The sequence below is a fragment of the Phodopus roborovskii genome, unplaced genomic scaffold (genome assembly GCF_943737965.1).
Source record: "Phodopus roborovskii unplaced genomic scaffold, PHOROB, whole genome shotgun sequence".
Classification (NCBI taxonomy): domain Eukaryota; kingdom Metazoa; phylum Chordata; class Mammalia; order Rodentia; family Cricetidae; genus Phodopus; species Phodopus roborovskii.
The window spans coordinates 15108967-15670656 of NW_026126517.1; the positions used below are offsets into that span (position 1 = coordinate 15108967).

Here is a 561690-nt window from a genome sequence, read left to right on the forward strand (position 1 = left end):
GGCTGTGAATGAAAAAAAACTATTTAAGTGTATAATTTTTAAAAGATAAGCACTAGAGCTTATGTTCAACTTCTTGAAAGACCAACCAGTACTTTATATTTGACTAGCTACACCAGGAAAAAAAAAAATCTTGTAATTTTAATCATTATAACTCAAAGACAGTTTTACATAACTGGTCAAGCCCTCGTATAGCACATACACCCAAGCTGAAAATATAGTACGAATCTTAGGATACTTTTTTTTTTGTAGCAGGCCTCACTTCATGGACCAATCAACTGTACATGGTCTTCATTTAGCCATCCTTACAATTAAATAGCAGAGAAGAAATATGTTTTCTTAGGATGAAACAAAATGTCCTGATTTTTTTTTTTTCCCAGAAGTGATACTACATTGGTATAAAAGCTGGATAAAAGCTGGCAAACTCATGTATCCCAAAACTTGGTTTCTACCAGACAGGTTTCAAATGCAGACAATTAACACAGCTGGAGAAATACCTAATGAATTTGATCCATCTTTTCCCCAAAGTATTACATACAATTAAGATACAGTATTATATGTATGTAAAACATACTAAGAACTGGAAGTTGTTTGGGTAATAGGAAGAGAACTCTTCAAAAACTATTGTTTGCAGTTTGCAGAATAGGACAATCTTCTCTAGGAAGAATAATGTCAACATAGCAGCACTATATTCACCAGGAATCCCCAGAGCTGACAGCTTCATCATGTAGCAGGAAACCACACCTTCTGGCTGCTCACAACGTCACCGAGCTTCCCTTTAATCTTCAGGAAGTGTCTCTTGAACTCTAATCCATCACCCTATTTTAAAAATATGATAAAAGGTTGTGTCAAAAGATCATTTCTCATTCCTGCTCAGCGGAAACAAACACTCTTAGATATGTCCAGTTATGTTGTCCCTCGTGTCTTCCTTTTTTTCCCCTTCTCCCTGTTCTTCTGAGACTACTGGATTGCAGGTATGCACCACTCCAGCGTATTCATTCCATACAAATCTATAGCATTTTGACTTACTTAAGCAGGCTATTAGAACATCTTAAAGGTTCTTCATTAATAATTTATTAAATGCACCATGAATCCAGTCCACTTGTGAAGACCAGCTATTCTGGTGGAAATGGCTACACAGCTAAATCTCACCTGGCTGTGTGTTCTTCACTTTCCCACCACACTGAGCAGAGAAAGAGAATAACAGCATTTTTTCTGTTTCAAGGTACCTTTGGACCTACACCAATTGTTTCCCATAAGCAGCAGGAGTTTGTGAACTAAAAACAAGCCACACTGAAGTCTTGTCAGTTTTATCACCAAAAAAAAAAAAAAAAAAAAAAAAAAAAATTCCACTAAACTCAGTTATAACAACAGTTTCAATAGAGAAGCTTTCATAATGTAAATACATACCAAGAATCTAGAAAAGAATACTGCAACTAATCTCCAATATAAAGAATGTAAATTATTCTTCAAGCATCTCTAGAGCCACATACAAATAAATTCTCAGTAAACAGATATTATACTGGTCTGGTTTTATAAAGAATAGGCTTTAAAACTAAAAATAATAGGTGAGTAAAATCAAGATAGTAATCACAAAATTAGTGAGATTTACTACATTATAATGTACACGTTTTTTAATATAATAACTTTTTAAATAGATTTTTATTTTATGTGTATTGGTGTTTTGCCTGTTTGTATATCTTTGTGAGGGTGCCAGATCTTTGAGTTACAGACAGTTGTGAACAGCCATGTGGGTGCTAAGAATTGAACCCTGTCCTTGGGAAGAGCAGCCAGTACTCTTAAGCACTGAGCCATCTCTGGCCCCCAATGTCCAAACTTTTTATTAAACAGACAGATACTATATATGAATCAAAATAATCTGAGTATTCCAGAGTATTACCAATAATATCTGTTGGGAAGTGTAATTTAAAATTATTTTCATTCTTTTACTCTAAAGTCCCATGTTGGCTTGCTCTGTAGCTCTGTAGCCTTAGATGGCACTGAATTTCTGATCTTCCTCTCTACTGAGTGCTGAGAATACAGGCATATGTTGCCACACCTGGCTTTATCTGGGGATCCAATCCAGAGCTTTGTGCATGCTAAGCAAGCACTCTACAAGCCACAGTACATCTCCAGTCTCTCAAGACTTTTTATACTAAGGAAGATGTCAGGGAAAAAAGAAAAGAGAAAAATAAACAAAAAATACTATAGAAAAATAGATGGTGACAAAGTCAACCTTTATAACACTAAATGAAATAAGCAAACTACAATGTATTTACAGATGCCAAATAACTAGTCACATATTCATGTGGCTATACTCCAAAACTTTCTGTGGGGGTCTGAAACCACATAGGATGGAAGTTTACATGGCCTATATGCCATGTGCATTCCTATGTATACACAGCTATGATATAGTTTAATCTGTAAATATGTCATAGCAAAACTAACACAAATCAGTAGTAAAATAGAACAATTGTAACAATATTCCAGGATAAAATTGCCAGCATTGTTACCCTTATACTTTGGAGCCATTACAAAGTAACCACTACCCCAAAACAAAAAGCACGAAAAACTGTGACAGTCAATATGAAAGCCAAAATTAGTAATAGGAAAGTGTATATGTGTGTGTATATATATATATATACACACACATATACATTTCCTGAACAAAAATATACACATAAAATACTTACTAGGCTAAAAGAAAATACAGGTCCTAGTTGTGAAATAGGATAAGACAGCATAAGAATTCATCATGCTAATCAGAACTGTGCTCAACCTAAAAACTCCAAGAAGCAGTAGTGAAGAGGGGTGAACTGCTGTATGTAACACATACAACCATTTAAAAATCCATACAGAAATATTTCCAAAGGAAAAAAATACTATATATAAATAAAATGCATAAAAAAATACCTTAGAAAGTCGGAAGTCAACCAGTATCTTCTCATCCATTTCTACCAAATTTATTTTGAAAATCAATTTATTGTTTCTTCTATCAGTTGTTGATACAGTAACCTAAGGCAATAAAAATAAGGTCAAGCCACATACATGCACGAATAGAAAATACTCTTAACAAAAAATCTGTATCAACAGGTCAGTAATACTTTTGTGCTAAAATCGATCTCATGACAGGAGTGACATGAAGAACACTATAAATTACAGGGCTAGAGAGGCAGCTCAGGTTAAGAGTGCTTGACCCTCACTCTTCAGAGGACCTGAGTTCCATTTTCAGGACCCATGCCAAGAGGCTCCCAATCACCTATAATTCTACCTCCAATGGGTCTGATGCTTCCACAACAGACAGTGACATACAGATACACAGACACAGTCATGGACACATAATCATAAAAATAAATCTTAAAAAAAAAAAAAAAAAAAAAAACAGGCTGCTATATCTCTCTCCAACGGGCACCTTTGCATCTAATCTAAACCAAACTGTAAGTAGAACTTAGTCTAAGTGAACTTTTAGTAACAATGGAAGGCATTTTTTTTTAGCAAAGCAGAACTGAAAGAAGGAAATGACTGAAGAAATAGGAATATAATGAGGGCTGGGGATATAGCTTGACAGGAGAGCATTTGCCTAACATGTATAAGGCAATCCCCAATACTGTAGTCAATTAACCAATCTCATATATGACAAGGACAACAAGATGATTACAATATAAGGAAGAACGCAGGAAGATATATCTATGGCTGAAAACCTCTAATAACGAGATGATAGTGAAGGTCTGAGAGGTCTTGCAACTCCTACACTTCAGTTCCCATCCCTGTTCACTTAGGTTTAATTTTTTGTTTTGTTTTGTTTTAATGTCCCCACAGACTATAAAGAAGTTAAGGCAAGATGATTGTGGGGGGGGGGGCGGGGGGGGGGAGAAGCACAGCCAAGGGCCCTCGCAAGACCCAAACATGGAGGTAAGGACGTCGTCGACTGCAGCTTAATATAAAAATACTAACTGTAGGTTCTGAACCCCCCCCCCAAAAAAAATCTTAAAGCCTTCAATTATTCCACTGTTTCTTTTTCAAATTAACTGCTTGTATTACTTGTATTTTTAAAACATTCACTGACTATTGATGCCCTTTACTCAAATCAATATTTAATTCTCTATGGTTAGAAAAATACTGAAAACTAACAAAACATGCCTGATTCATGCAACTCTTCTTCCACTGATAGCCCAACTTCTCAAAGGTTTCTTTCAGGCACTGGTAAGATCTGTCTGCATCCAATTTGGTGAAGAAGCGTGTCATTCTTTTGACCAAACGCTGCCAGGGGTTCTACACCGCAAAGAAAGCAGAGTAAATTCAGTGTGGCCAGTTTCCAGCAGTTAGTCTCAATCTCTCTTCCTTGACTTAGCATCCTCACCCATGAAGGCCGCCTCTAGTTATTTCTTCCTTATCCGAATAATATGCATCAACTAAAAGTATTAATCCCATCTACCTAAGATTTCAGACAACAGAAAGAAAAGGCAACAGTTATCTATTTGAAAAACTGAATTCCTTACCTGTGAGGAGCCAGGGGTACCAAGTAACTGACTGTTTACAAGCATATGATCAGGACAGGTAGGCTGTGAGAAACTGATGCCTTGTACGAGTTTGTCGACATATGAGGAACCGGTGTCCCACAAGGAAAGCCCTGTCCGAGGCTCTGGTTGAGAACTAGAGTACTTCACATTTTCTTCACTGAGAAGAAAATAAAATAAAGTCTTTAACTCTGTTTTTAAGGTGATTTCACTCATTTTAACTACTTATTTTGTGTTTATTTTTTTTTCCTTCTTTTTTTTTTTGAAACAAGATTGCATCTTGCAACCTAGATTGGCCTGAAACTGTCCATCCTCTTGACTCAGCCTCCCAATTAGCAGTTATCTGTAATTACATGTCATGTGTGCTACAGTGTTAGATTAAAAATGTCTTTAAATAAAACCCACCAGGCCTTTCGTATATCATACAATTGTTCTCATTTTTGGTGAAATTACTAGCATTATTAAGTGAAATACATACATGTTTTATTCTTTATAGGGACTAATCACATTTTAAAATAACAACTTAATATGCCAAGGCATGGTGGTGCACACCTGAAATCCCAGCACTCAGAAAGCAGACACAGGAGGATTAGTACAAGTTTAAGACCAGTGTGGGCTACCTACCAACTTCCTGTTCAGTCAGGGTTACATAGTATATCCTATCTCCAAAAAAAAATTACTGAATTTTTATAATTCTTACCTGGAAGCATTATTTACTGGAGAAAAGTCCAAATTGGAATGAATATGCTTAGAGAATCCACCAGAAGACTCTGGCATACCACCTGAAGTGGCACGAGGCCTCTTTGCTCCTAAAAAGGAACAAATGCAAATCTTCTATGAAAGCATTAACCAATGCAACTGGCAATTTGAATAAGTAGAGCCACATCTAAATCCCTTTATTGAACATAAAATATATGATATGTTACATTAGTGCTTCGCTAAGGCCATTAATTTTAATGACCTCTTTTATGGACAGCATGATGGTCAACAGAGGACTAACTAAATAACTAAAATTTTAAAATTTTTAAATAACTCATGATTATGAGCATAAACACTGAATCTGATCTATCCAATACTCTGTTCCCTTGAAGAAGCTTTCTGTATCATGGAAAAGTCATGATACAGAAATGAAGCCACTTTAAGTTTGCATTCCTCAGCTAGACTGCAACAGTCCATACCACTTGTCACCTCACATTCCGCAAAAAAGGATTATTCCAAAACTCCCATTCTCTCCTGAAATTATCAATACCACTCTCCGTTCCTTCATTACTTAGCATGATATGTTATCCTACTTTTAGAAAAAACACCAACAGACTTGAACTAACTCAGTATGTCACCACCAATTCTGCAAATACACTTTCTCCCTGCATCCCCCCCTCAAATGTCAAGCCTGATACTTGTACTGTGGGCCCATTACCTCTTCCTCAACACACAAGCATGCACACACAAACATCTTCCTCAGAAACATTGATCCTGATGCTCTGTTACTCATTTCCCTTTTCTTAGAGTTCTAGCCTCTTCCTGCAGCAGGTGAGTTCAGCCCACAGCTATTTGCTACAAAGCATACATGCAGATATAGTGCAATACAAAATCATAAGCATACTTAAAACATTTGGACTCTTATGCAATTCCTGACTATGAACATTGGATCATGATAAAATGTTGAACACGCCTGTATCTATTAGATTTGTCCCTAAAGTCGTTTAATAATGCTTAGTGTTACCCAACGTTTTTATTAATCCATTCATGAAAATGCTTTATTAGGGCAATATAACACCAGGTATCACCCTAGTACTAGGTATTCAATAGTGAACAAAACTGACAAAAAACAATGACCTCCTAAATCTTTCTAAACTTTTTTCCTTTATGTGAGTATGTGTTTTGCCTGCTTGCCTGTGCATCACATAAATACAGTGCACTGAGAGGCCAAAGGGTGTCAGACCTCCTGGGGTTTGAGTTACAGATAGGCAAGGGCCCCCATGTAGGTGCTGGAATCAAACCCAGGTCCTCTGGAAGAGAGCTAGTGATCTGCTGAGCTTTCCCCTCCAACCCCAACGTCCTAAAGCTTAACCTTCTGAGTAAAGCCTAAGCTCAGTATAGTAAGGTAATGCTGCTAACTACAATGAAGTAAAATAATGCAAAAAATTACACTGGGAGAAGTGGGTGCAGTTTGAAAGTTCTGATGGCTGGCCAGTGCCCAAGGAAGGTAAGAATCCATGCATACAAGTCTCAGACAGGGAAAGCATTTCCAGACACAGAATCACTAAAACAACAATGAGGTAAATGTATACCTGGGGTGATGAGAAAACAATAAAGGGACCAGTGTAGATACAACTCAGGGGAGGAAAAGCAGCCTTGAAGTCTAGAAGTAATAACAGCATTTCTTGAGGATAAGAAAACAAATTGTAAGACCTCGAAGATCATGAGTGCTTAGCTTCTCAGTGAAAAATGAGTTACTAGAATGTTTTGAACAGAACAGACTTTTTTCCCCCTTCGAGACATGATCTCATATTGCAGTTTAAGCTTGCTGAGAACTCAATACCACATGTAGCTTAACTACAGACCAATCCTCCTTAGCCCCCAGCGCAAGGATCACAGGTATCAGCTATCATGCCTCACACATTTCTAACTTCTTTTAAAATCTGGACTCTAGAAAGAGACTGTTAGGATTGCAATGAAGGTGGTGAGATTATGAAATGGGTTTTTTGTTTGTTTACTTGTTTGTTTAGATTTTGAGATAAGGTTTCTTGGTGTAACCCTGGATGTCCTGGAACTTACTCTGTAGACCAGGCTAGCCTCAAACACACAGAGATCCACCTGTCTATGCCTCCCAAGTGCTGGGATTAAAAGCATGTGCCACCACCACCCAGCCCTGGAATGTTTTTTAAAAATACTTTTTAATTTATTCTTCGACAATTTCAAACAAGTTTATAGTGTATTTTGAAGTTTTTATATTTTCTTAAAGATAGAGATGAATACAATTTCCTGGAAGACTATACATGAGGTAAGAGAGAATGGAAGATGTGTCCAAGCTTTCTTCTGATTTGCATAGTAAGTTCTCATTAACCAAAATGAAAGACAATAGAGAAAAGTATGAAGGGGTGGAGAGACTAAACACTCAATTTGGGACAAATCATGCTTGACAGAAAATTGCAACATTATCAACATATAGACTAAGTCCTATTGAAGGGGCTAGATAGATGGCTCGGTGGTTAAGGGCAGTTCTTGTTCTTGCAAAGGACCGGGCTTGGCAGCTCACAACTATCTGCTAACTCCAATCCCAGGAGATCCAGTGCCCTTTTCTGCCTTCAAGGGCACCCAGGCACACATATGCAAACAAAACACTAATACACATAAAATTAAGCAATAAATCCGTGTGAAAGTTAGAGGACAGTGTTTGAAAGCAAGATCGACTGTATAAAATGTTGCAGTTCAAACAAAAGGATAGTTTGAGAACTGGATTAGGTAGGTGAGATAAGCCACCTGTGATGTGACAACAGAGAGCACAGGAAAATAATCCACGAAACTACATTTGAGGTGTGAAAAATCAGGCCTTTTGAAGGCCAGAGGGACAGTTCAGTGGGCAAAGGTATTTGTCACACTTACTAAAGTGACCTGATTTGTTCCCAGAGGTAGAAAGTGAGAATCAATTCCAAAAAGTTATCCCCAGATATACACATACACACACACAAACCTCTTTTGAGATTTGTTGTAAGATGAAAGAAATTAATATTAAGTAGTTTTAGCAACCACATGAATAGTGATACGCATCAGTAATCCCAGTACTCAGGCAGGATTACCATCAGTCTGACCAGTCTGGGCTATTCACATTGTCAGACTAGGACACAATCAGACTGTCCCAAACAAGCAGTAACAATGTTGTATCTATGTTTATGTAACTGTTCCTTTGATGTTGTTACTGCCACTGTTTTGTTTAGAAATAGGGTCTCACACAGGCCAGGCTGGCCTTGAACTCTTGATCTCCTGAGTGCTGGGATTACAGGCCAAGCCACAATATCTGGTTTACTTAACTATTTTTAGGATGAAAGAAACACTATGTTGGCACAATGATGAGGAAGATCCAGTAGAGGAAGAAAAATAATGCAGGAGAAAGGATAATTGCTAGACAATATCCATAAGTACGCAAAAGAAAGCTGATATTAACAGTTTATCCCAGCAACAGATAACAGATACTCAGTAGTCTACAGAGGCAGGTGGGAAGTGATGGTGCTGGGAGCTTGTAACATCCACTGCTTCTACCTCTGTTTCCCATTAAATTGGACACATTGTTATAAACTGAGATTATGTTAAAGTTTATAAAATGCCGAGCATGTTACAAGTCTGTAATCTCAGCATTCAGGAAGGATGCAAACTGAAGACCAGGCTGAGTTATGTGAGGAAACTTTCACTTAAAAGGGAAAGAAAAAAAAGAGAGAGAGAGCAAGCTTGAGTAATATACTATAACAATGATAGTTTGCCTATCATGAACATTTTTCTTCAATTATAATAGATGTACCAGTATAGGAAATGAGTAAAAACTAGACTAGGTTGGGTTGAATGAAAAAGAAGCAAGGAAGTAGAGGGTAATTGTTAAAAAAAAAAAAAAAAAATTCTACTTATCTTTGGATTTAATATAGGTAAGGATGGAACTGAGCATCCAGGGATATAACAGTCAAATGACAGAATTAAAAGATTCTAAGTCCAGTGAGTGTCAAAGGATTGTTTAAGAGTGTTTAAGTCACGGCACTGAAAAAAGGGAAGAAGCCAGAAATAATCTAGAGTTGCAATCAGAGTAAAATGTTTAAAGATGACTAGAGGAAAATCGAGGACTTAAGAAGTCAGGATAGTGAAAAGATCATCCAAAAGAATATTAATTGCCAGCTCCATGACAAAGTTTGTCATGGTGGCATGGGAGCATAGGCCTATACTTGCAGACTAGAGGAGGCAGGAGGACTCCAAGAACAATTCCAGTGTGGGCTACACAGTGAAACTAAACTTGGGCAGAAGCACAACAAAATTAGATGAAATCCTGTTGGAGACAATGATAATATGGCAGGAATTTTAATTTGAGGCTCAGTAGGTTACTGTAACAAGGGTGGAACTGTGGGTAGCATGATATGATGTGAATTTTTTAATGGAGGAGGAAGAATGAGGGAAGATAAAGTAATAGTGAAACATCTTGAGGACAACTGCCCTTCTTCTTGACCCAAGGACATGAAGGTGTGGGAAAGAAAACATCTACAACATCCTCTAGGTGAATTTCAGGAATTCAACAGAACAAGTGTTTAAATAAAAAACATTAAGAGAAGAACTAAAGATAAATTGCTCAATCATCTATAGACAACTGTCCTCTCTCCTTCCACTCGAACTTCTTATCTGAGCCGTCTAATATGATTTTCTTTGATTCTTGGCCTTTTACACCACAATCACTGGACTCTAGAATTCACTCAATACTCTCCATGGAAACTGTTCCTACTAAGATCATCACCAGATCATGGAATCCAATGGAAAGGTTAAGCCTTTGTGTTACTAATCCATCTAACTCTACTGTCACAGAACATTCTTAGTCTCCATTACCTCACCTACTACAAATGTTCCATCCACCTTTTGGTACTTTTTCTGTTTCTTAGTTTCTTCCTTCCACTTAAATAGCCATTCCTCACACTTAGCTTAGTATGGTTTAGTACACACATACATATACACACATGTGTACACACACACAAACACATGGAGAGTTTACTCAGCTCCAAAATTTCTCCTCCTGAGTTACCAGAACAACACCCAGGAGTCACCATGGAATCTTTATAGTCCATCCTTCATTCATCAAAGCACTCAGCAGTCCAATCAATTAAGCTCTAGAACATGGTAGAATCCATCACTTTTCTGCAATGCTATAACCAATGTATTTCAAGCTACCATCTTCTCAAATCTAAACTGCTACTGTAAAAGCCTACATTAATCTCTTCCTATCCATTTAAAATAATGAAAGAGTATTCATAAGAACCTTTTAAAACCAAACAATCACTTGTCATTTTCTTGCTTTTTTGAAGCCCCTCAAACTTGTCCTAATGATGGTAAGCTCCAGGACAAATCCTTAGCAGAGCTCTTGAAGCCCTCCTATAAGACGGCTATCTGCAGTTTGTGAATCAGCTCAAACCTCACATTCTCCCACTTGTCTATTCATTCACTCAGCAAACATTTACTGAGGACCTATGACACACTACGCTAACCACTGGTTAATGATGAACACAAACACAAGGCTCATGTCATAGTCAAATTCTTCAAAAACACTCAATGTCCAAAATCTAACATTTGTCCAAATGCTGCTGCTTCTTCTGCACAGCATCAAACATGCCTACAGCATGAGCTACAGCACTCCTTTTAGTTGTTAATAAACAAAATTAATTTTGAATTTGTGTTTTCCTATCAGATATTAAAATCTTCTTTGGACAGACCATGGTTCTGACATGGGTTTGTGCTGTTTTGTTAAGCATGTTTCACAGAGGAAAATGAGTGTATTTTTTTTGTTTGTTTGTTTTTGTTTTTTACCTCTGTTAAGTGGTTTGTTGTACCATCTATCTTTTTTAATGTCTGGAATGGTAATCCTGGCTGACGGATTCTCAACTAGAATTTTATGAAGCAAAGCTGAAAACAAAACAAGAGTGTATTGGTAAAAGGGTTAAGCAGATTAAACAAAATTGAAAAGACACAAAAGTCAGGCGCATGGCATACTTTAGAGGCACAGGCAGGATGCTTAAGGAAGAGGCCAGCATGGGTCATAAGTATCAATTTCAAAAATGTAAACCAGGGATGAAAAGTGACTCAAGCTTGCAGTGCCAGCACTCAGGAAGCTAAAGGGGTTGCCACAGTCAGGTCCTGCCTAAGTCTCAGGCCAGCATGGGCTAATGTAGACCTTGTCTACAAAAGCAAGCAAGCCAAGCATGTTAACATCAGAATACCAATATCTGGAGAGAGGACTAGAGGTCATCCTCTGGCATCAGCTTGGGCTAAATGAGACTGGTTCAAAAATCAAAGCCAACAACAATAAAATATAAAACTTAAACCTTAGAAACACTCAATGAGAACACAAAAACCTTAAAAAAAAAAAAAAAAAAAAGTGTATCAGGATAGAAAAAAATCTTTCTAAACATGGCCATATAAGTCAGAAACCACAGATGACAAAATTTTAGATAATAACAATTTTAAAACATTTGCATATTAAAATAACCAGCACAATTAAAATAAATGGCAAATTCTAGGAAATACTGTAACACACAATGGTCAAATAAATATTAATACATTTTTGGAAAAAACCCCAAAGGTTTAAGAAAAACTATAAATGTCATTGCCAAAACTAAGTAAAATTAGAAAAGCTAGTAAGTTTCATAAGGGGGTAGGAAACTCACTATTAATATTAAATTTAAAATAAAACTTAAGAAGCAATCAGTTACAGACTTATTGGTTAAAAAAAATTATTTTTGCAAGGCATGGTGGCATATACATTTAATCCCAGTATTCAGTAGGTAGAGGTAGACCACTCTTTCTGAATATAAAAATCAGCCTTATCTACACAGTGAGTTCTGGCTATAATAAAACCCAGTGTTTCAAAAATATAACAAAAAAGTAGCGTAACTAAATGATGGAATGGTACAAACTTTTTAAAAAGTAAATTTGTAAAAGAAGCCCATAACACTTTTTTTAAAAATACATACCCTCTTAACCCTGCAGTTTTGCTTGTGGGAAAAGAGAGTTTAAGCAAATAATTATAAGATATACACAAGCATCAAGTAACATGGATGCTAATCATACCTCCTCACTAAAAGTAAAATTAAAGGAAAAACACCTAAATTTCTAAACCAGATGAGTAAAACATATCTATATAATAAATATAAGTCATGAAATATAAATACTACAATTTAACTTTTACAAAAGTATATACTTATAACTAATAGATAGTATACATTTGCTATATATTTTTTTACATGAAAGAATATGCACATATATCAGAACACCTTTAAAAGGCTATTTCCAAATGTCACAATTAAATCTGTATCCTTCCTCCTTCCCATTCTATTTTTTGAGATGAGGTTTCACTACGTAGTCCTGGATGGCTTGGAACTCCTATGTGGCACAGGCAGGTTCACAGAGATCCACCTGCCTCCACTTCCTGAGTGCTGGGATTAAAGACGTGTGCCAGTACACCCAACCATTTTTTAAACTTTTACTTACATCTTCTAAGTTAGCTAAAAGGACTATGGGTCACTTATATTAAAAAAAAAAAAAAAAAAAAAAGAGAGAGAGAGAGAAGAAAGAAGGAAAAGAACTATCAGTTGGCATGAGACTTTATCAGCCACAAAATCAATACTTTCAATCTAACAACCAGTTACCCAGAGGAGCAGAATCAATTTTTTTCCAAGGATTGAGATAGGTTTTTTTTTCTTTCCAATCAGCATATTCCTGACAGCTGTCACTGGGCTGGTCCCACGGCAACTCTAAAAATGAAACAGGTTTCAGTTTTCTGAGTGTTCACAAAATTAGGTAATAAAGATTTCAAGGAAAAATAATCACACAAAAGAATAAATGAACAATATATAAAAAGAATACAAGTTTCCTCTACTGTAATTCAATATGGTTTTCACACCAAGTTTCATAGAAACCTACTGTTCTGCCACTTGAAGGCTGGGGATATAATTTAGTGGCAGTGTACTTGCCTGGTAGGTGTTACGACCTGGGTTCAATCTCCAGCAACCCAAAAAGAAGTGTTGAGATTTTTCACTTCAAAGTTATACTTCTGTAAATGAATCTCTATCTCTCTTCTCTCCTCTCTCTCTCTCTCTCTCTCTCTCTCTCTCTCTCTCTCTCTCTCTCTCTCTCTGGGTTACAAGTTTCAAGGTAGTTAGAAATAAGATGTGAATTACAACAGGTTAATAAATGTTTGTTTCCCCTCTAAATTGTATAATGAAATCCTAACCCCCCACAATAAATGAATGTGAGAGCATGACTGGAGGTTCTGCAGAGGCTGCAGCTACTCATACACACTTGACTGAAGGCTGGCCCTCCTCCATTCAGGGAAAGTCATTCTCTTCAACCCAGCCCACAACTTCAGGAGAGGAAGGCAACAACAGCCTCACCAGCCAGATCAGCCAAATCAAGCCCAGCGATCAACGAAGGGAAAGATGCTGCAGCCAGATCTCTCACTCTCACCTTCCCATCAAGTTGACTGTGGAGATGGGTGATTGGGTCATAAGTAGGAAACCCTTCAAAAGAGGATTTGGGTCCTTATGAAGACACTAAAGAATCTGCTTCTCCTCTCAGTAAGATGGTCAACTACAAGGCAGGAAGAGGGCCCTCAAACATGGCCAAGAATCGTGAATCTTCACCACCCAGACTTTAAGCCTTCATGATTTGTATGAAATATATTAAATCTGCTGTTTATAATGCACTCACTATATGGTACTTTGTTACTACAGCCCAGAGCAATTAAACACTAAACTCTATGGAGCTGGAGAGATGGTTCTGCTGTTAAAGGCTGGGCTCACAACCTTTCTATTTCAGAATTAGATTCTCTTGGATCATTTCATTTTTATTCAAGTATAAGAAATCAAACTTTATTCAGAGAAAAGAAGTTCTCTCATAATTAAACAGCCTCACCTCCAGCCAACATTGCAGTAAGTACTATTCCACAGGACCAAACATCAACTGGTTCTGCATGAAATTCTTTTCTCTTTAGGAGCTCTGGAGCGACGTAAGGTAAAGTACCACACATCTTGTTCAGTAAGCGCTCGCGATTATTGTGCCGGAACACTGTTGCCAAGCCAAAGTCAGAGATTTTCAGGTTATCTAAGACCAAAGAAAAAAAGACCAGCACCAGATTAAAATGAGATAGATAGATATATAAAAAACCAGTTTGTCCCAGGTAAAATAAAGATGCTGTGAATGTCCTTCTAGAAAATAAGCCTGGGAAGACAGCAGAACGAAACCCTTCACTAAAACTGTGGAGGGTAAGAAATCATCAACAAAGCTTTCTCAATGGTAATGACACCAGTTGACAAAAGGAAAATATTAAGGACATATCAAACTAAACTGAAAACTGAAAAGCAATAAGAACTTGTCAAAGCAACAAATGGGAGAAAAGGAGCAGAAACTCCATGCCAAAACAAGCCAGAAGAACAAACTTCGTCTCTACCCTCCCATCTTCATCACATACAAACTGCACAAAGAACTTTCCACTTTAACATACTAGATGAATGCCTACTGCATGCAATTAAAAGGCACTGTGTTAGCCAGTGCAGGTAGTAGACAAAATCAGCAAGAAAGCCAGGCGTTGGTAGTACATGCCTTTAGTCCCAGCACTCGGGAGGTAGAGGCAGGGGATCTCTGTGAGTTTGAGGCCAGCTTCAAAGCAATACAGAGAATTGGAGAAAAAAAGAAAGAAAGAAAGAAAGAAAGAAAGAAAGAAAGAAAGGAAGAAAGAAAGAAAGAAAGAAAGAAAGAAAGGAAGAAAGAAAGAAAAGGGAAGAAAAGGAAAGGAAACCACCAAAAGACTGATAATAAACCATGGTTACACAGACTATGAAAATACAAACACATAGCAAAGGGCCTAACTAAGGAGCTGGGGAAAACCTACTACGAGATATTATCAATAGGTACAACCTTTTTGAAAGGAGTCTGGCCAAGGTGTCAAAATGTGAGATATTTACTCTTTGAACAATTCTCACTGATAAGACCACACCCACTCACAGGAGAAATTCCACAATTCACAACTGTAAGGATATCTGTAATAAAATCAGTTATATAACAAGATCTCACAACACATGTGTACAATGAAAACTATGAAAGTAGTTAACAAAACAAAGTATATGTGTTCATACAGTATCAGATACATAAGAAAAAAGGCTGGTAGCATAACAAATCTCATTAATAAGTATTATAAATATAAATACATATATTTTTGTGCAGTAATAGTATACACACCTTGACTCTCAACTTGGACTTAAGGTCCACTCAACAAGAGAGAAATCATGTCTAGTAGTAGAAACCTTGTCAACTACACAGCGGTAATGAAACCATGGATCTTGGAGAAGAACCTACAACTGCCACTTTCTGAATCCAGCATAATCTCTAAATACATTCTAAATATTTGTTCTTCTACCCAAAGATATTGTCCTCATCCCTTATCAAGGAAATGTCCCTATACAATAGAATGAGACCATTACAGAAAACCAGAAAGCAGAGTTGGTGGAGCCCAGTCCCAATGGATACATCTATAATACAACTCATGGACCTAAGGCTCAGGGATCACTGCAGAAGAGGGCAGTAGAAAGACTGTAAGAGCCAAAGGATGGGGCAGTCTGTTGTGAAACAGGCTCTTAGAACCTACTGTGGGCGTGGAAATTAGGATTCACCAGACCCTGTATAATTGTAGTGGAGTTTAAACTGCCGTGGCATTCTTGTTCCAAGGAGGCAGAGGCTGCTCACCAATGCTCTCCATGACCTGAAGGGATCTTCCTAGTAGTGAATCTTTCCCTGTAACTGGTCACATGCCACCTATAACCACGCCCAAATGGCATAGTCACTGTTATAGGCGCAGAGGTGGATATATCGCTACAACTTAAAACTATGAAGTCTCACCAACATGACTAACAAAGCTAATAGCCAACATACCAACATGGACAGCGGGAAGTCCTGGAAGCCTCAATTAAGCAAAACTGAGATTAGGAGAAATAGTCTTCCCCACCCCACTCCACCGCTGAGAGAAAAGCAAACCAATTAGTTATTCAACACCAAATGGTCAGCCCTGGAAGCAGGCATACACATAAGACTATAAAGACTGAGCACTTTGTACTTATATATTTAGGAATACATATATAGCTATGGATATATATGTGATAATAATTAATGAAAAAAAAGAGGGGCCATGAATCTAAATCAGAACAAAGAGAGATATAGGGGAGTGTTTAGAAGGAGAAAGGGGAATTATGTAATTATATTATAATCTTGAAAAAATAAAAGGAATAATAAAACATACAAAAAGGGGAGAAATAAAATAAGAAAAAATAAATCAAATTAATTTATTCAATCTAGATGGTATTATCTTACACTTAAAAGACCCTAAAGCGTTATAAGAAAACTTAGATATGATAAGTATTTCAGAAGGGTAGTAAGAAGGGGCTTGGAGACATGGCTCAGCGGTTGAGAACACTGGCTATTCTTCCGAGGACCCACGTTCCATCCCCAGCACCCACATGGCGGCTCACAACTGTCTGTAACTCCAGTTCCAGGTATCTGACACTGTTACACCAATGCACATAAAATAAAGTTAAACAATTAAAACAAAAAAAAAGAAGGGTAGTAAGAAACAAAATCAACAAGCAAAAATTAGAAGCTTTTCCATATACCCATAACAAACTTTCTTTTAAAAAAAAAATAGTATTCATAAAGCTTTTTGAAACACAGGGAAAAATATATATATATATAAAAAAAAAAAAGCTAGCAATAAACCTAACCAAGGAAGTGAAAAACCACTACATTGAAAGCTTTAAGTCACTGAAAAAAGAAAAGAGGAAACTAGAAGACTGAAAGACCATACTCACAGACAAAATAATGTAAAAATAATTGCATTGATAGGAGTGATTTATAGGTTCACAGTCATGGGGAGCATTCTTCACAGAACTAGCAAAGCGAGCCTAGGCAGGAAAAGCAATACTGGCAGCTCCACAATACTTGGCCTCAAATTACACTAAAGAACTTCAATGAGTACCTCATAACAAAGGCAGTGGAATAGAACAGAACTGAGCAGCCATAAATAAACTCAGATAGCTACAGCCACCTTTAAGAAAAATTCTGTCCTTCGTTGTTTGTTTTGTTTTTTGAGACAGGGTCTCTCTACATTGTCCTGGCTATTCTGGAACTCACTATATAGACCAGGATGGCCTTGAACAGACAGAGATCCAGGTGCCTCTGCCTCCCCAGCGCTAGGATTAGAGGTGTGAGCTACTACTCGTGGCATTTTCCTTCACCTTTATTTTATGTGTATGGGTGTTTTGCCTGTACCTATGTCTGTGCACTGTGCACTGTGGTAGTCAGAAGAGTGCCAGATCCTCTGGCACTGGAGCTACAGTATGGTGTGAGTTTCCACCTTGGTTGCTAGGAATCCAGAACCCAGGGTTCTCTGAAGAGCAGCCACTGCTTTTATCATCTGGTGTACCTCTCCAACCCCTAACCATAGCCATGTAACTGGAAAAGGTCAGCACCATGAACACAATGGAAAAGTTAGACAACCATATAGGGAAGGATGACAGTAAATCCATTTCTCATACTTTATACAAAACCATGTCCAAAATAGATCAAAGCCCTTAAGATAAGACCTTAAACTCTGAAGAACTGCTAAAGAAAAACAAGCAACCCCAAGATGTAGATAGGCACTGGCAAGGGCTCCCCAAGAACTGAGAAAAGGGACTGCAAGACATTTAAGAGCTTCCATAGCAAACAATCAGCAGAGAGAAAATCCTTTCCAATTATATATCTGACATGAGCTCAGTATCTGCAATGTCTACAGAATTCTAAAACTTAAGCCAAAACACAAAGCATCCAATCAACAAATGGGTGGGTGAGTTTTAACAGATAGTTCTCTATCTGTTAAACACACAAAAACTTCTTAAAAAGTCAACAAATATTGGCAGGGTCTCCCTAATTGGCCCCAAACTCATTATGTAGCTAAGGATGACCTTGAATTCCCATCTGACACAGTTGGGAATACAGGAGTACACCAGCCTCAATAAAACCAGAAAAGTGGGGGCTTGAAAGATGGCCCAGCAGTTAAAGAGCACTGACTGTTCTTCTAGGACACTGGTTCAATTCCCAGCACCCACATGGCAACTCACTACTGTCTGTAACTCCAAGATCTGACACCCTCACACAGACAACCGTGCAGGCAAAACACCAATGTACATAAAATAAAATAAATAAGTTACTTTAAAAAAAAAAAAAACAGGACAGGGCCAGTGAGATGGCTCAGCAGGTAAATGTACTTTTCACCAAGCCTGACAACCTGAGTTTGACCTCTAAGACTAAGGATATTTCAACAAAAGCATGACACATTAATTCTTTAAAAAATTTTACATTTTCTTGTAGAGCTGGAGCAATGGCATACATATCATTCTTCCAGGGGATGGAATCTTACTAGCAACACCCACATCATGCGGCTGATGTGACCAAGTAGATCCAAGGAATCCCCTACTTTCTTCTGGCCTCCCTGGGTAACCCACACATGTCGAATACACACATACATACATACATACATACATACATACATACATACATACACTTACTCACACATACAAACACACACATAAACATTTTTTAAAATGTAAAAATAAATAAACATCTTCTACTTACTCATTGAGTGAGTTACCATTCATTATTCCAGGTACTTATCTACTTCATCTACAACTATGTCCTTAAAGACTTGTGAAGTCCAAATACGCTGAGTCTCGCAAATTTCCATGAATTCTTAAGACTTCTTTTTTGTTTTGTTTTGTCCCAGGATTTCAGTAATGTGAAAGCCTTGATAGTCCTATATCCTATATGAGAAAATGGAATCTTACCCCTTTCATCCAAGAGCAGGTTTTCTGGTTTAATATCCCTGTGAGTTATTCCAATTCCGTGCAAGTATACCTAAGTGGAGGTAGAAACAGTAGAATTTAGCAACTCACCTACTGGTGCAAATTTTAAGCAAAGTGTAAGAGGCTATGGTACCTACCACCCCCGCCATGAGTTGATGAAAGAACCTCTGAGCATCCTGTTCAGGCATGCCTATGTCTGGCTCTGTAAGAAATAAGTATTGATATCTACTGAAAATATATAATCAGGCATCTACCATAGAGGCTCTTACTCCATATCTCAGTTATGTTTGTACTAAAGCAAACAGAAACTTACACTAACAAAAAACTTGAGTCTAATTACTAAATGACTCTGCCTAGCTGCTAAATAGTAAAAATAAACTAACATCGTAGGAAAATAGTAAAAGCATCAAAGTATTTTAAACTTGTACTAACAACAACGAGCTTGGTTTCCTTCACATTTCCCCCCTACTTTTTTTAAACAGAAAACTGGCTGCTCTTCCAAAGAACAAGGATTTGATTCTTAGCACACACACAGCTTACAACCATCTGTAACTCCAGCTCCAAGGGACCCAGTGTCCTCTTCAAGACTCTTACAGCACCAGACAAGCCTCCATGGACACCAAGCATGCACACAGTACACAAAACATAAAACAGCCTAAGATAAATAAGTCAATTTTAAACAGTTCCTGTTTTCCTCAACATTTCAGTATGACTGCCAACAATGAAATCTAGTACAATTTAATTACTTAACAGATTTAAATCATAAATATTTCACATTACAAAGTCAAGAATGTTTAACCTTTTACTCCAATTTTACTGTTGCATAACCAACTCTAAAATAAAAGTGATCAAACACCAATCTAACTTTAAAATACAGCAGAGATAGGTGTCTACCAGGAAACTGTATTAATCTCTCTTTAAAAATTCCAAACTTAAAAAAAAAATCCAAACTTCAAAATACACTATAAACTTGTTTGAAATTGTCAAAGAATAAATTAAAAAGTATTTTTAAAAAACATTCCAGAGCTGGGGGATGTAGGCCCACGCCTTTAATCCAGCATTCAGGAGGTAAAGGCAGGTAGGTCTCTGAGTTCAAGGCCAGCCTGATCTACAAAGTTAGTTCCAGGACAGCCAGGACTACACAGGAAACCATATCTTGAAACACAAACCCCCAAAAATTACATCTTCAGGCTGGAGAGACTGCCCAGCAGTTAAGAGCACTGGCTGCTCTTCCAGAGGAAACCAAATTCAATTCCTGGCACCCTCATGGCAGCACACATCTGTAACTCTAATTCCAGGGTATCTAACACCCTCACATAGACAACAGACAGGTGAGACACCAATGCACACAAAATAACAGTAAATCTTAAATAAGTAAATAAATAAATGAAATGTTACTGAGAATGTGACTTAGTAGTAGGCCACTTGAAGGGCCTATGAAAAGGCCCTAGGTTTTATCTCTTACAATACACACAGATGTACACACAGTTTATAAATTTGTTTAGTAAATAATTATATTAAATTTTTTCCATACCTATTCTATCAAAAAGCTCTCCTCCACTGCAGTACTCCAGAAATAGATACTGGATATTGCCTTCCCTCCTGTGACCATAAAATTTCACTACATTCTCATGATTCAGCATTTTATTGATACAGATCTCTTTCTTAATATTTTCTGGACAGTCTATGGCCCGCTTCATATCTACAATTTTGACTGCAACAGCTTCTTCAGTTATTCTATTCACAGCAAGTTGAACTCTTAAAGAGAAAGAGAGAGAGTGTTAAAACATCTTCACATCTGAATTCTAATTCTCCTAAAACTTCAAAAGATTAGTGATACATGCCTGTAATTCCAGTATTTTGGAGACAAAGGCAAAAGGGTCTAAGTTCAAGGCCAGACTGAACTACAAAGAAAGAAACTCTCTAAAACAAACAAGCAAACATCACCAACTACCCTCCCAACAAGCAGGGTGTGGTGGTACATGTCTTTGATTCCAGAACTTGAGAAGCAGAGACTCTTGACATTTGAGGCAGCAGCTACACAGAGACATCTCTGCAAATAAAATAAGGGAGGGGGCAGAAAAGGGGGGGGGCACCTGGCTGGAGAGATGCACTTGCTTCTGACCTGGGTACAGTTACCACCAGCACCTACATGGTAGCTCATAACCATCTGCAATTCCAGTTGTGGAGGATCCCACCTTCCTCTGGCCTTGGTCAGAAGTGTACACATGTAGTACACTCATATATATAAAAATGCATAAACCTTTTTTTTAAAGATTTATTTATTCTGTGTACAGTGTTCTGCATGCATGTATGCCTGCAGGCCAGAGGAGGGCACCAGATCTCATTACAGATGGCTGTGATCCACCATATGGTTGCTGGCAATTGAACTCCAGTCCTCTGGAAGAGCAGCCATTTCTCCAGCCCCCTAAAAGTGCATAAATCTTAAAAAAAAAAAAAAAAAAAAAATTCAAAATATTTTTCCTTCACTATTTTCTTCAAGAAAAATTAGGTGATTTCTGCTATGTTCTCAAAAGAAATGAAAGGAAATGAGACAGAAACCTAAAAAGCTTGCTCAAGAACACAAAACAACCAGGATCTGCTAAGTGTGAGGATTTGAGGAGCTACTAAGTCAGGAGGCCTCCAGGAACTTTTCATTATCTCATTTAAATTCTAAGACACATGGTTTAATAGGGAAAAACTAATTCTCTTATAATTCTTTGGGAAAAGAAAACTTTTTAAAAAGCTGGGTCGACTTAATGCAGGCTTGTAATACCTGTGTAGGCAGCCTGCCAGTGGTCCAGAGCCTTCGGGAGGCAGAGGCATGTGGATCTCTGTGAGTTTGAGACCAGCCTGGTCTACAAGAGCTAGTTCCAGGACTGGCTCCAAAGCTACACAGAGACCCTGCTTGGAAGAGAGAGGAGGGGGGGAGGGAGGGAGGGGGAGGGAGGGAGGAAGGGAGAGAGAGAGAGAGAGAGAAAGAGAGGGGAGAGAGAACTGTGTAGGCTACAGTGTACCACAAGTTCAAGGCTAACAAACAATTTAACAAGATGTTAATCTGAACAAACACAAATAAAGAAGACATCTGGGTTTTTGTTTCTGTATGATTGTTTGTTGTTGTTTTTAAAGCCTAGGGCTGTAGCTCAGTGGCAAAACATTCACCCAGCATGTGTGATGCCCTATGTTCAATCCCCTGGCAGGAGTGGGTGTGTATATGCTAACAACCTTGATTTACAAATGCAAATATCCATTCTCCTTGCCACTTGAAATAAAGGATTTTTTTTATGTGTACTCAAAATAACAGATGAAAAACTAAAGCAAGCACACTGGCAAGATAAAATTTAAATTAGGGAAGCCATAAAGATGATAACTAACAGGTAAAACCATTTGCTGCCAAGCCTGATGATCTGAGTTCAATTCTCCAAACCCTCATGAGAAACAAATTCTACAAGTTGTCCTTTGACCTCCACATGCTCACCGTGGCACAACACACGCTAATAAAAGTGATGAAAAATTTAAATGAGGGCTCAAACTTACTCTCCATAGGCACCTTCTCCCAAAGTTTGCACCAAGTCCCAGTCTTCCACAAATGGTACTGCCATGACTCCAAGCACTGCGGCTGTAAAATGCAGGATCCCAAAAAATATGGGGGATGAGTGTGAATTCTATCACTTGCAAGGCCACTGAGCCGTGCCTCTCGCCATGATTCCACACGACTTTAGTTTCTCCTTACATTCCATCTATATTTACCCAAGTCATGATACTAAGCTTAGGCATTTTGTCCTGTATATCACAATCCCTGTTCAGCCACGTTTGTCCTCCAACTTTATGCAAAACTGAACACTGGCATGGATAGAAGGCTGAGAGACAAAGGATTCCGGTGAATGACCGGGAGGAGGAGTTGTGGGTAGGGAGACCCGGAGTGGGAGGGGGATGGGGAACACAGGTGTGAGTAACTACCGTAATTACTGCCGGAGCAGCCCCTCCTCCCACACGCTCACTTCCAATTTCCACCCAACGGCACGTGTCCCCTGGACGCGGAGGGAAGGGGGCGGGGCCAAGCTGTGAGAGAGCGGAAGGCAGGGACCCCTAGAGCCGGAAAGGTGTGCGAACCCTAGAGGCTCAAACAGCTCCGGTCCCTTTACGCTGGAGAGCCGCGGGCCACCAGCCCCAGCCCGCACTCCGGGAGGCCCTCCCATCTCTCCAGTCGTCACGACCACTCCCTCACCGTGCCCGTCCGCGTTAGTCAAGACCTCTGAGTCCTCCGCAGGGGTCCTTTCCCACCGTTCGGGACGCTCTTCTCGCCAAGCAGTCCTTTGCCAGCTGCCACAGGAGTCCAAATGCAGAACTTTTCCCGCCAAAACTTGCTTGCGTCATGCTGTCGCAAAGGCGCGCGCCTTTGCCGTAAAGCGGGCCGGCGCGCGTTATCCTATCCTGGGCTCCGCTAACGAGCAACTTCAGTAGACCGACCCAGCAGGGGCCCCTCCCCTTAGTATTAACCCTAGCAGGCTGGTGTTCGCATGTGGCCGTGGTCGGAGACCCACAGACCAGATTTGGTACTGACGACCTGATCTGTGAGTCCCAGAGTGAAATGGGCATCGGGTGTGTGCCCCGCTGGACGCCTTACGTTGTCCCAGAGAGGCGCCGAAGGCTCCATCCAGACCGAACGTCACTTGGGGCCACGTCAAGCACCGGGTTCCTTGCCCCTCTGAGCCTGCAAGGGCTGCACCATTAAATACGTAAACCGACCAGCTCGTCATCTCCGAGCCCCTGCGAAGCTAAACTGAGCGCCACAAAGTGCTCTGTAAACGCTACTTAGTATTCGAGCTTAGAAGCAAGCAACTGTTGGGATCCTGGAAAAATGAAGGAAAGCCAGGTTAATGTGTGCCTGTAATTGTAGAATTTGGAAGGGGTATGCAAAAAAAAAAAAAAAAAGGCTTTGCTGGGCTGTGCATTCGGGAGACAGAGGCAGGCGGATCTGTGAGTTTGAGGCCAGCCCGGGTTATACAAGGTTAGTCTTCTCAAATAAACAAAAAAAGAAAAAAGAAATAGTTTTTAAAGGGATCACACAGCCTCGGGTACGAGAGGATAGAACGAAGACAATATTTGGTGTTTACAATCCAGTCAGGATCACCAATTTTGCCTGCACAAGCTCCAAAACTAATTCGACCTCACCAGTTTGTAGGAAGACCTTTTGCCTAGCTTTCTAGTTCTCTAACAAGCATGGTGGCCCACACCTCTTAATACCACACTCCAGAGCTGAGGCAAGAGATACCCAGCTAGATCTCTTTCAAACAAACAGCTAGGTAGACATGGTGGTGATTTGCCTGCAGCCAAGGAAGGCTGAGGCAGGGGACCTGTTTCAGGTTTGTTGGCCTGAGCTAAAAACTACGACCCTGTGTTTAAAAGGAGGTAGGTAGAGTAACACAGTAAGTATTTTGAGTAACCAGACTTGGTATGTGGCATAATGGTAGAGTACTTGCCAAGTATGCAGAAGGCCACTGAGAAATGTCAATTCTCAAGGAAAGGACTTGGGTACAAACAAACTTTCTGCTGGCTTTGCCACTGAGTTTACATTTCCACAAAACCAAAAGTAAACAGTGAAACACCTGCAAATATTTATATATGAAATTGTAAACCATGACATCATTTATAGCTTTCATGTGCTGAAAACAAGTTTTTAGATTATTTCCCATTTCTTTGTAATTTCCTGTCTGTGTTTTGAAATCAAAGAATATAAATCAGGTTCCTATATTCCTGAATGGAATGTCAGCACCTGGAAAAAATAGATTCAGTCAGACTGTCATCCCTCATATGTGTATGTGTGCTTTTATAAATGCATATGGCCTTATTATATATATGACCTTATACCAGCCATTAGGAAGGCAGAGGCAGATCAGTTCAGGATCACACTGGCTACATAAAGAGTTCAAGGACAACCTGGGCTACATGAAATACTGTCTCAAAAAAACTAATGTACCTGAACAGATTAAAAGAAAATTGCCACAAGAGTAGCTAAACAAATTTACACACACAAACCAAAACCAAGACAAAACTTCCTAAACATAGTGATATGGGAATAGTAGTATAGAGACAGGTTTCATAGTACTTGCCTATGATACAGCTCTTTGCAGGCAGATAGAGAAGGATCAGTTATTCAGAACCACCCTTAACTACATACTAAGCTTGAAGCCACATAAAGAGGGTCTTTGAAAGGTGGGAGGGGGATGCATAAGCAATAGCCTCTATTCCTAAGTATGAGGAAATTTTGGAAAAGGAAAGCCTACTGCAGACAAAAAGTAACAAGTACAAAATAAAGACTAATCTCAAAGTACAGGAAAGTGACTTGAAATGCATTGTGGGAAGCCCAGAAGACTCAAGTTGAAATGACCCCAGGCAACTCTAAATATGGAGGTCAAAGAAGGACAGTCACAAGACTACCTATGAAGCAGAGGCCTCTACACACTCTTCCTCTCGTTAACCAAGGAACAGCTCTTCACCAGAGCTGGTAATAAGATTTAAGAATAAATGGAAGCTGGCTTGTAGAGTAAGCACAGTAAAAGGTGCATATACTCCCTTAAAAAGTAGTCAGCCAAGAATTTGGGTAAGTCTTTAATTGAAAAGGCAGCAAAACAATAGGACAGTCAGACAACAAAAGGGCTCTTAAGACATTAGAGCCAGGCAGTGGTGGAGCATACCTTTAATCTCAGCATCTGGGAGGCAGGGGGACCTCTGAGTTCCAGGCTAGCCTGATCTACAGAGCAAGTGCCCAGACAGGCTCCAAAAATGCGAACGCCCCCCCCCCCACACACACACAGGCAAAACACGCAAACACATAAAAGTAAATATTTAGTGTCATACTGTGTTGCCTAACATTTAATTTTTTTTTAATTAACCATATCAGAAAGACAGTTGGAGGAATCTACATATAGTGTTTTTTTTTTTCAAAAAAACAAAAACAAAAAAACTTGAGTATGCACCCATGAAAACCCAGAGTACCCAACACAGTAGATACCCACAATAAAAATGCAACAAAGAGATTTGGGGTCAAAGAATAGACAAATACTCTTCAGAATAACTGCATTTCTCAACATTAGGAAAATGGAGAACAATACAATAGTGCCTTTATAATGCAAAATAAAGTCAATCTGGAATTCTGTACCCAGCTATGCATTGAATATGGTATAGAAGAGCTCCAGAAACTTATCCCCCCCCCACATACTTTCATAAGAAGATACTTAGAAATGGCAAATCAATAAAAAAGGCAAAAGATTAACAAATATAACTGAAATAATACAACTCAATTAACTTGAAGAGTTAATTCAAGTTGGAAAATAAAAGACATTTTTAAAAGTTAACAAGTAGAGGCAAGAAGAAGCAGAAATTCAAAGCCAGCCCTGGCTACAATACTACCAGTGTCAAAAAAGCCAAAGTTGGCTAACAAATGTATTTGATCATATTAAGAGAAAAGACACACAAATTAAAGACAATTGACTAGGGAGGTGAGGGGGTAGGAGAGATTTATAACAAGTACTAAGTACTTCCTAAAAGAAGTTATAGAGGAAAAAGTAATAACTAGCTGGCTATAGTGGCCCACATCTTTAATCTTGACACCTGGGAGGTAGAGGCAGGACAATCAAGAGTTCAAAGCCAGCCTAAGCTACATCAAAGTGTCTTAAATCAAAAAGTAACAGTGTATAACACATCTTAACTGAAAATAGCCCAGAAGGTAAAAGGTAACTGCAGCTATAACAGATGATAGTAAAAAATGGTGTCACAAATATAAGGCAGTGGTTCTCAACCTTCTTATTTCAATATCCTTTAAAAATACAGTTCTTCATGTTGTGGTAATCCCCAACCATAAAATTATGTTTGTTGCTACTTCTAACTGTAATTCTGCTATTCTTATAAATCATAATGTTAAATTTTTGTTTTTGGAGAGAGGTTTACTAAGGGGTCACAACTCATAAGTTAAGAACCACTGATACAAGGGATGGTCAAAAAGTACTAATTCATGTTCCCACCCCAAATCAATGCTACCTCAAACTACACCACCAAAACATAACAAAGCAAGTTACTGATGATCAGGCAGGAGGCAATAATGGGAGGTTCAGCATAGCTGGACATGGAATCACTGGGTATGTAGGAAGGGATATGTATGAAATTGTATTTTTTTAGATTGATTTTGTTTTTACACTAAGTGAAAATGAAAGCATTTTTTAAAAAATCTGTGTAAATATCAAAATCCCAGGAGTTAAAATGATATGAGTTATCACATTCATACTATAGAGAAAGCTTACTAATAACCTGTAATATAATCACATTGATAAATCGCAGGTTAACCTTTCCCACTAGGTAGTAATTATGTATATAAATCAAGTAATATATTTACATATAGGAAATCAAATCTTCTGTTAACTCTAAGTTTCAACCACAGTTAAAGTACATGGTACATAAACTGGCTTGAAGGTGAAGTCCTTAGGTATACAAGTATACCTAAGCATATATGCACTGAGTACGAATGCGACTATCTAAAAGTCATATAATTCCTCCTGTTTTCTTAAACAGGTACAACTAATTTCTTTAAGACAGTTTATATACATCAGTGATTATGTCCTATGTTGAAAGTACATGAAATGTCCTATTGTACTGAACAGAAAGCTGTTTATCCTGGCATAAAATAATGATGAGACCTCTGTGCTCTGAAGTTAAAACGTTTTATAATGCCTCTTTTCTTATAGTCAGACTGGCAATGATCTCTAGGTACGTGCTAGTAACAACACTTCCCACTTCCTAGTTAAATATTTTACAAGAGCTTCAAAACCAGGTAATCAAGCCTGAAGTGGTGTATGAACATAGCAGACTGACACTAATAAAAAATCTCAGAAGCTCATGGATTTAGTGCTGTCTACAGGAAACAAGCAAAGAGCCATTTACTGTGTTTCAGATTTAGTGAAGTACTGAAAACCAAAATTTCACATAGGTACATATGATTACAACTGATTCCAGAAACATCTACGATCAGCCTCTATAAATGATGTCAGAGGAGTGCCTTCCTCTCAGATTATTGTATTTCACTTGAGTCTTAAGAATTACTGGATTAGTCACATTTGGTTCACATTTCTGCTTAGAATAAGAAAACCCTCACTAATTGAAAAGATCCTGGTGAGATCAAGAATACTTAGCAACTTCCTGTCCTTACAAAGCCAAAGAGCTTCTAAAGAAATAGACATTGAGAACATAGACGTAACAGCAAGACAGCTGTCTTCCTTGCTCAGAAATAGCACTCTTCTGGTCCCAGAAGCAATTACTCATTTGTTAAAAATTTATTACGCACCTTTTACATGCAAAGCATTGTACAGGGTGCTACAAAACAAAACAAAAAAAAATGTGACAAAGTTTTTATATTTGTAGACCCACAAGCTAGTCCTTCCTTGAGTTTGCTGATAGGAGAAAGAAAATGCTCCTATTGGTCATCTGGGGACCTAGAGCATGGATATGGTCTTCCATCCATTCATATCTGTGATTCTCAAATCAGCTGATTTAAGTCAAAACAAATAAGGCACATTTAAAAAAAAATACCCCCCTTTAATTGACTAAAGTAAAGCCATGACATTTCATTTGGTAACCTGCTCAGAATTATAAAAATCATTTCATTTGGCCCAACCCATAACTGTCCAGGGCAGAACTTCCAGACAATTCCAATCCCATCCGGCTCTGTCCTTTGAAACTGCATATAAAAAAAAAACTTCAGCGTCCTCAATATGACACACTCAGTGCGAAGCATATCAGGGTACAATGTGAAATTTATGTCCTTGACAAGCCTCGATTATCCAGGTCCTTTACCTGCAATATAAAGACATCAGTTTAGTATGTACACAAAGTTCAACTCTGGAGAGATTTATTAGTTCCACCAGAACAGAAAGGTTTACCCTAGACTCTGTTGCCTGATTGACAATGTGAAAAACAAGCATGGATTAGAGCCTACCTACTGTCTACCCTTTAAGAAGCAGTGTAGACTAACTTTGGCATTTACCATAAGACCTCAATCATTCCTTCACCCCTCCCCTCACTGTTACTTGAGAGAGAGTTTTGCTATGTAACCTAGGATGGCCTCAAATTCAATCCCCCTGCCTTTGCTTCCCTAGTTCTGGGATACAGGCACATGTTATACTGGTTCAATCTTTCTCATTAAAAAAAAAAAAAAAAATGTAACACACTCATACATGACATCTTGTGATTCTGTGTCAAGAATTCAGCAAAAAGAAAAAATGTAGTTCAAAATCATAAACACATGCATTTCTCCCAACCCCCAGGCTATTTCAAACTCTACCTCGAACAGTATTGCTGAACCAAGTACAGTGGCCCTATCTCTAATACTACCATCCCAGAGGCTGAAGAAATGGGATCTAATTTTAAGGCCAACCTGGATAGCATCCTGAGACCCTACCCCCAAACCCATAAAGAAAAAAGAAAGAAAAGAGAACTGGTCTGACAAAATAGTTCAGTGAGTAAAGGCACTTGCCATCAATCCTAGTAACTTGATTTTGATCTCCAGGACCCACTGACACCTGCAAGCTGACCTCATATGTAGCATACATATATAATGCCTTCCCCCATAAAAAAAAAATGTAGTTTAAAAAAAAAAAAAGAAATGTTGGCATAACAACTGCCAACTGAGATGTCTTCTCTCTAAGAATAATCAAAAATATAATTATTAACATTTCAGCCTGGCCAGATGGCTTAGCAGGTAAAACTGCATACAGGCCTGATTCCCTGAATTCAATCTCAAAAACCTATAAAAAGTTAAAGAGAGAGAATCTACAAAGGGACACACATACACAATTTAAAAATTATTCACATTTCAAGTAACTTACAACCTACTTTGAAACCAGGTGCCATTAAAAATGTCCCTATTTGGAAATTGTATAATAGAACGAGAGAGTTATTTGAGATGTAGCATCTACTCACCTTGTATATCCTGACCAGCCAATGTTCTGTGGTATATGCTTCCTCCAGGACATCAAGCTCAAAATCTTTATTACCAATCTCAGCATTTCGAACACGGTCAAAGCCTGGTGGACGCTCTGAAAGCAACAAAAAAGAAAACTTCTTTCTATTCTGCAAGTTGATTTCCTAAAGAGACGGGAGCTGCATATCAACGACTGCATTGATTACTATTCCTCAGCCTGAACTTTGATTAGAGTGTGCAAGAAAGAAAATTAGATAGAAATGGCAAAAGTTGAGTCCTGCCCTGTTTGGCAGAGTCCATGGACTTATTTCTTATAAGTCTACAGGGTGATTTTCAAGCTCTCTACTCCTGAGGACTTTTATCCAGGGACCTAACACTAGTAACCCTTTCATGGATCATAAGTCCAAGACTTGTATATACTGCAAGTTTTCCCAGATGCAGGAACAAAACTGAAATGTTCAGGATCTAGCCTGACCAAATCCTTCTCGATGTATTCATCTAAAAATTGGAAAAGTATTTTTTTTCTTTCTTTTTATTTTTGTATAATGTTGAAGGTACATTTTTCTTTATCCCTTATTCCTTCTCACAGTACAATATTCTTTATTGAGATATTCACAATAAAAGATAAAATTTTTTGTTTGCTTTTCAAGACAGGTTTTCTCTGTGTAGCCCTGGTAGTCCTGGAACTTGCTCTGTAAGACCAGGCTGGCCTTAAACTCATAGAGATCCACTTGTCTCTGCCTCCCAAGTGCTGGGAGGTGTGTGCACCACCACCCAAGCAAAAGATAGTATTTTAAAGTACATAATTCAGAGGCAGACTGAGTTTGAATCCTGCCATATGATATTAGCTAGCGCAGTAGCCTGTTGGTTGTTTCAATTTCCTTATATAAAATGGTATTAACATTAGTTTCTATCTTCTGGGTTCCTGTAAGGACTAAATGAGTTTAAAAAGACTAAGAACAGAACCTGGGAAACAGTTTGTGTTAGCTATCACTATTGTTAGTGCTATGAGTCACTTACTGGCTTCTGTATAGACCTGTCCAAAGCGGTAGTAACACATTTTGTACATAAGGCAGTTGAGCAGCACTGGAGAACCCTCACGATCCACACGGAATTCCCCAGTTGGAGTGTAATAGTCATTCTCCTTGATGTGTCTTCCTGTATCTGTGCTTCCTCCAATCCGGACCATCCAAAGAAACTTGTTGATATCTGGAGGGAAAAGGAAAGGACTGTTGTATCAGAAAGGCTACTGGATCTAAATAACTCAATGAAAATGTCACTGTTTCTAAGGAAATTTCTATCACACTTTTCTAATAAGGAATGCTATCATTTAACTCTGTAAAAACAGGAAAATAGTGTGTGAGCAAAACCTTTCCTAAAAATACAAAACTTTTATTAGAAATTGTTTAAGGCTGAAATTATATTCCACGACTAAAAGTATTCCTAGAGATCATTAAGTGCTAGGCTATTGCAAGCAGTAGCCAATAGCCACATATACTTAAGTAAATACTCAAAGTATTATTAATACCAATTTAGAGGAGTTGTAAGAGTATAATAGCAGTGGGAACTAGGAGAAGGCTGAGGGAAGTTTCATGCATTTAAGGCCAGCCTGGGCTATCTAGCATCAAGTTCTCATATAAAAGAATCTATACTATGATCAAATATTTTAAGCCTTCATAAGCACTCAATAAAAAGTAAAACTAGAAGACAAGTATAGTGGTACATGCCTTTAACCCCAGCATTTGGGAGACAAAGGCAGGTTCATCTCTGTTAGTTTAAGGCTAGCCTGGTCTACATAGTGAGTTCCAGGGCAAATATCTCTACTTTTCTAAAAGCTACAGAAAATGTATATCCAAAGACCTGCTAATTGCTTTAAAAAAAAAAAATCTTGCCTATGCCTGTAATCTCAGCACTGAAAAAGCTAAATTAAAGGTAGACTAAGAGGTCAAGGCCAACCTAGGCAGTATCTTGAAAGATGAAGTCATAAGTATTTCTTGGTTTTGATTCTGTTTCTACAGAACTCATTATGTAACACATGCTGGCCTGAAATTCAAAAGCCTTCTGCTTCGGTATGTGGCATGCTAGGATTACATCCATAGGCACATTCTGCCAGCCACTACTCTACTTTTTTAGACAGAACCAAGAAAAGATAATAATGACTAATGACTAAATAAAGGTGAGTTGGGAATGAACAACTGAAGCAAAATCAAACAGCAGTGAAAGTGTCTTTTGGCACACAGTAGTGTGGGGTGGGCACACAGTAGTGTGGGGTGGGCACATAGTAGTGTGGGGGTGGGATTTTTTAAGTTCACAAAGTATTCACAAACAGACCAGCTGAAATGTTTAAAAATGACAACATTTACAGCAACAATAATAATCATAATCATTCTCAAACTTTCAAAACTCCTACTAATATAGTTTAATTGGCTTTCGTGACTGTTATATACATGTTTTCATATTGCTAGATACTGGATATTCTGCATTATTTTTAACGTCTCCAAAAAGCATTCTACTGTCTTTAAAAAAAAAAAAGTCAAGATTAGTTCCAACAGTTAGATTATTGTTAGGTCATCATTCCTTAAACAATTAAAAGATATGACTTCTCCAAATGAAGTTCAGGACTTTTTTTTCCCTTGTTTTCCTGAGTAAACCTTTTATATTTTTTGCATACAGTTAGCTAGTAAGCAGCAATCTGACTTCACAAAATCTGATTTTCACCACATTCTTCTAGTACTACATAATAAACAAGGAAGAAGTAGTTTCCCATTGTCATTATAAAACATGTCTCATCATTACAAATGTGCCCAAATAAAAAGACAAATAAACTCAAGAGCAGACAAAAAATGTAGAGCAACTGAGAATTGCAGAGTGCCTGCCATGCAAACTAAGGGCCTAAATTCAGATGCTAAACAGCCTATTAAAAAAAAGAAAAAAAGAAAAAAAAAAAAAAAAAGCCCAAACCAGGTGGTGTTAAACCTAACACTAAGGAGGCAGAGACAGGTAGACCAGCTTGGTCTACAGAACAAGTTCCAGGCCAGCAAGACTGCATAGAGAGACCTTGTCTTGAAAACAAACAAAACAACAACAAAAAAAGCCCAATGTGGTAACACACCTCTGTACAGTAGAACAGGAGAAGTATACAAGAGCAGCAATAAGAACTATCCACAACAGCATGAAAAAGACACACATCATATGGATTATTTCTGCAATTTCAACACTGGCTGAGCCGGGCGATGGAGACACACACCTTTAATCCCAGCACTAGAGAGGCAGAGGCAGACAGAGCTATGTGAGTTTGAGGCCAGGTTGGTCTACAGAGCAAGTGCCAGGACAAGCTCCAAAGCTACACAGAGAAACCCTGTTTCAAAAAACAAACAAACAAAAAACTGGCTGAACTACATGGTTAATGTAAACCTATATGTTTAACTAACCGACTTTATCTTTTTTATTGGGTTAGCTTTTATTTATTGGGTTAGTTTGGAGAGACAGTTTAGCAGTTAAGAACACTGGCTATTCTTCCAGAGGACCTAGGTTTGATTCCCAGCAACAACAAGATAGCTTATAACCAATTCTATTTCCAGTGGAGCCAAGACCCTCTTCTGCCCTCCATGCACACCAGATATCTAAGTGGTATTGAGATATGCATGCAAGCAAAATGCCCATACACATAAAATAAAACATTGTCCTATATTATACAAAGGTAAGTTTGCTTAACAGTATATCTGCAGATAATGAACAAGTAAAAGGAATACATGCAGAATTCTCAAGGTCAGGAACAAAGGTTTAGATGTATGACAAACTTCAACAATTCAATATGTCAAGTACATTATCAATCTGCTTTAAGAAGAAATGCATTGTAAGTCCAGATAGCATGTGCTATTAGACAATGGAAATAGATCCTGCAAGGGAGTGCAAGGTATTCTAGAACACTAGTAACAACTTGGGTGGTAGTTATGGGGGTGTGTTTTTCTGTGAAAACTTATTAAACTGTAGATTTAACAATATTTGCATCTTTCTAAATGTTACACTTCAAGACTTTAAAAACTGATTTAATTAGGAGCTTGATAAATGCTCAGCAATTAATACTGGCTGCTCTTTCAGGGAACCCAGGGTTCAATTCCTAGCACCCACAGGAGGACTCACAGCCATCTGTACATAACTCCAGTCTCAGGTGATCTGATGTGCTTTGTGATCTGGTCTCTGTGAGCACCTGGTGCACATACATACATGGAAAAACACCAATATTTATAATAAAGGGGATACATACATACATACATATGTATGAAGGAATATAGATAGATAGGCAGATAGGCAGACAGGCAGGCAGGCAGGCAGGCAGGCAGGCAGGCAGGCAGGCAGACAGACAGACAGAGATATATATATATAGAGATATATATATATATATATATATATATATATATATATATATATATATATCTTAAATCAATTCAACTCCAAATGTGGTAGTGCACTCATTAATCCTAGGACTTGGAAGGCAGAGGAAGGATGATTGCTGTAAGATGGAGGTCTGACTACACTACAAACTGGGTTACAAACCACCGTGGCTATACAGCAAGTCCATGTCTAAAATCTAAAAATTTTTAAAGAAAATCTTAAGGCTGCAGTCCGTAAGTGCTTGCCACAAAAACATGGACACCTGAATTCAATGCCTGACACCCATATAAAAGGTAGACATGAACTTATAATTCCAATGTTTGGATTTGAAACTGGTGGATCCCTGAGGACTCACAGCCCTGATAACTCAGCTTAAGTGGCAAGACCCAGGTCACAGGGAGAAACCAGTCTATCTTGCATTTGCAGCACAGACATGCACACAAATACAAAATAAAATTAAAAAACAGTATCTCTAATCAAAACCTCCTGATGTTAAGTGTGTTGGCTAGCTTTGTTTTAGGATCTTTTGTTTGTTTTTGCCTTTCATTTTGTCAATTTAGCACACGTTAGACTCATTTGAATAGAAAGACCCTCAGTTGAGAAAATATACCCACTGGATTGGCCCATAGGCAAGCCTGTGGTGCATTTTCTTGATGGATGATTAGAGTGTGAGGAGGAGAACAGCTCACTGTGGGTGGGGCCACCCCTATGCTGGTTGGTTCAGGGTACTACAAGAAAGCAAAGTGAGCAAGCCACAAGATGCATGCTTGTAAGCAACACTCCTCCATGGCTTTGGCATCTGCTCTTAACACTGTGCCTGACTAGAGTTCCTTCCCTGATTTCCCTGGATGATGGACAAGCTGTAAGATGATATAAATAAATGCTCTCCTCCCCAGGTTGCTTTTGGTCATTTTTCATAGCCAACAGAATGATAAGTTACTAATGGTAATTGCTCTCTTCCTGAATTTCATAAAAAATTTCTAATATATTACAAATAATGATACTTTTATTCCAACATCAAACATATTCTACTAGTGACAAGTGGTTACTTAGTAATAGTGGAAAGACTTCAAGAAACTACTTGTGGTTTTTTTATTTTTTTTTTTTTTTTCAATAGACAAGGTCTTGCAATTCAGACCAAGGTGAACTCAAACTTGACAATCTTCCTGCATACCAAATGCTGAGATTACAGATGTGTACCATCACACCCTACAGAACTATCCCTTCAACTGTACACATACATATATCATACACATACACACAAGTAAGCAGATATTCATATATACAAATATGTATATTTGTATAGTACTTATACTTATATATATATCTTTTGTTTTGATAATTACTACCAAATACTACTGAGGCAATTGTTTGTTGTTCCTGCTATTATCAATTTTACTTTGCTTTTACAAGATACATTTGAAATAGTCTTACTTAAAATAAAATATAAGGATCTTTAAAAAGCAGTCACAGGGCCTGTTGGTGGTGCCGCACACGTTTAATTCAAGTACTCAGGAGGCAGAAGCAGGCAGATCTTTATAAATTTAAGGCCAGCCTGGTCTATAGATCAAGTTTCAGGGCAAGCTCCAAACCTACAGAGAAATCCTATCTTGAAGAAGAAGGAAAAAAAAAATAAAAAAGCCAGCCATAAGACTGGGTTTGAGAAGCAAGTTGTGTAGAAGCAGCCACACATTCAAAGAAAATTAACATAGAAACACAAGGTACTCACTAGCTGTAGGAAAAGAGAATATTTGAGAGTATTGAATGACTGAGCAGTATCTACAGTCATAATTTCAAAACACCTATCTAGACTTAATCAAAAGTTGCAAATTATACTAAGAACACTGAAAAGAGAAATGTGAGATAAAGGGTAAAATACTTCATCAACTGTAAGAAGTTGATAGAAGACCAATGAGATGGCTCCACTGGTAAACAATGCTTGATTCCCACATAGTGGAAGGAAAGAAACAACTCCCCCCAACATACACAAAAATAAATAAATGTAATAAAACAACTTTTTAAAGAGATGTTGATATAGTACAACTAAAACAAATCAGCCACAGAATAGCTAGAATTTAAAAATATAAAGATTTGAAAGTACAGCTAGGTAGTGAAGTGCTTGCCTAGAACATGTAAGCTCAAGGGATCAGTCTTCAGCACTGCAAAACAAACAAAACAACCTAGTAACTGAAGATAGGAATTACTGCTTCTGAGCACTAAATTAAAGATGCTTATGTAAGTTTAGAGCCACAAGACAACCACTTATTTTAAACTTCCAGAACTGTTTACTTTTAAAAAAATAAACATGTATTATTAACTTCATTTTGTGAGTTACTTTTACTTTGTGTATACACACACACACAAAATTTTTCTTTAAAAAGAGAAAATAAAGACAGATGGTGCAGGCCTGTAGCTATAGCACCAGAGAGGTAGAAGCACGAAGATCAGTAGTTCAAGGTCATCCTTATGGACATAGCAAGTTCAAGGCCAGCCTGAGTCACATGAGACTCTCAAAAACAAATATAAATAAATAAAACAATAACCAACTCAATACATTTTCTAAGAACCTAAGAATGTCCCATAGCTGGAAATAATATCAAGTATATTACCATCAGAGGAATACCCAGTAAGGCCTCCAAAAATGACAAGCACATAGCTGACATCAAGCTCCCTCATGATTTCATAGGCTTTTTCTTCTGTGGATGCCATTGCCTAGAAAAACAAATGTACAATTCTCAAAGAAAAATCTCAAATCAACCTCCTCTCCTAGTAACACATTTCCCAGTAGACCTCATATCAGACACTCAAGGGGCCCTTTAACCTTACCTGTCCTACTCGAGAAATATGAGTATTATTCCATGTGTTATTATCTACTAAAATTGTCCGATTTGCCATTGCAGTAATTTGGTAGCCATAATCCCACCATGACATGACCTTTGCATCCTAAAACAAGAATGAAAATAGGAAAATGTTCATCTCACTACTCTTCAAAACCAAATCTAAGAAGTGTGGAAGGACATCTTTAATAAGACTTGCCTAATTAATCAACCTCTTTACACAGTGCTGTACTCCTAACAAGAAAATAAAATTGGGGTACCTGCTCCTCTACTCACCTATAGTCAGGAAATAGTTTACATTATATACAATCCAACTTCCCAAATACACAGTTCCAGATCATTGAAACAAGTATGATGGATCAAGAGGTATGGGGCATTAAGACATACAGCTAGGACAGGTTAGTGTCATCAGGTAATTTAAATTGGTTTTTTCAAAGATTTATTTATAAATTACGTATACAGTGTTCTGCCTGCATGTATGCCTGCACACCAGAAGGCGGCACCGGATCTCATTATAGATGGTTATGAGCCACCATGTGGTTGCTGAGAATTGAAGTCAAAACTTCTGGAAAAGCAACCAGTGCTCTTAAACTCTGAGCCATGTCTCCAGCCCCTTAAAATGTTTTCTTTAAAGATAGGGTCTCACCATGGACATTAGGCTAGCCCCAAACATGTATCCTCAATGCTGAGATTAAAGGCATGTGCCAACACTCTTGGTTTGTCATTAGGTAACTTTGAATAACTGACCCTTAATAACATTATAAACTCATTATAAAATTTATAAAAATATTATGAAATTATTGCAGAGGTAGAAGGGAAAAAACAAGCCACAAAACATGATGGAAAGGATAAAGATTCTTAGTTTGAGGGCTGAGTACACAGTTCAGTGGTAAAGTATGTACCTAGCATGTATTAAGGTTCTGGGTTCAATTCCCAACACTCCTATTAAAAAAATTCTTAGTTTGTGTATTTAGCAAATCTGACTCAGAAATACTATTTCCAATAGCTACTGCAAAAGAAAGCACTTCAGACCCTCAAAACACATAACTTCCAATGTTAAATACTATTATTAGGTGGTAACTGTTTACCTTGATTCTGATTCTAGGTGCTGCTTTTTTTATAGCAAACCTATTTGACATTTTCTTCTTTTGTAAATGAGTTGATCTACCTTATATTAAAACCACTGCCATATCAATACAGGTGTACAAAAAGAATCCAGAATTTAAGAGATACTCTAATGCTTCAACCCTTTAAGACACTTCATATTAAGGTGACCCCAACCATAAAATTATTTTTGTTGCTACTTCTTAACTGTTCTTTTGCTACTGTTGTAATATAAGTGATTATAATATAAGTATTTTTTTAGATAGAAGAGGTTTGTCTACGGCCATACCACCCTGAACGCGCCCGATCTCGTCTGATAGAAGAGGTTTACCAAAGGGGCCATGACACACTGCTTGAGAAACACTACTTTAGTCAAAAACTCTCAATGGAGGTTGATCTTTAAAGCTTATTAAAAACAGAGTTTCTAAATTTCTAATTTTTCTAAGCTTCCTATCCATCTAACATATGTCAGATTCACTACAATATCAAGTGACTTCACCACTGTCTTACTATCCAACTCCTCTCAAATACTTACCTCTGGAGTATTGTGACGAAGCCAGTAATATGCTTCCCGGAAGTCATCAAAAATGATCCTACTGCCATCCCCACCACGGGCAGACAGTACAATGGAGGGAGAAGAGTAGGCTTCACTGGTTACCCAAGTAGAATGAAAAGTATAAGTGATGAGGAAAAAAGCCATGACCAGTATCATTCCACTTGCCACCTATAGAAGAAAGAATTGTTTAAACCCACCTTCAGAACTATACAGTAAACCAAACAGAGACAGCTTATGTGAGATCAAAATACATTGGGCTGCACAAGTTAATTCTGACCATCCAAGACATTGCTCTAACATCCCTCTCAAACATACATAGGCAAACACACACACACACACACACACACACAACACTTTCTCAAGCCAACACGTTATTTAAATCTCACTTCATTCTTAATAGGGTAAGTAGAATCCTGTTGCTTCTTGCTCTTCTTGTCTGGGCGACTTATATCCAGATTCTTCATATAAGTGGACAGCACCTGGGAGACACCAATGCCAGAAAGAATGCACATAACAGGTGCCAACACCAGCATCAGACGCACCTGAAAGGAACAAGAATCAGTGTCAGTATAATCAGTCTTTCACAAATGACATGACTTCAATATACTAACAGACTGACTATGACACCAATTCAACCATTTTCAACAAACATTTCACTTTGGCAAAAGCAAAATAGAAAATTTGTGGTGTAGCTATAGCATAACAGAAGTATTTCTTAAACTTTGTTGGAGTTGAGCCAGTTGCAGTGCAAATCTGCAATTCAAGCAATCAAGATACTAAGAAAGGAGGATCAAAGATTCTAAACACATACATCCTCTTCTAGAGGACCTAAGTTTACTCATGTTGGACAGTTCACAACTGCCTAGAACTCCAAATCTGCCATCCTCTTCTGAACCCTGTGGGAAGCTGTACCTGCACATATGCACATAATTAAAAGGTTTTGTTTTTGTTTTTAAAGCCAAAGCAAGGGCTGGAGCGATGGATCACAGTTTAAGAGCTCAGTCCCCAATACCCACATTAGGCAACTCAAGAAGATCTGATGCCCTCTTCTGGACCCTAGAAACACCTACTAGCATGTAGCATACACACAGACACAAACACATACATATAAGTAAACATAATAAATGATAATCTTTGGAGCTGAAGAGATGGCTCTTGCAGAGGAAATGAGTGTAGTTCCCAGCACGCATATGGGGTGGATCACAATAGCTTTCTTCTGGCCTCCATGGTACCTTCACTAACATGCACATACACACATATACACACATAAACAATTAAAACTTAAGGGGAAAAAAGACCTTGTCTAAAAAACCATTAAATATACGTAACAAACTCTGCTGCAGATCTAAATGTGTCTATATTCTGAATGATACTATAAAAATTTTACTTTTTTTATATACTTATTTTTGTTCATTTTGTTTTCTGAAACAGAGACTAGCCATGTTAGCCAAATCATTCTTGAACTCATGGTTCTACTTCCCAAGTGCTGGGATAGCAGGTATATGCCACCATCCCCAATTAAAATATATTTTTAATTGCTATTTCTGATTTTACAAATTATAAAAAAGGCTGGGAAGATAGACCAGCAAGCAGTTAGAAGTTCTGGCTGCTCTTCCAAAGAACCCGGTTCAATTCCCAATACCAATACAGCAGTTTATAGTCCAATCCCAGAGGATCCAACTCCCTCTTCTGGACTCTTGAGAGTGCCAAGTATGCACGTGGTGTACAGACACACACTCATACAATCACCCATACACATAAAAATAAATAAAATAAAATAAAAACATTTCAAAAGCATGGCAGTGGTGGTGCATGTAATGCCTTCTACTCAGAAGGTAGAAGCAGGAGGATCTCTGTGAGTTCCAGGACAGCCTGGTCTACAAAGCGAGTTCCAGGATAGCTAGGACTATTATACAGAGAAATCCTGTCTTGAAAAATGAAAACCAAAAAAAGTTCAAAATAGTATCTTACATAAAATCCTTATCTGTCTTAACAAAGCCATAGACAGTACTCTCTATTTTAAGATAAAAAATTCACACTCCATAAGCTAGAGAGTAGTTGGCTTAGTGGCTAAGCTTTTGGCTCTTCTAGGGAACTGGAGTTTGGTTTCCAGCATCCATTACAGGGTGTGTGGGGGGGGGGGGGGGGCTCACAACTGCCTGTAACTCCAGTTCCATGAACATATTTTTCTTTAATCTGCTCCAAATTCAATGAAGTACACAAGTGTCTAACACAAAGCTAAACTAAAGAAAATTAGACCCCCCCTCACAAACAGAATGTATATGTGTATTCCAAGAAAAGATTGACAACAGCAAGCAGCTTTGCATAATCACCAGTATCTTTTTTTTAATTCAGCCAAGCAAAAAAAAAAAAAAAAAGAGCAAACAAGAAAGCCCCTCAGAGTCAGGGATAAAGTTTGGCTAGAACTGAGGGAATTCCTCACCATTACAGCTGAAAAGTACATGCTGGTCACACCATACATGATGATAAAAATCCGAGCATCAGACAGGTTACTAAAGCAGTAATAGAGGCCAACTACAAAAGAGGGAAAGAAAAGTAAGCAGATGAGCCCTGTAGACAAACCTACAAGGAAAAATATTTTCATTATATGACTGGATGACTTGACACATTTACCTCAGTAATTCTAGAAATGTATCCAATGTTTATTATAGTATTCTTAATACCAAACAACCACAAATAATCTATGTGTCTATCACAAGGGAGGGTTAATAATACCATATTTTAAGATTCTGCTATAAGAAGTTACAGGTCCCTTTGCTCTCCCTCATCTTTACACACTTCTATTGACCAAAAAAAAAAAAAAAAAAAAAAAAAAATATTCCATAAATTCTAAATCAGCAGAACTTTTGATTATTTTTCCCCCATGCTTCAGTCATGCTAAGCAAGTGTCCCACTCCTGATATAGTCCTAGCCCCATGCCTAATCATGATTCTTTACGACTAGGAAAAAAAATTTATCTCATTCACACTCAACAAATAAGTAGGTGAAATGTACCTATTAAGACAGGTTGTTTAGGCTAGGTGTGGTGTCTTATCACTATAATCCCAGAATGTACAAGAAAGGTAGAGACAGGCAGATCTCTGTAAGTTTGAAGCCAGTCTGCCCTACATAGCAAGTTCTGGGTTAGCCACAAATACACAATAGACCCTGTCTCAAAATTAATTAATAATGAAAATGGGTTTTAGGTACAGCTTTCTGAGAATGTTTCACCATGTAGCCCAGAACAAACTCAAATTCACAATCTTCCTGCCTCAGGCTTCCAAGTACAGACATTCATCACTGCATCTGATTTAACATGTTAGTGATGGTAGGACAAGTAGTAAGAACAAGTGAATATATACATTTCTGCGTGTTTTTAAACTTATCTCTATTGTTTTTACAATACAAAAATGGTTTTAACTATAAAAACTTAACATAAAACTTCAATACAGCCAAGAAGAAAACTGGATAAAAGGGAAAAGAATATGCTATGAGTACACATGGGGCAGCTCACAACTGTCTATAACTCTGCCTCTAGGGTACTGGGAACCCTCTTCTGGTTTTTTTTTTTTTTTTTTTTTTTTTAACATAACAAAAAATAAATATTTAAAAAGTAAGGATGAGGGTAGGTAATATATTAACCAAAGGATGATTTGTATGAAGGTAACTTCAAAATGCAAGACAGACCTGGAAACATGAAGACAAGGAGCTGCAGATCAAAATAATAGGAGGACCAAGTTGTGGGCTGGTGCTCAGACACAGACGCAATGATGGGGATGTTGTTTTTAGCATAAGAAGGATCCAGCAGAGAATAAAAACGCCCTGTCCAGGGAGAAATTTTTCCTGGAAGAAAAGGCAATAAATATTTTACATAAGGTTCTAAAACATTAAGCTAAAATGTAAAGTGATCACAGCATCCCACTTTATTTTTATAATTTGTGTACCTGTGTAGTGTGTCTTAGTATGTACATCTGGTTCTTGCCTTCACCTTGTCTGAGGCAGGATCTCCTTTATTGTTTCTACCACATTGCATATCCCAGACTAACTTACCTTCAAGCTTCTCTGACTGTACTGTCTTAGTTACCCATTTCACCCCATTAGTGAAGGATATGCAACAAAACACTTTTATCCATGACATTGAATTTTAGTAAAATTCGGAGATTAAAAAAAAAGCACTGTAATATTTATGGAGTTTTACTCCTTTAAAACTTGAGAGTATTTTTGTCAACATAAATAATAGGACTATATATAAATTCACAGTGGGAAGGGAGTTCAGAAAAGTCTACTGAAAAGGAGGATCTTAGACTTAATCTGGTCAACTCCACAATCTAAGGGAACTAGGTCCTCCATACTGCTATAAATTAGAAAATTCAAATTAGCTTCTGAGTAGAGTAAGTTAAAAAAAAAAAAAAAAATCAGCTAAACTAAATAGCCATGATTTAATTTCCATAGGATGAAATGAGTGCCATGACTTAAAGTATGACAAAGAGTTTAAGAATGTCTACAAGCCATCCCATACAAGAAAGAAAAAGGAAACTGAAAAAAGACTGGCAAGCCTAAATAGTTCTGATAGCAGCTCTACAAAGACACTCTGCCATGCTGAATCCAAACAGGCTGACAAACAGAACAAATGTTTTAAAAAGTAGAACTTTGAGGCTGGAGAGATGGCTCAGCAGTTAAGAGCACTTGCTGCTTTTACAGAGGACATGGGTTCAGTTCCCAGTACCCACAACGGTCTGCAACTCTAATTCCAGGATATCTGATACCTTCTTCTGGTCTCCTCAGGGACCAGGCACACATGTGGTACTCAGACATATATGCAGACAAAATACCCATACACATAAAATTAAATTAATCTTTTTTTAAGCACTTGACTCTAATGCTTTAAATAAAGAAAGAGAGACTTTTCTGTGGTGAGCAAACAGCCTTTTTAGTTTTTATTACATCTGTATCCATGTGTAACAATAAAAGATGTGTTCCTCTACCTGTCAGCATGAGGAGTGCTCCCACAGTGAGGAGGACAAAGCCAACCAGGGAGATAACACTTCGGAAAAGAACTTCAAATTGCTGTGGATTCAACTTGCTGCGCAGGTAATCTACGAAGGCATGGATCTGACAGAGACCAAACACTCCAAAGGCTGCCATGTGTTCTGATGAAAGGACAGGCTGCAGGGAAGAGGGCGATCACATATGGTAATATTAGGAGCTAAAACAAACAGAATGAGTTCATCCAAGATTGGCATTTTCCTGATCTACTTCAGCCCAAGGAGTCAAATGAGTTATAAAGTTCCAGATTGAATAAGAAGGCTTTAATTTACAGAATATATTTCCCAAAAAAAAATGTCTGGAGGCTAACAAAACATAACATATATCATCAAAATCACATCTTTGCTATTTGTTCCAGTTACTTCCTTAGTGTGGACTGCAATTTTCCCCCAATTCCCTTTCATTAAAACTCATCATTTAAAATTCAATGCAACCCTCCAACCTGACAAATCAATGGCTCCTATGTCTCAAGCACTAATATCTCTCCTTTAGTGTATAATTACTCTTTTCCATAGACAGTAGTTCTCTAACTCTGGTGGGCATCATAACCAATGGAAATGTTAAAGTAGGTGGCTGAGCCCCACCCAGAGTCCCTGATTCAGCAGTTATCTTTTACTGTTTCACTTGGCTTTGTTTGGTTTGGTCTAGGTCCTTTTCTTGTTTGTTCTGATATTTTTGCTGAAACAGGATTTCATGCATACCAGGGTGAGCCTGAATCTGACTAAAGTCAAGGATGGCCTTGAATTCTTAATCCTCCTTCCTCTATAGAATGTGCATTTCTAACATGTGTCCAGACACTATTCATGTTAATGTTCTAAAAAAAAAAAAAAAAAAAAAAAAAAAAAAACTTTCTAGAACTACTGAACTATAGGCTATAGATTGCTGTGTATATTTTTCTTCAACTTCTGCAAGGACTAACATATCACTTAACATTCTTTTACATCTTCCAGAGAATAGCAAATTCCATATATTATATGACTAAAAGTATTTGCTTATCTCTACATAAAGATGAAAACTTTACAAAAGAAACCTAACACACTGTACATAGTAACTGTACATAATAATCTGGGTAAAAGGTTTGTGCTTTGCTTCCTCAAGGGCTCACCTAATGCCCTGTTTAAGATGATCAAAGTTCACTGCTATTAAATGGGGCCATTTCTACTAAAAGGGCTGGAATTTTAAACTTTTTTGAAATTGTAACTTTGATCATTCAAATCAACCCTGTTTGGCCTCCTCATTACACAAACCTAAGCCAAAAAGTCATTAACTTCAAACTGCATGCAGAAAATATTGATGCGTTTAGAAGCAGATTCATAAGCAATAACTGTGTTGTTTTAGTTAATAAGCAAGCCCAAGATAAAAACTAATTCATATTCTTATATTTTTGGTTGAGCCTAGTCATTAGTGGCTGAGTAATCTCTCCAGCCCAGTAATTCATAATCTTCAGAGACTCTAACCTAAGTCTAAGTTAAGCTACTTAGAAACATTTGGTTGTACAAAATTCTACAAAGTTTCAGCCTTACCTGGAAGCCGACAAAGGAGATCTGCATAGAAAGAATAGTACCTAGGCAGTAAACAGTACAGTAGGCTACATAGATCCGATGAGAAAAACGGCCTGTTAACATTAGCACCAGGACGTGAAGAGGGATCAAGTTGATCAGGAACACATAACCTCCCCATGAAGAGACCTGTGAGAAGACAGAAAGAACAGTCCCTTTAAGCACGACTCACACTATCCTGATAATGTGACATAATATGATGACCAAGCTACAGTGTTAATCTAGATGCCAATTATAGTGTTACACACAGAATCTAAGTAGAAGCAGAGAAGTAAGGAAAGCCAAGAGACAGAGGTAAAAGTATACAGAAAAAAGATTATGTCTCAGAAAAGGAAAATTTTAAGGGGCATATAACAAAAATACAGGACAACAAACATGCACCCATTTGAAACACAGTAATACAGAATTTGAAAAACGTTTTATTATCAGACTGAAAAAAAGAGGGCTAGTGATATAACTCAGTTGGTAGATTGCTTGCCTAGCATACACGAAGCCCTCAATTCAATCCCAAGCATTGTATAATCCAGGCATTATGATACACACCTGTAATCCCAGGTATCAGGAAATAAAGGCAAGAGGATCAGAAGTCATCCTCGACCACATAGTTTGAGGCCAACCTGGGATACATAAGACCCCATCTCAGAAAGAACTTGAATGAGGGAAGCTAGAAATTTTTAACATTAAAATTTGTAGAGAAATAGCTCATCAGTAAATCAGATCCCTAGGGCTCAAGCCCCTGAACAAAAAGAAAAAAAAAGGGGGAGAGACAAAGAGACACAGAGAATACATGTATATAGTTACCATGTAGAAATAAGCAAGGGCACACTTGGCAGCCCAATAGATGGAACCAGTCTTCACTGCTTTGATCCACATGTAATAAGTAAGCAGCATACAAAAGATAGCAATTCCTGTAGAAAACAAGACATTCAGAGGCCACACTAACACAAGTTTAACTTTTCTAGGAGCTGGGCCTTTAATTCCAGCACGTAAGAGGCAGGGGCAGGCAGTGGACATCTGAGTTTTGAAGCTAGCCTGGTCTACAGAACTAGGACATCCAGAACTACACAGAGAAACCCTGTCTCAAAGATAGATAGATAGATAGATAGATAGATAGATAGATAGATAGATAGATAGATAGATCCTAGGGACTGGAAGATGGATCAGTGGTTAAGAACAAATACTACAATTGCCGAAGAACCAAATTGGGTTCCTAGCACCCACATTTGATGGCTCACAACCACCTGTACCAGTAGGATTTAACTCCTTGGGCACCTGCACTTATAAACATATAATCAAAACTAATAAATCTTTAAAAAAGAACACAACCTGGAACACACTATGTAGATTCACATATCTAAACTACTATTCATACAAATGTAATTTTAGGCAAATTATTTTACTTCCCTTTGCCTTTGCTTCCTGTAAGAAGGAGTCCCAGTGCCAGGCATTAAACACAGGGCTTCATGCATGCTAGGCAAACCTTATCTCCTGAGCTGCACCTCCAGCCCATGGAGTCTACAGTAAATATCTACTTATTAAAACCACTGTAAAGAAAAAGGCAGTGCACATTAAGCACCTGGAATAGTTACTGGAATATAGAAAGCAACTGGTAAATATTTTATTTGTAGACATTAAATTTCCAGCTAGTCTTAAATATATGCAAGGCTATATGCCTGTTAATAAAGGCAGACCTTTTACCCAGAATGGTTCTATCCTTAACAGTTGACTGATAGATGAATGGGGCTATATCTCCAAGGGAGAACTTGTCTAGCATGCTCAAAGTTCTAAATTCAATCCACAGGTCCACCACTACCCTGACTCCTCACTCCCTGGGGAAAAAAAACTACCTCATGAGTTCCCAAATGTGGGTCCAGATCAACTTCAACCACTTCCAAAAAGCTTTCCTTTGATCCCCAAAACCAAATTAGTTTCTCTTTACGAGACATCCCCAAAGCACAAATTTCAAGGGCTTTAACTTTTTGCTGTTGTTTGGTTTTTTGTTTATTTGTGCTAGGTAACTCACTAGGAAGCTCAGACTGGACTTTGACCTCAACAACTTCTATTTTCACTTTGAATGCTAGGATTACAGTAATGTGAATATCAGGCCAGCTCTGAGATTTTCTTAAAATTGTTTTTATTTTCTAGAACAATGTCTCACATGTCCCAGGCTGACCTCAAAAATCACTATATAGTCAAGGAACTCATCTTCCTGCTTAAGTGCCAGGATTACAGGTATAAGCATCCATACTCAGCTAGAGTTACTTTTACAGGTCCATTATTTTATTCCTTAACAGATTATGGGACATCTATCATCTATCCCTTATATTTCTTAATTAAAGAACAAAGTAACCTAATTTATTATCTATCTTTATAATATTTAATATTATGTTTTCCCAATATGTTTCAACAAAAATGTCAATAAAAGTCACTGTAATATTAAAGACACTTACACTAGAAAAATTAAGAACAATGATCATAATGTTAAAATAACAATTAAATGTGAGTCCACAGAGTAAACAAAGGCCTATTAAAGTTCCCAGCTAGAGCTGATGTGATTGCTCAGCTAATCAGGTAGCCCTCGCTAATCAAGTCTGATGACCTGAGTCTCATCCCTGGGAATCACATAAGCATACATGTAGATAAACACACTAAATAGCTATTAATGTTTTAAGGTTCCCAGATACCGCTCTGGGAGAGTATCTTATTACCCAAGATCCCTTCCTGCCCATTTCTATCTACTCACTAAATCCAGTTTTATAATTGCTAAGTAATAGAGATGAACTAAAATTCTGCATCTTATGAAATTTCACAAGAGAATAAAGTGAAAACATCCCTTTCAGCATTTGCCAGGCACAGTGGCACATGCATTTAATCCCAGCACCTGGGAGACAGAGGCATATGGACCTCTGTAAGTTCGAGGCAAGTCTAGTCTAAAAAGAGAGTTCCAGTAAGACTAAACTAGACTCCCTTAATATAGGTGACAATGGTGTGACTGGGACAATATTTAAGGCCACTGGCAGATTTAACACTAACACACAAAATGACTTAGTGGAGGCCATTGCTATATGGAGAGATTCCTTGTCTAGCCTAGACACAGGCGTGTGAGAATGGAGAGGTGCCTTGGTCCTACCTCAACTAGATGATAGGACAGACTTAGGACTTTAGAGGACTTCCTAGGGGAGGCCTTACCCTCTCCATGGAGCAAATGGAGGGGGGAAGTGGTGGAAGAGAAGAGAGGAAGAAAAGGAACTAGTGTTAAAAAAAAGAATTCAAAAAATGTAAATAATCTTAGTGTTCACCAACTGAAAGTGAATAAAAATTATGTTACAGATACAAAAAAGAGAGAGAGAATTCCAGGATAGCATGGACTATACAGACAAACCTTGTCTCACAAAAACAACAACATCAACAAAAATTCTTTTCAGCATTTTAAATCTTACCTTCGTTATCATAGGAGCCAGCTACAGATCGAGAAATGTACCCAGGAACTACAGCAATCATGGCAGCAGCAAGAAGCCCAGCTCCTGCATCCTGGAAAAACAGAAGTTAACACGGATATGCCTCTAAGAGAACTGAGGACCTACTAGTCTATTCTGTTTATAAGGGGTCCAGAGAGCATTCAAAAATTTCCAAGGGCAATATTAGATGCTAGAAAGGCACCCGGCACAACAAAGCCCAAAACTTCATAGTCAATTACAAATGAGGACACCAAATCTAATACAAATATGCTGAGACAGGTACACAATATGAGCTGCTGGGTATAATGGAAAGGATCTGCAATCTCAGCAGATTGAGGCAAGAGGATTACAAACCCAAGACCAACCTGGGTTAAACAGCATGATCCTTTCTAAAAACAAAAACTGTGTAGGAGCAGCATAACTAGGGATATAGCTCAGCTGATAGGGTACTTAAGTGCCTTGCAAACACAAAGCCCTGGTTTGATCCCTAGCATCGCATAAACCAAGCATGGTGGTACATGACTATTATCCCAGCATTTGAGAGATAGTGGAATTAAATAAAATCAGACATTCAAGATCATTCTTGGCTACACAGTGAGTTCCAGATCAGCTTAGACTAAATGATAGCCTGCCCCCAAAAAGTAACAATAATAATGACAGTAATAACAATCACATGAACTGTCAAAACCAGAGCCTGCTGGATGTGATGGCACACAACTTTAATCTCAGCATTCCAGAGGCAGAGGCAGAGAAAAGCAGGTAAGTCTCTGAGTTTGGGAACAGCCAGGACTTATATAATGAGACTTTATCTAAAAATAATTAAATAAAAGCCAGAATTTGCATCAGAATGCAAAGCTACAAGTATCACTAGACTTATAAGTCCCCTCCTCTAACAGTGACTACACATCTCAAAATCACCAGTTCTACAACAAAAGAATAAGTTATTATTTAACTTTAAAAGAAAACAAAGAACTAGACATAATAGCAAACATATGTAATCCCAACACTTGGAAAGTGGAGACAGGAAGATAGCAATCCTCAGGCCAGCCTGGGCTCCAAAGGAAAATCCTGTTTCAAAAACAACAATTCAACAAAAAAGTGACAATCTACCCAGTCTGAGGATGTTAGAAGCTTAGACTACAAAGTTGGAGAGTTACCACACAACTTTTAAGGTCAGAAAAAAAAGAGAGAAACAAAATAAAGCCATATTCAAAAAATAAATAATAAGTACATAAAGAGATTTGTTTGTTGATGATCACACTGAAGGAAAAAGTCTTCCAAACTGAAACTAGCTTCTCAAGGCCACCTACTAGACTGTCACCTCTCAGGTACATCCCTAACAATACAGCCACAAAATAAGAGTCCAGAGAATCAAGGTCAACAAGAAACCTAGAAAGGGAATCAGCATTATCAAGCCAAAATGCTTAAGAATTTCAAAACATTTTTTTAAATTTATCAATAAATAATTACTAAGTGCCTATTTCCAGTAGAAATAACCACTTTGGAAAACATGTAATTTTTCCCCTTACATTGGTGAGGAATTCAAAATCTTAACATGTCAATTTTACATGTTAACTGCTGCTTTTTTTCCTTTACACAGCAATTTGTCCTTAAAGGGGCAAATAGCTGCAAATGATACTAAAGCACAAATTCTCCCCTGACTCAATTCAACAAATGTTGTCTTTACTCTGGCTCCCCACTGCATAACAGTTGCCAATTTCCTTCAAGATCTAACAAGGCACCCTAAAGGAAAGCTCCTTAAGACCAAGGATATTCTAAAACAGTGGTTTTTCAATCTTCCTAATGCTGTGACTCTTTAATACTGCCCCTCATGTTGTGGTGACCACAACCATAATATAATTTTCACTGCTACTTCCTAACTGTAATTTGGCTATGGTTTGCCAAAGGAGTCACAATCAACAGGTTAAGAACCTGTTATAAAAGGAAGCAGTCTACCCTTGCAGAAAGTAAACAATTCAACAGCTTTAGGAAGTCCCTGAAACAAATCAGATTCACTAGGCCCGGAAGAGGTCCAAACAAACTGAGCTGCTTGGAAGAAACACTCTCCAATCTGACAAACTGCTTGCAAGTCATGTAGTAAGCTCTGGCATTCCAGCTTTCGTGAGCTCTCACCCATGCTGAGGTAGGTTTTTGGTGATATTGCTGTCATTTTGAGTCATTTCACCTCTCACCAACAAAAATTTATCAGTTCACCAAGTAGAACTTTGGTCTGTCATTGGCTCTCAACTGGAGTGAGGAGATATTTGTACATCTCCCCTGTAACTGTACGACACTCATGACCTTCTACAGCTCTCTACTCCACCCCTCCAGCATCTACTAGAGACTCAACAACATTCAGTCCCAAGCTTCCTGTCACTCAAATCCTTTACCTTGAGCTCTTTAGTAAGGTGGTATGTAACGATGGTGGTGAAGGAGGAGAAGAGTGGGGCCAGGAAAACACAGACATTCCGAATGTCAATGGTGATATGGAAAAAATGGAGTACGTGGTAGATTGCAGCAGAGGTGATCATTAAGCCTGAAATAGAAAAAAGCAACCCCATTAGCTTGCCCTGGTAAGAAAATTTAAAAAAAATAAAAAAGTGTCAGTACAAATTTCAATAGAATAACAACCCAGGCCTTGATAAACCACCAAAAATACTGTCATAGCAATTGTACTAAGTTTCTACACTTCTCTGTAAGGATTCTATCCAGAATGTATAAGACATCCCCTCCTTAGCACATCTCCACTATCCCAGACATATTCTCCATAACATCCACTATTGGAAATCTAAAATTAGAGTGAAATTACAAGTATCCTGAAATGAAGCAAATAGAAATAAAGCTGTTTCACAGCACATAAACACCACATTGTCCTTACAAGCACAACAAATCCTGTCCTCCTCACCTGGGTAAATTGTTCCTCCAATGATTCGGCCCAAAGGGTACCAGGCCCGGTCATCAAACCAATTATGGAATTTATAAAACCCCTCCTCAGCCAGAAACCGGGTAGTACGATAATTAAAGTACCTAGAACAAGAAAGGAAAAGTACCACATGCCCTCACATCTCTGTATCAAATGTGACCTACTTTGCAAAGAGCTTGGTTTTCAGATTATGCCACTAAGAAACACAGTATTACTTGAATAAAGTTTATTACCAAAATTTATGTCATGAAAAATCACTTATAATAACTTAAGTGTCTATTTCTATTCTACTCTTGTATCAATTAAAGCACTTCTTTTCTCTGAAGGTTGAAGCCTAATGTCCATACAAAGCACTCAAATAGAATACTTCAGCAGGCTAGCCTGTGCTAGAAAATAAAACAAGCAAAAGAATTCAAGCACCCAGAAGACAAGACCTCCTAAGCATGAGGTTTGACCTTTTTTAAGTGACAAGAATACATTTTGTTCCTCTACCACACATAAGAACATATGGGATAACACCATATGCAAGATGGGAAAGAATTTAACCCACATGGTAACAGGAACTTCCTATTGAGTGTTTAAACTTCTAACAAGGTCCACTCATGTTATCCCACATATGTCTGAACACTACCTACACTGCAGCATATCATACATTACACAACAAGTATTGAACAAGAGATGTTAAAACTATACATGGAAAAACAGGTTTTTAGAGCTAAGCTGTGTAAGCAATTACCTAAATAACAAAGAAGAGAGAGGGGAGCAAAATCAAAAAAACAAACGGGGTCTCCCAACTCTGGATAGTCACATCCCAGCCCAACTTCCTAACACTATTTTTCTCCTTGGTCAGTCAAGTTTTGTCAGCTGGGGTAAGGAGAAGCAGCAGATGGCATAAGCTCTACCCTTCTGTTCCTCATGAAGAAATGTTATTTTGGGAACAGAAAAGATGAGGGTTCTAGAAGGCAGTCAGTATGTATCATAATCATGTCCACTACCTACCAGTAGGAGGCAGACTAAGAAAGAGGAAGAATAAATTAGTGGACAAGGGTCAAGTTCTGGGCATGGTTCCTCCTTAGAAAAGGAATAATCAAAGCATTTGTACAGTGCCTTCCATTTCTACTACAGACACTGATTGCCTATCTGAAGAGTCTAAGAATGAATTGGTAACAGTTTGATCAAGAAATAAAAGAAAGATATGGGCATGGTGGCACACACCTGTAATTCCAGCACCTGGGAGATGGAGGCAGGACTATCATAAGTTAGTTCTAGGTTATCCTCAGCCAACTACAGAGCAGATTCGAAGGTACCCTGAACTACATAAAGCCCTCTCTCAAAAAGAAAGAAAATGATAAAAAGTGTTGTGTTTTTGTTTCTGTTGCTATGGTAAAATACCCTGACAAAAAAATAAAGCGGTGAGCCAGGCAGTGGTAACCCATGCATGCCTTTAATCCCAGCACTAGGGAAGCAGAGGCAAGTGTAGATCTCTGTGAGTTTGAGGCCAGCCTGGTCTACAGAGCTAGTTCCAGGACAGTAAGTGCTGTTACACAGAGAAACCCTGTCTTGAAAAACAAAAACAAAAAACAAACAAACAAAGTAAGGGTTTGAGGGAGAAAAGGGAATGGAGAAATTACTTACCTATCTTTTAATTTTTTTGAGTTACAAAACAAAAAAAGTAATGTACTTAGATTAAGACCAAAAAAAAAAAAAAAAAAAAAAAAAAAACCACACAGGAGAAAAGACAAGTATTTGGCTTACAATTCCAGATTACAGTTCATGTTAGTAAAGAAGCTGAAACAGCTGGTCACATCCATAATCAACAGCAGAGAATTAAATAAACACATACAGGCCAGCCTGCCTGCCAGTCTGCCTACCTGCCTGCTTGCTCTTAGTTATCTTTCTCTTAAATTGTTCAGGACCTAAGGAATGATTCCTTACAAAGGGTCTTCCTCCTTAGTGAACAATCAAGACAACCCCCACAAATATTCCCACAAGCCAACCTAATCTACACAATTCATCAAGACTCTTCCTAGGCCTGGTGCGGTGCTGCACACACACAATTCCAGTGCTTGAGAGGCAGAGGAAAGCAGACCCCTGTGAGTGTCAAGACCAGCCTGGTCTACACAGAGTTCCAGGATGGACAGGGCTACAAAAAAAACAAACATACAACAAAAAGTCACTCTTCTCAGGAGATTTTAGAGTCAAGTTGACAGTAAATCTTCTCATTTATGAGAATATAAATTGATTCCAGAGCTCCCCAAAGAAAATATTTAAAATAGCTATACAAAACAAAATGACAAGTCTGCAAACCAAGTACAGGCCTTGGACTGTTTAAGCAGTGTCACCAAATATGAATATGCTGTTTTTAAGCATTCAATAACTCAAGAATCTATGACTATGGTTTCTACATTCTTCATATGCCTCAACTTTAGGCAATAGTGACAATGACCCCAGTCTGTGGAATCAGACAAATCCACATCCAATCCAAATCTAGGTTCCCACCTAGTAAATGAGTAACTTTGGACACAGCCCCAGTCTTCTCATCAACAGAAGGAACTGTATCTGTGTTTCACTGGGTTGTTTTTAAGGATTTAAAGACAATCTGTAAAACAGTGCTCAAAAGAAAAAAAAAAAGATGCTTAGAAAATGTTAGGTTTAAAATCAAAACAAAGTTTTCTTTAGGAAGATGGAGGAGGTGGTGTCTTGCCATGTATGTGGAGGGTATAGAGGACAACTTTTGAGAATTAACTCTTTCCTTCCACAAGTTCTGGGGATCTAACTCAACACTTTTTTTTTTTTTCCCCCTTCCCTCTGTTTTGATTTTTCTAGACAGGGTTTCTCTGTGTAACAGTCCTGACTGCCCTGGAACTCAGAGATCCACCTGCATCTGCCTCCCAAGTGATGGGATTAAAAGCGTGTGCCACCACCATCAGGCCTAACTCAAACCTAACAGCAAGTACCTTTATCTATTTAGCCATATCAATGTCCCATTTCAGAGTTATTTGTTTTTTGTTTGTTTGGTTGGTTTTGTTTTGTTTGAGATATGGTCTTCCTATATAGTCCTAGATGGCCTAGTACTTACTATGTGGCCAAAAATGGCCTCTAACTTGCCACAGTCCTTTTGCCTCTTGGCCCCTGGAGTACCGAGGTTTTAGACATGTAACATCATGCCCAGTATTAATACTACTGAGGGATTCACCATATCTTTTTCAATCTAATAAACAAAATTTTAGACTTTTTATGATATGTTTATGCACATGTCTGAGGATGTCAGAGGCCTCAGATTCCCCTAGAGCTGGAGTTACAAGTGGTAGTGAGCCATCTGACATGGGGGCTGGAAACTAAACTTGGATCCCCTGCAAAAGCAGTATGTGCTCTTAACCATAGAGCCATCTCTCCAGCCCCAAAGGGTTTGTTTTTGGATTTTGTTTTTGTTTTTGATAACCTTGAGCCTTAGCTAGCCTGGAACCCACTATGTAAACCAGGCTCATCTTGAACTCTCAGAGATCCACCTGCCTCTTCCTCCCAAGTGCTAGGATTGAAGAAATGTACTACCATACTCAGTTTTTTTTTTTTTTTTTTAAGATTTATTTATTTGTTATCTATACAGTGTTCTGTCTGCCTATATGTATGTATTCCTGCACGACAGAAGAGGGCACCAGATCTCATTATAGATGGTTGTGAGCCACCATGTAGTTGCTGGGAATTGAACTCAGGACCTCTGGAAGAGCAGCCAGTGCTCTTAACCTCTGAGCCATCTCTCCAGCCCCCTTGTTTTTTATTTTTAATTTGTTTTGCTTTTCTCAATACTTTTTAGGTAGAATCTCACTATAAAGCCTATGATTATAGACATTTGTCACAATACCCAATTCTCATAGCTTTAACATTTTAATGCCTTTGAATTTCACAATACGCCCAATTTCTACTATATAAATAAAGAGAAAAATAAGTTACAATATCAAGCTCATAGTCTTAGTCTTAAATATATCCCAGATTTCTCCTAGTCTAGTCACACCTCAAATAAGCAGGCTTAAAATCGGAGTCTATTCCATTTTCTGAGTTGACAAGACTCACTTATACTCAAAATACACCTCCATTGTTGATGACTGATTAGAATGTAAACACATATAAAACCCACAATTTTTAGCACCTCCAGAAGAAACTATTAGAGCAAAGGTACTCACGGATCAAACTCATGGATAACACTTTCAAATCTCAGGACAGCAAAGAGACGAGTAGAAAATGCTGCAAAATTCAGAGAATGAATATTTCAATTGGTAACATTCCATTAAAGGACAACAGAAGATAAACAGTAGCACTGTGGGAAAACTAAAATTATCTAGCACTGGAGTCCCAGAGAATGCAGAGTAGTTCTTGAATAAAGTCTCCACCCACTTCTTCCCACCTAGAAGAAACAAGTCTGACAAAACCATCTACATTTTTCACTTAAATGGGATACACTTAACTATTTGTTGTATTACACAGTCTATCCAATCACATTCACCTAATACCAAATTTGGCCATTTTTTACATATACTGACCCCTTTTACATATACACACACCCCTTACCTTAATCTTGGAACAAACGAAGAGATAATGCCAAATAGGGATATACTTATGACTCATGAAGTGCTGAGAAAGCTTTAAAAACAATAAGCCCTTGGCCAGGCAGTGGTGGCACACACCTTTAATTCCAGCACTTGGGAGACAGAGGCAGGCAGATCTCTTAACTTCTGCTGAGTTGGAAGCCAGACTGGTCTACAAAGTGAATTAAGGATAGGCTCCAAAGCAACAGAGAAACCTTGTCTTGGGGAAAAAAGCAAAAAACAAAAACAAAAACAAACAAACAAACAAAAAAACAGCAAGCCCCCAAAAGGCTTTCAGAAAAACTCAGGTATAGTAGCGCACACTTACAATACCAGCCCTTGGGAAGCTGACTGAGGTATGCAAAACTCTGCCTCAACGTAGTTACTTTTCCTATTGCTGTGATAAATACCCTAACAAGACAACTGGAAGGGGAATAGATTTATTTTGGCTCATACTCCAAGGATGAGAGAGCAATGAGCACAGAAGGGAGGTGGCAAGCACAAAGCAAGAGATCCTAATGCATCCAGTCAGGAAGAGGCCACTTACTGTTCAGCTCACTTTCTCCTTTTAATTTGGTTTGGAGCTCCTACCTACAGAAGGACATCATCCTTCCAACCTCAATTAACCTAATCCAGATAATTCCTCATGTAGTGCCCTGGGCTTGTCTCCTAGGTGACTCTAAATCCTATCAAGTTGGCAGTATCAACCATCATAGGCATCAGAGTTGAAGATGATTCTTTTATAAAATATAACACCCAACAGCTTCCACTCTCAGCCAATGTGAGCAGAACCAACAGAGCATGCTTCATACTTTTCATATGGCCAACAGCCTTAAGTTTTCTATTTCTTGAGTTATTTTATTTTGTCTTCATAAAATTATACCAATAAGAACTGGTAAAAAGAACAGCAATCTGCTAAAAGAATAAGCCATGTTTTTAAAATCCATGTTCAATTTTTTTCATCATTCCAACTCCAAGGAGAAGCCCACACATAGACTCACGACTCACATAACACAGCAGCCATCGACAGGATGAGAAGCTTCAGAAGTGTGTCCTGCTTCTCATAGGACAACCGCAGAAATCCAAGCTTAGTCATCTTGACATCAACAGGTGGTAAATGATGATATTCAAATAGCTAAAGTGGGGAAAGTCAAGACCAAAGGTATTGAATACCAAAGGTATTTTTAATTTACTTAAATTAACTTAAACTTTTATGGTGGGAAAGAACCACAAAGTATGTATGAACTACAAAAACACCAGAGAGGTTAGAGCTAATAATAATCCCCAAACTTTGACTAAAGATTTATGTACTAGCAAGGAATCAAACACTATCTGGTTTACATGTCCAGAGTAAATGGATAGCACCAAGCTTGGTGGCACACTCCTTTAATCCCAATACTCAAGAGACAGAGAGAGGCAGGCCAAGCTGATCTACACAGCAAGTTCTAAACCAGTCAGGGTTACCTGGTAACCTAGTGATACTACCTTCCCCGCCAAAAATGACTAAAACTGAGTAATCATACCACTCAACATGTCTATAATCACAGTTACTCAAGAGACCAAGGAAGAAGGATCAAAGGGTCCAGACCAGACTAGTCAATTGAGAGCCTGTCTCAAAGTACAAATCTTTAAAAAGGGCTGCCCATGTAATTCAACAATATGACATTTGCCTAAAAGGCATAAGGCCCCAGGTGTCCATCTTCTGTACTACAAAAACAAATATTCTACCACAATTCTGTTTCCTCCTTCCACAGCTACCAAGTACCTAGCACAACTGGCAAAAGTATGACTCAACAATCAGGCAAAAACAGAAGTGGGAAGAAAGGATGGTAGAAGAGAAGCATGCAAAAATAAACACATGGAAAAACCAAACAAAGGTACAAAGGTCATTTTCTAAAAGGGCAAGGAAAGCATTCATGAAAATGAATGTGGGGGGGGAAGGCACACACAAAAGCCAGGAATGGACAGCTCATGTCCATATCCCAGCACTTGGTGACACAAAGGAAAGAGGATCATTGGGCAGTTGAGTTCAATCTGGATACAAAGTTAAGTTCTATGACAGTTTGGGTTAGTATGAGACCCTGCCACAAAAAGAGTAAGGGGATGGGGCAGGAGGTGGGGGAAATGGGAGGGAGGTGAGTAAGGGAGATAGGAAGGTGAAAATGATTATGACCTACAGAAGTGAAAGAGGAAAACTAGAAATCATGACTGACTGCACATGATTTCCAGCCCTAAGCCTCAGCTGATTGGCTACAAATGGCGTTAAGCCTTTTTCTGTTCCAAATCCCATGTGGAGGCTTCCTGGACAACTAAAGTACAGACAGATCACTAATCTGAGAGCAATCCATGTACTCAAGAGAAACATACACAGCCCATTGAATTTTCATCTTCATAATTCACACTCTATTGCTCAGGTCTATTTCCCTGACAAATCATGTTTCAAGGTATCTCTGTAACTGTCCCCGATGGTTTAAACAACTCATTCCATGACCCAGGGACAGTACATAGTACCAGATGACAATCTAGAGGGGGAAATATAATTTGTTTTTCTTCTGAACCAGAGTAGACCGTCGGAGTGGTGGTGAGGGGAGCAATCTCCAAACATTTCAGATTGGTAATTAGTTATAGACAAGAGTTGTGTTAAGGACTAAGGGACAAAGAATATAACAACAGAAAATATATAGCATTGTTCAAAACTATAGGGGAGAAGGAAAACCAAATTATTATTTATCTTGTTTCCATTTTACTGGAGAAAAAAAAAAGATTGGGAAGAATAAGAATCACACTGAGAAGTCAAACATCTTTTCTGTAATTAACTGTCCCAGAAGAGCAGTTTGGGCTAGTGTTTAATTATAATTCCAAAGGGGAGGCTTTATCGTGCACTAACTCCAGGGAATGAGCAACCCAGTCCCATCTCTTGGGTTTTATAGTTGTTCTCCAGAGATGGCTGAAACGGAAACAAAACACCACTGAGCTGATGAGGTCCACACACCTGAAAAGTAAGCAGAGGAAGCCAGAGTGCTAAAACCTGGACTTGGAAATCGGGTAAAGGCAGCTAGTAATTTAAAGCCAAGTACTGCTAGTTTTCATCCTGATCTCTGGTAATTTCCACACGCCGACAGGACACAGAAAGGAAAAAGAGGCTTTTCTTATCCGCTCAGCATCTCTCTGCTTCTCAGTCGTGCATGCAAGCCTTGACATCCTGACCCAACCCTAGCTAGCTGCAGCATTTCCACGTCCTCCTGAACACCCTCACCGAACTGACCGCCTGAATCCGACCCCAACCAACACCTCAGCACACGCCAAGGTAGGCCCAAGAGTTCGTGTGCCATTCCCACACTGCCAGAACACACCTTCCTGCCAAGACCCCTCCTCCGAACGCCCGGTGCCCCTAAGCCCGAAGGTCCTCACACCCCCATCACACGCCCCCTCCTCAACAAGGCCGCAGGCAGGCTCTGCTCCCCACCGCTACAGGCCTGCCTCCAGCACCTCGTCCGGGCCCGCCAGCACCCTGCGCTGCACCTGCCACAATCCTTAAGCACTACCCTTAGGCCCTTCTCACCCGGCGGATGCTCCTCAGGTATCCACTCGGCTCTCCCTGCCATCCGTTCAGTGGTGCACCCAACCCTGACAGCAGCCAAGGCCCGCCTCCCCGCCCGCTCCGCATTGGCTGGCTCAGGTCAATGATCACTTCGGGGGAGCGATAGGATGACGGTCCTGCCTGTCATTCCGAAGGCGGAGACCAAACCGGGTTCCCATTCTTTGAGTGGCTAATTTAGCTATCATTCAGCCAAATTAGAGGCGGGACTATGGGAGCCCAACGGGTCGTGATAGGCCGGCGCAGGGTAGCGAACCGCGCGGAAAGAGCATGCTATGAGCAGTTTGGTTGAGAACCGAGGAGTGACGTGTCGGTCTGCGGTCTAGGAAGGAGTCGTGGTGGAAAGGAGCGGCCGCCGTACCCCAGCCACATGACCAGAAGCGGAAATACGCAGGGAAAGCGGCGGTCGCCCCACTTCAGGAACAGCTGAATTGCAGAGCCGCTTGTTTGTAAGGTAGAAGTGGCCCGTTACCTAGTATACGATTAAGGGACAGAAGACTGCCACGCATACAGGCTTGATCCCCAGAACCCAACTTAGGTCTGCTAATAAGCCCAAGAATTGTTTTTTACTCTGTCCCAGTAACTTCGATAATGGGAGCCCTGACAGATTTCACCAAGGCGTCTCACTTTCTTCAGGTATGGCTTTGTGAAAGCCCGTGCCGCTGAGCCCGCGATGGCCTGCAGAAGTCACCCCGAGCCCTGGAGCGGCTCTTGGCAATCAGGAGGCAGCCTTGCTTTGTCAGTTTGGCCCTTCGCCGCTCTTTCTCCTCTCCGACCCTCCGAGAACGTTTCGGAAAGCAGGCACAGGGCAGAGTTTCTACAGCCAAACGCCAATCTTTCAGATATAAACTTAACACATGTACACGGGTGTACGAGCACTTCCACTCCTCAAACCAAAAGAGCAGACCATCTGGACACTGTTCACTGTTCAGCGCCAGTGACGCTGGCTTTTCTTTTACTCTCATGAAGGGAACCACCAACGTATTGAAATCAGTGCTTTGCAATGTTTTCTCAAAATTCTCATGACCAGTTTTACCCCAGGACCGACCATCTGGACACTGTTCACTGTTCAGCGCCAGTGACGCTGGCTTTTCTTTTACTCTCATGAAGGGAACCACCAACGTATTGAAATCAGTGCTTTGCAATGTTTTCTCAAAATTCTCATGACCAGTTTTACCCCAGGACCCAACTCAATAGCTCTCTTTGGGTTTTGTTGTTGTTGTGAGCCTAACATTTAACGGCTGAGCTACCCCTCCAGCCCTCTCCTTTGTTTTTATAGTAAATATTACATGTTGTTTTATTTTAGCAAGAATAACGGTAAAACATAGGCTTATGATGCCAACAGTCCCCAAGCCTAAAGCAGGAAGAGCTGTTGTATTCCAGGCATTGTTTCTGATGGACACAAGCATAAAGGCTGTACATACCTTTAAATGCACATGTCTTCAAACATAACTTAATTTCTTAACACACAAAAAAGTATTTCTGGCAGTTCTAGAGTCTTGGAAACACAAGATCACAGTACCTGAATCTGGCAAAGACCCTTACCATGTCATTTGATGGAAGGACACCTCAGATTTTTTTTTTTTTTTTTTTTTTTTTTTGGTTATGAGCCTAGCCTTTAACGGCTGAGCCATCTCTCCAGCCCCACCTCAGAATTTTTATTTTTGAAAAAACGAAATGCTAGGGCCAATGACATAGATGACTTGGTGGGTAAAGACAGATGTGACAGTTGCCCCTTACCATGCCAGCCTTACAATATGAGTTAGATCCCCAGAACTCACCTAAAGGTGGCAGAAGAGAAATGATCCCACAAAGTTGTTCTCTGACCTCCACCATGACATGCACACACAGTATTAATAAATTTTTTAAAGAATGCTAACCTAAGCCAGATGGAAGGCCTGTCATCCTAGCTAGTACAAAGCCATGCTGTGCACTTAATGAGGCCCTGTCTCAAAGGGTAAACTGAGGCCCGGTGATATAATTCAGTGGTGGAATGCTTGCCTAGCATACATACGGCCCTAGATTAAGTCTCTCATAGCAAAAAGACAGAAAAGAGGAGCTAAACAAATGTTAAAAGAGTGTGCCTTCCTTGGAGCCTCTCCCACTGAGGAGTTTTTCCCTTTTCCTTAGTCTGCATTCACCCTGGAGGGGACTAAAAAGACTATTGGGGGGGAAACTAATATGGGAATTATTGAAAGCTGTCTTTTTGTTTAAACGTGTTTCTAAAAGAATACATTTAAGTTTCTAGGTGATGAAGTTAAGTCCTCATTTTTAAGAGTAAAATTCCCATTAATAAAGAGAAATGGGGTATGGTGGCAAGCAGAGACAGGAAGCTTGGTCTACATAAAGAATCCTAGGTTTTTGTTTTGTTTTTTTGTTTGTTTTTTGAGACAGGGTTTCTCTGTAGCTTTGGTTCTAGCTCTGTAGACCAGGCTAGTCTCAAACCCACAGAGATCTACCTGCCTCTGCCTCCCAAGTGCTTGAATTAAAGGTGTGTACCACCACCGCAGCCACCACCACCACCACCATCCCCCATCCACACCCCAGCTAGGATGAGTTTTTGATATCAGACTAACTAATAATTATAGTGTAATTATAGCTAATCTAAAAATATCAAAGAAGTCAAGAAAACCAAGTTACACAAAATTTTACTATGAATCAACTCACAGAAAAGAAAAATTACAAATCAGCCTACAGATTACATATGAATTCAGTTCTGGGATAGTGGTTTTAGAAAGCAATGATTTTACCAATTTAAAATGTTTGGCAACACTATTGGCAATAACTTAGATAGGGAATCAGCCTCACTGCCTGCCAATTGATAAATGGGCAAAGTAAACACACACATATGTACACTGTACTGGCCAATTTTATGTCAACCTGACACAAGCTAAAGTTATCTGAAAGTTGGGAACCTCAATTAGGAAATTCCTCCATAAGATCGGGCAGTAGGCAAGCCTGCAGGACATTTTCTTAAGTAGTAATTAATGGGAAAGGGTCCAGACCTTTGGGGGTAGTACCGTCCCTGGGCTGGTGGTCCTAGGTTCTATAAGAAAGCAGGCTGAGCAAAGCCACAGGGAGCAAGCCAGTAAGCAGCTCCCCTCCATGGCTTCTGTACCAGCCCCTGCCTCCAGGTTCCTGCCCCATTTGAGCCTCTGTTGTGATTTCCTTCAATGATCAACTGGTACAGAAGTGTAAGACAAATAAACCCTTTCCTCCCCAAGTTGCTTCTGTTAGGATGTTTCATCACAATAATAGTAATCCTACAGAGGACATACACAATGAAGCATCATGAGAATGAAGTCCCGTCCATTGCAAGAAAATTAAAAGAACTAGATGGCATTATGTTAAATAAAGTAAGCCAGTCACAGAAAGGTGAGCATTATATGTATGCTCCTGTGTGAAAACTTTAAAAGTAAGGATAGTGGTACTGGAAAGATGGCTCATCAGCTAAGGTGTGTGCCAACCTTGCAAAGGACACAAGTTTGATTCCTAGTACCCACTTAATATGACTCTCAGCTGTGTGGAATCTGATAACTACTAAGGGCACTTTCACTCAAGGGCACATACCCCCATATGAACACATGCATACAAATAATAAGTAAGAATATACCATGTAGACAGTGCACATTTATGTGGATACCACAGTGAATACCATCAATCCATATAATTATATGGTATAATAATCATGGTAAATAATCATGTTTTGTAGGAGTTAAGAACTTTCACATAGAGATGTCTTTCCTGAAGTGTATATTAAAAAACAATTTGCTGTGTATATGTGTGTACAATGGCATGCATGTGAAAGTAAGATGACAACTTTAGGAATCACTTCTCTCCTTCTACCATACAAGGATCAAACTCAGGTTTTCAGTCTTGGCAGCAAATGTCACCTGCTGAGCCATCTTTTGGCCCTTACCTTTCTGTCTATACTAATTTTTGTGACAATGAAAAGAAAAAACAAAACAAAAAAAGAACCTATAAAAATCAAGAAGGAAAGGCTTAAATGAGCTCATCACTTAGCACTGTTATTTTGGCCATGATGGCACAACAGATCATAGAAAGAGTCTAACATATGGACCTATTTACTTCATGGCAGCTGAGAAAGAGAGGAACAAGAGAGACTGGGGTTCTAATATCCCCTTTGAGGGCATACTCCCAGTGACCCAACTTACTTCCACTAGTGTTGCATGATATTTGATTACACTGTGAAAAAAGATATGTCACTCTGGCTGGTTTAATAAAAATCTGAATGGCCAATAGCTAGGCAGGGTTTCCAGGCACAGAGGACACTTAGTGGGGGGAGGGGAGGAGTCACCAGCCACAGAAGAAGCAGGATGTCCAGGAGGAATAGGTAACAGCCATGTGCCATATGGCAGGATGTAGATTAATAGAAATGGGTAAATTTAAGTTATAAGAACTAGTTAGAAACAACCCTAAGCTATAGGCTGAGCTTTCATGATTAATAAGTCTCTGTGTCAATATTTGGGGAGCTGGCTGATGAACCAGAGAAAGACTTCCTACACTCTAGGCCCTACATATTAATCATTTCCTAACAGTGCCATGGGCTGGAATACTTATATTAAAGATACTTATATCTTTGGGGAATATTTAACATTCAAACTTCAAAGGCCTTAAGTGTAAATAAGTGGTAGTTAGTTAGCATGTATGAGGACCCTCCTACACCTGACCCCTAGAACTGGAGAGAAGAAAGGAACTTAAAATATAGCACTGTCATTGATTAAAACAAAAGTACTGGATGCAGTGCCCCACATCTGTAACCCCAGTTCCTCTAATAAAATGAGGGAGATAAGACAATGGAATTTTCCAAAATCTTAAAAGCTAGCTAGCCATGGAGTACGCATCAAAGCAGCAGAAACAAGAAAGATCCTGCCCCCCAAAAAAGTAGAAGGCAAGAACTAGAACTCCCAGAGTGTCCTCTAACCTCCACATACTGGCCACACACACTGCTTAAGCTGCTCTGCTTCAGGTGGATGATATCCTCTTTTGGAAAATTGGCCACAGAACACATTTCTGTAAGTGTGTTTCAAAGCTATTTTGTTGAGGTTCTTCCTGCACCTTTATTTTTCTGGGGATGGGGTGGAGTGGTTTTGTTGTTTGGGAACTTTGTTTCCTGAGATTGTTTTTTAAATTTTTGTTTTATTTTACATATATGTTTTGCCTGCTTGGATGTGTGTGCCCTACATGCATATTTGGTGCCCATGGAGGCCAGAAGATAGGGTTGGATTCCCTTGAACTAGAGTTACAGATGGTTGTGCAACATCATTTGGTTGGTAGGAACTGAACCTGAATCCTCTACAAATGGCAGCAACTGCTTTTAACAACTGAACCATTTCTCTGGCCCAAGTTTTGTCTTTCTTTAACAGTTTGCTGTAGTTGGGTTGTGTAGCTGAGAATGACCTCCACCTCCCATGTGCTGGGATGACAAGTGTGTGCTACCTTGCCTGTTGGTGTTCTTAGACTCCACTGTTGCTCCATGCTTTGGGGGTTTTTAAGACAATGTCTATTTTTTGGATTTTTTTTAAAGATTTATTTATTTATTATGTATATAGTGTTCTGCCTGCAAGCCAGAAGAGGGCACCAGATCTCATTACAGATGGTTGTGAGCCACCATGTAGTTGCTGGGAATTGAACTCAACATTTGGAAGAGCACCACCCAGGTGCTCTTAACCTCTCAGCCATCTCTCCAGCCCTTGGATTCTTTTTCAAGTAATGTATTCAGAAAAGCTGAATTTGGAAAGGAAAAATTACAAAAAAAAAAAAAAAAGAAAAAAAGAAAGAAAGAAAGAAAGAAAGGAGAAAGGAAGAAAGAAAAGCAATGCCTTTGCATGTTTGAAAATGCCTATCTATATTTTGCTCCTGATGGCACACATTTAGAATTTTATGAACACAGAAGGGGAAGGCAAAAGAAGCAGGAGTTCAAAGCTTCTGAAGAAGTAAAGTTCAGGCTGTGCTACATGAGATTTTGTCTAAAAAAAGCAAAATGGAGGGAAGGGATGGATATCATCAAAATGTGTTTTATACATGTATGAAGTTCTAAATCTAAAACATTTTCAAAAGAAAGAACATACCCCTCAAACAATTTTAGGAACAAAGTATCCTCCTCTTTCCTCCCCTCCCTTCCTTTCATAATAGATTATTTCCAATTTGGCTTTATTTTCAATTATTTATTAGCCGTTTTGGTCTGACTCCAAATGCTGGTTTTGGAACCTGGGGTAATTTTACACATTTCCATTTTTCAGGTTTGTTAGGGGAAATGTTGGCCCTTTTGACTCTTGGATACTACAACTTTTTTTATTGATTATTTGTAGATTTCACATCATGCACCCCAGTCCTACTCATCTCCCTGTCCCTTCATATCTGCCTTCTGCCCTTGCATCTCCCCCCCCCATAAAATAAAATTTTAAAAAGAAAAAAATCTCCTTATGGAAGCTGTAATGTACACAGTGAGTCACGCAGTGTGCCCTTTAATCCATACATCTTTACTTGCAAATGTTCATAACAATGAGTCATTGGTACAGTTTGAGGCCTCTGGCTTCTGCTATACTTGATCCTTACCGGAACTTCTCTTGACTATCCTAATGTTGCCCACGGTCATGGACACCCTGCAGCTTTAGATCTGCAGGTATGGCCCCTTCATGTGCTCAGGCAGTTCACAGATGGGGTGGATGTTGGGGTGGGTCAACTCATACCCCTGGGTCTGGACCTGGGTGGTAGTTGAGTTGGTCAGCCGGCAAGCTCTCCCACATTTTCACCAGGGCATGCTCTTCAGCACCACCTAGACTAGCTCATCCACCTAAGCTAGCTCATCCACTGCTGCAGGCAACAAGGAGTGAAGCCAGCTTTTCTAATGCCCTTGGGCAGGCTCACCCACACCCCACTAACAGGATCAGCTCTACTGTGCTGGTCTAGGAGAGGTGTAGTGCAGGGCCCGCTCTCTCACACAGATGAGGAGCAGGGGGAGGGGCATCTAGCCATGACAGAACCCTTGGGGCCAGCTCACCTGTGCCCAGGAAAGGTGCAGGACCTGCTCTCCCAATTGCTGCAGCCACTGTGTAGGGCCAACTCTATGCAACCCTTGGATATCAACATGATCCCAGGTGGCAGTCCAGACCAAGGACATTTACACGGCCTTTGGTGGTAACATGGAACATGAACATCAAAACAGACCCCTGCCACTGTGTGGCCAAAGGACCCAGACACAAACCTCAGCAGCAACATGGGTCAGGACTTCACCATCAGGCTGTTCCTCTCCACCCTCAATCTCCAGATCAGCCTCTCAGTGCTCAAGCTGTTGCACTTCTCTCCCATCTGTCCCGTACTTGCACACCTGTTTTGGGTGGGCTACACATTGAACAGGGCCTCTGGGTGTCTTCTTCCTGCCAACTCTGTGTGGTAGTGGGCAGGGCCTCTGGGTGTCTTCAAGAGTTTGTCCAACCCAAAGTTTCCAAAGGAAATAAATTTCTGACCAAAGTTTGATTCAGCACAGTAAAACAAATTCAACATGTAGTTGTCCAGTTTCATGGTTGAACCACCACCACAACCAACTAGATAGGCAATGATGAAAAGTAAACACACAGGTCATGTCCAGTCAATTGTGGGTCTCCATTCTGCAGGTACTGCTCGTCTTCCTGGGCTAGGATGCAGCTCTGGCAGCCACAGCGACTCATTCAGTAGTAGGTTTTCTCAAAGGCATGGGTTCTAGTACTTGTGCTTTTACTGGCTCTATTGGTGGGTAGTGCAATTCAACTTTTCCCAGGGAGCAAAAACAGTTAACTGCCTTCCTGTTCCCCCACCTCAGTGCACAAACCACTCTTCTATCACCTATTTGCTCGCTCTTTCTTTCCCTTAAGTCCACCATCTACTGACTCACTTCCTATTGCATCTAGCCAAGCACAGGACTGAGGTGTCTTTGTGCTTCCCAGTGTGCCTGTACCCTTTGTGGATGCCAGCCTGGCCCACTATGCTGTCTAGGTGCTTCCTGGTGTCCAGAATCTGTTTCTTGATCCCAATCATAGCACCTGCTGTTCTTTCTCACCTTTGCTCACAGCCTTCTCTTTAAGACTTCTCAGTCCCACTTGAGGAGAGGCTGTGCTCACTCTTGGGAGAGAAGAGGACCCTGGCCAAGGTTAAAGCTGCCACAGCTGCTACCAAAAACCCAGAGCATGACACTCAAGCCACCAGCACCATCTTGATTCTCCCCATGTTCCTTGTTTTTGAGAATTTCCCACACCAACGTAACACCAATGTAACGTCATTAATGTTTTTGAACATACTTAGGCACAAACCCAGCTTGTGGTGGACATGAACCTGTATAATCTCCCTGCTTTAGTTTGGGCATGTGGCCTCTCTGGCCTTGATCTCTGGGATTGGAGAACCCACTCAGGAGTTGGCTTTGTTCAAATGAAGGAGTTGTTATACTTTTTTCTTTTTTTTGGGGGGGTGAGGGTGAATACTTTGAGACTGACCCAATTTCTATTGCAGATATGTTTAACTGAGCCTCCAAAATAATAAGGCATCAAGTACAATAACAAAAAAGATAAATCTTCACTTTTTTGTTGGTGGTGATTTACTAAACTGAGAACATTTTTCTTTAATTTTTGAGGGCATGTTTCAGTAGCTACTGGAAACTCTTGTTTATTATGCATGGAGTGTTCTGCCTGCATGCAGGCCTGCATGCCAGAAGAGCATACCAGGTCTCATAGATGGCTGTGAGCTACCATGTGGTTGCTGGAAATTAAACTCAGGAAGAACAGCCAGTGCTCTTAACCTCTAAGCCATCTGTCTCTCCAGCCCTATACTGGAAACTCATTTTTTAAAAAATGTGTATGAGTGTTTTGCCTAGTGTCTGTGCAGCCTGAAGTTCCAGACAGTTGTAAGCCACTATGTGTGTGATAGGATCCAAACCTAGGTCCTCTGTGAGAACAGCCAGTGTTCCCTTTCTGATGAGGTACCATCCAGCCTTGGAAACTCCTTTTGGAACTTTCATAAAGTAGGAAATAGAAACAAGGCTCAATGGTTAAGGGCACTTGTTACAACTTTTGTGCACAATTTGACAACTATAATCATGTCCATCAACTATGTAAGCACTTAAAAGTTTGATTGTAGTTGTCATGTATACATATTCCAGGTTTCCATAAATGAAATATGTAACTTCTTCCTTGGACTACAGAACAGCATTTAATATACTGAAATCTAAAGTATTTCCTCTCTTAATATACAATAGAAACACTCATTAACAAACAAGCAAAAAAAAATCAACAACCACCAACTCATTTATAAGAAATAAGCATAACTATAACACTATTACCTAAGCTCATTCTGAGAATATCTTTCAGAACTAATTTCTAAAATCTATAACCAGATTGTTCAAGACAAAGTCATTCAATCTACAAATACAAATGGCTCAAGATGAGATTTAGAAATCAAATATTGCCCAGCAGTGGTAGCAACAAACACCTCTAATCTCAGCATTGGGAGGCAGAGGTGGGTGGATCTCTGGGAGTTCCATGCCAGCCTGGTCTACAAAGAGTTCCAGGACAGCCGAGGCTACACAGAGAAACTCAGACTTGAAAAACCAAAGAAAGAAAAATGAACTCAGACATGTATTTTATGGGAAATGATCTCACGTTTAATTGTGATATTTTAAAATTGTACAAGTTTTTTTACATCTGCCCTCCCACCCCATATTTAGACTCTTAAAATGACAGGAAAACATCACCGATCACAGGTTGAATGGGTTTAATAAGTTTACCCTTTCAGTTCCTATATGAAGCACCCAATATTCCTTAAAACACCAATGAGACCTGGCAGTGGCCAACAGTGAATTTCACCTTCAGGGTTAAGAAGTTCAGATCCTCTGAGCATTCTGTGATACAGTGGCACTCACTTGTCCAGAACTGGTACTGTCCCATGCTTGGGGAACTTAAATTGTACCAGTGAAAAAAGCTGCTTCCCCTCAAGGGGAAGAAAGAAAAAAAAACGACTCCTCAAAATCCAGCTAGTTTAGTTGTGGTCTGTCTCATCTCTTCAAGCTCTCTCTCTTTTTTTTTTTTCCCCTTCCTTCTTTCCTTTTCTGCAGCAGAGCAAGAGAGACCAAAACCTAACCTGAGTTACAAGAAAACAAGACAGTGATGGCTATAGGAGTGACCTGGAGCAACTGAAATGCTCCTTTACCTCCCACATCCAATGTATGTGCTTCACAGAAAAACAGTAACAACAAATTCACAAAATACAACAGTTAAAATTACAAAGCCCATTCATCCAGGGGGTGCTGGAAGGCAGGAAGAAGTGGGAGGGTAGTAAATGACACAGGGATAGGAAAAGAAAAAAATGTAGTCAGTCCAGGCACAGGAGCTGGCAAATGCTAGAAAACAGCTGGAAAACTCCAGTCCTTTCAGACCTTGGGTGATGGTTAAAAAAAAAAAAAAAAAAAAAAAAAAAAAAACCCACATATTGGAGTCAGTAAGATTCTGCCTTACTGCAGAAGAAAAAAATCCAATTCATCCAAGAGAAGGGAATATGCAGAGTGCCCTTGGCAGTAGGTCCTGCCTTCCGTGGCAGCGGGCAGAAAACAGAAAGAGCTGCCACATCCTCCACCCAATGCCACCCACCCATCCCCTTTGGATGGCAGGACTCAGTGGGCTGCAGCAGCTTTCAGTTTGGCGGGAGAAGGATGTGGAGAAGGGAACTTCTCTGCAGAGGATGAGCTGCTCAGGGCTGACTGCAGGTAGACGGTCTTGTGGAAAAGTCTGTTGCTTAAAAAGACCACCAAGGAGAAGAGGCGCAACTGGAAAAGACTAAAGAACAAACAAGAAACCCTACTCATTAGCTCCCAGTTGATCAACACAACTGCTTCAACCAAACTTACAGATTATCTGACTACTTTTAAGTTTAAAACTACATAGGGAAAAAAATTAAAGCAACAGAAAGGACTCATCAAAGCAATACAGGTATTAGACAATAGTTTATCAGCTAAAGAATATACTGGCTGCAGAGCAAGTAGCAGGACAGACTACTTACCTAGCAGCCTGAGGCTGTGAGTTAAATCCCACCACTGGGGGAAAAAAAAGCTGTAGCTGGATGTTGGTGACCCTCACCTTTAATCCCAGCACAGAAAACCTTGTCTTGAAAAACCAAAAAAGAAAAAGAAATGTAGCATGTCTTGCTGCTGCCAAAAATACATTACAGGCTGGGGCTTTTAAAGAAAGTAAAGTTAGTTATTCCAGATTTTTAAATTTTTATTTTATTATTTAACGGAATTGAGTGTTTGACTACAAGTTTGTCTGTGCACTACCTGTGTGCCTGCTGACCACAAATGACAGAAGAGGGTATTGGATCCTCTAGAACTGAAGTTACAGTTACCTGTGAGCCACCAAGATGCTAGGAATTGAACTAGATCCTCTGGAAAAATAGCCAGTGCTCTTAACTGCTGAGCACTATTTCTAGCCCCATAACCCAGATTTTAAAAGCACTTCTCTATGTGGCCAGATCACACAGAACCTACTACTTTCTTTCTTTGGGTACCCCCCCCCAAGACATGGTTTCTCTATATTGCTTTGGAACCTGTCCTGTAAAAGCTCTCTAGACCAGGCTGGCCTCAAACTTAGAGATCTGCCTGCCTCTGCCTCCAACGCACCAGATTAAAGGGGGCGTGGGCCACCAATGCCTGACAAACTTTCTTTAAAAGTGGCCATTATTACAAAAACATCTGTAAACTCAGATGTTTACAAAGGATCTTGAACTCATTAATCATTCTGCCACAGTCTTCCAAGTTTTCTGATTGAGGTATGAAACACCACACCTGACACAACTGTTAAATTTTAAGAATAGGTATAAATGGATAGGCTTGGTGTTATCCACCTAGTCTCAGCACTGGGGGACAAGGCAGCAGAATCACAAGCTCAAGACACAACAGTGCTACATAGGGAGAGAATGTCAGTTTGGGATATTTGTATGTGTGTTTCTCTCTCTCTCTCTCATATGTACCTGTCTGTCTGTCTCAGTTCCTAGCAATCACAATAGTCTATAACCCAGTTCCAGTGGATATGACACCATTTACTGTCCTCCATGGGCACAGAATACACATGGTACACAGACAGACATGTAAGCAAAACACTAATAATAAACCTTAAAAAATAAACTATATTAAAGTGTGCTGGCAAGTTTGAGGTCAACTTGATATAAACTATAATTGCTTGAGAGAAGGGAACCTCAGTTAAGAAAAATGCCTCCCTAAGATCCAACTGTAAGGCATTTTCTTATTAGTGATTGATGGGAAAGGGCATAGCCCATTGTGAGAGTGGACAATGCTGGGCTGGTGGTCCTGATTTCTGTAAGAAAGAAGGATGAGCAAGCCATGTGGAGTAAGCCAGTAAAGTAAGCAGCAGCCTTCCAAAGCTTCTACATTTGATTCTTCCTTTAGGTTCCTGCCTTATTTGAGTCTCTATCCTGATTTCCTTTGATAATGAACAACAGTAATACGAAAGTAGAAGCCACATAAATCCTCTCCTCAAGCTGCTTTTGGTCATGGTGTTCACAACAACAGAATCTAACTAGACATAAGGCTTTCCTTCAGCATAAGATTTATACAGCAGAATTCTTACCACTGGCACTTACTATGCTTTTCCAGGAGTCTTTGCTTCATTGGCGCTGATGATGAATAAAGGAAACAAGATAGAGAAGAGGCAGCCACTGTTAAAAACAAAAAGGTCAACTTCACTTTAGAAAAGTCAAGTCAAGCCTCATATCTCCTTCCCAGCTTTGCAAACAACATGATATAAACACAGCTTCAGAAATGAACACAAGAGTTTCTGAATTTCTAAGTATCTGCCTCCAGGAAAGAGCATACATAGAATAAGATAGATTACATTTTAATGCTGACAAATGTCAATTACTATTAACAAAAAAAAAAAAAAAAAAAAAAAAAAAAAACCCTCTTCCGGATGGTCAAATGATGTAAAATGCTAGGTCACAAGCAAACCAATAAAAGATGCTTGTTAAGACATACCTACAACCTGAGTTTTTATTTTTCTAGTTTTTGGAATTTCTCTAGCCGAGTTACCTGATAATATAGGAGGACTGCATTGCAGTGAGGAAAGCCAAGGGCAAGCCAAATCCAAAGTAGTAAGGCCAATTCCTTTCTATGTTTGACAATCGCTGGTGCATTTCAATTCCTAAAACAAGGAAGTCAGTAGACCTAAGACTCATATCTTATTTACATGACTAACTGGCAGACACAATTATTTGAGGCTTAGGCTTTAGGCACAAAGCTATCATTTGGAACACAAACACAGCATATAAACCATACAAATCAACCAGGTTCATGATGGTACAAATCTTTGATCCCAGGACTTTGAAAAGCAGAAGCAATTTGGTCTACATAGGGAGTTACTGATTAGCCAGGACTATATAGTAAGACCCTGTTTCAAAGAATTGTACAGATCTGACATAAAGCTTCAATGCAAAGATTCTAGAGTAATCACAACTTCAAAATAACAATTTTAGCACCAGCATCATTTGTCAGGAAAGTCCAGAACAAAACAAAATAACAAAAAAGGATGGCATCTTGGGTGGTAGCCTGATCTGAGTTGGAGGCCAGCCTGGTCTATACAGAGCAAGCTCCAAGACAGCCAGGGGAACCCTTGGTGGGAAGGGGGGCGGGGGACATCTCTACTGAAAATTTTAACACTCACCAAGATGAATATGCAAAGGTTTTTGTTAGTTTGGGTTTGTGGTTTTTGATATAGGATCTTATATATGGTCTGGATTACTTTCAAACTCAAAGCCCTCCTTTCTCTACCTCAAAGTACAAGGATTACAAGTTCTGAACCCCTTTATAAAAGCATCAAAGTCTTTTTACAAGATCCCTAGCTGGTTATGGTAGGACATACCTGTCATCCTGGCATTTAAGATGGTAAAACAAGAGGAATGGAGTTTGAAACAAGCCTGGACCATAAAAAATACCAGACCAACAAGGCTACACACAGCCAAGACCCAACTCAAAAGACCAAAAAAAAAAAAAGTGCCTGATATGATGGTGCACACCCATAATCCCAGCACTCTTATCAGAAGAGTTTAAGGTGACCCTCAGCTCCATTTAATGCTAGCATGAACTACATGAAATCTTGACTCAAAATATAGAGTAAAACAACTAAAATCTAAAAATAGAATGATAATAAAGCCCAAAGTAAACAAATGAGCTTGCCTTGGTAGTGTATGTATGTAATCCCAGTAATTATGTAATTCCAGTACTTGGGAGGTAGAAGCAGGAAGTTGGAAAACCATTACTTAAATAAATAAAATTTAATTCTAAATGCACTAGCATCTACTTAACTTCTCTTTAACAACTTGTGCTCTTTTCTATCAACTTCTGGCCCAGACAGAGCTACATCATATTAAGTACTAAGTAATTAATTCTGCAATGCCACTTTCCCTGGCCCCAAAGGTTAATGAACTCACTAGGCCAAATATAACCTCCCTCTTGCAAATGAGCTCTGCTAAGAGCTTGAATATTGAACGGCTTAGTGTGTGCAGCACCAGCATTTCTGAACAAGCTGTCTATATCCCAGGTTTCTTTTTATGGACTTACCTTTATTGAACCAACGGTACTCAAAACAGTAGAGTGAGTAGAGAAGAGACATATGCAGCAGACTAACCAGCTGACCCACAAGATGGATGGGGAAGAGACTCACAAACATCCCCTGAGGAACAAATGCAAGAAATCTTAATTCCGTGTGTGTGTGTGTGTGTGTGTGTGTGTGTGTGTGTGTGTACTCTTATATCTCAATTGTGTACCGGATTCTTATCTCTGGGTAATAAATTTCAATTTAACTCCCTAGGAAAATGTTCATTGGGTAAAAATGCTATTGTGAAAGCAAGAGAGCTGAGTTCAGATCCCCAGCACCCCATAAACACAAGGCATGGATATAGATATATAGATATTTATGCATATGCCAGTAATCCAAACACTTGAGGGGAGGCAGAGACAGACAAATCCTAGGGGATTGATGGCCAGCCAGGCACCTTAGCCAAAAATAGTGATCTTCAAGTTCAGTGAGAGATCTCATCTCAAAAACTAAGGTGAAGAGTGCACACACACAAATAGTGCTTTAAAAATCATTACTTAGGCATATATGCATACTCCAGTATAAATGCAAAACTCATCTTTCTGAAGTCCCCTTCCCTACTTCTTTTTCTTTTCTTTTTAAAAATGTTTCCATGTGTCTCTCACCTGAATAAGAAAAAGTGCCTGTAGCAAAAGGTTGAAGAGCATGTCAGCAATTATTTTGCTGACACTGGGGAATGGATGAGGTTTCCTCCCTGATACTTCAAATGCCAGGTCAGCTATATCCTGAAACAGGGAACAGTAGTACAACAAAACATGAATTAATGGTCCTGTGTCCATCCCCAGAGCTAATGCCACTGTTTGTCTACCAGAGCTGCCAGATGAGAAAAGTCTGCCTTAAGACAATCATTTCATTTTACAAAACCACAAAGATTACCAAACTGGCTGCTTAGCTTAAAAAATGTTAAGGCTTAAGAAGTATTTTCTCTATGGCCCATTAACTTCATAGGCTAAAAATAGTATAACCTAGAGAACCCATCACATAGAACCCAGATTCCATTCTGTCCTGGACCTACTTGGAACCAAATGGCATTCACAACTTTGCTAAGCACAAACAGGGGGAGCACCCAAAGAGCACTGAAAATTGATGTGAGGAAGAATTCCAGCCATGACCAAACATCTCCATGCAGTGATGGATCACCTAAAATAAAAGGTGAGGAGAATTATTAGTTTAGTTAAATAGATGGAACACCAGAAGACCAAAAATGGAACTATTTTGTGACCATTCCTCTGCCTCATATTCTGCTCACAGCTCTTATTCATAGTTTTGTTCTGCTTGTCTTGAAACAAACCTGCTTACAGGGTGACTAAGGAGATGTCACAGTGACTAACTAAAGAAAAAGCTATCAGGAAACCAACTGAATTTAAATCTCAGGTCTGCTACTTATTATAAATAGCTCAACTAACTTCTATTTACTTGTTCATAAAATAGCCCAACAAAGCCTATCTCAAAAAGCCACTGAGAAGTCTAAATTAAAAACATCAGCTGGAGGTGTGGGGACACACCTTTAATCCCAGCACAAGGGAGGAGGAGGCAGAGGCAGGTCAATCTCAGAGTCTATAAAGCTAGTTCCAAGACAGCCAGAACTATTGCATGGAGAAACCCTATCTCAAAAATACAAAACTAAAAACATCAAATTGCTGATGTTGTTAGGAAATGCTTATGAAACTGAGGAAGACTAGAAACAAGTATCTCAAACCTCTATCCCAAGTAGGAGCAAGATAAATACATACTCACCAATAATCCGGGCTGTTACTGATTGAAGCACAGGAATAAACACTCGATAAAACAAGAGGAGACTGAACTGAAGGAAAGAGGCAATAATCAAAAACACTTCTTTAAATTAAAAAGAGGCAATCAGGTGATTGTGGTGGATGATTTTAATCACAGCACACAAGAGGCAAAGACAGGTGATCAATGTAAGCCTGATACATAGAATGAGTTTTGAGTTCCAGGGCAGCCAGGAAACCACCTCAAAACCCCCAAAATAATAATAATAATAAATTAAAACAAGACATTTTGGCTCTCACTGTAATGACTTTCCAGTCAAGACTGTTTGTTTATAAATCAGGAGGCTGGAAAAAGCACCATTCCTACTTGCCAAAACTCCAGATTTTATGTATCTATGAGACTTTTGAAACAGAGAAAACATTTTAACTAACATTCAGGCCAACACATGAAGATATATAAAAACATCCCATGATGTTTATTAATTAAATCTAAAGCTAACATCTGAAAGTGTTAGTAAAATGTTTACATTAAGAGAAACTGAATTACACTAAATATCAAATCAAAATAGTATTTAGATTTGAAAAAAAGACTGACAGTTCTCAATGAATTACAGGTAACTTTTTTGATTTGAGTATCAAAAATAATCAATTGCTATAACGAGAAACATCTACCTTTCTCTGATGCCACAGATAAGCCAATGTCTAGACAGTGTTAATACAAGTTATTTATAACAATACTAAAACCTGTCAATGGATCATGTAAGTAAACAAGCATATATGTAAGGCTCTCCCAGATATCTCTTTACATATAAGTATTGTTTGTGAATAGGAGTTAAATTCACTAAAGATGTACAAAACCCAAATTCACATTTGTTTAGGGTTTCCTGATAGTTTTTCTAGATAAGGTATTCTCTGTGTAGCCCTGGCTGTCCTAGAACTCACTCTATAGACTAGGCTGAACTCAGACATCCATCTGCCTCTGCCTCCTGAGTACTGGGATTAAAGGTCTATGCAACTATGCCTGATTAGTATTTATTTGTTTGTTTGAGGCAGGGTTTCATGTATCTCTGGCTGATTTCAAACTTACTATGTAGTCAAGGATTACATTCAACTTCTGATCCTCCTACTTTTACCACCAAGTGCTGATACTATTTTTTTTTTTAAAGATTATTTTTATTATTTTATATATGTCTGGTTATCTGTATATGCAGCACATGTGTACAGGTGCCCATGGAGGCCAGAAGAGTATATACAAAATCCCCTGGACATGGCATTAAAAACCAGATTTAAAATGCCTCATTAAGTGCTGTTAACTGAACCCAGATGCTCTGCAAGAGCAATAACTGCTCTTAACTGGTCCATCTCTCCAACCCACAGGTATTTTTTAACATTAAATTTTTTTTTTCTTTTTTTTTTTCCTTGAGACAGCATCTCGCTATATCATCCCTAGATGGCCCGAAACTCAGGAAGACAAGACTAGCCTGGTTTCAGAGGTCTGCCTGCCTCTACCTCTCAAGTACTGGAATTATAGGCATGTACTACCACACATGGCAATTACTGTTTTCAGACATCATACAAAAAAGGGTTCCACTTTAACATTTCCATACATATAATTATTTCTTGCTCAGATTGCCCCCTCCATCCCCTATCAATACGATAGTCATCAGCATATATAAGCAGCTCAAACAGATAATTCATCTTATTTTTTTAGGAAGCAGCTGAGAAATATTAACCTAGTAACAATCTAAAGATACATATAAGAAACCTAGAATTTGATGAAAAAGAAACCTACCCAGAATACTCCACCGTTCCAAGCACAACACTGGAAGATTCTACTAACAATACGTGGCTCACTGGAAAAGACAATGAGTTTAACTTGTAAAACTTATAGGCTATTTCCAATGTTATCGAATAACTCTCCATTTTACATCTTCTACTGGCACCATATTATCTTTTAGCACCTAATGTTCTCCCAACGTTCTAATTGTCAATAAGAAAAGGCTACCATGTTTCCAAGAAACCAGGTTTTAGAGACAGGGCCTCATTATATAGTCCAGGCTGGTCTCAAACTCTGGCAGTCATCCTGCCTCAGTCTTCACAGTGCTGGTATTACATGCCCATGCCACCTCAGCCAGGTACGAAACCAGCTTTTCCATTTTGTTGTCAGTTTGAACAGGATTTTACTATGTAGCCCTGGCTGGCTTGGAACTCACTATTTGGCTTCAAACTGCCTGCCTCTGATCCTAAGTGCTGGTATTAAAACTACGCATCATCAGCTTTCCTTTTAAAACTACAAAGGGGCTGATGAGATGACTTACTAATAAAAGTGTCACAAGCCTGGAAACCTGAGTTTGATTCCCTGAACCCATGTAAAAGGTAGAAGGAGAAGTTGATTCCACAAAGATGTCCTATGGCATCTACACATGTGCTATGAAAGGGACATACTCTCCCAATGATAAATAATTTTTAAATGTTATTTATTTTTATGTATATGGGTATTTTGCCTGCATGTGTGTCTGCACCACCTATGTGCATTATCCATGCAGGCTACAAGAGAGCCTTGGATCCCCTGGAATCACAATTGCAGACAGCTGTTAGCCTCCATGCAGGTGCTGGGAACTGAATCCAGGTGCTCTGGAAAATCAATAAGTACTCTTAACCACTGAGTCATCTCTTCATTCCCCAAATAAAACAAACACCCACGGGTGAGTGGGTGTGTGTTGGGGTGGGGGAATAACCTATAACATTTCCCAAAAACAAACAAACAACAAACAAAAACTAATAAGATCTGAAATTCTAAGTTACTATGTAGGGCCTTCTCTATACTGTACTGGTCCTAGTATATGGCCCTCTGATAACAGCTTGGGATGTAGGCCTGTACTCCTCACCTCTCTTGTTTCCGCTCTACACTCTGGGCTCTCCTCTGGGCCAAGACACTGCTTGCCCTCCTTCGGCGCTGCTCCTCTCTCTTCTGCTGGATCCGAGCATCTAGCTTTGAGATGGTGCAGATGCCCCAGATGGAATCTTTGATCCCCTGTAGAGAAGGACATTTTTAAAGAGATTGTGGGATGCAGACTTTCCAAAGTTACACACAGATGAGTAACAGAGGAAACCACAGTACTTATTTTGATACTACAAAACATGAGAGTGATTTGAGCCTCCGGTGCTGTGATGTAACTCAGGACTTGGGGCATAGTAGACAGCACTCTGCCACTGAACTATAACCTCACCCTTTATGTATTACTTTAACTATATAAAGGTATATTGCATTTGTTAAACTATGTAAAGATGTGTTGCACATGATTCAACTTGCCTGCTAAGGCACCTGATTGATTTAATAAAAAGATGAATGGCAGAGCTGGGCAGTGGCACACACACTTGGGGGCAGAGGCAAGCAGATCTCTATGAATTCGAAGCCAACCTGGTCTACAGAGCAAGTTCCAGGATAGCCAAGGTTAAGGCTACACAAAATAAAAGCTGAATGGCCAATAGCTAGGCAGTAGAAGGATAGGCAGGGCTGGCAGGCAGATAGAAGGAATCTGGAAGTGGGGAAGAAGTTGGGAGGAGAGAGGAGGAAGGGGAGAACCAAGGAGCTGCCCAGGGTCAGCCAGCCAGGCATGGAAGAAGCTAGTAGGACATACAGAATAAAAGAAAGGTAAAAAGGCCAGATGCAAAATATAGACGAAGAGAAACAGGCTAAAGTAAGTTATAAGAAGCAGTGGGACAAGCCTGAGCTAAGACTGAGAATTCATAATTAAGTCCACACATCTTTATTTTGGAAGCAGGTTGGTGACCCAAAGAAAATTTCCAACTACATTTCTTAATTTACAAAAGAATTGCAACAATAGAGAACTTCAAAACTCCTTTAGTCCAGAATCACTAGTTAGTATTTTTTCCATACTTATATACTCTTATCCAAACCATTCAAAGTAGGTTGTTTTTAATCACACTCATGTTGTTTTTCCCTTGGGCAGAGGCTGAAACAGGGCCTCACTACATAAGTCAGACTCGCTTCAAACTCTTGATTTTCTTCAGCTTCCAAATACTGGGAAGACAAGTATACTGGCCAACAGGCCCTTGTATGGTATTTTCAGGAAGTAGCCTAAGAACAATATTCTTTATATAACCATAGGGTAGTTATCAATTGAAGAAACTTAATACTAAAATACTTTATAGCCCACATTCCAATTTTTCCATTCATCAAAACAATGAATTTCATGGCATTTCACACCTGAAGAGTTTAATCCAGAATCAAATAATGTATTTCTTTTGTCTCTTTGGTATTTTCAAATCAAGAATAGTTCTTTATACTTTTGCTTTTTCCATTTTATTTATTTGTATAAGTATGTCACCATGCATGGTGATCAGAGGACAACTTGTAAGAATCAGTTCTTCCCTTCCACCAGGTGGGTTGGGATTACCACACTATCACGGGGTGTGATAGTAAGAATCTTTACTTCTCAAAAGAAATGTTAAAAAGCAGGGTGGTGGCGGTACATGCCTTTAATCCCAGCACTCCAGAGGCAGAGGCAGGTAGATCTCCGAATTTGAAGCCAGCCTGGTCTACAGTTCCAGGACAGGCTCCAAAGCTACAGAGATCCTTGTCTGGGGAAGGGGAGGGGGGAATACAGGCTAGCTACTTCATCATGGAATTTTCTTAAGATTTAAGTTTCCCCATGATATCCCAGGTTAAGCATTTTGAACAAGAATATCACAGAACTGATGGTATCACACCAAGAAACACATAAGCTAGGCATGGTGGCACATGCCTTTTTTTCCCCCAAAATTCAAGGTAGAGGCAGGAAAAGTTCCAAATTCAAGGTCAGCCAGTGATACACAGCCAGCCTGTTCTGTCCAAGGAGATCATATCCACCTCACTCCCTAAAACAATGGCACACAGTAACCGTTTGCCCTTGTGATGATATTAATTTCATGGTTTCAAACTTTTTCCTTTAGTAACTAGAAAATAGTAACTGGGAAACACTTCTGATGCCATGAAAATATCATGCCCATAGATTTCTCCCAAATTTAGCATCCTTCCATGATTCTTACCTAAGCCAATCTTGAATTATGAGTACTAAATAATAGTTTTCCAACACTTTTACATTTACCAATACTATGAAAATGCGTTGTTTTCCCTACTCCCTTTCAGTACCAATTAAACTGCTGCAGTATTCCTTGAATTCTATAGTAGTTCTAAACACCAGTCAAGAAGGACTACACTATATCAAATTTAGAGAAATATACAATTACTGTTTTAAAAGGAGAGAAAGAAGGGAGGAAGGAAGAGGGAGGGGAAAGAAATAATTGCTTCAAAATGTAAAAAAACCTCTTTAGTAAGGCAGTGTCACATCAAACAGAAGCTTCTTGGTACAGCTATTGAGTTTGTATAGACAGCATACAGACAGTGACAAATGCACCTGCCAACCATATCTGAAGAATTCCAAGTTATTCTAGTGCTATAAACTCCAGAATTACCTGTAATCCAGTTCAAAGAACTACATAGAACTACATTTATTCATCCCTGCAACCAACCACATATTGTGTAACTTCACTGAACTAATCTTTGGTCAGATGGAAACACCCAAGATAGTGTAATTCCACCAACATGGGAGACGAGCAGGATAATTGCCTCAAATTAGGTCAGCCTGGGCTTACAATGTAAGACTCTACCTCAAAATAAAGGCAAGAAAAGGCTAGGGATTCAGCAGAGTGTTTGCCTATCATGTGAGAGGTCTTGGGTTTAATTCTACTATTGAAAAGAAAAACAGAAAAAATTTACAAATAAAACTAAAAATGTAATACACACACACACATTAGAGTTTAATAAAAATTATAATAGATTTATGTCCAAAGTAGAATAATTTCGCCAGGACAGTCAGCTTCATAAAAGAAAAAAAAAAAAAAAAAAAAAAAAAAAGCAGAGCCAAGCGTGGTGGTATATTCCTATAACACTAGCATTAGGGCACTTGAGAGACTGAGGCAAGATGATCACAAATTTGAACCCAGTCTAGGATAGAGTAAGAACATCTTTTAAATAAATAAATAAAAACATAAAGACCAGAAGGATATCTCAGCAGGTAAAAGTACTTGCCACCAGTTGGCAGCCATTAGACTACATATAGAAGGGGAAACTTGACATACTGTCCAAGCACACACACAATAAATCGAATAAAAACAAAAGCATGGCTGTGCCTCAGTCAGAAGGCCAAGAAAATCCTGAGGGTTGAACTTGGTGTCAGGCTTGGTACCTGCTTGTATTAGAGCTATAAGAATGTGAAGTCATTTTGTAGAAACATCATCAAGTAATATCTTTTTTGGAGGATGACAAGGTTTCTCTGTGTAGCTTTGTAGACCAGGCTAGCCTTGAACTCAAGATCCAATTGTCTGTGCCACCACTGCTGGGTAGGCTCAAAGTAATACTTTTTTGTTGTTATTTTGTTTTTTTGTTTTTTTGTTTTTTTTTCAAGACAGGGTATCTCTGTGGCTTTGCAGCCTGTCCTAGAACTCACTCTGTAGACCAGGTTGGCCTCAAACTCAGAGATCTGCCTGCCTCTGCCTCCTGAGGAAGTAATATATCTTTAATGTAAGTCTCTTTCCTCTTTCCAGGCTCTCCATGATGAGTGACTTGAAATCAATTCCCTCTCTGTAAGCCATCTCAGGGTTATTATTTCTAAAACTGATTTTGAGTAACAGGAAGTTAGAATGTCACCCTTAAGCCTAGTTGCCATTTTCAAAATTTGTTTCTTTTTTTTCTTTCTGAGGCAGGGTCTCATGTAGCCCCTCTCCCAGGAGGAGTGGGGGCTCAAACTTTCTATGTAGCCAATTCTGGAGTTGAACTACCATCCTTTTGCTCTATCTCTCAAGTGGTTTTCTGTTTTTTTTGGGGGGGTTGGTGGTGGTGGTTTGCTATTTCATTTTTTGAGATGGATCTCACTATATAACTCAAGATGGCCAAGAATTCATGATCCTCCTGCCTCAGTCAAATGAGTGCTGTGATTACAGATGTGTGCTACTACATCTGGCTCAAACCAGTGATACATGCTTATAATCCCAGAACTTTCTATCAATGCAAGGAATCAGAAGTTCAAGGTCATCCTGAACTATACAACTAGTCTCAAAACAAACAGAAAAGGCTCTGTAGTCAAGATAAACAGAATGTTAACACTAGATCATGAACTCATTAGATAGTCTCCCAACTTCCATAGGATGCAGGATAGAAGGGTTGGGATTCAATCAGTATGTATGTAAAAGTGTTTGCTCTGAAAGCATGAGGACCTGAGTTCAAATCCATTGCCTTCTTGTAAAAAACTAGGCATGACTGCTGGATCCTGAGAATTCCCTGGCCAAATAGGCCAACTCAGGTACAGTAAGAGACCCTGCATCAAGACAATTAAGCAGACAGCAATAGAGGTGGTAGAGGAAGACACCAAAGTTCTGCTTTGGCTTCCACATGAGCATCAGACTGTTACCTGCACACCCACAGGTATGTACCACACAAACACACACAAATATATATACACACTGTGGAATATTTGTTTAACTATGCAAAGATGTGTTGCATTTGTTTAATTATTGTATTACTACTTTATCTTGCCTGCCTAAGGTACCCCCATTGGTCTAATAAAAAGCTAAACAGCCGCAGGGCGGTGGAGCACACCTTTAGTTCTTGCGCTCGGGAGGCAGAGGCAGGCAGATTTCTGTGAATTCAAGACCAGCCTGGTCTACAAGAGCTAGTTCCAGACCAACCTCCAGAGAAACATTGTCTCGAAAACAAAAAGCAAAAAACGCTAAACCGCCAAAAGCAAGAGAGGAGATATAGGTAGGACTTCAGGACAGAGAGTAATTAGGAGGAATTTAGGGTTGGAGGAAGAAAGAAAGAGATGCCAAGAAGACACCAGGAGCCAGACAGACAGACATGAGGATGCAGGAAAATAGGACATACAGATGAAAGAAGGGTAAAAAGTCCCATGTAAAACATAGATGAATAGAAACAGGTTAAATTACATTAAAAAAGCTAGTGGGACAAGCCTAAGCTAAGGCTGAGAATTCATAAGTCTCTGTGTCTGTGTGTGTCAACTACAGAAAAAAAGATGACTCTCTCTGTCTCCCTGTCTCTCTCGCTCTCTCTCTCTCTTGTGTGCGCGTGCATGCGTGCGCGCGTGTACACACACACACACACACACACACACAAAGATACAGGAGATAACTAGGCACTTGTAATCCCAGCATTTGGAAAGGAGAAACAGGACTGAAATTAAACCATAGCAAAATAAAAGACTCAGGACAGTGTATACCTACATTCCTAGTACTTGGCATACTGAGTAGACTAGATTGAAAACCTATGTTGTATATAAAAGACCCAACAAATATAAAATTTACGAAACACCTGAAGGATTTCCTAGTCAGTTCTTTAGCAAAAAGAAAGGGGGGAGGGTTATAAATTCCATGAAAATATACTCACCCTGCCAAGGTCCTGCAGAAAGGTTTTGACACTGTCAGCCATCTCTTCACTTCCCAGACTATCAGTTACAGAGAGGAAGTACCCCCAAATCTCTCATCATGGAGGGCCTAGAAACAAATGGAGAAAAAAAATACTATATTAAAGATAAGTCATCTCATTATCTGTTTCTACAACATGACTCCACATTCTAGTAGCCCTAATACAAGAGTAATAGACTGTAGCACAAATACAATAAACTATACCTGTAACTAATGAAACCTAAGATGCTTATTTTTTCATTTGAGATGTGAGATCTTGGTAAACTGTCCCAGCTAGCCCCATACTCCTGGGCTCAACAGATTTTCCTGCCTCAGCTTCCCTAGTAAATAAAGAGGGACAAATGTGTTCCTGGACAAGTGGTCTCCCCTAAGCCTTGGTGTCCCAGACTCCTCCTCCTAACACTTCAAACACTGTTGAGGATTCGGAAATGGGTGGTAATAATGTTTGAATAGCCTCTGAAGCAATTTTTATGCTGGCTATGGATTCTCAAACACTTGAAGATGGGAAAGGAGAGATGGCTCAGCGACTAAAATCACATGTTGCTCTTTCAGAAGACCAGAGATCAATTCCTAATGCCTGTGTCAGACCTCTGTCAATCATCTGAACTCCAGCTCCAGGGGATTCAATACCCTTTTCTAGCCTACACAGGCACCTGAATTCACAAGCACTGACACATACATACATACATACATACATACATACATACATACATACATACATAAGAAACAAAAAAAAATTGGAAGGAACTAGGCTGTAATTCCACCACTAGGTAGGAGGCAGAGGCAAGATAACCACAATTTCCACAACAGGCTGTCTACACATGAGTTTCACACCTGCTAGGGCTTTTGTTTTGATCCACTTTAATCATGCATACTCCTCAAATACACAGGAAAGTGTATAAGAATATAAGAAACTACCAAGCCCTCTAATTAGGTCTTTCTATGTTTTCTAACCTCATCCCCCACCACCAGTATAGTCCTGGAGATATAATCTAGTGACCTACAGCACCATTTTCTAATTTTAAAAGTACATATATATATATATACCTGCCTTTTTAAAAGATGTATTTATTATATATAGTGTTCTAAATGCATCATGCCTACAGGCCAGAAGAGGGCACCAGATCTCATTACAGATGGTTGTGAGCCACCATGTGGTTGCTGGGAATTGAACTCAGAACCTCCAATGCTGTTAACCACTGGGCCGTCTCTCCAGCCGCTGTGCATGTATTTTAATAATCATGTAAGAAACAATGAATTTTAAACTTAACTAAGGCTTGGGAAGAGGGTCAAGTTCAAAAGTAGACTGTATGCTCAGTATGTATGAGAGCCAGGGTTCAATTCCCCATTACAAAACAAAACAAAACCACCTCATAAAGTTCAGGTTAGCAAATAGCCGTTAGAACAATAAGGATTAGGTATGGTGACACATACCTATAACACCACTTGGGAAACTGAGGCAAGATAATCAGGAGTTCAAAGTCATCCTCAGCTAAATTAGAAGTTTGAGATCAATGGGGTATATGAGAACATGAGACCCCCATCTCAAAAAAAAAAAAAGATATATATTAAGATTATTATATGTCTTAAATTGGAGATTCTCAGCTTGGTTTAGTGGGGCTTGAGACCTTTGAAATCCCAAATCCTTATATTTTTGCAAGTACATTTTTTTAAAATAGATATATTCCCATATAAATGGGAAACCTAGTTCCAACAATTAAGAAACTGACAGGGTTGCAAATAAAACTCAGTCAGGGCTAGGGACGTGGCTGAGCAGATAAGGGAGCCTTCTGCCAAGTCAAATCATCTAAGTTTAATAATACTCAGGACCCACATGGTTGTCCTCTGACTTCATATACACAACACAGTACACTCACTCACATCATGGCACACATGCTCATACAAACACATAATTAATAAATGTTAAAAAAAAAAGAGATAATTATAACTCAGTGATAGAGTGCTTGCATGGCATGTTCAATTACCAATACTAAGGAAAAATGTTTATTTAAAGAGAAAGAGAGAGAGAAGCCTGATACTACAGTCCTATGATCCCAACTCAAAGTCTGGATAAGCTGAATTCAAGACTTGTCTCAAAAACAAAACAAGCCAAGAGGTGGTGGCACACGCCTTTAATCCCAGCATTTGGAAGGCCGAAGCAAGTGGACCTGAGTTCAAGGCCAGCCTGGTTACAGAGTTCCAGGACAGGCTCCAAAGGTAAAGAAACAAAACAAAAACAAAGGTTGGGGATATAGTTCACTGGTACAGAACCTGCCTAACATATATGAAGCTCTGAAGTTCTGATTCATTCCCCAGTACTGAAAAGGGCAAGAGAGTTAAACACTAGTCTCTCACTTATTTCTTTAAAGTGAACTCTCAGGTAAATGGAAAAAAATCTATTTGCAAAAGTATAAGGATTTGGGATTTCAAAGGTCTCAAGCCCCACTAAACCAAGCTGAGAATCTCCAATTTAAGACATATAATAATCTTAATACACTAATTTCACAGGCAGCTTGTATACCACTCAACTACAAAACATAAAGGATACTTTGCTTGACCTTTGGCCACCTCATCAAGTAGCAGCACCCTGACCCAACTGGACTAATGCCACTCAGAACTGGACCAACAGGGAGATCAGAATCAGAAGGCTACCTGCACAACACCATGTACATGATCTCCTTAAGTCAAATCCCAGTCAAATGTACTCACCCTCACCTGGAGAAGTTTCTAGGGTTAAGAAACATCTGTCATTACTCCCACTCCTCCCTCAAAAAAAAAAAAAAAAAAGCCCCAGAGTTTCCTGAATGTGTCTTCTAGCAGACAGTGTTCTAAGAGTTGTGGTGAAAGAAGTCCATGGCCAAAAGAGTAAACATCTAATGATGGGTACGTCACTAAGTGTGTGAAGACTGTCATAGGTAACACCCTCTTAACCAATGACTTGCTCATCTACAAATAAAGGATGTTAAAACTCTTCACAGCTTTTGAGAGTGAATAAACCAAGCTGAAAATTGTGTATAAAGAATATACCCGATTTGAGGTTTGAGTAAACTCATTACTTGGTCTAGTTTTCTCTTAGAGCCCAGACAGGGAACTTCAAACATGTCTATCCAACACAGAACCACTGTCATTTGGCTCCTGGCAGGTTAATATCCAGCTTCTGCACGTAGCAAAGAGTCTACTACTACTGACCAAATAGAGCCTTTGAAGGACAGGCCATTTCAATTTTATACTGTGAGCCTAACATCTTTCCTATGGGAGAGAACATTTGGTATGAATTAGCCTGTTTAACAAATGCTGAGGCATACAGAAAAATAACCTGCCACAATTTAAGACCACACCATTTACAAAGGGCTCCTGCAACACAGGAGAATCAAGATGCATCTTCTGGTTCACAATATTTTACAGGTGAAAAAGTTAAACCTTTCGTCCAACAGCGAGTGAAAGCCAATTACAGCAAACTTCACACTTCAGAACACAGTCCCGGCTTTTTTTTTTTTTTTGCTTATGCTTTGCAACAAGGATTTTTGTTTAACCCAAGCATCCCTTGGGCAAATCACCTTTCTTAAACCTTGAAATGCTGCGGGCCACTAAATTCTTGACAGTCTTTAGAACCGATTAAGCATCTACTGAGACATACTCCTGCACTTTCATTTCCAAGCCACCAAACCCAAGTCCCGGAAGGCAGGAAGCCGCGTTTCCCACTCCAGGTAGGGAGAAGGTAAACACCTTTACTCATCACCGGGCCTCAGAATACCTCCGGGGTCCCGGGGAGTCCTCGATCCCTTTTTCTCCCGGAGCTTCTAGGCAACTGGGCTAAGAACCAGTCTTTCTCCCCAGCCGCTGCCGCGCACAGGGTGAGAACCTCGCTCACCGCGGGTCACGGGAGCTGAAGATAGCCCCACCGCACCTAGGAAGAGCAAGCCTTGGGCGCCGCGCGCCACAGGGCCTGCCCTCGCCGCCCTTCACGTCCCCGGCCCGTGGGCCGGGGTCCCTGCCGCAGCCCCTGCCTGAACCTCACGGACCAGCTCTGGCCTGACAGCTGTCGCTTGCCCCCTGGGCCCTGCCGCCCAGGCCCAGACGTGCAAGTGGTCGACACCCTGTTTGCCGCGGCCCACACCTACCCCGCAGCCCTGCCGCGGAGGCTCGGGCCCGTGATCTCGCCCACCGTGGCTAGGCTCGCCTGCTCCGCGCCCGGCTGCCCGCTCCGCCCCGGCGCTCCCAGAGCCGGGGCTGCGCCCACACTGGGCATGCCCGGGCTGCACGGGGCAGCTGGGAAGTCGGGCGGGCACCCTGCCGGTCGCCGAGAGGGGGCGGGGCCAACAAGGCAGGGAGGGGCCATCCAGGAGGGGCGTGGCCAGGGAGCCTGGGAATTGTAGTTGGTGGGACTTGAGAGTCTGAGCTCCTGGTTTTACAGCTTCAGGCTTCAAGCCCCTATTGCCTCCTCTCCAAACCCCTTTCTCACTTATCAGCAGTCCTGTCTCTTAGCCTCCTCAATCTGCAGCAATACTGATCTTTCTAAAATCCTTTAAGAACAAAAGATGGAAACATTAGAATAGGGGTCACCTTGATTAATTTGGTGGCTTTCTAATTAAAGACTAATAAACCAGGTAATGGTGATGCAAACCTGTAATCCCAGCCTTTGAAAAACCTGAGGAGTAGAATTGTTGCGTATTCGAGGCCAGCTTGGGCTACATAATAAGTACCAGGGAGGAAGAGCTATATAAGACCCGGTCTCAGAAAAACAAAACAAAACAACTCAATAGAGTAACCACTTATCATGCACAAGATCCTGGATCCAATTCCCAGCATCTTATACACAGGACATGGTGTATTACAAAAAAAAAAAAAAAAAAAAAAGGGGAGAGAGACCCAGGACTGATTTGGGGGTTCAGGCTTCAAGTTAAAGATCAGAGAAGCAAAGCAGACAGTCACTAACTCTTACCTCTACCTATGCTCAGACCAAAGGGGCTGTCTTCAGACTGCTTCAGACTTCACTGCTCCTCAGATTCACTCAGACTGCTATGCTCTCCTCAACCTAGCTGAAGAATAATTGCTTCACGTGAGACCCTTTGCATTTTATGCCTCCCTAGTGCTGGGATTAAAGGCATGTGACCCAAGTGCTGAGATCATTTTTGTGTGAGCTGTTTCTCTTTGTGTAGCTCAGTGTGACCTTGAACTGAGATCCATCTACCTCTACCTCCCAAGTGGTGGGATTAAAGGTGTGTACCACAACCTCCCATCTTTAACTAGTGTGGTTGGCTTTGCTTTTTGTAAATAAGTCATAAATAATATATCATCACAACATGGCAGTGTAGTCTTAGCACTTGGGAGTTGGAGGCAGGAGGATCAGAAGTTTTAGGTTATTTTTGACTACACAACAAGTTTAAGGCCAGATTTAACTACATGAGACCTTATCTCAAAAAACAAATTACTAAACAGTGCCAGGTTTACATCAAAATGATTCGGAATATGAGGCATCAACCACTTAGGCTATATTTAGTGCAAATTCCAATAATGATGGAATGGCTGAGATAAAAACCAAGTAAAAATTATTGTTTCCACATCCATCCCAATGGTTTAATTCTAACCTAACTCCACAATTTCTTGGCATGAAACTGTAGGGAAAGTCAATTTTATCTTTACCTTTTTAGTGTTTCTCCTTTGGGTCTAAGAAAGTAAACAAAAAAATAACAAGTCAAATATAAGAAAAGCATACAAGTTATCTAATGAGTTAGTAGTGACTGACACAGAAACCCTGGGAAGGAAATGAAGAGGATTGGGGGTATGTATTAGTTAGGGTTCTCTAGAGAAACAGAACTTAAATAATATAGATAGATAGATAGATAGATAGATAGATAGATTAGATCGATGATTTATTAGAATGACTTACAGGCTGTGGTCCAGCATATCCAATAATGGCTGCCTATGAACACATAGTCCAAGAATCCAGTAGTTAGCTGGGCAGTGGTGGTGCACACCTTTAGTCCCAGCATTCGGGAGGCAGAGACAGGAGGATCTCTGTGAGTTCTAGACCAGCCTGGTCTACAAGAGCTAGCTCCAGAACAGCCTCCAAAGCCACAGAGAAACCCTGTCCCAGAAAAAAAAAAAAAGAATCCAGTAGTTGTTCAGTTCACAAGACTGGATGACCTTCAGTATACATTGAACCCCTGAAGAAGTAGGCTGTAATAACGGTACCAGAGAGAGCAGGAACAAACCAGAAGGAGAGAGTGCCCTTCTTACATGTCCTCTATATAGGCTGACAGCAGAAGGTGTGACCCAGGTAAAATGTGGAGTCGTATCTCCCACCTCAAAAGATCTGGATTAAAAATGAGTCTTCCCAGCTGGACAATGGTCCCAGCAATCAGGAGGCAGAGGCAGGTGGATCTCTGAGTTCCAGGCTAGCTTCGTCTGCTGAGCGAGTTTCTGGACAGCCAGGAATATATGAAGAAATGCTGTCTTGAAAATCCAAATAATAGTAATAATAATAAAAGAAGAGGAAGAAGAAATGAGTCTTCCCACTTCAAATGATTTCACTAAGAAAAAGTCCCTCACAGATGTGCCCAGCCATTTGGGCTTTCATTAATTCCAGATGCAATCAAGTTAACAATCAAGAATAGAGAGCATAGGATGCATATGCCCAAAGTTAGAGCATAAAATACTCAAGTATAGAAAACCCAAATATTTATTATGGGGTTTTTCATTGTTTTGTGTTTTGTTGTTGCTTTGTTTTGTTTTGTTTTGTTTTTTGAGACAAGGTTTCTCTGTGTAGCTCTGGCTATCCTGGAACTTGCTTTGTAGACCTGACTGGCCTTACACTTAAAGATCTACTTGTCTCTGTTTCCCCAGTGCTGGGACTAAAGGAGTGTGCCACCACTGCCCAGCCCAAATGTTTTTATACTACATTGTGCAATGAAAGGCAATATGGAAAAGTGGGGGAAGATAAAGGAAAACCACTATTTTAATAAGGTTTGTTTTGTATACAGCCTATTGGTTTTTTGTAATCTAGACACAGTTATACATGTATGTTGGGCAAGTGCTTTATCATTGAACTAAATTCCCATCACCTTCAGATTCCTATTCAAGTTACCTTCCTTATAGTTAAAGAGCATCAACTCTTTGCCTTGGAGAAGAAAAGGGAAGGGAGGATAACAATTCCTCATGGCCTCATCGTGTAGCTCAGTGGTAGAGACCTGACTAGTGTGTCTGAGGCCTGAGGTTCATAATAGCTCCTTACCTGCTGGTTTTGCTTCATTTTTAAGTGTTTTTAGCTCAAAATTACCCTTATGGGAAAGTGGCATGATTTAGGATGGCCTATTTGTTTACTTTCTCAACTATTTGCCTTGTTTAGAAGCCTTTTCTTCCCTGTTCACAACCTCTTCCATAACTCTTCATTTCTTTTCACTTTCTATTTCCCTTTGCTTCTGTCAATGCTTAGAGTTGCTACTTATAGTGTCACCTATAGAACCAAATGCTTATAATTATAAGCTTTTTAGTGCAGCCTTTTAAGTGGAGAGAACCTGAAAGCCAGATGTCAAGGTCAGTGGCAAAACAAATACCCAGACCTCTTGGCTCTTATGTCAGTCAGGTTGCTATTGCTACAATACAACACCATGTCCAAAAGCAACTTGAAGAGGAATTTATTTAGCTTACATTTTTATGTTTCACTCTGTTACTGGGGTAAGTCAGGACAGGAACTCAAGGCAGAATCCTAGAGGCAGGAAGTAACATGAAGGTACCCTGCTTACTGACTTGCTTTCCAAGGCTTGTTTGGCCTGCTTATACCACCCAGGCCCAGCTGCCCCCAGCTGCCCCCAGCTGCCCAGGGGTGGCACTGCCCTCAATGGGCTAGGCTCTGCCATGTCAATCATTAGTCAAGAAAAGAAGCCCTGTAGACTTAGCTACAGGCAATCCTCTGCAGGTGTATTCTTCATGAGGCCCTCTTCCCAAATGATTCTCTAGCTTCTGTCAAGGTAACAAACTACAGCTCTCTTCCAGTTCACTAGACCAATGTTCACTGGCCCAAGTTCAAGAACCATTCTGGAATAAAGTTCCCCTTTCCCCAGCACAACAATTCTTAGCTTCCCTTTTTAAAATAACTCAAAGTTAAAATCAGTGAAATGGAGAAGGGAACAAAGCTCCCAGAAAAAGAGAAGTCCTTGCTGAGCTCAGTACTTGGTGCAAACCTGTAATCACAGCACTAGAAAGATCAACAAAGGAGGATTCCAAGTTCAAAGCCAGCCTGGGAGACATATACATACATACATACATTCCTTGCTTTAAAAAAACAAATCCTGATGGTAGTGGTCCAAAACTTTAGCCCTGCACTTGGGAGACAGAGGCAGAGGCAAGTGGATCTCTGAGTTCGCAGCTAGCCTGGTATATATATTAAGTTCCAGGCCAGCCAGGAATACATAGTGAGATCCTGATTCAAAATAATAATGGTAATAATCATCCTTCTAGGTTTACACATGGACACTCTCATGGGGGAAGATCTCTTGTCTTCTTGTTTGATTCAGCCATGGACAACAACCTCTTCTTTGATGGAGTTGCATCTGGATCTGGAGATTTCGGCTCAAAGCCTCAATTCTCATAAAAGTCTTTTGATCCATTGACTCCACCACTCAGATGGTTATAGGCTATAAACCAGGCATGTATGGGCATACTTGTAATCCCAGCAATCAGGAGGCCGAGCAGGAGGATTGCAGCAAAAGTGAGGTCAACTTGGGCTACATAGTTAGTTCTCAACCTGCAAGGCTACATAGAAAGACTCTGTCTCAAAAACATGAACAAAATCATGAATAAGAACGGACATCCTTTTTTTAAATAATTTATTTAATTTTATTTTATGTGCATTTGTATGAGGGTGTCAGATCCCCTGAAGCTGGAGTTACAGAAAGTTGTGAGCTGTCATGTGTGTGCTGGGAATTGAACCTGGGTCCTCCAAAAGAGCAGCCAGTGCTCTTAACCACTGAGTCATCTCTCCAGCCCGAGGCATTTTTTATTTACTTATTTTCCATTTTTACATCCCAAACACTGTTTCTCCTCTCTCATCTCCTCTCCTAGTTCCTCTTCCCATCCCCTTCCCCCATCCATTCCTTCTCCTCTTTTTCTTCAGAAAATGTCAGGCCTCCCATGGATATCAACCAGCCATGGTATATATCAAGATAACAAGTTGCAGTGAGGCTAGGCACCTCCTGTCCTGTAAAGGCTGGACAAGTAACCAGGTAAGAGGAAAGGGTCCCAAAAGTAGGCAACAGAGTTAGAGACAACCCACGAAGGGACATTCTTGAACTTTTGTCCTCTGTGAGTAAATCACTTCAACTGTTTATCAGCAAGAACTACACAAAAAAAGATACTGTAGGGATTTTATTTTTTATTAAAACAACCAATTTATCTGCTGGTGCTTAGAAATCTTATTATAAGGAAATTTAAGTGGTTTAATACTAAACTGGTTCTTGTAATTGTCCATTATAAACTTTATTATTTCTTTAAAAAAATTCTGACTTTCTAGTCAGCTGCTTGTTCCTTATTAATTCTAGCACATGGGAGGCTGAGGCTTAAGACTTACTACCACAAGTTCAATTCCAGCCAGAATAATGCAGCAAGATCAAATATAGTGGAGGAAAAAAATGAGCTCGATGGTGGCAGTGACAGGTGTGTCTCTGAGTTCAAGGCCAGTCTGGTCTATAGAGCGAGTTCCAGGACATCCAGGACTACACAGAAAAACTTGTCTTTAAGAGAAAAAAGAAAGAAGTTGGGTGGTGGTGGTGTACACCTTTAATCCCAGGACTCACTTAAAATAGACCCACCATAGGACACGGCTCTGCCACACCCTGGAATTACCCAGGTAATTCCAAGTCAACATATCACAGAGATTCTTGCACACCATTTTGTACTGTCTACAACCTAGGTGTCCACCAACAGAGGAACGGAAAAGAAAATGGAGTTTATTCACATACACAATGAAATTTTCTCAGCCATAAAGAATTGTTATGCCATTTGCAGGAAAAATGGAGACAACTAGAGGTAATCATATTAACAAACAGTCTCTAAAAGCCAGGCATGTAATACAGTTCCTTTTTTTATGGATCCTAGACTATACATTCATAAAATCATATATAAATAGATGACATGAAAACAGAAACAAAACTGGAATAAAGAACTAATGTAGGTTAAAGGGCAAAAAAAGAAGGGAGAGCCCTTATAGAGGAAAATATGCTCAAAATACATTATGTATTTTCATAAAAATGGCCTCATGTACTCCAATATAAAATTTAAAAATCTAGGAGGCAGAGGCAGGCAGGTCTCTGTGAGTTCGAGGCCAGCTTGGTCTATAGAGCGAGTTCTAGGACAGGTTCCAAAACAATACAGAGAAACCCTGTCTCGAAAAACAACAAAAAAAATTTAAATCTAAAAAATAGTCAAAACTCAATATAGAAACAAGATATAGAGATACAGATACAGATGATACTGATATAGATCCCCACTAAGCTGTTAAAATGTATAGAATCTAGAAGTTCTCTTCTACTTTGGCTTTGTGACATACAAACTGTCAATAATACCAGATCTAGAACACAGATGCCCTAGTTTCTAGGCTTAGACTCTTCTAAAGGAGAATGATACTGTGATTTATTATGCATCCAATTTTTCTCAGGCCTTTCACATTTCCTAGTTTACAAGTGTGTGTGTGTGTGTGTGTGTGTGTGTTGTGTGCTGTGTGTGTGTGCTGTGTGTGGGGTGTGTGTTGTGTGCTGTGTGTGTGTTGTGTGCTGTGTGTGGGGTGTATGTTGTGTGCTATGTGTGTGGGGGGGTGTTGTGTGTGGGGGGGTGTTGTGTGCTGTGTGTGTGTTGTGTGCTGTGGGTGGGGGTGTGTGTGTTGTGTGTGTTGTGTGCTGTGTGTGTTGTGTGTGCTGTGTGCTGTGTGTGGGGTGTGTGTTGTGTGCTGTGTGTGTGTTGTGTGCTGTGTGTGGGGTGTGTGTTGTGTGCTGTGTGTGTGTTGTGTGCTGTGTGTGGAATGTGTGCTGTGTGCTGTGTGTGGGGGTGTGTGTTGTGTGCTGTGTGTGGGTGTGGGGGTGTGTGTTGTGTGCTGTGTGTGTATGTTTTGTGCTGTATGTGGGGTGTGTGTTATGTGCTGTGTTATGTGCTCTGTGTGGGGGGGGTGTTGTGTGCTGTGGGTGGGGGTGTGTTATGTGCTATGTGTGTGTGTTATGGGGACTGAAAATTGGGCCCCATGTATATTAGGCAATCTACCACTAAACTATATCCCCAGCCTCCTTTTTACTTTTTATTTACTTGTTTTTAATACACAGTTTCACTAAGTTGCCCAGGCTAGCCAAAATTTCACTCTTTAGCCAGGCAGGCCTTGAACTTGTGGTCTTATTAACTCAGACTTCAGAGTAACTGGAATCATAGGCTTTTGCCACCAAACCCTACATTGCATAATCATCATCACCTTCTTTTCTTCTTTCTTATCCTTCCTTTTTCTCCCTTATTTTTCCTCCTCTTCTCTTCCCCCCCCCCTTTAGATTTTTTTTAAAACACAGGGTGTCATATAGCACATATAACTTCAAATTGGCCATGTTACTAAAGATGATCTTGAACTCCCAATCTTGTCTTTACTTCCCAAGTGTTGGTATAACAGGCATACACCACATGTCTACTAAGTATTATTTACAAGCAGCTTTGTCTGGTGTCCAGTGCCATCCCTTTTACTTAGCACATCTTCCTTCCCTTGTGGGTCACTACTATTATTTTTATTAATTTTAGTTTGTGTATTGTCACTGAAGTAGTATTCCTCCAGTTTCAATGTGAAAATCAACTTCCTGAAGACTTTGCGCAACACAGATTCTGATTCAGTTAGTCTGGGGTGAAGGCCAAAATTCTGTAGTTCTAACAGCTTCCCAAGTAATCCCAGTAAACATTTACTAAGTGGCTGCTATCTCTCTTGGCTAGGTGTTTGGGACACATGATGTCCTCAACTTGTTTTCTTCCAGTGGGGAAACAGACAAGGTAATGAAATGAAAACAAAGTATGAGAAGAAAGGGGATTAGCAAAGACTGGATACAAAGGGAACTGTGCTCCACATAAGCAGCTCCAGGAAAGCTATTGGGCATATTTGGAGCACTGAAACCTATTTGCTGGGGCTGAGACTTAGAATAGGAGGAAAATTGGCAAGAGACACATATCCTTTTTATTGCCAGGCTCTAATTGCCAGGCTCTTTTCAAATAATAAGATTTAGTGGTAAGTGAAACAGACAAGAAGTCTGCTGTAACAGAGGTCATGCTCAAGTAGAATGAGATAAGGTAGAACAGAATAAAATAAATTCTAGGTCTGGGGCAGGAGGATTTCTGAGAGCAGAATGATAGCCAATGACTGCCCAAGTAGCTGCCATTGGTTATCCAAAGGGTCAAACTTCAGCAGTTGATTGTATTAAGATCTGAATTTAGGGGACAAAGGGATCAGCCATGTAAAGATTTGAGATCAGGTGTAGTGCTGCTAGTCTTTAATCCCTGCATTCAGGAGGCAGAGGCCGGTAGAGCTCTGTGACTTTGAGTCCAGCCTGGTCCACGTGGAGAGTTCTTATAACCAACCTGGGCAAAATCTGCCTGCTGGATATCAAGCTCAGAAATAAGCACAAGGTGGCTACAAATATGACCAAGTCCCGCTCAGCTTCCTGGTTTACTTCCATTGGCATCCACAATCACCAAGTACTCTCCTCTCTGTCTCTCTGTCTCTCTGTCTGTCTCTCTCTCTCTCTCTCTCTCTCTCTCACACACACACACACACACATGCCTTCCACCTAAATTATAGCAAGTCTCCCTGCTACCAGCCAGCTATCTGTAATCCATTCTCCACACACAACACAGAGCTTTAAAAAATGGAAAGCCAGTACTTGTCTCTTTCCCTTAAACACTTCAGTGTTTAAGTGTTCAGTGGCTCCCATATGTCCAAAGGAATAATATCTAAGCTCATCGTGTCTATCCTTATTATGCCTTTGAAGAACTCTTTGACCATATGCCCCCCAACTATATATTTTAGCTATGGTTTCTAAGATGAACCAATGTTTCTCTTCTCACAGATGTCCATAGGGATGTCTTCTGCCTCCTTCTTTTTCTTCTGGCCATACACTTTTATCCCATCCTTCACACCTGAGCTATAGATCCCTTCCTGTGGTGGTTTGAATAAGAATGACCTCCATAGGTGAATATATTTAAATGTTTGGTTCTAGTTAGTGAACCTGTTTGGGAAAGATTAGGAGATGTGGCCTTGTTGGAGTCAATGTGGCCTTGTTAGAGAAGGTGTATCACTGGAGTTGGGCTTTGAGGTTTCAAAAACCCAAGCAAGGCCCAGTCTCACTGTCTGCCTGTAATTTGCAGATTAGATATGAGTTCTCAGACACAGCTTTCAACACCATGTCTACCTGCCTGTGATCATGCTCTGTGCCCTGATGGTCACAGACTAACCCTCTGAAACTGTAAGAAAATCCCCAATTAAATGCTTCTTTTATAAGTTGCCTTGGTCATGGTATTTCATCACGGCAACAAACAGTAGACACTCCCCAACCACTTCCCCATTCTTTTTGATCTACAACAGCATCTTGAATAGTAGGTATCAAAATAATAATCCTGTACTTGTGATCACTACTTTAACTATTCTGTCCCATTAGACTAGGTGAAGACCCATTACTGCTTTCTTTTTTCTATCCCTGGTGCCCATGTTAGATGATATCTACAGTTAAGAGTACACACTCAAATTAATGAAGAAAATACATAAATAAGTTAATGAAATGTCTGTTTTGTGGTTGTTAGCTTGCTTTTATTCATTTTTGAGACAGGGTTTCATTTCTTAGCCCATGCTGGCCTTGAACTCACTGGCACAGGTTAACATCCAGTTGGTGGTGGTCCTCTTGTTTCAGTTTCCTGGGTAGTAAGATGGTAAGTGGGAGCTACCATACCTTGCTTTCATGCAGATTTTTTTAACTTTAGGATTTAATAAATTACCGGATGGTGGTGGTATACACTTTTAATCCCAGCACTCGGGAGGTAGAGGCAGGTGGATCTCTGTGAGTTCAAGACCAGCCTGGTCTAAAAAGCTACACAGAGAAACCCTGTCTTGAAAAAAAAAAAAAAAAAAAAAAAAAAAAAAAAAAAAAATTAATAAATTATTGGTGAGGAAACCAGTAAGGTATTATAAGCAGTTCAGAGAGGAAAACAAAACAAAAAACCCTAGGGATTTATATGAAACAAAAAACTGGCAGGCTAGTGTTGTGCCACTGAGCAGCGTTTCTCACCCCATTGGAATGAATTTACAAGAGACAGTAATCTATTTTGTTTTGTTGAGACTGGGTCTTTGTGTAGCTCAGGCTGGCTGGCCCTGAACTTGTAATCCTCCTGCTCAGCCTCCCAAGAGCAGAGATAGCAAATATGATGTACTGTGTTTGGTTTTGGCCTAGAATTCTGCTTTCCTGTCTGCACCATTCATGTGCTGAGATCATATGTGTGAGCTAAACAGGCCAACTTAATCCACCATTTTGAAGGGTTAGAGAAGAGGAAGTTAAACTTCACTTTCATAGAATTCATTTGTATGTATTAATCCACACATATATCAGTTACTTACAATTTACAGCATTGTAAAGTATCCCAGAACAGTGATAGTTTAGAATCAGATATCCAAAAAGTTACACTGGTGTTCTTTGTAGAACTAAATATGTGTCTGTTTTCACATCACCTTTCCAATCCTCTGACACCAACTGAGCTCAAAAATTCAATTAAGTTCTGATAGTTTGTACCTAGACTTAATGTCAGATGCCATTGGTCGCGATCAGTCCCACAAGACAGGATCACTTGTGAGGCCAGTTAACAACCCAAACACCTGTACTTCCAGATAACCAGCTATAAATCTCAAGTTCTTGTGAGTTCTCCTCAGGGTTGATAATTGTTAGAATGATTCACAGAACTCAAGGGAACCTTGTGTATGCTAGGTTATTATGAAATATAAAATGCTGGCTGGGAGGATGGCATACTCCTGTAACTCCAGAGGACTGAGGCAGTAGGGTCAGAGTTTGACACCAGCCTGAGACATATAGCAGGGCTGTGTCTCCAAGAAAACAAAGCAATAACCTGGAGGCAGGAGGATCAGGAGTTTAAGGTCACCCTCAGAGAAATAGCAAGATCAAGATCAGCCTAGGGGACAGGAGTGGGGGGAGTGTGTATAACTTAGAAACAATTAGCAAATGGAAGTGGACATGGCTGCTCATGCCTATAATCCCAGCAGCTAGGAGGCTGAACCAGGATTGCTGACCAGTCAGGGCTAACCTGGGTTACACATTGAGTTCCAGCCTGGTCTACAGGGTGAGACACCTGTTTCAAGAAACAAAAACAAAAACAGACACAAATAAAGAGGTAAAGGGAGAGGTTCCCTCCCAGCTCCCACACCATCCTATGCGGTTCCACCAGCTGGCATGTGGCCATGCTCATTAACCGAGAAGATTGGTAATTGGTAATAAAGGCTGTCTCTAGCCCCTTTCCTGTTCCTCGAGGAGAGTGAAGTGAGCTGAAAATTCCAACCCATTCTGTGTGTCTTGGTCTTTCTGGTGACCATCCTGAAGCTATCTAGAGCTCCACCAAGAGCAATCTCATCACACATCAAATTATGTTGTATGTATCATATATTATTCTATTTAAATGTTATCATGTGTCGTGACCAGATGCCTGCCTCACTCCCTGGTAAGGAGACCACGTGGAAATACATAAAAATGGGTTAATAATTAAGGCAGAGCTAGCCGATAAGAAACAAGTAACCGGGCCAACAAAATTATATCTAATACAGAGTTTCAATGTGTTATTTGGGGCTGGCGCGGCGGCGGGACAAGACCAGCGGCGGCAGGCAGAAAAGCCATACTCCTTACATATCACTTTTTTCTAACTAAACATTTCTTTAAAATATCTATGTGCATTCAGGAATATCATTGGAAACACATAGAAGTCAGACACTAACTCTCAGGGATCTACCCTACAATATGGGTTCCAGGAATTGAGCTCAGGACAGGCTTCAGAGAAAGTCCCTTTACCTATTGAACCATTGTGTTCATCCCTCTTTTTTAGATGAGGTCTCACTATATAGCCCTGCCTGGCCTAGAACTTGCTGTAGATCAGATTACCCTCACATTGAGCTCTACCTGCCTTTGCCTCCCAAATGATGAGATTAAATGTGTACATCACCATTCCTAGCTCTCATGTGTGTTTTTAAACCTGTGATAAGGTTAATTTTAGATTTTTATTTTATTCATGATGGGTGAAAGAAAGAGAGAGAGAGAGAGAGAGAGAGAGAGAGAGAGAGAGAGAGAGAGTGGGGTGGGGTGCCTGTGGAGGCCAAGAAAGGATGTTGATGCTTGGAAGTGGAGTTAACAGTTAATTACAAGCTGCCTACTGTGGGTGTTGGGAACCAAGCTAGAGCCCTTTGGAATAGCACCAAAGTCTCTTCTACACCAAGCCACCCCTCCAATCTCCTCATAGATTTTTTAATACAAACTTGCATATTATGAACACTTATAACTAACAAAAGATGTTCTTATTTATTCAGTAAATTTCAAAGGATCTAGGGCACTGTGCCAGGAGCTGGGGACAAAAACCAAACATGTATTTTTCATGATACCACAGATATCCTCTAAACAGTGGCTGGTTTCCATTAGAGAAATCAGTTACATGTCATTTGCTTATTCCACATTTCCTTTGTTAATTTTATGTAGTTGGGTTTTTGTTTATTTGTTTTTTTTTTCTTTATTCTTTACTCTTTTGGGGGCACCGCCACCCAGCTCCCAAATAAATACACAAGAATCTTATTCTTTCTTATGAATGCCTGGCCTTAGTTTGGCTTGTTTCTACACAGCTTTTCTTAACTTAAATTATTCCATCTACATTTTGCCTCTGGGCCTTTACCTTTCTATATACCTATCTTTACTTCTTACTCTGTGGCTTGCTGTGTAGCTGGGTGGCTGGTCCATGGAATTCTCCTTTCCTTTTCTTGCTCCCCTATCTTCTCTTTCCAGATTTCTCCTCCTATTTATCCCTATCTATCCTTTCTGACTAGCTATTTGCTGTTCAGCTCTTTATTAGACCAATCAAGTATTATAGACAGGTACGGTAACACAGCTTCACAGAGTTAAGCAAATGCAACATAAAAGGATGTAACACCTTTGCATCATGAAACAGTTGTTCATAGCATAAACAAATGTAACACATCTTCAACTAATATTCCACAACGATTTTATGTATTTAATTATATCTCCTTGTGTGTAAGTATTTTGTCTGTATACATGACTATGAACCCCTTGCTTGCCTAATATCTGAGGAGGCCAGAAGAAGGCATCTCCTAGAACTAGAGTTACAGATGGTGGTAAGCCTTCATGTGGGTGCTGGGAATCAAACCTGGGTCCTTGATGAGTCCTCTTAATTGGTGAGCTATCTTTCTAGCCCCCCAAATTTTCTTACATAAGCTAATAGAAGTTATACTTTTTATCTCTATTATTGATATAATGAAGTGAAACCAAAAAAAGAATCTTGCTAGGATAGCATGGTATGTGGCTGGGGATGCAATGATCTGGAATCGATTCAAGTGTTACCCAAGGCTCATTGCTGGGGGTGTGCTCCCCCCATGTGAGGCATAGAAGAAACTTAGAAAGAGAGAGTTTACTGAGTAATGATTACTTTGTGACTGTCTGAGGAAGGGATTAATGTTGCTCTGAGAAGAGACTCGGCTCTTATAGGAGCAGGTTGTTATAAAGAGCACACACACTGGGGTGAATCCCCATCATTTAAGAAGCTGAGGCAAAGCCAGGCTGTGGTAGCATAGGCCTTTAATCCCAGCACTCAGGAGGCAGAGACAGGCAGATCTTTGTGAGTTCTAGGCCAGCCTGGTCTACAGAGCTAGTTCCAGGACAGGCAGGGCTGATACACAGAGAAACCCTGTCTCAACAAAACCAGAAGAAGAAGGAGAAGGAGGAGGAGAAGAAGCTGAGCAAGAGGCCAGGATTAGACTATCTAGTTAGTTCCAGACCATTCTGGACTAGCCAGAGTGAGACTCTGCTCAAACAAACAAAACCCAATAAATAAATACAAAAGAGAGTGAAAATAAAAGGGAAAAAGGAAACAAATTACTAGTAAGAACACCTCTGTGTTTAGCCACTTCTGTGCACAGCCATGTCCCTTTCTACTACTTGGCCATGCTGTGATACAGTCCTGGGTTCTTCACCAGGATGCAGGCTGTGTGGACTCTTCCCTTCACTAGCATCATGAGTCAAGAATATAATATAGTGTGGTGGACTGAGGAGTATTTCACATTGTTACAGCTGTTTGTTTGCTTCAGGTACTAGAGACTGAGACCAGCTAGGAAAGGTCTCATACTCTTGTCCTCCCCTCCCTTTCCCTGCCCATCTACTCTCTTCCCTTCCTACTTTATATTCCTACTTCCTACCTGAAGTTTGCTAGTACCTAAATATCTTCTTAAAACTTTCTGCAGCTCAGGCTAACCTGTAGATACCCTGTTAGTTGAAGATAATCTCAATCCCCTGGTCCATCTGTCTCTACCTCTCAAATACCTAGGAATCTAGGTACAGCGCAACAGTCATGTGGAGTGTTGGCTAGTATGCTTAAAGTCTTGGGTTTTGGTCTCTAACAATAAAAATAATAATATAAATAAATTAATAAAGACAAAACAAGGACAATCTTTAAACTTTTTTACATTTAGTGTGTGTGTGTAAGCTTATGTAGGCGGGGGCACTTGAGTTATGTGTAGAGGTAAGAAAACACCTTGCAGAAGTCATTTCTCTGCTTCTACAGTGTGGGTCCTGGGGAAGGTCATCAGCTTAGCTACCAGTGCCTTTACCTGCTTAGCCATAACTGTTATTTTGAGACTGGGTCTCACTGTATAGCTAGGACTGGCCTTGAATGCAAATCCACCTGTGTCAGCCTGCTGAGTGCTGACATTACATGTATGTGCTTCTATTCTCATCTCTCAAAATCAGTTTATTGAGCTAGGAATTACCCTCCAAAATGTGTAAACTTTTTGGTAGTGTTCCTGTTTTACCCAGTCTTACTGGGTTTTTCGTTCGTTTGTTTGTTTATCAATGCTGGGGATTAGACTCAGGGTCTTGTGCATGTTAGGCAAGTTCCTTGACACTGAGTAAACCCATTCCAATTTTTTTGTTTTTATTTGTTTACATTTTATTATTTGATATTTTCACACATGTATATAATGAATTTCAGTTCTTTCCACTCCCTGTCGCCCTGTCTCACACCCATGTTGTTTTTTAGACATGGTCATGTTAAATTGCCAGACTGATCCTGAGCTCAAGATCCTCCCGCTTTGGCCCCAGACCCAGTTCTGGGGTTACAGGTGCATGTCACCATGCCAATATTTTGTTTTCTGTTTATTCTAGTTATTTCATATCATGGAGTCATACAAAAAGTCTTTTGTGTCTGGTTTCTTTCACTTGCATAATGTTTCAGGTTTATCTGTGTTGTAGTTCATGTCCATACTTAACTCATTTTTATGATTGAATACTATTTTACTGTAAATATACCACATTTTACTTGTCAATTCAATAGCTATTGTCGATCCGCTATTTGCCACCACCACCACCCCATTATCTAAGATAGAATCTCTTTACTCAGGCTGGCTCAGAACTCACTATATAGCCCAGGATGGTTTCCAGACATGCTCCTACTGCAGCCTCCCAAGTGATGGGATTATAAGCATAAACCACCACGCCTGGCTTTAGGTATGAGTTTTGATGTTGACATGCATTTTCATTTGTCGTGGGTATATATCACCCAATAATAGAATTACTAGGTCAGATAGAAACTGTCTTAGGGTTACTATTGCTGTGATGCAACTCCATTAACCAAGTTGAGGAGGGAAGGGTTTGTTTTGCTTACACTTCCACATAACAAGGGAATCAGGACAGGAACTTAAGCAGGGCATGAATCTGGAGACAAGAGCAGACACAGAGGCTGCGGAGGATGCTGCTTACTGGCTTACTCTTCACAACACCCAAGACCATTAGCCCAGAGTGGCACCACCCATAAGGGGTCAGGCCCTCCCCCATCAATCACTAATCAAGTACAGACTTGCCTACAGCCCGATCTTTTGGAGGTAATTTATCAGTTGAGGTCCCCTCCTCTCAGATGACTGTAGCTTGTACCAAGTTGACATAGAAGCTAGCAAGTACAGAAATGTAACAAAGGACTGCCTTGAAATCGGTCTTCGTCCTCTTTTTTATCCTCCTGCCATTCCTAATCCTCCAGCTGCCCCTATGGTTAAGGTGTTAACGGCCAAGTCTGTTTTTAGCCATCTAACCCAAAAGCTGCTGAAGTCCAGGTCTGTTGTCATGTTCTAGCCCCATCTGCAACCTGACTGTACCTCGTTCCCCTATGCATCAGACCTCCAGTCTGAGCCTGTCGCCACGAAAAGCTGGACCCTCTCTTTACTTTCTTCTGGGCCAGTTGTAAATACATCTGATTTTGTTTTCTTCCTATCAATTCTCTTTCCCCAAATTTCATTTGAATGGCTGGAAGCTCATACCTTTTATTTTGGTAACAAGCAATTCTATTTTTGTTGTTTTTGATTTTTGAGTAATATTCATAGTCATGTTGTTGACTATGTCATTTTTTTTTTTTTTTTTTTTTTTTTTTGTCTTTTCAAGACAGTTTCTTTGTATTGTTTTGGAACCTGTCCTGGAACTCGCTCTGTAGATCCTGTAGCCTCGAACTCACAGAGATTCACCTGTCAATGCTTCCCAAGTGCTGAGACTAAAGTGTGTGCCACCAATGCCTGGCTTGTTTTGTTTTGGTTTTCAAGGCAGTTTCTCTGTGCAGCTTTGGAACCTGTCCTGCAACTCAGTGGGTAGAACAGGCAGACTTCCCACTCAGAGATCCCCCTGCCTCTGCCTCCCCAGTGCTGGGATTAAAACTGTGCCACTGCCCAGCTTCCATTTCTTTTCTTTACTGCTAATAAAAGAGAGAAATTTTTCATAATGGCAAAACTCTGGAGTGCTGGGGGACTGGCTGCTTGGTTAAGAATGTTTGCTGCTTCATAATACTTGCTACTCTTGCAAAACAATAACAAACTTAATTTCTAGAGGCATGTCACAAGCCTCACAAAGATTTCTAATTCCAGTTCTAGGAGCTCTGACACCCATTCCTGACCTCTGTGGGTACCTACATACATGTGCACATACAGAGAGAGACACAAACATAAAAATAGAATATTGTTTTAAAGAGTTCTACCACTGAGCTGAAGCTATAGCCTCTACATTTTAAAAATTACATTTATTTATTTTTATGTAGGAGAGGGAAGTGGGTGGGTGTGTTCCAGGGCCCATTTGTGAAAGGTTGGAAGAAAACTTTGGGGTGATCAGTTCTCTCCACTGTGTGGGTTTTGGGGTTCAAAATCAAGTCACCGGTCTTGGTAGCAAGCCTTCATCTATTGAGTCAAAGCACTGGCCCCAGACTCTAAATTTCATAAAGCTGTAACAAGAGTTTGAAGATCCTCAACACAAAGACTTGAGAGCTCTTTAAGATGGTGGAAATGCTAATTACAGAGATTTCACTATCATATTTTGTAATACATATATACTTTGTGTGTGTATATCAAAACATCATTCTATATCCCACAAACATATACACCTATTATGTTAATTAAATGTAAAATGAAGAATTTAAGCTACATATTATATGTATTTGTTTATTTTTCCTTCTAAGACAAGGTCTTCTATAGTTCATACTGGCCTCGAACTCACTGTGTAGCCCAGGATAACTGACCCTCAGAGACCCTCTCAACGGCTGGGAAACATTAATTTTTAAACTGTAAATGTTTTTTCCCTATTTTCTTTAGCTTTAAATTTCACCCTAAAAGTGCATCTTTCTATTTTAAGAAAACAAATTTTGTGTTTAAAAAGAAGCATAAACAAGGTGTGATATGAGACCTCAGGTGCGGGGAAGAACGCCACACAAGCACCACATGGAGAAAATCAGACAAGACTATTGTCTCCAACTGAGGAGAGGGCAAGGCCTGCTTTGCCACACAGGGGGCGCAGATGTATCCATTATTTACATATTAACATGATCTTCACAATGTGCTGTCTATTTAGACCCCACAATAGGCAAAACAATGGACTTGAACCAGTGCCAGGCACCTCTCTCCTTTGGTTTAGGAGAGGCAGCAGTTTCTGTCCAAGGTCTAGCCTGGAGACTTCAGACTTTCCTCCAATGGCTCTTGGGCTGAGACTGCCTGTGTCCTTTTTACTTATCTATTTATTTGTTTGACCCTGGAGGCAATAACGGTCTCCCTTTTCTTTGAATAGATAGAAGCTGCCTATGGGAATGCAGCAGCACCTCCTAGTAACCATGGGAACCTTATTGGCATGGCAACCTGGCAGCCCTGCGAGGCAGCCAGGGGGTGGAAAGGGAGAAAGCAGTGGGAAGTGCTGTTGTCTGAGAAAGAGGGGAGGGGGTGCTGCTTTCCATCCTGCTGAGGAGAGAAAAGGAGGAGAAAAAAAATGTCCAGCTGGTCCTTCAGCTCTCTGGCTGGCCCCGAGGAGAAATTTGTCATGAATTCAAACCCCACTCCTTCGTCCAGTTCGGGAGGTTGGTGTAGGAGAGCTATATGCCAACCTGGGCATGGAGACCTAAACCTACTGATGGTTCTTTGGTTCTGAAGTGAGACTTGGTTGCACCAGACAGTGAGGAGAGTCTAGCAAACTGAATGGAGGATCTCACAGCACATGAACAGATAGGCTCCTTCTAAGCTCAGATTAGAGCACAATACCAAGCAGCACTATGGAAGGCTGTGAGACCAAGCATCTTTGCAGTGCTTGGATCATAACTAATCACATCCTTTTGTAACTTCTGTTCTTCTTTTGCAAATGCTGCAGACAGAACATGGAGCCTCATACTGGCTAGGGAAGTGTTCTCTACTACTGAGCTATACCTCTAGTGTATTTCATAATTTTCATTGCCAAATAAAAAGCATCTTTTATTATAGTTGTCTAGGGATGAGGGAATCTCTAAGGAGTATTTAAGTAGGAAATTAATCTTTTGGTAAGCTTGAGAATGGCTGGGGAAGTGATAAAGGTAAAACAAATAAAGGAGCCAAGAACACACTAGAATGACATAACATTACTTTTTTGAAGAAGTATTGAGTCTTCCTACATATTCCCAGGCTGGCTTTATATTCTGGAAGCCTCAGCCTCCCAAGTGTCAGAAATTATACCAATATATTTTGACTCATTTCTTGATAGACATTTGGGTTCTCTTACTTTTTTGTTTTAAGGAGTTTTTTTCTTGTGTATGAATGTTTTACCTGTGCATATGTGTAGTGGTGTGTGCATGAATGCATGTTTGGTACCTTCATAGGCCAGAAGAAGGCATCAGAGTTACCCATAGCTGTGAGTGCCATGTTGATGCTGAGAACCGAACCCTAGTCCTCTGTAAGATAAGTACATGCTCTTAACCACTGAGCCATCTCTTTAACCCTCAATTTGTGTGTGTGAGTGTTGGGGGGTTATTCTAAAGTCGCTTGCTATGAGCATTTAGATACCAGATTTTGTGTGTATAGATGGATAAGCAGTTAAGAATGTACACTGCTTGCCTGACGGTGGTAACACATGCCTTTAATCCCATCACTAGGGAGGCAGAGGCAGGCAGATCTCTATGAGTTCAAGGCCAGCCTGGTACAGAGCAAGTGCCATGATAGGCTCCAAAGCTACACAGAGAAACCCTGTCTCAAAAAACAAAACAACAACAATAACAAAAAAGAATGTGCACTGTTCTTAAAGAAGACCCATGTTCTCTTCCAAGCACTCATGTAAGGAGGCACGTGCACAAACCCACAGTGGCTGCAGAGATGGCTCAGTTGTTTTTGTTTTGTTTTGTTTTTCCAGACGGTTTCTCTGTGTAGCCTTGGCTGTCCTGGAACTTACTCTGTAGATCAAACTGGCATCAAACTCACAGAGATCCACCTACCTCTGCCTCCCAAGTGCAGGGATTAAAGGTGTGTGCCACCACCACCCAGCTATGGCTCAGTTATTATGAGCAGTTATTACTCTTGCAGAGGACCCACTTTTGGTTCCCAGAACCCATATAATGGTTTACAACCACCTATGACTTCAATTCCAGGGGGCCTAATGTCCACTTCTGGCTTCTGTGGGCACCAGACACGCAAGCAGTATACTTGCATACAGACAAAACACTTATACACATAAAATACAAGTAAATAGTTTCAGAAGGAACCACACACACACACACACACACACACACACACACACAGAGTGGAGATCAAACCAGGGACCATTTTCTGAGTCCAAATACATACTCATTCTAAAATGTTATCCAACAGGGCATGGGTCCACGTACTTGTAATCCCAATTTAAGCGATAAGGACAGGGATTGAAGGTCATTCTCATCTACAAGGAAACAGCAAGGCTAGCCTTGACTACACATTGAGACCCTGTATGGAAAAAATTCAAATCAATCAACCAAAAACAACCCTAAATAAAAATAAGTGAAACATTACTCATTATTTACCCAAGATTCAAATTTTTGTTGTTACTGTTTGTGCTTTTGAGGCAAGGTCTCACTCTAGTCTAGCTTGGCCTGGAACTTGTAATCCTCCTGCTTCAGCAACAGAATTTTAGTTAGAGAAAATTATTAAAGAAAATAGAATTTGAAGTTAATTTTTAATAAATTTTTATTTAAATTAGAAACAATCTTATTTCACATATCAATGCCAGTTCGCTCTCCCTCCCATCTTCCCACCCATCCCCCCATCCACTCCCCAGGGAGGGTGAGGCCTTTCATGGGGGGGAATCATCAAAGTCTGTCACTGGAGTTAGTTTATAGATTTAATTTTCTTTTCTCTTGACATCAGATTTCGTATAATTAAAACTTTCAGCTGGGTGATGTGGCACATGCTTTTGAGGCAGATGGATCTCTGAGACCAGCCTGATCTAGAGTGAGTTCCAGAACAGCCAAGACTACACAGACAAACCCTGTCTCGAAAACATATACTTGTTTCTCACCTTACTTTCTCTCATTATCCCTATAAAGTATTTGTCTGAAAGTAGAGAAACAAAGATAAAGAGGTTGGAAGGTAGTGCATGGTCCCACAGTGACTTTAACGTGCTAAGGACATAGCTCTGTGATAGTTTTGCCTCGCATGCTGAAGGCCGTGTCTGTGTTCAATGTTCAGTGCTACACAAACACATCAAAATAAAATACAGTAAGAAAAAAAAATCAAATTTGAACAAAGTTGGGATCAGGTTTATTTTATTTTATTTATTTATATATCTTGAGACAGAATCTCATGTAGCCCTAGCTGGCCTTGACCTCACAATTAGTCTAGGCTGATCTTGGATTTCTGATCTTCCTGCCTCAATCTCTTTGCCTGGTTTTATATGATGAAGGGGATTCAGGCTTTGTACATACTAACTAGGTAAGCATTCTGCCAACTGAACTACTATGGGAGTCCCTTAAAAAAAAAAAATAGGGGCTGGGTAGTGGTGGTGCACACTTTTAATTCCACCACTTGGGAGGCAGAGGCAGGAGGATCTCTATGAGTTAGAGGCCAGCCTGGTCTGCAGAGCTACTTCCAGGACAGCTAGGACTACATAGAGAAACCCTGTCTTGGAAAAACAAAAAAACAAAAACAGGAAAATTAGGACAACTGAGCTGTCTCAGGAGGATAAGGTACTTGTTACTAAGCCTGACGACTAAGGTTCAACACCCAGGACCCAACTTAGTGGAAGGAGAAAACTGTTATATTCTGATCTCCGTGTGTGTGTGTGTGTGTGTGTGTGTGTGTGTCTCCTGAGTGTGTATACACACATATACCCCATTAATTAATAAATGCAAAAGAAGGAAAACATAGTTTAAATTCATGGATTTTTTTAAAATAATAGGCATATGTTTTAGGGGTTTTTGTAATATATTTAAGGAAACTAAGTTTAGAAAACTTTTATCTAGTTATTATGTCCACATTTGTTTTAATGAAACATTTTTTCATACAATATGTTTTCCCCTTCCCCAGATCTTCCCAAATCCTCCCAACCTCCCTACCCACCCAACTTTATATTCTCTCTCTCAATAAAACATAAACAAAAACAAACATGCCTTTAATTCCAGCACTCAGGAGGCTGATCTCCAAGTTCAAGGCCAGCCTGATCTACAGAGCCAGTTCTAGGACAGCCAGGAATATATAGAGAAACTCTGTCTCAAAACAACAACAAAAATATAAAATATAAAAACAAAAAGCACAAAAATCAAAATGAAAATCTTAGCACTCAAGAGGTTAAAGCATAAAGGTTGTTCCAAGTTTGAGGATACAGTGAGTTCCATGCCAATTTGGGCTACAGGGCCAGACTGTCTCAAAAAAAAAAAAAAAAAAAGTGGGTTTTCCCCAGGTCACCCAGATAGCTAGGTAAGGCTGCTGTTGAAGCCCAGACTCTTGACTCCTGGAGCTTTGCCAATGAGCCGTACTTATTCCCCTTCAGTTCAGGACAGCTTTTAACATGATCCGGTTAGATCACCCGCAATCACACAACACATGAAACACCACACTGGGACTTCTTCCAAGTAGTAGACATCGAGCGATATTTCTGTTCTAAACAAGGTAAGGAAAGGATTTAAGAGTGATTTCTACTCATTTCTTTTGGCTTTAAAGAAGGTTGCTATTCTCAGGCTTTTGGAGAGCATTTTCTAAGAGGTAATGCATGAGTTTCCTTTGATTTATGTGTTTTGTGTCTCATTCTTGTTCCACTGTTAGACACAATGAATGGATTCTTAACCTGGACGGAATCTGGATTTATTTGAGTATGCAGATTTCAAGGGTTTGAAGTTGCCAAGCCTCCCAAAGCTTCTGGCTTTCTATTCATTCTGTGCCCAGCTGCTTTGTGTGTCTCTAAAACAGTTCTGCAATATCTTCTTCTCTCATGGCCCAGGCATCCCATCAACAGCCAACAGTGATCTTTCCTCTTAGAACTCTCCAAAACACAACTTCAACGCCATGCCATATCAAGAATTTTGTATGACATCATTTGCTGCCCCCCCTCAGTCTCTGTCTCAGTCTCCCTGTCTCTCTGGTCTCTCTCCTCTCCTGTTTTTAAAAGAACTTAAAAATTATCAAGATAAGAGCACTTGCCTCTAAACCTAATGATTCCTGGAGCTCAATCCCTGGAACCTACCTCTCTCTCTCTCTCTCTCACACACACTCACTCACTCACATGCACATCCACAATTTTAACAATTCAGTGATATTTATTGCAGCATTTGTTAAACACAGAATTTCTTTCTTTTTTCTTTTCTTTTCTTTTCTTTTTTTTTTGTTTTGTTTTGTTTTGTTTTGTTTTTTTGAGACAGTGTTTCTCTGAGGCTTTGGAGGCTAACTCTTATAGAACTCACAGAGATCCTCCTGCCCCTGTCTCCCGAGTGCTGGGACTAAAGACATACACGACCACTGCCCCGCTAATAAAGAATTTCTTTAAGGCCATCTTAATAGACATAGGATGACAGTAGTGGAATTTCTGCAGTAGAAGAAAAGAAATTGACCTCAGCCCACAAAATAGCAAAGATTAGTGGGAACTTAGCCGAGAGCAGGTGGGAGTCAGACAAGAGAAAGTGAGGATGGATGGATGCATGGGGGCTCTGGGTAACCTGACCTAACAGGGTTATTGCTGGAGATTTGTCACAGTGACTGGACAGCATCTGTAGAGTGGAAAATGAGGAACTAGCTTAGGTATCAAGGGTACCCAGACATTGAAGAGGGGGCTCTGCAAAAATGACTTAGGAGTTTTGCTAAAACTAGATTCTTCTAAGGAAGCACATAAATGGGGCTGAGAGCCTTAGGAGGCTGATGGGCGTCTGGCCAAGCAGTGTTTATCATCAGAGCAACTGTACTCACGACCCACTCAGAACATCTTTCCTTTAAGGTTTGAATTCAGACTTGGTAAGCTCTCACCTGATAGGGTGTGACAACCAGAAGAGATTGGCCTGCTTAAACCCTGCCTGAAATGACTTTGTGGGTGACACTAACTGCCACAAAGGGGACTTTAGGGAAAAATGTAAGCTCTCTTCTCATCATTTTCACAGTGCTGAACACTGTCATGACTCAAAGTTGAGGACTTAAACGGGACAGCTGTGGCCTGGAGCAGCATTTTCATGGCATGCTGGGCTCCACAGACTTGCTGGTGGTGAAGTGATTTTTATTTGGCTAGATAAGTGCAATGGAATGGTAATATCCTATGCCATTTTCATTTCCGAATCATTATATTTCTGATACTTGGGCATGTGGAAAGCAGCAGAAATAGAGATAAAGTCTGGGACTGGAAATAGTGGGAGTTGGCCCTGGGGTTTAATACAAACAGAATCTCTAATTAAACCCATCTCCATGACACTATTGTCTAGGACATCTTGTCTTATTTAGCTAGGGCACACGCTGATCTATGTTGGTAAGTCACTTAGCCACAGGACATGAAATCAGATCTTCCTTTCTGACCACTATAGATCTAAGAGTTTGCTTGTTTGATACAGGGCCTCGCTCACAGCCTGTCCAGACTGGAACTCTTGGTGGTCTTGCCTTCTAGCCTCCTGTGCTAAGATTAAAGGCTGAGCCACTGCTGCCCTTGCTGCTCCCCAACTCTCACAGTACTGAGGATCGAACCCAGGCTCTGTGCACAGGCAAACCTCTACAACTAACCTGTATCTATAGCTCCAAACTCATGAGAGATGTGGAAGCAAATGCGTGAAATTTGAGCACTTGGAAGGCTGGGGTAAGAGGATCACTCTGAGTTCAATGCCAGACTGAGCTACATAGTCCAGCCAGCCTAGGGCATATAGGGAAAGTGTGTCTCAAAAAAAAAAAAAAAAAAAAAAAAACAAACAAACAAACAAAATGACCCCACCCCAAACCAAAAGAAAATATATATTACATTTGTGGTATAGAAATTTCCATTCTCTTGGGGGATGTGACTTTGTTAGCTATTTTGTGTATTTGTGTGTGGGGGGGTTGTTTTGGTTTTGGGTTTTTTTTTTTTTTTTTTTTTGAGGTATGTTCTCATGTAACCCAGGTAGGAAAATTACTATGTAGCTGAGGATGACCTGGTCCTCCTATTTCCCAGTCTCTTAAGGACTGAGATCACAGGCATTTGTCATTACACCCAGGTATTTTATGCTTCCCTTAGGTGACTATTCTGCAATTATTTGCTATCAATGTCTATGAAACTGTTTATTCTTTTTGAAAGTAGTATATTCTGCTTCTCAGCCCATTTGCTGTGTGGTTGAGAGTAATTGCTTGCTGATGAGGTAGCTAAGAATAGATTTTGAAACTTGGGGAATATGCTGTCTCCCTTGTGATAACAAACCAGGGAGTTTTAATCAGCACAAGAGATTAAAGATGAGCTGATGTAGTGATTTATGCCCATAATCCCATATGGTGTAACTTTTCCCAGGAGTTGTGAACAAGGTCTATTCACCCAAGGTAAGGACCAGTGAAAGACCAGAGAAACAATTCCACACCCTCTAGCTCAGTGAGCCAGTGCAATTTCGTTTACTTACTTATTTTGAGTACAGATGAATGGTTACTTGTGGGAACATAGATAAAGGTCACTGAAAAGCCCACTCCAGCATGGGTGACCAAAAGCTGTATGCCTGGAGCTCCCTGCACAGTTCATAGTATGGCTGGTCAGTCTCCTCTCCAGCAATTGTTAATGCTTATATAACCTGAGGAGAGGACTTATGAATCTTCTGACTTTCAGGAACTTCCTGAGCCTTGGGTATTTCATTTACTTTCTGATTCACTGCCTCTCTGCTTGTCACCTGCTTCAAGAGAGAATCCTTTAATTCAGAGGAAATACCTACACAATATCTCAGTGCTTGGAAAGCTGAGACAGGAGAATTACTGTGAGTTCAAAGCATGCTATATAGTGAGTTCAAGGGCTATAGTCTGAGACCCTGAACTTTTTTTTTTTTTTTTTTTTTTTTTTTGGTTTTTCGAGACAGGGGAGATAGGGTTTCTGTGTAGGTTTGGAGACTGTCCTGGAACTCACAGAGTTCAGCCTGCCTCTGCCTCCTGAGTGCTTGCTGGATGAGACCATGACTCTTAAGGAAGGAAGGAGGAAGAAATGGAAGGAGAGAGAAACTAGAGAGGGAGAACTAGAGGGAGAAGGAAAGAGAGTGAGATTTAGAGGTGTCCAGACATGGTGTCACAGACCTTTAATCCCAGCACTCAGGAGGCAAAAGCAGACCAATCTCTGTGAGTTCAAGGCCAGCCTGGTTTATATGGTGAGTTCCAGCCCAACTTGAGATACATAGTGAGACTGCCACAGAGACAAAAGAAGATGGAGATGCAGCTGGGCCTGTGGCATAAATTTGTAATTTCAGCTATTAAGGCAGGGTGATTTCAAGCTTGGCCTATAGAGTGAGTTTACCTGAAAAGATAGCTGGGGATATAGCTCAGAAGTAACACACTTACCACGTATACATAAAATATGACCTCCCTGCCTCACAGGACTGAAGAAAAATGCAAAGAAAATACGCCACAATGGGGGCATACACCTAAAATCCAGCACTTGGGAGGCAGAGGCAGGCGGATCTCTGTGAGTTCGAGACTAGCCTGGTCTACAAGAGCTAGTTCCAGGACAGCCTCCAAAGCTACAGAGAAACCCTGTCTTGAAAAGCCAAAAAAAAGAAAAGAAAAAAAAAAAAAAAAAAAAAAAAGAAAAGAAAAAAAGAAAAAAGAAAAAAACAAAGAAAGAAAGAAAGAAAGAAAGACTAACCTGAACTACAAAATAAGTTCCAGGTCAGTCATGGCCGTTAGGCAGAGAAACCCTGCCTCAAAAAAACAAATAAGAATTTTTTTTTTGTAGTGTATATTGAATGTGGGGGTGTACATGTGCCAGGCAAATATCCTACCACTGAGTCTGAGTTACATGCCCAGACCATATAAGTTTTCAATACAGACTTGGTGGAACTTGATTTTCAGAATGTCATGGAAACTGGCTGTCTCAGAAATGAACCTTCTGAAGAAGACCAAGCATGCTGACCTATAATTTCTATTCTGCTGTCACTGATTTTTTTAATCTCAAAATCAACCTCTAGCCTTAAAGGCCATTTAAAAAGGGAGTATTGGGGAAAGCCTTGTGATGTCAAGTTCTGTAGCAGTAGCACTGAGTAAGATGAATGCTGATTTGTGTATCAGATAGGTGGTTAGACTACATGACCTTTAAATGCTGTGCTCTAAGATTCTCTGGGTCTTTTTCCCCTCCCCCTCCCCTCACTTCCCCTCCCCCTTCCCCCTCCTCCCCTCCCCCTCTTTCCCTTCTCCCCTTCCCCTCCCTTTCTCCTTTGTCTTCCTTTTGTGAGTGTGTACATGCATGTTCTAATATGTTTGTGTGGTGCCTTATGCAGGTCTAGAACTCATTCTGTAGCTGTTTCAGTTTCATTCTTCTGCTGTGACAAATACCATGACCAAAACAGTTTAGGGGAGGAAGGAGTTTATTTCATCTTACATGTTACTGCCCATCACTGAGGAAAGTTAAGACAGAAACTCAAACAGGGATTATCTACCAAGGGAATGGTGCTACACGATTGGGTTTGTGTTGTTGTTGTTGTTGCTGTTTTTTGGGGGGCCCACCACCCAGGTCCCAAATAAATACATGGAGATTTATTCTTACTTGTGAATGCCTGGCCTTAGCTTGGCTTGTTTCTACTTCTCGTTAGCCAGCTTTTCTGACTTAAATTATCCTGTTTCTCTTTAACTACATTTGTCTCTGGGGTTTTTACCTTTCTGTATTTTAAGTACCTTTTGTTCCTTCTTACTCTGTGGCTGGTCGTGTGGCTGGGTGGCTGGCCATGTGGCTGGGTGGCTGGCCAGCTGGCCGTGTGGCTGGGTGGCTGGCCGGCTGGCCGGGTGGCTGGCCGTGTGGCTGGCCGTGTGGCTGGGTGGCTGGCCGTGTGGCTGGGTGGCTGGCCGTGTGGCTGGGTGGCTGGCCGTGTGGCTGGGTGGCTGGTCGTGTGGCTGGGTGGCTGGCCGTGTGGCCGGGTGGCTGGCCATGTGGCCGGGTGGCTGGCCGTGTGGCCGGCCGTGTGGCCGTGTGGCTGGGTGGCTGGCCTTTGGCTTCTTTTCTCAATCCTCGCTCTTTGCTATAACCTAGAGTTCTCCTATCTGCCTGGCAGCCCCACCTACCTTTCTCCTACGTAGCTATTGGCTGTTCAGCTCTTAATTAGACCAATCAGGTTTTTAGGCAGGCAAAGTAACAGCTTTACTGAGTTTTAAAAAAATGCAACATAAAAGAATGCAACACATCTTTGCGCCATTCAACAAATGCTTCATGGCATAAACAAATATAACACATTGTAAATAAATATTCCACAACAGTGCCACCCGGTAGGCTGGGCCCTCCTACATAAATTAACAATCACAAGTCCCTAATATGATCTAGCCAATTCCTCTTTCAGATGACTTTAGGCTGTGTCAAATTGACAGTAAAGCTAGTTACCACAATAACCAAGGATGGCCTTGAACTTCTTATTCCCTCATCTTCCCCCTCCCATGTGCTGGAATTGCAGGCATATATTCCATGGTTTATGTGGTATTGGCAACTGAACCTAAAGTTTTATGCAGATTAAAAACTCTACCAACCTGGCTATACAGTGCTTATCTCAGAGGGATTTGGCTGAGAATAGAATAATGACTATTGGGGGGGGGGAGATACTAGGAAGTTATTGTTTAAAACTACAGTTTCTTTTTGTGGGGCCCAGGTACAGTGTGGTGGTAGAGCACTTACCTAGAATGTGTCAGGTCTTGGGTCAGATCCCCCAAAAGAACAAAGATTTACAAAAAATAAAATACAATAAAATAAACCAGTATGTGTTTGGGTGCAAATTGTCACAGTCAGTAATATGCCTGTAACACAGACACCAGCGTTTAAGTTTCAATGCCAGCATCCACACAAAAGCTGGCCACCATGGAGAACAATTGTAACCACAGCTAGATCTGAGGGAAGACAGGTGAACAGGTAGAATTCTGGAGCTTGCTGGCCAGCAGGCCTAGCCAAATCAAGGAAACCTACATTCAGTGAGAGAGACCCTGTCTCAAAACAACAACAACAACAATAATAAAAATAATGGAGCTCTTCACCTTCTTTCCTCCAACCAGCCAGCAGCCCCACCCATGAAGGTGGAGCTGTTTCATCAGGTAGAAGATATACCCCTGACCTAGGTAGTGCTACACCAGACCATCTGGAAGGTTTTTCCTTAATGCAAAATTGGAGTCTGAATTCCTTTCCGAAAGGAATCCTCAGCAGATAAACTAAACACTGTCCTCTACAAAAGAAAATGCAAAAAGGACAGCTGGAAGAAATTCAAAAGAAAAGAACTCATCCTGCAATCAAATTCCAGCTGGACATCGCTGGTCTCTCTCTTGCTGATGAAATGGCCAAGACATATAAGAAACCAGAAGTTTGGAAAGCTCAGCAGCAGCAGCAGCAGCAGCAGCAGGTGGTCATGGCTGCTAAGAAAGGCGAAAACAAACAAACAACAAAAAACAAAACAACAACAAAAAACTGGCTAAGCAGGCATGGAAGAAGACAGCAATGACCGCTGCTAAGGCCTCCATGAGGGCAGCAAAAGATTGGGAAGCCTGGGGTTGGGTAGAAAATGTTAATTTGGTAGATGAGAAATTTAAATAAAGAACTACCTGTAACTCTATACATGAGAACAATTGATGAAGACACTCCATGTTAACCTCTGCCCTTCATATGTACACACACATGCATGCACACCCATGCAGACCCCAAAGAAACATATACAAATACCACATATACATAATACTATTTTTTAATTTAAAGATAAAAGAAAAAGATTTTTAAAAGTTTCTGTTAGGGATGATGACAGCATTGTACAGGTGGAGAGTGGTCATGGTTGCCTCACTAGTATTAAAGTCCTTAGTATCCCTGAATTACACAATTAGATTGTTAAGATGGTAAGCTTTTATGTTATACTTGTTTATCATATGCTGAAAGACTACCTTGGTTCACATTCAGAACATCCTCAACCCAGGTGTCTAGACCATCAGTCCTCATGTAGCTCTTTTCAAATCCCCACAAAATCAATAACAAAATAATTAACTTATTAAATACTTACCAATGTACATTGTTTTATGTCATTTGATCCAGGCTAGCCCTGAAGTCACAATCCTCTTGCCTTAGCATCCCAGGTGCTGGGATCACAGGTCTGTGCTACTATACTCAGCTTAAACACTAGGGTTTGAAACTGGAATGCCTTTAATCTCAGCACTCAGGAGACTGAGGCAGGTCAATCTCTGTGAGTTTGAGGCCAGCCTGGTCTAGAGAGTGAGTTCTAGGACACCCAGGGCTACACAGAGACAATCCTGTCTCAGAAAAAAAAAAAAAAACACAACAAAAACCACCCAAGTCCTGAGTATTCTCAAAGACCAAACTTTTTCTTGGTTCCAGGATTTTCTCATAAAGTCTCTCTCACACTCTAAAAATTGCATAGTCTATTTTTTAAAAAGATGTATTTATTTGTATAATAACTATTTATGTCTGAGTGTATATATGCACAGCACTTGAGTTGCAGGGCTCTTGGAAGCCAAAAGGGGATGTTGGATCTCCTGAAACTAAAATTACAGGCTGTTAAGCTGCCTGATGTAGTAGGTTCAGTTAATTGCCCAAGTTCTCTGCAAGAGCAGTTAGAGCTCTTAAGTGCTGATTCATCTCTGTGGCTCCAAGAAATAATTTTCTAGGTGTTTGGAATGTGGTTCAGTTGCTAGAGTGCTTACCTAGCATGCACAAAGCCCTGGGTTCAACCCCCGGCACCACATGAAATTCCAGGCACCAGGCATGATGGCACACATCTGCAATTCCAGCTCTCAGGAGGTGAAGACAGCAGTATCAGAAGTTCAAGGTCATCCCTTGGCTACATAGAGAGGTTGAAGCCACCCTAACCTATAAGATACTCTTCATGATACCACTGCCATCAAACAAACAAAGCCAGCATAAAAGATTACCCTAAAGCCTCAGCTAAGAACCAGATCTCAGGGCTCCTTCCCACCTGCCTAGCCATGCTTTGCATGAATTCACTCTCTTCATTTCACAACAGCCCTCAGGAACGGGAGCTCTGATTGTCCTCATTGTACATAAGGACATGAGCTGCAGTGAGAATAATTTCCCCAAGGTCACAAAATGACTTTTGATACCAGAAAAATAGAATTTAAAAGCTACATATTATTATTGTATGGTACCAATGCAATTACACAGTGTGTGCTTGTGGAAGTCGGAGGACAACTTTGTAGACTCAGTTCTCTCCTACATTTCTGTGGGGTCCCAGAATTGAATCCAGATCATAGCTCTTAGGTTTATACAGCAATCATCTTTCACCTGGTGAGCCATTTCACTGGCTCTCAACTTAGGATTTTTTAACCGCCCCCCCTTCTTTTCTTTCTTTTTCTTTTCTTTCTTTCTTTCTTTCTTTCTTTCTTTCTTTCTTTTTTTTTTTTTTTTTTAAGAATTTATTTACAGATCTCTGTGAGTTTGAGTCCAGCCTGGTCTATAAGAGCTAGTTCCAGGATAGCCTCCAAAGCCACAGAGAAACCCTGTCTTGAAAAAAACAAACAAACAACAACAAAAAATTATTTAACTTTATTTTATGTGCACTGGTGTCAGATCCCCAGGGAGTAGAGTTATGGACAGTTGTGAGCTGCCATGTGGGTGCTGGGAATTGAACCCGAGTCCTGTGGAAAAGCAGCCAAGTGCTCTTAATCACTGAGCGATCTCTCCAGCCCCACTCCCCATTTTCTAATAAGAAAAATATTCTCATGTTTCTAATACCAGAAGGACAGAATGGCTAAAACCTCTTATCTTATTAGAGATAATGTCCCCCCCTTACCTCTTACTCATGATTGATCTGTTGTGCTTAATAAGTGTGATATGTGTGCAAAAATAAACAGAGGAAAGACCCCCTTCACCTTTTGGCTGTCATCCTTGTTTGGCCTAGAGGTACTTACCATCAGACAAAAGTGGGAGGGGTCTCCAAGGACACATGCCTCTCTTGTGCTCTCCTTTTTTTTTTTTTTTTTTTTTTTTTTTTGGTACGCCATCTTTCTTATTAGATTTCATATGGATAGCCTCTATAAGCACAGATTTATACACTGCACGTCAATGAATGTGGAATATATTTTCACGAGACCCTAGGGGATTGTCTTTATTTTTATGTCTTGAATTTTCCTCTATTATCTGAAGTCTTTCTATTCCTGGAACCCTCTCACTCAAATCTCTCACCAGCATCCCACCGTTTTGGGTGATAAACTCATTCCTGCCACCCAGCCCCTCACCTTGACCTTGAGCTATGATCCTTGCTGGGGTAGGGTGCATCCTTTGGCTAGTCCAAATCAACTCCTAGTAGAAAAAAAAGGAAGTCCGGAAAGTACCAGAGGTTTTTGAGTGTATCTGTCAGCATCCGCCTGCCCGTCTACTCCATTTGCCTTGCATTTTTATACAAAACCTAGTCTTAGGCCTTCTGAAGAATCCATATTGGTAGCGATTGCACGGCCCGCCCCCATCTCGAAGCTTCTGAATATTCATGTGGGAAGCAGCAGGGCCGTTATCAAAGAAGGGAGAAACAGCAATTCATAAATATTAATAAAGGCAGGTCCACGTGCTCCAAGGAAAGCTATGAATGTTCACGAGAAGGATGACGCTCAGGCCCTGGGCGCGCCCGTTGGGCGGGTGCCCGAGTGCGGGCGCGCCTCCGGGAGCCCGGGCACGAGCGCGGGGACCGGGCGCAGCCGGAGCAGCCGGGGATCGCTCGCTGGCTGGCTTGCCGCTGCCGCTGCGCTGTGCCTGGCTACCGCTAGCCGGTGGATGGGGGTGTCCGGTTGAGCCCCGGGATCTGCGTCCCTCCGCCAGGACCCAAACAGGTGAGGTCTCGGGGTGAGGTAGGGGGCAAAGACAACCTTAGTCTGGACTAGACCCAATATTGGGGACGGAGAATAGAATCCGGGTGATGAAGGAGGCCAAAGGAGTCCAGATTCTCTCATAGGACTTTTGGGGTTTGAACGACTCTCATGCACCTGGGTCCCATCTACATCCAAAGAAGGGCCCGTGGGCCATCTCCCTGGTTGTACCCAGTCTTGTGGGAGCTCAGCACCAGGGACCCTGAATTTGATGCTGGGTGCTGGTAGCATCATCTCAGAGCATCGTGTGTGTGTGTGTGTGTGTGTGTGTGTGTGATGTGCAACACACTGCCAGGAATCCTGCCTGATCGTGCTGGAGCAATGTGGATCCATAAATCATTCCAGGACCGTTATCCGGTCCGGTTATCTTAGGCGTCTCAAAATCATCTTTGTCCCCAAGAACCTGACCCTGAAATCTACTTGTGCCCCTCTGCGGGGTGTGGAGGCTTCCCCAGATGGTACATTCTCGCAGTGTCAGAACCTCTGGCTGCAGTCCTGGGGGACCGATTGTTTTACTACACAGAGCAAGTCGGAGAAAGGACGAGTGTGGCAGAGAGGAGTGGTGTGTGCAGAGCCGGCTGTCGTCCTCAGGACCCAGGGCCCTGCAGATTGGGGGCTCTGCTTAGGGGGTGTTATACAATCAGCTCTTCTGCCCCCCTTGCCTTTCCCTTCTCATCCTGTCTCCTGGCACGACTCACAATTCCAGGCGTCCAGGTCTTATTTGGCAAAGGGACAGTGGAGTATGTACAGCGGCTGTGTGGGATGAGCTGGGCTTCCTCCGAATGCCAGCCATTGTGCTGCTTAGAAGAGCCTTTCTTTACTCTGACAGAAGAGGGAGAGGAGGTCTGAAATGGAGGTGAATGGAACAGAAGAAAAGGGGGAAGGGTGCGGAGTCCGGTGAAGGGGTTGCTGAGCCATGTGCAAATGAGTATTTATTCTTTCTGGCAAAATGGGCAGCTAAAACTCGCCAGAAGAGCAGTGAGAGTCTGGAAGTGGATGACCGAGGGCATTTTAAGGATCTATGTGGGGAGGGGAGGGGAAGGAAGAGAAGAGGATGCACAGTCAACTGGTCTATAGAGGAAGTGATGGAAAGAACAGGGAGATGTAATATGTGGAGGTGCAAAGAGGCCCAGCAAGGGAGGCACGGTGAAATCTCGCTCCCATCCACCATTCACTCACTGAAGCAGGGACTGGTGATTTGTACTGCAGACCCAAGCTGCAGCTTCTGTATCGTTAGGCTGCAGGGAAAGGCTTGTGTGCTTCCTACAGGGCATCGGTAGAGCTCTGTGTGTGTGTGCATTTCTCTTCCAAATTACATCACGTATTTGGAGTCAGAATAAATGGAATAGATTCTATGAAGCACTTACAATCCTGTACTATGTTCTATAATAAAAAGAAAAAGATGACTTTCCTGTGATTCCCTCTCTGCCATTTTCATATAGCTATTTATTTTGGAAGCACAAAGAAGATGACTATTATGTGTCTTAACATTAACTTTTGTGTGTGTGGGAGAGGTGAAAACAGAACTCCAAGTGTCTCACACACACACACACACACACACACACACACACACACACACACGCTAAGCAAGTACTCTGGGGCTGATTTGCTCCTCTAGCCTTAACACTAGCTTTTCAGGGAGGAAGGCTCAGAGAAGCTGAGGCTGAGGACCCAGCAGGCTTGCCAGGATAGAAGGATGGAGGGTTACTTCAGACATTTCAGTTGGGAAATAGAGGAGTCCAAAAGAAAGTGAAATAAAGATGGAAGGGATGTGCCAACGCTCCAAGCCAGTGAACCCCTTCCTGAGGCTTGACTCTCATTTCCTTGACCACAGCCTGAGATATAAAGGCTCTGTTAAGGTAGGGTACTGTATTAATACAGATTACCAATTGTGCTCACAGATTTAGCATCATCTGTCCTATCATTCACACTCTGTGTACCTCATGGCTCCTGGGTAGTGAGTTGATGAAAACCAATCAGGATATATTAAGGATTGTTTCAACCAGCCTTGTTTCTTGACTCTAAACCTTGATAATCATGTCTTCTTTTATAACATTTTTTAAGATTTGTTTTATTTATGTGTGCCTGTGCACATGAGTGCAGGTGCCCATAAAAGTGAGAGGCCATTGGATCCATGCCCCCCCACCTCCTCTGGTGTGGTTGGGGGGCTGGAGTTAGAAGGAGTTGTGAGTCACCCTACATGGGTGCTGGGAATTGAAGTTAGCCCATGCCACTGAGCCGTTTCTCCAGCTCCTTAGCACATCTAAGAGCTATATGATCTTCCAACATTCAGTATGTTCATTTGCTTGCTTGCTTGAAGCTGGCTTTCATGTAGCCTAAGCTATTATGGAATTTGCTATGTAGCCAAGGAGGACCATCCTAATCTTTCTACCACCATCAACTCAGTGGTAGGATTCCAAGTGTGCATCATCGGCACACACAGCTTAAAGTTGCCTTAGTCCTGGCTGGATTGGTTTTTGCTGCTGGTTGGTGATATTAATTGTGCAGTGTGGTATCAGCACCCCAACTAGCATCGCCTTCTTACTCTAGATCCTCTGTCACACCCAGAGAGAAACACACATTCCAAAGAATAAGTATCAGTAGTCAACAGACCAGCTTTTGTAGCTCTCTAAATCAGGATCCAGGAAAATTTGACCAAATAATTAAAAAGAGGCCTTGATGAAAATAATGCCCAAATTCTCCCAGCGTTTTTCTTCTCACTTGACACACATTTTGAGGCAGTGCACACAGAGCATCATGGAGAAGATACTTTTTCATTTGACACATGCTTATCCACAATTTTTCCTTGTTGTTTTTATCTGTTTATTTGTTTGTTTGAGACAAGGTCTCACTTTCTAGCCCTGGCTGGCCTGGAACTCATTATGTAGACCAGGCTGATCTCAAACTCACAGAGATCAGCCTGCTTCTACCTTTTGAATGCTGGGATTAAAGCCGTGAACCATCACTCCTGGCAACCACACTTTCATGTAAGTAATGTGGCATGATTTTCTTAGGAAAGTGAAATCACCTTCAGTTCTAACTTTATTACTATTTTTAAAAATTTAGGTTTATTTATTTTGTATATATGAGTGCTTTTCTTATACATATGTCTGTGTATCACATGCATGCCTGGTCCCCTTGGAGATCAGAAGAGGGAGTTGGATCCCCTGGAAGTGGGGTTACAGAAGATTGTGACCTTGCTTTGTGGGTGCCTGGAATCAAACCTGGGTTGGACAAGAGCAGTAAGTGCTCCTAACCACTGAAGCCATCTCTTCAGCCCTGACTTATTATTATTTTTAAGTGTTTTACTCATGTGTGTATGGGCACAGTGGTGTGCACGCATGTGTGTGGGGAGCCTTGGAGGCTTAGCAGAGCATCAGGGTCCCTGGAACTGGAGTTGCAGGCAGGCAGTGGTGAGCTGAGAACAAATGGAGGTACTCTAGAAAAGCAAGTTCTCTTAACCACTGAGCAGTTAAAATAAATGCTATTTTAAATCACATTTTGTAGATGAGGAAACCGAGCACAAGAGCAGATCATTGGCCTGAATTATCATAGCTGAGGCCCATAAGACCAGGACAGGAAGTGGAAGGGAGAGTCTAGGTTCTCAGATATCATCACAGACCATAGTCTCAGTTGACACAGATCTTTCGACTTTTGATGTGGGCATGTGAGATCTCTCTCTCTCTCTCTCTCTCTCTCTCTCTCTCTCTCTCTCTCTCTCTCTCTCTATCTATCTCTGGACTGGAATTCTGGAATTTCAGGGCTTTATTTTGCAGCACCTTTTCATGACTACTCCTGTGGTAGTTTGAATGTAATTCACCCCTATAATCTCACAGGGAGAGTCACTATTAGGAGATGTGGCTTGTTGGAGTAGGTATGGCCTTATTGGAAGAAGTGTGTTTATTGGCATCCACAGTATCTTCATCCTTTGAATTTTCTGCACCTTTCTTGGTACCCTTGAGTTACTCCTGGCTCACATTCATTGTCTAAAATGTTGCTGTAGGCTGAGTTTCAGTCATCCTAGATCTCAGACACCTAGCATCAGAATTTCTAGTGACTTTCTCTTTCTGATCCATCATTACAATTGCCACTCTTTGCCCACTTTTTTTTAATTATTAATTTATTTTTTACCCTTTCCTACTTTTTTTTTTCTCCTCCACTACATGAGGCTGGGCAATCTTACTTTGTCCTTCAAAGGGTGATTTTTCTCTCTGTCACTCTCCTTTTTCCTATTCTTTTTCTTTTTTCAACAGGATCTCATATAAGCCAGGCTGGCATCAAACTTGATATATAATTGAGGATGACCTTGATCCTCCTGCTGGTTTAGTAAAATGGCAGTAGTAGGTTCATCTCTAAGATCCATAATGTCATTAGCTAGTTGACTAGGTTTTCAGTACCAGGCATGATTTCCCTTCTGTTGAGCAGGCCCTAAGTCCAATTAGACAGCTGTTGGTTGCCACCGAGACATGAGTGCCTCTGTTGCACACTCAGGGATATCTTTCCGTGTTGGTCATTGTGGCAGTTCATAGGTAGGACTATTGGTTGCTTCTCTCCCTTGGCACTTTGCATAGCACGTTTTAGTGCTATAAAAGCTAGCCCTCAAAGAGGAGGCTTTCAGGTCAGATCTAGATCATAAGCCCCAAGTTTCTGAAATACATACTACTGTCTTCAGCAACAGTGACTTACCTTTAACCTCTGATGGGCAACGAAGGGCAACAGGGATAACCTATATTGTTTTGGGAATCTATTGAACTCTTTTGACCAACAACTCAAAAGGGGGGATCTCATATGCCTGGGACTGAAGTTTTTTGTTAAATAGTCTATGTCTCCTGGGGGGATCATTGCCAAACTAAGTAGCATGATTTTATATAGACCATATAAGTATATATACATATGCACACTCTTATACACATTATATTAATTTTAGGTAAATAAAGAATAATGATTCCTTATGGCCTCTTCAGACATCCCTTAGTGCTATTTTTCCCTCCTCCCTCCCTCCAACGCCATCTAGACCCGCGCTCTTTTTCCCCATCTCCCCTTGTATCACCTGTGTCCTGCCATTGCCCTTGGAGCACTCCTTCCTCTTCCCCACAGTACATTTTTGCTTTCCTGGTTTTTAATGGTTACCTCAAGTTATATATACTCACTTCTGAAGATTGATTTTGGTTTTGTTGTTGTTGTTGTTTTGTTATGTTTTTCGAGACAGGGTTTCTCTGTATTGCTTTGGAGCCTGTCCTGGAACTCGCTCTGTAGACCAGGCTGGACTCCAACTCACCCTGAGTGTTGGAACTGAAGCCGTGTGCCAACACCCAGCCTGATTTTGTTTTTTTTTAAATACAGCATCTCACTAAGGTATGAGGCTAACACTGAACTTGTATAACCCAGTCAGCTTTCTTTTTTTTTTTTTTTTTGTTTGTTTGTTTTTTTGTTTTTTGAGACAAGGTTTCTCTGTAGCTTTGGAGCCTGTCCTGGAACTCACTCTGTAGGTCAGGCTGTCCTGGAACTCACAGAGATCTGCCTGCCTCTGCCTCCAGAGTGCTGGGATTGAAGGTGTGCTTGTGAATTTAAGAATTGGAGAAACTTATGTGGTTCTCCTTTAAATAATTTATTTTTAGTCAGGCAGTAGTAGCTCATGACTTTAGAGGCAGGCAGATCTCTGTGAGTTCCAGGTCAGCCTGGTCTATAGACCAAGTCCTAGGACAGCCAAGGGTACACAGAGAAACCCTGTCTTCAAAAAGCAAAAGTGAAAAAATTAATTTTTATTAGACATCTGTTTGTCTATTTGAGACAGGATCTCTCTATGTAGGCCTAGCTGGCCCAGAGCTCACTGTGTCAACCAGGCTGGCTTAGAACTCAAAATGCATGTGCCAACATACCTGGTTTATTTGTTTGTTTGTTTATTTGAGACAGGTCTTACGTAGCAAGATTGGCCTTGAACTGGTCCTCCTGCCTCTACGTTCTGCCTCTAGTATTACAGTCATGCTTTACCATGCTCCCCTAAATGATGTTTTTAAATCCACAAAACAAAATACTATGGCTTAAAATGGAAACCAGCTTTACTGAAATACAGGTACAGCCCAAGAGACTGTAGGTGTTCATATACCATAGAGAAAGAACTTGTGACTGACAATTGGTTGAACATTGCTTTAAGGTTGTATTGGGGTAATGTAGTGACTGCTAGACACGTGGCTGTTGAGTACTTGCAAGGAGGCTAGTCCAAAGAAAGAGTGTAACTATAAAATCCATATTGCATTTCAAATGACTTGGTATAAAATATAATGATTGCAGGGCATTGGTGGCACACGCCTTTTATCCAAGAACTTGGGAGGCAGAGGCAGGAGGATCTCTGTGAGTTTGAGGCCAGCCCCTGGTCTACAGAGCTCTAGTTCCAGGACAGACTCCAAAGCAATATAGAGAATCCCTGTCTCGGGGAAAAAAAAAAAAAAAAAATATATATATATATATATATATACATATATATATATATATACATACATACACACACACATATACACACACATATAATGATCTCTGTATTTTTAATATGAATTGTATGTTGATATGATATTAATATGGTCATACTTTGGGTATATTGGATTAAGCCAATGTTTCTATAATTAAAAATATAAAGCTATTAAAATGAGCTTCTAAAGGTGTTAGCTCAATGCCAGCATTTTTATAGTAATTCATGAGGAAATCAGATGCTGGAATACGTGCCACTCAACCAGCCACTGCACTTAAGTGTCTTGGCAGTATCTCATTTTTCTGTGTTGAGAATGGTCTTAGTCAGGTCCTATTGCTGTGATTTAACACAATAATCAAAAGCAATTTAGGGAGGAAAGGATTTATTTTTACTTATGCTTCCACATCACAGTTCATTATTAAGGAAGTTAGAGAGAAACTCAAGGCAGGCGCCTAGAAGCAGGAACTGGAGCAGAGACCATGTAGGGACATTGCTTACTGCCTTACTATCCATGGTTGCTCAGCCTGCTTGCTTATATGACCTGGTGAGGCATGTGGCACAGCCCACAATGGGCAGGGCTCTCTCACATTAATCATTAATTAAGAAAATACACTGTACACTTGCCTACAAGTAAATCTTATGGAAGTATTTTCTCAATTGAGAGTTCCCTTCCCCAAATAACATGTCCCAAGTTGGCAATAACCTAGCCAGGGCAGGATAGAAACCAGGGCCTCTACCACTGAATTACACCTCCAGCCTTGCTCTATCTGGTTTTGTGTGTGCTTTTCCCAAGAATTTTGTTTATCTTATCTTTTTCTTCCTGTTTGTTTGTTTTTTGTTTTGAGATAGAGTCTTACTCTTGTAGTCCTGGCTGGCTTAGAACTCATTACATAGGCCAGGATAGCATTGAAGTCAGGGGCAATTTACTTGCTTGTGCCCCCAGAGTTCTGGGTATACAGACAAGCTCTACCATTTCTGGCTGGTAGGCCTTTCATGTAATTATCCCATCATGTCTCCTTTTCAAACTAGAAATGCTCAGGATTTTGATGCCATGGTAACTGGCTTGATCGCCTGGAAATCACAGTAAGGACCAGTTCTCACCCAGCATGCACTCTGCCCTACTTAAGAGTTTAGTTGCATAGATAGAGGTAGGGAGTGAGCACTCGCTGGGCAAATCCCATGACTTTTGGTATCTGTTGGGTGTGGTTCTGATTTACATATCTAATTGACCAGGAATTATACAGACCAGAAGAGAAAAGTTGGGCCACCTTTCTGCATTACCAGGAAGGAAGTTGGACATGTGTAGAAGTGTGGCAGACGGTAATGCTGTTGGAAACTGTTTATGGGACAGAAGAGCATGTCTCAATTAGTACACATTGATTGGTTGCTTGGCTGCAGGGCAGTCAGTGTGCTAAAGTCATGGAGGATATCCAAAGGACATCTGTGCCTTCAAGGAATTTAGATTAAAATTGGGAAGGGCCCTGAATGTGGGAATTGAAGCATAAATCACTGTTGAAGATAGTGTATGAAGAGGGTTGGATGAGGGTGTGGGAGTCACAGATGCTGGGATTTAGAAGGAGGCCTAGATTTGTAGCCATTGTGCAATACCCAAGATGGATGTGGATTTGGCCTTTGGAGCACATAGGTTGAGTCTACCCCCCCACCCCCTTTCTCTGTCTGCCTCCCCACCCCTTCTAAATGGGGTATCTCACTCTGTATCCCTGGAGCTCACTACTCTGTAACTCTAGCTGGCCTGGAACTTGAGGCAGGCTTCCAACCCCAGTTTCCCAAGAGCTAGAATGTATTTATGAGCTTCCATTCCTGACTAAAAGCTTCGTTATATTCTGTGTAGATTTTTTTAAGTGGGTAGATAATACACAGGGATCTTCACATAAAAGATAAGATATAAGATCTAGAGCCCTGGAGTTTTATTTCTTAGAAGACAGTAGACCAAAGGCTAGCCCCAAGTGCCTGAGTTCAAGCTACCCTGCCTCTTGAGTAGCTGTGACTACAGATGAAAGCACCAGTATTGGGCTGCAAAGTGTCTGTCATGACTTATGCATTCTAGGATTTATTAATGAGAAGAATTATGTCTAGATCCAGGATCCTTTTTCTTGACCCGTGGGCCCAGGCATGTTTCAAATTTTAGATTACTTCAAATTTTGGATGGGAGTAACTGCATATTTGGCATCCTACCCACTGTGGTCCGAGTTAGTGAGCTCTGTTATTCATTTTCATTTTTATTTTTTGGTGTTAGGGATGGAACCCCAGGGCTTCAAGAATCTGACCTTCTGCTTGGCCGCTAAGTTACACTCTCATTCCCTTCTGTAATTAAAAAAATTAATACATCTTCAGTGCAACAATCTCAGTGGGACAAATTCAGACCATAAGTAGCTTTATATTCATGTTAAGTTTCATTGTCAAGTAAGTTTAGGTCATGTTGAGTTTTGATATAAGAAGTTGTGAAAAACTAAACAAGTAAAAAACATCTAAACTAGGTCGTGTAGCATAATAGCACAAGCCTATAATCCCAGCTACTGAAGAGGCTGTGGCAGAAGGACCTGTGTGGGCTAAATAGTGAGTTCAAAGCCAGTCTGGATAACTTAAGGAGAGCCTGTCTCAAAAGGAAAAGTAAAATAGCACTGGAGAAGCCAAGCAGTGAAGGTACATGGCTTTGATCCCAGCACTTGGGAGGCAGAGGCAAACAGGTCTCTGAGAGTTCATGACCAGTCTGGTCTAAAGAGTGAGTTCTAGGACAGCCAAGGCGGTTACACAGAGAAACTCTGTCTTGAAAAACAAAAACAGAGAAACCCTGTCTCAGAAAAAAAAGAAAGAAAGAAAGAAAGAAAAGAAAAAGAAAACAGAATAGGGCTGCTGATGTAGTTCATTAGTAGAGCACTTGCTTCATATGTACAAGGTCCCAGGTTCAATTTCTAGGAGAGGGGTGTGGAGAGAGAGAGGGAGGGAGAAAGAGGAAGAAGGAGGAGGAGACCATCACCACATCACCACCACTATCCTAGATTTTTGGAACACATAGTTAAGGTGTGGAGTAATAATACTAATAAGAGAGAATGTTGAATAATATTGGCATTTATCTCACTTTTCTCAGTGGTATTAATTCCTTTATCTTATATCAAACCTCTGAGGTTGATCCTGTTGTTTTTGCTGGCTTGAAAAAGGATAAAGGGAAGCACAGAAAAGTTAAGTAACTTGCTTAAGGTCATAGCTGGTAATGATAGAAGAATGCAAGGCTGCATCTGGCCTGGTAGTTGCATACTTCATCACTGGGCTTTGGAGCAACTCCACAGCTGGCCCTGTTTGGTTGTTCATATTAGGAAGACATGCAAAGGTATTTGAACGACTTAAGTGCAGCATTGTAGTAAGCAACTTCAGATGCTTCAGATTGCAATAAATATATAATGTGTCATTGTTGGTGGTGTGTGTCCACTCAGGCCATTGTCATTTCAGCTAGACTGTCTGGCCAGTGAGTCATCTGCCCATCACCACCCTAAAGCACTGGGTTACAGGCACTCACTGCCTTACCTCAATTTTATGTGGGTGCTGGGCATCTGAACTCAGGGCTGTATGTTCATGCAAGCACTTTACCTTCCAGACCATCTCTCCAGCTGCAAGATTTCTTTCTTATTTTGTTAGACATATTATATTAGCATATATTAATTATACAGAATGATAGTTGTGTTTCATCATGATCTCTTTACACATTTATATAATGTGCTTTGATCATAGCCCCGGCCTTTTCCTTCCCTGTCCCCAGTCACTCTTCCACTGGTCCCTTTCAAGCTCTTATCCTATCCCCTTCTACTTTCATAAGCGTTTTTTAAATGTAGGTTTTGCACAGGAGAGAATGAGTCTTTGTTTTCCAAGGGATGTAGAGTAATGGAAGATGTGATCTGGTCCCTCAGCAGAACTGGCACAAAAGCCCAGTCCTAACTCACACTGTGCTGTGTATTTCTTCCAGGGAAACGGAGCTTGACAGTTGCTGTCATTGTACTGTGGTGCCAGGATGGAGGCCCCACTGGTGAGTCTAGATGAAGAGTTTGAGGATCTGAGGCCCTGTTGCTCTGAGGACCCAGAGGAAAAGCCACAGTCTCTCTATGGTTCATCTCCTCACCACCTGGAGGACCCTTCCCTCTCTGAGCTTGAGAATTTCTCCTCCGAAATAATCAGCTTCAAGTCCATGGAGGACCTGGTGAATGAGTTTGATGAAAAGCTCAATGTCTGCTTTCGGAACTACAACGCCAAGACAGAGAACCTGGCTCCTGTGAAGAACCAGTTACAGATCCAGGAAGAGGAGGAGACTCTTCAGGATGAGGAGTAAGAAGCCTTAGCTCCCCTCTCCTGCACCAGATGAAGCCTGAAGCCCATAGTTGGGCTTCTTGAGCTAGAGCTCAAGACAGCTAGAGCTGTCTGCAAGTTTGTGTGGGCAGGGCTAGCATTCTTCCTTTACCAGTGAGCCAGTGCCTAAGTGACAGTGACATTCTCTAGGTGTCTCTCTATAGTCACCTGGAGAAAGCTTTCTTGGATTGAAATGTTAGAGGCATGAAGGGTTCAGGTTTTTGTAAATACAAAATAGATGTTTAAGAACAAGAAAATGTGGGGATCTAGATTCCCCCCTCTCTCTCCCTGCCTGCCCCTCCACCCACCCCCTCTCTTTTATTCTTTAAAGATTTATTTATTTTTATTTTTGTGGGTGGATGTTTTGCCTGCATGTATATGTATGTACACCCATGTGCCTACTCCCATAGAGGCCAGAATAGTGTGTGGGGGCCCCTGAAACTGGAGTTATTGGCAGCTGTGGGCTTCCACTGGATGCTGGGAATTGAACTGTGTTCCTCTGATGATCAGCCAGTTCTTTTGAATGCTGAGCCATCTCTCTAGCCCTTCTCTTTTTCTTTGTACATATTTATTTATTTTATATGTATTTGTGTATATGTATGGGCGCACACATATACCATCATGCATGTGTGGAGGTCAGAGGATAACTGTCTATTTCTATCATGTGTGTCCCAGGGATTGAACTCAGGCTGTCAGGTTGGTGCTTTTACCCACTGAGCCATCCATCTTTCAGGCCCTCTCTTCCCTGTGGAAACCTTCCAGGCATTAAAAATAAGATCCAGAAAAGAAGTAATTAACTGTGATGGTCTGATCATAAACTGGACAGTTTGACTCAAGAAACACCTAGATTACAGACTTGCAAATCTCGAAATCATTTATAACTCCCTGACCTGCAAAGTTCACAAATATTGAAATATGTCCAAGTTAGACAGCATCTGATTTGAGAGCCCTGGACATGAGAAACTTGGAACTAGGTGATGTGGCTTTTGAGCGCTTGAGCAGATTTCCTGTGTGACTTGCCAGCCACCTTCCAGGGCCTTAACAGCTGTGAAGGAAAGGAATCTGAGGGAAGCATTACCTGAGGAGAAGCGAGGAAGAGAAGCAGTCTGTTATATAAAGAAGAGCATTTTACAACTCAGGAGGCAGAAGCCAAGGGGTCAGAAGCACAGGATCACTCTCAGCTGTATACACAGTCAGGGGCCAACTTGAGTGCATGAAATCCTGTCTCAGGGAAAAAGATGTTTAGAGGATTTTAGCAATTTAGAAGAAATGCATGAATTACTATATGGATAAAATATGCATCGAGTCTTCTTTACAAATAACACAAAAAAATGTGGAGTAGTTGGATTGTTAGAACATACTGTGCTTCCTTCCTCCCCACCTGTGTGGAGTCTCTAAGCCAGGGCTTTGTACATATCAGACAACTGTGCCACCTCTGATCTGATTCCCAGGCCCCCTTGTTGTTTGTGGACTTGAATAGAAAAAAATCATCCATAGTAATTGGGTAAGAAATACATTGAGAAACCTGATGGGGAAAGGCTTGCTTGATTACTTGAAAGCAGACAGGGCCGTCCCTCTTGAAAACACAGGGGCTGTGCATGGTCTGTCTTATTCATTGTTACATGCCCTTGCCTCTCACACAGGGCTTAGTGTGCAATGAGTGATCAAATGGTGTTTCTAAATGAAGTATTATACCTAGTCAATGTACTGAATGAGTACTAATAACTAACCTTGTAGGTCCACGCATTGTATTTCTAGGTATTCTTTTCTCCTTAATTTATGCTAGTTCATGATCATACTACATTTCACTCTGGTTTTTACTTTGTGTGTGTGTGTGTGTGTGTGTGTGTTATTTGTTTGTTTGTTTTGAGACGGGTTTTTCTGTGTAGCTTTGGAACCTGTCCTGGAACTTGCTCTGTAGACCAGGCTGGCCTTGAACTCACAGAGATCTGCCTCTGCCTCCGGAGTGCTGACATTCCACTCTGGTGAGCAGAGCTGTAACTGTGGGTTGTATACTTCATTTGAGTTTTAATGTTTCCAATTGACTCTTTCAAAATTCTGGGCCAGTTATAGTTTACTTGAAAAAAAAAAAAAAAAAAAAAGCTGTTGGAGCTGTTGGGCTTTATTAGATGTGTGTGTGTGTGTGTGTGTGTGTGTGTGTGTGTGTGTGCACCAGAAAACAAAGAGGCTATGAATCCTAATTTTCATACTCTGTTGTATGGGTCTTCATTTTTGAAACCTCCAGAACTCTTGACGAAGCAGGCCTAAGGTCTTGCAGAGAGCCTGTTTTGCTTTTCCCCCTCATTCAGTACATGCTCTGAAAATGGCATTTAAAAATGAGTCCAGTTCCTATTGTTTTGCTTCCAGCTAATCATCTCTTTGCAATCCAAATGCTTCCTCTGCCTATTAAAGGTGAAAGCCCTGTGAGCAGCTTCTCGTTCCCACCTGGCACATTAGCAGAGGCTGCTGGACCTTAATCACCATCACATGGGACTGTTGAGCTTCTTAGCAATGGTTTTCTGTTTTGGCTGCCTTATCTATGCCCCAGCTAACAGACTAGGGTTGGATAATTGTTGAGCTAGAGGTAGAGTAGAGGCAGAGGATATGGGAAGTAAAAGGGAGAAGGGAGAAGCCAAAACTGCACTTTCTAGGCATATAGTGTATATAGAACTTCAGTAAATCTCAAAATAAAGCCAGGCATTGGTGGTGCACGCCTTTAATCCCAGCACTCGGGAGACAGAGGCAGGCGGATCTCTGTGAGTTCAAGGCCAGCTTGGTCTATGGAGCTAGTTCCAGGACAGGCTCCAAATCTATTCAGAGAAAACCTGTCTCAAAACAAACAAAAAAACATTCTCAAAATAAGATAGAATCATGTTGCATACTTTGTTTTGCAGGCACTATCCAGATCTCTCAGCTGTGGAATTGTGACTAAGCAAAGGAAAAGGATGATTCAAAGGCTAACCTGGTCCTTAATCTTCTCTAGTGTTGTTGTGGTAACCTGCGCAGGTTTACTATTTAGAGGGATGTCTCATCCACAAGTAAGCTACAAGTGTTTTGAGTGAAATTAGAGATAAAGAGTAAAAGCCCAAAACAACAAGAAGATTCATAGTTAAATGAAATTCCGCTAGCACAGAACAGAAGAATAGCAGTAATTGCCCACAAGTCTTCCCATCTGTAGTTTGGAACCCTGTGGCTAATATGGAATTTGTCAGTATCTCTCTGATTCAAGGCATAGAGACTCCAGTATTAAAGAGAGCTGCCTAGGTATGGTGGCACACACCTGTGCACTCTGGAGGACGAGGCAAGAGGATGACAAATTCAAGGCTACATAATCAGTTCAAGGACAGTCTTATTTGTACAAGACCATTGTTTAAAAAATTAAAGGGAAAGCTAGTTTAAATAGTATGTATTATATCCCCTATCTATCTATCTATCTATCTATCTATCTATCTATCTATCTATCTATCTGGTTTTGAATTCGGAAACTGTTTCAGAATCATCATCTCCCCCTTTCCTCTCTCTTACTCTTTCTCGTTTCCTCCAGTCTCCCTCATGTGTTCCCTTTCTTCCTCTGCCCTTCATCTCCTTACTTTTTCAGTTTTGTCTTGTTGGAATTTTTTTTTTTTTCTGAGGCAGGGTTTCTCTGTAGCCCTAACTGTCCTGGAACCTACTCGATAGACCAAACTGGCTCAAACTCACAGAGATCAGCCTGCCTCTGCCTCCAGAGTGCTTGCCACCACCACCTGGCACCCTTTTAGTTTTTGAAACAGGATCTTGCTATGTAGACCTCATTGGCCTGGGGTCCTCCTGCCTCAACCTCCCGAGTACTGAGATTACGGGTTTATGCCTCCACTAACCTGGAGCCTCTTCTTTATATATGCAAATCACTCCTTTCCCTTGTTATAAAAGAGGGACCAGAGATTTAGAACCTCTTGGAGCTACTACAAATTGAAGTGAAGAGCCAAGCCAAAGCAAAGGGAAAATAGGGATGGACAGCTCTCACCCACCTTCTGTCTTCATTAGAACCAATATAGCCCTGATGGTGTGTTGCCAGTTTCCAGCTTGCAACTTATACACATGTCTTTGTACAAATCTACCTCATTGGGGTTGCTCACACTCAGACTGCATCATGGTAAGAATGGAGACAACCTGATTTATCTAGCATATTTGGTAAACAAAAGTGAAGAGACCTTGTAAAATCTCTCTGCTTGTATGGGAAAGCAATCTATCTGTGATATCTGCCACACCACTGATTACCAGTGTTAGCTAGGCCAACCAATCTGGCCTAGCTAGGTGAGTGCCCCCTTCCTCCTTCATCACCCACATGGATCCCTCCAGAAACTGTATAAATCAACTGTCAAGGAGGAGAACCTTCCCAGAAGTCCCCTAGGAAGTTGTGCTTTGGTCAAGGATATAGAAGTAACTGCGCTCTCCTTTGAGAACCTCCAAACAGGCAAAGCCTCTCCTTTTCCAAGAGTAAATGACAGGACGCTTCCTAGAAAGTGGCATTTGTTTGTTTGTTTCTTTGTTCTAGAGAGGGAGCCCAGGCCTGTGCACATACAAGACAAAAGCTTTACATCCTTGTCCCTGAGAAGTAAGATTTTAAATCTCAAAGTAGCCAGGTGTGGTGACCTTTATCCCAGCTCTGGGGAGGCAGAAGCAGGGAGATTACTGTGGCTTTGAGGCCAGCCTGGTCTACAAAACTCATTCCAGGATAGCAAGGGCTGTGTAGTGAGACCTTGTCTCACTCTCACGAAGCCCAAATAGACACCCAGCCTCCCTCAGGGAAGTGCAGTTCCCCATTCTTGAGGCTGGCTGGCTGGCTGGCATGCTCTGCCTTTGCCTTCTGTGGACTCCCAGCCAGAATAATGTCAGCCAGTGGGGACTTTGCTCTTAGAATTGGTGTCTAAATTGCTGCTCCAGCTTATGATTTGAAACTTGGTTTGTTATTCCAACGTCCGTGAAGAGTTGAAATTGTGGGTAAGAGAGCGGGCTTGCCGCTGTGTGACCTAAGTTCAAAGGCCACCTCCTCCGCCATTCGTGAATTTGTACATTTGGGTGGGGTGATTGCGGGCACTGCCTTCTAGGTTGTGACAAGGAGCGCCTGGAGAATTGTGAGTAGAGAATTCATGTGTCTCCACGTAGAACTTAGAAGAGGCCCATGCTCAGGGACAGCTTATGAGTGGGCTGTGGCTGTTAATAAAGGGCCCCTGAGTGTCTATGGGAAGAGTTATTTATGCAAGAGACAGGAGCAGCTTCAGCTTGAAGGTCATTTGCATACTTGGAAGGATAAAAAGGAAGAAAGAAAGGAAAGGGAAAATGATGATGGTTTGAAATCTTCTGGACAGTGCTGGGAAGTTGCCTAGAATCTGGAATTAGCATGAAAATTCATTTGTTGATGGGAGTGGTGAGACACACCTTTAACCCCAGAGGCAGTTGGATCTCTTGAGTTTCAAGCCAGCCTGATCTACATAGCAAGTTCCAGGCCAACCGGGGGTGCTTAGGGAAACTGTCTTCAAAATAAAGAACAGAGTAGTCACTAAAGACTCAGGGGAGAAAAGCTCCCAGCTGTCAGGTTCAGGACTTAAGCAGTCTCAAGGTCAATAGAAGAGGTGCAGTCCCTTGAGATTCCAGCTTCCCCTCGGGAACAAAAGACAGCCTATTTTGAACTTTGCTGAATCTCACTTCTCCAGCATTTCCTATAGGGACACAGCTGAAGGATTACTCTTTCCCAAAGCACTAATGTAACATAGTGCCTTAAGAGCAGGCCCACGACCTTTCCAGTGGCTGTGGTGGCTGGAGCATTTTCCTCTTGGTTTCACAATGCCAGTGGGATTTGGCTTTTATAGAGTGTTAATAGTGCTTGGCAGTAATTGGGATAGCACCCATGGTTTAGGATGCAGGCTCTGGGGTGGGGAGGTGGCTTAGTAGATGAAGTGCTTCTTCACAAGCATAAGGCTGAGTTTGGATCCCCAGCACCCATGTCGAAAGTTGGGTGCACCAGCAGAGTACCTGTAGAAACTTAGTGACAGGTAGAGCATGGCGACTCACTGGCCATGCTAGCCTAGCCAAAATGATAGGTTCAACCAGAGACTGAGAGACTGTCTCAAAAAGCATGATGAAGAGCAATAGAAGATACCCAAAGTCATCCTCTGGTTTCCCTTTTAATTGAGTGTGTGTTTATTTGACCTAGCTGGCCTGGAAATTAATATGTAAACCAGACTAGCCTCAAACTCATAGAGATCCACTGTCTGTGTCTCCCGGGTACTGGGGTTAGAGGTGCCACCATCCCTGGCTTTTTCCCCTTTTTGTACATTTGCCTTAGGCAGGGCTGTGTTGCTGTGGGCTCCCTGGAGCATTTTTGAAAAGAAGTGAGCAGTTAATTGGTGTTTTGCTCTTGCCTACATTAGCTATCAAGGAGCTGATTCCTGAAAGATTGGAAGCCCTTTAAGTTGGAATGTGTTATCCAATCTTAATGAGACCCCTCCCTCTACCCTCTGGTTCTCTCAGACTACGGGAAAGGAACAAACTGTATGGTTGTGGTACAGATTGATTTCTAAGCAAAAACCAAACGCCTTCCCTAGGATAAAGCCGCCTTCCTTAGGATAAAGCTCCAGGGGGCGAGGGTGACCAAGGCAGGAGACAAACACACCAAGCAAACAGAGCTTAAGTGAGAAGTTTTATTAGGGAAGGGAGGAGGAAGGAAAGAGAAAAGAGGTAAAGAGATAGAAGACAGAAGAGGGAGACAGGAAAAGCCCTGCTGCCCCAGGAGAACAAGGGGGAGAGGGCTGGAAAAGAGCGAAAGTGAGCAGGGGTCTGTCTTTTAAAGAGGTCCTTTGCACCTGCGCCCAGACTACACAATCATGGAACCCTGGGCTGACCAGAATACTGCCTGAGTGCATTCTGCCAGGTGACAGGGGCAGGCCAGCATAATGCCTGAATCCTTACATTTCCCTCTGAAGCCTCTGGACAGGGTCCTATGCTCATGCCCCCCCCCCCCATGTCTCAAATTGTGTGTTTCAGCTGCTGCCCATGCATGCTGGAAGGCAGATGATCTCAGCCTGGCACACACAGCAGCCTGTCTCTTGCCTGGCTCTGTTCTTCCGTCCTCCAGGCGGGGTCAGGCCGCAGATGTGTGCTAATGAGAGCTTTTCTTTGTTTACAGGGTTTGGGATGCTCTGACAGACAATTACATCCCTTCACTCTCAGAAGACTGGAGGGACCCAAACATTGAGGCTCTGAATGGCAACAACTCTGACACTGAGGTACCTCTCTGGGGCCCCGTGTTTAGTCACGGGGAAGGTATGGAATCCAGATAGGAAAATGGCCAACAATTCAGTAGCCTTCTAAAGCGATAGTTCATAGTCATTGTGGGGACTATAACATCACCAGACTCAATGTCTCTTGACATGCCGTTGAGGAAGATAAAACATAAGGTAGCAAGGAGACCGGTGTGTCTGAGGTAACTAGGATGGTTATGTAGGAAAAGAGTAAGAATGGTGTCTTAGTTAGGGTTTCTTTCGCTGTGAAGAGACAAGACCACAGCAACTCTTAGAAAGGAAAACCTTTAATTAGGGCTGTCTTGAAACCATAGCAGTTAGCAGGGACACGTAGTGCTGTAGAGTTGAGAAATCTACATCTTTATCTGCAGATAGCAGCAAAAGAACTAAAACACTTCCTCCAATAAGGCCACACCTTCTCCAACAAGGCCACACCTAGTACCACTCCCTGTGGATCTATGGGGGCCACTTTTATTCAGACTGTCACAAATGGCTACCTGCTTCCCCAGACTCCTCCCCTTCTTCCTGCTCCATCTTTATGATGCTGGGGCTGGAATCAGGACCATGTACATGTTAAGCACACTGCCAGTGACTGCACTCCGGGAACCCAAAATGACGTCCACCCTGCTGATCTCTTTATTATGATCTGCGTAGTAAATTGGAAGAGTGACTATCACAGATTTCTCATCAGATAATTTTTTTTTTTAATTAGGTAACCAGGCATTCTGGTGACACACCTGTAACCCTGGCACTCAGGAGGCTGAGGGAAATGTCACAAGTTTGAGCAAGCCTAGACAGTGAGACTCTAGGCTCACTAGATGTACAAACAAAAACAATTTTAAGATTCAGGGTTTGCTGTCTAAAATGCACACCACAGTCCCATCAGAAGCGATGCTTTTAGCAAGCTGCTGGTTAGAGCCAGGGCTTGAGTGAATGGGTACACAGTGGGTAGGAAGGTGTGTTTGTTCATTTTCAAGTGCAAAGGATAACTTAGGACATCAGTGGGGTTGGGGTGATGGCTCAGGGATTAAGAGCACTTTCTGCTCTTGCATCCATGTCAGATGGCTTACAACTGCCATGCTCCAAGGGATCTGATACCCTCTTCAGCCTCTGAGGACATCCTCATACAAATGTTGTTCATTCATACACACAGACACACACACACATACACACCACACACACACACACACACACACACACACACACACACGCACACACGCACTTAAAAAAAACCAAAAACATTTTTTTATAAAAAGGAGGCTGGATGCTTCTTTTGAGTTGATTGTATGGTCTCTCAGAAAATCCAGATTTCTCCTGGTGGCTCCTGGCTGGCTATATACTTACTATAAATGTAGTGGTATTTTAGTCAGCAGAGCAGTGTATGTATCTCTGATTTATAAGCAGCAGGCATTTATTTCCCATAGTTCTAGAGACTGGAAGTCCAAGATCAAGTTGTCGGCAGACTGAGTCTGTGGAGAGGGCCCAGGTCCTGTTCATAGGTGCCACTTTATTGTGAGGTCCACACATGGTAGCAGGGACAAATGAGGTTCCTTGAACTTATTTTGGACCTATTTTATAAGGAATTAATACCATTCATGATTTCAGTGCCTAATTACGTCCCCTAAGGTGCTCCTGCCCTTGTCACTTTGGAGGTCAGTTTCCACAAAATTTAAGTGGGGGTGGGTGGGAGGAGACACACACAAACACCGAACTAATGTCCAGGTGAAATGACTACTCAGGGGTCAACAGGCCTTCTCATAGTAAAAGGTCAAGTCACTCAATGGCTCTATTTGTGTTAAAGACAACTTCTACCTTGTTTGGCTTTCTAGTTTCAGCCATGAAGAACATTTGACAGTTTTGTATTCAGGAAGTGCTGGCACAGACCCTGGGGACTCAGCAAATGATGAATTTCAGGCTTTTGGTATAGTGGTGGATCACATCTTCCTGGGAGCTCAAGAACTGGCCCTGAGTAAAAGAGCAGGAAGCATATTTCCCCAGCTGGGCACCGTATCTGCAGAGTACTGCTCAAAATAGCTCAGCGAAGGGATCAGCATTTGTTGGAAAAGTGGCTGCACATCCTTTAGTTTTCTAATCACGAACAATACAGAATACTCAGGACCTCAAGGCTTCATTGGCAGACAAGACAGATATCCCGACTTTGAGGCTATGATTTACTGCAGGAACGATCAACTCTGGAGCGTAGGTCTCAGGTCCTCTTTGAACTCCTGCCTATGCATTTTCTCTTGCTGCTGGTGTACCTACAGTACCTCGTAGTTACGTAAAATGAAAGGGAGACAGTTGCAATAATGCAGTGAGTCTAATTATAGAAATCAAATCAGGTTGATACGATACAGGAGGCAGATTTTGCTATGTTACATCTCTGGCCACTTTTCCAACTTATTTTGTGAATTAAACTAATGGATATATATATATATATATATATATATATATGACAAGCTGCCTGTTCATCTTTACTTATAGATCCCCCTCAAGGGGACTGATAGTTCTGGGAGAGTTGAGAGACTCTGGGAAGGGTAGCCTTGAACTTTGCTCAGTGAGGATGTTCTTATCTAAGTCTGGCACAGGACACATGATGAGAGTGGATGGAGGAAGTCTGCTTTATCTCATCCTCCTGTATCACCTGGCTCTATTATAGCAGAAGGACTTTAACTGCCTCCAGTTTAAGTGGCTTAACACGTTGACCAGTACTCTGATTTCTTCTGTTTGCCTGGCCGACCAAGCAAGCTGGACAGTCTCAATTTCACAAGCCCTTGAAATCTTCCACTTTGTGGAAATGGCCAAGAATCAGTTGTTTGTTTCTCTATCTGCTTATGCTTGTCTTTGTGACTAAAATAAGTAATTGAATTAAATGTCATAGACACTGTTCAATCCTGACTGTATTGAAAATGATTTGGACTTTGTTAAAATCAAGGTGACATATTTATATTTATATAGTTTTAAAAGATCAACCTGCCTGGTGGTGGTGCATGCCTTTAATCCCAGCACTCGGGAGGCAGAGGCAGGTGGATCTCTGTGAGTTCTTGTAGACCAGCCTGGTCTACAAGAGATAGTTCCAGGACAGCCTCCAAAGCCACAGAGAAACCCTGTCTCAAAAAAAAAAAAAAAAAAAAAAAAAAAAAAAAAGAATGATCAGCCTGAGAAAAAATTTCAATTACCTATTTTTTCTTCTGTCAGAAAAATCATTTTGTATTGTGGAGTATAAATATAAATCAAAATAAGATACATGACAATAGCACAAGAGTGGAGGGAACAGACAAACTTTCAAGTTTCATTTTTTTTTTAATCTGAAGTTGAAAAAATATTTTTTTCTAAATAGACCATGATAACTGAAATTTATAAAGCACTCTGGAGAAAACACTATAAAAATACCAAGGGCATGATAACACAGGCCTGTAATCCCAGAGATCTAAGAGGCTGAGTTTTATTCAAGGCTGAAGATTGCTTGACAAGTTACACCCTTCTCAAACGAAACAAAGCAAAACAAAAGGCATTTCCAGGGCATAGACAGGAGGATGGATCTCTGTGAGTTCAAGGCCAGCATGGTCTACATAGTAAGTTCCAGGACAGCCAGGGCACATAGTGAGACCCTGAAACCACATGGTGGAAAAGAAAGCTGACTCTCCCAAGTTGTTCTCCACACATGTACCATGTTACATATGTCCCACCCCCACACACAAAATAAGTAAATTAATATCACAAAATTAAAAGAAGATTATAGATAAATTCATGGTTAAATGCAGTCATTGATAGATTAAATGGATAAATTCCTTGAAATATATGATGCAGAGGTCTGGGGAGATCACTCAGTGGGCTATATGCCCACTACACAAGCATGAAGACCTGAGTTCAAGTCCAGAGTACCCGAGTAAAAAGCTGGGCATGGCCTGTTCATCTATAATCTCAGGGATGGGGGGTGGTGGAATCAGAGGGGCCTTACCGAGCCAGCCAGTCTACCTGAATTGTGAGCTTCAGGTTCACTGAGAGATCTTGGCTCAAAAATGAATGTGGGAAGCAATAGCAGAAGATACCCAATGTGGGCCGCTAACCTCAAAACAGACCTTATTGCAAAACAACAGCAAAACCAACTAATCAAATAAAACTCAAAAGCAAACAAATAAGTCTTACTATTTACTACTTATGGTATTCTTATGCTTTTTAGTGGACTCAAGTTTTCCTCACTTCTTTCCAGTCCAAAGCCTTGCACTGCCTGCATCCAGTGCCTGGAAACAATTGCCTCATAGATTTTGTTCAGATGTGTAGTTGCTCTGGCAGGAGGGATGGATCCAATGCTGCTTGCTCTGAAGGCCTTGAAGAGGCCTGATCTTGTGTCTATGTTTTCTGGATGCATGTATAGTATTTATGTATCTATAGCAGAAGAGAAAAATGTTTGGGCCAGGCTCTCTTGGAGCCCAGTCTAGTTTTGAACTCCTGAGCTGCCTGGCTCCACTTCCAAAATTCTGAATGTGAGGCACGTGCCCACCGTTTTCGGGGATGCTTATAATACAGGTGTTGTATTTCTTGTGCATACCCTTGTTACTCCACACTCACACTCTCTAGCTATGTATTATACCCATCAAAGGACTTTCCTCAACCTTCAGCCTCATCAGAAAATCTGAATTCTATTATTGTCTTAGTCACTGTTCTATTGCTGCAAAGAGACACAATGGTCATGTTTTCTTATAGAAGAAAGCATTTAATTGTGGGGTTGCTTACAGTTTCAGAGTGTTAGTCCATGATCAAGGTGTGACCATAGCAACATGCAGGCAGGCACAGGAGGAGTAGGTAAGCACTTACGTCTAGATCCAAAGGCAGCAAGTAGAGTGTGACTAGTCCTGACAGTGACTTTTGAAATCTACAAAGTCCACTCCATGACACATACCTTCTCCAACAAGGCTACACCTCCTAATCCTTCCTAAACAGTCCACCAACTGAGATCCAAACATTCAAATTTGAGCCTGTGGAGCAGCTCTTATTCAAACCACCACAGTTATCACATTTTTAATATCCAGGAGCTCCTTCTAGGTTTCTGGTGGGATCTTATACGCAAGTCACATGTCCAAGCCAATGCTTTCTCCTGCCCTGCTGAGGGCAGTCTCCATAGCTTCATGGCAAGGATATCTTTTCTCTTGTCTTGTTTCTGTTACTGTGATTAAATTACCCCGACAGAAGCAACTTGAGGGAGCAAGGGATAGTTTTAGTTTAGAGTTTAAAGGGAATGCTGTTCATGTTGGGGAGGTGTGGCAGCAGAAGCATGAGCCAGGCCCGTTATATTGCATTGGCAGACCAAAAGAAGAGTTAGAGAGAGGGGTAGAGGGAGGAAGGGAGAGAGTGAGAGGGAAAGGCAGGTGGGGGGGGGAAGGAGGGTAGGCTAACAAAACTCCCAGGGACATCCTTCCTCTAGCAAGTCTACAACTCCTAAATCTTCCCAAACACCATCACCAGCAGCTAGGGACTAGGTAATCAAACACAAAAGCTTATTGGGGGATGTTTTTGTTATGCTTGAGTCGTAAATCCCCCCACCCACCTCACAGAGACCACCAGTAGTCTGGGGTTTTGTTTTGTTTTCTCCAGGCAGGGTTTCTCTAAGTAGCTTTGGAGCCTATCCTGGAACTCACTCTGTAGACTAGGCTGCTGACCTCGAACTCGTAGAGATCCACCTGTCTCTGCCTCCCAAGTGCTGGATTTAAAGGCGTGCACCACCATGCCCTGCTCTCCCTCTGTTTTGTTTTTTAAGATTGTTCCACCCCAGGTTCTGTCAGGTTGTCTGGTGAGTCTGAGGCAGGAGCCTCACAGGTTCAGCTTCACCAGTGAAGCCACCAGCTCTCCCGAAGGTGACAGGATTGTAGCAGCCTTTCTACATGGCTGCTAGAAGAGAGCTGAGGTGCAGCTGCCCCTAAGGAAGCACCCCAACAAGTCCTCATCTTTTTAGCCTCACTCACACTGCCAGCCTGAGGGTTCCAGCTCCCAGACTTTCCAACATCTTCAGTGTGAATCTGTTTACTTTGAAGCTCTACTTGGAGAGGGTGTGGCTCTCCAGCCCCTGGGCCAGCAGCTGCTTCCCAGCAAGCACTTTTTTGGTTGCTGTTTTTCTTGAACTCATTTTGCTCTTGTGAGATACTCTCATTTTAAATCCAGTTACTCTCATTTTATTAGAGCCTAGGAAGGAAGAAGAGGTAACTGTGTGCACAATATTTGGTGTGTCTTCCAAATAAATGGAAACAGGAGGTGGTTTAAATAATTGTATAATGTAGGAACTTCAAGAAAGGCTATATGGGCCTCTGCTTAGAGGCCCATCCTGGCTTAGCTGTACATAAGTGTGCTCTTATATTTTAGGTCAAAATTATATCCTTGAATTATACTTGTAGTTGTATAATAACAGTTACCCACTCTAGTTGGGTTTTCAAATGAATCACTCTTTCTGTTCCTGGATATGACATAAAAGACTATCTTTTGATCCTTATAACCTTTACTTAGTAGCAGATAGTGACTACAACAAGAGGAGACAGACATCCAGGACAGAAAGATCCATCTTTTTAGTCTCCAGGCAATGAACAGGCTATGTTATCTGGAGATGGGACCGAATCTAGGCCCTGGCTACACTTCAGCCCTCTCTTTGTCATTTGTTCAATAATTCTTTCAATAAGTGTTTGTTGACCAAATACCGTGGAACATCTTGCTGTAAGAATACAGAGCTCTTGACTTAGCCCACACAGATGGTTCTTGGCTGTTCACAAGCACAAAAGGGACATAGTGCCCTTTCCTGGGGTTGAGCACACGCTGTTGGGTTTCTTTTATTCTTCCTACTTTTTTGTCTGGAGGTAAAAAATTAAATGTATCTTTGTTCTCTTAATGCTATTACAGCAGCCACACATTTGAATCAGTGGAGGGAGGGGAGGGAAATATGTAAAGGGGCTAACTATGATGTAGAAGTTCTTTTTTTCTAGGAACAGGATAAACTGGAATGCTTTAGCAAAAGGCCCTAGCTTATAATTGCTGTTGGACATAATAACTCAACAGACTCTTAAGGCTTTTTTGAACTGCTGCATAAGGAGGTCTAAGTGTTAGAGCTCTGCATTAGCTTTAGATTGCACGGTGGCAATCCTGATGCACACCTTTTCCTCAAAGCAAGATGAAGAAAAACTTGCTGTGGTCAGCGCCCTGCTGGATCTGTGTCTTCTTAATTCTGGAAGACCTGACAAGAGCCTCATTGACTTTGACAGTATGCAAATGACTGTCAGGTTTAGCCCACAAGGAAATGGAGCCACATGAAGGTCTTGTGGATCATTTAAAGCAAGTGCCTTTCTCATCACCACACAAGTAGCCAAGGGAGTGATTCTCTTCTCTGTGTCACATGATAGGATAAGGCATTGTATTTGGTGGAGTCTGTGTGAAGAGAAAAGGTTTGTGACAGAAGCTGTCAGAGCAAAGCAGAGTCTGGGAGGATTGGGGGGGGAAAACCCAGGTCGAGGCGAGACAGGATGGAGCGTTAGAACTCAAGCCAGAGAGAGGAAGGAGACCTGCATTAGGGAGGATGTGGCCTGTGACTGAGCAGAGGAGGAGGGTGGAGCCGGGGCTCTCTTGGGGTGCACTGTGTGTGCTGAGCCTTTTGTTTTATTTTTTTTACCCCATGGCTGATTTCTGAGAAATAAGAAAACAAGGAATAGACGTCTATAGTACTCATGACAGTGACAAGGCTCACAATGGCTTTTCTAAGGCTGTGATTACCTTTCAGATCTCTTTATCTTTTGTTTTGTTTGTTTGTTTGTTTGTTTTGTTTTTGTTTTTCTGAGACTGGGTTTCTCTGTGTAACAGTCCTGGCTGTCCTGGACTTCGATTTGTAGACCAGGCTGGCCTCTGCCTCCCAAGTGCCGGGATTAAAGGCCACCACTCCTGGCCAGATCTCTTTATCTTATTCTAACAATTGAGACTCAGACCCATCAACTTTGTACCTGAGAGGGCAACAGGAAAAGGCGCTCTGGAAGTGCCTGCCTTGGGACACAGCTGTTCTTTAACTGGGAGCCTTCCTTCCTACGAACCCATCCTGGCACCTGTGCCAGAAACTTGCGGAGGGAGATGATCTAGGTCAAAGGTGCAATATTGAGTTAGTGAAGGAGAAGCATTGAAACTGTCTAGTTTCAGAAAATGTGAGCGCTCCTCTCCGTGTGTTTGGTTTTGGTCTTCTGGAGCTCAGGTCTTGAACTCCTGGAGTAGAAATAGTTTGAGGATGACCTTGAGCTCTCTTTCTTCTGCCTCACTTGTTAGGCAAGCACTCTACCCCTGAACTGTAGTCTCAGGGCATCATTTTTTTTTTTAATTTTTTTTTTTTTATTGCTGGGGATGGAATCCAGGGCTTTGTCACTGTGCTGTGTCCCCTGTCTTTTGTTTATTTTTTATTTTGAGAGAGGATTGCACTATGTAGCTCAGGCTAGCCTCTCCTAGCATCTTGGGTCCCGGTATTGTTAATCCTGCTGGGAAGAAAAAGACCAAATTTGAAGTGAGCCAGATTTAGATTTCTATTGGGGGCACCTAAGAGCTGATCAGTGACTGCCTACCAAATTGGGTCAAAGAGAGTAGCCCCAAGTCCATTTCTTGGGCCCATTTTAAGGAGTAAAATCAGAAGTAGTTGCAAAGCAAGTTTACAGAAGAGAGGGGCAATAAGGAAATACAGAAGAAAAAAAAATCTCAAAAAACATAACATCATGGTCAAAGTGTGATCAAGGAGGGCAGAGGTATTCTATTTTGGTTTTTCAAGACCTCTGTGGCTTTGGAGGCTGTCCTGAAACTAGCTCTTGTAGACCAGGCTGGTCTCGAACTCACAGAGATCCACCTGCCCCTGCCTCTAGAGTGCTAGGACTAAAGGTGTATGCCACCAATGCCCAGCTGGTAAAGGTAGTCTCAACAGGGCTGGGCCCTGGTAACACAGCCTTTACCCCCAGCTCTCCAAGACAGAGGCAGTGGGATCTCTGTGAGTTCAAGTCCAGCCTGGTCTACAGAGTGAGTTCCAGGACAGCCTCCAAAACTACATAGAGAAACTGTGTCTCAAAAGAAGAAGGGGCTGGAGAGATGGCTCAGTGGTTAAGAACACTGACTGCTCTTCCAGAGGACCCGGGTTCAATTCTCAGCACCCACATGGCAGCTCACAACTGTCTGTAGTTCCAGTTCCAGGGGACCAGATACCTATGGCCAATGCACATAAAATTTAAAAGGAGGAGGAGGTCAAGGTCATGGATTAGGGAAGGTCAGGTTCTAGGAAACTCATACGTGAACGGCTCTTGCCTTCAAAGTGGAGTCAGACAGGTTCTTTAGGATTATAAGTATATACCACCAGGATTACAAGTATATACCACCATACCTAGCTACACATTGCATTTTCATAGCCTTATTTCAACCCTTTATATCTGAATTTGACTTATGGAGTAACATGCTGTCAGAGGCTTATAAAAGTAATTCCAGGTGTTGTGGTCCAAATTCTGACCTCAAAATCACCAAGAGACCCATTCCAATACAAAAGTAAAGAGTCTTTATTATTTAATGAGTTAACTGCATTAACTCCATTCCTCCATCTGCCCCACACAGCAGGAAGATTGAGAAGGACCCAAAGGAGCCTCAAGGCAGGGAATTTATTGGGTAGAGGAAGGGGGAGTATGTAGGAGCATATAACAGTCTCAGGATTGGAGCACTTCTGGGTTTGGATGACCTGTCCTGAGTTGATTGGTCAACTGGTTGCTATGGCCCTCCCAGGGCAATTGATATGCTCTTTTCAATACTGTTAAAGTAAAGCACATCCAGAGACCTGCTATCATCTGCTTGACACAAGGCAAGTATCTGACCTCCTAGTGTCAATTCCCAGCAATGACACAGTGGCTCACAACCATCTAGAGTGGGATCGGATGCCTTCTTCTGGCCTGCATCATACACACAGACAAAGCACTCACATATAAATAATACAAACAAACAAACAAACAAACAAAAAAAAGTAACTCAAAAACAGAAAACAAAATCCTCCATTTCTCAATAAGAGCCGCATTTCTAGCTCAGGACCTCCTGATCCTTGGGAACTTCTGCCTGCCATGTCACTGTCACTGTGAACAAAGTGTTGCCCCAGGAGTTTTGTTCCGCCCAGTGGGGAGCTGTGGAAACAAGCGGTACCACAGGTGGTAGTCTTGGCAGAGACACAAGCATATGGATTCCATCGCAGAAATAGATGCTGCCATCTGCCCACCAGCTTATCTGGTGATTCCCTCTCCTCTCTGCCTTATCCTTTCTCCACGTGGGAACAGATGGCATTCAAAATATATTTGCTTAATTTTTTTTTTTTAATAATGACAATGTCCTGGCTTTAGGCAGAGATAGGAGGGGATGTGCATGGCTAGGGGGTACCTGCCAAAATGGAGCTCAAAGATGGAAGTTTTGATGCTAGACTGCATGACAGCTGGGACCTCACCCCAGTGTTTCCTGTTAAAATAAAAAGATGTGTCCTGGGGGATGGACCAATCAACAGGTTAGCTCTTAGATACCAAGGAAGAATGGCTCCTGCATGGGAGGTGGCTCTGGGGAGGGATTTCCTGGATCTTTCTTGCAAACTCCTGTGATTTTCAACTGGATTCCTGGACGAAAAAGTTTTTAGGTTGATTGACTGAATGTGTGTAGGATGTGAATGCGAACTCTGGACCGTTAACGATTTGCAATATGGCCTGCTAGGCCAGAATTATAACAACTATCTTGTGAACTTCTAGAATCTTAGGGTTATAGTGTTCATGGGACATGGGACAAATGAGCTAAACAGAATTCTCCTTTCAGTGTTTTTCTTAGGCTTTTGTTTGTCCTTTTTGTTCTTTTCTTTCCTCTCATTCCTTCCCTTTTGTTCCTTCCTCCCCTTCCTCTCCCCTCTTTGTCTCCTTCCTTCCCTCTATCCCTCCCTTTTTTCCTCCCTCCCTTCCTTTGTCCTTCCCTTCCTCCCTTCCTTTTTTCCTTCCTTCCTATTTTTTGACAAGGTCTTACTCTATTACCCTGGATAGCTTTGGACTTTCTGTAACTCTCCTGCCTCTGCCTCTGGAGAGCTGGTCTTACAAGTGTGCATCACCACACCTGGTTTTTTATTGTTCATTGTTTTTAAACAGTATCTCTTGAACCTAGGCTGGACTTGAAGTTGCTAGGTAGGGATTGTAGGAGGATGGTCTTAAATTCCTGATCACCCTGGGGCTTCCTCAGGGTGGGTAATAGGCTTTCTGTATCAAGATAATAGGTTTCTCTGATTCAGTAAACCAGATAAAGTTGAATTGAAAAAGTAAAAGAACAGGTTTATTTGAGTAAAGCAACTCCCAGGTGAGTTCTCCAGCCCCAGAGGTCCATACTGGAGAAGTCACACACCTGAACTAAAGCAGGGAGCTTATATAGTCTGTAGTAGAGGGGTGATAACATATCCACCATAAACTAGGCTGTGTCCAAGTATGGCCAAAATCTGAGTACTTTAGGTGGGGACTTGGGCTTCTGGCAACTTCAGGGGAGGAGCTGCCTTAGCTGCCAAGAATTTGGAACTGGGTTTTCTCTTGCCTTTTCTTTCTTGGAAATTCTCTGGGAGGGTGGTGTTTGGAAAGAAGAATGGGGCTTTGAAGGTTCCAGTAGAACACTGGGATCATAGGCATGAACTATCACATCCTGGCTCAGCTTTTCTTATAGTTCATGTGATATAGCTCATGTTGATTCATCAGCTAAGAAACCACACCTGGATTCCAATGATAACATTTTATCACATTCTAAAATCTGTGACTATTTGAATGGAAACAACCAGCCTCCTAAAGTGCCCACTAAGATAAACATCTGGACACCCCTCTGCCCAGCTGACACTACTTAAAGAACTGTGTTTGCTGCATGAGCAGGCTGTAATGTTACTCACTGTGAGAAGGTCCCTGCTTCATCCAAGGAGAACCTGTCTGTAAGTTAGAGAACACTGCTGGTCCCCTTGAGTCAGAATGATGCTGCTCACCCCTACCCTGTTGTCTTCTGGCCATGCTGGCAATGCCTCCTGTGTGACAGAGCAGATTTGGAACAAGGTGAAACTCAGACTCCTCTCCACGTTCCCTCTTCAGACAGTGGGCCCTTCAGCTAGTCTAGGGGCAGAGAATCTACTGCTGATGGTTAGAATGCCACTTCCCCTCTCCTTCAGATCCATGAGAAGGAAGAGGAAGAGTTCAACGAGAAGAGTGAAAATGATTCTGGCATCAATGAAGAGCCTCTACTCACAGCTGATCAGGTATGAATGAGAACCCCATCCCACGTTCCCGGAACCTTTTGTCCTAATAGGAACGCGGTGGAAGAGAGCATACTTGGCAGGCACATCCATCCAAGTCAGAAGAAAGATGCACAGTCTTGTGGTGCCTTGATGAGTTCGGTATCTTTGATAAGAGGTTCCTTTCTCTTTATGCCTCAGTTTGTCTTACAGTGGACATGGACATAATTCCTATACCAAGTTTAGTTGTAGCGGTTGGTGATGAGAGCTGGAGCCATGTTTAGTTTCCTGGCTTTACTTCCTGTGAAGCTTCAATAGATTTCTTGTGTAATGCCTTTTTTGCTTGTTTGTTTATTTCTGTTTATTAATTTTTTTGAGACAGGATGTCTCTGACTAGGCTGTCCTGGAACTCAGAGATCTCCCAAGTGCTGGAATTAAAGGAGTGTGACACCATGCCCAGTTTTCTATAGATTTCTTATACCAGGAGCTTGGACACTTAAGGGAGGGGTCATAAATGCTCTTTTTTTTTTTTAAGAAGCAGTAACAGATGAGGTTTCTATGTGATAAATATTTTATCATAATTATAGAACCCTGAAAAGTTTTAGCCTTCCAAAAGGAATCTTAGAGACACTTCTGTCTGTGTGTGGTGGAGGGGGGAGCCATGTTTCACTTTGCAGAGTTCATTATGTTGTAGTTTTAGTGATTTCTCACTTCAGAAGTGTTGAATCTCCTTATTCACTTTCTCAGCCAACAAGTATCTGTAAGTGCTTGTTTGAGCTGGACACCATACAAGCTTTCATGAACTGGAATGCACCCCGCTGGAAACTAGCAGAGCCAGAAAGAGCATCTTAGTAGAGGTGCATCTTTGTGTCCACAGCTGAAAGTGGGATTGGTTTTTCTTTTAATCTCTTTATTTTTTTTTAAGTAGGATTTAATATGGGTAAAGAATAGGGGATTGGGACTGGAGAGACAACTCAGTGATGAAGAGCACTGGCTGCTTTTCCAGAGGTCCTGAGTTTGATTCCCAACAAACACATGGCAGCTCACAGCCATCTGCAATTGGATCCTGATGCCCTCTGCTGGCACGTCTGAAGACAGAGCACTCTTGTACATAATTCATATAAATAAGTAAATCTAAAAAAAAAAAAAAAAAAAAAACAGAAAGAAAGAAAAAAATAGGGGTTGTAGGAAATCATGTCAAGAACAGGTACCATATCCATGTTGAAAACACAGTGTTTGGGAGGTATAGGAGGATCAGAAGTTCTTGACCAGTCTTGTTGAATGAGACCCTGTCTCAAAAAAAAGTGCTGGGTGGTGGTGACATGCACCTTTAAGCTCAGCACTGGGGAGGCAGAGGCAGGTGGATCTCTGTGAATCCCAGGCCAGCCCAGGCTACAGAGTGAGTTCCAGGACAGGCTCCAAGCTACACAGAGAACAACATAAAAGAACATGTCTAAGACTTACTTTGTTCTGTTTTGCTTTGTTTTTGTCTGGCCTGGGACTTGTAATGTAGACCAGGCTGGCTTCAAACTCAAGATACCCAGCAAGGGCTGAAAGTCTTTTTTAAAAATAGATTTATTTTTACTTTATGTCTGCATGTGAGTGTCTCTGTGCATGCTGGTGCCTGGTGCCTAGAGAGGCTACAAGAGGGTATCAGATCCCCCGAGGTGTAGTTGCAAGTTACAAGAGCTCCCAGGTGAGTGCTGGGAACTGGACCCACGTCCTCTGGGAGAGCAGCAGCAAGTGCTTGTAACTGCAGCACCACTACAGCCCCGGGGGCAGCAGTTTTTATTGTGACTTGAAGGGAAGGATCGTTCCTCAATGACAGCTTTATATTAGTCACTTTTCTTCATTCGTTTGACCAAATACTAAACAAAAGCCAGCTTAAGGTGGGAAGAGTTCATTTGCTCCTAGTTTGAAGCCCACCAGGGCAGTAAAGTCACCATAGCAGGACTGGAGGCAGCCAGTCACACATTCAAGAAGCAGGAAGATAAATGCTGGCGCTCAGCTCCATTTCTCCTTTCTGTTTTAATTTTGGGACCAGGTCGGCCTGTATAGTCCTGGCTGACCTCGAACTCCTCTTTTAGAACAACTTGGCCTTGAATCCAGATGTTCACCTCCCGCCCTCTCCCCCAAGTGTAGGGATTAACAGTGTGTACCACCACACCTGGTTTCCTTCTCTCAATCCTGCCTCCTCCAGGACTCCCTGCCCGTAGAATGGTGCTGCCCATAGTTAAGGTAGTTCTTGCCACCTCAATTAACCTAACTAGAACTACCTCACAGACATGCTCAGAGGCTTGTCTCCCAGATGACTTAGAGGCTATCAAGTTGATTACCAGCATTAACCATCACAGTCACATGAAAATTACTCTCAGCCAGAAAACCCTAGAGGGGGACTGTGTTATTTGGTCACATTTTATAAAATGCCCTTCCAAGACTAGGCATATCCTAAATTTGCAGGTCAATTTGAGAATGTTTGTATATAAAAACAGATTGGCTGGGTGTGGTGGTACAAGCCTTTAAACCAGGACTTGGGAGGCAGAAGCAGGCAGATCCAGCGAGTTAGGGGTCAGCCTGGTCTACGAAGTGAGTTCCAGGACAGCCAGAGCTACACAGAGAAACCCTGTCTTGAAAAGACAACAAAACAAAACAAAAACCAATAAAAAACAGGGATTATTTCAAAAGAAGAACGTTAAGTCCTTTTACTTCCAGTCCGGCTGGGCAGGAAGAGACCTACCTCCAAGATCACCATCTAAAGGTGACAGAGGCTCCTCCCAGCACTGGGAAAAGGAAGAAAGAAGTGCTCTTGCCATGGAACTCATCCAGACCACTTCCTCATGAGGGCTTGCGGCTTACTCCCTTTCTTTATGTACAAGCAGCTAATGTCCATGGCGGCTTACTCCCTTTCTTTATGAACAAGCAGCTAATGTCCACGGTAGTTCAGGCACTCTTTTTGGTAGCATCTATCTTGACCCTCAACTTGTAGGAGCTGAGCCCCATTAACAGTCAAGTTCAGAGTTGGGGTTCTTACTGGATTTTTTTGTTGTTGTTTTTTTTGGGGTTTTTTGTTTGTTTGTTTGTTTTTCTCTACAGGCATTGGCTTCCTTCTGTCATTTTATGGTCTTTAGCTTCACTTTTTACTGGACAGCTTCAGTTCCTGTCCAGGAAAGTTCTGGAGAAACATCTGTTTTCCTCTCCAATTCGGGTTGTTCTGGGAATGTGTGTGTACCTCCCCCTCCTCACTCCACCCCCCTGTTGCAAGAAATGTGACAATTAATGGACTGGGTTTTGTGTTGTAGTTGAACAGATAAAATATTTTCCCACTTAGAAACAAAATGCTTAGCAAACTGAAGTAAATGTTTACTTCCAGGCAGCCCTGCTTCATTTCCTGAAAGAGTGGCTAATTTCCAATAATGCATCCAACTAAATGGAACACTTGGAAGAGGTTTACATGGGAGTGCTTTACATTAAAAACAGACTATGCAAGCTTTTGGTTGGGTCTATTTTTATTATGATCCAATATTTATGAAGACAGAACAAATTAGGAATGCTGCTGAGTGCTCAAATGAACTGGGACACTCCCAGGAGGGAACGGAGTTTGTACTTTATCTGTAGGTGATCGAGGAGATCGAAGAAATGATGCAGAACTCCCCGGATCCTGAGGAGGAAGAGGAGGTGCTGGAAGAGGAGGATGGAGGAGAAATCTCATCTCAGGCAGACTCAGTCCTGCTGCAAGAGATGCAGGCCTTGACACAGACCTTCAACAACAACTGGTCCTATGAAGGTGAGGGCCTCTGGGCCAGGTTTACTAAGGACCAAACACCTCCTTGGTGCTACGTACTGCTTTTTGTGTTTGTTTTATTTTATATCTTATTTTTTTATTTTTTTAGAAGGGTCTCACTATGATGCCTTGACTGGCCTGGAACTCAGTATATAGACTAGTCTTGACCCCATAGAGTTCTGCCTGTCGCAGATTAAAAGACTGTGCCACTGTGTCCTGCCCAGGTACTGTTAGAGCAGCATTTGCAAATCCAGGAGAAAGGCAACACCTTCCTGATTTGGTATCAGGAGAAAAGTCAGCATTTTGCTAGGGGGAAAAAATGTGCTAAACCTAACCAAACAAGACTAAAGTAGAATAAGTAGAATAAATAGGACTCTGATCTGCCAAGATGCAATTAATGGTACTACCATAAAACCAATGGGGGAGAATGAATACATATATTTACACACATACATACATACATACATACATACATACATACATACATACATACGGATAGAGGCTGTAGCTCAGTGGCATTTGCCTTGCATTCATTCATGATACCTTAGTATCTTAGGTCCAAGCTCCAGTATCCTGTGTCCTCTGTGTGTGTGTGTGTGTGTGTGTGTGTGTGTGTGTGTATGTGTGTGTGTGTGATACACAGAGAGAGAGAGAGAGAGAGAGAGAAACAGGAAACAGAGACAGAGATACACACACACACAGATTAAGAGCTAGTATTCTTAATGCTTTCTATGTGCTATCCTCAAACCGACCTCAGAAGTTAAGCGACTTACCCAAGCCCACAGCTGGAGAAATAGAATTATAAAGAAAAACTCCTTGCCACTCAGAAAATCCTCCACATAAAAGTATGGTGGAGAGCAATTTTATTACCATGTAAGCATTAAAAAAGAACAGACTACATGTCACAGGCAGTTCTCCAAAGGACAGCAAACACTAAAGGAAATTGTACTCTTGTTATAACTAAGTGAATGGAACCAATTACCTTAAGTGGGTTTTGCAATTTGGAGTCAGGTGGTTGAAGTAGACGCTGTGCTTCTAGAATAGTGGGAGATTAGGTTTTATCTGCCTTGATGATTACATTTCAAAGCAGTGGTTCCCACATCCCTGAAGGAAACCTTCCTGAACTGTGGAGATGGGAGGAGGTTTATTTAATCATTGAATTTTTAATATATGTTTGAGAAGGACCAATAAATTCTCTCTCTCTCTCTCTCTCTCTCTCTCTCTCTCTGTGTGTGTGTGTGTGTGTGTGTGTGTGTGTGTGTGTGTGTGTGTTGCTTAGGGCTGGGAATTGAACCCAGAGCCTCACGCTTACACTCTCATTGAGCTATACCCTCAGCACTCTTCCTTTCTTTCAGTGGGGAAAGTGAAGACTTCATTTTCAATGGACTCTTTCCTCACACCTCCTATACGTTATAAGGGGCACTGCATTAGCTCTTGGACCAGGAAGATTATCTCCAGAGTGCAGTCTTTTGATGCTTGCCTCACAGGACCTCTCTGACACAGGTTTATAGTGATGACTATACAAAGAGCAGGCTGGATGAAGCATGAAATGAAAAGTAGTGTAAAAGCAGCAGCGGCCCTAGGAATGACTATGTGCACACTGCACCACAGGAGGGGGCCCACTCTTGCAGCATGGTTACTATAAATAGCCATGTCTGTCAGGGAGCCTGGGTCTAAGTTTCAGGTGTTGGTGGCAGAAATGCAGACAAAAATGAAGCACCACATTCTGAAAGCAAAACCGCCTGGTCCAGAGGAGACTAAGCAGGCAGGGCGGGGTTGCTACAGGAAGCCAATGGGGTGATGGAGTGGGTTTGTCTGCCTAGCTGCATTCACCACCCGCCCAGTCAGGCCACTCTCAGCCACACAAAGGGCCCAAACATAGAAGCACTCAGCAAAGCAGAATGAAACGGCAAAAAACACGAGGAGGATGGCTCAAAGAACAAATCAGAGCAGGAAGAGCCCACCGAGTGAGCCAGGCACCCAGGCTGAGGAGGAATGAGAAGGGACAGAGGGAAACAAAGGGTGCTCTCTAACTCTATTACATTTATTTTTACTAATATGCTTAATGGGCATATGGCAAATTTGTGTGTTTATGGGATACAGTGTCATTTGAAACATTTCAATACATTGTGTACAACGTGTAACACATATATCCAGGTACTGAGTACTGGCTTCTCTGTCATCTAACATAATCACTTCTTCCTGGTGGGGTTTGCTCTCTCTCTCTCTCTCTCTCTCTCTCTCTCTCTCTCTCTCTCTCTCTCTCTCTCTCTCTCTGGACTAAACCCAGGGCCCCTTCCATGCTAAACAAATGTTCTGACACCCACTCCATCCTCAGCCCTGAGTCAGGAAGACTTAAAATCTGTTCTGCTCACTGGATGTGGTAGCACATACCTGCAATACCAGCATTCCGGAGGCTGAGGCAGGAGGAGTGAGAGCTAGAGGCCATCCTTGGCTGCATACTGAGACCTTGTCTCAAAAAAACAAAAACAAAAACAAAACAAAACAAAACAAAAACAGCGAGAGCTGGGGAGGTGGCTCAGCAATTAAGAACACTGAGTGTTGGAAAGGACCCAAGTTCAGTTCTCCAACACCCACATGGCTACTTACAACCATCTGTAACTCCAATTCTAGGGGATCTGATGCCCTCTTCTGGCCTCTGTGGGTACCAGACATACATGCAGGTAAAACACCCATATACATTTTTTAAAAATCTCTCTATTGCTTTATTTTGTTTGTTTGTTTATTAGTAGACAGTGATTCACTATGCAGACAGTCTATCTTTGAACTCAGAGAGCTCAACCTGCCTCTTATACCCAAGTGCCAGAATTAAAGCCGTGCCTGGCTCTCCTACCCTTTGTGAAGTTTTCAACCAACCGACAGTGACCTAAAGATATTATTCATCACACAGCCTTAAGAGACAGGATGTTAAAGGTATCCATGTCTGTAATCTCCAGTTCCCTTTCTTTGTCTCTGGACGTAGCCTGTTGATTAATAAGGCTCCATTTTTCATTCCCCTCCCCCAGTCTTCCCTGGCTATCCCATAGTTTACAGTGTAGACTCAGTCATAGGACCATAAGCCCTCAGGTCATGTTCATTTGGGTGTCAGCTGTCTCCATGACGTCTTGGGAGAAAACACTACATACATCTTATATCAGTGCTCATCACAGATATCAAAGCCTCAATATTTCCATCCTCAACCTATTATTCTATGTGAATGTGACAGAAACAGAGAACAGATACAAAGACAGAGCAAGGTATCACAGCCAGGCATGTCCTTCACTGGACAGAGTTCCCTTGCTTCCTTATGGACACTTTTGTTCTCCTCTGCTTTTTGAGTTGGGTTTTTCTCTTCTATACATGATGTAATGTCCTTTCCTCCTGGCTTTTCCCCTAAATTGTGGTGGTCTTTCAGAGAAACTCTTAAGAGTTGGAGGGGGGCTCCCTCTAAGAATGTTCCCGTCTCCAGCAGGTTCATGCTTGTCTGTAGGTATCACCTACCAAATCCATCTTCCTCCCTAGGGCTGAGGCACATGTCTGGGTCTGAGCTGACAGAGCTGCTGGACCAGGTGGAGGGTGCCATCCGTGACTTCTCCGAGGAGCTGGTTCACCAGCTGGCTCGCAGAGACGAGCTGGAGTTTGAGAAGGAGGTGAAGAACTCCTTCATCACGGTGCTCATTGAGGTTCAGAACAAGCAGAAGGAGCAACGGGAGCTGATGAAAAAGAGGCGGAAAGAGAAGGGGCTGAGCCTGCAGAGCAGCCGAATAGAGAAGGGAAACCAGATGCCTCTCAAGGTAGGCAAGCAACCAGAAAACTAGGCACAGCCAGCCATGAGCCCTATCCATCACATATATGTCCTGGTACCTACCCTGCAATGGACCCCTAAACAGTTACTGAGTTCCAACCATGTGCAAAATGCTGTGACAGATAGTGGGTCAGGAAGGCAGGGGCTATCACCTGTCTGTCCAGCTTCTCTGAAGGCCTCTGGTCTAAGTGGAAGACATACTGGATAAATATTAATAAGTGCTCCCATGCTGTTCCTTGAAAAGATAGAGCTCAGGATCCCTGTCCTTGGCATGGATTATTGCCCAGGCTGGTTCCCTTGAGGCCTGTGCAGGCTCTTGGCTGGGCTATTTGAATGACTGAAAATTGCTAGGGACCTGCTTCGGTGGGGTTCAGGTCCCAAAGAGAATGTGTGGAGAGTCAGCATGGGGTGGGGGGAGCCAGACAGGATCTGAGGGCGAATCAGGATGGCTGCCAGTATGTTTATTGAAGAAAGAATACACCTTTTATACTGTATAGAATTAAATAAGAGAAAGGGGGTATGTGAGCTGGGGTGTGGCTTCAGATCAGGGGTTGATGAAGCTAGCTAGCATTAACCTTGACAAAGTAATAGGCATGTCATGTGTTATTGAAAGGGCCACACATTCCTTCTGCCAGCGATAGGAATGTCTTCATTTTTAGCAAGCAGGAACTTTCTTTAGGCCCCTGAGGAAATGGAGACTTGTCTAAATTACTGACCTTGGAAAAGGACTTTCTTTGGGAGGTGGGGGAGGGAGCAGACGCTCCATTATACGACATTGCATTTTGTATGACTTGGTTTACCTGGATAGCTAAAACTTAGAGTGAAGACAAAGCTAGACAAATATTACTGTGAGCCCGAGTAGACCATAGGAATTTATACATCTTGATTATTAAATATACTTTATTTACCAAGTATATGTTACGTATCTAAATTCTCTAGCAGCTTGGTGTTAACTTGTATGAGAGTCGGCAGAACCATCACCCTATAGGGTGGTGGGGATTTTTTCCCATAGAATTACTTTGCTTAAAGAGGCTGACATTTTATCCTTCATTTATATCCTTCATTTATATCCTTCAAAGCCTGCACAAGATTTCCCAAAGGGAAGGCATAAGGGACTCCCATAGCAAGCACATAGTGACAGTCATTAAAAATCAAAGCTGAACACTTTCATGATCCGCAAAGTGGAAATGCTAGAACTTTGAGAATCAGCAATGGTCACCCTCCATCCCATGCCAGAAAGTGAACAGATGGACCACTGATTATTGACAGGATGGCGTCCATAGAATTATCTAAGTTGCTTTCAACACATCTTTGCCTAGCCCTATCAGAGATGTACTCAATGAGGCCTGGGCCACGTGGCTCTTGAAGTTTTCCTGGACCTGGCCACTTCTGGACACCTACCCTTCCTGATAGCTGCACTGTCTGTTTCCCCCTAATATCTTTGCATCATAGTCCCTAGAGTCGCACTGTTCTGTCTTATTCTTCTCTACATGATACAGGGTGAAATGAGGGTGTCTAGAGAGTCACAAGGACTCCTGTAACTTTTAAGGACTTACCAGGATGAATCTTTGAGACTGCTAGCTTTTCTGGCTTAAATTCTGGCCTATGTGTTCAAGTCAGTGACTTAAATTCTCTCTCTAGTCATTGTGGCCATTTATCTAGGGGAGTGTGGTAGCTGATGAGCATTTGAGCAAGGACACAGAAGTGCCTGGGGGTGGTGACATTGGCCCAGGAAGCCTTTGACCATCTTGAGTGTGTCTCTTCCTTAGCGCTTCAGCATGGAAGGCATCTCCAACATCCTGCAGAGTGGCATCCGCCAGACCTTCGGCTCCTCAGGAGCCGACAGACAGGTACGTGCAGCCCATTTGCTCTTTTATTCTTCTAGACAGCTAACAGCTCAGCTTCCTCACAGGAAATGAGAGGGGGGTGGAGACACAACAGAGTCACCCTAGAATTTGGGCAAGCCTGAGGTGCCCTAACATTTTCTTCCATTCTTAAGAAAGACACAGAAAATGCCTTTCAAAGGCTGTTTTGGTTTTAGATCTTTTATTCTGGGACATGATTAAAACTCAACACCTAATATAGATCTATGAATTAGTTTGCTTTAAGAATGAAATGCAGGCTGGAGGGATGGCTCAGTTCACAACCAAAAATACAAAGATGAAGTGTATTGGGGGTTGTGTTTCATAGTAGATCCCATCTTAGAGTTTATTCAGTTCTACCGTATTGGACAGCCAGCTGAGAGTACCACCGGTTCTGCCTCTTCAACCTCCAGCTCTGCTTGTAAGTCACGCTGTGACATCTCTTTCTTGCCTCCCGTTTGTCAGTAACTTGTAGTCAGCTTTGAAGTATTGCAATGAAATACCTGAGGCAATTAACTTTAGAAAGAGCAAAGTTTTGCCGGGCATTGGTGGCACAAGCCTTTAATCTCAATCGGGAGGCAGAGGCAGGGGGGATGCTGTGAGTTTGAGACTAGCCTGGTCTACAAGAGCTAGTTCCAGGACAGACTCCAGGAACTCATAGAGATCCCCCTGCCTCTGCCTCTGCCTCTGCCTCTGCCTCCTGAGTGCTGGGATTAAAGGTGTGTGCCACCACCACCTGGCCACTTAATATCCTTTAAGGACCTGCAAAATAATCTCCCCCTTCAACACCTTTGCCTGTTATGTGATGTGACCTGTTGCTAGATGCAAAGATGACAAGTCCTGGGCCTCCCCACCTACCTCTGTGGAGTAGAAAATGTAGTGGACTTGGCAGTGTGTGCACTGACAACTTTGCAAAGTGTGGGATAAGTGATCATGAAGTGTGTATGCTGTTTCAGTGGTTGAAGCTGAATCCTAAGGGTTAGAATTTTACAACTGTAGCCTGGAAGACTAGAAACATCTAAGCAGCCTTTCTGTTCCTGGGAGAACCGGGGCCCAGAGTTGTAGAGCAGATTTCCAGGGCCAGTGGCAGGATTCCTGGTCTTGAACTTACCACTTTGGGCTCCCTTGGAGCCTGACAAGGTCTCTGGATTTCTGGTATTTGATGCCCACTAGGTGGATACCTCAGGATTTGCTATGTCATAGGAGGGAAGAAATCTGGCAGTCAAGATTTTGGGTGGGGTGGATATGTCATTTGACAAAAGAGAAGTAATTTCTTCTCAAACTGCACTGTGAAGAATAAAACTGTACTCACTGCCCCTGCAGTTATCATCCAGGAGGAGAAAAGCTCCCTAGGGTTCTGAGAATCAAGAAGATGTTGGCATATTAAGAATGTAGGGGCTGGAGAGATGGCTTAGTGGTTAAGCGCACTGGCTGATCTTTCAAAGGTCCTGAGTTCAATTTCCAGTAACCACATGGTGATTTGAAACCATCTATAATGAGATCTGGTGTTCTCTTCTGGCATGCAGGTTTACCTTCAGGTAGGACACTGTGTACATAATAAATAAGTCTTAAAAAAAAGAAAAAAACTTAAAGGAAGAATGTAGAAATTGAGCTGGACAGTGGTGGCACACACCTTTAATCCCAGCACTTGGGAGGCAGAGGCAGGTGGATCTCTTTGAGGTCAGCCTGGTCTACAGAGCAAGTTCCAGGACAGCCAGAGCTACACACAGAGAAACCTGTCTTGAAAAAAAAGAAAGAAAGAAGCAAGCAGACAAAAAGAATGTACAAGTTAGGGCAAGGGGAATTTAATATGGGGAAACCTTACTTTAGAGATATAATACATGCGGAAAGATATAATACAAGAAGAAAGTCTTGAAGTATCAGTGTGCTAGTGATGATGAGTATTACCCAGATTATAAAGAAAAGCATGGTCTTTGTGGAAGTTGCCCACTGTGCCTCAGCCCAAGAGGGACAAGTGACTCCGGCTCTGCCCACCCTGTTTGTCTTGGCAGTATCTGAACACAGTCATCCCCTACGAGAAGAAATCCTGTCCTCCCTCCGTGGAAGACCTGCAGATGCTGACAAACAGTGAGTTCTTCTTCCTCGGCCCCAGGCCTAGGGTGTCACCCCTCCATTCCGTGCACCTCTTGTCATCAGTTTCCAGGCTTCTCTAGGATGACTTTACATGGGGCAAAATTCTCCACATATTACATATGTCCTTTTGAACAAGGCGAAAATTTCAATACTCTGCTGTGGCCCCCAGTTTTGTTTTGTTTTGTTGTTTGTTTGTTTGTTTTTGAGGGTGGGGAGGGACTAGGAGGGTGGGGTGGACAGGGTTTTCTGTTTTCCCTCAGTTCCCTGAGCTTTGTCTTCTCCACCTCAGCTGTCCACATCTGGGCCTCTCTTGGGTCATAGAGCTATTAATGTGAAGTAAGGCTTTTGCGGTAGGGCGAAGCTGCTCAGGAAGAATTGAGTCTAGTTTTCCTTTTTTTTTTTTTTTTTTCCTTCACTTAAGCTGCTTTTTTCTGCATTGATATTTTGAGCTGTGGGGGGGAGAAGCAACGTGTGATAAAGCACTGTTTGTAGGCAGATTTCATCTACCTGTGTTTGTATATGAAACAGAACAGCCCCCAAAGGGCCAGCGCCCGATAGCAGTACCCTCTCAGCTTTCTTAGGAGGAGAAAATCCTAGGCTGAGACTGGGTGACACACTCAGTGGATCACATAGAAGTCCTATTTTTCCAGGTAACCGAGCTTACCAAAGGACAGCTCACAAGGCTGCACAGTGCACTGGTGGCTGTCCTGGAGGGGGTGGGCCAGTGCAAGGCTATATTGGTCATGCTAGAGGAGGGGAGAGGGATCTTTGCTCAGTCTAGAAAGACAGGTGTTCTCTTACTCTACCCTCATCCCCAGGTTAAGGGTGAAGAAAGGCTTCCTTTTTGTCCATCTAGAGAACAAAAGCAGGAGGGCATCGCAAACAGATCTTGCCAGCATCCATAGCCATCATGTCCTGACAATAAGGAATTTTAACTTCAAAGTGCATTCATCTGCTGTGTGGATTTCTACATTTTTATAAATATGCACTGAGATTTGTTTTTCAGTACTATGGATCGAACCTAGGGACTTGTGCGTGCTACTCCACAGCTATGTTCTCTGCTTTATAACCTTGAGACAAGTGCTCGCTCACTAAATTGCTCAGACTGCCCTTGTATTCATTATGTGACCCAGGCAGGCTTCAAATTTGCTGTCCTCTTGCCTCAGTCTCTAGGCTGAGGTTTATTCTTCCAGGTCCAGCTTTTTATTTTAGCGTATGTTTTAATTTTATGTGCAAAAATGCTTTGCCTACATGTATATATATGCACACCACTTTCATGAGGATATCAGATCTTCCCGAGTTGGAGTTACAGAGTAAGCTTTCATGTGGGTGCTGGGAACTGAATCTGGGTCCTTAGCAAGAATTGCAAGTACTTTTTTTTTTATAATTTAAAAAGTTTTTATTTTATGTGCATTGATGTTTTGCCTACATGTATGTCTGTGTGAGGGTGTCATATCTTGGAGTTATAGACAGTTGTGAGTGCTAGGAATTGAACCAGGGTCCTCTGGAAGAGCAGTCAGTGTTCTTAACTACTGAGCCATCTCTCTATCCCTCAAAGTTAGTCCTGCTGTCCTGGAACTCACTCTGTAGATCATCGGACCTCAAGCTTCCCTGCCTCTGCCTCCCAACTGCTGGCGGAGTTGCAAGTACTCTTAACCATTGAACCATCCCACCTGCTATCTCCAACCCACTGCCTTTTTTGTTTTGAGACAGGGTCTCTCTACTTAGCTCTGGCTGTGTTGGAGCTCACAGAGATCTGCCTGCCTCTGGCTCCTGAGTGCTGGGGTCAAAGGTGTGCACAATCATGCCTCACGTGCTGTTTCGTTTTTTTGAGAGCTGTTTCTTTTTCCTTCCTTCCTTCCTTCCTTCCTCTCTCTCTCCCTCCCTCCCTCTCTCCCTCCCTCCCTCCCTCCCTCCATCCCTCCTTTCCTTCTTTCTTATTTTTGAGATATGTTCTTACTATTTAGCCCAGGCTATCTATGAACTCCATTGACCTAACAAGACTCCTGAGTATGGGATTATAGGTGCAGACCGATATGATGCCCAGCCATAGGTCTTCTTTCTTTCTTTCTTTTTTTCTTTTTCTTCTTCTTCTTTGTGTGTGTGTGTGTGTGTGTGTGTGTGTGTGTGTGTGTGTGTGTGTATGGGTTGGACACAGATTTTTCTCTGTTTAGTCCTAGCTGTCTTGGAACTCACTATGTAGACCAGTCTGGCCTTGAACTCAGAGATCCACCTGCCTCTGCCTTCCTGGTAAAGGTGTATGCCACCACCAATCAGCAGCCACAAATTTTCTTAATTAATTAAAAAGATTTATTGTTATTTCATGTGTGTGAGGGTTTTTGTTCACATGTGAGTGTCTCACATGTGTACAGTGAAGAGGTCAGAAGAATACTCCATAGAATTTGAGGTTCGGAAGTTGAGGGTTGCCATGTGGGCTGGGAACTCAACCTAGGTCTTCTACAAGAACATCAAGTACAACCTCTTTTCAGTCCCATGGTATAGATCAGTGGTGAGCACTTGCCAAGCATTCACAAGCACAAGGCTCACACATTTGGTGTTCAGTATCACACACAGACACACAGAGGGGGGGAGGGAGAGAGAGAGAGAGAGCCAGCATCTGCTGGTGCTTGTCTTTTCACAGCAGTAAACATTTGAAAGATAACTTGGACAAATTTCAAAGGTTGCTGTATGTGAAGTTCTTAACCAGACTCTTGAAAGAGGGAAGAACTATTCATTCCCCACTGACCCATATACAGAAAGCTAGTGCAGTTCTCTCTCTTGTAAAACAGTTTTATATTTTTCAATTCATTAAAAAAGTATAGTGCCAGTGAGATGGCTCAGTGGGTAAAAGCACTTGCTGTGCAAGCCTGGTGATCTGAGTTCAGGTCCCAGAACCTACATAAAGGTAGAAGGACAGAACCAATTTTATAGATCTCCACATAGGCCCCATGGCTCGAATGCACACACACACACACACACACACACACACACACACACACACAGAGAGAGAGAGAGACATACATACACACACAGACACACACAGACACACACACACACACACACACAAAGTCATTTTTAAATTATAGCCAGTGTCCCATCATTAGAATACTGTAGGAATATGGAAAAGAGAACAAAGCAATTCAGTTTTACGTGACTGTGATAAGATGCCTGAGAAACAGCTTTTAGGAGGGAAGGGCCATTTTGACTCAGTGCTTCAGAGGTTCCGGTCCATCTGCTTGGCTTAAGAGTGTCGTGGAGGAAAGGGCACAGCAGCACAGAGCTGCTCATCTCATGGCTGCTGGGAAAGCAGAGCGCCCCACGGGCGTGCCCTCAAGAACTCATATTCTATCTAGGTCTCACCTCCTAAGTTTCCATCACCTGCTGATAGCCCATCAAACTGTGAACCTATTAGTGCATTGGTGAACCTATTAGTGCATTCAGAGCCCTCATGATCCAGTCATGTCCTCAAAGCCCCGCCTGTGAACAGTCCTGAATTAGAAACCAAATCTCAATGCATGAACACTTGAGGGACATTTCAGAACAAACAATAACATTCATTTCCCACATCATCATGTATGGAAAACTGTATTTTACAAGCTTTCCAGATAGTTGCAGTTTCCTGCAGTTTATTTTATTTTATTATTTGATGTGTATGGGTGTTCTGCCTACCTGTATGGCTTGCATGCATTAGAGGGAAAAGGGCATTAGATTCCTTGAACCTGCAGTTGCAGATGGTTGTGAGCCAACATGTGGGTTCTGGGAATGAACTTGAGGCCTCTGGAAAAGTAGTCTGTGCTCTTAAATGCTGAACCACCTCTCCTTGAATTTGCATCTAAAAATACAGCACAGAGCCAGAAAGATAGCTCTACAGGTAAAGGCCATTGCCACTAAGCCTGGGGACCTGAGTTCCATCCCTGAGACTACATGGTAAAAGAGAACAAGTTCTCCCACAAGTTGTCCTCAACTTTCAAATTCATGACCTGGTATACACACGCACCCACCACAGTACATGTAATTGAATTTTTTTTAGATGCAGCAGAAAGCAAACAGAAGAAACCAGGATCCCCAGCATCTAATTCTGTTGAAATGACTATAAATCCTAAAACATAAAGGAAACAAAACCCTGATAGGCTATGGGTTCAATCTCTTCCCCAAGATCATGGCTGGTGATTTATATCATCATATTGGGTCCTGTTCTTCACCTGGTTCTGACCCTGTTCCAAGTTTCATCACCCAGACTCAAAACCAGGAGAACATGGACATGGAACTGGGATCCTGGAAGCAGATCTGGGATCCTACTCTTGTCATAGTTGCCTCCTAACTCGGGGCCCACTGATCCTCACTGTTCACCCTGTTTATAAAAGTGAAATATGTTCATTGAGGAGAACTAGTATAGAAACAGTTCCAGAAGAAACATCCTCTGTGGTCTCACACTTGACTGCTTAACTGTTTCATGCACTCTTCTAGACTTTTCTGCGTTTGGAATATATTTGTTATAAAGCTAACACATGTATTTCAGCCTTCTTCACTGATAAGTCTGATATATATATATATATATATATATATATATATATATATATAATCACATTTTCTTCATTTTAAAAAGATTTGTTTATTTATTATGCACACAGTGTTCTGCCTGCATGACAGAAGACGGCATCAGATCCCTTTACAGATGGTTGTGAGCCACCATGTGGTTGCTGGGAATTGAACTCAGGATCTCTGGAAGAGCAGCCAGTGCTCTTAACCTCTGAGCCATCTCTACAGCTCATCTCATTTTCATAAGGTGGTATATGACCACATAGACTATTTAGTCTATTTAAGGAAGCTGATTGGTGAGGAGTCTACTGTTGGATACTTTTGTTGCAGTTAGAAATAAGGCTCAGACACATTCTTGCAGAATTTTCTCTAGTTGATTTCTATAATATAGGTTGTGAACACGAGAACACATTATTTAATTAACAGTAAAGGATTTATTTGTTTGGGGATGGAACATGGGCCTTACATTTGCTAGACCAATGTTCTACCATTGAGTTACAGTCTCACCCCTAAAAAATGTAATTTTAAGACTTTCATGAAAATATTCCTTAAAAGCCTTCATGTTTTAAAAGTTTTCCTATTGTTTGTTTCTTGTATAAGTCAAGTAGGTATTTCAGCAAGAGCTGTGAAGGCTCCCTGGGAGTCCACAGATCTGTTCTACATAACACACTAATGGACACTGCTATGACCTCCATGGCTTTGGAGTTCATCTGACTTGAGTAATGAGGAATGAAGAAATGACAGACACACAGACAGAAAAGCTGGAGTTGGGTGGGCCATGTAGTCTAATGGAGATATACCAGCAGAAGCCTGGAAACTCAGTGCATTAATTTTATACTTCTGGCTGGGCATTGGTGGCACACACCTTTAATCCCAGCATTTGGGAGGCAGAGGCAGGTACATCTATGTGATCTGGTCTACAGAGCTAGCTCCAGGACAGGCTCCAAAGCAATACAGAGAAAAACAAACAAACAAACAAACAAAAAATGTATACTTCTGAATCAAGGAAGTGGGTTTAGAGCATACAGCTGAACAAGGGTGAATCTGGTCACCCAAGGGTGAGATCTGTAGGAGAGCAGTTTCAGGTTGCAGTCAAGGGAAGGAGGAAGGTGTGACTGACAGTTCTTGCATGTACTGTTTTTAGCTGAGGGTCAATGATTCATAACATCCATTCGCTTGGGTCTGAGGCATCAGGGTTCTTGACCTGGCTGTATTCATGTCAACAAAGCACACTCACCCAGGACTTCATTTCCTCCCAGCAGGACAGAACATAGAATAAAGGTTTGTTGAATAAAATTAATTTGTGCTCAATAAATTGGAGGTGAGGATTGTTGCGCTAACATTTTTTTTTTATGTGAGTAGAATATCCTTAAAGACAGTTTCATAACCGGGCATGGTGGGGAATGTCTTTCATTCTAGCACTCCAGAGGCTGAGGCAGGTGGAGCTCTGTGAGTTTGAGGCTATCCTGGTCTACATGGTGAGTTCCAGGCCAGCCAGGGCTACACAGTGAAACCCTATCTCAAAAACAAAACAAACAGCACAGTTATATTAGTGATTCATCAATTAATATCGAACATTTAGGTTGACTGTGTCCAAAAACTGATTTTATTATTTTGGGCCATTGCTTCATTCCTTTTTATTAAAGATACACATTTGGTAGATGTATGGAAGTTATAGATGAGCCAAAAGGGGAAAATTGAAAGAAATCACTCTAGAAACCACCCCATGGCTCTCTGTATTCTCTCTCACCCCAAGAACACTAACTCTTGGAAGCTTGTAGAGGGTTGTGTCTACTTATGATCAACAAACACCAGGTTTCCTCAGATAATTTCTTTCTTGCTTAGGGTGAAGTTGTCTAGCCTTAGAAGCAAGCTCCGTACCCTGATAGTGTCTGAGCCCCTATCTCCCTCTTTCTCCTTCTCTAGTTCTCTTCGCCATGAAGGAGGATAATGAGAAGGTGCCTACTTTGCTAACGGACTACATTTTAAAAGGTGAGAGCAGCTGGCCCCCTCCCTGCACAGAAGGGGGCCTCTGGGCTCCGGTTCTAGCTGTGGAGGTCAAATTGTACCCCCCATAGAATGCCCCCCCCCCCCCCCGTCCAACCAGGCAGTGGTCACATAACCACACCGTCATCACGAGAGCTTCACTGTAATGGGTGTCACTAGCAGGCCTTGGGAAATTCTGCTACTTCAGGTCACCAGTGTGTCCTCATGAGGAACAGGATACCAACGAAGAACTTACTGTGGAAATCCTGTGGCTTCTGTGCCATACCATATGTAGTTGGAAAAAAACAAAGCCTGAAAATAAGTTAATACTGAAAGTACTGAAAGGCTAATGGTGTCATGATTAAGTTTGTCTTTTCGTAACTTTTTACGGGTGGGAGTATAGCTGGAGGCCTGGGGCTCAAACATGCTAGGCGAGCATCCTTTTGTTGAGCCACAGCTTTCTGCCCTGTAATTTCTTTTTGAACATTTTACAATGGAAGTTTTCAGTGCAGGCAACAGTAAAGGGGATTAACTCACTGCTAGTCTTTTTCATTTTTTAACTTTTATTTATTTTTATGTGTATAGATGTTTTCCATGCATGTGTTTGTTCTCCTTGTGTGTGTCCAAAGAGGCCAGAAGAGGGTGTCAGGTCTCTTGGGAAAGGAGTTATGAGTTATGAGAACTCCAGGCACTGAACCTGGGTTTTCAGGAAGAGCAGCCAGTGCTCTTAACCTCCGAGGCATCTCTCCAGCCACACAAGTCTTATACTTCTAGCCAACAACTTTGTTTTGAAGCATATTTGTTAGTATTTTTTTTATTCATAAATATCTTAGTGTAGATTTCTAAAACCTGAGAATTGACATAATGCCATTATGTCATTATCACAACTAAAGAGTTAGGGCTGGGGCTGGTGACTGGTTGTAGAGTGCTTGCCTAGCAAATATGAGGCCCTGGGCTCCGTTTCCAGAACAATGAAAAGGGAAGAGGGAAGGCTATAACGACAAAATTAAGCATCGTGTGTGTCACTGGTGACCTAATCACTGTTCAGATCACCTTGGTTTTCTCATATAGTGTTTTCAATCCATTTTCTTGCATCAGGACCTGATGAAGGTCCATGAAGTTTGATGATTTATCTCCTAAGTCTGTCTCTGTCTGTCTTTGTGTCTCTGCCTTCCCCATATCTCCAAGGATCTCAGGCATCCCAGGTTGGTTTCAAACCCTCTCTGTAGCTGAGGAAGACCTTGACATCCTGTTCTTCCTGCCTGCGCCTCCCAAGTGCTGGATCACCACCATGCTCAGCCAATAACACATCTCTAAAAAACAAAAAACAAAAGACCCCACAAAACATATATAGCCTTCCTTTCCTTCCTCTTCATTATTTAAATTCATTTGTTAAATTATAGAATGTCTTTGTCCTAGATTCTTCCTAATTTCAGCCCAAGGTATAATTTAATCAATTCATCTGTCTCCTTTATTTATTGTAAGTGATAGAACAAGAGGCCTGATGAGCTCAGGCTCAGGACTTTTGCTAAATACCAACCACATGATGGGTTGTTGCAGACCCCTATGAGGAGCCCTACACTGTCTGGTTGTCTTCTTTTGTGTATGCTACTGGCCATTGATGACCACACATTGTCTGGACCCATCACCTTTGAGTTCTTGTTTCACATCCACACAAAACCTAGAAGAGTTGCAAAAGGCTTATGGCACCTGCTTATAAGATCCCAAACTGTACTCTTTCTATGAGGATCAGAGGGACTAATATTAAATCTTAATAGGAAGAATTTAGGTTAAAAACCAGGAAGAACTCATGACCCTTAAAGACTTTTCAAGAATAGAAGTTTTTCAAAGAAGTGTGTCAAGATGGGTTATATGAGGTTGATGATCTGAAGGCTAGGCTGTGACCCCCTGAAATGTCAGTGAATTTATGAAAGTAGTTAATATTTATGGAGCATATTTTATAGTTTCTCAGCAACCCTATAGGTAGCTCAGGCACACCCTAGTGTGCCAGGCAAGTCTCAGCATTCGATCCACAGACCCTGGAGGCTGCAGAGCTTGCTCATAGTGACAGACACCTGTCATTCTCTTCTGTTCCTAGAAGGATGACTCAGGGCTGCAACCATTCCCTGGTCCTTGGGGGTGGCTCTCTGTGCAGTGTGACCCCCGTATGACCTCTGTCCTCTTCTCCTTCCAGTGCTCTGTCCAACCTAACCTCACCTTTGGGAGCAGCCTCACTGCAGGAGGTCACTGAGCAAGAAAGTCATTCCATCACTGGGATTGCATGACACCACGTAACCTCCGGCGTGTATTTAAACGTGTATAGCTTAACCTGGATTAAACATGAGCAACCGCGCGGGGTCCTTTGCTGTTGGCTTCTAGTGCTAGTAACCATTGGATGCATGATCGGGCACAGGGCCGGTGACACTGCTTCCTGCCCACCTGTGTTGGGGAAGGCAGGTACCCTCACCACTCATTATGTAGTCTGGCTCCAGCCCTCAACCCAGCTTATACTCTAAGACTAATTTTGAAATAAACCTTCATTTAATTAATATGCTTTTTGGAGAGTGGTGTCCATTGGCTCCCTGTTCCAAACCCTCTAGGGAAATGATGTATGGCTGCTTTCAAATGCTGGTTGTATTATCTGGGGTAGCTCTGCTACCTCAGCTACCTGGAAGAATGCACTTTTTTTCCTACTCTGAGATTTGTCAGCACTCCCTCTTTGCCCTCAGGGACCTACGGGAACAACAGCATCCTGTGACTTTGCTCCTTCTTGCTGCATCCTTGAGGAACACCAGTACCAACTCCTTCATGCCGCCTTGACAAGAGCAGGCGAATGCTGCCCTCATATCCCGCCCGGATGCTGACTCTGTCCTAGCAGAGCAGAGCCTGAATTCCGTTGTCTTTTTATCTTCTAGCTTGAGTGACACTAATACTGCCAGTTCCCATGCTTCCTAAACAAAAAAGTTTTACAGGGCGGTCACTGCATGCCTACTACCAGCCCTATCACTTTCTATACATTGTCTCACATCCCACTAACCTAGAACCAAAGCAGGCACATATTCACAGGCTACTTAGGAGGTAGGAGAGAGGGACCGACGCTTAGAGCTCATCCAAGTAGATGTTCACTGATGCTTAGGGACGTGTGCTTGCTTAACCACAGGAACCACTCCATAGGAAGCCCGACGGGTGACAATAGAAGGAAGAGTGGGTTCTCTGCCACTCATTTTCCAGGCTTCTGGTTTTCTTGAAGCAGATAAGAGGCAAATTTTGAGGGTGGATGGGAAGCAAAGGAGGAGGTACTTACTTTACCAGGAAGCTGTCAGAGAACCTGTTGCTCTGTCTTGTGTGTGTTCATAGCACCAAGCTGTACAGAGAACACACAGAGAGAACACCCAGGCTGCCAGACAAGGTGGGAGAGACTACAAAGCACACATACAAATCAGAATCTATACAGTGACACGGATATTATGCCTTTGACCAAAAAAAAAAAAAAAAAACCCAACAACAGCAACAACAGAAACAGCCCTAAGGTTACAGATGCCAAATGTCACTGGTGGCATGAGATCCTGAGACCATTTGGAAGCTTAACATTTTGCTTTGCCGGTTGTAGGGTTTTTCATCAGTTTCAGCAAAAGGGAAATAATGAACACGCGCGCGCGCGCGCACACACACACACACACACACACACACCCACAGAGAGAGAGAGAGAGAGAGAGAGAGAGAAGAGTTCCTGCTTTTGGTACATCAGATCTGGGTCAGTCACTTTCCCCCAATTTATCCTGCCAGCAGGTGTCTATAGCAGCCAGTGACAAGCTAATCAAAGCCAGTGTTAGTTAAAAATAACCCTCAAGTGTCTGGGACTCTCCCATTCTAGGAGAAGGTTATCAGAAAGGGGGAGAAGGGTGCCTTGATTTTGTCAACTTCTCTGCAGCAGGAGTTGAGGGAGCACGTGAAAACCATACCTCAAGATTTTGTACCACTTGCCTGCCCTTCCTTCCCTCTATCCCTGTGAGCCAAAGCTTGGTGTCCAACAGTACTGACCACACCTAGAAAAGAGACAAAAATCCCTGTCTATCCAAACCCTCCCTGTAGCTAGCATTTACATCAAGTTTTGGCAAAGCATTGCTAGCGCTCTGAATGGAGCCAGAACCCTGTGTTAGCAGGTGAAACCAGTGCTCTCCTCAGGCTTCCTCTCCACTCTTCGTTCTGGGTACCAGAGCAAGGAGGGGTGGAGGGGAAGCCCAGATGGAGAGCTGCATTTCAGGATCTGTCACACTTATCACAAAACCCACACTTAAATCAGTAGTGGAAAGTCCCGTCTATAGGAGCCTCTGGGGTAGACTAGGGGGTGTGTGGCTGGGAGGTCCCTGAATTCAAGTGAGTTTCTATTAAAAGATTTTTCTGAGCCTAGACTGATCAAGTCCTGGGAAGAAAACTCATCATGGGCTGGAGGCCAGCCTTTAATTATGTGGAGTGGGAGCACATGTTGGGAGTGGGGTGGGGATGAGCATTTCTCCAATCTCTCTGTCTAAGGATGGGAGACAGCCGTGATCCTTCAGGAAGAAAAAAAAAACAAAAAACAAAAAACAAAAAACAAAAAAAACAACATGGCAAGCATTTTATGGCCCCAAGTTTTATAGGATGAATTGGAATTTTTCTGTGAAATTATAAAATAAGGCCTTTCCACTTATACTTCAATGTTTGGAGTAGAAGAACCATCTTCAGTTGGTAGTCATAAAGAGCTGACTGTCAAAGAGTGAGCATAGATCACAGCCTTCCCAAGATAGGCATGATGCCCTTCCAACTGATCTATACCCCAGCACCAACCCCATGGCCTTAGGATGTATTATAACTTGAGCTGGGCGTGGTGGCGGCACATGACTTTAATCCCAGTGCTCGGGAGGCAGAGGCAGGTGAATCTCTGTGAGTTCCCGACCAGCCTGATCTACAGAGTTAGTTCCAGGACAGCGAAAGCTACACAGAGAAACTCTGCCTTGAAAAATCAAAAAAAAAAAAAAAAAAAAAAAAAAAAAACAAAACAAAAAACCCAACCAAACAAAAAAATGTATTATAACTTAAATCTTCAAGTACTTGACTGAACCTGTCCCATGGGCATGGTTGAACACCCACCATACCCTAGATTCTCCCACTATAGCCTGGTTACCCAAGGCATTATAGGAACCATATAGGAGGCTGAAAGCTGGGGCATTCCAGAGTGAGCACCCATTTTTTCCTGTTGAGACAGCAAAAAGTAAAGGGAGGAACCTCATTTCCTGGAAGCCCAGGCAGGTGACTCTTATCCCTGAGCCAGCCTCCATGATTAGCATGCATGAGAGGGGAGTAATTATACGCTACTTTTAGAGAAGAAACACTCCCATTCTTGATGGTGCCTGATTATGTATTTCTTTGTGAGGCTGAGAGGATCGTCATCGTTTAGATTTCTGTCTGGGCCTGGGGTTTGCTCTTCTTCTTCGTTGGGAGGGAAACACAGGCCATTCTGCTGACCCAGAAGGTGCTTCAGCTTTCTAAGGCCTTGCTGCTAAAGAACAATGAGCCACCTTAGCCCCGAAGCCCAGAAGCTCTACACTGGTACCCAAGTTCTCATGCATATTCATCCTGCTTCCCAGAGCTCAGCATGGAATATGCAAATTAGCAAGGCAGGAACTGGTTGGCATTTCGATAATAGCTTTGTCTGAAAAAACCCCAGGGACACAAGCACCTCTCTCTCTCTCTCTCTCTCTCTCTCTCTCTCTCTCTCTCTCTCTCTCTCTCTCATCCTCTCTGTCTTTGCCTCTCCCTCTGCTCTCTCTCTTCCCTCCTCCCCCACCGTCCCTGCCCTCCCTGTCCCCACATATCCCAGAACAAGAAAACGAATCATAGATTGTAAGAAGTGAGGAGCCAGGTGTTCAGCGTATTTCCACTTCCTTCTTTGTCCTCCCTTTCCCTTGAACAGAACTATTTTATTATCCTCCACCACCAGTATTGCTGGGTCTGACTCTCCAGAGCCCTGGGTCAGTCCTCTGCTCTCGGTTGACTCCCCTTTCTGTGTGGGCGCCTTTTCTGTGCCAGCTTGTCCAAAAGTGCCCAGAGCTTTGTGTTTCCTCCATCTTCTATCCTGTTGTGTCCTTGTGCCCAGGAGTCAATCCTAAAAACCTAAGAACCAGACCTTGATCTTCTGGAAGGAGGGAGAGGAGTCACCTTTCTACACAGGTCAGGGAAGAAGGCTCAACACACACGGATCATCTGTGCAACCATCGGCAAGGGGCTCTGGCCCACTCCCCCTCCAGTCCACTCCTGCCACTCGGCAGAGATCTGTGGAAAGCAGTTTCCTGAATTCAGAGGACATAGGTTCTGTCTTACCCCTTCCCTAAGGGAGACTGCTGTGGGGAGCCAGACTGAGTGCTATCCCTTTGTGGGGGACAGGTGAGGGCATGTTGGGGAGGCAAACACTTCCTAGGACTTCAGGGATGAAAAGTCTCCTCCTTTGGCCTGTAGGCTGGTTCTGGTCAGGCCAAGGTTTGACCTTGGGAGGATGAATATCTCATGAAAGGACTGTGGGTTTGACCTTGCACTCAATCTTAGCTGCACTACATAGGGTCAAATAATTTTATTTTCAGTGTTGACACTGAGCCCAGGGTCTCACTCATTGGAAACATTTGCTCCTCCACTGAGCCGCACTCCCGACCTAAAAACTAATTTCTATGTAGCTGTGGCTGGCCTGGAATTTGTGGTGTAGACTAGGCTGATCTTGAATTCACAGAGGCTCCCTGCCTCTGCCCCCCTAGTGCTGTAATTAAAGGTGTATAATACCATGCTTAGCTAAAACCTGATTTTTAATTAGATTTTTGTTGTTGTTAGGTTTTTGAGACATGTTCTCATATAGTCAGGGTAACCTTAGACTTTCTTTGTAGCCAAGGCTGGCCTTGAATTACTGATCCTCCTGCCTCTGCCTCATAAATGCTGGGATTACAGCCATGAGCCATATCTGTCCCCCAAATTTAAAAAATACACACACATATAATTTACCTAATTTCTTTTAGCCTTAATTTCTATATTTTAAAAATGAGACTACTGAGAGTAATATTTTTAGTAAAATTTTCAGTTGTGTCTAGGATGTATGCTCAAGTGCTCCAAAACATGGTGAAAGGGCTGGATCCTGTGGCCTCTCCAGCTTTAGAGGTGGTCATTATTATTATTATTATTATTATTATAAGAGCTCTGGTGGTTTTATTAAAGGAAGGCTTTTCTGGTTCACTACTTCTCAGCAGTCTGTTCTGGCATGCTTCTAATAATGTCAGAGTCACCTGGGTCAATGATAGCCAGTGTGCATACTCTGTAGTATTTTCCACATGCTGTGCCCAATTCAATGTTATTGCCACTGTAGTGATGGACACGGGTTTTAGCCAACATGGCATAGTATTCTATTTCAGATTTCCTCAATGTCGGGCAGTTGTTGTCCAGAATAACCAACTTCACTTTGCCCTATCTGTTCATCTTGAGAGTCTGTTTGTATCCCAGCATGTACTTCCCACTTTTCATAACAAGCTGGAGCCTAGAGTTGATCTTCTTTGTGGCCATCATCTTCCTGCCTTAGGTGCCAGACAGCCCCCAACCAAGAGCAGCCGCAAAAATGGCCAGGGAGGGAGAACATTATTTTTTAACCCAAGAGACACAGAAGTTCTGAAAACAAAAACAAAAGAAGCCTATTCTCCTAAATCAGCTTTACAGGGACACTGGCCTTGTAACTATTGTTTGTTTTGTGTTTTTGTACAGTGTCTCACTGTGTAACTCAGGCTAGTCTCAATCTCTCTCTCTCTCTCTCTCTCTCTCTCTCTCTCTCTCTCTCTCTCTCTCTCTCTCTCTCTGTCTCCTACCCCTCTTCTTTCTTTATTTCCCCTTGACTGTCCTGGAACTTGCTCTGTAGACCAGGCTGGCCACAAACTCAGAGATTCACCTGCCTCTGCCTCTTGAGTGCTGGGATTAAAGGCGTGTCATCATCTCCTGGTTTAGCCTCAGTCCCATAGTGATCCTCCTGCCTTGGCCTTCCAAGTGCTGGGATTACAGATTTGATCAACTGATGCCCAACTCTATGCATATTAAATCCTGCTTGGTGAGAGCAGCCAGGGAGCTGGGGGGGGGGGCGGCTGACTGTGGAACTCCTGGGCCCCTGTGGTTGGGGAAGAAGAGATTCAAGACAGCAGGCAGGAGGCGGATGCATACTGATTCTTCAGCAGGTTCACTCCAAGAATTGGTGGAAGAGGAGGGTGTCAAGTCAGAGCTATTTTGAGTTTAGAGAATAGGTTCTATTTTCACTGGAAGGCGACAGGTGGAGTGCCAGAAGAGGAAACACACAAAGCAGCCCAGAGTCACTCAGGGATGCTGCCTCAGTTAGGACCCAGTGTTGGCGCTGGGTGGGACAGCTGGAACCTGAGGATGAATTCAGGACACCAGGAAGCACCACAGACTCCCTGCAGGGAAGCTCCCTTGTAGATGTGAGCCCTAGAGCTAGGCAGCATGTCTGCTTCTGCCGGCTTACTCCTTGAGCCTCAGCTCTCACATCTGGGATGGATCAGAGCCATGGGCTAGCTGTGTGTAGTGATTTGGCCTTTTTTGGCCCTGGAAGGCAATGGGCAGTGTGAGGGGGAGGAGAGACAATACTTAGTGTGCAGACCCGGGATTCCTCTATGCCACAGGTGAGGGGGCTTCCTGTCTGAGATTTTGTTTATTCATTCTGAACTTAGACTCTTGTTGAGTTGAAAACGCAAGCTTGGAGGGACAATGTTGAGGACATTCAGCATTTTCAGCTCCAAGTGACTGCCCTGAAGATGCTTTTGTGAATTAAGTTCAGAAGTTGAGAATCTCTGAGGTGTTGTTGAAAACGCACCTACTGGCTGGCTGGTGGTGGTGCATGCCTTTAATCCCAGCACTTGGGAGGCAGAGACAGGTAGATCTTTGTGAGTTCGAGGACAGCTTGGTCTACTGAGTGAGTTCCAAGACAGCCTCCAAAGCTGTAGAGAAACCCTGTCTGGAAAAAAACAAAAAAGAAAAAAAAAATGCATCTATTGGTACAGACTGTGAAATATTTTGATTTGCAACTCCAAAACTCCTGCTCAGCAATTCTAAGGTGCACTCCAGCTGAAAAATCCCTAGATAGGATTGGAGGAGAGATAACAAAAGCTGCTAGGTCTGAAGGGAGCTGCAGAGATTCCATCTTAAGAGGGCAAAGCTATTTCACCTCCTTCTAACAGGAGTCACTGTGTGGATACACACTCCATCCAGTCTAAAGGAGAGCATGGGTTCGGGGTGAAGCTCAGTGGTAGAGCACCTGCCTAGAGCCGGAGCCCAGGTTCCATTCCCAGTAATTAGACAATGGATGAGTGAATGGATGAGCAGGAAGCATGTGTTCCTCTGGGTATTGGGAGCTGGGTTGTGGGACTTATCTAATTCCCTAGCTGGGATAGGTATCTGGGCAGCTTCTCCAAGAGCAGGTAAGAACTGTTGAGCCGTCATTAATGGCACTATAGTATAGTATAGTATAGTATAGTATAGTATAGTAAAGTATAGTATTGTATCATGGATATCAACTGAAGGAGAATGTAGACACCATCTGCTTCCTCAGTGTGCACACGAGGACAGTTGATGCTGATGGTCTCCATGTAATAAGGGAATTGTTGGCAGAGTCTTGATTAAACCCAGAGAAGCCCAGCAGTCTTCCTGTCTATGCCACCACAAGAGGTCCACAAGATGGAATATCTGGCCTTTGAGAAGTTTGATAAAATAAACATTTACAATGCAGTGATGTGAAACAGGTGAAGATGAGGTATGTACACACCTGAAACGAGTTCTCTGAATAAATAACCTGAAAAAAAAAATCAGTAAATGAAAAGGTATAATGAGATCCATACAACTGAAGGGATTGTCTTAAATAGCTGATTGTAATGAGATGTACATAAATTGTAAGGCTTGTAATGAAACAAAAAATAAAAAATCATGTTCTTGCCTGGTAATACTGGGTGTAATGTGTACACCTGAAATAAGTCATCTCAGTGTGCTGAGTGTAATGAGATGCACATAATTTTAAAGAGTTTAATGAGATGAAAATAAATCAAACACTTAAAATGAAAGATGTACGAATATGCACACACCTGAAGGGCATTGTCCTAAATGGGTTCAACTTAATGAGACACATTTAATTTGCACAGGGGCTAAATGAAGTTGGCCCAGAGAGAGGTTGAGAAATATAAAAACAGAGGGCATACTTGGGAGTGGTGTAATATGACATGCCTTGTTTGTGGGCTAGAAATAAGCTGTCAAGAAGCACACACCACCATACAATCAGCACTATCTGCTACCCGTGGTTCTTATGCCCTGGCCTGTGATGCCCATCAAAGCTGAATTCTCCTTTGACCTCAGGTTGATGCTGCACGTAGTAGGCAACTACCCAAGCTTTGAGATGGGTAAATGGCTTTGAAGTTGGAGTCTGTGGAAAAAAGAAAGAAGGGAGCTATGTAGGAAGGAACTCGAAAGAGGAATTGGAGGCTCCCCTCCCCCTCCCTTCCATCTTCTCTCTTATCCTTCTCAGGTGGGGTCTCTTTATGTAGCCCAAACTGGTCTCACACTCTTCCATCCTCCTGTATTTATCTCCTACATGATTAGATTACAGGTGCATCTGCCTAGCTCTGAAACCTTTTTTTTTTTTTTTTAAGAGTGTATTTTATTTATTTGTTTGGGAGGTACATTTGCCATAGCTTGTGTGTGGAGGTCAGAGGATGACTTGAAAGTCTCAGTTCTCATTTTCTACCATGTGAGCCCCAAGAATCGAGCTCAGGTGGTCAGGGTTGGTAGCAAAGTCCTTTACCCATGAGCCAAAAGGCCCCGAAGTCTGTTTTCTATGAACAATGTTCTTGAGGAAACACTGGTCATGGTAGTTTGTTTTTGTTCCTTCAAAGCTCATGATTACCTCTCAAGGCCAGACAGACATATGGGACACATAAATGAAGGTATCTGGCTGTGAAATAGGTACAAAGTGCAAAAAATGGCAGGATTATCTGCATGTCCACAAATATATTTTTTCCAGTATTTTGTCTCCAAGGCAGACTCCTGTTGGATGATCTTGCTTTCCCATTCTTGATGGAGAAGTGGGTTTAGAGAACTATTTCTTTTTATAAACATCTACTATAAACTCTGCACAGTGATACACAGCTATAATTCCAACATTAGAGTCTAAAATAAGAGGATGAAGAGGTCAAGGTTGCCTGCATTACACAGTGAGTTTGGGGCTAGCCTGATATACATAACTAGTTCCTGGCCAGCCTGTGCTACACAGACACTTCTCCCCTCAATAAAACAGATCATACTGGGCCTGGTGGTATAGGCTTATGATTCCAGTTATTTGGAAGGATGAGGCAAAAGGATCACAAATTCAAGGCCTATCTGTGCTAAAAAGCAAGGTCAAAGCCAGCCTGGGCACCTTAATGAAACTAAGGAAAAAAAATTAAACACACACGTGTGTACACACACACATATACAAAGAATTGGGGTGTAGCTCAGTGGTAGGACATTTACCTAGCATTTTCAAGGCCCTGGTTCAATCCCCAATACCCCCAAATCAAACCAAACCAAACACCCAAAACAAAACATTCTAACCCAATTAGACATTAGAAAAGGGGAATACATAACTAACTACATAAGGATAGTCCCAGCATAACCACAGCTGACCTCCGCCTCAGTGCTGGGATATCCCAGGAGTGGGGGATGTTATAACTTGAGAGTGAATCTCGGGGTGGTGTTATTCAGGAATGTAGATCCCAAATTGCCCGACTGTCTGACTTTCAGGACAGACCAGGAATCTCATCTGTTTAAATGTACAGTCTCCCAACTTCTCAATGTTGGTGTAAAAGTCTTAAAACCAGCTGCTCTGAGCAAAACATGTCTGTAAGCAGGGTGTTATCTCAACATCACGCTTGACCTGAGCAGCTCTTGTTGGCAACTCTGAGCAATAAAGTGAGAGATCAACGTCCCAGAATGATCAGATTGCGGCTCTAATGCAGTCTTTCAGAATGTGAACTCCCTGGAAGGGCTTCATGACCATGGCTGTATCCTTGGCGTGTAGAACAGAGCCCAAGACGGTGGCAGCTTAACAACTGTGCCCTGCCTGACTCAACAGTGAGCTCATTGGGGTTAAGATGGCTGCTAGTCATTGCCATCATCTGGCCTATGCAAATCAGTAGAGGGATTTATTTTAAATCTTCAGCAGTATTTGCAAGACTGAAAGGACCTTTCAGATGGACTGGCAGTTGGAGACAGAAGTTAGACTTACCAGTTTCTTGGGTTCTAATATCAGAGCTTCATTTTAGGCTAAGGAAATCCACCCTCACCTCCAGTATTACCACAGGGGGCGTCTCTGGGTTGGGTAGCATCTGGGTCACTCAGACATGGCACTTACTGCTTCCTGAGAACACAACCATCCACACCACAAACCCACTTTTAGTTGGCAGCATGGTTGAAAAGATGGCAACCTAGGATGGAAAACCTTGGGGAGGAAAACCATTTTAGTCTAATTTCTTTGGGACATAGTTTCTGCTATATGTTTTCCAGAGTCCTTAATTCATACGACTTGAAAAGATAAGTGAATCTACGGACTTTTTGGAACCTTGATTATAATGCACATTGCACACAATGTATGTTATATTTAGCTAAGAACTTTGGGTTAATTTGGTTAGTATTTATTTTAGCTAAGAGTATCTGGCTTGCCGGGCAGTGGTGGTGCATGCCTTTAGTCCCAGCACTCAGGAAGCAGAGGCAGGAGGATCTCTGTGAGTTCGAGACCAGCTTTGAAAAAAAAAAAAAAAAGAGTGGCTATTTTTTTCATGGAATTTTTTTCTTGTCAATATATACATATATGTATATATGTGTGTATGTGTGTACGTATATATGTATGTATATATGTATGGATGTATATGTGTGTATTTTTTTTAAGATTTCTTATTTGTATGTGCGAGTGGCCCCAAGCAGGTTATGTGTTCAGCGTGACTGCCTAGTACCTGCAGAGGTCAGAGAAAGGTATCCTGACTGGAGTCATAGGCAGTTGTGAAGTGTCTGAAGTGGTTTCTGGGAACTGAATGTGGGTCCTTTCTGCAAGAGCATCAAGCATTCTTAACTGCTGAGCCTTCTCTTCAGTCCCTTTGAGTGTGTGTGTGTGTGCCTGCCTTCCTGGGAAACCTCTGCTTGAAATGATAATGAAGTCTTCCCCAGTTATCTCTTTGTACTTACGTTTTATTTTTTTTGAAACAAGTGTCACATATTCCAGGCTGTCCTCTTAACTGATTCTGTAGCCAAGGACAGCCTTGAATTTCTGATCCCTTTGCCTCCATCTCCGGAGGGTTAGGACAGTTTATGTGATATACCGGGACTGGCTCTCCAGCTTTCTAATTTTGGGAGGTGAGGTGGTAATGGGTTTGTCATCTTCTTGCTAATCTTTTGACTTTTCTGACCCTTCTGCATCCTTGGCTTGGCTGCAGGGAATGCAGAGATAAACCCTGAGATTCTGGGGCATACTTTGCCCTGGACATAGTACCAGGGTTAAAGCTGCAGCTCAGGCTGCATCTCTTTCCATATTCTAGAACTTTCCACCTCTTAACATATGAGAGTGACTCGTGGGCCATGGCTGTACCAACTTTAGTGATAAAGTCTGGGGCAACAGTGGGAAATCCAAAGGTCTACAAGGAAGGAGGGCTGCTGAGTTCAGGTCTCCACTGCAGTGCAGAGAACTGTCAGGAGAGGGCAGTGCAGAGTTTCCTCTGTCCTCTCCAGAGAGTCTTCCTCTCCAGACAGGCTAACAGAGGTCACCCCAAAGGCCCTCTACTTTGTCCCTCTCTGAGGGAAGTCAGTTCAATGGGGGTGGAATCCTGGCCTCCAGATTCTTGTCCAGGATCCCACTGAAGGCATGAGGGACCTTTAAGGTGGTCACAGGAAGAGAGAATTGTGCACCAGCATTTTGGTAGGTGATAAGGTTTACTGAAAACTTTGCGGCCACATTCAGTACTGGTTTGGTGGATACATTGGAAGGAGGTTGCATAACATTAGGCGGGTGGAAGGGGCTGGGAGGAAGAGATGTATGCACGTGTATCCATGTATGCATGCGCATATGCACACATGTCCGTGCTAAGTAGGGTGCTCGTCACGGTGCTGAATGGAGGAAGTTATGTGTGGATGTATGCATTTTAACAAGGAAAATGAACCAGAAGAGGAAATATGTTTTATCCACTGCGTGTTGCAAAAGTCTCACGTCAAAAAAGCTTGCCTTTCCTCTAGGTATGGCATCAAAAGGGAGTAAAAAAATGATTGGATCACCCAGATTATAAATAAGGTTATTTGTTTCTCAAAAATCCCTAGTAAAACATTAAATATCAGCTCTTTTGGGGGAGAAATACATTCATTTCCGGGAGACCTCAGAAAAGTGACTATCCTTTTGTTCCACCCAACCAGGTAGAAGACCCAGAAGGTTCTAAGGGTCCCTTCTGGTTTAGCCAGATAGCCACTCCCATCCTACCACTGAAGGAGATGGCTAATGCACATTTACAAATGAAACTGCACATCCATCACATTAAACCCAATGGAAAACACACACGGGATCAGTCCTGCCATTCACAGCCACAGAACAGGAGGGGACAAGAGAGGGTGCCAATCATGGGTCCTCCAAGTTGGTCTTGGAGAGTGTGTGAGGGCAAATGGTAGGAAGCCTCCTCCCAGGAGCCCCCAGTTCCTTCAGTGCCAAGCCCAATGGTGATGTGTGCCAATCGGCTGGCCCATCATTCCCCTGCCATGCTGGGTACTGAAGGCAAGAGCAGTATCATCCTCTTCAGACCCTGGCTTCCCATTGGGATAATGCTTCTTTCCGGTGTATCTTCTGCCTTCTCTGGAGGAAGAATGAAGAAGGAGGCCAAAGGCTGGTGGTACCAGCCTGGGAGCAGAAGGATACCATGGGGACCTGTGGAGTGGGAAGAACCCCTGCCCCCCTAAAGGTTGACAGAGGGGCTGGGGTATCTGAAGAACTCCATCTGAGGATAGGAGCATCTAGGGTAAGACACCATGGTCCTCTTGTTACAGGAGCTGTGATGTGACCACCTAGGGACAGATGTGGTCCCCATAGTCATCTTAATATGGCTCCTGATCCAGGTTCTGCCGTCTGCTTGGTCCTAGAGGTGCCCCAAATGAAGAGCTGCTCTTAACCTCTTCAGGTTGGATCCACCGACAATATATTTCCAGGAGAGGAGGAAGGAGTCTCTTTTGGCTTCCTTCCCCCTCTCCTACATCCATGGCTGCTACATTAAGAGACAGGGTCCTGCTGGGATAAGCTGGATCCCTGTGCAGTCCATGTCCCACTTGGATCTGCAGGGTATGGTGTTGCCTCAGGCCCTCCTCCTCTGGCCTCAATTATGCATTGGGGTTCCCTCCTGTCCTTGAGTGTCTTTCAAGGGAGCTCAGATTCTTGCTGGGGGTTGTTAGATCCCTCTGTCTCGTCCTACCCTCCCAAGTCTGCCCCGGGCAAAGGTCCACTCTGCAAACATCACCTGTTCACCTCACAGGGCAGGGCGTCTAAACAACCCAAATCCTTTTCCGTGTGGAGCCATGGGTATCGTCTGTCTTCAGGTATTTGGTGAGTTCAGATCTCACTCTGCCTTGCTTCACAGGCTGTTTGACTAGCCCCAGCAATGGAGTGCTCTTCAGTCTGAGGGTCCAGAACCAGGTTTTCACTGAAACTTGGTGGTTGGAAAGGAACAGGGTGTCACCTCTGCGCGTCTTCGAGCTATGATTCGGGGAAGCTAGGGCCCAACTTTCTTGGTGCTGCCTGGCCATATCCCCTCCCCCCCACCCTGAACCCTCCCAATGACACTCCTTTCCTGCTCAGTGACCAGTGCCATCTGGGCTGCCTGACTACTCCAGGGAGTCACTGTGTTCCAAGCCCAGGTCGCTGACATTCGTTGTCTGCAGCTCATCTGCTTCCTCCTCTAGCTCCTCCTCCTCCTCCTCTTCCTCTTCCATATCATCTTCATCCTCTTCTTCTGTTCCATCCAACGAGTCATCATGTGCAGCCATCATGGCCTGCTGCATGGCCATGGTGGCATTATCTGAGGACAGGGACTGCAGGTTGTCCAAGTTGATGGAACCTACATGGGAGAGGACAAAGGTTAGGACACACAAGGGCTATTGTTGGTCAGGTCTAGCAACCTTAGTGATGGGCTGGGTGGATGGGTCGGCTCATGGGATGGTGGGCCCCTTGTTTGTAAGAGTACAAAACATGGATTGAGACAGTTCACTGGCATGGAGATTTCCATCCCTCCGTTCTTCGGCTTCTCCTGCACTACCACAGGTAATAACACTCCAGGCTAATACATACTCAGTATTCTCTATGTAAGTATAGGAATCATTTTATTTTTATTTATTTTACTTTCTTTTTTCTTTAGATTTTTTTATTTATTATGTATACAGTGTTCTGCCTGCATGCATGCCTGCACACCAGAAGAAGGTACCAGCTCTCATTATAGATGGTTGTGGTTGCTGGGAATTGAATCAGAACCTTTGGAAGAACAGAGCAGCCAGTGCTCTTAACCTCTGAACCATCTCTCCAGCCCCTCATTTTACTTTCTAACTACTCTGTAAAGCAGGAGCCCTGATCCCCACTCTGAAGAGGAAGAAACTAAGTCATGGGTTCAAGACACTGATGGCCGGGATTTTCTGAAATCCACACCACCTCTATTTATTCCTATTCTACCTCAACAGAAGGTGACCCACCACATAGGAACCAGTGTACAGTCATATACATGAAGATATGCATGCATGCACATGGGTGTCTCTGCCCTACTGCCTACACAGTGGTCTTCACATGCCAACCTCAGCAACGTCTAGCTGATTAAATTATTCATTGTTCACCAGGAAACCAGCAATCTGAGGAGCATGTATGAAGGGTGTGATGGAGAATCTTGAAGAACAAAGCTTCCCTTGGCCTCTGTTCACAAGCCAGATGCCTGCCTTGGTATTTATAGATGCCTTGGCCTTGGAGAGCTAAGCAGACACTGACTATACAGAGCAGCCCAAGAGTAAGGGGGGTGAGGAGGGGGCTCTGCTGAGCAGCCACTGACTCCAAGGATCATCACCTCCCACTCCTTTGTGAGCTTGCTTTAAGTTTGTTAAAATTTATGCTGGAGGGTTTTTTGTTTGTTTGTTTGTATGTTTTTTTTGTTTTTTTGGCTTTTTTCTCTCATATTTGTAATCTTAGCACTAAGAAGGCAGAGGCAGGAGGATGAGAAATACAAAGATAACCTTGGCTATATAGTGTGTTTGAGGTCAGACTTCATGAGATTCTGTTTCAAATAAAACAAAACAAAACACAAACAACAAAAATGAGCACAAATCATCCCTTCTTATAGTCAGATTTATAAAAAGAAGGGGCAAGCACTGTGAAGAAGTAATGACAGGGATGTTGGCTGGGTAAGGAGACATTCATCCCTTGAATCTTTGCTTTCCAGGAGCCCCTCCAGCCCCAACATAAGGCATCCTCAGTCCTGATCTTACCATCAGGGTTTGTCCCTGGGGTGCTACCCTGCTGTTGCAGGACCCCAGCAGCAATGGAATTAGGCCAGAATCTTTGGGTGGGCCGGTGCTGAGACTTGATTTTCTTGGCTTTGGGAGCAGGATCTGGGTTGCTGGCATCAAGCATGGGCTGCAGGATACGCCTCCGAGCATTGATGAACCTGCCCATGGATGATGGAGAAGATCTGGTTAGTGACCATCTGGGTCACATGGGTGGTGTTGGGGGTGGGGAAGATGTGAAGGCTGAGCTGCCCCAGCGTGTTAGTCAACAGGTGTACCAGTATCAGTCTAGAGGTAAAGGCCCTCTGTGGCTGAGAAATTTGTGAATTACCCGGGGCTCTGTGATCATAGGCAGCATGGGAAGAATGCATGAGGAGATGTCAGAAATTCCTACTTGAGATTCACCAGATTTGAACAGAGAAGGGAAAAGCTGTGGTCACAGTCACCAACCTCTGATTTGCACTTATTACAGGGGCCCAGCTTTAAGGTCTAGTACCATCTATACTTCCTGGCCAGAAGCAGACAAGGATACTGACATCCCTGTGGGCTCAGGAAGGTATCTTTCCTTCCTCATTCCCACCTTATTTTGTAAAATGCTTTGATTTCAGTGCACATGGAGTTGGGTAGACCAGATATCCACAGTTGGTTGCAACTTTGGTACCTGATGCAAAACCCTTAGGTTTGTCTCCATTGGGCTAGTGAGCCCAGGTTCTCTGGTAGTTCTGTCAAGAAGGGATGTGTTTGACTCAATTTCCCAGAAGAGGGCGCTGAGAAGCTGCAATTGAAGCCAGGACAGGCTGACTCAGGTTCTCTGTATCTAGCCCACATAGGAAGAGGACTGGTTTGGCAGTGGAGCTGAGGCTGAGGTAGGTGTGGGCCTTCTGTCTGCTCTCCCTGCTCCACATTGCCTTGCCAAGCACGTGCCCCTGGATCAGAGCACCAACTCACCAGTTGTTTACTTGCAGGAGGGTGAGGTTTGTTTGGGCCGCAATCTGCCTCTTCTCATCTTCTGTGGGGTAGGGGTGCTAAAACGAAAGAAAGGCTGATGAGGAGCTGCAGGCATGTGAGGGCCAGATCGTCCTGGAGTTCATCAAGACATAGACACATCCCCAGGACTTCGGAGCCAAAACTGGGGAAAGGGCAATGTTTGTTCTTGAGGACAATGGGCCTGGAGCGGACACAGAGGCTCCCAAGTGCCTTAGGCTTCCCAGCTCACTGCCATAATAGGGACCAGCATAGTTTCTGGAGTAAGTTCAGTACTGATTGCAAGGTACTTTCTTCTGCTGTTCACTGAACACTCATGAAGGCGGGCTTTCTCAGAGCTAGGATCAACAATGGCTTCCAAAGCCTCCAGAAGGTCGTATGTGGGAGAAAGGGATGAATGAATGCGATCTAAGTTGATTGTTATATCTACTGTGTGCATCCAGATTTACACCAGGCATTTGGAAAGACAGGGTAAAATGTAACTGTACACTATTGACATGGGACCTTTTAACTCTTTGAAATGCTTCCATACAGTTAACTTCAATCCATCAAACCAACCATTAAAGCTATGAAGTGGATCAGATTGAAAAACTACCCATAGTCACTCAGATGGCAGTGCCTACTCAGTTCTTCGGGCAGCTCTTACTCCGGAGGGCTGAGTGACACAAGTGTCTCCTGTGGGCTTACATGCTGTGGTTCAGCCTTGATTATATGTTTGCTCTCACTCTTCAAACACCCTTCATGAAGGCACAGTGTGCACACACAATGCTCTCCCACACAAATGACACAAATGATGGAGGAAAACAAAGGCAAGCTTGGAGATGCTGTGGTTTGGGTACCGAATGCTATGGAAACTTAGAGGAAGGAAATATGTATTGGCTAGAGCAGTAGGAGGATGGCTGGGGGAGAGGCATTAAAGAAAGGAAAAGTCTGAGTGGGTGTGGTAGCTCATGCTTATAATCCCAACACTTCAGAGGCAAAAGCAGGGGGATCAGCCTGGTCTACAGGGCACTCTTGGGGAAAAACAATCCTAACAAAGAAACAAAAACAAAAGAAAGAGAGAACCTAGGGAAGAGGGTTAAGGGGCTCACAAGCTAGCGCTATTGTGACTAGCTGTGAGACCTCAGGCATGGCACTTATCAAGACATTATTAAGTTATGTAATGATGAAATACTTGTAAAGAGTTTGGACTGTGAGGATGGGGTGAGGTGGGCAAGATGTTTAAAGCTCACAGAGGGAGGAATAGGAGTGTCACAGCCTTGGAAGTGCTGTCATTAGCAGTGACAAAGGAAAGCAGCCTCTTGAGTTGGCCTCCAAGTCCCCTGACTGAAGCAATTGGGATCATTTGATGCTTTAATTCACACCTCTGACCCTGACTACCGCACCAGGGCACCCGACCCAGTGACTCATACAATATTAAGAGTCTAAAAGAAGGAAAGCACACCAGTGTTACTACAGCCAATTTCATGCTAATTGGGAGGGGGCAGAGGGAGGCCAGGAGGGGAGATGTCAGACCTGGGCAGGCAGGGACTCTGGGACCCTGATGACACTTCTGCCATACTTTACAAGGTTCACAGGAAGGAGCCAAGCAGCCTCCCCGTCCATGGCTGCTAGATCTGTGAACAAAACAGGCTCTTCCTTTGTCATCCATGGAGGATTGGTTTCAAGACCTTCAAAGACATTAGTATCTGTGGGTGACTCAGTCTCATTCTGTAATACGGCACAATATTTACACATGGCTCTACATCCTACACAGAGCTGAGGACTCTGGAACCTTAGAGGAAGGAAATACCTGGAGGCCATATTCTCCTGGATGCCGAATATCATCTCTGGATTACTTATAATATCTCAGACAATCATGTGGAAATAGTTATTATACTATATTGTTTAGGGAAATGATGCTAGAGATAAAAGATACCTGAAATTAGGGGTTCACAGCTGAGATGGAAAGTGGGGGGAGTTACTCTATTGAAGGTAGTCTGTACCAAGGTCTCTTTGGGTCACAGGGGAAGGGTGGTTCCTAGGGAGGTGGGGTCTCAACTGGGCTTTGAGGAATAGCTGAGGTACTTCAGGAGAGAAATAAACCTTCCTGGTGAGGGCCTTACAGCATGACTTAGCTAAGCCAGTCCTATGAGCATCTCTTTCTCTTTCCCCTATTAAGGCCCTGGAGAGGGAAGGCCCCAGCCTAGCATGGAAGGATGGTGCTCCCCTGTCTAAGGGGTCTCTGCTGCTAACACTCAAGGATTGGATACCTTAAAAACAGATGGACAGACTTGCACCTAACCGCTCAAATAATGAGCATTGCCCAATAGTCACTGATTATTCCGCTATGGCTAAGGGTATTAGAACCCTTACTACTCCCACCACCTCTCCTTCCCAGAGCAGCACCTCAGCAGGCACAGGGTGGAGGCTGTGGGTAAGTAGAAACACTTAGCCCAGCTTTGGGAACAGGTGTGTGGGCCAGAACATTCCTGGCACCACAGCCAAGTGCCAGAGGAGCAGTCCAGCTTGTACAAGCCTCAGGCCACATGATTCCCGAGGACAGAATCAAAATAGTCCTGGCTCCTGCTCAGCCCACGATTGAGTCAGTGCTACTTTTAGCACAACTGGAAAGGCTTGAGGCCAAGGACAAGAGAGGGAGTGAAATGAGACCTCCGGAGGAGGTAAGCACTGTGCCACAGAAGCCCTGTGATCACCAGCTGGGGGAACTCCCCTGGAGGCGGAAAGGAAGGGCCCAAGCTGCAGCATCCTCCAAGTGCATGATTCTTCCTTTATCAGCCTGGAGATTTCTACAACTGGGCAAGGCTGCTTGATGGTGAAGGGCCATTGAGGAGAGGATAGGGTCTTGCCCCACCATCTGGTGACTGTTTGGCCTTGGCTCTTTGTCCTGTATCTTTCATCCTTACCTTTTTCTAGTTATCATGGACGTAGAAAAGGCACGCATTTGCTGGACTTCAGAATGATGCAATGGGATGATAGAACAAGTCTGTTACCCTGACATGCACAGAGGCCTCCCAGATGTCTCCAGCTGAGCACTTAAAGACTAGGGACTTGAAGTATGTGCCATAAGTGGGTGTTTTTTGTTGTGGTTATTTGTTTTGTTTGGCTCTGTTTCTATAAGGAATTCCCTCTTCAACATAACCTAAAATCTCCTCTGCAGCCCTTCCTGACTTCCTGACTCCTCCCTTCACACCTCCGCAACTCTTATTTCCTTGGGCTCAAAAGACACTGACAGCTTTTAGGTTGAAAAGTGAACTCTGGTCAAAAGAAACAAATCCAGTACTGAGTTTTGTTTTTTGTCTCCCATTAAAACCCACCCTGGGACGCTCCTCTCATCTCCTTAGCTCATGTGGATTTCACCAAGTGGTTGCCTGGGTCACAAAGGGACCTATTACATGGGGATCATCAGCCTGTGGGTATCAGGGGAGCCCAGGCTGCCACCAGACTGGACTGTATACTCAATAGGGAGCTTGGCGTCTCCTTTCCCCAGCCTTGCTCTGGGGCCTACTGAACCTTTCTCCATCCCACCCCAACCCCTGACCTCAACAACCATGTGGCAGGGGCCTTCATTCTATGAGCATGCCACTGCTCATGAGGACCTATGACTCAAAGGGAGGTGGCCAGCAGGGCCAGAACTTTGAAATGACCATGTGGCATCACATCTAACAAGCCACTGATGACAGATGCACCCTGATTTCAGAGATGGCAGAGTGGGCAAAGCAAGCAAGCGAGCAGACAAGCAAAAAGCAAGCAAGCCAGCAAGCAGGCAAGTGGGCAAACAGGCAAGCAGGCAAGCAGGCAAGCAGGCAAGCAGGCAAGCAGATAAGCAGGCAAGCAGAAAGCAGGCCAGCAGAAAGCAGGCAAGCAGACAAGCAGAAAGCGGGCAAGCAGGCAAGCAGGCAAGCAGGCAAGCAGGCCAGCAGACAAGCAGACAAGCAGGCCAGCAGACAAGCAGATATGCAGGCAAGCAGACAAGCAGACAAGCAGACAAGCAGGCAAGCAGGCCAGCAGACAAGCAGGCAAGCAGGCAAGCAGGCCAGCAGACAAGCAGGCAAGCAGGCAAGCAGGCCAGCAGACAAGCAGGCAAGCAGGCAAGCAGGCAAGCAGGCCAGCAGACAAGCAGGCCAGCAGACAAGCAGGCCAGCAGACAAGCAGACAAGCAGACAAGCAGGCAAGCAAACCAGCAGGCGAGCAGGCGAGCAGACAAGCAGGCAAGCAGGCTTAGCATGACTGAAGCAAACACAGTGATGGGCTTCTTCTGCCACACTTGCCCCTGATTAGAAAGCCCACTGTTACTCCTACCCCCTTAAAAACACAAAGAGAAGCACAGAGAACTAAGCGGCATAGTATCACCTATTACCACACAGCAAATGCTCACACATTCATCCACTGTCAGGTCAAAAGATGGGAGTCTTCTCCTACCCTGGGAGCCCCTTCTGCTCCCTCCAAATCACCCTACCAAAGAGAAAATTTTTATGACAATTACTTCCTTACTTTTCCTTAGGTCATTTGTATGTATCTATCCTGTAATGTGATAGCTCAGTTTTGTCTTTTTTGTTTTTGTTGTTTGTTCATTTTTTCCTTTCTTTCTTTTTTTTTTTTTTTTTTTTTTTTTTTTTTTTTTTTGAGACAGGGTCTTATATAGCTCACTCTGGTCCTGGACTCACTCTGGTCAGACCTTGCACGTCTGATCCTCCTACTTCCATCTCCTGAGTGCTGGGATTATAGCATGTGCAACATTTTGTCTGGGTTTTTGAACATTGTAATAATGAAATCATTTGTTCATCCACACCTTTGAGTGTTTGTAGTTATTTACGTTGTTGCTGTATAGTTTTCCACTGTAGAAATGTCCTACCTCCGGGTTTGAGTCTCTAAGCTATCTTTTCTCCCTGTGGTTTCTATTTCAGAGCATTCACCACACTGGTTCCTAATAATTTGCTTCCATCCCTGTTCCTACTCTCCTTAAACTAGGTGTCTCATTGTTCCAGCTTCACATGCTTCCCTAGAATCCCTCCTACAGGGGTGACTTGTTATCTGCCACCCCAAAGGGACACATTGTCTATGTTTTAAGAAAAGAGTCCATATGTTTCTCTTTCTCTCCTTCCCCGTCTGCACAGACAATGACTGGCCCACTGAAAGTGTTTGATGCATACTTGTTGAATGAATTCATGTGGAGGTTTGAGGTGTGAGTTTGCAGGCATAGAGGAAGATGGATGGTGGGTCACTGATTTAGACCTCCAGGAATTAGGTGACCCCAAGTCGCCTTACTGCTGCTCCTTGATTGGTTGTTGAATAATTTTGGGGTAGTTAGTAGGGGACACCTAAGAGTCTATCAAGACCCTCTACTGGGTGGTGATGGTGCTCACTTTTAATCCTAGCAGTCAAAAGGCAGAGGCAAGTGCTTCTCTGTGAGTTTGATGCTAGCCTGGTCTATAGAGTGAGTTCCAGGACATCTTGGGGCTACAACCCTGTCTTGAAACCCCTTCTTGAAAAATCTAAAAACAAAGATACCCCACCTCTCTAGAGAGGTCACAGAGGTGGCCCTGTGAGTGTGGGGTCCTGGACCTGCCTTTCAGTAGCTCCAGACCTTGACCAATTTTCCTCTTCTGCAAAGTTAGGAAATCATTCTACCAGCCTCAAGGTGGTTACAGGGATGACATGAGCTCACAGAACTGGCAAGGTGGCTTAGAACAGTGCCTGTCATACTCTGTGTGTGTTTCTTAAAAAGAGATCAGAGAGGGAGAGGGAAATCTTTGGCTCAGCCCTAGCTCTGAGAAGGCTGCAGGTTGTTTGTTGGCAGCCAGCTGGAGTCCCATGCCCCCTTTTCCTCAAGGGCTTCCTTTCCTGCATCTTCAAGGACCGCTAAGTCCTGTGCACATGTGTGTTTTCTCCTAACCTGCTCAGGTTCCCTGGGGATGCTGTGAGGTTGTACATCTCTCGTGACATTTTTGGAAGGCATCTCTGAAAGCCACCAGTCTCCTGTGGAGTATCCTGGACCTCTCATGCTCTGACACTCAGTTGTCCTCCCTAGGGAGTTAGAAGGCAGCTTCTCTTTCCATACAACAAAAAGTGGGTGGGAAAAAACCAGTCTAATACCACAGCAGAAGTTCGAGGCCCAGGTCTCCTTGGCATCAAGAAAGGGTACAACCAAGAACACAGCCAGGCTGCTTCCTGCCTCCCATTCAGGCCATGCCAAGGTGAACATGTGGGTCATCAAACTCTAAGTTAAGACTAGGGATGAAGAAAACTTCATGATGAGAGCATGTTGGAGGGAGGGCTTAGTCACTTCTGTCAGCAACAGTTAAAGTGTTAAAGCAACAGCTAAAGATGATCACTTGAGAGACAATTGTCACCTAAAATGACCACCCACATTCCACCCAATCCCAAACTTAGGCCATCCTTGAAGTCCAGCCTACATCACAACTCTTTCCCTCAAACCCTGTAAATAAACACCTCAAAACTGTTCAACCCAAAGAGTTCTGGAGCCCATCCTCTGCCCCTGGAGCCCAAGAGGGTACTGTGTAGAGACAGTGACACCTCACCCCAGCTATGGATTTGGGGCCTGAGCTGTCCAGAGACCCCTGACTGGTATCTCCTGCAGGCAGACCAATGACCTTGCTATTCTGAGAAGATCGGGACACTGGGCTCTGCTGAGTCACCATCACATGTCACTCAGGGAGCAGGGTGCTCCAAGATGGTTCAGACAGTCTCTCTGTTGAGCGCCATCTGCCTTTCTGTGCTTTCAACCAGACTGCTGTGAGGTTATACAGACGTTCATGGGAGCATTTCCTACCTGTTGACAGTAGTCATTACCCCTGTGGGATGCCCGTAGCAGCAGGCTAACTTTTAACATTTATAGTGCAGAGAATGCTCTGCTAGAGTCCTAACTGTGTGCTATCAAGGCACCTACGAGTTAGGCTTTGTTCTCATTTCACATATGAGGAGAAAAAGAAGATCTCAGAGGAGCATGTCCACTAGATCTAGCTATGCAAGTAGTAAGGGCCAGGTCAGGGCAGGGTTTGTGTCTAAGTTGCCTTTTCCTAGGATGTTTAACCACTGCAACAGACACAAAGTTACAGGAGCAGGCACTGCTATACCTGCTTTAGAAAGAGGACCTCTGAGGAGGGAAGCTGACTGACTTACTGAAAGCCACAGAGCAAGTGAGCATGGAGCAGAGCAGGACCACTTCAGCTCTTCCTGCCTCCCACACTAGGTTCCTGATGCTCTGCCGTCTGCCTTATTTGAACATGTTGCTCCTACATTTGAATGGACCAAATATCCACAGCCTTTCTCATCCACTCCCCAGAGGACATGCCTCCTGTTGGTCACTTTAACAAACATCCCCCCTCTTGGCTGGGCATATCTCTGACTATGATGTCAAAGGACTTTTGTGTAACCCAATACATGGCTCTGGACATGCTATTCTGTGTCTGACCAGCACAGGCAGCCAGTGTCTCTCCTCTTTACTAACTCCTGCATTCTTGACTCTTTGGAATGTTGTGTTTGTGTACAGAAGTGTTTTGTTTGCTTTTGGGACAGTGTCTCACATAGCCTGGGGTGGCTTTGAACTCACTAATTGGTTGAGGGTGGCCTTGAATTCCTGTTTCTTCTGCCTTTACCTTCCAGATGTCTAGATTATAGGCATGGGCTGTTACACCTTGGCTCTTGGCTTTAATGAAACATTTATTATTATTATTATTATTATTATTATTATTATTATTATATGTGTGCACATGAATATGTGCATGTGTGTGCGTGCGTGCGTTTGTGCACGTGTGTGTGTATGTGTGTGTGTGTGTGTGTATGTGAATGTGAATTGTGTGGATGTGTGAAGGTCAGAGGACAGCCTGTGGGAACTGGTTCTCTCATTCTACCCTGTGGGTTCTGGGATTGCCCAACTCAGGTGTCAGCTTTGGTGGCAGGCACCTTATATGCTAGCCATCTTGCTGGTCCCAAGTATCTTGTTTTTGAAGCCTCCCATTCACTTAGCAGCATTTCTCATGCATCCTAGTTTCTTGGGTCATCCCACAGTCAGGACTCTCCATCTAGGACTTCCAGGCCCTTGGGACTTCAAGGTCAAATTACCCAGATATGTCTTTGATGATATAAATAAGGCACTCCCTAGAGTATTAAAAGAAACAGAACCTACGAAATTTAAAACAACTTCTAGTTCCTCCTCTGGCACCCCATTTGGCTTGATTTCTCAAGACACCATGTTAAGAGTGTTCTCCAACGAGGCGGGCATTCTTCACCTGCAACTGATCATAGCTGAATGCAAGTAGAGTAGAAAAGCCAACTTTGAACTAATTCATGCTAAGCTGTGAATGACTGATGGCCTCATGGCCTTCCCACAGGCACTTGCTTCTACTGGTGTAATTTAAAATGGACAAGACCAGTTGAAGCTCAGACAATAAGAGCAAGAAGATAAAGTAGCAGAAAACACGATGAATCAGATCCTCATGTTACATTCTTGGTGTCTCAGAGGTTGGTAATTCCTTTCACAAATTCTCTTACATTTCTGTTAAAATTTTCTAAGATAAGTCATATTACAAGGACTTCCCTGGTAGCATTTGGAGCAGTAGCTATGCCTGTGTCAACTCAAGTATTTCACACTTGTCATGTTCTATCCTCACCAAAAGCCACTCAAGTTGGATATTGTATTCCCATTTTTCATCAGAGGAAATGTGCTTCCTGAGGTCAAGGACTCCCTCTAGGTCCTCTTGTGTCCTACCCGAGAGACTGCAGTCTCTCTGTGGGACACATTGATGTGTCTAGATCTGGGGGGCCAGTGGGTACTACTGCCAGTGAGCTGATGACAAGACCATCTACATAATTCCTTCAAGGCTTAGGACAGTGCTCTGCAAAGGGGAGGTGGCAGGAAATGCAAAGAACATCTGTGGTGTGGTTGACAGAACCCGCAAGATGGATAGGCAACTGGCTGACTTTCACCTTTACTGCCCACTTTGGCCTGGAGCCCTATGGGATCCACCTGGAAGTGTAGCCAGTTTCCCCCAACCCCGAGCCTAGCATGCAAGGTATTAGGCATGCTGGTAAGATGGCTGGGAAACAGACTGTCAGAAATCCTGCTATATCCACAGACATTCAGAGCAGTTTTCCTCAGAGTCTAACATGGAAATCACCCAAGTGTCCCTCAGCTGATGAAGGAATGTAAACACAGTGTGATCTAGACACACAGGGGAGAGCTATCAGCCCAAGACAGAATGACGGTGCTTACTCTGAGGATGGACCTTGACAACATGATGCTAATTAGGCAAGTACTCCACCACTGAGCTATGCCTCCAGCCTCATGATACTAATTAAAAGAACTCAGCCACAAAGACTGTCTTATGATTTACTTGAGTGAGAGTTCTGGAAGAGCTGATCCATAGAGGCATGCAGTAGAGTCCAGGTTGTGAGATACTGGGTGTATTGGCTAATGGCTGTGGGATTTCTTTTGGAATAAGAAGAATACCTGGAATTAGGTAGATGTGATGATTGTGCAAGAGTGGAAATATACTAAAACCTATGCTACCGTTTCTGTTTTGGAGACAGACAATATATAGCCCAGGCTGGTTTTTGAACTTATTTTCTGACTTAAACTTGCTTTGCCTAAAACTTCTGACCTGTCCGACTCCACTTTCCAGGTCCTAGGATTGCATGACTCCAGGTATATTCCTATATTCCATGCTGGGGATCTATCTTGCTGGGCAAGCATTCTAACAACTGAGCCACACACCCTTACTCTGGAATTACATATTTTGAAGGGTAAATTTTATGGTACGTGATGTTAACATTTAAAAAATTATACAGAGGAAGCCCCTGATGCCTCTTCCCCCCCCCATATGCCTGTCTGTCTGTCTGTCTACCACAGCAGGGTTCATAAGAGGATCCGGAGCAATGCCCTGAGTTCTGTATGGCTGGGATGGAGGTGGGAATGAATGAAGTGCAGTTGGGCCCCGGATGCAAGCCGCACCAGCCTAATGAAGGAGATGGGTGGGGAAGGGCATGTGTGAAGTGGCTTCACTGTGACTTAGAATCTGAGCCTGGGTGCATCAAAACCCCACAATTCTCCCATGTCAGGTCTCTGGCTGAGAAGCCACACTGTTGTGGGTTCAGTTCCTGCTTGTTCTTAGTATCTGTGTGGTCTTATGGAACTTGAGCTTTCTCTGAGTCTCAGTTTTGTCACTGGTAACACAGGACTTACCTACCTCCTAGGGTGCTTGTGTGGTCTAAACGAGACTATATACTAAAGTGCAGAGCGTAGGCTGACTGCTCTGGGGAATGGAGGACCGTGCTGGGGCTTGGGCTTTTCTCCCACACAGGATCATCAAGGCTAGGGATGGAAATGGATAGAACTGCTAACAGGTCAGGGTGACAGGTGTTGGGAGTAGCAGGGGTGGTGTCACAGCTGAAGTGGAGGAAAAGTGACTTTCTCTCCTTCATGGAGGACCCTCTCCCAGGGCTTCCTGCATGACCTGTGGGGCTATGGACCTGTGTGGCTTCCAAATGAAGTTTAGCCTCTATTAGAAAAGGAAATAACAAGAAAATGCCACCACATTCTTCAGGGACTGAAAGCCAGCAGCTAAGGATGACAGTGTCCCCATCTCATTTCAGCCTTGTAGCTGGGAGTTAAGCTCCCACCCCAGGTATTTCTATCATCTCAATGCATCTCTGTAACAGCTCATGGCACAGAACGTCAAAAACAACAAGAGGCCCTGACACAGGACAAAAGCAGGGGGAAAACACAACTTCTGCCTGATGGAACGGCAACAGGAAAAGCCAGTCAGTGTTTATAGAACTGCTCAGAATCACTATGCAGCCGAGGTGGCAGATTACGGAATGCTCTGTGCATCTCCTGCGAACCATCCACTGGCTTCACACCCAGGATGCAGAGGAATAGAGAGAGTGCTTTTGTGAAAGCTTCACCAGCCAAATATACAGCTTATCAAAAGCCAGCCACACCTGTATCCACACTGGTGGGTGCCAGTTACACACGATACTGCGGTTCTGGGACTTAATGAATGAAATACCACGCAGAAAGAAAGAGTTATTGTTGCTAAGAAAACTAGGTAGAAAGCTTTGGAAAATTTGAGGCTCCAATATGCTTTAAAATGCTGACTACCTCAGATTGGGTGGGACACACACGAGAGACTGGAATAAAGATCTAGAAAGATCCCAAAACCAGATTAGAGTTCCAAAGTCACTGTTCTTACTGCACTTGACGTAAGGTTGGGATTTGAAGATGTTTTATTATAAGAAAGGTTTATGCAAATAAAATGATAAAGTTTAGTCAGAAAAAGATGTTGGCTCTCTACCAAAAGATTAGCACATGAATACATGTATATCTTCTAAATTAACATGAAGCATGTCTTTTGGGTGGCTGTTCCTTTTTTTTAGCTTTTCTTTCAAATTAACCAACCCATAAACTAGTTGTGCTAACAAAGCTGGAGACAGGACAGTTACAGTGCCCGGATGTTTGTTTGTCCTTCACACCTTCTTCTCCTAATGCTGGGCAGTCAGAATCTGCCCAGTGTATGGAACCATGAGTGGGATTTCCCAAGAACTGTGGTCCCTGGGGTTTTTTTTTTCTCAGAGCAACAATGACATCACATGTAATTTAGAGCTCAGATGTTTGGAAGAAATCTTGAACCTTGTCCTTCTTGCAATTCACCATGTGACTCAGTACACTGAGAATAATGAAGAGGGGCTGGGAAGATGGATCTGTGGGTAAAGTGGATGAGGACCTGTATCTGGGTCCCTGGCTCCCATGAAAAAGCTGGGTGTAGTGGCATATCTGTAACTCCAGCACGGAGTGTTTGTTTCCAGACAGGATCTCATTATGCAGCTGGCCTGGGGCTTGCTATACAAACCAGGCTGGCTTTGATTTATGAACTCTGCCAACCTCTGCTCCTTGAGCACTGAGATTAAAGGCGTATACCACCACACCTGCCTTATAACCCCAACACTGTGGGGTTGGAGATGGGGGGGCTGGGGGATTTCCCTAGCCAGCCAATCCAGGGGAAACAGAGAGCTGCAGCTCTGTGAGAGACTAAGGTAAATAGTGATAGAGGAAGGTGATTGACCTCTGGTCTCTATATGCATGCACTAGGAAGTGCACCCCACCCCATGCAACCAATACATATCCCCCCTCTTTCTTCCTCTCTCTCTTACACATTCTCTCTCTCTGTCTCTCTCTCCTTCTTTTAAAAAGTAGACACATCTTTGTAGAACAAACAAACAGTTCATCATGGAATAACTTCTTAAAGATCGAGTGAGTCACAAGAAGGTCCACACACTGTAAATCAAGGATTTAAGGCTCAAGGCTCACGGAATGATGCACAGCCCTGTTCTTGGGAGATTTGCCACAGCTGGAGAGACTATGTACATAGGTACATGTAAAGAGTACGGTTTTTCTGCCCGCCGCCTGGTCTTGTCCCGCCGCCGCGCCAGCCCCAAATAATACACAGAGACTCTGTATTTGATACAATACTGTTGGCCCGGTTACTTGTTTCTTATCGGCTAGCTCTGCCTTAATTATTAACCCATTTCTGCTGATCTATGTATTTTCACATGGCCTTCTCTTACCAGGGAGGCGGCTGGCGTCCAGCTCTCTCCAGACTCTCCATCCTGACTCTCCCTACTACTTCCTATTTCCTCCTTATCTCCTAGTCCCTCCTATCTTCCTTTCCTATTGGCCAACAGTGCTTTATTATTAACCAGTATGAGAAACATATACAGAATGACATCTCCCATCAGGTACACTCACATCTACAGCAAGCACTATAGAAAGTTTGCTCTCTGTGTGAGAGGATGGCAAAACCTGGCACTTTAAAATCAGGCACTTTAGGCAAAATGACACATTAGCTACTCACCTCCAGAGTTCACAGATATTGGGACTCAGTCTAAAAAACGTGTTTCAAGCTCAATGTAGTGGCATGCAGCTGTAATTCTAGCATTTGGGAGACTGTAGCAGGAGTATCATGAGTTTGAGGCCAGCCTGGACTCCTAGTAAGACCCTGTCTCAAAAATGAAACCAACAAAACTAAACCATATGTGACTTCGCTCTTTGTTCATTGTAGTAAAAGGTTCAAAAGGGAAGAATTCCTTTTTGTTGCTTTTAGGTGGGGTTTTTCTATACAGCCCAGGCCAGCCTTGAACTCACACTCTGCCTCAGCCTATCAAGTACCAGGATGGGTACCATCACCATGCCCAGTTGACAGTTTGTTATGTTTATCCTGTCTTCCCACTTTCACCACTCTGAGGACTAAAGCCACTGGAATTATCCAGCAAGTAGGAGAAACAGTTCATGCCCCAATGCTCCCATCTTCAAGTCTGTCTTCCCTCTATTGTGTCACCAAGAGCTTTTCAGTGTCTCTGCTGGAGCTGGAGAGTGAGAAGGCATGTAGAGCTGACCATGCTGCTCTTGATGACTGCCTGTGTGGCTCAGCCATGGTCTGCTTAAGACAGCTACTAGGTGTACTCATTTTGATAAAGTTGCCTAGACTTCTTCCATTTCGCCCTGAAGTTCTGAATTCTGATTTTGGAAGCCCAGTGGCCACTCCCACCTCATCTTTCAAGGCCTCATCTTGTATACGTTTTCCTCCCTTTTCTGAGCCAGGAGAAGCAGCAAGTACTAAGAAGTCCTTGGGCTCTAGGTCTCACTTAAGCCTCCTCCAATCTTCCCTGTAGCTGATGATCTAGCAAAACATTTTTCTGAGACCATAGTCTCTGCATGCACAGTGTGGTGCCTGTGCAGTGGGCTATTAATCACTCCCTGCTGTAATTGCACACCCCAGCATGCACACACACAGACGTACACTCACACTCACACACACACATTCATACACACACACACTCACCATGAGATGCTGGAAGAGCCAAGAACGCATTATATTGGTGGCATGCTTGGGCAAGACTCCTCGTTTGTTCTTGGACTTCTTATCCTCATTGTCCAGGAGGGAGGTGAGGTCAAGGTTAACCTTCAGGGCACGTGAAGAAAAAATCAGCATCAGCAGCCTGTGAGGCCAGTGGCTAGGGACCTGTTGCCATAGTAATGGTACACTCTCACTGCCAACCCCCTTTTCTCAAGATACTCTTAGGGCCCTGGGGAGGTCACCTTTTCCTCTCACCCCATACCACCCCCTCAGAGAATGGAGATGAGGCTTGGGGTGAGGGGAGCAGGGGGAAGGGGGGATAGGAGAGGAAACAGCCAAAAAGGATCATGCAGGAAGTACTGAAGATGTGAATTTGCCATAAACCAACCAACAGTAATTAGCATTTCTGTGATAGTTTACAGTTTACAAAGCACTGTCCCTCACCATGGTTAACCCTCATCCCAGCCCTGTAGGTTGGCTGGGCCATTTACAGTAGGTATTAATCCCTCTTTATTGATAAGAACTGAGGCCCAGAGAGGTTAGGAGACTATGTAAGATCACAGAGTTAATATCAGGTCGAAGGCATCTGCCTTTAGATCTTTTTATAGATCTGAACTCTGTGTCACTGATGTTCATAGAGGTTGGAGCTGGGGACCAAGCACAGGAAATACAGAGTCCTTTGATATAAACTCTGGAGGCACCCAAATCCCCAGAGATGATAAAACCTTGCCTAGCTTCAGCTTCCTCTCTAGAAATCAGCCTCTTAGAGGTGAAGATTAAGTGAGTCACTTGTCACAGTGCCTAGCAGACAGTAAGCAATCACAGGTAGCCAGCTTCCCACTGCTCATGCACGAGTGCACACACCTGCACACTCACCTGCATGCACAGTGCACACACCTGTACACTCACCTGCATGCACAGTGCACACACCTGTACACTCACCTACATGCACAGGTGCACACACCTGCACACTCACCTGCATGCACAGGTGAACACACCTGCACACTCACCTGTGTACTCTGGATCTGGATGGCTCCCTGGGGGATTGCTTGGGTGACCACCTGACCCTGGGAGGTTACCATGGTAACCGGTTGATATAAGGCTCCACCTGAGGAGACAACCAGTTTTGGGGTTCCCTGCCATGGAGGTGGGAAAAGAGCAGGCATGCAGGGTCCCCAGTTGCTTGGCATGCACATGGGAAGATTCTTGAGGGCAGTGGCGGGATGTGTGTTTGTTCCCCTTATAGGAGAGGAGTGGGTGAGGTGAGAGATGGTGTCAAGGGGGGAAAGCAGAGCATTTGGTGGGGAGTATTTAGGGGAAGGAACAGGACTTTACTCAGTCTTGGATGTGTGTGCATGTGTGCGTGCATGCTTGTGTGCGTGTGTGTAAGAGAGCTCCTGTGTGTAGAGGGGTGAATCATGAGATTTTGTTCCAGCCCATCATAATCAGGTCTTGCTCACCATGTGCAGAATATTTCAGGCAAGAAACTAAATGAAAGTTCCTCCCTTAGCAGAGGACACTTCTTACTCCAAGAATTCCCAGGGGCACCCCTTCTTTTCCCAAGATGCTTCCCACAATCCCCAGAACCCTGCACCAACCTGACACGACTTGTGAGTTGACAGTTGTCATGGCGATGTTGCCCTGCTGGAGTGCTGAGGCTGGAACCACAATCCCCTGAGGGTTATTGGAGACCCCAGACATGGAATTGGGGGAATTCTGCAGGAGGTCCTGGCAGTAAGGGAGGGGTGGATTGTGACAATGTCCCTAAGAGCTTAGATGCTATATCCCCTTCCCCACAACACACAACTCCTGTTCCTCCCAGACACAGACCAGAAGGCAGCTCTCAGGACTTCTAAGAGGAGTGGATAAGAAGTCGCAATTTTAAAACAAACAAACCAAGGGCCCATAATAGCCCTACACTGACATTTTATTCCACTGGTGACCTGAGGCACAAATGACCCCCCCCCCAAACCTGTGGACCTCACTACAGCTCCACTTTAGAATCTGCAGTTGTGAGGTCTGGGTTCCAAGCCCAGAGACTCTTTAATGGGTCAGGGTGTGCTCCAGGCTTTGGAGTTTTAAAAACTCCTCGGGTGATTCTGGTTTGCAAAATGGGCTGGAAATATGGCTCATTAACTGCTCTTCCAAACGATCCAGGTTCAATTCCCAGCACCTACATGGCAGCAAACAACTGTTTGTAACTCCAAAATCTGACACCCTCACACAGACACACTACAGGCAGAAGACCAAAGAGAATGAAATAGAAATAAGTAAATTATTATTTTTAAGCCTCCATTCACCTGCTCAGTATTTACTCAGCTGTAGGCTCAACTGCCCAGATATTCACCCTGGCCCTCCCCTCTCTCAGCACCTCTGTTCTTTATCTGCCTCCAGCCCAAAACAGCCTCCCATGTTGTATGTGTTTCTTTATTCATTCTGTGCAGTGCTGGCTTTTATGCACACGCTGGGCAAGTGCTCTACCACCCGAAGCTACACCCCAGCCCTCCAATGATTTGCCTTTGTACATCCTTAGTGCCTATATTATATATATATAATAACGGCACCTTGTGTCACCGTATAACCTGTCTTCTAATGGCAGCGCACATAAACCTAGACTTTGTCCACATGTTACCGATTCTTCCGTCTTCCCTGCATTCTCAACACAGAATTATACTGGGATGAGAATTCCTGTGGCCCAGATTGTTAGCCAGCTTGCTTTAGCAGCAGCCCAGGCAGCCAAGAAGATAACTTTTTCCTGGTGTCTTGTTCCCCTCATCATTCCCTTCTAGCAGTCAGTGAGGAAGTCCTTGGCTATAATGCTGAAGGTCTCCTGACAGCAGAGGAAGGCTTCACTGCAGGCCTCCATGATGAAGCAATTGCCCTCCCTGCTTCCTGGGCACCTGAGCATGGTGGCTTGGTTCTGGAAGGAGTCGTGAAAGAGGAACTGAACGTGTAAGAGGCAAGGGGACTCAGTTCTATTCTTTGTTCTTGGTTTTGGGACCCTGGGGACGGGAGAGGGCAGTTCTTGCCTCGTCTTTCTCCTCTAGAGCTCTGTGAGAGCTTCCCACCTGTGAGATTCATCTCTTCATCTGTCCAGTCACACAGCTGAAGTTTAAAACTGAGCTTAGCATGCAGAAGCCTAGAAGCTGCAAAAAGCCATTGTGTTTACCAACTTCCTGAGGGGTACAAGGAAGAAAATAAAATTCTTCAGAGGTCCTGGTGGCTTACACCAGGTCACACAACTGGTTGCCAGCCACAGGACTAGAACTCAGCCCCCACCCCTACACTCCCCAGCCACAAATATTGAATAACGGCTTTGGGCTTCAAGGAGATTCTTGAATCCTACCCATGGAAGATAAAAACAACCCCAAGTCCAGAAGCAGCATGGAGAAGATGGTCATCTTGGGAATCATACATGCCCATCTTGGAATGCCCCTTACTTGCTTACAGAGTTGGTTTGAGCTAGTATCCAGGAGCTCCCAGAGCCTGAGTTTCCAGGCTTGAGGCTTGAGATCTCCTGGCGCCAGTTTCCCAAAAGACCCTTCTCACTGGATGGTACTAGTACCAAAGATGGCTGAAGCAGGAGCGAACTTACAATGTAGATTTCACAGAATGGGGCAGTTCAATGTCATTAGGTCTAAAGCCACAGGAAGTAACTACACAACAATCTCTCATTTGGAATCTGCCATGTCATGGCAGTCCTAGGATTTTCAATGTAAAGGCTTGTCCTAGACTCCCATTACCACTCCCATCTAACCCCGGCGGGTTAGAAAAACACAAAAAAAGAGTAGCATAAACATAAGACTTGCCTTCTGGGCTTCAACTAACACACACTGTTTTCTAGCCAAGGACAGAGGGGTGAGCCCTACCCGGACACCTCACCTGCTTAGCCAAACTGTGCCTGGTTTCTTCCCATGCACACTTCCTTTGGGGAACTAAAGGCAACTTTTGTTCTTCCCTGCTCCTCTCCACCCTTCTCTTGTTGTTTGGCTGTGAGATGCTGAGAGGGAGCCAAAGTATACCAGCAAAAGTGTGGAATGGAAAACTTTGGGGGTAGAGAGAGCGGGCAGGGCCAGGGACAAGAAAGAGAAGGTGAAACCCTGACTTCCTTGCATTTGGCGTTCATCCTCCACATCTGCAAACAGGGACTGCTTCACAGGTATGTAAACACAATTATTTTATTTTGAATTATGTATGGGTGTGCCAGTCTATTGCAGGTATGTGCCCATGTGGATGCAGATGTCCTCAGAATCCAGAAGAGGCCATTGGCTGCCCGGGAGCTGGAGTTATGGGTGGCTGTGAGTCACCTGACGGGGGAGCTAAGAACTGAACTCAGGTCCTCTGCAAGAGCAGTGCATGTTCTTAACCGTGGAACCTTCTCTCCAGCCCACACTGGGGTGTTTTTAAAGACATGGATTCTCAGGACCACCCAATCAGACCCTCAGCAATCTGTATTTTTCAAAACTTTCCTCAGGTAGCCTCCAGCATCAGATGGATCTGAAGATTACCATTTTAGCATACACATAAAGACCAAAGGGTGTTGGTTACCGCTTAATTTCATGTTAATCTCACCATCACCTTATGGGGCCAATAGGAGAGATTTACCATTTTCCTTGAAAGGATTGAGGTTCAGAGAAAAAGGGGACTTCACTGACTCAAATAGCACTGACTCAAATAGCACTGACTCAAATACCTGTAAGTCTCTTGGCCTCAGGTGTAGGGTGGAGGCATACACACACACACACACACACACACACACACACAGAGAGAGAGAGAGAGAGAGAGAGAGAGAGAGAGAGAGAGAGAGAGAGAGAGAGAGAGAGAGAGAGAAGTTAGATTCATAAGCTCTACTACAAACATACTGCCTGTCTAATGATGTATTTCCCACTTCATGTGCCTGAGGTCACTTGAGTGGGAGAGCAGGGGTTAAATCCTGCCCTCAAAGTCCTAAAGCCTTGGTGTTCTTAGCAGCAGCTTCACACCCAGACAGGATAGCACAAACCTTGCCATATGCCACCATTGGTCTTGTCCAATGCACCCCTGGACCCTGTTGCTAAACCTCAGAAACCTAAGCATGGCCCGAGTCTCAGAAGAGAGCCAAGACTCTTCCTTGCTGTGGTGTCTGGCTGCACATCAGTCTTTAGCTCTGTGGAACAGTGACAAGGCAGCTCCTACTCTCTAGGGACAGTCTCAGTGTTTTCTGAAAAACCGTGTGGCAGCAGCAGAAGCCCTGGGGAAGAATCTATTGACTAAACACACGATATTGTCATCTCCTCAACAGCTTCCTCAGAGGCTTATCTGACTGTCCCAGGTGGATGCTGCTGTGTGGTCTCACAGAGAGACACCCACAAGGAGCTAAGAAGCACAGCGGTTGCAGGGTTAGCAGCCTCTCCAGCATCCAGTCTCACAGCCTCACTTGAACTGTCTGGGCATCAGGCGTCGAGAGCTGCTTGTCCATCCCAGGAACTCTGCTGTGCCTCTCTGGAGAGCCAGTGGAAGCTTGTGCTCCACAGGTGGTATTATTAGAAGCTCCCCACCCCCACCCCACCCTACTCCCCATGAGACAGAATCAATGAGTCCCTCAGAAGGGGCTGAGCAAGGGGGGAGCGGCCACCTGTCACCTCACCCCTGTGGTCATCACTCATCCTTATGGACATCAGTGGTCATTTTACCACAGCCAAAAAGTGACTTCTTCAGAGGAGGTATTTTACTAAGAAACAAGAAAGGCTCTGGGGAGCCTATGGGGGAGCCATGGGGCACAGGAACAATGACTGTGACTACACATCTGGATATGTGGTCTGACTTCAGCTGGGGTGAGGGAGTTCTCCTGTGTCTGCTTTCTTCACTCTCAATACGGAAAGGGCCTAAGATGCCCAGAAAGTTATTTATGGGGAAAAACCAAGCCAAACCAAAGCAAAACAGGATGGGCTGAAAAATTAAAGCATCAACATTTCTCTTGAAGATATTTATATATATTTGGAATGTTTATCTTACTAGGTTGCCCCTGAAACGGGGAGATTCACTGGATGACCTTGCAAAACCCTTTCAGTTGAGGATTAAGGAAAAAACCAATGGCAGTCCTTAGGATTCCAGTGAAAGAAGGTTAGGGGACAGAGCCCAGATACACGGCCCACAAATCAGCCATCCTTGCCCTGGCCACTAGGGGTCTCTCTGGATCCACAACCTCAGATCAGTTTACCAACCCCTTCCAGAAGGCTAAGTCCAAGGCTTATTTGCCTGACCGCAGAGGAGGATGGGATGTATTTCACTGTACCCCTCTCACTGGAGAGCTTGTACCTTGCGAGACATGGCCGTGGACAGTGCCCCTGACTCTTCGCGGCTTCCTATCACCTTAAACAGGGCACACAGATCTGTTCTCTCTTGCTCAGATGTCCCATTGCTTTAGCTTGGGAATAGGTTTCTGAGGGAAAGAAAGCTGGCTCTCCGTTTGACACCGCCCAGCACAGTGTGGAGAGTGTGATAGGTGCTTGCTAGATCTGTGGCCCAACTGGGCTGTATGGGTCTAGGTAGGTGAGGAGGTTGCCTCTGTCCCCAGACACCCTTTCTGGCAGAGTTCCTCTGTTCTATCACAGCCAGAGTGCTGTCTGAGACTCAGAAGAGCTAGGCTTGCAAACGCAAGCTAAGCACTTATAAACAAGGCACCTAATCCTGTCCTGTTCCATCCCAGCTGGGGGCTTTGGCCTCCACCTCCGGAGAAAGGCAGCCCAGGCTTGCAGGGACAAGCTGCAGCTGCTGCTCTTAAGGAACATTCCTTCCCGGAAGAAGAGCTCTCTGGTTTCACTCACCCATCAGAGAACCATACACCCAGGACCAACAGAAGCCACAGCTCTAAGGCTCTGGAAGAATCAGGCAGAATAAGTCCTCTTCTTGTCTCCTCTGTCTGGGGTGTTGCTTTCCTGTCTAAGGGGTGATTCTCTGGAGGTGGACCACCTCCCTTTGTCCCCCACCTGGCCTGAAAAGTCACAGGGCACACCCTCAGGATGCTCAGCATGCAACAGAAGTCCCAGGCCTTGGCAGAGGTGACTGGAGCACACCACCTTCAGCCCCCTGACCACTTCAGAAAAGCAGAGCTTGCTGCATGTCAGAGAGAAGCCCACCCTCAGGAGGGAGAGATGGGCCATCAGCATCCTCCATAGGCTGCTGGGGAGTCACAGAGCTAAGAGGGGTTTCCTTAGTAGGCTGCTAAGCCCAGCACCTCAGGGTTGTGCTCATTTCCTACCTCTTCTCCCTCTTCCAGTAAATTACCAAATCCAAATTCATGCTTTGAAGAAACCCATAACATCACTTCTAGTCTCTGCATCCCTGAGCTGGGGTCACTCCCATACATGTAACAAGATGTCACCATATTACAAGAACATAGGCTCTGTAGTAATGATTATTACTTAGTGTGTAGGGCTGAGCCAGTATCCTTACGTCTCTTTTTTCTTTTTCTTCCAGTGCAAAAAAGGAAAAATGACTGGCTCAAGCAAAGTGGCACACGCCTTCAACCCCAGCACTTGGGAGCCAGAGGCAAGAGGATCTCTGTGAGTTCAAGGTTATTCTGTACTACAGAGCAAATTCTAGGACAGTCTGAGCTGTTACACAGAGAAATCCTGTCTCAAGAAAAAAAAAAAAAAACAGAGAGAGACAATAATGTCCAAATAATATCCATCTGAAGTTGTACCTAGTACATGCTATGTTTGAGAAAGAGAGAGCTCAATCATTAATTGTGCAGATTCCATAAAAGCTCAATTAATTTGCTTTGCATTGTGTCTCTAGCTGTGATCCTATTGCTTATATCCCTATTTTCTTTAAAATACTTAGCAGTTGGCATCAAAATATATATCTTCCTTAGGGCTGGAGAGATGGCTAAGTGGTTAAAAGCAATGGCTACTCTTTCCAGAGGACCTGGATTTGATTCCCAGCACCCACATGGCAGCCCTCAACTGTGATGACTCCAGTTCCAGGGCATCTAACAACCTCTTTTGGCCTCTGTGAGTACTGTATACACATGATATAGAGACATACATGCAGGAAAACACTCATACACATAAACATTTTAAGTATCCCCCTCATAAATTTAGTTTCAAGATATCCCATCATTTCCATTTCAAGGTCAGGGACTGTCATATCCATTTTCATGTCCTCAGAACTCAGCAGGTTCCATGAGTGCTTGAGGAAATATATGATGCATGACTGAATGACTTTCTGTCCCCTTATCTCCAGGGATTCTGAAAGGCTATTCCCTAGCCTCTCCTTAGACTTCTTTCTGTCCCAGGAACACTTTCTCTAGAGATGCCAGTAGTCTACCAACTCTCTCAAGCCTTCCTGAAAGGCTATCTCCCCCAGGAAGCCTGAGCAATGATCCTGCAGCTTCCCCCACCTTGTGCAAAGTCCTCCATCCTGAGACTTGTTCATCCTGTTTGGGGGCAGAAATGGACCTGGCCATGAGCCTTGTGCTGCCGGGGTCTCAGGCCTGGCTTTCTGGGGGTGGGGGGTGGGGGGAAGAATGATCTCTAGACACACATGAGGTGTTCTCAGCCCAGGACCCCTTCATCCAGAGCCCTCCCTTCTCTTCATCTGTTCCTCTCCTGTCTTTCCCAGCACTCCAGGCCCTGGGCATCCTACGCCTGACAGAATTCAATCTAGACTCATGGCTCACTCCCCCAGAAATAGTCACCTGGCTCTCCCAGGACCTAATGCAGTGCATGCAGTAAACATCCTCAAATGACTGGAAACTGAATGAGAACCATGTCCCAGTCTGGTGTGCCTGTACTAGAACTGACTCTATCTCTTCATGGAGAAAGAGGGATGATTTTTGGATCAAATTAGCCCTGGGTGAGATGAGGTCATTGTAGTGGGATGGTTTAGTTAGTATTCTCTAAGGACAGGAGATCCCAGAGCTGGGTCTACAGTGTGGTAGTGGGGAAGCTGCCCCTGCAGGATGCCTGTGTGTAACATGTTACCCTGGAGTGGGACAGCGTAGCTTCCTGTGGAGGTGGAAACAGCTACGTGGACTGAGCTAGTTGAAACCCTTGAAACTGTTTCCCCGCCTCTGTGTGGTAGCAGCAGTATCTCCCCAACCCCACCTTTGTCTCACCTACTCCAAGAAAACTGACACACAGAAATGGAAGACCAAGTTGGGAATAGGCCAGACTCCACAGAGTGAGTGAAAGGCACAAGGTATCATTTGGGAATGGGACTGTCAATTGGAAAACAAAAAATGTCTCCTACTTTGCCACACAAGGCATTGTGATCAGCACTCAGGGTAAACCATGAGCCAGCAGTTTGCAACAAAGCTGGCAGGCAACTGGGATGCTGAGCTGGAGGATCGTGTTCCGGAGGGACAACACCCCTCCTCAGGTCAGGCTGGCACTTGGGGCAACTATTTCAGGCTGGAAGGGATTAAGACTGAAGCATGACGACTGAGCGTGCGCACGCGCGCGCGCACACACACACACACACACACACACACACACACACACACAACCTAACCACTTGGTGTCATCTCCCATGCTGGCTCCTGAGGTCTGCCTCTTATGTTGACTAAGCCTCTGGTCCTAGTCCTTAGGAAGTCAAGAGTTTCTTTCATGCAAGACCCCACCCATCCTGCCTCAGGGAGACAGTGACAAGGACCTGATTGGAGGAAGATGCATAGCAAGTCCTATTCATCTTCACTCCTTAGAACCAGACTGTATGCAAACTCATGTTCATCTAAATGGTAATTCTTCCAAGCTGACCACCTCCCCTTACCCCCACCTGGCCTGAAAAGTCACAGGGCACACCCTCAGGATGCTCAGCATGCAACAGAAGTCCCAGGCCTTGGCAGAGGTGACTGGAGCACACCACCTTCAGCCCCCTGACCACTTCAGAAAAGCAGAGCTTGCTGCATGTCAGAGAGAAGCCCACCCTCAGGAGGGAGAGATGGGCCATCAGCATCCTCCATAGGCTGCCGGGAAGTCACAGAGCTAAGAGGGGTTTCCTTAATAGGCTGCTAAGCCCAGCACCTCAGGGCTGTGCTCACTTCCTACCTCTTCTCCCTCTTCCAAACTCTTGCCTCCCAGCAATTAATTTCTTTATTCTGTTCATGCTCTTCATCTCGCTATGACCACCATTCCCCCTCCCTGTGGTCCTTCGACCTCAGCTTGACCTTTACTGCCTTTGCCCCTGTCAGTGCCTCTCTGCCTTTCTCTTTACTGCTCCTTTCTGACAATACTTGGACCTTTTCCTGCCTTCCTTCCGAATGATGTTTGTCTTTCTCTGTTTGTCTTTCTTTCCCCTTTTCTTAGTTCCTTTTCCTTCCCCTTCCTCCTTCTCCCTTTCTCCACCCCACAGCTTTACTTCCTTCAATCAATACCTACTGGCCCCTGATCACACGGAAGACATCATGGCCACAGCTGGCACCATAAGGCAACAATATAAAGGAACGAGTCTATTTCAAGAGAATATTAGCAAGCAGAAGCATGAGTAGCTGTTTTTAGATCTGTAATAAAGTGATTTGGTGATTTCAAATATATAAAATGCTGTGTCAATGCAAACAGCATGTGCTTTCTAGGAGAGGAAAGTGGGGTATGCAGTTTCTCATCTAACATCACACATGGCATTTGCTACATTAATGGCAGGCTCTCAGCTGCAAGAAGGAAAGGATCTGTCATAGAAGGGGATCGGAGAGCCTCCACTGGACAGCAGCCTCACCACCATCTCTGAGAAAAGGCTAGTTTGGCCTTAGACAAGAGGGATTCAGTATGGACGATGTCCCCTCAACAAATAGGCATGGGGAAATGGTCAGGGTACCCAGAGCAATGTGGCTCAGGAATGGACCCCGAGGCTAGACCTATGAGGTCTTAAATGTCAGGCAGGCAGATGTGAAAGCCCTGGTGGCAGCCGGGCTCTGTAGACTACACAGCCTTCAGGAAGACAAATCCAGCAGCAGTGTAAGGAAGTACAGGTGTGGAGCAGGACTGACAGGCGGCCAGGAAGACAGGCAGAAAAGGAGGCGGTGGCCATCCGATGAAATGAGGAGGGCAATCTGAGTTACACCAGTTAGCAATAGCTCATTGTGTATCTTTCACCCTCTGCCTTTGGGTGTCTTTGTTTGATCCAACAGCCCGAGTTTCTCCTTCTGTGGGGTCAGAGGCTTTTTCTGCAAAGGCGATCCCAGGGCCGTTGTCACTGGAGCTCAGAGGTACCGAGATCTGGGCATGCCCCAGAGATCTGGCTTTTACCATCGGTGGCTCTAACACCTGGATCACCCAGAGCCCATGTTCACTTTCCCCACAAACTCCACTTCCCTGCAAATGCCTGCTTCCTCCATGCTAGCTTGTCAACCTCAGATAGATCCCCAACCCTGTGGGGCCACTGTGGCTGCTGTGCCTCCAGCCAGCCCCTCCTTCCTTGCATCTCCACCCCGCTACCTTGGTATACCCCCAACTCCAGAGCTCAAGGTAGAGTCGGAGGGCCCAGGAGGGGAAATCCAGGGCCTCTCCAAGGACCTGATTATTTCCAAAGACTTGTGCTAATTTTCTGATATGATCCTCACATCTCTGTGAGGCACTAAATCCTCATTACTTTTCCTGACCGATGCATTCTAATTAGATCAACACTTAAAAAAAATTCACAATAGCCACAGGATGGCTTTCCATCTCATTAACTCCTCACTTATTATTTTCATGAAAATTACTGATAAAAATGTGCATCTCCATTTGGTGAGGCCTCGAAGCCTCCTCGGCTCCTATCTAACATCTCTCCCGTCACCCGGGCTGCGCAGCGTCACCATGGTAACCCACAATAATAGAAACTAATAAATTACAAACGAGATGCTCGTTGAGCAATTATTGTCCTCTTTTATGCAAGTTTCTTGCTAATTTCGATCATAAGGGAAAGTACAATAAGACTCTGAAGGAATGAGTCTATTTCAAGAGAATATTAGCAAGTAGCAGCCAAGGCTGCTGTTTTTAGATCTATAATAAAGTGATTTGGTGATTTTAAGCAATACAAAGAAGAAATAAACTTCTTGCCCTATGTCCTATGTCATTCTTAGTATCAAGTCCCAGAGAGATTCCAGTGGAGTAAACATGATGCAAGAGGGAGTATGCCCGTGGAGGGGGCGGCCACAGTGTAAAAAGTGTGTCCCTTCCTTTCCCCCTGACAACCAGAGTCATCCCATACCTAAAATGAAAGCAGCACAGCCTCTCGGGTAGCCTTCCCAGGAGCTCTCATCACTCACTCTTAGAAATGTTAACCTGCATCTCAACCCCTGTCTAAGGACAAGGGCTACCGTGAGCCTCCCAGGGGCATCGTGAGAAGGAAATGAAGCTGTGAGACTACAGTCTATGCAGATGTCAGCAAGTGTGGTGTACAGGAAAAGTCAGGTAGCTTTCTGGGTTTGCAGACTTGGAGAACACATTCTGTCCTAGCGAGAAGTGCCTTTTCATTCTTCCCTATAGTGTAGAATAGGCAGCATCTCCTCGGAGGAAGATGACAGGGGAGAGCTCAGAAGAGGTCAGTTGAGGTGTCTTTTACAGCAGCCCTGCACCTTAGTGGGGCAGAGGTAGCAGGTAAATAGTTAGAGGATGAGCCAGGAGAAGCAGTCCCATGGAATTTGTCTTTATCTACTAGGTGGGCAGAATCTGCCCGAAGAATCAGTTTCCTGGGAGGTTTCTTTCAGGAGTGCTGAGAGCTAGTTCATGCCCTTCACAGGAGAATGTTTGCCAGGAGGTCTACCTACAGTCCCCAGCTATCAGCTAGGCAAGTGTCTTTTTATCCTTTAGGGATCAGGGCCCACCCACTTGGGATCCAGGAATTTTTTTTTTTTTTTTTTTTTTTAATACTGGCTCTCTTAGATGGTCCTTTAGGGGATGCTCAGACCCTGGCAGGTGGGAGTCTATGTAAAACAGAACAAAACAAAAAAGGGGGTGGCTAAGGGAGCAGGATCAAGGGTTTGAGGCCAGCCTAGGCTACTTGCTAAAACCCTGTCACAAACAACAATCAAATAAAAGTAAGGATCTGTGCTGTTGGATGGACAGAAGAGGATCTGATGACTCAAACTGCTTTGTCCAGGTCACTGCAGTCCTCCACTCCTAGCTGAGGAGCTAAGGCCCGTCCCTATGCATTACCTGTGAGTGAAGGTTTATGGAGGGCTGGTTGGGGGAGTAGGGACCCCCGAGGTCATTCCTGAGCAGGTTATCACTGTGCATCTTGGTTTTGAGGCAGGTGATGTAACGGTTGCAAAAGTCCTTGCAGAGTTCATTGACTTTCTCCAACTCTAGCAGGTGGATCCTCAGGACCTGGATTGCCTTCACCATCTGGGGAGAGGAGGAACTGTAAGCCCAGGTATCTGTACTACATCCCCTCCCCATCAAGCTTCCAACCCCAAGCTGGTGCCCGGCCTTGCTGTGGTTCCTGTTTCCCATCCACATGGTTTAAACTCTCCATATGATCTGTTGATTATTCACTTGCTTTTAGCCCACTGCTATGGAAGCTGTTCTGGAGGCAGTTGTGGTTTTCTGAGGACAGCACTGACCTTAGCATTAGAAGTCTAGATTCAAGCTGCAGGTTTGCCATAGATAGTCTATGTGGCCTTGGACAACTTGCTTAAGCCCCCTTAGTGTCTAATAAATGGGAATATTATACCCTCCCCAACAACTTTACACATTTGCTGAGGGATCATGGGAGAGGACCGTGGCATACTATAAAGCATGAAGTACTAAGCAAAAACAAAGAAAACAGAGGTCAGAGTTTCTTGGAAATGCCCCAGAGGTCAGACATTGTCTATTCTTAAGTTTATATTCTGTGTGCTTCATGTGATATGGGCTGCCTTACTCTCGTGATACCCGCTGATGGACTGGATAATCCAGCATGACTTAGCTGGGTGCTGGCTACCAACTGTCTGCTTTCCGTGCCCTTTGGGTTACTACACAAGGGCCTCTTCAAATGGACATCCTTGATCCTAACATGGCTGGAAGCTTCTTTGCATTTGAAGCTTTCTTCTTTGTTGTCATTGTTATTTTTATTGGGGCTTGTTTCATTTATTTTATTTCATCAGCTTTTAAGACAGGGTTTCATGTAGCCCAGGCTAGTCTCCAACTCATTATATAGCTAAGGATTACCTTGAACTCATACTCCTTCTGCATCTATCTCTCAAACACAAGGATTACAGGCATATACCACCAAACTCAGCTGCTGCTCTAATTGTCATAAAAGGAAAATATATGGACAGTATGGAAAGCGCAGAATGAAAAAGACAACTGTTTTTATTCAGTTACCCTAAAGGAAAAGTTTCAGTTTTCCTCTGTTTTTTTTTTTTTGTTTGTTTGTTTGTTTTGTTTTTGTTTTCATTTTTTTGAGACAGGGTTTCTCTGTATTGCTTTGGAGCCTGTCCTAAAACTAGCTCTGTAGACCAAACTGGCCTCCAACTCACAGAGATCCGCCTGCCTCTGCCTCCTGAGTGCTGGGATTAAAGGTGTGCACCACCAACGCCTGGCTTCCTCTCATTTATTTTAAACTTTTATTTATTTATGTGTGTGCATATTGCTATGGTGCTCTCATGGAAGTCAGAGGTCAACTGGGAGTCAGGTCTCTCCTTCCATTATGTGGGTCCACAAGATTGAACTCCAGGTTGTCAGGCTTGCCAGTAGGTGAGCCATCTTGCTGGCCTACATGCATGTATTTTAACCAATCTCCAATAAACTTATACATACAATTTTGCTTTCTGGTTTTCCCTTAGCTCATCAAATATGCTTTTTTAAGTGCCAGAATTGTTTTCTCTATCTCTTTTCTGGACTGTGAGCTGTGAGAAGGCAGGGATGACATCTAATTGGCTCACAGTGTTACCTTATTTACATAGAATAAATATTGAACGGATGAGAATTATTTTCAGTTGTCATATATGAGTCCATATGTGTGCTTTATTTAACTAGTTCTCTGTTTCTGGGTACTTATAGTACATTCAAATTTCCAGTTTTATTTAGAAAAAAAGTTACACAATGAGGCTAGATGACAAAGTAGATTTAATTCAATGATAGAACAGTTACCTAAGCATTCATTAGGCCTTTGGCTTGATCTGCACACACACACACACACACACACACACACACACACACACACACAATAGAGACTATTTTCTAAATATGTAGCTCTGTCTTCCATTTCTGCATTATTTCCTCAGTACAATTCCCAAGAGTGACAGAAGAAAAAAATCTACATGCATTGCTATGGATCATGACAAATAAACCCAAATTGCTTTCCAACAAGGGCTTATTCAAACAGTGTTAGGATAACCAGACATCCATAAACAAGCAAACAAAAAACCTGAACCTTAATTTAGACTCCACATCTAATACAAAGATTAATTCAAATGGAATATGGAACTAAATATAAAATGAAAAATCTAAGATTTTTAGAAAAAAGAAATCGGAGTCAGGTGTTGTGGCCCATGCTTTTAATCCTACCACTCAGAGGCAGAGGCAGTAGATCACTGAGTTCAAGGCCAGTCTGGTCTGCAGAGCAAGTTCCAGGACAGCCAGCATTACACAGAAACCCTGTCTCAAAAAACAGAACGAACAAAGAAGAAAAAAAGAAAACAGAAAATCTTGTAGGATTTATTTAAGACTTGATACCAAAACCATAATCTAGAAGTGGAAAATCACTTGCTTGCAAAAATTAAAATGTTTGTTCTTAAAAAGAACCTGCCAAGCATGGTGATACATGCTTTTAATCCCAGCACTCTGGAGGCAGAAGCAGGAAGATCTCTATGAGTTCAAAACCAGCCTGATCTATATAGGGAATTCTGGAAGAGCCAGGGCTACAGAGAGAAGCCCTGTCTAAAAACAACAAAACCAAAAAACAAAACAAAACAACAACAACAAAAAAAATCAAGAACAACAACAATAAAAAAGACCCTGTGATTTTGATTATCCCTTATGGAAGGTCTTACCGTCCCTTGGGAGTGTATGGGGGATGGGATGGAGGGGGTGGGGGGGCATTGGAGGATGGGAGGGAGAGGGAACTGGGATAGATATGTAAAATAAGAAAAAATATTAAATTTTTAAAAAATGAAGAAGACGGAAAAAAAAAAGAGCCTGTGAAGGAGATGAAAAGTCTATGGGCAGAGAGAATATTTACAGGCCACATATCTAAGAAAGGACTTGCACCTAGACCATGTAAAGAAGTCTTAAAACTAAATGGCAAAATAACAAGCAACCCAATTAGAATAAGGGCAAAAGGCAGGATCAGATGCTCTGCTTAAGAGGATATACAGATGGCAAATAAGCACATGGAAAGATGTTTGATGTCATTAGCCATTAGGGAAATGCCAATTGAAATCACAGTGAGGTATTTCCGCACACATATGTGTGCTTACAGTTAGAAACAGAAAACAGAGGAAGAACTGGACGCTAAGTTACTTGTACATTGCTGGTGGCAATGTGAAACAGTGTAGTCACTGTAAACAGGGGCAATGCCTTGCAAAATTAAGCATGTCTGCTTCATGTTTGAATGTCTTTAATCCTAGTTGAGAGGCAGAGGGAGGCAGATGTCTGTGAGTTCAAGGCCAGGGGTTGTCTAGTGAGTTTTAGGCCATCCAGGGCTACATAATGAGAAACTGCCTCAAAACCAAAACCAAAACCAAACAAACAAAACAAAGCAAAGCAAAACATCCAAACGAAGCATATACTTACCATGTGACCCAGCAGTTTGTGGGCATTTATTCCAGAGAAATAAAATGTACATTCTCGCTCTGCTCTCTCTCTCTCTCTTACACACACACAAACACACACACACACACACACACACACACACACACAGAGTTGTTCTAGGTGGCTTTATATCAAGTGGCCTCAAACTGGAAACAGATGAATGGATGAAGTAACTATGGTACATCCATGTCACAGGCTACAACTTGGCAATAAAAAGGAATGAGCTATTAATACACTCAACAACTTGGATGTATCACAGGGAATTGTGCTATGAGAGAAAAACCAGTCTTAAAGGAATATATACTAATAGCACAGTGACATTTACAGGACATCCTTAAAATGAAAAAACTATACAGATAGAATAGATTAGCCATTAGTGGGATAGAACGGAGGAAAGAGGAAGAACTGTTCTGTACCTTGACTGTAATAATATTTACATGAATCTGAATGTGACAGATTTACATAGAACTTAGCATGCATGTATGTACGTACAGGTGGGTGTGTGTAAAATTGACAAAATCTGAATATGGTTGGTGAGTTGTTCCTGCCTGTGAAATTGAGCTCTGATATATAAGAAGAGGATCAGGACCTCTCATATTAATGCTTATAATTGCATGTAAATTTATAATTATATTAAAATAAAAGGAACACATGTAGGTGGAGTTACTGTCTTTCCATATTGTCTTATGTTGATCTGTATATTGTGTGGGAGATTCTAATGCCAGCCTCCTAGTTTTGGGTAGCATTATGATGCCTGGGATAAACTCAGGCAACATAAACATGAAACAAGGGGCTGAGGTGATAGCTCAGTTAGTACAGCACTTGCCACAAGGCCACAAGCATGGGCTTGATGGCCAGGTCAGCTTTAAAAACACAAAGAAGAAACTGTCTCCCTGAGAACTTTGACTATGATGAGTAAGGGCTGAGCTCTGACCTCAACTAATTCAGGCTTTCTGGAGTAAAACCGGAATTAAGGGTCACAGTGAAGTTTTACACAGCGGTCTGTTACAAGATCTCATCCTACAGATGCCAACTCCATGAGGCTAAGACTGGGGAGTGGTGATGCCAGTATAGGTAGTTTGGACCAAAAGCAACTTGAGATAGACATATTCTTGTCTACATTTCTGCTTGGCTTCAGCCTAGAAGGCCTTGTCTTGTGTCTATTAGAGTAATCAGCACTGAATGAGACTCACAGCGCACTTGTGGATGGATAGACAACAATGTTTCATTACTGTATGTCTGCCACTGCCTTAAGCTCATTCTGTGCTCTGTCTGATTTATTCTAGACAACATCCTTCATAAGCAAGTACTCTTACTGCCCACATTTTATAGTCGAAGAAAATGGTGTCTACAGATAGTTTTTCATCCCAAGGTCACACAGCTGGTAAGCAATATGAAGCCTCATGACCTTATCCCTGAGACCAAATTGCTTTATCCTTCTCTGGTCTCTCAGGAGCTAAGTATGTTGAAAACGATGGCAGTGTAAAGAGTGTATGGTTTGGGGGTAAGTGGAAGCCTGCAAGGTGAGGGGACTGTGCAACCATCAGAACCTGTGGCTGCAGCCTCTCTTCTAGGCCATCCCTGCCACTGGGAGCTGACCTCATTGTCTTGAACTGTCTCTATGTTCTTTCAATGTGCTGATTAAAAAGTTCTTCCTCGCTCTTTTCGGGTCTTGGCCCCAAGATGACCAAAAAAAAAGGAGGAACAATGGGTGTGCCAAGAAGGGCCGCGGCCATGTGCCTGGTGCGTGCCCAAGGACAAGGCCATTAAGAAATTCATCATTCGGAACATCGTGGAGGCTGCAGCCGTCTTCGACACCTATGTGCTTTCTAAGCTCTATGTGAAGCTGCACTACTGTGTGAGCTGTGCCATCCGTAGCAAAGTAGTCAGGAATAGATCTCGAGAAGCCCGGAAGGACCAAACACCCCCGCCACGATTTAGACCTGTTGGTGCTGTGCCACGACCTTCTCCAAAACCCATGTAAAGAGATGGTTTCGTGAAGACAGAAGTAAAAAACACCTTGGAAAAATAAAATGGGACTTATACTTGAAGAAGAAGAAGAAGAAGAAGAAGAAGAAGAAGAAGAAGAAGAAGAAGAAGAAGAAGAAGAAGAAGAAGAAGCAAGTTCTTCCTCACACAGGACTCTAATCTCTCTTGCCTTACTATGAAGGGCTTACTCAGCCTTCTGAAGAACCAAGGACATCTAGTACCTCCAAAAGCATAATCTTCTTCATTTAATTTTATCTGTGTACTGGACAAGTCATCTGACTTGAATAAATTGCTCAACTGTTTTTGTCAAGACAAACCCAATCTTAATATTATCCTCTTTCCTCTTTCTTTTCTTCCCTTTCCCTTCCCATCCTTCCTTCCTTTTTCCTTTCCTTCTTTTTTTCTTTTCATCTTTCATCTCTCAATTGCAAGACTATCCTATCCTGCTTAACTTTTGGAGGAGGGAGTACAGGGTGTAGAGCCATGGCCTCTCACATGCTAGGTAAATGCTCTTTCACAGCTGTGCCCGGCCATATTCTGCATTTAAAAATCAACATTTTATTTTAAAATAGTCTTATGACATGCTTACACATGCTTACATAAATTTATACAGATATCACACACCCCAAAAAACATGCACCTCTGTTCATTTAAGTATATAACTAATATGTATTTACTATGTAAAAATGGAAAAACTCCAGAGAAATGAAACAAAGTAAAAAGCAAAAATTTATCTATATGCCCAGAATGCTTAGTTCACATGTAGTACATGCATAGTGTGTCTTAACTAGTTTTGGTGTGCAGGGGCCAAAAGCGGTCATATCCTGGGGTCTGATAAAGCACAGATGAAGGATTACTCTTTTATGGGCTAATAGAATTGGTTTAAAGATTTAAGAAGGCAGAGTAAATCATAATGGTACTCTGAGGCAATGAATATGTAGGACCTCTTCAATATTAGAGAAATAGATGCGCAGCGCTGTGCACGAGGGCAGGGCACTGTGTGCAGGGCAGAAACCTATGGAGTTCAGTGCCATGCAAACTGGATGCGAGCCCTTCAGTAGAGGACAGGTTCAAGGTTTACTCTGAGCCTCGGTCTCCTCATTTGCAAAACAGACACTCACAGGATTTGCTCAGGGACAGCGGGTAAAATGTGAACATATTTTGGAAATTACAAAGAACCAAGTACATTTTTGTTTCCTTTTGTTTTCTCTGGTTTTGTGGACAGGGTCTCATGTAGCTCAAGGTGGCCTGTAAGTACCTAAGTAGCCAAGGATGACCTTGAACTTCTGATTCTTTTGCCTTTACTTCCCAAGGGCCCAAATACATACTAAAAACAAAAGAAAACATAGCCTACTTTGAGTAATTTCTCATACTCCATTATATTTCCTATGGTTTGACTAGTAGAAAAAATAATTCCTGGGGTTGCCTATGTATTTTCAGTGAATAAAGCACTTTTCATCCTAAGTCTCTAACCTTTGATGCATTTGCCTCTGTGTGAAAATAAAATGCTGGCTTATTAACCAATTTTTTTCTAAATGATTTGGGTCATAGAAATTTACTTCAAATCCTCCAGCATATTGACAATGACCCTTAACTTATTTTTTTAAAAAATATTTTACTAATATTTGATTATTTGTATATGTGTGTGTCAGGGTGAGGGTTTGAACAAGAGTCAGGTGCCCACAGAATCCAAAAGAGAATAGTGGATCCCCTGGAGCTGGAATTACAGGTGGCTGTGAGCTGTATAATGTGGGTGCTGGAAAATGAACTCCAGCCCTCTAGAAGAGTAGTGAGTGCTCTTAACTGTTGAGCCATCTTTCCAGCCGGAAGGCTACTTAATTTAATACCACCACTATGTGTGATGCATGTGTCCTTAATTCCAGTTTCCTCGGTTTTATTCTGTTAGCTTCTCTCTCCCCTTTCTGTCTCAAAATAAAAATTCTGCCTTCTGCAAAGGTGGTCTCTTCAAACAGCAAATCAAGATGCAACCCCATCTTGTCATATCCAGCATTTTCATGTGTCCCACGGTCCCAGGAAGGTACCCAAGACAGGGACAGCTTCTTTCCTACAAGGCTTCATGCTGTGATGTCCTGAATTTATTGTTATTCCTTGGTGTTTTAGAGAAGTGGCTTAAGCTTTACCTATGCAACTTAGGTTAATAATAATATCCACACTTTAAAATCATCGTGATGTTGAGTAACATTATGTTTGCTAATGTTACTGCCATGCATCACAGGTGTTTAGTAAATGTCAAGTCCTTGTCCCGATGCCCCCCCCCAACCGCCACATATATCTTCAAGTTCTTTTCTAAATGTCTGCCTTTCTTGTAGGTTTTGGCCTCTTCATTTTATGAAAGTGACTCCTTGTCTCTCAAAACATTTGTAAACACAGCAGTTTACAATTTGCAAAAGGCTTCTCACTCCATTATCTTATTTGAGCCTCTTTACCCCAGGGATACAGGCAAGATTATCCATCACTCTGTTAGAGATAAGAGAACAGAGGCTGGAAGATGAGATAGCCTGTTCCCTTCCTTGCCTTGGGGGAAATCTCCTTCACTTTCTCCTTCTGCAAACTGGGAAGGTGGGTGCTCATGTGGGGAAGAAGTTTATAAACACGCATTCCTAAATCATGAGCTGACATTTCCTGTGGGTCACTGAAGCAGCCAAAGCTAAATGCTAAAGAAGAATTTTCCCAACTGGAGCAGCTTGGCTTGGCCCAGGGGAGTGCAGGATCCCTAAAATGAAAAGGTGAACATGGATGGCAGGTGAATGCCAGGGGCTGGAGGAATGCCAGACAAATGGATGCTTTATGGAAGCTACCATGCATAGCAAGTTAAATCATATTTGAGTCAAGGACTGGCACTTCCACCCAGATGGCCTCAGAATTTGGAGAGGCAGTGAGGGGCCAGAGTGAATAGCCTGGGCTTCTCAAGATAGAGGAACTTTCTTCAAGCCCAACCTTGTAACTTCTTGGTCCTTGGTTTCTTTCTCTACTAAATGGGGATAAAAACACCTCTTTGCCAGGCTCCTATGAGAATCTGAAGAACAAAGTGGGGAACTCAAGAGATGGTTTTGGAAATAGAGAGTTTCTGTACCTTAGTTTCCTCAGCTTTAAAATAAGATAATAGTGGCGCTGGTCGGGGGGGGGGGGGGGTTGAGCTCAGTGGCAGAATGCTCACCTAGTATGGGCAAGGTCCACTAGAGTAAATAAAAAGTCACTCTGTTGTACTGAGCACTAAATGAGATGTGGCTAGAAAAACAACAACAACAACAACAACAACAACAACCCAAACTAAACTAAAGCAAGACCTGACTCCTTTCCTAGAAATTTGTCAGAACACTAGCACTCTCTCACTCTACACACACACACACACACACACACACACACACACACACACACACACACGAGAGAGAGAGAGAGAGAGAGAGAGAGAGACAGAGAGAGACAGAGAGAGACAGAGAAAGGAATGTTCTGAGGACTGAACCAACTGCCTCTAGAAAAATGGGCATAATATTGTTAATATTACTAGTAAGCTTTGTGGGTTTAGAATGAAGATTACATAAGATAATGGATGTAAATAATTTAGGATAGCACCTGGAACCTGTAAGTGCTCTATAAATGCTAGTTATTATCATCATTGATATTCTTATTTCCTTTCCTTTCCCTGGTTCTGTGAGGTTTGCAGGTCCCTTCTAGGCAGAGTGCCCAGACTGAAGGCTGGTGAGTGACTCTCAGATCAGGGCTGAATGAGGTCTCTCTGGGCCTACAGCTCTGGGCTGGCTCCTTCATGTGACTCTTCACTCCTAACTCTGGCCTCCAGGCCTGCCTCTTCAGAGTGGGCCCAGGGGCCTGGGAGGCCCCATTTTGGAACTGGCTTTGCGGTCAGGCAGCCATAATCTGTCCCTGGAGCCACACCAGAGTCTCATTAAAACGTGCCCCATAAATGTTAAAAAATTTACACATAAAAAAATTCCATGCATGAAACTGAAACCGTACGTTTTACAGCCTTGGTTTGAAATCTTGCATAATATATAAAACCTTGGCCTTGCACCGGGGGCCCGTAAATCAGGTTTTATAAAACAAAAAGCTTTTACCTTTCAAAGGGGTTTGGAGAACTTGCAAATTTTACAAACTTTACCAAGTGCCAGTCAGAAGCTGCTGGGCCCAAAGAGGGGATCGGCTCTGCAGGTCAGGCAAGAAAGAAGCCTGGTGTAGGAATTGTAGTGGATCCCAGAGGGCTCACCGGGGATTCCAGATTAACCACCTAGGAGTGGAAAGCTGTCCCCATGGTGCAGAAAAGGTCTTCCTGCGGGCTCCCGGGAGAGAGATTATTGGTGTCATTCTCTTATTTGCAATGAGGGCTTCATTGTCCCCAGGGAGGGGAGGAGTGCCAGTGGGAGGAGCAAAATAGCAGAAGTCTAAGGCCAGGGCTCTCCTCTGTAGATATGTGGATCGCTGTGTGGAAAAAGCTGTGGGAGTGGACTCCCTTTTTAAGGTTGGATTTTTAAATCCTAATTTTTTGGTAATTACGTCTTCCTTCCAGTAGAGGCGCTGTGGAGTGGCAGCCTTACAGGAGTCCCTCCCTCAGAAATCTGTGACTGGGATCCTCTCAGATATTTGGGGCAGCTCTGAGAGAGCTGACTCAGCTGTTTCCATGGAGATTTGTCTGGAAAAGCGGCTCTGGGAGATTGCGAGGAGCACAGGAGGGTGAGACAGGCAAAGAGCTCCGAGGAGGGAAGGAAGAACAGTTAGGGACTGTCCAAGAGATGGGAGAAAGCAGGGAGGGTCAGGGAGAGGCTGGAGGAGGGTGTTGGGAGAGGAGCTTCCGAAGGGCAAAGATTTGGGGGACCCAAGTGCCTTCCTTGACAATCCCACCTATGAAAGTCAATATTCAAGGGCAAATGAAAGCTGCCCTCACACACACATATATAAAAAATAAATCTCTCAATTATCTCAGCTCATTTGCTTGGGGTCCCTCATTTTATGTCCCTGCTCGGCTGCGCAGTATATCTGTCCGGAGAAAGAGTTACAGTCCGTTGGGCTACGTGTGCCGGGTTGTAAAAAATACAGATGCCAAATTAACTGGCTGTGGCACTCGGCAGCTGATTGAGCTGGTAATAACGGGATCTGACCTTTTTCTAATTTCTAATTATGTGCATCTCGGCTGTGCTGGCGACATGATTCCTGTCCTAATGATAGCTCCTGTGCTTGGCCTCTGTGTCTCCTCCTTTTGACACGGGGTTAGGAACCAGTGGCAGAGTGCACTGCTGGATTCCCCTACCCTACCCCAAAAGTTGTAGGATCCAGACTATACCAGGCCTTTGACAGCCAGCAGGTAATGTTGGGGATCTCAAACACTACCACAGTGAGATTAATTTTCAGATGCAAAGCATTTTAAAAGGCCAAGTCTATGAGCCATCCCCTTAATTTATTAGTCACACGAGATAGGTGCAGTTGGCTATATAGATGAGGAAACTGAGCTTCAAAGAAGTTTAGTCATCAAGATCACACAGACAATAAATGATGACGCTAGGCTCATTACATGTGTGTGCACAAATGTATGGGGGCCCTGTCTCAAGTCAACCCCAACTTTTAGAAGGAGCTGTCTCCTGGCTCTACAGCTGCCTGAGGCTGGGTTCTGAGGATCTCCTTTCCAAACTGTGGAATCTTCTGACTCTGACTAGCTAAAGAGCAGGGCAAGGCTAAGCCAGCCTTGCCCTCACAGTGCAGCTGGAAGACCAGCTCAATGAAAGCTTTCCTAGAGATCTAAGAGGCTGCAGCCAGGGTTCAAGGCCTGTTAGGGGAGAGGGAGAGTCAGGGATGAGCAGAGGTAGCTTTGGGGTTCACAGTGCCTACTCTAATATTCCTGGAAGCCAGTAGGTACTTCTTCCATGTCTGGGGTCTGTTCCCATTTTTAAATCATCACGACACCACAAAGTTCCAGGCCAGGTGTCATTCTCCTGGTAGCCGTCTCAGACTCCACAAACCACTGCTCTGAACACTGAAACAACAGTGTGAAAAATTCACAGCCCTTGGTAATGCCGAAGTCATTCATCTGGTCTGTGTAAGTACTAAATATGTGTGTATGTGTTCACATGTGTACTCATGCATATGTGTGTTTGTGTGCCTGTGAGAACGTGTAGTTTTCCTTTCCTTCTGTAGCCACTTTTGCTTCCCTAATTAATTCTGCTCTCTTTTGGAGCACAGATAACAGCTAAACTCTGGTAGGAGGTCAGCATTACCACCTATGTGTGTGTGTGTGTGTGTGTGTGTGTGTGTGTGTGTGTGTGTGTGTGTCCCAGAGATCAGCAATACCACCAATCAGTGTGTGTGGGTGTGTGTGAACTGTGTGTGTATGTGTGTCAGGGGACAGATCTGCAGAGTTTCCAGATTTACTGTGATAATCTGGGCAGTTCACACACAGAAAAAAAAAAACAAAATCAGGTTCAGCTAGGCTGTGGTGGCTCACACCTTTAATCCCAAGCACTTGAGAGGCAAAGGCAGGTGGGTCTCTGTGAATTCAAGGCCAGCCTGGTCTTCAAAAGGAGTTCCAGAACAGAGAGAGAGACCCTATCTTGAAAAACCCAAGCCAAACGAACAAACAAAACAAAAACTAAACTAAAACAAAACTGAGGTCCTGAGGTTAATAATTCCAGGAGATTACTCAGCATGATGAACAAGTACAGTGGCCTCTCCAATACCTTTCTGAAGAATTCCCAGGATAGATGAGAATTTCAGATTCCAGCTGACCTGGGAGCCACTAATACTAATGATGGCAGCTGCCTTGGACATATAAAACATAGAGTCATAGGACCTCTTTAAATCTACAGAATCACAGCTCAGCTCAGGAACCTGTATTTTACAGGGTGTAGTGATTATCTGAGTGGAAAACTTTTTGGAAGCATGATCTACTGTATCCAGTAAGAGGGCAGGGCCTCTGTTAAATCTCCCGGCAGGACCAGATAGGTCTTTTCCCATGTGGACCAGCTTGAATGTCTCTCTTACCCTCCCATAACTGCCTCTTTTGTCACAGCCACTGGTTCTCTGCAAACTCGGAATAGCTACTTCTGGCATTCTAGCTGCTAGTCCCTCCACCCCCACCCTCTTCCTGTAAGGCAGCGGGTGGCCAGATACTGGCATCACATTGGTAGAGGTGGAGGAAGCTTTGGCAGCAAAGCCTGCTGCTGCTAGAATCCTGGTTTAAAATGCTCAGAATTGGTTTTCAACCATGAAATAGACATATAATCCCGGTTCCATAGTGGGCACTCCAAAGCTTTCTGTTGAATTAATGAATGAAAGGGCTTTTAGGATATCTGGGATGGGATCACTGGGTGGAAAGACTTCAACCAGGATGTAGGGTGGAGGGTCTTTACCAGATTGTCCAGTTCTGGGTCATCACTGAAGAAGGGCTTGTGTTCCTGCTCCTGCTGGTGGACAAAGTTCTCGATGTCCACATCGAAGCTGGCGGAGGTGATGCACTCAGAGCCCTGGGTGGCCTGTTCACATTTCTCAAACAGCAGCGTCAGGAGCGGGAAAAGAGGGTGCCTGCGGGGACATCAAGAGCTCACACATATGCACAGAGACCAGGTTGCTGCTGGGACTTGTGAAGCCCCTAGGCTGTCTTTCCAGCAGTTCTATCATTTTCTTTCCCAAAGTCCAATTTCTCAAGAATGTTCCCAGTCCCCAGGCTCTGCCAAGGTGGCAGCATTTTGTTCCCTGGCATGGAGGGCCCGTTCTTGGGGCCTCAGAGGGTTCCTACCTTTTCCCTTTGGTCAGATAAACTGCATGGAGAGGTTATAACTCTTCGAGGATGTTGGTGCCCATTTTAGACTCAGCATGAATCCAGGAAGGAAATGTGGGAACTAGCTAGAGAATTCTTGGATGTGAATGTTAGCACTAGGTGACACGCAAGCTAAGATTCATAGCACCATTTATGTTAAGTACTTCATCTTGCACATGTCCATTATAGAAACACAACACACACATGCACACACACACTGAAGCCAGGTGAGGGCAACAGATGTGTATAAACAGTTGCATGTTTGCAAGCGTACACAGGGTGAAATATATGAGCCCCCAAACTCATCCACATACGTCCATGTCTGCTGGCAGACTCAATTTGCATCAAAATATCCCAGTTGTATTTGTAAAATCTCTCTACACTTTCATCACCAAATCCTTAGCACGGCTATAATTAAATGGCTATTTGCATCATTATATGTTTTTCTCTGGGACTGTCTCTGTGTAAATGACTGTCGAATCCAAGAATCTTGCCATGTATACTCATAGATGGCACTTAATAAATAGCTGGTGACTGAATCAATAAATAAGTTGTGGTGTGTGTGTGTTTCTGAGATATGTCTATCTGAGCATACATGTTTAATCAAATGGGTCTGTGCATCTTAGTGTAGAGATCACCATCTCCTAGAAGTTTCCCCGACTACCCACGGTCTTCATCTCTCTCTCCCAAATCTCTGAGTTTTTGTTTCATTACCTGCCTACTTACCTAGACTGCAGTCAGGAAACACTCCTGAATACCCAGAATGTGGCAGAGGTATGTGAATTCTCACAGATGTTGTTGTTTGTGTGCTCATTTGCACACATAACCACATATCACACTTATTTCTGCAGCATATACTCCTGTGTGTGCCTAGGTTGTTGACTCTGGGGTGGCGAGAGCCCCAATCCCTTCTTCCCCTGTTCTTCCAAGAAAGCATCTGTACATCCTGGCTGAGACTATAACGTCTATGTTTTTATTGTCTATGCAGCACTGTTTGGTGGGAAAGGAAGAGGAGGACCTGGCTGCTGGTTCTCTGCCACAGGGATGGCCTGCCTAGCACTTTCCAACAGAACTTTCTACAGTGATGCAAATGTTCTTCAGTTTGCTCCATCTAACACAGGAACCACTAATCACGAGAGACCAATGAACACTTGAAATATGGCCAGTGCAACTAAGATGTTGAATCTTTAATTTTATTGAATTTTAATTAATTCAAATTTAAATAGTCACATGTGGCTAATAGCCACCACATTGGAGAACACAGTAAGTCCCGAGAAGGAAAATAGACACTGTTCCCTCCCCAAGTGGATGCACTGAGGGCAGAACCAAACATCTATCTATCCAGCACAGTATATTCAGTGTCACTGGGTGGGCTGGGACAAGCTCTGATGTCTGTCCCACCCCGGAATCCCAGAGGGGGCGCTTAGCCTCATGAAATCACACTCACCCAGCCTAAGTTTTCCTACTTAGGTGTTGGAGTGGTGGGAAGATAAAGAGAGAGAAATTCCCACTTCAGATGACCGCCTGATCCTTGTTCAGAGAGCTGATGTATAAACTCCTGGGCCCCCGGGCTGTGTACTGGGCTTAGAGTATGCAAGAAGAGGGCCAATATTAAGGCTTGCACTTGTGCATCCCCAAATTGCCAGAGGCTCTGTTGTACCCTGATGGGAGCTGACAGGGGAAAAACAATGGGTGAATTTAGCTACCCAGCTGAAGACAAAGAGAACATCAGGTGAAGGGGTTAAACTCCAGTATAAGTCTTCATTTGCAGCCTCCAATACTGCAGCATATTATAGTCTAATCTAACCTGATCCCAGTTTAATGCAAGATTCTCCTGGCCCTGAGTGGAATACCAAAGAAAGCCTCAGTGGCTGTAATTTAAGCAGAGCCCTGCAGTGGTTTAGCTGAGAGCCATGAAAGGCAAATTCCAGACGGTGTTATGAATTATTGCGCCTTATGAACCTTCCTACTCTCAACAGATGCCTGCTGCCATTTAAACAGCCACTAGATCAATTAGGAATGAAAGGCACAAATCGACTCTGTACAAGGGCACTAAATTACCAGGAACTAATAATCCGGAGCATCGTGCCAGGTGGTGGGGTGCAGCCCATGCCCCAACCCACAGCAGCCATGCGGTCACTGTACATCCTGCCTCACTGGCTGGAGGGAGGGTGGGTAGCTGCCAAATAGGTGTGTGTGTGTGTGTGTGTGTGTGTGTGTGTATGCACATGGGTGGACGGGGGTTGAGTGCAGATTTTCCGTAGAGCAAGTGTTTGTCCTATGCCAGCATATGTGTTTCACTGAGTGTGCATGAGATTTTGTATTCATATGCACATAGGGTTGTGTACATGCAACTGGGGGCCTGACTTTGTATGCCATGAGTATAGTGTATGCCTTACTTGTATGTGATGTGTGAAGAGTTGTGTTTTCTGTGTACACAGCATGAGTGACATATGGGGTGGGTGGGTGGGGCCTGCCAGAATTCAATGCTCTAGCTAGGAGCACAGAGATTTCCTCTGCGCCCACTCTTGCCTCTGCAGGGAGCAGCAAGCAGCTTTCCTTTAGAATGGTCAGGGAGGACCTCTCTGAGGAGGTGACATTTAAGTCAAGCCTGGAATGATGAGGGGGCAACCATACAAAGAGCTGAGGGGGAGGTGTTTCCTGCAGGGAGAAGGAAAGCAAGGCACTCTGAGATGGGTGATGCAGCCAAGTGTGATAGTGTGATAGGGGGCAGAAGGAGAGGAAATGATGTGGCTAACAGGGCTGCAGGTTATGAGGTACTTAGTAGGCTCAAGACATAGCCACAGAGCCAGGCTGGCAGGGATGGGGGTGGGGCAGAAGGCAGTGGTGTCAGACATAATAAGGAACTATACCCCCTCTTCTGCAGAGCCACTGTATGGGTCTGTACTGCAAACCTTCCACTTGCAGATGTCAGGTCTCCCTAGAATGAATGTGGGAAGCATATTTGGGGATCTTTTGTTTCTTTTGGGAGTATTTTCTTTCCTTCTTCCATTACATCTATGCATGCATATATGTATGTATCTATCTATCTTTGTATCTATGTATCTATCCATCTATCTATCCATCCATCCATCCATCCATCCATCCTTCCATCTATCTACCTACCTACCTACCTACCTACCTACCTATCTACTTGGGGTGAGCACATGCCACATTGCACATATGGAGGTCAGAAGACAATTTGCAGGAGCTGACTCTCTCTATCTACTGTGTGGAACCCTGGGGATTGAACTCAGGTGCCATGCTTGGCAGTAAATGCCTTAACTCAATGAGCCATCTTTCTGAGCCACATTTGGGGTATTTTCCATGCTTTTTATGTTGGTTAAGGTTTATGGTATTGTCCTGGCCTCCTGCTCCCCACATGAGCTGAGCAGGGCAGTTAGTAACACTGTCAGCACCCAAAAGTTCCTTTCTCTTATCCCACTAGGCTCTTGTGATTGCCTCATTCCACCGATACAGGGTCCTATCCTCAGGAACCATGCCAAGCTGATGGGGCTACCCATGCTCTCCCTCTAGGTCACTCAGTGAACTAGTCTCCTATTTCCATGGGGATGGCTAAGTCTATATTACCTCCAAGACAGGTCCAAGTGACCCTGATGGGTTCCAGGGCTGCAGCCATGGCTTTGTGCTTCCCTAAGGCTGTCTCCAGAGCAGTTACAGATGAGCCACCTGTCTAAGTTTTGTGCCTGCCTAAGTTTTGATCTGTATTTTCTTAGCTCCTCTTCCTGATCCCTGCTGCATAAGCAGAGGAAAAGCCACAGCCCCCATTGGACACCACTAAGTAGTCCTCTCCAGCAACTTTATTTTTTAGTGCTGGTGATCAAGCTTAGGGTCTCATGTATAGCAGACAAGTGCTTTACTACTGAGCTACACACCTAGCTAAAAGCACAGGTTTTAAGGGAGCCTTTCTTCCTGCTGTCCAGGTCCATTTGGCTGTGGACCAATACCCTTCAGAAGCTTGAAGCGGGAGTGTGGGAACTTAGTCCCCAGGGCCAAGAAGATGAACGAGATATGAGAGATGGCCATTAGACTTTATTTCCAAAGTGCAAAGGACATTTGACCTCCACAGGAGCTCACCTTCTCCCTCCCCATCCGTTCCCAACTCTGCTCCCCACAGGCCACCTCCCTCCTGACCGCCCCCTCCACCCCAATCTCTCTTAAGCCGTTCAAAATTTGGAGGAAATAAATCTCACTGCACTAATTCAGTGAGAGTTTGAGCCTCGTCAGTGCAGAACAAATAAAAGGAGTGAACTGGCATGACATTTTACTGCAGAAGAGAGGTCGTTTCCAGCCACTAATAAAAAGGATTTGACACAGACTAATAAAGAGAAATGAATTTCTCTAATGGCCTAATTTAGCACATTCAGCACTGTGCCTCTGCCTGGGTGCTGGGAGCACGGACAGAGGCAGGAGGGAGGGAGGAGGGACAAGGCTGGTTTCTGGGCGAGGGGGAGAAGGGATGATCTCAAATAATAACATTTTATTATTTCTTTTCTCTGCTCCGAGCCCCCGGCCCCGCCCCCACCCCCATCACCTCTCCCCAGGAGCATCCGAACTAAAATCAAACCCAAGGTATGCAGTTCCTGTTAACGATCCAAAGAAATAAAGAAGCCCTCTCCACAGAATTGCAGCCTTGTGCTAGCTTAAGAAGGTGATTAAACCGGATGTGTTGATTTCTACAGGGGTTTAAGTCATCGTTTGGTTTAATTATTTCTGACACTTCTGCCTTCATGTTTTCCACATCACCCAAATAAGCTGGTCAAGAGTGCCCAGTGCAGGACTAAGTGGGTGGGACCATTCTCCCGAGGGAAAACAGATAGATCAGGCTTGCAGGCTGAGGCCCTTGGCAGGAGTTCCCACCACTCCCCTCAGCTGGAAAGGCTGAGGCCCCTGGAATCTAGATAGTCCTTCCAAGTCCCTGCAAGAGTCTTTTGCAGGGTCAGAAGTTGCTTATCCTACATCCCCCAGGCTTCTTGGAGCCAGTGAGAATCCACAAAGCCCTTTTCATGCCCTCCCCTCCCACTTCAAGACAGGTTCTTCAAAAAAGATTGGGGCTGATGTTTCCTTAAAGTTTTTGAACTTTTCCGGCAGTCTTTCACAGTCTAATCTGACTTGAAGTTCCTCCTCTGTGGATGCAGCATGTGTCTAATTATGAAAGGGACACAAGAAAAGACAGTTGGGTCCTTTCCCATTTCTCGTTCTTCCTCCTTAGACAACTTGGCTGTGTTGTTTCTTTTGTTTTTAATTTAAAATGCCCCCCACCCCCACTCAGTGGAAGAATAGAAACAGAAACAGAGAGGGGAAGGACGCAAACAGCTTTGGAGAGGCTGGGACTCAAAAGTGAAGAACAAAGTGTCAAAATAGACACACAGTCAGAAACAGGCCACTGCTGGTTGGGAGGAACTTAGGGATTGTCCCAGGCCTTCGGACACTGTCCTTGCTCTTTCTGGATGATAAATCCTGATTCACAGTCAAGCCTCTGCCTCTTCTTTCCGTGTGACCTTGGTCAGGCTACAGATTTCAATTATGAGTTCAGCCAAGTATGTGGCCACCCTCCGAGCCTCCAGACTCCCTCAGTACCCACCCACCCTCACCCTACCCCACCAGAATCATTCTGCTGAGATATGGGCAGAGGGAGCCCAGGCTCAGTGTCCTGTAGAGCCCTGTGTTCCTTCCAAAGGGGAGAGTTAGGAAAGCTTTTCCCAGAAGGGACAGAGTGATGATATGTGATAGAGATTTCTGGGTGGACACAATCTAGAAGGACCAAAGTCACAGATAAGTCTGCTCCAGAAGACACTAATCTGTCGGCCAGAGGTTGGGATATTAAGGGTGGAGCTGACAAGAGCTAATGCTGACCCTTATTGACATGCATGGCCTGCCTTCCCAGAAACTATCCAGGGGCTGGCATTGTGATGCTTTATTGTTAGTATCCCAGGCCAGAGAACACTGACTGTGGTCACAGAGACAATATCCCAGAAGGCACTGTTGTAGGCTCTGGCTCAGCACTGGGCTCAGTGACTCCTTGTGCCAGGGCTTCCCACCTCTGCATTCCTCCATGCCCTTCTAATGGCTGGCAGAACCCAACTCCACACACCAGCTCTTCTGTGAAGATATTTGATGGGTCTCTCTGATAACCTCGTTGTCTAGTCCTCTCATGGTCATCGCAGGACACTATTGGGTTTCTCTCATGACTTCATTCACATTTCAGAGTGGGAAGCAGGGGAATTTGAAACAAATACAGACTGGGGAGACAGACAGTGGCATGATGTTTGGGCATGTTACCAAATGTCTCTGAGCCTCAGTTTCCACTTTTATATAACAGGGATAATCTCTTCCATGCATAATTAAATGAAGAGACACAGATAGACTTTGGCATTGAGTCCTTTATGCAAAGCATCAATGATACCATCCACTTCAATACATTTATTTTCCCTTGTCTGCTGACTCATTTGGCTGGAAAATGAGCCCATGTGCTAATTTCAACAGAGGCTCAGGAAGAGAGGGGAGAGAGATGTCGAGCCATTTCAGAATTTGAAACGAACTTCCTTCCTTCCATCCTTCTTCCCTTCCCTCCTTCATTTCATCCTTCCTCTTTTGAATGCACAGGTGGAGGACAGAGGTCAACTTCCTGTCTGTCTTCACTTTAGTCTTTGAGACACAATCTTTTGCTGAGCCTACTGTTCATTGTTTCAGCTAGGCTGGGGACAGCAAGCCCCAGAGACCTGCCTGTCACTCCCCTCCAACTCAGTGCTGGTGTTACAGTCATGCACTGCTACACCCAACTTTCACAGGGAAAGTTGAGTAGCTGAACTCAGGTTCTTATGCTTCAGTATCAAGCACTTTACCCTGCTGAGCCAACTCGCCGGCCCATACTTTAATGTCTAGGAGCCCATAATAATTTTCTGATGTATCCTTGTAAGCAGGTCATGTGTGAGGGACACTGTTTTCTGCTGTTCCTCTGATGGCAGTCACAATAGCTTCTTGGGAGTGATGTCTTCTGTTCTCTATGTTGCTTTTGAGTTACTGAGACAGGGTTTTCCTATGAATCCCGGGCTGATTTTGAATTTACAGTGGAGCTCAGGCTGGCCTCAAACCCCAGCAACCTTTCCATCTCAGTCTTCTGAGTGTGGGGCTTAAAGTCATGAGCCACCAGGCCCAGTCAAACCTTTATTTTCTTTTAATAAAAAAAAAAAACAAAAACCTACCACCAATAAGAATTCCCCGTCACACCGATTTCATTCTACTAGCCACAGCTGTTGCACATGGAACTACCTTCCTTACTAAAGGTGAAAGGCTACTGTCTGTGACCCCGTAACTTCCTAAATTCCCAATGAATGTAGAAACAGAGAGTGACACTGATGAATGGGAAAACTGGGATGAGTCAAGCAGTAACCACAGAGATGAGGTTTCTGAGACAGGAGCCCAAAGTTCTTTCTGGCTTAGAATCTGTTGTTACTGGGCAAGCTTGAGTCAGAGTTAGCCATCTGACAGCTTGTGGACATGGTTGCTGCCAAATGACCTGCTTCTGCTGGGGCATGTGGGTGGGGAGGGGTGGAAGGTCTTGGGATGGAGTGTGAAAAAAGGTGCATGTTCAGCCTCTCCCCCCCCCCAACTTCAAAAGCACCAGATGGAGAGAACAGAGCAAGGCGGGAGAACAAGCCAGAAGCCCCTGGTTGGATGTATTTTTACTTCAGGTGTGACGTTGAAAGCATGCAGGATTATTTTTAGCCCTGCCCAGTGGGCGGTATGTTCGCCTGGGTTGCCTTGGAGAGGACTTCTTCTTGTTACTAAATTGGAGCTGCATCTGTTAGGGTTCCTGGGCTGCAACCCAGCTCTTTTCCCCCAGGTGGGTGGATGGTGAGTGTGGGACTCAGGCAGGCCATATCCTTCTATCTACATGCACACACACACACACACACACACACACACAAAGAGAGAGAGAGAGAGAGAGACAGAGAGACAGAGAGACAGAGCCTGGCACATAAAAAACAAAATCAATATGAAATCTCAACAATGTGGATATTAACTCTAGTCTACAAGAGAAAAAAAAAGTCTAACTTAGGACTTCTGCCCAGCCCCTTCGTGAAAAGCAGAGGCAATGGGCACCGAAAAGAATTGGCTTTTCCTGAAATTAGGCAGCTAATGAGAGGCAGTCAGATCTTCCATCCCGGTCACCAAAACTCCAGCCAGCTCACAAACAGGTCATATTATAGCAGGAGACTGGGTTATAGGAGGGAAATGGAGCTCTATCCATGTTACCTTGGACTCTGGCAGGGACTGAACACACACCTACACATATTTGGTGGCATGTGTTGAGTTCTAAAGAGCTCTTACAATACACTTACTTCAATCCACCCCTGTGCCCTTTACACACCATTCCACTGCTTACACATTCCTTCCACCATGTGGGGGTCTGAGGATTGAGCACCAGTATCAAGCTTGGCAGTAAGCACCTACCCATTGAGCCATCTCACTGGTCCCCGTGTGCTAAGCCAATTTTGAATCACTTCATTCCTTTCTTTCTTTATCCCACCATCCTTGGACGTTATGTATCTTGGGTTCAGAAACCAAGGGGTCCTGTGTATCCTTAAGCATAGAGACTTCTTCCAAGACAAGTTTTATCAGGTAGGTTTCCAGAAATGCATCCTCTGCTAGCAACACCTCTCTGTATGGGGACAAGGCTTCAGCATTTACAGAACCTGTTTTTCTCACTGGATGTCTACTCTATGGAGTGGAGTGGCCTTTCAGAAGAGGTTCCGTAGACCAAAGCCTTGCTCTGTGTTCTTGGTGGGGGTGTTGGCATGGTCTGTGGACAATTCAGCTCTGTCTACATGAAGACTGTGAGTGGCCGAGGCACGGAACTTACCATCTCTGGGCATACTGCTCCAGAACATGTCAGCAGCAGCCTGCTGGCCTGCCAGTAACCTAGACAGAAGCTGAGCTTGAGCTGAGGGCCTTCAAAAGCCAGTGGGAAGGGGATAGAACGGGCTTTCCTTAGAATGAGAGACACTAAAGCATGGTGTCACTTCCAAGATAATGTCTCCAAAAGACTGGAACCCCTGATGACAGCCACCAGCTGAGATTTTCCTTCCCATGCCAGCAAATCCAGCTGCTTCAGAGAACAGGGAATGCTCACAAAGTTTCTATCCCATAAAGCCTAGCCAAGGACACACCCTGGAACATCTGTCCCTTGTACCTAGTACTTCAGAGGCCTTGGCCTGGAGCTCTGGTCCTGCTTTCTTCCTTGGAATGGCTCCATTTCTCTCATGCCATTCTCAGGCTACCTTATCCAACACATTCCATATATGACCAAGTATACTGTCAGTGAGGACAGAAAGTTAACCCCTGGGGTCACGCAGCCGTAGCCAGGACACTCTTTGGTCACAGGGTGGACACATTCCCTCAGCGACGCATCATTAGGGAGTGGCAGTTCCCAGGGTCCTGGCCTGGAAGCTGCTGAAGAGGACAGTCACAACAGGATCCCTGCCCCTTGTCCAGGACACTGACTTCCCAGCAGCCCTGGAAAGGCAGCTTCAGTGCCATTCTCTTGGGATTTGCACCCCTTGGGAAAAGCAGGGTAACTCTCCCACACAGGGTAGATGTCTAAGCCAGATACTGGGTGCATTTTGGAGCCCTTCTATGGCGCTGAGCTTATACTTCAGCTACTTTCTATGTCCATTCTTGTCCCTCCTTGCATGTTCCTACTTTGTAATGCCTTCAGGACTCAGTACAATGCTTTACACCACACAGCACACTAAATAAATGCTTAATCGAATAGCATTGTGAAAATCACTTGATAAGGAGCACCCTGTGATCATTATAGCTCCTGCCCTTTACCTCCTAGCCCTGCGGACCCTGCTTGCTTTAATTTCCCAAAATGTTCAACTGAGCTGACACCTACAGAGAACACTTACCCTCTGTGAGGTGTGCATATGTGGCCTGTGTGCACGTATGTGGGGAGTACACTTGCCCATGTGCAAGTCAGCCAGAGGTAGCTGTCAGGTGTCTTCTGCTTTCGCCCCCCCCCCACCTTACTTTTTGAGACAGGGTCTCTCATTGACCTTGGAGCTTAAACTGGCTGGCCAGTGAGTGTCCAGGATCCACTTGCCCAAGCACCCCATCACTGTGGTTACAAATGAACACCACCTTGCCCTCTTCTCTCTCTCTCTCCCCCTCCCTCTCTTCCTCCCTCCCTCCCTCCTTCCTTCCCTTTGTTCCTTCCTTCCTTTCTCTCTGATCCAAACTCAGGTCTCCATGCTTGGGCAGCAAGCTCTTTATTCTTGAGCCTCTCCCCAGCACCTGCCCCCACCCAGCTTCTTTACTAAGCCTTGGCCTGTGCCAATCTAATCCTCGTGGCAGCCCTGATGACAAGATAGTATTACTTTCACTCCCATTTACAGATGAGGAAGCTGGGACATAAAAGACTTAGTGCCCAGTTGTGGATCCAGAGTGTGAAGCAGGCAACAGCCGAGGCTGTGCTCCTCACCCTGAGGCCACCATCACCAAATGCTTCAGACTGAGTAGGCCAAAGCCACATGAGTGGGGCCTGTGCTTATGGCCCTCAGGCCACTGAACACACACTGCTCTCTGAACTGGGCATGACCTAAAGCTATGTAACTTTACCCTGGTTATTAGTGTTTTCTTTTCTCCAGTTGAGAAAATGGGGACTCTGAGAGATTAACTCACTCAAGGTGACAAAGTTAGTTATCACCACATCTATTTCTAGAACATTATTCTATTTCCCCTGCCTAGCACGGGTTGCTAGGCTGAATTTGCACCTCCTGCTAAAGGGACTGTCAGGATCAAGGCTCAGGATTCGGTGACCTTTAGGATGGTCTCATGGGAGTGAGCTGCGTGCTGCTCACTGCCCTGTTTCCTCCCTTCCCCCGGCAGGTGTGGATTTGAGAGGAACCCAGTCTGGGTGCAGCAGGAATGAGCATGATACACACAGAGCTTTAGGAATGCACCTTGCTGTACTGAGTGGCAGCTGGACTTGGCTCCAGATCTCAGGGCTAGTGCACACCTGGGTGGAGGCTCCCAGCTAATTGGCTCGAGGGATCTGGGACTGATTGGAAGATTCGCATATGCAGTATGCAGAAACCTAGAGTCTAAGACCGGAAAAGAAAGAGGAGATGAAAAGAGGGGTTTGCAGGTTCTGGAGCTGCTGGAGCCTCCATGAAGGAGTTTGCTCTCTGGTATGCCGGCAGAGGCTCTTGGACAAGTGTGGGAACTGAGAGTGCACAAGCAGACAGAAAAGCACCATGTGGGACCCCAAAGGAGAAAACTCTGTGCCTTGGGGTTCCATCGGAGCACCCTGCTGCTTATACACTCATACAGCACTTAATCCACCAGTGGCACGTTTTGAAGCATTAAATTGTTAAAGATAGAACATTTCAAATTGAGATTCCACTGTGAGACCTGAGAGGACAGAAACAAGTTAGGATCAAGGCCATTGAAGGCCACTCCACAGAATCTGCACGTAGGATTGATTATCTCCCTCCCCCCATTTGTAAATAGGGACTGTGTCTCTGTGACCTGGCTCCTTGTATGGGGATTGTATTCATGCTGGCAAGACTGAGTCCTGTGTATCTCTTTCCAACTCTTTAGTAGCCATTTTGAGTGGGTCATGGAAGGAGCATTTACACCACAGAAATTGGCAAATGCTACAAATCATGCTCCTCGATCCCCCTGCCTGCAGCCAATTGCCAGCACATCAACCCGGGGCCTTGGATTATGGGGTACTGTCTAGCCTACTTAATTAGTCCCCTTAACAAGCATTTTAGCACCCTCTCTGCCTACACTGCTTGTGTAAGATGCTGGGGCAGAGTAATAAGCAAGATAGACAGGAACCCAACTTTATCCTCATGGAGTTAACAGTCTAGCAAGAGGACACAGAAATGTTAATCCAACTATTTTAATTGTAATAGCACAAAGGAATAGGTGGCAGAGAAGAGGAGTCGCCCTCCCTGATCCTGCAGCTAGCTGACCCTGTATTGCTTTTTCATGGAGAAGCAAAGCGCAATTGCTTTACTATTTTCTTGCTACTTGGGCCTCCAGCCCACATTTCTTTACCAAAGGTAACTTTGGCACTGCCGGTGGGTCACAGCTCTCCGAGAGGTTCTTGCAGCCATAGGAGACAGCCTATACCTTAGTTGAGCATGCTCAGCAAAGTCGTCCTCCTCCCCCCACTCGCACCTGGCCAGCCCAGCTCCCTGCCACTCTTCTGCTCCCCAGGACATCACGGTTTCCATGGGAACCCACACACTTCAAAGGGGAAAGAAGGAGACTGGAGGAGAGGCGGGGGAGTGAAAGCTGGATTAACCTCACCCTCTTGGCCCCATCTCTGCTCTGCCTCCTAATCCCCTGTCTCAAACTGCAGCTGACACCTGACCACCGTTCAGCAGCATGGCAGGTGGGGTGCTGCAATCCGAGTTGCACTTGAAACTTCTCGGGAAGGAAACATTGGAGTTGAGGTAGGAGCTGTGAAAACTGAGAACCATCCAAACCTAAAGGCTCCTTCTCCACAGGCCTCCCCTCTTCCCATTCCCTCTCATCATTGCTCCTGGGCCACAAACACAATTACCCGGGATGTGCATCCAATCATGGGATCTGCTTGGATTAGACTGAAATCATTAATCTGAGCTGGAGCTCCTGGTTGCCTTGCTGATTAGCCCAGATGATGCTCTGGTATGATCCAATTAAAGACAAGTTCTGCTCGCCCCCTCCCCCAGCTTCCAGATCAGAAGGGAACCAATACATTTCATTAACACATCCTTATACACAAATAAAACCTTACGGGCATTGGCAGGCTCCTACCCCTTTGTCATCCTGCCCCTCTGCCTTCCAGTAGGGGCTGTAGGGGGCATAGCTTCCCCACCTTCCTCCATCTATAGACCTGGAAGGGGCCACAGGGAAGACTTCCAAAAAAAAGTAGTGCAGGGCACTGATCTGAATGGAAAGGGTCTTGTTATATTTATTGACATAAAATGTGGACTCCCTGATGTGCTTTGGAACAACCAAACTGCCCGGGGCAGACAAATCTAATTAAAATTACCAACCCTACAGGAGGCTGGGCATCAAGCAATGGCTGCAGACAGGGCTGCGGGCACTAGTGGGAGAGGCATGAATGTAAGCGACAACTCTGAAGGTAGGTGACTGGAGAGCTGAGGAGCTGGGCGATGGTATAGGTGTTAGCTTCAAACTGTCTATCCGTAGGAACCTGTCAGCCATGTTTGCCTAGGAATGCCTTTACTGAGTCAGATGGCCACAGCCTGCCTTAGGCAAACGCTAAGGACTTTTGTTGGGTTAGCCCCAGAGAAGAAAAAGAACAGACGAAGAAGTGTCAATTGAAGGGAGATCTGGGCCCTACTTCAAGTGACATGGTGGACAGGTCTGGAGGAGCAGTGGGTCACCTCCCCTGCAGCTTGGCTTGGGTGCAGCATAAGCCTGGAATCATGAGAGGGACTTGGAGCCCAAGGATGTGATAGTCTTGTGAAGTACAACTCTGCTTTATGCCAGGTGCTGCCTCATTAACTCTTATTAAATATGCTTCGTGAGTCTATCATGAACCTAAAGCTCAGTGAGAGGTAGGAACAAGCCTGGGTTTCCAGGAACTTTCTATGCCTAGAAGAGATCATGATTGGATGCACAACAGTCACGTGGCATAGGGCAACTATGAGAATGGAAGAGAGACCAGTGGAGGCCTTACGTTTGAACTAAGCATAGTCTTCTCAGAGATTCCCACCTTAGCCAGCCTGATGGTTTCTCCCAAAGAGTACCTTTTTTTTTTCCCAAAAAATTTATTATTTTATGTATATGAATGTTTTACCTGTACTACAACATCAGAAGAAGGCACTGAACCCCCTGGAACTGGAGTTACAGACTATTGTGAGCTGCCATGTGGGTGCTGAGAATCAATCTGAGTCTTCTGGAAAAGCAGCCAGTGCTTTTAAGCCCTGAGCCTTCTCTCCAGCCCTCAAAGATCCTCTTAATCAGAGGCATTCAATGATGCATGCTCACCACACACACACCATCCCTGGATCCGCAAACATGCCCAGGATTAGCCTATAGTGTGCATATGATCACCCAAGACCATGTGAATTTTAGGTGTTCAATCCTGAGGTTTGTGTGGGCCCTGAGATGTTGCCTCCCTCCCTCCCTCCCTCCCTCCCTCCCTTCCTTCCTTTTTTTCAAGACAGGGCCACATTTGGAGTAGCGATCTAAATAGAGCACTGTGAGTGTAAGCCTGAGCCATTAGGTCACTGGGTAGCTTTCAGGGGTCACTTACTTCCTCTTCCTTCTCAAGCTGCTTCTCACCAAAGCACACACCTACAAGAGTTATCCAGGCTCAGGGACAAGCAACCGTAAAAGGTCTCTTTTCACCCGCAACTGCTCTAGAACACAGCAAGTTCTGTTTAGCCTGAAAGAGCTAGCCTGTGTGTCTCCAACTGGTGGAGTTTCTTGCTCAGCCAATAAGACCAGTCACAAACATTGCCTCCCAAAGGAAATCTGCCCAGTTGCTCTGAGTACACAGTGGTGCCTTCTTATTTGCATATCTATTGGGTCCTGGGGTGACAAGCACTTGTATTTACCTTCCTACCTCGTCCGGTTTCCCAGGAGTCTAACAAAGTGCCTGCCTGCAATATTAATATAATGATTCGATAGAAGAATGTGAGGGAGGGAGGTGGGGGAGGGAGGTGAGAGAGGGAGGGGAGGGAGGGAAAGAGGGAGGGAGGAAGGCCAGTTTGTCCTCCCTGATAGTTACCAATGCCAGTTACTCCAGTTAACTGTGAACAGATCCCAGAATTCTCTGGGCAGAGTTCTGCATCCACAGGCAGTGGACCTGACTTGCACATTGCACAAGGCAGGGACCAGGTACTGTTTTATTTTTCTTCAGGACCTAGGTGTTAGCATTAGAGGCAATCAGTTTATCCGAGTAACTAAAAATAATGCTGCTGATAATGATAATAACATCTCTAATTACCACCATTACCATAAAGGCATTGTCTTTGGGGTGTGAGGGAAGGAATCAATCTTCCTATTCATTTGTCTTCCTGTTTGCCTGTCTTGGGTACGTCATTCCCAGAGTTACTGGCATTAGCTGAGATGTATACCCTGCCAGGGGACATTGCACTTGCTGGTGCATGGGAACATGCGAAATTGCAGAGGTAGATGTGAACCAGAGGCCAGCCTCCACACCAAGTGCAGACTTGGGCATCTTTTCTTTGTATCCTGGGATCCTCCTGAACAAATGACAATAAAAATCTCATTCAGACCTGTTTTTAGATAACTACACCTTCTTTCCCAACCACACATACTAGAGCTAGAGTTCATTAAGGCAGATGGGTTATCCTGAGTTCACCACCTTCTCAACAGGGTCTCATTTTGGGGAAGTACTGGTACCCACACAGTCACACACAATACCCACTGCAAGGCAGCATGGATCAGAGTGCAGCCCAAGGAACAGCGGCATCAAGTTTACCTGGAATGCTGACAAAGACAATTCATAACCCTCTTCCTGTTGACTGACCAACTGATTTCGACCTGTCTGAGCCTGCAGCCCAGGACTGTATGTTTTAATAAGCTCTCCCTGTTTGCACACACACAACTTATTCACTACCAAGCTGTAGATGGTGCAGCCAGATGACTATTGGGCTTTTTTAAGTGAAGGCAATGAGAAACATGGCAAAGCGAGGATTTGGTTCGCTGAACTGAGAGTTTCTGGTGTTCATTAGGGCCCATCTTCCCACTTGAGATGGGAAGGGAGTCTTCATGGCTGATACTTTCCAGCTTTTCATATCCCTCACAGATACTTCTGCAAGCAAAAATAAACCCACAGTGGCCAGCTGCAGGTAAGTGGATTCTGAATTGAAGGATGCTTGGGCAAGCCACTGCTGGCCATTGTTGTTAATGAGCCTACCCTCTGATCTGCATTCTCATAGCTCAGCTAAGACTGACTGGAGAGTCCCCTACCTGTACACAGCGCGCTTGTCAGCCTCCAGCTGGGCCTGGGGATCAATGGGGGCATTGGGCACAGGTGTGCTGGCAGCAGCTGAGGGTGCTGAGATGTGGACAGCCTGGGTCTTGGCAGGTGGCTGGGTAGTTGCTGTCATCTGCAGAGAGAAGAAAGGAGGCAGATTAGATGGAGTAGGAGGTATTCCTTGGTCTGTGCTGTACTTGGGAGAATGTAAGCAAGATAGCTGTATGGATGTAATGTGTGTGTATCCTTACGCAGGTGCTACAGAGGACAGTAAAGCAGTCTTCCCATTTTCTTGAAATAAGTATGTTCTAGAAAACAGATTAGTAACCAGGGGATGGATGCCCAACACACTTTGGAAACAGAGAAACTATTTCATTTTGCTGAGACAGGATCTCTTGTAGTCCAGGCTGGCTTAAAACTCGATCTGCTGCTGAGGTGCATTGTGAGTATGTAAGCTTCCTGTCTCTACTCCCAAACACTGGGATTACAGGTATCGCTACTGTGTCTTGACCTGAGAAACAGTTATAACTGCAGATGTTGTGATCTTTGCCCAGAAGTGAAAACAAACAGCCCCCAAATACAATGCAATAAACTATTTAAATTATGTTCACGAGTCTTTTGTGTATGAGTGTATGTATGCATGTGTACCATGTGCATGTCTGGTGCTCTTGATGTTCAAAATATGGCAGTGGGTTCTCTGAAACTGGAGTTAAAGATGGTTGTGAGCCACCACGTGGGTGCGGGAACTGAACTGAAGTCCTCTGCAAGAGTATCAAGTGCTATAACCACCGAGCCATCTCTCCAGCCCCTGTTTATGCATTTTCAAGATAGTAATGGTTTTGATTAGATAATTTTAAAAAGCAGGGGAAAAGAGGCTGAATTATTTTTCATTTGGACAGTTTTATTTATTCCTTTTAATGTAAGCCAAGAGGTAATTCTTCTAGTAGTTTTGATGGCTGAATGAATGGCTCTCCAAATTTGGCTCATATGAAGATGAGGTTTTTAATAGACAATGAACAGATGTCTGCTCTTGGTCATAGCAAGTGGCTTCCATGCCATAGGTTTGAAGGTGACAATTTTGTAACAATTCCTTTTAATATAACATATTGAATTTTCTGACTAAATTTCATTTAAAGAAATGGTCGAATAGCTCTAAAATTTTTGAAAATCATTATACTGTAATTTAATTTTTCTATATTTTTTCTCTTAGTTAAACAGACCCCTGGAATGGTGATGTGTCAACACATCTGTATTACTGTTCTTCATGCATCTCCCTGGACCACGATAGCGCTTATCACACTGTTTTCGGACAAAACATTCATCGTCTCTGGGGCTAATGCCTTATTCACCAACACTCAACTGACCATATTTAAATAAAAATGACTGAGGTTTGACAAAAACATTTGCCAATAAAAAGAGTCAATGAATAAATGAATGAATATTTGGAATCAGGCATTTCACAGCTTGGGAGTTCATAATAGGATCTATGTCCCTGCTTTATAGAAGAAAAAGAATTTTGTGATTAGAACACATTATTGCTAAGTGTATATCCCCAGGACATTGGCAGCTCTTGCTTTTTCCACTTATACTTCTGCTCAGGTGCCACCCTCTAAAGAAAAATCTAGCCTCTCTCACCCCACTGGCCCTTTGCTTTATTCTTCCTGTATGTTTCTCACTATGACCATAAGCTATATGTATATTGGATTATTTCCTCCCCATTCCTCTCTAAAACTCGAGGACTCATAACAGTTGTATTCTGTCACTAGAAGGTATTAAATATATGTTGAATCAATTGATTAATGAATGACAGAGGATAAGTGAGACACTGTAAAAAAAAATCTCCTTTACTATACTGTATCATTTTTGTTGAAAAACATCCCTGCCACTACAGAATACACGTGAAAACTCGTTGAAGAGGAGGCTTGGTAGAACACATAGTGCTTTGAAGCCAGCAGACAATTGCTTGTCCCTTTATTAGCCTGTGACTTCAGACAAATCCCGTAAGTTGCCTAAGCTCCTGCTTTCTCATCATTATGCATTTAGGATTGGTGGTCTTTAAAGAGGTGCTACATGAATGAAGAGCGAGGCCAATATTGTGCTAGACCTCACAACTCAGAAAGAGGACATACTCTGAAATGGTGGTCCTCTTCACAGTGATCTGGGCTGGATTCTCTCATCCCTCACCTCTAATGGACATGTTTGCAGATGCTTCTGGAATCCTTGCCACATACTAGGCACTGCACTACATCCTAGGCTCACAAAGAGCAGTACCTGGCAGCATAGACAATTTGGCAAGATCATTAATCTGGCAGATGAGGAAAATCCAGTGTAATCCACCTGACCAATGCATCTCCCACTGTGTGTGGCCTGGTGGGCAACTGTACTGACTGAATTATATCTCACAGATGATAATTAAAGGATGGATGTCAGCATTTGGGAGGTCTTTGAGCAAAGGCCACATGCTTCTTTCTTTGGTCATCTTTTTTTTTTTCTTGGTGATATAAAAGCTGTCTGAGGAAATGTTCAACAAATTTGTGGATGATGAGAAACTTGGACCCAACAGGTCTTTACAGATTTGGACAGTAGGGCAAACCTAATAAGATTATTTTTCCATCTAATAAGTTAAAATTGAACATTTCTAAAAATAAAATACAATCAATAATGTAAGTGCAGAACAGGGGATACAGGGGCTGGTATCAATGCATTAGCTGATGGTTAGCTCGATATATCCAAGGTGTAATGTGTCTGTGAGCAACAAATAAACAAATCCCAACATGAAGTAATGCTATCTGAGGATGAAAGCCCAGCACACACAGAGTGAGGAGGTTAGGATCCTATTACCCCTCGGATTACACAAGTACATGAAGATATATCCAGAGGACAGCTGTCCAGCATAGAGAAGGGATTCTGTAGTCTGATGCTTGAAAACTGTCCGAAGGAACCTAGAATGTGTAAGCATGGTTTGGTAAGCAAGGGAACAGGGAGACATGAGATCCCCCGTCAAATATCTGAATGAAGGGATTATAATGAAACATGAGAGCTGTAGAAGGTACTCTAGTCATAAAGCAAGCACAACTACACCAACACAGCTCACCCGAGGGTAAAATGCCAATGCACTGGTACTCTGCTATGCCCACTAAGTAAATTGTCTGGTGTCCTTGAAGGAATACACAGAGGCCTCTACTAAGATGAGTCTCTGGAGCAGGTGAGGGAGGTACTCCTCTGCCTGCCTGGGGGAAGGTAGTGGAAGGCCCTGATGGGATAAAGATGAATGCTCAGAATAAAAATTAAATCAAAATCAGTCATTTGCAGATCTCCCCAGAGACCCTGAGAGGCTGTTAGAGGGTGGGAGAGACCAGAGCTGGTTTGAGAAGGAGGATGACTCAAATTTATGTGGCTCAGGGGGGGGGGGCAATTCAGCAAAATCAGCATTTCTTTTGGCTTTGGAGGATGAATGTTTATTTCCAAACAGGTTTCCTTTGCTAGCCATTTCCAAAGACCTGGGATTCAAATGGGACCAGCTACTATTCACAAGGTCAGAGACCCTACAGGGATATGGGGGTAATTTGAAATCTGCTTTAGGTAGAGGCAGCAAAATCTAAAGAGTGGGAGCAGGGGGAGAGGCTGGGTGAACAGAGCAGGGCATGGCTGTTAAACGGCCTCATGGAACTGCCTGTGAAAAATGATGGTTGAAATTTTTGGGAATTTTGCAAGCTGGTTGACGTCTGGGTGCCTTGAAATTGGCCACGGTGGGAGCACTTACAGCAAGGAAATTGGTGAATGGTGCAGATCAGGGCTGAACCCTCCTTTCCAACCCTTGCCCCAAGAGCCAATTGTTAGATATTAACCAGCACACCACTAATTCCAGGGTACTTCCCAAGTGACTTCCTTCCATTCTCCTTGTTCTGACTAACTTGGGAGGAAACTAGCCTTGCATTCATTCACTGCTGGCCTCAAACAGCCACTCCAGACCCTGGCATTTCCTTTAAGGAAATCCTAGCTGTGTGGCTCACAGTGGGGGTGGCACTAATGCAAGCATGCAGTCAGCACTGTCCCTTTAAAAGTAGAGGAAGCTAGGGCACAGAGGATGGCAGACTTAAGCAAAGCCCTGACTGCAGACTAGGGGATCAGAAAAGACCCAAGCAAGTGAAGCAGCCTGACCCAGGCCTAGGGTTGATGAGTCTACCAGTTCTAAGCCGCATGTTTTGACACAAATCTCCTGACATTATTGTGTTTCCTACTGCAGGAGAAATACCTCCTCACGGACTGTGAGGAGTAATTAAGAGAACAAGATCATGTCAAGTGGACAGGGCAAGACAGTGTTGGCCCTGGGGAAGCCCATCTATGTCATTCTTGCCTCTTCTCTTACCTGTGGGTCCTTCTTGGAGTAAAGATCCCAGGGCCAGCATCTGCCTGCTTCTCTTTTCTTGGATGTGATAATCACCAAGCTTCCCTATGTCCTCAAGATGGAACCAGCCCAGCCCAAATCCAAGAGCACAATGACCCCTGACCTAATTATTCTCCTTCTCCTTCACCTCCTTCCTTTTGGTATGTATATGGATGTTTTGCCTACATGTATGTTTGTATACCGCACTGTATGCGTGGTGTCCACAGATACCAGAAGAGGGTGCCAGATCTCCTGCAACTGCAGTTACAGACAGTTGTAAGCTGCCATGTAGGTTCTGGGAATCGAACCTAGATCTCCTGGAGGAGCAAAGAAAGCTCTTAGCTTCTGAATCATCTCTTCAACTCCCTTGTCCCAGTTCTTAAGTGGCATTTCCTTTCTCACTCCTATAAATGGGAAGAGTTGAGGCTGATGAATACAGGAATACAATTATCTAGGGGACCTAAGAGATCCAACCATTCTGACAGTCTTGTCTTTATTCCAGGATGAGTAGAAGAAGTTTTGGATGGATGTAAGAGAAGCCAGAGAGGGCCGCCTGCTCTCACTAGTACTTGTATGGCACCTTTCATTAAGCACCTCCCTTCTCCAGTTATAGGAGAACACTCGCCCATCAGAGTCTACCAGAATAATAAAAGTTTGTAGCAGGCTTTTGTGCTGATTAGCAATCCTGTGCAGTTCCTCCATCTATTTCATAGACAAGGAAATAGACATTCATGCAGCTAAAGAAACTTGGAGACCCTTGTTGCCTGTGTCTGCAACCAATAGACCTCTCACACAGAATTTCAAGTCAATTTCCCCAACAATGATTGTGCTAAAAACACTTCTAGCAGGTAGAATCTAAGTAGAGAACTGTGGAGGGCTTATTAGCCCAAAGTGGCCTGCTGCTGTGTTGATTTTTCTCTTAGAGGCCATAGAAGAATGGATTCTCTGGAGACCCTGAGCTAGAGGAAAAAGCTGATGGCTAGGGGCTTTAACCTTGAGCTCCAAATTGCAGTCAACTGCCAGAATCCACTGGGAATTCTGCTCTGATACAGAGGTGGAAGGCCATAGCCTTGAGTAGAGAACCTAGCATGTCCGAAAGGCACTGTGTGTTGGGGAGAGCAGAGCTGTGAGCATCACATGAAAGTAGTTTTGAATCTCACCCTTGATGCTGACTGCTGGGTAACTTTGCATATGTAACTTTCCCTTCTGATGCTTTATCTAAGGAACAACGGTGATATTTCCTAATTGCAGCCCTGCTGAGAGGGCAGCTGTCCCTTTGTGGGACACCTAGCAGTGGGCAGGACACCTGCTCTGTGCTTGCATGGTCTGGTAGCATGGTTCCAAATATCTGCCAACTCATCTCGCTCTCCTGTCAGACTGGACGACAGCCGAGGGCAGTGGCTAGATCTTACATGTTTACTGTGGTAGCCTCATTGTCCAACACAACGGCCATGCAAACTCTATGGAATGTGAGAGTGACTGGTGTGGAGCAGCTAGGACTTCCCATCATGCACCACTACCTTTCTAGCTGACCCCAAATGCCTCAGGTCATAACAGGGAAGCCCACAGCTTGACCACACACTGGCTGGAGTAGTGGCACCTTGCCTTGATATGGAGCTAATGGATCTGGGCAGGGTGTGCTGAGATGACATCTCCTTTATAGCTGGCTCTGTCTGCCTGTGAGACTTGGGCAAATTCTTCAGCCTTTCTGATTCCTGTCTATAAGATGGGAATACTTCTTTATACCTACAGTTAGGGACTGCTAGAATGAAATGAGATAACGCACGGCAAGGCAGCTGGAACTTAATAAGCCACAGCATGGCAGTTGCTGTTAATATGAGCTTTGTATCTCAAGTCCTGCACCCCACTAGCTGGCTGCCTCTCTTCTCCTCTGTGGGTCTGCCCTGGGGTCCTGTGACATGGGTGTGTTCAAGGAGCCCACTCTGTAATACTCCCAGGGAAGTGGGGCCACAGGATGACAGAAACATACACTACCAGTCATCAGCTGCCCCTTGTGCAGGTGACTCAGTTCCGTGGAGTCCCAGTTGCCCTCTTGGTTGAACAGAGTGAGTACGATCTCTCCCCGGGTCTGCCAGGAGGCTATACAGGAGGATGGCAAAGAATGGATGCTCTGCCAACTGCTTCACAGCACTTTCTGGGATTACTTACAATGCTAGAGAAAGCCCACAGCCTTGTGCATGCTAAGCAAGTGAGCTATAGCCTTGGGCCACTAAGCACTGTTGATGCCCCACTTTCTGAGTTTCCTCACCACATACAGTATTGTTCTTGTGAGTTGTATATCTTTTTTTGGCTCCTTGCTACAAACTTTGATCGACCCATATCTGTACCTTCTCAGCAAGACACTTCTAAGATACAATCCACCGCCCCCCCAAGCCCTAGACCTGGCAGGGGAATGTTGGGATGAGCCCGACAGATTCTGAATGGGTCTAGCCCAGTAAGGGCTGCAAAGGCTCCAGACAGCAACTGGTGCTCCTTCTAATGCAGGAAAAAAAAAAAACTAGTGTGGGCTCATTTTCCTAGCACCCAGTAAACAGTCCAAAGACCTGCCTGGGAGAGAGGGTCAGAGCTTGAAGCCATTTGGTAAATAGCAGTTTTGGGAAGCAGCATCAGGCACAACTAGTGTTGGAGAGGAAAATAGTGGTCTCAGAATGCTCTAAGCCGGGGTCAGTTCATTGAATCCCAGCAAGGGGACCAACACTCTTCTCTACACTCTTGCCCCTCACACCCCAGTGCTCTGGGCTGCCTGAACATGTCTGATGATTCCCATGGCTGCTTCTGTAGAAAGGACTCACTGCTTCTCGGGAGTCCTGATTCTCCCAAGAACCCATTCATTTCTACACTCTGCAGAGCCAGGTAGCCTTGACCTCTGCCTCCTCTGTGTCTGTATCCAGTCTCAAAATCTGTGCACTTTGGGGCCACCTGTGTGGGTGAATGGGGTTCCTGGCTCTAATGTGTTGTCAAGTGACTGAATAGAGGACAGAATGAGTGAGTGCTAGTTAAAAGGCTCCCGACAAACAAGATGCTCCAGAGAGCTCCTCAAAAGGTCTGCTGTCACACTAGGGAGGGGAGGCAGTGATGCACTGGGCAGTGAGGGGTCTCTGAGACAAAAGGCCTGAGTCCCCTCCGCCAGGATCCCTGGGTCAGCTAGCCAGACGAGTCCACAGATGAGTTAGGGTGCTACGCAATAAGCGGAGGGGGTGTCCTTGACTAATTAATTCATTACACACAGCTTTACAGGCAGTGGTTTACAAAAGCAAGTGTCATCAGTTTCTGTCTCCCAGTAACTGCATACCTTGGGTACCACTGACTGGAAGTTGTAACAGAGGCCAGGAAAGGGATAGAAACCCTGTCTCACACTTCTCAGCTTTGCACAGTTTTGGGGGATGTGACCACTCCCCTCCATTCCATTCATTTCCAGAGGGTCCCTTACTTCTGTCACAGTCCTAAACCAGCCAGTGGTTTCCAATAGGCCCTTTAGGAAGCCTAACAGAGTCTGATTGTGTGCATGTGTCTATCCGTGTGTGTGTGTGTGTGTGTGTGTGTGTGCGTGAGCGCGCGCGCGCGTGTGTGTGTGTGTGTGTGTGTGTGTGTGTGTGTGTGTGTGTTAGCTGGAAAAACATATCTGATATGTCTATTGTGTTCCTAATAAAAAAGTAATTAAAGTTCAATCCCATCTGGGCCATGGAGATGTGCAGAAGGTGCAGTGAGGGATCAACTCAGAGCATGGCTGAGCAGACGCTGAGAAACCCCATCCCAGGTTCACACTACAGTGTTCACAGGCTACAAGGCAAGAAGGGCAGAAGTTCCACTTTACCCCTGCAGAAACTAAGCCCCACCAGGGCAGGCATTCTACTCCTCTGATACATAGAACACAGTTGGCAAGGCCCGCAGGAAACACTCAACATTTGTTAAAAAGATGAGCGAATGGAAGAGATCAATACTGAAATTACTCGCCTGACTTTGTGTGATACACAGCAGCAGGGCAAGAGGCACACCCAATATTGCCAGATGTCTGCTTTGGTGAACATCCTACTCTCTAGACCACCAACTCCAAGAGCAACAGGAGTCCTGGCATCTCACTCACTAGCTCCTCCTGCTAGGCCACAGGGACAGTGAATCAATTCAAAGGTGGCACAGGAAAGGACATGTCAAGTGCTCTCAGCCCCGCTGCTGACTTGGATCACCTGTTCCCTGATTTATTTTAGGCTTTGCATCCTTGGGCCACTAACTATTTTTGTAGCTCTTTAGGGCAGTTGTCCTGCTTGGAGACAAGAAGGTAGACAATAAGATCCCTGCTTCTGATAACTACATGGACTGAGGTACTAAGTTAATCAAAGGCAAATCCTAAGCCGGGTCCTGAGCATGTTTCATCACAGGCTTTCTAGTCCTGGGGCCAGTCCATCATCTCCTATGCAGGGGCACAAAGGGCCCAGCTAGGCCTGGAGTTTGCTTCTGCCTTCTATGCAATGAAGAATCCAGGTCTAAAGACATGGGTGGCCCAAGCAGGCAGGGAGAAAGGTCATTGAACATAAAGGGAAGAAAGGCCCACAACAAAATAAAAGAAAGAGAAGAATCTGTTTTGATGAGTCAAATCGAAGGAAGATGGGTCTCCCATATGGTCCCTGGGGTGTTGCCCCCAGGGGCAGAGGGAACTGTCAATCATAGCTACAGAAAAGGCTTAGGGGAACTTTCAAAGCAGATGAATTAACTCTATGCTGCAAAGTGAATGTGTTTCACAGGCAGCTGAGCAGAGGACCCTGCAAGGCAGGGGGCTCCAGGCCTTAAAGAGATGAGAGGGATGTAAAGGAGTGTGACAACATCTGAACCTGCTTGCCCGTCACAGCTGCACGGCCTGGATGGAGGCCATTCACAGCCAGGGGCCCCATCCACCCCCTTCTGCCTTGTTAATGAAAGCAGCATGGGGATCCTAATGACTGATCAAAGCCCAGCCAGCTTCCCCAGGCCTGATGCACCCCTGGTTCTGCTTGGAGCATCAGGGCTAGGGTAGAGAGGGCAAGCAGGGGTAGTGGGGCAAGAGAGAAGGCTGTGTAGCTGGCCTCTGCCAAGTCTCACCTCCCCCTTGCAGGAAGGTGGGAAAGCGCCACTTTGACCTGGATCTACGAGTGCAGGTTCCTCGGTCCCTGACATCATTCCCTTTACTCTGAGGGTTGTGTGTGTGTGTGTGGGGGGGGAATCAATCCAGCTCTGTTTCCTCAAAGGGCTTCCTTCTGAAGGGAACTTCTCCAGCTGAGCCTAGATGCCTGGACCTCATTTTGCCATCTTGTGCTTGCTTTCTGGTGATCGAGGAAGACAGTTCTGAGGAAACTGCCCAAGTGCCTTTCAGAGCAAGAATTGTCACGTCATTCAATGTGGGCTCCCAGCTACCTGCCTATCCATTTATTCCTAATCCCCCCTACCCACTGAGTGTCACATCTGCCAGAGCTGAAAAAGGTTCATTGAGACGACGTTTGCTTCCTGGTCAAATGTTCATGCAGCAGGGGTCTGCTGGAGATGTGCAGACAGAGACTATAAACATTGAATATCTACACCAGTAGACCAGATGATTTAAATATGTGTCTTGCCTGTAAGCCAAGAACATTTATGGAACAGTAGGCATGTGTCTGTGTTTGAGGCAGAGTAGTGTGGGGCTTGCTGCTTTGTGTTTCTCGGGGCTTGGTAAGGGTGGAGAAGCTGTTGCCCTCACTAGCAAGCCATTTCCTACAATCGCTGGTGGAGCTGCGGAAGGGAGAGCTCGGCATGGTGGGAGATGCTGCACAGGCACATGCTGCCTGACAAGAAACAGGAAGTCTTCAAGGTATTTCTGGGGGACGATGTGAATGAAGGGTACACGGCTGGAAGGACTCACAGGGTGGTTGATACCATGAGACTTCTAGAGTCAAAGTGCTGGTGTTTTACTAGTATATAATAAAGGGACAGGACTTTGAGAGTTCCATTAAAGTCGGCAGCAGCTTTGGGATAGTAGCAAAGGCTGTAAAAATCCTAGTGGCTGTTATGGCCAGGCCCACTGTGACAGAGGACAGAAATGGTGATAAAGGAAACAACATGACACATTGAACTGAGGGTCCATACATCTTCATATCCAACCTTCCTGTAGTAAACATTTTCATCAGCCAATCCTTATAGAATTCTGAGTTTGAGCAATCCACCCTTATCTCCTCAGTGCATAAAATAAGGGTCTGGATCAAAGGCATACACATAGCATATCAGAACTGAGGTGTTACTGTTTTTTTAAAAAGACAAAAAATATATTGACAAGTGAGCTAAAGAGAAACCAGAGTATGAGGTATTGGAGTTACACACTAGAGGGCGCTACCGCTTCAACAGAATTCAGCAGAAAGCCGCGGGAAGAAGGAAGTCAAGGAAGTCATCTGCTTGAAGGGATACTGGGTTGTTGTGGCTGCATTTCTAAATATACAGTCTTCAGAGCATAACAAACAGGATGATGTCCTTATGTGAAGTCACAGAGTTTCCCCCAGACAAGCTCAAACAGCCCAGAGAGGCTAGAAGCCACTTAGCCATCATACCACTTTGGCTTATGCCCAAATAGCATGGGGCTATAACCATTAATGCTTCTCTACTAAGATGGAAAAGGGAAAAAAATCTCCCTCATTTTTAATAACTTTATTCCCCAAACTTCAAAATGAAAATTGCCAAGTTAAGAACTTGCCTAGAAAAAAAATTTCTAATTTATTATAAAGAAGGTGCAGGGCTTGGGAATTTTTTTTAATGCAGATTCCTAATTTTCCAAAGTGACATTCTCCTGTGCATTTGAATAGATTATGCTCAGTATTGCTAGCCTTTAGCACAACGGGAACATTATTAAAACGATTGCCAGGGTCTCCGAGGGGCGGCTCTGCTTCTTGCTCCCTTTCTCATTTTGGGAACTCCATAGCAGAGACTGTCCATTTCTTGCCTGTGAAAGAAACTGGGTTTCCAGGGAGGTGACATAGAGTCGTGTCACACAGGGAACAGAAGTCACAAGATTAGACCTGAAGGGGTAATGAAAGAGTGGGTCTCTTTTCCTGTGAGTCCCCATTTAAGATGAGTCCCCTGTGTGCCTGACCCACGGTCCTATTATAAGGCCAGGCTTTCCCGAAGACACCATATCAGAGAGCAGCTGGTTCCTTAGGATAATGACATTACAAGGGAAATAGAGCAGAGTTCTCCCCTGAGAAGCTGGAGTTAGCTCTTGAAAGCTGAGAGGGAGGAAGGCAGGGGGACCAGCTACACGAATGCTCGTGGCCAAGCTCATCTGGAAAGCCACTCTGGCCCTAAAGGATGGGGAAAGGGACCTGTGGGGGTGGGGCCATCTGTCTCCAAAGGCAGGTACCCTAGGACCACAGAAAACAACTTTTCTTCCATGGACCAGAAGCTGCTGTGGCCTCCGTTTGGAAACCTTCCCCCTGCTTCCTCCACCCACTCCATCACTGTCTTAGCCCTTCTTCTGTAGCTTCCATCCTCACCCCATTTCTTAAGGTTGAAGAGATCGGGAGAACATCAAATGTCCTGTGTAGAGCAAGCCTGTAGAGCAAGGACATTTGCTGGATGGTCACAGAATGATGAGTGGTTTTGTACTTTCGGGGAGAGGAGTCAAAGATGGTCAGCAAAGTGGCCTCACATCATCTGGCAGCTTCCCAGAGCTGGGAGTGACATTGTTTACAGGACAGCTGCTCTGGGCTTACACTAAGCTAGGGCATCAAGAGGCCATAGGTTCTAATGTGAACAAAGTCCCCTGTCCTGTCTCCACATCTATGTGGCCCTGAGGATGATTATGTTTGAAATGCTGGTATGCAAGGGATGGAGGAGGTCAGAGGATGGTTACTGCAGAGAAGGTGGATTGACGCATAGCAGGGCTTCCTTTGGTTAAATGAAAGTAAGCATTCTAACGGGTACAATTCCCATGATACATGCCCAATAGGTAATTAGTCTACTGGTATGGACTGGCCAGACTTTGTCCTAGAGAAAGGAGTAGAACACCAGGTAAAGGGGAGACTCTCCTGTGAAAGCACAGCCCCAGAACTCAGGATTTGGAGACTTTGGGGCTGGTGGGGGCACCTAAGGTAGAGAGACAAGAAGGGATGATGGGTCTCAGGGACTCCAACAGCCCAATCCACACAAGCTAGAAACTTCCAGCGGAAAAATAAAAAAGCAAAACAAAACAAAAATCCCAGAGAGAACCAAAGTAGTGGGAAGACACTGATGTGGAAGGCCACAGGTTTTGTAACCAGGGAAGGAGTCTCAGAAGGACATGGGACTGAACTAATGATGGAAGATGGGAGCTGGAGGAGGGGAAGTGAAGACGTGGACCAAGACTCCCTCCCTCTCTAGGCGGAAGCCCAGCAGAGACCCAGGAGATCCTTTTAACAGCTGGGCACTGGTCTGAAGGGCTCAAGAGACCTGGAGCAGGGAGATCTGGTACTGGGGTAAGTGGGAAGAGTCCTGAACACTCACAAGCTGATTGAGAACATCATGTCTCAGATCTCCAGTGTGAATTTTGCCCTGAGAAGGACTAAGGGCTTTAGCTGTACTTTTCAATGTCTGCAGGATGAGAGAGGCAGACAGGTCTGTGATCACAACTCCAGACCGGATTCTCCAGAGATGCCAGGTTAAAGTGGAGGCAGGGCTGGCTGCCAGGTGCCCCTGAATACTCCAGTTCCACCCTCACATGGGATTCCCAGACCTCCCCATTCTTCGCTGGCACACTCACCTGGGGACTGTCCTGGTAGGGTGGGGGAGGGACATTCTGCGTGGCCATCATTGTCAGAGCTGGGGCTGGGGAGGCATGTTGCATCATGGGATTGATTCACATGGAGGATCTGTGGGCAGAAGAAAAGGGGCCGCACCATTAATACAGAGTACAGGTGGCTCTGGAACCAAGGAGCTCCATGGTTTTTTCCCACCTGCAACACCTGGATTTGATGGTCTATGCAGGGACTGGAGGTTCTTCAGGAGAACAAGTCAGAACTGTGGGAGGGGGCTAGGTAGAGAGGGGTTTGCTGTGCTATTTTGACTCAAAAGAAATAATATTCAAATGATATGCAAAACAATCTGTGCCCCGCAGTGATGCTTTGCTCAGCATCAACTCAGGCCTGGTTGGCAAGGGGAGGCAGTGGGTAGCTCGGCTGGTGGTACGCCTACCTCACCTCCCCCCCTTGTTGACAAGGGCACTTCCTCCTCAACCCTTCCCAGGCATTCAGGAGAACCATCCGTCAGCATTCCCCTAGGCCAGAAGCCCATCTGCCTCCAACATTCACACTCAGGGTCTCCAAGCAGCAGGCCTACCCACCCAAGTGTGCTCATCACACCCCCTAGTGGTAGCTAGGGACATGAACCACCTGCTCTCTTTAAGACCAGTTCAGAGGTGATGTGCATGGAGGAAGGGAAAGAACAGGAAAGCATTAATCACTTCCTGGTTTTCTTAGGTGTATACTGTGACCAAGTCTTTAGTTTTGGTTCAATATAGAGTCAGCAGCGTATATAGTCAGAATGCCTCTTACATAGGAGGGGACAGGCCATGAGGAAGGTAGGGGTGTGTGTGTGTGTGTGTGTGTGTGTGTGTGTGTGTGTGTGTGTGTGTGTACCACCCCATCACCAGTAAGAACTTCCCCCTTGGAGACTCAAAATTTCTCTGACTAGGCCATGGTTTGTAAGTGGAGACAGCCTGGCAGTGCCACCCCAGGAAACCGAGCGCCCGGAGAGATGCTGAGCTGTAGGGGATGCCCTGAAATATTTACAGCCAGACTCTCTCAGCCTAGTTGCTGATATGGCACTGTCCAGCATGGGGCAGGAATGCCCCATGGAGGGGTGCAAATTGTGTCCTGGGCAGAGGGGGCTGGTGAGCTACAAGCCTTGGTGAGACAGTGATCAGACCTCCCTGCCTCTCCCTGAGGGCAGGGGGGAGGGGTGTTCTACCAGTTTCCCCCTTCCCAGGACCTTCCAAAATGTCCACATACCTGAGGTCTGTAGCAACTTGAAGGCATCTCAGAGGTGCCATTAAAAAAAGATGTGGGTCTCTGGAGTGTGTGTGTGTGTGTGTGTGTGTGTGTGTGTGTGTGTGTGTACGTACACATGTGGTTGTTGTTACTTTTGCTCTTTTCAGGGCGGGAAAGAAAGGGCTACCCTGGCCTGACCCCAGCCTCCAAAGTCCCGGGCATGCTTTGACCTCGAGTGCACACCAAAGCATCGGGGATTCATGTTTCATTCAACAGATGCTTATCACATATCAACTCTGTGCATGGAACTGCACTAAGGAGTGGGGTGGGATGGATGAATGAGGCCAGATCTTCTCTCCTGAGGGTGTGGTTGGGAGAGGGAGGTGATAATTTGGCAGCAAAGACGAAAGTAAAGTGGGGGTTCGGATGACCATGCAGGGAGCAGCAGCTTTTTCTAGCCAGAGCAGTCAGATCACCATGGCTTAAAGCCTGCACTTCTCTCAGTCAAGACCTGCCTCAGAGGACAGGCCATGAGGCTTGCCCTGCGTCCATCTCAACATGACGGGCACTGAGACCCAGGCCGATCTTTGCATAGGAGCCTAGGAGAGAGCAGAGTGGGAGAGCCTGTCTCCTCTGTCAGGGAAAGGATGAAGATTTGTCTTCATCACCAGGCTTTGTGTGGGTTGCTGTCAGCCATAGTAAGCAAGGGCAGACTAGAGAGAATTCCAGAAGGAAAAGGAGGAGGCAGGATATTTCCTTTCCCTCCTTCCTCTGTGTAGTGCTAGAGATGGATCCCAGGACTTTGTGTTGTTCTAAGTATGAACCCCACCGCTGACCTACATCCCTAGCCCAGAGGCAAATTTTTTGAGACATAAGAAAGACCGTCCAAATGAAGACTCTTGAAGGGGGCCAGGTGTGGTGGCACACATGTGTAGTCCTAGCACTTGGGAAGCAGAGGCAAGAAGGCTCAGCAAGTTTTGAGGGCAGCCTTGTCTACATAATGAGTTCTAGGCCTGTAGGGCTACATAGTGAGACCCTGCTTCCCTACCCGGTCTGCCCCCCCAAAAGACCTGACACTAAAACGAGTATATGAGCTCTCTTTTAAAACCTCAGAGAATAAGGAAATAGAGATCTTGGGGTATGTTAAGAATTTTGTCAGATAAAGCAGCCTTGATTACCTAGGATTTGGGGTGTCAGTTGGGGTGGGATTGAGACAAGAGCACCAATCTTAGATGTTCAGTGACTGGTAAGGGCTATAGGGCTGCAATGACAGAATTCTCCAGGAGAGGGCGCACAGAGCAGAGACAAGGCTGAAGCAAAATCTAGGAAGAATTTCCTCAGCCTGTTAGGGCACCTGTTTCTTTTTCTTTTCTTTCTTCTTCTTTTGGATTTTCGAGACAGGGCACGGCTTCACTGTACAGCCGTGGATATCCTAGAACTTGCTCTGTAGACCAGGCTGGCCTCGAACTTACAGAGATCCGCTTGCCTCAGCCTCCAGGGCAGCAACTGTTTCTTTTGACATTGGCTTTGAGTCTTTTGGTAACTTCATTCCTTAAAGGAGAAACTCATAGTGACATCAAGGCAAAGAAAACTCAAAGAAACCCAGGAGAATTTGGTTAGACAGAAAAGTCATAATCCCCCTTTTGCTTACAATCCCACAATCAGGATCAGTTAAGACACTGTCCCTCGTCTGCTGCAGAGCAAGGAAGGATAGCTACTAGTGCTCTGCTCCTAGAATCAACCACCCACGAGGTGGACATTTTTCAGTTCTGAGCCTGCCAGGCTGGGCAGCAGGGAGCCTAGATGGCTCTGGCCCCTCCCCTTCTCTGAAGTCATGGTAAACCCCTCAGCCACTTACTGCCCATTGCCCTGTAAGGATTTCTTCTGCAAGAGAAAGGGAGGCCTTTTCAAAAGAGGCTTAAGTTACTCTCTCAGCTTGCACAAGAAGCACAGAAGTTTCTGGAAACTTGACCCTCTGGATCTCAGCTGCCATAAGACCCCCCGCCACACACACACACACACACACACACATGTTCATCCCAGGAGGCTAGCTGTACCCTTAATCCCTCTACTCACACATGCACCCCCATGCTGCTTGATCCCCCTCAAAAGGGCATAGATCCCATCCTGGAGAGGAATATGGGGATACGACTGATCCTTCAGGGTCTGGATGTGGGGGAGTCCTTCAGCAATAGTTGGGGGTCTTGAACCTGCTCTGGAGCAGTTTCTTTGGCAGCAGAAAGAGGACCCAGTTTAGAGCTCAGGCCTCCAGGGTCTGTGGGGTGGTTGGTCCTGTCCAGAGGCTCTCTCATTTCTGTCACCAGACACCACACCAGAGTATTCAAGGGACCACAGCCAAGGCAATAATTGGAGGGCTCTGAGGAATATTTACCCTGGAGCATTCCTCACCCTGTAGGCTCTGCTTGAGAATTTTCTCTTTAATGCTGAACCCTTTATTACAAGGCAGCTATGGGTTGGGGGAATCCCATGCAAGCATTCAATGTCACAAGACATCCAGGAGGATTTGTGTCACTGGTATTATCATCAAAAGGAACCCAAAGTGCCATTTTGAAGTGTGTGTGTGGGGTGGGGGGACTAGGGCCACAAAGGTGGGCACAGAAGAATCTCCACTTTGGGAAACAGGAATGTGTAGCTTAGGGAAGCCCTCTCCCTGCCTTCTTGGCTCCAGCTACCCAGAGCCAGCACCATGATGCCCTCAGACTGGAGCACAAACTCCAGAGTGTTGACAAACACAGGCTCAGGGAAAAAAAAAAAAAAAAAAAATTGCCAAGCTCGTTAGAAGGAGCTCATTAGGACTTGTTGACATGAAACCCATTAGACCAATTAACATTCCATTAACAGCCCGGGGCACCAAGGGGTTAATGCTGCTGGGCAGTAATTGGGCAGGGGTGTAGGGGTTGGAGGCTCAAGGCCTTAAGGATGAGAAACAAAGTCTAATTGGGAACTGTCTTGCCAGCTGGCCTGACAGCATTTGTTCCTGGCCCCTGACCCTAGCTGGGACTAAATTGTATCCTCGCATCCGGTGCTGAGGTAGGAGAAGGAAGGAAAGCCTAAATTTGCTCTGGGCCCTCCCTGTCATGCTTGCTCCCCTGCTTCAGCCTGGAGACTGGGCAGGTGGTTGGCATAAGGACAAGGGGGAGGGACACTTCCACCCTCTGACCCTGGTGTTCTGTGATATTCCCTCCTCCTCCCCCTGTGGTCTTGTTTTATTCATTTTATTTTATATTTTATTTTATTTTTGAAAAAAGGGTCTCCGTGAGTAGCCCAGGCTAGCCTCGGTCTCAATCCTTCTGTCTCGGCCTCTAGAGTGAGTCCTGGAATTGCAGGTGTACACTACCACATCTGGTTGGTCCATTATCGTTTTTTTTAGCTCTGGGAAGTGAGTGCCCTCTCCTCTTCAGGAACTGGTTTTCTGTAATGTTACTTTTCCCAAGTAGAAAAACATGGGAAGTTTCAGAGCCTAATGAATCCTTGGAGAGTTGGGGTGGTCCTGGGTGTTCTGCCCACCCTCGAATAAGCAGTTAAGAGAGCTCCCAAAATGTCTTCTAGGAGTCCTGTTTTCTCTCCCCCCCCCCTACCCTTTCCCTTTCTCCCTCACTTCTCTCCCCTCCCCCTCCTTCCACGCCTCGCTTCCCTCCCTGCCTCTCTTTTCCCTCCCTCCCTCTCTCTCTCTGCCTTTCCATGGGTTTCCTTGCTCAGTACAAGTAGAGCCTATGGAGGCCTGAGTCTCAATTTCCCAATCTGCAAAATCCGTTGAATAAGATTTACAAGGGCATCCTCAGCTCTTAAATCTCAGGCTCTAGTCTGTGCTTAGGGTCCAAAAGGCTAAATTCTACAACCTATAGACTTCCTTGTACAAGTCACTTTTCCTTTGGACTGCAGAATAAAAGAAGCCCCAACACCTGCACCCCAATATGTGCTTACTGACGGGAATGCTAACAACTGGATTGTAGCTTCATCCAAGGGTCAGCAGTTCCCCCATTCCTCTTCCTCTCCCACTTCGCTTGCAAGTGGGGGAGGGTCCTGAGGCCAGCGAAACCAGAGAACCCTCTCTCATCCTGGTCCATAGCCTCCGAGGTTATTCCTCCACTTGCATGCCCAAAGCCCTCCCCTCTCTGTACAGCCGCCCAGAGCAGCGGTTCTGACAGTTCTGACGTCTAGACAGACTTGCAGGAGGCTGGAATAACACTGTGAGCTAGGTAGGAGGAGCTGACAGGCTGCATTAGTGACCTGGCTGGCTTTAGCTTCTCCCTGGGGGCAGCTGTCTCAACCTTGGCACCATCACACTTTCTTTTCCTTCCGCGACAAGGCTTGTCCCCTGCAACAGCCTCCAGTCCATCTCCTTTCCCAGAAGCCACCTGTAGGTGGCGTTGTAAGGCCCCTCTTTAATTGCATTATATAATATAACCTGTTTACTAAATCAAGTAATCAGTCGCCTTAGGATTTACAGCTTTGGATGTGTATAGAGAATTGGACTTTGAGTCAAATTTAAAAACAAATAAAAATGAGAGGCAGCTGTTGCTGATAGTGTGATATTCATCTTTTGGAAACAAATTCACCCCAGTGCTATAAATTATGCCTGGAAAAAAAGTGTTGTTGGTGGGAAGGAATTGGCTAGGTCTCCTCTGCTGGCAACTCAGAGCGATGAATCTTGAAATAACGGTGTCAACCTGTCACTGATTTCATGTGACTCTGTGGATTTATCTAAAGAAACGCAGGCTTGCACGCACACACACACACACACACACACACACACACACACACACACACACACCCGGCTCCTTAGGTCTCTGTAAATCTCAGTAAAGACTAGAAACCACACACTGGAAGCTGAGAGTCTACAGGAATTTTGTGGTCCCTCGGATGGATGACTGGAGTTAGAATAGAGAACAGGACAGGACAAGTCTGAGGCCAGTGGGGGATGAAGGAGGATGGAGTAGAAATGAGATGCACCAGAGGGCTACAAAAATCTAAAAGGTAGGTTTCCTGATTGAACTGTTTTCAAAGGAGGGAGACATGCAAGGTCTTTATGGTGGGAGCTGAAGAATTCTTGGAGAAGACATAGGTACCCTAGGACCCTGGTCCGTGAGTTATCACAACTCATCAAATGACGCAGAGTCCACTGTACAAGATGACTCATGAGAGCATTGCTAAGGCCAGAAGAAAGCCTCAGGACCGGAAGTCTGGTGACACGAAGGCCATAACCTAGCTGGCACCACTTCATACTTTCAGGATGCTGGGGCTAATGGCAGTCTTTCATTTAGTCAGATCAAGCTCAGACTGGCTCTTGGAAGCCAGGCACAGGATCTGTGGTCATATCACTAAGAGAAAGATGTGTGGGGTAAGCACTGGGAAGTGTTTGTTCTCAGGTCTGATCCTTCCACTTCTGTGTCCCAAGGTTGGCTTACTCTACAGTTACTCAGGTCCCAGGACACACACTGGCCCAGAGCCTAGGTTCTTGAAGAATGACACAGCCAGAAGAAGGTCCCCTTCTCTAGTGCCTCCCTAGATCCTTCTTGGGACACTCAACAAGTGTCTACAGACCTGAGCAGGAAGTAGCTATAACAGCAAGACCACCAAGCCCTCTGGCCACCTATAGCTTGCTATGCTAGCACTCCTTTGTACCTTTCTAGGGTTTCCTGCATAGAAGGTGGTGCCAGGTCACACCCTAGTATCATGATGCTGGTCTCCAGGGAACAGTGGGTACACAGCAGATTCCTTAAGAGATGTGAAAATCCTTTTCTCTCTCTCCTCCATCAGCCCTAAGTGCCTCATGGAACAAATGAGTAATGCAGATGGCCTTCCGGCTCCCTAATCCCAAGGAGCCGTCCCAATTCCAAGGCCCTCCTCACATCAGCTTTCTCTACCCCAAAGTCCACTTTGTTATTTGCCCTTGTCTGGAATAACAATAGGTCACCATGTAAGTGGACAAATGAGTCTTTTTTACACAGCCATTTATGATCCAGCCTAGAGATGAGTGCCAGTTTGCTCTAGAAGCCAGCTCTGGAGTGTGTGCAGGGTTATTTTTCCACTCTTTATCACTTGGTATCTATCGAATTTGGGAGGGGGTGCTTAGTGGACCCATAAGGCAAAGAATTTGATTAAACAGGGTATGGGCTGGGCCCCCAGCATTTGCTGGGAGTGCTGGGGATTACTGAGAACCACAGTGCCTCATCTCTGCCCTCAGCATCTCCTCACTCCTCACTCAGTGGACAGAACTCAATTTCCTTGGACTCCAGTCTGGCCAGGTGTCCCACAAGGAGCCTGGTGTCATTCTCTGTCACTAGGGGGCACATAGTTCTAACTCACAGAGGTCCCAGCTTATTGGGGTCCAGAGTTCACTGACTACCGTCTCCCCTCAACTTTCCCTCCAGTTCAGCCATTCTCCAGCTTGGCCTGGAAACACAGAGCAGGGTTCAGAGCGCCCCTTCTTCAGCTGCTCCCACTTGCTAACCAGCTCAGCAGAGTGGTGGGGCCTCTGTCTGCCTAGCTGTCACACCTTCAGTGGCTTCAAAAAGCCGCTGATATATTTTACAAACTGAAACAGCAATTTAATTCCCCCTGATAGCAGCAATTGTCCATTAGATCCTCCTACTGAGGAGCTTAACAATAATTCCTTTCATCCAACTGCTTGCCTCTTCTTGATCTGAGAATCAATCCCATAAATAGCAGGCAAGAGTTTGCACATTACTCTCCCCCTCCAGCTTTTAGCATTTTGATGAAGATTCTCATCTCTTCTTTAAGCACTTTACAACTTGGCAATTTTTCTCCCTTTGGTTCCTTTAAACAAAATAAAACAACACAAAACCAGAAAGGGGTGGTTGGGGTGGTGAGGGGGGGCACGTCGGCTGTAAGGGGAAGCATGGCACTCGCTCTCAGCACTTTCTCAGGAGAAAGGTTTGTTCTTCCTGCTGCTGGGAAGCAGAGGATGGTTCCGTTACTTCTGATGGGTTAGGCTGCTGAAAGGGGGGACCACTCTGCCCTAGTAGGGTATTGTTAGCCTCTTAAACTTCACACTTACTGAAGCTGGGTCTTGCTTTAATCAATGATGTTCAATTTACAGAAAATTCCCCCTCCCCAAACACTCAAACTCTGCCTTCTATCGTGCTCAGAAATGAAAGTCAGGGGAAGCCCAGCCGCTGGCCTGGGGTGAGGGCCTCAGTCAGTTCTCTGCCCACCCCTCAAGCAACCCTCTCACCTAAAAACAGAATTGTGAGCTCTCTGTTTTGTTTTAAAACAGATGCTAAAGGCTCACCGGAAACTATTGAGAATGACAGCGCTTTGTCACCGGAGTGGAGGGAGATGCTGAGGATACCATGGGTGGGAGAAAGAGAGGAACAGGCAAGGGGGGAGGGGTTGAGGCCTTTGATTCAGTCTTGTGTCTTTTCCTTTGCAGTACCAGTGATTAGCCACAGAGGAGAGCCCTCCAGATCCTCCACTGGGTGTTGGCGACAGAACATTGCCAGGGCACGGGGGAGATCCCGCTTGGCCTCCTGAGGTACCACCACGTGTTCTCTCTTGTCTGCACACATGAAAAGAAACAAGTCTAAAGATGAACCCAGGGACTCAAAAAAAAAAAGTCCCCCTTGACAAACTCGATTCCCAGGTATATTATTATTTGTGGAGAGCTGACAGTAGCTTTGGGAACAGAGCTGAGAAAACAACACAGGCCTGGCCCCTAAGGCTCACAACTCAACAGAGACAAACAGCTTAGAGGCTGGGAATCCAGGATGATGGAAGCCAGATGTCTACCTTCCTGATGCTCTGCCCGCCTCCCTTCACTAGTCTGAGGGCTGAGGCAGTCCATCAACTCAAGGAAGAGGGGAAGCAGCAAAGGGCTGGAGCACAGGCATGGGACTCCAAAGCCTTTTCAGCCTATTAGCCGACAATCTCAGATTCCCATTGAGCCAGGCCTCTCCCTCTCTGAGAAGCCCCAACCTATATCCTCTGTCTGAATGAACCTGGTCCTAAGTCTTTAAATTCACCTCCAGGAGCAAAACAAAATGGTGAAGAAGCAACTTTTTGGAAACTCCTGATCTCTGGGCTGAGCTCTGATTATCACCACCAGCTTTTGTGTTCTCATCATGGGGTGCCTACTCTGGTCTGTCCTACTGCTGTTAGAATGGGGGCATGAGCCTCGTCTCTACATTCCCGATATCCCAAGAAACAGCCCACAGAGGGAGGAGGATGATAACTCTCATAGGAGGGGAAGTGAGTCTTCCTGGGCCCCAAACTCACACCCCTCCTGCCAAACATGTCCTCTGTCCCTGTAAGATGTGCCCTCTGCACTTTGTGCTGTGTTTCTTGTCCATTAGGGCAGTATTCTATATTTCACAACCCTATCAATTCCTTCATCAAATTTTTCTCCAAACACTATTTGACCATGAAGCCTTCCTTTCCATTTCACCCAGGCCACCATCATTCCAAGCCTTGCTTGCTACAGGGAGATATGGTGCACCACAGCAGGGCAGATTGCTTCATACAGTCCTAAATCATCATAAACTCCCTTGTCTACCACATGTCCTTTCTTGCCCAGTGACCTCTTTGCTCCCCAGCATAAGTAAGCTCATGGCTATGGCTGCCATGTTCCAGGTATTTTCTGCTGGGTAAAAGTGTATGCAACATGAGTTCACAGGTCTCTTCTCCTCATGCACAGCCCTGTATTGGCTACAGATCCATTTCCCTGGCTCTATAGGTCCAGCTGCCATGTAGACCTAGACCTCAGTGAGGATGAGTTTGTTACCCCCATCCTTGTCACTAATTTTGATGAGGGCAAGACAGTAATATGGAATGAATAACAAACACCATTTGTCATGCCCATACCTTCAGTATGAAGGTTTCGGGGGTAAAAAGTAGGAAAGGAGCCCAGTCTAGAGAAGACAGAGAGCTCATGAAAACAAGCTGCCATCTTGGTCTTGTCCCTCCACTGAGGCTGTCATTTGATTTTCATGTAGTCCGGACTTCTGAAAAAAATCACATCATGTGGAGAACACTGCTTCTTGTCTTCCGTGCGATGTGGGTGTAAGTGACAGCTAATGCATGTGCTTCCCATACCTTCCCACAGTGGGGCTGCTGCTTCCCTTCCCTGCTGTTCCTTCCTGTTGGTGCTCTTATCCTGGTAGCAAGCAGTGCTAGTCCAAATGTATGCAAATATTTGATTGCATATTGCTCTTGTTATTTTATAGAAAAATGAATGAGTAGGAGATGAGAAAAGAAAGTGCTGATACCAGAGATAAAAATAGGTGTGTGTGGGGGGGAGCGGTGTCTTGTAACATGATAAAACCGAGACAAAGATGGAAGGCATTTAGTGTGCTGATAGCAGCAGATCTGCAGTCTCCTTCACTGGACTGTGTGCTCAATCAGGAAGGAGAAGAATAAAATCAGAGAATGAACATGAGATAATGAGTGTCTGGTGGAAGACTGCGTCTCATCTGGAGGCCATGCATAGTTGGGAACCTGATGCTGTATTTCCCTGTCTGGGAGGAACTCGGAAAGCACACACTTTAGGCTTAAGGCCCAGTTCCTGACCATACATGCCACCATTGCAAGCCAGAGCTCTGACTAACACCCAGCCAGGTTCTATTAGTGCCTCCATGTCAATCTGTACCCAAGCCTTGCTAGGGAGTAGGTGGAGTAAGGGAAGGGAAATCCTGTCGTTAGCTATTCTATCTCCACATGGTCTTCTTTGCCACCCCACCATGTCTTTCCTGGACCATCCATGGTTATTAAAAATAGTCTCTATTCTAAGATGATCCAAAGGCAGAGTCTCGTGTCTCTTTTGTACCCCAAGTTCAGTGATACTAGGTGTTTTAAGCCAGGGAACTCCATCATTAGGAAGTGTCCCTTTCTGTCATATCTGCCTAAGTTCTGTCTCTTCCCACAGAAGCCCCCTCTGCTGTGCCTTTCCCCTGAGCCTTCTCCTTCCTTCTCAGCCCAGAAACACTCCAGGCAGCAAGCTGCATGGGCAACGGAAAGAAACATTGTCGCGGAGGTTAGTGATAGTATTATTTCTCATAGCCTCTAAAGCAGGAGCCATTAGACACGAGGGCAGAGCATGGGCTGTTTTGCCTCCCACTGGCTCCTGGCTTTCTCTTGCCAGCCCCCTTCCCTTTCACCCCACTCTTAGGAAGGAGTCTGAAGTCCTCTGGCTTCTACCAGGGAAACCTTTAGTCATGCTTCAACCCTTCCAGCTGCATCAGAGCCGGAGACGTGTTTCATATTGGCAGCAGACTCTTTGAACACTAGCAACTTGTCTGAGAAGTGTAACTCACATGGAACCTTTGCAATGATGACTAATTTCCTATCATTATGATGTTGATGGAAAAGAACTAACCCTGCCTTCAGCAAGTTAAAAATTGTGCCTCTTTCCCTCCTTCTTTCTCCTAGAAGATAAGCCTCCTCCTATGCCAGGGCAAGGATCAGTGGATGGGAGAAAGAGTGGAGAAGATAATTTTGCCCACTGGTCCTTAAGGACCAATTAAGAGGCTCCGGCTTACAACAGACACCAATCTCCTGGGAGCTGAGCATCCTGGGTTCACACTGCCAAAGGTAAAGGACTTAAGCATCTTGACTCACCTTGTCCAGAACAGGGTGACCTAGGCAGGCAGGGAAACTGAACTGTATGGGGGAGGTCATCAGGATGGGAAGGATGTAAGTGGGATTCTCATCCAAGATGAGACCCTCCAAGGGCATCAATTGCCAAGACAAGGATAGATGGATACTGCTCTTTACAGGTCTCTATGTGCTTTCTTCTTTCTGAGGTGCCTGGCTGTATGTGGTCAGAGTCTCTGCTCTGGGGCATTCAGAAGGCCAACCTCCTAAGTCCTTGTCCTGGATTTGTACAAGGGAGAAAATAATCCCAATGGGAGACTTGAACCACTAGGATTATTTCTTTAACAAGAGATGTATGCATGTGTGTGGGCTTAAAAAAAAGGGGGTGGTGTAGTGTCCTAGTTAGGGTTTCTATTGCTTTGACAAAACACCATGACAAGAAAGCAAGTTGGGGAAGAAAGGGTTTATTTGGCTTACACTTATATATCATTGTTCATCACTGAAGGAAGTCAGGACACGAACTTAAGCAGGGCTAGAACCTGGAGGTAGAGCTGATGAGGCCACAAAGGATGCTGTTTACTGGCTTGCTCATCATGGCTTGCTCAGTCTGCTTTCTTATAGATACCAGTCCACCCTCGATGGGCAGACTCATGGACACAATTTCCTCAGCTGAAGCTCCTTCTTCTCTGATGACTCCAGTTTGTGTCAAGTTGATACACAACCAGTCAGTACAGGGGAGTAGGCAGGATGAGTAGAGAGAGAGAGACAAAGATACAAGGAATCCCATTTCAGAGGAACTGGGAAGGTCAAAGACAGTGGATGCTGGGCAGATAGAGGGCTCATAACAATGATCCACGGCAGGGAGATGGCTGCCATGCTGTCCTGATTTGTACACCAGCTTTCCCTTCACTGTTTCTGACCTGGCTCAAGAGTAGTGGGGATGCAGGTACTAGGGCTACTTGTTAGAGGGACTAAGAGAGCTAGTTCATGAACAACCAGGATCTCTGACTTCTCAGAGAAATATGTCCAGGTCAAGCAGCAAGTTCGCTGGTTATAGGGTAATTACTAGAACTCAGGTTCCAAATAGCAGACTCAGTAACCAACTACCAGGTTGCAGGTACTGCGTGAGCCATGGATGTGCCCTACAGAGAAGATAGAGACTATGGGGTGGATTGGGGTGTGGGTGTATGACTAAAGAAACAATAAAATGAAAATTTCCCTGAGCTGAAGCCAAGTAGTTAACTTCAGATTCAAGAGGATTCCAAGGGCTGGGGAAGAGAAAGACGAAAGCAAAGCAAGCTTCAGGTCCTAAATTATACCAGTACTGAACTCCAAAGAAAGGGCTGAAGAGATGACTCAGTGGTTAAGAGCACTGACTGTTCTTCCAGAGGCCTCAGGTTCGATTCTCAGTATCCACATGACAGCTCACAAATGTCTGTAACTCCAGTTCCAGGAGACCCAACCCAAATGGTAAAACGTCAATACACGCTGCCCACAGTTCCCATGGATATCCACGATCAATAGACGACAAAGCATCTTCATGAAGGCCTAAGGGGCAGAGCTGAGGGAGCTCCTCAGCGGCACAGCATCTGCCCAGCATGTAAAGCCCTGCACTTGATTCTTAGCATGGCAAACAAAAAAGGCCTGAGAGGAAAATTCTGAGCTCAGTCAAACTGTCAACCAAGGTGTAGACAAAGTCAGTGCTGGCTACATGAGAATTCACCCTAATTCCCATTCAGCAATACAGAAAGACGTATCTAGAGGTGATATTCCAGTGAAACCAACAGTTCTGCATATTATATCACATAAGGAAAGGACAGTATTTGCACAAGAAGGAGCACTCAGCATGGCTCTGCTGAAGGGAGGGAATCCAGAGGGACAGGGAGGGAGTCATTACACTACTGTGTTCCTGACTCTGGGGATCTGTCTCCTTCCTGCAGTCAAAACACACAACCAGATTACGTGGCTGAGTGACATTTCCATGTCCACATTGGATTCACTGCTTTCCAATATAGTTCAGTCCTTTTTTTTTTTTTTTTTTTTTTTTTGAGACAGGGTTTCTCTGTGTAGCCCTGGCTGTCCTGGAGCTTGCTTTGTAGACCAGGTTGGCCTTGAACTCAGATTCACCTGTCTCCCGAGTGTTGGGATTAAAGGTGTGCACCACTACTGCCCAGCATAGTTCAGTCTTCTATTTGACCTCTAGCCAGAATCTAGAGGTACCTACACTTAGGCAACAGAATGCAAATCTTCTAAGACTTAAGGTAAAGAATGTAGATAATATACTGTCATTAACTGTATACATACTGTATGAAACAGTATATAACATGTTTTTTATATAGTACTGTTAAATACAGTATTTTATTTTTCCTTTTTCTTTTGGTTTTTCAAATCAGGGATTCTCTGTGTAGCCCTGGCTGTCCTAGAACTCACCCTGTGGACCAGGCTGGTCTGGAACTCAGAGATCCGTTTTCCTTAGCCTCCCAAATTCTGGGATTAAAGGCCTCTGCCACTACATTTTCATTTTTGGAACAGGACCTCCTTATGTAGCCCAGGCTGGCCTTGAATTCTTGACCTTTCCTTAGCCTCCTGAGAGCTGGGATTATAAGAATATACTACCATGCTTAGGTAAATTTTATTTATATATCTATATTTATTATACGCATATAATAAATATTATTTCACATGGTATCTAAAGCATTATATTTTGGGCTGGAAAGATAGCTCACTCAGTGGTTAAGAGCATGTATTGCTCTTGCAGAGGACTTGGATTCAGTTCTCAGCATATACAGGATAACTCATAATCATCCATAACTCTATTTCCAGGGGCTCTAATGGCTTGAAAACAACAGACAGGCATGTGGAACAACACATACACACATGCAAGCAAATCAGTCATACACAAAAATATAAAATATATGTCTAAAACATTTTAAAGCATTATATTTTATGTACCATAATAGTATATAGAACCATAATATAGAATATATAGTTTCCATGGTTATTCATTGCAAAATTAAAAATAGAAATATGGTAAAGAATTGCCATCAAGGTGAAAGAGAAAAGCCAAGAATTGTGGAGTATGCCTCCCTGGAATATTACTCAGAGGGCAGAAGGAGGAGAATTGCTGTGTGTTCAAGACTAGTCTGATCTACAATAGTGAGTTCCAATCCAGTCAGGAGCTATAGTGAGAAACTGCCTCAAAATCATAAAAATTAAAAGAAAAATAAAAAATAAAAAAGAGGAAAGAGAAAAGAGGCTTGAACTTAGAATTTTAATATATATACTAGTCTAGAGTAGTACATATGATAGATAATGCTACATATTACATGGTATAATACATAGAATATCGTATATATGTTATGTACTAAATAGCATATACAGTGTTATGTGGGATTGTATATAATTTCATTATATATAATACTATATATTATTTTGTATATGTTTTATGCTGTTAAGATTTAAATTTATAAGCACACATAGTATTACAATACACTAAAATACTATCAAATATAGGATTATAATTATGTTGTTGTAATTGTTATTGTTTTAAGAAAGGGTCTTACTATGTAGTCCTGGCTGGCTTCAAGTTGGCAATCCCCCTGCTTTGTTCTCTCCAGAGCTGGGATTGCTGGTGTTTGAGACTATGACTTGCAGAAACCGTGAGCCCTTGACTGCCAGTGTTAGCTCAGACTGGCCTAAGTGAAGCTGCTTGGAAGATTAGTAGCATCAACACAGATTTGGTGGAGGAGAGCTGAGGGAAGGCCTCTTTGAGGGCTTCTGGCTCACTATCTTCATTCATAGACAACAGACTTACGTGGGGCCCAGAGGGGAAGGAGCTAAGGAAAGCCACCAGTGAAAGAAGGACCCAAGAAAGAGAGCTGCCCATGATGAGGTGGAAGACTACACTAGGAGCCTGAAGCTGAGCTCTTAGAAAACATTCACTAGAGAAAAGCATTTAGGGCCGCTGTCTGGACTTTTGGAGATGCCTAGAGAAATCAGGCCAGACCCTCCTTGCTTAGAATCCATGATAGCTCCAAAGAAACAGATTCAGTGTTGGCACCTTGGAGCTGCTAGACAGTGCCCTTGACAAAAGATGACATTTTCTTAGCATTTTTCCATGCACCAGAACTGTGTGAGGTCATTGCCATGAAAGTCCTGACAGACTTGTGCTCCAGTTATGTAGATAATGATGAGCTGGGTCTGTATCTGTAGCCCCAGCATTTGGAAGGATGGGAATGAGATGGAGCCTAGCTGGGGATACATAACTAAAACCCTCTCTTAGGAAAAAATAAAAATAAAAGAAAGAAAAGGAGGAAGGAGAAGAGGGATTGGGGAAGAAAGGGAGAGGGTAACAAGGGACAATAATGATGAAAGGCCCAAAGTCTAGAGCTTGCTCAAGTCCTGTAGCCAACAAATAGCCCAGGTAGGAGCTGAGCCTTTGTTGGGTCAACTTGATATATGTTTTTTGAGACATGGTAGACCAGGGTGGTCTTGATCTCATTGAGATCCACCTACCTCTGCCTCCCAAGTGCTGGGATTAAAGGTGTGCTCCACCACCGCCCCAGCCCTGCTGGGTCAATTTAAAATGTGAGTTTATGCCGAATCAAAGGACTCCAATCAACACATCCTGACAGGTCTTTCCCCAATGAGGAAACAATGTGTGCTGTTCCCTTCTTGAGCCTGAGTAGGGAGCCAACCCCTCTGCATAGTGCAGGATAGACTAGAATTCATGTTTACTCAACAGGACTTTCCCACCTGCAAAAGCATCTGTAGTCTAGGGTTCCCTTTTCCCCAGATCTGAGCATTGGTGGTGTCTCCTAAGGACATGGAGATTGACCATGAATCTCTGCATCTCTGAGGGATAAGCCAACACCCACATGAGTACAAGGAGAAGGGGAGGCACTGGAGTGGCTTGCATACCCTTCTTAGCCCCACCTTTGTCCTCTAACCAATCTCGGATACACAATTGTCCGTTAGACCTGAGCTAGCATCTGTAGCCCTTTCTGTGTCTCCCTGGGAACTTCTGCCTCCATAGAGCTTAGGGGGCAGGGACGCAGGCAGGCAGACCCAGGAGAATATGTATGTCAGTTAAGGTTTGTCGTTTACACGTGGAGATCATTAACGAGACTTATTTTTAAATTGTAATTGCAAAATGTAAATGCTCCCCAAACTGATGTGTAATTGCTACCCCTCCACCCCAGCCCTTCCCCTCTGCTGCCAGCTTTGCAAGGAGAGAATTAGAAAATAAAAAGGGGGTGGATTATGTAAGCAAAACGATTTTAAAAAAAGAGAGCGAGAGCTAAGAATTTAAGTGAGACAGCTGGCGGCTTCTCTGATTGCCACACTTCCAGCATTAGCTACAAAAATTGTCCTTGCCAATCGCACCCATCCAAGCAATAGTGTCAACTGTGCTTAGGCTCCAGGACACACCATCCTGCCACTCACTTGGAGAGACAATTCAGTGTCGAGTCAGTGTGTCAGGGAGTCTAGAGTAAGGATAGTGGTTGGATTTCTATTTGAATTGACTTCTATCTTCTTGGTGGAAGCCCTCTATCTCCAGAAACACACACCCACACAGGAGCGATCAGTCAGGCAAACCCTCTCCCCATATACCAGAAGCTGTAAGACAGCATGGGGCACAGGCTCACCTGTATGAGCCTAGCAACAACCTTAGCCAGGAGACAGTAAGAGTCCTACCAGGTAGTCCATGGGGACAGCGGCAGTGTCACCTCAGTCCCAGAGAAAGTCGCTGAACTTGGCTTCAGGAGGCAACACATGCACACTGGCTCACCGCATTTGCCAGCCTGGTTTAGGCTTTCTCTCTACCCTTCATGTGCCCTCCACAATCCTCAAGGTCTTAATCCTAGCCTCTACCTACATTGCACTACATGTACCATCATTGTGTGCTCAGGATCCAAATGCCGAAAAGATTGTCAGCCATGACTTCAGGAGAATTGCCACACACACACACACACACACACACACACACACACACACACACACACAAATGTAGTTCTGTCTTGACCCCGTGGAGGTCTGCTCATGGTAGAGCATGTTAAGTAAGCCCCATCACTACACCAGCTCCACAGTCCCTCCGGATAGGAAGTGAGGTAGCCATGGCCGCCTGCTCTCTCCTCAGACATAGACACCTATGAGGGCCTGTGACCACGAACCGCCTGCTTGGGAAACCGGGACTTCCACGTTCACTGCCCGTGTCACCAACTTTCTCCTTCTTTAGAAGAGAAACAAAACAGGTTTTTCTGAGCAACATGGCAATAAGTACCAACCCCGGAAGGAAGGCTGATGGACAGTGAGGTCTACAGGGGTCCCAAGACACAGTGGAAACAAAATCCCAGACAAGGTCCGTGGGATTTGGGGTTGGATCTCACCATAACAGATCCAGACCTAATCATGGCATACAGGAAGATTGCTACCTAAGTCTATGGGTTCTGAAGGAAGTTAAAAAGAAAAAAACAAAAACAAAACTAAACCACAACAATAAAACTCATACCCACACCTGCTAGGAGGCTTGCATGTGAGTTCCCCATTCAAAGGACTTCCTACAGCCTAAGGAACCATTTCTTCAAGCCTGTCATAAACACCTGGGTGCAGTTTCCTTCATGTTCATCAAGTCCTTTGGGGGTGCATATGTGGTGGTGCTCACCTCCACAGAATAAGGGTCTCTGACTATGGGACTGGCATTTGTCACCAACATCCTGGGGTGATTCTCAGGTGACACTGGCTTCAGTACTGTGCAAATGTGATTATCACCACAAATGTGTGCAATGCCCATCCACCTGTACCTCATGGAACACGAAGAGGAGAGAGCACATGACAGGCCTGCCTAGGGAGGTGACAGAAAGACACAAAAATGCAAGACTGTCTAAAGCTGTCCTTGCTAAATATCTGCTCAGGTGACCAACTGGTGCTAGAGGGAGTCCTAGGGGAAAGGCAATGTATATGTGTGTGGGGGGGGGGCTTCAGCAATTGTCAAAAGGCAGAAAAGCATGCCTTACTGTTGGGTGATTCCCGCCGCCTCTGGGATGTTCTTCAGGAGGCCTGCCCCCTCTTCTCACTTCCAGTTGGGCCAGAAATGCTTCTTGTCAGCCACAGAGAGAGAAAGAGAGAGCACCTGCAGAAGGAAGGGGACAGTAGGTTTCAGGGGTGGGTGGGGGCATCCACACAGAGGACTGGGCTCTTCCCCCCAGTTCCTCCTCCCCAACACATATTTTATTACAGAAAGAATGGATTCTATTTCCACTGTGTATGATCCCACTGTAACGGCTGTTCAACTCATGCCTGCTGAGCTCTGCCCACATCTTTGTAGGCCCCGAATTTTGTCACAGTCAGACTTGCCCTATTGCTGCATGCTGGTTTCCTGACCTCAGGTTGATGACAGATTTCTGCCCAGCAGTGGAAAGGTCTGTGGGAGTGAATTTGGACACTGGGACAAGCTGACACCTTGTAAGATGGGAACTCAGAAGGACGGGAGCAGCATGCTCTTTTAGTCTGATGCTGAGCTTTGGGTCCAGGTGATAACTGGCAGGCTTAGACTAGAGGTCTAATGGTTGCATAAAGAAGGGAGGATCTTGTGGAAAACAGGGAAATGGGGAAGAAAAGTGAGGCAAGGAATAGACTATAACCAAAGAAAGACAACCCGAGGCCTAATGGGGGCCTTGGCTGCCTGCCTTTAAAAGTTATTTTTAGGTTCAAGTGAATTGATTTTCATAATATTTGGAATGAACCTTGATGTCCGAGGCAGAGTTTGGGTGGTCAGCCTTGCCATTAGGTCTGGCCAGATGTTTCCCAACCACCCAATCACTTCCTCCTGAGGATGAATGACTCCAAGTAGGCTCTGCTAGAGGCTGGGATGGAGCAGGGGATACTCTAATCTGTATTTCCAGGGCAGCAGTGGGCAGCTCCTCTGGCCAAGAGCCTTAGCCCTGTCCTCGAGGCAGATGCACCTGTAACATCAGTGGGCCTCTGCCTAGTTAACACCAGCTTAGGGAAAACACATTTGCACCTCAGCAAAGAATGTAATTAACTAGTGGCTTGACAACAGGAGCCAAGAAAAGCAGCCTAGGCTGGGGCTGCAGCAGGGAAACATAACTAGGCATCGGCCTGAGCAATAAGGCTTTCCTGCCTGGTGTGTGTGTGTGTGTGTGTGTGTGTGTGTGTGTGTGTATACGTGTGTACACGTGCAACATATTGTGGGGAGGTGAGGGTGGCAGACAGACAACATCCAAGGAACCTCAGGGAGGTCCAAATTCCCAGTTGCAAGAGAGAATAAGATGCTAGGATAGAATGAGTTGGAGAGATGTTTCCACTAATGAATGTTCTCTGGGTTAAAGCCACCACCTTGCCTTCTTCAGACCCCACACGCCTCCAAAGAGGAGATGAAGAGTACTGGGCACATTTACCGGTTTCTGGCCCCAGGGAGAGCCACTCAGAGAGGCCAGAGAAATCAATACCAATGGAGGATGGCGCATCATCATCATCATTATCGTTGTTATTGGTTTTTCAAGACAGGGTTTCTCTGTGTAGCTTTAGCTGTCCTGCAACTTACTTTGTAGACCAAGCTGGCCTAAATTCACAGGTAGCTACCTGCCTCTGCCTCCTGAGTGCTGAGATTAAAGGCATGCACTACTATTGCTTAACAAAATTCATTATTTTAATGGCTATATAATGGCAGAATGTCCTTCTGTATGCTGTGAATATGTTTTTCTTATTGGTTGATGAATAAAGCTGTTTCAGCCAATGGACAGGCAGGATGTAGTCAGACAGGAAGTATAGGTGGGACTAGCAGACTAGGAGAATTCTGGGTAGAGAAACGAGGAGCGTCGCGAGGAGATGTCATGTAACTGCTGAGAAAGCAAGAGGCTTGGTTATCACTGGTAAGCCAAGACATAGATGTATAGAAATGGGTTAATAATTAAGAGAGAGCTAGCCAATAAAAGGCCAGAGCCATAGGCTAAACAGATTATAATTAATTCAAGCCTCTGTGTGTTTATTTGGAACTAAAGGGCTATGGGACCAGGCAGGACAGAAATGTCTTTTTTATAACATATTTTATAAACATTATCTAATGTATGACATTGTATTTTATAAACATGCTATAATTATTCATCTAATTTTTCATTTTATGTTGCTTAGATTATTTCCAGTTTTCCTACCATCAATAACGGATGAGTATTCTCGATAACTGGCTTTTACTCTACTCCTGATCTTTTTCCTAGGGTAAGTTTTATGTGGAGTTGCCAAATCCAAAGATGCATTCATTTTAAAGACCATCCACAGATTCCCTACAAGAGGGTCATACTTATTCAAATCCTACCAGCAGCATAGGAGAAACATCTTTTTTCTTGCCAAGTAGTTGTTCCCATTTTTAAAATGTGATTAACAAGGCTTAGGAAAGTCAAACACAGGTATGTTTGTGCCTTATCTTCTACCATTAGAGGCTTCATATATCTTATTTCCCTACCCTGCCTCTTCATTCTTGTGTGTCTTAACAATGCAAAGAGAACACTTGCAGTTGGTAGTGCTAACTCAGTGTTCTTTTCCTCGGAGGGGAAGAGAAAGGTGGACATGTCTAGAGGGCCGTTCCTAGAGCCTTTTCAGGTCATCCTCCCCATCTAGTTCTCCACTTCTCTGAGACCACTATGGCAGATGGGAGAACTCTTGTGAGCTACTATTTATGATGCCCGCTCCCCTCTTCTGTGAAGGTGCAAATTACTTCAATTTAGCCTGTGTATTAAGAATCTACTGTGTGCCTGGGCCTGAGCCCAAAGACAGTCAATCAATCCCCAACCTTTCTCTTCCTTTCCCCCTCCAACCTTTTTCTTCCTTCCGCCCTGCACGGCCTTTCTTTTTCTCTTCCCCTCCTGTCAATTTCATAGTTGAATGAGAAAGATTGATGAATGGGAAGTACCATGAACTGCTATGTATGTGTGTGATGCTGCTTCTGGCACTGCTTTAGCATCTCCTCCTCTGTCAAGCACAGAGAGATGAGGTTAGGATCAGGCCTAGGCTCAGAGCTAGGCAAGGCAAGAAGCTCTGTCTGTTTTTCATGTCCTCCAGCTTCTGTCTCTCATCATGCTCTTTACACCCGTGTGTGTGTGTGTGTGTGTGTGTGTGTGTGTGTGTGTGTGTGTGTGTGTGTTGAGAAGAGCTCGCTCCTGAGGTCCTGCTGTAGCCACAGGCTCTGACTTCTGCTTAGCTGTACCTCCACCTGCCCTGGGGTGATGCTGGGATTCCTTGGATAGGACTGAGACCAGCATGAGTCAAGAGAAGCCTACCTGCTTCCCGCTCTGGGATTAATAAAATGCACATTAGTGAGAGGAAAGATGATCAGAGGTGACACCAGCATGCCCCTGTGTGGGGCACAGCTCCAGGGCTACAATATACATAGATTTCTCCTTTCCCAGAACTGACAAGCAGCTATCTCCACTTGTTTCCCCACCGCCCACAGGAAGCTCAGAGGCAGAAATATAGCCTATAATCTCCTTTCTGTCACTGGAAGTGATTCCTCTGAGCATAAGGAGGGCAGCTCATGTCAGAAAGCTCCGAGGAAGATGAAAGACAGAAAGAGAAGGGAGAAAGGCTGCTTCCCATCCTGCCTAACTCAGCCAGCTCAGCCACCTTTTTCTCCAGGGCAAACACCCCCACCACTATTCTTCGCTATTCAAAGTCCTCCTCCTTTAACCGGCCACCCCACCCGGGACAATACTGCCTGAACCTGGGCTGAAGCTGGATAGACAGCTTGAGAGACAGGGCTGAATCATGGAGGCAGCCTGAAGGACACCCAGAAAACTGAGCCCTATGTGACCTGATATGAAAATCCAGATGTCTGGGAGACAAGGAAAGGACCAGAGCTTTGATTTGAAGATAAAGTCCCTTTCATCCTTACTACTTCTCCAAACAATGGAGTGATGTTTGCCAACTCCTTAGTTCCACCAGGCCACTCCTTGCTGCCCAAATTCATCTTAGCTGGACTCCCTCTGTCAGGGAAGGCAGCTCCCCAGAGGATGCTTTTACCTGTTTTGCCAACTTGCACTTGGTTGTTTTGCAGAGAGCAGGACAGTAATAAAGACAGCTGCTTGAATCTCTGGTCAGAGGCCCAAAGCTAATGCCTAACCCTTCCTCCACCCCGCTATCTGTCCTAGTACTAAATTCTTTGAAAGAGTGTCCACTCCCTCTAGAGCCTGTTTGATGGCCGCGGCTTTAGTAAGTGCAGCTGTGACAATATAGTTAGTTTGCCTACAGTGTCTCTCCTGCAACTCCCCAATGGTGGACATCTGTAATAATCTCTCTCCTCCTTCCTTCCCTGTGTCAGAGTGTGGGAGCTAAAGAAGTACAGCCGCTGGTTCTGGGTCTGCCACATCTGTGTTCTGTGATGATGTCCAACAAAGTCTTCCCCTAGTCTGAAATTAGTTTCACCATCATTCTTATCATTGGCCTCATCATCTTCTACAGACAAGAAGGTGGGCTTGAAAATGTGGCACTTTCCATCCCATTCCCTGAGGATTCTTGACCATCAGTTGAGCCAAACTGTCACCCTAAGGAAAGCTCAGAAAGCAACAAGAGTAAGGATGTCAGCCTCCAAAACCCGATTGTAATGTGGGGGAGCAGAGTGTGCTCCTCGAGAATCTGTGTGTTACATTCAGCCTTGTTTCATGTGTATCTTCTGTGCAAACTCCAGCAGCTTTCCAAGACTACAGAAATGAAAGTCTAGACTTCTTAAGCTTTCACTCGTGTCCCTCATTATCAGCTTGGACCTTGTCCTCTGACCCAATCCTCGGTACATCTGAACTTGAACCTTTGTCCCAGCTGAGAGAGGCTGCCACTATCCAACACCTGCTATCTAGTTCACACTGGCCTGCACACCTGTTTGCCGCTAAAGAACATGGTGCTTCCTGCCTTTCTGCCCCCCAGCTCCTACCAATCCCTAAGGCTACCTCCAGGCTCAGTCCTCCGCTGCTGAAGAGCTGCCCCTTACACCAATGGCTAGGATGGGCCCTTAACCTTACTGTATTTTCCAAACTTCAGTCCTTTAAATTAAATGAGCTCTCCTTGATGACATCATCAACCCGTGTCTTTATTTCTTGTATTGCCCCTGTGCGTGCCTAGGTCAGCACTGAGCCTGTGTAGATCATGAAAATGGCCATTCTTGTCACAGGGAGAGAAGACGTTATTAGAAAATATTAACTCAGATCAGTGCTGAATCAGTTCAGTCAAGAGTTCCTACTTAGTTATGAGTATTCATGGCTGAGGGCATTACAATTCTCTATACTTCACTATCCTCGAATTGAGTGCTTTTGACTGAGGATGAGTTCACATGCTTCCCATACTCCCTGAGTGTGAGAAAACTAGCACAGAGAAGTGGTGTTGGTCAAACATGGTTTCAATACCAGGATTCAATACCCTTCCTCCCATGTAACCTGATTAAGCCTCACAGTAGTAGCTTTCCTACATTGTAAAACAGGAACAGCAATGCCTAACACATGGGGTGTTTTTGAGGATGGTATGATATTATATCACATACAAGGTGTGTTTAGTGGGGAGTAAGGGGCTCTGCAGAGCTGAGGAGTAGGTCTTTAATAGACACTGACTTGTCATTCACAGTAGTGATAGTGATGGCCCACTTAGATATCATCGTTTAGTAAAAATCTACCCACCTTCCAAGAGTCAGCTCTTCACATTTGTAATCTGTTACTATTTGTCCTGTATTATAGTTATACTGACCACATGGGTGATTTTTATTTTATTGTGGAAATGTCATAACTTAAAGCTACAGGGTTTGTGCTGCTTGGTTTTGTTCTTACCACTGCTGCTCTCTGATTTAGGCTTCTGAATCTCAATCCTTAAAATGGTTTTCCTGTACTAATTATGCATTTTCAGAGTCAACATATTTAACGGAAGTAGGAAAAGGAGTATTAAGCTGCAGAGATGCATTGCTTGGGAAATAGTCTCAATTTGTGTGAATTCTTTGCCATGCATAACTCCTTGCATCTGACTTGGTAACTCTCTCAACTTGTCCCTGTAAGTCACTTATCTGTGCATTTTTATACTCAGGTGCCATTTTATGCTGTAAAAATTCATGCTATAAATGAGGTTGAAGAAAAATCTTAGCAAATAATAACAGGAATGTACTGGAAGGGCTATCCAACATAAAATAATACTTTTGTGGTGTTTTACTTGACAGCTTGAAAACTCTTGAAGTAGGAAGGAAGGTCATATGCAATTAATAAAGGCAGACTTTCACCATATCTTTTGACTCCAGCACAGTCCTTTTTAAATTTTGTCACACTGATTTTCAAAAACCAAAAATGCCTTAAAATTACAAAAGAGACACAAGAAAACAAGCACTTGCTTAGCTGTCTATTATTATGGCCATAAAATTGCTTTTCACCCTTCTATTGCTATTCATCCTTCTCTTTGGTTTCAAAACTCTAAACTTGTAATATTTAAGAACTTTATATCCTACTTCATTAATTATCAGTATGTGTGGATGTTCTTTCATCATGGTGTGGAGGCCAGAAATTTTGTATCAATTTTCTACTATCACATGAGTATTGGGGATCAAACTCAGATCCTCTAGCTTGTTAGCAAGCACCTTCATCTGACAAGCTGTCTTTCTAGTGCTTTTCACACTTAATCTTGAGACTTGGGATTCTGCCTTCAGAATATACACAGGAAGACAGTAAAGGATAAGCCCAGAGGTTTTAGTTTGTTTACTCTTGAGCGATCAGTAACAATGCTTATGCATACAAATGTATGAAAATAGAAAGGTATATAGATCAGCAATGGGAGAGCATAGGCAAGGGTTTGGGTTGGATCCTCAGCACCACACACAAAATCTAAACTAAGAAAACCATGTTTGCTTCTTTTCTTAAAGATTTATCTCTCCAAGTTTTCTTTCAGCCCACCGTTCCCCATCTAGGGTGAATCATTCCTTCTCCTCAGCTTTCCCAATAATTGGGATTTTACTTCTAGGATAAAAAGTCCAAAGTTCTTAGCCATGCACTACAGACTGTCTCACTGAATTAGTATCACACATGTATACATGCATCATTCTGTGAATCCCTGAGCTTCCAGAGACCAAGGACTTCAGATTTCCCACAATACATCTCTAGCACTGCATCCCACTCAGTGTGTGTTTATAAAATCAGGGAATGGATTGATGAGCAGGAATGCCATGAGCAGTCAAGAGATCTGGCCAGAAGTTTGACCAGACATAGAGAAATGAGTTCTGGGAGAAACTGGTGACAGGGAACCTAGCATGGGAAGTGAATTATCCTTTCCAGTAGAACAAGACCACCCTCTCTCTCACTCCAGCTTTAAAGACACCCTTAAATTTGCCCCACAAGGTTCTATTTCTTGGGAAGAAACTTGGAACCTTAGCACTTAGACTTCAACATTGAAAATCTGCAAAAAGCCTGCCTGTGTCTAGCTCCCTCCACCCCAGCCTCCCTACCAAAGTCTTTTCCCAGTAGTCAGACCTTCAACCTTGAACCAGGCTGATGGACAGCTCTGCCTAGGTGCTGAAGCAGCCTTCTCCAGAAGCAGGGAACAGTAAGTGCGTCTTGACAACATCAAGCTGTCCTTGTTCTGGAGTCAGCTATGCCTTTCCTCTCCTCTCCACTGCCTCCTGGTCCACTCCTGCTCCTGCCCGGTACCCCGCTTGGCACTGCAAGGGTGGTTGCAGCACCAGCGTCTCCTGTGATCAGGTCTTCAGCTTTTATGGCACCAGTTTGTGATGTTCTGAGTACAAGGTGTCTGTATTCCTAGCATCCACAGGATTAGCTAATCCTCAGCAGAATCTCAAACCCACACATCTGAGATCCCAATATGCATTTTGTGTATATCAGGTGTTTAACAAATATCTGTTGATGAAGGTGTATATAAATGTATATATTTAACATAGGATGTTAACATAGGATAACATTGTACATGCTGATCTACTTCACAAGGAGAGATATTATCCATTTCGTAATTAGTCCTTGTACCACCCTGTGAAATGGATAACACCAGTCCCATGTTCAAAGGGAAGCTGAGGTTAGGAAAATCAAGTGACCCTCCCAAAATAAGGGAAGAAATGAAAGGGCAGGGCCCAAGGGTTATGTTGCAGCCCTGTTAGCACAGCTCCTCAGTGCCTGTGCCTCTATGCACCTGTCCACCTGTCTGCCTGTCTGCCTGTCCACCTGTCCGCCTGTCTGCCTGCCCCTTTACCTATCCTTCTGCCTACTTGCCCACCTGCACACATACCTCTTTGTCCCTTTGCCCACCTGCCCCTCTGTTCACCTGCCCCTCTGGCTTTCTGCCCACCTAGTCAGGGGAAAGATGTCAAGAAGCAGAGCTGCTCCTCTACCTCACTTGGGAAATAAACAAGAAGAATTTTTCTTCTCATCATTTGGTGAGTCAGTGACATTTCGTTCGACAAAGGATGCAGGAAAAGCCTCTCCCGGGACTAGTTTTGGGACCAAGCTCTGATAATATTGCTTTATTGAAAAGGGATGCCAGGAACTGATCTCCGGATGGCCTTTACATGGAGTAATTTATGCAGAAAAAGGAAATACATATTTTTAAAGAAACATACATTGATCTACACATAGTCACAATGACAATGCTAAGGACAGTGTACATGTGTGCATGTGCACACACATACACAGACACACACACAGTTTCACTGTCCTCATAGTCATAACCACACACAATAAAAAGTCAAAGCACTCCAAGTCAAGAGATGTATAGCCTCCCCCTCCCCCCTCCCCCATGATTGCTAAATAGTGCAATGGGACTGACTCCCTTCTATGTCCACTGGGGAAAACTGCAAAATGAAAATCTCAGTCGTTAAGGAATGCACAAGAATCATGCCATCTAAGAGATTAATCTCTCTGTGCTTCCTTGCCCTGCCTGACTCTGCCTGCTCCCTCCTGTGTGATCACACTTCACAGGAGATGGTGCCAACCAGATGACCTGCTGCCCAAGGCACGGCTCCACTCAGGGAGATTTATGCCCTGTGCCTTACTTAGGCTTCCACCATAGCCTTCTCTGAGGACAGTAGAGTAAGGAAAAAAGAAAGGGAAATAAAATGTCCGTAAAACTCTCCTCTCCGTAAAACGCCACTCAGCAATGGAAGAGATGTAGAAGGTTGTTTGCAAAGGGCTGGATTGGCAAGGATCCCAGGAGTAGGAGCTCTCTTCCCACCATGGGGAATTTTGACTTGGGCTCAAGTAGAGCCCAGGATGCCTATTCTTACAGAATGAACACATAGAAACTCCAAGAGGCCAGAAACTACTCAGGGATTAACATGTATTAATTAGCACCATGCTGCTCTGGGCCTCAGTTTCTCCTTCTGTAAGTAAGAAGGTCAGAACTGGGTAGTCACTCCAGCATGATCTGTATCAGGGGCCATCTTGCTCTGCCTTGGTACCACATTAGTAAGACTTTCCACACCTCTGAATCTGCTTGACCATATATGTATCCCAAAGCATGTCTAGCTATATCCATTGGCTTTTTGTGTAAGTTGCACAATAGCCTGCAAGGGCTGTCATGCTACAATCAATAACTCCAGTTAACAGACAAAGAAATCAAAACTGACACATATGCATCTTGGTTAATGTCACAGAAAGAATCAGCATTGAGTAACTTGCACAGAGTCACTGCTGTTTAAAACAGCAATAAAACGATGCTTTGAAAGCCCTAGAGTTTGCATTAAGGAATTTTTCCTTTTATTATTATTATTATTATTATTATTATTATTATTATTATTATTATTATTATTATTATTTTCTGAGACAGAGTTTCTCGGTATAGCCCTAGCTGTCCTGGGATTTACTCTGTAGACCAGGCTGGCCTTGAACTCAGAGATCTGCCTACCTCTGCCTCCCAAGTGCTGGAATTAAAAGCATACATTACCTCTGCCCCGCCAAAAATGTTTTCTTATTGTCTGGGTCAGATTGGTTGAATAATAATTGAATTGCATGTGGCTTAGAATAGAGACCTTTCCTAAAGGAAGATGCTCCTTCCTTTAGGAAAATGTCGGACCCTCCCCCCCTTTGGCTATTAGAGGGGCAAGATGAAAGAAAGGGAACTAAGCTAATATTCAACAGGTGTAGTTGAATGCCTGCTTTGTGTGAGGAACTGTTCAGGATCATGACCAGAAGTGATAACAAGCCCAGCATTTATGAGGCTTGCACTTGGTTGGGAGAGACTTGGGAGCAGTGATGACAATCACAAGACAACAAATGAGGTTTATAAATAAAACACCAAGTCAGATGACGACAATGGCAAGAAGATAAGGAACAGAGAATAAAGTATCAAGAGTCAACAGCCTTTCATTGAGTTGACATGGGGCAGGAGCGCAGAAAAGTAGGGGGAATGGTGGGTGTATGGTTTGAAGTAGAAATGTCCTCATAGTCTCAGGCATTGGAATTCTTGGTCTTCAGTTGACAGAGTTTTGGGGTGGGTGGCATTTGGGTAAAGCAGCCTTGCTGGAAGAAGAGCATCACTGGGGTGGGCTCTGGGGTGAAAGGCTCTATCTCCAGTTTTTCCTTTTCTGTTTCATCCTTGTGGCTAAAGACATAAGCTCTTAGCTTCCAGCTCCTGCTGCCATGCCTTCCATCTGTGATGGATTTCACCCCCCTCTGGAACTGTAAGCACAAACTAACTCTTCTACAAATTGCCTTGGTCATGGTGCTTAATGGCAAAAGAACAGTATCAAATATAGCTAATGAATACGATCAAAGTGCGTTATCTGCATATATGCAAATGTCATGATGAAACCTTGGCTGTTGTTTTTAAGTGCTGGTACTGAATCCAGGGAGCCTCACATATGCTAAGAAAAGCCACTGGTCACTGGAATATATCCCCCCCAGCTGTCTTTTTGCTTCTTTACTTTATTGATTGATTTTTCAAGACAGGGTTTTTCTGTTTAACAGCCCTGGCTGGCCTTGAACTCACAGAGATCTACCTTCCTCCAACTCTGAAAGCTGGGATTAAAAGTGTGTGCCATAGCACCCAAGTTTTTTGCTTCCTTTAAATGTTGAGGTCTATCGTAGAGTGGTGGTGCATGCCTTTAATCCTAGCACTTGGGAGAAAGAGGAAGGATAATCTCTGAGTTCGATGCCAGCCTGGCCTGTAGAGTAAGTTCCAGGACAGCCAGGGCTACACAGTAAGATTCTATCTCAAGAAGAGAGGAGAGAGTGGAGAGGAGAGGGAAGAAACAAGAGAGGGAGGGGCAGGAGACACACTGAGAGAAACAGAGAGATAGAGACAGAGACACAGAGAGAGATCTGGTTTTACTAAGTTGCCCAGGCTTGTTCTGAACTAGTCCAGGTGGGCCTTGTATTTTAAATTCCTATACTTCAGCTTCCTATATATACACTAGTAAGGACTGAGAAAGTAGAATGCTTGCCTGGAATGTGTGAGGCCCCTGGCGTTGATCACCAGCACCTCCATAAACCAAATATTAACAAATGCTAATTTTTAAAAAGACAAAAAAGTAAAGTCCCTCCAGTAACTTTAAAATAGGAAACTAGACCAGAGTCTGAGAGATCAAAGGGTATAAAACTCTGCTGAGAGGAGACAAGCCAGGCCCCTCATCAAGGTGTCTGCTAGACTGAGAAGGAAAGAATGGACAAGAGAAACCTCCCCTGCTGGGATAAGGAGGGGAAGTTTCTAACTCTCTCTGCACAGAGTGGAACACATTCCTTCTCCATCCCTCTGGCATCTCCTCAGGCCATGGGCTAAGGGTAGGTAAGAGAGGTACTCCTCTTAGGCATAAAGTTGAAGAGGTGCCAGAACTGGAGGAATCAAGCAAGGCCAGCAACAGTAGCCACACCGTGCCTACTCTCACTGAGGCTAAAGGAAAAATCTGTAGTACTGTCCCTATTTCATGTATACATGTATCAAAATACCACATTGTGCCCTAGGAACATGTACATTTATATGCCAACAGAATCATTGTAACTTATGATAGTTTGCCTACCATGCATTTGAATCATTAATTTTTATTTTTCACTTTAAATCAATTACATTAAATATTATTTCACTTGATTGACTTTGTGGGGGGGGGATCTTTTTAAATTTTGTGTCTGAGACAAGGCGGACCTCTCCCCACGCCTTCATTCAACGTGAGTGAACACATGCAAAAGGTTTGGGAGGTTCTGGGCAGTGGTGGCACACGCCTTTAGTCCCAGTACTCTGGAGGCAGAGGCAGGCAGATTTCTGTGAGTTCGAGAACAGCCTGATCTACAGAGTGAGTTCCAGGACAGGCTCCAAAGGTACACAGAAAAATCCTGTCTCAGAAAACCAAAGCCAACCAACCAAACCAAACCAAACAAAACAAGCTTTGAGAGGAAGAAGAGGGGCCACAGCCACCAGTAGGGAAGCTGACACAGGGGGTCCTGCTAGCAAGACCGAGAGAGGAGCCAGGACACTTTCCCAGGAGGGGACATCAAGGTGCAGCCAGGAGAGTCTAAACTTTCCTTCCTCTCTGGGAATCTTGAGCTTTCTGCAGTGTGGAGGAAATCTCATGTTGATCTACTGGAATGTTCAATAGAAAGATGACCACTCACTCTAGAGGGCTTGGGAAACATAAGAGAGAGAGGAGATAGTTAATGCTTCTTATAGCCCTGCCACTCAGCACTGGCCAAGAACCAAACAGAGGGTTCTGAACCCTTAGAGGTTAGGGAACAGGAGGGAAATTCGGAATGAAAGGAACATTCCTGAAGGATGGACAGCAGCAGCCCTATGTGTCACCAAGGGAGGGCTCAGGCCCCAAACCCTTTCCCTAGTGCAGCTCCGTTTCCCTCCAGTGTCCTCTGAACACCAGAATTAAATCCTAGGACCTCAGATGATGAGACATTCCCAACCCCTTATTAAGAATAAGATACATCTTGAGCACACATATGTTTGAAACTTTTTATAACCCTGCTTCTGACTAACTTTCCAAGAGTATTATCTCTTCTGACTCTCCTTCATGTGCCCAGAAGGTAGAGCTGGCAAGTTACACTGCCAAGACCTGAATGTGCCTTGCACAATTCATGTTGAAACCTCATTCCAGCTGGGTGTTGGTGGCACATGCCTTTAATCCCAGCACTTGGGAAGCAAAGGCGGGAGGATCTTTGAGTTTGAGGCCAGCCTGGTCTACAGAGTGAGTTCCAGGGCAGCCAGGGCTACACAGAGAACTTGAAAACAAACAAACAAATAAATAAATAAGGAAACAAGGAAATCTCATCCCATTGTGGTGACATGAAGATGTAGTGACATATTGGATCTTACAAAGTCATAAGAGCTCCATCCTCATCTCATGGATGGGATATATATATATGTGTGTGTGTGTGTGTGTGTGTGTGTGTGTATGTATGTGTGTGCGCGCACGCGTACGCATGTGCTCAACAGGCAGTTCCTAGGTCTTCCATCTTATAAGTGAACTCTTCCTAAGTCTGCTGACACTTGATCTTGGACTTCCAGCCTTTAGAATTGGGAAATGCATGTTCTTGTTAATAAACAGCAAGGCTAAGATTGAAGCATACACTCACAGGCCAAACTGATACTGTTTTGTGAATATAGTTTTTGTGGTGATATTTTGTTTATGCTATAACAAATAAAGCTTGCCTGAAGATCAGAGTGCAAAGCTAGCCACATTAGTTAGCCATAGAGGCCAGGCAGTGGTTGTACACACCTTTAATCAATCACAGCACTCGGGAGATAGAGACAGACAGATTTTTGTGAGTTCAAGGCCACCCTGAGCCACACGAAACTGATCCAGTCTAAGAGAGGAACAGAGCTCACACAAATGTGATCCTACATCTTTAATCCCAGCACTAGGGAAGTGGAGACAGGAATGAAATGGCTGGACAGATAGAGAAATACAAGGCAGGAGGAGACAGGAGCTCACTGGAGTCTGAGCAGTCAGTCTGAGGATACAGTCTAAGGATACAGTCTGAGGAATCTGTCTGAGCATGCAGTCTGAGGACAGGATCACCCCTTTGGTCTAAGCACTGGTAGAGGTAAGAACTCTAGTGGCTGGCCACTCTGCTTCTCTGATCCTTGGGCTTTTACCCCTTGATAGCTGACTCCAAGTTTTTATTATCAAGACCAAAGAGAATTTATGCTACAAGTTTTTTTAGAATCTGGCTACACCCATTTGCTGACTATTATCTATGGCTGCTTCCCACTCTATGGCATAGCGGAGCCCAGAAGTTTTACAGTGACAGAGCTGAGTAATTGTAAGAGTAAACTACACTGGAAAAACTACTGTCTGGCACTTTGTAGGAAAGGTCTACTGACCATGCTCTAGGATATGTTTCAAATACATGCTTCCCCTCCTATATAGCTTCTGCCCCATAATCCCACCAAGCCTGTGTTTGTTCCCAGGCTGGACCTTCTCTTCCCATGCTCTCATAGCTCCTCATTCTGTAAGAATGCAGCTCAAATGTTACTTATTCTATGATGCCTCATGAATTCCCGCAAAAAAAAAAAAAAATCTCTTGCATCTCTTTAAAACTATGTACATTGTTGGAGTGACCACATAATTCATCTGTCACACTGTAATAATTTTCAGAATGAAAAAGAACATGATTATAATTACACAGGTTTCTCCTGAGAACATTCCAGGGAAAGCAGGTCACATGAGCTCCATCTCTTAGTACCTGTTTCCTTCTGCCTTCAAGGGGAAAACTGGTCACCTAGCTAGCTTCCTGGAGGGACAGCCTGTTTAGCAGAAGGGGAATGGTGGGTTTATCTTTCTTTTTCTTTTAAGTTAGGGTTTCTTTTTGTAGCCTAGCCTGTGATTTTTCTGCCTTAGCCTCTCAAGCACTGGGATTCCAGATATGTACTGCCCCACTGTCTTTATACAGGGGATTTTTGACCCTTAGAATACCCTTATATGCAAATTTGATCAATGAACACTGTTGAAATAAAAGAAAGGTGTGGCCCAAAGCTCGACATGACACCTTCCTGGACAGGAACAACCTGGAATATGAGTGAATGGAGGAGCCATGACTCTGTGGAGAGTTTACAGCTGGTGCCATCCAGGGCTGGTATTCGTGTGGATATACCCACTTGCATAGAACTATAGCTTCCATGTGTTTGGGCCCCTGGGTAATTCCTGGCTCCCCTGCACTGACTTCCTCCCAACCCTACAAATCCTTTTCTCAGCGGCTTGCCCTCCTGACATCAGGCCTCCTGGAGGCTGGGGCACATATCCTGCTCTACAGTGTCCCCATAGGCATCAAAGTGCTGGGCTAACAATGGCCAAAGCAGTTACAATAGCTTGGCTGACTGTTCGCTGTGTTAGGAAAGAGCCAATTCAAGGACTCAAGTTTATTTTTGTGAGCTCTGAGCTTAGGCTGAATGCTGGATGATGAGAATTTAGATATGCATCTCCCTTCATAAAGCTCCAGCACATTCTATAGGCTTCTGCTCACTAAATAGGAGATAGGAGACAGCAAGGGACAGATGACCCATTTAACATTCTTGGCACTCCCCCAGCTGTTCTCCACTGAACAGCTAGAGACATCTTTTTGAAGTGCAAATCTTATTCTACTATATCCCCAGCCTCAAATACACCACTGGTTTGCCATCCCTCTTGACATCAGCTCCCACATTTCTATGATGCCGATGAAGGCCAAGAGGTCTGGTCCCACCTATCTCTCCAGCATCACCCAACTCACTGTGTGTTCTCCAGGTACTAAGGTCTTAGATCCTTCTACCCGAATGTGCTTCTTCCCACCATAGGGCCTTTGCACAAGCTCTCACATCTTCTTGGCAGGTGCCCTTTCCTCATCTTCTTTTAGTCACAGCCTGCTTTGTTTTCAGATCACAGATTAAGGCCCATTCTCTTCAGGAAGCTCTAGCTGGCCTCTCAGACCATGTAAGATTCTTTCCCTATATTGTGTTACTTAGTTGAGTTGGAGCACTTGCTTAAGTTTGTAATGACACACTCAGTTGTGTGAGGCCTGTTTCCCTCATTAGGCTGAAAACTCCATGTGGACTGAGATCCAGGGTTTTTGTTTTTGTTTTTTTTTTTAGAGCTACCCAGAATCCCCAGTACCTACTTACATTAAGAATATAGTTTAGTTGGTAGAGTACTTGCTCCGCACACATGGAGACCTGGATTCAATCCCTGGCTCTGCATAAATGGTGCTTCCTAGCACACATCTGAAATCCCAGCATTTGAGAGATGGAGGCAGACGGATCAGAAGTTCAAAGCCACTTCCAGTTACACAGCCAGCTAGCCAGTCTCAAGGGGAAAAATAGTTGAAAAGACAGACTCCAGCAATAAAAGTCAAAGGGCAGGTGGCTACCTCTGACTTTCTCTCAGACTGACAAAATACAAGGTAGGGATGCCTACCTGTTTTGCCTCATCCTCTGCTCTTAGTTTTCTTCCTTCTTTAAAAGCTTAGTTTGTGGAAGACCACAAAATGGAGTTTACACAGCACAGGCATTGGCTGTGAGTTCACAGGTTAAGGCAACCAAACTAGATTGACCACATGAGGGCAAATGGACATGGATAAAGAGGTGAGCCAGTACTGACCTGCTGGGACAGGTGGTCACAGATGCTCGTTTGTTTCTTCCCGTCAGCCTTCCCCCAGCATGGACAGCTCAATGGGCACCCAGAGAGGAGTTCTACCCTCTTAGGTCACCCCCATGCCTGTCCCTTTCCCTTCTTTTGTCCTGTGGTTTGAATGTTCCCCTCTGAAATTCTTGTGAAATTCAGCTGCTACTGTGCCAAGATTAAGAGGTGGGATATATAAGAGGTGACTAGGTCACGAGGGCTCTGCTCTCACAGCTGGATTTGTGGAGAGTTTTCTTGTTTGTCACTGGAAAGGATTTCTGCTGAAATGAATGAGTTTGGTTGATTTCTTCCTGACAGGAACAGGTCCTCTTGCCCTTCTGTCACATGATGAAGATCTCAAGAAGGTCCTTGCTCCAGAATCCTACAGAACACACACACACACACACACTATACACCATATACACACACACTACATATCATACACACACCATACACACCACACATGCATCACAAACCGCACATACACATACTATATACACTATACACAATAACACACACACTCTCTACACGCTATATAAACACACTCATATCATACACACACATTACACACCACATATGCAACACACATATTAAACACCACACACATATTATACTCCATACACACACCACACACACACATTGTACACCATACACCCCCAACAATCACACACCATACACACACCCACACATGCACCACAAACCACACTCATATATACACACACCACATATACCATACACACCACACCACACACACACACACACACACACACACACAGACACACACAATCCAACCTGTAGTATTCTGTTAAAACAAGAGAAAACAAAAAGTCTCCTTCCCTGCTCCATCTGTTCCTTCTTTCCCTGGCTCCTTTCCGGAGTAGTGTATTACATCCCCACACCTTGCTCCCACTCCAAAGCAAGTTCCTTGAGGACAGAGATTGTGCCTTCCATGTCATTGATTTCCTACAGCTCTAGGCATCAGGATTTTCATATTTGAGCAAGATTGTAGATTCCTGATCTTGCTCAAAGGGTATCTAATATGAGGATGCCTTCCCAAGGCATAGAGCCAGAGAGTAGGCTTTAAGCTGTGGGTAAGGTGTAACACCAGGAAGCCACAGGGCACAGCTGCTCCAGCTGTGCAGAAAAAGCCTGTTCTTGGGCCCAACACTAAGGCCTCCTAAGCTCAGGTCACATGGGGACTGAGATGCAGCTGGCTCCTGGCTTGCTCACAGGAAGTGGGGAGCCGGTTAGCTCACTCTCTCAGGTCTGGAGACACAAGTCTGTAGCTTTTGTGTTCATCTAGACTTGCATTACCTCAGCACAACACCAGGGCAGCCTGGCAGCTGTACTCTTAATAAAGCTGAGCAGAAAGGCCCCGTTAGGTTCCAGGAGGACAAAAAAGAGGGGGGGGGTGCTCTCACCTGATGGGTGTCGAGCCTATGCATCACAAGGAGGCCTTTCTGCACTGGGCCAAGACATAATAGAATCCGGTGCCCTAGCTAGGTACTTCAGACTGCCCCCTCCCCCGCCCCCAGGATGGTGAAGCAGCCCACCAGGTCAGGAGCACAGGGATTAATAATGCATCAATTTTAATGCAGGGAGAGGATTTTTTTCTGCTTCACAAACAGCAAAGTGAATGTTTGAGCATCCCAGCAGGGGGTTAATGAGGACTCTGATTAGTTATTCGGGCTTCTCCACACTGCATCCATCCATCCTGCTAGGGAGGAGGCCGGCAGCCAGTTGGGAGGGGCGGGCCGCTCTGCAGAAGGGGCTACAATAACATGATGGCCTCGCTTGTCTCTAAGCAGGGTTCAAAGGAAGACTGTGGGCCCACCCCACCTGTCCCTGTCCCCAACACACATGCACACACATACATGACAGAACCCAAAACTGGAAAGGTCCTTGGAAATGACCTGGTCCAGAGGTTTGTTTGGATGACCAGAGGGCATGACTCTCCAGTGTCCTCCAGGGGAGCAGTGACAACCCCTCCCTCACCACGCCAAGACCCAGCCTGCTTGGTTTTTTGTTTGTTTTGTTTTTTCTTATTACTCCCAGCTCCAAACCCAAGGGAAATCTCTGTTTCCTTGGGGAAGGCCAAAGGAACCCCCTCTAGGATAAGCCAGTGCCCATCTAAAGCAGTCTGTGGAGTGGTGATCTAGAGGCATCCTCATTGGAAAATATCTACCCCCTAGCCCAGGTGAGTTGCTGGGCACAGAGTAAGGTACAGCAATAGAGAAGATGGCTTCTGCGATGGCTCCTGAGAAGGGAGAACCTTTGAAAGAACACCCAGGGCTAGAGCTCTACCTCCTTCCTCAGTTCCCAACTGTGGGCACATAGCCCATCCCTGGGCTGCTGTCATTAAGCCTTCCACAACAACCCGGGTCACTTCCTGCTGACCCTAGGTCATGGATGAATTCTACTCATTTGCAACACGGGGCACAGGAGAGGAGTAAAAGCACTTGGAGTAGCAGCATGCTCTCCAGGTAACTAACTGCCAGGCCACAGTCCCCACATTTTGATCAATGGAGTTTTAAGCCAAAGCTTGCTAGTTCCCTCCCATCCCAGACCCCAGACTATTTGCTGCAGCCAGGACCCAGGGTCAGTGCCTAAGCATCTTTTGTGACATCACAAGCAAATGCCATCACAGTGAGGGCCTTTTCTTGCAGGTGTTTTGAAAGTCAAGACATCTTCCTCTGCATGCTGCTGAGGGCCTACCTGCCCATCACACCAATACCAAATTCTAAGAGCACATGCTGAGGCCCTTTATCAACTTTTCCCAAGGGCAGGGCCAGTCTCTTTGTCACATTTCAGGCTCCTTTGGCCCTGAGTCTTCTAGGGACTTGAGACCAACACTGCCATGCTGATTCCAGAAGTTCCTCAATTGCTTCTCATTCATTCAAAGCCATGGTAGCCAGCATCTGCAGAAGGTTTCCGTGTGCCAGTCACTATGCCCAATGCCATATATGTGGCACTCAGTGGCCTCACTCTTCCCTAGGGGGTCAGGTACATCTACAACTGCACAGTAACTTAGTGCTGAACAATGCAACCTTTTGCAATGATGGGAACATTTCATCCATGCTTGCCAATGCATGTGTGTATGTTGTAGCCAAGACAGAATTTTGTTTTTGCTTTTTATCTAATTTTCAGTTGTATTGAAATATATAGGTGGCCGCAGCTCCTATATTAGCTCACATTTAGAGAGCCAGGCTGGTAATGTGCTCAGTGCCAACTGTTTGTAAAGAGCAAGGCCAGGATTTGAAAAATGCTCCTCAGGCTCACTCACTTTTCCCATGAGATTGTCCCAGAGGCATCACTAACCAAGCATGTGAAGACAGTAAGGACAGGATGTGGAGTTCAACCCACAAGACTGTGATGTGCCCACTTGGCCTCTAACTTCAAGTCTGTGAAATGGGAGCATGGTCTGGGGGACAATGAGTGAGACTCACTATCTGCCTCCCTCCAGGTTCTTCCAACTCAGTCTACCTAGGACAGCGAGCTTCAGGTGGAAACCCCGACAGGGTCCCATGCCACCTGAATCTCCTATCGAACCAATTGGACCATACCTCCAGCTCCACTACAGCCATCCTGCCTGCTCTAGCTGTGTTGGTTTCTGTCTGGTCTTTCCTTTGCAAGAATGGAGCCATCGGCTTTGTGGGCTTCTTAGAACAAATTCAGCCTTCTTCTTCTTCTTCTCCCTTCTTTGTCTCCTTCTACTTTGGAGACAAGCTGATAGTTCTTCCCAAATGCATGTTAAATACCCTCTCCTTCCCACCCCACTGTGTATGTTCCCCAAAGCCTGTGGGGTTCACCCCTCCCCCCAAGCCTCTTTCAACCTCCTTACCACCATCTGCTCCTGGCCTTCTTGGAGCTTGGAGCAGTCCCTCAGGCCTCTGTGCTCTTGGGTCTGCGATCCCCTCTTCCTACAAGGCCTCTTCCAGCCTAATCTCCTGAGACCACTACATGCAGTACTCAGGTCAGATGACACTCCCTGGGGAGCTGTGTTGGAGCCCCCTTACCTCAAGCAGTGGGTAACCTCCACTCCAGCTTTCCCATGGCCCCAAGCACCAGGGTGATTCTGCTTGCCCTACTGACTGGCAATGACAGGCGTGTTTGTCTCCCCTTCCCACAGTGCCCTCTGAGGTACTTGGGTGTTTCTTGTGTTTTTTATGCCTTCAGTGTGTATGGCACAAGATGGAGGTGTCCAGGTATATGCAATCGCATTCTGCTCAACCCTCCCTCACCAACCCCCTTCTCACCATGGGGTAGCTTGCAGGGAGGTGCTGAAGAGCATTCCTGATTTACCTCACCGCCTGCCCGCTCTCCTCAGGCACAGCAGGGAGACTTCCCACAGAAAGGGCTGTGCCTCTCAGCTTGAACTCTGACAGCTTCACAGATACTTCAAAACAGCCTGCTGTACCCTGGACCAGAGCAGGCTTGGGTCTATAACCTCCAAAGTGGTCTCCCCCTTTGCTTCTCCACCAGGGTGATAGCCAGGCGCTGGCCACAGGAAAGCTTGCTTCCATCTGAACAGGTGGGTCATGGGCCTTGGGACCAGGTCATGTTACTTAGTCTTACTCTATGTCACATCTTTTACAATGCCTTTCACACGTGTGCATCCGGCCCTCACCACTCACTCTCCTGCATGCTCAGGAAAGTCAGGCTGCCCATTTCACAGACGTGGGAGGAGTGGCCCATCCGACCTAAAATACCTGATTTTCAACTCAGATCCAGACCTTCTGATACTAAGCTCAGTTTACTGACAGACAGTGGCGTCAAAAATCTTCACCAAACATTTTAAACCAAGCTCTTGGGAAGCTGAGGCAAGGAGTGTTCAAGGCTAATCTCCCTACTTCAAAGGGGCGAAGGGCAAAGTGGGGAAATAAAAAAATGTTTGGGCGAACTTTTTTTTTACTTTGTTTTATGTCTTGTAACAGAGACTTGCTGTGTAGCCCAGGCTGGCCTTGCCTTTTGCATCCTCCTAGGTCAGGTCCCTGAGCGCTGGGTTTCCAGATGTACACCAGTACATCCAGCTGAAAAAGTGTGAATTAAAGGGTTACATCAGAAGGACAGGTGTGGAGGAGGAGCTGAGGTTTGTCTGAAGACATGCTGTGCTCAAGGTTTCAGTGGAACCCTGAGTAGAGCAGGGCATTTGATAGCAGCTAGAGCTGTATTCTACCCCTGAGTTCACTATACAACCTAACCACATAGTTGTCTGATATTCCCCAGCACTGACTTTTTAAAATTATTTATTTAGTTTTGCCATTTCTCCTCCATGCATAGTATATTTATGATTGCTGTTTGGCCCCGACTTCGGCCACCTCTGCGGCAAACATGGCCTCTTTTTGGCTTGAGGGTCTCACTTATATATTCCAAGATTCTACCTGTCTCATTTTACCTAGGGCTACAGCAGTTTGTGAGTCTGCCCCCTCCTAAAGCAGGGACAAATCTGGTTCATGTCTGTGTCACTCACTGTATGTAGTATCGTGCCTTGGGCATAAGAGCTGATCAAAAAATATTAGTGGGTGGGATTTCATTGCTAACTGTGTCCCGAAGGGAGGTGGTAAAGATCGCAAGGCTCAGTCTTTGTCTTCTTACTGGTGACTATAAAATGTACGGGCTTCACACCTTTGTCTCAACCCTCATCTTCAAATCTGAGCTGTGTGGTGATTTAAAAGCTGTTGTTTTAAAGATTCAACGGGGTTCTTACAAATACAAGGTAACACGGGAGAGAAGCAGGAAGCGGTAACTGTAGTAGGAGATCTCGTTAGAAGGACCAGAATGAACTGGAGCCTGAAAATGTCTTTGAACACTCACACACCCCTCACTTCTCTCTCCAGTAGAAAGCAATACTTGAAGCAAAATGAAAAGAAACACAAAAGCTTCAGGCTGCCTCCACCAGGGCAGACACAGGAGGCTAACAGAGAGCAGGAAGAAAATTCGAGCTTTCACTTTCACTTTCATTTGTGTTTTCCAAGTACAACATTGTCTAACCGGATGGATGATCTTAAAAGAGTTCAAGATTGAGACAGGTGAGAGGTGGTGAACTACATTTCACAGCTGTAAATAAACTCAAGGCTGAAGACAGCAGCAGCTTGCATCTTAGGGCAGGGAGAACTGAAGGGGCAATGGAGGCCACTTTAGCTGGGACCCGATGAAAGGAATCATGTTGGTAACAGAAACACAACACGCACCAGATCCTGGGAGCCACCACGCAGAGTTTGATATTTACTAATAAAAACTCCGTATTGGATGGATTCCTTATGAAAATAGGGACATCCAGAGGTTGGCTGTGGAGATGAACAGTGAGTACAGCGATCACACTTCAGTTCAGACCCCCAGGGCCCACACAATGGGTGCAGCATCTCTCATGTCTGTAATCCCATCACTCCTGTGGCAAAATGGAAAGTGGAGACAGGAGAATCCCTGGGAGCTCATGGGCCAGCCAGCCTGGTAAATGTGTCGGTGAACAGAAGACTTTTCCTTAAAATGGAAGACCAGGAACAGTCAAGGTTGAGCTGTCCTCCATGTGGATGCTGTGGTGTGTGTGTGCCTGCACTCACACACACACACACACACACACACACACACACACACACACAGAGTCAAGATTAAAACCAAAGAAAATAAAATACCGGGGTGGGGGGCAGGAGTCTTGGTTTCAGCAAGAAATACATCAGTGTTGCACAATATATTTCTGGATACATGGGGAAGGGAAGTTGGATGGGAGGATGGGCAGGTAAACGGTTACCATCAGAGTGACCCCCTCCTTGTCCCCAGTACTGAAGCCTAGACCAGTCTGGAGAGAGATTTTTCACACTGAACAGGCAGCTGTGTAGCATGAAACACTGATCTGTAGCATTGTTGAAGGTACACTTACCACCATCCAAGCCCATAAGGGCTTGTTGATGTGTTTAAAGAGGAAAAAGTGACTGAGAAAGAGCTTATGAGGCAGTCATTAGTCAAAAAGCAAGGGGTGATGTTGGATAGAGATGGATATACATTTATGCTATCAGAATAAAACACGAAGTGTACAGGCTGGAGTTAAAGCATTCCACGTTGAAGAAAAACGAAGCCTGGCTGAAAATTCAACAGGTAACAGCTGGTTGGGGTGTGCCTGTTGAAAGCTACACAGAAGGAGCATGATTCTGCTTTTAACTGTCTGCAATGGAATACTTGTATTTAAATTGATTTCTATTTTGTTCATAATAACAAAATGCACATATTGATGGGGTACAATATGAAGTTCCAATACATGTATTCTTTGCATGAAATCAGGTTAAACATATCTGTTTCCTCAAATACTTATCATTTGGTTTCTGGTGAAAACACCCAAAACTCCCTTCTAGCTTTTGAAAATGCAAAGTGCATGATGTAAGTACAGTCACCCTGCCATGTAACTGAACAGCACACCATAGCATCTTACTCCTAACATAGCATCTTACTCCTAACATAGGTCCTCATCCCTCCAGCTTCACGGAGCAATGCTTACTTCACAGTAACAACACTGATGGAACAGAGCACATCTGTGGAGGAAGTCTGGATGCTAGAAGAAGGAACAGATTCCAAGACAAAGAGCCCTAAGGAGGGGCGAACCTGTTAACTTCAAGACATATTTGAAGAACTGTTGTATGGAAGACAGTTGGGCCTCCATTGTGCTGCCCTGAGATTAGGTCTAGGACAGAAAGGTGGGAGTAACAGACAAATGCTCCCTCTGTGTGAGGGACTTCCCCCAGTGAGAACTGTCCTGGGATAGGACATCAGTCTTTGCCAGGAGTCATTAGAAAGAGACAGGAAGCTGCCTGTTGCAGGCACCTCCATAGTGTGACAGGTTAAAGCAGTTGACCTCCAAGGCCCCTTCGAGCTCTAGGACATTATGAGACCCCTGACTGAGCAAGATGTTTCTGATTGGGGCACAGCCTCCCCAGAGTCCTGTGAATATATTGCAGAGGTCACCATTCCCTTCACCGGTATCATAAATCTCATCCTACATCCTGGGGAAGGCTCTTGGGAGAGATTGTGGTGGCCATGACATGTGGCATTTGGAAAAGAGCCAACATTTTCCCTCATGCTTTTCACAGAGACAGCCCCCACCCCCACATTTCTGGACGAATATGGCTCCCTCTTAATCTTCCTGTGTCTAGCTGCCGATCCACAAGGAATTTGCAACAAGAGGTAATGGGGCACCTAAGGAAAACTTGCCCACAGCAAATGGCTTATTGGGGCCATTTGCTGGACACGCACAGAGACAATTGGTGGCTATGAGGATTCTGTTTCCAGTCATTCTGTGTTTTTGCCCACACTGCTCCTCTGTCTCAAATGTAACTTTCCCCGTTGTTGCCCTTTTGGGTGTTTCTCCCTCCAGGCCCACATCTGTAGTGATAGGTTTTTGGTCTCCATGTGGAAGAGTGCTCTCCCTACCATACTCACTATGCTCTGCACCAGACTGTGGTGAGCTCTGTCCATGTTAGGGGTGTGTCCTCCATCAGAAAGAAAGCTCCTTGAGGGTAAAAAGGGTTCTTTTGCCTACTGTTAGCCTGTACATTGGAGGCAAGATGGCAGCCAGAACGACCTTGGACTGTTCCAGAGGTCTAGCTCTGGCTAGACCCAACACACCTATATCTTTTCTTTGTAGACAGTAAAAGGAATACAGCAGCATTTCTCTAGTGACCATTCAGGCTCATTGTCTTAGGACTTCTGTCAATAAATGCTGTTGAATGGTATCTCCTCCCAAACATTCTGCTTTCATTTCTGGGCCATGGTTGATGTGTTTTGGTTTTTGGAGACAGAGTCTTATATGGTATAGCTGGTTTTGAAATGACTATATTGCTGAAGATGGCTTTGAACTTCTAATCCTCCTGCCTTCAACCCCCAAGTGCTGAGATTATGGAGAGCACCCACTTAATCAGCTAGTTTAAATTCTTACGTGTTGTCATTTCATTATCCATCCATCTACTTATTCATCTTTCCTTACTTCTAATCAACATTTATTGAATGCTGTTTTTGTGCTAGGACATCAAAAAGGCTAAGATATGCGCAATGGTCTTAAAGAGGACAGTGTGGTAACCTTAGGGAACATGGGCATGAAAAATCAATGATATTGTATGGTTGTGGTTTATTGCTTTGTTTTGGTTTTTCAAAACAGGGTTTCTCTGTGTAGCCCTGGCTGTCCTGGAACTTGCTCTGTGGACCAGGCTGGCCTTCAACTCACAGAGATCCACCTGCCTCTGCCTTCTGAGTGCTGGGATTAAAGGTATGCACTACCACTGCCCACCTTTGGGGGTGTCTATAGAGTTAGGAGGCCAAATAGGGCTTATGAGACTGAGTGAAAGACACCTTAAGGGGGTGAGGGGATGGTAGAACTCATGTGAATTGAAAGTAGAGGAGAAAATAGTTGGGATTCAAGGTTCAAGTGGGGATTTATATGGGGAGATGTAGGAAAGGAAGGAGTAGGTCAACCAAAGCTACGAATACATGAATAAATGTCTCTGTAAGCTAGAAAAAAAAAAAAAAGGATTTTGAACACAGGTATCATGTTTCCTGGAAGACATAGTTATTAAATGGAATTTCAATATAGGTGTGGGATACCTCTCTAAGAGTTATTGGTCACAGAGGCCCCCACACCACCCAAAATAACACAGGCTATTGACATTGCTCTTGGTTGCTCACCAGAACCAGGTAGTAAAATCCTACTGCTGAAGACACAATACACTCAGTTGTAAGATATAGAGAAACCAAGTCAGAAGTGACCTGAAATTTTCCTGCTAGCTAATCTTCATAGTACAGGAAGATGTTATGCAGGCTTCTAGGGAATAAAATCATTAGTAGTATTACCCAGCAGTGAACCAGGTAAGATGTGCCTATTGGAGCAATAATGACATGAAGGTTATAGAGGTAACCAACCACTTTATGGTTGGATTTGAGGCCTGTTCCACAGGAAGAATATCATGCCTGATAGTATAAATATGGTCAAAAGCTATGGCTTGGGAGGTTATAGACCTTGGTGTGGTGGTGGGCTAGTATCTATTACTGTCATCTTACTAAACTGTCAAACTGATTCTAAATATTTACTTTTATACTTATAAATTATGCTGCTCTCATCCTTGGGCACAGACTAACAGTGGGTAGCAGTTAACACAGAGACTCTTAAATAGTCGGAATGCTAAAATAAGTGACCATTGAGCACTCAGTTGTAATTGGGATGTCTATATCAACCCCATCTGTCCCCAGGACTCAGGGAACATTGTAGCAGAGGGGGTAGGAAGAACGGAGGATGGGGAGGTGTGTTGTGAAATGGCATTTTCTGAACACGACATGGCTATCGTATTCATGAGCTCACTGCAGCTATGGTTACCTGCACAAGATCAAGCCAACAAGATCCGTTAACATTCCAGCAGGCAGCAGTAATTGGACTCAGTGGGCTAAAACAAAACAACAAAGAAATAAACAACACATAAAGGGGGGTGGGCTAGAGACATGGTGGTAGTGTCTGGGGGGAAGAGGGAGGGGAGTGGATATGATAACGTTGCATTGTATACATGCATGAAACTAGCAAAGAATAAAAGACACCCTGAAGATAATAATAATGTACAAAGTGATAATACGGTAGCAGAGATTAACGTAACAGATGCTAGGTACACAGGAGGGATACTGGTGGGAAAACAACAACAAAAACCCCAAAGCCCCTCATCACCCCTACCCTGTCCTATAATCTGGAGACCTTAAATCCTTTCCCTTGGCACATTTTCCCAAGGTAGCTATGAAGAAAGATGAGTGTGTGTAACATGGAATCAGAGGCGGAGGGAAGCTTGTGGTCAGATATAGAAAGAGCCCCAGGCCCCTTGGTTAGCCACCCGGGGGTCTCTAAGGTCCAGCGTCTGCATTTCCAAACTGCTCTCCTCTTCCCTGCCTCCATCACAGTGGCACACTCCGCAAGTCATTTATTCCTCCATAACATTTGCTCGAAGGAACGTTACTGCTGAATTATAGCCAGGCCCATTATCTCACAATAACTGTCTGGGAAATGTTAATGTTAATGCATGGATCATGCAGAATGCCACATTAGGGGTTTTATGGTGGACATAACATTTTTATGAACTTTTTCTCGGGTAGCACCAGCTTTTGATGGAAAGAAAGGGGGGGAAAAAAAAGAAAGAAGTATGAAACGGAAAAGAAAGGCCAACCCTGGAAAGGCAGTCCTGGGAACAGAAGTAGCACTGGATAGCCTGAAGGCTGTTTCTCCGGAGTGCTGTTCCCCCAGGGGCAGGCCTGCCCTAGCAGGGCTGGGGTAGTGGTTTATGTGTGTGAATATCTTTAGAGTTAGGTATTTGTGAATAGAGAGCAACCAGCCAAATTGGCAACCTGTGGGAGACTGGGTCTGATGGGCAGACCCATAAAACTTCTTAGCCTTTCAGCCACCTGCCCCTGGCTGGACATTTGGTGCCAATGCGGGCTGAGAGGGGTATAGGAAGGAGTGCAAGAAGCTTGGTAGGGTGACTGCCACACCTCCTGAGTGAGAGGAGGGGCTGTCTGGCAGAGCTGGTTCAGGGGCTCACCTTGGGAAGTGATGGCTAATGGCTTAAGGAGATTTTAATTTCTGCCATTAAAAAAAACGAAAAGAAAAAACACAATCTTGAGAATGGCAGCATTTTACACCTGGTTTTAAAAAGGACCAATAAAGACCATGTTTAGCATTTTATACCCTTTCTCAAAACTAACGATCTTTGGTTCTCATCTCAGACATATTTTAAGTGAGCTTGTGTCTCCTGCCTCCAGAACATTCTTCAGGAGGCTGGATTTACAGCTCTGTTCTTTACCTGCCCTGGGCTCCAACTGCAGCCTCATAATCACAGTGATCAGCTTGTCTCTTTTCCCTACTCCTTCCTCCTTCACAGCTGCTTTCATTGCCGTTATTGCCATTTGTGTTCCAGGTCAGGATGCTGTGTTGTTCCAGACCCTGCATGACACCTGCTTACAGCCAGTGCTCTGAGCACAGTGGGGGTGGGTGGCAGTGCTATTCAGTAGTTCCTCCTCAGAGGACACAGTGGGTGCTCCAAGAGCTGGACACTGTCCAGATCACGATGGCTTCTGAGCTGGGGCAAGGGGAGGGCATTAAGAAGTCTGTGGTAAAGAGGGGCAAAGAGCAGAGAGCTGACAGAGACTGGCTCTTTCTGAGAAGGCACCTGTGGGCGTGCTGGAACCCTAAATGAATACCTCATTTGGGTAGGCATCCTGTCCATCTTCAAGGGAAGGCGAGTGTGGCCAGAGGCTTAAGACTCCATCACTTACTAGCTTAGAAAACCTGACCATGCTTTCATGTTTTCACACCATTAGATATAAATTAAATACTGCCGGGTACAGGGTAGTATTCCCCATCCAAAATCCAAAATCCAAAGTCCTCTAAAACCCAGACCATTTGGAGCACCCATATGATAGAAGTGGAAAAGCCCATACCTGACATGCAACAGGTTGTAATGAAAATGCTTGTGCAACATAGATACCATATGTTATTACTTCCAGGGTATGTGTGTAAGATGTGCCCAAAACATGAAGGAATCTCATATCTAAAGGGAGCTGGCTCCCATTGTCAAGTGCTTGTCAGACAAGCACGAGGGCCTGAGGTAGGATCCCCAGCACTCACTTACAAAGCCATGTGTTTTAGTCCGTACCTATAACCCCAGCACTGGGAAAGTGGAGCTCAGGGTTAGAGGGAGGCCCCTTCTCAAAAAGTAAGGCAGAGAGAGATAGCGCACCCCTGACACGGACTGAAGGCCTGTAAATGTATACACCCCACCCAAGGAAATGTGCCTGCACTTGAGCTTCATTTCTACCTTTGTGTGCAAGCAAATGCTAAATTAAATAAATAAATACTAAACAAATAAAGCAAGGTGAGATATTGAAGCATTTCTGTTCCAAGCTTTCAGATCCTTAGCTCCTTTTGAAGGCTAACATGCCTTCCAACACCCTCAGCAGTTTATGTTGACTGAGTGATGGCCCACAATGGAATGATAGCCCCATGCAGGCAAAGACTTAACTGTTCCCATCACAGACTGATTGCTAATGCCTAGGACAGTACATAGTACAGGGCATATATATTATTACATATATAGTATGTATGAATGAATACCTCTATTGCCCTGATGCTCACTCTGAGTAACCCCCAGGTATTTGCCCTGAGGCTTTCTGGGGAAGAACATCACATAAGTAGGCTGATGGGACTTTTCAAGCTTCTTAACACAAAATATTGACTTTGGGTGACATTTAATGCATTCAGAACCTGAGATGTATATAGAGTTTGCCCCAACTCTCATATCCATCCTTCTAGGATGAAAAGCTGGTGTACCTGGGCCAGGCAGCAGGCTTAGAGCCTGCCTTCCCAAATACCCCCTTCCTGTGCCTCCCAGGCTGCTCCCTTCCTTTCTGGGTTGCCTTGTGCTGGCTCCTGGGGACCCCCTGCCATATGTTCCATTCCAGCTCCAAACTGCGTGTTAATTGTTCTGAATGAACAGCTCCAGCTGGAAAAGCAGGCAGGCCGATTACAGACCTTAAGATAACACCCAGCTTCCCGTAAGCCAGGGGGTTTCCAGCGAAGGAGGCTGGAAAGTCTTTAAGGCCAGAATGGAGCTAGACAGAGCCCTGGGAAGGAAGTCTACTGTTTAGGGCACCATTGCTCCTTCGTCTCTACCCAAGGAGACCTGTTTAAGGGCCACCACACCTGAAGCTCTCAGCTCACCACAGAGGGCCCTTCTAGATTTTGGCAACATCCTGTATTCTCCAAGAAACTTCTCGGGATTCGCTTGTACTGTGCCTTAGTCACTTTTTATTCTACAAGTCACCTGTATCTCTGTGAGGGAAAAGAAGGGCAGGGGTGACAGAGGAGGACACAGACTTACTGTGGGATAAGAAAATAAGCATCCTACACACTCTCTCTTATTTTTAGGGGAAGTTGAGACCAGGTCTTTCTATGTAGTCTTGCCTGTCCTATGTGAACCAGGCTCACCTCAAATGCACGGAAATCTGCCTGTCTCTGTCTCCTGAATGCTGGGACTAAAGGTGTATGCCACCATGCTTGGTCATCTTTATTTATGTTAATAATTGTATTTGTTATTGCAGGGGACCAGTGAGTGTTGTATTTTTGGAGTTGGAGTTTTCCTTATACCTTTATGAGGGTCCCAGGGATTGAACTCAGATCCAGGCTTGTACAGCAAGCCCCTGTTTTCTTTTTGCAACAGGATCTCATTTTATATCCAGACTGATATGCCTCAGTTTCCCAAGTGCAGCAATGTCCCTAGCCTAGATAGTGTCTTTCTGCATTATTCCCTGAGCACCTGATAACTCCATGAACAGTTCAGTGATGTGGACACAGCTTTGTCCTCTATTTCTAGCCAAAATTCCCCCAAAGAAGAGAAATATCACTGAGATAATTGTGACAAAAAGGGAGGATACATGGGATGGTGTTTTGGGGCCAGGCCAAATGGCATTGAGAAGATTTCTGAAGGGCATGATTCATGGGGAAAGAGGTTAAGGAAGGGCCCTGGGAGCTCACAACCAGCATACCCACAGCATCTCAGGCTTCCAGTAAGAAAGGATGTAACCCTCCCATTGTATCCTTTCCTAGCCTGGATCCTGCCTAGAGCTGTGGCAGGGGGATCTGGGGCAGTGATCAGAGGATCTGAGTCTGGACCACAGTGCCAACTTTGCCACCAATTAGCTGTGTAACCCCAGGCATATCACACAGCTTATCCACCCACTGTAAAAACAAGGGCAGTGCAAAGCTTGCTCTACAGTACCCTTGGGGTGACAGAAAGGTCCTAAGAGCAGAGAAAGTGCAAAAGTAAGAAATTTCAGTTGCATTTCTTTCCAGGGATCAGGGTACTGCCTAACCAGCTATGATTAAGGCTCTGAGAGATGGTGCAAACTATGTGACTGGAAGTTTCTCACTTGGTTCTCTGCATGCAGAGATGCTAGGCAAATGGCTGGCTCCCTTTTGGAAACAGGGTCCCCTCCTCCATCTCTCCCTGGAGTTAGGGGTCAGAACGGACAGTTAGAAATGAAATGCTTGCTGGTTGGGGGTTCAGATTGCAGCTGCACCCTGGGACTCCAAAGTTTTCACCACTCAGATATTCTCTGTTTTCTGACTTCCCAGAAGGGCATGGAGCAGGGGATTTAATATGGCTCTTTGGGGTAGTGTCTAGCCAGAGAAGCTTGAGCCGGTGTCTACTTCCTCATGAGATGCTACGGATACATGTGGCTCCTGGTGATGTAGTAGAGAGGGAGCCAGTAACATTCCCCTGGCCTGCCTCAACCCCCTTGATTTCATCCCCCCCACTGGAGTACAGAATGGTCAACAGTTCTCTAACCCAGGCTCCCTCCAGCCAAGAAGGGCAATGGAGAACAAGCCAGAGATTTAATTCTTCCCTGGAGGCCTGCAAGTTTAGTTAAGGTACAAGACATCTGGGCTGCTGGTGGCAGAAGGCACTGTAGTCAGCAGGTGCCACAGGTGGGACCTCACACTCTGTTGACATCAGAGAGTGCTGCCAGCAGGTCTCTGATCAGACATGACCTCATCACTTAGCAGATGGCGAGGGGTAGCTCATGGCCAGAAGTGACCAGTTCTCAGCATCTCTCAGCCCCAGACTTGTAGGTCTGAAGACCAAATGTGGTTTTGCCAGTTTGTCATCCTTGCTGTGCTTCCTTGCCTGCCGCTTTTCGTTCCCCTCCTTGCCAGCATAGTGTCTACTTCAAGGTCCAGCTCTGCTGTCATTTTCTCTGTGAGTGCTCCCTGGATGTCCTCCAGGCTGCACAGCCACCCCCAGCTCTGGATTCTCCTGGCAGGCAAAAGAGCAATGTCTAAGTTGCCAAGGCGGCTCTTAGATCATCATCAGATAAGCATCATCAGGTTCCAAGCTCCTTGTAGCAATCTGCCTCTCCATATGCAGAACTTGCACACAGTAGGTGCTTAGAAAGCGTTGGCTCAGAGGGCAGTGCATCCTTTCCTGGTTTCAGGAAATGAACACCCAGCAAATGAGGGCTGGAGAGATGGCAGGGCTTCCTGAAGGTTGTCCCGGGCAACCACTATTTTTCCCAATGGCCCCTCACTGTCTGCCTTGTGCCCAAACCCTGAGTCCACCAAACCCAAACTGTTTTCTTATCAACGATGAGACAATAGATGATCTTTTGACATTTCCAAGGCTGTTTGGAAAAAGGAACGATAATATGTAATAAATTCATATACTTCTGTGTGTTTCTTGGCTCTGGCAGCTAAAATTTCCATCTCTTTATGCAGGAGTCCTGGGGAGCTGAAATCCTTGATAATGCCAAACAATTCAACACTTTACACTCTCTTTACTCTGTCTGCACCACACAAAAATATCGACTTGATGCTGCCAGCTGTGGGGAAGTAAGATGCCATATTCTTTCTGCATGCAGAGGTCTATCCCCATTTGCAGGGTGAGAGTTTTGGATCCTATGCATGATCGAGGCAAGGCAAAGGGCAGCCTGGGACTCCTTGCCCCCAGGTCCACGGGCTGCAGGATCTTGCACACCTGAGACCATCTCTCTGCCCTTGTGTATGTGCTCCAGCAGAGGCTCCAGCAGCAGATCCAAAGGGCTCATCTGAGCCACAAATAGCACTCACTTCCTGAGCTTAGCACTAGCCAGGGCCTTGGAGGTTACAAAGCTGCTTCTGCCTTCCAGCTCAGACTCTCAACTTGAGACAACATATTTTAGCCCCACAACATAAGCATGTACCACCAGCACCTTCTTTTCTGAGAAGAGGAAGCTGGAGACAGAGGCCAAGACTTTCCCTGAGCCACACTTCAATCTTGCTAGCCCTTACAGCCTCTTCTTCCATAAAACACCTAGCTGAGAAATGTACCTATTTGTCTAATCACTTTTGAGTCTTGAACAAATATGAAATGCCTGTGATATGTCAGGCATTGTGCTCGGTCCAGCAGCTTCCTAAGAGTCTAGGGAACTCAGCTTTCAGGGATCCTACAGAGACAAAGTGCAGAGCTCTTTCTGTTTGGATCAGAGGAAGTTACTGGGGCAAACAAAGTCTGGCTCCTGTCGGCATTTTCAAACCCCTCTCCCCTCCTCCACAATCACTTCCCTCCCCAGGCTTATGCACACACACACTAACCTGTTATTTCAGGCACCCGAAACACATCAAACACCTGGAGGCTCTGTTTAGTAATGTGTCTTTTCTCCCAATCCCTTTCCTAGTGATTCAGAGTGTGAGCTTAGGTTTAATGCTGGCTCTAATGCTAGTTGGAGAACTGTGGTAAGTTGCTTAGCCTATCTGTGCCTCCATGGCTTCATCTATAAAACAGGGGCACTAATAATGCTATATAATAGTGAAGGGAATAATACAATAACTTGTTTAGCATGGTGCCAAAATGCATGGTATTAAAAAAATTCTAGCTGCTGGGCCAGGAGATGTTTCAGCAGGTAAAGGCACTTCTGCCAATCCACAGGACAAATGTGGCAGGAGAGAACTGATTTCCACAAGTTGTCCTCTGACCTCCACATGTACACCATGACACTGCCCACCCCACCCCAATAGATAAAGGTAATAAATCTTGTAAAGAATATTGCCTGCTATTAATTAATTAATTAATTAATTAGCCATATTGGGAATGGAACCCAAAGCTTTGTATATGCTCACCAAAAACTCTACTACTAAGCCAAACCTCAGTTTATTGTTATTCTAATGGGAAGTGTCTGAAGGAGGGATAAAGTGGACTGGGCAAAGAGAAATCCCCTGCCTTACACCAGTCCAGCTTTGCTGCCTCTGAAGATGCCATTCCATACTCGGGGTGTGAGTCACCTTGGTCTCCTTTCTGTTCCCATCCCCTCTCCACCTCCACAATGTATTGCTGGTGACTCCAGAGCTCAGAACCAGCTGTCAGCTGTCATCCTGTGCCTCCCTGGAGAGAGAACAAGGCAGGGAGCAGAAGATAGTGCCCTTGACCCTGAACCACCAGTGTAGGGCTTTGTGGAGAATGAAAGTCATCTGCCTCCTGGGCCTACGGCCAGCTCATCTCCAGCACAGCACTATGAAGACAGTTCAGAGAACGAAAAAAGACCTTCTGGGTTTGTGCCACAGTTTTTAGAGAACCCCTTGCTCGCTTTAGGGTCAGACCTTGAGCCCAGGAAGCAGAAGGGCCATGCAGGAAGATCCACCCACTCCAAACAGGGCAATACAGAAGCCAGTCAGGACAGTAAGTCCAGCCTTCTACCACTGGCATTTGTAAAAACACACATCTTCCATCAATCGCTCACAACAACAGTCCTTTGAGGCCAACATGGCAGGTACCATTAAGTTAATCCCATTCAACTGATAACTAGGTTGGGGCCCAGAGATGCTGCACAGCATGTCCAAGGTCCTGAGTAGTAAGGGCAGCAGGATCCAAACTTCCTTATCCTGACTCCTAAGCCAGCCCACCTTCATACTGCCAGCAGCTTTCCCAGGGGCCTTGAACATCACTGTTTCACAGGGAGAGAGCTGAGTGGCTCATGTAAACTGGCTTGCGCATCTTATGTCAAAGGAGGGGGGGTAGTGGCACATTCTGACTGTGGTTGTGACTGAGTGTACCCCCAAACATGTTAGAAGCAGTTTCTTACACTCTGATAAAGTAGCGATGGCTGGCCAGACCAGGTCTGAAAAAGGGACAGAAAAGGACTAACCTACAGGCAACCCACAAGGGTTGAAAAGACCCTGAGAATGTGTTAAAGGTCAAGAACTGTATTCTGAGACCAAAATTTGGAGCTTCTAACAGCCCTAAAGCTCAATTTTCATTCATTAATTTGTTCATTGTTATTTTTCTTCAATAACAGGTCCAAACCTCTGCCTTCACTTAGTCATCCATCATTCTTTCATGCTAATCATTTATTTGATACATGATACATGCTGTTCTTTCCACTGCTCAGAACATGGAGACCTGTCTGTACCTGACCCAGGCTCCCCACTTGTAGGAACTGAGGATACTAGGGAAGAAACAACTGTACTCTTCCAAGCCCAGAGTCAACTCAGCCCCTCCAGCTGTTGCAGCAGGGCCCAGCCTCATTTTAGCTTGAGCTTCCCACTCAGCGAAGTCCAGGGTAGAGGGCAGGCAGGGCGTGCAGGGAGGGAAGGGGTGCCACAGCCTCAGCTCCATGGCCAAATGTGCTGCCCCTGAGATGCACATGCAGCCGCCAGCCCAGGAGACAAGATAGCTGACAGGCTTGTTTCTCAGCAGGATGCTTGCTTGCTTCTCCAGATGCCCATAGTCCAACATCTGGCTCTGCCTATATCTCTAGCACCAGGGAGCTCTTCCATCTGTTTCCTTAATGCCACCTTCTGAGGAGCCACTCGATGCAGCTGCTTTTGACTCAGTACCCCTCAGCTGTCTTCACTATACCTGGGTCTTCCTAAGCCTCCAAAGCCCTACCCTCTAGCACAGTCCCATCCAACAAACATGTTTCTCATATCCATGTGGCAGGTCCTCTGATGTCACATATCAGCAAGAGCTAAGGTGATTAAGGCTGTTGGTCTTTGGAGGGGTTCCCGTGTATCAGGAGTCAGTCACAGAAGGTGACAGACCTATGAGGAAGGAAACACGGGGCCCAAGGACAGGCACAAGGTTCACCCAGGAAGAGGAAATGACTGAGCTGAGCCTCAACGAATAAAAATGGGTGGGGTAAGAGGAGAGTGTTCTAGACAGAGGAAACAGCATCTGCAAAGGTAGTAATGGCACCACACAGCAGGAAAGGACGTTTGACTCGACGATGAAGGGCAGCGCTGAATGAGGCTGCCAAGGCTGGAAGGGTCCTATACACCAGCCTCAAGAGCTTAGTCTTTATCCCACCAGGAACAACTTGTGTTTTACTGCATAGCATTAGTTCCGTCAGTCCAGGAGGGTTCTCTGACTCACCCCATACCAGCACTGAGGTGGTTCCCAGGGCCCTGAGAAAGGTAGGCAAGCACTCCACCCCTGACTGTGTATCCCTAGCCCCTTCTTAGGACTCCTGACTGATGCCTCTTGCCTTTGTTACAATGTCACTCACTGGCCTTCCCCCGTTCACGTCTCCAGAAACTAGCAGAAGGCAGGAGATAGTAGGTGCCCAATAAAGAGTCTACTACTGAATGAATGGGCTCAAACGGGAGTCAAACAATTTACTTGCTGCCTGACGTCTGCCTCCATTCTAAACTGTTTAAACAAAGACTGACTTATAACTGTTTCCTCATCGATACACTAGGAAGCAAAGCACAATCAGCCTGGCACTTCCTGGTTTGCAGTAGCAGATTCAATTACTGATAGATAGAAATAGTTGCTGACCTGTGCCAGGTGGTCAGGTCTACAACCTAATGGTTGTTAGGTTGTATCTGCACTGAACACGCACACACTTTTTCTTGTCCTTAGTCCCTAAACAATATTGCAGAATAACTACTTACACAGCATTTACATTGTATTAGGTTTGGTAAGGAACCTGGAGATGATTTAAGATACGCTGGAGGATGTGTGTAGTTTATATGCAAATGCTGCCACATTTTTCTTAAGAGACTTGAGCATCTGTTGACTTTGGTACCTGAGGGAAGTCCTGGAATTCATCCCCCATGGACACTCATGGACAACTGTGCTCCAAGGATTGCTGAGAAGAGTAACAATATGAGTGAAAATGCTTAAGGCACTACTTAGCAAGTAATAAACACCCCGTGTGGTGGTCTTCTTTCTCTTTCACTTACCTGGGGCTTATTAATCACCTAGTAATTGCTAGGCACTGTTCTAGGCACTGAGTTCAAAGCAGCAAATTAAATGAACTCCCCCTACTTTCACAGGACAGACTTCAAACTGGGGGGTGGCAGATCATAAACAGGCAAATGCAGATGCAGAAAAGAGCCATGATGGTAGTTTAAAGTGTTAGGAGTGAGGGCAGGGGTACGACCCGCTCCTCTATAAATGCAGTCATAGAAGCTGCTCGGTTAAATGACAATTGAACAGACTCGGGTGACCTATGTGTATCTCCAGAGGAAGCCTGTCTTAGGCTAGGGGAATGGGGGAGGGGGACACAGCATGGAGGCCCATGCAGCTGGAGGGGGGGGGGGAACTTGGAGCGGTGGTGTAGGCAGGAATCTGGATCATCTAAGGGCCTGTGAGCTGTGGGGGGAGGCTCCCAATGTTTGCTCTGCAGGAAATCCTCCTGAGGGCTTTTCAGCAGCAGAGTGACCCGACCTGACTGACTGTCATTTTAAATGGAGACTCTGGCAGCTGGGTGTCCACAGACTGAAAGGGAAGGAAAAAGTGGGGTGAGAGGTTAGGAGGCTACTGTAGTAATCCAGGCAGGGGACAGCAGGACGTTGGTCTTGGCGGGCGGGGGAGGGGCTGGAGAGTGGGGGTGTGTCACATCTGACGAGCTCTCTGAAGGCATGGTTGGAGAGCAGGAGAGGAAAAGGAGTTGGAGTAACCCCGATGGATGTACTCTTCCCCTGACTATACTCCCAGTCCCTCCCTTCACAGACCTGAGTGACTGGAAGCATTGATTTGCCCTTTACCGAATGGCGAAGGCTGCCTTCCACGTGCTGCCTGGTATGGAGATGGAGAGAACAAAAGAACATTCTCAGAGAGCTTTTAAACATATCAGACAGGGGGAACTGCTCATCTGATGAGGAAAGTGCACATAATAACCATCTACGAGGGAATAACCTGGCAGAAGCCAAGTGCCAACACCCAGCAGACAAGAGAGGGCGGGGCTAGAGTGTGACTGAGCACTGGACACTCACCCATTGTCTGTGAGTTCAACGGTGGGCATTGACCGAAAGACAAAGAAGGGGTTAGGCCAACCTTTAGGAAGGGGGTAATTCATGGCAACTCAGGTTCAGAGGTTCAGACACTGTTCTTTGAAGGTCACCTTCTTGACAAATTTCAGTGAAGTGACTGTCTCAGACTTCATTGCCCTGTAGCTTATTGTCACAGCTACTAGAATCTTAAGCTTCCTTACAAGCCTTCTCTCCACTGTGTCCTGTCCTCAGACCACGGTGTCTTTGGGGCTACGAGCTGTATACATACAACTATATGTGCATACCCTCACACATTCACCTGCACTAACACACATCCTGATTCATGTGAACACTTGACTCTCACACCTGTGTTCTCAGGACTAGCCACTCTACCAAGGGCTTTCATCTCAAGTGGACATACCCTTTGCATGTTGGTGGCATCATGATCATCCTAACACTGGTTCTAAGCCCTAGAGTTAACTGTATATTATGTAAACATTGGCATCCCATGGGCCTGATCTTGCTTTGCTGTCTTGTCAGTCTCTCTGATTGATCTGAATAAACTATTTTCACTCTGCTCAAAAACTGAAACCAGTTTCTCACTTCTAGAAAGACAGAGCTCCTGTTCCTCAGCCAGACCTTTTCTTCTCCCCCTAATCCTGTCTCATTCTTCTTAGAAGATCCCAACTTTCTATTAAAAAAAAAAACATGGAGTGGAAAGCTAGCAGTTTCTGGATAGATCTAGATGTGTCAGTCCTTTCCTACATAACCCCCATGGCAGCCTTGAAGGTAGACTTAGACCTGTTCACTCTGGAGATGGAGAGATGGATTCTTGGGTAGAATGACAGCCAGCAAGCCACAGGGCCGGTGGGCAGTCCCTTCTACTCTCACACCCACACCTTTCCCACCCAACTCCCTGGTGCCCCGCATTCACATTAGCTTCCCACAGACAAGAGCTGGCTCTCAATTCCCAATATCTTCAGTTGCTATGTTCCCTCTACACCCTGTTCCAGACCCCACCTCGCTACAGCAGTTATGACCCAGCTCCTAGTCCTCCACTAAAGCTAGCTTTTCCCCTGCATAGCCATTCGGCACTGGCTTCTTCCTGCTCATGTGTGAACCTGCCTCTTACAGGATATCATCATCAGCTCCTGTTCCTACCTTTTCATCTGTTCTTATGAACTGTAAGCTCTCTAAGCATAAGTTTTTATGCTTCAGAACTCAAGGTTGACTAAGGGACAGTGTAGTTCTTGCCATTTGCTCTTGTTGCCTCACTGACAACAGGTCTTAAGTGTGTACGTTCTTACTTTTCCTTCTCCTAAAGCACACTTGATATTTACTGTCTTTGTATATAGTCTTGTATCAAGCCTAAATCTTTCCTTTAGACTAAAAGGGGAATTGTAGTGAGATATCCATCCCATCTGCACCTGTGTCCATGCCCCAATAGGTGTGATAGATCATAAATTCTTAGGGCTATGAAGATCTGGTAACAACTAGTTCTTTACCAGGAATATTCAAAACAACTTCAAATGGGAATCACTTGTATTTGTGTTTATGGGTTTCCTCTAGTTAGCATGGAAATTCTTGTCTGAAATTACAAAATTAAATAGGCTAAGGAGGAAAGGGAGCTTTGTGATGTAAGAAAAATATTGTTATAGCATTAGTGGCGGTGAACTACAGAGCCCAACTGAGGGGGAAGTTTCCAAGTTTCCTTCCTTACATGCAGTTTTCCACTGCTCTAAATGTTCTGGAACATTTCATTAAAGAGAAACAAAACAAAAAACCGAAAAAAAAAAAAAAACCCAAAAACAAACTCCTTTAATCAATGTTGGGAAAAACAAGATTAAAGGTTATATTCCTAGCCATCTTGAAGATATTCAAGTAAGAAATAAAAGGAAGATGGGAGAGGTATCCACCCACTGAAGAGAGAGGGGAGAGGAGAGAAGGGAAAGAAATCTAGAAATCTTAGGAGAATGGATTCTTCCTAGAATTTAGAAAGACAAGGTTTACAAAAGACAAACAGGGAGAGTTTTGAACAGTAATAACATGGTGTCCAAGGGGGGAAAAGGACCAAGATTCAAGACCAGGGCTCCTGTCTAGGAAAACAAGGACATAAATAGTTACAAAGGAAGAAATTCATGCCTTTAACCCCAGCATTCGGGAGGCAGAGGGAGGTGAATCTCTGAGTTCAAGGCCACCCTGGTCTACAGAATGAGTTTCAGGACTGCTAGGATTGTTATACAGAGAAACCCTGTCTCAAAACAAACAAACAAACAAACAAAACCAAAAGTAACAAAACAAACAAACAAACAAAAAACAGCAAAAAAGGAAGAAACTCAAGTAACACCCAACATTTGGCCGAGCACCCCAGAGTTTGAAGAACCTCTCTCTACTCCAAACCCCTGAGATACACCATGAGAAACCAGAGGGAGGAGCCAAATGCCACTCATCTGCCCACTCATCACACTAAAATTAAAATAAATAAAAAAGTGATTTATCCAGCAGCCAATTAAATGTGTATGGTAAGACACTTAAGCAGAAGAAAATTATTTGTGTATATATATTACATATGTAAGAAATATGTATGCAGATATATATATCTGAACTATATGTATATCTCTCCTGCTACTGGCTCTGAGTCCGATGCCATCCTTTCACTTCAGCCCCAGAGGCAATCAGTATTATCATTTGTGTCTACTTCCCAGGGATATAGTATGCATATATAAGTGCGGGATTTGTGTGTGTGTATGTGCTTGTAGGGTAGCTTGGGTACCCAGGTACTGTTCCTTAAGCACTATCCACCTTTTTTCTCCCCTCCCTTTGGGTAGGCTTTCTCACTGGCCTGTTGTTACTCACCAAGTATGATAATCTGGATGGCCAGCTGGGATCTACTTATCTCTGTCTGGTGGGAAGTGAGCGTGTTCGACATCTTTCCTTTCCTTTCTTTTCCTTTCTCCTTCCTTCCTTCCTTCCTTTCTTTCTTCCTTCCTTCCTTCCTTGTTTGTTTGTTTGTTTCTGGAGACAGAGTTTCTCAGTGTAACCACTGTGGCTGTTATGGAACTCATAGAGATCTACCTGCCTCTGTCTTCCAAGAGCTGGGATTAAAGGCATGTGCCATTATGCCTGGTTTTTATTGTTTGTTTGTTTGTTTGTTTTGAGACAGTCCTGACTATCCTGAAATTCACTCTGTAGACCAGGATGGCCTCAAACTCACAGACATTCACCTGCCTCTGTCTCCCAAGTGCTGGGATTAAAGGTGTGTGCCAACAACCCCCAGTCAAGTTCAGCTTTTTAATGTGAGTTGTCTGAGTAAAAAGGAAGGCAATTTACCAGCTGAGTCACCCTTCAAGTCCACAAACATGTTTCTAATGTAAACCAGCATACTCTGCAATTTACTTTGTCCTGTGGTGTCAGCTGTTAACAGGCTTAGGTGGCTCAGGGAAGTATATTCCCATCACCAACCCATCCTATCCCATCCCCATCTCATCCTCCAGACCTCAACCCAATCAAACAAGAAAAAGCCAAGTAAACCATTCCCTTATCCTGGACACACACATACACCCTGCCCTCAGGCTTGATAAATGTCACAGTCTTCTGGGGAGAGCTGGTAACAGAGCTCATGGCTTCATGCATGCAAAAGCAAGCTCTACTGCTGAGCCAACCTGCTCGCCTAGTGTCCTCACTCTTGGAAAGATGCCCTTCCAATCATTCAGGGTAATCATGTCTCAGGCAAAAGGACCAAGGACCGTGTGTGGAAGAGAAGCCATATCCTGCTTCTGATGGCAAAGGGAAGCTGAAAGAAAGCTGTCTTTCTGTGTGTGCTAACTGCACCAGTCCTAACTGGCCCTGCTATGGGTCCAGCCTTGCAGGGAAGAGTCAAGGATTGAATCCCATCTGTGCAGGACACACACAGCAAGAGCATCCCGAATCCGCATGGCTTTCACAAAGAACCTGGACCATGGAATCAGTACCCTTACTGGATCAGGCTTCTGAACACTGTGCCCAAGGGAGGGGTCGGGGGGGGGGGGGGCTGGCTCATCTCTTGGTGCTGTCACTGCTACCACCAAAGAGCCTGTCATTAAAGCTTTGTCCCTGGTTTTCTGATTTACATGTACAAATAGTCGCTGTCAGGGGCATGAGCCCCAGAGAGCAATAATAGATTCTGGTAGTAGCAGATGCAGGAAATAAAAACAAAAATGAAACACACCAGCCTGGCAGAACTCGATGCCGAGAGGAGTCCTGGGGGATGGAGGCCTGCTGGGTATGCAGGCCTGAGAGGAGACAGCAGTAAAGTATTGACTGCTGGGTCTCTTGTAAAAGCCAGTAAAGGGTGTTTTTAAAAACTGTGGTAACAATATACAGGCATACTACCCTGAATGTGCCTGAGCTCATCTCATCTCAGAAGCTAAGCAGGGTCAGGCCTGGTTAGCACCTGGATAAGAGACTGCCTGGGAATACTGATTGCTGTAGGCTTGAAGGGCATGAACATACACTATGCCTACCTTTAATCTCAGCACTTGGGAGGCAGAGGCATGCAGATCTCTGAATTTAGAGGCCAGCCTGGTCTACAGAGTGAGTGCGAGGACAGCTGGGGCTACACAGAGGAACTTTGTCTTACAAAACAAACAACAACAAAAAATTATGGTAGCGTACATATAACACAATGCAACCCATTGACATAATTACATTCACACCGCCATGCAAACTTCACCACTACTTGGTCTTAATAGTCTCCTGTCACCCCAGCAGAAGCTCTGTGACTTTTAAAGCAACAAGGATCCATTCTCACCTGCTCCAGTCCTTGCCAATCCTAATTTCCTTCCCGATTGATGACTTTTCTAACTCCAAATAGTTCATAAAGAGGAATCATACAGTGTTTTGTCATTTTATATCCTTTATTTTTCTTAGCACACTGTTTCTAAGGCTCATCCATGTTGTAGCATGTGCCAGAGTGGCATTCCTTTTTGGCTGAATAATATTCCATTGGGTGGTTATGGTGAAGCGATCCACCAGTGGATGAAGAGTTGGTTATTTTTAGAATCTGATCAGTCAGTGAGAAAACACAGCCATAAATCAGAGTGTGCAAATACATGTTTGAGTCTGTGGATTTTTTTATTTTTTAATTTTTATTAAAATTAATAATTTTAGTTGTTGGCTCAAATGGCAATTCTCTGTTCACTTCTATGAGGATCTACTGTGTTCGGCAGTGGGCTACCCTAGGATTTATGGGAATGGTTCAGTCTCTATGCTGTGCACAGTGGTTTTAAGAGACCACACGACATGCTTGCCTGCCTGGAATAGGTACAAAAAGCACCAAGGGCCTTAGGAGAAATAACCCCCTGACTCTCCATAGTTGCTTTGTAGTGTATTCATACATATTTGGGAGAAGGTCCACCCTAAAGTCACACTGTAGGAGGCAGCTCTCCATAAGGTCCACTCTTTGCTTCTGACAGATGGCATCTGCTCTAAGTCTCTTGACCTGTTGTGTCTACTGTACTATCCTGCCAGAGCCAGGATTGGCAACATGGGATCCCTCAAGGCAGGAAGTGGGTATAATACCCTTGGTGCTTAACTCTACCATCACCAGGGCACAGATATTAGGACATCATCCCATGTACCTGCATACTCTGCCAGGCACGGCCTTCACCTGCCAGGCTCCCGTGATTAACTCCTGCCTACTATCTAGACTCAGTTTGGGTGTCACTCCTCTGTATTATATCCTTGATGGAGTGGGGTGCCTACCTCTGGCTCCTGCAGTGCTTCCAAAATTTATTCTGGAGGCTCTTATCAACCACTTCTTGTTTTCAGGTTACTGACCTATTATCCTACCACATTATCAACATAATGAGAGTAGAGAATGAGCATCTTATCTCTGCATCCCTAGCCCTAGAACAAGCCCAACACATTGAATGAATAGATGAATGAGAATAAAGAATGAATGAACCATGTTGCTTAATGAATGTCCATTGAATGAATGGGTGTATGAATGAATGGGGTCCCAAGGACTGAAATGTGCCTGGTACATAGACTTGGCATATAGCCAAGCCCTCATTCATTCATCCATTCATTTATTCAGTACAATCACTTCTATGTGTCAGTCTCTGTCAGGTGCTGGGGTCCGATGCCAATGAGATCCAGGTTCTGTTCTCAGGAAGTCCACCAAAGAGCAGACATAGGCAGAAGTAAACAAGAAGTATACCCCAAATGACTCAACTGCTCCAGAAGCACACAGGGACTTGCATCACATCAAAAGACCAAACAGAGCTTCTCAGCTCCAGCAGTTGCTGGGCACAGCTGGCTGTGGAAGGAGTGGCCAATTAATATGCTGCACACACCTGTGGGTGTCTGCACAGAGGATTTAGGGGTGAGAGAATTAACAATCAGGAGGGGTTTTTGGAGCTCCCAGTACCCAGTCCAGCTCACATCAGAGACCTCATTCTCCTTTAGGGATTCATTCACTCTGCACAGCTGGTTAATTTTTCATCAAGAGGTGGGGGTTGGGAGAGTGCTCTGATCCTATACTCTTTCATGCTGGAGATGCGGAGAGAAACATAACAACCTATCCACATTATTATTATTATTATTATTATTATCATTATTATTATTTTAGATGAAACAGGAGCAGATTGTGGTTACCAGGCAAGACCCACCTCTCACAAGGCTTGTGCTGCTGCTGGCTGATTAACAGTTATTGAGCAAAGGATAAAGCATCCGGAAGGCACAGGCCTCTGGTGAAGGTGCTTACACAATTAATGAGCGCTGGGTGACATGCTAGCGGTGAGCAGGAACTGTTTTAGGGGAGTAATTTAAGGCTCTCATCTCCTGCCCCACCTTAATCACCCCTTCCACTCAGATCTGGCTAAACCCAGTCCCACTCTGGCCCTGGGTGGCAGTTACTTGCTTCTTTCATGAACACATCCTTTTTCCCCAGGGACTCAGTGGCGACGACACCTGTTACTGTTCAAATCTGACCCAGAACTTGAAAGTTTGAGCCAGACAATGATGTCAGGGGAAAATAAGACGATGACCTCTGAGGTATCAACATGTTTCACTTCTGTGGTCTCACTTGACTCTCATCAAGCGCACTTACTGGATGCCTTCTAAGTGCCCCTAATTGAAAGGGACCCCATAATGCAGTGAGATGACAACAAGGCTCAGGTGACAAAACTACATCATCTGCCGAGATGACAGGGGCATCAAGCTGTTGGGTGAGAAGAGAGCAGCTAAGCACCATCCCCTGCATGGTGTCATCCATGGAGGGTACCCTTTCCTCTATTCTCAGTGTATCCAGACAGGAAACTCCCATAGGGTGATGGAGAGAGTCCACCTGCTCAGCAGGGCCCAGCATTGTTGGGGGTTCATCCTGCGGGGCTGAGGACTTTCCAATTGTCCGTTCTCATAGGACCTCTGTGCCTGAGATAACTGAGGGAGGTGGGTTCAGAGCAGCAAAAAGGTACAGCGCACCTACTACTTACTGTGTGCTCTGAGTTGTGCTGTGTTGCCACAAGCTATGTGGATGATATCATCCCCTCTCTGAAAGAAGGCAGTTTTGTTATTGAGACAGAGCCTACAGGGCAGAATCTGATAGATGGCGTACTCTAAACAGCAGGCAGCAAAGATTATGAACCTCCTGGGGATGCGGCTAAGATGCAGACTCTGACTCCAGGGTCTGGACTGAGTGGAGGCATGCAGAGGCATTTTTCACAATCTCCTAGTCCGTGCTGTTGCCACCGGTCCTTGAACCACACTTTGAACAGTGAGGCCCCATCCTGAGAACTCAGAAGAGCCAGGGTGGTCAGAAAGCACCTGCCTGGAGGGAGTGTATGCATGCATGGTTTGCAGAGAGCAGGGGACATAAAGTGTCAAGTAACAATATGCAGAGCAATATGCAGAGAAGTAAAAAGGCAGTGGTTGTCTTTCACAGGCATTCTATGAGACAGACAGTCATGGGACACTAAGGGAGGATCATTACAACATAGAAGAACAGACTCAAGGCTGGGAGCACGAGACAGTATCTAGCCTTGACCGTGTGACCTTGGAGCAGCCACTTCCTCAATCCAGAAGTGTTTACAAGGAATCCAGTGATTCTCAACCTGGGCAGCGTATGAGAACATCTGGGAAACTTTTAAAATAACAAGGGCCTGGCCATCTTCCCAAGGGTTTTTATGTAGTGGTCTGGAGTAGGGCTCAGGCCCAGGTAGTGTTAAAAATCTCATGTGTAGCCTAGGCCCAGAACTATCCTGCTAGAAAACTGACCTCTGAGGTCCCGCTTAACTTCCTCATCTTTTCTTACAGACAGCGAGGGCCAGGAGTCCTGGCTTCTGTTCCTGGGCATGTGGCCTGGAGCAAAACACAAGATCAGAGAACTCCTAAGAAACCTTCACTGTGCCAGAAGTTTGAGCAGTGCTGTGGAGGAGGCCAGGTGGAGGGGCCTCCCTGCCCATCTGGTTCCCATTAATCTCCAGGCATGTTTCACATCCCAGGCAGGTACTTGGAGCTGGGAATAGCCCCCTGGGTGGCCCTCAGCCGGGCCCTTTCAAGCCAAGCCCTGCTGACAAGCTACAGGGCTCTGTGAGGCCCGCCTGGCTTCCAGTCACCATCCTGTCTTCTCCTGGGGATAAAAATCCCCTAACAAATAAGAAACCAAAGGAGGCAGGCACAGGAGCCTGGCCTCCCTTTCATTAGCAGTCTGTCACAGAGCGTGAAGGACTCCGATAAATTCTGCAGCTCAGCAGCTGCCGAGGAGACCCGGGAGGAAGAAGATTCATTTGCTCTCTCAAAAGACTTGGTCTTCAGAAATTTTCAATTCCTTTCCTCCCCCACCTACTCAGCCAGGAATCAGCCCAAAGCCACATGTTGTCCAAGGTCAGCCCAGAGATATCCAGACATAAGGGGGCTGGAAGGAGTCACTGGTTAACTGAGAAGGCATGGGCTTAGGGGAAGGGTCAGGTCTTGGGCACCCCTTCTCTGCAGACATGGGAAGAGGAGTGAGCCTCTGTTTCCACAAGATGCCCAGAGCATTTGATGATGAATGTGTCCTTCCCCAGGGCAGTAGCTACTTGATATGAGTTGCCCCACCAGGCTCAAGTTTGCCAGGTCTGGTTGGTGGAGGTACAAGGGTAGGCATCTTGCATGGGGACTGCCTTGACTGTGCCCTTCCCAAAGCCCTGCTATGACCCCCACAATCTGCTGTGGAAAAAAGACATGGCTCGTGGTTGGGTCTGGGCTTCAAAGTCAGCTGAGTCTCAGTGTCGTCAACTACTAAGCCATGTGACTTTGGCTAAGCTAATGAACCTTTGTGCTCCCTTCAATAAAATGGGAATAATAAAATGTGTACCTCATAAAATTATTATTGCCATATCCTGAGAGGTAGAAAAGCCCACAGCAAGGAGAACCTCCTCTCCTGGCCTGGCAAGCTCCCAGGCAGCCGGGAATGCAAAGTGCTTGCTCCAGAGTCCACATAGCACATGTGTTCCTGGATGGAAGCAGAAGCAGTGCCCTCCCTCTTGGGAAGGGACAAGGAGAACTCATCCTGTGGTCTGTGTACACACAGTGTGTGCTGTCCTTAAACACTCTGATCAAGGCATCTCCACGAGGCTCTGGTCAAACAACAACACCAGCCCTTAGAACAATGCGATGGACCAAGCATGCCCATGGCTGCAGATGTTCCCAAAGCCAGAAAACTCAAGGCCAGATACTCAAGGAACTTTGTGACAGGGAGGAATTTGCCAATTCAAAGTATAACCCTGGCCACAGTCCCACCAGTCCTGGCGGCCTGAACCTGAGGCTGACAGTATGGGCAGGTGTTCAAGACTCCTTTCCCCTAGGACTTCAGTAGGCAGCAAGGAGTGGCCCTGTATAAACTTAGGTTTACACAGGCACAGTGCCCACCAGCTCATACCTGTAGATTAGATGCTGAAACTCAGTGAGCAAAAACCTATTTCTGGATCAGCATGGTAGTACAGTGGGTAAAGGTGTTTACTGCCAACCCTGACAACCCGAATTCCATCCCTGAGACTCATATGGCAGAAGGGTAAAAAATAAATAAATAAAATAAAATAAAAAAAAAAACCCCACCAACTCCTGGAAGTGCTCTGCGCGTGCACGTGTGTGTGTGTGTGTGTGTGTGTGTGTGTGTGTGTGTGTGTGTGTGTCTATGTGTTCTCACACAAAGTACTGGAAACTCCTGGAATGGAGTTAGAGGAAGTTGGGAGTCCTGGAATCTGAACTCAGGTCCTCTACTAGAGCAGTACTCATTCTTAACTACTCAGCCATCTCTCCAGCCCTGGGGAAATGCTCCAGAAAGTGCTTAACTCTTTAGTTTCCTTCCTTCCTTCCTTCCTTCCTCCCTTCCTTCCTTCCTTCCTTTCTTTTTTTCTTTCTGTCTCTCTTTTTTCTTCCTTCCTTTCTTCCTTTCTTTTCTTCTTCTTCTCCTTCTTTTTTCTTCTTTTTAAAATTTTGTGTTTTACTTGCAAGTCTGTCTATGCACCACATGTATGCAGAGCCCACAGAAGGCAGAAGATGGCATCAGATCCCCTGGGATTGGAGTTAAAGGCAGTTGTGAACCACTGTGTGGGTGCCAAGAACCCAACCTGGGTCCTTTGGAAGAGAGACAGTGCTCTTAACCTCCAAGCCATCTCTGCAGCCTGAATCCTTTATTTTCCAGTGGCACTTCCTAAAATACTTATAAGGTATGATTTGGCTTTTTACAGTTTAATTTTTGATTAATTTGATTTTCAAAGATGCAAGTATTTGGAAATCCAAATACATAAGGCTCTCAGATTTTCAGTACCTGCCTACTGCAGATGTTTTGGGTTTTTGTTTGCTTTTCATTTGTTTGTTTGTTGTGTTGTTGTTTGTTCGATTGATTGGTTGGTTTGGGGTTTTTCAGACAGGGTTTCTCTGTGTAGCCCTGGCTGTCCTGGAACTTACTCTGTAGACCAGGCTAACCTCGAACTCAGAGATCTGCCTGCCTTTGCCTTCTCAGTGCTGGGATTAAAGGTGTGTGCCACCACTGCTTGGCTCCACTGCAGTTTTTAACCTGTCTTTGAGCTCAGTGCTGTAGCCCAGCATCCATGCTACCCAGGTACATCTACCATGAACTGAGCATGCACTATGTGCCTGGCCCTGGGTTGGGGCTTTTCTTATGGTGCTTTAGGAACCCTCACCATGCCGTGCCCTCACTCGTGGCATACATTCTAAACAATGGTGTGGCAACTTAACCAGCTCTCCTGAAAGGTATTCTACTATAGTTAGTTTGAGCTATCAAAGTAAAATCACAAAATATGATGTTGGGAAGAGACTCAGATCATATAATACAGTATTTCCCCTATGTATCTGATAGGTAGAATGCTGAGGAAGGCAAGAATTTTGAGTATTTATTACCTTTGTTTTTAATATAACATAATTTATTTTGTTTATTTATTTTTGTTGTTGTTTTGAGACAGGATCTGTGTAGCTCTGGCTGTCCTGGAACTCACTATGTAGTCACTATGTAGACTAGGGTGATTTTGAACTCACAGAGCTCTGCTGGCCTCTGCCACCTGACTACTGGGATTAAAGATATGTGACACTATGCCCTACTTAATACATTTGACATTAAATGCATATGATTTAATTTTAATAATGGCTTGTGAAATTTCTGACAACTGAACAGTCGGTTCTCTTAAGCTGGCCCAGCAGCCCACTGCCTAGAACCCAGCCGCTGTTCCCCTGGTTGCTGTTGGTGATCATGCCCCATAACATTAGGAATAACACCAGCTTAGCAAGAGAGGTGCAACAGACTACAGGCTGAGTCTTAGATGCAGGTGTAGGGGAGTAACATGGAAACTTAGAGACATCAAGTTATTCAATATTGGATCAAATCTAAGCTTGCTAGTCTCTCAAGACTGTGAATGGGAAGTTTTCTGTTTAGTCTGTACTGTATATGTCTCCCTTCAGGGTTCTTGTGTTGGTGCCCTGGGGTAGAGTTTCTCAGTGTTCCTTTTAGTCTAACGTTTGAGACCTAGGGTTCAATAAGAGCACTGGCTAAATCCCCATGTTGGTCTCTGAGCCAGTGAACAAGCCATACCCCATAGGCCTTGGATCCTCAGCTACAAAGTGAGGGGACAACAGTTTGCATAGTCCTGATAGCTCCAGATTCTAAGGCATGATGGGTCAGCATTTTTGCCCAGCAGGTCTCTAGGGCAAGGAGGAGCCTAGATGCCATCCTCTGTCATGTAGCCAGCCAGCTTGTTCCCAGATAGGGCCATTTTGTTATTCTCAAAGTGGAGCACTCTCCCACTACGATGGACAGTTACAAAGTAGCGGCAGACTGGGCACCTAAGCAGCTGGACCAAGAGGTGCCTTCACAGAAGGTGGAAGGTGGGAGCGCTCAGCTAGATGAGACAGCCAGATGAAGAATGGTTTGAGAAGGGCTGTTCAGATCTGGGGATGGAGGCCAGCAGGGGAACAGTTGACCTCCAGAAGTCCCTGGTGGAGGTTGGACTTGTGTATTTCCTGAGCTAGATTGATTCCAGGCCTGGAATCCATCATTCCCTTCATAATACAAATAATCACCAAATGTGCTCAAGCACTTGGTAGCCTGGATATTCACTCTAGCAATTCTCTGTGTGGACAGTGATTAGACCATCATTATCTTAATGCTTCTTAATTTATCTTTCTGATTAGCAACTTACCATTTTATTTGCAAAAAATAGCCTTCTGCTGGGTGGAAGCCAGCCGAGCACAGCAGCTGTCATTTTCTCTGCACTAAATCAGGCCAGGCTTAAGTTGGTTTTCTGGTGATGCTATTTCTTGTGTCTTGGCGGCATCAGGCACCACAATCCATCATGGTTGTTGTTGTGGAGCAAAAGCACACCCCTGGGGGCCTGTGGGCAGAGAGGTCACCTCTACTCAGTCATAGGGCCCAGGATAAGACACACTCTAGGAAAGGCTCCCAGAGTCTCCACTCTTGTACTGCCAGTGTAAGGCTAGGGGAGGTCAGTGGCACAGGTATGTAATAACATCTGCCATCTAAAAAGCACTTGCTGCTTTTTAGTGATACTTGGGATCTACTAGTGACTCATTTAATTTTCAAAAACATCTCTCTATATATATGCCAAGATCATTTCTGTTCAACAAGGCTTAAGAGGTAGCATATTTGCCTAAGGTCCTATGGCTATTGAGTGGCACAAATAGCTTTAGGCAATATCTCTGTGGACTCTTGGGACCAGAGATCCTCACTGCTGTATCATATGATGTTCTGTAGCACAGTAGACATGGCATGAGACGAAAGGTTCTCCGGTGAACATTGTCAGAGTGACCCTGAGAGAGCAACACTCCTGTTTTCTTACATACAGAACCACTCTGAGAACAAGCATCTTTTTATCTGACATCAGTGTCTTTTAAAAAATTCATTTATTTTTATGTGTATGGGTATTTTGCCTGTATGTATGTCTGTGTAATACATGCATGGAGTGCCTGCAGGGACCAGAAGGGATGTCAAATTCCCTGGGACTGGAGTTACAGATGTTTGTGAACCACCATGTGGGTGTTAAGAATTGAAGCCAGGTCTTCTAGAGGAACAGCTAGTGTGATTAACTTCTTAGACACCTTTCTAGCCCCATAGATATAATTTTCACAATTCCCATTTTCTACCACCATGAGGAATTAATTCCTCTCTTTCAAACTTTTACCAACTATTTTCATACAAAATTTTCCTTCTAATGAACCCTCTTATTCCTCCATATTTTAACAGATCACAGTACTTTTAGATTTTTTTTTCTACTTCCATCCAGAGAATGTCTTTATCTTATTCTGTCCCTGAACTATCCTCGCACATCTCTGACAAGAAGAGATGCCATTGTCCTTAAGAGGTTCATCATCATTCCATTTGGATGTGGAGACCCTCTGCTTCCTATATTTCAACTGTTCCTGACTCATTGGCTGAACAGGGCACCTAGACATTCAGGTATATGAAGGAAGGGCAGAGAGTCATGAATTGGCCTCTAAGGTCTTGAGAATGTCCTTAAGTTTGGAGAACAAAGGAGCAGATCTTGAGGTGATACCTGCTAAACCATTCATTTCCCTGGCCATTGGACACATTCTTCACTAGGATGATCTTATAGAAATCTAGTCTGGCCATCCTATATAGGTAATTATATAAGTAATAGTCACATGTGGTTATCAAAATTAAATGTAAAAGTAATTGAACTCCACATTTGCCTAGCCGTATGTATTTTAAATGTTTAGTAATTGCATGTGGCTAGCTACTAAACTGGTCAGAATAGCATAAGTAAGGACATTCCCAACACTGTGGAAAGTCTTGTTGTACTGCCCTAGTCTGGATTCATCTACTTGGATGTCTTCATGAGTGAAGATAGATACCTACAAGGTTCTAATTTAAGTGGACTATAATCTCACTGGATTGTAGAGGTCACAGTGCTTTTCAAAGTGTGGCATTAGTACCAGTAATATCACTGAGAAGTTGAAAATACAAATTTCCAGGCCCATGCCAGACAGACCTACCAAATGCAGGGGTGGAGCCCACCAATGTGTGAGTAATACCTTCCAGGTGATTCTGATGCCCATCATACACTAAGACAGCTATGTGCTAGTTACCATGGTAACCCTGCCATGAATTTTATTTCAGTTAAGCTTGGCATGGCACTGTGAGGTTAGTAGCACATTCCCATTTCATAGATCAGCAACTAAGGTTCAGAACAGGAAGTAACTAGCCCAAGTTCACAAAATAAAGGCAGAGTTCAAGCCTCATCTTCCAACTTGAAGTTGGCAGAGACAGCCTCCTTGTCAAGTGTCCTGTAAATAGTTGGGCATATTTTAGTTGACAAGCTCAGCAGTGAGACCCAGGACAGGAAAAGGGAACATGGCTAAAGACCCCCTAAGCAGCCAGGGTAACAGTGCTTTGGTGGCAGCAGTCACTCCCAGTTAACTGTAAGTCAGATGATGACGTCAAGGGATACCATCATACACACTAGAAATGGCTCCCAGTAAATACAAGAGGCCAGTGGTTCACAACTGTATCTATCTGGCAAGATCTGGTGCCATTTGGGGTGTCTCCACTGGAAGGATGAAGATGAGGAGTCTACTGCTGGGAGATATCAAGAACAAGGCAGTGAGTGCTTCCTTGCCCTAAATGAAGAAAGGAGGTAACACAAGGTCACGCCCTCAATACTTGGGGACATAGCCTTTTCTGGTCTGGCCTGACACTAAGGAATCTTTAAGGATGCATTGTCTTGAGGGGGCTGGGCTGCCCTGAAAATGAAATGAAATCCTTCCCAGGATAACTGTAGCTTTGCTTTTTTAAAGACTTTAAGAAACTCTCCAGTGATTGTTTGTGGATTAGAGGTAGAAATTGCTGTTCTTTCTTTAATCTCTGCAGTGGTCCCCAGGCTGGCAAGCTGGATTTCACAGGAAAGAAACACACGGTTTGTTTTGTACAAAAGTCATGTTCTCCAAATAGTCAACAAACATACGGTGAGCACCTATGTTAGCCAGCCCCATCCCTCAGGTCATTTCATTTAATCTTCACTACAACCCCATAAGGACCTGTGATTTAAGACAGTAGCTCTTACTGGGGAAGGAAAGAGCAGTATACAGCTGTTAATTGGCCATCAGAACTCAAACTCAGATTTGCCTATCTTTGCTATACCATGAAAGCTTGTCTTGCTTAACAGAAAGATCAGTTAAGGGAAGTTATTGGAATCTGGGGCTAGAAAGGAAGAGAAAGTACACATGTTGTCAGGTCAGCCATCATGGAGTATTTGTAGAAACTGAGCCAATACTGCACACAACTAGAGTTATATAGCTCTCTCTATCTCTGTGTATATCATATTTATACATAAACATATAGTTGTATGTTACAGGCATATACCCCAAGACTCCACTTCTCCCTGCCCTCCCATCCCCACACATGAACACACAGGGATTGTCAGCCCTGGAGAGCAAGTTGTGGATTATCTTTGGAATGTGACCAGCCTAATGATGGAGAAGCTGTCTAGCTAGTGCCCTGGAAGCCAACACAGTCCTCTGTTTACCTCTGTGCTTCGAGACCCTAGGCCCCATGTTCCGTGACAGCTATGTGTTCTCTGTGTCTGGAAAGCAAATGGCCTTAAGTGGGTGGGTCAAAAGGACCAGGCAAACTCTTACACAACAACTCAGTTAGCGGTCTTTCATCCTGACTCCAGAACAGTCCAAATGTGTAGAACCTGAGCTACTGTGGTTGGCTGTAGGAGCAGGGATGTGTGGGTGGGTTTGGGAGGGGGTGCCATGGATAATGCCTTGAGCCTCTTTCTCCGGGGAATTTTGCTTAAGAGCTTTATAGGGGGTACCAAAGAGAAACATGTCCCTCCCCTCAGCTTACCTGAACATCTCATGGACAGCTCTGCACCAGACAGCGCATTTGAACTCAAATCTAACAAGGGTCCCTCAAGATGTTCTAAAGACTCACACTCGCAGGAAACCAGGAGAAGAACTGTCCCACTGTGCTTGGGAGTTAAGTTGGCTCATGCCGGCCCTTCCCAAAAGCTAGAGCTAAACTTTTCAGAGGAGGCATGACCTGTACTCCCTGAGCCTCAGTCTCAGCATTCTCCAACATTGGAGATCCCCCATCCATAGGGCTCTCTGGTGCCCCAGGTTAAGAGGGGTGGTTGGAAGCTGAGCCTCAAGCAGCCTCAGGAGTCTGGGGGCAGGCTCAGGCTGTCATGAGGTGCATATCAAAGCCGGAGTTTAAAAACTGTACTGGGAATAGTGCAATTATCTCGCTTCACCACATTTCTCAGCCCCGACTGAGGTTTAATTAAAGCCAAGTAAAAACACAAAGTCGCCATTTCAGATATCCACTGCATGCTGGGTAAAAAAAAAAAAAAAAAAAAAAAAAAAAAGGAAAAAAGAAGAAAAAAAATCCTTTATCAGGGACTTAAATTTTTTTTTCTGTGGGTATCTTCCAGCTCTGTTGGATATTATTCCTTCATAACAGTCCCTTTGAAGAAAAAAATATATATTTTAATATATATGTATAAAATGAGTTAATCCCCCATAATCTCCTTGAGTTGTACCTAAAACACAGTTTCTTGCAGGTGACCTTTCCAGAAGAGGCTGTTTCTATGGCAACCGCATTGTTTGATTCCGTCAAGAGAAAAATACTGCATGGAAATGTATTTAATTTTGCTTAATTTGATGCTGTATTTAACACTTGCGCAGGCTGAGAAGACAGAGGGGTTGGAAGGTAGGAACCAGCTAGCTCATCAGGGCCAAGATCATTGGCATTCTCTTCTGAACAGCCAGAGGGCTTCTCAGGTGCCACAATTCACTGGGGGTCTGCCCTTGGTCTCCAGATAAGGGCTCCACCTTCAAGATTCAGGAGGAAGTGGGTAGATCAGGTTCATGATATAGACCCTTACATGGGGAACCCCTTGGGATAGGCACTGCAAGTGAAATAAAAAGGTAGCATATGGTCATGATGCACGCTGGGCCATAAGTCCTGTTGCTTTTATTTGGATATGGAGCAAATGGGATCAAAGACCTCCCAGGACTCTCTTATTACTAAGCCCATGAGGCCTTGAGAACAAATGTGGTGTCCTCTAATAGGATATGGCCTTCATAGAATCATTGCAGGCCACAGGAACTCAGTCACTGACTCAACCATGTGATCAGCATTTGGCCAGTCCAGGTGATGCCATAGGCCAGTCTTAAAAGGTAGTGTCACCCACTGTATTTCCCAGGTCATCTACTTGTTGCTAGACAAGTGTGACCACAAGCAAGAATGGAGGTCCTAAAGCCAGGTAAGCTAGTACACTCCATCCAGGTGTTACTGTGAGTAACAGAAATGGAGCAAATATAGTTTCCAATGGTCCCTGTAAACTAGGTCCATGCCACTAATGGGGACCACCACGATGAGCACAAGCTAAAACAGGCCCAGGAATACCATGTTCTCCTAGCTCATCCGGTACCCACTTCTCCAGGTCTCTTGCTCCTTCATCCGCCATAGACACACAGTGTATGCAAACTCTGCATGTACCCTGTTTTAAATAAACTTTGTAGTTTATGACCTTGGACAAGTTATTTTTACCTCTTTGGGCTTCATAGTCTTTATTTGAAAATTGTTAAGTGTAGGTACCTAAAGGCTTTTCTTTCTTTGCCACTCTCCTGATATGATTTGTCAGTAGTTAACATACTTGTAGATGTCAGCTACCCAGATCTTCAGTCACCACATCATACATACATACTCTAGCTTTTCCCAGGTCTCTAGCTGAAGTTTCTGCATCTCCAACACAAGCAGAAACCAGTGTCTTCATTCAGAGATTTTTGTGGCTTTCAGGATGGACCTAGCATACCCCATGTCTGAGTTGCCATCATGCCTCTACTTCCTGGACTTCTACTCTGCATTCACTTCCTTTGCCCCCATACTTTCTGGAAAACTCAGTGCACTCTGATAGATCCTCCCCTCTCCCTCCTTCCCTCCCTCCCCCTCTCTCTCCTTTCCTCCTCCCTTCCTCTCTCTCTCTTCCTCCTTTCCTTCTTCCCTCCCTCCCTTTCTACCTCCCTCCCCCTTTCTCTTTCAAGTGAAATTCAGCTTCAGCAGAAAGATATATTTTCCAGAACCTCTTTCTAGTGATGGTAATTTTGTCTTCCATGACCTATGTACATCAGAACTTTGTATGTGTCCCACTTTATCCACTGCAGTTTATGCTCTCTCTTAGAGCTCAAGGCTCACTTGAAGCATCCATCAGATCTCATAGGAGCCTTCCTACATATACAGTATTGTCATCCACCTACCTTCATATGCATTCTCCCCTCACTCATCATGTGTTTAGCACCTAGAACACTGACTCCTTCATTGTCATTTTCAGAGATTCCAGCATCTATGGAAGCAGCCCATCCAATGCCCTAATGAACTTCTGATTCACTCCCATAGCCATTCCTTAGACTGCATCATATTGATCACCAAGTCACCTATCTCTGGAAGTCCACTTCTGTTTCTATTGCCTTTATTTAGAGCTACCTTGCTCTGCCATTCCCTGACCAGCAATCCTTCAACCTATTTAAAAACTATCCCTTAGCTATCTATGTCTGCCATTCCTTGTGTGTGTTCATTCCCTCTTTATCCAGCTTGAACTGCATAATTTAACACTAAAACTACCCCTTGTCAATAACTTAAGTTCTTGTAACTCTTTTTCCATTGTCCCAGCCTGGCAGAACTCCAGCCCTGGTATCCCACCACTTACTCAGGGCCTGCACAGAGCAGCTGAACCCGGCAAGAGAAAAATGACACAAATTTGCTGACTAGAGTCACTACAACCATGACCACAAATCTCACTCAACACTCTCAGAGGAACCTACTACACTTCCCGAGAAAATTCAATTTTCCAATCTCTGGGGAAGCCATCACACTTCCTTCTCCCTCCCCAAATCTCTAACATCCCCCTCCCCAACCCCATTTCTAGCTGATGACCTTGCAGTATATTTCATAGACAAAAAGGATTTCTATGAGATGAGAACTACTTCATTCTCCCATCAATAACCCTTTTATTGCATCAACATCAGAACCAAAATACTCAGGCCATCTCACACCCCAATCACAATGGAATCTGTACAAGGCCAGCACTTTCCCTTGCCTTTCAACCCATTCTTCTTGCTATTTCAAAGACTTTTTTTAAAAGTTTTTTTTTATTATTAATTCTTCGAGAATTTCATACAATGTATTTTCATCATGCTCACCCCTAGGCTTCTCCCAAGTCATCCCAAAGTCACAGATCCTCACTGCCTTATTCCTTGATCCAACTTCATTGTCTTAAAAAAAAATCCAATGGCTCCAGTTAGTTCTGCTCATAGGCTACTGGGTATGGGGCTAACCACTGAAGTGAGAAAAGCTACTAGGAGACACAGGAAACTGATTCTCTCTCCTCCAGAAGCCATCAGTTAGTGGTAGGGACTCATGAACCTATTTCTACTCCAAGCTAGAATGCAGACTGGCTTGATCTTGTCTTATATAGGTAACTACAGCTGCTATGAGTTTGTGAATGCAGTGGTCTTAATCATGTCCAAAAGACACTGTTTTGTTCTAGTCCTCCCTCAGTTCTGGATCTTATTCTCTCTCTCTCTCTCTCTCTCTCTCTCTCTCTCTCTCTCTCTCTCTCTCCTTCCTTCCTTTCATTTAAATTTGAAACAAAGCTTGCTTTACATGTCAACCCCAGTTCCCACACCACCCACCCTCCCCTGTTTCTCCAACAAACCCCCATCCCATCCCCTTTCTGCTCCCCAGGGAGGGTGAGGCCTTCCATGGGGAGTCTTCAAAGTCTGGATCTTACAATCTTTCTGCCCCATAAGTCTTAGTGAGGGCGCATGATAGAGGTGCCCTATCTGTGGCCCAGCACTCTGCTGACACTTATTCTCAGCACTTTTGACAAGGAATTTTTTTTTTTTTAAATAAAAAAGCCACCTTTCTGCATCTTCCTCTATCACTGTACCCTCTTGTTTGCAAGCAAACAATGCCTCCATTTTGTCCTCTTTCTAAGTGCTCCCTCAACTCCATCCCCACTGAACTTTCCAACCTTGTGTGAGTTCCTCTCCCCAGCAGGCCCGTTCAGCCCTAGGGAGCGCCTTTCCTCTTTGTGTCCACCTTTCCATCTGTCTTTCTCTCTTCAGCCCACTCCAGCCAGGTTTCATTACCCATCCCTCCAATGGCATTCACCAAGGTGGTAAGCAACTCACCATGACAGAGCAAATGTTCAGCTCTCTGTCTTCATCTTCATTTCTCAGCAGCATTTGGCATCGGGGCTCAATTGCTACTTTTCAAAACTCTTTCTCTTCCAGCGTCTACTACCCTAGTCACCCGACTTTCCCCATAATTCACTGGCATTCCTTCTCAGCTACCTCGGTTGTCATTTTGTAAAATCACTGGACTCTTCTCCCCCACATGATCTTACCCAGTCCTGTTGCTTCAAATGCCTTCTCATACACTTGTGTCTCTCAGGCTGACATCCAGCTATCCTTCCCACAAACCAGTTTGGGTATTCAACTGTCTGCTTAGCATCCTGACCCAGGCATCTCAGAAGTATCCCAAACATGACATATACAAAGCTGATTTTTATTTTACTTCCTTTTGCCTCACACCTCTCTACCCACTTAAACAGGCTTCCTCAACTAAACAAAAAGAGCATTCTCCATCCAGCAAAGAAAAACCCAGAGTCAGTCTTGGGTCTTTTGTCATCCTTTACATCCTCCTTATAGGAGGCCTTCTAATTGTACTCCCACCATAAGTAAGAATTCAACAGCCATGCTCTGTCTTTATTGCCATGGCCAAGACCAAGCCTTCTGTCTGGATCCAAGACAACTACAGCAGCCAGAATTGTGGTACAGCAGGCTGCTCTCCTCAGCCCTCTCTCCCAATGGCTTCTGTTTCAAGTGGCAAATATCCTAACATCTTTGCAGGGACCCCTAAAATCCTCTGTATAATGTTCTACCTGGTTTCTCTTTTCCCCTCTCTTGCCTACTAATTCCCTAGGCATACATTTCTGAAGATTTGCTCTTACTTTTCCTTCAACTTGAGATGCTCTCCCCTCCTGTCTGTACACAGATGCCTCCCTTCTCATCCATCCTCGGTGTCTGCATCTCATTCTCAGGGAGCCTTCCCAGTCTCCATCCTAGGCACTCCCCCACAACATCTTCACCACATGTATCAAGACCTAAAATTTTCTTATTACTACATCTGTTTCCTTGTTGATTCTTTTTCCTCCTCCACAGTTAGACTGGGAAATACCTGATACAGGACCTCTACCTTGTTTATCATTGGTCTCTGCTTCTATAAGAAAGCCTTGTACATTGTACACACTTATTATCTGTTGCCTGTTACTGAGATGATGCAACTTGCAGCTAGCTGTACTGCCAACATAGTCTCTGAGCTCTAGGACTGGCTGCCCTATAATCAGTACAAAGCAAGAGTTTCCATTTATCCTAACATTCCCTACTGACTGCCATTTCTCCTTCCAAGCTCTAGGGTATTTGATGAGAAGCCTAACAGTCAAGACAGCAGCCAGGAAGGCCACCACCCACAGGGTCTCCACCCAGATCTGCGTTAAGGCCTTTTTCTTGCAGTCTATCCCCACTGTGTGACTTGCTTGCAAATCATTGTCTACATTCTGAATGCTGTGATTTCTGTATAGTATAATTACTATTTTAATGAAAAAAAACATGAAAGCAAACAAGCAAACATAAGGTCATTGTTTTATGAATTAGTGCCCTGTAGACTCCAGTGTATGGACTACCATTGTGAGGGCATACAGCCCCACAGTGATTTCCCCCTCTAGGAAACCTACGGAACCCTAGAAACCTACAGAACTTCCTTGCCTAGGAGATGTACCTGCCCAAAGCCACACAGTGACAACTAAGTTTGGAAAGTAGGCCTATGCCATCTCATAGGAAGGCACAGAGATCATGTTTTCTTTGCTTCCAAATTCCTTTCTGTTGTAGAAATATGATAGAAAAAGCCAGGTATGGTAGCATACACCTGTAATCCCAGCACTTGGAAGGCAGAATCCAGGAAGAACAGAAGTTCTAAGTCATCTCCAGCTACAGAGCACATTCTAGAATACTTAGGCCACATATGACCTTATCTTTAAAAGAAAAAAAAAAAAAATAGTGAGGCACTCCCTGTTAAGATCTCTCCATCTAGCTCAAGGCTAAGAAATACTTTCTTTGTGCCTCTCTTGGCAGAGAGGGCATCTCTTGGACAAAGGACAATGGGATCCACATCTTGTTCTAGCTTGCTTTCCCTCAACTCTTCCTGTCCAGAGCTTCCCTTCAGTATCTCCACTCTTCTTGCTTTGCGTGCCCGCCTGCCCACCTGCCTTTCTGGCTGTTTGCTCAGAAGCTGTGCTGTGTTTGCTGAGCCCTTCTTCATTTTCAGATTGCCTGGGATATTATCAGCTCCTCCCCTGGGTTTTGGGAGAACATCAAGTGGCAAGAAGTACACTGGGCTGTCAAGGTGAACACCCACAATGGCCTGAGCTTGACCTGGGGAATCCGTCCACCTTAGCAGCTACCTCCTAGCCTGCCTACTGCTGCTCATCTGGGCTCCTGGGATGCTGGCTGTGTTTTCAGGCAGACAGGCAACAGCAACTCATATTCATGACTTTAGCACATAAGTGATAGGCAAGAACGTCTAAGCCTTAGGCCCATCCTCTCTTAAAGGTTCCCACCCACAATGGTGTCTGACTGGAGACACAGAGAGGCATGAGGCAACAGGATCAGCCCAGTCCCCTCACTCCTGGACACTGGTTTTCAGAAGCATTGGTTCCTCACTTCCCCATGGCTGAGTATACAAGGCCCCATACTTTAGAAGGCATTAGGAGTGGGGGACAATAAGTGGATACCCTGCAAAGAAAACCTGAGTTATCCCTGCATCCTTTTTTCTTGACGGGATCCAAGCTTAAAACACGTCTCTTTAATGCATGCTCCAGTTCCATTGGAGAACAAGGCCTGGATCCTCTGCATTGTGGAGAAAGGGCTCACCAGAGAAAATGAACAGTCAAAGGAACACAAGACACAAAAGCAAGGTCTGAGCTTACGCTTTGATTGTCTGTCTCCTTACATGGTAAACTGTCTCAGTTAGATAAGCTGTAAAACTGGGACAACAGACCCCGTCTGAGTTGAGGTGAACATTCCCTGAGATAACATATGCATGGGCTAGGATTGGTAATCAGTAACAGGCTGTCTAGATTTTGATTTTTAGCCATCCATTAGATCAAGTACCTAAAGATTCAGAAGCAATCATGCTGAGACAGACTTACAGAAAGGACCTGGAGAGCTGGTCTTACACCATACTGTTCTTAGGGACTCAGAGGTACCAGCATTTTTCTCTATTTGAAATAGCCCTCCCTTCAAGCTTCCATTCAATTTGTATCAAATATTCTAGGAGAAGATGCCAGAGGCCTGGGTTATTGGATATTTGTCGAGTTCAATAAAAGGTACTCAGTTGCTCCAGGCTGATGATGTTCTTTGGATTGTCACTATAACACTTACTGGCTATGGCCTTGCCACTCCAGGCACTGGACATTAGGAAAAGCAAGGGCAGGTTTTATTAACCAAGCCAAAGGACACGAAGGTGCATTTGTCACAGGGGATGGGGCAGGGGTGGCTTCTCATCAGAGCTCAGGCCTCATCAACGATCCTCTTGGAGTCAGGTCATTTCTCGGCTGTGTGCTGAGCAGAGCCAGGAACAGGCTCTGAGTTCTGAGATGAAGAGAGGCACACAGAGGCAGCACATCTTCACAGGCCTCATATTCCTGTTTCTTGAAAGCAGCATCAGTGTATGGCGATTTCCCCCTGAACATGACACTCACTGAAAAGCTTAATAGAACTGAAATCAGAACCCTCAAAAAGGAAGAGCCTGAATCTCCCCTGAAACCCACATGTCCAGCCAAGTGCCCTGAGATGTGGTACCTACATAGTCAACACTGAATGAATCAGTGAAGCCAGTAGTGGGCTGAGAGCCGAACCACATTAGTGCTCTGACTTGGATGGAGGCAGACCTGTACGGCAGCCCAGAAGTAAAGAGCAGGGAGGTTCAATGAAGAAAGAATTACGGAGGATGTGTCCAGGCACTTAATTGTGTGTATCAGCTTGTATGTGTGTGTGTACACTCACATGTGTGTGGATACCAAAGGAGGTCAGAAGTGGGCACCATTCCTTTTGGAGCTGAACTTACAGGTGTAAGCTATCTGATGTGGGTGTTGGGATCTGAAATCCAGGTCCTCTGATAGAGCAATCAGCACTCTTAACCCCTGAGCCATCTCTTCAGCCCCCCAGAGAAAGATTCTGAATGTCCTATCAGACTGAAAATAGTGTACAAATGGGAGTTTAGTCTTCAAAGTGAGCCAGAAGCCTACTTTCTGAAAGAAGCGCAAAATGGCAAGAGGGCCAATACAGAGCTCTTGGCCACCTTCCTAATAAAGGAGGTCAGAAAGGATCCTAGATCCTGGGTAGGACCTTGTCCTATGGCTGTCCGTATTGACAGGAAATGGCAAGGGCAGGTCTAAATTGATTTCTTAATTGGTCTAAATACTAAAAACCTGGAGTCAGATATAGAGGAAAATGCTGAGAGATCAGAGAGAAGAAGCAGCAAGCCATAGCCACACCTTACCTCCTTGTGTCTCAGAAGACAAGAGTTCCCGCTTCTCCCTGCTTATATTTTGTTTCCACCAGCTACCTCACTTCTTGTCTATCTTTACAGCCCTCCAGACCTCTATGGTTAGCTAGTGGGAAGCACCATTCTCTGACTCTCAGACAGGCTTTATTTGTACAAGCAAGATATCACCACGGGCAGGCACTGAGAAGTCCTTTAAATATTCATGCTACAAATCCTTAGACAGGATCATCAGCTCCCCTGAAAGGCTGGAACCATAGATGTGATCCCTGAAGAATCTTAGGGGTTCACCTCCAAGGCAGCTGAAGTTGAGCATCTTTGGCTCCAGCCAAGTGAGGACATTTGCTATATCTGAAGACCTCTCAAGTCAGACACCAACTCTCTCTGCAATAGACAGGCAGGGTAGCACATGCTACCTATAATCTTAGCACTTGAGAGGCAGAGGCAAGAGGATCAGAAGTTCAAGGACAATCTCAGCTATAATATGAACTAGCCTGGGGACAGTTGTAATGGTGCAGGCTTTTGATCCCAGAACTCAGGAGGCAGAGGCAGGTGGATCTCTGTGAGTTCAAGGCCAGCCTGGTCTACAAAGCAAGCAGAGTTAGAACCTTTCTCAAAAAAAAAAAAAAAAAAAAAAAAGGAAGGAAGGAAAAAGCAAGTAAACCAAGGGAACAAAAGCAATAGTGAAGGAACAAGGTACTAGTTTGGAGTTCCACGTTTGAGTTCCCATCATCTTATTTTTTGGAGACATGAAACTTGCCATTTATTTTAATTTCAATCTTGGTGAAGTATAACAGATTGGCAGTTTGTTAACTGTAAAAGACTTTTCCCAAGCCATGTGTTGTCCCATCATTATTCTCTGCCACTCAAAAAATTATCAAGAATCTGGGCCACAAGTGGATGGATGGCTTTTAAGCTTGAGAACATACACTGAATGATGCCAGGCCTGGGGACACTTACAGAGGGTAGTCAATGGAGGAGAGGCTAGAAAATGTCATATTACAACTGAAATCAAAACTCTCAAAGTCTGGGCCCTCATGGAGGTAAAATACATCAAGGTAAATTCAATGGTCTCCCCAAAGAAACATCCCCTAACTGCAGAGGGGGGACCACACTGGAGCCAGGAGAAAGAAGGATGTGGATGTAAGCCATACGGTTTTCAGGATGCTTCCCAGGGAAGAGTGGGTGGCGGTGGCTGTGGTGTTATTGGCAAGGTTGTGGCCCATGGGAATCCATAAAACCAGGAACACTGAGTTATTCAAATGTTAACCACGATTTCTTAAACCTGGGTGGAGCTGCCCTGACAGATTCCTCAAGATAGCCAGGGAGTGTGTTTGACTGGAAAAGAGTACTGGGCAGTGGTTAAATATTCAGGAACTGCATATCCTCATCTCCACCCCCATCTTATTTATTGTTATATTTCCAGCACTCACCATGATGCCCAGCACACGTAGGACACTCAATAAATATTTGTTAAATGAATACATGCATGAAACTCAGATCTAGGAAACTATTTGCTATCACACTCCAAGCCAGGCCTTTGTGAGGCCCCATTAGGATTCCAAGGACCTGACCCAGTCCCATGGAGCTGTACCAAACGGCCCGCATCTGAATGCTTCTCAGCCTTTCAGATGTGTGCTGCCAAATGCACTTGAAGGGACCCAGAGCACCCTGCCTGCCTGCCGTTCCAGGGAAAACAGAAGTGAATCCCTGCCTTCCTTCCCAGCCCCACTCCCACTAGACAACTGACGCCATCTACTTCCATCAATCAAATGAGTACAAGTGAAAAAAACAACCAAGTGTCCAAGGGACTTCAGGGTTGGGACTTTGTTGTACCTGTGCAAGTGTTACCAGTCAGGTTGGATCCCAGCCCTGGCATTAATTGTAGCCTGTGTGCTATGATTGGAATTAAATGACATGCCAAATTAAAGAGTTATTTTTTCTAATAAATATTTTGCATAGGATGTGTTTATAATGGCATTAATTATTTATGCTGCCATATAGAGAAAGCATAAATATAAAGAGAGAGAGAGAGAGAGATCAGATGGTTCCTGTAGGAGAAATAAAATGAAAATTTCCATCAGGATGATGAATACCTGCATTCTAACTTTGGGGCTGGGCCTGGGGGGAGGCAGAGAGACAGGGACATCTTGAGAACAAATCTGACAAGCGTTATGGAGGCTTTTGAGGGTGGAATATGTTAAAAATGAAAGTGAGTACAGAAACTTTAAATATTTAATACCTGCATTAATTCTAATTCACACTTTCTTTATTTTTCAGATTAAAAATTTACGAGAATCTCCCATCTCTTTCATCCTTCTCCTCCCATGGGGCATTTGGCGGTCACTGTGCCAGGGACCATCTTTAGCAGCATTTGGGTCACAAAAGGAGCAAGGACAGTAGCCGCTGTCTGTCCACCACCCCTGTGACACCTGCTGTGAAACTGGCTCCATTCCCATTTCTCCTCTGGAAGCTACTATTGTTGAGTTTCTGGTACCAGAATGATGGATGGGACCAGACGCCATTTCCTGGCCTCCAGCGTGCCCACGAAGACAACAGAATTCTGAGATGACACAGCCAAGTTGTAGATCTAAAGTGCTTGCCCCAGTCCTGAGCTGGAGAGTGCATGCTAGTCACACACTGAACTGAGGACTCCCCCAAGAAAGAGGCTTTTGTCATATGCAGCCAGGAGGCCCCTCTGTTCTCACAGGTGTTTATAGTCTAACCCTGACACATCAGCTTTACAGGCTGTCCTGTCACCACAAGCCAGTGCTGACCTGGGTGCAAGGGGGAAGTAGACTTCACCACTGGCAGAGTGACTTCTGCATTAACACTGCTCCCAGCTCCTGCTCGATTCTGGAGAAGCTGGTGAGCGAACACCCAGGTGATAACAAACAGCAGAACATATGTCTGCATTCCTTTATGAAGTGCTTTTCCACACAACTTGAACTGCGGAGTTAAACTTTCATTTTACACAGACAAAAACCCATGCTCCAGAAGGTCCAAGATCTCCCTATCTCAATGTGAATTCCTTCCACGGTGACAATGTGCTGTTATAGCATATAGCCCCCCAAACACTAGGTAGTGAAGGACAAAGGAAACTGGAATGAGAGATGCTATTTAACTGTACTCCTGGACTTCACAGAGTGGCTACAATGTGTGTGTGTCCCATACTATTAGAACCATGTGGGGATAAGTAACCTAGAGCCCCCACCATGTCCTCACTCTGCCCGCCCTTTTCCCTCAGAGACTCTGGGTTGACTGTAGGTCCAGAGAGTCAAAGAGGAGCATTTTTGAGAATGTTCTCTCTAAGTCTTTGACCCTTGGGCTTTAAATTGTCCTGTCCTTTTCTCCCTCTACTCTCATACAGACACCCCCCCACATACACACACAGACATACATAGACACATGCAACAGACACATACACAGACATACACACACAGACACACACACAGAGATACAGAGAAAGAGACACACACAGACATACATACACACACATAAGCACAGAGCACAGACACACACTGAGACACATACACACATCACCTACCACAGTTTCTGCCCAAACACCTTCATAAATAATGCTTATTACATCCTTATTCTAATGAGGCCTCTGGTCTCAGACAATTCCCTACTCCTGCCCACTCTTCCTCCTGAGTCTACTGATTCACAAAGTGTAAATCAGATAAGGTGACTCACACAGTCACACTTGCACATACACCTAGGCCCCCTCCATCAGGAGACTGGGCAAGAAATCTCACCTGAAGTGGGACACTGAACTGTAGAGCTGGCTCTAAGGGATGTTTGGAATTGGTATCTTTATTCCCAGTTACCTACTGAAGTTAGGCTTTCCCTTTCGGCAAGATGAGCAGAGTAGTAATCACCCCAGCATAGAGACTGGAGGATTCCTCTAGGTAGGACCTTCTTTCTTCTCTCTCACAACTGAAAGAGCCCCACCCTGAAGGGGCAGGAAAATCCTCCACCAAATATAGGGTATGAGTAAATACCAGCTCCAATCACAACCCTTTCCCATCATGCCTCCAGGACCAGGGTATCCTTCAGGACCATCTCTTGATTCCTAAGCGTACCATCCCTGGACAAGAGTGAATGCATATAAACGCATGGAGGTGTTGGTATGCCAGCCTCAGCAATATAAACATACCTCTGGGCTGTGACAATTTTAGACAATGGAGGAAGGAAGGGACTTGGCATAAGAAATGGTGATTCAGCTGAATAAAGTCAAAGGCTCATGTCTGTGTGGTGGCTGATGACTGTAACAGACACTGGGTAAGCAATGTCAGTTCTGATACTTTACAGGGATAAACTGCTTTGCCTCCAAGGACTCCAAATAGCCCCCCTCTCATCTACACACAAGTCAAAAGGGAGACCCAATTTCTGCACACACATCACTCTAAGAACCTCATACAATCTAGGCATTCTAGGGTTGTCTTTTTATTTTCCCCTAGTTGTTCTCCATTTCTTTACATGTCCTGGTTGATTTTATTTGCTTGTTTTTGTCAACCTGTTATAAGCTAGGGTCATCTGAGAAGAGAGAACCTCAACTGAGAAAATGCCTCCCTAAGATCTGCCTTTGACAAACCTGATGAACACTGTCTTGGTTAATGACTGATGTGGAAGGGCCTGGCCCACTATGGGCAGTGCAATCCCTGGGTAGGCAGTCCTGAGCTATATAACAAAGCAGGCTAAGCAAGCCATGAAGAGCGAGCCAGTAGGTAGCACCCCTCCATGCCCTCTACTTCCAGGGTCCCTGCCCTGTGCTTGAGTTCCACTGACTTCTCTTAGTGATGGACTTACCTGGAAGTATAAGATATAAAACCCTTTCCTGAGCCAGGCATTGGTGGCACATGCCTTTAACCCCAGCACTCGGGAGGCAGAGGCAGGCAGAGCTCTGTGAGCTCGAGGCCAGCCTGGCCTACATAGCTAGTTCCAGGACAGATTCCAAAGCAATACAGAGAAATCCTGTCTCATCCCCGCCCCCCCCCACAACAAAACAAAACAAAAAACCCTTTCCTGCCCAAGTTGCTTTTGGTCATGGTGTTTTATCACAGCAATAGGAAGTCAAACTAAGGCAGAAATTACTAAATAAAAGGTCTTCTCCTTACATGTAAACTGATTTCTGCTGAAGGAAGCTAGAGGTTCATAGCTGTTGACTCAGCATTCTGTGGTTCACATGTCAGAGAGGTCCTTGAGGGTGGGGTCTGGGGTGTGAGGCCAAGAAAGAGAAAAGTATGGTGCAATACACATAAGTTTTGAATTGCATCTCACTCTAGTAGCAGGGTGAAATCTTGAGCTGTCTTTTTATTCCAGCTAGGTCACGAGTCACCCCTTTGTCTAGTGTGTCCACGATGCATACACTACCCACCTGTTAGTCACTCAGCAGCTGGCTCAGTTCTCAGTGGAATGTTACCACATTACAATGCCCAGGTTCAAGAGACCTTTATTTTACTTAACAATGATGCCAAAGTATAAAAGTATTGACAACTGGCAATTTCATTACAGTACAATTGTTCCATTTTATTGTTATTGTTAGCACCTAGTTTATAATGTAAACTCTGTCATAGCACGTATGTACAGGATGGACCATACTGAATATGAATACCATCCACAGACACCCACCAGAGGACCTTACATATCTCTCCTTCTAAGAGGACAGATATTTCACTCTTTGAAAAGTGAAATATCCATTTAATACATAAACCTATATTTTAAAAATCTGTTTTAAACAAACTAATACCTCCCTTCTCACATCTGCATATACCCATCTAGCTTCCAAAAAAAAAAATAATAATAATCAGAGCTGTTTTCTGACTTCTCTCTTACTTTTTCGGGAAGGTGAAAGGCTCTCAAGGAACGGGGTGGGGATTACTCCGGCAGTAGGGCTCTTACCTACTGTGCTTGTGTTTCTGGAAGTGGAGGTAAGCTGGGAAAGCACCATGTCCCCTTGGACAAGCATCTATCTGTGCTTCTGTTTCCTTCCTTTCCCCTTGGGGAGCAGGACTAATTCTCTTCAGCCCACACTGATGAGCGCCTCTTGGAGCTAGCATTGCCCCCTGCTTCTTCCTGAGTGAACACATCTCCCCGTTTAAGTTCCCCTTTAAGGTTCCTCTGAATAGATAGGTAGGTGCTTGGGGACTAGAACATGCTCCCTTACTCTAGAGCACTGTCCCTCCCTCCCTGGGAAGCAAAGAGGTCACAGTGAATCCATAAGTACTCAGACACAGTGAGGATGAGGGGTGGAGCTGTGGGGAACATGAGCAGAGAAAGCCCTGTGAATGTCTTACAGAAGCTAATGTTTACCATAGTGGGTTTCTTCACAAGGTTTGAATGAGGGGACAACGGCCCCCTTTGTTGACGTAAAACGGAGTTTTTAGGTTTTTAGTGATGTGTTTTTTAAAGTCTCTGAAGTTGTAAGGAGTCTGGAGTTCTTCAGGGGTCTGTTTGGCTTTGGACCCTTTCTCTACCCCTCAGAGCCTTCTGTGCTATGGACTCCACGCTGGGAAGCACTAATCAAGAGCAGCTCTTCAGTTTCATAGATGGGGAAACCCATGTCTGCCATTTTCCTGTGCTCCCCTCAGGGAGGAGGGGCTAATTCCACACCTGTTTCCAGGGCTTAGAGAAGACCATGTGTCTGGGTGCAGCTGTGGTGCAGGGACATCTGTCCCCTCATTTTAAGAGAGTGGAGACAGCAGAGCTGTGCTCCTTGAAAGTGAAACCACTGAAGAAAATAGATCAAAACAGCTGGACAGGCCCCGCTAATAACATTGGATGACTCCTGGGTCCTTTCAGGGACCACCCAGGTGGTGTCTTCAAATCACAGCCCCAGCGCTCAGCCCTGTAGTTCTTGGAGCTACTCACCAATTCTACTTCTAACCTCACTTTCCTTGTTTCCTAGTAGGTCTGTTTTGGAAATGAGCTCCTGTCCAGAAACAAGTCCTCAGGGGCCTGGAGGACCAGGGGAAAGACATTGGGCACTGGCCACGTTCCTGCAGGCACATTGCTGACAGCAGCAGCACTGGCGTGGAGTACAGGCCCCCAGGCAGCCATTTCCTACTGGGTGTCAGTTCCTTGTCAAGAAAATGGACCAAGGTCCCTTGTAACTCCTAGATTGAGTTTATCAAGGACCATCCCAGACTGCTCAGTTCAGGAAGCTTATTCCTGTGAAGTAACCATTTCCCACTTCTAAAAACAGGGAGAAAGCTGTCTGGGGCTCTATTCCAGGAGGCTACAGGGATGAGGCAAGTGGAATTCATTTATGCCTGCAAGGGTACAGAAATGGAAGGCAGGACAACAGGAAAAGTGCTCTCACCCCACCCCACACACACACCATATACATACACCTACACTGTACATCACCCAGAACTTCTTCCAGCTCAAAGCCTGGCCAAGCAAGCAGCTGTTGTCCATACCCAGACAAAGACCAGCCCAAGCTTGGGGGTCGGGAATAGGCGGGTGGGAGGTAGCAGTGTCACTGGGAGGGGATCAGGGCCAGCCAGACTGGAAGACTGCCTGCAATCTTGGCTTCTGATCCAGCTGTTGTGAGAAGACAAGACCGAGATAACCACTTTCTGTGGGGCGGAGTGGGACCCTAGGCGCCCTCTCCCCAATCCTGCTCTGCTCCTCAGCACATGCCCTTGGGCTGAGCTAAGTCCAGAACCCGGCTGAGTAGGGGAATTGTTCTGAGAAAGTGGCCCGTTGGCTGGTTGCTATGGAAACCGACATACCACAGCGTTGACCCCAGAGAGGTTTAGCACGCTCCCCCAGCAGGGATGCCAGCAGCTGGACTGCAGCTGTTACAGCATAAGTGGGGGCTGGAGCTGCCGCCAGCAGTCCCTGCTGTTTGCCTAAACTAGGCTGGGCAGCAGAGCCCCTCTGTGAGCTCCAACCCCACCCCCAACCCTACCCCAAGCGTCATACTTGGCTCTAGCCAGGAAAAGAGTCTGGTGTCAGTCAGGCTTGACAGGGATGGGGAGGTACAGAACTCCACTATCTCAAGAGATGTTCTCTATGAAGCACAGCATATTCTAAAGGGTGCAATGTCCTCTCCATTATTTCTGGGGAAACTGAGACCCAAGGAAGAGGAGACTTAGTCCCCAGTTACACAAGTAGAACATGACTTGGGTTGGTCCAGGGCTCTAGCCCTCCACGCTACTGTGCTCCCATGGCAACTCAGTCTTCACTCCAGAATGCCTTCCAGAGGGTGTGGTGTGGATTGGTCCTCTAACCAGAGTCATTCCCAGACACCAGCAAGGGAAGAGAGGGAGGGGGCATCAGTAAGTGAGTAACAAGAGCAGGAGGGATTGGGATGTGGAGAGTTGATTACAGGAACACACAAAGAGAAGGCATATGAGTTTATGAGCAGATGGTAATGAGTGGGAGAAGAAGAATTGAGAGGCAGGGAGTCAGAGGAGGAGAAAAGAGAGGTGAGGGTGCTGGAGTGGAGGAGGGATGGATGAGACAGCCTAGCAGCTGGCTCTCCAGCTGTGGTCTGCGTTCCTCCTTGGCAAGAAGGCTTAGGTCCAGGGGATTGCATCAGACAGCAGAAGACTAGACAAGAAACACAGCAAGAGGCAGAAAATGGAGGGAGAGGCGTGGAAGTGGATTTGGGGGAGGTATCTCCTGCCATTCCATTAATACCTGGAGTTCCTTAGGTGGCCTTGAACAAACATGCCAGCCAACTACCTGCTCAGCAAGTGTCAGGTCCTGATGCTCAAAAAATACCTTCTTGGGGTGGGGGTGCTGGAGAGATGGTTCAGTGGTTAAGAGAACTGTCTATTCTTCCATGGGACCCAGGTTCAATTCCCAGCACCCACATGGCAGCTCACACCTGTCTGCAACTCCAGTTTCAGGGCTTCTGACTACCACACACAGACCTACATGCAGGCAAAATATCAATGATTATAAAACAAAAGTAAATTATTAAAAATAAAAAACCTTCTCAGACAGGGAGTGAGACCACTTTCCTTCTTGGACAGCCAACCCCCTGTCTCCCAGCAGTAAGCCAGAATATAAGGCTTTACCTTCCCTCTAGTATGACCATCTTTCCTGACCCTTAGGAGTCTTTATTCCTGTTCATGGAAGAAGAGATCTACAGAGGACCCTCCTCTCCCAGGGTCACCTCCATATTCCGCTCTGGCCCTCACTCTTCTACTTTTCATGTAGTGCTGGGTCTGCCAGAAAAGCATCTTATGATCCAGTAACCTTCTTTGGTCCTGGACAAGACCCCTTCCTCCTCACTTCACAATGAATTAATTTCTCTTTGAACTCTTCTCCACCAGTCAACAAAGCTGGTCACAGGGCACAGGCAGGTTGTCTACATTCTCTTGCCCTCCTAAGTCCCCAAGAAATTGTTCTTATGATGGCTTGGCCCCATGGACAATGACTTGGTCAGTGAGGGAATGAACAGTCACTATGATGCCCCAGAATTGAAGGTCTGGTTTACCAATGGACCTGCAAATTGCTTTTGCCCACATACCACCTATATAATTTCTTGACAAAAATGTGGTATCTTGAGAGACTTATTTCCATTACCTTTACTAATTTGACAAGGATGTCATCAGAGCTGAAGCCCTGCTTCCCTGGCTGACCAACTCTCCATTGTGTAAGGCCCGCTGATCAGTTGTGAACTCAGCCTCAACTTGGGAAGGAGATTTGCTGGTCAAGAATACTGCTGGTGCTTCCACTCTGGCCAGTGGGATCATTGAAGACATTTTTTTTTTTGAGAAAGATGACTCCCTGTTCCATGCCTAGCACCGTGAGAATGTGATGAGGAGGGATCATGAGAAGAAGTCAGGACAAAGACCCCTGACTAGAAAATTGCAATGATAAAGGAAGCACAACCCTGATCCACTACTGAATGAGAGGAGGGAGCGGTGGACAGCAGAGTATTCTGGGGGCTGGCATGGTCAGAGTGCACTGTCAGGACATTGCTTCTCTAGGACAAGACAGTGCTATGCACTCTGAGCAATGACTGAGTTTAAGCAAAGTGTGAAGGTGAGGATGAAGCCAGGTCTGTGAAACCATTCCATGCAGCCTGATTCATTCTGCAACTCTAAGAAGCATCAAATCTCTTTCTAATAGCAAGTATCTCTCTACACCCCTTACCTGGGACCCAAGTTCTAAATCACTTTATGGTTGGTCACACCCCATTTGAATAATGAACCAGGATTTAGTTTCTAAATCATTGCCACCATCACCATCTTATTTAAACCCTTATTATCTTCTGTGTCATAGTTAAAGTTTGTTTCCTCCATGCCATAGGTGAGTAGAGAGCAGCACAAATCAGTCAAGGCCAGACTTAACCAACCACGACTCCCTTTGGGGGGCCAGCACCCTTACCCGTACAGCATGTGGTTTCTTGTCAGTGTTTTCCATTCTCACAGACACCAGTAAATGGCAGATGTTCAGTGAGCATATTTCCAGCTAGAAGGTAACAATTTGTTCTGAAGGCCACTGCAAGATGTGTTCAGCCCTGTCTGTAAGATGGGCTTGGGGAAGAAAAGGAGATGTCGCAGCAAGTGCATGCATGCATGACCCACTGCAAGAAACAACATCCCAGGCATTTTGCTGTCATTTTGACAGAATGATGATAAAAGCAATGGAACTAGATTTTAAACTTAATTTCTAAAGCATTCTCAAAATCCCCAACCTAGGTGAGCAGCAAATACTTTACTGATAAAAAAGGAAAAGCAAAGATTGAGAGGGATCTAACAAGATAGGCAGAGTAGGGGTGGTCAGTTGTGATGAGAAGCAGTAGGTCATTGGGTGGAGGCCATCTGAGACCACACAAGTTCCAGACAAGCTCCCTACATCAGGATTCAGATCAGGCCTCCTTAACAAAGACAGGTGGGTGATTATCTAAGTACTGAGAAAAGGTGGAGGATGTCCTTCAGTTGGAGGAAAGGGCAAAGCAGAAGTGTGCAGGTTAGACCCAGTGCGCAGGAGCTCAGACTAGAGGCCTGATCTGTGAAGATTCCTGGGATACGGATCCCTGGGGTGCTAAAGTACAGAGGCAGAAAGGCTAGGGGACTTAAAATGTCCAAGGAAAGAGAACAAACTCTTGGTGCACGTAGAGTACTAGAACCAGAACCTCAAGATAGGATCAGAAAAATCATTTTATTGATTCCCTATTTCTGGATTTTTTTTTAAAGTATTGAAGCTGGCCGAAAACCTCAGCACTACTTGTTTATGCCTAAGTGTTGGCAACATAGTAGACATATATGATGCTGAATGAGTAAGTGAACAAATAAAACTATTGTCGTTTAGAGATTGGCAGAACTCTAAAGCCTGTAACTGAACCATGTAGTGATGTGCTAAGGCCTTGAGAGGTTGGCAACCCTCCTAATCCACCCAGGAGAAGACAGATTAGGTTCTGTCTATTTGCTATTGGGTTTGAAAATGGGTGATCTGTGTTTATGGGGCTCCCCTGTGAACCAGGACTCAATATATTTCCATTTGATTGCCCTGCTGTGAGGTCCCACTATGCAGCAAACACCATGCGTGGTCTTCCATCATAGGCCATGATGAAGTGAGGCTTGTTGCTTTCATGGCTTCTGCAGTATATGCCTCTGCTGCAGCTTAGGCAGAGGCTGCAGCAGTGGCTCAGATGGTCCCAAGGTGAGGGATATGCTCTGTTTTCCTTGGGAGGCAAGCACTTCCTGACTTGGTTAAAGAAAACCTAGATGACCCCTCCTGCCATCCTCACATCCCTGGCTGCCAAAGGCAGGAGAAGAGGGGTGAAGAGCCTGCCACAGCACTCCTCTCCCCTGCCATTTCCTCTGCAGCTCCCTCACTGGCCCTGTTTTTCAGACCTCTAGTAATAAAAACAAGCCAATAAAATGAACATGAAAATATATTCATTAGGATTTATAATGCTCATTAAAACTGCCTGTGTACGAAAGCATGACTTAGCTTCATATAAGTGGGAAAAAAATGCAAATTATACTGCATGCAAAGAAGATATTTCCCTAATCGTCCAATCAAATGCCAGCCCAATTATCTGTGGCCAACCCAATGGGTTAAAATTATACTCTCTTTCCTTGGACACAGTGAGGCGCCTGAAAGTGTTTCATTTTAATAAAAATGAAATCTGGACCCTGCAGAAAACCAGCTTCACTAATGACGTGTTTACACAGAGAAAGACAATTTCTAGTTAATGGTGATTACTACCGAGAACAAATTAAACTTCCCGGAGTATATGGGTTAGAGATAATGGGAAAGGGGGAAAAAAGTTATGGTTTTAGTGTGTGTGTGGCAGCATGGGGGACAGGATGATGGAGGAAGAAAAGAGCAAATGGAAGTCCAGGAGGAAGCTGAGGGTACAAGGATGCTAGGGTGGGAATGGGGACAATTACAGTGACCAACTCTATCGGTTCTGCCAGCTTGGGCAGTGGAGGCCTTCAGCTGGTTCTGGGCTTTCAGGATCCCAGGACCAGTCACTATTGGCTGCAATAGGGCTGGATTCCTCTGCAAGACCAGGTGTCCTGGAATCTGTTATTCTGCCATTTTGGGAAGGGGAAGGCAGGACACTAATTCCTCCCATCAGCAGTCATAAAGAACATATAGAATGGGCTTCCTACTCTAATCCATTGGCTTAGTGATGGGACCAGAGGCAGGTCTGGGCCTCAGAGTTCTCATGCAAAGTCAGTGAGCAAGCAAACTCTGGATGGATTACAAAGGAAGCAAACTGGACAAAGAAACAGAAGGAGAGAATGGTAATGACGATGCTGCCAACAACATCACCTCATCCTCACTGTTATTTGATATAGTGTGAGTGTGTCTTTCCCAAGGTTTCATGTTCTGGAAGTGTGATGGTGTTGAGAGGTGGTGGCATTTTTAGGAGGTGGACCCCACTAGAAAGTGGCGAAATCATTGGAGACACTGACCTCAAAAAGAAAAAGAATTAACATCGAGGTATGAGTCCATCAGTATCAAGACTAAGCCTTGCTCCTGAACGTCTCTTCATTCCTGTCACAAGGCCCTCAGCAGAACCAAAAGGACCGGTACCTAGTTGTTGAATCTCTAAAAGCCTGAGAATCCCCCAAACTCATTTTTTTTTTAAATAAAATGCCCTTCCCCAGGCATTTTGTTATGGCAATGGAAACAGATCATTGTACTACTCTTTAATAAGTCCTTGCCTTTGTCAGGTACTATCCTAAGATGGGTGCTGTCTCTTTTCTTCCAAGCTCTTGAAGCAATATCATCATCTTTCTCATTTCATCTTTCCAAATACATTTTTATTAATTCTCTGAGAATTTCATTTGATCATATTTACCCTAACTCCTTCCCTAGCTCCTCCCATCTCCTCCCTCATTTCTTAACTCCCTCTTAACTTTGGTCCTCAAAAAAAAAAAAAAAATATCACTGAGAAAAATTGTGCTAATTGTGCTGCCCATATACTCCTAACCAGCTACTGCAGTTTACTGCATCTACCACTGTCTCCCTTGATCCCTGAAGCCATCAACTGTCAATAGCTCCTCAGTTAGGGGTGAGGATAAGGAGCCCCTCCTCTTCCCCATTTAGATGAAGAAGTTGGGTTTCAAACCTTGATCTGGTTCCCAAGCCCATGTGAGCACTCTTCCACTGTGGGCTTTGAAACCTAAGTCTAGCTCCTGCCCAGCCCTGGCACTGAACTGCCTCTCCACTGCTTTGGCCCTTAGAAGCTATGAGGATGCTCTTTCAACAGCAAAATCTCAAGATGTGCCAGATCCCTTCCACTCCTCAGCTCACTTCTCCTGACTTCCTATAACCAGGTGGGCCAGGGGCAAAGCAAGAAAGATTCCTCCAGCCCTGGGTTTTAATGTATATTCTTTGGTGAACAAGAGCAATCATTTGCCAACAAGCCCAGATGCAAACAGTCCCCAAATCAGGGATTCCAGCTTGGAGGCACAGAATAATACAGCTTTGGGGAAGATTTAATAATAGTAAAATTAAAATTGTAACTGAAGCATAATGAAGAATGTGGTACAAACAGGCACTGAAAAGGAAAAAATAAATAAAAAAATACAAATCCTACACAGATTAGCCTCTATGGAATAGTGATTGGTTGAGAGCAACAGTAAACAATGTGCAGAAATGCAACTTAATTATCCTGCAATTTTTCACATTGTACCAAAGCCACACTGGAAGACTTTGATGTTGGCGGCAGAGGGAACAGTAGCCTCCCTCTCCCCTGTTCCTGGAAGAAGATCATGACTAAGACATATGAACAGCTGAGGCAGAGAATAACATTAGGACTGATCTCCTGAGAAAACAAGAAGTGGCCAACTAGCTGCGAAGAAAACACCCCTCGGGGACTACAGAGCCCATGGGTTGATGACCAAAAAGGGAACTGTGAGGACCAGGGGTACAAGGATGAAATCCCTGCAGGGGAGGCTCGGATGATCATCAGTCGTCCAAACCAGGTGAATGGCCTCAAAGGGCAGTTCAGGCTTTTCAAGCCAAGTCATGGCTTAGGTAGCATCATGATGCTTTTGTGGAGAAATCTGGAAGCCCTCCTTCCCTCACACAAACACAATGAATACTACCTGGTAGAAAATGCATCCTGTGTTCCAGTTTTATCCTTCTGGGGCCCATTCAGTACTTCAGAATTGGGCAACAGACCCAGAGGAAGGTGGAACCTTCACTCTTAGTAAGAAATCTCTTTAAGGGTGCTCCTGACAGATATCAGGAGACTTAATGGATGCGAAACCCCAGAAGTCTAGTCCCCAAAGCCTCCAAGGACTGCTATTCTCTCGTGAATTTCTTCAACTACTGAGAAGTGACACCCAACCATCCACATATTTCTTCCTTTAAGAGCCTGCCTTTACTTATTGTGAATAGGCAATCTGGGGGACAAGGGAATTGTCATGGTTGGTTGGCTGGGCAGTCCCACTTAGGAATAACATAAAATTATCTCCTAGGGGTCTAGGCAGAGTTGGTGATTTCTGAAGCAAGAACTGTGGATCAAAAGGGCTCTACATCCAACTTCATTCCTAGTTCCTTCTCCTCATCTGACTCCTTAGGCAGCTTCCTGGCTTTGTTTGACCCTGAGATGCAGTGGAAACTCACTCCACTTGTGTCTTGAATCAGTAAATGAACTAGGAGATCTTAGCTTCTTCCTTGAAATAGGATTTTGGGAGCCAGTCCTGGGGCTGCTCATTCTCTTCTGATCATAAGAGGCAGAGTCACACAAGTCCAAAGGAAGTCAATGACTTCTAAAAGAGACAACCCAAAGGTGTCACCAGGTGATGAGGATGCTGTGAATGGAGGCAGCTTCTCCCAGCACATGAGGAAGCATATTGTCATCGGTCTACAGCGGTTTCTTCTGCTGTGTAGTAAAGTAGGTTCTGTGATTCCTCAGGACTGGAGTCATCATCCTGGTCATGACAGGCATCAGTCTGGACTCATCCCTTCCATCTTTCTGGGCAGGCCACGCTCCCCCAATGACACAGCTTAAGGAGCATCCAGTAGACATTCCACATCTTGCTCTTGTTTGCATTTACTTTATTACTGATTTCCAGTCTAATGGAGGGAGGTCATTGAGCCCAAAGAGGGGATCCTGTTGAAAAGTAAGCAGGGGACCTCTACAGGGGGCATTATTTCTCACTGAGGGTAAGGGAGATAGAGCAGGGATCATCTGAGAACTGACTGTGTTTATTTGGAATGCTGAGCTTGGAAGACTGGAATCTTCTAGAAGTGAACAAAACCTGTCCCCACACCTCACTGTATGATCTTAACAGCCATTCCTCGCTGTATAGAATTTGTATCTTTCACAAAATGCCTGGTGTATTTTTTAAGTAGCTATGAAGCATTCTGTGCACACTCCTCACTCCACTAATAAAATAATATAAGTTGTCTAGGTAGGGGCTGGACATTGCTCCTCAATGTTGCCCCAGGACCTGGCATGTGGCAAGCTCTCTATAAACATTGGTCAAATTAGATAAAATGCCAGAGCCAAAGCTGAGGGCTGAAGATTAGTGTCATTCCTGTCAACTTCAGCGTGGAAATAGGCTAGACACATGTCAAGTTCCTGATCTCAAGATAGGAGTGCAGCTTGGGCTCAGGGCCAAGGAGGCTATCAAGGAAACACTCTAGAGTCTGGAAGGTATTAGGTATATGGTCAGAGCCCTCACTAAGAGCCATCACATGTATTGGCTCATTTCATCCACACAAGCTAGGCTTTTATTAAGCCCATTTACTGGCTATGGGACCTGGGACAGTCTCTTTCCTTCCTGGGGAGATACTAACTCCAAAAGGTTAGAACCATGTTGCCCACTGTTACATCCTCAGTATTTAGATGTCCATATGGTCTGTCTTCACTGTTCATGAACTAAGTGACATTGTGTTTTTCCCTATGGCAGTGGGGAGGGAGCTCAAGGCCCTGTGCCTATCAGGCACGTCCTCTATCACTAAGGTATATCCTCAGCTTCCAAAGTGATATTCAGACTAGCTTCATGTCAGGTTTCTGTGACTTCTAACTTTAAACGACCTATTTTCTGTCATAGGCCAGCAAGTTTCTCATTCCCCTTAGGCTCAAGAGGTCTGATCTGTTACATCCAAGAGCTCCCTGGGCCCTCAGATTTTCAATTCACATGACATTTTTTTTTTTTTTTTTTTTTTTTTTTTGAAGTCAGAAAAAGCAACATGTGGAAGGATTTGGCTTTGTGACAGGAGAGAAGAGGAGCTTACCAGAGCAGACAGAGAACCCTGTATCCCAAATATTAAGATGGGTAAAGTCAGTGACTGTGGTCCCCTACTCTGTATGGGATATAGATTTCCAACCAGCTTATGAGTCAGGCAGGGAGGAACTGACCTCTCTTCATCTTACAGACATTGGCAACTGAGGTTCCAAAAGGGGGATGTCACTTAAAGTCATGCAGCTATTTATGTAGTGACCCTGTTTCAAGACCAAGGTCCTTGGCTCTTAGAGCTTGCACAGTAAAATTGTCCCTTGGTGTTTCCAGAAATTTGGTTTCAGATTCCTCACAGACACCAAAATCTATAGATAGTGGAGTCCTTTACATAAATAAAATGGTTTGTAGTAACTACATATAACTTGAATGTGTTGCCATATTCTTTTTGTTTGTTTTATTTTTTAAGATAGGTTTTCTTTGTATAACAGCACTAGCTCTTCTGGAACTCCCTTTGTATACTGGGCTGGCCTTGAACTCACAGAGATCTGCCTGCCTGTGCCCCTCAAGTGCTGTGATTAAAAGTGTGTGCCACCACACTCGGCTCCATATTCTTAAAATATTGTTCATAATAGCTACTGCATAGAGCTGTGTAAAATAGTTGATAAACTATTGTTTAAGGAATGATGACAAGAAAGAGAAATTAACACATGTTCCCTACAATTTTTTCTTGAGTATTTTTCATCCTTGCCTAGTTAAATTGGCGTGGGGACCATGCAGGTATTGGGGAAGACTCATCCTTTCACTTACCCACTCCCACTCCCCATTGCCCTTGCTGGCTGCCTTGGGGCTGCAGAAGAGCACTGCTTACATAGTGTGAGGGGAGAGGTGCTAAAGTTGTGACCCCACCCCTCTAGAGGGCAGACTTCATTGCGGCTTTGGCTGGGTGGCTATCAGGGCATGGTGTGAAGTTTGGGGAGATGGGAAACCATTGATAACTTTTTCTATTGGAATCTTTAAAGACCTATTTTATTCCTCGAGGCTGTTTGGAAATTGCTAGGACATCAGATGAGCACAGCTCCTCTCTCCAGTTTTCTAGTGGCACCAGTGCTGCACACTTCCATTTGTTTGTTTCATTGGTGTGTGCACTTTTCAGTCCCTGAAAGCTGGAGGGAGCCTGGTGTTACATAAGCACCTCATCAGAACTAACATCCAACCAGATGATGCACCCAGCTTCCTCGGTCTTCCAACTGAGGAGGAACATTTACTTCAGCCCCATATCTTCCCAGGGTTCACAAAGAGACTTTGGTCCCAATGACTTCCCCTTATTACCAGGCATCTCCTGGTAATAGAGCCTATTTTGAGAGCTTGCTGCCTAGTAAGGAAAGAGAACTGAGATCTTTTGCTGTGGCCTTTAAGGTTCCCCTTGAGTGCCCAGGGCTTCTGACAGCATGTCTTTATTCATAGAAAACCTACTGTGTGCCAGCCTCTGTGCTCGATGCCCAGGATATAAAAAGGAGGAAGCCAAGATCCCTTCCTTAAAAAAAAAAAAAAAAAAAAAAAAAAAAAAAATCTGAAGTAGAGGTGACAGACGTGCAAAGAAATAGAAGCAAGTCAGCAGGGCTCTAACTGAGCAATGTATGTATTCTGGGAGCTGGGGAGGAAGGAACTGCTGGCTGTGCCTAGGGGGAGGGAGGGAGGGAGGGAGTGACATTTGCATAGAACCTGGAAGAATCTGTCCGAATGAATGAAGACAGTAAAGGAACCAGTAAATGGGGACAGAGCCAAGCCATCTCTCCTGGGTACAAAAGCATCCATGCTAGCTCTCATGTATCCAGACATCTTCCTTCTTTTATTGTGAGCAGGAAATGCAATCTTGGGTATCCTGGAGGCCTGCTTATTCTTTTTTGATCCTTAGCTTCCTCCTTTCCCTAATAGACACTATAGCAACATCTACATGATAGGGCTGATGTGAGGCCAAAATGAGATGTGTGTAACCACATGCAAAGGTGCCTACCTTGATAAGCGTGAACGGGTGTTGCTGTGATGATTATCTCTTCTATCACTGTTGCTGGCAAGCATCCAAGGACCCTAGTGAAGTTGCCTGAGGCATAAAGACACCGATGGTGCCACTTCAATCCTTGCAACCCAAACATAACAGAATGAGTCTTTTATTCTTTCTGGACTCAAAACTAAAAACTCCGTTGGAAGAAGCAGCCAGTCCTCTGGCTTTTGAGCTCCTGGGGCAACACTAGGAGTCTTAGCACAGGTCATGCTATGGGGGTAGAAGACAGCGCTCATAGGAGACCTGCTCAGTTCAGTGCTGTACAGGGGTCCTTATGAATTGGATGAAAGTGTCCCCTAAAGCCCTTTCATACTGAAGGCTGGTCCTCCAGCTAGTGGATCTAATCTGTGTGAGGTAGATTGGATTGTGGGAACTTTATCTAATCAGTCACATTGATGGATCTATTATCTGATGGTATTATAGAGATATGATGGAGGTGAGGAGTGGTTAGAAAAAAATAAATCACCAAGACTTGGGAACTATGATATGTTTCAAATCTCTTTGTTTCTTTTAAAGAAAAATTTTATTCCATTTCTTTTTGATGGGGAGTAGGCATGTATGCATGCCCTGGTATGCATGTTGAGGTCAAAAGACAACTTGTGTGGGCCGGTGCTTCCTTCCACCCTGTAGGCCCAGATATTGAACTCGAGTTGTTGGGCTTGGTGGCAAATGCCTTTACTCACTGAGCCATTTTACCAGTGTCCTTTACTTTGTCAATGCCATGAGATGAGCTTTGCATTATGTGTTCTCTACTATGATGTTCTGTCTTACCACCATGGGACCAGCCAATCATGAACTGAAAAATAAGGTGAAGTGTTATGATATTCTTCCCAGCAGTGAAAAATCTAACCAACACAGGAGTGCTGTGATATGTTCTCCAGATCAACAGCCTAGGATCCCTAGAAGGAGTGAGCAAATGCTCTCAGGCAACCCACAGGCCCTTCGGGCAAAAATGCTTAGCTACCTTTGATGACAGTAATCAAGGTACCAGCATCTGCTAGAATTTGAGCCCAGAGTCCCACAACCTGCAGGCTGCACGGCCTTCTCAATGAGTCGCAATGTGCCCTGGTTTCACACATTTGCCCAGTCATCTCCCAAGTGTGTCACTGCTCCATCTGGGAATCGTGCAGATTAATATGCTTGTCTCTACTGAGGATCATTATGGTCTCTTGCAACAGCTGCCTACAAGATCTCCTGACCTCTGTGTTTGCCTCTCTCCAACCCACTGTATATAATGAAATAGTAGCGATCTTTCCAAAACACAAATCTGCCCAATTAATCCTCTGCTTAGAACTCTTCAGTGTCCTACAACTAGTCTCTAGGGAATATAGCCTTCAAGACCCTCCTTGATGTTTAGCCCCACCTCTCAGCACAGCCTTTGTCCCACAGTGTGCCTACCACACGGAAATTTTTACATTTTTCTCTCACCTGCCAAGCTATCTCTGGCGACCAGGACTTGATTCATGAAGTTAGCTCTGCCTGGGGTTATTCCACTCACCCCCCGCCGCTTGGCTAACTCCTCATCCTCCAGGTATCAGACCAGACCACTCTGCCTCTAGGAGACTCCTTGGATCCCCTGAGGTTTCCCCAGGTGCCCTGCTGGCTGCTCACAGAGTGTCTGCCTGTGCCTGATTACAGCACTTACCATACTGTACTGGTGGTGCCCGCTTACCAATCATCTGTCTCTATTTCTCCAAAAGGACATAGCCCCTGCTGAATGGAGCTCAAACAGAGCAGTCAATAAACACATGCCAAATGAATGGCAAAAGGACAAATGGATAGACAATGAGCAAGTGAAGGAATGAATAAATGAGTGATGGAGTCAGGATATATGAACTGAAAAGACTGGATTCTACAGAAATAATGCATCAGAAGAGCATCCCTGCTGTGGAATCTGGGCACATCAGGTAGAGGCAGGATGGAGGGATGAACAATTTTGGGAGGTTAATCCAGCATGCAGGGTGCAACAGAGGAAGTGGCTGGCAGAAAGGCAGAGGATATATGTGTGTGGTGAGCCCCTTTCCATCTTGGGTCCTCACACCCCATCTGCATAAATCGCAGCTACCTGACAACAACCTCTTCAATAAGGGGACTTCTACTATTTCATAAACTTTCTTTAAATTAAAATCCAGGCAACGCACACACACATATACATATACCCCACAGACATCTTCTTTGCTGAAAAGTTGCTCCCTATAAAATAAAAGAAGCTGTTTAAATGTCTTCCTTCCAAGCTAGCCCCACAGAGCTGGAGCTGAGAATACATTAGCCTTTAATGAAGTGAGACTCTCATCTTGCAGGAGACACCTCATTTAGCGCAATTGTTTCAGAGCCATTACAGAAAGACAATTACAAGGAAGCGGGGAGAGTAATTGGAAATGCTGGCAGGAGTTGGGCGAAATGATAATAAATAAAAATATTCAACCTAATAAGCTTCCAGGAGGGGGTGGGATGAAGAAAATCAACATAATTAGAACTGAACCTTAGCAAGGAAAAACAGACAGCAGGGTGGCTAGTGCTCAACTTGTACAGGAAGGAAGAAGTCACATGTCGCCAACCATGTTTTGAGGGACTGCAGGCCACTGGCCCTTCTGGAAAACTGTTGAGGGACAGAGAAAATGCCTACAGCCCAGGGCCCACTGAGGGTTCAGCATGCACTCCTCCTAGACATAGAAATCTGGGTGTGCAAAAGAGGCAGGCCCAGCCTGGCACAGCCAAGGGATCCCCACCCACTAAGGATAGGAAGAGGGAACCCAGGCCTGAGCCCGACTCTGACACTACTGGTTTTTTGGTGGTGCAACTGCGTGAGCTGGTGGCTTTCTGGGTCTCAGTTTTCCAATCTTGGCGTGTATGCAACTCTCTCTGTGGACCTGTCTTCCTTGAATGTTCTCATCTGATAGGTCTCCCTTTGAGTTCTGAAATTTTAACACAGGAGCCCAGAAGTTAAGCTTAGCAACTGGGCCTATTTACTATTGACAGATCATTCCTAACCCTCTCCTTCCTGCAGGAGGTGGGTGGGGCATTGCCCAGCAGGGCCCAGTGCAGCTCCTACATGCTGGCATTTGTCAGAGAGGACTGGCTCTTCCTAAAAGACAGGGTCCTGTAGCATTTGCAGAGGAATCGGGCTGCCTGGGACAAGTAGGGGCTGAGGCTAGATGATGAGCCCTCCCAGTTGATGTGGATGATGTGCATTCTGGCTTCTGAACCTTTTTGAAAATTTGCATCAGGAAAAATGTCTGATTTTTTAAAAAAAGGAATCTGTGACCCTATAAGAGTTCCCAGAGACAGTGACAATAAAAATTCATCCCATTGTTTATTTATGCTCCATGATGGCTCCCTACTAATTCACAAATGTACTGTTTGCAAATAAACAGCAGAGGATTAAACTAAAATCAAGATTTAAAGCTTCCAAAAATTGTCTAATAATCATAATCAATTCAAATTAATATAATTCCAGCCACACTTATCTATGAGTGCCTGCTATGTGCCAGACACTGGGGAGCTGGATCCCCCAAGTTCCTTTCTTGCTATCTAGCAAGATTCAGTTGCAAACTAGGTATGGTAGCAGATACCTTTAATCCCAGCACTTGGAAGGTAAAGGTAGTCAGATTTCTGTGAGTCTGAGGTCAGCTGGTGCTATAGGGAGAAACCCTGACTCAAAATTAATTAATTAACTAATTAATTAATTAGTTAATAAAGATTCAGACTGTAATCTAGGCATGAGGTAAGGCCAATATTCTAAAAAAGTTGGTCTCCTTTCCTAAGCAGTGGCTCACTGGCTCAAGTTCATGGTCCTCGGATGTTACTATACAGTAACAGTATCAGTTACTATACAGTACAGTATCAGTAAACATTTAATACATTCTCAAGATAAATACAAATAAACATACAAACATGGGCATATGCACACATGGGTATCAAACATATTGCCAATATTTGAATGTGTTATGGAACACATTCACAAAAGTAATTCTGTTCTGAATACCAAGCAGAATTTAACACTTTTTTCCCCGCAGGCCACAGCATCTGGTTTCCAGCCCTGGGACTGAAGTTGTGTCCCGGTCCATCAGAACCTTGCAGCAGAAAGCTCAAAGCCAAGGATGAGAACAGAACCTGGGTGCCTCCCTCATAGATAAACTGGAGTAATGGCCTTGTTTATTCTTCCATTGGGCAAACAGGTGTCATTAATCAGAATGTGCCAGGAGCCATGCCAAGTAGAGTAAGGGCTAGAAGCACCTGCCATCAGCCATGAGCTCTCAATGTAAAAGGACAAGCATAAACTATCTCTGGCATGCTGGTACACTGTCTAACATCAGGAGGTCCAACCAGGGACAAGGAAGTTAATACTGGACTTTTACCAAAAGAATCTTTGGAAGAGATGGCACCAAGACTAGGAAGATAAACAGGCCTTGGCCATGTGGAAGGAAAAGAAAGACTTCCTGGTCAAGGTAAAGGGACACTTCATTAAGAGGTCAGTTGTCTGTGCTTGCCCTACATCTATCTGGAGATCCCATATTCTGAAACTGGGCAAGAGAGAGAAAATACTTAATGAGGAACAAACAAAAGAGGCTGGGAAAGGCTCTCTGACTGAAAACCAACACACTGGAAACTAGAGATCTAGGCTGCTGCTCTGACAGCCTCTCATCCAGCTCACCACTGGAGGCCTTGAAAGTTGCCCAACAAAACAAGCATGCGTTGGGTACCAATGCTGAAGAGAGAGAGGGGCTTTTAATAAGGGCCTAAGTCCCATCTACTGGAGAGAAGCTGAGGCATTGCTAGAAAAGACACAACTGAAGTCCACTGTGATGAAGTCATAGGAGGATGCCTAGTGTGCACTGGGCCCTTGTCTCAGAGAACCTGCGTGGCCAGCAAAGGAAGGGGATGCAGAACATTGCAGGCAAATGGTCTGTATGACCAAGCACAGAGTCTCAAAGAGGCACAGAAGGCTAAGACCCTTTGATATCTGCCGACTGCAAAGAAAATGAGGGCTGTTGGTTCCTAGTAGGAGATATGAGGAGGCTGTGGCCATTCTCAGGGTGACCCACTGGACCTAGAGCTGAGAACTACATGGTCAATGCTTAGTAAATATGTTTTGATTGGAGATCACCATTTCTGGAAGTAAGGGTTGGGATAAGCAATTCATTCTTCTAAAGCCCCAGGCAGTGCCACATGTGGAGGAAAGGGGTGGGGCGGTTTGAAACACGGTGGCCACCCTCACCTCCACACATTCACAGTTCCCAGAAGTGAGGCTCCAGGTCTAAGAAGGAAGGTGGAAACATGACATGTCTTAAACCTCCAACTAGAGCCAAGCATGCCTTCAGAGATTATCATTACTCTTTAATCGGCTAGGGTAAAAAAATCTATATTTCTGTCTGATGAGAAGGGACAGTGAGGGAGCAGGATTTTAATCTGGTACCCATTGTTCCTGCATTGCACCCTCTCTCCCTCTGGCAATCTGTGGAAGGCAAAAGTGGTAGGTAACATTAGGAAGCAAAACTACCGAGATTAGGGTACACTCCTGGCTGTTCTGCTACCCCCAGAAGTCTGTAGATGAAACCCTAGGACCTCTCTCCCTCCCTTCAGGGACCAGGGTAAGTATGGCAGCTGCTCCTTGGACCCTGGAAGGTCTCATGTTAAGAAGGTTCCAAATTTCAGGAAGGAGCTTTACTAGATGACTCCACTAGATGAATCCTCTCCCACACAAGCTCCTTGCTCCAGCTTAATTTTGCATTTTGCATCTTGAAAGGTAGAATCCACCCCACTCCCTGCCTCCCTGCCCCAGACCTTCGAGACCTTGGCATTGTGCTCTTCTTGGATCCTAGGAAACCTGAGTTACAGTTTAGTTCCTTTCCTGTGCATCTTTCTCAGGAGAGTGCCTCTTCTAAGCCTCAGTTTCCCCACTGTGGGCTGAGAAATTCAGTGACCTCTAAGGTCTCTTAACAGACCCTAAACCTCATCCTTGTCCCCAGGTCTCTCTCTCTCTCTCTCTCTCTCTCTCTCTCTCTCTCTCTCTCTCTCTCTCTCTCTCTCTCTCTCTCTGTCCCATATTCAGGGTTTCCTCTCCTGATCTGACTTCAAGTCAGTGCTGACACTCATGGGTCCTTGGGAAGTCCTAGCTTATGCAAGATCAGACAAGGCTTCGATATAAGCAGGCCAGGTAGATGGGTCAAGGAGTTAGGAGAAAAAGCAAGTACCTCAATTCAAAGCCAATTCAAAGCTTTGTTTGAGAAAGACACCCTGAGAACAGTGGAAAACTGCTTTTGGTGTCACAGAAACTTTGAGGCAAAAGTGTTTGCCCCACTTTCTATCCTGGTCCCATGGGCATATGGCTGTCCTTTCTGGGGCTGGTCTCAGGGATGGTGGGAGAGTTACAACAGACACTGGGCCTTCAGAATCTGTCATAATAGAGGATTCTGTCACTCCTCCTAGAGTACAATGATAGTCGAGCTCCTAACGCACCTGACAAACTTGACAGTGATGGAAATTATATGATCTAAGGCTTGAGGAGCTGCCACCCAAGCCCAGCCAGTCATCAATGCCTTGCAGTTTCATGATAGAAAACTCTACCTTCTAGCAGGGAAGGGCACCCCCCCCCCAGGAAAGACCTAGCTGGGTGACCTAAGTATGATACATTTTAGATTTTTTTTTATTTTTTAGATTTATTTTATTCATATGAGCGCATTTCCTGCACATATGTCTGTGCACCACATGCATACTTGGTTACTTGAGGAAGTGGTAAGCCTCCATGTGGGTGTTGGGAATCGAACCTAGGTTCCCTCACAAGAACAACAAGTGCTCTTAACCACTAAGCTCCACTTTAGATTTTTTTAATTAGGTTTAAAATTAAAAGTGACAACAGTGAACTATTCCTGTCTCTGCAGGCATTTGGCCCTAAGTAGGGACTAAGGGCTTTAATTAAACTCCCCCAGTTGCCCCCAGGTAACCTGGTCCTCCCCATAGCAGTAGGGATCTCCTACACCAGAAAATGAGTTGGTTCCTGGAAGCCCCAGCCTGGAGAGGGATCTGCCTTGTGGGCCAACCTCACAGGCACTAGGCCTCCCCCTGATGCTTCCCCCAGCCCAGCCTAATTCGGTCCTAAGTATTCCTAAGGTGCCTTCCAATTTCCTGCTGTAATAAATGGCACAGAATGCAAATGGAGGTGGATGTGGGACACAGATGTTTGCACTAATTTAATTGAGGGAACACCTTGGATTAAACACTTTGCAAAACACTCACAAATAGGTTCAGTGCATTTGGTAATGAAAAGCCTCCCAGCCCCCTGGCACTTTGGAGAGGCTGCCTGGGGCTGGGAGTAACAGGGTCTGGGGGAGAGGCCCAGAACAAGGGGAAGACAAGAAGCCTTGAACCAAGGAGAAGGCAAGGGAACCAAGTCCCTGGGAGAGCTACCAGCAGACCCTCCACCATCTGGGACCCACCCTGCTAAGAAACAGAATCTGGGGGTGGGGGCTGGGGATAAAGTAGGCAGCATCTGCCTTCGCAGACTAGCTGGCACCTGGCTTACCTATAGGGGTCAGCAATAGACAGATATTCCCAAGCATAGAACGTACCTACAACCTGAAGGCTTCTACCCAGCTAGCTGAGGTGTCATTCACCTGAACAGGGTTTGACTTACTGTGCACTGTGGCATAGGAGGTAGACAATAACAGACCCAGGTACCCTGTGAGAAAATGCTTTAAGGAGGTAGTACACCTGATAATTTGGGAGCCAGAGAAGGGCCAGCAGTTTGGCATGAGTGGGTCAGAAGGCCAGTGGAGAGCAAGTGAGCTTGCTCAATTAATAATGTGCTTGCCATACATGCTCAAGGACCTGAATTCATCAGGACCTGAGTCCTGCATAAAAAGCTAACGTGGTTTCATGTGAACTGGAGAAGTTCACCCCTAGAGCTTGATGGCCATTCTAGCCAATCGGTGAGCTCCAGGTTCCGTGAAAGATTTTGTACCTAGAAATAAAGTGGAGAAGCCCTTGAAGCTGATGTTAACTTCTGCACAAGTACATATGCATGTGCATTCATGCTCACAAACTCAGGAACACAAAGATCAGTGGGGAAAAATGGGAAGCCATTCCTTCCTGCAAAGACAGTGCTGCCTTGGTCTCAGGTAGGGATGCAGTGAGGAAGTGAAGATGGGCTGCTTTCCCAGGCTCCTCCCACCTTAGTGAAGGTCAACTGAAGGGGAGACAGCAAAGCTCTCTGGGCTAGGTGTCAGTCCCTGAAAGTTCTAACAGGTAAGTCTGGCATCTTTTCTTCTAGTCCTTGCTCTGTGATTCTCAGAGTTCAAACCAGGCTTGGATGATTTTATATTCCTGAAAACAGGATCCCTAATTTTCAAACACAATGATCACTTCAAGCGCAATAACCATTATAATAATAACCTCTTATACTTCTGTAGTGCTTTATAGTTTATGAAACACTTTCATATGTCTCTTAAATTCCTTCGCACTACCTTCCAGAAAGACAGAATGGGGAGCATGATTGTTCTTGCTTTCTAGATGAGAAAATCAAATCTCAAGACCCCAGCTAAGTATACAACAGAAGCAGAATTCAAACCCTGCCTTCTCACACCTCAGTGCACATAAGTTCAAACCTTCACTGACACATATTTGCCCAGTACTTGTTGAGCACCTACAGTAGACTCAGACCTCAGCATTGTCAGGAAGTTCAGCTAATGTAACTTAGGTGAAGAGACAGCTCACTGAAAGACATCTCGGGAGTAAAAAGAAACAGGCACCAAAACCCAGGCACTAAGAACAACATAAGACACATAAACAGATCACATGAACATCAGAGCCAGTTTCCCTAGGCTAACCCTCCCTAGCATGGAACAGACTTGTATTCTTTTTTTTATTTCCCAAGACAGGGTTTCTCTGTAGTTTGGAGCCTGTCCTGGAACTTATTCTGTAGACTAGGCTGGCCTCGAACTCACTGCCGTTGCCTCCTGAGTGCTGGGATAAAAGGCATGTGCCACCACAGCCTGGATCAGACTTGTACTCTTGATAGCACCAGTCCTGGTCAGTTCAAAACAGTCCAGAAGCAGCAGACAAGGTCACCTTTGGTCCCCCCCCCAGCCCCAGAACACACACACACACACACACAGAGCCCATAGGCAGAGTAGGCAGCCTGACCCATGTCTGAGCCCTAGTTTTCTCAGGAATGGAAGAGTACACACTTCCAAAGTGATGTTGGGTTAGGCAGTGTGGATGAGTGGGTGGATGGAGTAAGGAGATGAGGAGAAAGCCTTCACCTCCCTACAGGAGGCTCCTCCCGGGTCATCATTGGCCTTACCCTCTAATGAGGACAGGGAGCTGTAGATCGATCAGCTGAACTAACACTGACTTTACAGGGCTCATGTGAACACATGAGAAACTTGAGGCACTGGCACCTCCAGCACAAGAAGACAGCACCATTTTGACCAGTGACCCTGTGTGGCCTCAGCAGAAACAAACCTCATGATCCCCCAGCATCCTTTTGCTGCTGGGATTTACATCTCCATCCCTCCATGGTTCTTTCAATCAACTCACCTTGGTGTTCCAGCCAGGCACAGTTGTAGAAGGTAGTTAAGGAAGCATGAGATTTAGTCCTTAATGTGAGTGATGTGTATGGGGTCCTGTGACTGCCTCCAGGGAAAGAAGGAGAGCAGACAGCAGAGTAGAGAGGGGGAAGACACAGAGGAGGCAAACTGTTAGAGCAGGAGCCAGGGCAGCCCTGGATGAGGGAATTCCACACAGAGAAGCAAGCAGCAAGTGCCAAAGCAGCCAGGCAGAAAAGCACAGGGCACCAGGAGAAACAGTGCCATTTGGGACCTCAGGGGCAGGAATATGCCATGCTGAGGGCCTGTGGATAGGCAGGAGGGGCAGATGGGAGGGGGAGGAGAACTCTGCAAAAGCAGACCATGACTGAAGCATGTATCCCATGGTCAGCAGGCCAAAGAAGCCGACCTTCAGGCATTTAGGGAAAGGCCACCAGGAGTGGTCCAGCACGAGAGTTGTGTGGTCACATACAGCAGTCCTACCGTACCCACAGGAAATAGATTTCAAGACTCTCAGTGGATAACTAATGCCATGGAAGGTACTAAACACTCTCCCCTGCTTCTATCTGTCTATCTATCTATTTATCTGTCTATCTATCTATCTGTCTGTCTATCACACACACACACACACACACACACACACACACACGATAGTCTATAAATTAATCAAGAGGTTAACCATAGCTAAATAAAAAAGAATAAGTATAATTTTATTACTTATTATTACCACATATTACAATAAAGTCATTCAAAACTTAAGAATCATTTACCTTTGGAATTTTCTGTGTAACATTTTTGGCTAGTGATTGACAGCAGAAAACCTATGCTGGGAAAGTGACCTAACAGAGAAGGGCTGCTGCTATACACACAGTACTAATTGGGCTCCAGCTATGGGGACACACTGCTGGCCTCCTCTACATAAAGTCTCTCCTTGACCAGCTCTGATGACAAATGAGTCTGACAAGGAGGTCTCCTCTTCGACTCACATAATTAATTATCCCTGGAGAAACGGCCAATTTAGGAGCACGTTTTTTTCTTTCTGAAGAGACAGACTGGCCAAGTGAAGGCAAGAGAAGTCCCACAGGCAGCCGAGCACCCCCCAGCCCCACCCCCAGCCAGGTGCCACAGAACAACACTAGGAAGTCCTTGGAAACCTCCTTCCGAGGTTCGCAGTTCTCCCTGAGGATTTAGGAAGAGGTTGAGAGTGGTTATTATACTAGTGGCCATGTCGGCGATGTGGAGGAGGAGAGAAGAGAAAAGCCGTTCTGGGTGACGATTTGTGAGCGTTAGCATTTCTGTGACTAGGGAAAGAGTGAAGTAGGAGTTCCCAAACACTGCTCAAAGATGCTCCCAGCAGGACAGGGTCTCCTTCCCTTCCCGTCTTTCCCTTCCCCTCCCCCAATTCTCTTGCTAAGCCCCTCTCCAAAATGGTTTATGGAGAAGTCTCCAAATACTCCCCTCTCCTGCAGGCATAGTCACACCAACTGAAAGGAGATTTAATTAGCAAAATCTCGTTAGGCAAACGAAATTATCCGTAAGACAATACTCTTCTGGACAGGGGGTATGATTAAACAAAGCCATTAATTGAGAGAGTCGCTTTGGCAGTTGCCGAGTTGTGTTCATCTCCGGGCAGCCTCCACTCTGCCTCCGTAGACCTGGGGAACAGACTCTTGGCCTCCTCCCCTGCCTGCCTAGCCCACCTCCTCCCCACTTCATTTCTGCTCTACCCAGGGCCCCTCCGGTTAGGGCTGCAGACCTCGGCATCTCATCAGCGGCCTCTCTGCTGCCAGATTCCCGCTAAAGTGCCTTGATTGCATAATGTCTATTTGCATAATGTAAATTGCAATCTCCTAGCTTGGGAGGCAGGAATCACAGAACAGCCATTATTTTTTACCACTCCACAAAAATTCTACATTTAGAAAGCAGATTTGCAGCTCAGAAAGCCATATAAATCTGAATCCGCCAAAAATCACCATTAAATCACACCAATTAAGCTGGACCTATGCAGAGACCCTGTCACTGCTCTCTATACACTCCAACCCACGGAAGGCCACAGGACACTGGAGGCTGAGAGAGTGGGGCTGGAGGCAGATGCTAAAAGGAGGAAGAAGGGAATTCTATCCTACAAACTTGATTCAGCACCCCCACCACAACATCCCTCTCAATACACACACACACACACACACACACACACACACACACACGCACGCACGCACGCACGCACGCACGCACGCACGCACGCACGGGCGATATTCCAAAAGGACCTGGTACAGTAACAGCAGGGAGGGGAAAGCTGGTCTGTGTTCTAATTTAGGCCAATTGTCTACTGTAGACTTGTAGGTTGGCTGTAGACTTCTTTCTAAAAAGTATTTTTGAGTAAGCGTACCTGTATATATATGATCATTGCTTCATCCATAGCTTGGAAACAGCTGTGTAGATCAGGCTGGCTTCAGACACACAGAGATTTGCCTGCTTCTGCCTCACTGATTGAGAATAAAAGTGCATAAAACTGTGCCCATTTGCTTCAGACTTGTGATTTTGGAGAAGAAAGGTAAAACTGCATCTTTAATCAAAAACAATGGGAGGTCCAAGCCAGGTACTTCACTGAGGATTAAGATCAATTCCTATCAGCTCTTTAATAAGCCCCCCAACCCAGGGGAAGAAAAAACAGGAAGACAAAACCTGTCTCTGATGAGGCTGCTCTGGATGGAGTCTGAGTTCCCTGAAAGGCCCTCTCTGAGGGTCCTTGGAAAGAGGGGCGAGTTACAAGGTCTCCAGGAGAGCCGTGTTACCTTGGACAATCACCCAGCACTCCAGCTTTTCCAAAGCTGTACACCTGGATACTCTTTTGCCTCTTTATTGCTCATTCAATATTCATTTGTCAAAGGGCAAGATGCTAATGTGTATTATTAAAATATCAATAGTTTATGAGTGAACTTTATGGCAAGTACAGTTAAAGGCAAGATTCTTGACCATCTCTCAGAAGCAATGGAAAAGAGTGTCCTTTCTTTCTAGTGTCTGTCTTTTCTTTTTTTTAAATTTATTTACTGAATAAATGAATGGCAAAATCACCGCTGAGCACTGTGTGTCAAGAATGACTCCAGAGTATTCACATCTGGTTTCCCCACAGTAGGGAGTGGATACAATGTGATTCCTTTAACTGCCCAGATTTAAGAGGTTTCCTGACCTAGACATTATGAGGGGGGTGGAGGGAGTGGGGAGAGGAAACTATTCCATACCTTCATGCCAGACCATCTTCATAGTGTGGGCCCACCTGAATACTGAAGGTAACACTGGGGAGAATGTCATCAGACATTCTCTTGTTAGAGGAGTAAACTGAGGCTCTTTCCTTTAAATTAGATTTTGTTAACATAATAATTATACATTATTAAAGGGAGTTCAGTGATTTCTATACAGGCATACAATATACACTGACCAATAATCAGGTTCTAGGTTGAATTACAACTGTGCCCCAGCCTTCTTTCCTATGGCACTTCCTGTGTCCTCTGGGCCTTCTCTTCATTGTACATACAGAGCTAATAACGGACTCCCATGAAGTACAGTGTGATGAAGAAATGTGCCCCGAGGGCTTAGCACAGTGCCCAGTATACAGTAAACACTCAGCAAGCATTGCTTACTAATACTAAATTTGACTTCATGTGGAAGAAAGCCAAACCCTGGTACCTTTTCATCAAGACTAAGACTGCTTACCCCTTCTCTTCCCTGCCTAGCTCCTGGCACAAGCAGTTCCCAAGTGTCAGCCCTTGTAAGATGGACTGGTTCTGTTTCTACTCTTGGGTGACTTGGGGATTTGTTTTTATCCCTTAAGCCCCAATAAATCAGCCAGAGCACTCAGATTCTCTTCAAAATGTAGCAGCATCATATCAGGCATGGGAAAGGAATGAGAGCCGTCCGTCCTTAAGGGTACAGGCTCCCAGGTCAGAGTATGTGACCAGCAGAGGACTTGGAGGACCAAGGAGAAGTTGGTATGTAGGATTCCCCAACCCCATCACGTCCCTTGTAGTCTTTTAAGTTCTGAGCTTTGCCTGGAACCCACCCTAGCTTTGGTGGTCATGACAATGGCAATATGGGAAGAGGTAATGTGAGCAAAGGGTCCAAACTTGCACAGTTCTTGTTTACAGGTCTGGAATCCCCTAGATACAAGATTTCAAGCTGTGGACTATAAACCCACATCCTGCCTGGTATGGACCACGAGGTCACAGTTTCACCCAGCACAGGACCTCCCAATACTACCACTCCCTGCCTGGGAAGAAGCTGAGCTTGGCTTGGAGGGGTTTCCAAGGCTATGGTTTCTTTCCAGGATGCAATGTATGTTATGGTGGTGAATTGTCATGCATTGTTTACACTCTCCGAGAAGCAGGCTCTGGAAGCAAGGTTGTCCCTTAACACACTTCAAATCCAAACATGTTTATGTGAAGTGTCCTCTAAAAACCCCTGTTCTGAATCAGGCTGGCCTTCCAGTTCTGTGACATGGAGAAAGCAAAACAGTAAGCAGCTAAGGTATTAAAAACACTGTGCCCTTGAGAAGAGCTTGAAGGTAAACCATTTCCAAAGGAGGCTACTACTGTTTATCCCATAATGTAAAAATGCCTCCAGCAGGAACACAGGGCCAGAAATTCAGCCATGAGAAGTTAACCCATGGGTGGCAAGCTCAACTGGGAACTCCATTTGACTGCTTCAACTTCCCCAGTTGGTTTCTTTTGGATGATTGTAAGTACCTGAATTGATGACATCATCTTTCTGCTGTTATTTGTTCCTTTATTTGAAGTCTCAATTGAGGGGACCATTGATTCTCTCAGTTGTGAGCTTGAGCTAGCTGTCTCAGTGGGGCTTTCCCAGTCAGTTTCTGCTGGATGTTTGTATGTCCCTGATGTGATGATATTACATTTTGTTTGTGCTCTCAATTGGGATACTCCAATTACCTCTACCACCTGATCTGATATTTTTTTTTTTTTTTTTTTTTTTTTTTGCTGTCTGCTGCTTCTATTGCTACTCAGTATTATTCCTTTATCTTTTGTTTGCTATCTACTTAATAAACTCATTCATTCAAAACTGAAAGTGCAGCTACCATAGATCATTCTCTAGACTGTACAGAACACATAATCTCCTCAGGAAGGGTCAGTTTCAATTGTCCTGAGGAATAGGTGAGGCCCACTGTACTAGGCTAAAAGCAGTTATAGCAGGCTGTGGTTTCCAAAAATAAGTGCGACAGCATACAATGGCTTCCATATCTATAGGTCATATTGAAGATTCAATTAATTACAGATAGGAACTATTTAATAAAGTATCTGTAATGAACAAGTACAGACATTCTTGCTTCCTATTATTCCCTAGACAACATAGTATTAGCAACTACTTACAGCATTTACATTGTGTTCAGTTGTATAAGCTAGAGATGATTTCAAGTATGTGGGAAGACATGCATAGGCTTCCTGTAAATACAATGCCTGCCAGTATCTGCACCTACATCTTTGGATTTGGGGCTCTTCAGAGGGTCCAGAATCTCCCTCCCTCCTCTCCCCCTCCCCCCGTAAACACAGAGGCATGGATAGAAGGATGTGTGTAGGCACATACACATGTACCACACACACCTCACGCTTACTCCTTTTAACAGGATATTGACACTGCTGAGAGGCAGAGAGGATTGTGGACACTTGTGCCTGTTGTTATGGACAGAATGAAGTGCCACTTGACTTTATGGAGCAGGTCATGAAAGGCAATAAAGATTCCACCTGGCTTTGACTCTCCCTCAGGCAGCTTCACCTTGGGATTTAGCCACCATAGTGTAAGAAGTGAAGATCACATGGGAAGGCCAACTGACATGACAGTCAACTGACAGGTCTCAGTCAAAAGCTAGTATCAAAGCCCAGAATTCTGAGGGAACAAGCCTGTGGTGGTAATACCACACAGCTCTCGAGTTGCCTTAATGGAAATCCCATACTTGTAGACAGAGACAAGCTGTCCTCACCATGTTCTATATAAATTCCTGACTCAGAATATTTGGGTAGAACAAATATTCAGCTACTATGTTTGTGTGTCAGTTTGTTACAAAGCCTAATAACCAAGAACCCTCCCTATTGTTTCCAGCAAATCCAGCATAATTTCCATGAAGTCCATGCAAATTCAGCTGTCACTGGACTCCTCTGAATTACCTTGTAAACTTGAGACTTTCTTATCTTGTCCTTGTCACTTTGTGCCTGCTCTCTCTCTCCTCTTCTATCTTCCTCTTCAAAGGGTGGAATCCTCACACCTGAGGTGGCTTGGGCAACTATTACCTGAAAAACCTTTGACTCTTGCCCATCAAAGAGCCCTGGACCTGATCTTAGGTTCCTCACTATAGGTCCAAAATTGAGGGAGCTTTGCCTGGGTTTCGGTGGCCCAGTGCTCAGAATGCCCGACTTCTCTCCACAATGGGGAGGGAAGACACAGACCAATTTCTCTCCTACTCTCAGCTCTCATTAAGGTTCACGCTCAGCTTGCTCCTTACACTTGTCTTGACTTATGAGGTCCCAGTAACCTCCGGTATGAGCAGACATCAATTCTCACAGAGGTCATTATCTTCTACTCCAGCTCCCCCACCCACATCCACACCCACATCCCTATCCCCAGTTCTAGGCAGGCTTTCCTGGAACAGGATGGAGAAAGGCACCCGTCCCCACCCCTTCAGCCTGGGGATTCGACCACTCCAGAGCCAGGGTTTCAGAGGAGGTACCCTGGGAGCAAAGGCCCGTCAATCACTCACTCAGGCAACCAGCACTGAATTGCAGCCCATTAGGCAGAGGACCGGCGCCCTGCTCACTCACCGGGCAGCCATCGGCAGGATGTTAGCCGATCGCAAGTCGGCCATTCTTATGATTTATTCAAACGCTCATTACAGTCAATCTATTTTTACACAGAGGTGAAGATGTGCACTGATAACGGTTAATCATTTATAATTCCATGGACTGGTTGAAAGCCAATGTACTATCAAAGTCGCAGAAGTAGTACCTCAGCCTCAGGTAGCCCCTGAAGCAAAGTAGAGAAGTCTTTATGCCCGCCCAGGGTAACCCAGTCACTTGCTAACACTCATCAACTGACAGCTAGGAAGAAGGTGAGTCCCAGTGCTGCCACTGCCGCCACCAGGAGCTCATGCCCTGCTGGAGGGAGCACAAGCCAGAGGAGTGGCCAGTGTGGCAGCACTACAGAAGGAAGCAGTCACATTGAGCTGAGGGTACCAAGAAATGGTGGGCAGGGGAGCTTTGGCCAGGTCCTACAAGTGGGCAGATTGATGCCGAGTGTGGTGAGCCCACACTGAGCCCAGCAGCCTCAGATGAGGTGAAGCCATCGAGTGCTGAAGGAAGTGATCAGCAGTATTTCCTTTTCTCTTCTTGTATATCTCCAGAAATAACCAACCACAAAAGAAAGCTATGAACTTGGCCTAGATCAGGGCCCGATGCCATCCATTCTTCCCTACACCCCTGCTCAGGCCACAGACAAATGTGGTTGAGGATCAGGTTGACCTTGCAAATCAGTAGCTTCCTTTTCTAGCACTCATGATACAAGTAACATATCAACTACCTTTATGTCCAATCAATGCAGTCTAATTAAATAGAATGTCATAGTACAGAGCCTCTTTGTCACATGCAGACATAATCTAATTAGAGCCCCACTGTATTTTACATTCCCACTGGTTCACTGTTCAGGGTGTTCTTCCACAATGTGCAGCAGTTAACAACCAGGCTTAGGGATGGTCCTGAACCCATAACTTTATGGGGTCAGTGTGGAAAGCGCCAATCAAAGTTACTTACAGTTTGGGGCCTCTTTTCTCGTGAGCAGCATGGAGGACAAAAAGCCTTAAAGTCTTGTTCCAGGCTTCATCTGCCAATAAAAGGAGATACCATTATAGACTGTGTAAGATTCTGCTGGAGTGGGCAGGGGGTAAGGTAGTAAGCAGGGTAGGCATGGGGTAGACCCAGGGGTGAGCCTGCTAAACAGCAAAGCTGGGGATAGCAGCCCCGTGCCCACAGAGGGGAGAAAAAAAAAGGACTGGAAGTTTTCACATGGTGGAAGACCCCATGCAGGGGGAGACCACATGCAGGGGGACAGAGCTGAGAGCCCTTACAAAAGGCTGAAGTGTGACAGGGGCCCCATTGTTCATGGTGAGAAGATGAAAGTCTTGCAACAGGAGGAACTTTTTTCATTTTTAAAAAATTTGAGACTATAATATAATTATATCATTTCCCTTTCCCAACAGGAGGAACTTAAGGTAGAAAGTCCCAGTTGAGTAAGAAGGAAAATGCATAGAGAAGAATGATGGGAACAGTTTAGGGAAAAAAAATCTATTTTAAATTTTCTTTTCAGATAAGATATTGTTTTGAAAATAGAAGCATACGTTTATTGGGTGTATGCTTCATGTTCTACATGTACAGAGTACACAGGAACAGGATCATTGGGTCTTGTTTTAAAAATGTTGCCACCATCTCACTGGGGAAGTAAGATTGCCCTCATGAAGGAGTACCAGAAAGAGACACCACAGTACAAAGAGTTGTGCTAAGTTCTGGAGGAGAACATCATTCGCTCTCCACAATGAAATGAGGTTGGCAGGGGTTGAAGCACTGGAGGGAAGTTCCATGGGAGGTAGGTTATGAGTCTGAAGACTAGAATAGGCATGGCTCGGCTGGTGGGAGGGAGAGGGTGTCAACCATGGAACGTTTGGACTTAAATGTCTCCCAAAGGCTTGTGTGTCAAAAGCTTGGTTGCCAGAGTGGCACTATTAGATGGCCCAACCCTGGAGAGGTAGAGCCTAGTGGGAAGTATTTACAACACTGAATGGCCTTGAAGTGGATTGTATGGCCCCCAGTTTCTCCCTTTGTACCTTCTGCTCTTCAGCCATAAGGTAAGCAATTTTACTCTACTGCATGCTTCTACCAGAACATGCCTTGTCATACACACAAAGTAATTTGGCCAATCAGCTATGGACTAGACCCTCCAAAACTAAGAGCCCAAACTAACCTTTCCTTTCTACAAATTGATTATCTATGATCTTTTGTAATAGTGATGAAAAGCTGATTAACATGAGGATGTGCCTAAAAAGGAAGGTGATCTAAGGAAAGACAAGAAGGGAGAAGAGTGGTGGGCCCTGGGAGAGGGTCATGGTTTCTCTGCCTGGGGGATTCTACAGAAAGAAAAGATGCCAAGCAAGTACAATGGTAGAAACCATCCAGGACTCGCGGATCAGGCAAGAAAGACCAGAGCTCCTAGAGTTGATGAAGACTGTTTTGGTAAGGAAATGGTAGGACACAGTGCCCCTCTCCCACTTACTTGGACATTTAACCTTTAACTAAGACAACAGCAGCATCTTGGGATAAGGTAGAACTTCAACTAGACTCAGGCATGGAATATAGTGAGATGCACACATGGAAATAAATTGTCCCTCTTATCCACACTACTCTCTAGACAGAGGCTCTTCTGTGGCTGTTTACCAAAGGCTGCATCATATTCATGGTCATAGTTCATGCAGGTCTCCCGTGAAGTAGACCGTACCACTAGACTGTATATCACTGGGTAAAGGAAATACATTTGTGTGTCTTTATGTTCCTAGAGTGTAGCAGAGTGCCTCAAATGGGTCAGATGCCCAGTAAGTATCTGCTGAAACGTTGAATGATGGACATTGTTCACTCCAACCAGAATCTATAAGAGCAACCAAGAGCCAGCTGTTAGTTGGCAGTGACCTCTAATATGCATTCTTCTTACATCCTTGCACATGATTTCTGAGCACGGCATGAACTGCGGACACAGTTTCTCCAGTCTACTAAATGTGACAGTGTGCTCTTTCCCAACCCTTGGGCATGGTCCACCAGAGAAACCAACAACTTAGAAGATAAAGCTGAGCTGGGCGTTGGTGGCGCACACCTTTAGTCCCAGCACTCGGGAGGCAATGGCAGGCGGATCTCTGTGAATTTGAGGTCAGCCTGTCTACAGAGCTAGTTCCAGGACAGGCTCCAAAGCAATACAGAGAAACCCTGTTTCGAAAAACAAACAAAAAGAGAAGATAAAGATAACTTTTCATCTGCACACAATGCAAAGCCAAGAAGGAAGCTTCTATGCTAGAGGATCAAAATCCAGATTGCTATAAAGTACTGAACAAGCTATATGGGTGGTCTAAACTAGACCATTCATTTTTTCATCACCAGCTTTTATTTCTTGCACACCAACATCATGACAACCACAAATGAAATAATTTTGAAAGTCAGAGGCAAAATTGCCCACAATCTCATTACTTGAAACCATCAAATTACACTCTGTGTCCACACGCAAATCCATTTTCTTAATAAAACTCCAGAAAATGATTTGACAAGTATATGTACATAAAACTGGGCTCTTATACTTAAAAAAAAATCAGTTGCAAAGCTAGAATGGATAGAATTAGTTCAGAAAACAACAACAGAAGAACCTTGGGTCATTTGAGTTCAGTGCAAGCTCAGGATATGCTGTTGATGCTGCCAAAGTTGTTAAATGTGATCTTAATAGCTGTACAGTGTCTGGCTGAGGCATGGGTGATGTCCTTCTGGACTTAGCAGCTCATATTAGTTCTGTATGCTGTAATGCCATAGTATTTTAAGAACTTTGACATGGTTGAGCAAAAGAAATAGGAAAAAATACGTTTAGTGGTTAAAGTCTAGTGGTTACAGGGCATACATGTTTCAATTCAAACTTGATCACGGGCAAGTTCCTGAACCCCTCTGGGCCTTCGTTTTTCATGTTTAAAATAGGACTAATTAAATCCTGACTTCTCAGAGTAGCTGTGAGGACTACGAGGTGCCATACAACCGAAGGTGTATTAGAGTAGTGACCCATACAAAATGAGTACCCACTGAGCACCAGCTATTATTGCATTCTTTTCATCAGGAAGAGGCTGGGAGGTAGAAGACAGAGGAGTCCCTGGATCTGCCTTTTGTCCCTCTTAGTAGTGCCCACTGGTAACAGAGTTAGGAATACCATTGCCTAAAACAACCTGATCCCTCTTCCTCATGGTAGACTGCCAACTATATAAAGAAACCATGGAAGAGGGACTGATTGCATTATCCTAGAAGGTAGGCTTAGGACTAATCAAAAGATTCTAGAGGAAGCTAGTCTTCACATAACAAGGGATTCTCTAATAATGAGAAACACTCAGAAATGAATAAGGATTCACTCCAAATAGTGACTCACAGCACTAAAGGAGCTTCCTGCACTAGATAAAAAGTGGTGCCAAGGAATGGTGTCCCAGATTTGGCCTCCAGCCATTGGCAAAAAAAAAAAAAAAGTGCACACACATTTGAGTGTGTGTGTGTGTGTGTGTTTAAAACAGTATTTCTAATTTCTGTGAGCATGTATTGTGTGGGTGTAGCACCTCTCTCTATCCACCCCCTGTGTGTGTGTGTGTGTGTGTGTGTGTGTGTGTGTGTGTGTGTGTGTGTATGCAGGTATACACAAATGCAGAAGCCAGAGGAGGACTTCAGGTATCTACCCTATCACACTGAAACTTAGTCCTTCAAAACAGAATTTCCCATCAAACCCAGAACTCATGGTTTTTGACTGGGCTGGTAGTCTGAAAGCCCCAGCATCTGCCTCTCTCCACTCCCACCCCCAGCAATGGGGTTACAGGCTCATGCAAGATCATGACAAGCTAGTTATTTGAGTGCCAGGATCTGAACCTAGGTCTTCATGGCTGTACAGCCAGTGTTCTTAACCAATGAGCTATCATAAAAGCCCTGATAAGTCATATTTTGATAAAATATTAATCATACCACTTCTAACCATCATCTCATAACACAATTCAACTTACAAAAGCAAAGCAAATACCTTAGAATTAGTAAGGGCAACTCCTTGAGCTGAATGACTAAAGTATCATCCAGATCGCGTCCTCGCACAACAGGGCAGCTGCACATATGAACTCTCTGCAGTCGTGACAGCGTGCACAAGGCCTGCAGAGCTCCAGCTGGGCAAAGTCAAGGCATGGAGAAGGGAAGATGGGCATGAAATCCACCCCCTAGCTGAGAAACAAACTATTGGCATTTGATAGTTTCTGCGAGAAGAGTCAACTTTGTTTAATCATGTGACCCCCCCCCCCCCCCGAAGCCTGACCACATTCCCTCCCAATCTGAACTCCATGGGAGAAAAAGAAGAGAAGAGGTCCATAGGGAGGTGAAGGCAGAGAGGGTAGATTTGGGAGGAGCTGAGAGGTGTATATGACCAAAATACAGTGCATCAAATTCTCAAAGAATCAATATAAATATCTTAAGTCCCATTCTCTTTTCCCCTCATCTCCATCTGTTTCCACTGTCTCTAAGTGTCTGTCTCTCTCTTTATCTGTCTCTGTCTCTCTTTTTAAATTTTCTGTCCCTCTTTCTTTTCATTTTTTTTAAAACTCAACTTGTTTCTTTTCTCCTCCTCCCATTGAAATAGATTTTAAATCATCTGTAGTATAGCCTGATTATGGCTTCTCCCTCTATTCCTCCCAGGTCCTTCTAACCTCCCCTCCCATCCAGGTCTGCCCCCTTTCTGTCTCTCATTAGAAAACAAACAGACTTCTAAGGGATAATAATAAAATAAAAATTAGATAAAACAAATGCTAACATATTGGGATAGAATGAAACCCCCCCCCAAAAAAAGAAAAGAAAAGAGTGCGAGAAAACACATCAGAAACATAAAGATGGGGAGACCCATTCATCCACACACTCAGGAATCCCATAAAAAACACAAAATTGAAAGCCACAACATATAGATGCAAAGAAACTGTGGAGGAAAATGAGGGGGGGAAATTAAGTATATATGTAAATAAAATATGCTAAAAATTTTTTAAAATGAAAGAAACAAAAAGGCCCTGATAAAACATTATGAGACAAGGAACCTTCAAAAATGCCATTGAGTTTGTTTCCTGATGGCCATTAACTGCTGGGCATGCAGCCTACCCTTAAGAATAGTTTGTTCCTCCAGTGAGACTCCCTTGGAGGAAACTTAAGTGTTCATTTGCAAGTGGTTACTGATTGGAGATTGCTTCTGTGTTAGGTATGTAAGGGACATGCATTCTGTCCCTCATGTCTCCACCTATCTGACTTTGTCTCCATCTTGGTACCTCTACCTGTCTCTGTCTCTCCATTTCTGTCCTCTGTCTCTGCCACCCCCCAAACACAATTTCTCCATGCTTTCCTTGTCTTTCACTCCTTCCACCAAGGGGGAACCATCATGCCTGCATCCATGTTCATGATATGTTAGAGCCTTCCAAAGCTAACACTGTGGGATCTCAGCAGGCAAATACCATGTCAAAGGCATTCAGCCATGTAGTAAATATGACAATTTATGATATAGAATCATAAATGTAATTGATCATTCATTGTTTATAGACATGAAGGAATTTGCAAAATGGTAAATGAAAGGAAGTTGTTGAATGTTCATGTTTGTTTGGGAAAAGATGTGAGGTGAAGGAAAGAAGAAAACTTCCCCTGGAAGTACTTCCAGAACTTGATTTTGCATCCTCAGACAGCTATGCAGCCACCTGTGTGGCATACCCAGGTAAGTTAGAAGGATGAAAGAGATGATGTTGTCCTAAGCAAGCCATGGTCCTATACATATTGCCAAGAGTAGTCCAAGCTAGTCATGTGGATTCATGCTGACTATGCAATTATCTTACTGCTTGATCTTGGAGAAGGGCCATTAACCACTTTATGCCTCAATTTCCCTATTAGAAAATTATAAATCCTTAAAACAAAATTCTTCCAACATCTAGACATGAGATGGTCCTTATTAATCTCCAGGGTAAGTGCTAAATCTCTTCCTAAAGGGTCTCAGAGTGTAATTGTAACTAATAGTAAAGATGTTGGGGTCAGATATGTGGGGTTCAAGCTGGGTGGGGCCCATTAACTTTTTGACCTTAGCCTCTCTCAATCTCAGTCTTCACATCTCTAAAAGGAATAGGACACTGGAAACAACAACAAATGAGATAATGCATGCACCACATTGATTGAATGACTTGGACAATATTAATAACTTAATAGGATTATTGATGTTATTTGGTGTCTAAAAGGAACTGGAAGCAACTGAGTGGGAAAAAGAAAGACAGGCAAATGCAGAAGACTGGTGATCTACACTCATTAACTGCCCAGAACTTTCCTGTTCTTGATCAAGCCAGGCCTTTGAGATCAAATCTGTAAGAAGCCCCTCTTGGGTGCCAGCAGTGTCCCTGGAGGCTCCTCTTCTCTGAAAGCTTTTATAGGCATATGAGCAAACCTCCCAAAAGGGAAACAACTGAGTAAAAAACCTTAGATGGGCAAGACATTCATGGAGATACCTATTAAGTGAAGTCAATGACTTCAGATGACACATCCTGTGTCCCACTGCTATAACGCCAGAGTCCCCACACTGTTACACCTGTCATGGATGATATTCTGTCAGTGATTGTATTTGCCCTATGAGACTGCCATTCAGGTACTGTAGCCCATGGCAACAGGTTCCACATGACATGATAGCTGAGTGAACAAACATATCATTGCTTGGAACTAAGCATACAGGACTTGAAAGTCTTACTCATTGACACTGAGGACATTGGATAACTTTCCTCTGAGCCTGGTAGACATAGATTCAACTTCCACACCACATGCTTGGTTCTTTGGGTCACAGGTATCTGCATGTGGTCCCTAGATAAAATTCCTGACACCCTCTAATTTTGAGCCTGTACTTGTATATGTAGGTGTGAATCTGCAACTCTATATGGAATCTTAACACTGGTAGCCTAACTCTATCTCTGAGCTATAAGGAAGAAGGAATCAGAGATGCTCTGACTTCTGAACATTTCATGGAAGCCTGTGATTTGCTCTCTGATCCCAGAGGGAAGACCTACCTATACTGAGCCATGTGACCTCACAGACCAGCCTAGACTTTGCAGAGTGTAACCAGTGGAAGGCCTGCTTCCAGAGCAAGTTACCCTGACCCTGGGGACACCCTCTGCAGCACAAAGACAAGACCTAGGGCCTGCTATCTCCATCAGTTAGTTCAGCTCCTCTACTCACGCTGTGTCTTACTTTCCTTCACCAGACTCCCAGTTGGCCTCCTGGTCCCAGATTCCCCCTGATCTTGCCCACCCACCCCTTCCCATTCTTAGAGATCTTTTTGAAACAAAAATGAGATCACATCTACCTTGCTTTAAACCCATTCCAAGATGCAGTATCTATTGTTTTTTTTCTAAATCCTGACAACACTGAAACATTTGGGAAACTGCAAGTTTAAATGTGCTCATTTCTAACTTCACCAAAAGGGGCGGGGAATAAAAAAAAAAAAGATGATTTAGCTATGTCAATCCTGCTCATCCACTGACTGGCATCAGAGATCAGTCACCTCTAAAATTTTACTGGGCACAAGTCCTCCTGTTTGTTACCTAAAAAGAAAGCAAGCACCACCAGAAGTCTCCTTTGTCACAGGGCCAGGTAACTGAAGACTAACTTCTGTTGTCTGTGGAGGAGTTTCAGGTGCCAGGTGATAGAGTGGGGCAGGTGGGGCAGCACAGTATGTTCTCACCTGTGCTGGATCCAACTAGACGCTGAAGGAGGACTAAGGGAGTGCCAGCCGTGCTCCCACTTGGACCCAGAGAGTGCTCCACTCTTGCTTCCTCCACTCTCTGGCTACGGGGCATGAGCCAGGAAGGGCGTTCAGAAGCTTTCCAGGAATGCCAGTGGCCTGAGGCTAGTGCTCTAGAGACTTTCTCCCACCCCACCCCACCCCACTCCTGAGTTCAAGCCCTAGCTCTAGAGTCTCCTATCCACCCCCTCTGCGGCAGCTGCACCCCTCCCTTTATTTCTATCCCACTCTTCCTATCAAAGCCCTAACAGCACATATTTTGTTAATTGTACAAACCTAATGGGGGAATGCATTGGCAAAAAAGGGTAATGGCCATCAGACCAGCAATAAAACAAAATTAATGGCCCATAGGAAGAAATCATGTCCACTTAATCCCAGCTCTGAAACTCTAATAGAATAATGGAATACCAACGGAGGGTTTTTTTCTCTCTCTATGCAGATTGCTTACACCATGTTAATCACTTGCAAAGCAGGCCACATACCACTCTGGCTCACATGACCCTCCAGGGAAAGTAGCAGACCAGAAACATTCAGTGCAAGGCTCATTACTGACATGCACCACCGCAGTAACACCTTCCCTCCCTCCCGCAGGTGACTCAGGACAGCTAGCGTGGGGCGGGGCGTTGTTGAGGGCCCTCGGGTGTGGTGGGCTGGAAAGCAAGACACAGAATGCCTAATAATAGCACGCACTTATTGAGTGCTTACTAAGTGCCTGACACTGAGTACTTCCTGTCTACTGGATTTCTGCAGATCTCATCTTCATCCTGTACAGACACACAGTACTGTCAGGTAGACATTGGCCACCACCTGCGGCTCTTTACAGACAAATGCTAATTAATTAATTAAAATAAGACACAATGCAAAACTCAATCTCCAGACTCAATCGTGTTCATGTCAAGAGTCAGACAGTCACAGGTGGCTCCTGGGGGTAGTACTTGAGTTATCAACTCACTTCTACTATGAGTGATAAAACCAATGCACACAAGGTTTTGTGGCTTGGCTAAGATCAAACTGAATGAATGAGTGGCCAACTAGGATCCAGGGACAATCTTCAATGGCCATGGGAAGGGTTGGAGCCACACCCAGGTTCATGTATGGTTCCTTTAGCTATAATAGCCAAGAAGTGGAAGCATCAACAAAATAAGGGAAAAACGACATGTGGCTGCTATAGTTTGGATCTGAAAAATCTCCCCAAAGATCCAGAGTTAAAAACTTGGTTACCAACTGTTAATCCCAAAGATGGGAAGAGCAAAGCCACCAACCCTAATCATCATGGTCAAATTAATTAAAGCAAGCAACTGATTAAGGAAAGCTTTTTATTCATGTACACAGCTGTGTATTGAGATATTCACTCCTCCCCGCACGGGGGGGGGCACTGACCACGCCCACTTGGGGGTGGAGCTAGAGGTGGAAGAACTAGTAGGACTGGGGTTGGGAACCCTGGAGCTAGCTCTTGCTTCCTGGAATGAGAGCATCCAGAGGCATCCTTGGGACTGGAAACTGCTGGTGTTCATCTGTCTCTGTTGTAAGTTATTTCTCCCTGAATAAACATCTATTCAGCCTGCTTTCCCCCATCCTTATTTTTTCACGTTACAGCTGTCTCTCCCTAAAGAGGGGTTCAAGAGGTCAGTCAGCATTGGGTATGAAGAAGACAAGGCTTTTACAGCTCAGGGGTATAGGTTTCCACATGGGGGATTTGGAAGGCAAAATAGGTGGAGTTACAGAACAACATAAGCACAGGTCAGTCCCTCCTGAAACAAAGATATGGTTGCAAGGTAGGCTTAGCAAGATAGTCAACAAGAAATCATAATAAGGGTGGTCACATAACTTTCTGAAACAAAAGTAGCGTTGCAAGATGGTTATAAACAACTCTTTGAAACAAAGACATGATTGCCATTCCTGGAACAGGCAATACAGAACCATTTGAGGTTAAAGTTACAGGTGGGGCACAGCCAAGACCTGAAGAAACAGGGATTTAATCAAAAGCAGGAGTGAACCTAGTTTGTCTTTAGCATAAGATGGCTTTAAGCCTAAGATAGAGACAGGCTGGTTCTGCACAACCACTGACATACTGAGAGATGATGGAACTTGGAAGGAGGATGTTCCTCCTGAAGGAAGTTAGGTCCTTGAAAGAGATGCTGGGACCCTGTCCTTTCCTCTCCATCTTTGCCACGATTCAGTAAGCAGGCCTTTATCATCACACATTCCCACCACGATACACCCACCGCATCAACACAGTGCAAAGCAAAGGGGCCACTTGCCGTGGACTAAAATCTCTAAATCTAGGAGTCAAAATAAGCATTACCTTTTACTGAGACTATTTTCTCTAGTGTGTTACAGTGACACACAGCTGACTAACATGGGTAGATGTACATAATGGTGCAAGAGATATACGTGACAACACAGATATACTATGAGGACAGTATGCTTAAATGAATTAAGCCAGCACAAAAGGGCAAAACCCTTTGATCCCACTCATAGGCCATACCTGTTGCGGTCAAATCTACAGGGACCCAAAGCACAATGATGGTTGCCAAAGGCTGAGAGTAGTTGAATAGGTGAGTTTCAGTTTTGCAAGATGAAAAGCTGTCTCTGAATGGATGGTGGTGATGGCTGCACAACCCCATGGATGAAGTTAATGCCACTGAATGTTCAGTGCACTTAAACATAGTTTTACGTTATATACACTTTGTGCACATACACACACCAGCATCACCATGAACATCTCTAGTTTCTATGGGTAGACCAGGAGGAAACATTCAGGATCTTTAAAAGTAGGAAAAGGAGGCACTCAGCAATCTTGAGACAAGATAAGATAAGGGGAGCCAGGGAATGTTGGCAGAGAGATCAGGGACTCCAGAGTCCCTGCAGCCACAGAAGAGAGACCATAAGAAAGGTCTCCCACATGCAAAAAAACTGCCAAAGCTGGTCAGGTGGTGGTGGCACGTGCCTTTAATCCCAGCACTCAGGAAGCAGAGACAGGCAGATCTCTGAATTTGAGGCCATACTTGTCTACAAAGCAAGTTCCAGATCAGGCTCCAAAGCTACATAGAGAAACACTGTCTCAAAAACAAAACAACAATGAAAACAAGTATCATTTGGGCTGGAGAGATGGCTCAGAGGTTAAGAGCACTGGCTGCTCTTCCAGAGGTCCCGAGTTTGATTCCCAGCAACCACATGGTGGCTCACAACCATCTGTAATGAGATTTGGTGCCCTCTTCTGTCATAGAGACTTACATGCAAGCAAAACATTGTATACCTAGTAAATAAATCTAAAAAAAAAAACAAAAAAAACAAAAAAAAAAAAAACCTGTCAAAGCTGTGGGTCAACAGGGAAGGTTCGAACCGACAAGCTCAAACCAAGGTGACTCTGGAGGGTTGGTACTGGGATTAGAAATGATTTACTAAATTATTTGTATTTTAAAACAGAGGAGGACCACCTAGTGGGGTGTGGGGAAGTCCATCTCTCTAGCCTGAAATGAGAGACAGTCTAGGAATGCATCCACAGCAAGAAATGATATGCACCAAGTCTAAAAGGGGAAGGGAATGGGAGGCCCAGAAAAGATAAGCAGGTTAGAATTCAACCTCTTACTGTCATGTGGGAGGGTTGGACAATACAAAAGAATGGCCTTAGTCACCTCAGATCTAGGACCTCAGACCATGTCCTCTAGCTCTCTAGGCCTCAATTTCCTTGTCTCTTGGACCAAGTGGCTGGACTAGAGCAACAGCAACCTTTAAGTCTCAGATGCCTGCAAGCCTTTTAAATTTTTATCCAGAATGGTTTATGTGTTATTGTGGGAAAGTGTTGTGAATTACAGCAAGATTTTGAGGCTGTTCACATTCCCAGAGTTACAAGTCAGAAGGAAAGATGTCCACCAGGTGCATATGCATCCAAAATGTCCTAAGATTCCAAGAAATGTTGGACGAAACATCAATAAATCTTTGGTTTTAACCCAAGCGTTTATACTTGCCTTGCCTGTGAGAAACATTGTAAAAATGCAATAACAATATCCTGATATACTTTGAAAGCTTGAAATGCTGTCTCTTGGGCAAGTAAATATTCTTGCTGGGGCACTGTTTGGCTGGAAGCAGGAGGAACTGTGGACCAGGCATGGAGGGGGAGGGAAGAAATTGTTCCTCCTTTGGGGAACAAAGCCATGTGATGCAGGAGAAGGGTCAGCTGCAGGATGACCCTGGACATTCCTCATTTGGCTAGAATTGAAGAGGCCCCAAAGTCCCCTCTGGAGAGGGGTCTGGCTCCAAAAGAAAAGTAAATACAGCCTACCCAGGAGGTGCAGCCCCAGGCAGAACAAATGCATGTCTTTGTGCTAACAAGTCCCCACTGGCATCTGGCTTTACTTTGCATAGAATTCTCAGCTGTGTGACAAGAGAAAGTGACAATCTGAGGATTCATCAAGGGAAGCAGTGAAGGCAAAGTACAGCATTTTTGCCACCAACAAGCGATAAGGACTAAGCCAGGGTCATCAGGGCAGAGGGAATATTCTGTCAGCCTAGGAGTTAGTTACAGGAAGAAAAAAAAAAAAAACAAGCTGGAACTTAGAGCTGGCTCAAAGTGGGAGCCCAAGTTATAATGGAGCATGGCTGAAAGCGGTAGCTTAAGTCCATAATGTCAACACTTTGGAGGCAAGAGGATTGTCACAAGTTCTAGGCCAGCCTTAACAATATCACGAGACCCTGCCTCAAAATACCCACCCACCAACCAACAAAAAAAAAAAGCAGCACCTTCCTTTTTATTTAACATTTAAGACATGGGTTGGGGGGGGGGGCAGGGTTTACTTAGGGAATCCCAGATGGGAAGCCAGGCCAGGAGTTCATTCATGTTTGAAATGTTTTTTGCAAGCCATCCCTTTTGCTAGGCTGAGTTCAGTGATGAACAACAACAAATCCAGTTCTCTGACCTGCAGGAACCCATATTCTAGTAGACATGTTCTTGGTCCTTGTGCTGCATGCAGCCAAAGATAGCAATAAATGCTGTCCTACACAAAAATCAAACACAAAACACTGTGAGTTTTGTTAAGTGGCAATGTCCCACCCTGATGTCAAAGGTTAAACAAGCCTGGGGTAAAGTATGATGGGACAATATCAGGTTTTCCCCACCCATGATTCCCAGAACTTTCTATTACTAGGACCCCCTGGAGTTAATATGGCCATATAGTAGGGGACAGTGGAGTTAGTCACCTTTCTTAGAGCAGTCCTGGAGAGAAGATGTTGGTATTTGGTCCGGACCAAATCAACCATCCTGTGCATGTCAGAGGAGTCCCAGGGCCCCTCCAAACAGCATTACGACACTTCCCATTCATTATTTCCCAACTCGCCTCCTGGGGCTGGCCCTGAATATTGTTTCATAAATAACTGAACAGGGCTCCAGGGTTAGGCAGATGTGCACAGTGCTGGCTGATGATGAGGGACTTTGGCTGTGCTAACCGGTTCTGGGATGCTGACTCTCAGCAGAGGGGTGGATCAGTGGAGAAAGCAGCCACGTGGCTGGAGTCTCCACCTGGATCCCTAGATCACAGTGGGATGCTGAAAGAGCATTTGTTTCCAATTGTTCCTAGCCACTAATTTGGCTCCAGGGTATAACACCAATCTGAGAACAAACGGAGTAGGAAAACCATGCCTTTCCTAAGGATACCCTGTTTTGCCATAAACAGGGGAGGAGTTGGGGAGGGTTTCTGGGTTCACAGCACAGGGCACTGTGGCAGAGTCACTAGGCACTGAAGCAGGGCCTCCTGCACTGAGGCAAGATGGCATCTCTGCCCTCCAGCTCCCAGCCTCCCCGGCTGCAGTACCATCTGCTGAGCCTCACCTGCTCATTGCTCCTCTGAGGTGCCTCCAGCAGAGGACAGATTATTCTGATGGCAGGGAGATAGAATATAGTCCCTTGCTAGCAGTAACTACCCAGAACAATCTCTCCTGTGCAGCTGACTGTCTCCACCTGGCATCTGCCTACAAAAGAGCCTGCAGGTGCCAGAGAAGGGTCTAAGGCCCCCTGGGGGAAGGACTTGCTCAAAATGCCCTCTGTTGAGTTGCAGAAAGGTCGGCCAGAGGCAACTCCTGGAGAAGACACATGCAAAGGCAAAGCTCTGTTTGTGGCAAACTGAAGAGCTAGCACCCTCCAGGGGCAAAGGGGAAGAGGTGGTGAGTGAGACAGACCAAGGCCTGGGAAACTGCTGCCTTCTCGTATACATTGCATGTGCAAAACCGCCAGTAAACAAGAGGCTTTGCTCACCCCTGAATTGCCTTCTTATGTTTTAAAGTATCTAAATCACAGGGCTTTCAGTGTGACCCTCTCAGAGGCAAAACAGCAGACAGAATGTCTTTTCCAGTGCACACCGCTTTTCCTCTCAGCCTCCCAGAAGACGTGTCATGGTTTCTATGACAAAAATGCCAGCCTTGCTAGCTGATGATTTAGCTGTTCAATAATTTCATAAATCTGACCTTGAATAAAAGTACAGGAAAGGGAACAATTTTTAAAAAATCTCCGAGCAGTCAAACTACATTTCACGAAATCACGTTTATGAACCTTATTCAAAAGGGATGCTCTGGAGCTTTCCTTATGGCTTCTTTTTCTATTATTGCACACAGTTCTAACAGGTTAAGTTACCTGGGTAGGCCTCAGCTGTCTAGACATCATAAAAGAGGAGTAGGGAGTAGGCTTTCCCCAAAGGCAAGCTTTGGAATCTGCAGGACCAGAGAGAGGGCCAAGTGGCAAGCCTCTGAGTCATCCAACTAGGTTTAGTCATGGTCAAGGTAATCTGCCCAGGAAGAGTAGGGAGGATAGGAGAGGTGAGTGCCCACTCACAATGTGTCAAACATCCTCCGAGTACTTCTGGAGTCCAGTGTCCTTGAGGGCCTTAGAGTGCTGAGTCCTTTCTCTGTGGCCTATGTTGTGTGATATTTGATCACATTCTGACAATAAAGTATGCTTTGAGTAAGAGGGTGGAGGTAGCCACTAACTGACCAAAATGAACCATAGGGGTCTTGGATTAAAGGCAGATAGGAGATAGGAAGGAGGAAGGCAGGTCTGAGAGTGGATCTCAAGCCTTTTGGAATAGAAGTCAGTGGTGAGTGGTGGCTTCTCTACTTCTCTGATCATTCTTACCCTGATCTGACTCCCAAAAGTTTTCATAAAGAATAATTAGATAAGCACATCAAAAAGTTGCTTGAGTTTCTAATTGGTTGACTATTCAACAGGCATTGGTACCCGTTGATGATGAGTTACTCTGACAAGGTGGGAAGAGATGGAGGCAGGGAATGCCTGTCCCTCACAATGTCTTCCACCATGTATTCTGTCTAGATATTAGAAAAGACACCTAGGAGGTGAGGAGGCAAACAAGCTCAGCCATCTTTTAACACAGGCCCTAAGTACTCTGGAGAGAATTTCTGTGAGAAGAGGCAATAATAATTAAGGATTCAGCTGGAAATGTCACAGTACCAAAAGCTTCAAAGTATATCACCAAGAAAAACAAAATACTTCTGGGGCCTCAGGGGTGGGGGAAGTGTGGAGAACACCTTAGCAAAAGATGCAGAGAGGAGTAATGGTAAAAAATCAGAGCTGGGGAGAGTGAGAGTGATGGGTTGCAGGGTTAGGCTTCCTCATCTACATAATGGCCATTTGGGACCACTGGGGTCAGCAATGCTTCGGGCTCCTACATTAACCGGGCTGCCTTTCCCTGACCCCACACTTCTTTAGCTTTCATATGGTCTTGTTCACAGGTTCTTCTCCCGGTACCATCTAATCACCCATTATACATCTTGGTAGGGTACGAGCTCTGGGTTCCCAGCCACTCCAAGCCTGCCCTGTCCCTCAGACAACAGGTAGCACTGCCTGCCATCACCTGAGGACACAGAGCTTCTGCAGGTGGTGGGGGAGGGGGATGAAATTCGAGCAATCTGTCCTGAAGAATGAGTTAATAATTTATAGATTCATTAAAAGAAAGAAAAAAATCTGCTGAAACAAATTGCATGCAAATTGTGACAGTCAAAGGAAGTGTGCCAGTGTTGCTTAGTGAAGCATAATAAATATATGCAGCCCATAATAATAAGTTACTTAAACTTGGGACACTAAATGATTTATTAATTGTCCCCGAATCCCTTCCAGCTACAACCAAAACCAAGAGTGCAGTCATATTTTAGGTCAGTTCATATGCCTCCAACTCCAAACCACACAGCTGCACACAGCTGTCCATTCTGTGTTTCATCCTAGCCCCACGTTTACAGAGGGACATGCTGTGTCACCAAAGAAGTACTTATAGCCGGCAGGTGGTGACACACACCTTCAATCCCAGCACTTGGGAAGCAAAGGCAGGAGGGGCTCTGTGAGTTTGAGGCCAGCTTGGTCTACAGAGTGAGTTCCAGGACCACCAGGGCTATAACATAGAGAAACCCTGTCTTGAAAAACATAACTACATGTGCCCCAAATGTACACGCATACACTATATAGTATTGTCTATCTCTAACTCTGCCATCAGTCCCCAGGGTGCATGAAGCCTGAGAGGGCCCACTAGCCCCAAGTTCACAGTCATGTCTTCTCCATCAGGAGTACCACATCTGACCCAGAGAGGATGGTGGGGCACCGATTGGGCCTCTTCCCCATCCCTGGCCTACAGGTGCTCTCAGTGTTTCTACCCCCTTACTACACCCATTGTGTCAACACCCCCTTGGGATTTACATCTGAGGGACTACTCTGGAAGGAGGGAGCTTCACTAGCAAGCTAGCTCCTAGAACCTTCAGTGGGGCAGAATTCAGCAAGATCCCTCTGAGAATCTCCACCTCTATGGATGGAGAAATGGGGCGGGGGCAGGACCAGTTCTGAAATGAATGGGAAAAGAATGCCAGAGTTGGTGATTCTCCAGGGGTGAGGTCCTGGTAACAGGAAGTTTCCCCTGTCCCCAGTGGGCTTCTCTTCAGTCTTCCCATCTCAGAACTTGGGAGCCATCTCTGTGTTCATGCTCTTTCACTCCCCACCCAAATAACTCCCCAAATCTGTCTCTACATCCATCCCCATGGCTACTGTATAGCTTTGAGCCTAGAGGCTGAAAACTGGCAGTTCTTAGCAGAACTCAGTCCCGGATGATTTGTGGAATTGGTAGAGAGGTGTTTTGTTGTTGTTTCATGGTAGTGGTCTGGGTTTGGTTTTCATTTTGGTTTGTTTAAAATCTAGTTTTTAGAATAGACAATACAAGTGGCACAGTTCAAAGTTCCATAGTATAAAATGGTATACATGGTGATATCTGCCTCTCATTTCTATCTCTCATCTGTCTAGACAAACACAAATGGATTCTTGTTTTCCTGGGTCTCTGTACTCCTGTGCCACTTTCAGTGGGGTTCTGCTTTTACTCACAATATGCTCTAAAGATCTTTCCACAGCAACACAAAGAGCTTTCTCCTATTAAATACATAGTATTCCCTTGTCAGAACATTCCACAATCCAATTGGTCTTCAATCAATGGATGCTTGAGTTCTCTCCAAGTTTTTGCTGCCACAAATAATGCTGCAAAGAATGTACCTATACAGACACCATTTCACATAGACACAAGTATACCTTGAGCATCAGTGTCCCAATATGAAAATTGCAAGTCAAACGGTAGTTTAAAAGTCATATTACCTTTTAAATTTATTTGTTTATAGATTTTTATTTTTCAGTGGGAGAGAGCAAACTCAGGGCCTTGCACATACTAGGTCACTGACTTTATCCTTGACCCCCTTTTTTATTATATGTATATTTAATATGTGTACGCATGCACCAGAGGTTAACCTAAGCTATCATTCCTCAGGAGCCACTCACCTTTTGAGACAGGGTGTCTTTGTGGCCTGTAAACTGATAGATTAGGCTACGCTGCCTGCATGTGAGTTTAGGGCATCTGCCTATCACCTCCCTAGTGCTGGGATTCCAAGCATGTGCCACTGTGTTGGCTACTTTTATACCAACGTGACACAAGCTAAAGTCATCTGAAAAGAGGAAAACTCAGTTAAGAAATTGTCCTTATCCTGGCATTGGTGACCCATGCCTTTAATCACATCACTCAGGAGGCAGATGCAGGCAGATCTCTTTGAGTTTGAGGCCAGCCTGGTCTACAGAGTGAGTTCCAGGACAGGCTCCAAAACAATACAGAGAAACCCTGTCTCGAAAAACCAAAAAGAAAAAGAAAAAAAGAAATTGCCCAGATCTGGCTATAAGGCATTTTCTTAGTTAGGGATTAGTGTGGGATGGCCCAGTCCATTGTGGGCCCTATCATCCCTGGGTGGTCATGAGCTCTGTAGGAAAGCAGGCTGAGCAATTGGTACTGGGCCATGAGGAGCAAACCAGTAAGCAGCACCCTCCATGGCCTCTACATCATCTCCTGCCTCCAGGTTCTCCAGGTCCCTGCTCTGCTTGAGTCACTGTCCTGACTTTGTTCAGAGATGAACAGTGATATTGAAGTGTAGACTAAATAAACCCTTTCCCCACAAGGTTGCCTTGGTTACTGTGTTTCATCACAGCAACAGTAACTGTAACTGGGTGTCAGGGCTCACAGAGATGGCTTCCCTTCATCTTGACTTAAGGTCACAGAGTTCAAACCCACTATTGCTTGTTCAAGGTTAAACAACAGGATATTTGAGCAAACTTGCCTTGACAATAGGCTACTTGGTTTAGGGTGTGGTATTTGATGTTTTGGGTATGGAGAAGGTAATAATGTTTGCTTGTTGTTTGTATTTTGGCAAGGAAGTCTCTGCCTTCCCCCACTTTTGATTGGGGTATATAAAGACTGTGTATAATAAACTTGGGGCTTTTCTCCCAATATTCACTGGAGTGCCCTCCTGATTCTACCCTGTGTCTCTGTCTTTTCTTTAGCATCTATAATTTTTATACCTGTCATTTCTTAATCCACATGTTTCCCTCCAAACAAGAACCGGATATAGAAGCTAAGTGGGACCCAGCTGTTTGTTTTGAGGTTGGCCCAGGATAACCTCAGGCTTACTGTCTCATCTAGACTAGTCTTGAACTCCTAATCCTCCTGCCTCAACCTCATGAGTGCTTGAACTACAGAGGTGAACCTCCACTATACACATGAATAACCCTGATGGGGGCATAAACACTTGTATAGAACTCTCATCCCAGTTTATCATTTGTCTCTTGACATTGCTGATACTTTTTTCCAGTGGTTTTGTCTTGCTTTTAAAATTGGAATATCAACAAGAAGAGAAAAAACACCCTCTTATTTTCTTCAGCTCCCACTACTCCCCAAAATTGTGTAGTTCCCTTCTGTACTCTTTGCTAGCTTGGATAACCATGCTGTTTGGAACTCCCACCGCCATCCTGTGACACAGGGGAAAGCTTGTTCGAAATTACCTCTCACTGAGACGATGACAGAGGGAGAACCATGTTCCTGTTTATGTTGTTAAGCCTTGCCCTGAACTTACTGTGTGTAATAAAATTGTGTGTGTGTGTGTGTGTGTGTGTGTGTGTGTGTGTGTGTGTGTGTGTGTAGCTGTATGGGGTTGGATCTACTCCTGTCAGCCACAAAAGCCTTCTAACAGAGGCACACCTCAAATGTCTTCAAATAGGTCTGGACCTTTCTAACCTGTCTACCTGCTGCTCCGGCAAGTGTTCTAAATACTCTGGCAATGTCACCCACTATTTAAAATATATCTATTAGTTTCTCCACTACCTACATACTGAAACCCAAGTGCCTCAGTGCTCAATCCATCTGTGCATCCTCCTCCCTTCCTGGTGCACACGGCCATCATGCTATATCTCCTCCTCCTCCTTGGACAGCTCTTCTCTCCCTCTACTGAGTAAAGCCCAGGACAGTCTGTACTGGCATCACCTCCTGCACAAATGTTTGATCAAGTCCCTGTCCCCTCTCCATCATGGCCATGGATGGCCTCCTCTATAGATGCATGAACCTACAGGGACCAAGCTCATGCCTACTCTCCCCCGCCTCTGCCCTGTGAGACAATGAAGGCAGGGGCAAGGTTGCCACAAATGCCTCCCCTGCACCCAGCTGAGGGCCTGAAAAAGCAGGTGCTCCCCAGTGCTTGCAAGCAGACTGGGATGCTTCCCTCATCCACTCATTCCCACGGGTGACCCTCAGTCCTCTTCAGCCCAGCTTTTCAGAACCAAAACCTTCCTGCCAAGTCCTTAGAGAGTAGTTGAAGGGGAGGCCACATTCAAACAGACCTGCTGGAAGGAGAGGAGTAGATTAAGCCATTGTCACCAGATAAAAACTGTCTGCCTTCAGCATGGTGCTATACCTAGTAGTGTCTCCCAAAGGCCCACGTATTAATAAACTTTGGTCTATATGATGGTGTGCATATGTGTATGTATGTATATGTACATGTGTTATATGCATGTATATGTATGTGTATATATATGTGCATAAGTTATGCATATGTATGTGGGTATATTTGTATGTGTGCATGTGTCTATATTATATGTATATGTGTATGTGTATGTGTGTGCATTTGTATATGTATATATACATATATGTGCTTATGTGTATATTGTGCATATATGTGTATGTCTATGTGTGTATCTATGCATGTGTGTACATGCTTGCATGTGCATATATGCATGTGTAAGTACTGTGTGTGTGCAAGTGTGAATGTGTGTGTATGTATATGCATATATATATATGTGTGTGTGTGTGAGTATGTGTGTATTTGTGTGAGTGTGTGTACATGTATGTGTGTTTTGGGGGAAGAGAAAAAAATCTCCCATAGTCCACTCCTTTCTTGCACTCACACATCCTCACCAGCCAAGCCTGAACATGCCTCAAGTGAATATTCTATGTGGCCAGCAGAGGAGGCCTCATTTATTAACCAACTCTAACAATGCTTCCCTGTTACCCACAGTTCACACCAGCCACATGAAGTTGGGAGCCCTGCTCTGATGGGAGAGCAGAGGCAAGGGGAAGGGGCCTTTGTTGGCTCAATCAGGCTTCCATGGATAGACCTTCCCCAGTCAGTCCCACTGAGGTCAAAAAGAGAGCCATGTGCCGATCGGTTTTTAAGGCTGTCCAGAGAACCGTGGACACAAGTCTGTCTCTAAGAACTCATCTAGAAGAAGAGATGCCACATCCCTGGCTGCCCAACAAGGGAAGGAGTTGAGGGAGAGACTTGTTTCCCAGACTTACTGCCCCCTATCTTCCCCAACTCCCCCATCCCCGCCCAAACTGCTCAGGCTTCTTCCAGCCAGCAGAACTGACCCAGGTTAATATTTACTTTTCCCTCTTCTGCAGAGGTAAGAGTGACTTACCCAACCTGAATTTCTCATGGTAAGAGAAATAGGTATCAGAGAAGGACAGATTTTGCCCACAATCACACAGCATGGTAGAAGCAAACAGACTGAAAACCACAGCTGAGCTTCTGATCCCAGCTCTATTCCTTCTGGCCACCCAGAGCTCCCCAGTGCCCTGAACTCTGTGAAACAGCAGCCACAACCAGAATTTTCCTCCTGAGTGGGATAAGAAGGTGCAGCCATTGGGGGCCTGGCCCCAACACAAATTCTGATTCTAATACCAGCTCCAGGGAGAAAACATCCTGGCTTACTTAGCATCTGGGGGAAAGCCTCCTTTAACACATCCATCCAACTTTCAAATGCAGAGACCCACTGATGTTGACTGCAGAGACAGACCATGGGCCCTTCTCTCATCATGCCAGCTTCTTTGAAGTCAGAAAAACAAGATGCAGAAACTAAACTGCTGAGTATCATCTATGACCACTCAGCTCTGGAGACAAGAAAAGGAAATCATCATCCAAGTGTCCCCCAATGACCTTTACCTCTAGCCTCCATCGGTTATAGGACTGGTCCTGCACTTCTAGCTGAATGAATCTGGGCAAGTAATGTCCATTTTATAGGTGAGAAAACCAAGGCTGGAAGAGATCCTGGGGTTTACAGGGCCATAGTCTTTTACTGTCTTTTACTCACAATCCAAGAGCTTGCTCTGTGGCCCTCACTCTTTCTTGCTCATTCTAGCCTTGATTAGAAAACCAGTGGTTCTTACACTGCCTCCCAAGCCCTTCTTCCTGCAGGGAAGAAAACAGTCCTCTCAGAGTGAGGCGATATTTGGACAATCTGGGGGCCTCCAGACTCCTCCGGAAGACTCGGCCTTCCCCTCCCAGGACCTAGCAGCGCTGCCAAAACAAGAGGAGAAAGCTTCCAACAAAAGTTTGTTTTCATGGAGATTTTATTTCCTTCTCTGAGGCCCTCCCACCACAGATTTCTCTTTGTTGGCGCTAGCATTCAGAAGTCACCAGATACACAGCCCCTGACCCCATGGCCCTTGGGGATCACTCGCTTTTATCTGTCCTCCAAGGCCCACAGGCTGCTCATTCCCCCACTCAAAAGGCCCTTTGAGCTGCTCAGCAGAGAAGGGCTTCCCAGAATAGGCAAAAGCTTGAGTGGGCCAGGCCCTCCACATCAGGGTCGGGAGAAGACAGGGATAGACGAGGAAGGGGCGGAGATGGAGGGCCTCTGCCCAGTGAAGTCATGGAGGGGAAGCCCCACCACACTCTGATGTCCCTCCACGCAGGACTGTGCTCCCTGAGAGTGGGGACACTAACTAGGAGTTTCCGGGGTAGGAAGTAGATCTCTGAGTCTCTCCCCAAAGTGTGGCTCAACATGCGTGGAGGCAGGTTCAACTTGAGCTAAAATCTGTGTCCAGTGTCAGCCTTTTCCTCACAGCCCTTTCCAAGATTGCTGTGGCCCACAGCACTGACGTTTGGCTCTGGCTTAACTATCCAGATAATTCAGGCATTAGAACAGCCCTCTGGTAAGGGAGCCTGGGAGGGAGGGAAGGAGCCCGGGAGGGGGAAAAGGGGAATTTCTCTGAGGAACACAGAGAGCAGTCAGAAGACAGTTCTAAGAGGTGGGTGACTGTTAAAGGTAGCTGTGAGCCAGGGTCATTGTTGGGAACAAATGTGGAAGCTATAGGCTCTGACAGGATGGTGCAACAGGGACCCAAGAGCTGGGCAGACCCGAGTAGGATTCTCCATCTTCCAATCCACTTGCCCAGTGATCTTCCACAGCAACTTAACCCCTCTGGGTCTCATCCCATCATCTGCTCAAACAGGGCTAATGTCATTTCCCAGTCGGCATGAAGGTGACACTAGACATGAGTGAGCCAAGAAGATGCCTGGCATGGAGTGGGTGGCCATCCCCCAGCCTCTGACTGCTGTACTGACTGAGGCTGCTTGACGCCACAGCCCTAGTCTCTATTTCCACACAAATGGCTCCAGGATTTTTCTTCAGGGTGTCATGTCATGTCAAAACCCTTTCTGGTTGGAGACAGCCAGACATTAGAATTTTAACTTTTCACATTTTGTGGGTGTTGGTGTGTTTGTATTGTTTGTTTATGTGCAGGTGGATATGTATGGGCGATGGAGAAGGCAGGAGCATGTACTTGTGTATGCTCATGTATGCTGAGGCCAGAGTAAGTTATTCCAACCCAAATGTCTACATTTTGAGGGTTTTCTATTTATTATTATTATTATTATTAGTAGTAGTAGTAGTAGTAGTAGTAGTAGTAGTAGTAGTATCATTGGTAGTGATGAGTTTTCCAGACAGGGTTTTTCTGTGTAGCCCTGACTATCCTGGAATTCACTCTGGAGACCAGGCTGCCTCTGCCTGTCTCTGCCTTTCCAGTGCTGGGATTAAGGTATGTTGTTATGCCTGACCATTTTTTAAAATTATTTTTTATTTTAAAAACAATCTTTTTTTTTTAAATTTTACATACCAATCCTAGTTCCTATCTCCTCTCCTCCTGGTACCCCCTCCTTCCTCCCACTCACTCCCCATCCACTCCTCAGAGAGGGTAAGGAGTCCCATGGGGAGTCAATGAACTCTGGCACCTTATTTTGAGGCAGGACCAAGGTCCTCACCCCTGATTCTTAAGGATTTATTTTAACTTGTTCCAAAGGGATAACAACTATTCACAGTTTTCAAAGCATTTTTCAAAGCTAATGTGTCATTTGTTCTCCAAATCTAAGTTAGCAGATGAGGAAACTAAGAACCACAGATAGGAGATATGAGGTGGCTTTTCCAAACTCACCAAACAGATGAGCATGAGACTAAGACTAGAGCCAGCTGGTCTGATATCTGCTGCAGGTGGGAGGCCCATGATGTCCTAAAAATGACAGGAGGGTGGTGAGTGAGGCATGTGGGGACTCCACATGCAAAGCCACAAAGGATGGTGGCCTTTTGAAGATAGGAGTAAGACTATTACAGCCTAGATTTGAAAGACTGGACACTGAGGCAGCTCAGAAGGGGCAAAGGCAGGGATGACTTCCTATGTGTTCACAGCTAAACTAAGAGTTCAAATATCGGAGCTGGAGAGATTGCTCAGAGGTTGAGCACCAGCTGCTCTTCCAGAGGTTCTGAGTTCAATTCCCAGCAACCACATGGTGGCTCCCAACCATCCATAATGAGATCTGGTGCCCTCTTCTGCTCTGCAAGCATATGCATGCAGGCAGAAAACTGTATACATAATAAATAAATAAATCTTAAAAAAAACAAAAAAGAGTTCAAGGATTACTGTCCCATCTCCTCTGTGACTTGAGGATCTGTGGAAGGGAGTCCTATGCCAGACTGATACAAGAGATGAGACTGGAGAAGAAATGAAATCGACTGAAGTATGATTTCCAGGCTAACATGAGCCAAGAAATCATTGAAGTATACATCCTGTGTTAATGTGTGCCAAGTTATAAGTTTAGATCCTTAATTAGCCATCCACCTTCAAGACTTCCATCATCTGTTTCTACAGATGAGGATGGGATAGAAACTGGGAAGGCCCCTGAGTCGGACACAAGTAGAGAACCTAATGAGAAGACCTTCAATTTGAGGACTCGCTCTGTGGCCATGGTTCCTACACACACACACACACACACACACACACACACACACACACACACACCATTCATCAGCCCAGGAATATACAAAAGCGGTGGTCTCCCTCCGTTATCCCACCCCCCTGTTAATGGGATCCCTAGAAACATGAAGCTCTGACTGTCTAGAAATGCCTACTGTACTCCTGACCAGTGCTGTCCTGCCAGGGTCAGGCCAAGCACAGTGCCACATAGCAGAGAGGAGAGAAGCAAAAGAACCATAGAATGACTTCTGAGGGTACCTGTGCCCAGAAATGCCAGGATCTCAAAGCCATGCCCAGCTCCAGAGGGAAAGCTTCCCCTGGGCTCCCCTCCCCAGTCTGGATGAGCCTCCTGCTCAGTCACTGCAAAAGAACCCTTTCAAAGGGGGAGATGAGGAATTCCCCTGAGCCAGGGAAGCTGAATCTGTATTATGAAGTGATCTCAGGCTCCTCTTGCTTTCAAATGTACTTAATCAACATGAATAGGATGGCAAGGGCTGGAGCTCCTACAGGTAGGATGAGCGGAGAAAAATAATGCTCATAAATCATTTAGCATGCAATCCAAACAGGGCTCTGTTTTTTTCTTAAAGGAAAAGACGATGCCAACGAGATAGAATCATAAAGGAAACCAAATACACTATGATTTGTCACCACAGATAGAGAGTGTCTCCAAGAGGGCAGAATAACTCATTTATGTCATTTTCATCTGCAATCTGGCCTCCAGAATGAATTCTAGCTTGGCTTCCTCCTCCTCTTTCCATAAAGTTCAGATCAGCAGAGGAGTCAGCCCTGAGGAAGGATCCAAACAGTTGCATTCCTATCTATTCCTTTAGCCTAGTCAGGGACTGGCTGTCTCTTGAGCAGGTGACTCCACAGGTCACTAGGAGATTCAGGAGGGACCACTACAGTTCTGTGGCTCTTTTCTTCAGGTCCCAGCTTTTCATTGGCCTCTCAGAGGGCCTTGCTATACCCCATGCAGAATGATGCCAGGCTAGCAACTCTCTGCTACCTTAACCTTGTTTGTGTTCCCATGCAAGCAATTTTTACTACTTGGCCTTATATGACATATATATATATTTACTGTGTCTCCCCTGCCAGGACATAAGCTTCATGTAGGCTGAATACATGTGTCTTTTGTTGACCAATGTTCTAAGGACCTGGAATAGTGTTTGACACATAGTGGTATCCAGAAAGTATTTTTTGAATGAATGAACAAATGAATAAAAATGGCTCCTTCCCTCTCAAGCAGGGAGCATTCGATATGGCAAGCATGTCCACTTCAAAATATGGAGATCCAGTTAAGAATTGGGAAGGACTTATCGCCTGCTTCTGATTCTATCACTTTGACCCAGAGTAAACCCTTCCTTCTCACTAGCTTCATCGCCTCCATTAAGAGCAGGTGTCACCTCTTTGTTTTTTAATGGCACCTCCCAATCTGTCAGCTTTGTCATTATGAAGCCGAATGTCGCCTTCCCAGCCACTGGATGTCAGAGACGCATTGAAGTGGAAGGTGAATGAATGCAAGAGTCCTGATTTCTCTGAGAAGTGCACGGCTACAGAATTAGCTGCTGATGCTCTGGGTGAAGACTTGAGGGTTACATGGGTATGACAAACAAGGTTTTCCCATGAAGTCAGGTGTCTTGACCCACAGCAGAGTGTTCCTGCTGTTGAATGAGCATTCCTGTCACAGACCAAGGAGAAGTGGAGAGAGGAAGTACAAGCCTGTTCAGGAATGCATTGTGGATGCCAATCTAAGTGTTTTCAATATGTGTGTGTGTGGGGGGGGGACAGGGAGGCATTCCCAGATTGACAAATACTACTAACCTGCAAAAAGCTTGTAGAATTCAAAGACTTTTCGTTCTCTCTAAAGAAGATGATGTCCACAATTATCAAAAAGCCCTTAAACAAAGGCAAAAACCCCAGAACCAAGATGCCCCAAGAGTCACTGTCATGTTGCCCCACACATCCTGCAACACAAACACTGATGTATTGCTCTGAAGAAACAAAGCACCAAGAAAAATAAGAAGGCTGCTGAATATATGAACTTTTGGCCAAGAGGATGAAGGAGGCCACAGAAAAAAATGCCAGGAACACATTGCCAAGAGATGTAGGCTATCTTTGCTAAGAGCTTCTGAGTCAGGTCAAAACTAAGTTTAAGAATAACAAAGAAATGGTCAGACCTTGAAAAACAAAGCAAACAAACAACAACAAACAGAATGCCTGTTGCCCCAGAACAAGGAAGAGAAGAATGAGAAGAATCAGGAGAGCTAATGGGTTGGGTCAGACACACATCTGATAGGCACTGTCTTCTTCATTCCTTACCGAGACCTTCTAAAGCTCATATCATAATCCCTGTCTTACAGGTAGGGAAACAGACACACAAATATGAAGAGAATTGTTCATAGCTGCATGCCCTGGAAGTTACCAGGAATTTTGATTTGGGTCTGCAGATCCTGAAGCCACTTCCATGCAACATGGTGACAGCACACTCAAATCTATCCCATTACCTCAGTATCCAGGAGACAATCCGGGCTGTGCTCAGGGAAATTTCAGAGTCTGAACTTTTCTAAGACAGGGACGGAAATGGTAAGGGTGACCAACTCTGGACATTCTGAGTTTTACTGCTAAATTTTCTTATCCTAGGGAATCCCCTTATCCCAGGCAGGAGAGAATAGTTGCTAGCCCCAGGGGAAATGCAGCGACTGCTAGAGACTGAAAAACTGTAAAGACCCCTGGGTGCCCATAGTGTTCATCTTCCCACAGGTGAGAATGTGGCAGTCTGAGATGGTGAGGTCTGAGATGGTGAGGTCTGAGCTCTCTTTGGTGCAGAAAAAGAGGGGAGTTACTGCCTTCCTGTGCCCTGAATGTAAACTTTGGCCTTAGAACAAGAACAGTGTGGGCTCCATCCCTGAGGGTGAGATGACCTCCCCCAAGCAAGGAGGGCAGATGCCTGGAATTCCATCAATGTGGCTTCGGTTTTAGCCAGATCACCTCTGACACAAAGGAGTAAAATTCAAGACTGCCAGTAAGTTAATCAGAAGTTCCTTGGGGCCCCAGGGATGGACCCTCCAGGATTCCTAGATCAAAGGATTCAGAGGGAAGAGCTGCTTTTGTGGGCTCTTCCTTCTGTAAGGGAGGCCACCCCTCCACTCCCTGGGTCAAGAGTTGGCAGAATGTTTAGCACAGAGCCTCATTCTACTGTCTCCAGCTGACCCCTCCAAGGATCATTCCCCACTCCATGGTTTTCTCCTCCATCATTACACCACTTTGCTTCACCTTAACTAGCAGTCAGTATTGCCACCAGACTCCCCTCTGACTCTGAGTAGCTTCTGAGACACACAGTGTTCCTCACCAGGGGCCAGGGCTATCATAAAAGCAACTACATCACAGAACTTCAGCTGAGACCAACAGAGGTGAAAGCAGGGATAAAAAAAAGACACCAGGGTGGGTCCTGAGGGTTGCATAGGATGCAACTCACTCCCAACTATAAGCTTTCTACTTTCAAGGTCTTCAAAGAGGGACCCTTTTGCCTCTTTGTCATTTTACAACAAAGGCCACACTAACCTATGTCTTTTGTCTAGAGCTATAAGGACTCACAGCCCAGCTGTCTTCATCCTCCAGTCCATCCTCACTCATCACTGTGTAGCATGCTGTTTGTAAATGCTCTTTGAATACATCAGCTGAGTGGTTTTAGTGTCCATTGGTCTTGTGTCCTTTAATTTTCCCTGTACCTTTAGCCTTTCTTCCCTTCTCATTCTCAAAGCCAACTCTACCTAGGCTTTGCCCCTCCAGCCTATGATACTCATCAACTTTGTGTGTGTGTGTTCCTCTTGCCTATAGTACTCATAAACTGTGTATGTGTTTCTTTAGCCTATGGTACTCAACAACTGTGTGTGGAGGGGTGTTGTTGTTATTGTTTGTTTTGCTTGTTTGTGTGTGTGTGTGTTCCTTTCACCTATGGTACTCATTAACCGTGTGTGTCTTTTTGGTTGTTGGTCTTGTGTGTGTTGTGTGTGTTCAGCGCTTTACTTAGGTTACCTGCCTTGATCTATTCTGAAGACCACAGGGATTATAGTGAAGTAGAAGCAACATTAACTCAGAAGGCAGAACCCCACTTGTGACACCCCTTACCTTCTTTTTCTTTATCCGTAAGGCATATACAACAGTCCCTGCCTGAACTCTCTAATTAGATTAGAGAATATGCTTAAAGTACGTGTAAATGATAAGATGAATGTATAGACTTACTTAATTGAAAAAGTCATTTTCTTATCCTTTTATATTTAGATCCCTCTCACCTCCTATCTTTTCTTTCACACATAAACAATTGAGAGAGTGACTTGTGCGCACAACTCCATTTCCTCATATCCCTTCTCTCCTGGTCACCTGGAAGCTAGCTGATGACCCCATCACTCCAGAGGTTTGGAGAGTTCAATCTCCAGAGAAGGGGAGCATTTCTTCATGTAAACAGACACATGAGTCACCTATTAAATAGGAATTGATTCTAAGAGGCAGGCCTCAGTGAGGCAGAAATCCTGCATTCTTAGTAGGCTCCAGAGGTCAGCCTCAAGTGTCCATCCTTGCCCTCCACCTTGTATGAGACAGGGTCTTTGGTTATTCACTACTGTTACTCCAGGCTAGCTAGTCCTTGTGTTTCTGAGGCATCTCCTGTCCCTCCCCCTATCTCCCACCTCATAGTAGGATCGATAGCATCACTGATGGACGCTTCCACATCCAACTTCACATAGGTTCTGGGGGATCTGGATAAGTTGCTTTTCACTTCTGTGATGAAATACCATGACCTAGAGTAACTGATTTTGGCTAGTGGTTCCAGACGGAGAGTCTACGATGGTGAGGGAGGTATGGCAACAGGAAGCCAGGGAAGAGAGTTGAGAGATCACATCTCAACAGCAAACACAAAGCAGAGACCATGAACAGGACGTGGAGAGAGACTATGAACTCTCCAAGTCTACCCCAGGGATGTACTTCCTCCAGCAAGGATATACCTCCTAAAGATTCCATGTCCTCCATGAACAGCTCCACCAACTAGGGACTAAGTGTTCAAATACATGGGGGATATTTCCCATTCAAACATATAGGACCCAAACTTGAGTTTTTATGCTTACAGTTCTCCAGCCCCTGAGACTCTGCCTTGCTCACTGCTGTACTTTTAGAGTACTATAGTCTGTCTGGAACACAGCAGGTGGTCCATAAGCCTGTGCTAAGCTAATATGGACTCCATCCACCTCAACAGACTCCACCCCTGCCAAGCCTTGCCCTGCCCCCCAATCATACTACATCACCCCAGTGCATGGCATCTTTCTTTCTGGAATTCCTTCAACACATGGAATCTGTGGCACTACTCATTTAGTAATTAATTAATTTTGTTCCTCTGTATGACATCTCCTGCATTATAATCTTCATCATTGTTTAACTTTATATTATTAGTTTTCACAAACTACTCCCACAATTACAGGACAAAGCCCTCACAGATGAAAGTTGGGGGCTAGGGTTCAATTGCTTTTTATCGTCCTTAAGTGTCTTGAACATATTGAGTACCTAATAAATTTGTGATGATTTAATTGCATGTAGTATGGGGAGGCCAGCATTGAGTGGTAGCCCATATGTCAGGACAGTCCATGGGTTGAGAAAGGTGGTAAGAGTCCCAGATTTAAAGCAGGGACTGCTTAGAGATGTAACGTGTATGAGGATCAGAGAGGCATAACTCCGTCTTCAGAGCCCCACTCACCCTCCCCAAGCCAGAGTCATGATCACTTTGAGATGAATTATTATTACTTGGATGTAATAGAATACAGAGTTGCAATTCTAGATTCAGAAATAGTGTGTGGCAGTATGACTAAAGCCAATAATCTTTCTCTCTACCATCCATCAAGAAGCCACCTGCCTGGCCTTCCTAACCTTTGTGTAGACCAGCTACAGTGCACAGGGGAATGCGTTCTAGGAGACTGGTTCAGATTGGGCATCCAGGGACATCCTTCCAAGAATTCTTTGGGATTGACTACATGCCCAACAAACAAACAAACAAAACCATCCTTGCTATGTACCAACAGAATTTAAAAGGAAGAACAGATACAGCATGGATGCAAACATAAATGGCAACTTCAGCCATGGTGACTGTCCTTTCTAGTTTTTATGTCAACTTGGCACAAGCTGGAGTCATCTGAGGAGAGGTAACTTCAATTGAGGAAATGCTTCCATAAGGCTGTAGACAAGCCTAAGGGGCATTTTCTTAACTAGTGATTGAAGAGGGAGGACCCAGCCCATTGTGGATGAGGCCATCCCTGGGCTGATGGTCCTGGGTTCTATAAGAATGCAGGCTGAGCAAGCCATAAGGAGCAAGCCAGTAAACAGCTTCCCTCCATGGCTTCTGCACCAGCTCCTGCCTCCAGTTCCCTGCCCTATTGAAGTTCCCACTCTAACATCCTTCAGTGATGAACTGTGATATGGAAATAAAAAGCAAAATAAACCCTTTCCTCTCCGAGTTACTTATGGCCATGATGTTTCATCACAACTAAAGAAACCCTAAGACAACGGTGAACACTTATAATCCCAGCAATTGTGTGGCAAGGGCAAGTAAATCACATACCTGAGTCCATTCTGGACTACATTATAAAGGGCTTGGGCCAGTGAGATGTCTCAGTAGATAATAAATGCGCTTGCTACTAAGTCTGGTGACCTGAGGTTTATACCTTGGAACCACATGGTAGAAGGAAAGAGCTGACCCCTGTAAATTGCCCTCTGACTTCACATATGTGAATATGTGAAGTACAATAGCATGCAAGCACTCACATACATGAACACATACAAACACACAAATAAATAAGCATCTTTTAAAGGAGATGGGCTTAGGATGTATGGTAGGGCACATGACCTAGCACCATAAAAAAAAATTAAGAACTCAGACTTCAAAACATTCACAACAGAAATATGCCCCAGGTATCTTCTAACTTGTTCCTTTTTGTGAATGTGTGATAACCAACAGACTGTGCCTGACACTGTGCTGAGTCTGGGGGAGAGGGAAACACAAGGACCAGCCCCTACCTTCTAAGGATTAGTAACTATATGGGCTAGGCACCCCGGAGGATTCACAGTATGATCTATAGACCAGCAGCATCTGTACCACCTGGAACCAGGATTTCTGTCCCACTCAGATCTGCCATGTTAGAATCCATCACATTTTAACAGGTGACTCATGTGTATGTCAACCTCAAGAAACACTCCTTTAGTGGGTTCCTCTTCCCTGAAGATCCAGCTCCCTAACATGCACAAGCCAACCTTCCCTCTTTCAGAAAGGACTGGCCCTTGTCCTTATTCCTGGGCTCCTTTCCAGCTCATGTGTCTAGGATCCAAGGGACGCTGAAGAGAAAAATTAACTCTCCACTGTCTGACTTCTCCCCCTTGTTCTCTCTGTGGGTCTCTGGGAAAGACAGTCCCTGGAGCGCTAAGCAAAAGGCAGCATGGTTGGATTTTCCCCCCAGAACCTATGATTCCCCATCTCCTCTGCCCCTAGCACTCTGGGGAGAGGGAAATACTAAAATGTTCAAGGGAAGCCTTGGTTTGGGCAAATGCAACTTGGTTAGAAAAAGGTTAATTCAAGATCTCTCTCTCTCTCTCTCTCTCTCTCTCTCTCTCCCTCCCTCCCTCCCTCCCTCCCTCCCTCCCTCCCTCCCTCCCTCCCTCCCCTCTCTCTCTCTCTCTCTCTCTCTCTCTCTCTCTCTCTCTCTCTCTCTCTCTCTCTCTCTCTCTCTGGGGAAGATACAAATTCTGCCATTCTGGGTTTTATTCTGGAGACTGGGTCCCTGTGGTTGGATATACATGACTCAACCACACAGCATAGGGGGCCCAACAGTTTGATGACCCAAGGCAATTCCTGGTGACAGACTCAGCCTAGCTTTACTACTAATTTATCTGTAAACCAAACTGGCCTGGATCTTGACATGTAGACAAGTCTGCAATATCCTACTTCTGCCTCCCAAGTACTGGGATTATAAGCATAAGCCTAGTTTAACCATGCCCTCAAGGACTCCTAGAGGAAATGGAAGGGCATGGGGGTTGTGGTTTAAAACATGGGCCTTTCTCAGTGGCTGAGAAGCAAAGTGTATTCCCAAGGAAGAAGAGCAAAGGCTAAAGTTTGCCCATGTAGTTTGGACAGAATATTCTACAAGCTCTGCCCATTGCCTGGCCCCTGTGGTCCCATCACTCTGCAGTGTTTGACCTGATGGACTGACAAAAAGAAGTGGGACCTAGAGGATAGGGTGAGGTTCAAGGCTCTTATCAGGGTCTGGGGATTTTCTGGACAGTATTCAGGAGGCTGGAGTCATGGTTACCAGATACCAGAGCATTCCAGCTAGGTCTTAAAATGAAGAGCACAGAAGGAAAATTTTACCACAGTGAAATTCCATTACGAAGGCCATATATTTACAGACTGCAAATATTTTACTTCCTAATAAAAGAGATTTTTAACTCCCAAAACACCTGGCAGCTGAGTGAGGAGGGGGCAGGAGCATGAGAAATGAATTCACCCATTTCCAAAAAGATTTTCTAAAAACCAGTGTTGTAAAACATTTTCTATTTAAATAGTCTCATCAAGAGAAGCCTTTTCAAAGATCTCCATGGAAATGGGAGTGGGCATGAGTGTGTCTACCCTACAGGGCTTATTGCCCCACCCTACAAATTCACCCTCCCCAGAGCCTTCAGAGGGTTCTCTCATTTCTCCTTTATCCTGCCCCTCCACTCCAGCCTTCTTGATAGTGCAGTTACAGATAGCTACAGTGTTCCCTGGAGATGGTTTACCATGCTCTCTGCCTGGTCTCCTCTAGCTAGCTAGCTCCTGGGAGTGTGGGTGGGTAAGGATAGCTCTGGGGTGCAATTTGGACTTGTCCTCTATGGGTTCACCTGCAGACAGCTCTGATCTCTTGTGGTGATGAACATGTCCTCTTCTATGTGGCAGTGAAGGTCCCTTCAGCCAAGGAGATTATAGGAGGTCCAAGCTCGGAGACAAAAGAGAAAGGGCGGAGTGGAGTCCAGGGGCCAGCAGACACCTTGCTGTGCCGCCAGTGTCTAACATTTCCCCAGAACCCACAAATATCACAGTTAAGACCCCTTGAGGGAGTGGGGAGGGGCAAGGAGGGTCACAGCTGCAGCTTAGCTAGTCCTAGCCTTCAGCACATCTACAGTGAGATGGGGGGAGCTCTCATGGGGTCGCCATTCAGACTCTGTCTTTGGGGGGGGGGAGGCAAAGAAAAACATGTATTTATAACATGAACTTCCCTCCTCTCCTTTCCCTCAGCTAACTGATTAATTAAATGAATACAAAGGCCGTCTTGTTGGAAGCCCCAGCCCCATGGACCCTCTGTGTTTTCTTTAAGCTGGCCTAGCAAACAGGAAACAAAAGGCTTAATTCTGTCTGGTTTCATGAAGGAGGCTGTATGTCACAGCCAGAGGCTGGGGCTCTGCCAGACCCCGCAGAGCAGCCACAAGGCAGCTCAAGACCCCCAGCTCCCCAGCTGAGCCCACCACCTCCCAAACATACAGTCTTCCCTGACCCTTGGCTCAAACTAATCTGGGCTGGCTCTCCGGGAAATGCCTACACAGCAGGAGGAACAGAAAGAAAGTGAGGAGTGTCCAAGAGGGGGCTCTGGAAGAAAAGATGCCAGGGAGTGAGGTAGAAGAATTCGGTCCCCAAGGCCATTTCCAGCAGGAGAGTGGGAAGGGTCTAAGTGGCATTGCTGATGGTGTAAGATAAACAATACTCATTTTCTAGCTGAGGCATTGCATCCTGTTGAACCTGTTGATGGGTTTCTTAGTCTGGTAGATACACAAGTAACATAATCCCAATTCACAGGTGGAGGCTGCAGCTGGTGGAGGGGGGGTAGATGAAAAGTTATAAGGCACTAAGAAGCCTTCCCACATCATCCCCACAGCCCTCCTTCCCCCTTTCTGTTCTCCTTCCCTCCCTTTCTCTCTCTCCAGCTCCATTTCTTCTTGGAATTCCCAGTATGCTCTAGGTGTGTGTATGGGGGGGGGGTGCTTTCTCTCCCATCTCCAGCAGTTGGGAAAGGATGTCTGCTCCACTCAGTGAGAGCTCCTCTGGCCAGTGGCTTGAGTGGCAATAACAACTATGCTTCATTTGCATGTTCCTAGCTTACCTTTTCAGCCCCAGAACTCCTGTGTGACAGGTAAGCCCCCCACTTCCTTCTCTAGGGCATTGGGACAGAAACAAGTGGAAGTTTGTGTTTATCTCCAGTCTGAGCTCTCAGCTCAGAAAGCATTCATGGAAACCAGGACCTCAGGCATCAGTCTGATCAGGTGTGAATGATGTCAGGAGAAGGTGATCCCTTCTCTAAAGACAGTAAGTCTGGATTAAGGAAGCCTAGTAGATCTCTATTTTGGTTTGGGTCTAAATAGCTCATGTTCCAAACTGATGGTTCTGTGGAACCTTTGGGATCCAGGACCTGATGGAAGGATGTGGGCCACTGGAGGCAGCCCTGTAAAGGTCCTCCATCCCCAGGACCACTCTTGGCTTTCTGTTCCATCAAGACATACAGATGCTGAGGGCAAATCCTACCACCACAAACAGAATCAGTCCTGTCTCCATTCCTTCCCTGCCTCCATGATTCCTATATCCCCCTCAAGTTGTTTCTGAGGGGCATTTTGTCAAAGTGACAAGAAAAGTGGTGGACATGATCTTCCTACTTCAAAGGCTCATGCAGTTCAGCTTTACTGAGTCCGTGGATGGATAAGTTAGTGCTATATAGCCCTGTTCCTATATGAAAAACACAAGATGCTGCTCATGAGAGCAGCACATTTTAGAGGAAGGCCTCCCTTTGGAAGAGGGGCAAAAACAATAAGCAAACACGTGTGTACCCTGCCTGGACTATTCGTACATTTGCTCCTCTGTCCCTTATCAACAGTACTGGCTGTGTAGTGAGACTCTGATGGAGCACTGGTCTTGACCTCCTGAAGCATGCCTAATGAGCAAGCTACACAGTAAATACCAAATCACACAATAAATACGACTACAACTCATGATGACCTCAATGAAGAAACGGGGCGTGAAAGATGCTCTGGCATGAGTCTAGAAAAGAGGTGAGGACAAGAGAAGACGCCAGGTAGATGATGGAAGGAGAGGCATGGGCTTTAAGAGAGTGGCTCCATCATGGAGAGGCTTCGGGTCAAGACTCTAGTTGACAGAACTTAAAACTGAGGTAAATGGAAATAAGAGGAAGAGTCAAAGACAAAGATGGTACCCAGGCATTTGGGCCTCACAGCCTGTGATATTTGGTGAGATGAGGCAGACAGGTAAGACACAGGGGGAGGACACCAAGTCGGCCTGATCCTTTTCATCCCTTCTCTCATCTGTTTGTTTTGTGTACTCACATAACTAATGACTATGATAATGAAGAACAAAATATTTTTGCCCTTTGGCCCAGTTGCCATCAGAAGAAAAAAGGCCAGCAGCCAGGTCTGATGAGCACCCTGTGACGATAGAAGGTGATTTCCACACATACAGCCCTAAGAAGCATCACATGTCACTGTTCTAATGACAGGAGATCACACAGAGAGGAAGTGAGCTACCTGCCCCTGCTTCCACAGCAGGGGTTGCAAAACTGGGTCTGTAAGTAAGGCTTTCTTGTTACAAGATAGTCCACAAGTAGATGCTACTTCTGCTCTTCCAGACCATAAGAGCCACGAGAGACCCATGAAATGAAATCTTTTTTAAAAATTATTTTATTGTATCATGATGTGTATATGGTTTTTTGCCTGACTGTATATCTATGCACCACATTCATGCCAAGTGCCTGCAGAGTCCAAAACAGGGCATCAGGAGTTATAGACAGTTTTGGACTGCCATGTATGTGCTAGGAATTGAACCTGGGTCCTCTGGAAGAGCAGCCAGTGCTCTTAACCACTAAGCCATCTTTGTAGCACCAAGCCAATGAAATTTTAAACAGACCAGGAGCCCCAAGTTGCTATGCAGAAGTAAAGTAAGCATGTTTGTGGAGTCCTGTCTTTTCTTTCCTCATTCAGCTTTCCCCCTTTCCTTTCCTCTCCCCACTGTGTCTTTCAAGGTTCAGGAAACCAAACTCAGGCTTTCATACTTCCTGTAATTCTACCACAGGGCTTTATTTTCAGCCTGACATATTGCTTTCTTTTGCAATCACTGATTTGATTTCCTAATTTAACTGGACAGAAAATGTAATTGGTAATGAGTGAGTTTGGGGGGTGGGGGCTGACAGGGATAGCTAGACAAGGGTGAAAACTAGAAACTTTCTGCAAACAAAGCTTATGGCAACCTGCCCAGAGTTCTCCAGCTGCTTTAGAACAACCTAGAAGCTGCTTTAGAAATGTTCCATCAGTCCCTAGGAAGGGTCAGACAAACCAGTCTGGTCAGGTGAGCAGAAATACACCTCAAGTTATCTCCTGAAACTGGACTAAGGGTATGAGGTGGAGCAGTAGATGACCACCCAAGACAAGAAGTAAGGAAAGAGGAAAAAGAGATGGAAGAAGAAAAGGGGTGGGAAGGAGGTCCTTCAGTTGTCAAGCCTCAGCTGGGGTAGCCCACATCTCTAAAAAGGGCAGGCACAGTGAAGAGTGGAGATGATTACCCGGAAGTCACCATGACCCTTTTCCAGAGTCCCACAGGAACTGGGGACAGCTGGGGACAGACAGCTACAATCCAAAACCAATGGATGTGTACCAGCTCCTAAGGATGCTCAACTGTCACTTGTTACCCTGTCAAAGCCATAGTCAATGCATCTTTTGTTCCATGCTTGATCAGAGGAGGGATGTAAAGAAGAATGATGCTACCAACATGGCACATTCACCACAGAGCTTTGACAGGCAGCTATCTTTAAGGACTCCAAGGAAAACAAAGGCTAGAGCCTGCCTCCTAGGTAGCTCTGGATGCCCAGTAAAATGGGGGTTCAGAAAGAAAGATCTGGAAGCTTTATCCTTGGCTTAAAGGACCTGGAAGGGAGGCTTTACAATACTGTGAGCAGTCAGGGGGAACCAGAGGCTGTCCCTGGATTGCTGCTCATCCACCCATATAGCCTGGGCAATCCTTAAGTGAATCTGAAGGTCACTGTGTCTGTAATTAACTTAGAGATGTCGGCTCCTTCCCATGTGAGATGTAATGAGTGACACAAGGACCAAGGTGTTCCCAAGCATTACCATTCAACTATTTCAAAGACCCACTTTCCTTGTCAAGGAAGGTCTTGGATGACAAGGACCTTCAGTGCATCATCTGCAGTGGGCAGACCGAATGTGTGAAACATGGCTAGTGAGACTAAGAACTGAATCTTTAATATGAGTTCATTTGAATCAATTCACATTTGTATTTAAGTAGCCACAGAGTACTGGGGGAGGGTAAAATCAAATAATCTCAGGGACAAACCTTTTCCATACCTCCATAGCAAGAGCTAATACAGAAGCCTTTTCCTCAAAGTCATGGTTAGGGGAGTGGCACTCTCTGCTTAGAAGGAAAGGTGCCTTTTACCCTCTCATCAGTGATCAGGGCTACTCCAGTACCAGCATGTAATCCTTACAGGCAAGCTACAGATCTGCACCAGAGAGCTAGAATCATGGAGAAAGAAGACACATGGGGCTTTGGGTGTGCTTGGATCCTGTGCCTCTTTTTGTTATACTGATGACAGGTCCAGAGAGGTGAGGCAGATTTCCCAAGGTCCCAGAAAAAATATGGAAGAGGTTTGACCCACTCAACCTTCGCTGACTCTCAGATCCTCCTCCTGCATGTGGCTACTGACCGGAAACCTGCCTCTGGATTTCAGTCCCCGACAGCTACTCTCCCACCTGCATCCATGAGGAAAGCCTGGTAAGAAATGCACACTGGCCCCTCAGGAAGTTTCTCGGAAGATCCTTTCTACCACTCAGGGTCTGGTACAGGGAGAGACAGGTAGGTTCCACAGAAGAGGGCCTCCTGCCTCAGTAACCTTCCAGAGTACAGTCCTCGGGCAACAAGAAGCACCGCAATCCTTAGACCAACCCCCAACATACATCGTTCAGAACCTCAAGGCTGGTTATGGGGCACACAGAAGGATACATGGGCTCATAGAAATGGACCTCCTCTGAGCTGAGTCTAGAGAAAACGGTAGCCAGTACATACCAGCACATGCTTTCATGGGACTGTCACCCCTTCAAGGATCTTGGCACAGACCTCTATAGCTAACAACCAGAGGCCAAGCTGAGTTTCTGTAAAACATGGACTCTCACAGAGCTAGTGCCCTGCCTGAGTAGAGGTAGGACCTAGAACAGCAGTTCTCAACTTGTGGGTCATGACCCCTTTGGAGGTCACAGGGGTTGCCTAAGATCATCGGAAAACACAGATATTTATCTTACAATTCATAGGAGCAGCAAAATTATAATTAAGAAGTAGAAACGAAGATAATTTTGTGGTTGGAGGGTCACCACAACATGAGGAACTATGCGGTGATAGATTATTTATGATTTAATAAAGATTGCCTAAAGTATCAGAAAGCAAAGCCAGTCAAACTGGTTAGCTGTAGAAGCTAGGCAATGGTGCCACATGCTTTTAATCCCAGGAGTCAGGAGACAGGCAGATGGATCTCTTTGAGTTCAAGGCCACTCTGGCCTACACAAGAGTGAAGGTTGAGTGGCTCAAACCTTTGATCCCAGCACTTGGGATCACTCATCTTTAATGTCGACACTAGGGAGATGGAGACAGGATATGGCTGGATAGAGAAAGGAATGTAAAGAGGCAGAGATAGGAATTAAGTGCTTTTGCCTCTGAGGATTCATGGGACAGGATTGCCACTTCAGCTGGGTAGAAGTAAGATCTACTGGCTTGGCTGCTTTGCTTCTCTGATCTTCAGCTTGAAGCTTGAACCCTAATATCAGTCTCTGGGTTTTCTACTATTGGCGTTACAGGACTGTATTAAAGAGTCACAGCATTAGGAAGGTTGAGAACCACTGGAAGAGAAGCTGGAGAGCCAGAGCAGAGACCCTGAACCTGAGGTACTAGATATTAGGGATTCTTAGGACAGTCCTCCACAGCTGGAGCATCATCAACCAAGACTACACGAGTGTCACATTCTCTTGGGAGAGTTTCATTCAATCAGACTGTCAAAGAGGCCATGACTCAAACACATTAAGAACCTTGATACTCAAAATCAGTTTTGAGGTTTGGGGAGAGTACCAGACTTCACTGGGTGTTTTCATAGCACCTTAGATGCTGTGGTGTAAAAATGAGGCTCTTGCCCAGGAGAACTTGCCTTTCATTAGTGTGACTAGTGTGTTAACCCGCTGAATCATGAGGCTGGGGGGGGGGTCCCACTCTAGATTAAACTTCTAGTACCTGGCCAATCTCTGGATTTTAATGGTTTTCTAGAGCAACTCTGGAACCTGTTCTCCTTTGCAGTCATGGTACCCCAGCCCAGGTCTCATCACCCAGGGTGGTTAAACTGTATCTGCTTGTGGTGGTTAACGCCAATTTGGCAAAACCTAGTTTTACCTGGGAGATGGGCCTCTCTCTGGGCGTGCCTATGGAGGGTTATCTCACTTACATTGATTGAGGCAGGAGGACTCATCCCCTGTGGGTGATACTGTTCCTTAGAAAGGAGACTCTGGACTATGTGAGAGTGGAATGCATGCACTCATTGTTCTCTTCTTCTGTGACCTGCTGTTTCATGTTCTTGATTGCTTGACTTTCCCTGTAACCTGGAACTGTGAGCCAAATAAGCCCTTTCTCTCTTTAGTTGCTTTTGGCTGGGGTTTTATTGCAGCAACAGCAAAGTAAATGGAGAGTTGTGCTGGGAACTCAATCCCAATTCGAGGTTTCAAGATGGGAGCTTTAAGAGGTAAACAGGTCACAAGTGAATGAAATCATGAATTAATGAACGAATGAGGTTTCCCAGGAGTGGCCTCCTGATGATGAGTTCTGCTTCTCACTCTTCAGGAGCTGTCATCTCCCCTTCTGCCAGCGGATGACACAAGAAGGCCCTTGGCCTTAGACTCCTCTGCCTCTACAAGTAGAACAACAACTCTCTATTCTTTAGAGAATTCTCAGTCTTAGGGATGCAACAGGATGTGTTAGGAAACCTTTCCCTTCACTGCCAAGTCCTTTCTCTTCTTCCTGCCTCCCAGCTCTCCCAAGTACAAATCATCCTCATCTTTAAGAAAAACCCTAATTTCACAGTACTGCTCACTTGCCCAAGACACTGAACTAGAGGTAGGCAATAAAACAGTGTCTTAAGCCAGTAAATGAGACAGAAGCACCATAGGAAAGACAGGGGGTGCTTTAGAGTAAGCAGACCAGCATGGGTTCAAGGTTTGCCTTTTTCTGGCTACGTGCCATTGGACAAGCTCTTCAGTCCTCTCAACATCATTTTACATTTCAGTGCAAATTTAGGTGGGGTAAAATGAAAATAGTTTCCTGTGTGGTAGGTGATTAAGTACTCTGGCTGAAAACCAAACTCACTGGCTGTTAATCCCATCTTCCTACATTACTAGCTGTGGGATGTTGGACAAGTCCCTTAACTTCTCCATGCCTTGGTTTTATCATGTACCAGAGTGTGGTGAAGATGGGAATCATGGAAGGGACTCAGAACAGCACTTGGCATCTGCAGAGTTGAATGCATGCTAGTGATGATGACTAGGAGGGTTTGTCGTGAGAATTTAATTACCTGGAGCATACGCTGCACCTTGGCAGCTGGCTCGCATGTCGTAGATGCTCAATAAATGACAACATCTTTCCCTTCACTAGAAATGCACCAAATGAGTCCGCCTTAAACTCCTAGAGTTTCACATTAGTGGCAAAATATCCAAGTGGGAGCATTCCAATACAAGCATTTAAAAACGGGGGTGGGGGGCTGGAGTGGGGAGGGAGATGAGGCCTCAGAGACATTTAAGTAAGACTGGGACTGGGGTCCTCTATGCTGGGGGGCTCACAAACCCCCAGGAGGAGCTGAATGCTCCCCTACTATTAGCCAGAGTAATCACAGCTTGTGCTCACAGGACCAAGCCCCCTGTGTTAAAGATGCTGTTATATAATAAAGGCCCTCATAAGGGGATAGAACCGGGACTGGGAGCTATGAGCCTCCCTGCCTATGACTCCCCCACAACCCATCAAGCACTGAGACTCTCAGGAAGTCCAGCAAAGGAGGGCTGGGTGGCTTCCAGGTGGGAGGCATCTACAAAGAGAGAATTATTGCTCCCAACAAGGGGCAGGGGTTGGAACTGGCTGGAGTAGAGACGGGCTATTAATGTACTCTCATCAAAAGATCAAAATCTCTGGATGCAGAGGACCCTGGTGTCAAAACAGGAGTCATGAGCAGAGTTCCGACTCCAGCCGCTGTTACACAAGAGCTCCCAGCACAGGACTCACAGGACTCACCAGAGAGTAGTGAGGCTGGGCTCGTGCAAAGGCATGAGATTTGACTTTGGAAAGCCCTGAGACATCACATTGCTCTTGGCTGTTCTCCTTCCTAGGGGGCCCTGCCAGCAGCTGAGAGCTTGGAATAGCTTCCAGCCAGCCCTTGGATATTGCCTTAGCTTATGAAAGGCCTTTACAGTCATTAGCATACTGGAAACTCAAAGTACCCTGGTGAGAAATTTATAACCCAACCCCTATCCTGCAGATGGGAGAAACTGAGGCTCTGAGAGGTTCTATGGCTTGCCCCAGGTTGCACATGTAGAGTGTGCTCCATTGGAGCTCTAAACCCTAATTCCCAGATCTGAACTTTGACTTAGGACCCTGTCCCACCCCACACCAACCCCCACTCACTCCCACTCCACCCTACCCCGCTGCCTCTCATTAAGCCCCTCATCCTTCAGGCTGGGCCAGTTACTCTTTATCAACTGCCTCGAACTACTGGAGTTACTTGGGAAGAGAGAGCCTTGGTTGAGGAATTGCCTCCTTCAGACTGGCCTGTGGACAAGTCTCTGGGGCATCTTCTTGACTACTGATATGGGAAGGCCCAATCCACTAGGAGCAGTGCCACGGCTGGACAGGTGGTCCTGGGGGGTAGAAAAAGGCAAGCTAAGCGATCCATGGAAGTCGGGCCAGTGAGCAGCATTGCTCTCTGGTTCTGCTTCAATCCCTGGCCTCCAGGTTCCAGCCATGACTGCCCTTTACGATGCCCTGGAAGCTACAAGAAGAAAAGAAATTCCCCAAGTTGCTTTTGGTCAAGGTGTTTATCACAGCAGCAAACATTAAACTAGGACACGGAGTAAAGACACCAGATCTTGGTTTACACAGTTCCTAAGCCCATGTCCTTTGCACTGGGCCTTCCTGCCTGGGCTGCAGGGGTGGAGATGCAAGCAGGGGTCCAGGTTGTTGCAGCCACAGGACAAAGCCACTGCATCTCTTGTAATAAGGAAAACCTGGTGGTATATTATGCACACATTTGTGAATTATAAGCACTACACAGAGAGAAGGAGGCACATAAATTAAAGTGGCCAACTTGTATGCACACATGCACGCTGGCACGGACAGAAGGCTGGCTTTAAATGGAAAAAATTAGCAGCTTGAAACAGTAAAAATCCTCAACTTTGCCTCAGAAAGATGCAGGGCAACTTCACAAGAGTTTTATGTGGCCCATAAATTAGGGCCTAGAAAGGGCCTCTGCAGCATTCCTCGGCAAGACAGGGGCTTTCCGCCTGCAGATATGCCGTGTGGCAGCATTACAAATGTCCCAAGCAGTTTATATACAACAGCACAGCATGAGTTTGCTGGGGGATATTGGAGCTGGTAATTGCTATTCTAAAACTGGCCTTGTAAGCTTGAAGAAATGTTTTGAGGGGGGGAAAAGAGCCAATTTAAGAGCTTTATAAAACCATAAATGCCTTCTGAACAAACCAAATGTAATCTATCTAGAGAGACAGGCCATCCCTCACACTCAGTGGCAGACCCCACAATGCTGCATGCTGAGAGAGATGCCCTGAAGATTCTACCCCAGTCAGTGGTTCACCTGTACGAGGCAGGGAGCTGGCCTACATGACTTGGGACTGTCATCAGGTTACCTGAGGCAATCTGCCCCTCACAGCCCTTGGTCCAATGACAGGTCACAGTGAATTCTCTGCCAGCACCTTCTCCTCTTTCCTCTAAGCAATCAAGACCACACCCTGTCAAGCTGGCTGGCGGTGGCCTCCTCTGTCCTTCCTAGTTACCCTTCTCTACCCGTGACCCCTGGAGATAAAGAAGCTGAAGACTCAGCAAACAAGGCAGGGAGTCCCTCAGTTGGACTTGGTCACCAGCATTTGCCTCCCAAGGCTATGGTGAGGCTATGGTGAGGTTTGAGTAGGAAACCTCATGCAAAGCACCTGTCACTCAGCACTCAGTAAAGGGAGCTTGTATTCTTTTATTGTTAGTACTTGGAAGGAACAAAGTGCCCTATGCTCACTCTGGTGAGCCTCCACCTACCCCAGACCTGATTCCTGCCAGAGTCCCCAGCATCAGAGTAAAACATCATTTACGACCCCCAAGTCCCCCACCTCCAACAGCACACAAGATGGTCACAAGCCCAGTTTTCCTGGGAAATGCTCCTAGCACCTGTTTCCTGACTGAACTGGCCCTTATCTCCCCAAGGTACCATCAGACACATATTTCAGGCCCTGTCCCCACAACTGAGCACACAGCCTCCCTAGTACCCCTATGGCAGGACCTGAGTCCTCAGCCAACCCCACCCTCATTGAAGCCTCTTTGTGTCAGTGAAATGTGTGAATTTCTCCAGGTTCCTGATAGAAAAATCCAGACTCAGACAGATTGGTCAGCCACCATCTGCCTTCATCCCCCTCACCTCAGGTTCCCCCTGAGTCTCCTCACAGTGGCCTCCAGTGCCACAGTAATCCTGTTCTCTTTTCCAATGCCGATATTTCATAACAGAAAACAAAAGCCATATAATGCGCAATTACCCACTCTCCATTGTGTTTTAACAGCTCTATTGACAGCACAGAGCACCGCACAGGAGCCGTAGAAAGGGATTCTAGATCAAGCTTCCAGTGAAATGTGGTTTTGGTTAGATGTATTTTTGTAGTTTCTGCAACACCTTATTAAAGTTGAAAACTATACATAACAGTGTTACCGGTGACGACTTTCAATGCCGTGGGGTTGGGTTTCCATGCAGCCCAAAGCACATGTGGCCAGCTGCCTGAAAGCAGGCATTCCCACGCCCTCTCCTGGACCTCCTGAGTGGCCCACCAGCATCCCACTCCCCCCCCACACACACACCGCAACTTCTGAACCAGAGAGTGTAGAAATGGGTCTTGCATCTCAGGTGCTGGCAGGTACTCCAAACCCAAATCCTGACACTCTCTTCCTTGGCCTGGCCCTTGCCTACAACTCTCTCACCTCTTTAATTTTTAAATTGCTTATTTTGTTTTCATTTGAAATTAGCATACAAAATAATGAGTTTCATCAGGGTGTCTTCACACAAGTATATCATGTAAGTATATCATGTACTTTGCTCATATTCACCCCCATTAGTTTCTTTAGTGCCTCTTTGGCCCTCCACTAATTCCCTTCCTCCTCTAAAAATAATTCCCCTTCTATCGTCATGTTCCACACATACATGGCATGCGCACCTGTGTGTGTGTGTGTGTGTGTGTGTGTGTGTTTAAACTCTAGAGATAAGAATTATCTTGGAGTCATTGCTACTATCCCCCAAATTCTACCAAACAAGTTTCTAGCATTAGTATTTTGTTGATGCCATGCCCCACCTCTGGTTTGTTCACTTTCTTTTCCTCTACTTTCTAAATTCCTACTCATCTTTAAACTCAAAGCACAAAATGAACACAGAGTTCATTGGTGACCAGAAAGTACCCTGGCTTGCTGAAATATCTGCATTCGAAGTCTGGCCCTTTCATTCGAATTGGCTAGACCTCTGAGCAATTCTCTTGACTTTCTGTCTCTTTCTTCCTTTGCTCGTCTACAAAATTAAGTCCTAAACTATGGGATGGGAAGGGTCTTTCCAGGATGAGATTCCTGAGTGAATATTTATTGCTTATTTTACACTTAGTAGGCACTGGACGTTGCCATGGGAACAAAAGGATGGAAAAGATGCAGCTCCTGTCCTGTCCTCAAGGAACCTGCAATTTTATGGAGGAGAAAGGATACACAAAAATGCAAAGCAAACTCACAGCAAAGCCTTCCAGCCCTGGTTCAAGACAGCAATCTATGAAAAGCCATGAGGCGGTACATGATTAGATGCCAAATGGATTGTGCAGGCAATAATTGCTCTAGGTCGAGGAGTTCAGAGGAGAGTACTGAGAGTACTGAGGGGTAGTCTAGTCCAAACGCAGCACTCACAAGGTTGGAATCCTTGTTGGCTTTAAACCATGAAGACCCTGGTTCGAATCTTTGGAGATGATCCAAGCAAGTGGACCTTAGTGAACAGGTATTCATGGTGACTATCACCAGGCAGGAGCAGGGCACTGAACAGTGACTCATTAGAGCAGGACTGAGATCCATCCCTAGAAGCTAAAAAAAAACAACACATCCACTACAGCAGAAGACAGGCTGTAAGAAAGGGTTCTAATTGCCAGGCTACAAAGTTTGAACGGTCTCTTGTAAGCAGCAAGGATCCAGTGACGTGAACTGCGAAGAGCTATATTTGAGAGCATTAATCAGACAATGATTTGCAAAGTGGATTAGAAGTGCAACACACAATACAGACACCAGAGAGAGAACTGCTGAAGTAATCTGGCAAAAGACGACAGTGTGGGAGCGCAGTGGCATGCCAGGCTCGGACTGAGGGCAGCCTTGCCCTATGACAGGTTAAAGTCTGGCTGACCATGTAAGCTACTGTCTGAACTTGGACACTTTACAGAGTGGAAAGGGAGCTATTAACAACCACGCTGGGACAACAGACTCAAACCAGTACCCTCCTGGGCAAATTAGAGGGATGGCGACTGTCACAAGACACAGAGGGACAGAGAAGAAAGAGTCTCTGGGATTTCAAACCTGAATGGCAGAAGAAAATACAGAATTTGGCAAGGATGTTCAGGTGGGGGGGGGGGGGAGTGGAGCCAAGCACAGAGCAGAGAGCTAGAAGAGGAGTTGCCAAACAGGGCTTCTTCAACGAGAACTGTGTCTCAACTAAATTTTTGTGCAGATATTTGTTAAGCTGAACTGAGACAACAAAGACCTGCTGAGTATAAACTAAATAGACTGTGGTGGGAGTTGCCTCCCCCCTCTTCTGTTTGTTCACATGAGCCTGCCTGGAATTTCAATGGCAGAACCTCCTTCATAGAACTGACAGGTGGCCATCTGCAGCCTAGGGAACCCTTACAAGGATTTGACCAATCTAAGGCAAAAGCAAAAACAAAATGGCAGCAAACACCTTCAACCCCAACATTCAGGAGTTCAAGGCCAGCCTGGTCTACAGAATGAGTTCCAAGACAGTCAAGGAGAGAAGCCCTGTCTAAATAAATAGATAAATAAATAAATAAATAAAAAACAAAAAGAACATGGCACCAAAATGGTCAACGGGACAAAATAGCTCATCAAAGATTGTTCTGAGCACTATAGAAGGGGCAGGGATTCAATGTACCTGCCTCCCTTCATAAGACTACAGTGCACAGGAGGAGGCCAAGGAAAGGAAAGTCGGCCTTAAGACAGAAGTCACAGGAGCAGAAACAGCCGTCCCCTGCTCAGAGCTGATCTAGTCTTTTATGTACAGGCATCTTCCAAGCAGACCACCCACAGTGACATCTGCTGAGGATGAGCATCCAGTCCCAGGACTTAGGAGACTCCAGGACAGTTGGACAGGCTGTCAACCTTTGAGATTCCAACTCTGTCCCGGGTTCATGCTCACACTTCTTAAAAAAAAAAAAAAAAAAAAAAAAAAAAGGAAAGAAAAGAAAAAAAAAAAAACCAAAAATCCCAGAAAGGACATACAGTCCACTGGTCAACTGCTGCGAAACTGCCAGAATAGGATCTTACACAGCTTTCTTGACCCAGAAATTTGAGGCAGAATCTAGCTGTTGGCTATGAATTATCCAGGCACCTGCAGCTGCAGTTACTCGATCAAGCTGATTCCACCGGGAGTGTAGATTACTCCTGAGTTAACAGTACAGGTGCTTGGGTGAGGACAACGTTGCCAGGCCCAGCAGCTTCTCATTACCTTGAAAAGCATCATTTCCCATCCCCCACAGGAACTCCCTCTTGGAACCTTTCTGAGAGCATCCACTCCACAAGACTCTAGCTCAGCTGGCCTCAGCAACAGCAAGGAATAAAAATGAGCTGTGCCTGGCAATGACTGTCACCTTTTCCACCACTGCAGACTCAGGTCACAGTGAGCTCTTGTCAGTCATGGCTCACAGTGATAATTCTCCTATGGGGGTGAAAGACTCCACACATGATCGGGCCTACCAGAATAAGCTAAGGGATAGCAGCATATTTGAGAATGCCTTCTCCAGTCCTACAACTACAGGGCAAAGTTAATCTGTTCCCCTCCATCCTTAAGAATTAGCGAACAAAGACCGCATCAACCTACGAATCAGGAAAGTAAGCAATTACATTGAACTTAGGAACATTCACCAACTGTGTATGTCACCTCATTTCTTAGCATTCATTTCCTCATCTCTCAAGTGGGGGTGGCCATAATAAGGAGTCTGTAACCAAGGACTGTTTGTTGGAGCAAATGAGGTAATAAAAGTGCCCACAACATGGTAGGAGCTTAACAAATGTGTACGTTTCAGTTCAGCTGACATTTTAATAATGTGGTTAGTGCCACCATGAAAGGGAGAGTTTCTAATTAACAGGCATTTTCTCCAAGCAAGACTCCAAATATGATCCTCTGTCAGAAGAAACCTGTGTGTTGCGTAGCAAAGCAAATGAGCAGACCCAGCCCCAGGAGTGGCAATCATCAGCTATAGACAGCTAACACCAGACTCAATGAAGACGGACTGAAAGTACTCCCCGCTAAACAAGGACTCACACAAGATGGCCACTGTCACCTCTGCTAGTCAACACTGGCTTTGAGTTCTGGCCAGAGCAATTAGGCAAGAAAAAGAAATAAAAAAGAATCCAAAACAGATAGAAAAGGGAGAGATTTCTATTTTTAGATGCTGCAATAATTCTATTTAGAGAAAAATCCCAAAGAATTCACAAGAAAGATACTAGAATTAATAAACAGATTCAGCAAGGTTGCAAAGCTTAAGATTATACACAGGAACTACAAGACACCAAGGAAAGACACTAGAAGACCACCTATGTTCATGGATTAGCAGAATAAGTATTGTGAAAATAGACATATTACCAAAAGCAATTAGAGATTCAATTCAGTCCCCATCCAAACTCCAATACATTTTCTACATAAATAGAAGAAGCAACTCTAAAATACATACAAAAATACAAAAGTCAAAGAAATTCTGAGCAGAACAGGCAATGTTGGAGGCGTCACATACTGACTTTAAATTGCACTCTGTATCCATAATGACACAAATAGCATGGTACTGGCTAAAAAAGACACATGGAGCAATGGGATAGAACAGAGGACCAAGAAATGAAGTCACACACTTACAGCTGATTACTGACAAAGGTGCAAACTAAAAATAATAAAAAACAAACCTATATTAGAGAAAAGGCAAAGGTTCAAACTAAAAATAAAAGTAATAAAAAGCAAACATATGTTAAGAGAAAAGACAGGCTCTTCAACAAGTGGTTCTGGGAAAACTGTAGAAGATTAAAACTAGATCCCTACCTCTCACCCTTTACAAAAATAAATTCAAAATAGATAGATCAAAAACTTCAAGGACAGAGCCAAAGCTTTAGCTCTATTAGGGGAAAGCATTTCAGGTTGTAGGTCTAGGCAGCCATTTCTGAGAAGGGGCTCCAGCAGGTCTGCAACAGAAGGAATTGACCAATGGAGTTCCATGAAATTAGAAGACGTTTGCACAATAACGATGAAACCATTACCAGGGTGAAGAGAGAGACTACACAACGAGAGAAAACCTTTACAAGTACTCCTCTAATGGGCATTAATATCCATCATATATAAAGAACTCATAAATGAACAAATTATTCCATTAATAAATGGGTAAATAAATTGGACAGCTTTCAAATGGTGTCAATAAATGCATGAAAAAATGCAAAAAAGCCTTATCCATCAAGGAAATGCAAATTAAAACAACATTGTGGGTTCCTCTCACCCCAGAATGGCTGCTGTTGAGAACCAAAGTGAAGAAGGGAGAAGGAGGCATGGGAAAGGGCAGGTGCTTATACACAATGGGTGAAAATTTACATTAGTCCAGCCACATAGACATTAGACTGGAGGTTCCTCAAAACAAACAGAATGACTATGTGATCCGGATACACCAGGCATGGATACATGCCTGAAGGGATCGGTGTCAGTAGAGGCACCTGGATATCCATGTTATTGTGGCACTATTCACAATGGCTAAGTTGTGAGAACAGCCTCTGCCTATCAACAGGTAATCAGATGCAATGTGGTATCTATACTTAGCGAAATTTAATTCAGCCATGAAGAAAAATGAAATGCTGTCATTTGCAAGTAGATGGATGGAAATGAAGAGCTTTGTATGAAGCCACAGATTCAGAAAGACAAATGTTGCAAGTTTTCTCTCATACAGAATCTAGATCTTTTTTTACAAGACACAAAAATAGGGGGACTGTCATGGAAAAGGAAGGAAACAATAGGTTTATGAGTGAAGGATGGATTTGGTCAAAGTATATGAAAATGTCATGACATGCTTGGTGCATGAATTTAATCCAAGCACTTGGGAGGCAGAAGCAGGTGGATCTCTGTGAGTTCAATGGCAGCCTGGTCTAACAGAGCAAAATTCAGGACATCCAGGGCTACACAGAGAAACCCTGTCTCAAAAAACAAATAAATAGAAAATGTCACGATGCCTATTTTTGTACAGTCAATATAATAAAAAAGTGTCTAGTATCACATACATATTGGTTGTGTTTCTATATTTCTAAAATGAAAATTAAGAAAGCAATTTCATTTAAAATAGAACCTAAGAGGATGAACTACTTAGAAGTAAATTTGAAGGAGGTGAAAGACTTGTGTACTAAATACTACAAAACATTACTGAAATTTTAAAAAGACGTAAATACATAGAAAGATATCCCACATTCATGGATAAGAAGCCTTAATATTTGTTAAGATGCCAATGCCACCCTAAGGTGAATCTACAAATGGAAATTCCTGTCCAAATTCCAATAGTAGGGATGGAGAGATGTCTTGGTGGTAAAAATGCTTGCTCTGCAAGCATGAAGATGTGAGTTTGGATTCCCAGCACTGACATAAAAGCTAGGCACAGTGGTGCATACCTGTAAACCCAGCGCTGTGGAGGGTTGAGACAGGTAGATCCCTCAAGCCAACTTGTAAATGCCAGTTCAGTGAGAGATCCTGCCATAAAACACAAGTTTAGGGGAAGTCAGCCTCTGGTCTCCACATGCATATATGTGTGCACATTACACTACACCACACACACACACACACACACACACACACACACACACACACACACCTTTTCATTGTTGCTTAAAAACAAAACTTCAATAGCAATTGCTTCTCAGCCTTTTGGCAAAGATCAAGTGTAAATTTGCAACAGGCTTTTTTTCTCAGAAATGCAAAGCCCAATCCTCAAATTCAAATGAAATTGCAGAATAAGAGCCAAAACAATCCAAAATGGGAAGAACAAATTTGGAAATCGTATACTTCCAAACTTTAGATTTTACCACTAATCTACAGTAGTCAAAACAGTGTGCTGTTGACATACGGATGGACATGCAGGCTAGTGGAATAGAAACCAGACTCCAAAAAGAATCCCATAATCCATGTGTCCATGGATTGGTGTTTGGCAATAGTACCAAGCCCATTCAACAGAGTGGCCTCTTCAAGAAACAGAGCTGAAGCAGTCGGATGTCCATGGCCAAAGAATGAAGCTGGATCCCACTTCATACAACCACACACACACACACACACTCTCTCTCTCTCACACTCACTCACACCTATATTAACTCAAAACAGATCAATAACCTACATTTAAGAGTTAAAGCCATAAAACTTTTAGGACCTAGATTGGTTAACAATTCTCAAATAAGATCTAAAAGCAACTAAATTCAAAAGGAAAATAAGTAAATTAGTCTTTATCAAATTTAAAATTATCTACATATCAAAGGATATTATCAAGAAAATGAAAAGACAGACTACAGAATGGGAGGAAATATTCACAGATCATATATCTGGTAAGGCCTAATATCCATCCACTATATAAAGAATGCCTACAATCTGAACACAAAATGCCAAACTACCCAAGTTTGAAGTGGACAAAGAATTGAATAGACATTTCTCCAAGAATATAATTAAATGGCCAATAAGCACCCAGAAAGACACTCAGCATTCACTGGGGGGCTGGGAGGTAGGCATGACTCAAATCAGCCACAAGGAGACACTACTCTACCTACTGGAGGAACTTAATAGCCATAGATATCGGCAAGGATATGGAAAGATTAGAACCCTCATGCAGTGCAAGCTAGCATCTAAAGTCCTGCAGCTACTGTGGGGAATGCGTTGTTTCCTAAAACGTTAAACAGAGAAGTGCCTTAAATATGGCCCAGCAACCCCACTCCTAAATATAGACCTGAAAGAAGTGAAAGTGGAGACTTAAACAGAAACATGCACCCCAGGGCCCATTATGCCCATTATAGCATTATTCACAAAAGCACCCCAAGTATCTATAGCAGATAAATGGGTAAATGAAAGATGGTTTATACACACAATGGAATATAATTCATCCATAAAAAAGGACTAAAGTTAGGATACATGACAACAAAGATGAACAAAAGCATCATGCTGAGTGAAATGCTGAACACAAAAGGAAAACAATATATTATGATTTCACCTTTGTGGAGCTGTCTAGAGCAATCAAATTCATAGACAGGAATCAAATTAGAAGTTACCAGTAGTCAGGGGGAGGGCATAGAACTTACTGATAAAACTCACACAAAAGAAGTGACCAGACAGAATGTATTATAATTAATACTATTATAATCAATATATTATGATATTATATTTAATAATTTTATAATAGTATAATTAATAAACATATAATTGCACAGTTAAAATGGAAAATTTCGTGTTATGAATTGCCATTTTATATATATTTAATGTGTACATTTTACCACAAGAAAGGAAATATGGGAAAGGCTAATAACTAAATTTCTCATGAGACTGAATTGAACCCAGAAAATCAAGTCAAGTAACAGAACTCTTTCCAGCTCAAACTGGCAGGTGTAAAGGGAGTCCTTTGCAACACTACACCAGTGGTTCTCAACCTTCCTAGTGCTGTGACCCTTTAACACTGTTCCTCATGCTGTGCTGACCCTCAGCCATAAAATCATTTCGGTTGCTATTTCATAACTGTAATTTTTCTACTGTTATGAATCATAATGTGAATATTTATGTTGAGAACAGCTGCTCTACAGACCAAGGCAGCAGACTAAGACATGGTTCTAAATGTGGGGGGGGGGGGCAGAGAAACGAACTAACCCCCAAAAGAAAGCCCAGAGGTGGCTGCAGTGTGGTTGCATAGGCAGCCAGCTTTCTGGGAGTTCTAGACCATCCAGGGCTACCCTTTCTCAAAAACCAAAACCAAAACCAAACAGATGTGGGAGGGAGACCAGCATGGAGGAACGAAGCCCGAACCAATGACTCCCAAGCATGGCTCACCCTTCTGCTGGAGAAAGGGGACCCAAAACAGGCCAAAATGGCAGAGGTAGCGGGCTGTGGATTTAACATAGCTCACCAGTGACATATGAGAGTCGCCTGTCAGGAAACTGCTTGGTTGCACACGCAGCCACACTGAGCCTGTTCTTTGGAACCGGAAGGACCTCCCCAGACTGTGAGCCTAGCAGCGGGGAGATCCCGAATGTTGGCTGCCATTGGAGCCTTAGCTGAGCCAGGTCCTCTCCGGTTCTCAAGTCCTCCCCTCAGGGAACCTAGCTGAGACTAGAGTGTCCCTTCCTGCCCCCACAACCTCCAAACCCCCAAACTCAGTGGATCAGTGGAAAGCCAGAAAGCCAAAGGGTAGAAAACCCCACTTTAGGCCCCAGGAATAACACCTACTTTGATCTCTCTCCACAAAAAAAAAAAAAAAAAAAAAAAAAAAAAAAAAAAAAGAAAAGAAAAGAAAAGAAAAAAAGAAAAGAAATCTGAGTGTTCTTCCCTAGCTCCTCCCTCTCTGTCACAGCTGGTCACAGCCAGGAAGCAAGCAAAGACCTCTGAGAATCTTTAGAGGCTGCATCCTCACTCTAACCTCTGGCAATGAGGGTTTTACTTCTGCTTACCTGGGCCCCCACATTGTGAATCAAAACAACATTCCAGTGTCTCAGCCTGTTACATGGGACATCCACCCGGTGCCAGGCATTCACCTCCTTTGGGACACGTGTGTTCCTAAACAGCACCATGTACAGTGATTATCGTCCCTGCTAGTACAGAGAGTGCCCAGAGATGTCAAGCTGATCACATACATAGGCAGGGACTGGACCTCTGACCTATTTTCTTCCACAGACTTCTGCTGTCAACAGAGGAGTGAAATCTGAGAAGGGGCAATGAACCCCCCAGTCCCTTGACATCACCCCATCCTGAAGACTTATCAGGTGAACTGACAGGAGACGCTGATGCTTCATTCATTTCTCGTTGTCTACACTGGTTTTCCCAACATTATCAAAGATAGCTCCCACATGCCTTGCAGGAAACATACGCAGCAGCACCAGAACCCTTGGAATGAAGCGAGGGCCGGCCAGGCAGTGAGGCAGTGTGAGTGAGGAGTAGAATTCAAGGAAACCAGAAGAGCAGATGTCATTCCTAGGACACTGCGTCACAGCAAAGGCAAAGCATTGGGAGGAGAGTCCTGCAGCAAAATGTGCAAGCCTTGTACTCACGAGCTCTATGTGTGCTATGTGGCCTTTCACAGGCATTTAACCTCTCTGGACCTCACTTTGCTCCGTTGTTAAATGGGAGAGTTGCTCAAAGATTAGAGACTTAGTGCCTTCCAGTTCTGATAGTTCGTGAGTTCATTTCAGAGCATGAGTTTAAAAACTAAAAATAAAAGTCCTTGGACCCTAACACAACAACCAGCTTCACTCATTCACTCATTCATCTATCCACTCACTCATTTATTCACAAGCATTGCTTGAAATTTTACTACAGCTATGTATTCTTCTGGATTCCAGCAGAATTAAAAAAAAAGAGAGAGAGAGATAAAAAAAAAAAGCTGCTAAGTGCTGAGGAGAAAAATAAAGATATAAGGCAGGGTGCAGTTCAACGGCTAGAGTAACTGCGTTGCATTGATATAGACCCGGGTTTGTTCCTGGCACTATATAAACCAGGCATGGTGATTCAGGCCCTGAATTCCAGCACTAAGGAGATGCTTAGAGATAAGGCCATTCTCAATTAGACTCTGAGTTTGGGGTTTAGGGGCATGCCAGGGATGGAAGAAAGAGATCCCTGCTTGACTAGAGCTTTTTGGGAGGATCACACTACAGAATGACATTTGGATGCAAGTCTAGCAAAAGCATAGTGTCAACAGGTATATAGGGGAAGGGTGTTCAGGCTGCTGGGACAGCATGCACAAAGGCCTGAGGCAGGAGCATGTGTGACTCGTTTCAGTTACAACCTAGGAGGTTAGGGTAGATGAGATGGAGGAGGCAGCGGCGTGAATGTGATGGAGGGAGTGGAGATCGTGTCATGACACAGAAGTGAAGTCTTTTTGCCTTTCATCCGGTTAGGAACCCCCTACGCTTTAACATAACTGACACCATGCTTGTATGTGCGAAGGCCAAATCTGGGTGCATTTGTTCACTGTGAACTGCCTTCTTCCATCAAGGATCCACAACTTCCAATGCTCAGACTCTGTTCTCTTTCCTGATGCTGCAGTGGCCAGAGTAGGCTTCTCACCCAAGGTCTTCCCAGCACCCTGGCCCCACTGATTTTCCTAACCTGTCTCTTTCCCCAGCCCCCCAACTACTTACCAGCTCTCCCTCTTCCCTGGGGCCTTTGGACTCACTGTCCCTTGCCTAAACACAATGCCCATCCATTTTTACTGTCATATCCCATCTCCCTGCCGGTTCCCATGCCTTATTGTGTTTTCCTGGTCACTGACCAGGCTCCTTCAGTGGCTCCAAAAACTCTAGCTACACTTTGCGTCTTGTGTCTGTGTGGGTGTTTTGTTTGTTTTGTCTGGTTGGCTGGTAGTGGCTTTTTTTGTTGTTTTAAGACAATGGCTCATGTAACCCAGGCTGACCTTGAACTCCTGAGTCTTCATCTCCCAAGTGCTTATAGGACTGATCTTCCATTCTCAGCTCTCTCTCTCTCTCTCTCTCTTTCTCTCTCTCTCTCTCATGTGTATGTGTGTGTGACAGAGAGAGAGAGAGAGAGTGCCCATGTGTGTGAAGGCCAGAGGTCTTCCTTTATCATTTTTCCATCTTCTGTTTTGAGCCAGGGGCTCTCACTTTTTTAGCTAGTCTGGCTGGCCAGTGAGCCCCAAAGAGCTGCCTGCCTCTGCAGATGTGCCACCACATCTGGTGTGATGGCTTGAATGAAAATGGCCTCCATAATCACATATATTTGAATACTTCACTTGGTCCTTAGTTGGTGGAATTGTTAAAGAAGGATTAGGAGGTGTGTCACTGGGAGCAGGCTTCGAGGTTTCAAAAGACTCTCAGCATTCTGAGTAGCTCTCTCTGTCTCCAATTTCTGCCTCGAGAGGTGAGCTCTCAGTTACTGTTCTATTTGACAGTCCCTGCCTGCCTACTTGTTGCCATGTTCCCTGCTATGCTAGTCGTGGATTCTAACCCTCTGGAACTGTGAAGCTTTTTATTTTATGAGCTGCCATGGTCATGGCGTCTTATCACAGTGATAGAAAAGTAACTAAAACACATGGCTTTTTGACATCAGGACACAGGCTATATCTGTTAATGCTCACCTCTCCAGCCCAGGCACCAAAACACCCGTGCAAATACACTATAGGCAATCCCAAGATATCTGGAGAGTAATTGTATGAAATCGTGAAAGAATGAAGGTATGCCCAGGGACGATGGGAACAGAAGAGGGACAAAATTGGTTTGCTATGGCTAGGACCAAAACAGAGTGAAGCAGGGATGGAGATAGTTAGCCCTTGCCTTGTGTCATTTCATGATCGTGGATGCCACTGAGAATTACCGTTACATCTTACTGGCTAGAGAACTGAGCCTTAGAGGGAAAATAGGTTTCCCCAGCTGCACTGCCAGGATCTGTGGTCTGACCTGCTCTCCCTGGTTCCAAGATCTACAGTGGGCAGAAAGAATAAGCTGGTGTGGAGAAGGGTGGGCTGGGCCACTGCTGCCACTCCATGGTGGCGGTCCATGAAATCAGACTGGATCTGAGTGTGACAACTCAGAGACCCCAGTGCGCTCAGGATCCAACTGAGGCTGCACAAGAATGAAGGTGATGCCTGCATTGTGCAAAGACAGCTCCTGAAAGCTACTCTCTGGTGGGGCTGATGCCTTAGGGAGTCAGGCATCAGCCACCTAGCCGTGACACTGCCAGGACAGGGCTCAGGCAGGAGCAGAGGCCTCAGCACAATTCTGGCACAGGCTGGCTACCTCTCACCTTGCATTTGTCTTCATCTGGGAGGGTAGAAGACCCACAGCAGAGAGGCACAATGAGAGAGACCTCGGTAGAGAGATGAAACAGCCTAAGGCCAGACCAGAGTGTCTAGGATTCTGATCCTAGCCTCCCTTTGCTCTCTGCAACTCCTCCTTCATGCCTAGACTCCACCCTGCAAGGCCCTCATAGTAGGTGGGGCTTTGCTTGTATTCCTTCAACTTCCTGGACTTCTGTGACTCTCTTCATGGTTTCAGATTTCCTACAGAACCTAAATGTCTTCCTCTCCACAAAGCCTTGTGAATGGCAGGCCCAGCTCTAGTTCATGGCTATGTCCACCATACCTGAAAAAGCTGCTCAGTAAAAAATCTACTGAATAAATGGTACCAGCCAGGAAGAAACTGAGGCCCGCTTCTGGCTGATAGACCTGGCGGAGTACACGGAGCATGCTACAGGAGAGTGTGTAGGCACATAGTAGGCATACAATTCTGCCCAGTGACTCTGAGCTGAAGCCTGAAAAACTGCCAGGCATTCAGGAATCCCCAAGGGGACCATTCATGCCCCAGTAGTGGGGCAGCCGTGAAAAACCATCCTGCTAGCTCTCAATCACATCAACACGGTTGTCATCACTCTGCGAGCCAGCATGAGGGGGAGAATGTACTTGTGTGTGCGTGCACTCTGTTTTAAACTAATAAGAAACATATAGTCTGTGCCAACCAGCTTTCTCCCCTTCCCCATATTATATGGGAGGCACTGTGTAGGCGCTGTTACTTATGTTTATACAGCATGTATAACACATCCACATACGTTAACTTTCGTCATCTTCCCCACAGCCTTGTGGGGAAGTATCATCAACCACCAGTTGACTGACAAGAAAAACGAAGCCAGTTTTCACTGTCACACAGTGAGCACATGGCTGGGCCAACAGCCACAGCCTGGGTTGTTGGCTTCTTCACCATCTCCATCCATCACCTCCCTGTCACCCTTATCCTATCACAGACAGAGCTCTGGAACTCACCCTGCATTGTGCATGAGGAGCCTATAAGCATGCCATCCTAGGTACTCTAAACCTTACTGTATAGGGCACAAGAGAACATGCTGCCCATAGAGTGCCCTATACCTTGCCCTGTAGTGTGTGTGAGGACCTGTGAGTATGCCACCCTAGGTGTGAAAGGGGATAGAGGAACCCAGCTACTTCCCCACAGCTCCTTGCCACAAGCAACAAAACTAACTGGGCCCAGACACTGGGGACGAATCATGTACAATCTGCTCAGTCTTGAACAAATTCTCCAATCCTCTCTAAGTTTCACAGTCCTTCTTAGGTCTCTGATGATAGCTCAGTGAAAGGAAAGGGTACTCCTAGGCAGAGTCTGGGCAATCACACTGGGAACAAGCTTCACTGATCTGAGGAAGCTGTCCTCTCCCAACACTGAGAGGGGCAAAGCCAGGGAGGAGCCAGAAGTGTCCCTCCACACTGCTTGGAGCCATAGGAGCAGCAGCTTCCAGCTCGTACATCTCCTAGCTCTCATACCTGGCTTCAGTACCTAGGCTGGAGCTCTTTCCAACCCCCTACATCCAAATAAGTGCATCTCATCTTCTATCTAACTGAAAGTGGCCAGACCCACAAACTGACTATCCCGGGGCATCTCACAGTCATCCACAAAAAGTGTGGTGCTTCATAGGCCAGTATACACACTGTCACCTGTGTGATTGACAGCATCTTCATCCTCATGTAATAGCAGACCCAGAAAAACCTGGAAGACCATTTAATTTCCTTTCCTACAAAATGATCATGCTCACACTCAGAGCATCTAGGAGAGTGTGAAGTCACACACTTGCTTCCAGTTAGTGGTTAATCTGGTTAAGAAAGTGAGGTCCACACAGCTCACTGCTGTGTATCCATGGATAGTTGGCCTGACCATATCTGTTGAGGTGCCAGTGGAGCCTCAGGGAGGAGCAGCAGTGAGAATAAGCCATTATCATGCATCCTAAGCCCACAGCATGATTCTCTGGCTTTGTCTCTCTTTATTCTTGGGCTTGGGGCTACGATCAGAATGTAGGAGAAGGTAGGAGCAGCTTCCAGAGAGGAGGAAGCCTACGGACCTCAGACCAAGGCAGAAAGCTATACTCAGCAGTTTGGGGACAGCTTGGGGACAGCTTGTGCTATGCAGACTGGACAAGCTTGGAAAGGAGGGAGCCTGTACCTAGTAAGGCATTAGACCCCATTATGCCTTTTAACTTCTCTCAGGACTGATGTCTGTCAGGCAGGTCACCCTAGGATATAGTACTGAGGCCCTTGAGGGCTTTTTACACACGCACACACACACACGCTCCAGACAGTTCTGCACAGTCACCCTCTTTCAGCCTGGTCCATCCCTCTCTACCCCTATATTTACGGCTACCTATTTATGCTGGCTAGCCTAACCCTGCCTGCCTGGAGGCTTATCGAAGTTTTTAAAAAAATGTATCTTCTAGGTTTTGGCTTACATGACAGCCAGTAGCTCTCTCAGTATTTGTCAGACAAAAGGCTGGTGATGGGGGAGGTGAATTGAGCTGGTTTTCTGTTTTAAAAAAATTTCTCAGGAGAGACACAGGTAAAGCCAGGCAAAGCAGCTGTAGGAACTCAGCAAGGGGCTGAGTCTCCCACAAAGGAAAAGGACAATGGCAGTCAGAGAGACCTGAACCATCTTAAAGGATGTGTCCCTCTCAGACAGGCTACTCTAAGTCCAGTTTCTCCTGTCTGAAAAATGACTTAATGACATCCTCTGGCCTGATTCAGAAAGATCAGAGGATCAAACGGGAAGGTATTTTCCTTCCTTCTTTCCTTCCTTCCTTCCTCCTTCCTTCCTCCCCCTTCCTTTCTTTCTTCTTTTCCTTCCTTCCTCTTCCTGACTCCCTCCCTTCCCTCTCTCTATCACTTTCCTTTTCTCTTTCATGTATGTGCATTCATGTTTTTGCCTGCATGTATGTCTGTGTGAGGGTATCAGATCTTGGAGTTACAGACAGTTGGGAGTCACCCACCATGTGGTTGCTGAGAATTTAATCCAGATCCCCTGGAAGAGCAGTTAGTGCTCTCAACCTCTGAGACATCTCTCCAACCTAGGGAAAGTGTTTTCATTAGAGACAAAACTACCATTAACAGTGAGCTACGTGCCTCAGCTCCATGTCTTTGCTAGAGTTTCCACAGTCCTCCTAGGCCTGGCAGACATGCTATCATCTCTATGCAGTAGGATACTTAGGCTCAGAGGGGTTAAAGGATATGCCCAAGGACACACAGCTTAGTGGCAGTGGAATCAGGGTCAGACTCCAGATGCAGACATCAAAGCCAGTGGTCCTTTCTCCCAGCCCCCCGCTGTCTCGGCTGAAGAAGGAACTGGGTTTTAATGATGGTGCTTCACACTGAAGAAGATGCTACTTCCGTGGGTCCCAGGAAGGCCATTGGAAGCACCAGATCCAACCCTCTGTGCACATGGCCCTCAGCTCCCCAGGTGCTGTGCCTCTGTGGTTGCTGTATATTGTTAGGGCTCTTCTCTTGGGTTTGTGCTGTGGTCACCATTTCAGGATTTCCCACTCGGGAAGCGACCCACTTGGGAGGAAACCTAGAGTCCAGGAACTTGGAGCTGAAGGAGACGTCTCTGAGCCAATCAAAGCTCCTGGTTGGTTACGGGACAGTATTAGCATTCAAAGCCACAGGCCAAATGTCACACAGCTAGTCAGTGGCCAAGTCTGAAGTGGATCCCACTGTCTGAGGTTCCCGGTTCTCTCAACCATCCTAGCATACTAACTACAGTCTCTACTTTCTCCGATTGGGTTGTAAGGAGGGTGTGGACTTCATGCACTAATTCTTTAAGCTGCCCTGCCCACACTGGAGAAGTCAGTTCCAAAAAGTCGCCTCGGAATCCACCATGTATAGAAGGGAACAGACACTTTTGGCCACGTGGGACAGAGGGACTGAGTAATTCTTTCTAATCCAGGCTGTCCCCACCCCACCCCACCCCCATTCACCCTGACAGCCTAGCTGGGAGCCCAGAGCACGGTGACCTGGGGAGTATCAGGTTTCGCCCCTCCCCCCACCCTCCCTACTCAGCTGAGGGCTCCTTCTCAGAGTAGGCCTCCTCAGGGAAGGAGCTGCTTGACACCGCTGTTCCAGGCCCACCCTTCTCTTGCCTCCTCTGGTTAATAACTGGTGGGCAACTTCTCCCATGTCTGTGTTCCCTCCCTCCTGTGTTCCCCCAGACTCCCAACTGCTTTGCATCTATTTCCCTCCCTAGCCTCCCACCAACCTGCTGAGTGCTTGTCCACATGCCAGTGATCTGCACAGGGACCCATGCCTTGTGTGAGGGGGGGGCGGGGCGGGGCTGAAAGAGCCACCTATTGATTCTTGTTCAAAAAAGGGGAGAGGAGAGAGCCAGGATTGAACCAGTCTTCTGTGCCTGGCATAGTCTTCCACCTTGCCAGCTATGCTCCATTCCCCCAGGTTAGACATGAGGAGACAGAATCAAAGATCCATACAAGCATACAGCAGAGTGCGGCTCTAAATGCGCTTGTCTCTGCAGAGGCCCAGTGTCCTTGCCTCTGCAAGCCCCTCCTGCCAAGTTCCAGGGTTTTGGTTTGTGTCTGTCATCGTCAATGCCTAGGACTGTGCCAGGCACACCAATGGCACCCTAAGTTCTATGCTACCTCTGTTTGGGAAGGCAGGACAAGGGTTCGTGATGCCCAGTATCTGGACTCTACAGGAATCTCAGACCTGTCCTTTCTATCCACCCAAATCAGACCAAGCGCGTGAAGGCGCCTCCAAAGGCCAAGTGGAGAATAGTGGGATTTCCAAATCTGGGGTGAGGGTGTGGGGGTGCATACACTAAACCCAATGACTAATTCTTAATGAAGTGGGGAGTTGAAAGGCTGGCTTGGTGCTCTGTGTTATACCTCCTATGACCCCTTCCTGGCCATTCTGCATCTGCCCCTCTCCCAGCACAACCTCCCCCTTTGTTCCCCTAAAACGAGCTGGAGAGAAACTGGCCGCAGTCCTACTAGGCAGAGAACAGTTACAGCACCCCCTCATATACCCCCCCAACACCGTCTGAAGCCTCCAGAGTCTGCCCGGGGGCCCCAGGGCCAGCTGTTTTTCTCCACATTCCAGCCAAAAATAATACGGGAACCAGGCTGCTTGGTGGAGACTTAATCTAATCTTCATTGCTTCAGTTTTAAAATATCCTGCCTGGTTTAGGGTTTCTTCTTACACATGGGGATGTGTTTTTAGTGAGATAGGTCTTAACAGCAAAGGTCCTTCTTGTAATTAGAGACCCAGGCAGGCAAGGAAGACCTAGCAATAGGCGTCCAAGCCAAACATATCTCTCTCCTGGTTCCATGGAGCACTGTGAACTGCACTGTCCTAGAGATTGGTGTTCCCCCATGCCGGGGTTTCTTGAAGAACTCTAGGAGAAGGATTCAGCTCTCCGACTATCCCAGCTTCTGCCTCTATCTGCAGTCTCACTGCCCACTCCACCTCCCTTCTCACTCCTATTCAAAATGAAGATCAAAATGTGTCCTACAGCCAGTCCAGCAGGACAGGGTAGGTGGCAGGAAAGCTCCCCCTCAAGCAGAGTAGGGGAGAAGTAAAGAGAAACGTTGGTTCTGCTGGAGCCACATCTCCAGGGTCAGTGCCCACCCACTCTGTTTTAAACTCACGACCGGGACCTGAAGGAGTCTACAGCAAGACAAGCTTTTGAAGAAGTGGTGGGTGTAACTTCTTGGGCTTTCTCGCCTAGAATCTGCATTGATCTGCCAGCATGGAGACTGTTAAGTGAGGTCCAGACTATGGCTCACTCCAGATCAGCACCTATCCCTCCCTCTCAGCCTAGCAGGACCAGACGGCACAAATGGACTCGGGACTGGGTCCTTACTCCCCTGGAGTATAAAAAAAGCAGAGACTGTATTTCTGGTAAGTCAGATTCACGGGAGATATGAAGGATATCCCAGCGGGATCACTTGAGGAGAAACAGCTGATTTCCCCAGTGCAGCCATGACAACCCCTCTTGGCAAAGTGGACGGTATATGAAATCACAACAGCATTTTCAGATTCAAAGATGTAAAATAAGGCAGAAGGTGAGCCCTTTCACAAAGTCCAGAAACTCCTTCATGGAAGTCTAGACACATTGCCAGGACAGGCCCTGGAGCCAGGCAAGGGACAAAGTGCCACAGAAGAACATGTCCTTGCTGCTAGGAAGCCTCTGTCGCTGTCTACTCTTACAGTGAGCCCTGTACTTGTCTCATGCCCATCCTTCCCTTACTCCTTGCGGCCTAATAACAGACAGCATGTGCTACATTCCATTCAACAGATGAAGAAACCAAAGCCTAGCAGCTGGGGGACCCACTGGAGCCACAGAGCCAGGCCCTCAAATTCCAGCCCAAATACTAGCTCAGCGCGCTGACCCACCAGCCTTGATCGTCATCCACCACTTCCTTCCTTCTTCCTCCCTTCCCACCAGGTATTAGATTTAATTAAATTAGCAGAGCCCCATCACAACCATCCTGGCCCTGCTGCCTGGATAGAACCCAGTGAGTGCAGCTCCTCCTTCTAAATTCTGCTTCTCACTGTAATTCAATTTTCAATAAGTCATGGGTTTCATATGAAGTATCTCATACAAAGCGTGGTGTATTGGTTAGAGTCAAGGCTCATGATGATTTCATTTTCCATATGACTTCTTCTGCCATTCCTTGGTGGCACCCTTTCCACCTTCTCCATCCTGGGATCTGCATTTTATTTGATCCAGACACTTGCCTCCCGTGCTGTCACGTCCAGCAATTTTATCACACACACACACACACACACACACACACACACACACACACACACTCACATACACACACGCCTTACAGTGTGGCAGCCCCAGTACTACACAGTGGAGGATAATGGAAAACTCAACAGCACCACTTACTTGCCTCCAATTAATTTTTAAAATGTGCTCCATATTAAGTAAATCAAGAACAAAAGTCCAAAATTGGAGGTTGCATTTCTGAAAGGTGGGGTGGGGGTGTAAATAAATACCAAGGAATTTTTGCAACATGTTGGAAGCCTATAAATTTTATTGGTTGTTTCTTTAATAAAAACAATTTCAATTGCTAACAACACAGTATTATTAAGCTTCTAACATTTAAGAATCTAATTTGTCCCTGCTCTGTGGCAGTTTACATTGCCCCGATGAGTTCAGGAAGGGCAAGGTAATCAGGTTGATCGCTCGCTCTGGTTCAGTTCCTAAATGGAGCTAATAGAAACCCTTTTAAAATCCAGCCTTCTGCTTTCTAGGCATGCCTTGGTCTCTAATGAGTTACAGCCCAGAGTTGAAGATGGACATAGTGGAGAGAAATTTAACACACACTCCGGTACACCTATAAACTTTAAGGCCAAGAGAGGGGAAGTATGTTTTCAGTTAAGTTAGAACTCCATGAATTCAGGATTCTCCACTCACAAGACAGTAATTTTCCTTATTTCATCACTAACGTACTTCAAATGTGTTTATGCAATTTATTGCTACTGAACTTCCAGGCAACTGGTGTCGAGTTAATGAAACCCAGCTTGGAGGAGCTTTGAGCTTTGAACAACTAACCACAGTTTAAATGGTTATGACATGCGGTCAAAGCCACAGGCAGGCCCAAGTACAGTTTCTGTGTTAGTCAAAATCCTTGTCATCTCACCTTTTGCGCCAAATAGATTGAAAGGAAGCAAAAACAAAACAAAACAAAAACAAACAGACAAACAAAACCCCCTGAAAAAACAGCCTGCCTTGTTCTTCCTCGGGTTCCCAGCCCTTTGAACCCATCTATCTTACTGAACACAAGGCAAGGCCCCTCCACCAGCGCCCAAGTAAATGTTTTAGTTACATTCTGAACTGGTAAACGTGTTGAAATCCCGAATCCCAGCTTGAGTATGGTCAGGCTTTACATAAGGCAGTATGGGGAGGGGGCCACCGGGGAGGCACCGAGTAACCCTTTAAAAAAGGTAGCTTCTGAAGGAAACTGGACGGGTGAGAAGTTAACTCATCTTTCTGAATTACATGGACACTGACTTTTATTAATCCTCATTGTCACATGGTGTCCTCCTCCGAGCTCTGTTCATATGGGAACCCCAGCAAGCTCCCCCTTTCTAAATGGGCCCATTTTGGAAGAGTAAAGGGGAGGTACTGGATTTGTCACTGCCGCACAATAAAAAGGCTCTTTTGAAAGCTGCACTTTCATTAACTTAAAGCAATCTATAGACTTAAAAGCACAGAGCAGTAAACTCCTAGAAAGGATCATAAAACAGCCAGTCTCGAGTTGGGTACACTTCGCTGCGATTTGCACGAGGCATTTTACTGTGGTCGTTGCTAGGCCCATCTCCAGTAACCCCTGGCCCTCGTTCCCTGCAACTCCTCTTTCTCTAGGCTTTCATGCCTTTCGCTCTCACAAAAGAGAGGCGGTGACCAGGGAGCCTCGGTGGGGTCAGGGCTCCCTCCCCCGCTCAGCTTTCGGCTGGAGAAGAGCACAGGAATTCCAAGTCTGGAAAACAACAGCTCTGCTTTGGTAGCTGTTGCTGCTGCTATGGCCATTCATGGGTCCTGTGGCTTCAGAACCCTAAAGGGCTGGCTGGCTTTCTCAATTCAGGGTGCAAGCGTGCACAGAGGAAATCCACCCCCAACACACACACACACACACACACACACCACAACCACCACCACACACCTCCATCCCTCAACCACTCTTTATCTAAATGACCAGAGTGTAACCCACTCCCCTTAGCTCTTCTCTTCTGGACCTCTCCACACTCTACTCACTGTTGAGCTAGGCCTGAGCCTTGAGGAGTGTGAGATATGATCCCGCGAATGAGAGACCACACACACACACACACACACACACACACACACACACACACACACTTAAGTCCTGAGGCCTCAGAAAGGTCAGAAGGCAGAGTGAGAGGGCAAAGGGACTGGAGCCTGGGATACCACCTCGTTTCTTTTGAACACTATCATTTCTCACATTTGGCTGTGTATGTTGGGGGGGGGGTGCTGTCGTTTAAACCTGCTTAAGCTTGCTTGTTAACTTGGATTTTACCAGTTGAAGAGCATTTGAATTCCAAAAAGCCAACATCCTGGAGAAGTCCCAAGAAGACATGTGTGAGGGTAAGGAGCCCCGAACTTCCTCCTCCCTCTAGGGCAGAGCCTTGCATCCTTGGGCCGGCCTGTGCGCTCTCCGACGTTGCCGGAGATGAAGCAAGCACCTCTTGCATGAAAAGGCGGCAGATCAGATCATGGCTCCCGAGTTTGGAAGTATCCTTCCTTTGGCGTCAGCCACGACTCCACAAGCCCCAGTGGCACCTCCCTACTAGCGGCCCCCTTGCTGACCACTCTCCCGGCGGGCCATCAGCAACCACGCTGCGGCTGCAGAACCCAAGTGGCTCCTGGAGCCTTCGGAGTCTGCCGGGTCAGGTCCTCGGGTTCACTCTGAGCAGGATGAGGCTACCTGGTCACATCGCACAGAATCTCTCTAGATTTGTCTGCTTTCCAGAATCCTTCCTCCAGGACCCAGCCCTGTGCACACCAAATCCTCTCCTCCTCCTCAAGATTCGCTTTTGGGGAGAAACAGTAGGCATTCGGGGCTCTCACACCACGGTTGGGATCAACTACTTTCCTCGCCTACGTAAAAGCTATTCCTCCCGCACGCTGCCAGGACCCGTAAGCACAATTCTCCCCAGATCCCAATAGCCTGAACCACAATAGAGCCGTGATCCTGGTCTCAATCCCTAAACACGCCACTCACTCTGGAGTCTCGGATGTAATCGGGACCCCAGCGCCTACCTCCAGCACCTCCCCCCCCCTCTTGCGGGCGTGTAAACTACATAGCGGCCCTTCCGTCCCAATTCTGAAAACAGCCTGGATTCTACAACCCAAACTCTAGCCTGCTCCAAAGCCCAGCCCTCCTTTCGGGGCTGATCCGCATCCCCCTCCCATTTCCAAATGGGGTCTCCCGCCCGCGCGGGAACCCTGGCTGCCCTGTGAAGGACTCTCCAGAAAGCACGGCCCACTGCGCTTGCTTCGCCCTCGGCTTGGGAGTCCAGGAGATCCCCTCGCCTAACCGGAAAGAAACAGAAACTTCATGCGGCACGTTCAGGACCCTGCCCCATCCTCTTCGGTTTTCTGCTCCAGGGCGATTTCCGTGCCCACCCACCCACCCCCTTTTACGAATTCATCGCCTAAATCTTTGCAAGGGCTCCTAATCCTTCCCTCCCCGCCCCAAAAACCCAACAATACGCAGAAAGCCGGTGACCCTACAAATTCTCCCCCTACTCGCGGTTAGAGTCCCTGAGCGTCGCCCCTCAGGTCCTAGTTTCTCTGACCCCCCTCCACCCCACGCAGGTTCCCCGGTCCCCCCACTGGTCCTCCTGCAAACCTCCGCTCTCCCTGCCTCCCCGGGCCCCGCAGGACGCAGCCGCTGCTGCCTGACTCCAGCCACCCGGCCCCAGGCTAGGGCTGCTACCGCTTCCAGACACTCGAAGGCTGCTCGGGGCTGGTGACGCCGAGTAAAAGCTAGCCACAGGACTCCTAGAGCCCGGGAAAGGAGAACTCGAAGCCGGCCCGCAGTTCCCAGCCTCGCCCCGCCGAGCGCCCAGCCAGGAGCCGCCCGCGCCGGGACTCGGGCCGACGCGCTCGTCCCTAGGCTCAGGTCCGGGAAAGCTCCGGGCGCACGGCTCCCAGCCCGCCCGTTCCAGGCTCTCGGGCCACTGCGCTCTGAGTCCGCTGCCCCGCTGCTCTCAACCGCAGACAATGCGCGCCCGGCCCCGGGCCCGAGCCGAGCGGAGCGGGGCGAGGCGGCGGCCGCCGAGCTGCGCACCGGCCCGGTCCGGGAGCGAGTGGGCCCCGCGCTTCTCGCCGCCTCCTCGCCCGGCCTCGCCTCCCCTCGCGCCGCTTCGCTCCGCGCTCTCCCGGAGCTTCCCCAGCTTCTCTCTGCACGCTCCCGCCGTCTCTCTCTGCTCCCTGCCTCCCTCCTCCCTGCTGCCTCCCTCTCTCTCCTCCCTGCTGCCTCCCTCTCTCCCTCTCTCCTCCTTGCCCTGTCGCAATGAATAATACTCTGGCTTGGGGACTGGAATAAAACACACGCGCTCTGAGGCAGCCGCCCGCAGCAGCAGCCGCCGCCGCTGCGCCGCCGCCGCCGCCTGCAAAAGCGTCTCTGACATGGAAATGAATGACAGCTTACCTGATGCCAATCTTCATCAGACTGACACCGGCGTGACAACACAGCCTATACTTCCCAGCACTGCTCGGGACGTCAGCGGCACAGGGACCCGCCCCCCGGACTCCCCCCCCCTCCCCGTCCCCGCGCGCGCACACCTCCCCTCTCCCCACTCCCCCTTTCTCCCCCCCCCCCCCCATCGCCCCCACCCACTCCCGGCCCCGGCCGCTTCCCAAGCGAGGAGCTGCTAGAGTGTCTCCCTCTACTGGAGGCTCGGCTCAGATAGCAGATGCCGGCCTGCTTGGCTATTGGCGGGAGGCATCACGCACTGGGGACTAAGGCTCCAGATCTGAGGTTGTCTGGCATAGGCAGCGCAGTGGACCCCAGAAATTTAGGCGCAGCCCTACCCCATGCATCGCCTTAGAGATCAACTGGTGCCGAGTTCCAAGACAGCAGGCGCTGAAGAGATTAAGATGAGGTGAAATTTTCTTTGGACCTCAAGAGAACCCTCAGAAAACAGGAATCTTCAAACTGGCAAGAAACGTTCGTTCCTTCCATCACACCCCCACCCCATTCCTGCCTGGCTGGCCTCGTTTTTATGATTGCATTTGAATAATTCTCATTACCTTGGCCCCAGTACAGGTGCTCAGATGGTTAGTTATCCCTGGTCTCAAGAGCATTATTTTTCCTTCTTCCTGCTGTGGGCTTCCTGGGGCGCTTGGTTCATCCAAGGGGTGACAGTATGATAGGGTGGTTCAGGGGGAGCGACAACAAGGGGAGAGGCTTTATCAGAGGCTTATCCCTGGGCAAATGTCAGGCAAGCGCTTGAAAACCACTGCTGTTTCATTCTTAAAAGTGCTTAGCCAGCCAGTGTATGCTAGGGGCTGGGGTACAGAAAGGTTAGGGGCAGCTCCATCTCAGCTTGTGCCTGCTGGGGTGACCTAATCTGTTCCAGAAACAAAAGAGACTCTTCACCTAAGACACTTCTACAACAGAAGCCCAATGCAAGCTGTTACAGCTATGCATGTCTTCATTTAGTCAACAAAGAAGAGTGTCCTACTAAGTGCCAAGTGTGGGCTCAGCCACCCAGGATACAGACTGGCTCAGCTCCTGCAGAGAGGACAAGAGAATCCCTTCTGCCCATGTGGAGACTGCTTCAGCCACAAGCAGATGGCAATTGATCCTGTGACCCTCACACCAGGCAGGAGGCCTGGATGAAGCCTAGACAAAGTCACTAATAGAAGCAAGGGAAGCTGAAAGAGAAACCTGACAGTCAGGTTTTCAGAAAAGAATCTAACCCGAGAAGTTGCAGCCTACCCTTTGCTCTATTTCAAACCTGTGGGTCACTCCTCCCCTGCCTCTGACATTGGCAAAAATGAGAGCTATTAGAGCCCAGCACTCAAAGGAGGCTGCCTCACATCCAGATGGGCTCTTTATCCTGGTCCTGCGAGCGACTCCACATTCGCCTGCAATGTTTCTGTGTGGAAAAAAACATTCACCTATAGATCCACTGCTACAGATGGGGTTGAACCCTCTCATCTTTCTGTAGATGCCCCAAAGACTTTCACTAGGTGGATTTATGTCACCCCAACCTCTGATCTGTGGCCCAAGAATATGGCTGCTGACAGCATGATAGCTAGTTTATATTACACATTGTATAATAAAGTAATGATAATGAATCCACTTGCCCTTTTTATGTAGTACAGAAACGCCAGACTCACTAACCCAGACACTGGAGGTCAGCCTGCTATAAAGTCTCAGAGGGAAACCTGCTTCATAGACAGGGAGAGGAGCTATCCCTTTGGCCCTGCCCAGGAGTTACTGTCTTTTGGAGGAGGGTTGCTGGTGAGTTGTGAGAGAGTAGAGTTGGAGGGAGAATTAGGCTGGAGGTAAATACTTAGCCAGTGAGCACACTACAGACAAAAGCCACATAACCACCCATTTATATTAAATCTCATTCCTAAGACAACAGACCTATGGACATCAACTTTTGACTTGTGGAATCTTTTCAAACAGTATGATTTCCACTAATACCTTTCTCATACTTTAACATGCACGCTGTAACTTTTAGCTTACAAAAGCTTTATAAAAAAAAATCTAACATGTGACCATTCTTTTCATACTTTCTGAAAAGAAATGTTTGACCTATGCCCACTAGTGGTAAGGGTAGCTTGGAGGCAGAGGCCTACATTACAGCTCTCTTCCTCAAGCCACTTTTATTCTTGGAGAGGGAGACAATACATAAGGCAGTAAAAAAGCCATCCAAGATTCCAGCTAGTAAATAATTAATGAACATTTGTCAGTATGTCAAATCCCTAGGTTCCACATCTAAATCCTGGATCTGTCTATGAAGAGATAGAATAGAAATTAAGTTTGTAGAATTTGTTCCAGATTTACAATGTATAAGTTACGATTTCTTCCCTATCATCCATACACGAATTGTCACATAATTCAATGGTGCATTGGCATAAGCAAGCAGGTTCCTACAGATCCCATCCGTCACACACACACACCTGCCTGCTGGAGTTCTTAAGATTATCTGGGTCTTCTTTTCCTTGCACCTGCTTTCATTTGTCCTCCAGATGAGCAGTCCACACCAGGTAGTTCCTCTAGGCTCCAGATGTGTTCAGACAACAGGCCAGCTGAATCCTGCCTGTATCATCCTACAAGTTAAAAATTAGTACCTGTCTGTATTCATCTGCCTAGGCTGCCATAACAAAATACCACAAGCTAGATGGCTTAAACAATAGACACTTCAGTTCCTCACAGTTTGGGAAGCTGAAAGTTCAAATTCAAGAGAGCCTTGCTTTCAGGAGAGGATTTTCTTCCTGGCTTTCAGATGCCACCTCCTCTCTGTGCCCTCACGTGGCCTTTCCCCTGTGCACACAACAGAAAGAGACGACTCTAGTGCCTCTTCCTTCTAAGAGGCCCCATTCTAATCGCATTCCAGTCCCAACTTTATGACTTCATTTAACCTTAATTGCCTTATTAAAGAACCCATCTCCAAATACAGTCATATTGAGAGCTAGGGCTTCAACATATAAATGGGTCAAGGGGGTAGACAAGTCTATCTACAACACTGCCCACCTATCAACTCTTTCCCTTCTTAGCTTAATTGTTTTTAATGTACCTTGATAGAACGTGATGGCAGACAATATCTCATTTTGTCTTAGGATCCCTAAATCCTGGCACTGTGCCCAGTCTGGAAAACACATTAAAGAAATGCTTATTGAAGGGGATGGGATGAATTGGAACTTATTTCTCCATCATGATTCCAGTTGTAGTAAAGGACTTCTCACCAGTCACCTGAGATTTTTTTTTTCTAAATGGTCTAAAGACCTCAAAGTTCTTATCCCCACAGTCAGAATATTCTTCCTAAAACAAAAGTTGGGTCACAGGGGCTGGAGAGATTGCTCAGAGGTTAAGAGCATTGGCTGCTCTTCCAGAGGACTTGAGTTCAATTCTCAAAAACCACATGGTGGCTCACAACCATCTATAATGGGATCCGATGCCCTCTTCTGGTGTGTAGACATACATGCAGACAGAACACTGATACCTAAAAAATACATAAATAAATAAAAATATTTAAAAAAAAAGTTTGGATCACATTTTGGTTTCCCCTCAAAGTCATGGTGATTTTCCATTACCTAAGAGACTTAGCCTAAAGGTTGGTTGAACTTTTCAATAAACAATAAAAAATATTTGCATGTATATTACTTAACCACAAAAGAATGAATGTTATCAACCATGGCATTATGGATAGAACTGAAGGACATCACATTAAGTGAAATAAGCCAGCCACAGAAAGACACATGCATGTCAGTGTTCTTATTTATATGTAGGAGCTAAAAGAGTTGATGTCAAATACGTACTGAGCTGATTATATGGTGCACAATGGTAATATTGAAATACCACACTGTGATTCATAAATACACACAATCGCTATATGTCAATTATACATTAGAAGTACTTTTTTTTTCCAAGTTGAGCTAAGAGCTAAGGATATAGCTCAGCTGGTAAAGTTCTTGCCTAGCATGCAGCAGGCCCTATATTTGATTCCTCATACCACATAAACCAGGCATGGTGGCTCATGCCTGTAATCTCAGCTCTTAGAAAGCAGAGAATCAAAAGTTCAAGATCACCTTCAACTACATAGCAAGTTTAAGCCCACCATGAACTATAGGAGACTCTGCCTCAAAAATTAATGAAACAACAACAAAACCCCCACAAAGTTTGTTGGGCTACATATAATAAAAAGGAGGGCACTTGCTGCTATGTTACCAAAAGTGGACTTCAAATTCCTTCTCTTCCTCTACTTCCTTTTCCTCTTCCTCCACCTTCCTCTTCCCCTTCTGCTTTCTTCCTCCTCTTTAATCTAATCTCCCTCATAATAGCCTTCTTACTTTCTCTCCCTCCCTACTCTCATCCACTGGATCACAGCGTGTAGGTTGCCTGCATCAGAACCTTTGAATTTCTTGGTTCAGGGTTCCAGGTCCAATTCTAGAGAAAGTAGTCCTGGAAAGGGCTTTGGGAACAGCCATTGCTGGTACCGCTAGGCACTCAGGTCCCAAAACAAACCCTGCACCCTTGCCCTCCTGCATGGGCTCTAGCTCTTTCTCCAGCTAAGTCCTCAGTGCCATTTTTCCTTACCAAATTCTGTCTCTAAGACTTTGCCAAAACATCACCTGTTTTGAACATGATCTTGGGGCTCAAACCAACTTTTGGGTCACCAGGACCTGGCTCAGATCTCTAGACTCACACAAAGTAACCGGCCATCTGGGATGTTGCTGGTGCTCTCTGGGTCGTTGTTTCTGCATTTATGAAATGAAGATGGCCATAGAAGCCAACTCATGGGACCATTGGGGATTAAGTAGCATCATGAATGTAAAGAGCTTAGCACAGTCCCTGGCACTGGCACATGGGAGGGCCTTCAATAAGAGGCAGCCATTAGGTTTAATAGCTCTTTACTCAGGCTGCCACAGCACTTCCCCTGGACCTTTATTAGAGTGCTTATTTAATTGGCCTGAGGAAGAGAGACACTGTACACTAAGAATGCTGTGACAGGCCCTGGGGGCCAAAACACAGACAGTGGAAGTGAAAGGAAGGAGGAAGGGGAGTCCTGGCTGCCCCGGGCTCCTTCCTGACCTTGGACCCAGTGCGGCTGTGGTGCTTGAGGGGCCAGAGCCAAATGAGAAAGGTTCATCCCTTTCCTGACAAAGCAAGACAGGCCTCAGTGTAAAATCCAGGCCATAAAAGTCTCCTGACAGGTGGGGCCACTGAATTCTAATTAGAATCCAAGTCCCCGGCCCAGTCCTCACTTTCCCCTTCCATTCCCCTCCCCTCCTCTTCCCTTCCCCTTCCTTTCCCCTCCTTCCCCTACTCTCCTCTTCCCTCCCCTCCCCTCCCCATCCTTCCTTTCTCCTTCCCTTCCCTTCCCTCTCCTTTCTTTTTTATCTTTTAATTTTTTTGTTTCTGTTTTTTGATACAGGGTTTCTCTGTGTAGCCCTGGCTGCCCTAAAACTTGCTCTGTAGATCAGGTTGGCCACAAATTCATAGAGTCCTGTCGGCCTTCCAAGTGCTGGGATTAAAGGTGTGCACCACCATGCCCCCTACCTCTGAGACAGCAGGACAAAATTGACCTCTGAGTACACAATAGGCAACATAATCCACAAGCAGTGCCGGGCCCCTCTTTGTGTCTACTTCTCCTTCTCCAACTACAGATACAGGTGGATGTTCTTTCTCTCTCTCTCTCTCTCTCTCTCTCTCTCTCTCTCTCTCTCTCTCTCTCTCTCTCTCCTCTCTCCTCTCTCCAGTGTGCTTGCTTGCCCTACCCTCAGCTCCAGATGAGAGGCTCTAAGCCATGGTTCTCAACCTCACTAATTATGCGTGCAACCCTTTAATACCTCATGTTGAGGTGACCCCAACCACAAAATTATTCCATTGCTACTTCATATTTTAGGAGGTCTGGAGAGATGGCTCAGAGGATAAGAGCACACTGGCTGCTCTTCTAGAGAGGCTGAGACCAATTCCCAGCAACCATGAGGTGGCTCACAACCATCTACAATGAGATCTGGTGCCCTCTTCTGCTGTGCAGGCTTACATGCAATCATAACACGGTGTAAATCATGGTGTAAATCTTTTTTTTTTTTTTTTTTTTTTTTTTTGTTTTTTTTTTTATTTAGAAACAAGACAAAAGAATGAGCCAGGCATGATGGTGCAGGATGTGAGGGAGGAAGACTGTGACATCGCAGCAAGCTTGGGCTACACAGCAAGACCTTATCCTTTGTCTCAAACACACACATACACACACACACACACACACACACACCACAAATTATTCTAGTGTTAGTGAGTAGTTCAGTGGTAGAAGGCTTGCCTGGTATGAGTGAGGCCCCAAGTCCAATCCCAGGTGGTGTAATACTTTACATTCATGGAGCTTAGCATATATGTGGTGTGTGTGTGTGTGTGTGTGTGTGTGTGTGTGTGTGTGTCCATCTGTTTCTTTTACTTGTTAAGTGTAGCTATTAGACATTTAAAATTACTATGTGGCTTCCATTCTATGTTTATTGAAGACCCCTTATTGAAGTTGTTTTGTCATGGTGTCAGCTGTGTTTCTATGCTGAATCCTTTGTTGTTTGTCACTGTAACATGTCACTCTGGCTCAATAGCTTTTCAATCTCTTTTGTTTCCCCAAACCCTACCTGACTGCAGAAAGGGATGAGGGACATCATTAAGACATCCATTGCCTTCCTCAAGCTGCAAAGGGAAGAACCTCATCTCTCCCAAAACAAAGACTCCTCTGTTCTCTCCTGGAGGACCCACACCCTCATCATCATTCCCAGTATCACCCTTCTGTCACCATGTCTCCTTAGGCCTAGCTCCATCCTTACCATCCCCATCAACCTCATCCTTATAGGACCTCCCAGCATCCTTCTGCTCCTCTCTGCCCCTGGGGATTAACTCCACCTGCCTTTGATGTTGCTTCCTACCATAAACCCTTCTGAGCTGAGGACTGTGCATGACTTGCTTCAACCCTGTTCTGGCAGCCAGAACCTACAGCTACCAGACTATAGGGTAGTGAGAGGCTATTGACAGCTCTGGGAAGGATATAAACCCCATTCCCCACAGAAAATGGTTCTGTCTTTTGTGCTGTAGAGGAAGGTCTACAAGGAGTGACCAAATGAAGGAGCAAGGCAGGCACAGCTCACCTAGCACTGGGACCAGGGTTTGCTTAGCAAGGAAGAACAAAGCAATGATGCAACAGCAATAACAGTTAGTGACTATTTCTCATCTCCAAGACCCTAATTGCTCATCACCTCTCCACAGCACCCCAGTGAACCTACTTGCCACCAGATATGAATTCAGAAGCCATATTAGAGGATCACTGTTCTATATTGTCTGACCTCCTTTTGTCCTCATCAGCTCGTTCCTTTGACTCACCCATTCAGTCCACACATTGAGGACAGGCCCTACACAAATTAGAAACTCCTTGGTTTCCACTCAGCATCCAGGATGGCCAACCAGGTGGTAGACCCTGGGACCATGTGAATGAGGAAATCACAATTCCTGGGCTCACAGAAGATTTACAGATTTTTCAGGGCCAAGAGAGACACAGGAAGGGCAAACTTTGTCTTCAGACTGCACTTATATGTCACAGCAGAAAGACGGAGACCCAGTGAGAAAGGCAAAAGGAGAATTTCAAGTCAGCTTGGATTCCCAAACCAAGTCAGGATTTGTCCTTGTGACCCACCTATCCTGGATCTTTGCAAATAGACTGTGCCATGCTTACCTGTATGAGCTCTAACTCAGTTTGGCTTCTACCTCATCACTATTGGCTACTGTCACTATGGCAATGACAATGCTCATACCCAAATCACATAACTCATCCCCTCTAAGAGTTCTACTTAGTTGCCAATACCCGGATCAGAGGTCCTTCTGAGTTCAAGTTCTCACTAGAACACAATGCACCTGAAGCTTGCCTTGTTCGTGTTCTACAATTTCAAGTACATATTTGTACCTTGGCTCCTAATCCAAAAAGACCTAGAACTTCATAAGGAAAAGGAATAAATATTTCTTTCCTGCTTTCTCTTTCCCATTTTCCAGCATTTGGCAATACTCTCAGCCTATATAGACTGACTAGTAAATGCTAATGGCTTGGCCTATAGTGAGTGTGTACGCCTATCTGTCTACCTAGGTAGTGTCGTGCCCTAGTATTCATGGCTGGAGTGCTTCTGTGTACGAGCTCCAGAGTAAGCATGCAGACCTGGCAGTGTAGCTGCATTCTTCAGCTAGTACATACAGTCATGGAAGCTTAGCCACACATCAGCACAGCCTGTCAATTTCCAGACATCTCTCATGATAATTTTCTGCTAACTCTTTGGAGTTGCAATGAAGAACATGAATAATTTGAAACGTTTTCCTCTGCATGTTGCAGAGGATTATAATCCTAATTTGATAAAGGCTCTTAATGAGTCATTAGCCACCCTGGGCTTCACTTTCGGTCAGTGGCTTCCCAGAGCTGCAGGCAGCTGGCACCAAAACAAGGCGGTGCTGCAGTCATTACATGTCCCCATGTCAGCAGCCCTACAACAAAAGACACAATGAAGCCTCAACCGTGCAGCAGCCCTGGAACTCTTTTCCTCGCCTTCTGATTTTGAATAGAGCCTCTAATTTCCTGATAACCCAAACGCCCAGTCAGGGCCTCTGGACTCTACAAGGAGATACAATATACAGAGTCTCCCCCACACAGGTAAGACAGCTGTGGTCCCATCCCCACTGCCATCTGTTTCCTAGGTCCTGCCACCCCTTCCCAAATCCAAAGGGTGTGACTTCCAGGCAGGCACGGCAATATCAAGTTACTTGCTGACAAAAGCCATCCTACAAATTTGATTAATGTGATAGGTGCAGGACCCCTGAGGCTGTCTTCTCTGACACCACCTTCCCCTTCAGGTGAGTCCAGGGATACCTGGACAGGAGAGTGATGGACAATCCTGAAAGCCAACAGGGGCATAAAGAGCTTCATAAGTCAGAGCCAATCGGTTCCCACTCTCTTCACGTCTCCACAAGAGAAAAGGAAGATAAGAGGGCATAAAGCTGGTCATGTACCATGCTGCTTTGCTCTGGGTAGGAACCAGAGAGACAAAATATTTGATCATGGGGAGACAGACTCTTTAAATCTGGAGGTCATATGCCTGGGTACTGAGAGGAACGGGCTGACTTCATTTCAGGGAGGACAGTAGATGAGCCCAGGTACCTCTTATATCTAGGCCCCCATTTCAACAACATAAGTAGAGGGACTCCCGTCCCAAGCAGCAACAATGATTGGCAAATCTGTCTCTGGTGAGGAGGGAGAATCTTACCACAGAGGGCTAATAAATCAAGTTTTCCTTTCTCTGAAATACAAGCAGTCAGGTTGGGGGAAGTAGACAGTGTTGGGTAGGCTCTAGTCATCAAGCTATGATCAGGAAAAGCAAGGCTTATTTATGCAAATATTAACTGAGCACATTCTACATACTCAACACCATGGCTGGTGCTAGGAGCATGGGCACGGGATTGAATAGAGCTCAGTCATGTGGCCCTGCTCTTGAGGCCCTGCTCTGGAGGTCCTGCTCTTGAGGCCCTGCTCTGGAGGCCCTATCATGGGAGCAGATGTAGAAATCAATAGTGCTTAAGCGACTATCCCCTCCACCTTTACTTGATGAGCTTTAGAAACCACAGTAAGTCCCTGCCTTGATTATTCTGCTTCCTTTTCTCCCTTTGCCAGACTAGGAGCTCCATAAAGAAAGAAAAGAGAGCCTGTTTATGTCCACAGCCTTCAGGCAGTCTATGGTCATTCATTTCTACCACAGTTCACACATGAGCCCAGGGGGCTGGCTTATTATTCTGCCCCAAGGCCAACGTGAAGAATGTGGGTGAACTGAGACTCAACCTCAGTCAGTGTGGCTCCCAAACTCATCTCCCCACACACCCACCAGGATCACAATCCTGTGTCTTTAGCACCCAAAGCCACACACAGCTGCTGCTGCTCCAACATGGGACAGAAGGGCCCAGAGCAGGGTGGGCTTCATGCTGGTGAAGGAATGGGGAAGGCTTTGTATAGGAAAAGATTAAGGAACAAATGCACTCTGTCCCAATGACAAGAGGTGGTTCCAGCTAGATGGAAAAGTCTAGAGACTCGAAATGGCACTCACTCAAGACCATGTCCCAATTTAGGTCTCAGACATGGGGACTGGCACAAGGGCCAGTGTGACAGAGTGTGCTGGTTTGGTTTTGTGGCATGATTTTCTTGCCTGAGACTAGAATGATCTTTTGTGTGAGGGTAGGGACCAGTCTACTTCACTGATAAGTACAATTCCAGCACCTAGAACAGTGTCTGGTTCTGTAATAAATAAAGAGAAGTAGAACAGGGAAGGGGGGGTCTGTACATCTCTGCCTTCTTGTGAGGCTGGTAGAATTCCACAAAACTGGAAGCCCTTCTGCTTGTGAGGAAAACCAAAGGCCCAACAGGCACTTAGGTGAGGCCAAAGGAGGTGAGTGCCCCAAGTCCATGTGCAGTTAGGTGTGAGCTAGTTCTGCCTAGTTAGCCTGCTGGGTTTCCCTTGTCTATCTAGGCAGCAGGGGCACAGAGAAGACCCTGGCCTGTCCCTAGTCTGCAGCTTATGCTAAGGCTACAGATAGTCCCTCTAGGGCAGGAGCCTGAAAACACTAATATTAAAAAAAAAAAAAAAAAAGGAACATGCCTATAGAGGAAATTGAGGAACGCTGTGAACATTATGAGATCAAAAGTGATGAATGCCCTGTTTCCCCAGCATCCTTCTCCCGGCATGTGCCCATCACCCCAGAGAAGTCTGTGTGTTCCCAGCCCACTACCTAGGAACTGCAAAGGGATTAATCAAGGGTGACAAGACAGGCATGGGGGAAACAGTGTATTGAGGAGCTCCACAATGACTTCCCTAAAAGAATGAAGAGAAGCGTGGTCACCCACTTAGCAGAGAGGAGCCACAAGCCTGGGGACTCTGACATGGCTACTCAGTCCACAGAGCTTAAGGTTAAGCCCTCTGGGGTACCACACACTTCAGGTACAGACACAGGCATCTGGCTAGACAAGAACATTTGATAGAATGTTCAGTGAAAATTTGATAGAAGAGGTCTCAACCCACCCTGAATGGCAGCCAGTCTTCTCTTGCCCCCTCCCCAATATACTGTTTGCTTTGGATTGAGTGAAGGAGATATTGTACTTGATTGGGGATGGCAGCTTTCAACCAAGAGAGGAGCCCTGGTGTGCTCAAGAGAAAGGGTTGCATACCACTAATCAAGCTTCCAGAATCAACTTACAGTGTTGCTTTCTTAGAGTTCCTTTTGGGGGGGGAGAACGGGGGCTGGGGCTTGAACCCAAGCCTTTGTAGATGCTAGGCATGTACTTTCACACTGAGCCATGTTCATAATCTAATGTTTCCTTATTAGCCAGGAGCACCATACATTTTATGTAAAAGCCTCAAATGTGGAAAAGGGAAAGAGGAATTCTGTGGCAACAAGACTATCATAAGGAGTAAAAGATGAGCTGGAAAGAGCAAACACAGCTCAGAAACAGTTTATTTTTATAAAAAATCTATAATCATAAACCATGAATAAGTTATAATGGAAAATGAAAATTTTAATATCAGAAAGTCTCTAGGGGCCCAGGTTAAATCATCAGTGCCCAAACTAATGACAAATTTTAAAAATTGAAATTAATAATATAACTAGATCTATTTTTCAAAAATTAAACACAGGCCCAGCAAGAGGGTTCAACTGGTAAAATTGCACCACACCCCTACATCCACTCATACACAAAATAAATAAATGTAAAGGATTTCTTTTAAAAAATTAAATATAAATTTTAGACAATTAAGTTGAGGAAATCATCCAAAGAATTAAATAAAAAGAAGAAGAGATGGATCAATTACTCTGATTATTTCAGAACAAATAAAGGTATACATCAATGGACACAACCATTATCATCTTTATAACATAAGAGATAAAAAAAAAAGTTTCTAGAACTTTCTAAAAAGAAAAAAAAAACAGGTAAGAGAAACAAGCATAAGAACAACATCAAAGTTTTAAAAAGCAACATCAGAAGTTAAAAGACAGCCCTGGAATATCGTCTCAGTTCTGAAAGAAAGTGTTTTTAATCTAAAATTCTATATTTCAATAAGTTATCAGCCACATTTCAAAGAAGTGTAGAGATATTTGTAAATATTCAATGGCTCAAGGCTCCTAGGCAACTTTTCTAGGAAGTTATTGGAGGGAGAGACATAGCAGGGTTAGATGATAACCCAATGTGGAATACTTGGTATTGGACACAAAAGACAGAAAAGGAAGCATCCAAAAGGTGGTAAACAAAAACCTCCAGATCACAGTTGTAGTGTCCTAGAGTGGCCCAGCCACAGGTATGGAGAGAGCAAGAAGTTCTTACAAGGGTAGCTACAGGACATAGCATGGAAATGAAACCAGAATGTGAATGCATGGAAAGTGGTTGTTGGCGGGTAAGCAACAGGACCATTTATATATTTTAAAGACATCTATTTACACCTTAAAAGTATGTTTAGATGGGGCTGGAGGGATGGTGCAGCATTTAAGGGCACTGACTGCTCTTCCAGAGGACTCTGGTTCAATTCCCAGCACCCACATGGCAACTCACAAATGTCTATAAATCGAGGATCCAACACTTTTATACAGACATACATAGAGGCAGAATGCCAATAAAATAAAAATAAACAATTTTTAAAAAAAGAAGTATGTTTAGAAACTAGGTCAATAAAAAGGGAAGTAATAATCAACTCCAAGAAAAACCAAAAATTATATAAAACTAAAAGATCGGTGATCTCAGTGTACTACTTGACTCAGCAGTAAATAAGATTTAGAAATTAATATGTGAACATGTTGACAGAACAAAAACAAGATTATGCTAGAGAGATAAGAGGTGGGGAAACATGTTAGGAAAGCGGAGTATAGAACTGAATCCTCATCTACCATGGCAGAGAGCCCATGGGATGTTCTAAAAGCGGTAACTCAAGATATAGGAGTATGAATATATTATTTAGAAATATTTAGGCAGTCGCTCACAAACCCTCTAACTCCAGCTTCCAGAAATCTGGTGCCCTCTTCTGGCCTATGAGGGCATTGCACACATAGTAGACACACACACACACACACACACACACACACACACACACACTCAAAATAAAATAAAAATAAATCTTAAAAGAAATATGGGGGCTGGAGAGATTGCTCAGAGGTTAAGAGCACTGACTACTTTTCCAGAGGACCTGGGTTCAATTCTCAGCATCCACAAGGCAGCTCACAACTATCTGTAACTCCACATGCTGGGGATGTGACACCCTCATGTAGACATACACACAGGTAAAACACCAGAAGCACTGAGAGTACTTTGAATGGTGGAGGCCTGGCTCAGAGTTTTCAGAGGTACAGAACTTTAGTATGAAGCCTAGAGATAGTTCTTGCAATATTTTGGCCAAGAATGTGGCTGCTTTTTGGTCCTTGTCCAAAAACTCTGCCTGAGGCTAGAGTGAAGAGTTTTGGATTAATTCCACAGGCAGAGGAAATCTCAAAGCAGACTAGTACTCACTGCTGTATGGCACACGGTTCACTTCCTGCTGCTTACAGGTCAGGATGTACAGCTCTTCTCTAGCACCCTGTCTCTCTATGTGCTACCATGCTTTCTCACCACACTGATAATAGACTAAACTTCTGAACTGCAAACAAGCCCCAATTAAGTATTTTTCTTTATAAGAGTTGTGGTGGGGGCCGGGCTTTGGTGACACACAACTTTAACCCCAGCACTTGGGAAGCAGAGGCAGGCAGAACTCTGTGAGTTCGAAAACAGCCTGGTCTACAGAGCGAGTTCTAGGACAGGCTCCAAAGCAATACAGAGAAATCCTGTCTCAAAAAACAAACAACAACAACAACAAATAGAGTTGTGGTGGTCAGGGGTCTCATCATAGCAATAAAACTAAGAAAGACAAAATAGACAGCTGAATCCACAAAGTTATCCTCTGACCTCCATGTGTACACAATAATTACAACAATAGTAATAAGAAACAAAACCAAAGGGAAAAGATTCAAAGATTAAGAAGCCTGATTTTAAATCAAACATGGTGGCTCACACCTGTAATTCCAATACTTGAGATAATGAGATAGGAGGATAGTGAGTTCAAAGCCAGCCACCAATACCCTGTCTTAAAAAGATGTGAAGGAAGGGTGTGTTGTGGGTGGATGGAAAAGCCTCATGAGGCCATCCTTAGCTGAGAAGGCATTGGCAGCTGATGGCTGCTGGGGAGGGAGCTGTGTGGCCAGTGGAAGGTGGCTCATGCTCCAGTGGATGGCCCCACACCCATGTGCATCTGACAACAGGAACTGGGCAGAGTGTATTATAAAGAAACAAAGAGACGTTGGAAGGTAGTCTGGATGGGGCGTTGAAGAGGGTTTGGAATTGGATATGATCAAAATACATTGTATACATGTATGAAATTCTCAAAGAGTAAATGGAATTATTATTGTCTAATACACACAAAGAGAGACAGGGAGAAAGCAGGAGACAGAGGGGGGAGATGAAGAGAGAGAATAAAGATTGAAGAACTGTGAAATATCTCGGTGAGTAAGAATACTTGCCACTAGGACTAGTGACCTAAGGTTGATTCCTAGGTCCCACACAGTCAAAAGAGAACTAAAGGTACAAGTTGTCCAATGCCCTCCATGGCTTCCCTCCCAAATGAATTAGGAAGTAAATAAATGAATGTAACTTAAACATAAGGTGGAGAATGATTGAGGAAGACACCTGACATGGACCTTTGGCCTCCACATATGCACGAGCACAGGCATGCACGCATGCACAGACTCAAAGAGGCAAGTACATACCACACAAGTACATAAAGATGTTCAAGGCCATCCTCAGCTACATAACAAGGCCAGTGTGGGCTACATGAGATCCTGTCTCAGAGAGAGAGACACAGAGAGACAGAGGGGGGAGAAGGAGGGATGGATGGAGGGAGAGAGGGAGAGAGACAGAGAGAGGGGGGAGAGAGAGAAAAATTTAAGAGGACCTACTGCAGAGGGCAGAGGGCATCTGCACTAAGCTCACAACATGAGGAAAATCACCACTGAGGACACCAGAGTGCCATGTGAGCCCCTGAAGCCACCTCCTCTCTCTGAGCGCAAAACAACTGAGTGTAAAAACACACTTACAAGAGTAAGTTCTGTTATCCTACAGTACTCTATGGGAAGAATCATAACTCACAGTGATCTCATCTACATATTTGATTCATCTAACTTTTAATTTTACTTGTATGTATGTATGTATGTATGTATGTATGCATGCATGCATACATGTGTCTGTGTGTACATGCAGGTGAGTGCCTTCAAGGGGCCAGAAGAGGGTGTTAGATCCACTGGAGCTAGAATTATGGATAGTTGTGAACATCTAATGTGAGTGCTGGGAATGGAACTCTGAGGTCCTCTGCAAGATCAGTGAGTGTTTATTCTTAATCACTGAGCTATCTCTCCATCCCCAAGCTCATATATTTTTGAATGACCTAAAAGAGAGGAATTCAAAGCCTCCAAATGTAAAGCAACAGTAAGAAGGAAATGTAAATTAGCCAGATTTGATCAGTGCAGATTGTATACACATACTGAGATGTCATACTGTATCTCATAAATATGTACAATTATTATGTGTTAATCAAAAAAATTAAAAATCTTTAAGGAGATGGAAATGTTTGTTAGACTGATTTGATCATCCCACACTGTATACATGTATTAAATTATCACACTGCACTCCATAAATTTGTATTACAATTACAATAATAATTGGTGTGTGTGTGTGTGTGTGTGTGTGTGTGTGTGTTATGCACTTGTTCATGTGGGTGTGTGGAGGCCAGGAGTCAACATCCAATTTCCTCCTCAATTTCTCTCATTTATTTATTTATTTATTTATTTATTTACTTACTTACTTACTTATGTCATTTCTTTAAAGGCAGGGCTTTGGCCCCAATGGCCTGGACTGACCAGTCCAGCTACCACCCAAGCCCACAGCCAGGCTTTGTGTTGACAACCTTAACATCCACCCCATCTAGGACCTGCTGGAGCTGGTGAAGGGACTGGTCCTATGGGAACAATACCCAAAGGATCTCCGTGACTCCTGGTGACCACGAGATATGTCAGAGGAGTTCCTGTGAGGATCCAGTGATGATGGTGCACCAGAAACCAGAGGCCTTGGGCCAGACAGTGACTCACTGCAATGAACATTTGCTAACAAAGCTGACTGGACAGAAGGGTGTACCGTGTGACACACCATAGGTCCCAATGCCACCAGGACAAAGAAAGAGATGTTGAAGAGACAAGAAAGATAAGAAGTGAAAAGCCCTCCCCCCCCCCTTTGTTTTTGTTTTGTTAGTTAACTTGTTGGTTTGAGTTTTTAAAAAATTTTCTGGGGCCTCAGGGCATAGAAGGCGTGAGGGAAGGATATAGGGAGACCAGGAGGTGAGTGGGATTGGGGTGCATGATGTGATACTTCCAAAGAACCAATAAAGAAGTTAAATTTTAAATAGATATATAGATAGACAGACAGAGGCAGGGTCTCTCACTGAACCTAGAGCTCATTGTCTGAGCCAGGCTGGCTGGCCAATGGGCTTCGGGCCTCTTCCTGCGTTAACCCCTCCCCCACCCACACCCCCATCCCCACCCCTGCACCTGGCCTTTCACACAGGTGCTGGGAATCCAAACTCAGGCTCTCATGTTTGCATAGCAGTCACCTTACTGACTGAGCCATCTACCCAGCCAACAATAACATCTATTTGTTTACCGTTGCTATCATTTTTAAGTAGGGTTTTACCATGTAGCCCCAGCTGGCCTGGAACTTGGTGTGGTATGTAGAACAAGCTGGCCTTCAGCTCATAGAAATCCTCCTGCTTCATCCTCCTCCCAAGTGCTGAGATTAGAGCTACAAACCACCATAACAAGCCAATAGTTGCTTTTTAAACCTGAGGGCATGAACTTCATAATCTCTTGGGTCCCTTCCAGCTCTGGCCTCCCAGGAGTTGTTATGGGACCCTAGCCTGGAGTCATTGGTCCTTACTTGCCCGTTTGCCAGCTCCTCTCAGGCATAACATAGCATCCAGGCTTATGACTTGGGAGAAAAATCAATTTCTGTAGTCATGTCACGTGCTAAATGAATATCTAGAGGGTAAAAATCCACCCATGTCAGTAAAATAAAGTGAAACTATTTCAAACACGACTAAGTTCTCAACAAAAATGTTAAATGGCAAACGCATTTTCAAATGAGCCATTTCTGTTTTAAACACATTATTCCAGTCACCGGGAATCTGCAGTTACACAAAAGCTACTTGTCACATGGCATCTAGAGGGGGTGATGACATGTCTGAATGTATTAACCCTGAGTTCAGGTTCACAGCCTTCCATAGAGTACCAGCACCCTGCCTGCCTTTGTTCAGAGTAGCGTTTGTTTTAGGAAGGTCTCTTGTTTGCTCTTTTTTGGGACTGAAAGTATCACTCCCGATCAATGTGTGTTTGTTTGTCTCCACACTTCTGTATCTGTGCCTGGGCTTTGAGCTTTGGTTTCTAAAGCTTGAAGGGGTCCTGGGGATGGCTAAACTAAAAGGGATTGAGAAATCATGTGGCTAACGGACCAATGTACTCAGACAATGCTGGGTGCTGAGCCCCATGTTCTCGTCACCAGAAGGCAAATGCTGAGGCGATCCTGTGTGCTTAGAGAAACCTCCACCTTTAAGTTCCGCCTGTGAGCCATGGACACCAGCTGCAGCATCCACTTCATGTCATGTCCACAGTGACATGAGATCAGTGTTTCTGTGCCACATTCTTTGTATAAGCTACCCTGTAACTACCACAGCAACTCTAGAGATCAGGGTTTCTGTCATCTCCACTTCAGTGATGAGACAAGTGATTACAGAGTGGCTAACTGACCTTCCCAAGGTCACGTGTTAAGTAGCAGGAGCTGGCTTTGAACCCAGGCAGTCTGGCTCCAGAGTGTATCCTAACCATCCCCTGTACACTATGCTCTCTTAGGAGTAGCGTGCTGCCTTGTGACTTGGGTTCCTTCCTGGATACCCACCGCCCCTACGTGCTTAAAGATCTTTCTCATTCTGCACCCATACTAGCCTCAGAGATGTGGTAGCCACCATCTAATTGTGGGTGCCACAAAAAAAGATAAATGTGACTTTAGCACATTAGAAAAGCTGAATTTTCACAGTCTACCTCCGTCCACGTTCTGACTGCATCCCACCCTGCCTGGTGGGGCAGGGGCGGGTGTAAGGAAAGGTAACCTACTCTAGGGACAACAGGGTCCTGCTTCTCATGGACTCTCCACCCCGAGGCAAGGCTTCTTCCTGTAAAGACAATCAATACTGCCCCATCCCACATCCCCACCCTTCCCTGCATCTCTATAACTGCTATCGATTACAGCTGAGCAGGGAAGCAAATGCCAAAATACATCCGTCAGTCACCAAGGTGGCAAAGAGACTTATTAAGGCCACTGCACCTTCTTCTGCTTCCCAGCTTGCCCTAGCTTCCCTCAGCCAGGAGCCATTTCTTTTGGAAGGCCTCCAAGAACTTTGCAGACATGATCTGACGGCTGGTGGAATTTCCTCTATTTGGGGAAAATTTAAACCCAGAGAAGGAGCAAGAACAAGACCCGCAGTGAGAAGATGAAAACCAGGTGTGTGAAAATGTGTGCTGTGTCTGTGCGCTGTGTGTATGGAAACGCGCAAGGACCCGTTTGTTTAAAGAAAAACCCTAGGACTTAGTCACATCTCAGAAACATTTGGTGATTATCACTGAAAGTTTTACAAATCAATTCCTTCTGGTCGCTTAATGTCCTCCACTAAGTGGCTTGATTGTAAAATTTCACTTTATAATTGGATTCATTTTAATGCAGAAAGAGGTAGATTTGCATAAGCAAATGACAAACAGTTAACAAAACCCATTAACTGAGAAACAAAGTTCCGAAGAGCCACACACCTGGGTTGTCAGCACAGACTCAGAGTCCCAGCCCAGGCTATCCCCACATCCCTGACCCTAAGGCAAGGAGTTAAAGAATTGCTGGGCCAGAAAATTCTTCAACTAGGTAAAGTGGGCAAAACACGAAAGTATATTGGCTTGCTGATGAAATCCCAGAGATATTTTCTTTGCAAAAAAACTCAACGGGTTTTAAAGACCCATGGGTGTCAGACAGCTCTTTGGTTTCTCGTGTTGCAAGGCTTCAGTGTGCTCACTGTGCCGCTAACACTAACCAGCAAGCACTGCATGCCTCAGTTTCCTCTGCTACAAAGTGAAGAGGCTAAACTAGATCACATCTGAATAGCTGTTTCAAAACACTTACCATTGTTGTTCATTTACTCCACCAGCTGTTCTTTCCATTGAGCTCTTGCTACGAGCAGTTGTTACAGATATCATGGAATAGGAGGTGACTGACTGAGTCAGGGTGAGGGGTAAGTTCTGGTGTATACATGCTTAAGCAATGACAGAGTCCTTTCCTTATAGGACTTGTTTCCTGGTGGGGTGCTATGGTCTGAAGTATACTCCTACCCTTGACCTTTAAGGTGTCTATAAGTGGACAGGACCTTAAAGGAACTTATAAGGGTGGGGCTCTGATCCAATAAGACTGGTTGTGTTTATAAGAATTTTAAAAAGATGAACTGGGCAGGCATAGTGGTGAATGACTAATCCCAGCAGCCAGGAGGCAGAGGCAGGCAGATCTCTGTGAGTTCAAGACCAGCTTTGTCTAGTGAGTTCCAGGATAACCAGAACAACATCAACATAGTGATACCCTGTCTTGGAGGAGAACACACACACACACACACACACACACACACACACACACACACACACACACACCAAACAAACAAACAGGAAAGATAGTCATTTCTTCCCTGCTCCTGTAAAAACAGTTGTAGAACATAGTCATCCACAGGCCAGAAAAAGAGGCCTCAGCAGAAACTAACCCAATTGGTCCTTAATTTTGGACTTCCAGCTTCCAGAATCATTCAAATATTGATTTCTGTTGTTGGGGTTTTGTCGGGTAGCACACACCAACATGGGGTGGAGGAAATACTGTGTTCTGGGAATAGAGATCAGGGGCATTGCCCAGGCTTTGGTGGAGAGGGTTTCCCATCTGTCAGAAGGGTCAGGAGGATTCACAGATGAGGAGGGGAGTACACTGGATTGGACCCCTGCATCTCGAAGATGCAGAGGTGGGAGCTTTGGGTTCATTGGGAAGCACTGAGCCCAAAGGGTCAGAACGGAAAAAAAAAAAAAAAAAAAAAAAAAAAAAAAGGAGGCAGGGAATGGGCCCTACAAGCAAACATGCCCCTGAAGATCTATCTCTAAGGCCAGCAAGCTGCTAGAACTTTGAATGCTTGAGATTCATCCCATGATGCTTTGGATTCAGCTGAACAAATGCCAAGGTAGGTTCTGCAGGTGGAGAGAGATGACAGCTGCTCTTGCCCCCTCGCTGGCAAGCCTGTATGTCCCTCATGGGCAGGCTTTGCTTGTTCATACAAAGGCCTCCTTCTTACCTTTCAACACATCTTCTTGGACAGCCTCTCCTTGAGGTATATTCCTTCAATTTGACAAAAATCCCCCTGTTTTTATTAATAACCTCTAGCGTTTATTGCGTTACTTAATGCCAACCAAGCATGAGGCGTTGTTTTAGGGGTTTTAATGTGAATTAGATCTTTTAATCCTCACATCAACATTATGAAGTAGATTCTATTAACTCCAGTTTATGGATGAGGAACCCCAAGCATCAGAGATTAAGTCACCTGCTCAGAGCTACTCAACTGACAGAGAAGCCAGGATTAAAATCCTGGGCCAGTCTGCCAGTCTGACTTGATGTCCATGTGCTCTGTAGTCAGAAAAGAGAGGGAGGGGACACGGGGGGGGGGGGAGGACACAAACAGAGACAGACAGACAGACAGACAGACAGACAGATAAAAATGGAGGCTGAGACTGGGCCTTGGCTAGGCTCCCCTGATGAGTTTGAGTGCTGTGGCCAGGATGAGAACTGTGGTCTTTCTGATTCCAGGGCTCCTACCCACTTACAAGTGCTGCCCCTCGAGGGGCTGGTAAAGAAGCAGATGGCTTTGAGAGCTATTCGGGAAGTAGATCAGATAGGCCTGTCATAAGGTTGTTGAAGACTAAAGGGAATCAAGGAGGGTAGCCAAGCAGACTGTGCAGCCAAGTATTCATCATCCTGCACCACTTACCCCTCACACATTCATTCACTCAATCATCAAAAGCTTATTCTGAGCCTGCTGAGTCTCGGGCATGGGTTGAGAAAATCAAGCAGAGGGAAATGAGTAAATGCTAAGAATGACCATAACATTCACCAGCCTTCTAGATGGTAGGGTTGCTAAATAAATAAACAGATCAAATTATTGCAGTGTGATTACATCTATAGATTGATACATATCTCTTCATCTACCAATAAGATTTTATAACATAGATAGCCTACCCCTGCCCGCAGAAATCACCAGAGCCATCACTCTAAAGATGGTGCCGATTGAGCCAGGCAGAAAGGATGACGGGGTGATGCCCTCAGAGCTTCCCAGAAAGAACATGATGGGCAGCTGCACTCCTGGACCACAGAGCATTAGAACTGTCAGGCTTACAACGGAGGGCCAGGCATAGGTTGCTCTAGAGAGTATCACATCTCGAGGCCACATGCACGCCAGTCCTATTGCAACCTCAGCTCTTGGCCTACCGCATGGCTTACCCCAGGTTTACATGGCCAGCAGGTAACAATAGTGCCAGAGTCACCCCAGCCTCCATACCAGCCTCCTGGCCTCTGTGAGTATGGCTGTGGAAAACAATGCAGGGAGGACAGGAAAGAGGAATAAGAGAAACCATGTGGTCTGTCATGGACTCTGGTTGGTACACCTGGAAAAGATAATTCTAAATCTCCATGACTACCTCCCTCCAACCCACAGGTCTTAAGTTTAGAAATAACAGATTTCTCCCCAGAGCGCCCTTCTGTATTCATTGTTGCCTGCTTTGCCAACTTCACACCTTTTCAACATCTATTTCATCTGCAGATTCTTTTTTCTGCTGGTGTGGGAGAAGTCCTGCAAAGTCCACCTCAAAGATCAAAGGGTTGCAGTTCTACTACCAACCAGCAGGGGGCATGCATGCTTCGACTCCGTCCTGCCCAGCCAGCCCCAGCCCCCAGCACAGTCACAACTCCTTAGAGATGCAAATTGAGAGGCAGCCTTCCTAACCAGAGAGGGCTGCTAATTCTCTGACGAGTATGCAGATTTTCTTCTTGCCTTTGCCTGGGTTTATTTGTTTTACTTTGCAATAAATTTAATACAGACTCCCTGAAGCAGAGAGGCAGATGGACTATAAACTCTGCATTTTGAGCAGCCTTACTTACTAGGTTAGTGTGGGTTTTGATCCCTGCTTAAATTATATCTATGAAATTTGACATGGATTTGGGTCTGGGGTTTGCTGGGTTGTTGGGACTTTGGAGCCTTTCTTAGGGAATTTACAAGGGTGGATTTGATTATTGGGGCTTTAGTTTCTCACAGAGGCTAACAAGGAGGCTGAGGAGACTGGCTGGGGTACAACAGCAAGATGGGAAAGCAAGAGAGTTGTGTTTCTATGGGCCCCCAGTATGACGTTATCAATATTGTTTTCACTTGCCTCTTACTAGGTCTGAATGAAGCCAGACACCATGGACCTGTGTAGAATCCTTTGACCTTCCTTGAGGGAGTTGTACTCATGGGGAACTCAGGGCCTGCGGGAAGAAAACTCAGACACACACACTAACTACTAAGAAGAGTACAAATGAACATTTCCTATCGGTGTAAATTGGGAAGAAATACAGCAGCTCTCCAGTGAGCACTCCTGTGCCACACCAGAGTGTACAGCCGCCTGCTGTCTCTTCCCCCCACAGGTCCCTGGAGATAGAGTAGCAGGAACAGTATAACCTGAATTCTTGCCTCAGCTTCGCCCAGGCCCTCTTTGTCCAAATATTTGGGCAACATATTTAAACTCTCCCAGCTTCAGTTTCTCTGTCCAGGTAATTGCAGACACCTGATTACCACGAGGAGCAAGGAAGCTAACTTTGATAAGAATGTACAGAACCAGACCGTTAAAAGTGAGTCACCGAAGCTGGGTGGTGGTGGCTCTGGTGGTGGCTGTGGTGCACACCTTTGTTCCCAGCATGTGGGAGCCTGAGGCAGATGGATCTCTGTGAATTTGAGGTCAGTCTGGTCTAAAGAGTGAGTTCCAGGACAGGATCCAAAGCTACACAGAGAAACCCTGTCTTGGGAAAAAAAAAAAGTGTGTCATAGACAGCCACTATGCTGTGCAATCACCCAATGAGAGCAAGGAGACCACAGCCAGAGAGACACTATGAGTGGAATGGCAGGGCCCTGTCATTGAAGCAGACACCTCAGGTGAGTTGTTTTCCACAGTCTGGCAAGGTGTGGTGGCCCACTGTCTTTCTAGGCTGACCTGTTTGCAAAACCTGCCTGATAGCCCAAAGGGGAGGGTGGTTATCTGGGAAGCTTCTAGAAGCATCAGATTCCAGGGATTGCTCCACAGAATTCTAAGGAGACCTCGGATCGGATCGATGTTACTGAAGGAAATAGTGCTATAGGCTTGGACATCCCCCACCCCACCCCCTTCCAACCACAGAGCCCAGGAGAGCCACACTGAGGGGGAAGGACCCTGGCTTCTGCCATTGTCCTCGGTGTGTACATCCTTCAGGCTAGAGGCAGCAGGGAAAGAAGGGCCCCAAGAGGGACACATTTGAAGAGTGAAAAGCAAAGAGAAGCCTGAGAACGGAGGCAGAGAGGGCAGATAAGGGACAGGGGAAGGGACAGTGACATGCTCACACTTATTAAACTTTGGAGAGAATCAGCCACGAGAAGGGAGAGGAGAGAAAGGAAATACTCAAGCTTCACATAAAGGAGGGGGTGGGCACCCGGGACGGGGAGGCTGAGATTAAATGGAAATGAGGGGCTTGGTCACCATGGAGAAAGGAGCTGGAAGCTTTGGCAGCAGTTTGTCTGTTAGCAGGAAAGGCGGGGATCAAAGAAGCTGCAGTGTGGCTATGCACACAACCGGGTTGGAAAATGACTAGCTGAATTCAGCCCAGAGCCAGGGGCTGGGGGAGTGAGGGGGAGGAGGAATAACTGGTTGGATTCCTACTAAAACAATAGTTCCTGCCATACTCCAGGCTGTGGCCCCAGTAAGGCACAAAACTAAAACTGTTCGTTCTGAAATTTTTGTTCAATTAAATTTGGTGGTTTTACCCTACCCATGGCACAATAATCTTGGGTTTGGGGAAACTAGGTCCTGCGGCCCAGAGATGGAAAAGGAGATCGCAGCTGAGGCTTGTGAGAGAGAAAAGTCAAATGCCACAGTAAGGATAGCAGAACCAGGTGTCTGGGTTTTCACAGACCCCCCAAGGGGAAGATGGGGAAGATGGCCCCTAAGTAGAGGCTTCAGGGCCAAGGAATGACCACGTGTGTTCTGTAGAGTTGTGAGAGGGCCATAGCACCCCTATTTTCCTCCATCAGGCCTCTCCATAATCTTTGGGGAAGGGGAGAATTAAGACAAGATTTCTGCTACAGAGCCCAGGCTGGCTTTGAACCTCTGCTTATCCTGTCTCTGGCTTTCTGATAGCTGGGATTCCAGGTACGTGCCACCACACCTGACTCTAGATCTTCAAAGAGCCTACACTAGCTCTGTCAGAGCACTTATCCCTTAGAGCCATGGGACACCGAGGGAGCCCTGCTGTCCCTTCTAGACCATCCTCCAGGTATCCAGGCTGGATACAGGATGGCTATTTAGGTAAGAGTGGAATGGGTACATCAAAGAGGGATGCCCCAGCACAGGTTACACACAGATCTAGGACCAAGGACCACAAGGATCCTTGGAAGGCAGAACAAACAATGCTTCAGACAGAAATTAGAATGAGGGTTATAAGCTAGGGCCTGAACTTTATGCTTGCACTGGCCTGCATGTGTCAGCTCCAGAGGGGTACAGTACAGCTCAGGGCGGTGAGCATGGCAGAGGAAAGTGGAAAGGAATGGGCTTATAGTTTATGTTCTGTAGTATTAGGAACAGGGTATTTTTAAAAACTCTTTCATTGTTCACAAATTCACATCTGGTTGCCTAGCCTATATTTACCAGACACTTTTATCCCTAGGCTTAAAGACCTAAGAGGACTAAAACGTACTGACAAGCCTTAACCACATTAGGATCAGACTGGTAATTTCCAGCTGTAGATGGGGGCTTGTAAAAATGATGTTAGTTTTAAAGGTTCAGTGGCACATGGGGAGCGTGACCATGTTCATCTCTGCACTAACTGTAAGGAGCGGGCCAGCATCTCCATAGGATCAGAGCAATTTCTCCAGGGGGAAAAACATTCCTCACCAGCAGCAGTCACAAAGCCCCTGAAACGCCAGGGCTAAGGTCTAAACTGAAAAGAAACAATTTCTCTTCCCTGAAAGGCCATCGTGCTTCAGTCCTTCATGGGGGGGGGGTGGGGGGTGGAGAACACTGTCTCTGGTACAGTAGAACTCCTTATCCAAGGAAAAAGTTCCAAGACCCCATCCTCTTTTCATGTCACTCTTATGCCTTTGGGGCCAGTTAAAGACTGATGCTGAGATGCAACAGCCGTCCTGATAACCAATGGGTACTGAGAGACAACAAGAGGGCGCCTAGGCAGCCAGGATGTACTGGACACGGGGACAGAGGGAGACATGAGATTTCATCACACTGCTCAGAGCACAAACCTGTGACCTCGGAATTCTGCAGCTGATACTTTCAGGCTGCCACTGACCTGAAGTGACCCAAACCATGGAAAGCAAGAGTGTGAACAGGGGACCTGAGCACTTCACCTGGAACTCCAGGACTGCTACTGAGGCTCTTCAAATTGCCTTCAGAATCCAGCCTCTACAATGCTGCATTCCGGGAAGAAAGTAAATACATACATAACACACATAAATCAATAACCATCCTGCATTAATTCTAACTCAGTTATAAGCACAGGAGCGGGAAAATGAAAAGCAACAATTGCCAAATGAAAGCACGCAGAAAGGGGGACTTTTTAATCCAGGAAACTTTTACAGTGTTATGACAAACAATAGAGAATAAAATAAAATTAAAACAATAAAAAAAAAAGAATACCCAGCAGTGTCCTGTTAAATAATTGGATGAGATTCATCAGGGTAGCAACTGGCGCTGAGCGTTTTTTAATTTTCTCCCTGCTGGATACTCTCTTCTCACAGTATCAACAAATAGATTAACTGCCTGTCAGAGATGAGGCCCTCGCAGAGCAAAATTGAATTCTTTGGTATTTATTTTCCTGTTATGTCCTCTCCTCAAAGAGGAACATCTGATTTTTTCCCCTTCTTTTGACAGGGCTTCATGCTGTCACTTTGTAGCCCAGTCTAGCTGGTCTCAGATTCCTGGCAATCCTCCTGCCTCAGCCTCCTGAGTGATAGGATGACTAACATGAATCACTGTGCCTGGCTGAGCACTTTAAATAAATAAATAAATAAATAAATAAATAAATAAAACAAAACACCAAATCTAGAAGTGATTCATTCTGCTCCCAAGGACTGCTTAATTGCATCATGCAAACCACTCATTCCAAAATACATCAGTCCCTTTCTCTTCTGTTGAAGGCAGTGAACTTCAAAAAGGGAAGAGACAGAGGCAGACCTGGTGCTTGCATTGTGTATTTGTGGCAAGTAAAGACAAACAGTACCATGATGCTCTGAGCAAACATGAATTTTGCAGAAGTTCAAATATTACAAATGGTGGTGTTAACAGAAGCAGGGTACAGCACATAATGGTGTACAACTACAACAGACCATGTGTCCATAGAGGTGATTTAGTTTTAGGAGAACATTATAATTCAAATTAGACAAATATCACCCATCATTTTTTAATGATTTTTTTTTGAGACAAGGTCTTATGTATACCAGGCTAGCTTCAATCTACCCTCTTGGGTGTTGGGAATGCAAGCATGTACCGCCATGCCCAATTTATATGGTGCTGGGACATCAACCCAGGGCTTTGTACACGCTAGGCCAGAATTCAACCAACTTGGCTATATCCCCAGCCTAGTATCTTTTGTTTTGTGTTGTTTGTTTTGTTTTTGGATTTTGTTGAGCGTTTAGTTATTTAAGGAAAAAAAAAAAGCTGTAATCATTTGGGAAGTTAAACAGTTTCTTTGAACTTCTAAGTTACACAGTGAGGTAATGCTGTAGGTCAATATTAGATGTCTAGGAAATGTTTTTCCTCATTATAAAATGTGCTGTAGCTGGGGGTGGGTGCAGTTCTGTGGTGAAGTTCTTGTATAATGTGCTTATGGCCCTGGATTCAATCTCTAAGAACCCTGAACATTAATTAATTGGCTGGGCAAAAACAGTGATAGAATGAAAACATTTGAACTAGTAAATCAGAGTGTTTGGAGATCTAACCCTAATTGGCAACCTGAGCAAGCCAGTGGCTCAGCTGTAAGTCCAAGGGCTGAGGGTCCATTGTTATGATGAGTTAAATTTAACAATGATTATGGAACAAGTCTGCAAAAATCAAGTGTTTTCATAGCTTTCTTTTTTTTTTTTTTTTTTTTTTTTTTTTTTGAGGCAGGATTTCACTGTGTAGCCCTGTATATGCTGGAATTCTCTCTCTATGGCCTCAAATACAGATCCTCCTGCCTCTGCCTCCCAAGTGCTGGGATTAAAAGATAAGTGCCACCACCACCTGGCTGAAATTGTAACTAACTAGTTCTAATTAATTATTAATGATTAATTTATTTATGGTTTTCAATACAGAGCTTCTCTGTGTAACAACCCCAGCTGTCCTGGAACTAGCTTTGTAGACCAGGCTGGCCTCAAACTCACAGAGAGCCACCTGCCTCTGCCTCTGGTGCTGGGATTAAGGGAGTGCTCCATCACACTCAGTTAAACACTCATCACTCCATTAGAGGCAGGTTGTTCTTGTCTTCATGTGCTCAAAGTCGCCGAGATTTAAGAGCTGCCACCTTCATTCTGGTGAAATATGGAGAGTTGGTTGTGGCAAGGAAGGAAAGGATATAGCAAGAATACATCCCCGTGCCTCTGGCTCAGCTGCCTGCACCCCTGCAGCTCTGCCCAGGCCCAGCTCTGCACTCTTTGTTAGTTTGCTCCCAAGACCCCCTTCTCATTAAGTCTGGGAAGTGAGACAGAAACAGAAGCACTTAATGGTGTCTGGGAAAGACACTTGTCAGTTTTTCTGCCCTGGCCCTAGCCCAACTTTCCAATCAACAGAATTGCACTCAAGGTTGGACACCCCCCTAAGTGAGACTAGGGCAGGTCCAGTTCAATCATGTCAGAAATACAAAAGACAGGATGTAGCCTGGTGCTAAGCAAGCAGTTTTTGAAAATAATACAAACTATAAATCAGTGAAGGGTTTTTTTCCCCCATGCTGAGGCTCAAACTTGGGGTCTTGTGCATCGGCTAGTAAAGTACTCTACCACTGATCTACATCCCCAGGCCTAAATGGATGGCATTTTAATAAAAGGTTCATACCTTTGTCTTCCCAGATCGCAGCAGCATCTCCAGAGCAGTTATCTGGTACCAAAAGACAGGGGCTGCTCAGATACTGCATTCCTTCAGTACTTTACTCCCATCACATTTGATATCAATCTAACTCATCAAAAGAAAATAAGACACACGTCCTTTTGAAAATAAAAGACAGGTTTTAAAGCCAATGTAAAGTAGGATCCCATTTACAATAGCAATAAAATAAAATAAAATGTAAGACACTGGGGGGTTAAGGACTTTGTGCAGCTAGGCAGTGGTGGTACATGCCTTTAATCCCAGCACTTGGGAGGCAGAGATAGGTGGATCTCTGTGAGTTTGAGGCCAGCCTGGTCTACTAAGCAAGTTCCAGGACAGCCAGAGCTACACAGAGAAACTCTGTGTTGAAAAACCAAAACCAACCAACCAAACAAAAAAGACCTTATATGCAAGACCTTTTGTGGGTAGTTTCTAATCTGTTAAAGGGCATCTGAGAGAGACTAGGTAAAGGGGTGACTCTGTCACACCTGTGTAAGGGAGGACTTCCCTGGACTAACTGTGAATTTTATACATTGCAGTCAAAATCCCAGCAGACTTGGATGTGGGGGTGGAGGTCCAGAGGCCCAGGGGCCCAGGGGCCCAGGAAGAGCCTAAAATTTATAAAGAAGAATAAAGATCCACTAACACTAAAATGGTGTAAAAAAACAAAAGAGCCAAAACCAGGAAGACACGGCACCAGGCACTGAGACACAAAGTCTCAAAGGCTCACCTCCTAGCATAGTGGAACACTGGCACAGGACAGAAAAGCATGCTGGGAACACCAGGGTGTGAGTCCAGAAGCAAATGAAAAGGTGTGTAACAACCTGGCACGTGATACAGATGGCATCCTAAGGCAAACATACAAAGCATGAACTATCTCATAAATGCTGAAATAAGTTCAGCTCTCTGTCTCGATTCTGAATGGGAAAATAAACTCCCTAGAGACTCAATCCTAAACACTAATGGTAAGACTACAAATTAATTAATAGAAAATACATGACCACATGTTGTGACCTTGAGACAGGGAAAGAATTTTTAAAACAAGATTCAAAAGCAAAACCACAAAGAGGAGAAATGGGTGGATTTTTACATCCAAATTAAAGATTTCCGTTCAGTGAAGTATTCCATCAGCACAGTCAGCAGATGGGTAATGCCTAGAAAAGACATTAGCAACCAACAATTGCTCAGGGAATCCCAACAAATTAGTTAGAAAGACAGGAATCAATAGAAAAAATGGGCAAATCATGAATAAGTAGTTCATAGAAAGAGAAACCTTGGCTAACAAGTATTTGAAGTAATGCCTAATTCCAGGAATGAAAAAAAAAATACCAAACAAAGATCCTACTTTATATCTAATAAATTAACAAAACTCAAAGCTTGATAGTGTCAAGAACTGGTTAAGGATGTGGGAAACAAGGATCTGATAATGGGTGTAGAAACGGAACAGCTGTGTGAAGGACAACTTGGTAGAACCTATAAAACGAAGACTGTACATGTCCTGTGACCCAGCATTGCCACTTTGTAGATAACTGCACCCTGGAGAAATCCTCACACAAGAGTATTCATCACCTGCTAATGACAGTAGCAGAGGATCGGCAGCAGCCTGAGAGTCTACTAGTGGGGACACAGGGGACTTGTGGGAGATACTGGTAATACAAACTGTAGGGTGGTCCGCAGTATTGCCACAGTTCCACTCACAGCACTTTCATAAGTAACTTATGAGATGTGGATTAGCAGGACACACATTACAGAAGATAGGATTGCCACTTCTTTTGGGCCCAATCCACCCAACTCTCCAGCTTCAGGACATGTTTGTGACAAGGCTCACGCTGTCTCTCAGGAGACTTGCTCTGACAAGTGACAGGGGATTTCCTCACTGAAGGTTAGCCCCTCCTAGGGGAAGACCAGTAGCCATTGACTGATGCTCTAACATCTTTGCTTCAGTTTGGGAAACTCTGAAGCATCCAGAGTGTGTGTGCCTCCCATGGCCTTACCGTCTATCCATCCTAACTCCCTCACTTCTGGAACACCCACCCATCTCAGTATTTGCTTCTGCCTAAGAAACACATTAAATAATCAGGAGTGAGAGACATCTGTGAGGAAAATAAAGGTGAAGATAAGAATTCAGGAAACCATCAACAATGAAGATGTCGTACTCTCAGAAGGGTGACAACGTGTAAACCTGCCTCCCTGTTATATGTAATGCAATACCTTTTAACCTTCTGCCTGGAGCAAGGAATGAACTCCCCAAAAGTGGAGTGAGACCGATGAGCAAGGACTTGAGTTTCTTTTCCTTGTAAACAGGGCCATCCTCAAGAACCAGATTGTAGAGTAGTCATCACCCAAGTCTCAGCAAAGAGCTGAGAGAGATGGTAACATTGTCCAGCAGGAGGAGGTAAAGTAAGAGGTGTGTGTGTGTGTGTGTGTGTGTGTGTGTGTGTGTGTGTGTGTGTGTATGAGAGAGAGAGAGAAAGAGAGGGAGAGAGAGAGCATGGCACCACCTCAGGCAGTGAACAACCCAAGATTCATCAAGTGACACATTTTGCACAACAGAAACAAGAAACCTTATGTCACTTGAGGGAGTCCTTACACTCAGGAGCAGCCCCATCAGCCTGTGAGCTGAATTCTACATGAAGCTGGATGTCCCTGTGCCCCGCCCCACCCCCTCCTGCCCATCTTTTCCCAACATTCACCATCTTAAGACATTCTTCAGCAATACAGAGTTTACTTCCACACCCCATGACCCATCCTATCATCTCTTTATGCTTGTACCTCATCTCCAGAGCCTGCCGTCCTCCTTTAAGTCTCTGTGGGTATCTGGGTTAGTACCACACACCTGGATACTGAAACGGAGGACACTAAGGAGAGACTGAAGCAATGATCAACCTTCTACAAGCCCTATGATCAGCTGGCCAGAGGCTGCAGTTCCTAGTATCCTCTTTCCTTGTGGACAAAGGACTATGCTCAAATGAACACAAGGAGAGGGTAATATGTCTTTCAGTCCTCACTTTTTCATTAAGAATTGTATTGTTAGCCAGGTGGTAGTGGTACATGCCTTTGATCCCAGCACTTGGAAGGCTGAGGCAGGCAGATCTATGTGAGTTCAAGGCTAGCCTGGGCTACAGAACAAGTGCCAGGACAGGCTCCAAAGCTACACAGAGAGACCCTGTCTCCAAAAACAAAACAAACAAACAAAGTTGTATTGTATTTCTGCTCTCCAGATCCTAACAGGTAGGAAACAGCTCTTGTTCCTTTGGAAAGTACAGTTGCTAGGTAAAGAAACTTGCAAACAAAAATTGATTATGTAAATTGTAAGAAAGTTACTGGGTACTCCATATGTTCAGAGTAAGAAAGCTCACCCACTTCACAGAGAAGAACCAATGGGGTTTGCAGGACCATTTAGCTTTCGAGAAGCATTGCAATTCATAAAATGTGCTATGTCCAAAATTAATTTTAATGCATTTGAGAAGCAAACTGAATAATATAAAACTTAATGATCATTAATAGCTCTTTGGCTTTAAAAACAATAGTAGCCAGGCAGTGGTGACACATGGATTTAATCCCAGCATTCAGAAGGCAGAGACAGGCAGATCTCTGTGAGTTCAAGGCCAGCCTGGTCTACAAAGGAAGTTCCAGGATAGGACAGCCTGGAGGACTGTTACACAGAGAAACCCTGTCTCAAAAAAACAAAAACAAACCACAAGAAAACCCTTCAATAGTACAAAGTAAGAGACATTCCCTTTCAACCATTTTATTCTACCCTCACAGGTAAATTTAAGGATTTGGTCTGTTCAATGGAAATGACTTCTTTTTCATGATTTGGGGGTGAATGAGAAGGGTCTTAGTGTGCAGCCAATACTGTGCTCAATCTCACAACCCTCCTGCCTTGGCCTCCACAGTGTTCTGTGAAGTCTATTCTAATGCTAGCTTTATATAGTAAAATGGAAATGGAAAGATTTCTAACTGAAGAGTTGTGTCATCATAGCACTGTTTCAGAAAAAGAAATCTGGAAGGCATGTAAAGCTTGGATCAAAGTTAAAAAAAAAAAAAAAGCTTAGAAGAGATGAGTATGAGGAGGATGGGATGGCCCGATTAAAAGCAATGGCGACGTCTGTCAAGCATGGTAGACTAGACATCATAATCAAAGGGTACATCTGTGTTCCTGGATAAAAACCTGCTGAAACAACTGTAAATGAAAGAAAGGGACACAAACTCTCAAAGGCAGAAGCTGCAGCAGAGTTTCAAACAAAAGTAGATGGTATCTTTGGAATCGCTCTTGCAGCTGCCCCAGGTGTTTTCCAAGGCCAGTGATCTAGATGAGACAGGAAGCTGACAACCAGATAACCTTCCCTCCTCTGCCCAACCCCAGCAGACTGCTGGACATCCCGGAGAGACTGATTGACAGGGATCCACACAAAGAGATGCTAGCCATGGCTGAAAGTGGAGGAGAGCCATCACTCAGAAACCAGGAGACTGAATGGATTCCAAAGTTCCCTTTCTGACTAGGTTTTGGCAGCCAGGCCCATGTTCGCCTCCACAGAGGATATGAGAATTCCTTTATTGGAAGTTTACCAACTCTAGAACAATGGTTAACTAACACAGAGCTTTCAGCTGGCCAGGCTAGAGACTGGATCCTTGTTCAGTCCTTTTAAGGCCATTCTGTCACCCAGACCAAGCCCTAAATACACACACACACACACACACACACACACACACACACACACACACACATACCACATACACACACACACGGAGCACAGCACAGTCACCATACTGTGATCTGCTGCCTAGGGCATCATTTTAAAATACTAATAGGTGATAATTAATAAAAACCTAGAGAAATTTCTAACGAGAAAGACAAAAGTTAAACATAGAATTTTGAGGAAACAGACAATTCAGAAAATAGTTAGCAGCTTCAAAAATAGAATGAATAATTCAGTATTGAGAGGATCAAGAAATGGCATATATTCCCCCCAAAGAAGTGGATGATATGTAAAGGAACAGAGAAGGAGAAAGAACTTTTTTCATATGAAAATAAAATATTAAAGAAAAGAGTCAGCTGGAAACAACATGAGACATTCTCCCAGGAAACAGAACAACAAAAGAAAATCAATGAAAAAAAAAAAAAAAACAGAAAGAAAAAAGAAAAGAAGAGAGGGTAACATTTGAGAATGAATCTACCCAGCAGTCCCTAAGTGCAACCCAGAGAGAGCTGTTAGTGAAGGTGAGCAAAGATACAATGTGTGCCAGCATTTCCTTAGCAAAAGGCCACAATAGACCTGGAAAGAGAGCTCAGTGGATGTGCTGGTTTGAAGGAGAATGGTACCCACGGGCTCATACATTTGAATGCTTAGTCACCAGCATCGGGAAGGATTAGTAGATGTGGCTTGTTGGAGTAGATATGTCACTGGGAGTGGGCATTGAGGCTTCAGAAGCCCATGCCAGGCCCTGTGTCTTTCTATTTCTGCCTGCAGGTCAGGTTGTAAAGCTCTCAGCGACTGCTCCAATGCTATGCATGTCTGCTTTCTGCCATGAAGATCAGGGACTAACTGTCTGATGCTATAAACAAGCCCCAGTTAAATGTTTCCTTTTATAAAAGTTGCCTTTCTCAGGGTGCCTTGTCACAGTAACAGAACAGTGACTAAAACAAGTAGATGAAGAGTTCAGATCCTCAGAGCCCATGTAAAAGCATGACAGTCATGGTCGCTACTTGTAATCCATGGAATCCCAGCACTTGGGAGGCAAGGCACACGATCCCTAGGGCAAGCTGGTTAGATTGATGGGGTGGAACATTCCAGCTCTCAGACACCTTGCTTTAATAAAACCAAAGTGGAAAGGGATCAAGGAAGATGCCCAACAGCAATTTTGGCCTCCATACACATGTTCCCATTCACCCACCTACATGCATGTGACTACACACACTAAGTCATGCATACATGCATGCTCATATGCTACATTTGCATACTGTAAAAAGAAAAGAGGTCACAATGCCCCACCACTGAGAAGCTATCTGGTGTCAGTACAGTAAATGAAAAATGACACTAAAGAATGTCACTGCACATTTTCAGACAGCCATGGATTAAAAAAAAAATTCTAAGCATGGGTGAATTCTTCATAATAATCAACATGTGGGAACAAGCCAGATGCCCAGTACCTTATTAAAGGATAAGCAGATATGGTCTCTCTGTATAACGGACTGTTATTCAGCCTAAACAAGGAACATGCAATGACACAAGTGGATCTGGAAACATTACACCAAGTGAAAGAAATCAGTCACAAAAGACCACATGTGTACAGGCAGGGAGGAGATTCAGTTGTCTGGTACCGAGAAGTGATTGGTGCGGAGGAGAAATGGAGATTGATTGTTTGGTATGAGGTGGGTCTCTTTACAGGATGATAAGATATTCTTGGATTGGTTATAATTGTACAACAGTAAATACACTAAAAATCACTTGGATATTTTATATGGGCAACATGTGGGGTCTCTGAATTATATCTCAATAAGGTGGATGTATTAAAGAAAAAGAAGGTATCATGAGTGAGAATGGAGGAAATGTCTTAGAAGCCTCTGAAGAGAAAAATGTTATATGCAAAGGAATAAGAAACCTAATGTCAAGCCAGGTATGGTGGCACACACCTTTAATCCCAGCAGAGACAGGCAGATCTTTGATTTTGAGGCCAGCCTCGTTTAAAAAGCAAATCCCAGAACAACCAGAACTACACAGAAAACACACACACACACACACACACACACACACACACACACACACACACACACACGAGAGAGAGAGAGAGAGAGAGAGAGAGAGAGAGAGAGAGTAAATAGAAAAAAGAATATGAATGTCAAGGCCAGGGACTAAAGATCAGGGGCAGAGTATGCACTTAGCATGCACCCAGGCCCTGGGTTCAATCCTCAGCCCTGAAGACAAAAATCACAGAAGCACTGGATTTCTTGAAATTTAGGTCAAGATGTAAAAATAATGATGAAACAAGATTTTTTAAAATATGAAGCAAAATGACCTTTAAGTAATATTTCCATATCTTGACAAATTATGAATCAAGTTATAAAATTTAACACAGTCATTCTCAAAAGTGCAAGTACTAAAAAATATTTGTCTCTCATAAATCATAGATTTGTTTCTCAAAAGAACACACACACTCGGTAGGGGGAGCAGGAGAAGGGGGAGAAGGTGAGGGGGAGAGAGGGAAGGGAAGAGAGAGACAGAGAGAGCGAGAGCGAGAAGAGATGGAGGGCCCAGAAAGTGAAGGCTCCAGGAGGAGAGACATGAAAGGAATCCTGGCCCGCAAATGCTGGCGCTCTGATGATGGCCTTGATTGTAGCAAGGCGACTGTGGCAGAGCCACACGGTGAACTAAACTGATGGGGAACTGATAAAATCCCCAATAGCCGTGGCCCATGTGGACGCACTTTACAGCTCTCTTAGCAATTTTGGAGCAGACAGAGATGGGTACATATAAAGTAAGGAGAATTTAATGCCACATATATTAACTTTTTAAAAAAGCAGAATATACACATCTGAGTGTGATGAGTATTAGATTTAGGTTATAATTCTCCAAAAGAAAGAAGCAATGATATTGTGTGTGTGTGTGGGGGGGGGGGGGTTAAGCACTGAAACTGTAATGTTGCTGAGAAAATGCTGAATTTAAATTTAACTTTTAAAACTAATTAGGGTCAGGTATGGGAGTGCACACCTTTAATCCCAGCACTCTAGACAAAGAGAGAGGCAGGCAACTCTCTGTGTTCGTGGCCAGCCTGGCCTACATCCAAGTTCCAAGCCAATCACCAATCAGAACTACACAGTGAGACCTTGTCTCAAAAAAAAAAAAAAAAAAAAAAAAAAAAAAAGTTAGGGAGGAGGAGGCCTGAGTTAGAACAGGGGCTGTACAGATGAAAATAAGGAAAATAAGAAGAACTATTTGTAAGACACGGTGTGAAAGCCAGGTTTGGGATCTAAGCAGACAGAGAATAACGGGAAACAGAAAGCACACCAAACAGCCAACAAATGGAATAATTCCTGCTTCACAGGCGCATGCGTAGTGAAGGTGCTCTGGAAGGCACAGCAGATGAAAGATGAGTGCCGACAAAAAATGGTCCCACTGGCAATGGGGTGGGGATGGGGGTGTCCCTGACTCCCATCCCTGTCTCCCTGTCAGTTCTGAAGGTTCTGTGTTCTGACAGCAGCTGGCTGAGAGGATTTGAGACGGGAAAGGTTCCAGCACCTATGGAGGCCTTAGAAACCACTCCCATCAGACCTTCCAAGTCTCTGTCAATCAACGGGAAGCCCAGAGAAATAAAAATCCAAGGAAAAAGACAGCGTCAACCAACATCAGAGACCGATCAACTATGTCAAGAGTTAGGGGAGGAAAAGAGCTGGGTCAGCGGATACAGCACAGCTGGCCAGGTGTGTGAGAGACCATGGATTCATTCCCAGCACCACAGAAACAAGGCGTGCAATCCAGGCCCTTTGGGTGGTGGCATCCTTCATTGTCAAGGCTGGCCTGGGATACAGGAGGCCTGTCCAAAAAACAAACAAACAAACAAATGACCCTCCCTCCAAACCCAAAAGTTCAAGAAGGACCATTGGTTTAACAAAAGTAAGTAAGTGGAGAAGTGGGTGGGGAGGGGATGGGTGGGGTAGCCAGAACTCACAGTGTCAACTATTGAGGGAAGAGTGGCTGTACCTGACTCTGCCTTGCATGCAGTAAGTGCTCACAAGCATTAGTGGGTGCTGACATTTATTTTTCCTAGAAACTCTAAAAAGGGCTAGTAGCTTAGTGGGAGGAACTCAAGTACTAATCAGTGTTAAGAAATAAAACAGAGGCCCCTATGTGATGGGAGATGCCATTATGTATATGTGTTTCTCATACTGGTTCATGAATAAAGCACTGTTGACCAATAGGAGAGCAAGATAGGCAGGACTAGGAGACGAGGAGGAAAGAGGAAGTAGGAAAAAGGAGCCAAGATGGAGAGTCTGGAGAAAGCAGAATGCCAGCCGGCTCCCTGGTAAGAGAAATACATAGATCAGCAGAAATGGGTTAATACTTAAGACAGAGCTAACCGAGAAGAAACTAGTACCTGGCCAACAGCATTATATCTAATGGAGTTTCTGTGTGTTAATTGGGGCTGGTGCGGTGGCGGGACAAGACCAGGCGGCGGGCGGAAAAACCCTACTCCTTACACCTATGTGCAGACAGACACAAAGGCCTTGGCCACGAGAGATGAGACAAACAGCACCGGTGTGACAGTGAGGAGCAGGTGGTACAGCTGGGCTTTAATGAACGGTGCTGAAGTGATAGTGTAGAGGACAAGTCCAGACTAACGGGGAAGAGAGGAGGGCAATGCCCAGTGAGCATCCTTCCTCCCTCCCCCATCCCGTCTTTCTTTCACAGACAAGGTCTCACTACGGAGCACAGGTTGACCTCAAACTTGTAGTCCTCCTGCCTCAGTTTCCAGGTGTTAGGATGAGCGGTGTGCCCCACCACCCCTGGCTTTTAGCATGTTTCTTTCGAGATTTTATTTTTATTTTCTGTGTACAGGTGTTTTGCCTGCATGTTTGTTGTGCACATGTGTACAGTGCCAAAGGGGACCAGAAGATTCTAGCATTGGATACCCTGGGAGTAGAGTTATAGGCAGTTGTGAGCTGCCATGTGGGTACTGGGAATTGAACCAAAATCCTCCGGAAGGGCAGTCGCTTGGTTGCTTTTCTATTGCTGTGGACAATACATCATGACCAAGGCAACTTATGAAAGAAAGCATTTACTTTGTGGTCCACAGCTCCAGAAGGTAGTAGCGTTCATAAGCATCATGGCTGGGAGCATAGCAACAGGCAGGCAGTCATGCTGCTGGAGCAGTAGCTGAGAGCTCACATATAGAGACTACAAACACACAGTGTGTGTGTGTGTGGGGGGGGAGTGTAATGGGAATGCCATAGGCTTTCTAAACCTCAAAGCCCATCCCCTGGGACATACCTTCTCCAATAAGGCACACCCCCTAATCCTTCCCAAACAGTTGCACTTAGGGACCAAACATTCAAATAAGTCCTATGGGGGTCATTATATTTCAAAAAAAAAAAAAAAAAAAAAAAGTGCCCAGTACTCTCAACTGCTGAGCCTTTTCTCCAGGCCCTCAAGATTAATTTTGATTAACAAGAAGGAAGTCTTTTAAAAACCGAAGTCAGATGTATTTTCTCTCTCCTTCATCTCCCTTTTCAGGACTCATGTAGCCCAAAGTGGCCTCAAACGTGAGGTGTAGTGGAGGATGCTTTAAACTTCCAACCCTTCTGCCTATATCTCCCAAGTGCTACCACCAGCTCCAGAGTCTCTCTCTTCCTGAAGACACAGAACAAGCAGTTGACCACAGGAAGTTGCTATCTGAACTTTAGGAAGCAGACAAATTTAGAATGGTGATGTTTGCCCTCTACATTCAGGAAATAATTAGGTTGTCTCATTGGTGTCCCAGGTCACTATAGGTTTCTTGTGATAGGTACCAAAATTTCTGCTAAACAACCCTGTAGAAAGGAGATTTTCTCCATCTATTTTGGTCCCATTAGACTGGCTTTTCTCTGCCCACTGGGTCCCACAGCTTCTTAAGAAATAACCACCCTGAGATTTAATATAAGTTACAATTGTTTAGCCAATGACTTAGGCTTCTTACTTGCTAGCTCTCTCTTAATTATTAGCCCATTATTATTAATCTATTTATCTCCATGTAGCCTTACCGGAGAATGCCCAGATGTCCTACCTCTTTGGTAGCTATATGGCGTCTCTCTGACTTCACCTATTACCTCTTTCTATCCTTGTTTGGATTTCCCACCTGGCTAAATTCTGCCTTTCCATTGGCCAAAACAGCTTTATTCATGAACCAATAAGAGCCATACATATTTGCAGCATATGGAAGGGCATTCCACATCATGACCTACCATGTAGAGGGTGGGTCCCACAACAAGGAAGTATCCTGCTCAAAATGTTAATAGTGGCAAGACTGAGTAATCCCACTTTGGGGTGACTGTTAGGGAAATTCCCCTAAGGAAAGAACTGGAAATGGCAATCAGGATGGCCCACAGGCACACCCAACTCATAGCTGCAGTGACCTTTTTCCCTAAGTTTTTCAATAAGCAGGGGGAGTCCTATTAATAGAATATGTACCCTTTGAAAGTTTTTTTTTCAAACATTTGTCACAGGACAATCACTTCCTAGAGTTCCTTTCTTTCTTTTTTCTAACAAACCTTTGGGTAGTTACTATTTCCCAGATGAAGAAACCAAGACATAGAGACTAAGAAACATGCCCAAAGTTGCACAGCCAAGGAATAGTGGCAGGATTAGACCCAGTCAGTTCCTATGCATGCCTGTCTGCTTACCAGGGCAGTGTTCTCCCCTTAAGAAAAGCTGTTTCTATTTTCCACTTTGACACTCTGCAAATGACCGCCCCACACACATTTGAATGTGAGTGTCCCAACAGAAGCATTCTTGACTGTCCTTGACTTGACTGTTGCCTCCCCTTAGTGCATGGGTGCAGTGTTGATTGAGATTATCCATCATAGTGATGATAGACATGGCTAAGGTTTTGGCAAAGAAAAATAAATAAATAAATAAACAAACAAACTAACTAACTCATGGGTCCCTCCCTCTGGGATAAGGATTCTATGGAAGCTTAGCAAACCAACCCTTTCACAGATGGCTCACCAGAGCTATGAACCATCACAATCCCTACATCTTCTTCTGATGGTGCAAAGGGATGGAGCACTTCTCAACATCATCTTCTTAGTGGTGAAGGGCTTTTGGATATGGACCCCTGGTCATGTGCTCCACTCAGCCTACTTTTGGAATTAGCCACCTCTTAAGGTCCAGTCAGGACCTGACAGAGGTGTGGCTAAGGGTCTATCTAATATGTGTATCGCTTGAAGGAGAACCCTGGAAGACATAAGCATGGCCTGTGGTTAATGCTATTAGGGGAAATACTCCAGAAGAAGGTGGGAGTTAAACCTCTCGAGTCAACCGAACTCCATGCTCAGCAGCTGCTTGCCTTCCTGTCAGCGCAGTGCCGTAGACCTGAGACCTCCTACTTGTGAGGTAACTGGTGGGCACAAGGCATCTGAAGGAGGAAACAGAGAAATGAACAGCTGGGCCAGAGGTCTCTGAGAGGAGCAGACGGGGTGCACCCGGCCAGGGTGTCAAAGAGCTCAGGCCCTGTAGCTGTGTTCCTCTGTCACGCCTGCCCCGGGTGCTGCTGTCGCTGCCTCTCAGTTCAGGGGCTCACAGAGGCCCCCAAAGTTTCCATTTGCCAGCTCCCTCCTTTCTTTCCAATCCTTCTGTCCCTCTTTGTCTGGCTCCCTGAGTTCTGTTCTGTTCCTAGAGGGCAGATGCTGCCCTCCCCTTTAGATGCTCTCAGCAACTTTCAATCCACTTCCTCCTTGCTCCCTGCTCTCCTTCGGTATTTGTTCCAGAAAGGTGAGAAACATGTAAGAAAGACAGGACCAGAGGTAAAGGTTTTTTGTTTGTTTGTTTTGGTTTTTTTTTTTTTTTTTTTTTTTATTTCTTGTCTTTCTTTATAAAGATGTATTTATTTTATGTGAGTACTCTACCTGTATGTACGCTTATGTACCAGAAGAGGGCATCAGACCCACTGTAGATGGTTGTGAGCCACCTTGTGGTTACTGGGAATTGAACTTAGGACCTCTGGATCTGAGCCATCTCTCCAACCTGAATTTTTTCTATTTTCCTTCCTTATTTGTTTGCTTGTGTGTTTATATTGAGCCAGGGTCTTATGTAGTCCAAGCTGGCCCTCCATTTCTCTGTGTAGTCAGCATGACCTTTAACTCCTGGCCCTGACACCTCCACCTCTCAAAGGCTAGGATTACACGTGTAAAGCACCAAAGCTAGCTTTATTTCAAGTTTTAATTACTAAATTATTTTTGTTTTACTTTTTTCTTCATCTTGATTCTAGTTCTTGCTTAAGTACTTAATGGATACAGCTTATTCAACAAATACCATTCTGTATTTCTTAAATACTTCAAACATACTGATTCCCATTACTCTAGCTACAAGAAAATGGTCAAGGTCTTAAGGGCCAGGTACTTAAGTAGACCCTCACTGAGCCACAGAGATTTGAGATTTGGGACGAGGGCAGGATGGGGGACTTTATATCATCTAGAGTAAGTGGCACTTGGACTGGTCTTATCAATGCAATACCTGGAGAAAGACAAATGTGTACCACAGCTACCTCTGGGGACTCCTCACTGCCCTTTAATGCCATCATCACTCCACTTCCTTGTGTGTTGTAAGCAGCATGGGTGGACAATGAAGTTCACTTACCCTGACAGATGAAAGCTGATGTCAGTCACAAACCTGAGAGAAAGGGCCATGAATAGAGGCTGAGTGCTCTGGTTCCCAGCCACCTGTCTTCTTTTGCCTCTCCCAAGCCTAAGCCTCCTTGCTGGCCTTTTGGCTACTGCCAAATGTCATTCAGTTTCTCCAATCCCCTCTACCAGTATCTCCATCCATAATGTTAGTGTTGCTTGGCTGTTTATCTCAAGGCTTTGACTCTAATTCCCAGTTATCAACCTGAGTGGATCCCTCTCTCAACCAAGAAAAAGGGGGAGGGAGGAGGAGGCTGTTTCAATCCTAAACCTCATGAGGAGGAGGCAGTAGCTCACAGCTGAAGCTGCCATATATTCTGTGAGGATGATCAAAATTGCATCCCTCTGGGACAGAAGAGTCTCCGGAATCCACCAGACTCCTCCTTCAGATTATTTGGGCTCAGAAGCACATGATCTACTCTGAGCCCAGGGAAGAGCTGTAGTTGGTCTTTGTTCCTTTGCAGGCTCACTAAGGAAACAGAAAGGACACATGAGTGGATATAACACCTTCCAACAACAGCGGGCAGTGCTGTCACCTGCATAGACCAACTATCACACTGAGCTCCTTGGAACACTCCCAACTCAAAAGAGGACATAGAACAACGGTTGCTCATGGTAGATATCCAATAAGTACTGTTGAATTAATGAAAAAGCTGTTTTAGTGTTCTGAAATATCTGCAGGGTTTAGAAAACTCTCATGAAAAGAAATAGGTACTAATGCTAAATGAGTTTGGCACTGGGACAGAGTGAAATATGTCTAAACATGGGAGAGAAGCCACGGCTTCTCAGAGCACCCTGAACTCCCCACATGCAGTGACACTGGGGCGAGTGTTGGCAGAGGGGAGAGAGCATGGTTAGTTGCTCCCAAGACCCTCTAATCAGTGGTACAGCTCTGTCTCCATGATTCAAGGAACATATAAGCCTATTTCCTATCAAAGGGAATAGGAATTCCTGTTCCAGAAACTCGGATTTTTGCAGAGCTGAAGAGCTTGCTGTATCACAGCTTTAAGCTAAACAACTCTAGCTTGATTATCAAATATTAGAATTGGGAGAAACAAGCACTGATGCAAGTAAAAGAATATTCTGCTGCTGATTTAAAGACAAGTGAATCGCTAAATATTTTTATTAGCAGCAAATTTGCTGCTTGCTGGAACTAATTTCACGCCCTGTAGATATGGTGCTTAAGTTGGAAATGGCGTTAAATTGCTCTCTCCTTGAGGCGGGTAAGGCTTCTGGTGGTAACCACTAGATGGCACAGACAAGGTAGCTCTGGTAAGATAGGCAGCTTTGGAGCCAATGATAGGAAACTCCACAGGAACTTCTACCTGCACTCCCCTTCCTCATTTCAAGGAAGTGTTTGTGGCCCCAGACAAATCTTGAAAAAAAAAAAAAAAGTATCTGCCCAGAAAGAGACATCCCTCCTAACACTCTTGAATTTCCCCATTCAATCCTGTCTCCAAACTGAGAACACTCAGCACATTCAAGTGACCAATCAATTGTAAATAATATAGTATATAATGAGTTAGCACTCTCTCCAACTACGCTGCAGCCTCTAGAAAGTGATTGCCAGAATCGGAGCTCAGTGAGCAACCAGATACTGCAGGTATTGCAAGTCACACAGCCAGAGCAGAACTGAGGCAAAGAATATGGCACAAGGAGTGAGGTAAGAGAGTCGTGGCAAGACAGAAAGCCGGAGAGGTCATGGCAGAACCGCACATTTGGAATCAGGTGAGAAACTCACAGCCGAGGCAAGTCCGTGGCTGGGGCTCAGGGGATGACTGTGCTCCATTACCACAGTTGGAGGACATATTAAATAGTGAAGGTCAGAGCAGGCTGCGGTACATTTATTGATTCCAGTGGGAGGAAACACCAAACACCGCATCTTGATTTTAGTAGAATAGTTAATAAATCTTCAAGAATTTCAACACACTATTTAATAAATCTTCAATATTATAAATAATGTTGTAAAATGGGTCATTAGGTAAAATTGAAGCTCTCTGAACACTCACTAGGCCTGGAGAAGATCTCCAGTGCAACCGAGTTCTAGGCAATATTTTTAGGCACTTGGATTAAAACATTCAGAGAATGTTTATCAAATGTGAAAGAAGACTCGCTGATCTCAGAGGAAGGAGAATCAATACTTTCCAAGTGAGTCTACCAGGCTGGAAAGCTGAGCTCCAACTAACAAGATACCATTCAGGTAAGTATTAATACCTATATTTAGATTTCAAAAATAAACTACACAGACCAAGTATGGTGGGGATCGACGGCCATCAAAGAGCTGAAAGCACTGGCCACTTCACTCGGGCAGAAGGTTAAGCAACATGACTCCTATCCAACTGAGGACCCCAGAATCACTCACTGACCAGCGTATGGTTTCCAGCTCAAAGGCAGCGGTAATAGCATCGATACCGTCTAAGCCTTTAGAGCTTTTGAGGTATCCCGGGCAATACCCCAACACCAGACTACAAAAGATATACTGACAAGCCCCTGTCCATCCAGATCCCTGAAACTGGAATCAAGGAACAATGAAATACACTTAAAGTGTGGTAGCCCTGTGAAAACTTGGAAACTGAAAACTAAGGGAAAGATTGACAGGTACCTTCATGTATTTTTAAAATGGCCTTCTGTGTGTTGCTACAAATGGCAAAATGAGACACAAATGAGTAGGAATCTTGAGGAGGCAGAATTTGGCTCCGTGTAAGAAGCAGCTTTCTAGGATAGGCACACAACAGTAAAGTGAGCAGCTTTTGGGGGTTCTGAGAGTGCCCCAACCCTGAATATATTCAGGCAGAAGTCAAATGACCCAAAAAGAGTCTGTAGAAAATGTGTCCAGATTAAATACTTGCCCTTGTAAACAGCTACTCTTTCAGATAAAAAGTCCAAATTCTTCATGACACACAAGCAGCCCCCAGACTTGCATGGAGACCCCTATGCCTGCTCTCCCACATCCCTCAATTTCAGCCCCAGAATTCCCTATGCTAAAAACATGCCTAGCTTCTGGCCCATCACCTGCTTTGCTACGTTCAGCGGCACCACCAGATGTGGACCTGTATCCTGCAGGCTGTCTAATCTGCAATCATCCAGAAAAGCCATGCCCTCTGCTCAGTTTCTGTCTTTATACACCCCCCAAGACACCCTAGATTTGCTGCGGAGGTAGATTTGGTTTTTCTTCTCTTGTACAATAGAATGTGAACGATATGGAAATGTGTGACATCTCTACCACAGTGCCATAAGGCTGCTCGGCATGTGAAGTGCATCTCACCAGGCCTGTATTCCTCAGGTCAAAATACTACAACCATGGAGTCAGGCAGTGTGTGAAGCTCACCAACAGAGGGTTCCTGGAGTCTTGATTTACTCAGAGAACAGTCCTCCCTCTCAGCCCTCCCTGAACCACCTAGGATTTCACACTGTACTGCCTCTCAGGAGTGAGTCTGACTTCATTATCTTCAGTGCCCTTATTCCCTGCCCTTCATCATTCCGCAGTGTTCTCTGTGTTTCCTATTGCATGACCACGGACTCCTTTAACTGTTTTTGCCAGGCACATGCTAGTTTAGTGATCAGTAATTCTGATTATCATCATTTATTGATTACATTAAATCTAAATCCCATCTACTACCTTCAGGCCTCTGAGTTTATGTGGCAAACTCATGGTAATACTGCCTATGGAGATCACTTTGGTGTGATGTCCCAAAGGTTCCTCTCACCTATCAAAATAAACAAACGTGGCATATTTGTGAGAATGTACTCTTTACCTTAAGCCATACTTGCTCATGGGATGTTAAGGGGATTGCTTTCTTTTGAACCAGTGAGATGGCTCAGGGGGTAAAGGTGCTTGCTGCCAAGGCTGATGGTCTGAGTTCAGTCCCTAGGACTGACATGTAGGAGAAAACCGACACATGGAAGCTGTGGTGCCCCACCCCAACAAATAGCTGTAAGAAAAAAATAATCGAGACAGGGTCTCACTAAACAGCCCTGGCGGGTCTTGAACCCATTATGTCAATCTCTGACCTCCCAGAGATCTGCTTGACTCTGCCTCTCTAATTCTAGGATTAAAGGCATGTGCCACTATCCCTGACTCAAATGATGTTTAAAGAGAAGTTCATTGTTTTGTTTTCGCCATGGGATATCACTCTGAAGCCGTGGGGACAATCCTCCTGCTTTCATCTCCCATATCCTAGGGCTCCAGGTATGAAACACCTACACCTGGTCTTGACCCTCAGTTAGCTTTAGATCTCCATTCTAAGTATTTGTCATTTCAACCCTGGGACACATGGCAAATCTGTGAAGTCTTTCCATTTGACTGCTGCAAGCCCCAGTAACATCTTTCCTTGTGTTTCAAAGACCTCAAGAAAGATGGAGCCATCACCCAAGCTTCAGTATGAACCTTCCTGAAAAGCCCTGCTAGAACAGACAGCGTGTGGTCACTGATGTGACACCAGCTGGATCCGATCATTTTCACCTGCGTCTCAAGTCTGGGAGGAACGCTGGGGTCCAGACCTGTCATGGGCCATAACCATGTCAAGACATCATCTGGGGATCTGGAGACTACGTGGTTCTCCCAATTTGGATTTCCTTCCCTGACTCATCACTTGTTCCTCTGAGAACTCAGAGTGGGCTTCCTGCATGTCCTCCCAACAGTTGCTTGGTGCTGTGTCTCTCCTTCAGCCCTCTATACGTGTGTTTCAAATTCACAGAATCCACCTACAGTCAGCTAGTTAATGTCTGTTTCCCATACACGATGCCTGGTCTGCAAACCCAGCTGTGGGGAGGGCTGGGGCTGGCAGATTCATATCCTTTGGCTTGCTGTATGCTTTTTTAAAAAATGATTTTTATTTTTTAATTTGTGTGTATATGTATGAGTCTGTGTCTCTGTGTACACGCCAGTTGAGGCCAGAAGCCAGAACCAATGGCCTGTGTCAGAGTCACAGGCATTTGTGAGGCTCCCTAGCCAGCTAATAAGTGTACTGGAATCAAAACTAAGGACCTCCAGAGTCCACCCATGGTTTTATGTTCTCTTGCTCATTTTTTTTTGTTTGTTTGTTTGTTTGTTTGTTTGTTTCTCGAGACAGGCTTTCTCTGTGTAGCTTTGAAGCTTGTCCTGGAACTCACTTTGTAGACTAGGCGGGCTTCAAAGTCACAGAGATCTGCCTGCTTCTGCCTCCCCAGTGCTGGGATTAAAGGCATGTGCCATGAACGCCTGGTTTCTCTTGCTAATTTTTAGTACAAGAGATATTAACTTCCACCTAATCATAATCCCACAGAGAAGCTACACCTGCCCCACAGGTGAAATGTATGATGAGCTTTCTCATCCAATCCAGGAGGAATCACCAAACCCTAGTGTGTGGCTTGGTGTTGTAGGAAGCAGCCCTTCTTATGTAGGAACCACAAGTTGTTCTGGATATTGCATGGGACATCCAGATCATGCCATTTGCCTGCTCAAAGCTAATCCAGTCTCCCATTTCATTCAGAAAAAAATGTTTACGCTTTCTGGTGACCATAAGTCCCACTTTGAGGAGCCCCTATCACCCTTCTCATGATTGCTTAGCCCTTAGGTCTTCCCCAGGTAGCTTATCTACTCACTTTCTTAAGCTTATTACTTCATTAGAGGGGTCTTCCTTGGTTGCCATCTATACAACAGGGTTTCCTATCCACCATGAGCTTCCACCACTCATTGTCCCTTTCCTCTACTTTGTATCTTCATGTCACTTAAAGCCATGTTTATTTTTTGATTACTTGGTTCTGCCTACTAAAATGGAAGTTCTGTGATTTTGCTCATTCCTTACTCTTACTTTCCAAAATAGCACAAAATACATAGAAACGATAAGCGAATGCCACAAGAGATGAATGACCCTGCTTGGGCGGCCAACTGCCACATGTGCTATATTACTTGCCCTGAGTGGTAAATAGTCAGTATCTGGCCAAGAAACAGCCTCAACCCTCCATTGTGCTGTCTAGAAGGCAGAGGATAAAAGCTGCACCTAAGATTCGTGTAAATGCATTACTCCCCTCTCCACTAGAATGACAGGTTTCTCAAACGGTGGCGGACATAGTCAGAATTCAACTTCCTTCCCTGTTTGTCTACTCTTTGGCATTAAGAAATAAACCCTGGAGTTCCATCCTGGTACGAAAGGCCTTCCCATCTATCAGATAAGACACATGAACTAGATATGAGAGCTGTGTGTCCTGAATCATTTGATTTGGTGCTTCCTAATGTTAAGGCTGGCCAAGCTCTCCTTTGTCTGGGTAAAAGCAACCCTTTCAGAGAATAAACAAAATATCTGTTACCTAGTTGTGAGCCAACAGGTTGAATTTTCTATGAAAACCATTCCAATCTGTAAGGACTAGCACATGATTATTAAATCAAAAGCATGTTGCTTGTCTCATCCATTTCTGAGCTCTTGGAAGGGAGAACCACCCTCCTTCTCCAACGCTGGTGTGTGTGTGTGTGTGTGTGTGTGTGTGTGGTGGGAGAGCAGGGCTTTTCAGAAAACACAATGCTGACATAATACTGAAGGAAGGGATCCAGGCCTGCTTTCTGTTCTATTGTCTTATTCTGTCAGCTCCCACATCTCCCCAAATCCAAGCGTAATAATTTACAGCGGAAAGACATTTAATAAATAAGCGACAGGATTGGAGCTGTCAGCTCCACACAATGGGGTTGTTTGCATCTTCCTGCTTGGCGTCGGCACCAACTCTCTCGGCTGCTTCAACTGAAACAATTCCGTTTGCTATTTTCATAAAATTAGTTCCTCTGCAGTTTCTATTAATCAGAGCATCCTTTGGACAGAATTATATGGGGAATTTTTATCACCATCTGACTTCAAATATTCTGTGAGTCTGATGAATTTTTATCACCTCTTGAGTGGCAGAGAGGGTAAAACTTGAGTGGGCTGATGTGAGCGGGAATGGGGTCCTCACTTGAAGTCAGCAAGGCCTGACAGATCAGGGGATCTGGGTCATTCTCCACTAATACCCCTCAGAGTAGTCTCCCCCCGCAAAGAATCTATAATTTTAAATATTGTTGGGGTCGTGGATTTCCTTTCAAATTGTATAAAAGCTACAGCTATTCCACATCATATCATTAAGCCACACAATTCCAGGGAGTCTGTGGACAGCCCTTCTGCCCTTCACACACAGATACCTACGGGCTCCAGAGTTAAAACTGTTCGTTCTTAGCTCTTCCCGACCATCCTTCCCTCCCTTAACAATCTTTAGCTGCAACCTCTAAATTCCTTGGCTGAAAGAGAAAGGACCGAAAGGTTTTTTTCGGTTTAGAGAAGTGTCCCTTAAAGGCCTGTATGGTCCCCAACCCAGGGTGCTATTGGGAGGTTGTAGAACCTTTAGGACACAGGGCTGAAGAGAAGGAAGTTAGGTCACTGTGGGTGAGGAGTGTGCCCTTAAAAAGGCTATAGGGCCCAGCTCCTTCTTCTTTTTCTGTTTTCTGGCCACAGCCCAGTAAACGGCTTTGCTCTATCATACGATTCCCACCATGATGTGTTGCCACAGGCTGCCAAACCATAGAAGCAACCAAAGACAGACCCAGCATTGGAAGCTGTGAGCCAAAATAGACCTTTCCTTGTTTGAAGCTATCTCACTCTTTTCTCTCAGTCTTGGAAAGTCGATTAACCCAGTGGCCACATGCTTTTTGTAAAGCAAGGAGAATTTAAAAAAAAAAATGGAAAAGAGGAGGCAATTCAAAATTGCTGGAGTAAAGTATAAATGTCTAACATATTAATAGGCCACAAGGTATAGTGTCAGTGAGACACAGGATAAAAATTATGAAAGTTTGACAAACTTTCTATGCTGCCAGCTTACAGAACACTGGCCTCATCCTAAGTAAGGTAAACTCTGCCTGAGAAAGGAAATGACATAGATGGAAGAAATGTTGTATTGATAGAACAGGCTTCTAGAACTTTCTATGTCCACTGAATGTGTGGTTTTAGAAAAGATGAAATTTAATCTCTACCAATCTGAGAAAAAAAATAATGTATGACTTCTAAAGTCTGTTCAGTTCCAATAACCAGTTGAACCTGATTCATTATCAGCATCGTTTTTGTAGTTGTTTTATTGACATAGAGTTTCCATATAAAATCTTGGCTGGCTTCATGCTTGCTATTTAACTCAGGCTGCTCTCAAACTTGAGATTCTCCTGCCCTAGCTTCCTCAGTATTTATATACTATACGTATAACCAGATGGCCTTACAGGAGACATCTAAGGTAGAAGAATCAACTTCTTCCTGAAGTTCCCAATGTTAAGTATTTTAGACTATGAACCCCGTAGTCTGTGGTTACAGCCCAGCTGTTGTTACTGCAGGGAATCCAGGCACAATCAACATAAAAACAAATGAGCACACCGTGTGGCCATCAAGCTTCACTTATGGCCATTACACAATTGAGAACGACACGTGAACATCGTTTCTTGTTGTTTTGCCTTTATCTGTTTTCTTCAAAGAGAAGAAAACTTTAACTAAAGGACTCATTCTTTATGGTTTGGGTCTATAGCTCCCCAGAGGCACAGAGAGTGGGCTCTAATGGGCTTATGGAGAAAGTGACTGGATCCTGAAGGCTCCTACCATCAGTGGATTAATTACCTTACATGGGTTCATAGTTAGACTGCTGGAAAGGGAAGCTGTGGGACAACTTCTTCTGACCTTTGGGAACATGTGCATGGATGCAGTACATATGCACACATGTAGGCAAAACATTCATACCCAGGAAATAAAAGTTCAAACATCAGGCCAGGGGGTGATGGTTCATGCCTTTAATCCCAGCACTTAAGAAGCAGAGGCAGGACCATTTCTGTGAGTTCGAGGTCACCCTGGTCTACAGAGCTAGCTCCAGGATATCCAGAGCTATTACACAGAGAAACCCATTCTCAAAAGACAAAAAAAAAAAAAAGTTTAAACATCAAAGTATTCTGAAGTATGGAACATTGCTATCCTCTGGAGTAGTTAACTATAAATTAGGTTTGGCCATTGTTAGACCTTGTGTTGTTGGCCTGACACTACAAAACTCATTAAGGCAGGGGTCGAATTTTATTTCTTGTATCTCAGCCTCTAATAGTACCGAAGCAAGGATCAGTGAAACCAAGAGACAGACTGGGGAAGAGGCCCAAGGTCAAATAAACCTTTTATTATTGCCATGCTATCCAGGCAGCTGATCCACACTTAGAGAAGAGCAAGCGGTGGATCCTTGCTTCGGTACATTTTAAAAACAAAGGGAGGAATAACGACCAATAAAATAAAGTTGGTTAAGTATAATAGAATGTGAAGTTATCTCAATTAGTGATCTGGACTCAATTAAGGAGTGATGTTAGGGACCCTTGAGGCGCCCAGCCGATTTGACTTGCTCCCACAATCCTAGGCCCCTCCCGCGGATTGGGGACTGATTACTCATCAGATGGCGGGACAGGAGCTTATGTCTAGACCGCGGAACTTCCGCACCTCCAGAAGAATTGACCAGGCAGCTTTGACCAGGCAGCTCTGCGGCAGGCCGCGCAATCTCAACTCCGGACAGTGAGAAGCTAAAAAATGGTCCTCCGGTTGTTGTCCCAGGGTTTAGTGGTTAAGGAGATGTGATTGACAAGGAATGCTGTCCAATCGAAACTGAGGACAGTGCATGACCGACCAATCGGAGGGCGTAAAGGAGACCGACGTGATCACCACCCACCACGCTTTGCGTTGCCTGGAGCCACAGCAAAACCGTGAGCTAACGAGAAGGAAGCTAAGTGCTCAAAGAGCAACTTTGATTGGTCCATCGTAAATCTCCTAAATAAAAACCTACTTGTGATTCGTCCAAAGTAGATCAAAGCCCCGGTGAGCTGGATGGAGGGTGAGTTGTGAGTCTGGTTAAGGAACCCGAGAGCCAGGTGAGGACCGGAGACTTGGCAGCGGAGGCCGGGAAGGCGAGGGCGGGGGGCGCGCGGACCCCCGCAAGCCACCCTGGCGGCAGGCCTGGGATTGATGCATAGATCCCAGCGTTCCCAGCTGTGCGGCTGGGAAGTGTTGTGTGGTAAGGCCAGCCGTCTGAATCGTTGCCTGCCCAGGAAAAAGGGCAGGATCAAAGACAATGGAGCACCCTCTTTGTCGTCAAGTGGTCTTTAGGCATCCTGGCATTTGGGTTTCCTCAAACTTGCATGTGCTTCGACCAACAAAGATAGAGGCATTAGCCTAATGTTTAAAAACCCAAACGAGGCAGAAAGCTTTTAAAGCAGCAGCAGAAAAAAAAAAAAAAAAGTGTAAACTCTCAGGACTTCAGTTTGTTGTTGTTTTTTGAGATGAGTCTTGTTGTATATCCCAGGCTGGCCTCAAAATTACGATGCTCCTTCACCAGGCTTTTGAATGCTAGGATGACAGGTGTGTATACGACACCAGGCCATTCTCACTACTTTTGAAGGTTTGGAATAAGTAATCAAGAAAATTAAAAAGGGCGGTGGGAAGGCTGAGGAATTAAAAAGGGAGCCGGATGTCACCTGTAGTCTCAGTACTCTAGAGGCAGGGTGGGGTGGGGAGGCAGGCGGATCTCTGTGAGTTCGAAGCCAGTCATGTCTACAAATCGAGTTCCAGGACAGCCAGGGCTGTCACACAAAGAAAATCTATCTCAAAACAACAACAGTGAAAACAAAACAAACAAAAAACAAGGAGAATGGAAAAGGATTTCTTCGGAAAGGCAACCCTGTCCAGTAACCTATTATTTTCTATTGCTTTCAAGGGCTTGGTTCTGAAAATTAGGGTATGGGCAAGGTATGATCCACCAACCGCCTCAAGCCACACTATTGTCCCAGCAATCTCTGTCTTCCCTGGACAGGAAGTGTTCTGTGACAGATCTTAGTTTCCCTTGAGCTCTTCAGTTTTCCCTGGGTACTGGTGAGAGCCAATGTAGAACCAACCTTAGATGAAGGGAGAATGCAGGACACACACATATATGCAGGGCCTGGAGAAATCTAACAACAAAATACCTCCCAGCTTCCACCACAGGGAGAGAAACAACAACAGAACGCCTGGCCCTGCGTTTGTTGCTCTTGTCAGCCTCTAGACAAGGCCTTTTCATGTGCACGGATCGTTCTTCCTACTCTAGGTCACCTGATTCAAATTAATTTACTCTTAAAATTGTGTTGGCTAAGCCATCAGCTCTCAAAGAATATTTGAAGAGTATTCTGAATCTTAAGTAAATAAACACTTTTTGTTTTAATCAAATCTCACTAACAACCAATTTGGCCATCCCAGAGGCTTGGGGATGTAGCTGAGAAGTCACAGTCTCACCTACCATGCACGAGGCCCCTGATTTCTGTCTAGCACCTCATGAACAGGGAGTGGTCCACACCCTTGTAATCTCAGCAACCAGAGATGGGTGCAGGAGCATCAGAAGGTCACTGGGGAGATGGGTGCAGGGGCATCAGAAGGTCACTGGGGAGATGGGTGCAGGGGCATCAGAAGGTCACTGGGGAGATGGGTGCAGGGGCATCAGAAGGTCACTGGGGAGATGGGTGCAGGGGCATCAGAAGGTCACTGGGGAGATGGGTGCAGGAGCATCAGAAGGTCACTGGGGAGATGGGTGCAGGGGCATCAGAAGGTCACTGGGGAGATGGGTGCAGGGGCATCAGAAGGTCACTGGGGAGATGGGTGCAGGGGCATCAGAAGGTCACTGGGGAGATGGGTGCAGGGGCATCAGAAGGTCACTGGGACTGTAGGGATGACTCAGCTGCTAAGAGCACTTGCTGCTCTTCTAAAGACTGGAGTCTAATTCCCAGGCTTAAAAACAATCTGTGACTCCAGTTTCAGGGAATCTGATGGTCTCTTTAGCCTCCATAGATGCCTGCACAAATACCATACACATGCAAACACACAAACATGCATGCATGAGACCCTGGGTTCACACCTGCACAAATATCACACACACATGCATGAAGCCCTGGGTTCTATCCCCAATGTGCCCATCAACACACACACACACATCTCAAAGAAAAATCTAAAAAAGAATACATAATTTGATTATGAAATAATGACCCTCATTTTAGAAGTCGTAACACAAGTATAACTTGACTTCTAAGTTTTGTCAGCATTTGTAAGGATAGAAGATCAATGTTTCTGATGTTACCAGTGCCAACTGTCATTTACCCTGATTTCTAGGTGATGAGAGTTGTTCATGTCTTCTGGGTTATTGTATGGTGTCCAGAACAGCACAGCTAATCACAGGTAGACGTTTCCTTCAAGGCCGTCCCATCAGCTCAGTCAGTCACACTGCTCATTGCAAATAGCCCTCTGACACCTTTCCATTTCCACAGCTAAGACAAGTGCTCTTTTTGTTTGTTTGTTTTGTTTCTGAGACAGGGTTTCTCTGTATAGCAGTCGGCTGTCCTGGAACTCACTATGTAGACCAGGCTGGTCTCAAACTCACAGATATCCACCTGCCTCTGCCTCCTGAGTGCTAGGATTAAAGGAAAGGCATGCCCCACCACTGCTCAGCAAGACAAGTATCCTTATCAGGACATATACACCCTGATATGGGGGAACTTGGTTCTAAGAACTCTGCCAACAACTAATTCTCTAGCCCTTAGTTTTTTGTTTGTTTGTTTGGGTTTTTTTTTTTTTTTTTTTTCATGTTTTGTAACTTTATTTTCAAACTGTCCTACCAAGTTGCCCAGGTAGACCTTGAACTGGAAATTCTTCTGCCTCAGTTACTCAGGTAGCCGGGAAACCTGAAGCTGCTAGACAAAGCTATCAATTGCCTTTTAAAAATTAAGAAGTCTCTTTAATTTCTTAGGGCTGGAGAGATGGCTCAGTGGTTAAGAGCACTGGCTGCTCTTCTGGAGGACCTGGATTCTATTCCCAGCACCCACATGGCAGCTCACAACTGTCTGTAACTCCAGTTCCAGGAGATCCAGCATCTTCACACAGACATATATTCAGGCAAAACACCAAGGCACATAAAATAAAAAATGAGCATTAAGGAAGTTAGAAAAATAAAAACAAAGAAGTCTCCCAAACTAGGGGCTGTTAAAATCTCTGGTTTGTATAATATAATACAGTAGTTATGCCTACCAGCCAGATTAGTAAGTATTAGCATTCTGGCATTCTATTCATGGTTTTTATTTTAAAGAAACTAGCATCACAAATATTACAATCCCTTCTATTCTCTTGGCTGGTCCCATTCTGCTTCCTGCCTCCCAGAGACACCAGAATTGCTGTGTATAATTTGTATCATGTTTCTTTTGTTGTTGTTGTTTTTTTTAAACATGTGTGTCCAGGGTTGGTGTACTTGCATGTATGCTCAGGTAGAAGCTGGAGAATAATGTCAGGTGTTATCCTCAAGAACTCTGCCATTTGAGATTATGTCTCTTATTTGCCTGGAGTGCAGTTAGGCTAGACAGGCTGGCCAGCAGCTCCAGGAAGCCTCCCGTCTCTGCCTTTCCAGCACTGGAATTATAAGCATTTTTCACATGGGTTCAGTGGTCTAACTCAACTCCTCCCACTTTCAGGGCAAGCACTTTACTCCCAGCCCAGTGCCCTTGCTGTAATACTTTGAATATATATGCCTCTGCCTCCATACTGCTGGGATTAAAGGAGTGTGGTACCACACCTGACTGAAGATAACCTTTTTAAAGTTTAAAATATAAGCTGTGTGCTTTGGATTTCAGTTTACAGCTTACATTTATTTATTTACTTTCTCCCCAAGAACTTTGATTTTTATTACTTAAAAAAGCTCTGTATTTACTTCACTTTCTGACTTCTATGCTCGTGCCTTCAACACTTCCACAGTGACTTCTGCTTCTCCACAAGGAGGCACATTTGATCTGTCATGTTCACGCTTAGCACACATGGGCCCTGCTGATGTGCTGAGTGCATCTTTGTTTCAGATAACCTCATGTGGACTTGAGGTCTTACAGCAGGGACCCTCCCCACACCCCACCCCACCCCCACACACCACATTCGATTTAGAGCTTTCCCAACCGTCTTGGTACGAAGGTGAACAATCCCTGGAAGAAGAAGAAAAAGAACAGCTGTTTATTTACTTATATATCTGCATGTGTGTTTGTGTCTGTTTGTTTTAGGTAGGGCCTCACTGGCCTGGAACTGGAGATTGGTCTGCCTCAGTTCCCCCAAGTGCTGGCATTGCAGATACAGGCCACTGTTCCTGGGTTGCAACTTGCTTTTGTTGCTCGGCACTGCAGCTGAGATATATTCATGTCAGTGCATATAGATTAAGTCCATTCATTTGTGATAAATCCATTTGGCAGGTGTGTAGCTTTTCCCCTCCTATTTTGCTATTGAAATTACAGTGAATGTCCTCATCTGTGTCCCCTTATGTGACAGTTTTTAGAATTTTGTTTAAACTTTTCAAGGAAGGTTCTTGTACCTGAGGGACATTTGAGAATTTGTGAGGCCATATTTAGTTATTATTGTGGTTGGAATATACTAGGGAGCTGAGAACGTTAGGTGTGCAATGTTGGGACAGTCCTCAAATGAGAAGAATTGCCCTGTGTCTTGTGCAACTTTCCAGTGTTCTCATGTAATAATTATCTGGGCCTAGAACCTAACTCCATTTTGTGTGTGTGTGTGTGTGTGTGTGTGTGTGTGTGTGTGTGTGTTTTAACATAATGTAATTTTTGGCACAGTTTAATAAAGTGTAATTTCCAGGAATGTAAATCAAGGGAAAATTATACTGATCTGTGGTTTGGAGCTTTAACAAGACTTGTTCCTCCGTCTAGAAAAATCATGTAACTGAAGGGCAGCACAGCTCGTGGTATTTGAGTTGCCAGCACAACACACCTGCATAGTGTGCACATGGCACTTTCCCACTCATGGTGATTCTAAGTTTAGGTGCAAGCATCTGGCTACTGTACTTCATTATGTATTCTAGCGTAGTCAGCCTGAACATTCATATATTTAAACATATGCCGTTCCATTATGAATTACTTCCACTAAAAATCGACTTTTGTACATGCTACAGAGTAGAGGTCGAGTTTTATTGTTCTCTGGTTAGATAATTGTTCATGTTACCCCCACTGTGAAACCCTTTACGCCCTGGGCCATGAAGCCATCTTTTCTTCCTAGGGAGTATGAAATCCTCACGAACACACAGATCTGTGTCTGAGCTTTCAGTTTCCTGCTCGTGGTCCATGTGTCTTTGCCCCACTGTTTTAATTACCTTGGTTTCATAATGTGTCTGCGGCAGTTGGTGACAAGGCACGTTGCCGTTCCTAGTTCTCAAGTGGTGTTGGCTATTCTTGGCTCTTTACTCCCCTGTGTGAATGTGGGATTCGTTTTCTAGTTCCTTGAAAAAGTATTTTTGGATTTTGGTTAGAATTGCACTGAATTTTTACATTAGGAAAAAATTGAGATTTTTCTTTTAATTAAGAAAACTCATCTAAAAGCAGGAGTTACTTCTCTACACAGCCTGCTTTACCCCACTGTCCAGGTACTTTTAAAAGGCCTTTTCATAAAGCTACATAGTTTTAGCTACAAAAAAAATCTTAAAAATATCTGTTGTATTTAGTCATACTTATACATGTATGCATATGCATACATATTTTTACCGTACAAGTTTGAACTCCATGTGTTAAGAAAATAGTAAAGTCAGTATCTACTCACCTATCACCCAGCTTCAGGAACTAAGTACCTCATGACCAATCTGTTTCACATCAGCCCCTCATCCCCAACCACATCCCCTAAATATCATGAAATGCCTGGGCACAATGTTCTGCTGTTGGAATGTGTTGTGTGTGTCTGTGTAGATTTGTGTGTCATAAAGAATACCCCTTTTTCTTAAACTTTAAAGGGAATCTACACTTTTAGAGAGTATATTTCACTTAACTATCCAATGACCATTGAGTCATTTCACAAAAGGGTTTGTAGTTAAGTGTAACACAATAGAAAATGGCACAAACCCCAAGTATCTGAAGCTAGATACTGATTACCAAAGTTACAAAGCCAGGTAACTAATGCCCAGATCAAATCATCAGTGCCCCATCCAGTCACTCCAGGTACCCTAGAGCAGTCAGACCTGTATTTGAACATCATATAATTGGAGTCTACAGTGAACTTTTTACTCTGTCCTTCACTGAATGCTTGTGAAACTCACCTACACTGTTAGATGTAAGTGTAATGTATTCATTCATTTGTATTGCTTTATTCTGTCATTTGTATGATTGATGGTGTGTATAATGCTCTGCGTCTTTGTGGTCTGTCTGCCATTGACCTTTTGGATATCTGGTAGATATACATAGAGATACTTCATTTGATTTTTATTTGCATGTTTCTGGTGACTAATGAGGTAAGGACCTTTACCTGTATTGGCCATTCAGCTATCCTCTGTATGATGTTTATTCTCATTTTTCCTCTGATCAATCTCTGAAGTAATAGTAAAATCCATCAATTTGGGTTTTCCCATTATTGTGGTGCTTTGACTGTACACTTTGAGGCTTTGTCATTAGGTTCATATTTCCTTTAGGTTACATCTTTTTTTGGGGGGCTTAAATTATTCCTTTCAAAAACTGTTCTTATTGATAGTTTCAAATATTTCCATGCATGTCCTTGTTACTAATAATGGTCCACACGCTTACATTTTATTCTGCTTTACCCAATTGTGGCAGACCACACACGATGTTTCCCATCCTAACCATTCGAAGCATGCAGTTGGGTAGTGCTCAGTGTTTACATTACTGTGAAGCTTCTACCCTGAAGGCTAGGGTTCTGAGTTTATTGTCATTGCCCCCCCCCCAGTCCCTCCTGTCCCTGTATTTTCTTTGCTAGTATCTGCCTCATATATCTTTTTCAAATTCATCTTTTCATCTTCTCATTTGCGTTTTCTGTCACTTTTGTAAAGAACTACTTTTATTTTATTTATTTTAAAATGCGGAATGCTTCACAAATTTGTGTGCCATCCTTGTGCAGGGGCCATGCTAATCTTCTCTGTATCGTTCCAATTTTAGTATGTATGCTGCAGAAGCAAACACTACTTTTAGTTTTTATAATCTAGGATGAGAATCTTTCAACAGTCAAGTCTGGAATGCTTACATTTACTGTGAGTCCATGATTACTGCTGCATAACAAATGTAAAATAAAAATTTTATATTCTGCATGGGGTTGCACCTAGGGCCTCATTTGTGATAGGTATATGCTCTACCATTGATCTGAACCTCCCAGCCTATTTAATATTCATTTCTTCTTTGAAAGTTTTGTGTGCTGGTTGGGTGTGGGTTTATGTGGGTGTGTGCATTTATGCATGCAGGTGTATATGCAAGTGGTAGAAGCCAGAGGTCAATGCCAGGTGTCTTCTCTGATTGCTTCTCCACCTTACTTTTCAGACAGGATCTCCCACTGAACCTGGAGTCCTCCAGTTAGCTAGACTGGCTAGCCAGTGAGCTCCAGGGTCCTCCTTTCCATGCTCCCCAGTGCTGGGTCACAGATAGACACCATCGCCTTTACATGAGTTCTGGAGATTGGAACTCTGGGCCTTATGCTTTTGCCACAGGCCCTTTGCCAACTTAACTACCTCCTCAGCCCCCCTCATATTTACTCTTGAAGGAGCCTTGTATGCCTGCTGAGGGGTGTCCCCAATAGCAACTTTAGTTAGTTTGTTGGGGACCTTGTAGGCTTCTCATTTTTATTGTAGTCTCTGTAGTTAATTATAGGGTTTTTTTGTAGTTATTTATTGTGGTATTTATTTAGTTATTGTATTTATTGTCATTATTTTGTAGTTTATTGTAGATGGATTTTTCATTGGGTGGACAAAAAATGACATGGAGACATTGATTATGAAAACTTGGCCTTAGCTTAGGTTTGTTTCTAACTAACTCACTCTTATAACTTACATTAACCCATTTCTATTAATTTACTTTTTGTCACATGGCTTTATTACCTCATCTCTGTACTGCCTATCCTGCTTGTTCTGCATCTCCTGGCATCTTCTCCTTCTTCCCAGCATCCTGCCTAGCTATTGGCTGTTTTGTGACACATCTTCACAGTGTACAAAAAGATTATTCCAGAACAGCTTATTGTAGTTAATCTTTCTACTAGGAATCCCACACAGCCTGCTAGTGGGACCCTAACTCTGTGCTTGCAGGTAATATAGGGTTAAGATTCACATTTCTCTCTCGTTGGCCTTTTTTTTTTTTCTTTTCTTTTTTTTTTTTTTTTCTTTTTTTCTTTTTGTCATAGCCTGAGTCACTTGGCCTGATCTCTTCAACTAAGTTCTTAGTAGATTCTTCAGAGTTTATTCAAACACTGCTTGACCCTCTGAGGGCCCAGTGTTAAACACTGTTGTTGCCTTGGTTCTAATTCTATGCACCATGGGCTGAGGTCTCACTGGGAACCTCTTAGGCCTCCATCTCCAGTCAGGGCCACTGTGGTCTTTGAGCCCAGCCCCTGCTTACCCATCAGGCTTTGGCTGTACTTTAAGTTGAGAGCATTTTAGAGTATTACCATTTTACATATTAAGGTTTTAGAAACTCCATTTTGCTAATCCCTTCCACTGTTCTGTGAGGCACTTACCTTGTTAGCCCTGTGTAGCGTTCCCATCATCTTTGCTATGACCTTATCGCCTTTCACTTGAATTTTACAGACTGGCCAGTGTGGCTTCACTTATTCACCAGCAAATACTTGTTACACATACTCTCTTTATGCTGAGAACTTGGAATGGCAGGGTGGGAAAAATAGTTTCTGTCCTCAGGGCTGTATTTTCTTAATAAAGGGAGACAGAAAGTGAACTTGTAAACAAATGGATGGAAGTGTTAACTGTGGAGGCTGAGGCGATAGCTCAGTAGTAGAGCATTTGCCTGGTGTGCAAGAGCCTGAGTCATTACCTACATCTGGGAAAGAGTGCTCTGGAAGAAAGAGGGAGAGACTAATGCTTTTGGAGAGTTACTGTAGGTGGGAAGTCAGGGAAGGGCTCTCTGAGGATGACATTCTTCTGATGAAGCTACAATGTCAACCACGAGGAAAGGCCAGCCCAGTCACACAGATAACCAAATAGCAGGCTCCTTTTGGGCCTGAGAAACCACAAATACAAAGTCCTAGAGACAGGGAAGTGCTTGCCCTGCTCCAGTTACTGACATGATACTCACTGGACTCTAATGAGGATAGAACGCTCTGCAGGAAGGACAGAGGCAAGTGGATGCTCCCCCTACTCCACCATCCTGCCACACTGACTCCTTCCCAAGTGTGCTAGCACTGGCTTCTCCCTTAACCTTTGCAAAGCTCTTGATGCTATTTGCTTTTGTCGCAAATGAGAATATAATACGGATAGCTGTTTGCATCACATTGTTCCCTAATAGATTGTCATCTTTTCCTGGGATATGTATTTTTTTTTTTTAACCTTTGTCATTCTAACTAGGAGCACAGTGTTTTCCATGGTGGGCACAGCACAGTGTTGATTGAATCAACTTTTTTCCTTTTTCCTTTTCTTTCTTTCTTTTTTTTTCCAGTTCATGCTTAGTCTTCTTCCAGTAAGCTTGCAACAGGACACCTCAACATATTTATATTTATGTTGTGTTTAAATCACCAGGTAAAGAAGCCCCAAAACCTAGGGAAGAATCTGTTTCCTGAAGATTTGTCTCTGATACTGAAAAGGAAGCTCCAGGGAGATGTGCTAGGATGGTGTTACCTCATTACTGGACTGAATAGTGCCCACCAAAAGATGTCCACACCTAACTCCCAGCATCTGTAAATGTGATTAGATTTGGCAAAAGGATCTTTGCACATGGGCAGAGAGGGGAAGTGTCACGTGCAGATAATGACAGTTAATGGGGAGCCTTGTAACGGGGGGAGTCCTGGTGCCACCAGAAACTGGAAGACCTAAGAAAGCATCTTGGCTTAGATCCTGTAGGGGTGTGTTACCCCATGGATACCTCTATTGTAGACCTATGGTCTCAAGAACTGAGAACGAATTCCTCTTGTTGTGAGCCTCAATTAGGAAACGAACACTAACTTGCCTCTTGTATAGCTCAGATGTAATAGTATGTTTCTGATTGCCATGACTAAACATGCCGGGTCTAGTAAAGCACTTGGCGTATCATAAGTGCCCCAAAGGGTGACATCATCTTTTAGGGACTGGGAGTTTTCTTCCTTCTGTGAATAAGTACTTGGCAACAGAGTAGAAAATCCTTACCTTGTGATTGCCTGCTCAGTCTAAGTTCTGACCTCAGATTTAACTGAAATTTCAACTTTTGCATTGGCTCTTCAGCCTTCTAAGAGCCCTTAGTTAGGATTTGTGGATGGAGAGAGCTCAGATTTCTAATGTGAGCTCGGGTAGAAGTCAAAGTAGAGCTGAAGAGACCAGATTTGAACTGACAACATGGTGAGCAGAAAGCATACTCACTCCAGCCCCCAGATTCCCCACCCCTATTCCTACAAAAAGAAAGCTTTGGGTTCTGCATTCCTGGTTTTCATTAAGGGACTCTGGGGCTGGACATTGCTGAAAATTAAAGTCCCATCATGAGTGAGCCTCCAGACATACTGCATCAGCTTCCTCAAATTGAGTTCAGGCTCTCTATATTGTTTGAATACTAGGTGCACTTGATGGGGGAATCAGAGGGTCCAGCCAGAGGCTAATGCTGCTCTCTGTCCCCTAGGATGGCTGGCATGGTGCTGGGAGTGGGTGCTGGTGTGTTCCTCCTCGCTCTGATCTGGGTGTTGGTGCTGCTGCTGTGTGCGCTGTTGTCCAGAGCCTCTGGGATAGCTAGGTAAGGCATTCTTTCCAGCCTGGAGCCCTAGGTAAAAGCAATTAGAGGCAAAAATTGCTGATGCTCATTAAACATTTAGAATTCAGAAGATCATTTTTGTAATTACTGGCAGTTTGAATGAGTTGCATTTTAACCTCTTATCATAAGCACTAACTGTGTTATTTATGCTCAGGCAGAGGCAGGAGGAGAATGGAAGTGTGTGTCAGTTCTCACTATGGAGGGGATGGGGGGAGACCGGAGATGAAAGAAAATCTGCTTTGGCTGCTATTGAGTTCCTTGGGAGTTGTAGGTGAAAGTTTTATGTAATTGTTCAGATTTATGATACCATGCTTGGTACAGTCCCTAAGGCTCTAGCCTGGGCCCACAGACACTGGCCTTACAGTGAGTTGGCCTGGCACTCTATATCAGGCTATGACCTAACGCTGGAGGTCATGTCAGTAATAAACAGAGTGCTATAGTATTTACCGAAATGTTCTGGTCTGAAAAATAACAGGTGTGTGGGGATGGAGGAGGTGTGTGTGTATGTGTGCGTGCGCACGCGTGTATGCATGTGCCTGCACTTGAGAACACATACTTTGTGCAGAAAACTGTAAGTTCCCATTGTTAGGAATTTGAAATTAACAGAAATAAACAGGAATGTGCCCAGGTGGTGCCTGTCTAGAAAACAAGGCTTAGGGTGGGAGGTCTTTGTGGACCATAAGGGACTGAAACATAGAATGTTGACCCCAGGGAGGAGCCAGCACAGGCCCAGCCGATTAGAAGTTGAGTGTCATCAGTGCTTTTGATACTCAGGTCTCTTTGCCCCAGGTTCTCCATCGTCTTTGTCTTCCTCGGTGCTCTGGTCATTACTGTAGTTTTGCTGCTTTTCCCTCGAGCCAGTGAATTCCCAGTCCCAGAGGTGGAAATGAAGGTAACGCTATTGGGTTTCATTTTGCCCCTAATCCCAGCCTCCTCCATCCTTCCCTGTGTCCTGTTCAGTCAATGATGGGGCTCCAAGGGTGTTGCGAGGCCCCTGTCCCTCTACCCTGGGAAAGGGTCTTTCCCACCTGCAGCACCACGACACAGTGACTCACCGGTGTGTTATCATCTGCTGCTTGCATAGAGCTGAATGACAGTGTAGAAAGCCACCCCTACACTGTTCCAGTTGGGAACCTAAACCTGGAATAGGCCTTAAGTGTGGTGTTCCCCATTCCTGCCAGTCTTGGTTCAGAATCTTAGATCCTGGGTCAAGATTGATGCAGTGCTCTCGGGGTGCTGAGTGACATGGTTTTCCATCCTCTGAGGTTGACTTTTTCCACTTGTGGTGTCAAGAGAATCATTGCTATGAACAATAGTGGGCAAGAGGACCCTTAACATGTGCAGGAAGCGGAGGGGGAAGTTGCAGATGGGTCCTTATTGCTAAGACCACATCCGACAGCCTCAACTTCTATAACTCGATTTGTATCACCTCTTTCATTGTTCCATTTCTACAGACCTCCCCTGTTCTGGTTCATTCCTGATTTGGGGCTCCAGTTCTACCATGTGTGTCTGGTCTCAAACCCATAGGCCCTTACTAAGGGTATTGACCTCTTCTGCCCCATTACATCTTCTGTAGCTATTTTAATCTTGAAATAGAAACAATGATAGTGGCTAACATGTCTTTCCAAGACCCACGCTGAACACCTTGTTTGCATTGTCTCGTTGAAACCACACAACAGCCCCAAGTGGTATGAAGGCAGTACTGTTGTTTTCCTGGGTAAAAGGTTCCAGTGACCTGCCCAAGTTAACACTGTCCAGGAAGAAGCAGAGCAAGGATTTAAGCTGAGCCTCTGCCCCCAAAGTCTTCAAACTTGTCAGAACTTAATAGAGTATCAGAGACCATTCTTCAGATCCGACGGATTGTCAATTTGATACAGTCCATAAAATTACATAATTTTTTTTATGTAAAATGAATACATACTTCTAGCTCTGCCCAGGACTAATGATGGTGATAGGAAAATGTTAGTTCTGGAAACTCTAAGGGAAATTGTGCTTACCATACAGATTCCAGGAGTTACTCCCTTGGGTGTCAGGCCCTCTCTACATATGACCCACTCACGTGTCTTTGTTTTTAGGAGAAGAGAGGGATGTGTGCTGCCATATTTGTAATTATTGCAAATGTGACCACTGGAAATGGCACGGAGTAAGCAGCACTTGTAAATCAACCCCTCTATTCTGTCATAGGAGTTTCAGACTCAGGAGACAAGGATTGAGAAAAATATGTTTGTCAGCATGGCCAGTAGAATCGGAGTTCTCACTTTCAGGTTCTGAGTGCTGGCCCCTGCAGCAGCCTGGCTCAATACTGTATCAATAATACATGGCCTGGGCCTTCTGCACCCAAGGCCTGCTAATTGGCTAATTAAAAAGTGAAACAGTCGAGCGAGCAAACATGTAGCCCGCAAGAGACTTGTTCAGTACCACAGCCAAGGTCAAAGTTATGTTAAAACCGTTTTATCAAACTGACCTTGATTGTAAGTTGACTGTTGGGGTAGTCTCTGGAGCAGTGAAGGTGGCTGCATCCTCCTTCTTGATGTCTTTGGAGCTCTCATACTACTGCTTAGATTGTCCAGGAACTTTCTGCATCAACACTGTATTAGCTTTCTGTTGCTGCTATAACAAATTCCTGTCAACAAAATGGTTCCTGCCATAAATTTATCATCTGCAGTTGTGTGGGTTACAAGTCCATCATCAGTCTCCCTGAGTTAAAATCAAGGGTGGGCAGAGCTGTGCATTTTTCCAATGGTTCTGCAGGAATGCCCACTTCCTGATATCTAGCTATAGAGGCTGATCCCAGTGCCTGGCCCATGGCCTACATCTGTGGCCATCTTCAGATCCATCAGTGTCTCACCTCTCTGATTGCATTCATCTCATATGTCTTTTCCTGAAACTGTCTTCTGCCTCGTCTTTCATTTTGTTTTGTTTCTTGAGACAAGGTCTCACTATGTCACCTTGGCTGGTCTGGAGCTCATTGGAGGTCTGTCTAGCTCCCTCTCCAAAGTGTCTTTAGTTTTTAAGGACTTTGTTTACCTCAAACCTGCCTGGATTGGATAATCCAAGCTAATCTCCCTACTTTAAGGGTTAGGCTTCTGTGAAGTTACTCATTTGGATTGTGATACCTGCTGTTCCCACCCATTAAAATATGACTGCCTAGCTCTGGGGAGAAGAGAGCTCCGTTCTCTAGAAATGGACAGCAGACAGCTCGGTAGAGCCAGGATCAGATACAGGTTTTTGTCAGCAAAGACCAGTAGAATTAGGGCTTTACATATGGCTGGTTACCAAGCAACCAACTGTATGGCAGGGCAAGTTACATATCCTTTTAGTGTTTTAATATCTTAGATAAGTGGCCACTTTCCTCACTCCCTTGCAATTAGGGCTCAGAACTCTTCTGGTGAAAGCTTCAGTTACCTCATGTGAAAGCCACCCTTTCTTCTAAATTGAGCCATTTGTTTCCTGTACCTTACTATTATTAGTTGTTGCTCTTCCTACCGCCACTCTTCTTTAAAAACCTTGTGTCTTCTACCCAGGGAGTTGAAAGTTTTCTTACTCATATACAGAGGGAACCCAGGGCAGGATGCTACTGCAAGTTACCAAGAAACCCTGGGCACAGCCATCAGATCTCTGGTGAACACAGGGAGGGCGCCAGAGGTGATTCCAGTTTGATATTTTCTTTCTTCAGATTGTGGATGCCTTTTTCATCGCCCGCTATGCCCTGCTGGCTTTCCTCGGTGCCATCTTTCTTGGAGGCCTCTTCTTGATTCTTACTCAACATGTGCTGGAGCCAATCTACGCCAAGCCACTGCGGTCCTGCTGAGCTCAGTAACAGAAACATGGGACGTTTTAATGTCATGGATGAGCACAAAGGGACTCTGGATCCTTGATGGCAACCTTCATGTCTTCAGACCAGAGGAATGACCATTTGTCATTAAGACAAACCTCTTGAGCCCTGGCTTTCAGGAATCCAGTAGCAAAATAGACTCCATGGGTCTGAAGATGAATATGACTGTCTGTTCAGTACCAACACTCTAACATTCCTGTCAGTTTTTAATGGAAAGTAGTAACAGTGATCTGCTTGGGGTAGATGTTCATTCAAGCATTTAGGGAGGAGGAGTTTTAGGCTCTGCCCACCAACAGAAGAACCTGGTCCCTTTTGACAATGTGTAAGTTCTTAGTTGAGTAACTGGAACCATTTGGAAGAGAAAGGCATTCAGACATGAAAGGCGGCTGTAATGTAATAGCTTGGAAGGTGTATCAGGCAATGGTTATTGACCACTCCTTATGTAATTCCACAGAGCTCTATAAAGGCAGTGAGTGGCACTTGCCTGAGTTCCAATAAAGCAATAAACAACTACCAAAGGGCTTTCTCTTTAAACTCCTGCCTACAGCTTCTGTATATTTACATTTTAAGTTTGCTTAGAGATTAGAAGAGAGGTATGGAAATGTTAGACATCTTCCTGCCATGTGATTTGGGTCTTCTCCCAGGATTGGTTGGCCTCTGGATACCTTATTTAGTATCATGTAAGAGTCCTCCTTGGGCTTTGGCTGTTTCTTTCCCTTTTTCTTTGGAAGTATTGGGAATTGAACCCAGGGCTTCACACATGAGAGGCAAGTATTCTACCATCCTATCCCTCTATTTACTTTTTAATCTTAACAAACAATTGCACTGTTACCCAGACTGACCTTGAACTTTCTCTGTAGCCCAGACAGGCTTTGAACTTGCCGTCCTGTCCTAAGTTTCCCATGTAGCTGGGATTTCAGAATGAGACCGTCAAGCCAGACTCTTGTTCGTTGGTTGGTTAGTTGGTTGGTTCATTTGAGACAGGGTCTCACTAGGGACCCTGGGCTCATTTGAACTCTTGATCCTTTTGCCTCAGTCATCTTGACTACTAGGATTACAGGTGTACCTCAATGCCTGCCTCTGTTTTCATCTTGGAAGTTCTTTCTCCCAAGTTAGCAAGGAATGTATATTCTCAGCATTATAAATGACATTTGTCTAACTTCCCAGATCAATAAAATTTGTTACTAAATGGGGTGGAGGCCCTGGTCTGGCTCTGCCTTGGAAGTGCCACCCTGACTCTCTGGAGCAGAGTGAAGATCTTCTAGTGTGAGAGCCAGTTGCTGCTGGAAAGGTGACTCAGTGCCTGCTGGATGCCTAGGCTATAGTGACTCCTTTGAGACTTTAGTTTTATAACAGTCTATTATGATTGCTCTTACTTTTAAATAGAAAAACCCTGAGGTTTAAGGTGATGAACTCACTTAGGCTTTACACAATAGCCAGTTGGCAAACCTAGATGTGGCAGAATCCAGTCTCTCTCACAATAGAGGAAAACCCTCCTTGGTTGAGAACTTGAGAGAAGTTATGGCCACTTCATTTTCCTATCTCTCCTTGATACTGTTGGTGGGATATAGGAAAAACCAGTCCCACTGCCTTATGGGAGCTCAGCCTCAAATAACCAGAGGCCAGAACCAGTGACTACTGGGAATCAAGGCTGGCAAAGACTGGATACAGTTGTACACTTGAACTGGCTCCTTTATCTTCTTGAACTTTGGAAACTTTCCAGATGAAGTTTTATTCAGAAACCTTGGAATGAAATGGATTCTTAGTGTGGCCTTAGGGCCCATGGGGGAGAAACAGAAAACATTGCTCTGGGAATGGAGGGGAGAGGGAAACTTGTGGAAACTGTGAGGGAGGTGAGCAGTCCGGAGCTCGGGCCCCTTCACAGTTTCCACAAGCTTCCAGGGGCCTGTGAGCCTTCCTACAGGGGGCCTTAGCCGGCCCAAGCGGAGCACCAACCCTGACAATCACAGACTGCCATGTGCCTCTTCCTGCGAAGCTTGTTGCCAAGGCAACTCTGGAATGGCCTATAGAGGTTCCTGAAAATGGATCTGTCTTTCTCATTCCTTTGTGAAAGTGTCCAACTAGAGGCCAAAGATACCATTAGTGTTTGGGGGCTCTGATCCTGGTTCTAGTTCATAAATGATTTAGGGTTACTGCTTCAGTAACAACAAAGACCCATTGAGGGTAAACTTCCCGTCAAGAGAGTGGAATCTCTGGCCTGAGTAGGGACCTAATACCCCAGCTGGGCTGGGTCAGTCACCTGGCCAAGGGATCACTCCCAGGACAGCAGGTTCACTTTAGCCATACTAAAGAGATAGCTGGGATGACCCTTTTAGTGAGGTACTATACTTAGATAGGTCCCCTCACCTCTAAGTATTAACTCAGAAAGAGGCAACTTTTCCTTTTTCCCTTATCTTTCAGATCTTAGTCAGAACCCAATATCTTTTTCTGATGGTTTGGGCTTCCTTACTCCTCTGAAGCCATTGCCCTTTCTGCCATGTGGTGCCAGTTACAGGTCCTGGATGAATGCTGGTTTCACAAAGCTTTTTTCTTCCATATTTTCCTCCAGGCAACTGCTGAGATCAACAGCCTATCTAGCCTGAGGTTTTGTCTTTTAAATTCTAACAAAATTGTCCTTGAACTTAAAAATAAAAACCTACAAAACTGGGGCTAGAAAGATGGCTCAGTAGCTAAGAGCACTGGCTGTTCTTTCAGAGGTCCTGAGTTCAATTCCCAGCACCCACATAGTGGCTCTCAACCATCTGCAATGGGATCTGATTCCTTCTTCTGGTGTGCATGAAGACAGAGCACTCGTACACATAAAGTACATGAATAAATACATCTTTTAAAAAAAACCACTATAAAACTAAAACAACAACAATAAAAGGTGTCTATAAAGTCAGTAGATAATAGCTTTGAGATTTTAGTTATCTACATAGGAATTTGGTAAAGGTGAAAAAAAAAAACCTAAATTCTTTCCCAGATACCATTGATGTACAATTTTTTTTAATTGGTGTAAATGACAGGCTTATATATTAAGAGCTGGCTGTATAAAATGTGGGCACAAACACATGTTTGCACACATACACCATGTAAAGTATTTAAGCTTGGCTTGCCTTCTGCAATTCTTATCTGTAATAACTAGTATGGTGAGATGAAATGATTACTTCTTACATACTCAAGTTAATCATGTCCAGCCTGAAAAAATTAACAAAAGTCCAGAAGTAGAAAGCTGAATGGAACAATGAATTTCAGAGATGTCAACATGGGGCATCCCTACACTGATGCTTGGTTCATTCCTCCCTATGTTTGGAGCCTGCCTGGAGACAGGGCCTCAACATGGGGCTCTCCTACAGTGACACCTAATATATCTATCATCCTTATGGTCCTGGCCTGCCTGGAGACAGGGCTTACATAGGGTTACCCCTCAAATGCCAGCCTAAATGAGCTCAATGTCCACGAGCCATTCTTTCTACAGGGTAGGTCACGCTATTTGTTCATTGTCCAGAAAGACTGATGATTCCCCCGCTGTTTAGAAAGTGAAAAGGAGAGGAAGTCTATGAGAGAACAAGTCATTTCATAGCCTTCCAGGACGGAATTCTGATGACCTAAAGTAGTAGGACCTTCCCAGCTCCATTACAATAGAATGTTTGTCTGGTCAGTTAAGTGATACTGTGTAATATTTTACAAATGTCTCAAACCAGCAAAATATACTGAGTAATGTTTTGATAAGCAACTTAAATTTCTCCCTGGTAAAAAGGAAGGAAAACTAGATTCTTTTCTGATCCAGGGTTTCAGATAATGAATGTAAACATGCACTAGAGGAATTGTGTCTGTGCTCAGGCACTGGGAGCATGGCATTTCCTTCATCCATGGAACACATTCTATACTTCAACACTAGTGAGTGCTGATGGAGTGAGGCCATGCAATGATTGGGATGCAGGAATCCAAGGTATTTTCAATGTTATTGTTCTAATACATTAATCAAGGTCCTGTTCTGCTCTTCAAAACCTAAACTTCTCGACCAACTCAACTTCACTGCTGCTGAGGCTAAGAATGTCTATCTGACTCTTGATGACTAGAGAAATGTGCTGTTACTTCACAGATGAGAAACAGGCAGAAAGGGATGGGAAGTACAGCTAGTAGTAGTGACTCTCAGACTAAACGCACTAGCACCAACTCCCCATGTATTCATTGCATCTCATGTATCAGTTTAAAGATGCTGCTTTCAAATAACCCTTTAGTTTTACATTGGCTAGCTGTTTGCATTCACCCCTTCCCTAACTCATACTTGTGAAGTTCTATTAAACTACTAACATCGATAGGAGCAGATGACAAATATGTCAGTCCAGCCTTTGGCTTAACCAGGCGTGAAAATCAGATACAGAAAATAATCTGGAAATGCGTCGATTATCCTAGATGGAATATGACAATTTGGAACTGGAAAGGACATTTTATAGTTGATAGAACTGAACCTTTAACCTGTAGGTGCACCCCAACCCCAACTTGGAAATACGTGCATTCATGCAGACATGACAATTTTTGTTACAGGTAGTGAAGACAAGTATTTTTCAAAGTGCACTGTAAACACATGTCATCATGTTTCAGATCTACGAAGTAGGTTTTGTTAGTGCCCCCACTTCACACAACAGACATAGACTGGAGGGAGTAGGCAGCAAAGAAAAGGGTAGGCAGGAGTCAAGATTAGGAGTGAGGCTGTTCGGTTCTGTGTAAGCTCCTAATGCTGTTATATTAGACCATGTGTCCATCATGTACTAACAGACAACACAGATCCACTTAAGAAAAACACCCAGAAGCAGCAGCCAATTGTGGTGAGGAAACCTGGAATTGGGCAGGTGTGTGGGACAAATATTCTTAAAGATGTCATGGATGGGCCCTGATTGGTGCAGGTCTGTGCCATTTGCTTAGGGACCCTAACCAGAAAGCATCCAGTAGAGGGAGCAGCATTGTTCTTAAAGAATGGGCACTGCTGTACTCAATGCTATGTGGCCATCTCCTACATCTATGCTAATCTCTGGGGGTCTCTCTCTCTCTCTCTCTCTCTCTCTCTCTCTCACACACACACACACACACACACACACACACACACACGGTGGATATGCATGCATGTGAAGGCCAGAAGTGGGTTTTTCTTTTTTCTCTTCTTTTCCTTTCTTTCTTTCCTTCTTTCTTCCTTCCTCCTTTCTTTCTTTCTTTTTTTTTTTTTTTAATGATTTTTCCAGATAGGGTTTCTCTGTGTAGCTTTGGAGCCTGTCCTGGAACTTGCTCTGTAAACCAGGCTGGCCTTGAACTCACAGAGAACTACCTGCTTCTGCCTCAAGTGTGTTGGGATTAAAGACATGTGCCACCACCTCTTGGTCATGAAGGCCGAAGGTAACCTCAGGTATCATTCCTCAGGTGCCTTGGTTTTTGTTTGTCAAAGTTCTCACCAGCCTGGAGCTTGCTAAGTAAACTGTGCTGGTTGGCTAGCAAGCCCCAGGGTTCCGCCTGTTTATGCCCCTTGAGTGCTGGTTTATAACTTGCCACCTTGCTTGGCTGTTTTGCATGGGTACTGGGGTTCAAACATGAGCCAGTTTCCCAGCACTGATATTTTCTTTTGCTTTCTGCAAGTTGGTCCTGCCCCGTTTCACACCAGTGATGCATATTAGTTCCCTATTGTTGCTGTAACACATTACAAACTTAAAATGGTTTAGAGCGATGCACCCGTATTACCTTACCATCTCACAGGGCTAAAGACAATACTTTAGAGAGATTCTAGGGGACAATCAATTTGCTTTTCTTTCAGCTGCTAGAAGTCAAAGTTTAATAAATCATAAACAGTATATCACTACAGTCACCCACATTCCAGGGTCAGTGGGCCCTTTCTGTCTTCAAAGCCGGCAGTGAAGCGTCTTCTACTCTTTACCTCTGCCTCACTGACATTTACAGGAAGCCTTGTGGTTATTTATATTGGGCCTGCTTGACAACCATGCCAAGGTCCCCCTAATTTATAGTCTTGGGTTCTAGGAATTAGGGTGCAGACACTCTGGGTGGGAAGCATTATACCTACTACAGAATATAGGGCCCCATTTCCTAGCATGGCCTCGTCTAAAACCACAGACAAGCTCTGTTGCTTTATCTAGGTCTCAGGGCTCCCTGCCTCCACCCTCCCCACCCCTAGTCTGGTCTAGTTCCCTCCTCACACCTTCAGTGAGGCACTCTCCTTCCATCTCCTCCTCCCCCCACACCCCTCCTCCCCCCACACCCCTCCTCCCCCCACACCCCTCCTCCCCCCACACCCCTCCTCCCCCCACACCCCTCCTCCCCCCACACTAGCCCAGCCTCCCAGTGGATCTCTAAAGGAGAAACACAAAGAGTTATTGCCTTTTAATTACACATGCTATTGTAGCATCTATAAGGAGGAACATTTTAAGCTTAATTGAGACCAAATGTGAAGTTAAATTAAATGAATAACTAATTAACGTAATGTTCCTGCATTAGCCCCATGTGAGTGCAGGGGCTTGAGAGAAGACAGGTACTGGGCCTCTGGTGAACAGACTGTGCCCAGAGCTGGGGGTGGGGTGGGGTGTGGAGAGGGGGGTGATGCAGAGAACCTGACCTGGCAAGTGAGTGCAGAAGGGTGCACCTGGGGAGAGGGTGCCCTCCAATTTTTGTACACCTGCAGCCTAAGCCCTGATTTTTGAGGCCCTTCTCAAGTGTCCCAGTGCCTCTCTTGCCTGCCTGGAGTGTGTGTGTTTGTTGATGCCCTGCTTCTCATGCCTCACATAGGAAGGCACGACAAGATGCATATGAGCTGCTTCAGTGTGCCGCTTCTCAATGCCTCGTCATACAAAGCCCATGCACTCTTCCTTCGGAGGCTGTCACGTTTGAAACCACCGTGATCACCCCTACTGGCCCTGCCCTATCAGGTAGCCCTCAAAATTAGGTCACTACTTTTCTCCATGTACTTTTTTGCTTGTATTGCTTCTACTTTCAGATTCTGTTTTATTTGCTATGGAGACAAGGGCAGCCAGTGTGATCGGCACCGTCTCCCTTCACATCAGTGCTATGATACAAGCAATGCTGTTCCCGTTCTAGATGAGGAAACAGGAAGAACGTAGTGTAATGAGGCTGGGAGGGAGAAGACTCCAAGAATCGCTCCTTGGACACTGACCTTCAAGGGATGCTGGGGAGGAGTCTGAGAGTCAGAGAAGGAAGCTTAGAGCTTAGAGGCTTCCTTCTCTGAAACAGAATGGCAACACCTGCCCACCCTAGACTCTACCATGGGATGGTATCACCATCTAGTGGTTTCTAAAAGTAACACAGCTTTGCCTTAAGTTTGCCCCTTAAATTCTTTCTAGCCTAGAAAGATTTCATGAACACTGAGCAAAATACCATGTGTCAGCCCCTGCCCCCTACCAAGTCCTGAATGTAAGAGGTTCCTGATTGACTGCTTCCTGCAGAATCAAAGTGAGGGTCAGGCATATGAGCTTTATATTTTACTGCTGAGGCCAATGTGTCCAGCTAACGCACTGACCAACCCAGGATCCTAGTAAATGCAATGAATGACTGTATCTTGTATCCCTGGGGGTCTAGGCTCCTGCTGTATCATATGTGTCACCAGTGTCGTGAATATGCCTTCTGGGAATGCTAGCTGTCACAGCCCCAGAACACCGATCTCTTTGGTCCTGTGACATTTCTTCACTGCCCCCCCCATGAGCCCCACAGCTGCTGCTGTGCCAGGCTGCACCAAGGATAAGCACAGGCACAGTTGGCAAAACAAATCTGTATTGGTGCCGATGGGCAGCTGAGAGGTCAGGTGGAAATGCCAGGAGTCAGCCTGGCATGCATGTCATGATCAAGGACTCAGAGTGGGAGGAGCATGTGCATCAGAACACCAGGCAAGACGGTGGCTGCAAGATGGCTCCAAGCAACTGTTATGTAGCAGTTACCTGAATAAACCAAGCGGTACACTCCTTTCTTGCTAACCCTGACACCTATGCTTGGTGCCAAGTCATTTTCATATCCATTTTCTTATTCATTCCTACAGGGGAGCTGCCATGCAGTGAGCGCCCGGTGCTTAACACACCCTGGTGTTTTCACCCCTTAGTCTTCACAGCACTGACCCAAATGTCTTCACCCACTGTGGCATCTTCAGGCTGAGGCGAAGGACTCTGTAGATGGGTTTGCTCAGGAGCAGAGTGAGTTCCCCCTACATTCTGTCCACTCTAGCTTTGGCTCTGCAGGAGCAGTGCAAATGCTTCAAAGTGGCTGAGTTACCAACAGGGCCAATGGAGGGTAGATATGAGGGGCCTACTTGGGGAAACACATACAGACTAGTTTATGGACAAAGGGACAGTGAGAGGTCCAGCACCTTTGAAACAGGGTGAGATGCCCCCATAGGTACAGACCAATTAAAGAGGTTACAATTTAACATGGGGAGGAGACATGCACCTTTTCTAGGACTTGGTCCGTGCTTGGAATCCAAACAAGCAAGAGTGTGAACGTGTCTTGCCTCCTGCTTTCAGCCCCATCCCTTATGGTTGCAGCTCCCAGAGCTCAGGTCATGAAGACTTCCATTTTTCCATGCTTGGTGCTCGTAGTCTTCTGTACCCTTAGTGGCAGGGTGGGTTTGGGCTGAACTGGTTGAATCAGGAGGCTTTGTCTCACCTTATGATGGAAGTTTCCATTCTCTTGCTCCTGGGGAGCACCTTGGGTACCCAGTAGAGACCCTCCATGCTGTTGCTTCCAATTGAGGCCTCATATTTGTTTATATCTGCAAGAACAGGAAAGATGACATGAAAGAGAAAGTAAGCCACAACTTAACAAGCTTCTGCCTTTCATGACCGTAATTAGGATTCCTTTTTACTTCGTGGTGAGCAGGCTCTAACAAGCCAGAAAGTATGGCACACAAAGTGTTTCTGCCACATGTGGCCCTGTTACCAAGCATCAAACCAGGTAAGCCACTTTCTCAGGGAGCCTCAGACCAGCCCTGGCAGGCATTTGAGGGAAGCATCCCCTTTATGTCCAATGATGTAGAGACTGAGGTACTTGCCAAGGTCTAGAAGTGAGTGTGCATAGAAACCAAGAATGTCCAGGGGCTTCCGGTTCTCAGCCTAGAGCACTCCCTGCTCCAGTGAATCTCTGTCCATTTCTTAATGGGCCTTCCAGAAAGCCAGCCTGAGAGAGCTGCAGTGCCCAGAAATGCCAGCTATCCCCACAAACCTAGGTTCAGTTTTTGGTTCTGCCAGGACTGGCCCCTCACTTCAAATGAGAATGCCTGACTTTCAAGGTGGCTGAGATGAGCCACAGCGCCCAAGGCTGGCCTCCATCCCAGCTCATTACATACTCCCCCCAACACACAAACTCTATCTCTGCTTTTCTTCCTTTTCCAGGACCCTTTTCAAGCCTAGCCCAGAGAATGGAGGTAAAAGGAGGTAAACCACTGTCCGGTCCCTGTCCCCCTCCTCCGGGGCAGGGCACAGCAGGATAGACCCCACAAATGTCTCCACTTTAATACTGCTTCCTACTGCCAGCTTTTCTCTTTGTATGGTGCCTTCTTAAAGTGGAGGTATTTCCCCAGACACTGTGTAGGTTACCAGGACCCCAGGAGGTGGTTCTTCACATTTACCATCCAGCCCAGGTCCAGGTTTCACCGGCTCCTTCTTAATAAGATACTTCTGCTAGAAGAAGAGCCAGAAAGGCCCCAGGGACAGTCTCCCAATCACCAGCACCCTAGCCCCTGGCCAACTGCCAACTCAGTCACTGACCTAGGCACTTTCCATACCACCACCACTGGACACCAGGCAGAAACCACACCGGACTAGTCACTTTGATTGCAATTTGTTCCAGAGGCTTTGATTTCATAGTTGCCTTTTCCCCACACACCCCAGGCAGAGGGGGCAGGTAACTTTGATTGCTGATGTTTAGGAGGCACCTGCAGCTCAGCCTCAGTTCAGAGAAGAAAGGATTCTGTATCTCTGCCCCCTTTGCCCCACAGGTGTGCCCAAATCCCTCTGTAGCATCTCAGACCCCCTGAGGAATACTTCCCAAGCACCAGGCTGACTAGCTGGAATCTCCAGGTATGGCTCCCAAGGAAACAGAGAAAGCTGAGGCGGGGGAATCACACTTAGGAGAGAGGATTCACATGCAGCCCACATTCCGATGATGTATTAGTCAGACTTGAAGAAAATACTCACAAACGCATGGGACTTGAGGAAAATACTATCGCGGGTGGGTTAGGGCCAGATTAGAGCTATGGAGACACACGGGGACAACAGAGGAAAGGTTAGCAGGTCTGGGGTGGCATGGGGGTCCAATGGCACACCAAGGGGCAAGAGCTGCTTCGATGTTCCTGAGGCCCAGAATGGACCAGCACAGACAGAGTACAGAGTACAGAGCACTGGGAAGAGTCCCAGAAGCCAGGCTAGGAGCAGGGCTTACACTGCCAGGGAACTCACCCGCTGCTTCTGCTCCGGGACATCTTCCAGGCCAGGATCTCCTTGTACACCAACCTGCAGAGGAGCTGTGGCACAGAGGGAAGGGAAGACACCATGATCTTCCAGGCTCAGCTGATCTATGGGACAGGTGACTGAGAAAAGCAGTGTTCCCACAGGAAGACATTCCGAGCAAAGGGCAGCTGCTCTTGCTCACCAACCCAGACCCCTAATGTTTCATCCCAGAGTTCCAGTCTGTAGACAGAAAGCATTCCCCTGTAGCCATCTATGTACCCCAGGGACTCTTACCAAGCAGGCCAGGATGTCGGCAGAGATGAGCATGTAGAAGACATTGTTCCAGCCAGTAGGGGAAATCAGGCCAGCCAGCAGGGGGCCCAGGGCAGCACCTGTACACAACAGTCTCATGAAAGCAGGAAGCATACCTTCCCTGACCACCGTGGGCAGTGCACCTAGGGGTCCACCCAAGACAAGGCTGGGGTTCAGCTGCCAGGAGCCAAAACCAGTAACAGACCTATGGAGCCGGTGCCGTCAATGATGGCTGTGACAGTGGAGAGGGCCTTGGCGTTACCCTTCAGGCTCTCATGTGTGCCCTGTGGAGACAGAGTAGGGTGGGACAGCCCAAGCTGAGCAAAACCACTGGATAAAGTAGCGCTGGGGGAAAGCTAACTTGAGGAGGGTAGTGATGGGGGCCTGAGGTAGCAAGGAAAGAGCCCATGGGGTTCTGCAGGACAACAGATGGGAAAGGGAGAAGGGGAACTGGACTTGTAGACAGAACCTCTAATCAAGCCCTCAGACCAGCTTGGTACCCAGGAATGGTCCACTTACCAGGTCAGCAGAGACTGCTGTGGTGATCAGTGCATACGGGCCATTGACCAGGACCCCACAGATAATCAACATCACTGGGAAGACAGCAGAGGTGGTATTCTTAGAGATGAGGGGCTGTGTGCAGCTCCATGTCCAGAGCAAGCAACACTCCCTGGCCCTATCCCCACACCCGCTTTATGGAGCTTCCCAGGAAGAGCCTGTCTAGTGACCAGGATACACACCACCTCCTCACCTATGGAGCTGGCTATTCCATTCTGGCCAATGTAGTTGTACAGGAACATCTAAAAGAGGGAGGAGACAGTCAATGCCTGCTTCCTTTTGCTCGGCTAGACCAGAGTCTGCGATGCCACTTATCTCTTGTTCTACCTGCCTTACAGACTTCTCAAGTCTTTGTCAACCATGGTAATCTCTATCTCCCCCCCCCCTTTTTTAGGTGAATGTCATGCAACACAGGCTGTCCTAAACTCACTGTGTAGCTGAAGAAGACCTTGAACTCCTGATTCCCCTGCCTCTACTCCCAAGTGTTGGGACTATAGGCATGTACCACTAGGTATAGCTCTCTAGTTCCCCTTCCCCCCAGTCTTCTCTTGTGTCTGTACTCAACCTCTCTATTGTTCCTTGGTTAAAACATGTAGCAGCTGGTGACCCTCTTTTCACAGGACCTGGTCCTCTGATGACTCTCACTTCTCTTTTTCCACATGTGTTCAGGAACACACACACACACACACACACACACAGAGAGAGAGAGAGAGAGAGAGAGAGAGAGAGAGAGAGAGAATGTACTCAGGAATACACATACACATACAATGTACAAAGAGACAGCTACGTCTGCAAATGGACAGATGGACACACAGGTATGAGGCCCCAGACACATGATCACAAGCATATGGGCTCTGAGATGATGCATACCATGGGAGCAGCCAAAATCAGCATGATGCAGCAAGTGGTGGCCCTGCCATTGGTGTAGTCACTGATGAGCCCCGCCATGATGCCACCTGTAACACATGCTCACTCACACACTGCCCCTGACACAAGCATGCCGTTCCTCATCTGCTGCCCAGTTTTGCCCCGTCACCCTCCCCATGCTGGCCTAGTCCCAAGAAAGACCATCTCCCTCTGCAGCCCTCCCCTGCACCTGTCACTCCAAGGAACCAAAGCACAAGGACCATCCGTCTTAGGCCCACCACGCCTCGCAGGAGCAGAAATGAGGTTACACCAGGAGCCTTTTTTCTCTGGAGCCACTGTCCAGATCATGGCCTGCCGTTCCTTCTTTCTGCACCTCTACATAGAAGCAAGCAGGAAGACAGCCCGCCAGAACAAAAGGACAGAGCCTCACCTATGATGCCACCAACATCGAAGAGTGTGGATAGGTCCCCAGCCTCCTTGGCACTAAAGTGAGCTGTGGAAAACACAAGAAAATATGATCAGATACTCTGGGAGGCTTGGAGCAAAGCTCCTGAATGTCACAGCTGGAAAAGTTCCTGTGAGACATTGGTCCAGCCCAAGGAAGAAGCTGAGGGAATGATTGGCCAGGACCATAGGGTGAGTTTGCTCTAGCTTGGGATATAGTCCTTTGGGCTCTAAGCCCTAAAATACACTCTTTTTCCCTGAACGATGGCCTAGACCTTTCAGAGCAAGGTGTCTCTCACAATGCCGGTGTGCCTCCAGCTCTTTCTCCTGGAGTGTAGGGGTCTGCCTGAACTTCATCCCAATCAGCCATTTCTTTAACCCACTCATAACCTAGAAGAAAGCTCCATAAGGGCTCTTCCTAAACAGACCATCTTAGGTCTGTGCTAATTCCTACAGCCACAACAGGAAGATGGGGACCCTGGGTTTAGACAAGGGGAACATCTAGAAGGCCGATTCATACTCAGAAGTCAGCATCAAAGCCACAAGACAAAGGGTCACAATGCCTACAAAACTGCCCTAGTACTTTGCCAGTATCAGAGAGAAGCTCCACCCCCACCCCCATGCAGAGCTATGGGGCAAGCTAAAGTTCAAGATCTGTCAGTGACTAATCCCCATGGTTTCCTGGTCTCTCATTCAGAGTAAATGTGTGGGGGACAGGAGAGCCATTGTTCTTTTTCAGAGTTTGGAAAGAGTGAAACAGCCCTGGATGAAAGGTCCTAGATAAGGAGTGGGACTCTCTGAATTCTGGGGGTCAGGAAAGCAGAACATGCTGCTTTTTGGTGTGTTACTCCATCAATGGCAAAACAGAGACTCTGAGCAGGTGGGACTCAAACAGCCCTTCCAACCACAAGAGTGATCCCTCTCATCTTTACATCCTTGGGTAGGGGCACTGAGAGCAGCCACTGCATTGGGGAAGCTCCCACAGTGTAGTCCAGAAGACCCCAGTACAAAGACATCACTCTCATGATGACCCTTGGAAGGAGAGCCTTGGAGGCCTTGGAGTAGGAAAGCTCATACAGCCTCTTCCTTGAGTTGGTGTTCAAGGCAGACTGCTGCCCATCTTTGGCCAAGCAGCCCACACACAGACTGGAGAAAAGAGGATTGCAGGACAGAGCTTTGTGCTCCTAAGGCCCAACTCAGCTCCAGGGCACAGGTGGTTGGAGATAGTGCATGGGGCTCAGCATCCTACTTACTGAAGTAGCCAAGCAAATCTCTCTGCCTAAGGGAGGCCCAGCCTTTCTTGGGTTGTGTACCTGAACCAAACCCAAGTATGGAGTTTTCCCCGCACCAGCCAAGACCCTTTTTCCAAGCTCTTCTTCCCCTTGGACTCACCCACATTGAAGATGTACAAGGGCAGCCAGTAGAGGAAGGTGTAGCTGACCAACTTGGCAAATAGCAGACATAACGAGAACTCGATTACGCCCTGGGCAGCACAAGAGAGGGCATAATGGCAAGGAACTCAAGAGATCGCTGGTTCAGTGAAGGTCCCACGGGTGGTATAGCACTACCCCATGACTACCATCACTCCCATACAAAGCAACAAATGTACACCCCATCCTAAAGGCAGCAATGTGTCTGAGGCTTCATGCCGTGTCAAGGCAACCCTCCCATACTGCTCTTCCCGTAAAGCCATCCCACAATCTGTATGGAAATCCTTGAAACCACCTGCCACCCACACATGCCTTCCCCTAGCATTTAATGGAAGACTCTAGAGAGATTCTCTTCCCTTTGTTCCACAAGCATCTCACCGGAATTTTGAGTGCCCCCAGAAAACTGATGGCTGCAGGCTCAGAGCCCTGCTCCTTGGAAGAGCTGGCTACAATGTCCACGTTACTGTCCCTACGGGAATAGGGATCATTCACAGGATCCTCGGGGTTGTCTCGTTCCTTCTCCAGGTCACTCTGAGCAAAGGAGAAGATCCCTTCTTGAGGGAAGGGCCATGTGCCAACCTTGTCTAATGGGAAGGATGGCTCAGGTGAGAGGAGGGGCTGCCCATGCTGGGGGAAGGTGTATGTTTCTGTCTTGGGCTGGCAGACCCATCAAGTTGTGGGGCAGTTAACCCAAGGACCTAACACAGCCTGCACAGTCACTAGAGGGCCACAGCTCTCTCCTCCAACTTCTGGCCCTCCCATGGTCAGTTCTTGTTAGGAGGGCAGGGCTAGGCTGGGATGGTATACTCACATGGTGCTGAGGCGGGGTGCAGTCCACATCTTCTGGATCTGGGGCGGGGGGGGGCAACAAATATCTTTCTGAGAAGTTTGCCAATAGGTTAGACCCTCACTTTACAGTGGGTGTAAGCTAGTGCAGAGCTAGCCCTACACATTCCATGGCCCTAGCATCAAAGGAGCAGGTTTTCTAGGTCAGCCTGCCTCTTTTAGGAACTGTGTCATGACTGCTCTTGGGCTAGTAGCAATATACCTGGCCCTGCCAACTCAGGGCTGCCTAGAATGGGGAAAAACAGTAGTACTCTGAATGTAGGAGGCACAGCCCTTTAGCAGAGCGCCCACTACAGACAAAACATTTACCTACATTGTCCCTCTTACTACTGCCAGATTAAATTACAGATTAAATAAATAAATAAAAACAGTTTCAGAGTCACAGAGCTAGTCACCCAGTAGCCTGAACAGCAATGCTCACCAGATTCCCAGCTGCTTCCTCCCGTAAATATACCTTAGGGAATAGGGGTGGGAAGGGTCCACTCACATTCAATAAGAAAGAGGAAAGTAACGATGCCCATGACAGCAGTGATAATGCCGGGCACGATAAATGACAGGCCCCATTGCTGGTTCACCCAGACTCCAGCGATCAGGGAGCCCAGAATGTTGCCCACAGAAGTGTGGGAATTCCAGATGCCCATGATGAATCCCCGTCTGAAGAGAAGAGAAGGAAGAAAATAACCCATCCAGCCAAGCTCAAAAGGCTGGCTGCCTCCAGCCTCCAGGGTGTTCACACAACTGAGATTCACAGAGACCCTAAAGGCAGAGCAGAGAAAGCTTCGGGCTGCTGTCAAGCTGGTGGCAGTACTGCTCGGAGGTCGGCTGCTTCAGCTAGCCCCCTGGGCAAGCACAAATGGGAACTTTGACCATGGGGGAAAGGAAATCATGAACCTTCTTTTCTCTTGACCCCCATCAATATCACTCTGAAACAGTAGTCTTCAACTAGGGGTGATTCTGCCCCTCGGGGGACATCTGGAAACATCTGAAGATTTTCAGTGGCCATGACTTGAGTTTTGCTACTGGCAGGTAGTGGGGGGATGCCATGCACACTGTTTGGGGGCAGCCCCCATAGCAAAGAACTGAATAGCTCAGACCAAAGCCAGTCCGAGAAAAACAGTTGTGGGGCCCTTTTACGGTCAATCAAAAAATTCAAATACAGGTGAGAAAGCAGGTGAGAAAAACAGCACTGCCCTTTTAGCCCCAGAGCTGTTTCTTCTCAGAGGGTGAGATCCAGTGAGAACACATTCTCTAATCTTTTCTCCTGAAAGTACGCCAGACACCCCCTCCCCACTTCCCAAGCCTACCCTTCCCACCCCTGCCCCAGTCACACTCACTTCCCCTTTCCAAACCAGTTGCCCACACAGGTCACCACAGATGGCCAGCCTGTGGTCTGAACAAGTCCGTTGCAGATCTGTAGGAGGAGGAAGGGAAGGTGAAAGTGAGCTCAAGCACCCTGGGCAGAGGTTCAGTTGCCATGAGTGAGGAGCTCTCCACACCCTACACTGCAAAGCCAGCCCTTTCCCTCACTTGCACATCCACACACACAGCCGTGAACTGGCTTCTCCTAGCTCAAGGTCACGTGAGCTGAGACCAGACTTCTCATGCATCTGAAGCAGCTTCAGCACAGCACCCCAGGCAGGCTTAATGAGCCAGTCATGTGTGACTTTGCGGGAACAGGGCCCTGACTGGATGACAGAAGGAACCTGGGACCCGAGTCCCTGTCTACTCTGACCTGGGAATGGCCAGGGACCTCAGGGGACTTCTCTTTGAGGGGAGCGAAGACCCAAGTGCAAGTCAGACCCATACCTGGATAAGCACAAAGTACCAGAGCATGTGGATATTCCAGAAGTACCCCAGGCCAAAGAGGGAGGTGAACAGGCCGCTGAGCACCATGCCAGCTGAAAGGTAGTAACGGAGGGGCAGCCGCTCCCCAAAGATCCCACTGGAGAAAGGACGGGTGAACTCCAGGTTACTGCTATGTCTATTTTACCACTCCCCCCCCCCCATCATATTGCTGAAGCCACTGTGGCCATGGTGACCAGTGATGGCCTGTGTCCCACTGCATCTGAAGACTGACCCTAGTCCTCACTTTCTGGGCTCCTCTGCTTTATCTGACACTACTTTGACGATTCAGCTGTCCATGTCCCTCTCTGCTGGCTGACCCCTCCTTGTCACTTTTTCCCCTTCCAGCACTTCCCTTACTGTTTGTGTTTGGTTCCCATGTGTCCCTTCATGTGTGTGGGTCATATTCAGATTGCCTTTTGGGTAGCATTACTTGGGTGTCCCTAAAGCAATGGAAACGCAACACTCTAAATTCTAAGTCCTCCCTCCCCCTTTCATCATAGAAGCCTCTGAAACACCAGCTGCCCCCAAGTTCAGCAGTGTAGGCAGCTGTCACACTGACTTATAACCTTGCTGTGCCCTGTCCTGTCCACCCAGGCCTTAGTCAGTTTCTCCCTCACACCTCGCTAAACTCCTCCGGTGGTTCTCCCTTTCCACAGCCTGGAGCAGACCTTCTGCAAGTGGCCTTACCCTTTAGCCCTGCCTCCTGCTGTTGCATCCCTCACAGATCTCCTGCTGGTAACCCTGGGAAGGTTCCACCTGCACCTAGCTGTTCCTTCCTGGCCTGTGTTCACCTGTACCTCCAGCCCAGATGTCCTTCCCTGCCGCCATGCTCGGGGTTCTGCACATTTAGGGGTCATCTGTAATGCCTTTCTTAACCCCTTGTCTTCAATCCCAGCTTGCGCTACCTGATTACCCAACACATCGACAATTTTCAATTAGCTGCTAAGATAAGGGTCTTTCTACTAGTCTGTGAGCTCCTTCAGGGCCACACCCTGCCTTGTCTATCTGTGAAACCTGGCAGCAAGCTCTGAGCTGGCTAGGTGAGACCCACGCTGGTTATACAATTTTGACATCACTGGGTAGGCTGTCCTTTGGAATCTACTTGTTCAGAGCTTAGAGGACCCAGGTCCACACCCACCAACGCTTCCTGTCCACCAACAGCAGGCAGGAGGGACAGTGTGGTGACCACAGTGAAAAAAGGAGGCAGGCCATGGGCTAATGGCCTGGGTGGGGCCTTGGCCTCATGCCCATACCTAGGCACTATCAGCTTCCTTGTCGTAGCCTGCAGCCCCAGGTCAGTCAGGAGAAACAGCATTAATGAAGCATCTACCCCACCCCCAGCCCTGATGGGCACAGCCTCTGCCTTTCTCTTACCTGATAAACATGCCAATGGCATAAGCCACTAGGAAGGCATTGTCCACAGCTCCCAGTAACTCTTTGTAGTCATCTTTGTCTGAAAGCAGATGGGAAAGACACAAAATTGGTTGGCTGGCTGCCCCCACAGGAGCCCCTTTCTCCAGGAGGGATTGGGGAATAGCGAATAGTGATGCACCCTGTTCTTACCAAATGGACTCCAGCTGCACCATGTGGTGTCATTGAGATCGTGGGTGTCATTATCGGGTCTCACCAGCTCTGAGCAGTTCTGGTGCAGGCGGCTCTGGAAGGCAATGGCATACATGGGTCAAGGGTCACATCATCCCCTGGATCCCGTTCAGCCCAGAGAGGAGCAAGGAGCCTGCTGCTCAATCACAAGCACCATTGCTGCCCACCACAGTCTACACTCCCTCCTGCCAGCACCTCCTCCAGCAGGGGTAGGTGGCCATAAAGCGCTCATGAATGGAATCCAGAGCCTGAAGCCTCTGCCTTCTTAGCTCACCAACACCAAACAACAGTGCTGTCTGGAAGGTAAACTCAAAGGGATTGTGTAGGAGAACATTACAGGAGGGTTGTAGGAAAGAACCACCGACAATGGGTGTCTGCCAGGTGGAAGGAGCAGTCCCAGTGACCAGGGTAAAGGAATTTGGAAGGTGACCATCTGAGGTCTAGAGCATCCCATTGCAGCACACGTCTGCCAGGCCCAACATGTCCTGTGTTGTCCCTTAGCAACCAGTCTCACCTTAACGATGCTGATGGGCTTTCTGGACATGTGATAACAGGCATAAATGAGGAAGGTGAGCAGCAGGATGAAGCCACGGAACCTGGAAGAGAGAGGAGCAGCAGAGTGCAGAGGCCCAGCCACAGCATGCCCAAGGCCTCAGCACCAACATTGTGGCTCCAGGCTCTCTTCTAGACCCACATTCCTAGGGCGAGTATTTAGGAGCACCTTCTCCAGTCACCTTCTTCCAAACCCTTAACACTTCTAGGGTTTCACTGAGGCAAGACTGTCTCTGTGTCTGGATATGTGGAATAGCTATGGCCACAGAAAATCAGAATCATTTTCTAAATGTCAGAAATGGTGGTCATGGAATGGAGTTAAAGGGAGAAGGTCTGTCTATAGAGTGAGGTCCATATTCCCCTTGTGCTTAGGAGACAGCAGATTTATTTCAGACTATAGGAAGAGATGACTCAGCTAGGACAGCTGGTGACAAAACCTGATTCTTCTGCCTCATGGTCCCTGGCTCGTCAATTCCACTGCACAGAAAGATGATTTCCTCTGTGGCTCACATACCCCGTGTGCCCTCCCTGCCCTACTTCTTATCTCATGTGCTGGCCAGATGGAAAGAACAGTCTAGTCAAGAGTCTCAAACTTTCCACTGCACCATACCCACTTCACCTCACCCAAGGGTCCAGGCAGGAGCCTGCAGGGGCCCCCTGAGTCACCGTTTCCCCAGCAAGGCATCAGCTGAGCTGAATCAGCGACCAGGAACCAGGAGGTATATGGAAAATAGACCTCAGAATGGGGCTGAGGGTACAGTTTGGCAGGACATGTGATTAGTGTGCTCGAGGCCTGGAGTTTCAACCCACCAACAAACCAGCCTGGAAGGAAATGTCAGGCATTAGAAGTTTCAGTGCCTCTGCTCATGAAAGAGAAGGGTCTAGGAGAAATGTGAGCAGGCCTTGGCGCCCTCTCCTCCCTTGGCTCCATGGGCCTAAGGCAGACACTGGATGCTCACCCTGCCCTATCTGGTAATCTGCCCCCCAAATTCTGAACTCACTTCCCTGAAGCATTAAGCAATGCAGGCCACCTCTTGTGAAACAAAAGGTGTTTCTGCAGAGCCTTAATGGAGTTGAGTTATTGATCTCTGTCTCATTTCGCCCTGGACTTTAATTTCCTATCTGGGCATCAGTTTCTAGTCTCTCCCAGCCCTGTATTTTTTTTCTTCTAAACTTTGGATGGTGGTGCACACCTGTTGTTCCAGCACTCAGGAGGCTGAGGCAGGAGGATTGAGAACCTGAGGCTAGCCTGGGCTACATAATGAGACCCAATATCAAAGCAGTTCCTTGGTTACTTGTTTCCAAGGCACCCGTGTCAATCACACAGGTCTTCTAAGGACTCCAAGGAAGCCAAGCCTACCCAAGATGCCTGCCTGTTCCAGTGACTGACAACAAAAAGCTTGACAACACCAAGTTTCCCAGGTCTACCAACTGCCATATAGCTGATTCCCAGTTCGGGGATTTCTAGAATTGTCTGAGAAACTTTATATAGAGAGGACCCAGCTAGCCTAGGCAAAGAGCAATAGATGGACAGGAACTGCAACCCTATAGTTAACTGGGCTATTGCCTAATCCAGGGAAAAGCAGACTCCTTTGAGTGACACCTCCCACTTGCCAGGTAAGCCTTCTGCTTCTGGCTTCTTCAATTGGACATGGATGACAGCATCAGCCCTACCCAGGTCACTCTCATTCTAGTCCCTGGGTACCTGTGGTGTCACCTTTAAGTGCCACATAGCTCAGCTTCTGCGACCATTATCTTGGCTGACCACATAGAGGTGTCAGGGTCCTTGCCAGGATGTGTGACCACAGTCACAACATATCAGATCCTTTCTGGTTCTGAAAGACCTTTAGGGACTCAAGTCCCACTGTATCTCCTGAGAGCCCAGCAATGTTACCTGGTAAGGCAGGCTATACCTCAGCAGATCTTCCAGATGCCTTGTGAGGTAGACAGAACCAAAGAGGGACTACAGGGTTAACCCAGCTGTTCAAATCCTTCTCCTCCCAACTTCCATGCTACTCCACACACCAGGCGCTTCCCAGGAAGGAAGGTCCAGCCCATCTTCACCTGGCTTTCTCCCAGGTGTTCATCCTTTTCTGCTCCATGCCCCATTTCATCCAGAGTTCCATCCCTCCCAACTATGGGTAGGAAAAACCGTTGCAGAGAACAGGCACACTTATGCCCAAACCTAACATCCTGACATTGTTGGGAAAAACAAGGCTGCTTTTGCATCCATGCATGTGCCTACCATGTCACAGGCGCCACACCGGGGATGTTACAATTGCAAGAGAAATGGGAAGGAAGATCCTGCCTTCTGGGGCTCACAGGTTAGTTGGGGGGTGGGGAGGGGACAAGTACAGAGAACTGGGGTGACTATGCCATAAAAGCAGGAAGCCTTGTGAGACAAGGGAACACAGAGGGGGCACCAAGCCCAATGGGATGGAAGTGGTGTCAGGAAAAGGAGTTGAGTCAACCAGGGCTGGGAAACAAGCACCAGGGAGGGCACAGAGGAGTGAAATAACAGTGCCGGCTTGGGAACGCTGCTTGGCTTAGGATATCAGGAAGGGGAGATTGAGCCAAGCACAGAAGTGGCCGGACGAGGTAGGGCCTAGGCCAGGTAGGGCCCTGTGGGCTATCTCTTAACGACTAGAAGCCATCAGAAGGGCTGGGCTCTCTCTCCTGGGCAAGGGTGCTGTGGAGATGAGCCAGGAGAAATCGGGGAGAAGCCCCCCCGTCGGCTTTCTCACTGCAAGGGGGTGCCAGTCCCTGTGTCTTTCCATCCTGCCGGCCACTTCAGGGTTCATGGCAGCCCCAGAGGATGCCCTAGATTTCAAGTTCCTGTCTACAGGGACAAAAAGTAAGGACTTAGAACCAAGCGAAAGACGTTTTATTCCCCATACTTATTATCTTCTCTGAGAAGTACTTTTTCCACCTCGTTCATAGAACTACTGACAGACGTTTGTTACAGATCTTACAGCATTCCTTTAAGCTGACCCTTAAAAATGGCTGGGACTGTTTCAGATTAGCACATGAAGAAGCCGGAAGGACCAGAAGCAGCTCTTGCTGCCAGTACAAGAGGGTTTCGGGGCCTTTATTTGCCTGGCAGGAATTAGGAGGCCAGCAACCCCTCCTCTTGAGACCTGGGGATGATAGTGCCCTGCCTTGTTTGGGGTGGATGGGAGACAGCCTGCAACCATACAGGAAAGAGACTCTAGGTAGCTGAGGTTTTCCTGGAGCAGACAGGAGGACCAGCCAGTCCACACTGGCTTTCTGATCTGTGATATTTTTTTTTTCCAGACCTGCCAGGGCATGCCCAACCTAGATCCCAACCTCCAAAAAAAAAAAAAAAAAAAAAAAAAAAACCTGAACCCAAAGTCAGCAGGATGGACAGAACCTTTGAGAGCCAGGGTTCCTTGACTGTGCTATGTGGTTGTTAGCCTGACACTTGTTTCCTCTGGGACTTCCTGCCTGGCCCTAAAGGGTAGAAGGTTAAGCTCCAAGTCACAACACTAGCTGGGCCCCAGCCTACTTGGAGCCAGGCCTCCTACTAGCCAGGCTCCTTTCAGGTGTTCATGAAAAGGGCCCCAAGGGCTGTCATTCAAAGGGGCCCAGGAACATGGGGGTAGGGTCAAGGGTGGGGATAGACTGAGGCTGCAACTCAAGCTTACTCACAGGCCTGACAGCTGAGGACTCCAGTCAGGGCAGGACCTGCAGGTTTCACTTCTCATTAGCCCTTCCCTGAGGAACCAAGGCGCCCCACAGGGAGCAGGGAACAGACTTGCAGAGTCATGAGGCAAGAGATGGCTGCTGTGGTGCAGAGCTGGGCAGGGCAGGGAGTCCGGAAACATGTGGGAGAAGTCCCCCAGACCACTCCACATGCCCCCCCCCAGGCTTTTTGTAGCAAGGGGTGGTACTTCTTAGAGTCCCACCTCTCCTACCAGATGGTGGTTACTGAATAACCAAGTCAGATAGAGAGGGATCAGCTATCTCTTAGCTATTAGCTGACAACCCAACTCATTCTTTCCCAGGGCCTCGATAATAACTTTATCAACTTCATTAAGACTTTATCAACCAAGAATGATTCTGGGCTAGGAACAGGGAACGATGTGTCCCAAAGTAGCAATAGATAATGAGCAAACACCACCCTTAAGTACCCTCCTCACCATAAGGAGCCAATCAAACCCCAAGAGCAGCCTGATCTCTGGAGAGGTGGAAACAGGCCCAGTTCCTCAGTCACCCTGCTCGTTGCCTCCTCCTCTACTCTACAGCCATGACCATGCCTTAGAGACGACGGGGTTTAAACTCCGTCATTGATCACCTCCACTGCTTCAACCTAGGATAACCTCAAACACCAACATTGGGATGTGGCTGCAGGTGACCTTGGCACTTCCCCTGAGGAAATGAACCTGGTGACCCGTTCTTGGGTGTGCCTGTTCTGGGGTCAGCAGTTCTGAAAAGGATAGAGGGCTGAGTTCAGTAACAACCAGACCAGGGTCAATGCGGACAGTGCCACCACCTTCACCCTCTACCAAGCCCTCCACCAACACTGGGAGATATCCCAGTGGGGAAGGGCCAGCTAAGAACAGATACCCAAGGGCAGAGTCCTGGAGTCATGCCTGCAGTGTACAAGAGACAGCAGAGCCAGGTCAGGCTGGGAAGGCCTCTGAGGAGAAAGCGTTCTTGGGGCAGGGATCAGGCCCATGGATCCCACACCTCTTGTCTTCCTCCTCTAGCTGGTTCTGTTCTAAAAGACAGAAATGGCCTAGGGCTTGGTTAGCTAACAGGTGAACGCCCCACTCTTCAAAACAAAGGCTGCACATGCAACAGGGATGTTGTGTGCCCATGACCACATAGCTGTTGTCCTGCCCAGGGAAGTAGGAGGATGGCCTTCCCTGCAGAACCCTCAGGAGGCCTGGCCCTAGCTTCACCCTCACAGTCTCCTGAGCATGCAGAACTGGAGACCCACAGCTTACGTTGGAGATTTGAGAAGTTGTGATAACAGAACCCCCCCCCTCCCCAACACACACACACACACACACACACACACACACACACACACACATCAACTTAGTGACAATCAGATGGCAGAGGCCTCTGAGAGGCTTCAGGGCTCTACCCCTATGGGACAGCTCTTCTAAAGCCCACAAACTTGCTCCCTTTTTAACTATCCTGTTTGCCTAAGGGACACCTTGTGCTACAGCTTATAGCTCTGTCCAATCATTCTTTCTGAGCATTTGGGGTTCCCCTAGTTGGCCTTCTCCCCAAATATGTATTTCCTCTTTCCTAAAAAAAGATCATCGCCTTAACCATGAATTTCATCTAGAATGTTCTGAGTTCTGTGGCTACTAGACAGTGGTTTCTTCTCTGGGAAGGATCTTGGGACCCAGCCTTATTATGTCCACTGGATCTCTCTGATCTAGCACTCAATCCCAGCTAGAATGGGACCAGAAACATGGGGTTCATGTCACTGTTTGCTGACCCAAGGCAGCTTGTGCTGGTGTTACCTTGGGACTGCCTGACTCTGACCTCAGTACTGGGTACAGCTTGACTGAGAAAAATCTCCACAAACTACACAGACAACGCTAAGCCAGTTGCTGCCTCCTAGAACAGTCCACACTGATTGAGCAGACAGCACCCCTCACCACCATGGGGGTTGGGCACATAGGTCTGTCCTTTAAGGAGGGAAAGGGGAAACAGGGAGAAAAGGGGAAGCCCAGAAAGTAGCTGCAATAATAAAGATGTGGGGGAGGGGCCTCGGAGTCACATGCTGGGTGACAGAAAAAGGGATTAGACTCCAGCATCCCCCTGCATCCCTGGTTTTCAGGGCCCTGCAGCCCGGCTGTCACAGCTCTCAGGAAGCAGTTTGGTCTGCTGCCCTTCTCAAGCGTGTCTTTGCAGGAACCAGGAAAATAAGATGAGAGATGGGAACCATCTGGTACTCAGATCTGATTCCCACCCTCGGGCTATAGAATAGGGAAAAGGACATCAGACTTAAGCCAAGTGAAGCTGAGCCTTCATTTCTGGTTCTACTAATTTACTGTCAGTCTTTGAGCAACTTGCTTAACCTGTCAAATCTCAGTTTTATTTCTAAAATAAAAGAATGAACGGCCACACAGGATTGCCACTAGGGCTGACAAATGCAGTGGGTGCGTCTGACAAGGCCAGGATCTCTCGGTGAATGTTTGAAGGTTTCTCTGCTCTCTCTTTCTCACAGCACAGAACCAGCGGCCAGCCTTTTCCTTGTCCTGCTTCCATGGGAAGATTAAGGTATGGGGAAAACACAAACAGTGTGGGAGTCAGCAGCTCCTGCTCCTCTTGTGGAAGCTATCTCCCTTCCACACCCATTCCTGCTCATCCAGCTGCTGTGTCACCCTGCTCCCTCCTCCAGGTCCTGAGTTTCTTCTCCTCAGTCCTTACGGGGGTGGAGTAACACCCACTGGGTGGAAACTCCATAGACTCTGATGGCCTCCACACACCTGGTGCCACCTGCCCACAGCCCCACTCCGGGGGCTGCTCACTTGCATGCTATGTTCCTGTTGTCTGGAGTACCATATCTGTCCACAGACAGCCTGCCAGATCCACTGAGTCAAGAGTCACCTTGGGAGAAGATCTTCTACAAGAGACATTGCAACTGCCTAGCAAATCCCGAACACACTAGCCTAAGTGATTTACGAAGCTTTCCATTTACACAAATATTGTAAAGATAAAGAGGCTGTCAACTTGAGTGGGGTGCATGGGAGGGATTTGAGGAAGGGTAGCTGGAAGGAGCTGGAGGAAGGGAAATAATAATTCTATTTCAATTAAATTTTTGTTTTGTTTTACGAGACAGGGTTTCTCTGTGTAACAACAGCACTGGCTTTCCTAGAACTTGCTTTGTAGATAGATCAGGCTGGCCTCTAACTCACAGAGATCTGCCTGCCTCTGCCTCCTGAGTGCTGGGATTAAAGGTATGCACCACCACAAACTGGCATATGTATGTATGTATGTATGTATGTATGTATGTATGTATGTATGTATGTTTGTTAAAGAACTAAGTAAATGTAGAAATCAAGTTTCTCATTTAATCCCAATACCCTGAAATATAAGTACGGTCATTTTCCTTGTATAGTTAAGAAAACATAGCCTCATAGAGATTAAGTGGTTTGTCTAAAGTCAAATGACAGTGCAATTTCTATTTTCTACCCATATGATCATCAGGAGTACAGTGGGCAAGACCAAAGGCTTAGGAGCCAGATTAACTCAGATCTAACTCCAATGCAGTCATTTGCCAGCAATACCATGCTTGATAAGCTACATGCTTTTCTGAGTCTCATTTCAGCATTATGTCCCATGGGGAAACTAACCGTTCATTAAAAAAAAAAAAAGACAAATTAATGATACCTGGTACAAAGTAGAATAGAAAGCTTATGGAATGATGACAGTCAGTGGTGAGGCTTCTGTGCTGAACACAAGCAAGGCACCCATCCAAATACTCCCCATTTCAACCTCATAGTGGTCTTAGGAGTACGTACTGCTGTTATCCTTATTTCATAGGCGAGGAGTTATCCTCAGTCTGTTTTGATGTTCTGCTTAGAGCCATGTGAAAGCAGCGTATGACAGAGTTCCTTTCTAATTTTCTTTCACACTATACATCCTTACCCTGTTGGCTCCACCTCAACTTCTATTTTGTTTAGCACAGGAAATGGGCATTGGATTAACATCCATCTGTAATGATTACCAGTAACAATGACAGAAAGAGCCACCATTATTGCATGCTTCTTACATGCCAAGCCATGTCTACCTCTAATCTCTAAAGCTTCATGTATCAGACACACTTCAGGAGGCAGTTTTTTTCAACATTAATTCTAACTGATTTCTAAAAGGCACAGAACATACGAACATCACCCTCTGACACTCAGTGCATGCAGCATTACTACTAAAGTTAACTTGGGAGTGGGGTCGTAGCTCAGTCAGTAGCAGAGAACTTGCCTGGCATGTACAAGGCCCTGGGTTCCAACCTTATGGCTACACAAACAAATGAATAAAACAAGATAAAAATAAGATTGGTAACAGCTATGTACATAGCACCTCTTCAGATCTACCTTTAACTCCAAGAAGGTAAGACGATGTCTTCATTTCTCTGTGAGCCCCAGAGTTCAGTACAATGTCTTTTTAGCAGAACTGTACTTTGGTTCTTGGGGGAGCATATAAGTTCATACTCTTTAGGAAAGATGGAAGAGAGCATCTATTAAGGATCCTCCATCAACCACAGAAGCCAAGAATGTTTGCATGAGCTACCAGACACACTGTCTAGAGCCTCCTAATAGAGGAGGTTCCAAACAGAGGCTCCAAAAAGTCCATGACTCAAAGCATAGAGTGGCAAGAGGACTCCTACCCTTGTATGTCTTGAACATTGGAGATGTTAGAATTTTGGAGAATATGGCAGCTAGAGTCACACTCTAAGAAGTGTGCAAGTGGGACTGAGGATTTAGATCAGTTGGAAGAGTGCTTGCCTAGCATACACAAGGCCCTGGGCTTCCATCCCTAGTACCACATAACACCAGAAGTGGCAGAATACACGTGTAATCCTGGCTTTAAGTAGAGAAAGGCAGTAGGAACAGAAACTCATGGTCACCCTTGGCTATATAAGCAGCTCAAGGCCGGTGTGTGCTAGAGAGCTTATTTTTAAAACAAAGGGTACAAGTGATGCGTGTGTAGAAGACTGTGTTGTATGCACTCCTGTGCTGAGGGGCTGGTGTGTGACAGATTCTTTACCACCATTCACCCCTTGTTTTCCCTGATGTGTGCTACTTTGGGCTGAGGATGTAGGTAGGCGGTAGAGCATTTGCAACACATGGTTATGAGATGTGTTTGTCCATGGATGTGTGATTTGCCCGGGACTGTAGTAGGTTCAAGTAACAATTCTGAAAAGAAGCAATTAGTGTGTTAAGATCTTGCCAAAGCAGGCTCAGGTTTGATGACTTGTCTCACAGAAGTCTGAAAATCAGGTTCCTGGAAAACCACTCAGATTTGGTCTTTTACCTTTTAAAAAGAGAAGCCTGAAACTAGTAAGGCTTGGCATACCAATATTCATCAATTAGTGTTAGAATCCCCAGGATCTCAGAAGAGATAATCAGTCTTCTCTACATTGAACATACACATAAAATGCTGTTATTTGTACAAAATAGTTCAGAAATTTCTGTATGAGAAGTTACTCAGATTTCTAGATGCCTTCTCTGTCCCCCGCCCTGCTTTTTTCATATTTGGAGATTGAACCTAGGGCCTTGTATGTGCTAGACAAGTGCTCTATCAATAAGTTACATGCTTAGCCTTTATATATTGAGACAGGGTCCTTCTACTTGCTCAGGTTGAACTCCCAATCTTCCTGTCTCAGCTTCCTGAGTAGCAGAGAATTACAGGCCCAGCCACATTTTCACTGACCATGATGTTACTTTGTCTGATGGCAGCGTGCAGAGTTGCACAAGCTACAACTCTATTTCTTTAATTTGAAATATAGCATCATCCAGGCTATTGGTCTTTACCTTTATCAGATGCATAGGGACCTACTTCAAACTTACTCTTTTTTGTTTGATTGTACTCTTGGTATATTATGTGAATGAATCTCAATTTTCTTTAAGAATGTATTTATTTTTATTTTATGTGTATGAGTGTTTGCCTGTATCTATGTTTGTGTGCATGTCTGGTTCCCAGGGAGGCCACAAGGCATCAGATCCCCTGGAATTGAAGTGTGAGCTGCCATGTGGGTGCTGGGAATAGATCCTGGGTCCTCTGCCAGAGTAGCCACTGCTCATAGTGGATGAGCCATCTTTCCAGCTCATCTCAGAAAGCTTGTGTTGGATCTCTCTAAAAATAGTGTTTGTTCATTTTTATAAGCTGAGAAATATTAAGTGCACCTGAACAATATTAAGTGCACAGTAGAGGATAGTTAGAAGACTTGTATAAGAGGAAGCTGAGTTCCAGCGACTGCTAAGCCAAGATGTGGAGGACCAGCACTAATAACACAGGAGCAAGTGAACTGCTAGTTATTGTCACTTATGCTTGAAATGTTATTATAGTGCTCCATTTTCAGGATGCCTGTATAAGAAAGACCTTTTTCTTTCCTCTTAAGTGATCCATAACCCATAGCAATGTAATAGGCACTTTTTGTTTTGTTTGTTTGTGTTTGTTTGTTTGGTTTTTTGAGACAGGATTTCTCTGGATAGCTTTGGAGCCTGTGCTGGAACTCACTCTGTAGACCAGGCTGGCCTCGAACTCACAGTGATCCACCTGCCTCGGCCTTCCATGTGCTGGAATTAAAGGCATGTGCCATCATTGCCCAGCAGGCATTGTATTCTTTATAAACTGAAATGCAAAAACTTCTGAGTCTTACAGGCTGATATGGCTATTTGTAAAACTTCCATAAGAATCTCTCTTTTTAAGAAGAACAGATTTAGAAGAGCTGGTTATATAACTAAGGCCTTGGCTGGATATTGTATTTGACAAGGATGGCTATTTTTTTTTCCATTTTAAAAATTTATTAATGTATTTTTTACATTCCAATCCCAGTTACCCCTCCCTCCTCTTCTCCTGCTACCTGTATTCCACCACTCCCCCCCCCCCGCAAATCTGCTCTTCAGACAGGGTAATGCCTACTAAGTCTGTCCCATCATCTGATCAAGGCAGGACCAAGGCACTTCCCCCTCCACCCCTTGTGTGTAGTCTGAGCAAGGCATCTCTCCATATAGAATAGGCTCCACTAAGTTAGCTTGTGCTTTAGAGTTAGACCTTGGACCCACTGCCATTGGCCCCATATTTTGTCCCAGTCACACCATTGCCACCTATATTAAGGGAATCTAGTTTGGTCTTATGCAGGTTCCCCATTTGCCAGACCTGAGTCAGTGATCTCTCACTAGCTTGGATCAGCTGATTCTGTGGGTTTCCCCATCATGGTCTTGACTCCTTTCTTCACATTATCGCTCCTCCCTCACTTCGACTGATTGTACTCCAGGAGTTGGGAGGACAGCTATTAAATACTAATGGTGTCAGCCCCTTTGAAGGAACTGAGGCTTACTGCATGGAGTCAATACCAATAGAGCACTCCCAAGGAAAGTGGTTTTCTGAGTTCCTGGTCTTACAGGTAGAAAATAAAGTCACTCAGTTTTTTGGGTCTTTTGCCTTAGGATATTAGGGGACCTAGCAAAAGAGGGACCTGCTCAAATCTATATAACTACAGCAGGTAAAATCTGGTAGAAAACATTCCTGACATCTCAAGGAAATAAATAGTAAAATGACTATTAAAAAAAAAAACAGTAACAATGCACGACTCCCTTGAAAGACTGGAGCGATGGCTCAGCCAGCAAAGTGCTTGTTGCACAAACTGAGCTTTCTCCTCAGCACCTATATTACAGGTCCTGCATGGTGGTGGTTCATCTGTGCTCAGAGCTGGGAAGGCAGAGACAGGTTAGAGTGACTTAAAGCTCCACAGAGCTGAGTGCTAGGATGGGACAGCTCCTGAAGGACACCTGAGGTTGATCCCTGACCTCCACAGGGACACACATGCACTACCCACCAAAGGGAAAACACACACACACACACACACACATACTTAAATTATTTGTTTTTTAAGTTCCTTATGAAAACTTCTAGCAACACAAATTTAGCATCGCCTACCTGGTTAATTAATGATTTTGCTGTACACAGGCAAACAATCAGATTAAATCTAAGGAGACCCACTTTATTGTGATCAAATTTTCTTTTCTTAGATATTAAAAAAGTTGAAATGGAGTCTATAGAGAAAACTGATGTATTGAAGAGAGGACACGCTCTAGGTTATCTGAATTTGATTCATCATTTATCCTGATTTGAGTTTTTCTTGACATTGAGCTTTTTTATTCTCTGAAGTCTTGTAAAATACGTCCACTTGTGAGATACTGTCAAGAGTCTTAATGTATAAATGAGTTTATGTGTATTATGCTTTTAAAACTGTGGTAAAATATAAATAGCATAAAAAGTATATTTCAATCACCTTTAAATTTAAAGTCAGGAGCAAGCATATTCACATTGTGCACCCATGGCTGCTATCCATGTCCATTAAATAGTAACGCTCCACTCCCCCTCTGAATTATCTTCCCACCCAATTATGACATCTTCTAGTTCCTTCATTATGAGGGAGAGCCACTCTCTAACACACGCTCATGTTAACACCATTATCAGAGTCATCTTATATCTTTTTGAAAACACAAAACTGTTTAATAGTTCCAAATTTAAAAAGGACCAGATAAACCATCTCAAGGATATTGTATGTGATGACTAGCCTGATTGACAGGGCTGGAAATCAAACACTTTTAAGACCAGGCCAACTGCTCGGGCCAACTGCCAGACAGGCAGTGGTGACGCAGGCCTTTAAACCCAGGCAGAGGCACACAGATTTCTATGAGTTCGATGCCAGCCTGGTCTACAGAGCCAGGCTACACAAGAAAACCTGTCTTGAAAAACAAAACCAAACCAGGCCAAATGGATCACTCTCTAAATTGATCTGCCCAATCTAAAGGTGACCCTGAGTTTAATTTGAGAATTTAGTTTTGGCAATGCTGTCTCATTTGTTTTTCAAAAGAAGCCAGCAGCTGACCATTTTGTTAAGTTTTATAGTTTTAAATGCTGGCAACTAATAAAATATTTTAAATCCCCCACCTCCCCCCTTACTCCCCCACCCTCTGCCGTCCAGAGCAAACCCATTGCTCCAAATGCTCTGGAGAGTGGCTGAAGCCTTTCCTTCCAGCAGATGGGTGACCTTGTGGTCATGGGAACAACTACTATGAAAGCCAGCTCATGCTTTTAAGGGTGACCACCCAGTGTTGGGGGCAGCTGCCGCTCTATTCCCAGAGACCTGCCCTAACCAGTGTCCCCCAAGAAGGTTCCCAGAACCAGTGATTTCTGGCTTCTTTTACCTAATCCAATAAATAAACTAAAATAGGACCTAAGCTCCCTGGCCAACTCTACATTCTACTACTCCCTGGCCTGGGTTCCACACAGGGAAGTCCAGATCCCTTAAGTGCTCAGGTAAGAGTTGGAGGTACTCTATAGGTACCTGCCTATTACATCTGTGTTTGCAGATATGGGTGGTAAACCGGAGAGGATGAAGACTCCTAGCAGCTTGTTCTTCACAAGGGTCATACATTAGTTCTAGCTAATATGGAATTAATAGGTCTGTGTTTTTAACCTATGCCTGCACCACTGAAGGGAGCCCCTGTCAGAGAGAGCTAGAATCCCCCTCCCCCACCCCAGGAACAAGCAGAGACCTCAGTCACTGAGTGCGCCTCTGAGCGTCCCAGCAGCCTCCCTCCCCAGCTTTGCTCACCAGCTGTCCCTAGAGAAGGCACGGAGGAACCAGACTCCCGGAGCCAGGGAAGACCGCATCTTGCGAGGCCAGTACCCGGAGCTGGGACGACGGAGGACACAGCTGGCGCGCGTCCCCGCGGCGGTCGACTGTGGTTTAAATGCCCCGCCGGCTGGCCCGCCCCAGCCAGGCCCGTGGCCAGAGCCCCCGCCCCTTGCACCTGACCTCCATTCCTTCTGGGTCGTGCTGAGTGCAAACCCCTGCTATCCCTCTGCGTTCACTAAAAACTGTTTTCTGTGCACTACCACCTGTTTTCTCGAACTTTCTCTCCGCTTCAGGGATCGACAGTCCGAGTTTCCTGGGGCTCCTCTTTCTGGTCTGTGCTTTTCCGTTTCACTACTCACGGAGGATAGGGAACTGAAAACAGCAGTCCTACAAGTCATCAACTCTGTGTGACGTCCTGTCTGCAGTGCTACCTGTCTTGAGTGGTGCTGTGCGGTGACATAGTACAAATCCGGCGCTCTGTGAGAGCTAGCACAGTGATCTGAGTGTGGGAGCTCACCCAGAGCCCTGCCTGCTCAGATTCCAAACTGCTTACTAAGCTAGTGGGGAGCCTTTCTGAACCTCCACTAACTAGATACCCAGTTCTGCCCGCAGTAACAATGTTGCCAGCTCCCCAATCTCCCCTTTAGAGACAAGCAGCCAGGTGGCAGTGAAGAGCTATAAGGAAGGGTCTTCAGTGCTCATAAAAATGACTACCTCTAGCTTGAAGATAGCAGGGTGTATTTCCACCTATAAAAAGAAGCCATGCTGAGAGTCTTGTATAGGAAACCAAGGGCAAAATACTGAGAAGGGAAAGGGAAGAGGGTGGAAAGGGAAGTATTCGCCTGAAAAGTAAACTTGTTAATAGAACATAAAATAGGAGTGCATCTGTGCAAATGGGTTTCAGCCCTAACCCCACCCACCCCTAACTCCTAGGAGTGCCCAGTCCTCAGAGCAAGGTCAGGGAGGCGCAGCAACAGCTCCACCAAACAGGGGAGGACTCAGGGTAATGGGCTTGGCTAGTCAGCCCTGGTATCGAAAAGAAACAGGGTGAGCAGAGTTGTAAAACCCTCGAATACTACCAGCAGTTGGGAGTATGGGTCTGGTGCCAGAAATGATGGCAACAAGTCAAGGCCAGGGGTAAAGGGTTAGAGGAAGAAGAAAGGCAACAGACAGGAGGCACAAATAACAGGTCCTGTAAAATGCTGGGACACCAAGAGTATCTATCACGTAGAGCGGCTCAGTGAAATCCTTAAGTACACCACACAGGGTCTAGTGAGATGACTCAGGGACAGCACTAGTTCTACAAGCATGAGGACCTGAGTCTGAATCTCCAGCACCCACATAAAAAGCCAGGCATGGCTTCCTGTGTCTATAACCTCAGCGCTAGCAGATGAAGACAGATTAGTCAACCTACACCAAACAGTATTTGTAATGGAGAATGATAGAGGAAGACACTCATGGTCTTTACTCAGGCTACTGTATGTGCAAGAACAGGCAATTGCACAACACATCACACACACACACACACACACACACACACACAGAACAATAAATAAATAAAAAAACATATACTGTGCCTACGTGCTTTCCTTTCTTACCATTCGGTGAAGTGGGAATTATCAAAATAGGTAGTGTTGTAATTTTTTTTAAAACATGGGTGCAAGAGACAAAGATAGCATGTGACAACATTCAAGTGGAAGTTTTTATTGGGGGGTGGGGAAATCATAAAAAGAGGGAAGGGGATGGGGGAGACCAGCCTCCGGGGACAGGAATAGCAGGAGAGAGGGGAGAGACAGAGAGGGGGAAAGAAGGGAAAAAAAGAGGATGGGAGGTAGGCAGGGCCCTTTTAAAAGGGAACATAATGAACACGCACTGAGGACATAACCCATCAGAACTCCAAGGACAGGCCAGTACAGATGCCTGAATACTAACAGGTAGTATCACTGGAAGCTCTCCTTTGCCTGGGGCACTCCAATCCTAGGTGGTAAGCACTCCTGATGAAAAGAAGACACAATAGAGGACAGAGCTGGCCTCCTGGGAATCATAGGTACTGATAGCCAGGGGCTAAAAGGAGGACCATCTTGGAATACAAATGAACCAAGGAAACTGCTGGTTGGCCATCTGGGGTCACCCAGTAGTGGATGTCAGTAAAGGAATGGAAGAGACCATTTCCACAGCTTCTAGGCTTGAGCAGTGCAGGACAGCTGTCTTTCCATTTCAAAGAGGAATCAAGGAAGGCGGCTCACTAGAGTGTGTTTTGCATGCTCTTTAGAAGTTTGCTGGTGTCTTTTTGATAGTTGTATTTGCTGGGTGCTGGAACTCTTGAAGGCTACGTGACTATGCCACCACTATGTGCCAACCTGGGAGCAGAGCCAGTTCTCAAACAGTTTTTGCCTTGTCTAAATCACTGCCTATGGATTTGGGCCATTTATCCCTGTCCAGAGGACAGGGTAGCAACTGGGACATGTCAATCATCACTGGAACCCACTAGATGCTTTGCTTCCTGCTGTTTGAGAGTGACAAAGAGGAGTATTACAACTCAGGTACCTCACTACCAGCACCTCTCCAATTGTGCCTCACCTTCCTGATGTTGCCCTGCACCCTACACAGCACCTTCTCAAACACTGTGGGATATGACTGGTGTTTGAAGACATGGGGAAGGGAGTAGCCACTCAGTAAGCCACTGAAGGAAAATATCCTAGTTCCTGATTGGCAGACCTCTTGGGCACTTGTAAGGAAGAAAGCCCGATGTTATTGGCCTTTTTACCCATCAAGCATCAGTTCCAACCACTACTAAGTTTCACTGATCACCCATGTGACTTTCTGGACAGCTAATGAACTGTTTAGACCCTTTTAGATATAGTAATGAGTGTCTTCCTTGATTTTATCAATGGGATAAAAGGTCTTGAATGCTCCTGAATATTACCAAATGCCAAATTACCAGACAAAGGAATGCAAATGTCAGTATATACACAAACATTTAAAAAGTGCATTTACCTCTTCCCATTTCTAGCTTATAAAACAGACAATAAAACTATGTCTCAGAAATGTGACTGAATGGGTGGGAAGTCAGGATATTAGGAGAAATATAATACTAGGATTTTTCATTGAGAGACAGATTGGTATACAAAAATAAAACACTGTTCAGAGTCAGGGACAATTCTGGCTCAGATACAACTCAACTTCAGTTTTCAAGTCTACAAAACATGAACAATAACAACTATACTACAAGGTGGCTGTAATAACTAGAAATTACTTATATAAAACTAAGTAATAGTTCCTGACATGTTCAATAGGTCTTGTAAGTGGAGAGATTATGATAAGACACTAGGTCAGATTTCTTACAAAGAGTTGATATGTATGGTGGCACAGGTTTGTCTTACAAAATCCCTAACGGTGTGTTTGTATGTATATTCAGCTTAGCTTACTGATTATAGTAAGTGCTGTGCTAGCTCATGTTGACAAGGATGTATGTAGGGTTAAATAAAGCACATAAAAATGAAAATGCTATTATCTCAAATGTCAGACATTGAACTCTCATTACAAAGTTACTACCAAAACCCTCACAGCCCAAGACAAACAAGAAGCTCATATTGAAAAGGATTACATTTCTTAATAAAGGCTACAGTTCTAAAACACCTGTTCAAGAAAACTTCTACCTTGATAAACTAGTTCCAAACAGGGCTTCAGTTTCTCAGCTGAGGACTGGACTCAGGGTTAGTAATGGTCTCAAGAACTGGCTTTAGAAACCACATCTGGTGCCTTTCCCATAGTCAGCCTCCTCAGAACACTAATGGAGAAGCAGGTGAAGCGACAGTACAGCCTGGACATCATTACGAAGGGATAACAGTATGGCGGAGATGTTAATTATCAAAATTTTCAAAGTTGCTCTGTTTCAGGAAAAATTGTAAAGGGAAATGTGGCAATGGTAAAAGTGAGTTTGTCTCAGTAGGCCTAGCCTTGCGAGTTGCGGGGTGTCTGGGTGAAGTAATGACGTAGTAAACATTTGTTTAGTGTCAGTTCTGGGCTGGGCTGAGGACAGACTGGTGAACAAAAGACACAGTGCCTTACATCAAGGGATTTACAGTTAAATAGGTCAGAGGTGTAGAGTGCAATCCCACTGTGAGGGTAAGCTGGAAAAATCAATGCAAACAAGAACAGGCTACAGAGCATGTTCCTACTGCGAGGGTAGCCCTGAGACAGGGTCAAATACTTCTAAATCTCAGAAGGTGGTCTACATTTGAGGAATGGCTAGCTGCTTACCAAGCAGAAAAGATGAGAAGGTGGGACCAACAGAGGACATCTGCAAAACAACACACCATGAAAAAGCATGGTACGAAGAAATGGTAACAGGAAATTCTACATAGCTGGCAAGCACATGTGCCCGGTGGAAACCCCAGAAGAGATGGCTGTTCTTAGCTGCAGCGAGGCAGTGAAGAGCAGCAAACGGCCATGGTAACAGCCAAGACTTTATCCTTTGGGCAGCAGGTTTTTATGACAAGAGGGTTCCATGTTTGAAGCCCCAGCACTTCAGAGGCTAAGGCAGGGACATGCATTCTAGGTTACCCTGGGCTACATGGACACTGCTAGAAGGGAGTAAGGGAAACCCAGAAAAGCTAGCCCTGTCCAGTCAAAGGACTGAATGGAGAGCAGCCAAACAATAACCATCCCACCCCACCCACACACCAGAGAAAATGCTGGGCCCTCCACTGTTAGTCAGGACTATGGGGGATTCAGACTTCTGCTTGCACCTGTCTATGACAGACCCCCTTGCCCTGAGGTGGCATCTGCAAACTCCAAATCTGAATCTACTTTTATCCCCTTCCAATGGTAGTGAGTACTCCACCCCAGGCACCAAAGTACCATTGGAGGTCCCTAGGGAACAGTTAGGAGGTCTGTTCTCCCTCTTATATGACTGTCAACAGAAGCCTAGTCAGAATTCTCACCCATCCTAACAGTAATGAGGTACACCTGGCCCCACGGGGGTGACAGTGAGGACCACGTAGGAAACCTACATTTTTATCCCTTGGTACTTAGCAGAGTAGATGAAAAGTAAAAATAAGAACATGACTCTCAGAATATACTGTCACTTTCCTAGAAAATGTAAGCTTTGAGTTGGCAAGATGGTTTAGCAGGGGAGATGCTGCCAGGCCCTGGAACCCACAGGATGGAAGGAAGGAAAGAACTGACTTCCAGAAGCTGTCTGCTGACCTCCACACATGCACTGTGGCATGTGAATGCATGTGTGTAGACCGTCATTTTTTGTTTAAAATACACTTACCATATACTTAAGTTTCATTCTTGGGTATGTACACTGAGTAAGTGAGCATTTCTATCTCACTTAATGACAAGAGGTTTCCATGTTTGAAGCCCCAGCACTTCAGAGGCTAAGGCAGGGACATGCATTCTAGGTTACCCTCGGCTACATGGACACTGCCAGAAGGGAGTATCACATAAATGTCCACAGCAGCATCTACATAGCAAAACAAAACAAAACAAAACCAAAAACAAACCCCACAAATGCCCTTCAAGAAGTAAATGGTGAAAGCCAGGCAGCAGTGGTGCACACCTTTAACCCCAGCTCTCAGGAAGCAGAGTTCGGCGGTTGAGGATATCTGAGTTTGAGACCAGCCTGGTGCAGGTCGGTCAGGACTACACAGATAAATCCTGTCTGGAAAAACAAACAAACAAGGTAAATGATTGCATCAAAAAGCCACTCAGTATATGATTTCATTTATATATTCTGTAGTGAGAAAATTATGAAGAGAAGATATTAAAGATGTCCTTGTGTTAGGGATGGTGGTTTGGGGGGACACAAGGGATCTTTGTTACAATGGAGTCACTCCATATCTGCACTGTGCTTATATGGATCAAAACAAGATACACTGACAGACAATATGCACACACATTGGTCAACTTTAATGTAAACTACGTAACAGGAAGGCTGCAAGACTCAGGATCAAGTGTAGGATTTGCCTAAATTCCCTGATTTGAGACCTACCTTGTCAGAACTTCTTATTCTTAGGATCTAATCATTTTTCTAAGTACTTTTATTAAATCATTCCACCCACATTCTAGTAATGAACTGGAACAAATTCTTCCCAGTTTATAACAACTGGGCTCAAGCTATAGAGAGACCATCCAGCATCACTACAAAACCCAGAAATGTGTCCAGAGCTTCCAAGTTCTTATCAACTCCTTACATTACACAGAATGAGAGTTTTGCAGCCTTGTCCTCTGCCACTGACTCTAGAGGGCAAGGAAGCTTCTTTTGCAGTGGTTATTCATGACTGAAGACTCACAGTTGAGAATGAGAGACACAGAAGGCTTCTATGACACCCCCCCCCAACACACACACACACACATGAAACAGTCTAGACAGGAAGCCATTAAAGAGAACTCTTTAAAAATTATGACAGGGATCCTGAAGTGCAGCTCTTCACAATTGATGGCTTTTGGCAGGGATGGGGGTGGGAAAAGACTCAGTTTTCTTTTAGGGGCTGGCCACTGGGTGTTTGACCATGCTCCAGTTGAGTATATGGGCAACACAAATTAGACTTGGCATTTTTTTCTTCTCTCTTTTTTTCTTCTCTTTTCTTTGGGGGAGGTCACAGACATAGGAAGGTGGACCTGGGAAGATTGGGAAGTGAATGTGATCAGGGTACATTAGGTGGAACTCCCAAATAATCAATATTATGTTAGGAAAAAATTAAAACAAAAACATCCAATCCAGGGGCTGGAGAGATAACTCAATGGTTAAGTGCTTTTTTAGAGTACCCAGGTTTGGTTTCCAGCACTTAAATGGGCTCACAACCATCTGTACCTCCAGTTTCAGGGATCTAATGCCCTCTTCTGGTTTCTGGGAGTAGCATGTATGAAAATGGTACAGACATAAAGGCAAAACACCCATACAAATAAAGTAAAAATAAATAAATCTTAACACTTATAAACAATTAACAAGTAGGGTAGAGTGTCTATGTGCTAAGTAGTTATAAGTAGCTATACTGCGTTGGAAAGCTCCTAACTAACTACAAGACATCAGGTAAGTTTCCACAGAGCACTTTGCCTAAAAGGAAGTAAGTGTTTGAGGCTAAAAAATTCAAAGGGCATTTCACTCAAATAAAAAGCCAGTTAATCCTAAGGGACACTCCTGCCAACTGTCAAATGCTATTAGAACACTCCTGGCTCCCTATTGTCCCAAGGAGAGACTATCAACCCCATGAGGTTTACAAAGGGGCAATACTGAACTTAAACTCATCTTAGCAAGATTTCTAGCCCCATCCACAAAGATAAGAGCTTCTGGCAAACACAGATGCATAAAGAGCCTCACAGTCCATTTCCTGCATGTCAAATAAACAGAACTATACTACCTACTATATAATAGCCTCAACAAATTCTCTACCTCTGCTGCCTCTGTGGGTCAGTCAGGATACAGAGACACAGGTCCAAAACTATACTATGCTTCTGGAGCCAAACTAATTCATGAACTATATGTAGATGAGCTATTCAACTATCTATTTCCATTTTGCTGGTGCTCAAGAGGAAGAGGCAGTAGATAAGGGGTTTAGAAAATGGGAAACAGAATACACACACACACACACACACACACACACACACACACACAGCATCATCTGTCTCTAGCTATCACCATTTGTCTGTGTCAGACCACATTCCTTCATTAGTGGATTTTCCAGGCTGAGCCATTATATAAATCTACAGAGGTACTAATAAACACCAACTGCTGTCAGGAACTAGCTAAACTGCTCATTCCTGTTGTGTTAGTTATGCTCCATCCCATTCTCCTTCTGACTCTCCCCTTGCTCTCCACTGTAAGTCCCACTCTCAGTTCTGCCCCATGTGTCTATGTAATCCCCCCCCCCCCCATCTCCACTGTCTGGTCCCATTGTATCTACTGTTCATTACTGAAGTGACTTACAGGGTGAGAATAATGAGTTATAGATGCATGGTAAGACTACCTGGCCTGTCTTTCACTTTAAAACTTTTTTAGGTTTATGTGAATAATGTTTTGCTGGTGCTTATGCATGTGCACCATATGTATTCCTGGTGCCTGCAGAAGTCAAAAGATTACTAGAGCCTGGTGCTGGAACTACAGATGGTGCAGCCGGCCTCTAAACCACTGAGCCATCTCTCCAGGCCCCTGGCCCCTTTTTAAAGCTACCTTTCCTTCCAGACAATGTCAATTTTTTTTTTTTTTTTTTTTTTTAAGGTATACAAGGTCCTAATGCAAGACAGAAGATGTTCTTGTACCTTTATGGCAAATGTTTTTAATTCCTTAGATAAAACCCTGGTCCACTTGGGAACACAGGGTAGGCTTGGCCTCCTTTGGCTGAACCATAATTCAATCTTAGCAATTCAATAATGTGGGTGGGTCTCCGTAGATGAGGGTACCTGCGGTGCTGAACCAGGAAGGATTTACAGACAGGCGTCAACTCAGATTGAGCAAGAAAGGGCAGGCTGATTTGCAATTTAATTGACACACCCACTAATTTGGTGAACTCTCTTCTCTTGATCTTCCACCTTCAAAAAACTTGGTTTTTGTGCTAAGTAGGTTCAGTATAGGATGGGACAATAAATAAAATTATCAAATGCTATATCATCATAACCTAGGAACATAGAAACTGTCTTTACTTAGGCAATAATATAAAGGCCATATGGATGTATTTGTGTTCCTATGCCCCTTTAGCTCAGTTCCAGTTAAGATATTCAGAAATGCAAGGGGCCAATGGGCTTTCGATGTAGGGAAGTAGGCCTTGATGCTTGAACTGTTAAGGAACAACACTGACAATGGTTGTGTATGGACGGATACTCACATATGTATGCAATGGTACTGAGAATGATATTGTAGGCAGTAATTCTGTTAGCATAAAATATTCACTGTACTTAGTGTGCTAGTCACTGTACACATGCTATCTCATTGAATTCTCAGAATCCTATGATGTCCTGGTTTTCCCATCTAAAGCTCAGATAGCTTTGGTGACTGACTTAAGGTCACTAAGCTGACATATGGTACAACAAAGATTTGAAACATGGTCACGATCTTAACCACTCCACAAACTATTCCACAGGAGTTAAAACTGAAGACAAAGCAAGAAAGCTCTACTACTAAAGGGACAACTCTAGCATGGAGGGTGAAAACCCTTGAATATCAATCTACAGTAAATAGAAACAAATCATACCATTAGGAAGCACAAACCTCAAATCTGGCTCATTTTATGGGAAAACTGATCTCATTTCTAAAGTAGGTTAATGGCTCACATTTTAAAAATGAGGAGATATTTCTAGATTAAAACATTTAGAGATTTTCATGTCCTTTGACACCAAAGGACACATTTTCATTTTCTAGATATCATATTCAGAGTGAAGATAGTATTTTTTTTTTTAGCTTCTTTGAATTGAATGGTGTGAACATTCTTATCCCCATTTCACCCAAATATTTCAAAGCTGCTCTTGCTTAACTATCATTTTGTCCTTTTCATCCTTTCTACCTTAATGTTCTCTATGGCTTTTCATCCTTGAGTTACCAACTTTTATAGGGCTGGGAATTCACAGATAAACTTCATAAAACCAGGAGACGAGGTGCCTCTCTGATTACTCATCGTGTGAGCTATTTTAGGAAGCCTCTATATTGACCTAGTCACTAGCATGAACTTAATTTCTCTTTAGTCTGTAACCTCCATGTTCTAGTCTGAAAATGCTGTATCATAAATTCCAGACTGTGGGATAGCACCGACTCCTTCATACTTCCTTAGAAGGGAGAAGGGTAAAGGGGCAGTTATGTTAATCATTTCATGCTTAAGATTTCTGCTATAAATTACAAACAAAACAAAACAAACACACACAAATGTGTAGTGTTTTTCACAAACCCGACGCCAGGGCTCAAGCTTTTATTAATACTTGAATCATCGTTTTTATCCTATTTTGCCGAATTGGGATAACTGTCAGGACATAATGTCACTTCACATCAGTATCCATGTCCCCGTAGATCTTTTCTTTTTTCACCACTGGCTTTTTTCTTTTGGGGTTTGTGGTGCTGAGAACTGAACCCAGGGCCTTAAAAATGCTTTAGCACTTACCTCTTCCAGAGTTTCTCCTCTCAGCATCCAAACAAGGTTTATATGTTCTATATGGTGGTCATCTTTCTAAACCTTTAATCCAGAATATAAGGCATTAGCTTGCCTTTCCTGCAGAATGACCTAGGTTCTAGGTATCTGCTTCTTCATAGTATAGCTTGTTCCTATTTGCTGTGAGTACTTAAGGCTTTTCTTTTCAACAATATCAGCATCCAGATCAGAAAATGACATGTGACCATTATCTCACATTTGATTAAGTACTGTTGAGTGAAAGTTAATTTACCATATACCATGGATTCTGGGAGTTTTGGAACTCAGCATAATCTGTTATGTGTAATAAGCAGACCAGGCTTGTCTTGAACCCTGTCTGCCTCTGTGCTATGACTAAAAGTATAATGTAGCCTTTCCTCAGCTAAAGTGAGTCTTAGATGCCATCCTTGAGTTTTCTTCCAAAACCTACCTTTAAAAAAAGAGCAAAAAAAAAACTGAGGTAATTAGTTACAACCCCTTTCTTTTCTTTTGCAAAAGTATTTTATGGAAGGCATTGTTTTATTTCAGTTTGCCTCTCTTTTTTTGATGCTAGGGAGGTTAAGGGATTAAAAAAAAATAGATGACCTTGTCTAGTAGGTTGGTCCATTAATGAGTGCTACAGATACTGGGCCTGTAGGGAGGCATAGGACCACAATTTCAGCTTGGGGCCATGAAGAGATGACTCCTGGTGCAACACCGAATGCCTTAATTTTTGGAATCAATTTAATGTGTTAGATATAGCATACCCCTTTAGGATTAGTCAGCAATACTTAGAGCAAGATGAAATGGATCATTCATTCCTACCTTAAGAAAGCTTTAAAAATCTACAGCAACAAATTTAAAACTTTTACCCAATAGAAAGTGCCAGATACACACCTTCTGCCTTTATATTTTCAAATCTCTTAACCTCTCAATTGTTTTTCATCTAAGATACCCAAAATCAGACATAAGCTGATCACTGCATGTAAAAGATAAACTACAAGAAATATTTTGCTTCTAAAAACAGAATATAAATAAGCAAATACCAAAAAGTGACACCTGCTATCTCCTTTTTGCTAACTTAAGTGGTTAAAAGTAGTTTCTAGTCTCTGCTAGACCAGTGGGTGGTCAATAAAGTTGTTGACAATCCCACTCCTGCCCACCATAAAAGGTCTAAAAAGATAAGGGTGAGGCCTGGATAATTAAGTAATAACTGCAGTAATAACTGCAACAATACAAGGGAAAGAACATAGACTTCCTAAATCTAAGCATCCAGAACAAGCTCACTCAGGTTGGACTGGCTAGGAAAGTGTGTCATCCATATTTTGATGGTTGTTATTGCTAGGAAACAGGTACAGACATCCTGATAGTACACAATTTTAAACTTGCCTCTACTGCAGAGTTCCAGCTCTTGGCATGGTTGTGGGCAGATAATGAAGGCTGTCTCTGGGTAAGAGCTGAAGCTGAGCTTCATGGCTTGTTCCCTCTGGCTGAATTCATGCCTTTACTCTAAGAGCTTCTGTTCAGCCTTCCTGGTTCCACTCTGACATCATCAGTGGGAAGTGTAGAGACCTTGTTGCAACCTTGTCTCTGACAAGTCAAATCTACCAGGAGTCTATACTCAGCCAGAAGAGCAAATCAACTACAAATGTGAAAGTTAGGTCAACAGGAAAAACATAACACATGCATATTGTATTATTAGAGCTATGCTGGAATCATGTTGTATAGTCCATAAGAGGTCATTTTTGAAAATGACTATCCAGAGAGATTAAATTATTTGCCTTAAATTAAAGCAGCAACAAGGGAATGTGAGACAAGGCAAAATGAGTCCTAGCATCTTTTCTGAGGAAATAGTACATTATAGAAAACTATTAATCATGAAGAATTACCTTTAATAAATTCAATGGTCTTTGTTCTGTTTACAGAGAGGGGACAGGGATAGCCACAGAAAAGGGCTCACTATGATTATATTCAACTATGGTGACCCCAATGTACTGACTACTGGGTGAGGGGATCATGTCATCCTTACAGGTCCAGGGTTGAGGCAGCTCTGCTATGCAGATCCAGAGTTCAGATGCTTGTAGGACCTGAATTGTGTTGAAATATTTACTGAAAAACACTTATACTTAAGTACTAGCTCCATTTATGCATAGCTGAATGTTTGCAATTATTTTGTGTTGACCATTCTACTAGAAACCATGAAACAGAACACGGAAACAAAAGCCACAAGTTGTTAAGTTATTTAATAAATATTGACAGAAAGCTCATTAAATATCAGGCACAGCTATAACATTGGAGATATATAATAGAGTTTAACAAATACAAACATGCTTTAATCCTAGATCTCAGGAGGCAGAGACAGGAGGATCTCTGTGAGTGCAAGGCCAGCCTGGTCTACAAAGTAAATTCCAGGACAGTTAGGACTATTACATGAAGAAACCCTGTCTCAGAAAAACCAAACAACCAAACAAAAAACAAAACAAAATAACCTCCCCCACCAAAACAAAAACAAACAAACAAAAAGTTCCAGTGGAAAGAAAAAAATAGTATGTCATACAGCAGTAAGTACCAAAGGAAACATTTCAAAAGGAATATGGAGAGCCCTTGTGTAAAGGGGTAAGTAGGAAGGGGCACTTTAAATAGCTCATTAAGGAGGCCTCATGATAAACTACATTTGAATGAAGATAAAGGCAGAGAGCCAAATATTATCAAAGGAAGAAGGCACAGGACAGTGGATAAAAAGGCCTTGAAGCAAAAGTATCCTTGGAATGCCCCAGAAGAACAAGTTCAGTGTGGCTAAGCAGAGTATGCAAAGAGGAAAGAGGTAGAAGTCTCAGATGTAACTGGGATCACATTCTGTAGGGCCTCACATGATACTGAAAGGACTCTGAGGCCTTTCTGAGTAAAATCAGTAGACAAACGGAGTGGCCTGAGTAACCTTTCTAATTTTGAATGACCTGCTCTGTGTACTGTGTTAAGAACAATGTATGAGCTGCACACATATAGAAACAAGAAAACCAAGTAGGAGGCTACTGTAGTGGCTCAGGCGAAATACAATGACTTGGACTTATACTACGGTAATGGGGCAAGCACTGTGAAACAGTTATATTCTGAGTATATTTTAAGGGTAAAACCTAAAAACCATACACAGCTTACATAAGAAAGAGTGGAGAGTGACACCATAAATTTTAGTGAAAATAAACTAGATGGAGATGACATTTACTGAGATGGATAAGGACATAGTAATGAACATTTACTGTTAATTTGCTTTAAATGGACTGGAGTGTGTGTGTGCATGTGTCTTTCAGTATGTGGAAGGAAGATTGGGCTTACATGTGCTACATTTAGAGCTAATCATAGCAGTACACACCTGTAATCCTAGTACAGGATCAGAAATTGAAGGTCATTCTTAGCTAGGGGGTTTAAGGCCAGTGTGAATTACAGAATACCTGTCTCCAGCAAAACAAAACAAAGTGCACACTTAGAAAAGTAACAATCAACCCACAAGAAAGATAATTTGGAACACATCAAGCAGTGGAAATAAAGAGATCAACAGATAGACTCTAAAGGTTTACATATAGCATCATTTGCTAAGGGAGTGATAAAGGATGAGAGAAAGAATGAGAAGAGTCAATGATTTCTACAAGATTTTGTAGAAACTATCCTTAACTGGTAGTGAAGCAAGGGGAAGGAAAGACCGGAAAGAAGGGAAGGACTGAATGCTGGGATGCCCCAATGTAAACACGGGAGGAGATGGAGGTGAAATGAAAGACTAAGAAGCAACAGCTAGTTGAAAAGGCACTTTAAAAAATGATGGATTACTCATATTAAATTCTGTTGATAATTTGGGTGATATCTGAAAATCACCACTGGGTGTAGCAATGTGGAAGCCACTGGGGACTTTGAAAAGAATTTCTTTCTGGAGACACTCCTGCTGGGTAGTCCAGGCAGGCCTAGACCACACAGTCCCCCTGCCTCAATCTTCCTAGTACGTGGATGGCAAGCATGCACCACCACACCCAATTTGAAGAATATTTTCATTAGAGTGGTAAAGAAAAATTGTTAACGTGTAAGCAAGACAGAGTATGAGAAGGAACAGTAAGTACAAGGAACTCAGAATTTGGTTTTAAATGGAAGCAAACAAATTTAGTAGTAACTGAAAGAGTATGTCAGGAAAGCTGAGGTGTTTTCTAGTTGGCCGGCTTTTGCTTTGCTTTTTTTTTTTTCTCCCCAAAATAGGGTTTCTCTGTGTAGCCCTGGCTGTCCTGGAACTCATTCTGTAGACCAGGCTGGCCTCAAACACTTGAGATCTCCCTGCCTCTGCCTCCTGAGTACTGGGATTAATGATGGTCACCACCTAAAGAGAAGTACTAAGGCACAACATCTTTGAGGAGACAGGAGGGAACTCACGTTAGCTACAGGATGGGAAAAGATAAGATGGGAACCAGACAGTTCCTCTACAGCAGCAGGATTAATATGTACATGAGGGTGGGAGCTTGGTCTGTTTTTTTTTTTTTTTTAATGCATACAGAAAGTTTTGTCATCAAATAATAGCGATGAGGAAATACATACAGAAATATAAAAATGGTTATCCAAGCAGTACTCATCCTCTTAAAAAGGTTTTTATTTTATGTACATGGGTGTTTCATCTGCATGTATGTCTGTGCACATGCACATGCAGTGCTGGGTCTGAAGAGGGCATCAAATCACTGGTTCTGGAGTTACAGATGATTATGAGCTACCATATGGGTGCTAGGAATTTAACTCAGCCCCTATGGAAAAGCAGCCAATGCTCTTAATCAACGAGCCATCTCTTCAGTCCCTATTTATTCTTAGTCTTTTTTTTCTACCATCATCCCTACATATTTATCCATTCACTTATTCGCTCATATGTACTGTGATTAAACTCCCAGCCTTAAATACAGTAAGTAAACACTCTAAGGTACATTACCCAGCCACACCCTACTTGAAATTCTGGGTTCAAATTTAGTCCTGTTTTCCAAACACTATTCCTGCTTCACAAACCAAAATCGATCTCTTTATGATCAGTTTTTAATCTCTCAGCCTTTTCCTCCTTAAAAGATCTCTGCTAATCTAGAAAGGGGATTAAAATTTACCTTGTAAATTCCGATTTAACAATTGTCTAAGCTAGTTTCTATTGCTGTGATGAAACACCATGACCAAAAGCAAGTTGGGGAGGAAAGGGTTTATTTGGCTAATGCCTCCCCAACATCAAAGGAAGTCAGGACAGGAACACAAGTAGTGAAGGAATCTGGAGTCAGGAGTACTACTTACTGGACTGCCTCTCATGGCTTGCTCAGCCTGCTTTCTTATAGAACCTAGGACCACCAGCCCAAGGGTGTCCCCATTCGCAATGGGTTAGGTCCTCCCTCATCAATCACTAATTAAGAAAATGCCCCATAGGCTTGCCTACAGCCAGATCTTATGGATTTTCTCAATTGAGGTTTCCTCCTCTCTGTTGACTCCAGCTTGTATCAAGTTGATAGAAAACGAACAGGATTCCAAATACCCCCTCCCCCACCAAAACACATTTATCACTTTAAATGGAATTCACCACACTGCCACCATGTGTGACTGGTTAGAGATTTAGGCTTCTCCTTTGATGCATGCTAGTTCTCTGAGTTCTGTAACTCCACAAATATAAAACCATAGGCCACTGTTAACATATGACCAAACTGCAATGCAAGAACATTCACATTTATGGTGGTTTGAATGAGAACACCCCCATAAGCTCACAGATTTGAATGCTTGGTCACCAGCACGTTAGGAAGTATGGCCTTGTTGGAGGAAGTGTGTCACTGGGATTAGGCTTTGGGGTTTCAAATGGTAAAGCCAGGCCCAGTGGCCCTATCTTCCTGCTGTCTGAGGATCTGGATGTAGAACTTGCAGCTGCCACTCCAACATCATGTCTGCCTGTTGTGCCACCTTGTTCCCCACCGTGACAATAGACTAAGCCTCTGAACATGTAAGTCAGCCCTAATTAAATGTTATCCTTTATAAGAGTTGCTGTGGTCATGGTGTCTCTTCACAGTAATAGAACACTGTCTAAGACATCAATCTTGAAACTTTTATTTATAGACTGAAACTAAAAGACTTTAAAGTATTCTAATGATACTCAATGGCCCAATGTTATCATCATTCTATTAACTCTAACCCCTAACCTTATACCCTAACCACATTCAGCCAGCCAGCCAGCCAGCCAGCCAGTTCCTCCCCCCAACCACAAACTAATAATTAATTAAAAAATAAAAAGTAACATTCTGGGCTGAGGATGTAGCTCAGTTGCTAGTGCTTGCTCAGCATTCGCATAGCCCTGGGTTTGATCCCTAGCACTTCACAGCCCAGGTGTGGCAGTGCATGCCTACACTCTCAGCACTGGAGATAGAGACAGGAGAGAACTTCAGGAGCTCAAGGTCATTCCTGATTACATACCAGGTTTGATGCCAGCCTGAGTTCCATAAGACCCCATCTCAAAGTGGGGAAATAAAGACAGGGCAATTTCATTTTCAATAACATCAAAAATAATAAGCACTTAGGAACAAATTTAACCTATATACAGGTTTTGTCCTCTGTACATGTAAAACATAGGTGAGGAAAATTAAAGACATACGCATATGAAGTCTAATTCTACATGGGTCAGATGGCAATAGTTCCCAAATTAATCAACAATTTAGTATATTCCCTATCAGAATTCAGCTGCTCTTTTGTGTTTTTTGTTTTGTTTTTGGTAGGAAAGTGACCTTAAAACTCATATGAAAATGCATGGACTCAGAAGAGTAAATTATCTTTAAAAAGAACAAAGATGAAAGACTCATACTTGCCAACTTCAAAACTTATCACAAAGTTACAGTATTCCAGAAATATTGTAGGTAAGGACAGACACATAGATGAACGGATCAGAGCTGAAACTTCACAAGTAAACTCTGACATTTCCATTCAATTCTATGTGTCAAATGGTAGTCTTTAACAGGTGGTAGTGGGATACTAGTTATCCACATGTAAAAGGATGAAGTTGGACACACATTATCTCAAACTGAATAGTCACTCTAAATATAAAACCAACACCTTTAAGACTCACAACATATAAGATAAACACTTGTGGCCTTGGATTAAGTAATGGCTTTTCAGCACACATCACAAAAGTATATTAACATTATATTTCTTCAAATTTAAGTCTTGTGCTACAAGTTCCAGAAACCATTAAGAAAGGGAAAAAAAGCAGGGAATGATGGAGCACACCTTTAATTCCAGGAGGATCTCTGAGAGTTCAAGGACAGCCTGGTCTACAAAAGTTTCAGGACAGCCAGAGCTACAGTGAAATCCTGTCTCAAATCATACAAACACACACACATACACAGAATGAAAAGATAATCCTCAGAGTGATAAAGGACCCACATGTGGGATACATTA

General features: G+C 44.5%; 7 protein-coding genes and 1 non-coding gene across 14 annotated transcripts; 2 read left to right on the forward strand and 6 right to left on the reverse strand.

Moving 5' to 3' along the window:
* Positions 1-220: 220 nt before the first annotated feature.
* Positions 221-23546, reverse strand: Chek1 (checkpoint kinase 1). Of its 3 annotated transcripts, none has more exons than XM_051197081.1 (13): positions 23392-23546; positions 22676-22757; positions 20673-20896; positions 19276-19340; positions 19121-19190; positions 14166-14354; positions 12902-13006; positions 11064-11159; positions 5215-5323; positions 4497-4674; positions 4138-4269; positions 2911-3012; positions 221-816 (listed from the first exon to the last, which is right to left on the reverse strand). In XM_051197081.1, exons 1-13 carry the CDS (start codon positions 23513-23515, stop codon positions 721-723), a joined length of 1572 nt encoding a protein of 523 aa, XP_051053038.1. In that variant the 5' UTR covers positions 23516-23546; the 3' UTR covers positions 221-720. The 3 variants fall into 3 exon arrangements, with proteins under 3 accessions (XP_051053038.1, XP_051053039.1, XP_051053040.1); XM_051197082.1 differs by having other exon boundaries at positions 23423-23496; XM_051197083.1 differs by lacking the exon at positions 23392-23546 and adding an exon at positions 23099-23174.
* A 4899-nt stretch (positions 23547-28445) lies between these two features.
* Positions 28446-60238, reverse strand: Stt3a (STT3 oligosaccharyltransferase complex catalytic subunit A). The gene is made up of 18 exons (XM_051197084.1): positions 60134-60238; positions 57580-57706; positions 56170-56230; positions 51971-52092; positions 51456-51601; positions 49048-49138; positions 46409-46515; positions 45572-45736; positions 43988-44168; positions 42690-42845; positions 41446-41537; positions 39389-39544; positions 38982-39170; positions 37332-37448; positions 37115-37217; positions 31131-31319; positions 30110-30225; positions 28446-28984 (listed from the first exon to the last, which is right to left on the reverse strand). The coding sequence occupies exons 1-18, from the start codon at positions 60236-60238 to the stop codon at positions 28946-28948; spliced, it is 2262 nt and encodes a 753-aa protein (XP_051053041.1). The 3' UTR covers positions 28446-28945.
* Positions 60239-70249: 10011 nt separating this feature from the next.
* On the reverse strand, positions 70250-89351 carry Ei24 (EI24 autophagy associated transmembrane protein). The gene is made up of 11 exons (XM_051197085.1): positions 89171-89351; positions 85012-85118; positions 79436-79581; positions 78340-78400; positions 76555-76621; positions 75833-75957; positions 75423-75542; positions 74781-74892; positions 73254-73365; positions 72809-72883; positions 70250-70989 (listed from the first exon to the last, which is right to left on the reverse strand). Exons 2-11 carry the CDS (start codon positions 85051-85053, stop codon positions 70827-70829), a joined length of 1023 nt encoding a protein of 340 aa, XP_051053042.1. The 5' UTR covers positions 85054-85118; positions 89171-89351; the 3' UTR covers positions 70250-70826.
* A 32507-nt stretch (positions 89352-121858) lies between these two features.
* Fez1 (fasciculation and elongation protein zeta 1) lies at positions 121859-173309 on the forward strand. Its single transcript, XM_051196905.1, has 10 exons — positions 121859-122034; positions 132516-132871; positions 140058-140157; positions 152360-152446; positions 156038-156206; positions 159726-159997; positions 161778-161858; positions 163883-163958; positions 170430-170568; positions 173219-173309. Exons 2-10 carry the CDS (start codon positions 132561-132563, stop codon positions 173307-173309), a joined length of 1326 nt encoding a protein of 441 aa, XP_051052862.1. The 5' UTR covers positions 121859-122034; positions 132516-132560.
* An 11173-nt stretch (positions 173310-184482) lies between these two features.
* Pknox2 (PBX/knotted 1 homeobox 2) lies at positions 184483-445469 on the reverse strand. Of its 2 annotated transcripts, XM_051197087.1 has the most exons (12): positions 445356-445469; positions 376840-376909; positions 258539-258647; positions 245396-245535; positions 228996-229167; positions 216055-216243; positions 204538-204667; positions 203950-204047; positions 202925-203044; positions 189030-189106; positions 188064-188242; positions 184483-186658 (listed from the first exon to the last, which is right to left on the reverse strand). In XM_051197087.1, exons 3-12 carry the CDS (start codon positions 258623-258625, stop codon positions 186426-186428), a joined length of 1425 nt encoding a protein of 474 aa, XP_051053044.1. In that variant the 5' UTR covers positions 258626-258647; positions 376840-376909; positions 445356-445469; the 3' UTR covers positions 184483-186425. The 2 variants fall into 2 exon arrangements, with proteins under 2 accessions (XP_051053044.1, XP_051053043.1); XM_051197086.1 differs by lacking the exons at positions 376840-376909; positions 445356-445469 and adding an exon at positions 277352-277461.
* A 51592-nt stretch (positions 445470-497061) lies between these two features.
* Positions 497062-512429, forward strand: Tmem218 (transmembrane protein 218). 2 transcript variants are annotated; one of them, XM_051197126.1, is made up of 4 exons: positions 497062-497230; positions 507932-508042; positions 508850-508952; positions 511737-512429. In XM_051197126.1, the coding sequence occupies exons 2-4, from the start codon at positions 507933-507935 to the stop codon at positions 511869-511871; spliced, it is 348 nt and encodes a 115-aa protein (XP_051053083.1). In that variant the 5' UTR covers positions 497062-497230; position 507932; the 3' UTR covers positions 511872-512429. The 2 variants fall into 2 exon arrangements, with proteins under 2 accessions (XP_051053083.1, XP_051053084.1); XM_051197127.1 differs by lacking the exon at positions 497062-497230 and adding an exon at positions 498085-498104.
* Positions 504210-504312, reverse strand: LOC127232032 (U6 spliceosomal RNA). The gene has a single exon (XR_007835333.1). It is a non-coding gene; the product is annotated as a U6 spliceosomal RNA (small nuclear RNA).
* Positions 512430-519666: 7237 nt separating the features above from the next.
* Slc37a2 (solute carrier family 37 member 2) lies at positions 519667-544640 on the reverse strand. Of its 3 annotated transcripts, XM_051197088.1 has the most exons (19): positions 544136-544640; positions 530765-530846; positions 530212-530305; positions 530023-530101; positions 528610-528745; positions 528138-528214; positions 527291-527457; positions 526769-526806; positions 526336-526488; positions 525920-526010; positions 524514-524576; positions 524087-524172; positions 523410-523458; positions 523178-523251; positions 522864-522942; positions 522641-522738; positions 522356-522420; positions 522095-522150; positions 519667-520671 (listed from the first exon to the last, which is right to left on the reverse strand). In XM_051197088.1, the coding sequence occupies exons 1-18, from the start codon at positions 544192-544194 to the stop codon at positions 522120-522122; spliced, it is 1521 nt and encodes a 506-aa protein (XP_051053045.1). In that variant the 5' UTR covers positions 544195-544640; the 3' UTR covers positions 519667-520671; positions 522095-522119. The 3 variants fall into 3 exon arrangements, with proteins under 3 accessions (XP_051053045.1, XP_051053048.1, XP_051053047.1); XM_051197091.1 differs by lacking the exon at positions 530765-530846; XM_051197090.1 differs by lacking the exon at positions 522095-522150.
* Between the last annotated feature and the right edge of the window lie 17050 nt (positions 544641-561690).

Bases quoted from the DNA above. Each gene is read 5' to 3' on its own strand.
- Pknox2 (XM_051197087.1), bottom strand. From the start codon at position 258,625: ATGATGCAACATGCCTCCCCAGCCCCAGCTCTGACAATGATGGCCACG. The intron at 245,536-258,538 runs GTGAGTGTGCCA...TTCTCTCTGCAG, and splicing joins CCTACCAGGACAGTCCCCAG to ATGACAGCAACTACCCAGCC. The intron at 204,048-204,537 runs GTTGGTGCAGGG...TTGTCTCCTCAG, and splicing joins CAACTCACAAGTCGTGTCAG to GTGGAGCCTTATATCAACCG.
- Fez1 (XM_051196905.1), top strand. From the start codon at position 132,561: ATGGAGGCCCCACTGGTGAGTCTAGATGAAGAGTTTGAGGATCTGAGG. The intron at 161,859-163,882 runs GTACGTGCAGCC...TTGTCTTGGCAG, and splicing joins CCTCAGGAGCCGACAGACAG to TATCTGAACACAGTCATCCC. The intron at 163,959-170,429 runs GTGAGTTCTTCT...CTCCTTCTCTAG, and splicing joins CCTGCAGATGCTGACAAACA to TTCTCTTCGCCATGAAGGAG.
- Ei24 (XM_051197085.1), bottom strand. From the start codon at position 85,053: ATGGCTGACAGTGTCAAAACCTTTCTGCAGGACCTTGGCAGG. The intron at 78,401-79,435 runs GTGAGGAGTACA...TGTCTTTTCCAG, and splicing joins GTAGAGCGGAAACAAGAGAG to TGAGCCACGTATTGTTAGTA. The intron at 73,366-74,780 runs GTAAGTCCATAA...TCCTTGTTTTAG, and splicing joins GTACCGTTGGTTCAATAAAG to GAATTGAAATGCACCAGCGA.
- Chek1 (XM_051197081.1), bottom strand. From the start codon at position 23,515: ATGACGCAAGCAAGTTTTGGCGGGAAAAGTTCTGCATTTGGACTCCTG. The intron at 19,191-19,275 runs GTAGGTACCATA...ACCTCCACTTAG, and splicing joins ATCAACTCATGGCGGGGGTG to GTATACTTGCACGGAATTGG. The intron at 4,270-4,496 runs GTAAGGAATTCA...TTTGCGGTGTAG, and splicing joins GTACCCCTGGCTCCTCACAG to AACCCCTGGCAGCGTTTGGT.
- Slc37a2 (XM_051197088.1), bottom strand. From the start codon at position 544,194: ATGCGGTCTTCCCTGGCTCCGGGAGTCTGGTTCCTCCGTGCCTTCTCT. The intron at 528,746-530,022 runs GTAAGAGAAAGG...TCCTTTCTCCAG, and splicing joins GCCATTGGCATGTTTATCAG to TGGGATCTTTGGGGAGCGGC. The intron at 523,459-524,086 runs GTATGCATCATC...TCCCTCTTTTAG, and splicing joins TGATTTTGGCTGCTCCCATG to ATGTTCCTGTACAACTACAT.
- Tmem218 (XM_051197126.1), top strand. From the start codon at position 507,933: ATGGCTGGCATGGTGCTGGGAGTGGGTGCTGGTGTGTTCCTCCTCGCT. The intron at 508,043-508,849 runs GTAAGGCATTCT...TCTTTGCCCCAG, and splicing joins AGAGCCTCTGGGATAGCTAG to GTTCTCCATCGTCTTTGTCT. The intron at 508,953-511,736 runs GTAACGCTATTG...TTCTTTCTTCAG, and splicing joins TCCCAGAGGTGGAAATGAAG to ATTGTGGATGCCTTTTTCAT.
- Stt3a (XM_051197084.1), bottom strand. From the start codon at position 60,238: ATGCGGAGCGGGCGGGGAGGCGGGCCTTGGCTGCTGTCAGGGTTGGGT. The intron at 52,093-56,169 runs GTGAGTACCTTT...TTCTTGTTCTAG, and splicing joins GTTATCCATGAGTTTGATCC to GTACTTTAATTATCGTACTA. The intron at 39,171-39,388 runs GTGAGATTTAAA...TTTCTTCTATAG, and splicing joins CTTACCCTATTAAGAATGAA to GTGGCAAGTGGAATGATACT.